At 40.0% G+C, this 491,189-nt stretch overlaps 2 protein-coding genes, 2 long non-coding RNA genes and 2 pseudogenes across 15 annotated transcripts; 2 read left to right on the top strand and 4 right to left on the bottom strand.

Annotated features, from left to right (window-relative positions):
• Positions 1-41,009: 41,009 nt before the first annotated feature.
• Positions 41,010-52,272, bottom strand: LOC131495123 (uncharacterized). The gene is made up of 4 exons (XR_009253783.1): positions 50,303-52,272; positions 42,991-43,252; positions 42,526-42,599; positions 41,010-41,566 (listed from the first exon to the last, which is right to left on the bottom strand). It is a non-coding gene; the product is annotated as an uncharacterized LOC131495123 (long non-coding RNA).
• Positions 52,273-100,379: 48,107 nt separating this feature from the next.
• ZBTB10 (zinc finger and BTB domain containing 10) lies at positions 100,380-138,346 on the bottom strand. 3 transcript variants are annotated; one of them, XM_058699920.1, is made up of 6 exons: positions 138,251-138,346; positions 126,628-127,513; positions 110,620-110,718; positions 106,324-106,500; positions 105,927-106,099; positions 100,380-105,662 (listed from the first exon to the last, which is right to left on the bottom strand). In XM_058699920.1, exons 1-6 carry the CDS (start codon positions 138,344-138,346, stop codon positions 105,357-105,359), a joined length of 1,737 nt encoding a protein of 578 aa, XP_058555903.1. In that variant the 3' UTR covers positions 100,380-105,356. The 3 variants fall into 3 exon arrangements, with proteins under 3 accessions (XP_058555903.1, XP_058555901.1, XP_058555902.1); XM_058699918.1 differs by lacking the exon at positions 138,251-138,346 and adding an exon at positions 136,335-137,927; XM_058699919.1 differs by lacking the exons at positions 110,620-110,718; positions 138,251-138,346 and adding an exon at positions 136,335-137,928.
• Positions 138,347-138,512: 166 nt separating this feature from the next.
• LOC131495122 (uncharacterized) lies at positions 138,513-377,340 on the top strand. Of its 6 annotated transcripts, XR_009253778.1 has the most exons (10): positions 138,513-138,676; positions 140,609-140,719; positions 141,334-141,479; positions 149,871-150,133; positions 183,038-183,274; positions 266,705-266,740; positions 305,440-305,638; positions 308,874-308,963; positions 366,394-366,732; positions 377,185-377,340. It is a non-coding gene; the product is annotated as an uncharacterized LOC131495122 (long non-coding RNA). The 6 variants fall into 6 exon arrangements; XR_009253777.1 differs by lacking the exon at positions 308,874-308,963; XR_009253782.1 differs by lacking the exons at positions 149,871-150,133; positions 308,874-308,963.
• On the bottom strand, positions 192,777-193,144 carry LOC131495121 (ATP synthase subunit f, mitochondrial-like; annotated as a pseudogene).
• Positions 201,059-202,272, bottom strand: LOC131495118 (large ribosomal subunit protein uL3-like; annotated as a pseudogene).
• A 1,294-nt stretch (positions 377,341-378,634) lies between the features above and the next one.
• TPD52 (tumor protein D52) lies at positions 378,635-488,030 on the top strand. Of its 5 annotated transcripts, none has more exons than XM_058699925.1 (8): positions 378,635-378,792; positions 465,765-465,880; positions 470,877-471,025; positions 472,761-472,862; positions 473,974-474,000; positions 480,533-480,574; positions 482,075-482,123; positions 486,397-488,030. In XM_058699925.1, exons 1-8 carry the CDS (start codon positions 378,774-378,776, stop codon positions 486,511-486,513), a joined length of 621 nt encoding a protein of 206 aa, XP_058555908.1. In that variant the 5' UTR covers positions 378,635-378,773; the 3' UTR covers positions 486,514-488,030. The 5 variants fall into 5 exon arrangements, with proteins under 5 accessions (XP_058555908.1, XP_058555904.1, XP_058555905.1 ...); XM_058699921.1 differs by lacking the exon at positions 378,635-378,792 and adding an exon at positions 380,905-381,079; XM_058699924.1 differs by lacking the exon at positions 378,635-378,792 and adding an exon at positions 449,520-449,999.
• The last annotated feature ends 3,159 nt before the right edge of the window (positions 488,031-491,189 follow it).

The raw sequence follows: 491,189 nt of genomic DNA, 5'->3' as shown, positions 1-491,189 counted from the left end.
GTCCGACGTGGGGCTCGAACGAACTCACCAACCATGAGATCATGACATGAGCTGAAGTCGGACGCTTAACCGACTGAGCCACCCAGGCATTCTTGATTCTCTCAGGCTCTCCCTCCAAGGTTCCAGGAAGCTCTCCTCTGAGAGCCACTTGCAGAGGCTGTAGCCTCAGGGGCAGGAAGCAGGAGAAAATACTGAGAATCTGGACTATAGGTTTGTCTTGCAAGGTTATATGTAGATCCTCTATTTGCAAACAAGTTTTTACCAAGCGCTTCTTATCTAAAGGGATGCAGCAAAAGCTTATGAAGTAATGAATTATCTTAATGAAAAAATGAAAGCTACCTTTCCCTCAAAAAATATCCTCCACGACCTTCCATTTCTTGAGCTTGCAGACTATGTCCTACTTGTGTACAATACGCTACCAGGCATATACTACGTGAGCAATAAATTTGTTAACGAATGAATGAACAAACTGATCAGAGCATTTCTTCAGGCTTTGGATATGCTCTCTGCTTTCAATCTACCGTTGTCCAAACAAAGCAAAGGAGGACGAAGTAAGTGAACATTTTGAAGACTGCCATAAACATTTATTTGGCCTAAGCAGCATTTTTTTTTTAAGTTTCTTTAGAATATGTACATTCTCAGGGTGCCTGGTGGTTCAGTCAGTTAAGCGTCTGACTTCGGCTCAAGTCAGGATCTCACCGTTCATGGGTTCAAGCCCCGCATCGGGCTCTGTGCTGACAGCTCAGAGCCTGGAGCCTGCTTCAGATTCTGCATCTCCCTCTCTCTCTGCCCCTCGCCCACTCATGCTCTGTCTCTCTCTCTCAAAAATAAACATTTAAAAAAACTTATAGAATATGTACATTCTCAAAATTGCCAACGCCTAATGACTATACTGATTACCTAATAATTACCCAATACAAGACAAAGTGGATACTAACATCCACCGTTTTTATTGTACAAATTCCTTGCACACAGCCAAGAATCCAATAAGCATCTAAATAAAAACAAAACCAAAAGAATGCCTCTAAATGAAATAAATTGCAAAACAGGTCTGTGCTATTAAAAGCATGCAGAGTAAATGGAATGAGACCACTAGGATTTGAGTCAGTAACAGGAGAGAGGATGTAGACTGGCACCAAGACATAACAGACACTATTTTATGATGGGGAGCTGGGTATTATAGTGACTGTTTATTTGTTTGTATCTAAGCAATATATGTACATAGTAAAAAAAAATTATGGCAATAAAAAGTTTACATGGAAAGCAGACCCCTGTTGCTCTGCCCCTTTCTACCCCTTCGGCATATACCAAGAAGTCGCTATTTCTAACTCACTTTATTGTTTCTTCTGATAATATTCGACTCCATTTTTTCTAAATGATATGCAAGTATTGCCTGACAAACAGGAAGACAAGCACAGGCAGAGGTGTCCACTGTATCAAGACCAAGAGGACATTCCCAGCACGAGACTGCAGACAGATGCACAGGGGTGGACAAAGTGCCCAGCACAGGCAAGTCTCTCAATTCCAAGGGGGCCCTTGCACACAGTCTAGATCTAACGATCTGAGCAAGACATGCATGTGGCTGGCCCCCCAGCGCCTGCATGGCTCAGTAGGTTTAGTGTCTGACTTCGGCTCAGGTCATGATCTCGCACTTTGTGGGTTCAAGCCCCGCGTCGGGCTCTGTGCCAGCAGCTCAGAGCCTGGAGCCTGCCTCGGATTCTGTGTCTCCCTCTCTCTCTGCCCCTCCCCCCCCTCAAAAATAAATACCCATTAAAAAAAATTGTTTTTAAGCACTGGTGCACCAGCTGCTCCAGGAGTCTCCCATGAGTTGGCTACCAGTTTCCCCCCAAAGCATGGTAAGCCCTGGGCAACCTGAAAACAGTCAAGCATCCTCTCCTCTAAGTTAAATCTATAAACTAGCCTCCACTCCAGACCAGACCCTTCAGCTGGCTAGTGGGTCTTCCACCATCTCTTTTAATAGTATTTTCCCCAGCATGCCTGGTTTTCGGTACAACCCTTGTTTAGCTGACTTCATCATAGTAGTGCCTGAGTCATCGCAGGAAAACATCTCAAGTCAGATTTTGAAAAATGCCTCAATGCAAAAGTTCCTCCTTACTCACCTTGAGGCTACACCACACAGGCTGGGAACCAGTACAAGGTTGGTAGCAAGTAATAACCCCACTCAAACTAGATTAAGCAAACACAAGTGGGGAATTTATAGAAAGGACACAGGGTGTCTTGTAGGATCTAAGGATAATGGGCAAGGTCTTGTGGAGGCCTAAAAGCAAGGGTGAGAAAGCCACTGGGAAACACAAAAACCATACTTCCTTTCCAGTCCCATCCCCTCACTGCAGTGGTGAACAATCCAGAGGCTTACACTGAACTCATGGTACACGTGGTCAAGAGTGGTCTAGAATCCTGGAGCACCAATTCCAAACTCAGAAATCACTGGCCCAGCTTGGTTGAGATATTTTCCCCTGTTCCGATCAACAGGGCATGGAGGGAAGGGTGGGCTTAGGGATCAATGTCAGAGGCTCCCAATAAAAAGGTGTGTAGTTGGGAAGGAAATGATGGGTGCAGGAAATAAGTAGCATTCCTACTACAGTATACAAAAGCCAGTTTTTCTAGCTATTAAATACAATTGTAGAATTCACAGCCAAGGGAGCATTAAAGATCATCCTACTTAACTCTTGTACTTCATAGATGAGATTCATGACCCAAGAATGTCATTTTGCATTTATTATTGTTGTTTGATGCTAGTTTGTTTTCATAAGATTTTCTTGTTTGCTTGTCTTCTGAAAAACAAAATTGTCTTTTCTCTTAAACATAACCATGCAGCACATACAGGGTAGGGCCACTGGAGCATTCATATTCTAGCTGAATTCAAATCCTAGCTCCATCATATACTGGCTATGTGACCTTGGGGAGGTTAATTAACCTCTCTGTGCCCCAATTTCCTGCTTCATAAAATGTGAATAATAATGTGACCTACCTCCTGTGAGTACTGTGCATTCTAACTGAGTTAATATGTGTAAAGTGTGCAGTACGGTGCCTGACACATACTGAGAGCCATAAAAGTATTACGTGAGTCATCATGTAAATACTTGTATCATGTGAATACATGTAAATAGCTTGAGACAAATGCATTAGCCAACAAAATCATATCAAACCATCAGAGTAGGAGCCATTAAGTTGCAAGAAAGCTAAAAGTAGGTATTTATTTCTAACAAAAACTATTTTCTAATTTTTCCAACTTAGAACTCTTCTGCACTATAGAAGAAAAAAAGTAAAAAGAAAATAAGATAACTGATAATTACAACACTCAAAAAAAAAAAAAAGGCATGGGTAGATTGATGCATTTTTTCAAACTATTTCCGTGCATATTTATGTGCATAGTTGTGATCACACTGTATATATAATTCAGCATGTTGCTTTTAGCCACTTCACATTATAACATATGCATTTTTCCTATATCATTAAATATTTTCAAATGCCTCCACTTTAATGGCTCTGTAATAGTACAACATGTAGATATACACTGATTTCCTGAAATATTCCCCTACTTGGAAAACACAGGTTGTTTCCAATGTTTTTTTAAGATTTATTTTTAAGTAGGGGCACCTGGGTGGCTCAGTCGGTTAAGCAGCTGACTTCAGCTCAGGTCATGATCTCACACACAGTCTGTGGGTTCAAGCCCCGCATCAGACTCTGTGCTGATAGCTCAGAGCCTGGAGCCTGCTTCGGATTCTGTGTCTCCCCCTCTCTCTGCCCCTCCCCTGCTCATGCTCTTTCTCTCTCTCTCTCTCAAAAATAAACATTAAAAAAATTTTTTTAAAGATTTATTTTTAAGTTATCTCTACATCCAACATGGGGCTCGAATTCACAATTCCAAGATCAAGAGTTACATGCTCTACCAACTGAGCCAGCCAGGTGCCTCTTGTTGCTTCCAATTTTAAACTCTCATACTTTTTATACAGATTACCAAATTACTATCTTAATTATTTGCTTCAATTTAGTCTCCCAACAGCAAAATGAATGAGTGTATTCCTGCATACTTACCTGAAATGAGTATTATCATTTTTTAAATCTTTCCTAAATGGGTAGGTACTAAAAGACATGTCATTCTTGTTTTAACGTGTATTTTTTCCGTACTAGCTAATGATATTAAATATTTTTCCATGTCAGCCATTTAAAATTCCTATTCACAATATGCCAATTCATGTCCTTTGCCTATTTATATCTGTTGAGATCTTAACCTTTCCATACATATTAGTAGGACTTCTTTATATTGTTAGGATGTAAACTTCTGTTTTGTTATAATAGTTTTCCCAATTTATGTGCATTTTCAATTCAGTCAGACATTTTTGCAGACAAATTTTTAAATCATTATATCATGAAATCTGTCGATGTTTTTCCTTAAAATTTCACATCTTTCTTGTAGCTTAGATAGGTCCCTTTATTCAGCTATTAGAAAATCCTCTTTTACATTTTTTTCCTTTTATTTTAATACTATTGTAGGGAAGAGGGTGGGTTTTTTTTCTATCTAAAATATTTTGTGGGACACCTGGGTGGCTCAGTCAGTTAAGCATCCAAATCTTGATTTCAGCTCAGGTCATGATCTCACAGTTCATGAGTTGGAGCCCCACGTCGGGCTCTGCACTGGCAGTGTGGAGCCTGCTTGGGATTCTCTCTCCCGTCTCTCTCTCTGCCCCCATCCCACTTGCTCTGTCTTTCAAAATAAATAAATAAACTTAACATTTTTTTAATAAAAACAATATTCTGTTATAGGTAAAGATCAAAATGTATTTTTTTCTTTCCCAACAGCTGACCAATTGTCCCAGTCTCATTTACGATTAACCCAGCCATTCTCCAGATTTGTATTACCATTAGTTACTGAATTGTTATATTAGGATCTGCTAAGGCTCTTTTGTTCCTGATTAAACTCAGTCAACCCAAGTTATCTCCTGCCTCCTTTTGCTTTGAGCATTTGCACAAGATCAGGCATGGACGTAGTGAGGCAGACAGAATATGGTCCAGGGAAGTCATCCGGTGTCGACTGCTGAGAACTTCATTCCATCTGGTTGTTGAACTTCTGTCTCTACCATCCCATCATTCACCCTTGATGTCCATGATCCCGCGTGGCCTCTAGCTGGTATAGACCATCCACATCTACCGATAATGCCCCATGTTACTCCCTCCAGGACCCTTCCAGGCTCCTGGCCTTGTCTCAACACTTCTGCCTCTCTTCTGGGATCCTGGGAGACTTGAAAGTCTGTCTCAAGTCATCCCAGACCTTGACATGCCACCTTACCTCCCTTATGTGGCCTCTCTAGTGCCACGATGGCCTCTCACTACAGTAAGCTCTGGAAAGCAGGGCACAGACCCACTCGACTTTGAAGTCTCCCTAAATGTATTTGGCATTGCTCACACCTGCCACTCCCACAGTAACTTTGGGGAGACTACACCAGAGGTTTGCCCTGTGGCTCTCCTTTCTGCCTCTCCAAACTCTTCTTCCTCCTCCCCTCCACCAGTTAGTCTCTACCTTACAGTATCCTGTGCCCCTCCCAGCCCAATGTCATCTTTGACCCTACCTTCTCTTTCACTCCTTGTGACAAGTCCATTACCAAGCCTATTGGATTTCACCTACTAAACATCTCATAAATATACTCAGTTCTGTGTTTCCCCTCCCACCCAGGTGGAAGAACCCATCTTTCACTGCCTGTACTTCTTCGATGGCACCTAGCAGGTCTCCCTCAGGAACTTTTGCATGCTTTCAATGCATTTTCCTCACAGAAGCCACTGAGCTCTTTAAAACGCAAATCTGATCACACAACTCTTACTTTGTACACTTTGGCAAGGCCATCAAATGTGAGTCCCTGCCCATGTTGGCCATGTCCAATGGAAACTTCTCTCTACCTGCTAGCCTCAGTCCTTACAGACTCATCCTCCCCCCATTCCAGCGCCTTCACCCATGTTCCTTCCTCTGCCTGGGAAGCTCCCCTGAAGTTTTACTGTCTTTTTCCCTGCCCTCACCTCCACCCCCACCCTTCATCTGGCTTACTCATCACATCCTTGGAGAGGAAGTCTTCCTCCTCATCAGAGCTTAAGTCTCTCACAGTCACTGCCCAAGAGCTCTGTGAAGACAGGGACTATACTGATCTTACTTGCTACTTCTCTGTTATGTAGTATACAATGGGGAATTAATGGATGAAGAAATGAATGAATGAATGAATGAATGAATATAAAGCAAGGATGCAGAAGATCCAAATAGAAACATTTGTCTCTGTTTTTTTAATTTAAAAAAAATTTTTTTAATGTTTATTTATTTTTGAGAGAGAGAGAGAGAGAGGGAGAGACAGAGTGTGAGTAGGGAAGGGGCAGAGAGAGGGAGACACAGAATCCGAAGCAGGCTCCAGGCTCTGAGCTGTCAGCACAGAGTCCGACACGGGGCTTGAAGTCACAAACTGCAACATTATGACCTGAGCCAAAGTCAGATGCTTAACAGACTGAGCCACCCAGCCGCCCCTCTATTTTTTTTAATGTCTATTTATTTATTTTCAGAGCACGAGAGAGCACAAGATGGGCAGAGAGAGAGGGAGAGAGAATCACAAGCAGGCTCCACACTGTCAGCGCAGAAACTGACACACTCAATTCCATGAACTGTGAAATCGTGACCTGAACCAAAATCAAGAGTCGGATGCTTAACTGACTGAGCCACCAGGCACCCCATCTGTCTCTATTCAGTATCAGTCATCATTTCTTAAATATTATTTTCCCAAGTCATGCACCCTAGTTTATGACACTTAGTTTGTGGTTGATCAGAATTTCCAGTAGTGAATTGGGCATATTTCTTTCCTTGTACATAATTCCAACAGCTTCTATTTACCTATTCTACCAGAGGCAGAAATGGAAGAGTAAATTCTAAACAAATGTAGGAGGGAAAGAGGGCAATTAGGCCTAGAATGATACACACATCAAAATGCACTTGAGGGGCACCTGGGTGGCTCAGTCTGTTAAGCATTCAACTCAATTTCGGCTCAGGTCATGATCTCAGTTTGTGGAATAGAGCCCTGCCTGGCGCTCTGTGCTGACAGCGCAGATCCCACTTGGGATTCTCTGTCTCCCTCTCTCTGCCCTCCCTGCTCGCACTGTCTCTCAAAAATAAACATTAAAAAAAATGTACTTGAAAGTTTATCAAATGAACAAACAGAATAAAAACCTCAAAACTGGGTGCCTGGCTGGCTCAGTCAGAAGAGGCTGCAACTCTTGATGTTGAGGTCGTGAGTTTGAGCCCCAAGTTGGGTCTAGAGATTAAATAAATAAACTTACAAAAAAAAAAAAAAAACTGCAAGGCTACTTCAGTTACACGGAATCTGGTCTTCCCCCTGCTCTCGGCCAAAAAAATGTGGGGGAGGGGGACATCCAAAAATAGAAAACACAAAGAGCAGCATCTGCTACGTTTTTTGAGGTGGAAGCAATGGAAGGAAGGAAGATGGTTTTCTGAAAAAACTCAAGCAATAAATGTCTCTGAACGCTCAAGCCCTAGACCTTTTATAATCTGATGACAATCTGGAAAAACTGCATTATGAGCATACACCCTTGGCCTTGTCTACACAGAATGAACAATCTCTTTTCTCTGGCAAATGTCAGCCGTCTTCTGCAACACCACTATTTTCACGCAAGTCTCACAATCCAAAACTGTTATGTAAGCCACAACACCTTAACATGAACTTATTTACTCTTAATAATAGGAAAGTGCTTTTTTTTACTGCAATGAAACCATAAATCTGGCCTGTTTTGCTTCAGTTCATTTGTTTGGAAGGCCATCTGGCAAGATTATTCAACACAATGCAGACAGACTCTTCCTCAGCACGAGTCAAATATTTTCTGTTTCAAGGTTGATGTTGTGCCTAAGGCTGGGATGTAATTCTTTTTTCATTTTCTTCTCTTGGCCTTTTATAGCCACATAAACCAAGGATTTGACTTAGAACCTCTTGTACATGTTTATTCAACATATGATGATAATGTAATAAAAGTGCTTCCAAATGGCACATTTGAAAATCAGTGTCATAACTTTAGAGAGACCAGAACTGGCTGTAGATACTTCTGCCCTGTAGGACAGAGGGACCATTCATCCCTAGGTAGACAGGTCTTTGGTTTTGAGGAAAACACTTCAGAGAGCTTTGACAGTTCTTTTTAGTAGAAAGAACAGAGGCTGTTTGGGTAAGCCTGAATGGCCAATTTTTCTACATAATACACAAATGGAATTTGGACAGTTGGGCAGCGTGTGTGTGTGTGTGTGTGTGTGTGTGTGTGTGTGTAGAGGATAGAGGACCTGGGACTGGGAAAGGAAGCAGGGAGATCTGAGGAGAGTCCGGTGCTGTCCAATAGAACTTTCTAAGATGATGGAAATGTTGACGTTTTGCTCAGTGTGGTAGCCATTGGCCTGTTGAACATTTGAAATGTGGCAACATGACTGGAAATCTAAATTTTTTTAATTATTTAATTTTAATTTAAATTGCCACAGGTGGCTAATGATAATCCTACTGGATATTGCAGAAAAGAGGATTCACATCAATCCCTCACCCTCCCCAGACCTGAGGCACAAACCGCAAGGAGAGGCCTGAAAGCTCCAGAAAGAATCTCCCAGGGTAGGGACACTCAAGGACTTTCAAGAAGGCAATGAGTGAGTGATAGTCAATTTTAAGTTGCTGCTTGCTCTGTTTCCTTTCTGTTATCCACAAACCTTTCATAAACATCTCCTATGCTGAAGTGACCATTCATCTCAGCTTGCCTGGGACTGCCACTTTGTGTCTGATGTCCTGATGTAATTACTAACAGTCCTGCTTTACTCTCAAGTGTCCCACTTGGACAATGTATCATATCTACTCCCTTCTTATGCACATAGCCTTGTGTTGGTGGTGTTGTAGAGATCTGGGGAAAGGAATGTAAAGACAAGCTTCAACTTCCCCATCACCTCTCCCTAGCAGCCCTGTGCAAGAGCTGGGGGGAGGGGGAGGCAGAATCAGCAGCAGAAGAGCCAAGCAACATGGCGGACCAGGCCATAGGTCGGCCAGGCCAGAAGTGAGACCAAACCACCCTTCCCGCAAATAAACTAGGGGAGGGTGAAAGTGGGGAGAGAGAGGAGGGGGAGAGAGCCAGTTACCAAAAAGGAAAGAGAAATATAGTTTCTCTGGCATTCTCAAGTATTCCCAAGAAAAGTTGGACAGATTAAATGTCTTTCCGCTTCTGTTTTGGTAAAATCCAATATTAGAATGCAGAACACTCTACTACAGTTAAACCTGTAATAACACTTACAAATTTTCCAGGCATAATTAAAGTTTAAAGTAAAATTATCTGAGACTTTCACAAAAATACAATAAAACCAAACTTCCACATAGAAGGTAAACTCAAAAGTTCTATAGCCTGAGCTTTAACTAAAATATATGATTCGGCATTGATTTCTAAATTTAGATTCAACATTTTGTTTGTGTGTTTTTTTACCTTGTGTGTATGTGTGTGTGTGTGGTCAGGATGCTTAAGATCTACTCTCTTAGCAAATTTCAAGCATATAATATAATATTGTCTCCCCATTTCCCCTACCTACCAGTCCCTGGTAACCACCATTCTGCTCTGTTACTAGGAGTTTGGCTTTTTTTTTTTTTTTAACTACTTATGTTATTTCCATATCTTGGCCATTGTGAATAATGTTGAACATGAGAGTGTAAATATCTCTTCAAGATAGTTATTTTATTTCCTTTGGATAAATACTCAGAAGTAGAATTGCTGACTCCTATGGCCGTTCTATTTTTAGTTTTTTAAGGAACTCCGTTTTGTTTCCAATAGTGGCTATACCAGTTTACACTGGCACCAACAGTGCACACAGGCTCCCCTTTCTACACGTCCTAAATGACACTTGTTATCTCTTGTCTTTTTGATACTAGCCACCCTGACAGGTATGACGTGATTTCTCATTGTGCTTTTATTTACATTTCCCTGATGATTAGTGATGTTAAGCATCTTTTCAAATGCCTGTTGGCCATTTGTATATCTTCTTTGGCAAAATGTCTATTCGGGTCCTTGCCAATTTTTAAATTACTTTTTTTGTTCTACTTCATGTGTGTTTTTAAAGCCTTACACAGAACATTAAGTGATTCCTCACTTAGATTTGTAAATAAGAACTAGACATTTTTAGTAAGTACATCAGTCTTAGATCCACTGTACATGAGACATTTGAAGAATAATTCACTGTCATTGACTTCCAGACATACACAAGATGTATCGTTGTCCTTTTTGTGACCCAAGTAGATAAATGCTTAGTGTATATTTCACCTAAATATCACTGAGTTGATAGTGGCAAGAAACAGAAGGGCAGAGTGATTAAGCAAGGGGGCTCTGGAGTCAGACTTCACGTTTGAATCCTGGTCCCACCAACTTAGTTTTCTCATCTGTAAAATGGGGATACTTTTAGTAATTACCTAATGAGGCTGTTATTAGGATTCAATTAAATAATCCGCATAAATCACTTAGCACCATTCCTGGAAAACATAATATGTGCTTAATAAGTGCTAACTGTGATAATGACGATAATGAAGAGAACGATGATAATGAGTGATTAGTAAAGAGAGAGATAAGAAAATTTGAGGCTTTAAATATAACCTTGAAAACAAGTTACAAAGACCTACTTTAAAAAATGAGTCCTAATTGAGGGTTCCCTGTTGCTGCTCTAAGGTAACAACTTTGTAAGTCATTTATCCCCCATTCCCCTTTCCACACACTGTGGCAAAATTCTTTCTGTTTTCTAATAAAATATGAAGTCCTTGAGGGAACAGATACATTGGCACATATTTATATCCTGACCACTAGCAAGAATATTTGAAATATGGAAGGTGATTAATAAATATTTATTGATATCAGTTATGCAACAGTTATTGACTAAGCACCTGCCACATGACCAACACTGACCGCACTAGATGCTAAGGACACACACCTGGCTCACTGTTGGGGTTTAGCAAAAGGAGAAGTTGATCACACAAAGCCATTCTATTGTCTTTTATGGGCAGGAAGAGAAGAAACTGGCTTTTTGCCAATAAATTCGGTATTTACTTCCCACAGTGTCCACTTTTTGTAATCCCCTCGATAGGGGGAGCTTAAAGAACCCAGGAGCCTCTCCTAGGGCTGGCTTCCCTGGGAGGCAGAGGGAACAGTGCAGCTGTAGGGGCATCCCCAGTCAACCACAGGCTGCTTTTAAGGGTGTACATCACAGGTCAGAGATGCGAGACTAGGAACACACAGATGAGTGCAGAGGCCTCCCTAGCTTAGAAGCTCCATCCTTCAAGAACTATTTCTACTGGAATAGTCCCAGAACCACAGCTTGCCTATCAGCTCGTGCCCACCATGCTCAGGAAGCCCCAAGCTGTGCCTTCTCACCAGGCAGGTATATTCATTCATGGACCTCCTAGTCCATACTCCGCTTACGAATCACAAACCTCCCTAATAACACAGCTAGCATTCACCTCTGTTGCATTTCCACGCAAACAGAGCTAGAAAGTTAACCCAAGGTCATTTTATTTTTCATAAAGAAGGGGAAAGTGTTTTGTTAACCTTTCACTCACAAATCCCCATTCTTTATTTTTTTTGAAAAGAGAGCAGGTTTTTACTTCGGCAAAAAAGAACAATAACTCATTATCTTAGACATGTGGTGCAAACATTTAAAAATTTTTAAGATTAAATAATGTTTAAAAATCTAAACAGATAAAAGAACAGGTTATCTACAGCTTACAGAAATTGAGGTGATCTTAACATTCCCCATGACACTAAATACCAGAATGAAATGATAAGATTTTATGGAGCTTATACTTGAATAAGAATTCAGCAAAGTTGCAGGATACAAAATCAATGTACAGAAATAAGTTGCATTCTTATACACTAACAATGAAGCAACAGAAAGACAAATAAAGAAACTGATCCCATTCACAATTGCACCAAGAAGCATAAAATACCTAGGAATAAACCTAACCAAAGATGTAAAAGATCTGTATGCTGAAAACTATAGAAAGCTTATGAAGGAAATTGAAGAAAATATAAAGAAATGGAAAAACATTCCATGCTCATGGATTGGAAGAATAAATATTGTTAAAATGTCAATACTACCCAAAGCTATCTACACATTCAATGCAATCCCAATCAAAATTGCACCAGCATTCTTCTCAAAGCTAGAACAAGCAATCCTAAAATTTGTATGGAACCACAAAAGACCCCGAATAGCCAAAGTAATATTGAAGAAGACCAAAGTGGGAGGCATCACAATCCCAGACTTTAGCCTCTACTACAAAGCTGTAATCATCAAGACAGCATGGTATTGGCACAAAAACAGACACACAGACCAATGGAATAGAATAGAGACTCCAGAATTGGATCCATAAAAGTATGGCCAACTAATCTTTGACAAAGCAGGAAAGAATATCCAATGGAAAAAAGACAGTCTCTTTAACAAACAGTACTGGGAGAACTGGACAGCAACATGCAGAAGGATGAAACTAGACCACTTTCTTACACCATTCACAAAAGTAAACTCAAAATGAATAAAGGACCTGAATGTGAGATACAAATCCCCATTCTTGACCCCTTATTGGAAATTGCCATGAGAGAGAGGTCTCTGATGTACCCTAAAGTCACTATATACAAGACCCACATAATTCTCCCCTCTCTCCTTCATTGGACACTATATGTTCCCTGTTTTAACCAACACAATCATCATCCATCCAATCATCCTCTGCATGGAATTCTTCCCATGGCTTCCAATTCCAAAGTCCAGAGCATGACAATCAGGGCTCTTCAGAACCTAGACTTGGTCTGCCTCCAGACTCTTCCATAGCCCCCTACCCGTTAGACAGAGACTATTTGTCATCCTCCCATATGCCATCCTTAGAAAAAGCCTAGAACCTTTGTTCAGACCTGGAATAGCCTTCTACTGACAAACAACCGGTCAACCAAGAGCTTCAAACTCTTGAAAAACCAATTCAAGCATCACCTCTAAGAAGACACAAATTCATTCCCAGGACAAACCTATCATTCCCTCCGTGTTCTCCCACAGCACACTGGAGGCCTCCCTTGCAGCATTGTCCATGGGGTTGTGGTCCCCATCACCTGCAGAGCTGCTGCAAGGAAAAGGCCAAGCCCTATCCATGTTGCCTTTCCAGAGCCATGGATACATCTTTGCACATGGAATACCTCAAGGTCTACTGGCTTCACTGCAAATAGTAGCATTGAAGCTGTGCCTTAAGAAACTGGTAGAGCTTCTAAGACAAACAAGGAGAAAAAGGCCCAGAAGCAAGAAAGTGGAGGCTCAACAGTCCAGTTTGCTGACAGCTGGGTCCTTGGAAGGAAATAGACATTTCAGATTCATTGTGGTCCTATCCTAGCCTAAGAGACTTAGCCTTTATCAGTAGGAAATGGCTGTAACTCACAGTGAAAACTCTGCAAAGACTTGAAAAAAAGCTAAGAGGTTATGCCACAATCAAGTCTCTAGATGTGATTATTTCTAAACGGTAAAATACATAGGTCTTTTGGGAACAACAACAAAAAAAGAGTTTCTTAAATCAAGGCTCAAAAAGCTACACAAAGGATATATTGTAAGAAGTACTAAGATTTTTTTTGTGATTTTGTCTATCCTAATACACAATATTTGACATGAGGGATGAGAGGTCCAGGTCCTTATGATAGTAGGCCCAACAGAGGAAAAAACTGAGGACCATTATCAGTGCTACATAGCATGGAACCACTAGACCATATGAATGCCACCTTTGGCTTCTAAGGACACTGTCACCATCCAGCCACAGTAATGAAATTACGAACACCTGACAAATGGACAAATAAAATAACAAATGAAAGGGGCGGGGACAGCCCACAGACCAAAATAATGCAAGGCTTTTGCAGTCAATTTCAAGTGTTAGGGGCTAAGAAAAATACTAGACAAGGTCACCCAATGTATCTTTTCTAGTTCTTAGGGGGAAGAGTTTGATTTTTAATTTATTTTTGGAAATGAACAAAGCATGTGCTTTGTTTCTCCTTGTGACTATACCCCTTCTTTCTTGTCTTATCTCATCAGGGGAAGACTGACCTTTCAGCCAATCAATCCCAGAATGGTTATTTAAACACCTAATATGTTGATAGTACTCTCTGACACTATGAGACAAAGGGGACAGGCCATGAAGTTCCTGCCATTGAGAAATAAAATGGAAAAAGTTAAGCAATAAGATAAAGAGATATCTAAGATGCATTGTGGAATTTTAAAGAGATACAGGGGTGCCGAGTGGCTTGGTCAGTTAAGCATCTGACTCTGGATTTCAGCTTAGGTCATGATCTCATGGTTAGTGAGTTCAGACCCTAAGTCAAGCTCTGTGCTGACAGTGCAGAACCTTCTTGGAATTCTCTCTCTCTCTCTTTCAAAAATAAATAAGTAAACTGAAAACAATGTTTTTAAAAAGTGAGAGATAGACTAACATCAATATAATATGCTCCTATTTGTATAAAATGTATATATTACAAACAGGTCTATATACACGTTTTTGCATAGAAATTTTCTGAATGATACAAAAATAATAATACAAAAATTCATTGCTGAAGGTTACTTCTGGAGAGGTCTGGCATGTGGAATCAGAAAGATGCTTTTTGGTTTTTTTTGTTTTTTTTTGTTTTTTTTTGTTTTTTTTTTTTCAACGTTTTTTATTTTATTTTTGGGACAGAGAGAGACAGAGCATGAACGGGGGAGGGTCAGAGAGAGAGGGAGACACAGAATCGGAAACAGGCTCCAGGCTCCAAGCCATCAGCCCAGAGCCTGACACGGGGCTGGAACTCACGGACCGCGAGATCGTGACCTGGCTGAAGTCGGACGCTTAACCGACTGCGCCACCCAGGCGCCCCCAGAAAGATGTTTTTAATCCTATATTATCTTACGCTATTTGTTTACCATGTGCATGTGCTCCTTTAGTTTTTTTTTAATTGTAAATACAACAAACAAAAGTGAAGCAATTTCACAAGTAGGAAACAACTGCAGTGAGCAGAGGAGAAACTAACATTTATTGACTAACCTCTATGCACCAGGCATACCTCTCCGCCACCTCCCAACTGTTACCGCCCCACGGGTGTGGCTGTGATGTTTCTAGCCCCTGGAAAACAGCCTGAAACCTCTCCTCATGCTGTTCTGCCACCTCAGTCAAACCCACAGTTGGCTCTGACTCCGAGCTTTTTCTAGCATATGGACTGCAGCCAAATTTGGATGGTTTCCCAGGGAGGGTAAATAGTGTGTTGGAGATTGAGTTAAAACAACCAAACTCCTTTTTAGCAAGCCAATGGGATCAATCCAGGGCTTGTAAAGTACTGACTAAATTGTTTTTAGTTCCTTTGATTGCTTTCTTCATCCTGAAAACTGCAAAACACACACACCCTTTCCAACTTAGGATCTGCTGCTTTAAGAACTATTTGCCTCATGTAGAAACCAAGCATGCATAGCTTCCTTACTTCATTTGTGCTGATGGATGCAAAAGAAGCACTTTCTACTACTATCATTGTTAATAAAACAAATTAAACTTTAGTGATAGCTATAAAATAAGGTATATTTCTATCAAACCCTTATCAAATGCTGCCCTCTAGTGGACCGTTCAGTGAAAAACCTTCTAAAAATAGATTCTAATTAAGGCTAAAGATGTTTTAAAAGAACACTAATAATAGATTCACATCTTTTGAAATTAAATTTTCACCATCGAACTGCAATTTCAGTTAACTTTGCCCTTCATAAAATTTTGACATTGTCATCATTTCCTTAAATATTTTAAATATTTACTTTGCTAGAAAACATTTACCTTAACACACAAATGTGGTCTGTTTTCCAAGGCAGACCTGAGTTGACTTCACAAGCACTCCAATAAATTGTTTAAATGTATAGTTTCATAAAAGCTATCTCTATAACTGTCTAGACAGTCATAATAATTTTAAAATCATATATCAGCGATCCCGTCCTGAGTCTTAATATTGTTAAAGCAGAGCTTAAAAGAGGAGCAACTTGCTAAAATAAGGTCATTTTAGCAAGAAAGCAGGAGGGCACCTGAATGTGATGCCCTTGCTTCGGTATCGGCAGACACTTGGAAACTGTTGTCTTGCCTTTCTGCTTCATTGGCTGGAAGTCATTCATCACTTAGTTTAATATGACTTGGGACCCAAACATACACAGGCTGCCAAGTTCTCCAAGCTTTAAAAATTATTCTTCTTCGACCAGATCATGCTTCGTGTTTACAGTATACTCTCCCCTCCCCCACCCCCAGAAGTTCAGAAAGCTTTGCCTAGACCTCCTCCCGAGCGGCTCTTAATCCCATTACCTGCAGGCACCAGAGCCCTGAGCATCCTGTCAGCCCCTGGGGCGCAGTCCCTGTCTGATTCCGACCCCCATTCCCGGGCCTCTTGCCCTCAAAGGCTTTGGCAGCTCCCCGAGAAAGACGGGAAGAAAAATACACGTGAAATCCCAAAGAGCGAGCCTTCTTCACGGCAGGCCCCCTGCACCTACCCTTCGCAGCTGCGGAGCGGCACCCTGCTGCCGGAGGCCTGGGCCAGAGCATCCCAGGTGATACGACGGCCCCGGAGGGCATACAGGCGCCGGGACAAGGAGGTCACCCACGTCACCCTCCCCGCCCGACAGCCGTGTGCCGAGCTCCGCATCCCCGTTAGGAGGCGCGGTCCGGGGAGGATGCGGCTGAGCTCAGCCCCTTCTCGAAGGTCACGTCCACAGCCACGCACCAGCTCGGCACCGGCTTGAAGGCTTCACAGGCCCAACTCCGCGTCCTTTACCCTTGCCCAACTAACCATCCCGGGCCTCCTTGCGGTCCATATTTAAAACGACAAAAGCATAAGGAAATACCACAAACACCTTAATGTCAACATCCAAGAAGGAAAGTAAAATAGCTTTCAGAGAATATAAATTACCATAGGAGACCCCCTTCAGGCCACCACCAGCCTCCCCAGTTTTAACTAAGCTCCCTCTGTTCCGCTAAGTGCCTGTTATTATCACTTCAATTATAAAACTCTCTCTCAACTTACAATTATCACCCCTTTCATCTTCCCTGAGCTTTTCCCTTTTGATGCCCAGTTCCGTGTGGCTTCTTTCTCTCTGCAGATTCCTTAGCTGGTATTTTTGCCACGCTTTCTTAAACTTTTCTAAATACCTTATCTGTTGCTTCTCCTGCTCACTTTTCCTTGCCGGGAGAAACGCATCCAGGGTGAAAATGTTCCATTTGAGCCAAGTTGATTTTTTTAATACACTAACAGTTGTGCTAAGACGGTGTGGCCTTTTAAAAAATTAACGGATAAAGAAATATCTTGCATAGGTTTTGCTGAGCCAAAAACAGGAGAGGGAAGACAGTGGGAGTGAGAGACAGGGAGAGGGTGGAGAGGGGGAGAGAAGGGAGAAGGAAGAGGAGGGAAAGGGGGAGAGGTGGGGGAAGAAAAGCATGGGGGAGAGGAGGAAAGAGGGAAGGCAGACAGGGAGGGAAAGAGGGAGAGAAGGAAGGGACAGGAGGAGAGGAGGAAGGGGGGACAAGGAAGAAGGCGGGGAGGAGAGAGTGGGAATAGAAGACGAGAGAGGGAGAAGGGAAAGGTGCAGAGAAGGAGGGGGAGAGAGTGTGGGAAAACAGGGAGGGAAAGAGGGAGTGGGGAGGGAGAGAAGAAAGGGAGGAGAGAGGAGGCAGGGAGAAAGGAGAGGAGGGGGAGAGAGGGAGGGAAGAGAAGAATGGGGGAGAGAATTTGGGGAGAGAGGAGTAGAGAGGGAGGGGGAGAAAAGGAGGGGGAAAGAAAGAGGGAGGGAGAAGAGAGGAGGAGGAGAGAGGGAGGGAGGAGATGGGGAAAGAAGGTGAGAGAGAAGGGGAGAGAGGAAGCTGGAGAGGGAGGAAGGAGGAAGGAGGAGGAGAGAAGGAGCAGGAGAGAGGAAAGGGGGAGAAGAAGAGAGAGGGGAGAGAGGAAAGTGGGGAGAGGGAAGGGGGAGAAGAGGAGAAACGGAGAGGGATGAAGGAGAACCTGTCTTCATCTCTTAATAAGGCCATATAGAAATAAAAACAAACTCCAACTCCCTTCCTACAGAACTTGCAGACTGGCTATGTAGCTTGGAGGATGTAATACAAAAGAAAAATGAGAAGCCCCTTCTTCAAAAGTTATTAAGACCTCCCAGTGAAGACAGCAGAGCCTTATACCCAGCACAGGGCTCTTCAGCATGCAGGACTGCCTGTGACTTCGCTACACCAGTCCCACACCTATGAAGCCAGCCCTGTTTCCTCCCACCAGTCAAAACAGCAGTGTTGCTATGCTGTCAATGATTTGGGGTTTTTTCCCCCACAATGGCCAGCCCCTGCTTGAGGGATCAACTTGTCTTGCTTCGTCCTAGACTATCAGAGGCTTAGCACTGAGAATCCCACGTCTCTGGCACCTCCTTAGTCCCAGGCATATGGGGACAGCTGGTCACCACCCTGTTCTGTGTGGACACGGTCTAGTGACAGAGTTGTCCTCTGCCTTTCTACTGCTTTGAATGTCTTCCTCTCAGAACCAGCAGCGATCTCAGGCCAACCCCTCCCTCCGTGGTGGGGCATGAAGCCATTCCAAATGCCCCCCAGATTTATCCCCCTACTCTTCATATGCCCAAAAAAGAAGGCTGCTAAACCATGATTCTGGCTGTTCACATGTGTCAGAGGTAAGATGAAATGTGTAAACATTAGTGGCACCTGTTGGAATTTCTTGTAACTACTTGAGAAAGAATGAAGTTTAGACGCTGCATTTCAGGATTTGGTAGTTGTCCACTTGGGAGTCTTTTTTATTAAGGTGTAATATTCCAACAATGTAGAAAACATTATCTCTCTCGAGATAATCACACAGTAACAAAAATTATACCCATGTAAAAACGAACAAACAGCCGTTTTGTTGCAGGGTTTCAATCTAAACTACAAATTGAACCTCACATGTTCCTTTACTGTTAAACACGAACTGAACATTCACCAAGCACTTTTCTGGGCCTGGAGACATCTTGATGGATACAGTGCCCTATCCTCCCTGGAAGTGCTGAAAGTTTAATATTTAGATGTTCATAGTAACATAAAAATATAAACATTAGTCAATTAACTCCTTAAAGAGAAACTTAACCCGTGAGTGGCTCAGTCAGTTGAGCATCCGACTTCGGCCCAGGTCATGATCTAATGGGTGAGTTTGAGCCCTGCATCAGAGCTCTCAGCCGTCAGTACAGAGCCCACTTCAAATCCTCTGTCTCTCTCTCTCTGCCCCTCCCCAAGCCATGCACGCATGCTTGCTATCTCTGTCTCTCAAAAATAAACATTAAAAAAAAAAAAAAAAAAAGAGGTACTCAACCCTGCTTGAATCTATCATTCCTTAGTATGTATTACACCTGCTATGTATTACACCTAGTGTGTATTTCACTACCCTGGTACATTGCATGTGCCCAAACTATTTCATAATTTCTCCTCACATAGCTAATGTCACTCACATCAATTAATGCTCTTGCATATCTTCCCTGAGGAAATAGAAGCCATTGGACAAGAGTTCCCACAGCCTCCTCAAAGCAAATGGACCAGTCTACCTTCATCTGCACCCAGCCTTGCTGGCCTTCTTCCTATAAGCCACAACTCAGTGTCCTAGTCCTATCAGAGTCCAATCTTCCTTGATACTCTACAATCTATCCGCGCTTGTCTCCTCAAAAGACTTGTCTTCCATAGCCAAACCACTTTTAAATATTGTTTTGTAGTTCACCTTCCCAACTAAAAATCATATTCTAGAGTAATGTTTCTCAAAGTGTGGTCCCTGAATCATCAATATCAGCATCACCTGGGAGTTATTAGAAACCCAATGACTTGGACCTTACCCCAGATACACTGAATCAGAAGCTCTGAGGCTGAGGTCTAGATCTGTGTTTTAACAAGCCTTCTGGGTGGTTCTGATGCTCACTAAAGCTTAAGAGGCACAGATCCTTGGCTGACACTCCTCGGCTTCCCCCTGTACCATCTTATACCTGTGTCACATGCAAGATGGCTAGATCACCCAAGAGAGAGCTCTGTGGAGTAGGCTGGAGACTGCTGTCCTTAGCCCTCTCCTGATCCTATTTTTATTAATGACTCAGATGAAGGCACAGATGGCACACTGATCTCATTAACAGATGACAGAGAACTGGATGGGGTGGAGAGGTTGAATGATGGCATCAGTACCCAAAGACACAAAGTGATGGTCCAAGTCTATCAAGATGAAACTTAATAGGGCATATTAGCTACGATTAGATTCAGCTTTGAGCGACAGAAAACCCAAAATAGTACTGGCTTAATAAGAGACAAGGGTATTTCTCTTTCACGTAAATGAACTCTGGAAGTGTCAGGCCAGAGTCAATGTGGTGGCTCTGCTCCCTGGAATTCCCAGGACCCAAGCTCTGCATTTGTCCCATTCCTAAGGTATGGCCTCGTTCTCAAGCCAAGGATGGTGACATCCATGTTTCAGAGAGCAAAATGGAGGAAGGATATTCTGACTGTCTTTAAGGACTCTGCCTGCATTATCCTTCTGCTTGCATCCTGTTGGCCAAAATTTAGTCTTGTGGCCAGAGCTGCAATGGAGACTAAGAATTGTCTTTATTTTTCCAGGCAGCTCAGCTAGAAGTGCTATTACATGGAAGAAAGGGAGAACAAACATTGGGGTACAGTGAGTAGCCTCTACCAACCAAAGCAAAACCAAAGTCCTTTAGATAAGGCGTAAAATACGAACAGCTCTTGAAGGCTTTGGTGAAGAAGCGGGAGATAGGGAGTAAAAGCCATGCAAGCAGCCCTCTATTGTCTTCCCTTACAAAGGCATAAAACCCAAGCAATACTAGCTTAGGTAAAAGAGAAGGTACGGGATACAAAACTGAAATTTCTAAACGCAGTGCTAGCTTCAGGAATGTCTCAAATAATGTCATCAAGATTTGGCTCTTTTCCATATCTCAGTTCCACAGTCTCCCATGTTGGGTTTATTCCTAAGCTTCCAAGGCAAGATGTCTGCCTACCGATCCAGGACCCTATCCCCTGAACCTGCTGGTAGACCAGGAGAGGTTCAAATTCAATCTTCCCCACCCTCATCTTCACTCGTTTCTCAGGTCAGCTTCCTCTAGCAGAGCAGTTCGCAACCCTGACTAATCATTAGAATCCTCTCAGGAGCTTTTTAAAATGATACCAACTCTCTTCCCAAATCTGATTTTATTGGTCAGGGTGGGACTTTGGCATTTAAAAAAATTTCCCCAGGTGATTCTCCTGTGCATCCAGAGTGAAGAACCCCTGACCCAGCATACTATGAAAAGCAGAGGCTTTGCCTCTCAAGTTTCTCTGGAGTTGTCTCCTCAGACACTGTGTGCAGATGCCATATGTCTCCTCCATTGGGTCCTATTTAACCGTGAGTCCCTCTCACTATACTGCTGGTCACCACCTGGACCTACAACATCTGCATTTCCTTCATAGGTTCTAGTTCCCTTTGTGGGACCTGTGGGAGGGAAAGTTGAGGAGGCACTCCTTGAGTACCCTGCCTTTCTGTCTCCCCAAGATCTCTACACATGGCAGTCAAGGTCAACTTTCTCGTATTAAAGGACTCGAGTGATTTTAAAAGGGAAACACAGCATAAAGAAAAAAAATTAAAGACTTGGGAAGCCATCTGCTCATAGACTATAATTGAAATCTAAGATTAAGACTTGAAGAATGTGAACAATCAGAAGCTCCAATGCAAGGATTAGCTGATCAAAGAAGCAGTGAAGGACTATCCAGAGAGGTTACAGGAAATGCTCAAGAACATGGACTCCTGGAAGCCAAGAGAACAGAGAGTGGAAGCCTCAGGACTAGCTCACCCTCTTCACTCTTTCATCTAGTGACCTCACCTGTTGTCATCTACTCTGGTGACAATGACCACAATGCTCCAAATTTCACCTGAAGCTCAAGTTACTACCTTTTGATATGTTGTCAGTAGATACTCAGATTTCTCTACAACAAAACAGAAGTTCACAAAAGGCTATGGTTTTTTCAAAAGATAGGGCTCCTCAAATCCTCACAAATATTAAATCAAAGAAATAGAGTTCCCAAACTATGTGTGCTGAGGTGCCATAAGTCACTGCAGTGAATCACATGGGCCCTGCAGGTGGTTTTAAATTTTTGAGGGAAACGTGACATCTGGCAGGCACAAATTACTGTTAGTAATTCATTTGGGCCCACGTACTTAGTAATCTGAAATGTTATTATATATTTTTGGGCCTAGGGTACATGAATAAACTACTGAGTTGACTATAACCATGAGCTGAGAAAGTTAGGGAACATCTGCAATAGGTAAACGATGGACTTCAGCAAGCCCATAGCACTCTCTTCCTCATACTTGCCGTCTCTGCAGCTGTCAGCCTGAAAATGTGACACCCCCAGAGTCCAAGAATTTGTTTCTTACTACAGCTCTAAAGGAATTGCTCCTGTTCAGAAATTATAAACAACCTACGGGTTAGGTGAAATGAGAATTTACAGCAGATACAACTATATAGGATACTAAACTAAAATATTTTATTTCAAGCCCCTAACACATCTAAAGAAATTTTATTTATATTCAGAGCATTTTAAGGCTTCATATCCTTTGCTTTCGGCCAAGCACTTCAGGATGGGTGTCATAAAAACAAATAAAACCATGAGGTCAAAGTCATAGACGACATCCTAGTTTATGTCAATTAAATGTGTTCAATTCCATGCCCAAAGAGCATATTTCTAATTGCATATTATATCTTTATTATATATGGTGTTTTATACACACACACACACACACACACACACACACACACACACACACACACACAAATCAGGATAGTCTTGGCAATGTTGCAGTAAGCTATAAAAAGGCAAACTATAAAATATCAGTGGCCTAACCCAAAAAAACCTTTGCTTCTCACTTACCTGAAATCTGATGTGAAAGGAGGAGTTCAGGAAGCACACTGGTTCATAATTGCCTCATCCCCAGAGTAACACCAGTGATTTCCACCGTAATCCACCCACCAGAGCTTGTCACATCGCTACTACCACCCCTCTGCAAGGGATGCTGGGAAACGTAGGGGAGGCCGTGGACATTTGGTAAACACTATTTCTGACACAATCAATTTAGTTATGGTCACATCAAGTGAGGATATGAATTTACTTATTCACTCACTCAGCAAAAAATACCTACTACTATGTGTCAGGTGCTGTACCTACATCCTAGTGGAGAATGCTAGACTATAAATAAGATACTAAATAAATAGACAAGAAGATCATCTGAGATTGTAGTGTGAATTCTTCACTAATTAATTCAATAAACTTAGATTGAGTGCTGGTTTTGTGCCAGATATAGTTGTAGTGCTAGGATATAACAGTAAATGAAACAAATTCTCAGCTTTCACAGATGCAGGGGCCTCTCTGCCATAGTGAGTTCCACGTGGATGCTGATGATTCCAACAGTATGACTATTTGCTATTCGGCATATCTTCCCTCCCTTCCAGATTGGACTTCAATGTTGGAATTACATCAGACTTTTATTTATTAGCAGGCAAAGATTTTCAAAATATATTAAGTCAAAATTTTAAAATTCAGGGGCGCCTGAGTGGCTCAGTCAGTGGAGCATCCAACTTCGGCTCAGGTCATGATCTCACGGTTTGTGGGTTCAAGCCCCACACTGGTCCTCGTGCTGACAGCCCAGAGTCTAGAGCCTGCTTCAGATTCTGTACCTCCCTCTCTTCCTGCCCTTCACCCATGCTTTGTCTCTCGAAAATAAGTAAATGTTTAAAAAAAAATTTTTTTTTAATTTAGGTCAAATATGGTGTGCACACTGGGCACCTGGGTGGCTCAGTCGGTTAAGCATCCTATCTTGATTTTGGCTCAGGTCATGATCTCAGGGTCCTGAGATCAAGCCCCCAGCATGGGACTTTGCACTGGGTGTGGAGCCTGATTAAGATTCCCTCTGTCCCTCTCCCTCTCTCCCTTCCCAGCCCATGCGCTCACTTTTTCTTCTCAAAAAAATTAAAAAATAAAGGCTGTTTGTTTGTTTTTTTAAAATGGTATGCACATAACAATCCCATCCCAAGAACTGGACTATATGAGAAAATATGGAAGTCACCATATTTATATGCCAACAGAGCAAATCCTAGATATCAAAATTATACATAATTTCCTTTTTTTTAATTTATGCAAATTCATATTTATTCTCTAGTTGTCTGCAATAAGCATTAATTATTAACATAATAAAATAAAATGTATGAAGATTCTGAAGGCTAAATAATTCATGGGTCATATAAATTTTCCTGGGAGGGGTGCCCTGGTGGCTCAATCAGGCATCCGAGTGGCTCAAGTCACAATCTCATGGTTTGTGGGTTTGAGCCCTACACCGGGCTCTGTGCTGACAGCTCAGAGCCTGGAGGCTGCTTCCAATTCTGTGTTTCCCTCTGTCTCTGCCCCTCCTCCACTTGTGCTCTCTCTCTCTCTCAAATAAATAAACATTAAAAAAAAATTCCTGGGAGAATAAAGGTATAATTTTTAAACTTTGCTTTGGGGAGTCAAGAAGGCAGCCAAATTTGGAACACGTGGAGGTGTTCTCAGAGTTAAGGTTTGTTTTTCTTTTGTGGAATGGGAAATGTGGGCTTTCTTGGAAGAGAGAAAAAAAGGGTAGTGATAGTGCTAATCTATGAAAAAGGAACATGACCCCTTTCTGGGATGAATCTGATGCGCTTTTCTCCTTCTAAGTGCATGCTATACAAAATTGTCAGTTCCAGGGAGGCAGTGTGTCACCAACCTGGATCGAGGACACAATCTATGGTAAGACCTAGAGGTGCCAGGAATCAGCCTGCTTCATGAGGCTGCAAGAGAATGAAGGAGGCTTATTTGCTTTGGCCCAAGCAACAAGCATGAGATGAGCCTTGGGTCACCAGTGAGGGAAATGAACACGGGACAATGACATCATCATAACGATGATGATGCACAGTTATGGAGTCTTAGTAGAATGCCAGGAAATAAGTTACATATGTTATTTACGTGATCTCATTCAATATTGTATACAAATTCATTCATGTCCGTGTTATATAATATATTCTATTATTTTAATACTATGACAGATTCAGTGCCAGAATACTGACAAGGAAGGTCATGTAAGGAAGAACATTTCAAAGCTGCTCAGGCAGGTAACAATTCCCAGGTACAATAAGAAGAGTCCTAGAAAGTGTGGGCAGGGAGCCCATGTGGCATGAGATGTGGAGGTCATATTAGTAATACATATATAAAATGATTTACTATTTCTGGATAGGAAAAAGTTCTGGATGGGAAAGAATTCCTTTTCTCACTTGGGAGTTCTCTAGTGAACTCTGAAGACTAAAGAAGTAGATTCATGAAAGAAGGCAAGTGGGGAAAGATCAGGAACATGGCAAATTATTCCTTGTGTTTCATTGCTCCTTTCCACGAGGCATTTGTTCATTCCCATCTTATCTTGGGGCACGAGTTCTGGGATAATGGAAACATCTGCTTTAAGCCAAAAGTCAGGATCAGGAAAAGAAAGTGTTAAGAAATATCTCAAATGGCTGTTTCTTAATTCACAGGCAACAGATTGTATCTTAAAAGACAGCCAAGAAGCAGCCCATAATCAAACACATTAATATTTCTGCAGCAGAAAAAATAATCACATGAGGTGGGAAAATAAGAACTAAAACAGCTTCATGTCAGTTCAGGCCAGGTTTTTCAAGTACTTTGTAGAGAGCCCATCTACATCTAAAATTCTCAAAGTCTCCATAGTTCTGACTCATCTGCAGTATTTGGCCACATAATTCGCCTAGCATGCTGGTCAGCTGTTCAAAACAACCTAGTTGCTTCACCCACACTTTAGGATTTTCCTTTTTAAGGGAACTGCTTTAAAAAAAAATTCTTAAAAACTAAAACAAAAACAAGCCCCCAAAAAGTTTTTTAAATAAACAAAAAAAGAAAAAAATTTTTCTTGCAGCGTGTGGGCAGCTCAGTTGGTTAAGTGTCTGACTCTTGGTTTCAGTTCAGGTCGTGATCTCAGGGTTCGGGTTCCGTGCTGACAGTGCAGAGCCTGCTTGGGATTCTCTCTCTCCCTCTCTCTCTATCCCTCCCCCACCTCAAAATAAATAAATACACTTAAAAAAATCCTTAAAAAATGTTTTAACTTCAGTTTTCAGAGTCTGAGGATTTGGAAACTGGAACTAAGGGATTGTGATCTGTAACTAAAATTTTTACCATGTGCTTTTTCAGCAAAAATATTAATAATTTTTAAAACAAAGTCTGTAAAGCTAAAGAATAGATTAGGGGCGCCTGGGTGGCTCAATCACTTAAGCCGCTGACTTTGGCTCAGGTAACGATCTCCTGATCTGTGAGTTCGAGCCCCATGTTGGGCTCTGTGCTGACAGCTCACAGCCTGGAGCCTGCCTCAGATTTTGTGTCTCCCTCTCTCTCTGCCCCTTTCCCCCTCGTGCAGTGGCTCTCTGTCTCTATCTCAAAAATAAACATTTTAAAAAAAAAGGAATATGTTAAACTCTGGTTTCTGGCTGTCTGATAGTCATACCTCTTTAAAAACCAAAACAAAAAACTTACAACCCTGAGGTCAAAAGTCACATGCTGTACTGGCTGAGCCAGCCATAGGCCCCTGATTGTTGTACCTTCTAATTGTCTTTTACGTAGGCTTTAAACTATCACGCTACTATCATTTAATTTAAATTTCTTTGTTCTGTTTGTTTTCTACACAGCATAGCATGCAGCTGTGTTTTCTGCCTATCTCCCCTGAAATGATTGAATGTCACTGGCGTGTGCAGAACTCCAGGCCTCCCTTTCGCCTGATTCTCTTAACCTCACTTCTATTAGGGTCTGCACTTACTTCCTACTCTGTTTCTGAATGGCAACAAAGTGTTTTATGGATTTTTTTTTTTTTGACAACTTTATATATCCAAAAAATGAACTTTCTCTTTAGACACTGAATTCTGTCTTGGGCTTATGACACATCTACTTTTCTTTCCAAAAGTTGAAGAGCCTCAACTTTTGCTCTATAACATTTCACCTGATGTCCTAGTCCTTGTTTGACTGTAAATTCCACTAATAGCCACATGCTGAATCAAAGACTGCCCTTAACATGTTTCTGCTTCATTCCTGCTCCCTAGACATATATGATATTTTTACCTCCAAATATTGTTTAATTATTCTTTTATTGGGACACCTGGGTGGCTCAGTCGGTTAAACGTCCAACTTCAGCTCAGGTATGATCTCACAGTTCGTGAGTTCAAGCCCCACCTTGGGCTCTTCGCTGACCGCCCAGAGCCGGGAGCCTGCCTCGGATTCTGTGTCTGCCTCTGCCCCTCCCCCACTCGTGCGCACACATGCACTCCATGCACTCCCTCTCTCAAAAATAAATAAACGTTTAAAAAAATTAGTCTTTTCCTTCTCTCATGGTTTCCCAAATTCAATAAAAATTCAGTCATGGAGTACCACCCTCAGTCTTAACTTGTAATGACTGATGTATTACTCAGGGTTTTCCAGAGAGAGAACCAATATGAGATGATATAATGTTTATTATGATATTGTTTTTATTATTTTTATTGTTAGAAGATATTAACTCAGGTGACCCGAAGGCTGAGAAGACCTATGACCTGCTGTCTGCAGCTGGAGACCCAGGAAAGCTGACCGTGTAGCATGAAATCCTGAGAGCCTGAGAGCCAATGGTGCAGCCCCAGTCCAACTCTGAAGGCCTGAGAACCAGCAGCACAGAAGGCAAGACAATGCCAGTGTCCCAGCTCAGTCAGACAGAGAGAGGATTCAACCTTGCTCTGCCTCTTCATCCTATTCAGGCTCTCAACAGATTAGAGGATGCCCATCCACACTGGGGAAGGCCATCGACTTCACTCGGTCCACCAATTCAAATGTTTCTTCTAGAAACAACCTCATAGACACACCCAGAATAAGAGTCAAGCAGTTTTCTGGGCACCCCATGGCCCAGTTAAGTTGACACATGAAATGAACCATCACAACCAGATACACTGAAGTAAGAGTGTCAGCCTTGGAGGTCAGAAACCAGGCTGCTGGCCCTGCCTGTGCCTCCCACTGCCTCTGTGAGCTTGGGAAAGTCACAGAAGGCATCTGGGATCTGCCGTGGGAGATGTGTCCAAGGCTTCCTCTCAATGCTTTTCCATGCTCAGCTAAATCGCCATCTCTGAATTTGTCTCCTCAAGGCACAGAGGCATTGACAGAGGGGGTTCTCATTAGCAACCTTCCATTAGGGTTCAAGGGCAAGGAAGGCTCAACTTGCCAATGGAAACAAGTTTAGGAATATAAGACAGGCAGAGCAGAATAACAGAATGCTTTTCTGGGAGAGAGAGGTCTGTGTTTGTATGGACAAAATCAAAGGAGAAATGATACATGAGCAACCCACTCAAGGACAAAATAGTCACCAGAATCCCATTTGCGTCGAAAGCTAAGTAATGCTTAATAGTTCTGGCTCTTTTGTGGCTGCATGGTAAGCTAGCTGCATGGTGGTCTAGCGTGCCACTTTCACAGTTCCAATGACTGCTCTGCTTTATCTGTGTTTTATGATGATTTTCACTTACGACAGAAAGGCCCAGGAAGCAATTCTTTCTGAAACCACTTCTCATATTTTCTCCCTTAAAAGAAACCTTCCATCCATGCAGAGGGATTTCTCAGCAAGTGGTGTCACAGTCTGAGAAAGGTGAAAAGTGCCCCCATGCATGAGGGTGGAAAGGGCAGCTTTCAGACAGGTGTTGGAGCCCAACCAGGGTGGAGAAGGTACCCACCAGTGGCATGGAGGCAGCATGGAGGGCTGGAAGACTGGCTGGATCAGGAGGTATTCATGCGGAGGGGGAGGCAGCAGAGGTGATGGGGGGTTGGTTACACACAGGGTGATTGATCAAATAAGCAAGTATATTAAGGATAATGGGAGCCAGCACAAACTCTATGGTGTTGTCAATATCTATGTGACCTTACGGTTTTTGATAGATAGATGCAGTTAGATACAGAAACGTGTGTGTGTGTATGTTCCCTAGCTCTACTGAAAGGACCAGGGAGCAATGAACCCCAATAAGCACAGCCCAATAGTGATAACCATCTCAGCACCCAGATCCTGTTTTAAATACCATTCTCCTTCAAAATAAACCAGGGTTTCTTGCAGAAATAGCTGATTGAAGGGCTAATGCAGAGAAAGTATAAGAGGAGCCTAGAATATCTTGTTGGACCAGAAATCAGGGAAATGCTTCAAGAATGAATGACAGAGCCATGTCAAAAGGACACAGGAGCCAGCTTGAAGGGGCCATTTCTGGGACAACTGAGTATCAGCATACTGGTAGTGGTCGAGATTCCGACGCAGAGTCTCATGTAAAAGCATCACCCACCTAAACAAACGGTGGCCCAAATGCATCTCCAGAATCAATGTCATTTCCTCGGTATTTTGCATGACCTCCTGCAGCCAGTGATTGCTGCCTCAATGGTGGTGGTATAAGGTGACTCACGCACATAGCAACTAAGACTGGCTGAAGCAAAAACCCAGGGAACTATCAAGGACCACACTTAGACATCATCTGACAAATTAATCCTCTCTTCCCTCTTTGGGTCATGCAAAACCACAGTATCTTCGGAGTCTTGCCTATGCAAAATGATCTCCCTACTATCCTCAGAAGTCATTTATCTTGTTTTAAAATAATACCCGAAAGGGAAACACCTCAAAATTAAAAGATGTCAATCCTCAAGACAGTGTTCCATCGCCTTTGCCTGGTCTGAAATTGTCTTCCCATATAGCAGGGGCCACAACTACATGGCCCTTTCGGACACAGAAGTGGAGCCGATGAAGTAGTGAGGAAGTTAGGCTGGCAATTTGAAGACAGAGCAGAAAGGACTTTTGACTGACCCAGGCCTTGAAACACGGGTTCAGGCTGAGTTTACTTCAACCCCAAAGGGCAACATGGAAGATAAAGGGAGACCAACATAAATGACAAGTGTTTTCAGTTACAACTGTCAGGAACTATTTCTTTAATTCAGATTTAAATCAGTAGCCTTTGAGTAGATTACCCTCTATATATGGGTGGGTCTCATCTAATCTCTATATATGGGTGGGTCTCATCTAATCAGTTTAAGGACTTAAGAGAAAAATGACTGACATCCTCTAGAAAGGAAGAAATTGTGCCTCCAGACTGCCTTGGAGTCAAGACCACAACATCAGCTCTTGCTGGAATTTTTAGGCTGCCGGGCTGCCCTACAGAATTTTTTTTTAATGTTTTATTTATTTTTGAGAGGGACAGAGCATGAATGGGGGAGGGGCAGAGAGAGAGGGAGACAGAATCTGAAGCAGTCTCCAGGCTCTAAGCTGTCAGCACAGAGCCTGATGCAGGGCTTGAACTCACAAACCGTGAGATCATGACCTGAGCCAAAGTTGGATGCTTAACCGACTGAGCCACCCAAGCACCCCTGCCCTACAGATTTTTGACTTGCCAGTCTTATGACAGCGTGTGAACCAATTCCTTAAAGTACCTCTCTCATCCAATCTCTTTCTCTCTCTCTCTTCCTAATACATTTACGTGTATATAAAATAATATAGTAAAATAATTTGATAGACTATATTGAATTAGGAAAAACTGTGGAAAGAAAAACTAATACAGGACAGAAGATCTTCATATTTAATCTTCATATTTAATCTTACTTGAATCCATTACTTAAGCCTAATTAAGAACACAGGGCTGGGATTTATTTATTATATTCACATAGTTCCACGTGTTCTGTTTCAGTTACTCTCTCATTATGTAGAGACATATTACTGATTTTGGATTCTGTTTCCCATTAAAGGCATTCACATTTTTCGATTTCCACAGCCAAGTGGTATTTATTTTGGTAATAAGCAGGACTTTCTCAAACCTTAATGTGCACGTATGAATCACCTGGAGGTGTTTTTAAACTGTAAATTCTGACTCATTAGGTCTGGGGTGGGCCTCAGATTCTGTATTTTTAACAAGCTCCCAGGCAAGGTCAATGCCATTTGTCTGGGTGCCACATTTTGAGAAGCCAGGAACTAGAGCAGTGGTTCTGAAGCTTGAGAGGACATCAGCCTCACCTGCAGAACTTGTTAAATAACAAAGCACTGAGCCTTACTCCCAGAGTTTCTGATTCAGTAAGTCTACAGTGAGGCCCCAGAATTTGTATTTCTTTTTAAAAAAAATTTTTTTTAAATATTTATTTACTTATTTTGAGATAGAGAGATAAATTGGGGGGAGGGGCAGAAGGAGAGAGAGGGAGAGGGAGAAAATCCCAAGCAGGCTCCACACAGCACAGAGCCCAACTTGGGGCTCAAACTCACGAACTATGAGATCGTGACCTGAGCCCAAGTCAAGAGTCGGATGCTTAACTGACTGAGCCACCCAGGTGCCCCAGAATTTGTATTTCTAGTAAGTTCCCTGGTTGTACTGACACTGCTGGTCTGAGGGCCACCCTTTGAGAAACACCCATCTAGAAAAGATTCCCTAATCTTTCCTAATGGTTTCCTAATCATGAGAATCACCTGGAGAACTACTCCAGACTACAAATTCCCATGCCCCCTCTGTCAGAGAGTCTGGTTCAGTGAATATAGAGAGGATCCAGGAATCTGTGTCCTTAACATGCATCCCAGATTGTTCTGTGAAAGGCAAACCTCAAAGCCAAAGAGTTTGAGAACTCTGACTTGGGAGTTTCAGCCCCAGACTGACTTCTGGACACATTTAAACCTATAAAGCCCCTTTCCCCCAAACCCTGGGCCAGAGTGAGCAAAGCAGCTTGCCCTATGCCTCCTTCCCCCTTGCACATGGGACACACCTAGTCTCCTAAGGGTGAGGACTGTACCCCAGCAAGAGGCACCCCCTGGACTCTGTCTGACCAAAGCGTCCTCAGAGAGAGTGAAGAAGAAAGAGGTCGGGGGGAGGGCAGGGAGAGAGAGTGAAGAAAGTGGCCTCCTCCATTTTCAACTCATTCATCCACCCATTCATTCATCCATTCAAAATATTTATAATGTTCTAAACTAGAACTAAACTAGAATTGGGGAATATGATTAAGCAAGTTCTGCCCCTGCTTTTAAAGACCTTATGATCTAGTAAAGGAGTCACGCAAATAAATGCTATTTTCACTCATAGCAACGCTCCTATTCCCTGGGATGTAGGTGACAGAGGGACACTCTAAACTCTCCCTCAGAACGAGATGAAATACAAGACTTGTGACCTACACGGTCTTCTTCCAGGCGCAGGCCCCCACCTACCACATCAGGAAGCGGCCTTGTCATTTAGCAGCTCCACTAACCAGATGTGTCCTTTGACAGAGCACTCAAAACAGCACACCTGTAGGCTTACTTTGGTTTGACACGCACCATTCTGTTTTCTGCCACTTCCCAGAAACTGAAGTTCCCACAGGAGGAGTTGTTGCTGTGTCCCAAAGCACAGGCTACCCTGGCGGTCAGTCTAGAAAAGATGACAGTTCACCAGGGGTCCTGACCTTCCCTGAGCGGGTGCTTCTCCTTGCGACCACTCTCTCAGTCACATTGTCATCACTTAAGGAAGGGATAACAGCATCCCGTTGGTGCACATCTGAACTCATGAGCAATCACCCCCCCACACACACACACATAACGAAAGCATTGTCATCCCCTTGTGGATTCCTGATAGAAGTCATCAGTCGGCTGTTTTCATCATTTTTGGTTAAAAGTAAATAAAACACTTCCCAGTGCTTCTTGTCATCCCTCCTATTAGAATGTTACAAAGGGGAGGAGCCAAGATGGCAGAACAGCCTGGAAGCTTTCCGTGTGTCTCGCGTCCATGAAATACAGCCAGACCAACACTAAACCATCCTACACACCTAGAAAACTGATTGGAGGATTAACACAACAATCTGCACAACCTGAACCACAGAATTCAGCAGGTACTCGGCGTGGAGAAGTGAACTTGAGGAGCTAGAAGGTGCAGGAAGGGAGGTCCTTTTGCGAGCTGAGAGAGGTCAGACACTGCGGGGCGGGAGATATGGGAAAAGCACCCCTCCCCAAAAGCAGCTAGAGAGAAAGTGGAAAATTGGAAACAGCCGCAGGGACTAAACTAAAAAGGGAGAAATGAGAAAGGAGAGAGGGTTTAAATTGCATTAAGGCTGTAAACAAGGGGAGGGCAAAGCCTGCAACTCCACAGCTCGATACCTGGCGGTGCTCTGGTGGGAACGACGAATCCCCAGGAGCAGAATGGGGTCCGGGAGGTTCTTGGGCCACACAGGGAAAAGCGGTTGCACTGCTGGAAGGACATTTGGCAGAGACTGTTGAAGCCACCTGGTCCCAGCCCAGAAGACGGCCACATTTGCTGGTGCTGGAACAAGGTCCTTAAGGGTGAAGCCTGGTGCTGGATGTGTGTTGTGATTTTCCATAATCCCTGAAATGCTGCTGCTACACTGTCTCACAAACTTTTTCTGGGGCCGGCTGGCACCTGGCCACAGTCTTGGGGCACCAGCAGCAGCAGGGTTCCGCAAGCGTTCCTGTGCGCAGCCGGCATTCAGCCATTGCTCGGTGAGACCATCCCACAGAGGCACAGAACGGGTCAAAACCTCAGTCCTTCGGAAGGGGCCGGGGAAACAGCCGCATCTGAGACAAAACCCGGGAGAGCAATACTGCCTGGGGCCTGGTCACGGAGAGTGAAAAAGCGGGGAGTGGAGGAGAGCTGAAGACGAAGACGAGTGCGTGATTGCTAATCCAGGAGAACAGACGGGATAGCTGGCTGGTGCCATTTTCACCAATCCCGCGCATGCGCATACGCACCTATGAGCCCCGCAACAATCCACCCCAGTAGGCTAGCAGCGCCATCTAGTGGAGAGCGGAGCTGTTACACTGAGCCCCGCCCAACTGGGCCAACTTTGCTCTTCAAGAACACAAGTCTCACTGCCCGCTTAATTTATGGACTATAAAGAGCTACATAGACTGACTTCTAGGGGAAAACGAAGTAATTTCAGTGCTACGTCAATCTGTTAGCAGGTTCATCTATTCAATTTTTTCTTTTTTTTTCTTTTTTCTTTTTCTCTTTTACAATTCTTTTTCTTGAATACAGAAAGAGAAAAAATTCATTTTTATTTTCAATTTTTATTAAAAACATTTTTCTTTAATTTTTATTACTATATTTTTTACTTTTGTGTAAATTTTTTCAAATTGTACTTTTCTTCCATCATTTTATTTTAGTCTACTTCAGTGTATTCACCTTTTCAAATTTTCAAACAATTTCCTTTTTTCTTTCTCTTTTTAGTTTCTTTTCTTTTTCTTGAATGCAGAAAGAGAAAAACTTCATTTTTACTTTCCATTTCTATTAAAAATATTTTATTTAATTTTTATTACCATATTTTTTGCTTTCATGTAAATTTTTTCAAATTCTATTTTACTTCCATTATTTTATTTTAGTCTACTACAGTGTATTATTCATTTTTTTTCAAATTTTCAAACGATTTTTTTCTTTTCTCTTTTATCTTTTTTACCTTTTTTCTTTTTTGTTTCTTTTCTTTTTTCTTAAATACAGAAAAAAATATTTATTTTTAATTTTTATTAAAAATATTTTTCTCTAATTTTTTTCTACTATATTCTTTACTTTTGTATATATTTTTTCAAATTCTATTTTACCCCATCATCTCATTTTAGTCTACTTCAGTGTATTCATTTTTTCAAATTCTTAAATGATTTCCTTTTTTTTTCTCTTCCCCCCTCTTTTTTTCTCTAATCTGTCAAACTACTTTAAAAACATAGACCAAAACACACCTAGGATCTAGCATCATCTATTCAATTTGTGTGTGTGTGTGTTTTTAATTTTTAATTTGAATTTTTTTAATCTTAATTTTTCTTAATTTCAATTTTTCTACCTCATTAATTCCTTTTCTCTCTTCAAAATGACAAAACGAAGGAATTCACCCCAAAAGAAAGAGCATGAAGAAACAACAGCCAGGGATGTAACCAACACAGATACAAGCAAGATGTCTGAAACAGAATTTAGAATCATGATAATAAGAATACTAGCTGGTGTCGAAAATAGATTAGAATCCCTTTCTGCAGAGATAAAAGAAGTAAAAAATAGCCAGAATGAAATTAAAAATGCTATAACTGAGCTGCAATCACAGATGGATGCAGCGGCGACAAGGATGGATGAGGCAGAACAGAGAATCAGAACAGAAGCAACACAGAGGACAAACTTATAGAGAATAATGAAGCAGAAAAAAAGAGAGAGATGAAGGCAAAAGAGCTCAATTTAAGAATTAGAGAAATCAGTGACTCATTAAAAAGGAACAATATCAGAATCACAGGGGTCCCAGAAGAGGAAGAGAGAGAAATAGGGGTAAAAGGGTTATGTGAGCAATCATAGCAGAAAACGTTCCTAACCTGGGGAAAGACACAGACATCAAAATCCAGGAAGCACAGAGGACCCCCATTAGATTCAACAAAAACTGACCATCAACAAGGCATATCATAGTCAAATTCACAAAATACTCAGGCAAGGAGAGAGTCATGAAAGCAGCAAGGGAAAAAAATGTCCCTAACCTACAAGGGAAGACAGATCAGGTTTGCAGCAGACCTATCCACAGAAACTTGGCAGGCCAGAAAGGAGTGGTGGGATATATTCAATGTGCTTAATCAGAAAAATATGCAGCCAAGAATTCTTTATCCAGCAAGGCTGTCATTCAAAACAGAAGGAGAGATTAAAAATTTCCCAAACAAAAATTTAAGGGGGACTCTCTGAGGGGAGAAAAGATGGGGGGGAAAAAAAAAAAAAAAAAAAAAAAAAAAAATATATATATATATATCAAAAGCAACAAAGATTAGAAAGGACCAGAGAACACCACCAGAAACTCCAACTCTACAAGCATCATAATGGCAATAAATTCATATCTTTCAGTACTTACTCTAAACGTCAATGGAATCAATGTTCCAATCAAAAGACATAGAGTAACAGAATGGATAAGAAAACAAGATCCATCTATATGCTGTTTACAAGACACCCACTTTAGACCTAAAGACACCTTATGATTGAAAATAAGGGGATGGAGAACCATCTATCATGCTAGTGGTCAACAAATGAAAGCCAGAGTAGCCATACTTATATCAGACAATCTGGACTTTAAAATAAAGACTGTATCAAGGGATGCAGAAGGGCATTATATCATAATCAAGGGGTCTATCCACCAAGAAGACCTAACAATTATAAACATTTATGCACCAAATGTGGGAAAACCCAAATATATAAATTAATTAATCAGAAACATAAAGAAACTCATTGATAATAATACCATAATAGTCGGGGACTTCAACACCCCACTCACAGCAATGGACAGATCATCTAATCAAAAAAATCAACAAGGAAACAATGGCTTTGAATGGCACACTGGACCAGATGGACTTAACAGATATATTCAGAACATTTCATCCTAAAGCAGTAGAATATACATTCTTCCCCAGTGCACATGGAATGTTCTCCAGAATAGACCATATACTGGGACACAAATCAGCCCTAAGTAAGTACAAAAAGATCGAGATCATACCGTGCATATTTTCAGACCACAACACTATGAAACTCGAAATCAACCACAAGAAAAAATTTGGAAAGGTAACAAATACTTGGAGACTGAAGAACATCCTACTAAAGAATGAGTGGGCTAACCAAGCAGTTAAAGAGGAAATTAAAAAGTATATGGAAGTCAATGAAAATGAAAACACCACAACCCAAACCTCTGGGACACAGCAAAGGTGGTCATAAGAGCAAAGTACATAGCAATCCAGGCCTTCCTAAAGAAGGAAGAAAGATCTCAGATACACAACCTAAACTTACGCCTCAAGGAGCTGGAAAAAGAACAGCAAATAAAACCCCAAAACAGCAGAACACAGGAAATAATAAAGATTAGAGCAGAAATTAATGCTATCAAAACAAACAAACAAAAAAACCCCCAGTAGAACAGATCAATGAAACCAGAAGCTGGTTCTTTGAAAGAATTAACAAAATTGATAAACCACTACCCAGTTTGATCAAAAAGAAAAAGGAAAGGACCCAAATAAATAAAATCAAGAATGAAAGAGGAGAGATCACAACCAACACAACAGAAATAAAAACAATAATAACAGAATATTATGAGCAATTATATGCTGATAAAATGGGTAATCTGGAAGAAATGGACAAATTCCTAGAAACATATACACTACTAAAGCTGAAACAGGAAGAAATAGAAAATCTTAACAGACCCATAACCAGTAAGGAAATCGAATTAGTAATCAAAACTCTGCCAAAAAACAAGAGTCCAGGGCCGGACGGCTTTCCAGGGGAATTCTACCAAATATTTAAAGAAGAGTTAACACCTATTCTCTTGAAGCTGTTCCAAAAAATAGAAATGGAAGAAAAACTTCCAAACTCTTTCGATGAAGCCAACATTATCTTGATTCCAAAACCAGACAGAGACCCCACTAAAAAGGAGAACTATAGACCGATTTCCCTGATGAACATGGATGCAAAGATCTTCAACAAGATATTAGCCCACCGGATCCAACAATACATTAAAAAAAATTATTCACCACAACCAAGTGAGATTTATACCTGGGATGCAGGGCTGGTTCAATATCCGCAAGACAATTAACATGATTCATCACATCAATAAAAGAAAGAACAAGAACCATATGATCCTCTCAATAGATGCAGAGAAAGAATTTGACAAAATATACCATCCTTTCTTGATAAAAACCCTCAAAAAGTAGGGATAGAAGAAGCATACCTCAAGATCATAAAAGCCATATATGAACGACCCAACGCTAATATCATCCTCAATGGGGAAAAACTGACAGCTTTCTCCCTAAGGTCAGGAACAAGACAGGGATGTCCACTCTCGCCACTGTTATTCGACATAGTATTGGACGTCTTAGCCTCTACAATCAGACAACACAAAGAAATAAAAGGCATCCAAATCAGCCAGGAGGAGGTCAAACTTTCACTCTTCGCAGATGACATGATACTCTATATGGAAAACCCAAAAGCTTCCACCAAAAAACTGCTAGAATTAATTATTAGAATTTAGAATTTATTAGAATTATTAGAATTTGGCAAACTTGCAGGATATAAAATCAATGCACAGAAATCAGTTGCATTCCTATACACCAACAATGAAGCAACAGAAAGAGAAATCAAGGAATTGATCCCATTTACAGTTGCACAAAAACCATAAAATACCTAGGAATAAATCTAACCAAAGAGGTGAAAAATCTATACATTGAAAACTACAGAGAGCTTATGAAAGAAATTGAAGAAGACACAAAAAAAATGGAAAAAGATTCCATGCTCCTGGATAGAAAGAACAAATATTGTTAAAATGTCGATACTACCCAAAGCAATCTACATATCCAATGCAATCCCTATCAAAGTAACACCAGCATTCTTCACAGAGCTAGAACAAATAATCCTAAAATGTGTATGAAACCAGAAAAGACCCTGAATAGCCAAAGCAATCTTGGAAAAGAAAACCAAAGCAGGAGGCATCACAATCCCAGACTTCAAGCTATACTACAAAGCTGTAATCATCAAGACAGTATGATACTGGCATAAGAACAGATGCTCAGATCAATGGAACAGAATAGAGAACCCAGAAATGGACCCACAAACGTATGGCCAACTGATCTTTGACAAAGCAGGAAGGAATATCCAATGGAATAAAGACAGTCTCTTCAGCAAGTGGTGCTGAGAAAACTGGGCAGTGACATGAAGAAGAATGAACCTGGACCACTTTCTTACACCAGACACAAAAATAAACTCAAAATGGATGAAAGACCTCAATGTAAGACAGGAAGCCATCAAAATCCTCGAGAAGAAAGCAGGCAAAAATCTCTTTGATCTTGCCTGCAGCAACTTCTTACTCAACACATCTCCGGAGGCAAGGGAAACAAAAGCAAAAATGAACTACTGGGGCCTCATCAAGATAAAAAGTTTCTGCACAGTAAAAGAAACAATCAGCAAAACTAAAGGGCAACCAACAGAATGGGAGAAGATATTTGCAAATGACATATCAAATAAAGGGTTAGTATCCAAAATCTATAAAGAATTTATCACCTCAACACCCAAAAAACAAATAATCCAATGAAGAAATGGGCAAAGACATGAATAGACACTTCTCCGAAGAAGACATCCAGATGGCCAACTGACACATGAAAAAATGCTCAACATCACTCATCATCAGGGAAATACAAATCAAAACCACAATGAGATACCACCTTACAACTGTCAGAATGGCTAACATTAACAACTCAGGCAACAACAGATGTTGGCGACGATGTGGAGAAAGAGGATCTCTTTTGCATTGTTGATGGGAATGCAAGCTGGTGCAGCCACTCTGGAAAACAGTATGGAGGTTCCTCAAAAAACTAAAAATATAACTACCCTACAACCCAGCAATTGCACTACTCGTATTTATCCAAGGGATACAGGTGTGCTGTTTCGAAGGGACACATGCACCTCCATGTTTATAGCAGCACTATCAACAATAGCCAAAGTATGGAATGAGCCCAAATGTCCATCGATGGATGACTGGATAAAGAAGATGTGGTATATATATACAATGGAGTATTACTTGGCAATCAAAAAGAATGACATCTTGCCATTTGCAACTACGTGGATGGAACTGGAGGGTATTATGCTCAGTGAAACGAGTCAGTCAGAGAGAGACAAAAATCATATGACTTCACTCATATGAGGACTTTAAGAGACAAAACAGATGAACATAAGGGAAGGGAAACAAAAATAATAAAAACAGGTAGGGGGACAAGGCATAAGAGACTCATAAATATGGAGAACAAACAGAGGGCTGCTGGAGGGGTTGTGGGAGGGGGGGATGGGCTAAATGGGTAAGGGGCACTAAGAAATCTACTCCTGAAATCATTTTTGCACTATATACTAATTTGGATGTAAATTTTTAAAAATTAAAAAAAATAATTAAAAAAAAAGAATGTTATGAAGCATCTCCACTGATCACCCACAGCCATGCTGTCCAACAGGCTGCAGTGGGTTGTTAACATCTGGAGGGGAGGAGATTGGTGAGGAGAGTTTTAATTTAGCGAAGAGTTTTCTTTAATGAATCTCATTTAGTCAGGAGGAAGTCATGACAGGCATCATAATGTCATCTAATCTGCCAAAACCTTTCTAAAGTTGATGTTTTTCCCCTTCCATAATCAATCCTGTTATTCCTTCCCTTTCAACATCCTCGAAGGGTCAAGACCCTGTAGCTAGAAAATATATTAAGCGGCTAGCTTTTCTTTAAATGAAAAATGTTTCACATTGCTTTGTCTTAATTTACTGCTTTTTTTTCCCCCTCTAAAGTGTGCAATTTGTGCCTGGCTAAAGGCAGACTGGGTCTAGCTTATTTGTAATGTTTAATATACACCATCCCAAGACTTTGCTGCAAAGCAAATTAATTTTCTAGGGAAATTGACAAGATTAACATGTCTCCATTGAAGCCAGCTTCCAAAAAGCAAAGCTTAAATCTGTTACTTCAACTCCTTTCTGAGTTGGTTTAATTATTTTTTTTCATTTGTGGAAATTATTTTTTTTCCCAGATATGAGACTTCCTCAGGTACAAGGGTAAAATAAATGGTGTGATTGTGAGTACTACTAAGATGCTTGCCTGCTGTAAAACTTAGACAAATTACATAAGCTCTGTAAGCCTCAGTTCCTCATCAGTAAAACGGGTCTAACCTAGTACTGACATCACAGGTCATTGTGAGCATTAAATGTCAGCAGCTAGACATCAGGCTACACACTGTGCTTGGCCCCAGAATAGTCACTCAGTAATGGTTTTGCTAGTAATCTATTATGATTATTCTCTTTAGAGATAAGAAGGAAGGGTTTGGATGAAATGATATCCAGGAAACTATTTACTTTTCTTTGTATATTTTTTATTCTAAGGAAAATGCAACATTCATGGCATTAGCAACATGCCATCATACTTTACATCAACACAGAAACATTTTTTCTGTAATCCTTTCTATAGAAGCAAAATAACAGTGTTGAAGCTTAAAAGTATTGTAGAAAATGTCACCCTTTAATTACTTTACAGTGCTCCCCAAGGGAAGGGTGCTTGGGCATAGTCAAGGAGCATGAAGTCCTGAGTTTGAGTTCCATCTCTGCTGCTAATTGGTGACCTTGAGCAAGATTCAGGACTTCTCCACTTTGGGGTGAGAAATTGTGTTAATTTATTGGAAAGGTCTTATGTTAATATTAATGTTAAAGAGATGTGACATTATTAACAAATATAACAATTTTCCATTAACTATACAGAGAATAAGCACTATTTTCCATGTTGACATTGTCCCAGGTTTTTACACGACATTTCAACAGGAACGTGGCTCTGCCCTTCACAGAACCATAGTGCCCAGAGTTGCCTAAGGTATTGATCCAAGCAGATGGAGAAGAATTAATGGATTCTCAAGCCAGGGTCATAACTGCAGGTGTCACCAGGAAAGCCCACACTGCTGCCTAAAGACAGAAAGAAAGATAATAAAATAGAGAAGAGAGACGAGGAATCAATCCTCTCAGGTCACCTTCTGGGGTCAGAATACCTAAGATGAATGTAAGATGTTGGTAACGTCCCCACAGTAGTGTGAATGAATTGGTGGGTGTGCGAAGGGTGTTAAAGCGGAACTCTCCCAACCCAATTTAAGTTTAATTACAACAAAATAGTCTCCCTCTCTACTTTTTTTGCATCATGTAGACTCACAAAGATACCTGTGCTTCTATACCACTTTGTCTGTATGGAAGTATATGATGGCATTTTAAAGTCATTTCAGAGACAAGGTCAATGTAGTTTGACAAACCGCCTCCCAAATTCTCTCCCCAAACTAATTTGCCATTGATTATAAAGAGAATAAATTCTGTTTTCCATGTTGACATAAAAGAAAGAAAAAGGAGAGGTGCCTGGGTGGCTTAGTCGGTTAAGCATCCATCAAAAAAAAAAAAAAAAAAAAAGGAAAATGAAACCTGGTCCTACAATAAAGTCCAGAAATTATGGTGGTTTATAAAATAATATTAAACACTGTGGCTTTCTTCCTCAAGAAATGGATATGTCATATATTCAGTTTGACTGCTAGACAAAATACACAGGGACCCATACCGCCAGATAGCATACATGGAAAAATGACAGCGTCAAGGTGACAGTCAATCAGAAAGATCAATGGGTGCATATTGTCACCAGTTTGCAGCGCTGCCTCAGGCCCAGCTGAACCAAAGCAGCCAACTAATTCTCCGACTCACTGTCTCGGCACCTCCTGAGCCTGGATATACATAGGAGGGCCCATTAATATTAATTCCAAATGACAACAGCTCTTAGCATCGACAGCATAACATGAGGACCTTAAGATGCCTCCCAAGCCTCCCCCAGTTATTTCTGGGTATCTCCAGGTGATACCTCAGGCACGTCCAGTCCCCAATCTACTCACGTTTTATTATTCCTGCTGTCACTTCAGGACACCATACCTGCCTCCGCTGCTCCCCTGTGTAGAAATACTGATGTCTGAAAAAGAGAAGCCGTGTCAAGATCCTCCCCAGACCTCCAGTCCCCGAGACATCATAGCACTACTGAGTCCTGGGGGAAAGGTGGAAACATAGCCCTCTCCTGATTTCAGGCCACCACTGTGTCACTTAGGTCTGAAAACATAGTGCAAGACTCTGAAAATCACCCATGAAAGGAGTTTTTTCAGCTTCCAGCTCAACTTCCTTTGCCACTGGGAGCCACCAGCTAAACTAAGGGCCTAGATGGAGAACAGATACATGCCATCTCCTTCCACTGTCCTTGTCCCTTCACTCCCCCATCTTCTCTCCACAACACAAGCAAGAGAAGCAAATAAAAACTCTCTCCTTCAGTTAAAAATAACAAAGCAAAACGAAACTCTAAAATATCATACCTGCCAATCGGGAGAGACCAGGTCATGCAGCAGTAACAAACAAAACCAACAGTGATGTAGCATAGCAAGTTTGTTCCTCGTGCCTCCTGTGTGTTCAGTGCAGGTTGTCACGGGGTCTCTGCTCATCTGAGTCACCTAGGAAACCAAGCTGATGGAGCATCTTGACATGCCTCTATGGTTTCTGTGGTCAGGCAGCTGTTTGATGTGACACAAATCACCTCTAAATGCATTTCTTCAGCTAGAGAAAGTCCCATGGGCATGCCTGAACTCAAGGCAACAGGAAAGCACAATTTTATCATGTGCTTAGCTGAAAGAGAATGAGAACAGATGTTAACAGCCTAATGACATCAAATAAACCCATTGAAATAGATGTTCACCTTCCCGCTAGGTGTACCCACAGCCTAACTCTGAACCCAGTTGGGGCTTAGCCAGAGCCCTTATTAAAATTAAGAGAATGGTAAAATCACTTACTCTGGAAATTCAAGCTATCACCCTAACTGTGCAGGTGCCTCTTCTATAGGCCATATATATAACCACTGAGGGACCAGGTGGCCCACATGTAACTGGGAAGAAAAACACTGTCATATTCAAAAACCCGTTTTCAATACCCAAAGAGTACAGATGTTTTATTAAAAGGTAGAATTTTGAGGGGCATCTGGGTGGTTCAGTTGATTAAGAGACAGACTTGGGTGCAGGTCATGATCCTGCGGTTCATGGGTTCTACCCCACGTCAGGCTCTGTGCTGACAGCTCAGAGCTCAGAGTCTGGAGACTGCTTTGGATTCTGTGTGTCTCTCTCTCTGCCCCTCTCCTGCTCGCACTCTGTCTCTCTCACTCTCTCTCCTCTCTGAAAAACAAATGAACATTAAAAAAAACAAAAGTAAAATATTGGGGTACTTAGATGGCTCAGTGGGTTAAGTGCCTCTTTCATGATTGTGAGATCAAGTTCCAAGTCAGGCTCTGGGCTAGGTGTGGAGCCTGCTTAAGATTCTCTGTCTCCCTCTGCCCCTCTCCCCAGCTTGCTCTCTCTCTTTCAAAAAAATAATTAATGAATTAAAATAAATTAAAAAGTAGACCTTTATCCAGAAAAAAATTATGTGTTTTTTTTGTTTGTTTTTTTGTTTTTTTTTTTTTTTTTTTTTTGCTTCCTAGGGCATGAAGTGAAGCAGCCACACCTCCATTTAGGAGTTATGGCACCATCCTCTATAATCTATCAAAAACCAGGCATTATGGTACAGTCTTTAATTATATTGCCTCTTACACTCATGACTGTTCTCTAAGAAACATATCCCCATTTTGTGGGTGAGAATTAAGGAGAGTAATAATTTGCTCATGGTTGTCATTTTGTGTATTTCTTCAGTTTACCCTCACTGGCATATTTTGTCCTTCAATAAGTCCTATTCTCTTCTTTTCTTTCTCCTTCGGTCTCCCTGCTTTATTTGTTGCTGTTACTGTTTGTTTGCTGTCCAGAAGACAAACATCCCAGCCAATCCTAAACCTCTCTCCTGATTGGCATTTTCGTCTCAGGCCTGAGGTATCTCCTGTATGACTCTGCCCATCCACATCCTAACACTGTCAGAGGAAGTCACCTTCCTGCACCAGCTGTCTAGGGGCAGTTCTGCCCCAGATCCACCAGCCTCCCGCCCGTGTTGGTGGGGCATCTAAACTACAAATACTTGGGGTGCCTGGCTGGTTCAGTCGGTACAGCATGTGACTCTTGGTCTAGGGATTGTGAGCTTGAGTCCCACAATGGGCGTAGAACCTACTTTAAAAAAAAAAAAAAAAGTATAAATACTTGAGGCAAGTAGGTGCAAACACAAATGTCTAGAGGGACCACCCGGTGATTAAATGACTGCTGGAGGCTGTCAGTGGTGAAGACTTGGAAATGGGGGTCAGGGAGAGGGGTGGTGAGCCCACAGTCTGCCAAAAGAAGGTAAGGCTGACTGGTGGCATTATAGGAAATCTGGGCTAATGTTACCAGATCTGATTTTCATGAAAAGTCATAAAGCCGAGGGCCACCTGGGTGGCTCAGTTGGTTAAACATCTGACTTTTGATTTCTGCTCAGGTCATGATACAGGGTTATGGGATCAAGCCCTGCATTAGGGCTAAGTGTGAAGCCTACTTAAGATTTTCTCTCTCTCTCTCTCTCTCTCTCTCTCTCTCTCTCTCTCTCTCTCTCTCTCTCTCCCCCCCCACCCTCCCCCTGCTCGTGCACGCATGCTCGCTCACTCTCAAACTAAATACATAAACTTTTTTTTTTAAGTCATAAACCCAGATTTTTAGATATGAAATCTTCCAATCATTAAATATCGGCTCAAACTTTTTAAAAGTCCTGTGAAGATCTTTTTGGAATTTGTACCATTTTCAAGTGCTACTCATTCAAAATAAATTTTTTTTTCAAAATAAATTTAAAAATATGTCTGCAGGTAAACATTTGGCCCTCCAGCTTTCAGTCTGCCACCTCTTTCCAACAACAGGCAAATTACAGAATACATTCGTGCACACAGGAACACACACACACACACCTTAAAACCTCTAGAGCAAGAAGTAGTTTAGGGGGGCATTTAATTACAGAACATAGTTTTAAGCATCACTCACTACAAATGGAAGTAAAATAAAAATGAAGAGGTCCTAGGACAAACATTTCACACAGAGGAATAAGAGATCAGAAACTCAGGAGCCAGAAGCGTGAATGAGAACCCTGCCAGGGTACTGCGGGACCACAGAGAAGTGGCAGGATCCTAGTTCCTCAATATCTTCATCTTGAAACAGATTTTTTTTTTTTTATGAAGATCAACTTATCACAAGGGTTCTGTAACACGTGAATAAAAAACTAACACTACTTTCACATCAAGGTTTCTCAGATTTACCAGAAAAGCAAAGGTTCTTGGAATCACAGACCATTAGAGGCATAAGGTATTAAAATCATCCTGGACAATATCCTCCTTTTACATTTGAGGGATGGAAGGCCTGGGAAGACCAGGACCAGGCCACACAGCTAGAGACCACCCAAGCTTGGCCAAGAGAGGAAGAGGGGGTAAGACCAAGAAGGAAACAGCCTCCTAGAGAGCACCTGGAGACCCAAGTGTGGATGCAGGATCTACCCCTTACAAAGCATAAGACCTTGAGATTGCACATCCTTAAGCCATCACCTCTCCTCAGCATCCTTAGAATAGCACCCTGCCTTAGCCTGCAGGTAGGGAAATTGAAGAATGAGAAGAGACAATACAGGCAAAAGAGAGTCTGCAGATCAGAAGCATTACACAATTGCCAAGGTTGGTTTGCTTTCTTTGTCTCCCCTGGAGTCCCTGGCACCTCTCCTCTGACTTCCCACCTCACCTTCTCCCCAATCATAGGCTTTCTTCCACTGTGTTGACACTGCCCATGGACACTCTTATCCTACCCAAGACTGTGAGCTCCCTGGGGCCAAGGGCTTTGTCTAATTGCATTTGGTGCACCCGTAGACCCTTGATGGATGTTTGCTGAATGAATGAACCTCTAAATATCTAAGGTCCCAACCCAAAACACCTAAACTAAACTAAATGAATTGAATGCTTATAGGGTCTCACTAATAATAAAGCAAACATATTCATATAAATTTATACATGAAACCTTTCTGAGAAATGTTTACAGCATTTTAAATTTATAAACTGCAACTGTCTGGTGCGGGGACTCTATTGAGTGACATGCAGAGAGAGAGAAAAAGAGAAAGAGAGAGAAATGACTACAATTCAGGATGACTCTGGGCCTAACTCTGCCTCTTATCCAAAATAATACATCCACTCATAATCAAGCTTTCAGGTCTACAAGCTGCCCATCTGAGAAGTTAGTCACTTGGCATGATGAAACTTCAGATACTCACTCCAGTGTTCAAGACCTGGATTTCTTGTGGGAGTCCCAAATTCGCCTACTGCTAGGAATGGACATACATAAAGCTCCTCTTTATGTAACTAAGCATTAACGCCTACTTTATCTCCTACCTCATCATCTGTCACAGTCAAAAACTGACAGCACAAATTCAAATTTCAAGGGAATAAAAAAATAATTGCACAGGAATTCCTTTTTAAAGTGTGACCTTGGGGCGCCTGGGTGGCTCAGTCGGTTAAGCGTCCGACTTCAGCTCAGGTCACGATCTCACACTCCGTGAGTTCGAGCCCCGCGTCGGGCTCTGGGCCAATGGCTCAGAGCCTGGAGCCTGCTTCCGATTCTATGTCTCCCTCTCTCTGCCCCTCCCCCGTTCATGCTCTGTCTCTCTCTGTCTCAAAAATAAATAAACGTTAAAAAAAAAAAAATTAAAGCGTGACCTTAAGAAGATTCCTCTGCAGGAATAAAATAAAAACAGAGAGGGAGGCAAACCCTAAGAGACTCTTAAATACAGAGAGCAAACTGAGGGTTGCTGGAGGGCAGTGGGGGGAGGTGGATTAAATGGGTGGTGGGCATTGAGGAGGGCACTTTTTGGGATGAGCACTGGGTATCATATGTAACAGATGAATCACTGGGTTCTACTCCTCAAGCCAAGACTACACTGTATGTTAACTAACTTAAAAATAAATTTTTTAAAAATTTATTTTGCTCAACATCTTCTGGATTAGGTAAAGTAGGGTAGAGAGAAAAATGATTGAATTTCCGTGAACCCAAAAGCCCATCAAAAGTAATCTGTGTAGATACTGTCTCGTATCCCATGCCTCTTGGAACAGTTTAAATACAACAGTCTTGAGAGTTTCTCAGATTCAGACTCTGGAATTTGGAGATTTATATTAGCATTATTCCCACATAGGAAGAAGCAACATATTCTCTGCCAAAATATATGTAAAGTTCTTCCTCTCCCTACTGTTAATCTTCTGCCCAATAATCTACCTTTATATAGTACCTGTTTATATGTCCTCGAGAAATTTTACACTATTTTGAAATTTAGAAATTTTTTTGTTTAAGTTGAGAGAGAGAGAGAGAGAGAGAGAGAGAGAGAATGCGAGTGAGGGAGAGGGGCAGAGGGAGAAAGAGAATCCCAAACAGGTTCCATGCTCACATGGAGCCCAACACAGGTCTCAATCCCACAACAGTGAGATCATGACCTGAACTGAAATCAAGAGTTGGATGCTCAACCGACTGAACTACTTCAGGTGCCCCAAAATTTAGAAATTTTTTTAAAGTTTAAGAAATAATGTTTATTCTAAGCAGCCGGCAGTTTCATTAGCCAGCAAACATGAACAACGATCCTTAAATCAGAAGATAAAGTAATGGGGGCGCCTGGGTGGTTAAGCAACTGACTTCGGCTCAGGTCATGATCTCCAGATCCATGTGTTCCAGCCCCACGTGGGCCTCTGTGCTGACAGCTCAGGGCTTGGAGCCTGTTTCAGATTGTGTGTCTCCCCCTCTCTGCCCCTCCCCTGCGCATACTCTTTCTCTCTCAAACATAAGTGAACATTACAAAAAATTGTTTTAATGAAGATAAAGTTACTAAATTACATTCTCTCTAGAGAATTTGGGTTTTATACATAAGCCAAAATAATTAATGTAATCCTCTGAATTGATTCAGCCAATATTTATTCAACATCTATAATGTGCCACTGTTCTGGATCTTGAGAATGTAGCAATAAACAAAGCAGACAAAAATCCCTGCCCATATGGAGCTTACATTCTAGCAGGAAGAGTAACAAAAGTCTATATAGTAAAATATGCAATATGCCAGATGTTGACAAGTGCCGTGTTTGACTGCATCAATGGCCCCAATTTTTTTTTACCCTCCCTCTGTTAATTTCCTTTGTCATGTACTCTGTGGTGAACTGGACTTCTTCCCTTCTCCTTGACTTTGGGCCTGACCATGTGACCTGTTTTGGCCAATAGAATAAGGTAGAAGCAACAATAGGCCAGCTCCTGACTCCAGAAAAACATAGACCTTAAGAGGCTTTCATGATTCCAATGCCCTTCTTGCTCCTCTGTCATTGCCATAAGAATATGCCCAAGCTAGTCTGCTGGTCACAGGAGAAAGGTAAATGGTGTGGAGCAGAGCCACTCAGATTAAGCTTCCCCCACCAAATTCAGTCAAAAGCAGAGCCCCTGGAGACCCTTAGATGCATGTATAAGCTGAACCAACTTCAGCAGGACCACCCAATGTGCTCAACCTAGGTCAGCTGACCTCCTGCTGACACACAGATGCACGAGCTAGAATAATAAATGAATGTCATTTTGGTGTTGAGTTTTGAGGATGTTTATTATACCTCAATACTTAACCAATGCAAATGCTAAAAAGCAGTCAAAATAAAGCAGTAAAAAAGGCTAAGAGACTGTAGTGGTGAGAGGGGAGTCAAATTCAAATAATTTCCTTGTATATTTTTTAAATATAACACATTATTAGTGATTCTTAAAACATTCTCTTTTCAAGAATTGACAGGTTTGTTGTTGTTGTTGTTGTTTTTTTAAGAATTAAGAGGTTCTTATGTTTATTACCTAAAATCCTTATCACATATTAGGCACTCTCATCCTAGTACTTACTATGTGAGCCCAGCAAATGAAAGGCAGGAAAAACTGGCTAACTTGTTCTGGTATAAGAAGCAGAGCAGAAATGAACCCCCATTTCTGGTTTCAATCCAGTTCTACACTCTTGCTCTTTCTCATGTTTGAAACGCAGTGTATGAGCTTTTTTCTTTTTTCTCTTTTTTTGCACTGGGACCTGGATAATCAAATTACCCATGCTTTAAAATATGTTTAAAATACGTTTAGAATTGGAACTGAGAGTAAATTGTTATTTAAAATAAGAATTATGAAGCTGCCCATTCTCTCCCATGTGCCAGGGGCTATTCTAAGCATTCGCAAGCAATGGCTTATTTAATCCTCACAAAAATAGCCAGGAACTGTCTTGTCCCCAGATGAGGAAACTAAAGCTCAGAGTAAGAATCAGTTGGCAGCGCTGGGATTGAAATTCAGACCCAAAGTCGCCGCTTTGGACAATGTTCAGAAATGTGGCTCCTGTAACTAGATGTCTATCTTCTTGGTAATCAGAAACCTCCAGAGGTGAGGATAGTATTAGGAAGAACTACAGTTTTCATCTTCTCTTTTAAGGTGGCACCCTGTGGTTCACTATGGCTCTACTAAAATCTTCCCTAGAGGCACTCTCCAAATTTATCACAAATTCACTTAGGGTTTAAAGGTGGAGGTAGGCAATAGGAGTCTATTTGTAAGTTTAGCCAATAGAATTCTTCCAACACAGTCCCTGAAGTAAGGAGAGGGTTCAAGGATTCTTTCCAATTGTTATAAATGTAGCTAGTGTTGTTGTTCTGTGGAGATCAAAGCCTTTCCAAATTAGCCACCCTACCTTCTAGCAAGGTGAATGCAGGTTCCATTGTAGTCATCTTGTCCACTCACCTGAAAACATAACCAGAGGGTTCCAGGCCAGCTTTGATTTCCCATTTCATTCCATTTTAACCATGCAATTTTCATCTTATCACAAAATGGTTACACTGACAGAAACAAAGTCAACAGTTCCAGTTCAGAGTTCTGGAAGATTCTAGTGGCTAGAATTGGCTCTGGTACAGTCTTGAGCTAAAGCTGGATGTATAAAGGCAGAGGGGAAAAATTTTTCAATCCCTTGTCTTCTGGGGAGTTACCTGTTGGTGGCTCCAGCGGACTGGTGGAAAGGTTTGAGAGCTTCCTGATTAAGGTATTTTCAGGGGCTTCTAATCTCCTGTCTTAAATCTTCCCTTTCCATTATCTTTTCTGGATTCTAACAACAGATCATATTCCAGAATTGTATGACTTTGGGCAAATCACTTAACCTCTCTGAGATTCAAATTCCTCCCTAGTAAAATAAGAATTAAAGTCCCTAACATTCTATCACTTAAGTGCACAGGTTTAAACTACTGATTACAAACTAATGGTAATGTTCAGCCTGTTGCAGGCTATGGCCCTGGACACAAGCTAGCAGAGTTAAAGTAGTTTAATCAAATGAATTAGATGAGATCTTTTCATCAATTTTTTTTAAGTTCTGGCAGTTTTCTTATGCCTTTCATGTTCAGCCTTACAACTTTTACAAGCAGGAAAGCGTAAATGATAACGATTTAAAAATCCTCCTCAGATCCCAATTGTTTGGCTTCTTAGATTTCTGGATAAAATAAGCCTTAGTTCTATAAGAGCATCAGAAGTCTTCGGAAGACTTTTCCATTCCATGATCTTATGCGGTGACCAGGCTGATAAAATTTCTCTATGAACGCTGAGTTTCTCCAAGGCAGACTAATAGCTACCGGTTCCCAATCAATTACTATTCACACTCACACATCTGCACACATAAAGCCACTTTAAACATCAAGCTGTGGGGTCCTGACATGATGACAGAGCCACCAGCTGTCGGGGCACTGCACTGAATTGGGGACACAAACCCCATTTTCCTATGTAAATTGGCCTGGACGCTGCTTCGGCCCCCAACAAAAGGGGACAGTCCTGTTAAATGGGGCCATCTGGCCGTCCCCCAGTCTCACTGACACCTCCAGCACGGGGGTGGGGATGGGGAGAGCGGGAATGATCTTCGGGAGACCAGGAAGGTAGCTCGGTAGCGCACAGCTGTCACTCCGACCCCAGGGGTCCAGTCAACAGAGGTTGGGGGAGAGAAGATCCTCGGTGGTCTTAAGCCTCCGGGCCTGGGGCGCCTGGAGGTCTCAGTGCACTCCCGAGATGGGGGAGGGCGCTCTTTGTTCCGGGGCCCCGAGGGGGCGAGGCGCCAGAGCCCAGGGCAGAGTCACAGCTCCGTCCCCAGGGCCCCAGGGCAGCTCCCGCCCGGCCGCAGGCAGCCTCTGGCGCCTCCATAGCAACCGCGTGGGAGCTCCGCAGACCGGGAAGAGGAGCCGGGGAGGAAAGAGGGGAGGAGAGCTGGAGAGAGGGGCAAGGGAGAGGAAGGAGGAGGGGTCCGGAGGAGGAACACTGGAGGAAAGAGAGAGCCAAGCGGGAGAGGTGGTGGGAGAAGGGGCGCGCGGGAGGAGCTGAGTGGGAAGACGAGAGGCGAGCTGGAGAGAGGGGAGGTGGAGACGAGGGGATCTGGAGGAGGTGGTAAGGAGGAAAGGAAGGGAACAGAATCGGGGAGGAAGGGGGAGTAAGGGCGAAGAGAGAGCAAGAAAGGGCACCAGGGCAGGAGAGGAGGGAAACATTAGAGGGGAGTAGGGAGGAGCGCAGGGGAGGAGCCTGGGGAAAGAAGCACGGGAGCCGGAGCGTGGGTAGGGGGCAGGGAGCAGGAGTGCAGGGGAGGCGGAGAACCCGAGGAGCTGGGAGCTGCGCGGGAGGATCGGGGGGGGGGGGGGGGGGAAGGGAGGGTGGAGGAGAGCTGGAGCCCCGGAGGGGGAAGAGCAAGGCGGCGGCCCGGGGGAGGGCGCGGCCCCCGGCCGCCCGGCCCTGCCCCGCCCTCCAGGGCACTGAGCCCCGGCCGCGTTCTCCGGCGGAATTCCTGCCCCCACGCCTACTGGAGGGAGGTGGAGCGGGAGCCAGCGGCGGAGTGGGACGACGGCTGGCGGAGGGGAGACCGCTCTCGGGGCGGAGCTGCGGGCGCGCGGGGCGACGGGGAGAGGGCAGGTCCGCCGCGGCTCGCCGCCCACCCCAGCCCGGGTGGAGCGCCCCGGGAGCCGGCCGAGGCCTCCCTTCTCCCCGCCCCGCCCTCGGCTGGAGGACCTCACTCCAGCTGCGTCGACCTTCCCAACCCCCAGGGCCGGCTCCCCAGACCCGGAGCAGCCCGAAGTCCTCCCGGGAGGCGCAGATGTCCCCAGGGGCGGCAAGCCAGGCTCCGCAAGCTAGGCTCGGGGGGACGCGCTCCGGCCGTTGGAGAGTTCTTAGCTAAGACTCGCTGTCTCCAAGTGTTTGCAGCCGACAATATTTTCTGTTGCAAAACTGTTAGAAAGGTGATTTGAGATTTGTTCTGAGTTCACTCCCTTCCCCCACCCCTGCCCCCGCCCCCATCACGAGCGGCCTCGGGGAGAGAACTTATTACCAATATCGAGCTCGGAGATTGAAACAATATTTTCTGATACCCAGCTGAAAATGTTTGGAAAAAGCCAAACCGCAAACGCATCATTCTTAAGTACTATGTGCTGAACACCAACTTGCATAAGACATTTCACAAAGTTGGCGAAACGGCTGCGATCCTTGCTCTCCGAAAGTTTGCCACAAAAATGGATTACTATTACTCTCTGAAAAGTTTTAGAATAGTTCTTCTTAACTGGCGTTAAATGTGTGAGAGAAAAAAATTCACAGTATTTCAAGAGACCAATAGATAAAAGTGTTGTATAATTTATTTTAAAACCTTTATGAAAAGTAAAGAAAGAAAAACTTTGGGACGTTCTCAGCTAACATGGCCTATGGGAAAATGAAAATAAACTTAATTGAAAAAACAGTGCTCACCATAAATAGGTTTAGCTTTCAGGCAGGGAACATGGTGAAAAAAAAAAACCAACTCGGAGAAAATTCACCAATCAAATGTAAGATTGTCCACGTTTCATAAAGCAAAGGTCAAAAAATCCTCTCAAGCCTTAAAGAACACTGCTTCTGTGTATATAGTCAGGGCTTTTGTTGTTTGTTCTGAAGGTCTTAATCTATAACTCCTGCTCTCAGGTATTACTCTAAGGAATATGTTTTGGTTTCTTCTACCCGCATAATCCAAGATTGGGTACCAATCTAAAAGAAACAGGAAATTTGTAGGTCTATAATATGTGATATCCCATCCGGTTTCAGATCTATCTTTGACCAAAAAGAAAAGATGAAAAATGTAGGCAAACATCAAGCTATATATATAAAACTCTAAATATTCACTTATTTTGACATAAAATGAATAACTTCTAGTCTTTGCTTCCATGTAGTTGATACATAACGTTTTTGAGGGCTCACTACATTCCAGGCATTGTTCTCAGCAATTCATAGATATTAACATTCGATTTAATCTTCTTAAACTGAAAAGGCAGTATTAATACTATCCCATTTTACAGGTAAAGAAACTGAGGCTTAGGTTATATAACCTGCCCAGATTCACACAGCCATGGTGGGCAGGATTGGGATGAAGTCCTCAAGTCATCACTGAGCAGTTTGTTTGCTCCCTGACCACATGCTCTGTAAGAGAGGGACTTTCCTCGCATCTCATCTAGAATTATACTGAATATAGGGTCAAATAGATTTATGGATCAATTGAATCTTTCAATTTTACCTGTTTTTTCTGGCATTAGGTAAACATGTAAATTCGCAAAATTCACAATTCATTGGTTTTGTTTTGTTTTGTTTTGTTTTTTCAAAGTAATCTCTATGTCCAAGCTAGGGCTTGAACTCACCGGCTCCACTGAGGGAGCCAGCCAGGTGCCCCTGTTTTCTTATTTTTTAAAGTGTTCCTCTAATAAGTTTGTGTACATATCATAAACTTCAAAAATATAAAAAGCAACAAACTTCCAGGGCTAATTCTACCAGGCACAAATTGTTAATGGAGTTTCACATAAATATTTAGGATTGTGGCAATATTTAAAAATACATATTCTGAATTCAGTAATAAACCATATTTTTTTAACTTGCTTATATCCTGTTGCGTATACTTTTTTTTTTTTAAGTAACCAGTTTGGTGTGCTTTATTCAAGCGAAAACAATACACGGATTGGGGGAGTATAGTGTCTCGCAAGCAGTGCCATGTTGCTCCTGAGAGATTTGGGGCAAAAGCGAGTTTTATAGAGCATTAGAAGAAGCAAATCAAAACAGGGCAAGACTGACTGGGAGACTGAGGATTTCCTTATAACGTTAGTAGGTCCTATTTTCTGGGATAAGCTAGATAACTAAAGCTAAGACAGAAGATTGTAACTGGTGAATGTTGGGTTTCCTTGACAGGTGTTTCCTATAAGTGCAAGCTGACTTAGGTTTATTCTTATTTATTTATTTATTTATTTATCTATCTATCTATCTATCTATCTGATTTAGGTTTAAGATTTGTGATGCGGCCCAGGCCACTGGGGCAATCCCCTCTTTTGATCAATATTCTGGGTTTTTTTTTTTTTCCTTTTACAATGATTTTTATCATGAATATGTTCTTTTGGAATAAACAAATATTGCATTTAAGACTACATGCAAACTTGTTCTGAATAAAAGTGGAAAACGAACCAGGAGCCGCGTAGAAGTAGAGAAAAATAGCAAAGACACCTGCATGCCATGCTAAATGCCTTTCCCCCACAAAGTAACAGGTTAACAAGGAATTTCACGTATCTCATTAGCCTATTCAGTTAAAATAGGTTTTGAATTTGGTAATTGGCTTTCTGTAAACTGAACAATTCCTTCCTTCAGTCCTAAGAAGTAGAATGGGAAGACAGTCTTCAGAGCCCAGCATCATCAAGCCCTTGACTCTCTATTTAACTCTTTGCTCACAAACACAATTGTTCACTATTTGCCAGAAGTCACAGTAGTCCTTCAGCACTCCAGTCAGTCGTACTGAGAACGTTCATCAAAAAAAAAGGTACTAGCACCATTTGGATCCACCGTGTCTTGTTGATGTTGGAGTCAGGTTGGATCTCAGAGTGGAAGACATAGGTTAGGATACTGAAGCCTTGTTCCCTTAGTTGGCTATGTTCATCATCCTGTTTTGTGTGTTCTAGGCAAAGGGAGATCATTCGTCTGTTCACCAGTGGCTGCACACAGGCATTTAAAGCTTTTGAGGGAACACAGTGAAGCAGGGAAACTATTAGAACGACTATAAACAGAATAATATCCAAAGTTTGGAGGGGACTCTGAAGCCACAGTCCCCATTACCCAGACCAACTTATGTCAAATAGATTGACTCCCATTGAAGGAGTCACTTTCTTAAGCCAAGTGGCTTGTTCAGTGATGTCATGTAGCCAAGTGTCAACTTCCCCCGAGGTGTTAACCTAAGTGCAGCAAGTAGTGCTGGCCAAGGCACAGACACCTCCTTGCTCAGCTAAAGGGTGAGCAAGGGCTATCCTATCATCGAGAACAACTTTGGCCAGAGTCTTGGGCAACTATTGCTTTAGCAGCAGATTCTGCAATATCTTCAAGAGTCAAGGAAAGGTTCCTGATCATAGCCTCATTTACACTTATTTCTACTTGGGGGATTAGGGATCTGCCAAAGGAAGTAAATTTGGGATCATGAATACCTCCTGGTAATTTCCATTAAAGTCTGTGGCTCAAGACTAAAAAGGTGACAACCATGGAAGTCAGTAAAATTTAAGGGTCTGTAGACCACATGAGTGGTTTTATTTTAGTTACCTCTGCCTTGGGTCCTTTCCTTTGTACAGAGCTTGGAAGTAAGTTTCCCCAGGTTTGGGACTGTCTTATTGCTTATAACTTAGACCTCCTTATTTTCTATCTAATGTCTGGCCACATTAATCTTAATCTTAGGATTAATCTTAAATCCTTAGGCACCTACAATTGAGGAGGAAAACACTAAGCACTACTTGATGTTTGTTTGTGCATTCAGAGTCAAGTGGGGCTTGAAAGTTCTCTGCTGAATTCAGCTTCTATAAATGGGTAACAAGAATATACCTGTCACTAAAATCTTTTGCCTTTGCATCTTTTGTCTTCTGTCTGAATCAGTCCTACAGTCAGCCCTTCACTTGACTTAGCTAGGGGAAGAACGCAGATGTGGGTGGTGGAGGAAAGGAGTTAGAAAGAAACAAAAGTGGGGCATTTGGGACAAAAGCAAGCAAAGAACTAACTTTTCCCTGTGCAGGGTCAGCAATGCTGGAAGCTGAAAATGGGCAGGGCTCAGGTTGGGGGAGAGATGGGGAAATGGAGTGAGGACCAGTAAGGTGGTTCAGGCCCATTTTTTTAGGCTGAGAACTAGAGGGAAGCGCTTCTTTGTAGGCTTGGCTTAGGGGTCAAGTTTGAATTTCAGATGACTCACTGGGGGTGGGATGAGACCCTTGCCTAAGAGGCCAGGCCTCCAGGAAATTTCAGAGTATGGATTTACTCTTCTCTCTTCCTCCCACTGAAAAGCTGAAGGGGAAAAAAAAGGGTGGTTCTCATGGCCAGAGCCTTTTCCCCTGATGGCCCCTGTGCCTGTCCAAAGGCCTGGAGAGCAAGGGAAGAAGGCGGGGGATGGGGGGGGGGGGGCATCGTGTTCTGCCTGAGCAGATGCCACTGGCCAACTCTGTCCTTCTTCCTTGACTGACTGCAATTTCAAATCGTTTTGTTTCTTTTAATTTTCTTTTAAAAAAAATGTTTCCCCCTTAGGAAAACACTCCCTCATAAACTTTAGTCCAAAGGTGATTTTTTTTTTCCCCTTTTACAGGATGGGGGGCAGGGGTGGAATACCCTGTGACTATTTTTAACACATGTGAGAGAGAAAAGATTATTTTCTCTTGCTTACATATTCTGATATTCCCACCACTGGTAACTGACATTTCCCAAAACTAAAAGTGAAATTTCCCAGTAGGGTCTCAAGTCTAAATAAGATTTATTAGAAAATAAGAATGAAGAAAACAGAGAAGGAGAGAGAGAGGGAGACTATAAGAATTTTTCACAGGATTCTAGTTTTTGTCTCAATAAGAAAAATTTAATTTCTTTAAATTCAATTAAATTTTCATTGAATTCATAAGGAGCATTTTTCCATAATGTTATTGCATGCCTCATTTTTCTTTTTATATCCACAGACTTATGTTTAGATTTGAAACTTAAAGGAATACAACTGAGGGGTGTCTGGTGGCTCAGTCCGTTAAACATCCGACTCCAGCTCAGGTAATGATCTCCAAGTTTGTGAGTTCAAGCCCTGCACTGGGCTCTGTTCTGACCACTCAGAGCCTGGAGCCTGCTTTGGATTCTGTCTCTCTCTCTCTCTCTCAAAAGTAAATAAATATTTTTTAAAAAAATTATGGGTGCCTGGGTAGCTCAGTCGGCTAAGCACCCAACTCTTGGTTTTGGCTCAGGTCATGATCTCACAATTCCTGAGTTCAAGCATCACATCAGGCTCTGTGCTCACAGCATGGAGCCTGCTTGGGACTCTCACTCTCACTCTCTCTCTGCCCCTCCCCTGCTCGCTCTCTCTCTTTCTTTTCTCTCAAAATAAATAAAAGCATAAAAATTTTTAAAAGAATACAACTGAATATAGTTTTTTTCCTCACTAAAGAAGTCAAACAAAACAAAGGCAATTGAAACAATATAGAGTTTGGGCCAACCAATTCAAAGTGACTAGTTGCAAGTCTGCAATGAAAACATTAAGCATCCACTGAACAGAATACCTAATTAGTATTGATCACCAAATAATTCTAAGCATATGTGCTATTCACATAGAAAGGAAGCAATATATTTTCTTAGAAAAATAAAAGCAACAGCACTGTATCTGGACCTCATTAGCATGAGGTAAAGAAAAAAGGTCTGATAAAGTGCAATTCATGGCATTGCCACATTAGAAAACATTATTGGGCAGGACACTTTATTTAGCAGAAACTGTAATAATGTCCAGGGATAAAAAAGAAGATTTGGGAGGAGAGTTGTGCTAGCAAAGAAGTCTGAGTGAGGACAAGAGTAACAGCCTGAAGTTTCCATCTGGGCTTTCTGCCTAAATAAAAAGAACATCTGATGTGTGTGTGTGTGTGTGTGTGTGTGTGTGTGTGTGTGTGTTTGTGCATAATGGCATAATGCTGGGCAATAAAGTTACAGACATTATCTGCAATCCTCTTATTTAACCTAGAAGGCCCAGCTACCTACTGTATTAATATTGTGCTGATTATACAGGTAAGAAGATGGAGGACTGGAGAGACCAGATAACTGACCCAAGATCACCCACATCCTAAATGGCAAAGGTGGCATTCCATCTGGATTCTCTCTCTTCATCCTTCCATCACAGTGATCAGTGAGTGGGGGGTAGAGGGAAACCCCTCCCAGACTCCCCCCAAAAAGTGCACTTGGACAAGCACATTTCAGCCAGCAAGGGCCCCCCCCATCGGCTACTTTCTATTACTCATGTGACCAGAAGAAACCTCAGAGCAGCAAGGTGTTGCTGGCTTTCCTTGCGGAGGGCAGATTTAGATAATGTCATCTCTTTCACCTAGAATCAGATGGAAAGTAGAGGCTATCTCCCAGCATCCAGGCATGCTTAGAAATCTCCAGAGGACTGACCACAGTTTTCAGTTTTGAACTAAAAGTTTTGACCTAATAGAACTGAGGGGAGGTTCACTGCTTAGGAGGAGAACTGACAGAATGGAAGAGAAAAATTCTTAGTTGATTCGTTAGCTGGAACTTGAAATAAAGATGGAGGACAATGTTAATACTTTTACTGTTAAAGCTAATTGAAGAAACCTTGTTTTGTGGAATTTGCTAATTTGTAAATCATTACTATGGCCTGGGGGGAAATCAGGAATAGAGAGACTGAGATTGGGGAGAAGAGACGTCCCCTAGTGGTGACTTTGCAGTAGCTTGATGGTTAAGAAGGACCCAACCTTGGGGAGCACTGAGGAGGAGGAGGAGAGGTTGGGGTGGAGGTGTGCAAAGAGTCTGTGAAGCTGACAGATTCGATTTTGCTGGGATTCACCCTTTCATCTTTTGTCTAAGAACCAAACTTCCAGACCAAGAACATGTTTTATCTGCACTGATTTTCCCCATTAGCCTAAAGTAGACAATGTTCCTGCCCCTTTTTATACATTGCCTTCCCAATATTTACCCTTAGGAATTTGTTGTAGGGATTCAGGGACATAGGCAGACTTCATGGTGCCCAAGGGCAAGTGCTCCCAGGCCCCAGCAGGGACTTGGTCCCAAACTTGAAAGTCATCAGGAGTGAGGCAGAACACCCTCACCATTTCTGCCTTTTGTCTCTATTTCTTTCATCACACCTCTGAACTTTTCACCTCTGCAGACCTACTTTACTGCTCCCATGAACATGTGATCAATGAGGTCACAGAAAAGCTCGGTTTCCATCACCTCAGTTCCAGGAATACTACCCACTGTATCTCATTTCCAAACACGAGAGCAAAAATGTGACTGATCCAATTCGTCAGGTGTTCGTCTTTGAGCCAATCATCATGACTGAGAATGTTGATTTTGAATAGGAAGAGAGTTCCCTCTCTGAGAACGAGGTTTGATATGAGCTAGGCAGGCAGTCTCCTACAGACTCCCTGTGGCTTTCTTTTTTTTTGTTTTCTTTTTTTTTTAAATTTTTTTAAACGTTTATTTATTTTTGAGATAGAGAGAGACAGGGCATGAACGGGGGAGGGTCAGAGAGAGAGGGAGACACAGAATTTGAAACAGGCTCCAGGCTGTGAGCGATCAGCACAGAGCCCGACGCGGGGCTCGAACTCACAGACCGTGAGATCATGACCTGAGCCGAAGTCAGACACTTAACCGACTGAGCCACCCAGGTGCCCCTCCCTGTGGCTTTCTACATCATGTTTTAACTTCTCATATCATGACTGCTAGATTCTCTAAAATACACTTTTTCCCTTTTTCCATGTTAACTGCTACTTACTTCCATTACTTTAAGAATATTAATTAACGTGTCCTCTGCTTTTCCCAGCCCAACTTCACAACTCAAAGAGGCACAACACAAAGAGAACTTTGCTCTTCTGTGAACCCCCACTCCAGTCTCCTTGCCTCTGGATTAAGAGGCAGGAAGGACGCTTGAATTGTTGCGATATAATCAAGTACAGTATATTCTTTTAAAGACAGAAGTGAAAACAATCTCCTTTTTAGGATTACATTAAATATTTGTTTCTTTAATTTTAGAGGTCAGCTGATCCTGTCCATTAAGAAGTAACGATGTTAAGTTCCTTGTCTCATTTGTGGCTGAATTCTCTGTACAGGATTTTTGGTTTTAACACACTGCCTCTCACCCTAGTATATCAGGGTCCAAGGCACAGAATAAGAAAAGGAACAGCAGGAACCTCACCAGCCTATGTCTTAGCTCAGAGTGGGCAACCTTTACTGATGGGGTCCCTCTGGCACATGCATGCCATGCTATCATACAGATGTTTTGAGAGGCAGAATTTTGGATGACCAGGTCTTAGCTGTAGTCTTAGTTGAAGTCTTTCTGAATTCTTGAGAGGTTTTACTCACAAGAAAGGCCAGTGATCCTGTTTGGGATACTGCCCACCTTTATTGCACAATGAAACCTCGTAGGCTGAAAGAGCTGCTACATCAGCTCTTTTAGAGAAATGGGATCTTCTAGAGAAATCACATGCACAAATAACTCTCTCTGGGCCACCATTACCAAATTAAATGGTTGGATAAGAACTAAGTGACTTCCATGACTGCTTGATGCTCTAAAATTCCAGGACAAATATATAAGAAGAACAGGAGAAATTCATCAGATATCAAAACACAAAAGGGATCGATAGGAAGCCCTCAGACTAAATGTAATTTTTTAAAAATCTGGGCATTTTTAAAAATAGCCCAAATAATCAACTGCTTAAGAAGTTTGAGGAAATGCTCTTGTAATCACTGTGGAAGGGAAGAAACAGTCTCAACAATAAATTGTTTTTAAAATTGTGAAATAAAATTCTACATTTTAAATCTTTAAAACACAGGCAAGCTGTTCTTCTCTGCAGCTCATGAAGCTCTTAAACATAGATTACCTCATGGCAACGATAAAATATTTATAACCATTTTATAAATGAGGACACTGGAATTCAAAGGAATGGGACTCAGGCAAAATAACATGCTTGCCCAAATGTCCATCAACTGATGAAAGGATAAAGAAGATGTGGTACATATACAATGGAATATTACTCGGCGATCAAAAAGAATGAAATCTTGCCACTTGCAACAACACGGATAGAACTAGAATGTATTATGCTAAGCAAACTAAGTCAGTCAAAGAAGGAAATATCATATGATTTAACTCGTGTGGAATTTAAGAAACAAAACAGATGAACATTGCGGAAAGGAAGGAAACATAAGATAAAAACAGAGAGGGAGGCAAAGCACAAGAGGCTCTTAAATACAGAGAACAAACAAGGTTGCTGGTGGGGTATAGGTTGGGAGGAATGGGCTAAATGTGTGATGGCATTAAGGAGGTCACTTGTTGGCATGAGCACTGGGTGTTACATGTAAGTGACGAATCACTAAATTCTACTCCTGAAACCAATATTATACTACATGTTAACTAACTTGGATTGAAAAAATAATAATAGCATGCTCATGAGATTATAATCCAAAGCTTCAATAGGTGGACAGAAATGGAATTTTCTGATATCAAGAGAAACTTTATTTTGTCTAATGACCATACCCTCATTTTTATTCTTTTTAAAAAGGCTAATCTCCATTTAACAAATGATAAGACAGGAGTGTTTGGCTAACTCAGTCAGTGGAGCATGTGATTCTTGATCTCTGGGTTGTAAGTTCAAGCCCCATGTTGGGTGTAGAGATTGCTTAAAAATAAAAATCTTTTTTTTTTTTTTTTTTTTTAAAGGGGATCCTGACTGGCTCAGTTGGTATAACATGTGACTCATGATCTTGGGGTTGTGAGTTCAAGCCCCACATTGAATGTGGAGATTACTTTTAAAAAATTTAAATTAAAAAAAAATTTAAATGCTAAAATAATTTTGCAAATCAAAAATGATATACAGTTATTAAATTATGCAGTTTTATGCTTACATATTTAAAAATATGAATAAATTTATTTCCCACCAAAACTGATATCAAATAGACTCACCTAATTTTATTTTTTATTAAAAAATTTTTTTTTAACATTTATTTATTTTTGAGAGACAGTATGAGTGGGGGAGGGGCAGAGAGAGAGGGAGACAGAATCTGAAGCAGGCTCCAGGCTCCGAGCTGTCAGCACAGCACCTGACACGGCACTCGAACCCACGAACTGTAAGTTCATGACCTGAGCCAAAGTCAAGACGCTTAATCGACTGGGCCACCCAGGTACCCCAGAGACTCACCTAATTTTAAAAGCTGAAAATTTTTCTTCATATTTGGCAATTAAAAAAATTCTATTTAAGAACGTGTGCTTGTGTGTGTGTGTTGTGTTTCTCTGTGTGTGAGTGTGTCCGTCTAATTGTCTTGATGGGGCTAAGTGTAACTGCCACTAAAGCAATGAAGAAAGATTTGGCATTCTTATATAAGAAAACATGGTCAGTTTTAAAAAATGGGAATATCCCTATGTACTTACTTCCTCCTGAAGGACTTCTGAAGGAGCCATGAGACATAAAAAGTGTGTTACTTCAGGCAGCATTTCCAAAAGTGTAGTATGGTAGATAATTTCATAGTGCATATGAATAAACATTTGTATTTGAATAACTATGCATTTTTTACTGCCTCACCCCCCAAACACTCTGCCTTGGGATCACTCGTTTTACTCACAGAATTTATTTGGCTCCTAGGGGCACCTGGGTGGCTCAGTCAGTTGAGCAGCTGATTTCAGCTCAGGTCACGATCTCGTGGTTTGTGGGTTTGAGCCCCGCATCAGGCTCTGTGCTGACAACTCGAAGCCTGGAGCCTGCTTCAGATTCTGTGTCTCCCTCTCTCTCTCTGCCCCTCCCCCACTTGTACTCTGTTTTTACTCAAACATAAATAAATATTTTTAAAAATTAAAGAAAAAAAAGAAAAAAAAGAATTTATTTGGCTCCTCATGTTTGCCACCAGCATCCCAGGCTCGGAAGGTCATCCTCCTTTTCCCCACTCAGCTCTGCATTGTCTTTTCTGACCCCATCTCCCCGTCCTCCCTAACTGCAGGAACCCCTACCTGAGCCCTCTGCAACTCACCGTAAATCATCCAAACCCAATCTAGAGAAGCAAGTCTAGCTGTCTGTCTCATAAAGCAAAGCCATTCCCTGTTAACCAAGAGTTAAAGGTGACAGTAAAGGGCTTGCTTTCTATTTCGGTTATTTTTTGCTATAGAACAAATTACCCCAAACTTAGTGGCTTAAAATGACAACCACTCTGTTTGCCTTCTAGCTTCTGTGGGTTGACAGCTCAACCAGCAGTTCTGTTGGTCTCCCTTGGCATCTTCCAAAGGATGGCTGTAGCTGGAGGCATCTGGGCCCCTCCCTCCCCCCAGGAGGCCAGCAGGCTGAGCATCCTTCCTCACCATGCAGGGCACAGGTACGTAGTTTGGGGCTCCCAAAAGAGACAGAAAATGGAAACCTCCAGGCCTTCTTAAGGCTTAATGTGAGAGCTGGCATACCATCCCTGTTCCATCTTCTATTACTTAAGTAGTCCCAGAACCAGCCCATAATCAAAGTGAAGGGAAATAAATTCCACCTCTGAGGTAGGGGAGGTGGTGACAAAGAATTTGCAGACATCTTTAATTCGCAACAATTTCTCAAACAAGAGAGTTCCTTTTAGTTTCTATGTAGAACAAGTGCTTTGAGGTTTCAAAACCTATTCATTATCCTTTGGAATAAACTTTAATTCCTTGGGTATAAAAAGTAGGCTATTTCCCCAAAGCAGGGAAACACTGAGGTTAAGAGCTGGTTCAGACAGACAGTAAGTGATTATAAAGTGATATACACATAACATACACTACTTGCCTTTCAAACAACACTCTGAAATCAAGTTTAACAATCATAAACCATAGAGCACATAGATGTACTCACATTCTCTACTTTCTTAGATATTAAAATTCATTTTCTGATCAGTAAAGACATTTCTGTCCACACTTTTAAGTTAAAAAACAGACTATAATTGGGTGCCTGGGTGGCTCAGTTGGTTAAGTGTCTGACTTCTGCTCAGGTCATGATCTCAGGGTTTGTGAGTTCAAGCCCCTTGTTGGGCTCTATGCTGACAGCTCGGAGCCTGGAGCCTGCTTCAGATTCTATGTCTCCCTCTCTCTCTCTGTCCCTACCCCACTTGTGCTCTGTCTCTCTCTGCCTCAAAAAAATAAATAAAACATTTAAAAAATTTAAAAACAGACTATAATTTATAAGAAGTATCAATAAATTGGTTACAAATGAGGTTTTTTTCCCCCCATCCCAAATGCATCTAAGCAAATAAAGAGCACAGTTTAAATTAACCTACCATGGGAGGGTCGTCTGGGTGGCTCAGTCGGTTGAGTGTCAGACTTCGGTTCAGGTTATGATCTCATGCTCTGTGAGTCCGAGCCCCACGTTGGGCTCTGTGCTGACAGCTCAGAGCCCGGAACCTGCTTCGGATTCTGTGTCTCCCTCTCTCTCTGCCCCTCCCCCGCTCGTGCTCGCTCTCTCTCTCTCTCTCTGTCAAAAATAAACATTAAAAAAATTTTAAATTAACCTACCTGGGAACCTTTCCTGCTTTAATTTAATCTCCTGTACCTCTGAAACATTTTCCCAGAGTATTAAGACACTTTCAGAATAGGTGCCTCTATTTCTGTTTATTTCACAATCTCCCCCTTCTTTTCTCCTTTTTATTTAATCAAAATGTATGCATTTATTTAAGGTAATTAAAGAGAATCTACAAGAGGGAAGCAGTTGTGTGAACAATTTAAAAATCGCTCACATTCAATTTGGTAAATAGACTGTACTTATATTTGGAATGGCTGTATGAAGATGTTTTTCGAGTCAAATCTTTTAGCTGTATGGGGAAAACTGCCAATTTTGCTCGACTGCTCCTGAGTGGTTACTCCCTGCAATTCTACTTATGATAGAAGTAGATGCTGAGAGAATTGCCTTTCCCTTTGGCCTCTTCTGTGACTCGTCTAGGACTGGGCTTGACAAATGTTTGGGTTCAAAGGGCTTTTCTCTTTGAAAAGCAAATAGAAGGAGTGGAGATGTGAAGAGTGCAAGTAATTAAGTAGGAATATATTGTCAATTTACTGGAATTTACTTTACAGACTTGGTGGTCATTTTCTACCCATGTCATCACTCATTGACTGTATTTGTTATTGCATGTGCAAAATGTTGTACTGAAGTAAACAGACGGAAAACAGCCTACTGGTTACTTACAGGGATGTGGGAGTTTCGCCAGCCCAGACATTTATCTATAACAACACAGTAGGAGTTCTTTACCTCAGAGCTTTATGAAGATAACAAAAAGAGTAACTGTGTGGTAATGATTGAACAGACAGGGCAGAATAAGAAGTACATGCATTTTACAATACCTGGCTTACATGTGACTACAAAGATATTAATTTTCAATAAAATTACTTCACTCTCATAAAAATCTTATCCAATTATACAACGGAATAATCCCATCACTGGGTGGATTCGTCTTCCCATATTATCCAAATTCTCCTGTCCTCTACAGGGGAGCTGCCTCCAGGGTAGTTCTTGGGAAGCAGCTTTAGGAATTCAATTTAGGGAAGCTTATTTTGGGGAGGAAAATGTCCAAGACTTTGATACTCATGGGAAAAGATGTGAATTCCTGCCCCTCATTTCTAGCTCCAGGGGAATTGGCTTCCTGTTTGCACCAAGCTCTAATCAGCCTTCTTCCCCCACTCGTTCTGAAACTGTCCAGCTGCACAGATGAGAGGGAAGTTTTATTTTTCTCCTGTAGCACAATTGGGGGCCGGGCTGAAAAGAGATTTCCTCCACGAGCAGAAAGAGGATGCGGGATATTTGTTTGAAACCCTTACTTTCTCCATCCGCGATCCACCCACAGCCGCAAAGCCTGGAGGTAAGGATTTAACCACCAGACAGGCAAGAGCAAATGGGCCATGACGTCATCAACATCCGCCCACCGCGCGCTGGAGGTTGACAAGGTCATGGGGGCAGAGCTGTAAGTGTTTAACTTGGTACAGTCCTCGCACAGTACTTCTCCTTCGACGACAGGGCTTCATAGGTAAGCATAACATATCCTAGGAGAAAAAAATGACACACACAGGCCAAAGCGAAAACAGTTAAACACAAAATCTGTAAATCGCCTCCTTAGAGAGAAGTAGCCTGGAAGTTTCCAAATATCATAGAAAAAAAAATCTATTTTTTATTAAAAAAATTTTTTTTTCCAACGTTTATTTGTTTTTGAGCCAGAGAGAGACAAAGCATGAACAGGGGAGGGGCAGAGAGAGAGGGAGACACAGAATCTGAAACAGGCTGCAGGCTCTGAGTAGTCAGCACAGAGCCCGACACGGGGCTCGAACTCACGGGGCCGTGAGATCATGACCTGAGCCGAAGTCGGACGCCCAACCGACCAAGCCACCCAGGCGCCCCAGAAAAGAAAAAAAAAAAAAAAAAAATCTTAAAATACGGAGCAAACATCCAGCATGGTTTCAAGTGACAAATCAAAGAATAAAATACTAGTAAATTTTTCTAAATTAGTTGCTAAATTACTGAAATCCGTTTGTGAAAAAAATTCTGAGATTTAAACTAAGATGAACACTGAAGTTACTTAAAAAATAAAGTGAGAATAAAAGTGGACTAGGGCTGTTAAGCCTCAAAACTAGATGGTCGAGGGGCGTCTGGGTGGCCCAGTCGGTTAAGCCTCCCACTTTGGCTCAGGTCATGATGTCGAGGTTCATGAGTTCAAGCTCTGTGTCAAGCAGACTCTGTGCTGACAGCTCGGAGCTTGGAGCCTGCTTCAGACTCTGTGTCTCCTCCTCTCGCTGCCCCTCCCCCGCTCACGCTCTGTCTCTGTCTCTCAAAAATGAATAAACGTTAAAAACAAACAAGCAAAACTGGATGGTCGTAAACACTGACCAATGGAGGGAGGAGGTGCTTTACATTCTAAATTCTGCCCTAAACATGGCTAAAATTTTCCAAGAAAATATACTTTTCTATAAATTTTGTTTGGCATAATAGAATATTTAAAAAACCCCAACATATTATTGTTACATATTTGGAAACTTCTGTATACAATCCCTTCTTAATGTATAAGGCACGATAAAGCCATCTTAAATATTCAGAAACAGATTTATACTTTTAAAAAGAACTGATAGGCACGCCTGGGTGGCTCAGTCTGTTAAGCATCCGACTTGGGTCATGATCTCCTGGTTTGTGGGTTTGAGCCCTGCATTGGGCTCTATGCTGACAGCTCAGAGCCTGGAGCCTGCTTCGGATTCTGTGTGTGTATATCTCGCTCTCTGCCCCTCCCCTGCTCACACTCTATCTTTCAGAAATAGTAAATAAACATTAAAAAAAAAAAAAAGAACCAATAAAGCTCTAGCAGAAGGAGGCATGATTAGAAAGTCAACATGTCAGTTTAAGGTAATTGAATGCAGTTTAGTGTGCATTGGTAGAATACCTATATGTTTGGCTTATGCTGTCGTTTTCTGAGGATTCTAGAACCCTGGGCATTCACTGGAATCAGCTGCCTATTAGTAGGTATGCAACATTCTCCAAGTTCTGTGAGCAAAGCACTGAGGAAGCTTTTTTGATCTGCTTTTCTAGATTTGATGACACCTCCAACCCTATCAAAGTGCTTGAACATTTTTCCCTCTCATCATTGATTGACCTTTATCTGTATTTTTCTTGTTCTGCAGATAAATACAAAGTGGTTAAAAGATACTAATTTTAATTTCACCTTTTATTTTTGTACTAAGGTTTTTTGTTTGTTGTAGTGATACTATGCCAAAGTGATTGTATTGTCATTTTAAGAAGGTTACTTAAGCAGTTATCCAACATTTTGCATTATATTTGGTTAAAACAGAACATTAAGACAAAACCTACTGGTTGTATAAAGGAAAAGATATACCTCCAACATATGTGTGTGTGTGTATGTATATATGCGTGTGCATATATATGTGTGTATGTGTATATATATATGCTAAAGTGTATACAAATTGGTCTTTACTTTAACACCTTAATACTTATGTTTATTCCTATCAGATATCATGGTCAAGCAAGATGCATTGCCCTAAAAATTTGAACACACAGTTGCAAAATTCTGATACTTCCATCTATTATGCCTATAAGAAAACTCCCCTTCATTACTGTGTATGTGTAAAATACGGAGCTAATTCAGTAACAAGTATTTTCTGCAGCCTTTACATACATTTCTGCATAATGAGATGTCTTAATGTACTTACTATAACTAGAAACTATGCATATTACTAGAAATTATGTCTTGGTTTTGCAGCTTCAAATACAACTCTCGGCCTCGCAGCCTCTAACAACGAGCACTAAAATTGCAAGTAACAGTTAGAGCCCTGAGCCCCTTAGAGAAGCATTCCTTAAAGTTCCTTCTGTGGACAGCAGTGAGACCTGTGTGAAGCCTGTTTCAAAGAGTAGGGAGAGGAGGTAGGATTCCTTGTTAAAAACATTTGGGAAACATTTTATATCCTCCCTGTTGGAGATTCACAACATACATTAACATATTAAAGACTCTTACATTTATGCTCAATTGATTTTCAACAAAGGTGCCAAGGCAATTCAATAGGGAAAGGATAGTGATTTCAACAAATGGTGCTGGGACAATTGGATATCCACATGCAGAAAGATATATTTAAACTCCTACCTCCCATCACACTCAAAATTTAACCCAAAATGAATCATTCATCTAAATGTAAGAGATAAATTATAAAACTCTTAGAAGAAACATAGGACAAAATCGTCATGACTTTAATAAATATGACAAAAAAGCACAGCAATAAAAGAAAAAAATGGACAAATTGAAATTTATCAAAATTAAGAATATTTGGGGCACCTGGGTTGAGCATCTGACTTCAACTCAGATGGTGATCTCGCTGTTCCTGAGTTCGAGCCCGGTGTCAGGCTCTGTGCGGACAGCTCAGAGCCTAGAGCCGGCTTTGGATTCTGTGTCTCCCTCTGTCTCTGTCCCTCCCCTGCTTGCACTCTGTCTCTCTCTTTCAAAAATAAACACTAAAAAGTTTTTTAAATGGAAGATATTTGTGCTTACAAAGACACCATTAAGAAAGTAAAAAGATATGCCACAGAAGAAGATATTTGCAAACCATATTGGATTAAGGTCTTGTATCCAGACTATAAGGAATCCTTGCAACACAATAATAAAAGGAAATAACCCATTTTTAAAATGGGCAAAACATTCCAATAAACACTTAAGCAAAGAAGATATATGAATGGCCAATAAACACATGAAAAGCTACTCAGTATTATTCACCATCAGGAAATCAAATCAAAACTACGGCTGAGATACCACCATGTACCACTACGATGACTAGTTGGTGAAGATGTGAGGAGATCGGAACTCATGCACTGCAGGCGGGAATGCAAAATAGTACAGCCACTTTGCAAAAACAGTTTGGGGGGTTCTTAAAAAGTTAAACTTACCATGTCATTCACAACTTCAACCCTAAGTATACACCCAGTAAGTAAACATATAAAAATATATGTCCACACCAAGTCTTGTACATGAATGGTCAGTAGCATTATTCACAGTAGCCAAAATTCATAATGGAAACAATCCAAATGCCCATAAACTTATGAATGGATAAAAAAAAATTGAGGTATATCCATATGAAACACTACTTGTCAATAAAAAGAAATGAAGTACTAGCATATGCTGCAAAATGGATGAGCCTCAAAAACATTATGCTTAGTGAAAGAAGCTAGACACAAAAAACAAATATTGTATGAGTCCATTTATGTACAATTTCCAGAAGAGGCAAATCTATAAAGACAGAAAATAAATTAGTGGTTGCCTAGGGCTGGAGGTAGGAATTCAAAGTAATGACAAATGAGAACAAGGGATACTTTTGAGGTGATGAAAATTTGGTTAGAATTGTTTATATAAGGAAGGAGAAGAGGAGTTTTTAAAAGAAGCATTAACAAGATATACTCTGCAAATAAGTATTTGGTACTTTTTGTCAAAGAGAGAAATGATTGTGGGAATGAGAAATGGATAAAGGATTTATTATATCCAGTTGGCTACTTTGTGAAGAATTTCTTATAACCATATTAACAAAGAACTACTACAACCATATATCTATATGGAACACCATTGGATTATGAAATGGAACAGGGAATGTTATTTGTCCTTTGTCTTTGTTCCAAATATATGCAGATAATATTAATGAGCCCAAAAGATACCAGCTGGAATTTCAGAAGTGTTGTTTTTCACTTTTGGAAAGTGAATATAAACTTTTGATGGAATTATTTTAGGGGCATGCCAGCTAGAAGGCCAAAAAAAAACCATTTTTAAACACCATTTTATATAAATTTTGCATTAATCTATTCATAGTCACTTGTAACTAGAATATTCTTTTAAACAAAAGTTTGTATTGAACTAAAAAACGAAAATCATCCAAGATTAAACTTGTTTAAGCAAGAGGAGAAAACTCCCCTTGTTAACACAAGGGGAGAAGGCAAGAACTTTTTGATGATCTCTGAAATCTGAATTTGTGTTCCAAGTACACATGTAAACTACAGCTAAATAACATGCTTATGACAGAAGAACAAGCCAAAAAGCCTGCAGGTAGGAACCCCAGTCCACTTTGGAAAGCCAAAATACCCCCTTTCTCCCATCCATCCCCATCCAGGTCAATCTGATTTTTGTCTGTAATTTCACTTTTGTTGATACCAACACTTGTCTATAAAGTTTGGGTTTCAACTCTATGTTGCAAATTCTACTTCCACTTCTTTTTTTTTTTTTTAATTTTTTTTAACGTTTATTTATTTTTGAGACAGAGAGAGACAGAGCATGAACGGGGGAGGGGCAGAGAGAGAGGGAGACACAGAATCGGAAGCAGGCTCCAGGCTCTGAGCCATCAGCCCAGAGCCCGATGCGGGGCTCGAACTCACGGACCGCGAGATCGTGACCTGAGCTGAAGTCAGACGCTCAACCGACTGCGCCACCCAGGTGCCCCTCTACTTCCACTTCTTACTGGCTTTTTTAATGCTAGTTTTAAGGCTTTCCCCCCTCAAAACCAGGCATTCCTCTGATGGTATCACATCGTCATATATTCTTCATACCTCTTTATGTTGACTGCATCTTGTTTTCTCAAAAACAGTTTTGCAATTTCTGATGTGCGTTTGCTGTTTTCTGAATTAAAGAGTAAAATATTTTTGACTCCTACTTATAAACAGAATACCTTAAGTTAACTCCAGGTTGTGTGAAGAGTTGAGGATGTGACAGAGCTAGATGGAGAAGTCTGGCAAACACTTTTTCCTTTGAAGGATGGGATAGAACTTATTTGTAAGGGCACTCTGCCCCCTGATAGAAGTCACCTCTATGTGCCTCTTGAATCTGGGTACTATGACAAAAGCAGGACCCCTGTCAAGACTTCGTCCATATTTATGTGTCACTTCATTAGCTTAAAACGATCTTTATTCTCACTTGCTGGATCCAAGCATTGTTAAGTACTTAACAATTGTTTTAAATAATTTTAGTAACAATTATGTAATCACCTTCACAGAATGTAGAGAAAAATGAGAAAAGTAATCATGCTTTGTTCTACTACCCTAATGCAACCTTTGTTAGCATTTTAATATGTTTCCTTCCTTTTTCTATCGGCTCTTTTTTGCAGAATTATAATCATAATCTACTTAAAGTTTGGGGTTCTGTTCTATATAATAAGATTCTGGTTACTAAATGTTCTTCATAATCCTAGTGCTCTGCATAATACAATATACTTGATGATCTTGGATTTTTTGACATTTAAAAAAACAGACAATACTGTGATGAGCATTTTTCTGCATATACTCTATCAATATTTGGGGTTTAATAATTATCTTTAATGAATCTTAAAGACTCAAGCCCTCCAAGACTCAAGCAGTACAGCAGAATGGCACTCCAGGAGGAAGTCCATAGTGACGATGGATGCCAACTTTCTCCTAGAAATTTGCGCTGATTTAAGAAAAAAATTTTAATGGGATTAAGAATCAGATTTGGGGTGCTTGGGTGGCTTGGTTGGTGGTGCATCCAACTCTTGATTTTGGCTCAGGTCATCATCCCAGGGTCATGGGATCAAGCCCCGTGTCAGGCTCCACACTGAATATGGAGCCTGCTTGAGATTCTTTCTCTCTCTCCCTCTGCCTCTCTCCCCTGCTTGCGAGCTCTCTCTCTCTCTCTCTCTCTCTCTCTCTCTCTCTCTCTCAATCTCTCAAATTAAAAAAAAAATTTTTTTTAAGGAATCAGATTTGTAGTTTGTTTAAGTCAGCAACCACTCAGAATTACATACAAAAGAGAAAAGATGAAAAAAAAAACATCAAAGGGAGGAGCAGAGGGCCTTGAAATTCATTTCTTCCAAGTTTATCAGGGAGGGTATCCTACCACCAGAGAGCAAGTAGAAATGTTCACATTTGTTCAATGAGATATCCAAAGGAATGCACCTTTGTTAGCTAATAACAGACTCCTGTGGACTTGACATCTGCTACTTCCAAGGTCGAAAATAGGTACTTTGACTTAAATGGGAACAAAAAGAAAATTAGAATCTAAAAACCTTTTGTTCTTAATAACAAATAGTTTTCATGGGGTGCCTGGCTGGTTTATCTGGTAGGGCATGAGACCCTTGATCTTAGGATCATGAGTTTGAGCCCCATGTTGGGTGCAGAGATTACTTAAAAATGAATAAATAAATAAATAAAACAAAACAAAACTTTGAAAAAATAGTTTACATTTTATCTTTATTAAAAAACGAAGGCAGTGCTACTCAAGATTACATGCTGCAGTATTTTCATAGATTGAAATGGTTGATAAGCTCCAAGTTGGTTTCTTCAGTCTCATTCTTCATTGCTTCCTCCCAAATAGTGTATTTCATTGTTAATATAAAAGTGCACTGTTGTACTCTCAAAAGAACTTGGCAGTTCATAAATAAAAGAATAGGGGAAAAAGTATGCAAATCTTTGCCAACCTCCAAGTCCCTTCAGGTTAATTTAACTGTCACACGTAATTTCCCAGGAAAGAAAGCAGCCTATGTCCATGAACCAGCCAGTTAACTCATCTGCACTTGCATCAAGCATTTAAGTCCTGTGTAATTTTTTCACCACGATATGATTTACTGTGACAAAAGCATTGATGAGGTCAGGAACCACATTTTGCTCAAACTGACTATTCAGTAACTGTAGGCAAATCTTGAAGCATCCTGCAGCAAGTAACAGGTCCTTCATCCCAACATCACAAAACACCAGCATTAGATAATTAAATTTCCCACACCTATAACATGATTCTTAACAATTCAGTAAGGTAATAGTAGAGTTGTTGTTCATAATTGCTTAAAATATTCTGTTCTGTCTCCTCAAAAAAAAAAAAAAAATCCAGACATCACAAATGCATTTTTAGTGTGTCTATTTGAACTTTCATGGCTCTAATTCATTTCCTAGGACTGTTTGTCCAAGTTTGGGTCATCTGCTTGGTTCTGATCCTACCTGCATTTGACCATGCTGCTTCTCACTATACCTGGATTAAGCACAGAAATAGAAGACAGAGCTCTGGGGCCCCAGGCCTTCCCTCCATTTCCATTGTCATTGAACTAGTGGTAACTGTTCTTCTGGTCATCTACTACTGCATAACAAGCTACCTGTGCTTAGTGGCTTAAAACAACATTTATTTTGCTCATGAATCTGCAATTTTGACGGGCTTCAGCAGGAACAGCCTTTTTCTTTGCACAGCATCAGCTGGTGACAACAGCTATGGGCTGGAACCATCATCCAAGACCCACTCACACATCTAGCAATTGATGCCGGCTAGAATCTGGGACTTTAGCTGGGCTGCTGGCTGGAATACCTGCATGTGGCCTCTCCATAAGCCTGCTTGGCTTCTTCACATACTGGCTGGGTTCTAAGAGTAAGTGTCCTGAAAGGATGAAGAAAATTCCATGGCATTTTTTTTTAACGTTTATTTATTTTTGAGACAGAGAGAGACAGCATGAACGGGGGGAAGGTCAGAGAGAGAGGGAGACACAGAATCTGAAACAGGCTCCAGGCTCTGAGCTGTCAGCACAGAGCCCGACGCGGGGCTCGAACTCACGGACCGTGAGATCATGACCTGAGCTGAAGTCGATGCTTAACCGACTGAGCCACCCAGGTGCCCCTCCATGGCATTTTTATGACCTACCTTTGGAATTCATATGGAATCACTTATAACTATATTGTATTGATCAAAGCAGTCACAGAGGTCCAGCCAGGTTCAAAAGGAGATCTAGGCCACCCTACTTGATGGGAGGAGTGTCAGGTCTCACTGCATTAGCATGTGGGGTAGGGTATATTGTGGTGGCCATCTCTGGAAAATAAAATCTTCCAGAGTTGTTAAATGAATCAGTCAGATGGAAATACTCATTGTTTAAACAGACCTGTTTTTGAAAATATTTAGGTATTACCATTGATATCTAAGTACAATTGTCTAAACATTGGCACTGTCTCAGGGAGAGTATTGGTATATGTTAGCACTGTACTAGGGACTAGGGTTCTAAAGAGGAATAAGGCATTATCCTTGCCTTTAAGGATTGTATAATCTCTTAAAGTAAACATTTGCAATTATATGTGATAAATGCAACAACATATATATTAATATGTATATGAAAGGAAAACTGCCTCTAACTCTTAGTGAAACATAGATGCCTTCACACAGGACCTTTTTATGCTGGCTCCTAAAAAGTGTGGTCATAAAAAAGGAGGGGAAGGGATTATTTATAGTAGTGAAAACAGGATACTTCATAAGCTATATTTCTAATGAGGACACCAAATTTAAGGCTATTGGAAATAGATGATCTTGTACTCAGTTTATTCTGGTTGCATCTGAAGTTTAATTTGTCATGTAATATATCTGAATAGGTCATAATTGACTTAGTGACACTTTAATATTTCACAAAAGAGAATGACACACTACAAATCAGGAATTAGTACCTAATAGGAAATGTTATGAATGTAATACCTCTAAATACCTCACATTTCCACAAGACACTAGAGTATTGGTTTCCAAACCATTATTTACCAACAAATATGCATTGAATCAATGAGTAAATAGCCATTTGTCATTGTTCTCAAATAGCACTCTCAAGCATAATATGTTGCTTTTTTTTAATGTTTATTTTTTTGAGAGAGAGAGAAGAGCGCAAGGGGGGAGAGGCAGAGAGAGGAAGACAGAATCTGAAGCAGTCTCCAGGCTCCAAGCTGTCAGCACAGAGCCCAACTCGGGGCTCAAACCCACGAGTTGTGAGATAGGGACCTGAGCCGAAGCCAGATGCTTAATTGACTGAGCCATCCAGGCGTCCCACTGTGTTCCTTAATTACTCTTAAAACAAACTTAAGTCATGTCTATGTGAGATCAAAGAAGATGTTTTTGTATAAAAAATAATACCAAATCATTTTTCATCTATGCATTTTTAGCATAAATGAGGTCAGTTTATGCACGTAATTCTGAGACATTTTCACTTATAAATTGATGGGGATATTTCCCATGTCCGTTCATATAGTTCCACCTCATTCTTTTTAACCTACCTAATAGGGTGTTTTAGGATGTATGTGCCATAATCTAACCATTCCCTGCTTATGGACATTAAAATGTTTCTAGTGTTTCACTACAAACAATGGTATCTCTGGATGACGGACTGTGGATTGTTTTGACTTTGCTGTATTTTCTAAAATTTCATTTGTAAGTAACATGAAAAGTATAATTTGGTTTTTAAAAAGATACCAATGCATCGGATGAATAAGATAGCCAGGGATAGGTTACTTATTATGTAAGTAGGTTGTTCACACTTGGTTTTAATTCTGCTCCCCATTTCATTTCAAAATTGTTTGTTTCTAAGGGGAGTCTTCCAGAAAAAAGCCTTCTGATTGGCTTTTTATTCACCCTACTTTTACTCCAGCTAGGCAAACAGTATAGGAGTGAGGGAAACATTTTGGGTAAACAGTTGAGAACAGGTTGGAAATAGGATCCTTATTTGGACAACTTAAAACAAAATTTTTTTTAATGTTTAATTTTGAGAGAGAGAGAGAGAGAGAGAGAGAGAGAGAGAGAGAGAGAGCATGAGCAGGGGAAGGGCAGAGAGAGAGGGAGACACAGAATTCAAAGCAGGCTCCAGGCTCTGAGCTGTCAGCACAGAGCTCGACACAGGGCTCGGACTCACAACCATGAGATCCTGACTTGAGCCAAAGTTGGATGCCCAACTGACTGAGCCACCCAGGTGCCCCATATTTGGACTTTTAAAGAAATAACCTTCTTGCATGTGGATTTCTCTGTTGAAGAGCTTGGATTGTTTTCTTGTTTCAAAGTGTACTCCTTGTTAGAACTTAGGACAGTGATTACCCTGGGATGGAGACAGAATAATTGTTAGGAGTCCCTGGGGATGACAGGCTTCTGGGTGCTGGTAATGTTGTTTCTTAAAAGGGGTGCAAGTTTCACACAGGTGTGCTTACTTTGTGAAAATTCGTGAAGCTCTATACCATTTTTGCCTTTGCTTTTCTATATTATGTTATTCTTTAAGTCCAAGTTTAAAAAATAAAGGGCCCTGGAGTGAAAGATGATGAAATCAAAGAAATCAATGAAATAAAGGGATGAAGCAAGAGGACTTGTAATTTGAGTAGTTTCAGGATAAAATGTTATCTGTATATCATTCACGATAATAAGTAAAGGTAGCCAATGACAAAATTTCCACCGTATCAATAATTTTTTTGCTTTTCATAGAAAATTTAACAATATTGCAGGCCTTGGCTATTACTTGTTTGTCTTACTCCTAAAGTGGTTACTGTGCTAGTTAATCTTTCCCAGGTGAATCCCTCCACCTCTGGACTTGATTCCCCGCCCCCCAAACCCACCAACACCTTAACTACATCAATTAATCATGCTCGGTCTTGGCCTTTGCACTAGTGCCTTACCTTCAACCTGTAAAAATATTCAAATCTCTTCCAATCCTGGAGAAGATCTCCCAACAACCAGGCTTCTTTCCCATTGTTTGCTCTCGTCCCTTGTCATTTCCTCCCCTGCTTGCCGTCTTCATTTCCTCTGTTTTTAACTATCTGTTAACTCCATGCAACTAAATGTTGTTATGTTGGTCTGATGCATTAATATATTATACTATAATTATGTATTGCCCACCCCCACACTATCACACTAACAGCAGTGAAGAGACCATCCTACTTGTTCATCACCATATTAGCAGAACCAAGTACAGTATCTTCCTTTCTGAACACTGCATTCGTTGTTACCACCAGGAAACTCTTGAATAAATGACCCCCCTAGTGCCATGATATAAGAGCACATTCCACCTCCTTCCTCACTCCACCATTGCCCCTCATTTGGGATCTAGATCTCTTTTGACTCAGGCTTTCTTAGAGTTGGTTACTCCTGTAAGCTCTGGGGTCTATCCTGCCCACCACCATATTCTCAATAAATGGCCAAGTGCCTAACTCATGGCAGAGGCTTCATAGGTCTTCCACTAATAAATGAAATGAAGGAATAAGTGAATGAATGAAAAAGAAGTGTGGAAGGTGAATCTGAAGTGGATTGGCAACATTTTTGGAGCTGGTACATAGATAAGACATTTCCAGTTTTCATTCTTTGCTGTACCCTAAACCAGAGCAATATTTTTCAAACTACTCATTAAGATCAATTAGTAAGTTGTGAAATCAACTTTGTGAGTCACAATTGACATTTTAAAGTTAATTAGAATTGGATAGAACAAATAGAGGAACTAATAGAACTAATAGAGGAACAGAATAAGATGGAATGGAACACAAAATAAAATATCAGTAAATTGCAGGTGGTGAAGGAAGGAAATATTTCATATTTCTCCGTTGTACATATGCATGTAAATGCCTGTTGTAGATTGCAATTTAAAATATTTTTTATGGGGGCGCCTGGGTGGCGCAGTCGGTTAAGCGTCCGACTTCAGCCAGGTCACGATCTCGCGGTCCGTGAGTTCGAGCCCCGCGTCAGGCTCTGGGCTGATGGCTCGGAGCCTGGAGCCTGTTTCCGATTCTGTGTCTCCCTCTCTCTGACCCTCCCCCGTTCATGCTCTGTCTCTCTCTGTCCCAAAAATAAATAAAAAACGTTGAAAAAAAAATATTTTTTATGAATGTCAGGGTCAAAAACCGGAAAGCTACTGCCTTAGTAGTCCGTGCAAGATAGAGTTAATGGAACTTCAAAAGGTGGACAGCCATGAGAGAAATTAGGTTATCATAAAGATCAGCAAAGTTTGAGCTGCTTATTTCTTTATTATTTTGTGTTATCTTTTGGTATTTTTGGCAGCACAAAGTCTTTTAAACAAGTTAATCTTCAACTCAAAGGCACAGTTCACTTCAAAATGTCCAGAAAAACTTCTTGAAACAGGAGATAGAGAAATCAACTATCTGTATAGAATATATTAATGTACCAGTGGCACAAACAACACACTCTACAGGGCTCAGAGTGAAGATAGCATGCACGACTTTTTTTCTTTGCCAAGAAAATAGTTTCAGTGTCTTTCAGATACTTATATGTCATTTAACATAGTTTAGGAATATTTTTCCTTGATTCTCAATTCTCTAAAAATGTTCTCAGGATCAGGTCTGCCTTTACGTTTTAATTCATCAGCAGTTTCTTAATGAAATCTCATTTTCCTTTCATTTAATATATCTAATTTCTTTGCTATCCTTCCAATCAGATTGAGCTGGTGACCTTCACTGTGGCCCGTTCACTTTGACTTTCTCTGACCATGTTACTCTGTAGTTGCTCTGGACACCCGTGTCTGACAGGAGGCAATTCTCAGAGCCCAAGACAGAGATAAGGGGTCATGCGGAGGCTTCCATCATCACATGGAATGTGGTGTTGAGAAAGCAGGTCGGGATGGCATGCTTGCCCGCAGAGACAGGGCTGGGTTAGCACTACCTGCATCACATGGACTGAGAATCGGAGGAAGGATGACATCAGAGATCTTGAAAGACAAAAGACTGAACAAAACAAACAAATGTATCCCCCTAGGAGGTCTCCCAGCTTCCAGGCTTCATTGCACACCAAGCGGCTCTCTAGGCTGCTGAGTGTCGAATGCATGAATGAACTAACTGTACTGAGGTGGAAGGCTCAGTGCTCACATGTTCTGTTTATTAAAAACATTTTCTTTTGAGATCTCCTACATCCAGATTGCATTTGGAAGAAAGAAAACCTGAAGCAGTCAGACACAGAACCAGACCAGACTGGTAACTCTGAACACTTTCCTTTCAGGTACATAAGAGGGCAGTTTTTTGCTGTTTTCTCAAAACCTATTGTAATCGTAAAGCGAAGACAATGAAGGAACATTGACTTCAGGTGTGGTGAGATTTCTGTCATTGGAATTATTTGATATAGGCCATGTGATTATTGTCTGAGATGTGAGGGAAGGAACGCCAGTACTGGGGGTGGAGGGGGTTGGTGAACCCACAGCTCTGAGGCCATTTTATCTCCTCAAACATGTCTCTAGAAGTTCTCCCAAATCACACAAACAAGCAAAAGGTGTTCCAACTCCCTGGCATCATCCAGGGCCTGAGTCATCTGTAAAGGCCTGAAGCCACTCAGGGAGCTCTCTGACAGCCACTGATTTTTACAGATGGATAAAATGACAGGGAACCAGACAGCAATTTTTTTGCCTTTACTATTTTCTATTGTGCTTTTAGAGACCTATACAAGAAAAAGATTGAACACTATAAGCTTTGTATGTGAAAGCCCTATAAATATACTTCAGGGAGGGGGAAAAGGGGAGTTGTTTAATAGGCACAGAGTTTCAGATTTGCAAGAGAAAGAAGTTCTGGATATCTGTTTCACAACAATACGAGTATATTTAACACCACTGAACCAAATACTTAAGAATGATTAAGATGGTAAATTTTATGTTGTCTTTTTTACCATAGTAAACCTATGTTTCATCATGTGTGTTTCTTTTCTTTTTTTCCTCTTTTTCTTTTTTTTTTTTTTTAGTGTGAGAGAGATAGAGAGCTTGAGAGAGCTTGAGCAGTAGAGGGAGAGGGAGAATCTTAAGCAGATTCTATGCCCAGCATGGAGCCTGACATGGGGCTCAATCTCATGACTCTGGGATCATGACCTGAGTCGAAATCAGGAGTCAGACATTTAACTGACTGAGCCACACAAGTGCCCCTCATCATGTGTGTTTCTTAAAATACTATTTAAGTAGGAAAATTAGATAAATGATCTCTTCATTATTCTGCAGTAGCCCTAGACTCAACAAGGGATTACAAATCAAGTCAGGTATTTCAAAGTTATATGCCATGTGGTTGTCATCCAAAAAATAATAGTTATAAGAACCTGGGCCCACATGAGCTTTTATGGTCTTATCCAAGCTGCTGCCTGGGTGCAAAATATTATTAGTCACCTTACCCAGTAAACACTCAAAGCTGGATGTAGCCCATGGGCTAGGATATAATTTTCATGAGTGCCTACTCAATGGTAAATAATGAAGAGCTATGAGCCAGGAAAGGAACTTGGTAAATTTTATATGTAAAGAGATGTGGCACAGTTAGTGATAATTTCATGGTCTCTTGTGTCACTCAGAATAGATTAAAGGAGATTAATGTAAATTAGGACCTTTTCCCAGTTCTCTAGGTTAACGTGCACCATGACACTTGGGAAGTGTCACAACATGTGACTTGATAAGATGATATACGTAGAAAACATCCAGTCCAGAGCCAGATACATTGCAGAAGTTTTTGTCCCTTCTATTTTGTAATTACCCAGAACAGTGTTTGGCATATTGTAGATACTCAATACGTATTTATTAAATAAGTGGTTGATGGGAATGTAAATTAGTGCAGCCACTATGGAAAATAGTATGGAGGTTCCTCAAAAAATTAAAAATAGATATTTCTATTTCTGGATATTTATTCAAAGAAAATGAAGACACTAATTTGAAAAGATATATTTACCCCTACGCTCATTACAGCATTATTTGCAGTAACCAAGACATGGAAGCAGCCCAAGTGTCCGTCAGTAGATGAGTGGATAAAGATGTGGTGTAGATACACAATGGAATATTACTCAGCCATAAAAAGCAATGAAATCTAGGGGCGTCTGGGTGGCTCAGTCAGTTTAAGTGTCTGACTTTGGCTCAGGTCATGATCTCATGGTTTGTGGGTTGGAGCCCCACATCGGCCTTTGTACTGACAGCTCAGAACCTGGAGCCTGCTGCAGATTCTGTGTCTCCCTCTCTCTCTGCCCCTCCCCTGCTCGCACTCTGTCTCTGTCTCTCAAAAATGAATAAACATAAACAAATTTTTTTTTACAAGAATGAAATCTTACCATTCACAATAACATGATGGACCTAGAGAGTGTTATGCTAACTGAAATAAGTCAGGCAGAGAAAAACAGATACCATATGATTTCACTTATATGTAGAATCTAAAAAAAAAAAACAAAAAACAACCCAAAAACAAAAAAACAACGAAACAGAAACAGACTATAAATACAAAGAACAAACTGGTGGTTGCCAGACGAGAGAAGGGGTTGGGGATGCATGAAATAGAAGAGGATTAAGAGGTACAAACTTATAAAAATCACAGGGATGAAAAGTAAAGCATAGGGAATAAAGTCAATAATACTGTAATAACTTTGGTGACAAATGGTAACTGCAGTTTTTATGGTGAGCATTTTGTATTACATATAATTGTCAAATCACTTTGCTGTACACCTGAAACCTAAAATATAGTAATATATGTCAGCTATACTTCAATTAAAACATTGGGTGGCTCAGTCAGTTAACCATCCAACTCTAGATTTTGGCTTGGGTCATGATCTCACAGTTTGTGAGTTCGAGTCCCACATAGGGTACTGCTCTGCCAGTGTGGAGTGTGCTTGGGATTCTCTCTCTCTCTCTCTCTCTCTCTCTCTCTCTCTATTTCTCTAAGTAAATAAACTATAAAATATGTTTAAAATTTTTTTTTAAAAAGTAACTTTTAGAGAAAAAGTGAAAAAAAAAGTAAGGGTTCAGTAATGTTAGCTAACACTGTGTTAGATTTCCAACACAAAAGAGAAAATGCTCTCCATGGAAGATGTGACGAGGCTGAGGAAACTGGAAAAATTGCAGCTCAACCTATTATGCAGAGGGAAGCTAGTTAAAAATCCAGACGAAACCAAAAAAGAGTGAAACTTATGAAAGATAATAAAAAAGGAGGCAGCTTTTGGAAACCTGAGAACATGAAAACAGGTGGTCTGACAAATAAAAAACCAGAGAAATACTAAAATACACAAACCCTATCACCAAACTTTAAAAACAATCTAGCTTTGTTCCAAGTTAGAGGCAGGATGAAGCCCATGAGGGCAAACAGACCAGATATTATATTCACATGGACTATATTTCTTAATTACATACAGGATTAGCACACTAACACCAATTCAACCACCTAGATTTCTGCTCTCCACCCTCCCTCATAACATGCAGAGAGGGGACCAAGGAAGGACACTGATGGGCCAAGTCCTGAGTTGGGGGGATAAAAAGTAATAATCTGGGGAACCAAACACCAGAGTTACCATGATGCATTGCAGAAAGAAGTAGAGCTGTGGTGAGATTTTTTTTCAAGTAAAGTTTTTTTTTTTTTTAATTAAAATGTAATGCACACAGAAAAGTACACACATTTTAAGTATAGAGTTTGATGAATGTTTACAAAGTGAAAACACCCATATAACTATCACCAAGATCAAGAAATGAAACATAGCATTTGAATTTTTAAAAAGTTTCCTTAGGTCTTGACTGGCTTCATCTGAGATCCTTTTAGGCCAGTTTTCTAAATATGCTCACTCAATACATAAATATCTCCAAATGGTAATTTGGATTGTATTTGGAAATATAATCACAGTGCTTGTATTCAAAGAGTTAATACGGTCTTCTAAATCATAAATACAGAAACCTTCTGGTTTCACCTTGAGCAGAAGAGGAGGGCTGTAGAACTAGAGCATGTCTGTGGGATCAGAAAACAACACAAAACAAAACAAAATTTTATAATGGCCAACTCCTACCTGCAAACCCATAGATCTCATTTAGGGGACTCTAAGTCTCAATCATAAAACCAGATAAAGAACCCACTGGAGCTTTAAGGAGATTGACATTTTAGCTAGTTTCTCCACAAAGTGTCACAAGTACACACATAAGCTATACAATAGGCACTTTCTGAATTACATTTTGTCTCTCATGGGAAGTTAATAAGAGACTGAGAAATCATTTAAGATTACTTAGAGTAATATGAGATTAATCTCTAGGAACTGTCTTTCCCACAGTTCATGGGTTCCTCTGCAGTTCATAAACATGAAGCACAGTTTCAATGGTAACTGAATCTGTTGAAAAGGAAAGTTAAATTTGAACATGATAAATTCAGATATCAAGCCTTGTAATGGAGAAGAGAATGTGATAGTAAAATCATTATTTAACTCGTTGGGACTGAAAACAAGGTGAAAGCGTACTGAACTTGGATCCTCTGACATGGAATTCTTCTAAATAAATCACCAAGTAATCTTACAGTTTGGGGATTTGCTTAGTTTAAGAGAAATATTGAAAGGAACATACATGGCTATTTTAATCATTTTGAGTTGGGGAAGGGCTTTCTATATAAGACACCAAAGGCAGACACCATAAAGAGAATAAAAATGTGAAAATGGTAAAAAACTGGTCTATGCCTTTATATTAAAAATCTATACAGCAAAAAGGTAAGATAACAGAAAAATAAAACAATGTGTAAAAGGTTTTTTTTTTTTTTTTTTTTTTTGATGTTTATTTATTGAGACAGAGAGGGACAGAGTGCAAGCAGGGGAGAGGCAGAGAGAGGGAGACACAGAATCTGAAGCAGGCTCCAGGCTCTGAGCTGTCAGGACAGAGCCTGACATGGGGCTCCAACTCAAGAACTGCAGAACTGCAAGATCATGACCTGAGCCTAAATCAGTTGCTCAACAGACTGAACCACCCAGGTGCCCCTGTGGGATTTTTTTTTTTTTAATGTAATTAATTTGTTGGGCTTAATTCATTCTATGCCTCTGACTGTGCTGGCCAATTTGTAATCTGTTTTGGGTGGGATATGGATCTTGCAGAAACAGGCTTTTGTAATTACATCAAAATAACTTCTAACAAAGTTTTTATTGAATACCAAGAATTATACTTAATTGGGGTGGCAGGTAAATTACAAGGATGCAGGTTAGCACTGCTCAAGAGCACTCAGAGCCTTTGAAAGACTCTCAAATCTAGGTTTAAATTCCAATCCTATACTTGCTAGCTGGCAGTTTATTACCTTTATGACCCACAGTTTTTTAATATATGAAATGGACCTAAATACCTACCATACAAAGTTTAAATGATGATGATTAAATGACATAGTGTATATTAGGCTTTTGAGAGAGTACTTGGCAAGCAAAACATTTCTGAATACGTGGCCACTATTAATGCTCAATATTCCTTTGTGGCAGTCATTTAAGAAAAAAAACAGCAATACTTAAGGAGGACAGATTATAAAAAAGAAGCATGTATAATGAAGTTTGAGGAGTTTCCACAAGACAACACTAAGGTAAGGTCTTTGTCTTCAATAACAAGTCAATTTTGTCTCAGTAAAGTTATAAAAGCAATGGGAAAAATTTACAAGTAAAGAAAGAAATGGAATTTATAAAATCTACTAGTGCATTCCATGAACATGTTTGGTTTCTGAAAAAGTGAAGTCATTGTGATTCTAGACCTGAAATGAAGGTGTTCACCCTGCCTCTAAATTTTACGGTTTTAGGATTTGGATGGAAATGTGACATTCTTTAGGGATCCTCTGTACCATCAAAAGAACATTTTCCTATCAGGTTTGCATCTAACTGAAGGAAACTTACATGTGACACTGATATACTTCATGGCAGAAGATGAAATATTTGAAGGGAAGCCTTCAACTAGAGAAGGAGTCAGCAAGCTCCGGCCCAAATCCGACCTGCCAGTCATTTTTGAATGACTGGCAAACTAAGAAGAGGGAGAATGGTTTTATATTTTTAAATGGTGGGAAAAAATTTTTCATGGCATGTGAAAATTACGTGAAATCAAATTTCGGTGTGCCTAAGTAAAATTTTTTTTTTTTAAACATTTATTTTTGAGACAGAGAAAGACAGAGCATGAACAGGGGAGGGGCAGAGAGAGAGGGAGACACAGAATTGGAAGCAGGCTCCAGGCTCTGAGCCGTCAGCCCAGAGCCCGATGCGGGGCTCGAACTCATGGACCACGAGATCGTGACCTGAGCTGAAGTCGGACGCTCAACCGACTGAGCCACCCAGGCCCCCCGTGCCTAAGTAAAATTTTAAAGGAACACAGCCACATCCACTTGCTTAAGTAGTGTCTGTGTCTGTATTCCCAGTACCGTGGCAGAGTTGACCAGTTCTGATAGACACCATATGGCCCACAAAGCCAAAAATATTTACTACCTGACCCTTTTCTAGAAAAAGTTTGCTGACTGTTGGGCTTGACATAAGCTTAGCTGGATAGTAATATAGATGGCTATTTTAATAATTTTGAACTGGAGAAGGTCTTTCTAAACACACAAATATAGTGCAGTTGTTAAAATGATGAAGTAGACCCATACTGTTTGTTAACGTAAAAAGATGTTACGATGTGATTAAATGGGAAAAAAAAGTGCAGATTATAGAACAGAGCATATAATATGATTACATTGTTTAAAATATAAAAATAGGGGCGCCTGGGTGGCTCAGTCGGTTAAGCGTCCGACTTCGGCTCAGGTCACGATCTCGCGGTCTGTGGGTTCGAGCCCCGTGTCGGGCTCTGTGCTGACAGCTCAGAGCCTGGAGCCTGTTTCAGATTCTGTGTCTCCCTCTTTCTCTGACCCTCACCTGTTCATGCTCTCTCTCTCTCTGTCTCAAAAATAAACAAATGTTAAAAAAAAAATTAAAATATGAAAATAGATCAAACAATTGCTCGATCGACGAATTGATAGATTGTGAAAGGGTGATAATCAATGTATTTTGCCACCAGTTGGCATGGACACCAAATCACCAGAATAGCTGCTGTTTGTAAATAACTGATATGCTTATTTATCACTGTACATCCCTGAAAACCAGTCCTGGAAACAGATATATATGCATAAACATTATTTGGAAGAATATACAATAAATGCTAACAATGACTGTTTCTGGGTGGTGAGATTATGGGTAATTTTTCATGTCTTTAATTTATTCATGCTTTTCTGTATTTCATGTCTTTTTTTTTTTTTTTTTTTTTTTTTTTTAAACAGCACCATTATCCTTACAGTCGGGGGAAAAAAAGCTATGTCTGTTTGGAAAATGCAATAAAGCAACCAACTTATCAAATAGCATAATTTCCAAAAACTGTGAAATGGAAATGATGTTTCCTAAAATAATAAGAAATGCCTTGATTTATATTTATCATATAGTTTTCTTTGTTTCTTTTTAACGTTTATTTACTTTGAGGGTGAGGAGGGGCAGAGAGAGAGGAAGAGAATCCCAAGCAGACTCCCTGCTGTCAATGTAGAGCCCCATGCAGGGCTCGATCCCACAAACCATGAGATCATGACCTGAGCCAAAATCAAGAGTTGGACGCTTAACTTACTGAGCCATCTAGGCAACCCTCATTTAATATTCTGATTAAAATAAATGTTCATTGAAGAAAATTTGGAAAATACAGTACAGGGTAAAAAATAATAAATTATCCTAAAAGTTAACATTTTTGTGTATTTATTTAGGTTTCATTTTTTTATCTTAATTTTTATATTAATTTATATCCCGATACCATCTCGTCTTAATATTGAGAGAAGATAATACACTAAATTATCAAACGTTCTTTGAAAATATTAACAGGTACCTAATATGATAACCTACCATAGTTTATTTATCCCTACATGATTGGAAATGTTATTTTTCTTTTTATGATTTTATTTTTCAGTAATTTCTAAACCCAATGTGGGGCTCAAACTCACAATCCCAAGATCAAGAATTGCATGCTCTACTGACTGAGCCAGCCAGGCGCCCCTATTTTCTTTCTTATAAATAACACTTTGAAAAATATCCTTATATAAAAATCACCTCTCCTGTGGTACAGTTTTCTAGAAGTGCATTTGGGGGGATACACATTTTTTAATAACTCTTGAAACCAAAATTTTTACCAAATTGCTTTCCAGAGAGCCTCTTCTAGGAGTCCCGAAAATTTCAATTAACCTCATACTTGCCAATTTAGAACATTACAGTTTTTAAAAATAATGGCATCTGTAGAAAAAACATTGAAAACTAGTTGAATTACTTTTGTATATTTGCCAGGTAAATGGTATTTTGATGGCAAGTGCTATTATGGTAGCACTATCCTGATGACAGTTGTACAATAAATCATGGACCTGAAATTTTATTGAAAGGTTTAAAAAAAAATTTTAACAATAGGTTTTTAAGGAAGAACTTTATCTGTAACTCTTATTTCTGTAGATTTTTCTTTTCCAAAAAAGTGATGCCTTCTCTTAATCCACCACATGGGACTACTCTGATCTTACAGTATTTTAATTTCAGTTGTTAGTGATAAAGAACTTTTAGCATTTATATTAGACCTAGATCATAATCATTCTACTAAATCATCAAGGGAAAAAAAAAACCAAACAAACAATGTTCTATTTATAGCATGATATTTGCCATTGATATGTATGTTTGTAAATTAACATTCAAAAGGACTTTTTTAGTTCTGTGAAGTATTTTTCATGCACTTAGTATGTGGTATCATCAGAAACCTGCAGTGGCACAGTTGTTTACTTAAAAAGTAAATACCAAAACTTAATGTTTAGGCTTAGATGCTTTAATGAAATCACTTAGAACTATCAAGTGGAGCAAGCTTTTGAAACACACATAACTAAACCTTTCTCACCAAACCTTAAGTGCTACCAAACACCATTTAATATAATCCCGATACCATCTCATCTTAATTTATATTACATTTCTAGAATCTTATCTAGCATCACATAGTTCTTCAGTGGGCATTTCTATCTCTACTTCATGTGTGCTACCAATCCTAATTAGTATTCTTTCATATAACTGAATCACTGGCTTTGGTTGACTTTTTCGGGAGGCCCTGATCAGCTACCAACAGGACAACTTACAATTGGCTGTTCTATTTTCTCATTTGACAAAAGCAAAAACCTGGAGAAAAGAGGCATGTGGACCATACACTGCAACCATAGAACTTTGCAACACCTTCACCAGTAGAAGGTGGTTCTTTCAACTCTCTTCAAAGAAATTCACTAGATAGCACTAAGTGTCATTGGACTTAGTACGATTCGTTACCCTTAACACTGGTCAGCGATTTCTAATTTTACAAATTGGAAAGAGAATGCATAAGAAATAGCTCTTAGAAACTTTTTATTTGTATAGAGAACATTTAAGACGTATATTCAAACATTTTTATGAACAAGGATTTAATGGGTTCCATGATATTGGCCATATGAAGATCATTCCAATATACTAATGTGTTTGCTGAATGAATGTTAAATAATTTCACTAAAGGAATTTCCATCCATTTAAGAAAATCTGGATTTCAATACCTGTTTACAACAACAAAAAAGTGACTTAAGATTTCTTCATGTATTGAAAGTAATAAATCACTTGCCACTAAGTCTCCATACATACTGTATTGAAAAAATTGGTTGAAGCCGACAGGGAATTTCAGAAAGTTCCTAAATATAGGCTTGGGCCTTTTTGACCCTGTCTTGAGCACAGGAACTACTATGAGTCATTTAAAAAGTCTTGCACATAACAGGAAAAACTTTAATTGCACCCAGCTTTCCCTGGTAAGAATGGGCACAGCACAGGAACTCTGGTTACCTCCTGGCTTGAGCAAGGGAAAATCCGCTAGGGGTTGGGTGTGTATGTGTGTGCACGCTCCTTTTTTAAATGTTTGGGCATTCGCCCAGTCCTGTGGCTATGGCATTCCTGGGTAGGGCATGCTGGTAGTGGAAATAGTGAAGGTCATTCAAACCACTAAATTCTCTACAATATGGAAACTGGCAGACCTACCCCAAGCATAAGTTCTCCACCCTCTCTGTCCACCTCCACCCCACATCTAAAACATTAGGTCTCAGAATATTAATTACATTAGGTCTTTATTCTAGTAGGCACTCAAAGGGAAGCTTAAAAATCCCAACTACTGTAATTATGAGGATTGTATAGTGTTTATAATGATCAACTTAGATTACAAATATATAAATACAGAAACAAAAATCCTCTTTTAGAAGCTGGTGAGGATGAGGAAGATATAGTGAGGGATTTATTCATAGAATAGCTTCATCATGAAAAATTACATCTGGATCAAAGATAATTTGTTTTTTGACTACCAATATTCAAACTGCAACTGGCAACACTTTTAGACTTGGGGGAGACCTCCTAATCACAAGTGTGAGGTCACAGATATCTCACCTTAAAGCGGGGAGAAGTAAATAAGTCTTATCTTGAATGCCAACACCAAAGGATCAGGAGTGACTGCCCCATAGCACCTCATGGAGGATTCTAAGGCTATGTTGGTGATCTGTGAGAAATAGTTTTTAGCCGTTGGCTCTGTCTCCCTCAAATGTGGGAGAGTGGGGTGGTGGCACACTGACCTTGTATCTACCATTCCTGACTTAAACTAAGGCATTAATCAGCACACCAAGATTGAGTCCAAAGTCTGTCACCTAGTAGCCATAACCCCTTGGGCTAATTCCCTTAAGCCTCAGTTTCCTCATTTGTAAAATAAGGATAATAAAAATGCTTCATCTTACAAGTTTTTTTTTTTTTTTTTAATTTATTTTTGGGACAGAGAGAGACAGAGTATGAACGGGGGAGGGGCAGAGAGAGAGGGAGACACAGAATCGGAAACAGGCTCCAGGCTCCGAGCCATCAGCCCGGAGCCCGACGCGGGGCTCGAACTCACGGACCGCGAGATTGTGACCTGGCTGAAGTCGGACGCTCAACCGACTGCGCCACCCAGGCGCCCCTCATCTTACAAGTTTTTAAAGGATTAATGCATGAAAGAAAATATTTAAAGCAGGGTCTGGCATATAAGCATTCTATAAATAAAAGCTACTATTAACTATGATCGTCCATTAATACTTTAAGATTAAGTTGGCAGTTAAAAATTTTTTAAAAAACACTAGGCCATGAAAGCCTAAGGAATAAGACAAAAGTGAAGCTGTTGTAGAGGTTTGGCTGAAAGCCCAGGGCCCCACCTACTCTGCACCAGCTAACCCCATACCCAGAGAGGCATCTTCAAAGAACCCCTACAATCCTACAGCACAGTTTGAAAAATCCCTGAAGAAGGTTATTTAGAAGTGAAAACAATGCTCCTCTTTTGAGGTTTGCGCTGCATTTGTTAGCCAGTTAGGCTTAAATAAGAAAGGTCATAGTCAGGGCAAAATGGTCAAATTTATGGTACAGAGAAATACGTTATGAAGAAACTTCCTGGAAGTTAGGTACTGGAAATCAGGCAGTAAATTTAGATGGTTACCATTATAATAAAAAAATTTTTTTAATTGACACTATTTTTGCAAATAAAATAGGATTAAAATTCCCTTCAGGTTAGCTTGGGCATGAAGTGGATCCTTAGCTTTGTATTTATATCTAAAACAAAGATGGATGTAGTTGAAAGAATTAGCCAAAGATCAGATAAAAGTAAACAAGGAGGTGCTAAAGTAGGGAACTCAAAGAGATGAAGGTAAACAATGTGTGAATAACTGTCAAGCATGAATGCAGAAAGGGAAAATAAAATGTTTAAACAATGCATTCCTTTAAAATTTCACATTTTACTAGATTATTTAAAAATGAATATTGTTACTAGCAATTATCCTACAAAGTATATTTTCTCTTTAAGGATGGATTTATTTAAAAAAATTTTTTTTAAATGTTTATTTACTTTTTAAAGAGACAGAGTGCAAGCAGGGGAGGGGCAGAGAGAGAGGGAGATGGAATCCGAAGCAGGTTCCAGGCTCAGAGCTGTCAGCACAGAGCCCTATGCGGGGCCCCAAATCACCAACCATGAGATCATGACCTGAGCTGAAGTCAGACGCTTAACCCAGGTGCCCCAAGGTTGGATTTTAAAATAGAAATGCCTTGGCGTGTTTGAGGAGTTTCTGCTAATTAGTCACTGTAGAATACAACAGCATGTATGGTAATTTTGATCACTGTTTACTAAAGAGAAAACAAGGGGTCTCTAATAGAGCTAAAGAAATATACATGATCTGAATAATAATAATGATCCCATATACCAAATGAACACATTAAAGAAAAACATTCTTTAATTACCAAATTTACCTGTTCAAACATGTAAAATTCATGACACTCCATAGTTTATTCTGAAAGCTTTCTAAATCACATCTACAAATCATGAAAACTTTTTCTCGAGGAATCCTCTTTGCAATGGAGTGTACCTCATGAGGCTTATGGAAATCCTTTCTCCAATGTGTCCATGAATGAGAGCCACATAAATGAGTTATAGCTTTACTTTTTACAAGCATTGGAAAACTTCAACCCTGAAACTAAAGGGATTAAATATATACCATATTCTGATTACTAATCCCACAATGAAAATATTCTAAACATACTTAAATTATTACAATGGAATTCAATTATATAGTACATTAATCTTCAGTTTCAGTTGCTTAAGATTTTACTTTACTGTCATGCTTAAGTTTGGCTTCTGTGTACCTGTGGCTAAAAAAAAAAAATACTACCAGTCTGTTTTTTTAAGATATCCAAAATACAGGGGTGACACAGTTAAGTGTCCAACTTTAGCTCAGGTCATGATCTCATGGTTTGGGAGTTTGAGCCTTGCATCAGACTCTGTGCTGTCAATGCAGAACCTGCTTTGGATCCTGTCTGTCTGTCTGTCTCTCTCTCTCAAAAAAAAAAGATATACAAAATGCAACTGTCTCATTAATCATCTCCAACAATGACTGTTAATAAAGGTGCTAATATAAGAAAAAAGATTCTATTAAAAAGGACATTAATGACAGTATGATGTATCGGGAAAATTCTCAAGTCAGATTTTTCAAGTCAATTCCTTTATAATATGCTGAAAACACTTTTACAGTGGCAAGCAAGCTAATTCAAATTTATTTTCTGCTTGCAGAAAATATTACATCTGTATCATTTATGCCTGGTTTCCCAAAAATGGCAGTTCTGAGGTCTAGAATCACAATATTATAGAGAAACTGCTTACGTTAAACCAAAGTTTTAACAAATTGGCATGATGTCAGTGAGTGATGAATGCTTAGAAGAGTAAAAACATCCCCTTTTTCTCTCATATCCATAAATGGCTGAAAATGGCAGTGACATTCATCACCTACACAGGCAAAATGTCCTAGGATTCTTAGGTATCTCCTATTCCTGGATTTTTGCTGAGACAAAGATGAAGGATAGGATGGTAACTCTCAACAGCATGTGATAAAATTTACAGAATGTGTTTTTGGTAACTATTTTTATGGAATTTCCTGATTCCTATTTTTAACGTTCAAGCATTGAGAAAACATTATGCTAAGGAGCATTTGGTAATTTTCAAGACTTATGGGTACCCAATAAGGACAATATTCCCATTTTTCCATCTTAGTGACATAAATGCACTAGGACAGTAACCATAGTCTTTTTCAAAATAAGTATAAAAATAAAAGCAGCCATAATTAGAAATCTGCCCTGCTGCTTAAGGAGAGGAATAGTTTGGGCCTGCGGGACCTAAAGATTTATAAGAATTTAATAAAAATGAAATATTTCTCACTTAAGAATATGATCTAAAATGCAATCCAAGGAAATAACTCTCATCTTCCTTGTAATACATTTTAAGGGAGTTGAATCACACTAAATTTATACATGTTAAAATTATACTGCATTTAAAAATCAGTTGATTGTGAAATTCTTGAGTGCCTAGGATTAAGCAACATTTAAATTTTTATATCAAGCTGCAAACTTAATCTTATCTTGGGAGAATCATGTTTAATCTTATGTTAAGTGTTCTACACCAGTGCTAGTAAATTAATATTCTACTTTCTAAGAAATATTTCTGGATGCTTTTCTTTAAAACATCTTTTTGGGCATTGGTTTTTTTATATTAAATATTTAATTCTTAGCCTTAAGAGGGAAACATTAAATGGGAAAAGGATGAACAACATGGGTTTCTGATGTTATACAGGAATGAAACCATACAGTACTGTTTTCTAGCAATGGAAAAAATCTAAGTTCCTAAGCACTCTTAAAATATAGTATACTCCCCCACTTCCAATTTCCACTGTTACATAGACTGTTACATGGAAGGATGAGTTTCTGTGCGGCATTAAGAGATGGAAGAAGTGGTTTTCAATTCAGCTCAGTTCAGAGAATAGAAAAGCATCTCAAGCTAATATGAACTGCAATATGAGGTGATGAGCTGGAGAGGAGTATTTATGGAATGAAATCAATCAGAGGCTGGGTAAACAAGTGTAATTGTGTCTAAGGTTCTTTCAGTTCAAAGATTCTATTGGTCTATCTAGTTAACAGAGGTATATACATGTTGATATGATAGCCAGCTAGACACCACCTCATCAAATAGCGTTAACATGGTTGGATGCATTAAATGTCTCTGGAAAACCAAGATTATAGTTTTTCTAATGGTGACTTTGCTATGTACTATCAGCTCATGGTGAGACCCCATACAGTGAAATGTCAGCGTAAAGACTCTTTCAAGAGAAATGAAAGAACTGTGACCCAAATTAGGATCATGATTGAAAATCCTTGGTTTCCAACAACAATGCGTGGTGTCATTTAAACTAATTATTTGTAAACTCGAAAGAGAGGTCAGTGAGGAGAGTCACCCAGGCTTGTCATTGTGATCACCTGGGACTGAAGAACACCCAAGTGAAAGAAGATGGGGAGAGTGCCCGGCACAGAATTAAGGGAATACCAATACTTATGGGGTCAAGAGGAGAGCTGTATGAAGGAAATTAGTCAAGCAACTAGTCATTAGCGGCCTTTATGAAAATAGTTTCGTTCAAATATTTAACTTGCAATCCAAATTGCAGTGCACTGAATAGTGCAACCCCTGCTGAATTCTGTGGCTATGTTCTTCTCAGACTTTCTACATATGTCCTTTCTGAATAGATTTCATGCTCCTGAAGGGACAGTATTTTTAATTTTTTTTAATGTTTATTTTTTAGAGAGACAGAACATGAGTGGGGGAGGGGCACAAAAAGAGGGAGACACAGAATCCTAAGCAGGTTCCAGGCTCTGAGCTATAGCAGACCCCGATATGGGGCTCAAGCCCACAAACTGAGACTGTGACCTGAGCCGAAGCCGGACACTCAATTGACTGAGCCACCCAGGTGCCCCCTGAAGGGGGAGTGTATCTTATTAGAAGAGCAACAGAACTTTTTCTAAATTCGTTAGAATCAAACCTCTGTTCTAATTTTAGCCTTAATAAGAAAAAACTTGTAGAACTATTTTAGATGTTGAAACTGCGTTTTAAATGGAAGTTCTGACTATTAAGAATTATAATCAGTACTTGGTTCATCTGACATGTATTTAGTAATAGCCTACTATTGCAAGAGACTGAGAAACACAAGACCACAAGGGCCTCAGTAGGGCTTACAATGGGGAATTCGTAGGTTTGAAACAATGGCAGATTTCTGGTTCAATCTGGTAGTCTTTAGTCTTCTGATTCAGTGTGAGTCTTTAGTCTTGGGAATATTTTCTAAGGGATTTGATGGAAAGTATTTTTCAGTTCAGATACTTTGGCTCATTTACTCACAAGCTTAGCATTTTCAACCTATATCCAAGATGACTGACAAGTCTAATTTAATCATAATCTTTTATGAATGCAGATGTTAATGAAAGACTCCCAAATAGTTTACATTCTCAAGGCTGTGGAAAATAAACGTCGTAGTACTTTGTACATAGTATGTTCAAGTACATAACTTGATTAAGGCTAAGGCTGATGTAAAAACAATCTTTTAATATGGGATAAAGTGGCAATGAAAGGGCCTAGATTAAAAAGTGTATGTTTTGGGGCGCCTGGGTGGCTAAGTCAGTTAAGCATCCGACTTCGGCTCAGGTCATGATCTCACAGTTTGTGGGTTTGAGCCCCATGTCGGGCTCTGTGCTGACAGCTCGGAGCCAGGAGCCTGCTTCAGATTCTGTGTGTGTGTCTCTCTCTGCCCCTCCCTACTTGTGCTCTGTCTCTCAAAAATAAATAAATGAAAAAGAATTTTTTAAAAAAATAAAAAGTATATACCTTAATCAGCCAGTAAGTCTCCTCTCTTAAAAGTCTGAATGTATTTCTGAGTTGGATGTATTCTTGTTCCTATTAAGGTCTTACTGTCTAATCAGAGCTAAAATGGTAAGGTTTTTATCCTTCTCAGCTAAAATGGTGCCACCAGGACATTAAATCTTGTTGCTACTCCAGGTCTGCAATTCTGAAAAGAAAATAATTCATTGCTATTTAGAAGGCATATGATTCTTCAGTGTATGTATTGCAAGGACAAAGAAGAGAGAGAGAAGATAGATGTGGAGAATTTATAGATCAGGGGTCAGCAAACTGCACCCTAATTTTGTTAAGTAAAGCTTTATCAGAACACAGCCACACTATTCATTTACATGTGGTCTATGGCTGCTTTCATGATACAACAGCAAAGCTGACTAGTTGGACTGAACACCTTATGGCCCACAAGGCCAAAAATACTTACTATCTGGCCATATACAGAAAAAGCTTGCGGGCTCCTACAATTTAGAATCCTGGCCAAAAAAACTGTAAAATACATAAGCGCACACGTGACAGAAGCTTGGAATTTTGAACACTGATCAGATATTTGATACTGAGATTAATTTTAGTGACATTTAAATATACTATGCTAAAAACAGAGCACATCAAAATTGAATAAGGATATTTCCTTAAGAATAACTTGGAGTGGAAGGAAGTATAGAAGCTTGCAGTTTCATCCTTTTGAGAAAAGGTGATGTTCTTTCCCTACGCCAAAAATAAGTGGACTGAACATTAACCCTAAGTGTGTGCAAGTGTACTGAGCTGCTTTACTGGAAGGGAAAACTCCTCTAGGTCAAAGACTTCATCATCCCCTCCTTTCCCCAAATAGGAGGTAGACCGTTAAGGTCTCAGTTTTCCGGAGTACATAAATGGACCTTCTGAAGAAGAGCTTGTCTAATCCTATAGACTTGTCCAGTATAGTTCTTGTCCTATAGAACTAGGAGACACCTAAAGAGTAACCATTCCTATCCCAGAAAAAGATAAATAGCTGACATAAACATTTTTGTTTACCACTTAAGACAAAAATGTTAAAGTTCATTCAAAAATTATACAGGAAACATCTTTTTTTCTGCAGTAACCTTAAGATGTATTTTCAAGGAGAAAGTTTTCTTTCTCCTTATTATGAAAGGAGACAATACAAAGTGCCATGTATGCATTTTCTGGGGTGCCTGGGTGGCTCAGTGGGTTAAACGTCTAACTTCAGCTCAGGTCATGATCTCACGGTTCAAGAGTTTGAGCCTTGCATCGAGCTCTGTGCTGACAGCTCAGAGCCTGGGGGCTGCTTCGGATTCTGTGTCTCCCTCTCTTTCTGCCCTCTCCCGCTCAGTCTCTCTCTCTCTCAAAAATAATAAACATTTTTTTAAAAAGTGCCATGTATGCATTTTCTTAACTTAATCTGCTCCATTTTATATATTTAGTTATCCTACCTATTCACAACTCCCAATCGTTCCTGCTTTTTAAAACCACTGATGTGAAGGGACTTTTTGTTCCCTGCTTAATTTTGAATCTTTTCCCTTTGCAAATGGCTTGTAGTAGAATAATTGAGAACAGAACATAGTGTGATCTCATCCATCACAGGTAACCATTTTCTCACAAATGGGTATTTAATATATATATATATATATATATATATATATATATAAAGAAGAGTCCATAGGCTAAAATGGGAGCTCACATTTTTGAGTATAGTATAAGTCACCAGTAGCAACAAAGAAAGAAGGGCCAGAAAACAGACTGGATGCCAGTAAGTCACCTACCTTCAGAAGACCCACATAAGGGCAGAAGTTTAGAATGAATGACTCCAAAAACCTGCCAGAAATCTAATGTAGGATTCTAATAAACATCTTTAGACCTATGAAGTAACAAAATCCTAAAAGAAGGTAAATTTAAGACTACCAATAAAAGAAAATCCACATCAACATATATAAAGCTGTTGTTCAAATCTCCCTTGCCACAGGTGAGGATAATTCCTTGGACTAGAGCTCTTGGACATGGATTCCGTTCCTAGAACTGCGATTCTTTGGAATGAGTTAATTATTTAATCTAATCCTTTAGGTGGCAATTACTTTAAAAATTAGCATAGTAAAACCTACTCTGGAGAATTACCCATGTGTCCATGAAAATGCCATCCCAGTTTAGGAATCTAGGTCTTACCATAATCCAAGTGGATGGCTCATGAACAGGGGAGAGGGTGACAAAACTACTAATCTCCATCTTCCACATGAACACAATCTTTCATATGGCAAAATATAAATGCCTACACAACATGTCTCTTTACAAATATAAAACTCATCATCAGCAACAAAAGCATCAGATCTAAATGATCTTTATTGATGCATTGCTGCACTCTACATCAAAGTATAAACTCTAATAGGGTTTTCACATCTTCCTCACATACACAGAATATTAGATACTTTAAGATGTTAGTGGGGGCTATACCAGTCATTTTAAAACAAATATTTTACAGCAAATGGCTAATACTTAATCTTGTCACTAACTATTCCAAGTTATATGGATGGTGTAGGTTAAAAAAAAAATCAAAAGGCTATGTGCACTGAGATTTCTATCATGATACCTGCTATGAGTTGGGTTTGGTTATTATGTCTTCAGATAGTGGTCACCTATGGGGGTATTGTGGGAAAGGGTCCAAAGGAATCCCACACATCCTGTGCTTGGCAACACAAACTACTTGTAAACGAAATTAGCTTATTAACTATATGCCATTAGATAGTAGCAAGCAAATTCCTAAAAAATTTGCTGACGGTCTTTTAATCACTTAGTAAATAATTTTGAACTCAGAATGCGTGCCAGAAATTACATTTAAGTTCACTTTGTAGTCTCTAATTTCAGTTTTCCCAAATCCTGGATCCCAAAACTGACTGCAAAGTCATTGTTGTAACCTCTCTGGGAATCAGTTATCAGTCTGTCAAAATTTCTTTCAACCTAGGGGATCCTGGTGGCTCAATCGGCTGAGTGCCCAACTTTGGCTCAGGTCATGATCTCACGGTGTGGAGTTCGAACTGCTGCTGTAAGTACAGAACCTCCTGCTTCAGACCCTCTGTCCCCCTCTCTCTTTGCCCCTCCCCTGCTTGTGTGCTCTCTCTAAAAAATAAACATTAAAAAAATTTCCTTCAACCTAAAAACTTATACAATTGGGGTACCTGGGTGGCTCAGTTGGTTAAGTGTCCGACTCTTGATTTCAGCTCAGGTCATAATCTCAGTTTGTCGGTTTGAGCCTTGCATTGAGCTTTGCACACTGATCACGCAGAGCCTGCTTGGGATTCTCTCCCTCTCCCTCTGCCCTTCCCAGCTCACAGTGTTTCACTCTCAAAACAAACAAACTTTTTTAAAAATTCTACAATTATCTTGAAACATTTTGTGTCGCTGAGTGACTGTTCAGACATGTGCTAAGAAATGATTGCCTCCTGTGTATCTTTCACTAATATTCTAAAACATACCAAATTATGCCTGGAAGATTAATAATTACTTATTGCCAAACTTTGGTTGGGTTGGAAAAAAGAAATATCTGGCTGGCAATCAGAAAGTATCAATAGCATGTAAAGGCACCATGCAGTAATACAGCCTATTTTTTAATTCCTATAATTAACTGAATAGATTTCTTGTGGTTCATTTTTTATTTCCTTTAGTTCAAAATTGAGAAAAAGTTACAACACAGACGAAGACCTGAAGGACCTTTAATTTTCTCATCTAACCAAGGACCCAGTAATTTAATTTCCTATACTACCTTCCAAACATTGGTCTGTGATGATGTGCAAAGTGAAAAAGAAAAAAGCTCAAATAGCAATTTTTTCCATAAAGCTAAACCAATCGTTCTTAATTTCCACTGTATCCTTTTTGGTGTCATGAGATACTTACACATAATCTTATCGATGTTCTTGCTAAACCAGAGAAAAAACTGGTTAACTACAATGGTCCAAAAATTTTTAAGCGAAAAACAAAACACCTTTGGATAGAAATGTTTGGTCAATTATTACCTTAGCCAAACGGCTTATCAGGTAATCTTCCACTTTCTCTAGAATATCTCCAGCAATAGGACATCTGGTTTCTTTCTGAAGCAATTACATTTCATCTTTGGATAATTACTAAAAGCTGCTTTTTAATCTGGAGTCAAATAGTCCCAGTCTTAACCTCTTGGAACCATACAGAATATATGTAATTATTCTGCCACATGACGGCTTTTATAAGTTTAAGACACTAGGCTTTTACATGTTACATGGCCACCCTTCTCCAAACAAAACTTTCATTTCTTTAGTAAAGTCTGTATCTGGTCACTCTATGATTTCCTTTGTTCTCTTACTAACACCACAACCACAAATACCTAAAAAAATAATAATAAAACAAGTATGTTTTCTCTATATTATTAAAGTTACAGACACCCAAAACATAGATTTACTTGTAATTCATTAGTCTACTAATACGCAGTAAATATGGGATGTAGTTTACCTTTGCTTTTCAATCCACTTCCAAAATTATGCACACGTGTAAATTAGAGGGGAAATATTTTAATGTTTTCTAAAACCTGTAAAGAATCCCAAAAGTAATAAAGATTAAAAGATAGATGAAATGCTGATTACAAATCACTGCTATCTATTAATTAAAGCAGCTCTCCAAGCATTACGAGGAGGTAGTTTGAGTCATTTATGCACTTCATATAAAAACATACAAACCAAAAAACCCTATTATGTAATTCAAACGTGTAAACCTTAAGTACAAAGATATCTGAATTATACATAAGTCAAAGTTTACAAAGGTGCTCCCCTACCCCAAATAGTCCAAATTAATACACTTTCAAAGAAATCTGAATTAAATGTCAGAGTCAACAAAATTCACAAAGCCAGAAGCAAGTTTAGTGCTCACAAGTTTATATTTTTAGGTTTGATAAAGATTCTTGTGTATTTTCTAAATACACAGACAAAACAGTTTTGGAAGTTTACATACATGTCTTAGGACACTTATACTAGGTAGGTAAATTACATTTAAAAAATTGGTCTTCGTAAAAGATCTTCCCCAAGAGCTTTTACAAACAGCAGGCAGAAGAAAGCGTTCTTTTATGTTTACAGTGTTTAAAATGCTGATTCTCCCATTTCATAATGGCCTCAACCATCCCTCTCCTCAACCCAAAATTTTGTTCTCAATAGCCAGTGTACTCCAAATTAAGTACCCAATGTCATAAAATTCAGGGCCAGAAAACATCTTTTAAAGTGTGCTTATCCCTAACACATTTTAAACTATCTAAGAACTGTTCAACCTCATTTGAAAGCAGGGATACAGCAGGAAAAAACTTGCCATTTTAAATCCTAAAGTGACTAAGAAAAAACACCTGTTAGTTCTAAGCACATATATTATGTACCATAGTTAAGTTTAAGGATCTGGGTGACTGAACGGCACAAAAACTGGGGTTCGCATCTAGTTCTTCACTTTAAGACCATCCTTTTAAAAATAAAAATGCCACAGCCAATTAACAGCATGTGCTATACTGAGGTCAGGTGTCTTATTTATAGTCAGGTGACAAAACTGCTGTATTAGGAGGAAAAGACTGATAAGGATATTTGAGGGGGAGGAAAGATTAGACACTCAAATTCCTAACGTATGATGTTTTATGGGGAGAACATGTCTCCATACACAAACTGCTTTTAAAGCACTGAAAGTCTACAAAAGTTTAATGAGGCAGTTAATAGAGCCCCCTAAAAAGAACATGGGCTTCAGAATCAGATCTGGTCAAAACCCAGCTCTACCACTTAGTAGCTGTGTCACATCGGGCAAGTTATGTTATGCAAATTTCTTGGAGCCTTTTCTCTTCCATAAAATGGAGACAATAGCACCCACCTTAGGGAATTAGACAAAATAATGTAAAGCGCAAGGGCACATGTAGGCACTAAAACAATGGTAGCTTTTGAATCATTATCCAGAAAAATAAACTCTTCTATGTTGACAAAATCTTTAAAATATACATAAAGCTTACCGAAGTTTTTAAATTTATTTTTTAAAACTCCTCTTCCATCACACTTTGCCCCGTATTATACTCCTCCAGTCATCTTCAGGCTTTTTACAACTGTACTGTATGAATATAAATTTCCCAACCCTGATCCTTTCATTTTCTATTTTCTCCCCCTTTCCTCTTGGTTCACATCTATTATTAAACTAAGATGTATTAGGCTCCTATTATGCACCAGACATTGTTCTAAGCGCTTTACATGAATTAACTCATTCATTTCTCTCTTCTCCAGCAGGATGGCTCTACCAAAACCAGCTAGTGTTTCCCTTCCCCCCGCAAATTTCAAAGCTATTCATTAGTGTTCAGCTTCCCCTTCCTACAGTTTTTTTAAGCTCTTAATTGCTAGGGTGCTAAAATTTAGCAAAACATCTAGTGAATATGAATAATGAGGGCCAATAACAACAATGCAGGGACCATATGGAAGTAACTGTCTCTGAGAATTCTAAGAAATAATACATGATCTTGATTTATATGAGAGGGTCTGTTACTAGAGCAAATAGGAAAGAAAGTTTATATTCTTCCTCTTCATTAAAATTACAAGCTCTAAAATATGCTTCTCATTTAAAATATAAGTTACAAGAGAAAAATTCAGCAAATGTATAACACATAATTCTGCCAGGGCTCCACAGACAAAATTATGAGTATTTCATTGTCACCTTGAGACCAATCATAAGTTCTTATTATCTATCAACTTCCTGAAATTTTACGGTAAGTCAGAAAAAGAATATACTTTAAAAAAAAAAAAAAAAAGTCCAGTAGTATACCTTAGTACTAAAACTATTTTTAAAAAAAGACCTAGAAGGGAAAAGGCAGTCCCTCGAGATCATGAAACAAAATAAGTTAGGCAGTCAGCAAGTAGAAAAATCTGTCAGTTCTGTTTCTGGTAAAATGTTTACTTTAAAGAAGAAATTTTTATATAGGCTGAGGCTAATATATTCAAGAGTATAAACATTATTCCTTTGGATTACCTTTCTAAAAACAAACTTTTAAAGTATCATATTTCAGTTGACTAAAAATATAGCCAAATCTGTCACAACACAACATAAAAAGTAATGGACAATTATAGAATATTTTAAATTAACAGTAACAAGCCATCTACATCAAACCTTGTTTCCAACTAAAACCAAAACAAAAGCACAACAATCCCGTAGTGTACCAAGTGTGTATTTCAATTTACTGTATGCAATCTAACAAAAATTTGGTCATAATTTACCAGATATACATAAATGATTTAAGTAGTAAAAGAAAATTCAGTTTAAAGAGAGTAAGTTCATATCTTGAGGAAAAGTAAAAGTACATTAAGAATGTAAAGCCAAGTCCAGTTTCTATGCAATAAGTGAACTGTAGTCTAATAAAGCAGATTTAGGTGATTTTCAGATATATATCTTTTCTCTTTAATATATATTTATATATAGACAGATCTACCAATTGTAAACTATGGTTTATTTTAAAGGAGGGGGATAATGGGATGAAAGAAATCTTTATACTATACTTACATATTCACAAAGCAGAACATTTTACGTTTAAAATACTTTTTCATTCATAGTATCTTTGCCCAACTAACGTCTACTTTGGACCCCACCAGAATTACATTATACTCATTTGTCTAGAACACTGAGAATAAGATGTACTCTTCAGTCTTAAACAAAAATGAAAACCAAACTATTCATGTCAGTTTTACAATTATGTAGAAACTACAATAAAGTTTAGATGACAAAAGATGTATCTAACCATGTAACTGTATTTTATATCTTTGATTTATCCAAGCAAAAACATCAATGTCTAACATTAAACCATTATAGTACTGAAGTCGGAGACAATGAGAAAGCTTGTCTCTTAAAAAACCTATCAGCTTTTCAACTTTGATCAGATGGAGCACCAAAAGGATTATGTCTGTCAAAGTATACTTTGCAATTTTTTCCACACAAATAGCATAATTTAGTGACCTGATATAAAATAGGAAAATATACTCAATTTCTATTTAAAAGAAAGCTGAAAATATGATATCCCTCAATCTTATATAATATACAATATGTTCCTGATAAATGTCATGCATGTTAATATTAATTATGTGAAATGCTGCTGTGAGTTTAACAATCAGCTAATTCATCTGTCATTAGGCTAAATAAATCTGACAATTTCAACTTAATACATCACCCCTTGTACCCTGAAGAATTTAGTTAACAGAATAATTGTAAAGCCTCTCAATATCTTATTTGTAAGATTTTTGCAGATTGTTGAATCATGGTGACTACCAGAAAGACTATATATGAAGATGTAGTAACTTTGAGGAATTGAAAAAATAATGATCTATCATAATTTCAAAACGTTCAATATCCCAGTAAGTATCAAACAAAAGAGAATGCACTTTTTGTGTTATTTTTAATGATAAAAAGGGCACAGGAATAAAAACCTGATATTTCACTTATATTGCATAACAAGCTAACCAAACTGGACATGGAGGTCAAATTAGGAAACAAATCATTTTCCTTATTGTTTCTATGACGACTTTTCTTTCGATTAGATTTCTGTCTTTTCATATAGGACTGAGGTATAGTACACTGGCAAAAATAAAAAGAGGCAAACCAGAATAGTGCCAAAGTAACAGATACCCAAAACCGAATACCATGTCAGAAAACGTCATGTCATATAGTAACCATTTATCGATTACAGCAGCAGGAGAAAGTTACTTCTAGATCATAATCATTTTAGTGGTATTTGTCAACTTCGCCATGTTAACTTTGCAACATCATTTCTTCATTTGTAAAGTAGTAAAATTCATGTCAAAAAGGAAAGGGGGAATGGAGGAAGTCAGTTAGTTCATTCCAATAAATTACCTCTCCAGTTCTTATAAACATGCCCATCAGCACAAAATTGAGAAATAATACCTAAGACTAGAAGAGACTTGTTTTAAGTTATGAAGCAAATTAAAATGGAAAAATACAGAAAGGTAGAACCCATGGGGTTGAAAAGGCCCCTCACTGAAAATCTGTATTAAAAAAAATAAAATTAATAAAAATAAAAATAGAAACAAAACTCTACTAGTACAAACTAGCCTGAGTGGTTTGATGGACAGAGTAATTGGGTCAGCTGTCACTGTAGTCTTATAAATGGGTTTTCTTCATTCATGTTAAAGTGGCACATGAATGTAAGCTCTTTAAGGACACATACTATATATTCATAGGACCCAAATAGTTACTGTATATCCTATAAATAAAAAATATTTTTGATAACTGACTGAAGATGGGACTCCATGTAATCCAACCACAAGGTTGTTTGCTGTACAGTCCTGTGCAAATATAAAAAAAAAAAATTTTTTTTGCTATAAGGCTTTTTGACCCTACAGTTTTCACAGCAACATAACTACCATCCAGCATGTACCATATTTTGCAAGCCTTCAAGTTCAACAATTCAAATTGTCGATTCATATTATGTCCAAATGCAGCATCCTTGAGGAGTATAGGTCAGTTAATCATCTAGAGACATACAAACATCTCCTGATTCATCCCATCGAGATGGATCATTCTGATCTTCTCCATCATCAACCAGCTCTTCGTCAGCTTCTCCTACTTCATTTTCCTCATATTCTTCATCCCGAGGGAAATCTGTATCCTGTCCCTGATCTACACCTTCTTGCCCTCCTGGTTGTGATTTATCTGCACAGTCTACACAAACACCATAGCGTCGAGATCCATGTCTTATTCCAACACTGGCTGCTAACATGAAGATCTTCTTACACACCATACATTTGTATTTTTTATCCTTTTTATGCACCTAATTGAAGGGGGGAAAAATCCAATATAAGGATAGTACAGACAATAATGCATTTGAACCACTCAAACCACCCATTCAACAATGAGTGAATATATACCTTGTTTTTCTGTATGAAGTTCAGTTCATAAATCACATTCTCTGTTTAAGGCAATTTATTTAATATCAACCTTCCCTAAATTTCAGGTAATAGTGTTAAAATATCTTAAACTTCCCTGACATAAATATAGTTTATCTCAAAGATCATTTATATTTAAAGTTACTTACCAGGGAATGTCTTTTCACATGTTCTCTGCGAGTAAACAGTTTTCCACAAATGTCACAGCTAAATGATCTGACTCCCGTATGAATGAGCAAATGCCTTTTTAGTGTTCGTCTGTATTTGGCTACATAGCTACAATGAGGGCATTTTAACTTGTTCATGATTAGAGATGATTCACCTTTGAGAATAAAAACAAAACAAAACACACACACACACACACACAAAAAGCAATTATATATTAAACAGAAAATTTGCTATCAAAACCTTGTCTCTATCCCTGAGAACAGGGATTATTATAGGGCTACCATACTATTCAATTTTTTTAAAACCCAGAATATGGAAGCTTTTAATTGTTAAAAATAATTTTAAAAATCTGTAGATGTTTAGATGACTAATACTTGCCATTTTCCCAAGTTTCTTGTTTTGGCCAAGATTCAGGCAATAATCCATACTTGAAATCGTTTGAAGCACCTGGTATCAATCCATACTTGAAATCATTTGAAGTACCTGGTAGCAATCCATACTTGAAATCACTTGAAGGGCCAGGCATCAGGCCATACTTGAAATCATGTGAAGTACCTAATACAATTGAAAAGTCATTCTGATATAATGGTGGTAATAAACACCTCTTATTACAATTAAAAGAAAAAAATATTTATTTATATTTTATGAGCACTATGATAGAGAAGCTTAATATAAATAGCTAAATAAAAATGTCTACATTTTAGTCTAAAACTGACATGTCTGCATACTTTATTGCACTTTTTTCCATAATTTATTATCCTAATCATAAAACCCTGATTGGCAGGCATCTGAAATAGAAAAACTAAAATTTAAAACACAATTCAACCACAGGTAGAGAAAAATTTAGGGAAATAAATCTAAATACTATTTAATACTGCATGGAGGCCACAAGAAAAGTGCTCTTTTATACTGTATTTCAAACATTCAAAACAGCACTCTTAATTGTTACTCCTAATTATTATATCATTTGAGACTATCGCCCTGAAGCCCAGCTGTGGAATGGAATAGTGTCCTTATTGTCCCCAAAATAATCACAATCTTGTTTTTAAGACTAATCAGTATAGAAAAACAGATGAAGAATGAAGAATAAATACAAGGAAATTACAAATTCAAGGTTCTCGCATTATTACACCCGTTTGTTGTTTCAGACACACTGGACAAGGTAACTGAATGCCCTCTTGGGGAGTTCATCAAAACCTCTCTAACTCCATCCTTAAATCCAGAAAGTAGAATTAGAATAGTCAATATCCCTTAAGGAATCTGTGCCAGAGGACCTTTAGACTAGCTAAGAGAAAAATTACCTCCTTTGGATATGATTCCTTTTTACTTCTTAAGATTTTATTTTTTTAAGTAATCTCTAAACCCAATGTGGTTGCTTGAATGAACTTACAACCCTGAGATCAAGAGTTGCATGCTCTACCGACTGAGCCAGCCAATCACCCCTGGACAAGATTCCTTCTTGAATTTGTATGTATTTCCCTAAATCCAGGAATCCTGTGGCAATGTAAACATATCCAGAATTCTCCATAGCTATTGCCACACTGATCCAATCAATCATCAACTCTTGCCTCTGGATTATTTTCAGTAGCCATCAGAGTTTGTATCCAGGCTCACAATGTTGCCCTCTTACAGTCTGCTCTCAACTCAGCAATTAGAGATTCTTTCAGAACTTTAATTCAGAGCCTGGCACTGCTCTGCTCAAAAGCCTGCAAGGACTACCCATATCTCATTCATAGTAAAAACCAAAGACTTCCAAAATCTTACATAGCCTTACCTACTCTAGCCCTTGCTTCTAACGACTCCCCCTGGTCAGTCTGTTTCAGCCATACTGGCCTTTGTACTGTTCCTCCATGGGAAAATGGGTCCCTCTGCAAGACCTTTGCACTTAAACTCTTCTTTCCTCTGCCTGAACACTCCTTTCCAGGCTATATACTCACTCACTTGTGCAGTAATTAATTTTCCTCCCACAAAAACCATGGACTTTATATAAAACAATGCTTGTTAAAAAGGACTTTGTAAAAATTTATTTTCCTGTATCTACCTGCCAGATATACTACTTCTCTTAAAAATTAAAATAACTTGGGGTGCCCGGGTGGCTCAGTCGGTTAAGCATCTGACCTCAGCTCAGGTCATGATCTCATGGTTCAGGAGTTTGAGGCCTGCATCAGGCCCTGTGCTGACAGCTCAGAGCCTGGAACCTGCTTTGGATTCTGTGGTCTCCCTCCCTCTCTCTCTCTGCCTGTCCCCCATTCATGCTCTCCTTCTCTCTCTCTCAAAAATAAACATTTAAAAAAATTAAAATAACTTAATATTTCTTCTTCATTGAAAGTATCACTAACCAACAATGCAAAAGGTCTCTAAGGTGTTTAAAATTTCACTATAATCGGGGCACAGGGGAGGCTGAGTTGGTCGAACCATCCAACTCTTGATTTCAGCTCAGGTCATGATCTCTCCTTTCTTGGATTTGAGCCCCATTATCAGGCTCTACAATGACAGCACAAGCCTGCTTGGGACTCTCTGCCCCTCTGCCCCTCTCTCTCAAAATAAATAAAAAAAAATTCATTTCTATTAATGTAAATTGTTTTATACTTGGAATACCTTTATACCTTTTTAACATCAGTAAAGACTTCTGAATTGACAATTAGATAATTAAACTATAATGTACTTCTGTTCAAGGGTAAGTTTTCAGAATCCTAAAGTGAGACATCATGCGTGTACATGTGTGTGGGGGGGGAGGTGGAGACTGGGATGGGGGTGGTAGCCTGTGAACACAAATCTATCAATTTTCAGTTTTACACTTCTACATAAAGCCTGAGCTTTGACTTGTAGTTCTTGATGAAATCAGTACAAAAAAGCTGAGAGCAAGAACTTGCCTGTTTTACTCACCTTTGTATTGCTAATGTCCAAAGCATATACCAACTATTTATTGAATAAATGTATCTAGTGAATGCTAACACACACGTACTATTTTTTACTTCCTCAAAATACTTAACTTAAAAAAATTAAAACTTTTTAATACTCGAAATTCTGTATTTCTCTAGGTAATCTAAAGATCTAATAAACATCCAGGATAACAGACAAGAGACACCATATCTAGAATACAAAATTCAAATTAAGAAAACCTCAACCCAAACTTCTTTCACCTGTCCCAATTCTTTTAACAGTAGAAATTACTATTTATAGGAAGTATATGAGCAGTTTGACAAAGGTATTGCCTTTATAATTCAATACACTGGAAGATCATTAAGGTAATTAAAGATCTACTTCAAAACTGTGCTCACTGTTTAATAATATCCTTCAGGGTACATTTTTCCATAATGGCAAACTAAGAAGAAAGCAGTGTTTTTCTGAACTCAAATCCTAAGACAAAGGCTGATCTCAGTCATAAAAAGCACATGGATCAAAATGACCCCTAAGAGAAACGGCTTTAAATCAAGGGTTTACTTTTTTTGAAAAGATTATATGGACCATCCCCCATTGAAAATGTTTATGTGTAGAAATTCACTTCACCCCTCAATATAGCATGTATTTTCTAGAGCTTTTTCAAACATAACCGCAGTACCTTTATCGCATCCAAGAAATTTAAAATTGCCCAACTACCATTTAACCCATACTACATATTCAAATTTCCAACTGTTCCCCAAATGCCCCTTTACTCATTTTAGAACCCTGATGTTATCAAGACTGATAATGCCTTTTGGTTGGTCTCCTGGAGTCTAGTGGTTCTTCTGCTGGTCTTTCATGGCATTAACATTTAAAAAACGCAGAGTAGCTAGATTTCTGTAGGCTTGTCTGATATCTCCCTCATGATCAGATTTGAGTTAAACATTTTGGCATAGGTGATGTTGTGCACCTGCTACTGCATTATGGCAAGAGGCAGGTTATTTCTGTTTTTTTTATTGTAAAGAAATCTTTTCTTTTTTGTAACTGAAATAATCTATGGGATAACATGAAGACCATGTGAATATGCTATTACAACAGTCTTTTGCCCAGTCATTATGGGATAAGCCCATCAACAGTGGCTTAACATCCATGGATGATCTTGAATTGTTTCCTGTGGGGTATTTTTCAATTCTATCATTCTGTATTTGTTAGCTTGGCATTCTGTTAAGAAAGCTTTTCCCTCTCCTAATTTACTCAGACTCACATTATTCTCTGGAATATTCATGGATTCTTTGCCTTTACTTCTCCCAAAGTTCAAATGATAGAAATATTACTATTCAGAATTAACATTTTGTATTGCCATCACTAATCATACTATTATTTTATATCAAAGCTAATTAAAATACATTAACTAGCCATTTGGATAATTATCATTCTCATTCCATGTATATACTAGCAGGAAACCACCATCTCTATTAACTTAATTATTCTGATATTTAAGAATTCTAAAATCTCTAAATAAATGCCTCCCACAAAGAATAAGAAACACCCATCTATTTGTGTTCACCAGGCTTCCAAAGCATTATCACAAACATAGCTACTCTCCTTTAAGGGAAGAAACTGAGGGGTGCCTGGCTGGGTGTGGAGCCTACTTAAAAATAAATAGATAAACTGATTAGACAGACACATAGGAAAGAAACTGCAGTAGGTCCTTAAACATATACACAAACAATGCCAAATCTTTAAATCCTCTTAAACATACTCTTACTAATAAAATCCTACTGCACCTACCAGCATCACCTCCATCCTGATTGGAGCCAGCTTCAGCCAATAAATTTGTATTCACATTCCTATCACAATCTGGCCCTGAGAGTAGAGCACCATCCAGGTCTGAAAAGGAGATATTTTAATCGGTTATTTACAACCATACCATAGCCATCATCAAAACACCACTCCCTTCTTGGTATTGTTTCTTATGCAACACTAAATAGAAAAATATATGTAAGTATTAAATACCTGCTATATGCTTAATGCCATTAAGGTACAAAATCGTTAAGACATGGTTTTCAACCACAAGAACAAGTGCACACTCAACAGTGAGTACACTGTACTGAACATGAATAAGCTTTAGAGACAGGGTGAATTAGGCTACAGGCTATGTGAGCAAGTACCTCAGTTTCCTCATATGCTTCCAACTAGATCACAGATTTGATATATATAGGTAATGCAAGTCAAGTGTTAGGAGTTTTGGTGTCTGGCATCCAATGACAGCTGCTACTGCTGCTAGTACCAAATACTAGGTGTGTAAAACATGGTTTCTGTATTGATTCAGAAATGAAAAAGACCAATTAAAGCTAGAATAGTAAAGCAAGGCTTCAGAGAAGAGGTAATTCCTTAGAATTAACCTTGATATATGGAAAGGATGTGGAAAGGCAGCGTAAATGACATACTAATGATACCAATACTTTTGGTTCCAATCTGTTAATTTCTTTTAAATCTGTTCCATCCCTTCTGTTTCTCTACCACTGCCTTAATTCAGGCATCATCATTCTCTTGGATTAGTGAATTACTGAAACAGTTCCTTGGGTCTCCTTGCTTAAAAATATAATGCTCATAGTTCTATTCATTATCTTTTTTTAATGTTATTTTGAGGGAGACAGCATCCTAAGCAGGCTACACGTCCTCAGCACAGAGCCTGACCCAGGGCTGGAACTAACGAACCGTGAGATCATGACCTGAGTTGAAATCAAGGCATCCTCTTGGTACTTTTATTGGGCGCCTGGTTGGTTCAGTTGGTTAAGTGTCCGACTTCAGCTCAGGTCATACACAGTGCAGAGCTTGCTTCAGATCCTGTCTCCCTCTCTCTCTCTGCCCCTCCCCCGCTCGTGTGCACATGCACGCTCTCTCTCAAAAATAAACTTCAAAAAAACTTTTTAATGTTTATTATTTTTGAGAGAGGGACAGAATGCAAGCAGGGGAGGGGCAGAGAGAAAGGGAGACAATATCCAAAGCAGGCTCCAGGCTTTGAGCTGTCAGTGCAGAGCCAGATGTGGGGCTCAAACTCACAAATTGCAAAATCATGACCTGAGCCAAAGTCAGATGCTCAGCTGACTGAGCCACCCAGGAGCCCCAAAAATAAACACTAAAAATGCCACTTTGGGCACTCCTGGATGGCTCAGTCAGCTGAGCATCTGACTATCGGTTTCAGCTCAGGTCATGATCTCAGTTTTGTGGATTCGAGCCCCATGTAAAGTAGAACCTGCTTGGGATTCTCTCTCTTTTCATCTCTGCCCCTCTCCTGCTCATGCTGCCTCTATCTCTCTCAATAAACTTAAAAAAAATTGGGGACATCTGCGTGGCTTTGTCGGTTAAGCTTTCAACTTTGACTCAGGTCATTCAGGTCATGATCTTGCGGTCCTTGAGTTCGAGCCCAGCATCAGGCTCCTTGCTGACAGCTCAGCGTCTGGAGCCTGCTTCAGATTCTGTGTCTCCTTCTCTCTCTGCCCCTCCCCCACTCATGCGGTCTCTCTCAAGAATAAACATTGAAAAAAATTTTTTTTTATTTTTTAAATGCCACTTTTTATGGACAATCTGTCCTCTACTTCCAAGATTCATTTTTTTTTTTTTAATGGTTATTTATTTTTGAGACAGGGAGAGACAGAGCATGAACAGGGGAGGGGAAGAGAGAGAGGGAAACAGAATCTGAAGCAGGCTCCAGGCTCTGAGCCATCAGCCCAGGGCCCGACACGGGGCTCGAACTCATGGACAACGAGATCGTGACCTGAGTTGAAGTCGGACGCTTAACTGACTGAGCCACCCAGGCGTCCCCCAAGATTCATTTTTGATAATACCACTCCATACTTACTGATCTAGCTTCCCAACTCAAGATAAAAAAAAAATTTTAAATAACAAAGAAAGAAATCCTTCCTCTTTACATAAGCAGATACTTCATTTAAAAAAAAAAAAAAAAAAAAAAACCAAAAAACTCCATGGTGGGCAAATGAAACTGTGGTACACTTACACAATGAAATTCCACCCAGTAATGGTTCTAGTGCATAGTTATAAAACCTCAAATCACTGAATGGATCTGGCATTTATGGTCTGGTCTAAGAAGCCAGTAGGATTACGTATTTGCATAATGAAGGAGAGAAGAGTATATATTGATCCTCTCAAGCAGGTGCAGATAGGTCATATAGAGCCCTGCAGGTCATGGTCAGGATTCTGGCCTATAGTCTAAAAGCAAAAGAAGGATTTTAAACAAGGTGTTAATTTCATTTACCTTAAAAAAAAATCCTGGTATTATATGAATTAATTAAAAGAGGGCAAAAAGGTGACTAGTTAGTAAACTATTTTAGAAATTCAGGTAAGAACTGATGGTGGCCTTGACTGACGAGAGCAACAAATGGGGGAAAGTAGATAAGTAAGGAAACTTTGTGGAGGAAGAACCAATAGTGCTTGGTGACAGACTGAATATGGAAAAGGCAGGGAGGGTTTGAAGGTAATGAGGGAAATTTCCAGCCTATACTAAAGGCAGTTAGGAAACTCTGGTGGGTAGAGGACCAGTTTTGGAGGCTTACGTAGTTATGAAGATACTGAGTTTGACATACCTAAGAAAGAGGTAATTTAATAATAGGTTTGGAGTAGGAATAGGGGTTAAATGGGTAAACTCTAGATACTGCCTGGGACCAAATCTCATCTGTGCCACTTCCCAGCTGTGTGACAGTTGTGAAGCAGCTTATTTTGCTTTTCTAACGTAGTGGTTCTCAAAGTATGGCTCCTAAATCAGCAGCATCAGCATTATCCGGGAACTTGCTAGAAATGTAATTTTCAGGACCTATCCCAAACCTACTGAATCAGGATACTGTGGTGGTGGGGGCCCAGAAATCTGCATTTTAAAAAGCCCTCTAGGTGATTCTGATGCTTACTAGAGACTGAGAACTGTTCTATTATAAAAATCGGGAAATTATCAGGCAAAGAACTAAGCACTTTTCATTTATTATCTCAAAGGACCAAATTAGATAAATGAAAAGTACTTAGCTCTTTGTCTGGTAAATAGCAAACACTCAAACTTTTAATTTTTTTTAATTTAAGCTCCCAAGTGAAGAAATTTAGTACCAAAGGCTATACAGATTTGATGCTTCAACTGGTGATAAAAATGAGTTGTCAGAATGTATGTGGTAAATAAGACCACGGAAGTAAACAGAGGAGACCATTAGGAAAAAAATATGACCAATATGCTGAGGAATCCTAGCATTCAATAAACTTGAAAAGGATATAAAAGGACTTTAAGAAAGATAATTTTAAAAAAATCTTTTTAATGTTTATTTGTGTGTGTGTGTGTGAGAGAGAGAGAGAGAGAGAGAGAGAGAGAGAGAGAGAGAGAGAGAGAGAAAGAGAGGGAGGGAGGGAGAGGGGCAGAGAGAGAGGGAGACACAGAATCTGAAGCAGGCTCCATTCTGAGCTGTTAGCACAGAGCCTGACACAGGGCACCTGAGCCCAAGTCGGACGCTTAACTGACTAAGCCACCCAGGCGCCCGTGGAAAAAGAGTATTTCAAGAAATACTCCACCATGACAATGCTGAAATGCTGCCAAAACTTCAAGATTAAGGACTGAAATGTGCATTACTTTCATTCAATAAATACTGAGCACCTAGGACATCACTAGTGATCTTAGAGTAACACTGGTGTTATCAGTGGGGCAAGGAGAAAGAGCAAGAGTGGCCTGTGCTGTGGATGGAAAATGAAGAATTATGATATATAATACAATCTGAGAGATTTGGTTGCAAAAGGGAATAGTGAGAAATAGAGAAAGAGTTTATTTTTTTAAAGATGAAAGTAATAAACATCTTTGAATGCTGAAATGAAGAGGTCACTAAGAAAGAGAAAAGTTAAAAATATTGAGGAAATACTGCAAAGAGGAGTCTGGAATCCAGAAGCAAATGTTTGGGTACTTAAGAGAGAGAGAAAGGATAATCAACATATAGAGATAAATTTGAAGACAAGTACTTAAGGGCATTCATCTATTGGCTTTTATATTCTCCATAAGGTGGAATAGTAAAATAGGAAGTTATTGCCTACAGTAAATTTTGGCTGTCAGGAGAATGAACAAGTACTTCATATGCAGAGCAGGAAAAGGAAATAGACAGAGACTCCTTTACCTGTTCCTTGAGAGAAGGGATATTGGTTAGGTTTTATTTTCCCAGCATTGTCATAATGAGTGACAAAATGCTTTTCAACAAGTGTTGTTAAATGTTGGTTTGAATATTCTGCCTTCTGCAACCTCTATTACTAGTTTAATTAATGGCATTTAAATGACAATTTCTCAGTTTTCTGGTGTACAGTAACATTAAAACATAACCAGTAACTGAAAATAATTAACTGAAATCTAGTGCCTTTGTTTTCCTATGAAAACCTGAATGTATTTCAATAGTAAATTTAAATTGTTATTCAAACAACTGTACTAGGTTTCCCCAATATCTTTTTTTTTTTTTTTAAAGTCACTATTCTGAAGAATATAGCCTGTTCAGAGGGCACTACAAAGTGGGTTTGTAAATACAGGCAGGGCGTTTCTATTTATGTAACATTCTATAGTGATTTGTTGAAGGCTTCCTCAGCTAGTTCTTAAAATAGACATTTCCTGTCTCCTACTCTACCTCTTAAGTATTAGAATTTAATTTGTGATCTTTACCCTAAGCTCAGAACACCTCAACCTGAAAGCTTAACAGATGGCAAATATATTCTGTGGACAATATTTCTTCTCAAAAACAAAATCATAACCATGCTACAAATATCAAATCTCTTTCAAAAGGTACTACTTAGTTCTTGATATCAAAAACAAATTCTCATGGGTGCCTGGATGGCTCAGGAGATTGTCTCTCTCCCTCTCTGCCCCTCCCCTATCACACTGTTTCTCTTTCAAAAATAAACATTAAAAACAAAACAAACAAGCAAACAAACACACACAAATTCTTAGAATAGGTAAGCTCTTCCAGGTTGACAATAAGCATGTTTAACTCAGGAATCAATACATCATGCTGGTACCTTATTCAAAAGCAGCCAAACTGCCTAGCAAATCATTTTTAATCAGTTGATGTGAATGGGATAGGAGGCACCTAACCATTCACTTCAAACTGAAATGAATTTTGTTTCACTAGCAAGCAAAAGCAGTAACTCTGGGTCATCATTTTTCTTCAAAACTATAGGATTAAAGAATAAACTCTACTATATTTGGTTTTAGGACATTCGCCACCTTCCTACTGAAATCTTTTTCATTTAAACTTGGCAAAAAGGGCTAAGATATCTCTGCAAACAAAAGACCTTTTTTTTAAAGAACTATTAAAACAGTTTCACAAGATAGCCATCTTTCTGAATTACAGCAGGTATAGGTACACTATGTATTATCATTCAAACGACTGAATGAATTTAAATGATTGAATTCAAATGGCTATAAGCTGCTTTTTCTCCAGTGAACAGGTAACTACAGACCTCTTCCCCACCCCCCACACACAAACCAAACACCAGATTTTACGCATTCAAGTCTGTAAGTCCCTTTATGTATCTCATTTAGATTTTACTACAAATTTATGGAAGAATAGTAAAAATATTATCAGCTTTATGAGGAACCTAAGATAAGCTAGTGGCAGAGTGCTACATTTATTGCCTATATTACATTGCCTCCCGAGAATATATAAGTTCCAAACCTATGGACTTGCTGCACACGAGGCAAAAAAAAAACCCAAAAAAACCCCCAAAAAAAACCAAAAAACAAAACAAAACAATCTGCAATGCTAGAAACGAGTGAAGAAGTACACCCATCTTTAACTTAGTTTCCTAGTGATACTTTATACTTTTTGCTAAATGAACAAAAATAAACTTTACACTCCATGCTAAATCAACATTTGCTTTACTAACTTTATTTAATAAAACCATTTCCAAAATCTTAAATGTACCTAGGTATCAGCTATTGTGGTTCTTTGTAAGTATTACATTTTTGTCTTTGAAGGCAATTTTCTCTTCAGGTTTATTTTTAAATAACTGACTAACCATGTTTTTGCATGTTTAAAAAGATGACATTTTATTCATGGATTTTTAAAAAATCAGATTAACAAGCAAAGAGAATGAGATTAAAAAAAAAGAATGGTGTGGTGCCTGGGTGGTTCAGCTCAGGTCATGATCTTGCAGTTGTGAGATTAAGACTGAGCCCTGTGCGTGGGGCTCTGCACGGGCAGTGAGGAGCCTGCTTGGAATTCACTCTCTCCCTCTCTCTGCCCCTCTCCCCCCACACTCCTGCAAGTATTCTCTCAAAATAAATAGTTAAAAAAATAAAAGTAAAATAAAGTAAAATCTTGGTCTCTACTCCCTCTTTAATTTATAACAATCACAACTTCATTTTCTCACATAAAAAAGAGTGGCAATGTTTGCCCACTTCACAAAGTTCTGTGAAAAGTGACACCAGGGGGCGCCTGGGTGGCTCAGTTGTTTATAAGCATCCAACTTTGCCTCAGGTCGTGACCTCACAGTTCGAGTTTGAGCCCCACATCGGGCTCTGTGCTGACAGCTCAGAGCCTAGAGTCTGCTTCAGATTCTGTCTCCCTCTTTCTCTGCCCTTCCCCCACTCACACTCTGTCTCTCTCAAAATAAACATTAAAAAATTTTTTTAATGAATAAAAGTGACACCAGTAAATGAAAATACTGAGTAAACTGTGAAGTGTAATATCAATCTGGTGTCATTAAGTGTGATTAATCTTGGGGCCTATCGTTATAGGTTTCTCTTGGACCACGGCAGGCAATGCTTCCAAACCATCTGGTAAAGGGAGTGGTACGGCACTTGCCTGTAAATGCTAAATAAACAAAACCAAGTTGGAAGGTTTCCCCAACAATTTTCTTCTGGGTCTCAAAACTCCAAACATGAAGCAGGTACAAACTTACTCAGACTGTCTTAAGAGACAGATATTCTTGAAATCAATGAAATGATAGAGAACATCAGAAATCAAGATTTATTATTTTTTTTAATATTTATTTTTGAGAGAGAGACAGAAAGTATGAGGTGGACACAGGCAGAGAGAAGGAGACAGATTCTGAAGCAGGCTCCAGGCTCCAAGCTGTGAGCACAGAGCCCAATGCAGGGCTTGAATTCATGAACCGTGAGATCATGACCTGAGCCGAAGTCAGAAGCCTAACCGACTGAGTCACCCAGGTGCTCCAGAAATCAAGGTTTTGGAAGTCACTAACTCAACTGTACAAAAAACTCTTAAGAGACCCAGTAAGATATATTCCACTTTCATATAAATATATCAACATCAAGTTTCTCTTCTCTGAAGACAGTTTTAGAACTGTTTTTTTCATAAACAGGTACAATTTTTTTCTCTTGATTGTGATCAGGTTTTTTTCTGCTTTTCAGTGGAGAGTAGTCAGTTATAAATGTATCATATAAAATGCCCTTGACAATTCCTGTAGTAGGATAGAGACTCAACATATAGTAGTTTCCTTTCCCCCACTGACTCAAGTGACTGCCCCATCTTTACTTAGATTAAGTTCTACTGTTTTTTCTTTGCACTACTCAACTAGGGCTGTTATTTCTGCCCTCACTAGTCCTTAAAAGGTCTACCCAGATCACTCCCCACTCCAATCCATGAACAACACACTCCAAATGTTTTTTTTCCTAAAGGCTAATATAAACACACCTAATCTCTAGTTAAAAACCTCTCACTACCTCAGTCTATTTTTGAAACCGAATCGACAAACTTACCATGTAAAACAAAGAGAATTACATTCTGCTCTAACCTACCTACCCAACCTCATCTTCCCACTACACTCCTTCTATTCTTTTACCTATTTACCCTGATTTCTTGCCGTGTAGTAGTCACTGAACACCCTCCCCCTCCTCTGGCAAAGGCTTACACAAGACCCTGTTCTTACTATTGCCTTCTCCATGAAGCCTTCTCCAACTCTTCTGAGCAGTTAGGAACCTCCCATTGCATCTGCTCATCCTACTTATTTTAAACATTTGTTCCAACGCACTGGGTACGTTTCTACCCTACAGCGACCCTACTATGAACAAGTTCCAGGTAAGGTAATCCTCAATCTTGACATCAACGTCATCTGACAAGATACTTACTTTTTTGGGGACTTAAATAGAAATTTTATTATCAGGGGCACCTGAGTGGCTCAGTTAGTTAAGCAGCCTTCTTGATTTCAAGTCAGGTCATGATCTCACAAGATGGAGTACCACGTCAGGCTCTATACTAACAGCCTGGAGCCTGCTTGGGATTCTCCCTCTGCCCCTCCCCTGCTTGCTCACTCTCTCAAAATAAACATTTTTTAAAAATTTACTAGTAAATTTCCTGTTATGATGTGGAAAGCTATTCTGGTATCCCAGAAAAATAATATTTGGTTATAAGATAACTTTTCTGGAGAGTAAATCTTTGAATGAAGATTTAAGACCTTCTGGTCACCCCAGAATAAATATTAAGACTATGTCAGAAACCAAAGTTTCAGTTTTATAGAACTCTCAGGGATTGACACTTAGACAATCTGATACTTTCAGGCAGAACTCACAAAAATGCCTTTGTAACTGATCTACAAGGCTTCTTCAGTACCTAGTCTGGCCACACAGATTCTATTTATTTAGGGTTTCTAACTTATTGGTAATAATCCTAACTACAGTCATCTCTTGGGACAAATACGGCAGACAGGGAAGGAAAGGAACACTAGGCAGATGAAAAGAAGGGGGAAAAAAGATGGCAGAATATTCCTACCACCATACAGCTATCTACTATCGTCCTTTTAAGATTAAACATTGGGAAGATTCTTATGGATTAGTGTATTTTATAATCCATTCACTACTGGTGGACATTTACTTTTTAAAATGATCATCAGGCCTTCAAACTATCATTTAACACCCAACTGTAACAGTTTCTGAAGAAAAGTAACTGGATATTATCACTTATAGATCATCCTTCATAACACATTCAACCAAAAGGATGCCTCAAAGTTAAAGAACATCTGGGACCCCCTAACAAAGAAAACTAATCTAGATCCATCAATCTATCTGAAATGCTTACTTACAGTAAGATGTAGAAGGCAGCAATTTTCAGATTTTATAAAAGTAATAACTACAATACTCCCAGTGGTGTCTAGGGGTAGCATCCTATAATCAGAACAGTATTTCTGCAAAGAAACATGAATATTCACATTTAAAGAAATGAGTAAAAGATATAAATAGCTGGTTTTGCTGCCAGCTAAGAATCAAGTTTTGTTGCCAAAATGATTAAGAAAAAGCTTTGGGTAGTTTTTACAGATTTCAAGACTTCAGAATTACAAAATTTTCCTTTCTTTCTTCCCATTAGAGACATTATGTGGGATACAATCAGAACCAGTTATAGTTAAGTGGCAAAAGCTAGTCCAAAGCCCACATCTCCTTAAATAAAGCCAAGTTTCATGGTTTTTAAACATATTTAATAGTTTATAAATTTATATAGCATGGTCAAAACAGGACTCTCAAATGTGATGGCCAATTTTCAAAATTGTAAAAAGTTAATCATTTAGAAAGCAGTTTAAGGGGCGCCTGGGTGGCGCAGTCGGTTAAGCGTCCGACTTCAGCCAGGTCACGATCTCGCGGTCAGTGAGTTCGAGCCCCGCGTCAGGCTCTGGGCTGATGGCTCAGAGCCTGGAGCCTGTTTCCGATTCTGTGTCTCCCTCTCTCTCTGCCCCTCCCCCGTTCATGCTATGTCTCTCTCTGTCCCAAAAATAAATAAAAAACGTTGAAAAAAAAAATTAAAAAAAAAAAAAAAGCAGTTTAAGATTCTGCAACATTTGGGGCACTTGCGTGGCTCAGTTGTTTGTCAGACTTCATCTCAGGTCATGATCTCATGGCTGGTGAATCTGAACCCCATATCAGGCTCTTCGCTGTCAATGCAGAGCCTCCTTCACATCCTCTGTCCCTCTCTCTGTCTTTCCCTTGCATGCACGAGCTTGCATGTACATGCACGCACCCACAGGTGCATGTACACTCTCAACCTGTCTCAAAAATAAACATTAAAAAAGATTCTGAGGGCATCTGGGTGGCTCAGCTGGTTAAGCATCCAACTTCAGCTCAGGTCATGATCTCACCATTCGTAAGTTCAAGTCCCATGTTGGCCTCTGTGCTGACAGCTCAGAGCCTGAAGCCTGTTTCAGATTCAGTGTCTCCCTCTCTGTCCCTGCCCTGCCCCCTCTTGTGCTCTCTCTCTCAAAAATAAACATTAGAAAAAATTTTTTTAAAGTTTCTGCAACATCTGACTGAAGGTAATGCATATACCTATTATCGTCCAAAACATAGAAAAGCAGAAGTGCGGGTTAGTAGCAAACTCTGAAGAATTCAATATAAATAGAATAATTCATTAGTCCAAACATGACCCATTAGAGTATCTTAAAGATATTTAGCTTGAACATTCTGTTCTCCCAAGTTGTCTTCTAAATACTCAAAAATTATTTGCTTTTTAACCAAAAGGCAAATATGCAAATTGAAATTTTAAAGCTAAAACTCTATTTGTAAAGGATTAATAGAAATTTACAAATGTTGTAAAGCTGTTTTCCCTGAGAAGTTCAGATGAGAGAAAGGAACGTTTAGATTATTTAAAAGAACTGTTAAATTCTTTGCTGAGGTAAAATCACCTTGCATCCTGTATACATTAAGAAAAAATCCAGGGCCACCTGGGTGTCTCAGTAGGTTTAGCGTCAGACTTTGGCTCAGGTGGCTTGCTACTGTCAGCGCAGAGCTCACAGATCCTGTCCCTCTCTCTCTCTCCCCGCCCCTTCCCTGCTGGCACTCTCTCAAAAATAAATAAAACATTTAAAAAAAATCAATCATCTATACAGAATTGTAATCAGCTTTTATTAAAGATAAAAACCAGGTTATATAATCTACGGCTTCATTTACAGAGGAAATGGTTATTATGCTACATGGTATCACTATATAAAACCCCAATGGAGAAATTCCTTTCAGAATTCAGTACCAGAAAAGTTTGTCATCCTCCAGAACTGGCATGTTTCCTCCTTTTGAGAGAGGCTTAGTATCTTAGAGCCAATTAAAAGCTTAATTAGGGCAACCATATTAACACCCTTGACTAGCACACTTAATTTCTTTACTGCTAAATTGTTTTGCTGATTTGTCAGTCATTTCAAAAAATGTTTGTACAAAATGTGGTATATATGCATGCATAAATTAAATGTGTATACAAGCAAAGCAGTATTTACAATGGGTGCAACCTGCTAGTGTGAATGAAATAACAGAAGAATCTAGATTCAGAAAACCATGTTCCTTATAGTCCCAGAGCATCAAAAGATCAAAAATAGGATTAACACTTGACTTGCTCTGTGAACACATTGTTAAATAATTTAGTTATTATTTTTACTCCTACAATTTAATTTCTAATCTTAGATTTTTATCTACTTCATTTGGCTGAAATTGGTTTTCTGGCTGTGTATCAGCAAGACAAGTATTTGAAATTTTTATATTAGCAGAGGAACTAACTCATTAATGACATCTTTTTTCCCTATTACCTAGAATTTAGTCTTTCCCAATAGTTTTAATTATCCCATAAACCTTAATAAAATAAAAATGACAGAAGTTTCTAACCTTTCCTAAGTTCTACTTTGTTATTTTAATTTTCTTTAAATGTTTATTTTTGAGAGAGAGAACACAAGTGGGGAAGGGGCAGAGAGACAGAGGGAGACACACAATCTGAAGCAGGCTCCAGGCTTTGAGCTGTCAGCACAGAGCTGATAGAGGACTCATGAACTGTGAGATAGATCATGACCTGAGCCCCAGTCAGATGCTTAACTGACTAAGCCACACAGACACCCCTCCTGAGTTCTATTTTCAAATATCCTCCTATATTAAAAATAATTTGAAGCAAACTGCATTAGTGAGTCAAATAACAAACATGCTAGGGGCGCCTGGGTGGCGCAGTCGGTTGGGCGTCCGACTTCAGCCAGGTCACGATCTCGCGGTCCGTGAGTTCGAGCCCCGCGTCAGGCTCTGGGCTGATGGCTCGGAGCCTGGAGCCTGTTTCTGATTCTGTGTCTCCCTCTCTCTCTGCCCCTCCCCCGTTCATGCTCTGTCTCTCTCTGTCCCAAAAATAAATAAAAAATGTTGAAAAAAAAAATTTAAAAATAAAAATAAAAAAAAAATAACAAACATGCTAGTTTAAGATAAAAAAAAAATAAACCCACCTAAATAAAATCCCTGATATTTGTGGGTACATCTTATCTCAATATCTTACAACCTTTCTGTATGAGGCATCTGAACACCAGCTTCAACATTATGTGGCAAGAAGATATTTAGAGCTGTGGTTTACAAACTGTAGACTTAAGAATCTGGGGGAAGTCATAGTTCTTATAAAGGATCCACAAATCCAAATATGTCAAGCATTGCTTGTAGACTATATAATTTACTAGGACTTTTCAATATTTATGTATAGAGCTTTAAATTCATTTAAAACTATTTCACTGAACATTTTCACCATTTCTAAATAAATGGAAGTCAAAGTATAACCAATGATGGTACAGTTCATAAAAATGTTTGAGATTTTAAAAGGGACCAATTTTTTAAAAGACTGAGTCTACTAGTTTATTAATTGCAAAGTTTTATTGTGAGATAGTCCTTAACATGAAACCTGCCTCTATTTTTACTAGCTGATTGACCTTGAGATGGGCCTTAACCTTGATAAAACACAGATGCACCGTGTTCTATATTGGTCAGAATTTGCCTGAAGAGTTGTAGTTAATTCTGTACACCACAATTTCTGGGTAAAAAAAAGGGGGGGGGTTAATTGTAAGAAAGATGGTAAAAAGGTTTGGAATTCAGAAGGTGGGTGGTATAGCACTTAGCCTAGAAGAAAAAGGGACTTCAGGGGAATACTTAAATTATTTATAATATCTCAAGAGTCATCAGGTAGATTTGGAGAGATTAGGTTAAGCTCAGATTATACTACTCAAAATGGAAGAATCAGGAAATTTATAAGAAGCAAATTGTGGCTCAATATAAAATGACTTCCTAATAACTACAGTCATCATACACTGGAATGGGCTGCTTAAAAGAGTATTCTTTCTAAATATTCAAACAAAAGGTCAAGCTGAGGCCAATAAGACCATCCTTCGTAGAATTTAGTAGAAAGTACACTGCACTGGAAAACTGACTTCAAATAATCTCAATAGTCTCAACTTTAAGGGGACCTAGGATGACTAGGATAGGTGTGCTTTGTCATTTAATTTTAATAATCCTAGAAATAAGTACCATAGTTTAAAGATAAAGAAACCGAAGGCAAGAGTTTAATTTGATCATGGTTACACTGTAGTTAAATGTTAAATACACAGCTCATTTTCAAATCATAACTCCATTTGGGCTCTTTCCTCTTTGTCAGTGGATTTCAACCTTTGCTCACTGTGTAATCACCTACAGAGCTTATAAAAATTCGAACAACCAGGACACATCACAGAACCAATTAACTCAATCCCTACTGTAAAGACCCAAGCATCATGGTCTGTAAAGTTCCCAAGTGATGTTAATATGCAGCCAAAATTAAGATCCACTACTCTATACCAAAGGTTGGCAATAAGGCTTTATAGTGAAGCATATCCATGTTCACTTGTGTTTATTGTCTATGGCTGCTTTCATGATGTAAATCAGACACTGACCTTATAACTGGCAAAACCAAAAATACTTACTCTTTGGTCCTTTACAGCAAAAATTTGCCAACCCCTGGCTCGTTTTATTATGTCCAAACCATAATAATCTCATAAGACCCTATTTCCTGCCATTCAGTGAGTTTGGATCTAGAGGCCTTGAAAAGTTGCAAAAAGTTTAACAACTGAAATATATAGCACATCACTGATTAAACCAATTTGTCAGTTAAACAAGGTCCAAAACCAAAGTGATACTCATAACGTAATAATCTTTTCTAAGATGTAAGAGATAAACTGAAAACATATTATTAGACTACTAAAAATTAATTTATGATACGCCTACTCCATTGATGCAAACTCAGCTGGGGGGGGGGGGCTTGCCAAGATAATAGCCAGTAATGTTATTTTTTAATGAATGCATTGTGGTTCAGTATGAGTGCTTTTCTTTGAATCATTCCAATTATATGTGGGACTATGAATGGGTTTGGCTCTGATTAGTTTTGCCAATTACTACCCCAAAAACCTGCTTATTCCTTAAATTGTGTATATATGTATTTTATTTAAAAAACACTACAGGGTTCCCAACATACTATTAAACAATTAATCCCTGCAGCGGAAAGACAATGTAGTTCTAATTTTTGAGAACTGCTTTCAAGGGCTTGTACATTAAAAATTAAGCCAAGGGGCACCTGGGTGGATCAGTTGATTAAATGCCCAATTTTGGCTCAGGTAATGATCTCACAGTTCATGAGTTTGAGCCCAGCATTGGATTTTGTGCTGAAAGCTCAGAGCCTGCAGCCTGCTTTGGATTCTGTTATCTCCCTTTCTCTCTGCCCCTCCTCCCCTCGAGCTCTGTCTCTCTCTCAAAAATAAATAAATATTGTAAAAAAAAAAAAATTTTAATTAAGCCAAAATAAAGTGATGCTAAGAAATTCTATCTTCCCTTAATACTTTAAAGAAACTGCCTCTGGGCTTTTCTTACTGAACAGTTGACAAGTAGGAGGGAAAAGATCAGTAAATCATTATTACACAGGCATGCTGATTTTTACAAAAGTAAATGTAAAAACCAATGAAAACTAAATCCAAACCTAAAAAGCCAGAGAAAACCATTTCATTTCATAAGATTACTATGGCATTTTGCCCTTTGAGACCTAAAAACAATGATTCTCTTTAACAGAAAGTACTCCATCCCCAGATAATCACCATGATGTAAATCAGACACTGAAAGAGCTTTGAAAGCAACAAAACAAATATCAAATCATATGTGACAGTGGTAGATATATACCTCAAGTCTAGGGTCTGCAAAGGAAAACCTCAAATCCACTGAACTCTTCTTCAAATATATTTAAGTTAGGCACAGGCAATTAAAGAAAATTTTCAAATCTTTCTATTTACACACACAGTAACAATGGTCTCCCACTCCACTAAAAAAAAAAAAATCCATAGTACAAATGTGATATGCTAAGATTGTGTTGTATGTGTATACATTTAGGTTAAATAATGAGGAGAAAGGTCTGAGTCCTTTTAGTAACAGGCAAATGAGAATGAAAATGAGGGGACAATGGGACAAATTTAAAACGTGTAGCTTCGGTAAGATTTATGGTGAGAACAGAACAGTAGCCCTAAACAAATTAGAATAATCCCACTGTCATTTGCAAAATCCTATAAAACAAATGTTTACTCCCCCCACAAACTGGGAATAAAAAATGTTAACTAGGTCTCAAAAATGTTCTGAAATGACAAACTGATTATATATTACAACTAAGATTTTAACTAAGATTACAAAGACTTTATCCTTTCCAGTACTGGATGCAAAAAAAGTGATCACAGCATAAAGATCAGAAACACCTAACAACTATAAATGAAGCTGAGTCCACATTACACATAATATAAACAAACACCTGATTAACACAAACTTTGAGAAACTCACACACACACATGTTCCGAGAAAAAAGACATAGAATTATATGCTTGAGTAATTTTCTCCCTTCTACTATAAACACTCAAATTTAGTATTACTTGTGGATTACTTCTATGATTTAAAAAAATACTTTAAAAATATACTTCAAGATTATATCCAATCAGAATTAATTAGAATGAAAACCCAGATACCTTTGTATATAAAATATTTACCTGGTTCTTCCTTGATGAATGATAAATCTTCCTCTGGATAGGCAACAGGTGGCTGCATCACTGAGCAATCTTCTAAATTTGTTTCATTAGGTGGTATATTATAAATAAATCTCTTTGTAGTTTGGTTTTTCCTCCTTGTTTTGCCAGTCTCTTGAATTCCCTGGGAGCCCATATTATTCCAAATAAACACTTTTGTTTGACCTTGAGATTCATTTTCAGCCAATTCAGGTGAACCATCCTGGACCCAACTACTGTCATTCATCTGGTAGTTTTCTATTTGGCCCTCGTCGACGTTACAACCATCATTTTCAATTTTTACGTTACTTGCCAAATTGGTAAGATTCCGTGTCGCCCAGAAACTGGCAATTTTTTGATCCCGTGATGAAGATAGACCATCTCTATTAACTGGTTTTCTATTATTATAGTCCACGACAACAGACTCTGGAGCTTCTGATTTAATGCTTATATTTAAGGCATCTTTAATGAAATTTCGGCAGGTTTGAACAACTTCACTCATTTGAAGATAGCTGGCCACTGTCATCACTTCAATGGCATTTTGGCTTGTGAGCACCAGGTTACCAGAATACAAGAAGTCCAAGATGACTGAAAAACCTTGAACTGCAGCAATATCTAAATGGGTAGTATTGTTTTGGTTAGGGCTTTCTTTGTTTGAAAAGCAATATAAAGTCTTAAAGAAACGGCTGCCTGCAACCAGGATGTTCTTATGGGCTTTAAAGATTTTTCCGCTCACCACGATGCTGACATCGCAAAGAATACCTTTCTTTCTTTGTTCATTTAGTTGTCGAAGAAGTTGATAGCAATAAGAGTTCTCATTTGGCCTACTATTAAAGTCACAGTACCCCTCCTCTGATGGTATTTCTGACTCCTGTAATTGGATGGAAAACATCAGTATTAAATTTTATCTACTTTCTAAAAACCCCAAAGGAAAACATGTATCATCAATGTAACTTTTTAAAGAGTGCTAACCAAACACATTAACATTAGTAATCCTGATGTATTTTGAGACCATAGTGTTCACAGGGATCCCAAATACTGAGAGTAAAGTTGTGAAGAGCTTGGTGCAAGCCACTGCTATTCTAAGTCAAACACATCTGAATGAGGATCAGCAGGAGTTCATTTGAGGAATAGCATGAATCATGTTACTTTTTTCATATATAAGCCAAGGCTATAAATTAAGAATTACTTAAAATCATAATAATACTTTCTTATGAAAAGAAACTTTCCTATATATGAATCAAATTAGTTTGTTTTATCTCTGATAGGAATGCAGCAGCCTTCCTAATTGAACTAACAATGTTCAAGTTACAGTATGTTGGGCATCTCATCCTATTTAACACTACTAAAAAGGTAAATTTTAAGTCTTGGCAAACATCCAAATAGTTTAGGTCAATGAAGTTAATTAAATCTAATTCAAGAAGATAAAGTTAAGACCCTAATAGGAAAATGGGTTTCAACTACAGGAATATCCAGCTATATAATTTCCCAATCAACTTTCAAAATACCTTATCAAAAATTCCTGAACTCAAAATTCTCAAAAGTTTATAATTTTCTTTCTTTCAATCTGACAAGTACTCATTAGAGTTCTGTTTAGCATCACTAAAGTTATGGTAATTTCCTCTAGAGCCACAGCACACTGTTTAATAACTTCTGCTAGATAACTGAAGTAATCACTTTTTCCAATCAAAAAAGTGCTTAGACATTTCTAGTAGAAAAGATAACTGAAAATTGTGACCTGAAGTGTTAGTCCACTTCTGTGAAATAATGACACACAGACAAATCTAAGATTATATGAGCATGGGAAAAACATGGAAAGATACATACTAGATTGTAAACATGCTGGGAGGACTGATATGCTTGGAGAGAAGAGAGGAAGGGGGAATTAGGGAAAAATATTGAAGGGTGTTGGAGACACAGTTAAGACTGCAAAATAATTCTCATGGAAATAATATTCTAACTGGTGGTAAGATTCCTAAACAATCCCACAACTTCCTTAATTAACCCCACCCCACATGGGTAAGGCTAAAGCACAAAAATACTAGCTTAAAGTTTGAGTACTGAACACAGCCATACATACAATTCCAATTCTCTTGAAACTAAACCAGGTCACATGGTCCATTTAAGAATCTGTGTGTTTTCAAGTATGAGAAGTCAACTGAAAAGAACCAAAATTAGAATTCCAGGTCCCTTCAATATTTGCAAGATAACCTTGCAAATCTGAGATACAGGATCACTATATATAGAAGGAAGAATGGCAAGTAGAGATTTTCCTCTATTTCCAACTGACCCTTGGCAGTCTATCACCGTCCCAGTGTCTCACATACAGAATGCCTTATACTGTATGCCAAGTCCCTCACATTCTCGATCTACCATACCAGAAAGTCTCATGCTCTAAATTAGCTATTTTTTCCTACCAAACACCCAATCTTCAGCAAAAACTGGTAATAGCCAAGGTTTGTGTGAGGTAATCAAAACAAATAATTCTCAAGTCCAAATTTTTTTTGCTTTTGAAGGTGTGCAGGGAAGGAGGTGAGATAAAAGACATTGTTTCAACCTTTAGAGCTTGTACATAAACCAGCATGTTTAGCATCACTAAAGTTATGGTAGAGGGGAATGAACACGTATAAATATATAAAGAACTAAACCAATACTAGAAACACCTACAGTCAATGCTATGGTATAATTTTCTATAAAAGCATCATACTGCTTACTTGATCTCCCTCTTATGAGACTATTTGAATAAGACTTTTTACTAATATCCTTACGCTTTCTACTCACTACAGAAATTTCCAAACTCGAAAAATCTTCCTTTGATGCAGGCCTGAAACTGAGCTTTGCTATGCATGCCATACCTGCCCAGCAAAGCTCATTTGGTTCAAAGTTCTGATGTTTGTAGTAACAGTATAAATACTTGGAAGAAGCAAAACTTTAAGCACTGATCAAAATTTGGCAGCACATCATGAAGTATTTGTGGAAGCAGTGAACTAGCATTTACAAATCAAGAACCCACCTAGAGTTTATACATCTGGCAGTTCAAACTCGCAGTTCAAACTCTTTAAGAAGGAGGTAGCTATATCTAACTGTGGCAGTCATTTTAGGCTATGGTCACTGTGTTCTGCATTTTCTGATTTTCTGGGCCAGTCCCAATTTCTGAAGTCCTCTGCCATTATCAGACCAAATGTCCTAACTTTTTAACAGTAACTCAGACAAAAGCCTATCCACCAAAATATTTACCCATACTATTTTAACACAAACTATACAAATCAAACACAACTGTTCACCTATTTTTTCTCTCATTACTGTTATACAAGAATAATAATGTTCTTTGATTTTATGAGCGACATCAGCAATTTCATTTCCGCTACTGAGTAGAGCACTAGGTCTTGTTTCTGTAGCACCTATTAAACATGCTCTTCACAATGAAGGCTTTGCAAGTCAAGAATATGTGTAGTTTCGGCAGTTGGGTAACACAGAGCTTCAATAAGCACATAGCATTAAAGTAAATTGCTGGTATTATATGCTGAACTAAATAAATTAAGAAAAATCTTAGTACTAAATATAAAAATCTTTAAAGTAGTTTCCTAAGAACTCTTGGCATCTGTCTCTGGTTCTTTAACATTCTAAATGTCCACTCCTAGTATATGGTAACATAAGTTCAGTGATATGTAAAAATACACTGATGAAAAGATTTAAGTATTTCCAGAAGTGGTCTTTTCAAATGTTGGGAACCTTTTCTGTTCCCTTTCCCAAAAATGGAAAGCACAACTTAGCCTAGACATCAGTCTAAACTGGCTGAACGATATTTTAAGGAAACGGACATTCAGACTTCAAAAGTTAGACAATTTGTTACACTGAAGATTCTGTAAATGTGAAAAGCTTTCAAGTTTTTTACTTGTGAAAATGCCCAAAGTAAAATTACAATTTTACATCTGTAAGAGACCTTAGAATTAACTCTTCTATAATCAAGAAAATATAAAAAGGTGTTGATTTAGTTAAAATCCTCATAACATGTATCTTCAAATCTACTTCCAAAGAAGCTTATATAAGTACTTTACTCACAGAGGAAAAAGCTGCTAAAGGCTTGAAAAATTCTGACTTCACTCAATTATTAAATAAGCATTAAACAAATGCCTACTTTACACAAGTTCTACACTGGGGACCAAAAATGAGGAAGTATAGTTCCCAATTTGAAGACTATCACTAGTGGGCAAGACTCTTAAGGTACTGAAGATTGTAACAAAGTTGTTATGAGGGCAGAGAGGAGGTGTATACCGTCCAGTGTTTTTTGTTTTGTTTTGTTTTGTTTTTTTTGGTGGTGGGGGGGGGATGCTTATGCTTTTTGGAAGAAAGATCTTGAGCAGAGCCTTACAGGACAAAAGAGTGGGATGGGAGGATGAACATTAAGCAAATAAAACATTAAAAGAAACAAGACAGTCTACAAGAATCTTCACAATACCAGATTTATGAAAGAACTTGAAGGTGATCCCAAAAAAGCTCAAGAAATACAAGTATACACTTATGAACATTTTTTGAGGCATATGTCAATAGCTTCCAGCAGTTACCAAGAGATAGGAATCTGTCCCCTGCCCACCCCCAGATTAAGAACCACTGTAACAGGTACCTACAAAGCCTTAGAAGCAGTGATCTGATTGGATTAGAAGATGTAAGAGATGGTTATGATAGCAAAGTAGGGGATTAATATCAGGGAACTAGAACTAGAGATACTGTGACCAGGGGAAGCTACTGTTTAATAGTGCAACATACTTGCAAGAAACCAGGACCCTAACTAACCTAAAATGGATAACATTAATGGGGGGAGGGGTGATGAGTCACAGCCTGGAAAAATACCTGGAAGATAAAAATCAGCAGAACCTGAATAATCAACTAGATTTGGTTGAGGGGGTAAGGATCATAGGGTTGGTCTTCAGCACTCTAACTTGGGGAGCTAGATAATGCCACCAACTTGCAAAGAATCCAAGACCACCACCCATCTCCACACCCTTATGAGAAGAGTTGGGGATACCTTCATTTACAGTGAGTTCATCTGTAGTTAATCCACCAATCATAAGAAAATATTAGTTAAAAATCAACAAGTAATTAGTATTTACTTTCCCTACCCAGAACTAGTCCTTTAAATAAATGGATTAGCAGAAAAAAGGCATTTCCAATGCAAAACAAAGTATAAAATTAAAGTATTAAAAACAAAAATCTTTACTGCTTTTGTCGCAGCAACCCACTACAATACTATACTGAAAGAATGAAAATGTCAATTTCACTTCCAAATCCAAATTTTAGAACAAAATGGAAATTCTAATTCTATAGGTTAGCAGTGGAAATCTTCAATTTTAGATACTAAAGATATGCTTTATTACCAGCTCTCTTCTAAAAACACAACTACCCAGGTGTCTCTGAACAGCAACAAATTTCTTCATGATCCTCCCCTCTTTAAAACTGCTAAATTTAACTGCTAAATGGTTGCCCATTTGTTAGAATAGAATACAATCATTTTAGCATGACAAAATACCCTCCATAGTCTATTACCTATTCAAACTTGATTTTTCATTCTGGTCAGCAACCAAATTATCCACTTCTTAGACACATCAATTTCATTTTGTTAATGCTGCTTCCAATTGCAGTGCCTGCAATGCCCTCCCCTCCCTGTTCAACAGCTATTCATTTAACTCAATGAAGTTCAAGAGCCAATTATACAAGCTTCTCCCAACCTTCACAAGTAGAATTTATGACTCCCTTCCTTTACTGTTTCCATTGTAATCTGAACATACTTCTAACATGGTATCTATCATTTTATTGTCGTGTCTGTCTCTTCTTACTAGACTACAAGTTCCTTGATGGCAGAGAAAATGATTTACAGGTTTACCTCCAGTGCCTTGGATGTACCTAATATAAGTAAATTTGAGAAGGAGAAAGAAGCCAATCCTAGATACACTATAAGGTAGTCAAAGACACTACTAAAAAGTCAAACCCAAGGCAAATGAACCAGCTCAATAAACCAAACACAATGAATGTTAGAACCTACATAATATTATACAAAATGCTTCTTTAATGGGCCATAAGTTCATCTTTAAGATTTCTTAGTGAAAACTTTCAGACTTTCTTCCTAAATTGTTAACAACAAACCTTTAAGCCTTATTTTTGCCAAATGCAAAGAAGGCTGGGTAGACTGTCACTTTGTCACTTTTGCTTTAGTTGCTAACCTCAACATATTCTTATTAGTAATTTCAATCAGATCACTGATCTATATTAAGTATTTACTTTCTAGAAAGGTTAACTAAATTTATAATATATTTAAGTGTATGTTTCAGACTTAGCAAACTTAGAGTTGACAGAATGTGTGATTTAGGCTATGAAAATTTCACAATTGGATAGAAAGTGATCTGAACCAAGATACAGTGGTAATCACTGTTATTAAAGCAATTTTAAAGTCCTCTGGGCCAAATGGTCAAATTCTGTATGAGCTAATCATTGAACTTGCCTCAAAAAAGATAATTACTACTCAAAAAAACTTGTATGCTGCCCCTTACACCCTTATAAATACAGGTATCTCTCTGAAATAGAAGGCTCAGAACAGATTCTGAGAGCATATTTTGACTCTCCCATGAGCAGTCTTAACAACCAACAGGCAATTAACGGTATAGCAAACTTTTTAGGAATGTACTGTAATTCTTTGGTCACTACAGAATTAATGAATCGTACTTTCAGAAAGCATAAGAAAAGTAACACTTAGTGATAGTCTAAAATTTGGCCAACCTCCTCTCAAAAAAAATCCCTCTTTAAAATAAAAAATTAAGAAATTTTAAAAAAAGGAGGGGTGGAGTTGAAAGGAATAAAGGGAGTGAACTACCCTTAGCCTCAAATTCAATTCTTGCCTGAAGAACTCCAGAACTCTCATTTCATTATTTTCAAGACAGGAGAAAGCCAAAGCAAAGTATTCTTATGAAGCTGTGAAAAAACCTGCCTATGTGAGAAAATCTCAGAATGTTCAAAGAACTGGATAACCAAGTCTCTGAAGGTATGAAATGGAGAAATGGTTTATTCTCTAGAATCAAGATTGATTCCACAAGATAAAGTGCTTTCCAAACTGTCAAAATTGGTAACACTGAAGACACATGAGGTACCAGGCCACACACACACACACACACACACACACACACACACACACCCTTACAATTATCTATGATAAATATACACAATGATAATAATGACTAGCATTTACTAAGTGATTATGTGCTGGCATATATACTTTTCATACACAAGGAAATTAGAAGTTAACTCCTTTGCCTGCCAAGAAAATAGAGGATTAGGATTCAGGTCCCCTTAACCTTAAGCCCAAGAATGCTCTCACAGATTGTGTTATACTGCCTCCTACAGGTAATCAAAGGCTACAGGATAAGAAAAAAAAAAAAAAAACCAAAACCCCCGAATTCTGTCCATAGGAATAACTCAATTCTTGAACAGGTCACTCATATTAACAAGACAGAGATATGTAGGTGGTATCTGGGGTAAACAGCAAGGTTAACACCCACAAACTAACATTAGAATGAAAACAAAAAAAATCAGGATCAATTCGGAGGGGAAACATCTGAAAATCAAGGGAACCAATATATATATATATATATATATATATATATATATATATATATATATATACACCCTTAGACACAGGACGTACTTACTAAACTGTATTATCCTCAGCCTAATGAAAGTATGTCCTAAGAGAAAAATGGTATCTTATATCTATAAAAATTTTTGAGGGGGCAAAGGAAAAAGGAAGGGTAAATCAGAGATCAAATTTAGAAAAGATTTTACCTAGGGAATGAATCCCCTGATCCAGATAATGCCTAGGGGAGAAGGTTACACCATACTAAGTCTATCATAAGGTTGTCCAACTAATTCTAATTCCCCTTCCTCTGATTTCAGGTTCACTAAGCAGCTAATTATATTTTGCATTCCCATTCAGATTTGCCTAGAGGGACAGACTATGCTGACAAGAAAAGTAACTGGGTCCACATGTATATTAAGAATATATATATTCCTTCTCATTGTCTTTTTGTAGTTTTCTGAATAACCAACCTATGATTATTTAGAAAAATATGCTTTCATTTTCACAAGTCCCCCTCCTCCATCATCTTACAAAATAACTTAATATATTACTTAACTCTTTAAAGCCTCTACTTCCACTTCTATAAAATAATATTACTTTGCAGAGTAAGGTGATGTGTGTTCGGCATACATTACAAAAGGAAATGCTAGTTATATTTCACTCCATTGCCCAAGCTCATAAAGCTAGTAATTGTAGAAAGCTGAGATCCGAACCCAGATTTACTCTAAAATCCATTCTTTTTCCATTACAACATTCTTTATAGGCCCTAGTCCCAGTTGTCATCGAGGACTCTTAAGACTTAGGACAATTTACTTAACCTTTTGGGGCCATATATCTTTAAGTGACCTTCCTTCTAGGGCTTAGGCAACTAAAATTTGTACGAAGACTATTGCCATTCTCCACTGGGCAAAATAACCCTACGCTTTAAAGTTAACTTCTGAGAAACTGCTGTGCTATAGGGGGTTATTGGATAGCGCCTAATTAACTCCAGTGTTGTGAACAGTAAGATCACTCCAATGCACACACAGAGACTAGTATCTAAAAGCTGATTTTCTAAAAATCAATGAATGGCTACCAATACAAAAAAATGAATTCCATCCACTACATTGGTTGTCCAAAAACTCTTAAACGAGAAGTGCTCAACATCTATTTGGCTTGAAAAGGGATTACCAAAATGTTAAGACTACTATCTTTAGACTGGAAATATTAAAACAAGAAATAACTAAGGTACAGCTTATGTTTTGTAACTAAGGACTTATGTTTTCAAGCAGTTTAGTAAATAAAGTCTCTACCAACCTACTACCTGATAGAAATAACCTCACGTGAAACATCTCTAACATGCTAAGTGTAAAATGAACTGCATTTACAAGAAGGTTTTTAAAAAGGAGGATTAGAGAAAATCTCAGCACAAAAATCTGGGTAGGAGGAAACAAGGAAAAACTACAGTAATTTACCAAAAGCATGCCTTTGGTAAGAAAGTTCAACAGAGATGAATTTAGTAAAATTATTCATGGGGAGTGTTACCCAAATAGCTTGCTCTACATTTACATACTGCTCTCATAATTCACATTATCCTGACCTGATATAAAGAACTTTCTCAGCTGAACGTTTTCCTGAAAGGGTTAGCATCAAAGGTTAAGGAAATTGTTTAATTCATTCTTCAAAGAGTTGCCAGATTTGACTTCCACCAGCATGCTGAAAGACTGAAACATAAGGCAGCTTTTCTAAAATCACAGCTAATAAAATTTTTGACCGCAAAACCAACTTTTTGGGGTTAAAACTTTCAAACTCACTTTATTAAACTTTTAAAAAATTCAATCCCATGGACAAAGAAAGGAGTCATCAAAAAAATTCAGCGCTACGATTAGAAAATTGTCATTCCTTCCCCCCAACCCCCAACACAGATAACTTTTGAAAACTTGTTCCCAGGCTTTCTAAACCCCCACGCACGAGCTCCCTTCAATGCCACAACTGGAATGACGCCTTCACCCAGGAAAGTGTTTTGTTTTGTTTTTAGCTGATAAATCTTTCCTTTAAAGACCTTAAAAAGTAGGAGGATATACTGTACCTGGGCGTTGGCTTCGTGGAGTTTGTGCTCGGTAGAGACGTGATGTCTCAGAAGAAGGGTTTTCTTGTAGTTTCGGGTCCCTCGCGAAAGCTCATCGTGCCCCACTTGAGGAAGGTCCCCGCTTCCCCCGTCCTCAGGGGTCTTTTGGCACCAGCCGCAAGACATAAGGCCAGTATCCTTGGAATACCGCAGCCAGGGAAAATCTTTGAGCCAAGAGGTCTGGAAGGAGCACTGTAGCTTCTGCATTAGAGACTTGGGCCGCGCGAGCGGGAAGTGCTGGACAGTCTCTCCTTCGCCAGCTCCCACACCGCTGCCCTCCACTTCGTCCCCGCCATCTCCGCCCGACCGCCTGCTGCTGCTGCAGCTGCCGCCTTCCGCCCCGCTGCCGTCGCCCAGGCTCGCCCCCTCCTCCTCGTCCTCGGTGCTGTCGCTCAGGGACGCGCCGTCCTGCATCAACTCCTTCCCCTCCAGCGCGTCCAGCTCCAGATCCACAGCCGCTGGCCCTCGCCCATTGAAATGCCTCAGGGGCCACGCCGAGGTCTCGGGGCGGCCGCGGCTACTGCCATTGTTGCCGAGACCCCCGCCGCCGCCTCCTCCTCGGAAGGCCAGAGTCCGACGGTTCCTTTCCGCTAGCAGGGGGCCCCCCGCGCCACCGCCGCCCAGCGAGGTGGGGCCGCCCGCGTCTTGGGGGAGCAGCAACTCCTTGGTTTCCTCGGCGGCGCCGGCCGCCCCAGCGGAGGCCTCCAGGTCTTGGGGCTCCAGGCCCTCCAATTCCACTTCCTCGTCGGCCCCCCGCCCATTGAGCTGCTGAGGCGCTAGCGGCTGGGGTTGTCTTGGCTGGGGCTGCTGAGGCCAAGCCGAGGCCTCCCCGCCAGCGTTATTGTTCGTGGAACTGCCGCCGCCGCCGCCGCCGCTGCCGCCGCTGGCGGTGACCAACCCGCCTCCTCGGAACGCCAGCGTCCTGCGGTTCATTTCACTGAACGACATGGCGCGCGCCGCCGCCGCCGCCCGGTGCCCCGGCTCGCGCCCGGCCTCGGGCCGCGTCCCGCGCGTTCCCCGCCGCTCCCCCTCGGCTTCGCCCCCGCCCCCACCCCCGGCGTTCCGGTCTCGCGGGGCTCGGCCTCGCCCTCCCGCCCGGCCGCCCGGCTCGCGCTCGCTCCCGGGGCTGCCTCACGCGTCCACCACCGCCCGCCGGGCCGCCGCCTCCGGCCGCCTCCTCGTCCTCCACCCCCGCCCCGCTGTGCTCCGGGCAGCGTCCCGCGCGGAGAAGGGGGCGGGCGGCGGAGAGGTGAGCAGCGAGCCGGGGGCGCGTAGGGCCTTCGAAGTTGAGAGGCGGAGTGCGGGGAGACCCTCCGCTGCCCCCTCTTTAAAGCCGCGCGCACACACCGACCCTCCAAACAGATATCCTTCCTCCGGTGCGCCGAGGAGTCCCGACGCCGCCGCCGGCTTTCCAGGCGCTGAGGGCGAGAGGCACGTTAAACTGCTAGGCTCCGCCACATAACGAACCGACAATAAAGCCGGCGGAGCGTTTCCGTCCGACCAGGCCCTGGCGGAGGTCGAATGGCAAATGAACAACGGACCGTGCGCCCACAATGCACCGGGGTAGCAGTAACCGCTGGAGGGGGAAAGGGTGGGGGCCGGGCTGGGGGAGGGGGGCTGGGCTTGGGGCTGGGCTGGGGTGGGGTGGGGGCGCCAGGGGACCGGGAAAGGGGCTGGGCCGCGCCTCCGGCCTGGGGGCGGGGGTGCGGCCGGGGGGGAAGGAAGTCGGCCGAGGGGCGGGGGACAAAAGGCCGAGCGGCTGGCTGGGGGTCTCGGGGAGGGGGCGGGCGTGTGCGGCCGGGGCCGGGCTACGCGGAGGACAAACAGCTGGCGAGTGTCAGGGTCTGGCCGCCTCCCCGCTGCCCACACGCACCTACCCGCGGCCGGGACGCACATTTTCCTTCTCTCGCCACGAGTTCACCTGGGACTTTAGAAATAACTGTGCGGTGGGAGCTGCGCTCCAGCCTTGTCATTTGCCTAGGGTGGGTGGCGGTACCCAAGGAAGTGAACTTATTTTGTTCCTTCACAAAGACTGGACCAGGCGGTGCCTTTCACGCGAGGAGGTTACAACCACCGACACCACCTCGTCTGCAGCATTGTGTGTGCGAGGCACCACCTCAGGCCCAAGGCAATAATCATTTCACAGAAAATGCACCGCCCCGAGTGTCTTATTGCTGTGATGAAATGGAAATTTAAATAAAAGGTCGAACACGTGCGTTCACTGGGAAGTATTGACATGGGTGTTACATCACCACCAGCCAATCAGATAACTCCAGTCGTGTTTATACTTCTACAACCACCTTGTGAGTATTACAGTATGTCATAACGTTATAAATATTAGGCAGGGTTTTCCCCAGGAGCGGGGAGGAGTCTGCTTCTACGGACGTTGTGTGCGACTCCAAGGACTGTGTGTCTTAAGACAAGAATTAATTTTTCAGACTTATTTTTTAATTGTTTACATTGCGTATGGAATTTAGAATGATTAAAAGAACAGATTGGGCTAGAAACGAAACTCATAATCTTGGTCGAGTTTTTCAGAAGAAGGTTTTCCAATTTAGAGCCCTTCTCCTTTTTTTGAAATTTTAGTATGCAAAATTTAGCTAATACTAAAGTGTTTAGACTCGTTTTATTGTTTTAAAATGTGAAATTTTAAATTATTTTTTTTTCAAACCTATTTCAGGTAAAAAAAAAAGATGTTCTCAAGCTATGGCGAGGCTTTTTAACTTTTTTAAGAAATATATTGAAAGTTTAATCACAAACTAATATGAAATATGTTCAAGATAATTACTCTTGAAAAAGGGAAAAAGGACATTTATATGACAGGGTACACTTTTTACATTAATATATGTTAGAATGTGCATAGAAAAAAAATTGGAAATACAAACTCTACAGTTACAAATTATGGTTAGAGGCCTTAATAATCTGCATTAAATATTAATGGGAAATTTTATGTTTAATAAAGAGCATGTGTTACAATTTTTAGGTCCTCAAGTTTGATGATTCTGTTCTTTTGAAATTTCTATTTTTCAAATAAGAAAATTATTTAAAAATTTGAATATATATGTGGAGTAAGGAATATGGTATGTTTCTCCAGATTAGCTTTAAAAAGCAGTTTCCCAGACATATTATAAAATACCATTAATATTAATATTTTTCAATGGCTATACCTATGCATGCACATCCAGACTCATATATGCTATTGATTGTATAGATTTATTCAAAGCAACTTCCACTTAAATTCTCTATAATTTTAGTACCAGTATAAATGAACGGTGTTGTATATGAAACAAAAAAATATTAGTTCTATCTTTTAGATGAAATGTAATTTTAATGTAAAGAATGATACATTAACCTGCCACAAAAAGATTTTGGCTTTGAATTATTTTTCCAGTAATGATCATATTATCACCTATCCATATGGTCACCTGCCCACCAGTGATCAACAGCTTCAAATTCTGATACAAATCCTCAGATTGGCATTGTTGGTGTTTTTTTTTTTTTTTTCTTCATTTTGTCCTGCTTTGTTTTAGTTATTGGAAAGTCTGAGACAGTAGACTCATGACATTGACCTAATCTGTACCTTGGAGAAGATAGGATTCTGCCTGTTGGGGTACATATAATATGTGCTTCCATGTAATATATGGAAGAATGCTATAACAATACAGTACTTTGTCCTTAATGCATTTTTTCAATTCCAGGCACTTTGCAAATAAATACATTATTTACTGTATTTTAACCACCAGTGCCTCTCCCATAAAAAGAGTTACTAAAGTTAATTGCTCATTAGGATTAAGGTAATGGTAAGTGAAAGTGGGTTTAAGAATTTTTATTTCAACTTTACAAATTATTTTCATTCCAAACTGCTAAATGAACATCTTTGCTTCTTTTCATCTTATATGTTTAGTACATAATAGGAATTTTGCTAGTATTATTTTTGCTTTTTGGTAGCACTAGAACCACCAAAAATGTTTGAATCCCTACTGGTATGAATTGTGTCAGGACTGTATTTTTCTCAGACATATCTTACCTTATATTTTGTAAAATCCACTTTGTCTTCTGTCTGGAATTATATTTAAACATGGATTAATTGGGAATGAACTTTAGATTCAAATGGTACAAGTAAATGACTTAAATTACAGGACTCTTGAACTCCTAACAGCCAAATAGTGTGAGTGTGTGGTGTATGTATGTGTATGTATTTATATTTTTAATGTTTTTTCTATATAAATATACAGGTCTTCCTGATATATATAAAGAAATATTAAGGTCTTCCTCTAAACCTTAAGGGAGATGGAATCAAAATCAAAGTTCAAGAGGATAGTAATCACAAACGTCTCAAAACAGCTGTATGTATGAGGGAACTTTGAGTAACATAAGGGGATCTCCTGTTCTGTAAATGGAGTTTTTAAGAATTCCCCCACCCCTTCCAGTCTCCTGCTAGCAAGTAGGGATCTGTTCTCCCCTTAGCCCCTACATTTACTGTTGGGGGTTCTACCATATTTAAGGGGATTCCCCCTTATGCTTACCAGGGGAACCCCTCAAGAATGGGGCATTCCCCAACCAATTTATCCCCTAATTTCACTTTAGGCTATGTAAAATTCTGTAGGTTACCTTGATACTGTCTCACTATAACTGCTGTGAGGCTGACATCCTATACCTGGTTCATCTGATCTTTGATAGTCAAACTTGACAGTTACTGCTTTGGTGGGGGCACTTTGCCTCTTTAGTTCTAGGGACAATAGCCTATGATTCTGTCTGTGGGATTGACATGTGTCATCTACCAGATTGAAGTACCTGAGAATGGAGACTATGTGTTACTCACTTTTATAATTCCCTATCCCAATCCATGCTTGGCACATAGTAGGGGATTAGTATATGTTTGTTGAATAATTTATTTTCCCTTGCAGCTTAATTTGGTAGACAACTTTTTCTTCTGTTTCTTCTTTTTTTCTTTCCTTAGCTGAGTAAAGATATTGAACTAATGTTTCCATCGAATTTACATTAAAAACAATAATCATATACATACAATGGAATATTATTCTGTCCTAAAAAAGGAGGGAAATCTTGCCATTTGTAACAATATGGTTGAAACTGGAGGACATTATGGTAAGTGAAATAAGCTAGACACAGAAGGAAAAATATTGCATGATACCATCTCTATGAGGTATTTAGTTAAACTCATAGAAGCAGAAAGTAGAGTAATTGTTGCCAGAGATTGGGGAGAGAGGGAAATGAGAGGTATTAGTCAAAGGGTGCAACATTTCAGTTATATAAGGTGAATAGTCTTAAAGATCTCCTGTATAGCATAGTGCCTGTATTTAACAATACTGTGCTGTATACCTAAAATTTTGCTAAGAAGGTGGGTCTTAAATGTCTGTATCACAAAAAAAGTAATAATAAAGTGGGCAGTAGAAAACTTTGGAAGGTGATGGATATGTTTATGGAATAGATTGTGGTGATGGTTTCACAGGTGTGTATTTATCTCCAATTTGTATACATTCAGTAGTACTGTGGGTGGCCTGGCTGGCTCAGTCAAAAAAGCATAGGACTCCTGATCTCAGGGTCATGAGTTCGAGCCCCATGTTGGGTGTAGAGATTACTAAAAAAAAAAAAAAAAAGTAAACTTAAAAAAGAAATAAAAGCTTTAAGAAATATATGTACAGCTTTTTGTATGTCAGTCACACCTCAAGAAAGGGGTTTAAGCCAAAAAAGCAATGATGTTTATGTAGTTGAATGTAAATCATATTTTCTATATAGCTTACAGTGAATTATGAACAGTTTACACACCTTCCTTTTGTTTTTTTTTGTTTTTGTTTTTTTAATTTATTTTTGAGACAGAGAGACAGAGCATGAACAGGGGGAGGGTCAGAGAGAGAGAGGGAGACACAGAATCTGAAACAGGCTCCAGGCTCTGAGCTGTCAGCACACAGCCTGACCCGGGGGGGGGGGGGGGCCTCAAACTCACAGACTGCCCCTACACACCTTCCTTTTGAATGAAATCAAGATAGGTATTATTATCCTTATTTAAAAGATGAGGAAACCCAAGTACAAAAGGGTTAACCAACTTGCTCAAGGTTATTGGATGATGCAAAAGTTATATTTGTAAGGTTGAAGACAATCTCTAGTCTAAGGCACCCGTAGCTACTAAAACACCACTATACACTGTGTAATCATAGGGTACACTAAATTTTAAACTTTTTTCATACTTTATACATGCTCATGGCAGAAAAAAATAAGAGAAAAGATCACTCATTATTTCCGGTACCAAAACTAACCACTGTCGTGTAAATACAATCTTACTCTTCTGTGCCTAGCTAAAATTGTTTTTTGGTGTTTATGTATTACATCTTAGCATATTTGAGCTTATGTTTATTAATATGTTTTAATATGATTAAATATTTTTAGTGTCATTTTAATGGCTATGGATATACCATAATTGATGTAATCAGTCTTCTGGTGTTGAACTTATCATTGCTTACAGTTTTTTGGTCATTATAAATAATTCTTTAGTGAATATCCTTGAAACTAAAACTTTGTGTCTATTATTTCTTTAAGATAAATCCTAAAAGAGGAATTTCTCATAAAAGGAAAAATTTTAATAAAGTCAGTATCATTCGTCCTCCAGAAATGCTCATGAAAATGTAAAAAGTACCAAAAGAAAATACAATTAGGGATGTATTTTTATAATATTGGACAGTGAAAGACCTAGTTCTAAGTAGAACACAAAAGCAAGAGCCTTAAAGAAAAAGGCTGACTGGGCACCTGGGTGGCTCAGCCCGTTAAGCATCAGACTTTGGCTCAGGTCATGATCTTGGGTGCAAGCCCCATGTTGGGTGTTGTGCTGACAGCTCAGAGCCTGGAGCCTGCTTCAGATTCTGGGTCCTGCCTCTCTCTCAATGCCCCTCCCCTGTTCATGCTCTGTCTCACTCTGTCTCTCAAAAATAAATAAATGTTAAAAAAAAAAATTTTTAAAGAAAAAGGCTGACAGAACTAACTATATAAATTTTAAAACTTTTTTTTTAATAATAAAGATTTTTTTTTAAGTGAACTAGGAAAAAGAAATCTGGGGTATATATGGCAGACAAAGGCTTAATACCACTAATAAGCAAAGGTTTCTTATAAATCAATAAAATAAACACATATCTAGTAAAAGAAAAAAATGTGCAAAGGACATAGAAATCTATATAAGAAGAAGGGTGCCTGTGTGGCTCAGTTGGTTAAGTGTCTGACTTTGGCTCAGGTCATGATCTTGGTTCATGGCTTTGAGCCCTATGTCAGGATCTGGGGAGCCTGGAGCCTGCTTCCGATTCTTCGTGTCTCTCTCTGTCTCTTTCTCTCGCTCTCTACCCTTCCCCCACTCACACTCTGCTTGTCTCTCTCAAAAAATAAACATTAAAAAAATTTTTTTAAAACTATGTAAGAAATACAAGTAAGTAATAAATGTATGGGAAGATGTGCAGACTTGGCCAGTAATCAGAGGAGTGTGCATAAAAAACACCAATGAATAAGTAATTTTTTAATCCATTAGAAGTATAGCAAATTACTATAATTAGAAATGTAAATAGGAATAGCTTAACATTAGGCTGGCTATATGTATCAAAACAAAAAAATATATGTATCTTTTTACCCAGCAATTTCCTTTCTAGAAATTTATCCTAGACAGGTTTATTAAGATGTCTGTGCAAGGATATTCACTGTAGCCCTGTTTATAAGCCTAAAAAACTTGAGCTTCCATCCTGTGGGGTTGTTTACATACATTATGGCACACACTTATCATGAATTATTCACTAGCCATTAAAAAGGTTCATATGGCATTTTATAAGTCCAAGGCTTGTTGTTGAGTGAAGAAAGCAATATATTAACACATATAATGGGAATAATTAATTCCTCCTATTAATATTTATTGATAGCCATGGTCCCTAGAATGTATACATATAAGTTCATATGTGAATACTAGCATGGAGAGTAGTTTTAAAAGATTCACCAGAATGGGGACAATACTTATCTCAGTCAGTAGTTGAACTTCAGTTTCTAAAAAACTTTCTTAACACATTTTCTTTTTTTTTTTTTTTTTTTTTTGGGACAGAGAGAGACAGAGCATGAACAGGGGAGGGACAGAGAGAGAGGGAGACACAGAATCGGAAACAGGCTCCAGGCTCTGAGCCATCAGCCCAGAGCCTGACGCGGGGCTCGAACTCACAGACCGTGAGATCGTGACCTGGCTGAAGTCGGACGCTTAACCGACTGCGCCACCCAGGCGCCCCTCTTAACACATTTTCTGTACTGCTTTATAGTGAAAATATAATTTATATTGGGTGTATAATCAAAAAAATCAATGAAGCTATTTTCATTTGGGGAGAAAAAGTTAACATCAATAATCAATGACAAACTTTTTCCCAGGACTTCTGGGAAGGTGTACTGTTCATTTTTCTTTTTCTATACTCACTGTGAACCCATTTTGCTTTGCTCCTAAAAAATAAACACAAAATATTTAAAAGCTAAAAAAACAGTGTTTCTTTTCTTAGAAAATCCCAATCCCTTTAAAACCTGATTTTTCAAAGTCTGAAGTTTATATGCAAATGTTCAGAGAAGAGTCTATCTCAGTAAACCATACATTCTTGCCCTGCCCTCTAATCCATTTCAACTGTGAAGCCAGTAATCTTTTCAGAATGCAAATCTTATCCTATCACCCCACCCACAATCACGCTTAAAACCCTACAAAGGTTTCAATTATTTTCTGTTTGTCTACATGTAAAAACACTTTCTAAATGCCTGTAGAGTCCAGCAAGATCTGGCTGCCTTTCATACTCTAGCCTCATCTCATGCCTGGCTCCCTCTGCCTCTAACACTCTCCTCTAGAAGGTAGCCTTTTTCTGTTCTTCATGTTTGCTTTGATACCTGTCTGGCCTTTGTAGAAGCTGTTGTTCTAGGTCAGTAATGCTTTTCCCTCCTTTCTCCTAATTAACCCACATTCATCCTTATATCACTTCCTCAGGGCAACTTTCCCTAACCAGCCCCCCCCCCCCCACACCCAACATTCATATATGCTATTGAAGATTCTTCTAGTATTTTTTTTTAACTCTCCTTCACAGCAATTGTCATAATTGTAGTTTTTAAACATGTGTAATTATTTGATTCTTGCATGTTCCCCCAATAAACCGAAAACTCCATGAGGTCAAGGACTCTTTCTGGCTTGACTCAACAGTGTGTAGAAACAGTGACTATGACATCGCAGATAATTAGTAAGGATTTGTTGAATGAATCGTATATGAATGTGCAAATTTTCAAATACTAAGTATGCACAACCTTGAACTTTCAACAAAAGACTAAAACATAGATCAAAATGAACTACTAGAACAGAAATACAATAGGTGTTAAGTGTTGATAATACGTACATGCTATACAATGTAAGACATTTTTATAAAGTGTACAGTTGTAGGAAGATTGTTTTGAAGTTTTTAAGAACTAAACTACTAGGTCTTTAAAAATATAAATAAATGAAATGTTTTATCTGTGAAGTTTTGCTTTTAATTAAAAATATTTGAAAATTCAGGGGTGCCTGGCTGGCTCAGTCGGTAGAACAGATGACTCTTGATCTCAGGGTTGTGAGTTCAAGCCCCATGTTGGGCATGGAGTGTACTTAAAAACTCACTATTTATTTATTTATTTATTTATTTAAAAAATTAGGTAGTATCATTTATTTTTTTAAATTTTTAAAAAATATTTATTTTGAGAGAGAGGGTGAGCAGGGAAGGGACAGAGAGAGAGAGAGAGAGAGAGAGAGAATTCCAAGCAGGCTTTGTGCTGCCAGCACAGAGCCTGACACAGGGCTTGAACCCATGAACCATGAGATCATGACCCAAGCTGAACCAAGGCTCAGCTGACTGAGTCACCCAGGTGCCCCTAGGTGAGTACTATGTAAAAAAATATTTGAAATTCAGAATTTAATGATAGCTAACCATTTTGTCATTGCAGTTTATTTGTCTTTTAATTGATCACAAATAAGAGTTCACTGTACTCAGATGAAGTAAAAAGTAAAAGGCCTTCTTTGTATGTATGACTTGTACAAAAATAGATCATGTTTACAATATGAATTTTTATATCGACTGTAAAGAATGAGAACAATAAAGTAGGAGCAGAGGCTTAATATTTATTTTTATTGAACCCTGAATTATTAAAACCACATAAACATTATCAATTTTTGTAGGAGGTCTATCTCAAATATTTAGTGTACAGATAACTGGTTCACAAATTCATTTCCCTGATAGGTTGATTAATTAGGCTCTGATCAGTAGCCACAGATTTCACACTAATCCACCTCTTTCATAAGTTTACAAATACAAACCGGTTCCCTTCAGAAGGACCAGGTGAGAAAACATGGAAGAGAGAAAGATGCCAAGGTCCTAAAAGTACAGTGCTGGGGCTCCTGGGTGGCTCAGTTGGTTGTGTCCAACTCTTGATTTCAGCTCAGGTCAGGATCTCATGGTTCATGAAATTGAGAGCCATGTCAGGCTCTGTGCTGACAGCTCAGAGCCTGCTTGGGGTTCTCTCTCTCCCTCTCCCCTGCCCCTGCTCTGGTGAGCTCTCTCTCTTTCTCTCAAAATAAATAAATAAACATTTAAAAAAAAAAAAAGGTACAGAATCCGAAGAAGGCTGCAGGCCCTGAGCTGTCAGTACAGAGCCTGACTTCAGGACTCGAACTCCCCAACCGTGAGATCACAACCTGAGCAAAAGTCAGACACTTAACTGACTGAGCCACCCAGGCGCCCCTAAAGCAGGACTGTCTACACAACTTCACATAATGATTTCACAGAGGGCTTAAAAATTGCAAATAAGTTCCTTCCCCCAGAATTTGGAGGTAGTGTCAAGGTCAGAAAATACCACACTTTGAAACTAAAGCTAATAGAATTAATATACTTTCAGGTATATTCCTGTGCTCTTCAAACTGGAGTATGCTCAGCTCTGGAGGTTTCCAAGGAATTTCTAAGAACTATGTAACCAGCATGTAGTTTTGTTTTGTTTTTTTTAAGAGAATTAGTTGTCAGCCTTTAAATTTCCATATGCACTATTTTTCTAAAACTGAGCCGCTAGAGAGCCCGCCCCCCATTGGTTTTCTGGTCCTACCTCCACCTTGCACAAACCTTTCTCCCCCTTCACCAAACAAAACAAAACAAAACAAAACAAAAACAAACCCCCCAAAAACAGAAAACAAAAAAAAAAGCAAACACATTTTACCCATCCCTAATATTAACTGTGTTATATTGCCCCAGGATGGAAAAGGGACACCAGACACAGAAAGTAAAATGTCCCTAATTACTTGGTAGCTATCCTTGTACAAATGTTTTTCAGCTTTTCCTTTAAACAAAAATGAAGACGGACCTAACTAAAGTGTCAGCTAATCATTAAAAATAGTTTTCAACAATAGATCACTAAGGGTTTTTTGCAAGTAACTTCAAGGAGTTTAAAGAATTTGTGATGTAGTTAAAACCCCTTCTATTTCCCTCATCTATAATTTTTTGTGAACAAATACTCTCAGCACGTCTTAAAAAGAAGAAAAAAGGGAATAAAATGTATGACAAACTATTTCTCATCCTAGCAAACAAATTCTTACCACATTAATTAGTTGAAGAAACTCAGCTAATTAAGAAATGTATTTTAGTAAATGTTTATGTCATGTTTAATATCAATATATTTATGTTGCTTTGACCAAATGTGCACTAGTAATTATAAAGGTAACTCATTTCAGGATATTTTATACATTTAGGGTTATAGAAATTTTGAAATTAAGTTTTAATTGATAATGGACTTCTGAGTATAAGTGTCATATTATAAAACTGTGAATAATGATGGGTATCAGTTGCAGTATACAGATTCCATTGAATGGATTTCCTCCCTCCCTTCCTTTCTTTTTTTTAAGTAGGCTTCACATCCAGCTCAGAGCCCAATGAGCAGCTTGATCTCAGGACCTGAGCTGAGATGAAAAGTCAGATGCTTAACCAACTGAGCCACCCAGTTACCCTTGAATGGATTTTTCTAAGAAGATATTTTATTTTGTAGTGTCAATATCTATCACATGCCAGAAATGACATTCATTACAATAATTTGAATTTACAATGAAAATATCTCAAGTGATATCTTAGAAATGTATGAAAGGGTACCTAGTATTTTAAAATTATTTTGGGGGGGGACACTGATCTAGTTCAGTGTGTCCCAAATGCTAATTTTCACCAGTTGGGAAAGAAAAAAAAAATAATAACCTAGAAAATTTTTCATAATGTTAAATTTGTTCAATTTAAAAGGCTATTATTTTAAATTATATCCTTTCTCATGGTTTAGAGTTAAGGTATATTTTAAAATTGTGATGTTAACAAATGGTGGCTTTATTTTTAATGTTTTTTGCTTCATTGCTTCTTAAAATGTTTTTAAAAAGTTATTTTTATTAACTCACAAGATTCAAAATCCTGAGAGAAACACCAGTCTAGTAGAATGTAAATAGGAATGTTTATTTTATAAAACAGAATATTCTGGACTTATTGAGGAATGGAGATATTCATTTTACTCCCTAGTTTAGTGAACGTAACCAACAAGCATTTTAAAGACATGTTTTGAATTTCTACTGTGTACCAAACACCAGGATTTAATAGGTAAATAAGATTGTCCCAACCCCCAAGCAACTCCCATTTCAATGAAGGAGAGGAACATGTAAAATTAATAATTATAATGGTTAAGTGTTGATAGAGATATGTACAAATTGCTGTGGAAACATGGAGGACAGAATGATTATTGCTGGTTTTAAAAATTTAATTGCTAGGGAATATAGATGAAAGCATGAATTTTACCAAAATATAAGGAAAATTATCCTAGAAGTAAGAACATTTTAAGTAGTTCAAGTGTGTTTGGACTATAGAAATGCTTGAGGTGAGATTTGAAAAGAAAGAAGGGGGAGAGACCAATACAAAATTTGTTTTTTCTCCTGAAGCAATGGCAAGGCTGAAAGATTTTTTAAGCAAGGAAATGACTAAATCAGATACTTCTTAATACCATCTAATTCCTAATTACAGGCTCATCCAACAATCTGATCTTTAATTTGGCCTCCTATGTAGATTCATTCACTAGGAAGAAATTCTCTTAGTAAACAAGCTAAGTTCTCCTTCCAGATAAATGTTCTATTGAAAAATAATTGGCAATCTATTCTGAGTTGGTTTGAGATAGTATCCAAACTCTAATGTATTTAAAATATAGTGAACAAGCCCAGTTTGGGAATGCCCAAACCTGAGTAGCAGATCTGAGAAAATACTACTGAGATCAACAAATTATTTCTACTTCTTCAAGTCCTGCTTGAAAAGCTAGTGGGAATTCTGAAGACTTTCTCTGTAGTAACCTGAAGATTAAGTATCTATCAGCCTCCTACATGTAGTAAGAATTCGGTAGTCATGATGACAATAACTTCATAAAAGATGGTAATGATAATTTAAAAATCCTTAACACAACTTCCAGAAATGAAGGTGAAGCTCTTCCGAACATTCGTGATCAACCAACATGAAATTCATCTTGAACTTTGATATATTACTCTTGCAACAAGACCCATAAAGAATGGCTATGCCACTATACCTCTGTTCTCAAAAGGAGTTGACCAGACAGTGTAGGTGGAGAAGGAAAAACTCAGAAGCACTTTTGGATAAACTGCTCAAAGTAGTTGCACTACTTACAATGGCTCAGCAGAGTCTTCTGCATGAACAAAGGCAGTGAACGTGAGTGAGGTAAGTTGTTTTCTTTTCGGTGAAGTGAGAATCAATTAATTAATTTTGGCTTGATAAATTTTTTTGACTGCTCTGAGATACATTCCCCTAGGCCAGTCACAGTCAGTGTTGTACTGTGCAAAGTTATTATGCCTCACTGGTCTGTGGAACAATTAGGCTCACTGAACAAGTACAATTCAGGTCCAGCCTACTTTTTTCTTCTGTTTAAGTAACCTGACCTAACAACCGTGGGATTCTGTTGTTGACTCTTAAATATTTCAGGATTTTCAGGTTTGCTCAAGAGACACAAATGATCAATTCATGATTCAGAGACTTCTTCCTGCTCATGTGCTCAGTGTTACATTAATTAATACATTAATGTCTCCAAAGGTATCCACAAAATGTTGGGCATATAGTTTTACTGTAGAGGATTTAACTTTTCAACTTGTGAGTCTTGGGAAAATTACCCAATATCTTTAGAGCCTGTTTTTCCCATTTCTAAATGGAGTTAATAATAGAAAGGTAGTAACCTGGTAAGTCTGTTGTGAAAATTTAATGAAAGTATATATGTAAAGCACTTAGATCAGTGCTTACCAAATATAAATCAACAAATTAATTTATTCAATTTTTCCAACACTGCATGCCAGGTAGTAGAGATAAGTACTAGAGATAAAATGGTGAACAAGAATAAACAGTTCCTGCTCTCGTGAAGCTTACAATCTAATGGAGGAGGTTGATAATCAAATCATCACAAAAACAAATACAAAGAAGAGAAGAAGGAAACAAATGGGCTTTTAGAAATAGAAAGATTAGACTTGTTTTTTGAGGGTAATCAGAGAAGATTTCTCCAGGAAAGTGGTATCTGAAGGATGATTAAAAGTTAACTTGGTGAAATGGAGAAGAGAGACGGCTTTCCAGTCTGTGCTGAGGCCTGCAGAACAATGTGTCATCACGGGTTTGAAGGACAGAAAGCAATCCTGAGTGCCTGGAGCAATTGAGGAAGGGGAGCAGGATGTGAGAATAGGTGAATTTGAGATGCATGGATGTGATCCATTGAATAGCAGTTTTAAGTTTGTCTTTTTGATAAGAACAATGGGAAACTGCTAAAGAGCTTTTAAATGAGGTGGGAGGAAGGGACAGCGTGAAGTACCATGATTAGATTTGGATTTTGAGATCCTCTTGGCTGTAGAAAATGGATAAGAAGACCAAAGGATATAGGGGCTGTTATAAGACATGATGAAAACTTGGACTCAGCTAATAATGGTAAAGTTGGAGAGAACTGGACAAATTTAAGAAATATCTAGGAAGGGGCGCCTGGGTGGCGCAGTCGGTTAAGCGTCCGACTTCAGCCAGGTCACGATCTCACGGTCCGTGAGTTCGAGCCCCGCGTTGGGCTCTGGGCTGATGGCTTGGAGCCTGCTTCCGATTCTGTGTCTCCCTCTCTCTCTGCCCCTCCCCTGTTCATGCTCTGTCTCTCTCTGTCCCAAAAATAAATAAAAAACGTTGAAAAAAAATTTTTTTTTAAAAAAAAGAAATATCTAGGAAGAAAATCTTATATATATAAATTGAGGATGGATTGGATATGGGGATTAAAAGAGAGCAAAGTGTGGAGGATGACTCTTAAGTGTCCACTATTCACTAAGCAGGTAACATCAGAAGAGCAAGATTTGGGAGTAAAGTTATGAATTCATGTTTTGGAAATTTCATTTTGAGATTCTTTTGAGGTATTTAAGAGGACATGTTAGGTAGGCCAGAGCCCATAGAATATACATGACATGTATATTTTTCTTCTGTTTAAGTAACATGCACATATACATATATGTTGTTTGTGGATAGGTGATGACTTTCTCACCTGTAAAGTGAGCACACTACCTGCCTCATAGGAGTATTGTAAGAAATGAGTTCAAGAGGCTGCACATAAAGTGTCTAAATATGTATCAATAATTGTGCCAGGCTAAGAGATCGAGGAAAAGGCACTAGTACGGTAATGGGAGAGTGATATGGAAATGCCAGAGGAAATGCTGCAAGAAGTGTCAGACGAACAGCAGCCTGAGGCTAGTGTGATAAACACAATAGTCTGATATATACCACTTTTGAAGGTTGATCATTAGATTCTGTTAGCAAGCTACTTAAATGTTTTCTAAATGAGCAATTACTGAACCTGAAGTCTGGAAACGCTCTTATTAATACTGACTACAACATTAAATTATTCAAGGCAAGTTTTCATGGAAATTCATGAGCATTTATTCATGGCCACTAGTCCAATGTGGTAAGGTCAATGAAAAATTCCTAGAACTGAAGCTGAACCAGAGAAAGAAGGAGATAAGTGTGTTCTAGGAAGAGTGAATAATACAGAGACTTAAAAAAGCACAGACTTGTAAAGACAGAGTGGGATGAAAGGGGTGAAATTATCCTGGAATTAATAACATTTGGTGAGTGACAAGGATGATATTGGATAGGTTAAGGGATAAAATGATGGAAAGCAAGTAAATGATGGGGTCTGTCAGAAAATTGTAAGCAGGGAAATGACTGGACTTGCTTTTTAATATTTATTTATTTATTTATTTATTTATTTATTTATTTATTTATTTATTTATTTAAATCTTTTGTTTAAGTTTATTTATTTATTTTGGAGGAGAGAGAACATGTGCGCCCATGAGTGGAGAAAGGGCAGAGACAGAATCCCAAGTGGGCCCTGTGCAGACAGAGCCCGATGTAGGGGTCGATCTCACAAACCTGTGAGATCATGACCTCAGCTGAAACCAAGGTTCAGAACATCATATAGACCAGAGAATGGAATTGAAGACTGGAGAGACAGGGTTATCAGTTATGACAGTTGAACAAGTAAAAGACAGAAGCCTGATGTCCAGGAGGCCATTTACAAAGTGGTCTGGATTAGAGATATAGAGAAAAAGATATATAGATGTATGTTGGGGATTATCAGCTTATACTAGGTAATTTAAATCGGAGTAGATGAAATAAATCAAGGACAACATATAAAGTGAAAAGAGATAAAGAATTTGAAAAGGACCCTGTGAAACAGCATCATTTAAGGAATAGGTACAATAAGAGGATCCTGGGGGTGCCTGGGTGGCTCAGTTAGTTAAGCATCCGGCTCTTGATTTCCACTCAGGTTATGATCTCACACTTTGTGAGATCGAGCCCCCTGTATGGCTCTACACTGACAGCAATGGGCCTGCTTGGGATTCTCTTTCTGCCCCTCTCCTGCTCACACATGTGCGTTCTCTCTCTCTCTCTCTCTCTCTCTCTCAAAATGAATAAGTAAACATTAAAAAATAATAAGAGGATCCTGAGGTCTCTTATCCAATGATCCTCATTCTTAAAAGTTCTTCTTTATGTCTAACTTAGGTATATCATGCTGTATTCAAAGTCTGTTTCCTCTGTCCACTCTCCAGTTGAGATAGAAAGCAGCTGTTCATCATCTTGTATATAACAACCCTTCCTCTGCTTGAATACTGTTATTAAGAAACCTGGTAGTCTTCTCTAACTTAGGCTAAATAATTTCTAGCTCCCATCTTCCCAACCCTTTAATCATCTCTGTGACTCTCAAATCCCTTCCACTTTCTCCACATCCTTCTTTAGCTGTGGAGTCCGTTGCTGGATGTGCTTTTGAGATTCACTTTGAGGATCATGGAAGAATTTTCTTAAATTTTTATATGGTAACTGTATGTATCCCAGTGCTATGCTTGGACTTCAGGTCAAATACAGGATTTCTAGTAAACCAATTATTTTGGCTATTTATGTGTAACCGGCTAAATTTTTGTATTTATTGTTAACATTAAATCCATGTTGATTGTGAACTTTCAAAGAGATTATTCTCAATACCTTTAGGTGATTGAATGAAATAAGTTTATCTGCCTTGGTTTCAGTTTGGGTAGGAGGTAAAAGCTCTGTACTCCATGTACTTGCATAGGGTGACATAGATGAAGCATCTGTTCTTTTTCATCTCCCCTTTCTTGGTTAAACTGTAGAGTCAGATTAAACCGTTAGTGTGAAGGATTCTCAGTTATTTCACATGTCTATCTCCCCTACTCCACTGTGAGCTCCTTGAAGAAGGAACACAGTTCTGGTTATCTTTATATTCTCAGTTCACTTTTTTATCTCAAGGAAAATCACACTTGATGCCTGCCTTAAGTCAAATGTGGAAAAGGAAGGTCTTGACCAGCAGTAGCACTCAAGTTCCTTCTTGCTTGTCAGCTCCAGTTGACTGGTGGTAATTTAATTACTGCTTAGCAATGTGATTAGAAAGATTCTGAAGCAGCGTCCTAGATCATGAAAAAATGTTGTGGCAAATTAGAATTTTCGAAAATTAGAACTGTGAATTGCTATATCAAATTGTTTACCTTGGACATGGGACATAGGAAAGGAGGCACAGGTAGCCCGTATTTGCCATTAAAAGCAACAGGAGCTATGGCTTCATTCCGATACAGTGCGTTAGTGCCAGACAAGTAATGGACTGCTTCTGTGAGAAAGAAAATAGCACTTTGTTCAGTTTATAGATCATAGTGAAAACAACAGAAAATCTCAGAGGTCATGGCTCCACTTAAAACACACACACACACACACACACACACACACACACCATGGAAAGAGCCCAAATGTCCATCAATGGATGACTGGATAAATAAGATGTGGTATATATATACAATGGAGTATTGCTCGGCAATCAAAAAGAATGAAATCTTGCCATTTGCAACTATGTGGTTGGATCTAGAGGGTATGCTAAGCGAAATTAGTCAGAGAAAGACAAATATCATATGACTTTACTCATATGAGGACTTTAAGAGACAAAACAGATGAACATAAGGGAAGGGAAACAAAAACAATGTAAAAACAGGGAGGGGACAAAACATAAGAGACTGTTAAATATGGAGAACAAACAAAGGGTTACTGGAGGGGTTGTGGGAGGGGGGTTGGGCTAAATGGGTAAGGGGCATTAAGGAATCTACTCCTGAAATCATTGTTGCACTATATGCTAACTAACTTGGATGTAAATTAGAAAAAAATTAAATGAAACACACACACACACACACACACACACACACACACACACACAACTATTCACCCACTCATTTTGCCCAGTTGCATAAAGGCTGTCTTTAGTAGCTCTTGGAAAGTGTGTCAGTGCTAATCTGCATGGTTTCCACACATGATCCTGAAATGTCATTGTAAGAGTTTTATTCATGTTCTTTCCTTGAAGCCTGCACAGAAAATAGTTTTGATTTAACTTAAAAGTCAACAAAAATAATAGAGTTGCTTTTAACTAATCAAAGAATTCAGCTGCTACTTTAAAAGTTCCACAAGAAATCAATATGTTGGGGGTTATTGTTGAGCCACTGGAATGTAAGAAATAATCCTGAAGAATTGCCAATACATTTAATTTTAGATACTTTGCTTGTCTTTGTTTTGTTTTGTGCTTCTTCACTTAACGTAAGCCTCCATGTCTAGACTCTGAAGACAACCTCAAAGATACATAAATTAATGATGAATCAAGTAGATTGATCCACTCATGATAGGTACTGGATCTAAAGTTCACAGTTAAAAGTGGAGATAAGCACTCTAAAAGTATAATTTCACAGTGAGTTGAGAGGGAAAAATTCTCACTACATTCTGAGTTGCTTGACCCATTGATATGGTTTTAACTGCCACTTGGTAATGACATCAAGTCTAGAGCTATATGTCAAAACATTCTACAGAGCGCTGATTGGCTGCTATGTGTATGCTACAGTTACACCTCACACTCAAATCTAAAATTATTGAAGTCATCACTTCCTGTGAAACCTATTCATTCTCCTGTATTTCTCTGTTGTACTTGGTGTGGTGCTATGCTTCACAATTGTCTTTAACTCTTGCATTTTCTGTATGTCCCATATTCAATCAATTACCAACTCTTATGCAGTTTACCTCCTAATTAGTTCTTGAATCCTTTTCCTACCCCCAACTCTGCTATCACTCTCCTAGTTCAGGCTCTCATCAGCTCTCATCCTGAATACTATGACATCCTCTTAACTACACTTCTAGTCTCTGGTCTGGCCCTGTCTATAGCTTACTATCTCGTTTCCCTATTTATTTATTTATTTACTTACTTACTTACTTATTTATTTATTTATTTATTTATTTAAACTATTTTATTTATTTTTTGAAGGAGAGAGAGAGAGAGAGAGAGACAGAGCATGAGTGGGGGAGGAGCAGAGAGAGAGGGAGACACAGAATTCAAAGCAGGCTCCAGGCTCTATGCTGTCAGCACAGAGCCCGACGCGGGGCTCAAACCCACGAACCGTGAGATCATGACCTGAGCCAAAGTCAGACGCTCAACTGACTGAGCCACCCATGCGCCCCTCATTTCCCTATGTAAACATTTCAGTGAATCATCATTGTTTGTGAGATTGAGTTCAAGCTCCTTAACATGGAATTCAATAATTCTATGATCAGGCCTCCATCTGACTTTCTATTTTAATCTCTTATCATCTCCCTCTACTTCTTATCTTTCACTTTGCTCTCTAGCAGTGGTGCTATTTCTGTCTGGAGCACCCTCCTTCTTTCTCATCATTTAATTAATTACTAATTATTCTTTCATAAAACCTACCTCAGTTATCATCTCTCCCTAGAAAGTCTTTTACTTACCTACTGATCTACCCCCCAACACACACCTTTGTGCCTTTGTAATACCCAAGACCCCTGCCTATCTTTGCCCTTATCACATTATGTTAATATGGCTAGGTATGGATTTGTCTGCACCATCACTATGAACTCTCTAAAGGAACATTATGTCATATCTACTTTTGTGTCTCTAACACACTAACATAATCTATTACACTGGCAATCTTTCTGTAGATGTTGATTGAAAAAATGACAGTGTATTATTATTAGTGTATACCATAGAATACAATTAGAAGCAATAGTATCATCAACTTGAATTTGCAACAGATTATATTGGTACTGATAACATAAAATATAGTGACCAAACAAGGACAATAACTCTCATTTATACTTTCAAGTACCCTAAAAATCACTGACGTCTATAATTTAAATGAATATAGCAAATATGAATAAGTATGATTATTTATCTTTAGTGCTAAATTATCATAAATGACTAAGTAATATATTTAAATGTTGCTAACCAAATCAGAATTGCTAAGTAGCACACTTGTAAATGAAAGTTTAAATATTAGACTGAAAAAACATTTCCCAGAGAAGTACAGGTACCTCTTAGAAGGAAAATCTGCAGGAATGTATTCTGTTATTCAAAGCACAGGACAATTAGAGTCATCAGTATTACAAAAACAAAAAGAATGACTAGTTATACCATATTCTTTCCTTTATTGACAGTTTTCAATAAAACACATCATTTGAGTTCTAAAAGTACACATTTTTTCTCTCAATGTTATTTCTATTTTGAATGAAAAAATTTAAATATAATCCATAATATTTTTATTTTCCTTAAATTATCTCCTAGACCTCCCTGTAGCCACCACCCACAAAAAAGAAGCAAGATTCTAAAATAAAATGAACAGGATAACAATTTCCTATTTGGAGGGATCTTGGAATCTAGGCTTTCTTTTGCTTGGTAACTTTCCCCATTTATTCCCTCAGGTTAATTATTTTCCCCGCTAGCATGTTTTATGGTTGTGTTTGTTAAATTGTCTACAAATGTACAAGTTTATTAAAAAACCATAAATATTATAAGACAACTACAATTTTTCTTTTTTTCAAGATAACTACAATTTTAAGGTCAGTTAAGTTTCAGTTTTGAAATGTTTGCTGATATTTTTGTTTTTAAAAAGAAAATCCTGAAAGTACTTCTTTGCTTGTTTTGGAGTACCTGGTGAATTTTAACAATTCATTCTTTGAATGTTTTGGTTATTGTGCATTCTATTTTTACTAGAAAATAGGTTCTTCATATTTTGCTCGCTGAAGATTATGCAAGCATATGACCATGACTAAAATACTCATCTGCCCAATCTCCAGTTGATTAGCAGGGATGTTGGATGAATGTTACTGCTCTCAGAGATTTCATTGAGGGGATACTAAGAAGTTGGAGGGGCCACACTTGCTCTGTTAGAACTCTTTGTTGTCCCATTTAATTTTTGCCATAGAAAATTTTAAATGAGGTCATTTAACGTAAAATTTAGTTTTCATATCTCAGGGACGATCTGAGTAAAAAGTGCCTCTTTCTTGAACTCACATGAAACAAAAAGATGCTCTCTGTCTCCTTACATATGTGCAATTATGCCTTCTGTGCTACTTTCTAAAGGGCCTATGAGTACTTTCTAAAGGATATCAGTGTTTTTAACACTCATTCTCTTTCAGTTTGATAGAGTCAAACATCTTTAGGGATTCAAGAATTTCACATAGGGAAAATTAAAAAAAAAATAAATGCATAACAGCAACAAATAAAAAGAAAAAAATCATAAAAATAACACAAAATAAGAATTTCACACAGGTTTATGTTTTTTTATTATTTAAAAAAAATTTTTTTTTTAACGTTTATTTATTTTTGAGACAGAGAGAGACAGAGCATGAACGGGGGAGGGGCAGAGAGAGAGGGAAACACAGAATCGGAAACAGGCTCCAGGCTCTGAGCCATCTGCCCAGAGCCTGATGCGGGGCTCGAACTCACGGACCGCAAGATCGTGACCTGAGCCGAAGTCGGCCGCTTAACCGACTGAGCCACCCAGGCGCCCCGGTTTATGTTTTTTTTAAACTAACTTTTACAGTCAGAATAATAGTTCCATGAATATCACAGATTCTTAATAGATATGTGTTGAATGAATAAACAAAGCAACCAATTAATGACATGAAAAGGATGATGTGCTTTAAAATTTTCTCGGTAATGTTTTAAATATGTGATGGTGGACATCTATTGTTTTGTCTACCAAGTGATTGTTCTTCTAGGATAGCCTCACCTTTGATTCCTAACAGAGTTGCCAAGTTCCCGTGTGACATTGCTGGACATAGTGGCGGGCCCTTGAAAAAGCTAAGTCAATGAATCCCAAGCTTTTTGTACTTTTGATCTAGAAAATAAGGTCAATTACTTTCTAATGGTTGAAATTAAAAGACATAAAGTCTGGTTGGTGTTAGTGGTAGCTTAGCAGTCTAAAATGTGGGCTCTGAACTTAAAGAAGCCTCCAATGGCCAAAGATGGGACAATATGAACATTAATAAAAATAGTAAATGCAATGGATTGAAACGATCAAATATGTTGGAATCTATGAACTCATAATGCTACCAAAAAATACTAATTGGTTACTTTTGCTGTGGAATCAACTCATTATTGTGAATACTAGTTAATAAAGGAAAATAATTGAGGCTGTATGTTGCCTTCCTTGAATTTACTATACATTAGGATAACTAAAAAGTTAATGAAAATTTTTCTCTGTAGGACTATTCTAGCTAATTAGCAGAGAACGAATGATAGAATAGATTACACTCAACTCCATGCCCCATAATGGGCTATGTGATACAATATCTGCTAGCCATACATAGTCATTGAGCACTTGAAATGGGGATGGTCCGAAATGAGATGTGATTTAACCGGTGGTATACTGTTAAGTGTTTAATAACTGGCTCTCTGAGGTGGAAAAAACCCTGCTTTGTGATGTTTGCTGTGGCGTAAATACTATCACCATAGCCATTTTGAGTTACCAGTGGAATGTCCTAAATGTAGATGGGATGAGATGCTCACAGTCAGCTCTCATGGGCCAGGGCAAGCAGACTGTAACACCTACCAGCTATAAGTGGAAAAAATACACCAGACTTTGAAAAATTAGTATGAAAATAAGAATATAAAATATATCATTAATGATTTTTAGTTAAGTATCAAAATGACAGTATTTTCGACATACTGAGTTAAATAAAATATATTATTAAAATTGTTTTCACTTTTTTACAAATAAGGGTACTATAACATTTAAAATTACATATGTGGCTCATATTATGTTTATCTGCTGCTGTGGACAGTGATCATTACTTACTGCCAACATATCAGCCTGCTTAAAATTCTCTTTCTCTCTTTCTCTCCCTCTACTCCCCTCCCCTACTCATGCTCTCTCTCTCTCTCTTTTTCAAAGACAACAAGGTATAAGAATTCTTTGTCTTTTACAAGGGATGTTAATAGGCATCATGTACTCTTCCACTGTATTTTTGTTTTTGTTTTATGAGAGAGAGAGAGAGCATGAGTGGGGCAAGGGAGACAGGCAGAGGCAAAGAGAGGGAGAGAGAGAGAGAGAGAGAGAGAGAGAGAGAGAGAGAGAATCTTAAGCAGACTCCACACTCAATGTGGAGCCCAACACAGGGCTCAATCCCCCAACCCTAGAATTATGACCTGAGCCAAAATTGAGAGTTGGATGCTCAACCGACTGAGCCACCCCCAGGTGCCCTGTAATTTTTTTTTTTTTTTTAATCGAGAATATTATTCTTGGTAACTGTCACCAAAAGTTATTTCTGAATTCCCATTTTACTTTAGTTCTCTATGTCTTATGCCATCTGTCAATTTCTACTTCAAATATAACTATTTAGGTCTTATCTAAATAAGTATAGGCCCTTAAAAAAGAGAGAGAGAGACACTTAAGAGATATGGCAATCAAATGTAATGTTTGGATACCATTTGGATCCCAATAGAAATTAATCACCTGTAGGAAAAAAAAAGTTATGAAACAACTAGAAATTTTAACATGGACTGGATATTTGATGATGTCAAGAAAGTGTTAATTGTTAGGACTATATGGATGTTGCCATTATGTTAAAATTTCTCCTTCAGAGGTATGCACTGAAATAGTTATGGATGAAATGAAATTAAGGGATTTCCTTCAAAATAATCAGTACCAATTGGGAGTAATTGGTAGGGGTATATATGAAACAAAGTGAGCATAAGTTTATGATTGTTATAGCCTTGTGTGTGTGTGTGTGTGTGTATCCTAGATTGTCACAGCTAGATTAGTCCATGCATAGGATTAATTGTACTAGTTTTTCCACTTTTGTGTATCTTTAAAATATTCCATAATAGAAAGTTAATGGACCCTGGCAATAGATGGCTAGTGTTTGAATCCTGGCTGTGCCACTTTTTTAAGTTTATGACCTTGAACAACCTACTCAGGGTCATCGTCCTCATCCATAAAATGGAAATGTTAGTTATATCTACTTCATAGGTTATGAAAATTAAAGTAATTAATATAAAAGAAAGAAAGAAGATGTATAAAAGAACAGAGCCTTGAAAATGTAGGGACTGATGTGATTCAAGTTCCTGGGTTTGATTCACCATGTTACTCTCTTTAGGTCCCATAAAACACTCCAGAACCCTCCTAATTAATTCCCCTTTTTTCTTAAACAGGTTAAAATTTGTATCTCTGTCTCTTGCAGCTAAAACAGTGCCAGCTAATAAACATGTACTTCCACTTTAGTAGCCTGTGAATTTGAAGTTTGTTATGTGTCTGCTGGGAGCAACCTGTCTTTGATTGTTTACTTTTCTAGAGTTGCTATTTGGGCTCCAGGGTGGTAGCCTCTCAGTTTGGGTAAGGTATTTGATGGTTTTTTGTTTGTTTATCTCTCTTTTTGTTTTAGAGAGAGAGAATGAGCAGGAGAGAGGGGCAGAGGGAAAGAAAGAGAATCTTAAGCAGGTTCCACAGTCAGTGCAGAGCCTGATATGGGGCTCCATCCCATGAGCCTGGGGTCATGACCTGAGCTGAAATCAAGAGTCAGAGGCTCAACTGATGGAGCAATCCAGGCACCCCAGTATTTGATAGGCTTTCCTTTGTTATCTAGTTTGTTTGATTGGTTGTTAATCTTTTTTTTAGTTTGTTTATTTATTTATTTATTTATTTATTTAGAGTGTGTGAGCAGGGGAGGGGCAGAAAGAGGAGGGAGGGAGAGAGAATCCCTAGCAGGCTCCACACTGTCAGTGCAAGAGCCCGAAGTGGGGCTTGAACTCACAAATGGTGAGATCATGACCTGAGCCGAAATCAAGAGTTGGACACTTAACTGACTGGGCCACCCAGGCACCCCTACAATTTTATTTAAATTAAAATATTTAGGGTGGCTTTGGTTCTTCCAGGAGTTGTATATCTGAAATGATAATACCTTGTTTTTCAAAACACTCAAGTGAGTTAACGTCCACAGTATCATGATTTATTGGGGTATATGAAGAAATTGATATCATTTTTATTTCTACTTATTTTATCTATAAAATAAATCAATGTAGAGATTACCAATATTTGGTGAATTATAATTTATGGGACTACTTACTAACTATTTTTACTAATAGGCATTAAAAAAAAAAAAAAGCTTAGACCAGGGACCTGTAACTAGGAGCAATCTGGCCCCTACCCCACTCTCCCCAGGAGGGCAGGGTCCCATAGCCCCAGGGTCCCCTCTCTGAAAAAGAAATTAGAGATTACTGTTCTTAGCCAATGAGTTCCAAACTTTCCTTTATCACAGTGGGCATAATATACAGCCCATCCCAAACATTCTTCAGCTGCTTACTTCTTTATGGTATTCACTCCCCACACTCTTCTTCCATCTGGGGTCCCAGTGCCACTAATTAACACCACCTTCTTACTTACTTTGAAAATATGGCCAATAATTCCAGAAGCCTTCCTATCTCTCATATGCTAATACGATCTGTCACCAAGTCCTATCTATTCTGTCTCCTAAATACTTCTTGAATCCATCCCAGTTCTCTCTGACCCAGTGAGATATATTACCAAGTCTCACCTGTGCTATTGTAATGACACCACCCACCCATCCTGTCCCTAGTAGTCTTTCTGCATTCAAATTGATTTCCCTCCTATTTTCCAGCAAGCAGACATAGTGATCTCTTAAAATACAAATCTGGTGGTCCCCCTCTCTTTTTTCATGTTCCACCCAAAGTGGTTCCCTTCCAGTTTTCAAATACTGTGATGCTTTCTGCCTTAAGATGTAATGGTACAATATAGAATGTAATGTTCACTCTGTCTTCAATGCTCAATACCTGCTTACTTGGCTGATAAACTCCAATTTACCTTTCAGATTCCAACCTAAATGTCAATTGCTAAGGACCCTCTAGAATAGTTCAGGTCTCCAACTCTCAATGTAGCCTGTGCTTTTGTTTCAAAGCACATATATATTAATATCTACTGGCCCACTAGCTCCTCAGGTTCAAGAGAACAGGAACAATGTCCCTAGTGCTGAATACAGCATCTGACTATTTGTTGCATTGATGAATAGATAAGTATCTTTAACTTTGGTTAATTCCATCCCCTGCCCATTTCCCTAAATGACTATTTTGGGTATAAATGTTTCTGCCTGTTCTCATCTGTTTATTCATTTATTATGTAAATAAAATAATTATTCTAGGTACCACTCTTTCAGCTGATTTGTAGTTCTTGTTTTTGTTTCTCAGGATATCACTTATAACCAATTTGTAAAGTTACGGTTTCTACCCAAACTTGAGTGCTACTCACTGTACTATGTACCACTTGCTATTTGTGGAGATTTGAAGCAAGTTAACTAATTATATCTATTTTAGAGGGTTATCTTGAGGTTTAAGTAATAGAAGGATAATAAAACAGTACAGTTCATAGCATCTAGCTGGAGCTCCATGAATGTTCTTTTCTGTCTGGCCTCAGTAGTTAAAGAAAAAGGAGTCAATCTTTGCTCCCTTCAGGGTATAATTCTGAATCCCTTCTCCCTAAATACTAATCAGATAGGTTTCTGAGCCTAAATTCAAAGAGATCTCTCCAATTTTAATGCCTTATTAGCTTAATGAGTAATTAAGTTTTTTTGTTTGGTGAGTAAAAATTGGATCTGAGTTCTGTAATTTAGGCTGTTATCTGTGTGCTTAACAAAGGAGAAAATTACAATTTTCCATGGATCTTATCCTGTCTTTCCCACAACAATCAAATAGAAGATCAATTTAGTGGTAAGATATAGAGTTAATTCTGGAGCCAGGAAGCCTATCCATTAAGCTATTACGCTGATGCAGGCATGAAGTGAGGAGGGCCTGTTGGCAGGACTAGAAAGAAAGGGGAGAGACAGGAGAAATATGCTATAGGGAGGCGTTTCCTGATGATCAGCCTAAAGTAGTTACCCTCTACTTACGATTTTGTTCTAATTTTCCACGAGGCACTTACCATTATCTGATATTTTTCTCCTTGGCTTCATTATTAACTGCCTCCTTCCATTAGAAAGTAAGCTCCAAAAGATAAGGAATCATGTCTGTCCTGTTTGCTATTATAGACCCAGCACCCAGAACAAGGCATGGCCTAAAGCAGCACTCCGCATATATTTGTGGAAAGAATAAATTGTTACTGGAAATAAGTAACCAAATATAGTCAAAATAATTTCAAGGTTTAAAGCTTGACCACGATAATAAGGTACCAATAACAAGGAGAAATATTCTTACAGAAGGAGTAGGGATTTTTTGTTTGTTTTCTTGTAGGAGGAGCTAGGAGTTTTAATACTTTTAGGTATGTAGAGCTGAAACGATGGTAAGTCCTGAAAGGTGAAAATTTCTGACAGATGGCTATTTATACTACAGGATACATTGAAATTGAGATTTAAACCAAACCCAACCCAGTTTAGTTCCAGGCCCTGTCCTAGGCCCTGAGGACACAAGGATGAACAATAGTCTCTGCCCTCTGGGAGCCCATAATTAACAGAAGGAAATAGATAGCTAATTATGATATAAAGGTTATAGTAATAGAATGATAAACACAGTGAAATGGGAATACAGAGGAGGGAATACATAATTCTGCTGACATTGTAAAAGTCCAGGATGTCTTCCCAGGGTAAAAAGATGAGTAATAAATACTAGGAAAATAAAATTGGGGGGAATGCCCTGAGTTTGAGGTAGTATTCATGTACAACACACAGTGTATGCTCAACAGGTCACTTCAGATGACTGATGGGCATGAAGTGAGATACTGGTTCTTTTTTTTTTTTTTTTTTTTTTTTATTTTAAGAGAGAGAGCGTGCGCGCACCAGCCGAGAGGGGCAGAGAGAGAGGGAGAGAGAGAATCCCAAGCAGGCTGCATGCTGTTGGCACAGAGGTGGATGTAGGGCTTGATCCTACCAACCGTGAGGTCATGACCTCAGCCAACACCAAGAGTCAGACACTGAACCAACTGAGCCACCCAGGTGCCCCAGGTACTGGTTCACTTCAAAAGAGAGTACCCAGGGGCACCTGGTGGCTCAGTCAGTTAAGCATCGGACTTTGGCTCGGGTTATGATCTCATAGTTTGTGAGTTCGTGCCCCACATCAGGCTCTGTGCTGATAGCTCAGAGCCTAGAGCCTGCTTCAGATTCTGTCTCTCCCTTTCTCTCTGCCCCTCCCCTGCTCATGTTCTGTGTCTCTTTCTCAGTCTCTCTCTCAAAAATAAGTAAACATTAAAAAAAAAAAGTATATCACTATTTTACTGATATTAGAAACCATGCTTCTGAAGAATTTTTAGTAATATGACAAAATGATTGTACTAAGATGGTTTTTAAAAAGGATGGTACAGGGGCACACATAATTTTATATTGTATTTTTTATTTATTTTTAATTTAATTAATTAATTAATTTTAAGAGAGAGAACGGGAGGAGCAGAGATTTATGTGTGATTTGTTTCCTTCTTCATACTCTTCTGAAACGTCAAAGTTTCTATAAGGAACTATAAATATTGAAATGTGACAAATGTCATTATAGGTTCCATTTATTTATTCATTAATTCTCTTAATAGGTAAGTATGTGTTTAGTGCTCACTATGCACTTTCCTCAATGCTAGAATCGGAAGCTTAGAGGTTATTTAACACAAGCCATTCATCTGAGTGGTTAGAAAGACTCAGGATATATGACAACCTTTGGTAGGTGTTAGTGATGGGACTCGAACAGGGATACCTCTTCTCTGGTTCTGGACTCTCCTCATTTCATCATCTTGACACTGTACAGGAAGGACGTGATTTGACCAAGCACATAATCAAATAGCAGTATGTCCCTTAGAGGGTATCCTTCCATATATCCCTATGATACACTAATCTCACACATTTTGCATATTCGAAAGTTCTGTTTGGTAAATATTCTTTCTCTATTCTGAACCCTTCACAGGCTGCTCATTACTTCCCAAATAAAATTTAGACTTTCTACCCTGAAGTTCAAGGCCTTCTCCAGTCTAATTTTTGCATACTTTGCAGATACTATATTTGGTCTACTCATTGCTCATGTATAGAAAATAACAAATTTATCATGTGTATTCTTCATGCTCCATGACTATTCTCAGTTTTTTTCCTATTAGTAATTTTCTCAACAAAGGTGTGTGGCAAGAGGAAGAAACAGCCAGTGGCCATTCAGTGAATGAACCCCAAACTATCATTCAGCCATTCACTGAACCCCAAACTATCAATCATAAAGGCTTAACTTTTATTTGGGTCACTACTTCACTGGTGGGTGATTATTAGTGAGTGATTTTTGCCTCTTTGAAAAGCCTGTCCACATTATAGGGTTATTGTTAATTTCTTCATTTATGAATTCTCATAAATTCACCAGGCTCTATATGTTAGGTACTTGGGCATTCATCAGAACAAGATGGGCATAGTCTGTGGTCCTGGGTCTAGAGGGAAAAGACAGAAACACCAGTAAGTTAGAAGGAAACAAAGTCATTATAAATTGTGACAAATATATATTTTTTTAATGTTTATTTATTTTTGAGAGGGAGAAACAGAGTACAAGTGGGGGAGGGGCAGAGAGACAAGGAGACACAGAATCTGAAGCAGGCTCCAGGCTCCGACCTGTCAGCACAGAGCCCGACACAGGGCTTGAAGTCACAAGCCGTGAGATCGTGACCTGAGCCAAAGCTGATGCCCAACTGACTGAGCCACCCAGGTGCTCCAAGAAGTAGACATACTTAAGACATATTTTGGAGATAGAAATTGTGGAGATGTTATAAAATAATGAACTGGACAAATTTAGTAAACCTGTACAGTAAACCTGTACAGTAAATACTGTAAAGACTTTTGAGTTTTAATACACCCCTCTGGGCCTTATTACACTAAGAGGACTATATTGACTTACTCTGCTGCCAGTGGGATGCTCTTTGTATCTGTACTGTATCACCTACCGTAGCTAACTAAATCTGCCCTTCTAAAAAATTTACCTTGGTCTTAAACTCATTTATTCAAAAATTATTGAGCTCTTAGCTTAAATCTAAAGGTAAAGGATTTGAATGTAAATTGATCCAAAACATAATTTATATATTATTTTTATTCAAAGATATCCTTTAAATACAAAAGAAGCTCCTTTATCAAACTATGAGAATTATATGCTGGCAAAAGCAAAGTATGTTGATAGAGAATATCAGAACAAAATCATTTTTTGCACTAGAATTAAGGTTACAGAGACAGCATTTTTACGTCTAAGTAATGACAGATTAACTGAGTAAAAGATTTTTACAAATAACCATTGCATACACATAGGTCTTCAATTTTATTTTTTATTTTATTAAAAAAAAATTTACTTTTTAAATTTTAGAGAGTGCAAGAGGGGAGAGGGGCAGAAGGAGAGAGAGAATCTTAAGGAGGCTTCATGCTGACATGGGGCTAGATCCCACGAACCTGGGATCATGACCTGAGCCGAAATCAAGAGTCTGACGCTCAAATGACTGAACCACCCAGGTACCCCAGATCTTTGATTTTAGAATCTTTATTTTACTAATAACATGTAGTACAGTAAATTAATCTTAGTGTATTTTCCTATATCTCAGTAAGACCCAGTATGCTTCTAGACAAACAAGTTTCCCTAGCTCCCAAAACAAAATGAAAAATGCTTCTTTTGCTCCAGTTTAACCTCAGCATTCTTTGAGGAGGTTCTGAATTACAAGTATATCCAATCACTCCCAAATAATGATAAAGTCTAACCTATCTGCCTACTTCAAGTTCTAGCCTTGTTTAAAGTAAATGGATTAACATTTTCACTGATGAGATTTTCTCCTATCTAGGTTTGATAGATTATCAGCAATTAAAAAAAAAAAACAAAAAACTACCACAGCCCTCCATAGCTCATTCTCCTCATTTCAACACCCCCATTCCCAAAACTTTCTTTCCCACGAGATCATCTGACTCTTTTTTTTTTTTTAATGCTGGCAATAGTCTAATAACTTCCTTTAATCACAGTTCCTTTATTTTATTTTTAAAAATTTTTTTTTCAACGTTTTTTATTTATTTTTGGGACAGAGAGAGACAGAGCATGAACGGGGGAGGGGCAGAGAGAGAGGGAGACACAGAATCGGAAACAGGCTCCAGGCTCCGAGCCATCAGCCCAGAGCCTGACGTGGGGCTTGAACTCACGGACCACGAGATCGTGACCTGGCTGAAGTCGGACGCCCAACCGACTGCGCCACCCAGGCGCCCCTTAAGCTGCCAACTCTTGATTTCAGTTCAAGTCATGATCTCACAGTTCATGGGCTGACCCCCCACATTGGGCTCTGTACTCACAGCATGGAGCCTGCTTCAGATCCTCTGTCTCCCTCTCTCTGCCCCTCCCCCCAATAAATAAATGCTAAGAAATGTTTTTGGAAAACATTTTTAAAAATTAAGAAAAAAAAAAAAGAATCAAACTTTGGAGGCCTGTTGTTAAATTGCATTACGCTCTTCCTCCCAAAATATAAATGTTTGAAATAATATACATTCCCTCCATATTTTAAAAGAGCTCTTCAAATATCCAGAGTTAATTAGTTATTCACAACTAGAATGTTTCAATGGGAAGTTAAGACAACTACACTGAAAGCATGGGAGTTGTATTAAGGAAGAACAAAGCAATCATTAGGAAATTGGACATTTTCAAGGAATTGGAACAGGCCCAAATGGAGGGAAGTAGTGAGGACTTGGGACATCACTGGGACCTTGAAGAATCACCAGGAGGAGAAAGAAACAGGGAGAAAAAGGTGGAGAGAACAAGATAGAGTTCAAATTTTCTAGAACTTTCCTCTTTATATAGAAAGTGGGGGGAAAGCTCTCTTTATTCTGCTGTCCTCAGTAATGCTTCTAGGACCCAGAATTCAAGCAAGTAGTATATATATAAGATTAACCAGGTTTTTGTGCACTTGCCTAGGAACTCAACCATCATAGTGTTTCTGAAAGAAAAATTTATTCCAACTTCCAAAGAGCCAACCCTCAAATGCATTTTTGGAATACAATCTGTTTGAAAGTGAAATAACCAGGCAGCCTGTATAAGTTATCTTTTGAAGGAGTTTGCAGTTAGAAACATATCAGCTTCTGTGCAAAAATGTTTTCTAGTGGTGTATGAGTCTTTTGTGGCTATCTTACATATTTTTTGGAAAGAGATGGGCTATAAATATATAAATGAGGTATATAGATAAAAACATTTAGATAGATAATTTTTAAGACAGAGCCATAGAATAGTTTCACCAAATTCAGATATCCTGAAGATTTTTTTTTCCCGTAGCCCTGAAATCAGCTATTTACTTTAGGATATAATGGGGCTTCCTTAACTATATCCTGAGAATAATCTTATCTATAATAAATCATATCTTTGTGAAAAAAAGCTCTGCAAAACATGTGTAGTACTGTAGCCATGTCTATGGTTTATTAACCCTCTCTGGAATATTTAGAAAAACTTATACTTCCAATTTAAAAATTAAAATGGGCAGGTTCAACAAGGACTTGAACTTTTTTCAATCAAGATAGTTATAACTTAGAATGTCTCCTACAGTAATTTTACTCAGATAAGTGATATGAATAATGAATTATTCATTACTATATTATTCTAGCCAACTCATTCCTTTTACACACTAGCTTATGACTGCAACCCTAGTAAAATTTGTATTCAAGAAAAGAGCTAACTTATTTTTCTTTCTAAGGGAAGTCACCCATTAGTAAGGTCCAAACCAGGACACTCTTCTCCAGAAAAATGCTTCAGCAGATGAGATGTCAGGACAATAGGCATAAAACAGGACTAACTTGGCAAATCACAACTATGGTTCCCGATACGTAGCTGCATTTTGGCTGCCCCAATTTCCCTCTCAAGACAACATGCATGATCTGTGATAGAAGGGAGATAGTATGACTTAGTGCCAAGAACAGTAGCCCAACTGACTCTGGTTCCCTGCTAGAGAACTGATACATCATCCACCAGCTCTTTAAACCAGGAAACTAGAGAAAGGTAGGCTTCCTTTTCCTTCACCTCCTTCTTCTAACCAATTATCAAATCTCACTATTTCCACTTCAATGCATTCTTCACACTGACGCCTAACTGCTCTTTTTCAATTGATCATTCTCCTTCTTAAAATCCTTATTGGATCCCCATTGCCCCCATATCAATTTTTACCTTGTTCTGTAAGGCTCTCTGTAATTGGGTGTATATCTGTAGCCTCGCTTTTAATCACTCCCTACCCACTCCACCTGCACACTGTGCTTCAGCATATTGAATTACACTCAGTTCCTGGAATGTACCTCGAATTTAACAATATTTTGCATAAACACTTCCTCCTCCATGGTCCCCATTCTCACCCATCCATCCCACTCCTGTGCCTGAAATGCCATCTTTATTACTTAAATCTCAGCTTAGAAAGGACTTCCTCTAGGAGGCTTACCTTCCCACAGGCCCCAAATCCTTCCTATGTGCTATACCATCACAGTAATCTCTACTTCTCTCTTCATTTATTTATTTTTATTTTTAATTTTAAGTAAGCTGTACACCCAATGTGCAGCTCAAATTCCCAACCTGAGATCAAGAGTTGCATGCTCTACCAAGTGAGCCTGCCAGGCACCCCTCTTCTTCTCTCTTCAGAGCCCTTAATCAAACCCTGGGTTACCTCTTTGTCTGAAATCCCAATGGATTGTGATCTCTGTAAGGGCCTGTACTTCAAGCTTTCCTGGCCTTGACTTTCCAGCAACCTGTTTTGCACAACAAATCAAGAAAATCTGCCGACTTATATGAATGCCAGCCTCACTTTGTGCACATTCCTAATCCCTAGCCTTCAGTCCTAATTTTTTAAAATTAATTTATTATTATTATTATTTTTTAATTTACATCTAAGCATACAGTGCAACAATGATTTCAGGGGTAGATTCCTTGATGCCTCTTACCCATTTAGTCTATCCCCCCTCCCACAACCCCTCCAGTAACCCTCTGTTTGTTCTCCATATTTACGAGTCTCTTATGTTTTGTCCCCCCCCCCCGTTTTCATATTATTTTTGCTTCCCTTTCCTTGTGTTCATCTGTTCTGTGTCTTAAAGTCCTCATATGAGTGAAGTCATGTGATATTTGTCTTTCTCTGACTAATTTTGCTTAGCATAATACCCTCTAGTTCCATCCGTGTAGTTGCAAATGGCAAGATTTCATTTTTTTTTTTCATCTGTATTTATTTTTGAGAGAGAGAGAGACAGAGACAGAGACAGAGCATGAACAGGGGAGGGGCAGAGAGAGGGAGACAGAGAATCTGAAGCAGGCACAGAGCTCTGACAGCACAGAGCCTGACGTAGGGCTCGAACTCACAGACAGCGAGATCATTACCTGAGCCGAAGCCCGACGCTCAGCCAACTGTGCCACCCAGGTGCCCCATTTTTTTTTTTGATTGCCGAGTAATACTCCATTGTATATATGTACCACATCTTCTTTATCCATATATCCATTGATGGACACTTGGGCTTTTTCTACATTTTGGCTATTGTTGATAGTGCTGCTGTAAACATCGGGTACATGTGTCCTTTCAAAACAGCATACCTGTATCCCTTGGATAAATACCTAGTAGTGCAATTGCTGGGTTGTAGGGTAGTTCTATTTTTAGTTTTTTGAGGAACCTCCATACTGTTTTCCTGAGTGGCATTCCCATCAACGATGCAAAAGAGATCCTCTTTCTCCACATCGTCACCAACATCTGTTGTTGCCTGAGTTGTTAATGTTAGCCATTCTGACAGGTGTAAGGTGGTATCTCATTGTGGTTTTGATTTGTATTTCCCTGATGATGAGTGATGTTGAGCATTTTTTCATGTGTCAGTTGGCCATCTGGATGTCTTCCTTGGAGAAGTGTCTATTCATGTCTTTGCCCATTTCTTCACTGGATTATTTGTTTTTTGGGTGTTGAGGTGGTAAGTTCTTTATAGATTTTGGATACTGAACCCTTTATCTGACATGTCATTTGCAAATATCTTCTCCCATTCTGTCGGTTGCCCTTTAGTTTTGCTGATTGTTTCCTTCACTGTGCAGAAGCTTTTTATCTTGATGAGGTCCCAATAGTTAATTTTTGCTTTTTTTCCCCTTTCCTCTGGAGACATGTTGAGTAAGAAGTTGCTGCGGGCAAGATCAAAGAGGTCTTTTGCCTGCTTTCTCCTCGAGGATTTTGATGGCTTCCTGTCTTACATTGAGGTCTTTCATCCATTTTGAGTTTATTTTTGTGTATGGTGTAAGAAAATGGTCCAGGTTCATTCTTCTGCATGTCGCTGTCCAGTTTTCTCAGCACCACTTGCTGAAGAGACTGTCTTTATTCCATTGGATAGTCTTTCCTGCTTTGTCAAAGATTAGTTGGCCATACATTTGTGGGTCCATTTCTGGGTTCTCTATTCTGTTCCATTGATCTGAGCGTCTGTTCTTGTGCCAGTACCTTACTATCTTGATGATTACAGCTTTGTAGTATAGCTTGAAGTCTGGGATTGTGATGCCTCCTGCTTTGGTTTTCTTTTCCAAGATTGCTTTGGCTATTCAGGGTCTTTTCTTGTTCCATACACATTTTAGGATTATTTGTTCTAGCTCTGTGAAGAATGCTGGTGTTACTTTGATAGGGGTTGCATTGGATATGTAGATTGCTTTGGGTAGTATCGACATTTTAACAATATTTGTTCTTCCTATCCAGGAGCATGGAATCTTTTTCCATTTTTTTTGTGTCTTCTTCATTTTCTTTCATAAGGTTTATATAGTTCTCAGTGTATAGATTTTTGATCTCTTTGGTTATATTTATTCCTAGGCATTTTATGGTTTTTGGTGCAATTATGGTTCGGTCCTAATTTTTATATATTTTTTTGCAGATCATAGTAAACAGCTACTCATACCATCTTGTCTCATTCATGTTCTCCCCCATGCTCTAAGGCTTCTCCTTCAGTGGAAATGAATCCCATGTATCTTATGAGTGCCCTAGGGCAAACAACATATGGAAAAGAAAATTGGCTTATTGCCATAAAAAACACAAACTCAGCAGATTTTTCTTTCCTCCTAAATTTAACTCAGTGAAGAAAAGTGCTTACATCACCAAAACTTTGGAGACCCCAGGGAAGTCACTGACAGCTGATTTCTCAATCTCTTCTCACAGTACTATAGAGGACAAATGCCTCCAGTTATAGGATCCATGCATTCACAAATTGGTGAAGGTACTTAAAAATCATAAAATACTGGGGCGCCTGGGTAGCTCATTTGATTAACTGACTTCAGCTCTGGTCATGATCTCACGGTTCATGAGTTTGAGCCCCGCATCAGGCTCTGTGCTGACAGCTCGGAGCCTGGAGCCTCCTTCAGATTTTATGTCTCCCTCTCTTTGCTCCTCCCCTGCTCATGCTCTGTCTCTCTCTCTTTCTCTCTCTCTCTCTCTCTCAAAAATAAAATAAAATAAAATAAAATAAAATAAACAAACATTAAAAAAATCATAAAATACTGTATAGAGAGTCATTAATATATGTTTATGATCACCATATTCTTATTTCAAATTTAAGACTGTCGTTCAAACACAAAAGGACATAGAAGCATAGCCTCCCCCTCATATGTGAGAATACCTTGGAAGCACAAAAACTCAGCTATGTGAAAATAAACAATGAGAATAAGCGTAGACTAGCAAACAGAATAGTGATCTTCTGGAATTCAAGTATGAAGGCGGCAACATCCATCCCTGGCTAAATTCATCTGTTTCCTCTATGAGTTCTATTTCAGGTCATAACCGTTTTGAGTTGGCTGGACTATCGTGAACTTGATAGAATGTTGCCATTTGGTGTGCCCAGAGGTAAAGAAAAAAAAAAATTGCCCCTTGGATCCTAATTTCAATAATTCCTTTTTTTCTGTGGATATTTGTTTAAGGTTGGTTGAGGAGGGTGCTGTGGTGGTCCACGTTTCTATCAATGCATAATTGACTAGATCTGTTAGAAGAAATTGTCCATATTTTAGGAAACTGTTCAGTATGCCAGTGTTCCTTCTACATTTTGAAAGAAATATTTTTAGAAATATTACTTGAGTATCTGGAAACACAAATGCTTATTTACATGCAGCATAAGATAGTACTTACTGTATCTAGTAATGTAGATAGACAGTGAGTAGCCTATCCCGTCTAGTTTTTCCTACTGTGATTAGAAGGAAACACACTGAATGATCTGTTCCTGCCCACTTCTCCAACTCCATCTCACTTATTGCCCAGTATGCTGCACCCACACTGACCTCATTTCATGTCCTCAAACACTTAAGATTCTTACTTGCCTGGGCCTTTGCTCACGCTGATCTGAATGGAATGCCATTCTTTCACCTCTTTCCTGGCTGGCTGCTTCATAGACCTTAGATCTTAGTCTAAAAGTCACTTTCCTGGAAAAGCCTTCTTGGAATATGTTTCCTTCTCTCCTGTTTTTCTCTGACATAACTCCTGGTTTTTCCTTTCATAAGTCTCACCCAATTTGTTATTGTTTGTTGTCTCTTTCCAACTAGACTGTAAACACCTTGAGGGCAGGAGCCACATCTAACTTGTTCATTATTGAATCCCCAGTACCTGGACTGGCAGGTACTAGTTCTCAGTATGTATTTATTCAATGAAGTATGAATACGTGGATTGGAAAAATATATTTGATGTTGGTTCTGTGAATTATTTATTGCTTAAATGGGTTTATATTTTATTAATATCAACATACATTTAGAAATACTCATACAGGGGCGCCTGTGTGGCTCAGTCAGTTAAGTGTCCAACTTGGGCTCAGGTCATGATTTCACAGTTCTTGAGTTGCAACCCTGTGTCGGGCTCTGTGCTGATACCTCAGAGCCTGGAGCCTGCTTCGAATTCTGTGTCTCCCTCTCTCTCTGCCCCTCTCCTGCTCACACTCTGTCTCTGTCTCTCAAAAATAAGTAACATTAAAAAAAAAAAAAGACAAATAAATATTCATACAGCATCACTATTGAATTATACATACATAGATATTCAAACTACAATAGTGGATTAAAGATTATTTTAACTCGTTTTGAGGAATCTCAATTCTCCAAGGATTGGTGGCCACTGGAATAGGTGTTGAAGGTTTAAATCATTTTTTTTTTTAATTTTTTTTATTTTTGGGACAGAGAGAGACAGAGCATGAACGGGGGAGGGGCAGAGAGAGAGGGAGACACAGAATCGGAAACAGGCTCCAGGCTCTGAGCCATCAGCCCAGAGCCTGACGCGGGGCTCGAACTCACGGACCGCGAGATCATGACCTGGCTAAAGTCGGACGCCCAACCGACTGCGCCACCCAGGCGCCCCGAAGGTTTAAAAGATTGTGCTAAATCTTGCTTTATGCTATGACATATCCTGAAAATTGTCTTTTCATTCTTTCATTCATTTTTAAGAGATCCTAGGTAAAAACATCTTCCTGAGACTTTTAAAAATATAAACAGTCTAAGAGTCCAGTAAATTCAAGTAGTTAGTTTGTTGTAATTAATTAAGGTTTCTCACTGAAGTCTAACCTTTATTTTTCTGTACTTTAATTTTCTTATGTGAAAGCCTTATTTAACTTTACTTTACCTTGTACTAGATGCTTAGAGACAAAGATGAGCTCCTGTTAGTGCATGGCCCAACAGGAAGCCTGCATAAACAGTTATAATTCAGTGTAGTCCAGTGAGGGAGTTATGCTTTCAAGAACTACCACAACCAACTTGAGGGCATCAGAGACAGTTTCCTACAGAACTGGCACATGAACTAGAATTTAAAGGGTGCATAGAACTAAGGTGGGAGAAGTGGAAAGAAAGAGCCCAGTGTGTGCAAAGACAAGCACTGAAACAAGAAGCACATCACTGTGTTCCAGGTAATATAGGCAGTTCAGTGTTCCTGGAGCATAAATTTGGAGGAGTGGAAGAGGTAGTCAGGGCCAGGTGCAAAAGAGGAGGCTTGTATCTTATTAGGGCACTTGGACTTTATACTCTGGGCCATGGAGATCCACCAGAGGGTTTCATGGGCATTGCTAATAGTAAATCTCTCTGGGAATATATCCAAAGGAAGTGAAAACACTAACTCAAAAAGATACTGTAACTCCATGTTCATAGCAGCATTATTTTTAAAGAAAATTTGTAATGTTTATTTTAATTTTGAGAGAGAGACAGACAGACAGACAGAACGTGAGCAGGAGAGGGGCAGAGAGAGAGGGAGCCAGAATCCAAAGCAGGCTTCAGGCTCCAAGCTGTCAACACAGAGCCCGACACGGGGCTCGAACTCACAAACCGTGAGATCATGACCCGAGCCGAAGTCGGATGCTTAACCGACTGAGCCACCCAGGTGCCCCACAGCAGAATTATTTACAGTAGCGAAGGCATGGAAAGAACCTAAGTGTCTATCAATTGATGAATGGATACGGGCATTGTCATGTGTATATATCTACATATGGATATGTACACACACACACAATGGAATATTAGCCATTAAACAAAACAAAAGGAGAAAATCCTACCACTTGTGACAAGAAGGATGGACCTTGAAGGCACTATTCTTTTTTTTTTTTTTTAGTTTTTTTTTGAAGGCACTATTCTAAGTGAAATAAGACAGAGAAAGACAAATACTGTATGCTCACTTATACAGAGAATCTAAAAAGAAAACAAATCTCATAGAAAGAGATCAGACTTGTGGTTACCAGAGGTGAAGAATAGGAGGAGGGAGAGGGAATTGGAGGAAGGTGGTCAAAGGTACAAGCTTGCAGTAATGAGATAAATAGGTACTAGGGATGTAATATACAACATAATGATTACAGCTAACACTGCTGTGTCATAGATAGGGAAGTTGTTAAGAGAGTAGATCCTAAGAGTTTTCTTTTTTTCTTTCTCTTTACTTTATCTATATGAGAGGATGGTGTTATCTGAACCTGTTGTGGTAATCATTTCACAATATATGTAAATCAAACCATCACACTGTATGCCTTAAATTTATACAGTGATGTATATCAATTATTTCTCAATAAGACTGGGGGGAAAATAGTTAATCTCCAAGAACATGTGAATTGAAAATTTTTATGTAAATTACTTTCCATTTTTACACTACTAGCAGTTGGAAGAGACATATCATGAACAAAAACCTCAAAAGATTTACAATTGGGCACTCTTAATTGTGTTTATTCCAAACGCTTTCCACATCAAAACGGATGTTTAAAATGAATAAATTTGATATTGTGAAGTAGTCCATCTTTAGTCCTGATGTTTATTAAATAGAAAGATTCGAAAATCATCCAATTATTCTTGGAAAATGTGCATGAATGTGTGGTATTTGGAACTCTATTTTAGAACCCAAATGTCATAGACATCTGGACACAAAAATTATGCAAGAGAGACCTTTAGAAATGTGTTACTAATTATTGACTCTTCCCTGCAACAACACAACTGAGCCTTTGTTATATGTACTGTGTGCAGTACTGCTGGAGACTGGCTTTTTTCACATTATGGTTTATTTTCATAAGATATTTCTCATAACTAGCATCACAAAGCACTTCATGGAGTTAGTAAGCCTCAGAAATAAATGAATTATGTTAGCAGTAATGAATAGACAAAACAAAATCTTAGAAAAAAATTGTACAAGGAAGGAAGAGGAAGAAATAATGATCAAGCTAGCTGAAGAATTCGGCAACTAGGGAAATTCAGGACAACTAGCTATAATGGAGAGACCATGTGCAGTTGTGGAGTTAGGAGAACTGGATTCTACTACTGGTCTTACAACTTTCCAAATATGTGTTTTAACTCCCTGTGCTCTGCTTTATTATCCATAACATGAAAAGATGCTGCTTTGTAGTATTTAAGGTCTTCTTCTATTGTAAAATATAGGTTATAAGAATTTAAAATACCCTGAGTTCAACTACTATTAAGTAACTAGGAACAGATCTCAGTGATAGTGTCTAAGAACCAGGCAAGATCCCCGTTCTCAGAGAGCTTAAATTGTAGTGGGGAGGGAAGACAAACAGAGCTATAAATAAAATAATCATAGCCAGTAGCAGAAACTATGAAGAAAATAAGACAAGCTCATATTCTATTTTTTTTTTTTTTTAATTTTTTTTTTCAACATTTTTTATTTATTTTTGGGACAGAGAGAGACAGAGCATGAACGGGGGAGGGGCAGTGAGAGAGGGAGACACAGAATCGGAAACAGGCTCCAGGCTCCGAGCCATCAGCCCAGAGCCCGACGCGGGGCTCGAACTCACGGATCGCGAGATCGTGACCTGGCTGAAGTCGGACGCTTAACCGACTGCGCCACCCAGGCGCCCCAAGACAAGCTCATATTCTAAAGAGGCACTGGGTGGTCTGGGGCAACATTACAGAGACAAGCAGGGAATAGCTAAGACCTAAAGAAAGAAAAGAATCCAGGTTTGTGAAATCCAAGAGCCAGGACATTCCTGATGGAAGTTACAGTGCCAGAAACCTGGGTAGGAAACAGACTAGACTTCCTTGAGAAACACAGAGAAGCCAGTAGGGTTGGAAGGTAGAAATAAATGGAGGAAGGACAAGAAAAAAGGTAAACTAAGTCATGGATACCCTGATAGGCTATGATTGGAAGTTTGAATTAATATTTTAAGTGCAGTGGAGAGCACCTGGAGGAATTTAAGCTGAAAAGTGATGTGATCTAATTTATTTAAAAATATCATTTTGGCCACAGTGTTGGGGCTTGATTGCAGATGGCCGAGTGAAAGCAAAGAAATCCAATTTCAGAGGCTATTATAAAATGCCAGATGAGAGATAATGGTAACTTGGACTAAGATGAAGAGGGAGAGGCCTGAAACGTGTTGAGTGGTGATGTATTGGTCTAAATCCTTGTGTTTAAATGTCTACAGTGTTAATGTGATACTTTAGAAGCTGGCTCAGATTAACTCATAAATTTTGTAACCATGGGGCGCCTGGGTGGCGCAGTCGGTTGGGCGTCCGACTTCAGCCAGGTCACGATCTCGCGGTCTGTGAGTTCGAGCCCCGCGTCAGGCTCTGGGCTGATGGCTCGGAGCCTGGAGCCTGTTTCCGATTCTGTGTCTCCCTCTCTCTCTGCCCCTCCCCCGTTCATGCTCTGTCTCTCTCTGTCCCAAAAAAAAAATAAATAAAAAATGTTGAAAAAAAAATTTAAAAAAAAAAAAAAAATTTTGTAACCGTGATTTAAATTCAATGAAAAATGAAGGACGTCATCTAGGATAAGAATAATGCCAAATAAATGTCATTTGCTCTGAAAACTTCTGTACTGAATTTGGTGCTATTCATATTTGGGGCTTTGCAGTCAGGTTTGCAAATAAAGAAAAATAGTATATTTAGAAAAAGAAATGAGGGGTACCTGGATGTCTTAGTTGGTTAAGTTTCCAACTTTGGCTCAGGTCATAATCTCACAGTTCATGAGTTCAAGCCCCACATTGGGTTCCATGTTGGGAGCACAGAGCCTGTTTGGGATTCTTGCTCTCTCCTCTTTATCTGCCTCTCCCCCATTGATGCTTTTTCTCTCTCTCAAAATAAATAGATAAACTTTTAAAAAAATCTTAAAAAAAAAAAAGAAAAAGAGATCCAATATCTTTACTATAGTTTGATGATTAGCAAGGATTCAAGTAAATACTGCTAATTATATTTTTTTTAATATATGAATTTATTCAGTAGTTTATTTTTGTGAAGCATTATAGTAGGTATTTCCAGAGGATGGTCTCCTTACTTTGGACGATTCCCCTAAACCAATTTGGCGGTAATTAAATAACTGGAACTATCCTTAAAAATATATAAAACATATCAGTTTCTACTGCTGTTTCATTACATTTGTAAAGTAATACAGAAAAATACACTGGCCAATAACAGTAGAAAATCAAGAGATGTACTCAATTTGTAGAGAGCTAAAGATAAAGGATGTTATAATTGCCTTTTTCTTATTTAAAGATACTAGCATGCTAAATCAATATGTATAATATAAACATAGATATTTCCTAGGTTTAAAAAATGTCATTTGTAGGCTGTTTACTTAAAACTTGGGACTAATTTTCCCATAGAAATAATATAGCCTCCCAGGCCAGCCCAAAACGTCTGTTTAACCATTGTAGAGTCAAATATTAGTGAGTGGGACCATAAGTTAAGGTTACAGGAAGCATAAGGGCCTCCTTATGCAAGAGGAATATGAAGAATAAAAATATTTCTGTGCTTTCTCTTGTTATAGGCATAAATCTGGAAAATTTTGCCATATAGTAATATTGAGACTCTGCCATCTCCTTCTGTGCAACTCTCTGCCCTTTAAAAACACTGTACTCTTGTACTTGGACACCCAATATTGTGTACTACCAAATTGCTCTTTATCCTCAAATTATCTGCCTCTTCTTGCCGGAATTACTCTGATTTTTCTTCAGTGTCATTTAAAAGTTAGGAAAGCAACTCTCCCTCTTTCTCTCTCTCAAAATAAAATAAAAAAACATTTAAAGAAAAAGTGGGGCGCACTCAGTTGGTTAAATGTCCAACTCTTGATTTCAGCTCAGGTCATGATCTCACAGTTTGTGGGATTGAGCCCTGTGTTGGGCTCTGTGCTGACAGTGTGGAGCCTCCTTGGGATTCTTTCTCTCCTTCTCTCTCTCTGCCCCTCCCCCACTCATGCTTGCGCTCGCTCTCTCTCAAAATAAAATAAACATTAAAAAAATAAAATTAAAAATAAGTAAAAATTAGGAAAACAATCTGATTAAACAACATATTAATTTATAAATGGCTGGTCAATAAATAAACTTTAGAACTATGTATACCTTATAAATGGATGCCTATTAACCTCAGTGACTCCCTAACCTAAATTCAGGCAATCTAACAAAGTAAAAGGATTTTACACAATCTGAGATAGCATATATTAAAGGGAAAAAGAATGGAGCTGCATAATTTTTTCTACTTTCTTTATGTCCAGAGTCTCAACTTCTGTAACAGCTCCACGTACAAATTCCTTCATGCATTTTAACCAAGTTAATCTTTATTACAGTTCTATGGGTGGGTATGTCCTACTTGCAGAAGAAATTGATGTATCTCTATTCTTCTCTGGCATCTATCAAGGGTCCATCCCCTTAGAATACACCCCTGGTGAGATTTTCCCCAAGCAGGGCTAAGCACCAATCTTACACCTCATCTAAAAAGTCACCTTGTACCCACCGCTCAAATAGTCCTGGAAATCTTTAATGTTTTCTATAAAGTTTTCCTAGTCTGGTCAGAGAACAGTAATTGCATACATGGTGTCACTCTGTCTGGAGTCGAGAACACCTATGGCTATGCTTCCTATTTGGTGAGACGGAGTAGAAAGAGTTCTAGTTCAGTTTTTGTGCTGATGCTGTCAATAGCTTAAGCAGATCATTTCCATTTTATGCATCTCTCTTTCCTCATCTAACTGGAAGATGGATGTGTGTGTGTAGGGGGTTATAAAGGGTATATAATACCTGTTGATCTTCTCTACCAAACTGATGTCCAGATCAGAAAAGATGATGCATTTGAAAACTCTTTGAATAAGTAGAAAGCACAGTGATTCTAAAACACAACTATTTTTTTTTAATATAATTTATTGTCAAGTTGGCTAACATATAGTGTATACAGTGTGTTCTTGGTTCTGGGGGTAGATGCCCGTGATTCATTGCTTACATACAACACCCCCAGTGCTCATCCCAACAAGTGCCCTCCTCAATGCCCATCACCCATTTTCCCCTCTACTAGACCTGCTCCCCCATCAACTCTCAGTTTGTTCTCTGTATTTAAGAGTCTCTTATGGTTTGCCTCCCTTTCTGTTTGAAACTATTTTTTCCCCTTCCCTTCCCCCATGGTCTTCTGTTAAGTTTCTTAACTTCCATATATGAGTAAAACACAACTATTTGTTGAACTCTCGCTATGTCCAGGCACTGTGCTCAGTACTTTCCTATACTTTATATCATTCAGTCAACAAACAAGAAGGTATTAGAAACCCCATTTTACGGAGGAGTGATTGGAGGCCTAGATCAGTTAAATGCCAAAGGTCCAAAAGATATTGTCACATCAGTAGTCACATGGCAAGTAATTTGGAAAGCTGGACTGTGAGCCCAGGCCTATCGCTCCGATGCCTTTGTCTTCACCACTGGATTATATTGCCACACATTCTACACATGTAAGTCAGTATTATCTGCCTCATCTACTTTTATGAACCTTAAATACACTTATCCCTAAAACATACATTCTGAATCCAATTGACTAATTTTATAGTGACTCACTCTCCTTATTTTGCTGTTCATGTATTGCATGTCAGTGTACTCTAAAATTTTCTTTAAGGCCCATTTTCTTTTGTGCTCTTTTTATAGTTCCTAATGCAAATGCATAAGCAATCTTTCTGAGTATTTTATGATGAGGAGGAAGAATCAAGAATCTAGATCAGGGGAAGGTGAATGAACCTATTGAAAAGGGTCCATAAAACAAGTGATCCTCACAGAAACAGCTGAAAGTTTTAATAAGTGGCCAGCTATAGTATAGTTAAGCGCCAAAATATGCTAATATTGTGTAAAGACAATTTTAAAAGTTGTGTGTGGGTAGTGAGTTGTGAGTCACATACTGAAAGAGGCTTAGCTTTTTTCTTTTCTATTATATAAATAATTGGAATCACATTTCAGAAAAGTGCCCAAAATAGAGCAACTAGGATTAAAACCTTTAAAAAATACATTGAATAATTTCTTTTTTCTTAGAAGCTGACACTGGTTTAAATCTATATAGTAGATCAAAACCTACTTTTATACTCAAAACTATCTTTTATCTCTGTTATATAGGTATGAAACATAATGCAGATAATGCACAAGTTATGCCCTTCAAGGCCATGAATGATTGTGGCCAACCTTGGAAAAGAAGTCAGGCATCCCATGAGTAGAATTAAAAAAAAAAAAATGAAGTCAACTCCTGAGCCACACAGAGAATACCTGTATACACACTCTTCTGAGCTTCTGCAACCACGGAAAACCACGGGGGAGATCATGTGAACAGAGAGCCTCTCTTCCTGGTCTCTGGCAGTGAGTAATTTTTCTACCCAATATAACTTTATGAAGGTCACCTCCCATCTTCTGCTTTTGAGTAGAGGCAGAAAGAGAAGTGTTTTGAAGGGTCAGTATGAGAAAGATTCAGCTCTTCATATTTAATTTTACCTCTTCCTTTTCAAAACATTATTTTGGGACTATAGCTGTTAAAACCATCATGTGTCAAGTATAGTCAGTATCTAGGGGACTACCGTTAGGTGCTTCCAGAATGCCATTGTCTGAGAACAAAAATCAGAAAATATAAAAGTATGGGAGATGAGACCTGTCACCTATAGATGAGATAAATCATAACTGTATGCCTGAGAAAACTGTGACTACGTCTTATCCAGGGTGATTGCCTTATTCCCTGGTCTACCTGTAATGTGATTAAGTGGAAGTGAAAATCATAACTAGGATAACAAGGCCAAGCCAGGACAAAAGGCCAAGGAGCGAACATCAAGAGTGAGAGGGGTGAGTTCTGAGGTCGCCTTATTATGCCGTGTCAAAACAAAACAAAAACAAGTGAAAATTGTAAGCAGAAAGCAAGAATCTAGGCAGCAGGAAAGACCAAACCCATCCCCCCCAAACAGAGTTGGTAGTATTTCTCCTGCATTGGTCAGGAGAAAGTCATTTACCCTACCAGACGCAGTGTGTCCAGGTCCCGGAGAAGTGTGCTCTGTTAACAGCAAAGTCAGGGATGGTTCATTTGGCTTTTTTCTAGTCTGGAAGAAACATCTCATAAGACTGGCAGTTTCCCTTTCCTATGACTCCACCCTTAACATATGGCCCTCTGATTTCTAATTTTGCCTCCTGTTTAATAGGAGTGGATAGGAATAGTAAGGTCTCTAAACACATCTATATCTTTTATTGTTAATTAATACATTTGCATTTTGTTTTATATCTCAAGCTTTTACAATATGACTTCTGAGGTTAATAGCTACACCAAATAATTTAGTCAATTCAAGTTCATTTTCAAAGTCAAATTTCTTGGACACACTAGACATATCTGGACTAAAACCCAAAATATGTGATTTAAGCAGAATAAGGCAAATAAGTTGGTCAGCTAGCTTTTCTCTATGATTCCTTTGTGCCATACTGGTATAAAACTCCAACAATAGGAAGAAGATTTTTGTGGTTGATAAAACCATTTTTTGTACTTACTTCATAACTGAAGATAAAGAATGAGCAAATGCTATTGGTGACAGAGGCAATGAAGCTATTTCAACTCCAAGCATCTGGCTTTTGAAATCATTTGCATGAGAGTTAAAAGATTTTCAAGTTGTGTGCATACCCAATATCATTTAACATAGCTAAAGACTATTATCCAGTATTGAGGAATACGGTCATTCCTTAAATTATGTGTCCTATTTCATGTTAGGCAATGTGTGCAATGTCTGGAAATCCGAACTGAGCAAGGCATACAAATAAATAACTAAAATTATCAGCGATGAATTGTGAGATAATGTTCAAGGTGTAGTGATGGCAAGGGACAGAGAAATTCCTGCTCCTGGGGTGAAGAAAGCTCCCTTTGAGCTAGGTTTTGAAAGAAATGCAATGTATTGCTCTCTTGGCCCAGGAGGAGAAAGGGAATCCAGGTAGGAGAAAAGGCTGGGAAGCAAAGGTTGGAAAGTATGAAACAGGTTGGTTTGTACAGTACATTGTTAAGCAAGGAGAAGAGACAGGAGGTTGCCTGCTAATGACTTAATCAACTGGGTGTGGGAGGGGTCGTTGGTGACATTGAAAACAGGCAAACAGCATGACCTTAAGAAAAGTATAATTGTGATGACAATGAGGCAAAGGGGAGCAGGAGAGAGGAAGACCTAGGAAGAGTCCAGGTCTTGAATTAAGGCAGTTGTAATATGACTGAAAAAGAAAAGGCAGGTTTGAGAATGGTTTGGCAGCTAGAATCCGTAGGGCTCTGTGACAGATTGTGTTTGGGGGCGAGAGAAGGAGGAACTAGCATAATGCCCAAATTACTGGCTTTGGAACATAGGGATCTTTTATTATATCTTTCTCTAAACCATTATACATTATTCATTGTGACATTGAAGATGTGCCTGCGTAGTGAAACATCATTCGTTTCAACTAAGGGAATCCCTAGATTAGAAATCAACCCCACCTACTCCCACCCATGCTTTTCCTGTCCATTTTATGCTTTTCTCAGGAAGCTATGAGATCTGGCTCCAGACAGAAAACAAAAAACAAAAACAAAAACAAAAAACAAACAAACAAAAATATGTATAATTAAAACAGACCTATTGTCCTAAAGAAAGAAACATGAAAGCCAGAAGATACAGTTAAACCCATTTGGAATGCTTAGAACTATGTGTCCATGGCTTTATCACAGACTGTAGCTGTACTCTTCGTGTTCAGCTCTGCTTGGTTTTCATTAAGCAAAGAAACTGGCTTTCAATAGCAAAAATGTAAAAACTCATCAGGTTTCAGGATAACCAGAGACTTGTGCTTGAAAATTTAGATGTATATTAACAAAATTACATCTTGACTTTTTCTACCGGATAAAAAAATGAAGCAAATATATATTATTCTAAATACGTATCACATTTTCATATTAAGGATATTTGAGAGTTAAAAAATTTACATGAATATTGTTCCTCAAATTTTGCTCAAAGTGTCCTAGTGCTTCATGTCTCACCTCTTGTGTGGCCATTAGGGAGGGATTCTAGCGTAGTTGTGCTCAGTAAGCTAAGCTCTGGAGTTAGATTGCCCAAGTTCAAATGCTGGCTCTGTCATTTAGGTCTTTGGGCAGTCCATCAGCTGCCCCTTTTATCGTGTCACACACACATGAAACTGATAATATCAACATGATTTTGAGTAGAGCCCAATTCTAACATAGAAATACTAGATAGGATTTGACTTCAAGAAACGTATGATCTAATTCAGTATTTCTCAAGCTTCATTGGGTACTAGAATCAACTGGGGGAGCTTATTAGGACACAGATTGCTGGGCCCACCCCTAGATTTTCTAATATAGTAGATCTGGGGTGGGGATCAAAAATTTGCATTTCTAGCAAATTCCAGGTGGTCGTCTGGGGCCCATACTTTGAGAAATACTGATCTAATTGAGAAGGGAATTCATTGAGAAAGAAACATGAGATATAATAGCACTTAGAAAACATGAACACACAGTTTGTCATAATTTTGTTTAGGAAGCTCAACTATATACACAGGGAAATCAGGGGCCGATGAACCATTCATTTAAGTGAGAATCACTAACTTTGTTTTATTACTAGGATGACCTTGAGTTTCTATCATTGTAGGAATGTAGCCTCATATTTGTAGAGTGTGCGTTAGCCCCACTCAGAGAAACCATACTTCAACTTGCCAACTTGCCTTTTCCAGTATTTCGGGGTTTTATGCTTGAACCTGAGCCATACCAAACCATGAACCATTAACTGGAATATAGCAGGCTAATTTGTTGAACTCCAGAACTAAATTAAATCCCAAATACCCTTTCCTTCAAGTGTGAACCAAATGAAAGAGATTGTTAAAAAAAAAAAAAAAAAAAAAAAAAGTGAACTAGTTCAGATTAGAAACAAATCTTTTAGTTTTTTAAAACAACTGAAATTCAAGATCGTATTTCCTAACATACCAATTCATTAAAAACAAAATGAAATAAAACAAAGCTCTGTTTAACATACTCTCATACTAAGTAATGTAGTTGACTAAAATGCTGAAATAGTAAATCCCCATAAGAGTCTGGGTCCCAGCAAGAAAAAGCATTCCACTTAAAGGGTTCAAATCAAGACATGTTAATGAAACAACTCCTTAGGGTGATGTGGGAAGGGAGTTAAGGAAACAAAAGAGGGATGTTGGGGTACCAGAAGACTGGCAAACGTAGAAAGTTGTTACCAAGGGGGCTAAGAGGCTGAAGAAGAAAATGGTGTTTACTGAACCTAGGGAGAAGGGGAACCATGGAAAAGAGGCTGTCAGGCAGGAGATTTAGTCTTGGGGAACAGCCCCCCATCCCCCACCCCTGCCATACACCACAACATACACAAATTAGAATAGGGTTGCTAAATCAAGAAGGAAGCAGAGACGAAATACCCCAGCATCTCTCTCCTCCCAGCTTCTGGGGACTTCCTGATGCCACCCCCTGTCTGAACTGAAAGTCTGGTGGCTGGAGCCCCAGTGTCTGATCTGCTGGAGTCAGCTTCCTGGCAGGGCAGGGCAAGGCAGGTGTTGGAGGACAATGGAGACTGACCAGCACAATCCCCCTTTTTTGCTAAGTAAATGCTAGATGTTAGATGAAATATTAGTAACCGAGTTAATGTGTGTAAAGTTCTTAGAAAAGCCCTGGCAATGAAGAAACATCATACTCTGAAAGTTAGCTATTATTGCTGCTATAGGCTGGCATTGTTTTGTGGATAAGGAAATTAAGGCTCACAGACTTCAAGCAACTTTTCCTTGGTTAGCACTAGGTACAGAGCCCACACTGAAATCCAGGTTTTCAGATTCCAGTTTTGTACAGATTCTGCTATGAGAATTGACTATTGCAACATATAAGTTATAAGATAATGTGTTGCATGCATAATTAATTTTATAATTTCTTACAGAAAAAAGCATCTTTACTCTCTTGACCTGACTGATGAAATCTTAAACCAAACTAACACCTTATGAACATACATAAAAATAAAATAAAATGAGCTATTATTTCAAAGACAATTCTGCACATTCAATAATAACAATTGTAGTAATAGTAATAGTTTGTTAAACTTGTTGAATGTTTATTTTGTCTAGTACTATGCTATTTTCTATATCTCATACTAACATAACCACTAATCTCTGTCACTTATTTTTTTAAATATAGTTGACACACAATATTACATTAGTTTCAGGCATACAACATAGTGATTCAACATGCTTTGCTCTCTGTAAGTGTAGCTACCATCTGTCACCATACAACACTATTACAATACCATTGACTATATGCCCTAGGCTGTGCCTTTTATCCTGGTGACTTCCTCATTCCATAACTGGAAGCTTGTATCTCTCATTCCCTTTTACCCATTTTGCCCATTCCCCCACCCCACCCTCAGTGTCATCCATTTTTTATTTCCTGTCCTGTTTTTCTTTTTTTTTTTTTAACTTGGAAATAATACATTTGGAGGACTTTGTGATTAATGAGTTAATTACACTCACTCTGCTGACCCTTGTCTGACCATTTAAGGTTTTATACAATTTAAAATGTGATGTATATAGTATCTCCTAAAAAAAAAAAACAACCTTCCCAGATAACAATATTCTCCCCCCTGTAACTGTTGGAGACTGTATTCATCCCATTATCCTGCCACGATACAAAATTAGCCCTACACTCACAGGCATGAATTGGCCATGCATTCAATATTTGATTACATGAAATAAGATATCTTGAAAATAAACATAGTTAGCTTCTTATTTGTGTCAGGTCAGCTTTTTTGGCAACAGATTTTAGACAAGGAGATACATTTACCCTTAGGTCTTTGCATTTTTGGGTTTTTAAAATTATTTTTTAATATTTATTCATTTTTGAGAGAGAGAGCATGAGTGGGGGAGGGACAGAGGGAGTGGGACAGAGGATCCAAAGCTGGCTCTGAGCTGACAGCAGCGAGCCCAATGTAGGGCTCCAACTCAAGGAATCGTAAGATCATGACCTGAGCCCAAGTCAGACACTCAACTGAATGAGCCACCCAGGTGCCCCTATTATTATTTTTTTAGTATTTATTTATTTTTGAGAGAGAGAGCATGAACAGAGGAGGGGCAGAGAGAGAGAGAGAGAGAGAGAGAGAGAGAGAGAGAGAGAGAAAGGGAAACAGAGGATCCAAAGCCGGCTCTGTACTGATTGATAGCAGAGAACCTGATATGGGGCCCAGACCCATGAACCATGAGACCATGACCTGAGGTGGAGTGGGATACTTAACCGACTGAGCCACCCAGGCTCCCCTGCCTTCTAAGTTTTTAGATTTTTAGTTCAAAGAAGCTGAAAAATCACATGTACCTTTTCAGTCAAAGAAACAAACAAAAAATGTTTTTTCTGTGGGGTTGACGTCCACCCTATCACACTATCTGTCAACTTTTCTCTGATGATTGGAGCAATGATCAGACAAGGGCATTCTGACCCGTGGTTCGTCATGAAATTTAGGTTCTCTCTTGGCAGTGAGGTTTCAGAGTTGACACTAAGAGTCTGTGTAGCAATAGCATTAGAGAGATGACTGTACTTTGAAAAATCAACCGCAGGAAAGAAAATAATCTTAGATGTTCACTCTGGGCTTCACTTTTGATTTTGTTGTCTACTTACAGCATGAGTTGGCCCAAGAGAAATTACCTAATTACAGTATAAGCTGAACCATATGAAATTCTATTTGGCCAATAGTTGGTTGCTGAATGCCAGTTTGACATTGGGCAGCAATGTCATATATGGTTTGTCCTAATAGCTCTGGTGCTGATTGAAGCAGTCTATGCCCATGAAACAGTGACATTTCATTTACACCCTCTTTTAAAATTCACACAGTTGTCATGGGGTGCCTGGGTGGCTTAGTCAGTTGAGCATCTAAGTCTTGATTTCAGTGCAGGTCATGACCCCAGGATTGTGGGATCAAGCCCCACTTCGGGCTTTGAGCTGAGCATGGAGCCTGCTTGAGATTCTTTCACTCCCTTCTTCTGCCCCTCTTCCCTGCTCACTCGCTTTCTCTCTAAAATTAAAAAAATAATAATGAAAATAAAATTCATACCGTTGGTAAACATATTGCCTTTGCATATTCTCCAAATGAGGGTCACCTTTCATTTTTTTTCCCTTTTGTTGAAGATTTCAGGAAAATATGAACATCCAAGAACTCTGTGCAATTGAGATCTTAAGGTGCTTATAAAGAGTTCATATGTGTAAAATGTCTAGCCAAATTCCTGGCACATGGTTGGTGTTCAGAATAATTGAGTCATTAGGTCACTAGTCTGAGTATATCTAATCGCAATATAGTAGCATATTGTGATATGGTCTTTACTGGTTACACGTGCTGTTATACACATTATTTTACTTAGAGTGAACTTTCCTTAAAAACCCATTCCCAACACATTCAAGTGGCATGCCAAATCATATTCCAAGTTTAAAAGATAGCATTGCACTATTGTATAAATACTCTTCAGACAGCAGAAGTGAAAAAGAAAAGGAAAGGATTTTTTTGTGCATTTGCAAAAACTGGATATTAGAAAATGTCATAGTTATGTTTGCTTTTTCTGGTGAGTTTGGGAGGTGATTTCTTACACGCAGATATCTGTCTTAGGGTGAACTTGAAGAATTGACTTATGTGATTAACAAGGAAAAATCAGTATTTATAAACATGGAGAGTTTTGAAGAGTATAAGATACTGATTTTATAATTATGGCATTATACTCAAATTCTCACTTATTGTCTATACCCAAATTCTTACAATTTGACAAGTTCATTACAATCCCTGTAAGTTATTTTCTCTTTGATGTTACTATCACTGCCCTTAATTACAGAGGAAAATGTGTGATGCAACAGGCAGATGGGTAGATGAGTCAGCTGGCCGTGACAGCTGTACACATGGTCCGCAGGTGTTTGTTTGGCTTTGGTATACTGCATAGGCAGAAGTTTTTAAAGGGTCCCACACAACTTTACCAATCTATTTTTTTCTGTGGTTCCTTTGTACCAATCACATCTATAGAACAGGTCCTAAATCCTGGAAGTTTTAACCCCCAGAATAGAGGAAGTTTGGTGATGTCCTGAGCAGTTTGGACCCAAGACAGATCCCAGGGCTTTACATGTGCAGATTTACAATACCGATTAGATTCAGCAGGACTGTGGCTTAAGCACTGCATATTTAATAAGTTCATAGGGGGTCCCAATGATGCTGTCCAACAGACCACACTGAGTAGCAAAGAATGACACATTTTCACTTTGTTGACCTACTAGTATCTCAGAAGTAATGAAGCTGAGCTCAAATTTACCATCTTCCTCCCCAAATCAGACAGTCTTCCTCTTGAGTTGTCATTAATTTTTACCTTATTAATTGTCCACCAAGCCTCGGAGTAATGTGAGGCTCCTTCTTAGGCCTCCCGCCATTATATCCAAATCAGGTTTGAAGTTCTGATTCTTCTCCTGTGTCTATTAAGCCCATCCCTTACTTTTCATTCTGCTGCTACTACCTGGACCAGAGTTTCTTAACTGCTCTGCCAGCACGTCTCCATTCAACCAGCTCAGCTCCATGCACAACTGCCATTCTAAATTTTTTTTTTTAATGTTTATTATTTGAGAGAGAGAGAGAGAGTGGGGGAGAGAAAGCGCAAGCAGGGGAGGAGCAGAGAGAGAGGGAAACACAGAATCAGAAGCAGGCTCCAGGCTCTGAGGTGCCAGCACAGAGCCCGACATGGGGCCCAAACCCACAGACCGCAAGATCATGACCTGAGCCGAAGTCAGCCGCCCAACCGACTGAGCCACCAGGCACCCCAACACAACTGCCATTCTAATGCAGGGCTTATTTATAGTAATATTCTGCTGAAAACCCATCTGGAACAGAGGCGAGAGTCCCTTACCTGGAACTCCAAGCCCCACACTCTTGCCCTTCTTTTTCCATTCTTATCTCCTTATGTATGTTCTTATATGTGAACCTTATGGATTACCTGAATACTTTTGGTGCTTTCAGTTCTCCTGACTGTCCCAAGTTCCTGTGTTACTTTAAGTGTCATATGAATGGACATTCACCACTGAAAAACAGAAATCCAAGCTTAAATTTTTAATGAATAGGCTGATAACAACAACCCAGGAACATTCCTTGGGCTTCTGTTCCCATTGTACAGTCCACAACCAAGCAGGTGTCCCATTGCAATTATTTTTCTTGTTTCTGTTTTACACCAAGCTTCTCCCTAGGAAGGATGTGCCTTGTTCGTCTTTGTATCTCCAGCATTGAATGTAGTGTGTAGTACAAGGCAGGCATTCAGTCAGCAGGATCCAGGGTCTAGAACCTGAAGTTTATACAATATAGGGTAAGAAATAGAATTGAGGGGTGCCTAGGTAACTCAGTCGGTTAAGCATCCGACTTTGGCTCAAGTCATGATCTCGCTGTTTGTGAGTTTGAGCCCCACATCAGGCTCCGGTGCTAACAGCTCAGAGCCTGGAGCCTGCTTTGGATTCTGCGTCTCCATCTCTCTGTCCCTCCCTCACTTGCACCCTGTGTCTCTCTCTCTCAAAAATAAACAAACATTAAAAAGTTAAAAAAATAAATAAAACATTAAAAAAAAAGAAATTGAATTAAAAATTTTCTCTAAATTTTCAAAAACATATCATCTTGAGAAATACATTGCTAGATCCCTTATAGGATCTTGGAAGGGGGTCTTGCAAATTGGGGGACAGCGGCAGGGGGGGTAGGAGATCCCAAAGCTTAAACTCCTGTAGCCCTATGTAGCCCATAATTCTTTTCTTTTGTTGGGTTAGTATTATTTTAATGAAAGAAAGATTGAGTGGATTTTTTTCCATGTACAAGTCATCTTTTAGTAGGTATTAACTCTAAATTAGAATATGTAAGGATTCAAGAGTGCCAGGCAAAGATCATGGTCAGGAATACAGAATGTGCCTCCACGCTGGGCCCTCTTCAGTGGTACTTGCCTAGCCACTCCTGTTTGAGTTCCTTGTAGCAACGACAGTAGTTGAAAAGCACATAAGCTGCCAGCACCATAGAAATCCCAGCGATACCCCTTTCTTCAGATTGACATACTTGATGTAATACCAGTAGTAACCTCTTTGAAATGCTCCAGCAGCACCTTTGGGGTGAAATCCCACATCATTATCCAGCTCGGCAGCCCTCCTAGTTTGACATCCATGGGCTTCTTCTCCTTCCTGGGTACAGATGATGCCATCTTGGAGTCTGGGGTGCCTGCTATCAAGAATGAGTGGATCTTGTTGATTCATTTGTAATTTTCACATCTGTGACCTTTCATGTTTTTCTCTCTGAGCGTGGGACACCTGGGATACATCTGAGGGTGTTTTGCTTTTAGGAAACCAACTCCTTTTAGGTTGCATGCTCCAAGGGCACTTGCATTTCCTGGAGTTTGTAGGAATTTCAGATACCTCTGGGGTTATTCTTTAACAGCACAACTTTCACTAACAAATATTCTAGTGAAGGGGCACCTGGGTGGCTCAGTCCGCTCAGCCTTTGAGTCTTGATTTCTGCTAAGGTCATGATCTCACAGTTGTGAGATCAAGCCCTGCCATTGGGGCTCCTTGCTAACAGCCTGGACCGTGCTTGGGATTCTCTCTGCCCCTCCCCTCCCCTGCTCCCACTCTCTCTCTCAAAATAAATAAACATTAAAAAAAAAGTTCTAGTGAAGCCAGCAGATTTCAAACTCTGTTTGTACTTTGAAATGGAAACGTTGCCTTATAATGCCACTATTCTCTAAGTCTTTCAAAATGTGTTCCAAATATTTCCTTCTAATTGGAAACTTCCCTATGAAATCATAGACTTTGAATTCAGTTTATATTCTTTTTGATGGTTTTCAAGGGTACATTCCTTATAGCTAGTTTTACAGTAAGGAACACTTCTTATAAAAATATGCAACAGCTTTGTAGTTCCATGTAATTAAATATGTGTATATTTAATTAATATATATACACATATATATGAGGTACATTTCATATGTATATTTCACTTTTTATGTATTTCTGAAAAAGTCACTAAGATTCATTCATGTTTGCTATTTGTGTGAATAGGGAGTGGTTAAAAGGTACATTGACCAATATCTCCCTATCTAAAGTTGGTTCCCCTACCCCAGTTACCTATTGTCACCCTGTTTGTTGCATTTATAGCATTTACACTGCACTGTTACTGTTTTGCTGATATCTTTGTTTACTGTGTATTTAGGCACATCCTAGATGATGGGTAAATATTCTTCAACGTAGACTCTTTTTTAATGACACTACTGGTTGCAAGGACTGTTCTTTTTCCCATCAGGTCTTTAGATGCCAGGTCTGCAAAATGCTATATGAGAAGAGGACCACTCCCCCTGCTTGATTCTTGCATGCTTATCACATCAACTCCAAAGGGCTAAATTTTTGAGAACCTCTCAGCCCCCTTCTCTTCTCAGCTGGCAGCTAACCCCCTCCCTTACCCTTCTGCTGCCTCCTGTCTTCCACTTTAGATCTGCCCTCTGACTAAATCAGCCTGGTGGTCCTTGGCTGCCTTTGTTCACCTCATTTCTCCTGGATTGCTTTTCAAACTCTTCTCAAACTCTTGACTTGCCCATGTGGAGTAATGATTTGAATGATAATTCTCCTTTTCCATTGGCCATGTGATCTTGGTCAGACCTCTCTGAACCTCAGTCTCTTCATCTGTAAAATGTAGATATTAAGAATACCACCACAGGTAGTATCTCCTAGTTGAACTTCATAAATGACAGCCATCATTGTTGTTTTTGTTATTAATTTCTTTCAGGCTTCACCTCTTTGGCTTATCTCCCATAATTATTAACAATTACTGATAATTTGAAAATAACCAGAATCATGTTGCATTTGTATGTTTTACTCTTGAGTTAGATTTAAGCTCTTTGGAAAGAAGTCTTCTGTTACTGCTTTAGGTTTACTGCTGTGGGCAACATGTACCTAAAGCAGTGGTTGCCTGCGACGGAATTAATCCACAACGCTTGATGTTTCATCCAGAGAAAGTGCAAAGTGTATCTTCTGCCTATCTGTGGATATTCTGCTTTTGCTATCTGTGCAGTATAATGTAGGTGCCTCTTCCATATTTGAGGCCTTCCAGAAGCTTTCCCCAGTAAAGCTTTTAATAAAGGGAGAAACCGTTTACATGTCTACTTTCTATAGGATTTTTTCCCAATTTTTAAATTATTTAACTATTTTTAATTTCAAATTGTGTTTACAGTTTCAAAGCCTAATGCATGGGGACAATAGATGACCCTGTAACCTGGAAACAAGATGGCCTTCAGAGAACTAAACTGGGATCAGCAAATCTGTAGAGTAGATGATAGAATTAATCCAGCCTAGATGATGATCGGTGAATATAAAGTTGAAAGCATTAGGGAACAGTCAGATTTGGATCAAGGGGCAATCAGGGAAGAGGAGTTGAAAGCTGTTACCTAATCAATTATTTTACCCACTAACAAAAAAAGAATGTGTTAATTAAGAACTGGCAAGAGGTGGTGTATATGGAATCCTAAAGAAAGAAAAAGTAAGATTTTGAGGCACAGTTAATAAAGTATTCTTTTGGAAGGAGATAGTCAAGAGATACAAAACTGATCACGCAGGAATTATAGACACACTCCATACGTGGGTCAGAATAGCTTTGAAATTTACATGGTCGACATAAACTACCCCCAAGATCACCCATCTCTCTTGCTCTCAAAGCAACCTAGGAACTTTCTGAGGATTAATTCAGCCTCCATTAACTCATATGCTCTCTAGAAAATTACCTTCCTTCATTGGAAATTTACACTGAGACTTAACTGTAAGTTCTTTACAGGGACGGATCCAGAATTTGTGAGGGACAGATCCAGAATTGTAAACATTTTTAGAATTAGGGAGGCTCTTTTTGAGAAAAAAATATATAAAATGGCAAATATGAAATTGCTTCCAGGGCATTAAAAGACCAGTGCAATACATACCTGAAACTTTACCTTAGTCAGCATCAAAATAAAGGCATTGAAGTTGGATTAGTGCAGGTTCTGAGCTTCAAAGCTGAGGGCCAGACCCAGAGAGCCCCTCAGCAGCACCCCTCTTACTCTCTCCCACAGAACTCATAGTCTTAATAATAAAAATTACAACAAAGGAGTCAAACTCCATACTGCTTCTTAAAAGGATTTTGGCACTTTAACTTATGACCCTTTCTACCTATATTATCATCCTGTTGAAAGATATAGAAACTCTCTCCCATTTCTTACCTCTTCCCAGATATTGGCTAGTTTTCTATATTCCAAATACATAGCAATGTTACATAAAGTATAAAAAGAGAAATCTGTAAGGATATATTACTGTGCTCAAGACAAGATTTAAATGTCTGTGGGCTACAAATGAGAAGAAAACTTAGAGCAGTGAGCATGATAAAGCCGTGACCTGACACATTCTAGGTCTGCTACTAAGCAGGTCAGGCCAGGACTGTGATTCTTATATGGTAACAGAGAATAAGGATGGCCCCCCATCTGAGGTAGTGGGAAAGTATTAGATTTTCAGCTTTTAAAGCCTTAGGCTGGAATAGGGCCCCAATGTTCTTGAGAGGAGGCTAACAAAATCTGTAGTCTAGAGCCATAGTTTATACTAAGATGTATACCTAGAAAGCAAGAGGTCACAGACACAGTCCAGAGACTAGGAATTGAGCCATGCTCAATTTGGTCCAAAACCTATTAGGTGGGATTGAGCAAGGTGGTGAATGATGTGGGTGCACTAGTAGATTCCTGGTGGCCCAGGTTGGGTGTCAGAGCCTAAGCAAGTGAAGAGTGTGTCCATGTGAAGGAGCTGTCTGGCATGCGGGTGGTGAAGAGGGCAGCCACAGGGATGGAGGTAGTTGTGTCAGCTATAGAGGAATCATTACATTGATTGACAAGTAAGAAAATATTAAGGATAATGGTGTTGGGCTGGAATTGAAGATTGAGGTGTGAACTCATGGTTTTCAATAGACAGACAAAAGAGAAAGAGAAGGAGCGAGATATTCAAATTCAAATATGTATATTCCTAGCTTTGTCCACTGAGAGGGTCTGGGAGCAGTGGCACTCCCAATAGCATTGCATGCATCTAGCATTCACATCTTGGTTTCTAAGTGTCCCTCTTCAGAGGTCCTTGGAGAATTGGTTGACTTCAGTACTGCTGTAGAGAAAGTACGAGATGAGTCTGGAACTTCTTATACAGCCTGGAATAAAGAAGTGCTCAAAGAATGATGGGGACACAGAGACCACCTTATAAGGACTTTTACTGGAAAAATCTGGGGCAATTTGAGAAAGAAAATGAATAACAATAGTAGCAGACTAAAATGGGGGCACCTGGGTGGCTCAGTTGGTTAAATGTCCGACTTTGGCTCAGGTCACGATCTCATGGTACATGATCTCGAGCCCCGCATCGGGCCCTGTGCTGCCAGCTCAGAGCCTGGAGCCTGCTTGGGATTCTGCGTCTCCCTATCTCTCTGCCCCTCTCCCCACCTCCTCAAAAATAAGTTAAACATTAAAAAAAAAAATTGTAATGCATTGAATAAAGTACAAAACCATGAGTTCAAACATATATTTAAAAAGTAGTGATTAAGGGTGCGTGGGTGGCTCAGTTGGTTAAGCCTCCAACTTCGACTCAGGTCATGCATGGTCTTTCGGTTTGTGAATTCAAGCTCTGCATTGGGCTCCACACTGACAGTGCAGGGCGGGCTTGGGGTTCTCTCCTCTGTCTCTGCTCCTCCCCTACTTGCACTCTCTCTCTCTCAAAATAAATAAATTAGCTTTAAAAAAAAGTAATGACTAAGTTAATAGTTTGATGAGGAGTGATACATAATATCAAAACCCCCTTACAAACTATTTATTAATTACAAAGGGGAAAAAATAATTTCACAGTGCAGAAGCCAAGCAGATAGGAACTTAAGTGATCGAAGTTAGTGTCACCGTAATGGTACAAATACAAATCACATGTCACTTGAATAAGATAAAATGAGAACACATCACCATCACTTCTGTGATATTCCTACCTACTCATGAAGATGAACCAGACAAACCCAAACTGAAGAACATTATGCAAAAGAAATGGCCTATAAACATTGAAAAGGTCATGCTTATGATAGGATAGTCAAGGAAAGACCAAGAACTGTTCCAGATAGAACAAAACTAAGGAGACATGATAACTAAATGTGGTGTCTGTTTTGCAAGATCTGAATTTAAGACTGCCTCTTTTTCTTACAAAGTGCATGCTTGCAATAATTGATGGAACTTGAATAGACCCTGAGAATTGTATTACAGTAAAGTATCAATATTAATTTCCTGATTTTAATGGTTATATTGTGGTTATATAGGAGAATGTCTTACTTGATAGAAAATACACACTGAAGTGTTGTAGATTAATGGGGCATAATGCCAGCCATTTACTTACTCTCAAATGGGAAAGGAAAGAAGGTTTCTTATGCTGTACTTGTACATTTTCTCTGAGATTGAGATTATTTATATGTATATTTATTTATGTATTTCATTGCTTTTGTGTGTTTTGAATATCCATGTGCAGCCAAGTTCCCCCAAAGCAGATTTTAGTGGGACCTATCACTAGGGAGAGGTGATTACTTTTGACCTGCTGCAATGAGAAGAGCTTGTTTTTTTCTTCTTAATGACAATGCATAAAGTGCTCAAGAAGGTTGATGGGATGGATATCTTTGGCAGGTCACCATGCCCCAATCATAGAGGCTTAGCACTGCCACCCTAGTCAAATGCCATTCTACAGTATTTTCTAGAAGCAGGCATGCAAATGATGACATAATGAGGGACACCAGTGGTGCCTTCTTCCTTTGGAACTTTGTCATAGGCCTTGCAAATCATGTGATCAGAAGAGCTAATGATTTTAATTATTTAGTCAGTCCTACCAGGCATTCTTGTTTGGTTTCTCTTTTATTTAACAGACTTTTATTGAGCCCTACTATGTTACAGGTCCTGTACTAATCTTACAAATACAAAGACAGAAAAAAGGCCCCCACAGTTTCCACTGTGAACAAAAGAAGGGGTCAGACGAGGAAGCAGATATTTACTCTCTAACGAAGGAGTGGGACACAGACACTGACTGTCTCTTAGGAAGGCTTCACAAAGGAAGAGTGTATGAGCTTGGAATTAAAGGATAAGGTTACTCAAACTCACAACCTCAAGGTCAAGAGTTGCATGCTCTACCAACTGAGCTCACCAGGCACCCCCAGATTTGTTGTCTTGATTGATTGCATTGGCAGCATAGCACGGTGGAGGACAGACAGGAGGACTGTGAGCATGGAGGTGGTTACAGAGAAAGGCATGAACTCAGGCAGTGGCAGAGGAGAGGAAGAGGAGGTGGTTTTGACTGATATAGAGTTAACTTGTTTCTTTTTGTTTTTTGGGTTTTTTTTAATTTATTTTTTGGGGGACAGAGAGAGACAGAGCATGAACGGGGGAGGGGCAGAGAGAGAGGGAGACACAGAATCGGAAACAGGCTCCAGGCTCCGAGCCATCAGCCCAGAGCCTGATGCGGGGCTCGAACTCACGGACCGCGAGATCGTGACCTGGCTGAAGTCGGACGCTTAACCGACTGCGCCACCCAGGCGCCCCGAGTTAACTTGTTTCAATAGTGCTTGATGACCAAATGGTAGAGGGACAAAGCCAGGATGAGCAGGGGGACTGAAGGGAAGGGAAGACATCTGGTTTGACTCCTTCAACCAATGCTCTGGTAGTGCTGCTCACCAAAACCATTCAGGAAGAGGAGGCATTTTGTGTGGAAAGATGTTAGGTGTGAGGTGTCTCATGGGGCAACCAATGGGGAATTCCAGTAAATAAGTGTATACATGTCTAAGTGTGGAACTCAGATTGCATATCATTTAAGCAATAATTTTCTATATGCAAAAAATTTTTTGGAAGTGAGTATTTTACCCCAGAAAATTGAAAATGTTGAGACACCCAAGGTATTTTTGCTGTGGGCTTGTGTTGGAAATTATGATCATCATGGATCACTTTGCATTGTTGGTTCAAAGCTACGAACAAACAATAAAGCTGGACAATACTGATACTATAACCCCACAGGATTGGAGAGACCCTAACACGAGACTAGTTTTTCAGTGGAAACAGAACTAAGATGAATTACAGAATTCTCTGCTCCTTAGGCAACTGGGGTAATCTCAGTCCAACCCCCCCCCCCCATTTTATTGTGTCCAGAAAAGTTCCTAAATTTGTCCAAGATAACCCAATTAACTAGAATTTTGACTTGTAAGTATTTTGTCCTCTCAAAAGGGAGAAAGTGAGCATGTGTTTTGGAAGTCTAAGTTTAATGCTAGGGGTAGGGAATGGGGGTTTGCATAAACCTCATAAATACCTTCTCTAGCAACTCCATCACCTCCCATGAGCCTGATGGGTGGGACATGGTAACTGATACAGTAAACTGGAGGGTGAGAGTTGATTGGCATTGACATGACCCACAGTTTTACTGAGCAAACAATATGTGAAAAGTGGCCCCACCAGAAAACACACATGGGTTGCATAAGGAAGAGGAACCACCAGAGGATTCATGGAAGCCTAGAACACCATGCAAAGCCTGAAGCTAACTGGGAACTTGCAGCTGCTCCCAGGCCAGCCGGGCAAGGAGCTGTGAGGAATGAAGCTATTCTTTTTGGCAAAGAATACACTGTATCCTGTAAAGTCTCAGAAGCAGGGATGCAAACAACTGGAGTTTCCAGGAGTTCCATTCAGCTGGAAAGTACAGTGAGTACACAGAATCCAAAATGATTTCCATAGGTTGCGCTTAACATATTAAAGTTAAGTAATTTTTGAAAACCACACTAAGAGTAACAACAGCAAAACAAACTGTTCAAGTGCAGATGAGAAAGATGTGGTCAGCTAGGAGCATGTATATAAAAGACTCAGGAGTTTTGATGATCTCAGTATGAGTGAGCCATGTACAATGAGGGAGCTGAATCTGGATTTGGGCTACATTCAGAGTATTCTGGTATTCAGGATGCAGGAGGTGACAGTTCTTTCCCACAGTATGTTGATAAAAAAGAGGACTCTATCCCCCGCCTCCCCACCGCTGGAAAATAATTTTTATTGAGATTCCACCAGCTGCACAATCAGCTGCTGACGTTAAGCTCTTTCTTCCTTTGTAATTTGGTCTTTCTTAAGTGGTCCTATGAAAGCTGTATTTTCCTCCGCCGTCTGGAATCAGCCATGACCGAGCTTGGAGGTGGTGTCAATGAATTTACAGTCAGTCTTCTCCCAGGTCCGCCATTTAGTCTGCACCAACAAGGACTCGTGGAGAGTAAGCACTGGCTTCTTGGTTCCTACTGCACAGCCTTTCAGCGTGATGACATCATTGGTCACTTCACTGTAGTGGACAGAGCCACCCAGAGGGTTGATGCTCTTGTCAGACAGATCATAGTCGGTGGAAGCATTTTTCTTGATGAGCTTGCCATCCTATGTGAGGTAGCCCTGGCCAATCTTGTAGATCTTCTTATTGATCTCAGTGCGGTGATAGTAACCTTTCTGCCCAGCCCGAGCCACAGAGAAGGCCATTTGAGTAGGATGCCATGCCCCAATACGGGCAACCTTACACAGCCTCCCGTGGGTTTTGCAAGGTAGCTCATTGGTATGCCAGTGGCTGGTGACCTCTTTGTAGCCTTTGCCCTTTGTGATACCAATGACATCGATCATCTTATCCTGCCCAAACACTTGGTTCACAGGCATCTGCTGCTCTAGCGTCTCACAGGCCCAGGCCACCTTCTTGGCCACAGTGCCTCCATTCACCTGGGCCTCCGTAAGGCGGGCCTTCTGGTGTAGAGGAAGCAGGTGCATCTGAGTGTGGGTGATGACACAGATCACCTTGGCAGTACTTCTTCCTGCTGTTGAAGTCCTTCTGTAGCTGCTTCTTGCCATCATCTTCCTGCCACTTCTTTCAGTACTTGGTGAAGGCCTTTTTCTTAGACTTAGGCCAATTCTTATAGAAGCACCTTTTGCATTCATCACTGATGTGCTCACGGCAATGATGGTCTTAAAGGCGCAGAGGCCTCCAGGAGTCTCCACACAGTCCATGTTGCCCACAACCACCGTGGGTGGCATCTCCACAATGGCCACAGCCTCCACAACATCCTTCTTTGTTCACCTTGGATCTTGGCCTGTGGACCTCTCATACTGTGTGAGCCATGACAGCCTTGTATCCCAGGAAGGCAGGGAGGTGGCCAGGCTTGGAAGAGTCACCCTTGGGGAAGCTCTTCACCTTCCCAGTGATTCTGGCTGCTACATTTCCAAGGCAGGAAGCCCAAGGACCCATGCCTGGGAGCAGAGAAGTTCCTGTGAGACATTCCACCACCAGATGCTGACAATAGAGCAGGATTCGATGTTTAAATTACATACATGGCTAATATTTACTAAATGCTTACTATATATCAGCTTCTGGGCTAAATGCTTCACACGATTCCCTCCACACAACAAGCCTTGGGTCCTGTGCTGTTACTGCCTCCCTCCCACCCAGTGTGTGTAGATAAGGGCAGTATCATTCCGTGGGGTTGGACCTATGTGTAGTCTGGCTAGAGGAAGATCTGGCTCTGTGTGACCAAACTCTGAGCTGGGAACAGATTCCTGACAGTCCATTACTGAAAAAGAGCAGTCCTGAAGGATACAGGTTTCTGGGTTGAGAGGATTGAGGAAATCTAACACATGAGAAACTGCTGGAAGAACACTGTTCTACAAGAAAAAGAGTGGAGTGGTTGAAGTACCTGAGTCAGAGAAGAGGAATGAGATCATGCAGCACAGCCTGAGAAATCAGTTAGAATCAGCTAGTCAGAAGAATGGCTCAATTGGTTGAACATCCAACTCTCGATTTCGGCTCAGGTTGTGATCTCATGGTTCGTGGGTTTGAGCCCCACTGACAGTGCAGAGCCTGCTTAGGATTCTCTCTCTCTCCCTCGCTCTCTGCCCTTCTGTCCCCTTCAAAATAATAATAATAATAATAATAATAATAATAATAATAATGGGGGTTGTAGATCGGTCTATTTAAAAATAAATGTTCTATATAAAATTATTATGGGTGTCCCAAAATGGAACTGGCTGCCATGTGAGGCACCAACTTCCCACCTCTTTAGGTATTCCAGCAGGAAGCAAATGCTCATCTAATGGGAAGAGGTCCAGGGACCCTCAACACAAAAGCAGATGAGGGTCTGGAATTACTCTTTTTTGCTGCTCTCACAGAGTACATTTTTTAAACCAGTGAAAATATATCTACATGACAGTATTCTGTAATCTGGCACTTTACCTAGTGAAGAGAAAAGCTCAGGTCAGGTCTGAAAGAGCAGGAAATACTAATAGTAGTTGAATATAGGAAAATTCAATGATGGCAGATAAAATGGAGTGCAAAAAAATTTAATGATTCTTTTCAGAAGAAAACAGGAAGTTAACACCTGATTTATAGCATGTAAATGATGATCTTGTACCTCCATTGGTGCTTTGGCAAAAATGCCTTGATAAAAATATTTTAAAAAATGATTTTATGACATTGTAAAATAGTTTCTTAAGAATGAAGTTAAATAAGGGACTTCTAGGGGCCCCTGCGTGGCTCAGTGGGTTCAGCATCCGACTTCGATTCAGGTCGTGATCTCATGGTTCATGGGTTTGAGCTCCACGTCCAGCTCTGTACTGAAAGCTCAGAGCCTGGAGCCTGCTCTGCATTCTGTGTCTTCTTCTCTCTCTGTCCCTCCCCCACTAGTACTCTGTCTCTCTCTCTCAAAAATAAACATTAAGAAAATTAAAAAAAAAAAAAATAAGAGACTTGTACCAACTTCTTTTTAAAAGATTTAGCAGAGCCTTCATTTAATGGTATATTAGGATAACATATAACATCACACAGATTCTAGAGCTGGCCTTTGGCTCTCTTTGCCTTACTAATCCTTGAGCAAACAAAAACCTCATGACTAGCGGTAGTATTTCCACTTCTCAGCAAACTTTCTTGAAAGAGCAGATATTGATAAGAACAGCACTTAACCATTTTACTGCCCATTGTAAATTAACAAAAGTAAATTAGCAATTAAAACTCAGCATTTGCAAGGTTGGCAAGCATTTTTTTTTTTTAATCTTTTTTGTCTTCTCCTAGAAGTCTGGTGGCAGAAAGGTAGTATTATTCTGATTATCAATGTAAACTAATAATGAAATTAATCAATCTTGAGTATTCTTTCATGTATACTTGTTTAGAAGTAAGAACAATTCTGTAAGTCATAAAGTTTTTTGTAATTCCAAGTTTGGTCTCAAAGCAAAGATAACCCTGTGGTCAAATTTGAGAAGAGTTAAGAATTTGGTTCATAACTAGTCATCTCAAAAATTGAGAGTGAAATTTCAGTGTTCAACTCACTCAGAGATTGCTTGTGTAAACTCAAAACCAACGAAAGCATAAGAATATTTTGTCAAGTGCGGTGGTTTTAAAGACACGTCCACAGATTCTTTAAAACTCCTCCCTTCAAGGGGTGTAACTTATTTTTCTTGCCTTGAGTGTGGGCTAATGTTGGATACCCACTTTCTTTTTGGGTGAATAGCATTCACAGAACCAGATTGGGAGCACAGTAGTGAAGAGAGACCAGTCACTGGCCCCATGAAACTAGCTCACTGTTGAATGGGGGACACTTTCTGGCTGTGGGATGGTGTCAGTAAAGGAGGAAATCATCCTCACAGTAGAGGGGGAAGTTCAGAGTGCAATGCTGGACACAGGGAGGTTCCAACCCACACTGGAAGTCAGGAGAAGACTGCTGAAGGTGTTTACATGTGCTATCTCTGTGAATACACATCCCCACTCTTAATTTCTGACCCAGACCTGTCTTTTGATTCCACGCCCCAAACCAATTGCCTCCTTGACTCTTCCACTTCAGTGTTTCATAAACACCTCAAACTTAACATGTTCAAAAAAAAGTTTTTGGAGTCTAAGCCTGCTCTTCACCCAAGCTTCCCTTTTTATAAAATGGCCCACTTAGGACTTTTGGCCAAGAACCTGGAGATAGCCTTTATTCCTTCCTTTCCAGAACATCTACATCCAAATCGCTGGCAGGTCATGCCAGTCCCCACTGTGAAATGTACCAGATCTATCCAACAATCTTTCTTCCCTTTCTCTAGTAGAGACGTTGCCTTTGCTGCCACGGGGACGCAGAATGAGGAGCACCCTTGAGGGTGGGCACAAAGTCTGCTTGGGATAGACTGAGTGTGAGGAGAGAGATGAGAGTAGAGGTAGCCCAGTGAGAGTCATAATCCCCCCAAATGTATCTGGTTTAGAGATATAGATGCTTATTCTGTACATACCTTAAAAAATATACAAGCGGGGCGCCTGGGTGGCGCAGTCGGTTAAGCGTCCGACTTCAGCCAGGTCACGATCTCGCGGTCCGTGAGTTCAAGCCCCGCGTCAGGCTCTGGGCTGATGGCTCGGAGCCTGGAGCCTGTTTCCGATTCTGTGTCTCCCTCTCTCTCTGCCCCTCCCCCGTTCATGCTCTGTCTCTCTCTGTCCCAAAAATAAAAAACGTTGAAAAAAAAAAAAAAAAAAATATACAAGCTAATATATTTCATTAATTGTAATATTGACAAATGGTAGCCAGAAAATTATTATGCCAAGAATATTAATACTTACTTAAATTAATTGGGGATGTAAGAAAGCATAGTGGTTAAGAGGTGTGCTCTGTTGTCAACATCAGTAACAGTCCCATCTCTGCACTTACATAGCTGTGCACCCTGTGAAAGTTGCTCTGCCTTTTGGAGTATCAGTTTCTTTATCTGTCAAATCGTATTCTTCTACCTACTCATGGTGTTGTACAGAGTAAATGCAATGGTCTATGCAAGATGCTTATTAGCACATGCAAAGAGCTCCATGTTGTTAATTATCATCAATATCAGCATTGTCCTTCACTTCAAAAACATCTTCCTGTATGAGAGAAAGAAACTACTAGCTTCTTGGAGAAGAAACTACTCCATTATCTAAGAATTACGAGTTGCCTTTAAAGGTGATTCCAGCTCAGATATATAACATTCTGTCATGCAGGGCTAATTTAACTCAATTAAATTTTTTTTCTGATAACATTTTTTTGATAAAACTTTTTTGGGGATGAGAACTGTAGGCATTCTGACTAAATTTACACAGATGTCCACAAAAGACTACAATTACCTCATAAGCCCAAATCACTCCCCACCCCCAAGTAGGATATTTGGATGAGCTGATGTTCCTAGCTTTAAGTATGCAGACCTCAGTAACAGCTGAGGCACAACCAAGAGCAAAAAAATGTAGTAGTAGAAAGATTAGACACCTGTTTGTGACAGTGGTCAAAGGCTTCTTTTTCATACATTTTGGGGACTGCATAAGTGGGGGAGCTGACCTGCGGTAAATGATGTGACCATGCGACTGGAATATTCTGTACCAAAGCAAATAAACTGTACAAACATCAGTGGTGGAGGCAACAGACGATACTCATTCTGAGAAGAGCTTCCCATTTTGTAGCTTTGTGCTCTCGGAACACTCTAGGAGTTATAATTAACTGCTAATGTTCTTCTTTGCTCCTTATTCTGTAGGGTATTCTACCCTTCGTCTCTTTCCTAGATCTTCTCCTTTAGATACAAACTCTCCTTTTCTTCTCCTGGGCAAAAAATAAACTAGATACCAGGAGGGAGTATGTATTTTATCAAGAAGTCATATAACAGATTTGAAAATTAATTTTCTTATCAATTTTGTCCCAGACATTTTTCTGACCCTTGTAGAAATTTGAACGTTCATAAATATGACTGTCAGGAAATAGTTAAAAATTCCTCTCCATTTATTTAGGCAAGAAGAGTGGTTATCCAGTAAGTGGCAGCAAACAGCTTATAGATTCATCTTTTCTGATTTCCTAACTCTAAGATTCTTATGAATGAAGCAGAATCACTGATTGAGCAAATGGAAATAAACTTGAAAGTAGAGGACGCATATTATGACTCTCCTAAGAAGCAAATATGAATCTGCCTCTGCATCTTCTCCAAGAAGTTTTTCAGAGCCATAGAGTGTACTGATGCATGAGCACTCAAAGACACCATAAGGCATTTTCTGCATGACTTAATTCTTTTTCACACATAAAGAACAGATTCTGATGATTTACTACTATCATTTTAAATTCAGAGCACTGCATTGCTAACATTGAGGAATTGCAGACTACTTGTTTAAAGGATAGTGAAAAGTGAAAAATGCTATATGATTGTCATGGTCACTCTTAAGTCCCAAGATTTTTCAGAACAGTCCCAATTTCAAAAATTCTACCTTGTTATCCTTTAATTACACTCCTTTTGGGGCGCCTGGGTAGCTCAGTTGGTTGAGTGTATGACTTTGGCTCAGGTCATGATCTCATGGTTCTTGCTTCAAGCCCCACGTCAGGCTCTGTACTGACAGCTCAGAGTCGGGAGCCTGCTTCTGATTCTGTGTCTTCCTGTCTCTCTGCCCCTCCCCCACTCATGCTCTGTCTCTCTCTCCCTCTCTCTCTCAAAAATAAATAAACATTAAAAAAGATATCTGTAATTACACTCCTTTTTGTCAGTCAGACTGTGCATCAGATTTGGAAAATATGTTTTTAAAAGTTCATTGTTATTCTTAGTGCATTTAGTAGTTTCCAGAATCAAAGAAATTGTTTTTAAAATATTACATAAATTTTGGGGCACCTGAGTCACTCACTTGGTTGAGTGTCCAGCTCTTGATTTACACTCAGGTCATGAACTTGCAGTTTGTGGGATTGAGCCCCGTGTCAGGCTCTGCGCTGACAGCCCAGAGCCTGCTTGGGATTCTCTCTCTCCCTCTATCTCTGCCTCTTCCTCATTTGCATGCATGCGCATGCACATGTGCTCTCTCACTCTCAAAATAAATAAACTTTTAAAAATATATATAAATTTAAAAAATTATCTTAAGAAAAGTAAAATTCCATTCTTACACATTATGGGAAAGCAGCCTGAACAGCTTAGCTCTTGGGCATAGACTGATGATTACTTGAGCAATTTTCATATTATTGCAGTGGGACTTTATGATTGCCAATTCCATCAGCATAACATGCAGAGTCACAGAAGTATTTTTGAAGGGCATGTGAGAAGTAGCATTTTAGTGTAACGCAGTTGCTGTTTCTTAGAATCTGAAAGAAACTCTTAAGGAAGTTCTGGAATGTACATGATACAAAATTGCTAATCAGGAACAGTATGATACTTAGATTACTCTTGATTCTAATGGCCATGAGGTCACATGGGGAAAAAATGCCTTTAGATGAAAAAGGGTCAAAATTTTAATTTGAAATTCATACCTTGCTGAAAACTGATTTGGATTAAAAGTGAAGCTTCAGATAGTCTCTGTAGAGGTAGAAGTCATGAAACAATTTGAAAAATTTTATCAATTTCAAAATACTTTTAACTAATTTTGTCAATTCCAAATGCTTTTGAAAAGAGGTGGTTTAGCATACAGAAATGCTACTTCCTTATTTATATTAAACTTACTAAAGAGTTCAAAGCTTATTAGGTGTATTGTGCAAGGATGGTCAATATTTTATTATATATTTTGCAAGTTATGGTGATATCATTTTGAGGATCGTCCTTGTGTTTTTCAGTTATTGTTCAGAACTAATATTTACCTGTCATGAAGTACTTTGCATCATCACATATCTGTTATCTGGCGACTTAAACTCACTTTCCTATTTATTCTATATAAAGTGACTTGCACAAAACTTCTCCACTCCATTCATCCTTTTTCTGCCCTAAAGGCTGAGGGCTTATTACTATGACATGGTTTGTATACACTGAAGGGGTCAAAGGTACCAGCTGATGAGCTGGAATGTTTTTCCCTTACCAGAACTTTTCCTTCCCTTCCAAGGCAATGGCAAGATTCAGAGACAATTCTGGGTGGGTTACCTGAAGTTTCACTCTTATTTATTTTAACAAAAATGCAATGCTCACCGTGGTAAAGTGGGAAGACCAGTGGTTATATTCATACAAATCAGGGTTTGAATTCTTGTTCTGTTGCTTACTGCTTATGAACTATATTCAAAGTAAGTCTAAGACTCAGTTTTGATATCAATGGTATGGGGACAGTACAAAGCTCATACGATTTTTCAAAGATAATATATATCTAAAGCAATGAGCTTTAGTATCTGGCTCATAGTAGGCTCTGAGTAAATGTTAGCTAATTTGGTTGAATAATAAATAATTATAAATGGAAGAAGTACAACACAAAAGAGAATATTGAAGTAAGAAGGCATCTTTTGTGCCTACATTGTATGCTATAGTAGCAAAAGTATGAGATTTAATGGCTAACCTGTCTTCATCAGATTTCCCAACCAACTGAACATTATTTTTCTGATCTGTGAAAATGAGCGTGATTATACTGCCTCATGGAGTTATAGTAGTACAGTTAGGCTCATAGTGCGAATATCAGATCTTAGTTCCGCTTGTCTTCCTTCTCCTTTGATACTCTTTTTATGGCATATTCTCCGCCCACTCCTTTTTGGACAAAGACTAACCTATAATTTAATGTCACTCTCATAACGTTTGAAGACTAAGAGAGAGAAACCAAACTTGAACCAACTTAGGTTTCCAGTGGGAGAAATCCATTTTTATTGACAATAACATACCTATATGACCCGTGGGTCTACACTCCTAGGCAGGGGAACTGAGGGCTTTAAAGTGAATGAGTCAGAGATGCCTACATGAGCTCAGTAAAAAGATACAGCTCTTCTGATTTGCTGACTGCAGCTCATTCATTCAACTGATATTTTATTAACTGCCTACTATGTACAGGCATCATACTAAGTGCTAGTCATACAACTATGAATAGAACAGCTGTCACCAAGAGAGGCATGTGAGACAAATTATTATAGCAATGTGATAAGTAGTATAACCCATTTATTTATTGGAGAGGCATTGCTGAGTTCCTGTGGAATACCAAGCACCCTTCTAGTGCTGTAGATAGTGTTGTTTTTTTTTTCTTTTTTTTCAACTGGTTGAGGGGCTGATCCAAAGAGGGCATGGATCGAGGAGGCAACGGAAATGTAGAATGACTTACGCAAAGGGGAGATGGTTAGGGGGTTACCTAAAGATCCGTTGTAAAAGATTGAAATGAGACCTCTGGGGCGTCTAGATGGCTCAGTTAAGCGTTGGACTTCAGCTCAGGTCACAGTCTCATGAGTTCAAGCCCCATGTCTGGCTCTGTGCTGGCAACTCAGAGTCTGGAGCCTGCTTGAGATTCTGTGTCTCCCTCTCTCCGCCCCTCCTCCGCTCACACGCTGGCTCTCTCTCTCAAAAATAAACTGAAAAAAATTTTTTTTTGAAGATTGAAATGAGATCTGTACTCTTTTTTATATTTAATGGTGCTATAAGCAGATAGTGTTCTTAAGCAGACAGTGGGACAAAGTAGTTGAAATTTGGGCTGTACATGATTTTTCTGGGCAACAATACGAATTGGGATGCATAGCATTATTTACAAAAGAACCGTGCAACGTATTCCACAAGTTAATAGCTGTTGTGCTACCAGAGAGGATGCAGTGCTCACTGAGCTCTAAGTAGAAAATAATTATATAAATTTTGCATCTGTCAGGATGCCCTGGGAGCTCTAAAAGATGCACAGGTTTGCAAATGTAATAAGGTTAGACCCCTCTAGAGGGCCATCATATCAAAACTTGGAAGGACATGTGTATTTTCGAAAGTAATTTTTAGGTCAGAGAAAGAGATAATAGACGTGGCCTAAAGTGTTGATATGGCAAGAGCTCACTGTGTCTGTTTTGAGGACATCATCTAACCCATCTAACCCTGCTTCTTCAATAATTAATCATATTTCTGGGAGAGACTGAAAATCCCAGCGAATGTGTATGGCTACTTCCAGCCTAGAGAGGTCGGTTTACTTAGTGACAGGATTTATTGGATTTTAAAATGTTTTCCTTCTTGTAATTTTTCTGACCCAGAAATATGCTTTTTATTTCAGCAGCTCTCAAAACAGCTGAATAAATGACAGTTTCCAAACAATCACCGTTAACTGTAAATCAAAATGTTATGTTTCCTCAGTTAATGCTAAGATTCTTCAGTTTGTTTTCCTTCTCTCACCAGTGAAGTATAATCCACCACCAGAATGATGATTAAAGGCATTCTACCAAAAATATTTACTCCATTCTGTGGCAAACACTTGTCATTTCCAACTTCAGTACAACAGCCCTTGCTTAAGTGTCGTGGTGCTGCTACATGAAATAGAGGCATCTGGAATTTATTCTCTTATTCTCCTTCTAATTATAGCTTAATTTATCAACCACACATTTTTAAAATGGTTATTCTTAGTAGCATTCTCCATTACAAAACCCACCAGAAGTATTCATTTCAAAATGATATTGTTTTTACTCTTCTGAGGAGTAGATATCACACTTGTTTCTGTATAATTTTTTTGTGTATACTCAACTGTATAATTTCTCAAGTTCTGTTTTCCAAAATTATCTCCCTACCCCCAAGTCTCCAACCTCAATAAAAAAATCTCACCCTCTCAGTGCCAGTCTCTCTGCTACATGGCAGACCTGGTCATGACCTTTAGAACTAGAGGTGACCTTGGAGATCATTAGTTCAGTGGTTGTCAAACTTTGCAGCATATAAGACTCTCTTTGGGGTGCTCTACTCTGGGAGTAGAGTCTAGGAATGTACTTTTTTTTTTTTTTTTAAAGCACCCCAGGGGTGCCTGGGTGGCTCAGTCGGTTAAGCATCCCAACTTCTGCTTGGGTCATGATCTCACCGCTCTTGAGTTCAAGCCCCACATTGGGATCTCTGCTGTCAGCGCAGAGCCTGCTTCAGTTCCTGTCTCCCTCTCTCAATGCCCCTCCCCAGCTCGTGCTTTCTCTCTGTCTCAAAAATAAATAAAACATCAAAAAAAAAATTAAAAAAAAAAGCACCCCAAGTAGTTGTGAGCCACACATCAAAAAATATCCTTAATTACTCTCAACTCTTCTATAGGTAAGGATGTGGAGGGTAGAAAGTATGGCTTGCCCAGGATCTTTGGTGATCTAATTAATGTAATTGTCATCGAAGTGTTTCCACAGCTGTTCTTGACATCCCTCTAACTTACATTCTAAAAGAACAGGGATCAAAACATGGTTGCCTTCTCATGAAAAGCTTCTATTCTTGCCTTAAGGGGTCAGGGTGGGGTTGGAAAGTTGTGAAAAAGCACATGCTATTGCTCTACAAAGTAATCAAATGTGGGCATCATCCAAAAGCAACAGCCACAGGGGCTGACTCTTGATTTTGGTTCAGGTCATGATCTCACGTTCATGAGCTCGAGCCCTGTGTATGGCTGTGCACTCACTGCACAGAGTCTGCTTTGGATCCTCTGTATCCCTCTTTCTGGCCCTCCCCCACCCTTGTACACACTCTGTCTCTCTCTCAAAAATAAATAAACTTAAAAATTTTTTTTTAAAGCAACGACCATAAAAATGTGTATAATATTTCCATGTGGCCCCTTTAACAGTATTTGGGGACAGAGAATAGACACTGAATGAATGAATGAGTACATGGTGAATACATGAATGCGTGGCCAGTGAGTCAGGATGGAAGACATTCAGGTAGAGTGCTGACGTGTCTCAGAGTGCCTGAAAAGTCCCCATTGTGGTCACTAATAGTCCAAACCTCTGTCAGGTAGCAGGAAGAGGAAGTCCTCTTTAGAATAGGATAAGCTTGTACAATTCTATTATTTTAGTAGTTTATTTTTTATCCCTTGTAGATAGTTGAAAAGTATTGCAGATTTAAGTAGCTTAGGTATAGTATTGGGTTATAATTTAGAAGGTTTTATTTAGGTTATGTTTAGAAAAAAGTTTCTCTTTATTTTCTTACCTTCTTTGGGAGGTGGAGAGGTATTGGTGTGGGACTCTTTCACTCTTTTTAACTAGTTAACTTTTGCTGATGAAGAGGTTACTTCAGTGTGTTTGGCTTTTTAATCTATTCTGTTATTCATCTGTAGTTTTGCTTCTAGTCAAAATGGAAAGCAATTGTAGTTTGTCATCCTTTAATGCTGGGAGATGACAGGAAGCTGGGTTTTATTTGTTTTTCTCTTTGAAGTGATACAGCTGAGTGAGCAGACCTGTTTGATTTTAACCAGAAGTTTTGCTTTACCTCATAGAAATAGCTACTTCATTGAGAACTGGTGGCCTGCTGGGCTTGACTTCTGCAAACTTATCAGAGGAGAAGATGGATAGGTAATGGACGTTTCCAGAAAATTATGGAAGAGCCACAGCAGTGACTCCAGAAATCCAGTTTGATTACATATTTATAAAACAAAGCAGACCTAACCAAACCATGCTCTGTGAGCCATATGGGCCCAAGGCCTCCCTCACGTCTTTAATCCTAATTTACATTCTCTACAACTATAAATGAAAGAGACAACACTAACAAAAATAAAATAACGCCACAGAGGCTTTGTGAAGGCTGCTCCAGGCAGCACCATATCCTTTGAAACCACAACCTCTATGCCATTGACAACCAAGAGAGGGACAAGGTCTGAGTAGAGCAGGGTGGAGGGAGCTGCTACAAAGTGGAGAGTACGGGCACAGAACTTACCACAGATTTGCATCTTTATGTAAAATCGTCTCATTTTTTATGTTGACTCTTTTTTTTTTTCCCCCATAAGGCTCCTGGACTGTAACTAAAACTACATTTCTAAATCCAAAGCCTTTGCTTTCTGGAGTGTAGCGTCTACTCCATTCTGTAAATAAATGAAATTCTGGGTCTCTTGCCAGATTTCCACATCAGCCTATAGAATACACTTATGAAAATAATTCTGATATAGGAATTGTAATGTTTAATTATCTGGAAAACAAAATTACAGGGTATACACAGGATCTCCTGGGAATAGAGTGGTGGAGGGAGAGTAAGCATGAGGATTTGTGTGCTATCCTACGCTTAACAACAAAGACCTCAAACATTTCCATCAGTGACATAAGAAAATGAATATTAGGAAGGGGCGACTGGGTGGCTCAGTCCGTTGAGCGTCCAGCTTGGCTCAGGTAATCATGATCTCACAGTCATGAGATCAAGCCCGGAGTCAGGCTCTGTGCTGAGTGTGGAGCCTGCTTGCAATTCTCTGTCTCCCTCTCTCTCTGCCCCTTCCCCACTTGTGTGCACTCGTTTGTGTTTTCTCTGTTTTTCTCTCAATTAAAAAAAGAATATTAGGAAAAATACCTTCTTGCTGCATGTGAAGCACCTTAGTAACCTTTCTAAAATGCAGTCCTTAAGGCACCATCCTACTTGTTCCCTGTCAGTAGTTGCCCGTCTGTAGCTCCCCGTTGCTTACAGAGCTAAATTTGACTTCGTTAGCGTGGTGTTCAAGGCCCTTTATGTTTAACTATCTTTCCAGTGTCTTCTTTGCTATTCTTACTTATTTGCACTTACCTAACTGAGCTAATACTTAATATATAATGAAATGCACAAAACTTAAGTGTACAATGAGTTCTGAAAAATGTGTCTATGTAATCAACCTTCCTGTCAAGATATAGAACATTCCATCACCCTACAAGTTGATGCCCATTCCACATGCTCTAATTTCCATCTCCACAGTTTAGTTTTGCCTGTTCTTACACTTACTATAAATGGAATCATACACTGTGTACTCAATCATGCCTGACTTCTATTTTATTCTGTGTATCAATACTTCACTTTTTTTAAGTTGCTGCAGAATAAATATCATGTTGTATAAATATATCACAATTTGTTTATCCATTCTTCTTTTGATGGGTGTTTGAGTTGTTTCCACGTTTTGGCTAATAAGGATAAAGCTACTAGGAACATTCTGATACAGGTCTTTCAGTGCACATTTGTTTCTACTTCCCTTGGCTAAACAAACACATAGGAGTAGAATTTCTAGGTTTCTTTTATAAGGAATTGCCAAATAGTTTTTCAAAATGTTTCTACCATTGTAATGCCCATCAGCAATGCATGACAGTTCCAGGTATTGTACATCCTCACCAGTACTTAGTGTTGTCAGTTTTTAAAATTTTAGTTACTCTATAGGATACAATGGAGTCCATTTGTGGTTTTATTTGGCCTTTCTCTGATGACTAATAATGTTGATCATCTTTTCATGACGATTTGTCATCTTCTGCGAAGTGCCTTTTCAGTCTTGAGTGTTTATTTATTGGGTTGTCTCTTTATTATTGATTTGTAATTCTTTATATGTTCTGGTAACAAGACTTTTGTTAGTCTTTGGTTAGTTGCCTTTTCATTTACTCATGAAGAGCAGACCTTTAAATTTTAAATTTTTTATAAAGTTAATTTTCTTTTATGTTTAGTGCTTTCTTGGTACTTTTTCTAAAAAAAAAAAAATATGCCTGCTGAAGTTTGCAGAAATATTCTCCTATGTTTTCTTCTGGAAACTCTATAAGTTTCAGCTTTAACATTTAGGACTAAGATTCATCTCGAATTAGTTTCAATATGTAGTATGACATAGGGATCATACTCCAATTGTTTTTACATATTTATTCAGTTATTCCAGAATCATTTGTTGAGAAGATATTATTTTCCCATTGAAAAAGTACATTTATGAAAATCTATTGACCATATAAGTGTGGGTCTATTTCTGGACTCTATTCTGCTTCACTGATCTATAGAACTATCTTTGTCTATGCCAGTAACACCACCCTATCTTGATTACTGCCTTATATTGTAACTTTATATTAAGTCTTGAAATATAATTGCATGAATCCTCCAACATTCTTCTTTACCTTCAAGATTATTTTGGCTATTTTTTAAATTTAATTTCATTTTTTTACTTTTTTTTTTTTTTTTTTTTTTTTGAGAGAGAGCATGTACAAATTGGAGGGACAGAAGGAGAGGGAGAGAATCTTAAGCAGGCTCTCACAACTGTGAGATCACGACCTGAGCCTAAATCAAGCAAGAGTGGGATGTTTAACTGACTGAGCCACCCAGGCACCCCAGTTTTGGATATTTTACATCTTTTGCATATCTGTTTAAACTGTAGAAAAAACTTATTGGGGCACATGGGTGGCTCAGTCAGTTACACATCAGCTCTTGGTTTTGGCTCAGGTCATGATCTCATGGTTCATGAGTTCGAGCCTTGAGTAGGGCTCTGTGCTGACAGTGCATGCTCTCTGCCCCTCACCCACTCAAAATAAATAAACTTAAAAAAAAGTGTTTTTAAAGAAAAAACTTATCAATTTTACAGTAAATCCTTTTGGGATTGTGACTGGGAATGCATAGATTCTATATATCAGTGCTGGGGGTGACTTTTTTTTTTAAGTTCATGTTTTTGTTTTTGTTTTTGAGAGAGAGAGCAAGGGAGGGGCAGAAAGAGAGGGAGAGATTGAGATTCCAAGCAGGCTCCTTCCTCACTGTCAGCAGAGAGCCTGACTCAGGGCTTGAACTCGGGAACTGTAAGATCGTGATCTGAGCCAAAACCAAGAGCCAGATGCTTAACTGACTGAGGCACCCAGGAGACCTGGGAGTTGGCATTTTTAACCATACTGAGTCATTCAATACAGTAATAAAAATTTATCTTTCCATTCATTTAGTTCTTCAACTTCTCTCAGCAGTGTTTTATAGTTTTCATTGTACAAGACTTGTCCATAGTTTGTTAAATTTATCCTTAAGTAATTAATATTCTTTGATGCTATTATATAAGTTAGTGATACTACAAATACAATTTTAAGTACTTTCGATTTACAATTGTCCACATAGTGCATAGCAACACACATATTTGTGTATTGACTATCCTGCGAACTTGCTAAACTTATTTATGAGTTCTAACAGCTTTTGGTAAACTCTTTAGGATTTTCTTTTTTTTTTTTTTTTTTTATTATTTATTTTTGGGACAGAGAGAGACAGAGCATGAACGGGGGAGGGGCAGAGAGAGAGGGAGACACAGAATCGGAAACAGGCTCCAGGCTCCGAGCCATCAGCCCAGAGCCTGACGCGGGGCTCGAACTCACAGACCGCGAGATCGTGACCTGGCTGAAGTCGGACGCTTAACCGACTGCGCCACCCAGGCGCCCCTCTTTAGGATTTTCTATGTGCATGATTATGTTAATGTATGAATAAAGACAGGGGTTTTTTTCTTTCATTTCTATCTATAGTCATTTATTTCTTTGTTTGTATTGTTTCACTAACTAGCATGTCTCATGTAATGTTGAATAAAAGTAGTAAGACTGAACATCCTTCTTTGCCTTGTTCTTGATCTTAAAAGGAGAGAATTCAGTTTTTCAGTAGAAGGTATAATAGCTAACAACGATCTTTATCAGATTCAGGAAATTCCTTTCTATTAGTTTGCTAAGAATTTTTATCATGAATGGATGTTAGATTTTGTAAAACACTTTTTCTGCATCTATTGAGATATACGTATAGTTTTTCTCCTTTATTCTGCTAACATAGTAGATTGCATTGATTTTTCAAAAGCAGATTCCTATAGCAAACCCAACTTGGTCATGATGTCTTATCTTTTCAGTATATTTCTAGATGTGATTTGCTTATGTTTTCTTAAGAATTTTTGCATCTGGATTCATGGGGAATGTTTGCTCGTCATTTTCTTTTCTTGTAAAGCATTTGGCGTTGTAGGTTAATTCTGGCCTCAGAAAATGAGTTGGGACGTGTTCCTTCGTCCTCTATGTGTGGATTGGAATTGTTTTTCCCCCCATTTTTTTTTCCTAAATGTTTCATAAAATTAACCAGAAATCATTGGGACCTGGAGTCAGTTTGGGAGGGAGGTTATTTTTTTTTCTTTATAGGAATTTTACTGAGGTGAAACTCATGTGGGGAGATTTTTAATAGTATATTAAATATCTTTGATAGATACAGAATTATACAAAAATTTCTCCTTGTATCAGTCTTTATAAATTGCCTTTTTTAGTACATTTGTCCCTTTCACCTAAATTGTTAATTTATTGGAATTACAGTGATATTCCCTGTTTTATGTCTGATATTGGCAATTTGTATCTTCTTTCTTTTTTTTGTGTTCAAACTTTCTAGGTATTTATGAGTTTTATTAATTTGTCAAAGAATCAATTTTGGCTTTGGTAATGGTCTCTACTTATGTTTACTATTTTTAGTTTCTGCTTTAATATTTCCTTTTTTTCTATCTTAAATTTAATTTCTTTTTGTTTTCCATGTTTCTTAATATAGATACTTAGATCACTGATCTTTTATTATCTCCTTAAATTTTTTTTAATGTTTATTTACTTTTGAGAGAGAGAGAGAGAGAAAGAGAGAGAGAGAGAGTGGAGGAAGGGCAGAGAGAGAAGGAGACACAGAACACGAAGCAGGTTCCAGGCTCTGAGCTGTCAGCTTAGAGCCCGACACGGGGCTCGAACTCACTGACCATGAGATGATGACCTGAGCCGAAGTCAGACGCCCCTAAAACTTTAATATCTTCTAACATAAGCATTTCAAGCTACAAATTTTGTTCTAAACACTGCTATAACTATAAAACACAGATTTTGTTAGCTTGTGTTTTCATCATTCAGTTCAGAATAGTTTATAACAATTCCTTTTCTGACCAAGATGTTATTTGAAGTGTGCTGTTTAATTTCCACATATTTGAGACTCTCTTGGATTTCTTATCATGACTGATTTCTAATTTGCTTTTAAAACTATGTAAGATTTCAGTCTTTTGATATTAACTGAGACGGTGTTTATGGCCTAGCATATGGCTTATTGTGGTGCATGCTCTGTGAATGTGTATTTTCCATATAGAACATGTATTCTGTGGTTGTTGGAGGTAGTCGTCTATTCAAGTCTACTAGGTTAAGGTGGTTGAAAATGTTGTTAAGATTTTCCATATCCATACTAATATTTTTATTTATTGTTCTATCATTTACTAAGAAGTTGGTGGCAAAATCTCCAACTGCCATTGTTTGTCTGTTTCTTTTAGTTTATATATACTGAAGGTTTATCATTCGGTAATCCATACTTACTATTGTAATGTCCTCTTAATAAATTGATCGTTTTATCATTTTGAAATATCCTTCCTAGTTTCTAGTGTTACTCCTCATCTTATAGTCTACTGTATTTGGTATTAATATAACCATACCAATTTTTAGACTTAATGTGCATCTTCCATAAACAGTAGATGGTTGGGTCTTGCTTTTTAACCCAGCATATAAATATCTTCCTGTTAATTGGAGTGTTTAGTCCACTCACAAAAATGTAATTATTGCTAAGGTTGAGTTTAGGTTTTTAATTTTGCTACTTGTCTTCTTTTTTTTCTTCTAAGTTTATTTATTTTTGAGAGAGAGAGCGCGAGTAGGGGAGGGACAGAGAGAGAAAATCCCAAGGAGGCTCTGCAGGGTCAGTGCAGAGCCTGACGTGGGGCTCAAACTCATGAAACTGTGAGATCATGACCTGAGTAGAAATCAAGAGTCGGACGCTCAACCGACTGAGCCACTCAGGCGCCCCTTACTGCTTGTCTTCTATCTGTTCCATCTGTTCTCCATTTCCCTGTTCCTCCTCTCCTGTCTTCTTTTGTATTCATCGGGTCATTTTTGATAAAAGTCATTTCTCTGTTGGCTTACTATATCGGTGCCTTTTTTTGTTGTTGGATTACAAGACACATCCTTACCTTATTAGAATCTACTTTGAGTTAATATAGTACCGCTTCACGTAAAACGTAAGCTCCTTGAAACAGTCTTCTTTGCACTAATTTGAATCTATACACACTATAAGTACCACAGAATGGCATTATAATTTCTGCTTTAACCACTCATGTCTTTTAACGACATTAAAAGGAGAAAAAATATATGATATTTTTATTTGCCCACATAATGAAAATTTTTAGTGCTCTTGATTTTTTTATCTGAGATCCAGATTTTCTTCTCATAACATTTTATTCAAGCTTAAGAACTTCCTTTGGCATTTCTTGTAACAAAGTCTGAATTTGAGTGGCATTTATACAGGGATTGGGGGACTCTTTTCCTCTGTGACTCCCTCATCTCTGAGATAACCTCTACAATTTCCAAAGTACTCTAGCAGCTTTGAATTCTGCCAGCTGACATCTCGAGCCAAGTAGGCTTGCACTGCAGTCATGTAGACTGGGAAATACCTCACGGAAATGCCACATAAACTTGAGTCTCACACAGAAGGTCCCATCTTTCAGTGGTTTAATCCCTTCCCGGGTATGCCCACTTTTAATTGCTCTCCAGTGTCTCCAAATAGTTGGTTTTTGTATTTTGTACACGTTGTTTGTGGGAAGGCTAGTTTAGTACAAGCTACTCTGCCAGTAGAGGAACTTACCCTTCACCTATAACTCTATACTAGGGGTCAGAAAACTTTTTTTTTTGTAAAGGGCAGGTTAATATTTTAGGCTCTGTAGCCCAAAAGACAAAATCGAGGATATTATGTACATATTTGTAGAAAGAGAGATAAAACAAATTTCCTCAAAATTTTATTAATGATATCTAAAAAACAGTAATAATAATTGAGTACAATTTCGTCTACTAATGAGAAGAATGGAATGGGGGGGTAATAACATTTTGCTTGATTGGGCATTCCCTATTATTAAAATTGATTGCAATTTTTCATCTGTTGATGCTACTCTATAATGAGATTTTATGGATTGTATCTTTGAAATGTCTTTTGCAGATAGATATTGCCAAATACTGTTATTAATCCATTAGCATACACTTTTAATCGAACATATTTATTGCTTAGAAGACATTTAAAGAATTCTGTTAGATTCTTTTCTTAATATTTGCCTTTCAACAATGTTATTACATTGCAAATTAATCACTTCTTTTTTTTTTAATTTTTTAAACATTTATTTTATTTTATTTTATTTTATTTTATTTTATTTTATTTTATTTTTTCAATATATGAAGTTTATTGTCAAATCGGTTTCCATACAACACCCAGTGCTCATCCCAAAAAGTGCCCTCCTCAATACCCATCACCTACCCTCCCCTCCCTCCCACCCCCCATCAACCCTCAGTTTGTTCTCAGTTTTTAAGAGTCTCTTATGCTTTGGCTCTCTCCCACTCTAACCTCTTTTTTTTTTTTTCCCTTCCCCTCCCCCATGGTCTTCTGTTAAGTTTCTCAGGATCCACATAAGAGTGAAAACATATGGTATCTGTCTTTCTCTGTATGGCTTATTTCACTTAGCATCACACTCTCCAGTTCCATCCATGTTGCTACAAAGGGCCATATTTCATTCTTTCTCATTGCCACGTAGTACTCCATTGTGTATGTAAACCACAATTTCTTTATCCATTCATCAGTTGATGGGCATTTAGGCTCTTTCCATAATTTGGCTATTGTTGAGAGTGCTGCTATAAACATTGGGGTACAAGTGCCCCTATGCATCAGTACTTCTGTATCCCTTAGGTAAATTCCTAGCAGTGCTATTGCTGGGTAGGTCTATTTTTAATTTTTTGAGGAACCTCCACACTGTTTTCCAGAGTGGCTTCGCCAGCAAATTAATCACTTCTAATTGAAGTATAGAAGCTCCTCAATTGCACAAGTAAATTAATACTGAAATATGGAAATTTCCTTAGGATCTTACACTGAGATGCAAAAAAATGCTACTGGTTTTAGAACGTGGAAGATATACTCTGTGTAGACTTAGGTAGAAATAGAGATCTCTCTTCTTGTTTCACTTTTTATAACATGGGAAGTGTATAAAGCAACTTGACATTATTTACTATTTAAACAATATTGTCTTCAAAAAGACTCTTCTGCAATATAAGTTTCACATAAGAAAACTCTTTTAACTTGTAATTTTTAGGTTCATTTTATTAAGAAACATCATCAGATTTGAAGCAAAATCTATTACAAAGCCATTTGGTGTTCAATAATAGTAGTTGGGCAGGAGGCACCTGGGTGGCTCAGTCAGTTAAGCATCCAACTTTGGCTCAGGTCATGATCTCACAGTTCATGGGTTCGAGCACCACGTCGGGCTCTGAGCTGACAGCTCAGACAGAATCTTGCTAAGGATTCTGGGTCTCCATCTCTCTCTCTGCCCGTACCCTGTTTGCGTTCTCTCTCTCTCTCAAAAATAAATAAACATTAAAAAAAACAACAACAACAACTGGTAGTTGAGGATGGTTCTCATTCAGGAAAAAAAAATAAGTTTATCTCTAAATTTTAAAAAATAACAATAAAATTTCACTGTTAAGCCTTTGAACTGATGTGTAATTAGGCAAGTCAAGATGCTCAGATTCTATTTGTGACAAAAGTTCATGGAACCAACAATTGTTAAGTTCTTAAAAGCAATTGAAGTTCACTGTTGACATTACTGTTTCAGTAGCCCACAATAGATTCACAGACTTTCTGCAAAACAGTTACTGATGGAACAATACAATGAACAACCTTACCATTTTACAAAACTGTGTAAATTTTTCCAACTGAGCATTTTTCTGCTGCACACGTATTTTTACCACCATCAGCTGTAACACATCATGGTAGATTCCACTTCAGCTTATACTGAATTAGCATTTTCTCAATTACCTTGCCTATCCTTTTTCTAGGCCTACTTTTCATAGAGGCTAATCCTTCAGTCATTTCAAACGTGGCCTGGCTCCTTGAATAACCAATCATTAAGGAGTATGAATAACATCTGCCAACTCATCAAGAGCCAAGGGAAATAATTTAAAATCATTTGCCTTGTTTTTAAATTGGTTGTTGACCTTGTTCCTCATGCTCTCAACTCTGCAAGCAACTGCTCTCACAGAAAGGCTAATAGTCTTAAACATGTTTTTTTTGTTTTTTTTTTTTGTAAGTGCACATTTTGTTAAATGCTGGAATCAAGCACAATTTAATTAATTCATATTGGTAGATGGCTTTCTGCTTGAATAACAAATCACTTGGAAAGTTACTTAATTGCAGCCTCATTTTCATTTTTTATTTTGTGCAGAAATTTTGCTGTGATGAGACACTCTGTTTTAAATTAAAATTCTCTATTTTTTTCTCTTACTTTCCTGTGAGTTGGAATGCTGAGACAAGGGTTTAGCCTAGTAACATCAATGTGTAGTATATTCTTTCAGTGCAGCCATTGTGTGGTCACATAATAAATGCAGTGCTTTGACACATAGTAACAAAATAATCCACCCTCCATTTTGCCTTGAAACATACCATTTGAGGGGTGCCTTGGGTGGCTCAGTCGGTTAAGTGTCCAACTTCAGCTCAGGTCATGATCTCACAGTTCGTGGGTTCAAGCCCCACCTCAGGCTCTGTGCTGACAGCTCAGAGCCCGGAGCCTGCTTCAGATTCTGTGTGTCCCTCTCTTTCTGTCCCTCCTCTGCTTGTGCTGTCTCACTCTGTCTCTCAAAAATAAATAAATGTAAAAAAAAAAAAAGCCATAACACTTGAAACCTACTTTTCTCTTCTTTTCTTGTTTTGACGTGGTAGGTATGCACCAGTAATAAACCTAAATGTTTTGGTATAGTGATGTGTGTGGCACTCAGAAAGCTATGGAGTTAAAATAGCATCCATGTGATTTATTGTGCACTGAGCAGCAGTGAGAATGCCACATATATTCTGTTTCAAGTACTCAGCTCTGCAGCCGTGGCACAAAAGCAACCATATACAGTGTGCAAACACATGAGTGTGTCTGTGTTCCAGTAAGACTTTACTTGCAAATATTGGAATTTGAACCTCATATAGTTTGTTATGTGTCACAAAGTATTCTTCTTTTGATTGTTTTTCAAACACTTCCTCATGTTGTAAAAATCATTTTTAGTTCACAGGCCGTTGGCTATTTTTGGCCTGTGGGTCATGGTTTGCCAACCCCTGCTCTGTAGTAATCCTGAATCATTTGCAGTCTTCCTTATCCTTTTCCCATTATTCCATACCTCCAGGCCTTTGCACATACTCAGTCTTTCCCACTGGAATGCTCCTCCTGTCTGTATGTTGATGTCATTTTCTAAAACACTGAGAAATTGTCACCTGCTGGATTTTTTTTTATATGGTTCAATAGCTATATGTTGTATGATTTTGCTATTGCATAGCTAAGTCCAGAAAGAACCTATAAGAGAGTGAAAGTCTAGGGGCGCCTGGGTGGCTCAGTTGGTTAAGCGGCCGACATTGGCTCAGGTCATGATCTCGCGGTCCGTGAGTTTGAGCCCCGCGTCGGGCTCTGTGCTGACAGCTCAGAGCCTGAAGCCTGTTTCAGATTCTGTGTCTCCCTCTCTCTGACCCTCCCCTGTTCATGCTCTGTCTCTCCCTGTCTCAAAAATAAATAAAACGTTAAAAAAAAAAGAGAGTGAAAGTCTATTAACTTCACTCTTTCCTGAATCACATAAAAACAACCTGTTCTGTTTTGCTTTTGGGTAATTAACTAGAAACTGTCCTGAGAGGGAGTGTGAGGTTTTCAGGATCAGACACAAAGTACATAAAAATATCATTTACACCAAAAGATGATGATGAAGATTAAATAAGATAGGGAATGAACATCCTCAGCATAGAGAAGGCTGGTAGTCTGAAAATGTTGGATTTTAAGAGCAAACTGGTAACAGCATATGTGCACCACCACACACAAAATCCAGCTTCTGGGCACTAAATCTACATAGATTTTTTTATGCCATTATCAGCTTTATCTACCAGTTAGATCTCTTTGTGATTCCATTTCTATTTCTGTGAATAATAGGCAATTTTCAAAATTATTTAGCTTTATTGGAATGTTTTAAAAACTTGGAAAGAGGAACATTTCCTTTAAGAACCTATGTTGTCAACTAATTTTGTTGCAGATTTATAGCAGGTTATAGAATGTAGAGATTTGCAAAGAACGTTGTTAAAGTTTTTGTCGTGTTGGAAGACGCTGGTTCGTGGACTGCCACCAGCTCTTACACCTCTCATAGTGTAGAATGAAGAACCAGGAAATTAGAAGAACTGAGAGGACTGTCACACCAAGAAGCACAAAAAGGATCTCCTAGTATCCATGAGAGGAAGCATGATTTTTTTTGGCCGAATACAAAAAAACAAAAAAAACACCTCACAGCCTCAAAAAGGGAACAAGATTGAGTTGTAGCTAAAGTAATAAAGTTAAATTAGGTGAAGTGGTTGACACTTCCTCCTCAAGCCTTCCCTGATCTCACCTCACCCACCTCCCTGTCAGAGCATTACTGCCTCTGTGCCTCCACCTTTACCATATATGTGGCTCAGGCAAACTACTTTGAAAACATGACTACCCTCCTTTGCGTTTCCTTTTTTACATTCCTGCCTCCCAGGACTGCAGCAAGCCACAGCTGGGTTTGAATCACAGCTCCACCACTTAACTCTTGAATAACTGCAGCCACGTCTTCTAACTCTGTGTGCCCGGCAGCTAACACAGATCTAATAAATACTTATGGAAGAGAGAAATAAAAGACTGGACGGAAGGCATGAAAAAATAAGGGAAGACAGCTAAATGGAAATCTTTTATGCTGATGGGCAGGCCTTGTGTCTTCCACAGCATGTCTTACTCTCACTGCTGCTGCTACACACATGCAGGTTCCAAACAGTGCATATTACTAAGTTCTGGCTCAAGAAAGGAAAAGTCAAGGTTCAGTTATGACCAGTGGCAATTAATGATAGATAGTGTATTGTGAGAGAAGGCAGTAGTCTAGATAGAGGGGTGTGTGTGTGTGTGTGTGTGTATGTGTTTTCATGACACGTTGTCTTCTGGTTTTATAAACAAAGGAAGAAAGATCGAGAACAATAGGGAGGGATAACCCGGAATCATGGTAAAAGAAAGGTGATTACAAGTATTGTTAAACATTATATTAAACAAATCAAATCTCCATAGATATGGTCACCCAAATGGATGGCTGGGTGGTCATAGAGGTTGTTTTCTCCCTTCTTACTTAGCTTGGAATTTCTTCTTTCTCCCCTTCCTTTTATCTGCGGCTACCTGAACATGGTCAAAATTATTTGCCTTGTCCTACTGCCTAGATAGGCAGAACAATCTCTGATGGCAAGATGAAAGTACCAAAGGAAAAGGGAAGTTAGAAAAATAGCTTCTGTGACATCCTCTTTTCCCTTCTACTACCTCTCTGAACTCTACTTTGGTGTCCTAGTCAGTCTCTAGCCTTTATATCTGTGCTTCTCAAAGTGTGATCCTCTTCGTACTACCTATAGCAAATCGCCAGGGGAAGCTTATTAAAAAAGGTAGGTCTCTGAGCTATGCCTATGAAATCAGAATCTCCCAAAGTTGAGGCCCTGCGGACTGTGAAAATTTTTTTAGGGTGTCAGGTTGTTTGTATGGTTTCTTAATTATTTTATTTTATTTTTTGAAGAAATAATATATTCATGTGATTCAAAACTCAAAAAACATGCAAAGGTATATGGTGAAAAATCTTCCACTCTTGTTTCCTCCCTTCCCAGTTTTCCAATTTTTCCATTTTAGACAACTACAGTCACTAGTTTCTTACGTATCTTTTCAGAGTTGGTCTATCTGTCTATCATCTATCTATCTATCATCTGTCAGTCTGTCTATCTATCTGTCTATCTATCCTTATCCTCCCCACTCATTTTACACAAAGAAAGCATAGAAGCATACTATGCACGCTGCTCTCCATGATGCTTTATTGATTTATTTCATTGATTAACATCTCTTGGAAATCTTTTCATATTAGTACAAGGGAGTCATTTTGGTAGGGGAGGAGAGTGCAAGTGGGAGAGGGGCAGAGAAAAAGGGACAAAGGATCCAAAGTGGGCTCCGCACTGACAGGCTGACAGCAGAGAGTCTGATGTGGGGCTCAAACTCATGAACCACGAGCTCATGACCTGAGCCAAAGTCAGACGCTCAACCAGCTGAGCCACCCAGGTGCCACGGTACAAAGGAGTCTTTACATTCTTTTTTATGACTGCCTATTTTTCCACTGAATGGACATACCGTAACATATATGGTTTTTACTATATTGTACCACAGTTTATCATTTATATCTTTTTGTTTGTGTTGTTTTTATGCCCCGCATACTTCAAAATTCTTTTTATGAAGTCAAAATAATCCATCTTTTCTTTGGTGTTTTCTAGAGTTTGAGTTATATTTAGCAAGATGCCAGGCATTTTTATTGGCACTTTCACATATTATATTATTTTAAAAATGTTTTGCTGTGTAATTCCAGCTAGAAAACTCAACAGGATAAAATAGCTACCCGCCCCCCCCCCCCCCCCGCCATCAAGTGTTTTAAATGTTCATAGCATGGCTAAGTCAATTTAAGGCTATATGGGAATAGAAGTTCACCTATGTTAGTAGTTTTATGGTTCTCATTTTTAACACTTTTTAACACTTAAAGATTTTTTTTTAACATTTAAAGCTTTTCTTCTGTGTTTAATAAATCCTCCAGATGATTCTTCTATATGTCAAAGTTTGAAAACCACTTTTTCACCAGATCTCTTATCTATCTTCTCATCTCACCTCAGAAAGTTTCAGTAAGCCTCAAAGATCCACTTTTATCACCATTGTGGTCTCTGTATTTTCCTGTGAGAAGACTTGGTATGGCATTAGGGAAAACCCATTTCTTATGGTCTCACTGGCAGTGTCACTTAGACAGGGACATTGCTGGTCTCAGGAACTGAACTGAGATGATATAACTGAACGTGTTCAAAACATCTTCACTACTTATGGTCTTGTCAGATAGTTTGACCTCTAAGAACTTCGTTTCCTCATCTGTAAGATGGAAGACAACATTGCCTGCCTATCTCAAGGTTATAGTAAAAGTTAAACAATATTATGATCTAAAGTGCAGAGTAGAGTGCTTGATACACAGTGAGGAGTCAATAAATGGCAATTGGTATGAACAAGGTAGGCCAGAAGTTGTGAGACTGTTTTCTGTCCCACACTGTACCAAGGGAGGAGATAAACACAGTTGGAAATAACAGGTGGTAACAGTGGAAAGGAAACAGGCTGGCCAATCCCTAGGGCTCAGAGAAGAAAGGAAAGAAGGCTTTTGGGAGCTGGCTAAAGACCCGGAATGTCCTTAGAGTTTTATGTTGGCAAGAAGCCTCAGCCTTCCACAGCTGCTCACCTACCAACTCTTTGCAATTTTAGATTTCAGGCATGGGATGATTTATATGGTTGCTTGAGAGCAGCGAATAAATGAAGGAAAAGTGTCCCTAAAAAGACCAATTTCGTAAAACTTCTGGTTTTTCTTTCTTTGCTGGTGGTACCCTGCCAAGACCTCCATCCAAACTTGGCTCACAGTTCCTGTGCTCTGTGACCCACAGCTCACTGGGGAGGTCACAACTGGTTATTATATCATAGCCATACTGCTTATCAAGCTTTGCCCTTGTCTTCTTCAGTGTGAATGCTTGGGCTCTTCACTATGCAGTGAAAATAAACAACTATGTAAATGGTCTCCTGGCTACTAGATCCAAACCAATCAGGAAAGCCTGCTTTACAAGCTTCCACTGAAACTTCTAGTAGAATAAGCAACTGATAATTCTACACCAAATGTCTGGCTTTTAGCCAGGACTAACAACTGTTCCCTTTCTGCAAGCCACATTCTGGTGACCATGGAGAGTCAAAATAGACATTTTGATTCTAGAACGTTTTTTAAAGGAAGGTGAAATCACAGTGCCATTATACAAGCTAACTATAGGTTTAGGATAAAGAAAAAGTTAGTTTAAAAACTTTAAATTAGTTGACTAACAATCATTCACCAAAATATTACCGTGTTTCAAATTGTTGGTACTCATTGCTATTAGAGTAGGGTTGCTAGATTTAGCAAATAAAAATAAAGGGTATTCAGTTAAATTTGGATTTCAGATAAACAAGAAATAATTTTTAGCATAAGTATGTCCCATGTAATATTAACTATTTATAATATTTAGTACGTGAGACATTTATGCTAAAAATTATTTCTTGTTTATCTGAAATTCAGATTTCACTAGTTGTGTATTTTATTTGGCAGCTTTAATTTAGATGCATTTTCACTATGATGCCAAGAAATATGAGAAGGGCAGAGTAACATTTTAAAATTCTGATGAGAAGGGGAGCATGGGTGGCTCAGTCGGTTGAGCATCCAACTTCGGCTCACGTCATGTTCTCGCAGTTTGTGAGTTCAAGCCCCACGTTGGGCTCTCTGAGTCAGCACAGAGCCTGGTTTGGATTTTCTGTCCCCCTCTCTCTCTGTCTCTCTCTCTTTCTATCTCTCTCTCTCATGAATTCTCTCTCAAAAATAAGTAAACATTTAAATAAGTAAATAAAATTCTGATGAGATAGTTGAACTTTGTTGCAAGGTCAAAAGATAATATTGACGTTTTCTTTTTTCCATTTGTCCTCTATTAAAATTAATTTTATATTTTCCACCAAGCTCTAGAGTTAGGGTTTTTGTTATTCTTTAAAAATATGTGAGGCAAAGAATTACTATGTATTGAGTACTTGCTAGATGCCAAGCATTTTTGTAGGCACTTTAGATATTATAATTACTTAAAATAATTTCCCTATATAATTTCAGTTTGAGAGTACTCAGCAGAATAAAATTATTATAATCTGGATGGATCTTTATAATGTATACAGTGGCCAAGTCCATTTAAGTCAATAAAAATTTATTAAACCCAAGATGAGTCAGATACTGTGTTACATAATAGTCCTAAGAAGGATGATATTTATTCATTTATCTTTAGGAAAAAATAGTCTTCATCTCAAGCACTAATGCCCTTGTTAGCAGCAGAACATATTACTTCAAGCTTGAGAGGAAAATAATGAATGAACTTTAGCAAATTTGCTAATTATTCTTGCTTGTAGATATAACTATTTACTCAACTAACATTTATTTAGTGAATGTAAGTGCCAGGGAAAGAAGCTGAGGCTATAGTCCCTGAACTCATCTTGCTTACCCGCTGGCAGGGGAGACAGACAGCATGACCTTGGTTGCAAAGAACCTCCTAGAGAGTGTGAACACAGTTATACATTCCAAAAAGGCTCCCCACCAACAGGTAGTCAACTGTGTGAGAGCACCTCAAAGACTCTGTACGCTCAGCACATGAATTCACATGGCCCACTTGGCACAGTCTGGAAATCCTAAGAGTTACAATGGGATTCAAGTAAATAGACTTCTCTAAGAGTTTAGCATGAATATAATTTGCAGAAATCATCTTCGTGACTGACATCAGACTACGTACTACAGGTACACATTGTACTAATTGGACTGACAATATCACACTGGTAGATGGGGTCTACTTCAGTGTAATTTCATTTCTGTTTTTCAAATAGTCTATCATAGGAGGACAGAATACTCCATGGTAACAGGTAAAATGTGAAAGGTTTTTTTCCATGAAGGAATCTCATGGGAATTCTTGTGGTAACTGTACCGGTTTGCTATGACACGCTTGACAACAAAAGCAAACAAGACATATTTTCTAAAGATGCAAATCTCATCTATTGTGTGAATACTCGCATATATACCACCTATAGATAATCACAAATCTTTTCAAAGACTAAAGGCACCAGGAGCTACCTCACAACTATAAATGCTTGGTAAGATGCAGTGTGTCTTATACTCAGAGTTGACCTGATAACAGTGTTTGGCATTCATGTTCTGAAGGTCATATGTCCTATGGATATTTGAGATACTGAGTTAGACAGGCTGAAACCAGGCATGCAGGGAAAAGTAAAGCACTGAGACAATCCTCCAGTTTCATTTCAATTAAAAACAAAAAATTAACTGCAGATGATTGAGTTAAAGTGTTTGGAGATACGTTTTTTTAGATTCCATAACTACTTAAGTTTTCCTTTTGACACGCTTACTCTTTAAAGACACAATATAAGAGTATGCTAATATATCATTGAGGATATTCAGATTTTAATCAGTCTGGGTGTTCATACAGCTGAAGCCTGGTGATATTCAACACCGGTGCCTTCAGTTCTCTTTCAATTCAGTTGAGGTGTGGGTGACTTGGAATAGATCCCATGGTGTGTTCGGGTTACCCAGGATCACCACCAGTGTATTCAGAGAGAGGAAGCCTGTTTAAGTGAACAGTCTTCAGGACAAGAAGTCATCAAAGGGCAGTATGCAGAACAAGATGTTAGTGTGTGGGAGGGAGAAAAATTCCTACTAGTTCTGCTTTGATGATAAGCAAGTGTGAGATGAATTATAAACATGGGGCCATTTCTTTTTATCCATCCGGTTCCCTTCCATCTCCCCTGAATATCTGCAGTGAATTCTGCCCGGATTTGCCATAGCTCTGCATCCAATTAGAATGAACCTTACTGTTTATTTCCTCACTCTGGTTGTATTTGAGTCTTTAATTCTAATACTAGTCAACATTTGGGAAATCATCAACTTAAGACTAATTAAGAGCAATATAATTACCAGACATCCTGCCACAGTGGAATTTGCTTTTTTCAGTAATCTATACAGAGTCTCAGTTTAATTTTTTTGCAATATAATAAATCTGGTTAACTGTAATCTTTTCTGTCCCAGTTTGATTTTACTCAACAAATGTTTATCAGATAGAGCCTACTTTATGATGTTATTGTTCAAATAGGTAAGGATTAGAGTCCTGGAATTTCATAGCTTGCAGCTGGGAACAGCTTTATAAATCACCTGGCCCATGTTCCTCACTTTATAGAAGATGAAACTTCTTGATAAATGAGAAATTTCATACACATTAAGTAAATTAGGATCAAGCCACCTACCTTAAATTATAAATTATCGTTTATTCTCTGTCGAAGTGCTGTGTGTACTTGAAATGGAAGTTTGAGTTCATTCCAAACCATCTTTCCTAGGGAATGAGAAAGGTGGAAGTTAGGATTGGATACCACAGTATTGCCCTTTTTCTTCTGTGTTGGGATAGAGAGGCCCAACTCCCACCTCCCCACAGAACGTGGAAAAAGCAGTAAGCTGGCTTCTCTCCCGAAGAGTTTACAGATGAGCTCGTGCATCTCTTTGGCTGCCTCTACTCTTCTGCCACACCTTGTCTTCACCAATTCCTTGCGTGGCTCAACCTCCAGGACTGTAGATGTTTTCATTACTGAAAAACAGATGGAATCCAAGGGCTTTATTTTTTTTTTAATGTTTATTTATTTTTGAGAGAGAGAGAGAGAGACAGAGTGCAAGAAGCAGAGTGGCAGAGACAGAGGGAGACACAGAATCCAAAGCAAGCTCCAGGCTCTGAGTTGTCAGCACAGAGCCCGATGCAGGGCTTAAACCCACAAACTGTGAGATCGTTACCTGAGCCAAAGTCGGATGCTTAACTGACTGAGCCACCCAGCTGCCCTGGAATCCAAGTGCTTTAAAGGAACAGAAAAGCAACATTCCCAATTAAACATACATTTTCTTTTTCTTTTTTTAAATTTTATTTATTTATTTTGAGAGAGACAGAGAGATAGAGCAAATTGGGGAGGGGCAGAGAGAGAGAATCCCAAGCAGGCTTCGCGGTGTGTGTTTGGAGCCAGATGCAGGGCTCGAATCCATAAACCCAAGAGATCATGACCTGAGTCGAAATCAAGAGTCAGATGCTTACCTGACTGACCCACCCAGGCACCCCATGCACATACATTTTCTAAGACATTCAGTTCTAGGAATATTTTCCAAGGCAACACTTTTTTCCATGATAGTTCATAATTACATCATTGGATACAATGGGAACAAAGGAGTTTTTTACCATTTGATCTTGAGAAATACATAAATATAAGCTATCCTTTTAAATCATAGATAGAATTTGGAAAGATGGGAATCTTTATGAGTGGCTATCTGTGAATGTTGAGTTTATGGGTGTTTTTTTCTTTGAGATTTCACTTATTTCTGTGATTATTTTCAATAAATAAGTAACCAGAAGAAAAAATTTTAAATCATGCTTCTTAATTTGTCAAGAGCATACAGAGGTAGGTACTATATCCCCACCTGAAACTAATATTACACTGTATGTTAACTAACTGGAATTTAAATAAAAATTTGGAGGAAAAAAAATTAAAAGAATTCTCAAATGAATCAATTTTCAACTCATCAATTTACATGTAAATATGAATTTAATTTTAAATATATATTTAATAGATGGCATTTTAATGAATAAAGAATAACTATATTTTTTGTGTAGTCTTTATACTAGTGCAAAAACAAAACAAATAAGAAAACTGAATGGTTAAAAAGGGTTAAGACCATGGAATACCGCAAATCAAACTAATATCTATGGATACGGATTGGTTAAATTCATTGCAAGACTATGAGCCTATGAAAGAGGATGTTACATATTTGCATGTATTTCATGAGAAAATGTCCATCATACATGTTACATAACTTGATGTATAGTGTGAACCCATTTATGTTAGAAAGCACTGAAAGGATATATGAAACTCTTAGAAGTATTCTGTTACATTCTGAGGATAGGATTTTGAGGAAAATTTAACTTACCTACTTTATACTGTATTAGTTTGCTAGCACTGCCATAACAAAATACCATAGATTGGGCGGTTTAAACAACAGAAATTTATTTCTCACAATTCTGAAGGCTAGAAGTCCAAGATCAATGTGTCAGCAGGTTGGTTTCATTTGAGTCCTCTCTCCTAGCCTTGCAGGTGACCACCTTCCCCTTCTGTGTCTTCACACAGGAATCCCTAGGTCTATGGGTTATCTGTGTCCTAATCTCCGCTTCTTAGGAGATTAAGACACCAGTCAGATTGGATTAGGGCCTACCCTGAAGGCCTTATTTTAACTTAATCATCTCTTTAAAGACCTTATCTCAAAAACAATCACCCTGAGGTATTAGGGTTAGGACTTCCAACATATGAATTTGGGGAGTGGGGAGAGAGAGCACAATTCAGCCCTTAACATATACTTTAGTAGTTTTTTTAATTTTTTCCTTTAAACATTTATTAATTTTACAACCAGCAAACAATAATAAACAACTTAGAAAAACATTATTCAAGTAAATAATATTTTGTTTCTGTCTTCCTGGATGAAATGGTACCTGGATGATGGTTCTTATCTGTGCTAGTATTATCTTATGGCTGGGCTTGTGATTTTTTGAATGTTTATTTATTATTATTATTAATGTTTATTTATTTATTCTTAGTATTTATTTATTTATTTATTTATTTATTTTTAATGTTTATTTATATTTGAGAGAGGGATGGAGCATGAGCAGGAGAGGGACAGAAAGAGAGGGAGACACAAAATCCGAAGCAGGCTCCAGGCTCTGAGCTGTCAGCACAGAGCCCGACACAGGGCTCAAACTCACAAGCCATAAGATCATGACCTGAGCTGAAGTCAGATGCTCAACCAACTGAGCCACTCAGGTGCCCCGATGTTTATTTATTTTTGAAGGAGAAAGAGAGCGTGAGCAGAGTAGGGGAAGAGAGACAAGAGGACAGAGGATCCAAAGTGGGCTCTGTGTTGACAGCAGAGAGCGTGATGCGACGCTCAGATTCATGAACCATGAGATCATGACCTGATCCAAAGTTGGGCACTTAACCCAGGCACCCATGGGCTTGTTATTTTGTTATTTATTTAATTTTATAATCATTACTATTTTACATTTTCTTCAAATATGATTTGAAGATTCTATTTTTTCTAAATATAAAATTCTGGTATAACCATGGAAGGTAAGCATAGATAAAATTGTATTAGTTAAGTGGCCCTAGATAAAGAATACTACTCTTTATACTTGAGTTCATAAAGTCATCATGAGGATGGTAAATTCATATCTAAACTGGGTTACTTTTAGTGAGTCTGTTTGCATGACATTGATGAATATGATAAAGAGAGATAAAATATTGAAGTTTGATTATTAGACAATTAAACAGTTAAAGTTACAATCTTTCCTAAGTTTTATTAGTGATGCATTTTGTTGTATAATACATGTTAAGCTGCATCTGCTGTATTATGTTGAATAATTAGGAAAGCTATTTAAGTGAGTGGAAAAATAAAAGCATAATTTCTTCTAAAATCCCAGGAAAGTTCATGGTAATAGAGTTTGAATATTAAATTTTTCTATATATAATCTCAACATCCTATCTAATAAGCTAAGGATTTATGTATGTATTTAAAGAAATTCAGCCCTGTATAATAGATGAGAAAAGATCAAGCTATAGATTTCATTTCCAAATACAGTTGCAATCAAGTTGAGGAGGGACAGATAACAAAAATGAAAGGGTGACTAAATACAAGGTAGTAACTAAGTAATGGTAAATTAGGACCGGTATGATAGGTCTAAGAAAACATAAATCAATGTGGGTTTGGATAACTGGGGGACGTACTAGGAAGGAGCTGTGACTAGATCCAGGCCTGGAAGGATTGGCAATAAATAGACAGAAGGAAGAAAGGGGTGGGACCTTTCAGACAAGATGATAGTATGGAGATGAGGGTAGGGACAACAGTAATGAGAATGATGCACTTAGAGAACTATTAATACATTGTGGAGTGAGAGAGAATGAGAATATGACATGAAAAACAAAGCTGAGTATAAAGGTTCATGCTAGGTTATAAAGAACTGTGAAAGCAAGGGAGAGACATTTGGGCCTGACCCCATTAGACAGTAGGAACCAGTTTTTATTCCCAAGGAGGAGAAAGACAGTGTTAAACAGGTTAGAGAGACTCCCCTGGCAGCAATATATAGATAGGGTCATCTGGAGGAAGGAAGATTTTCTGAGAAGACAGCCAGGCTGCATTTACTTAAGATGAGTAAAGAGGGTTAGCTGTAAGAGATATTTTAAAAGAAGAAATGCCTGTGATGTAATACAAAAGAAAATACTTGTTTGACCCAGCTTGTTCCCTGACCTGTGTAGCACCCCCTTCCCCAGAGACATAGCCATATAAATCCCTACCTGATCCTAGTTACCAGAACCTATTCTAATCTCAGGAATTAAATACTTCTTAGCCTATAGACTATATAACTCAAAGGGTCAGCATCAGGATCTGTCCTTTGTGGGACCCAAGTTTGATTACTCTACTTTTTCTTAAAATCGAGCTTTTGACTCGATCCCTTACTAATTTCCATTTTTAGAATCTTTCAACTATTATAATTCACTATTAAGATTGGGTTCTGCCTCATTCTTGTCAGTTCCTCTTCCAAGAATGAATGTGTTTTCCTTGAAATTAAAAAACAAAAACAAACATAAGCCAAAATGGTAAATATGATCATCTGAATAGTAAGATTATTCTTTCTTTTTCATTTTGCTTTTCTCAGTTATGTAAGCTTTCTTGATGAAGCATGAATACATTTTTAATGCAAAAACAAACAGAAGAAAAATATTTAAACTTAAGTATTAAGGGGAAAAGTCATTAGTTGATATGAGTTGTTGCTTACAATACCAAAGTTGATGTCGTTGTCCTGATAAGGAACACATCTTGTCATAGGAAATAAAGAAAAGAAACTCTTCCTGATTATGGGTGAAAAGGGTAAGGACGCTGGTTCATTCTTACAAATTCAGAGAAATCATCTGCCTTCTCTGTTCTCATTCTAACATGGAAATAGTGTTTTCTATATAAGCTTAGCCACAAGGAGCCATGGGATAAGGCTGTGTGTCCTGAGGAGACAGCCTGGTTTCAGTCAGTAACTTGCTGGCATATAATATTCAGTTCTTTTTAGGCAGTACAAAACTGCTTTGACCTGATCTGACAACTATTTCCTGATGGCTACATCTAGGCCAGACACAGAATAGAAATTTGACCTGAGAAGTCTTCTGTTAAGATCTGACCTAAAAGTATTTTTGTCCTCTGGTTTTGGAGGATGTTTGTCTATAATGATTAGAACTCTGACGACCTAGAGGGGTCTTCACAGTTGAACTCTGACCACCCACCTGAGGGGAGTCAACTTAATGAGAGTATACAGATGCCACACAAGCCCCCATCCCCACAGAGCCCTACATCCTCCCGGAGAGTAGAGCACCACCACTAGGCACTGATGTGGATGACTCCTGGTTATAGGAAGGCAATCCCTCATCCTCCAGAAGAGCTCCAGTCCAAAAGGGCTCCTCATCATCTCATCCAGCAAGTCTCAACCCTAGTCATACCTTAAAATCACTTGAGGAGCATATAAAAACATACCACTGTCTAAGCTGCACCCATTTTAATTAAATCAGAATCTCTGGAAGTATGGCCCAAGCATCAGTGTTGTTTTTTATTGTATTGTTGTTGTTGTTAAATACCCCATGGTTGAGATTAACCAGTGTAGGCAATTGAGATATCTGAAGGAGCAGAACAGAATCAATGCAGTAACTCTGCTGATGTTGCATGTAGAAAACCCCAGTGTTCAGGAGAATGCTGGCAGAGTTACAGCTCCCTGGAAGCTCACCTTGGTACCCCGTCAGACTTGCTTGCCCTGGCACCATAACTCTTGCTGCCTATTGTATCCATGAATGACACTAGCCTATGGGATGCTGAGCCCATAGCTCTGCAACTAAAAATCATGCTAATCTGCTTGCCCCTGTCTGTGGCTGGATACAAGTGCACACACACACACACACACACACACACCCTTTCACCTGGGTTCTATGGAAAAGCATTAAATGCTACTGGGTTTGGTTTTTTCCCCCCAAATACACACTTTTCCTCTCTACAACCTAATCTTTCGGATCTGATGTGTTCTGTATGTAATTATATCCTGTCATGTCTGTTTACCCTAAAATCATTGCTCCATGGAGATCTTTGTTCTATTTTATTGGCTCTAGATTGAATCGAACCTGTCTGGGCAGTTAGCCATCATCATCATTTGTTCACCTTTAAAGTCACCAATACTAGTGTCACTGTGACACAATATTGAAAAAGTATAAAATTTTTAAAATTTTTGTAGAATTCATTTAAGTTCTCAACTCCTTAGGACACCTAGGTGGCTCTGTTGGTTGAGCATCTGACTCTTGATTTCTGCTCAGGTCATGATCTCACAGTTTGTAAGATTGAGCCCCATGTGGGGCTTTGCACTGACAGTGTGTGGAGCCTGCTTGGGATTCTCTCTCTTCCTCTCTGCTCCTCCCTTGCTTGTGTGTGCACTCACTTTCTCTCTCTGACTCTCTCTCTTCCTCTCTCTCTCTTTCTCTCTCCCATAAACAAACAAACAAACAAACAAACTTTAAATTCTCAACTCCTTTAAAGCAAATTCTTAATTACCCACTGAAATCTTTTGTCTTATCTCTGCAAAATGTCAACAATTCTCTATAAAATTTCAGACAGTGAATACAGGCATTTCTGTATTAAAAAAAAAAAATCCCAATCTCTATGGACCTCAATTTCCTCATCTTTAAAATGAGGGATGAGACAAGATAACCAAGTCCCATCTAGTTCTCTGGCTTTATGACTCATTTATACAACGTATTTGTCTTCGAATTCAAGGGCACCAATCCTGAACAATACAAGCTGGGTATTGTCTTTAACAAATCCTATTTACCCATGAGATATGATACATTTTTTAATGAGGTTAAAAAAAAGTGTTGCTTATTTCTCATGAAATCAAAAGGGCTTGTTTCAAGTCCTAGTGCTACTAAGTCATGTGACTTTGGGCAAGTTGCCCAGGTGGCTCAGTTTCCACATTCATTATTGTTAAAACCATTACCATTTACCTCAAAAAGTATTTTAAACATAGAATAACTTATGAATGAAAGAGGGGGTTATTTTCTGTTAAGTGGTCATATGGATAAAATTAGATAAAATGGCCAAAACCTCTGAAAAGTTTTTTTAAAAACTTTACAATCTTTACCAATGCAAGACCTTTGTAGCAAATCTTGATGTATATATGTGTGAGCTACTGTAGGCATTTTCATATTCTATGCCTTTTTGAAATTGGAAACTGGCTAAATAAAGTGATTTTTTTTCAATGCAATCAATTCTAAATTGAAAAACATACTTGAGCTGGACTAGAGCAGTATTTCACATCTGAAGGGTATTCTTATAGTGTCTAAAGTATATTCACTTAGGGGCACCTGGGTAGCTCAGTGGGTTGAGCCACCGACTCTTGATTTCTGCTCAGGTCATGATCTCATGATTCATGGGGTTGTGCCCCACATTGGGCTGCACACTGACAGTATGGAGCCCGCTTGGAATTCTCTCTCTCTTCTCTCTGCCCCTCCTCCCACTTGAGCTCTCTCTTTCTCTATCTCTCAAAATAAATAAACATTTTAAAATAAAATAAAGTATACTCAAATTATCTGATCTTCATAAATTTTGACAGGAAAGGCAGGTATTTGCAATCCCATTTTTCAGATGTGAAAACTGAGGCCAAATATGATTTTTTTCACTATGCCAGAATGGTTTTCTAATTGTTAGACGTTTAACATGCTTACTAAGATCTCAAAAGAGATATGTGGTTTGTTTTTTGGGTGGTTTTTCTTTTCTTTTTTTTTTCTAATTTATAGGCTCAGAATTATGCTTCTGATTTTTAAGTGGATTATATTTCTACATATTTTGTCCACACCCTTGTCTTTTGCAAACTGCATTATGATTGTGTTTAAGAAACATGCCATAAAACCCCATAGGCTTTTCTTGCTGTTGGGGAAGTAGGCTTCAATGCACACCAAACTGGAAAATCATGTTGTAACCATCCATACCAACTTGTCTGAAATCTAACTTGAGAAAAAGGTTAATTGTAAATATCTCCAAAGGAATTTGGTCCTGAAAGAATTTGAAAAAATGGGCATGAACAGCAGGCCACACCCCTTTAGGAAGGCTTTCGGTGGCTAGTGCTGATGTGGAGGACCAGGAAGAGTCATAAGGCCACAGGGAGTTTCCAGGGGTGATGACAGACCATCTCCTCCTCTTCCCACAAGATAGAAGTGGGGATTTCTTCCATTGCCGAACAGTCCTTAGGACTTCCCCAGGCTCCTTAAGAGAAGGTACCAAAATGGAGATCCCCACTGTTGGGGACTCCTGAAGGTTCCTTTAAGCTGCGGTTCTTGACCCATACTGCATTTGAGGAACACTGGGGGAGTTTATAAAATACTGATCTCTGGAACCTGTCCCATATCAATGAAATCACTTGGCTGGAGATGAGTGGTGGAGCCCAGGCTTAGGCTGTTTTAGAACCTTCTGGTTGAGGTTAATATATAGTAGAAATGAAGAACCACTGCTTTAGGCTGTCTGACTGATCACTGCAGGGTCCCCTGCACCCCACTTTCATGATCATTCATAACAATTGGAGAGTATGAAGATTGGGGTTTGGCACCCTTTTCCTTTCCTATATTCAATAACCCTTCTCCATCCCTCTTCACATACCCAGTACTCTTATGTTCCGTTTGTTTCTGCCTCTCACCTGTATTTCCTCTCCTATGGACATCAGTTCAGGAGAAATGATCAGGAACCCATTTACGTTAAAATATATAAAACTGATAACCTAAAATAATCATTCTGTCAGGGGCATTGATATATTATGGATGCATACTATGGAATACAGTGAAGGGAATAAAGTTTTAATTTACCATAACAATGAACTTTGGTGGGTCCCCTCATGCCACATCCTCCACTGCATCCATGCTTAGGAAAAGTAGCATCTGTTTGGCCAGCAGAAGCCTGCTTCCTTTGCCTTACCGGTCCTGATTCTGCAGGCTTCACCTGACACAACTTTGTCTTGGTTGGGTGCCCTTGGGAGCAAACTCTGCAAAAGCTAAAAGAAGCAGGGAAACAGAAAAAAGTATGTGTTGATATATGACTTGAAAAGTGATCAGAGGGACTCCTGGGTAGCGCAGTCAGTTAAGCCTCCTACTACGGCTCAGGTCATGATCTCGCGGTTGGTGAGTTCGAGCCCTGCGTCGGGCTCTGTGCTGCCAGCTCAGAGCCTGGAGCCTGCTTTCAGATTCTGTGTCTCCCTCTCTCTCTGCTCCTCCCCTGCTCGCGCTCTGTCTCTCTCTGTGTCTCAAAAATGAATACACGTTAAAAAAAAAAAAGTAAAAGTGATTAGAGAGGAGAAAAGTTCTGTTAACCAAGGACCAACTCTTCTTTCCCTGAAAAAGGAATATTATACCCTGAGCAAACATAGAGAGGTAGAATACAATTCGGGAGTAAGAAAGCAAATAACTATTTAGCTAACTATATGATAAACAGTCAAAACCAAACTGAACGTATCTTGTGTGGTTTGAATTGAAGCCTGTAGATCAGCGAGAGTGTAAAGGATGAGTCATTTCATGCTTTCAGGATGTTTCACTGGAGAACGGGCACTGCTGCCCAAACAATACAGGTTTCAAACAGTCTAAACGGCAAAAGCCCCTTGGTCATCACAGCCTCTTTACATCAAAATCAGTTTTACTGAGTTTACATCCTCTGGGAAAGTCACCACCGAACAAATAATGAGACCTTTGTGCGTACGGCATAGCAGTTAGAAGAAGAAACCAAAAAGTCGTCCAAAATGTTAGAGTGGCTAGTTTAAAATATTCATTAAATGCAACCAGCAGTTGAGCCCAGATCTTCTATTAAACATTGACTCCAGGATTTGAATTGTGACAAGCTATGTCACTAATGCGCCCAAAAGCTCTGAAACAAATTTTTGTTAGTAGTACATTGTCAGAGAAAGTGAATGGAAAAGAGAGCAGATAAATCTATATTGTCCTAAAACCCAGCATGTGAGTGATGAATGGCTGCCATGGTCAAGGATGAGAAGAGAACAAACAACTGATACAAATACATTAAATTCACAAAAACTCTTCAGGACCTGACTTTATGAAACAGAAGCAGCATCAGCCAAGACATTTTTAGACGGCCCATTTGTGGTAAAAATAATTTGAGGTTATTCTATTCTTGGAAGTTTGGGAGGAATCTGTTCACATATGGCTCTAACAAATTACAAACACCCCCAAATTTTTGTTAGGAAAACATACTGCCAACCGTGAAACATGTGGCTCGTTACTATTTGGGAAGACGCTTCTATAATAACTTAATAATAATCTTTTAGCTTCTGACTGTCTTATAAGTACTATTTACCATGTTTTGTTGGCTAAGTTCACATGAGAGGCTTCAAATTTACTTTAATGACAGCAATAATAATAATGGCATCTAACATTCATTAAGTCCTATCCATGTGCCCCAAATCGGGTCAGGGGCTTTGTGTGTATTATGTCATAAAATCTTCATCGTTTCAATGTTGCCTGTGAGGAAAGAGGCTCTGAGAAGTGAAGTGACTTGCCCAATCACGGCCACTATGCACAGGCTGCAGATTTCAGCTCCAGGTTCCTCTGTGTTGCATATCTTTGCTCTCAGCCACTATGTTATATTGCTCCCCATAGAAATTCATCAGCAAGCTAAGAAAATGCAGCCTAGTTGAGCTATAAGTTGGAAAGTATTGACATATCCAGTTGGGTAATATTGAAATATTTCTCGAGCACTTTATACCACTTAATAGCATTTTTTTTTAATTGTGTGGGAGACAAAATAAAACAAGAGAATATATACATTTTGTTAGGGGAGAAAATCTTCACAACTTGCAGGCAAGCAAAGATTTCTTGAGATACAGAAAGCTCAAATAATAAAGGAAAAAGTTGATAAGTTGAACTTCATCAAAATTTTTTCAATGTTTTCTCTTCAAAAGACACCGTTAAGAAAATGAAAGCAATCTGTTCACTGGGAGAAAATGTATGTAGTGCAGATACCTGACAAAGGACGTGTGTCCAGAATATATAGAGAATTCTTAACAACTCAAGAAGAAAACAGTAGCCTAATTAAAAACATGGGCAAGTGATTTGAACTGATACTTTATCAAAGAATATATATGGATGGCTGATAAGCAAATCAAAAGACACTTAACACTATTAGTCATAGAGAAATGCAAATTTAAACCACAAGGAGATACCACTACCCACCTACGAATGTAGCTAAAATTAAAAAGACTGAAAATATCAAGTGTTACCAAGGATGTGAGAGCAACTAGAATGCTCATACATTGCTGGTGAGAATGCAAAATGGTACAATAACTTTGGAAAACAGCTTGGCAGTTTCTTACAAAGTTAACTACATACTTAACATATGACCTGGCAATTGTAGGATTTACCCAAGAGAAATGAGAACATACCCATGGAAAGTTATATTCAAAACCATTTGAGAATGTTTATTCAGCTTTACTCATAAGAGTCTCAGCTTGGAAACAAATCAAATGGCCATAAACTGATGAATTAATAAACAAGTCATGGGTACATCCTTAAAATAGAATACTGAGAAATAAAAATGAACTACTGATACATGCAATAGTGTGGATAAATCTCAAAAAAATTATGCTGAATGAGAGACACCAGACACAAAGAGTATATACTCTAACAATTCCATCTATATGAACTTCTAGAAAAGGCAAAGATAATCTATAGTGATTTACATCATCTATTTTCCTTCTCTCCTGAATCCTTCCCATTAGAGTAAACCATGTTGTTCTTGCTCCCACTCCCAACCCATCATTAAAGAGCACATCAGTTGTTTCCTGGAGCCAGGGTTGGGGAGAGAAATTTACAGTGAAGACAGAGGCAAAAGGAAACTTTTTTGACCTGATGGAAATGTTCTATATCTTCACCGTGGTAGTAGCTACATGTGTATAAATTTGTCAGACTCATCAAAAGGCATACTTAAAATGAGTGTTTTGAGCTGTATATAAACTGTACCTCTGTATATGTGTGTATACAAAGTTAAATGTTAGTAAATGGCAAAACCAAGGAATAAAGTGGGGAATGCATGGGAATATGGTATTGATGTCATTTTTAAGTAGGTAGAAGCAGGGGCACCAATTAGGAGATTATTGCAGTAGGGGCACCAGGTGGCTTAGTCAGTTGAGCATCTGTCTAGGCTCAGGTCATGATCTCGCCATTCCTCAGTTTGAGCCCTACACCGGGCTCACTGCTGTCAGGGCAGAGCCTGCTTTGGATCCTCTGTCTCCCTCTTCTCTCTGCCCCTTCCCTGCTTGTGCTCTCTCAAAAATAAATAGAACATTAAAAAAAATTATTTTAAAGCTTATTGCAATAATCTAGGAGAGAGATGATGATGATTTAGTTAGACCATAAAGGCAGCAGTGGAGATAGAGAAAAGTGATCAGATTTGGATAGATCTTGAGAACAGAGCCAATAGGATTCACTCATGAATTGTATTTGGGGTATGAGTAAAAGAGAAGAGTTAGGCACAAGTCCAAGATACTAAGCCTGGGCCTTGTGAAGATATCATTGAGATGGGGAAAATCTTCATGGAGTTTTTCAGGGAAAGACCAAGAATTCACTTCGTGCATTTTAAGTTTGAGATGTATGTTAGACATCCAAGTAGAGATCTTGAGTAGGCAGATACAAATCTAGAGTTCAGAGGAGAATTCTAGACTGAATATAAGAGTTTAGAAGTCATTACCAGATAGATGGCTTTGAAAGCACCAGACTGGGTGAGTTCACCAACGGAGTCGACTGAGAAAAGAGAGGAGTTCCAAAGACTGAGCCTGTGGCACTTCAATGTCAAGAAGCCAAGGAGAAGAAGAGAAATCAGCTTAGAGACAGAAGGACAGACCAATGAGAAAGGAGGAAAGCCAAGAGTGTGCATTTCCTAGAAGTCTTGTTGGGGGAAAAAGTGTTTTTAAAGATGGAGTGAATACCTGTGCTGAATGCTGCCGACAGATCAGGTAATTGAGGACTAAGCTCACCATTGGATTTGGCAACGTGATAGCCAACGGTAACTTTGACAAGAGCAGTTTGGTGGAGTAAGGGGGCAAAGCCCCATTGGAGAGGGTTAAAATGAGTATGTGAGGAAAGTAATTGGAAACAACAGAATGGAAAAACTTTTAAAGGACTCTTGTTATAATGACAGAAGTGACTGTTGTTATAATGACAGGAACCAAAGGGAAAAGAAGGGATCAAAAGAGGATTTGGGAGACAATAAAAGAAGTAACAGGTTTGATGCTGAGGACAATGACCCAGAGAGAGGAAGAATTGGTGATGCAAGGAAGGGGAGGGAAAAGTACCAGAACAATGTCTTTGAGTTGGCAAGAGGGGATGGGAGTGAGTAGCAGACAGGCCATAATTTGAGAAACATGAAACAGGAAAGGACCCTCAATCAGACCTCCAATGACACATATGTTGTGATTCTTTGGGTGCTTCCACTGCAGCTCTGGCTCGATATCTTCCAGATGTGGACCATAAAGAAAAACCTCTCCTTGCTCAACTGAATGGCCTCTCACCTCATTATGACCCTGGCTGTCTATGCCACAAATCCTATTGCCAAGTTTCTGAATGTTGCAAACACTCTTCTCCAATTTATGGGATGTGACTTTTCCTTAAAAGTAGCAAATACATTTCTTTTTCTCCTAATTTCTGACATTTTCACATTTGATGGATGTTGAATTATTCTCCCAAATAGTTTCTGGCAGGATGAAACCAAGTGAGCTTATTTTAGCTCTCCGTTGTTTTTCCTGTGGCATTTTCTCTTATGCCAACCCAGCTAAGGAATGAGGCACGGTGGTGAGTGGCTGCCGTGGAGCTAGCAGGCTGTGTTCCTAATCCAGGAGGTAGGTCAGGGAGCAGTCCTGTGGAATCCACAAAACCCACAAAGTTAAAAAAAATGCTTTGTAAACAAAGCCACTAAAAAAACAACAAGGGTTACATAAAGGCTCTGACTGGCCAGTTATATCATCTGAGATGGAGTACAAGAATTGTTAGCAAAAAAGCCCAAGGTATATATTGTAGGATGAAGCCTTAATACCCTTGTCTAATCAGTTCAGCCGCTGTAGTTATGCCTTGACATCCAGGAGCATAAATGTTTTGAAAGTTGTCACCATTTTTTTATTCTAAGAGTGAGTTTCTAGTTTCCATGTGATAGAATTGAAGTACGTGCTGCTGTAATTACCTTCAATATCTCTGGTTACTCTACAGGAAAAAAAAAATATGGTTATGTGAATTCATACAAAAGCTTTAACAACAGCCTTTTCTATGTGTCAGGCATTGTGCTAGCCAATGGGGATTTTAAAATGATGAAGGCATGCTTCCTGCTTTTAGGGATATCACTGTCTAGTTGGGGAGACAAACAAGAAGAGAATTGCAATATGTGGTAAATGCAATGAAAGTGATCGATAGGTTCTTAGACCTATCCTTAGCCCACCTGGAGGTTCTGTGCAGGCTGAGAGGCTACTAGAAGTTTCTTAGATAATGGGAACACCAGAACCCAAGCAGAGGACAAGGAGATGAATGAGGAACCAAAGACGTTTAACATTTCTGAACCACAGAGTAGGAAATTGGGATGGGTTGAGACTTACAGCTGGAGAGGTCAGCAAGGGTTGATTGGGGCCAGCCTTGAACGCCATATGAAGGCATCGAGTAGGGTAGGGAGCATCTACCGGAAGCTTTAGCAGGGGAGGGATGTGCTCAAATCTTTAGTTGAGATAGATTTCTGGTGAAGGAGTTTTAGGGGCGAATGTAAGTTTGGATTGTCCCAGAAGCAGACCCTGAACCAAGGGCTTGAGTTCAAGTAATTTTTTTAAGGAAACGATCCCGGAAGAAACTAGTAAGGAAGTGGAAGCAATGAGGATAAGGAGAGGCAAGAAGCCAAGCAGAAGAGCAGTTTCCAGTTAAGTCCCAGACAGCCTGATGCTGTGAGGAGCTCTGGAATATAAACTCCATTTCAGAGTTTGCCCCACCTTAAGGCAGGAAGCTGGGTTTTTGTATGCCCACATCAGTCAGTCGTCATCTACTGTCCACCGTAGGGGAAATGAGGACTCTTGGGTAGTTCCTGTTTTCCCTATGGGCATGCAGCTCCATTGCCGAAGGACAGTCCTCTTTCACTTACAGGTACTGGCAAAGCCTGCAGAAGCTGGCGGTGCACACACCGAGCTGCTGAAAACAATGGAAGCAATTTGGAGAGGGCACCAACAGCATCCACAGGGGGACGGAGTTGGAATAATTTTGTTTTACTATGTTTTAAATAAGTAATATGTTCCATAGATAGCTCTAACCCCCACCCCGTTCCTAAAGCTCACCTCATCCCTGACTCCCATTTCACTTCTCAAGGAGGGATGGCATCATTAGCATCCTTGGGCTACCTAAAGGGATAAAAGACAAAGCGATAGTCAGGGATGCAGTGAGGATAACTAGAGCACACATTAACAGCTGGTAATGAAAACCGAGAATTCTTTTAAAACTAAGCCAAACATCTCGTAGAGAAAGGGCATTTACCTGGCTTGAGAGGGGAAACCAGTTAAGAGAGTGTTGCCAAATGCAGGTGAGAGGGGGATGAGGGACTGAAGTAGGAATGGAAAGGGGCAGGATCCCACCCTTGGGTTCATCAGACCTGTCCCCTGGAAAGGGCAGCGGGGTGGGCTCTGCCCTTTGAACATTACGCCTTTTATTTTATACATTATGTCTTTATCTCCAGACTAGGGTGCTTGGGACTGGCTGAGTCGCCACAGTTAATAATTACACATTTTCAGAGCTGCTCAGTAAGTCTTGAACAGTCTGCACAGTATCTAAAGAAACAAGACTCCTTGAACACTGTCAACCCACAGCTGTGACTGATCTAGCTGTTAACTTCATATTGGTCCCAAATCATAATCTGAGATAAATATTAAACGTGAATGCAGGTGGATGCCTCTCAACAGGGGTGAGGGAGTAAATTTTGCCCCTCAGGGGACGTTTGGCAATATTTGGAGATACTTTGGGTTGTCACAGCAGGGGGTTGTTCACAGAGTGCCGCTGAGTATCTACTGGGTAGAGGCAAGAGATGCCGTTAAGCATTGCACAGTGCACAAGAGTCTCCCTCATCAAATAATTATCTGGACCCAAATGTAAAACAAAATGAGGTTATTAAATCCTGATTTAGAAGGGTCTGTTGCAGTTGGAAGATCATGCAGGCATCTCTAAGTACTCAAGTGACTGTATCTTTGCTCCTATAACCTCTCTGCTTGGCAGCTTATCCTGTATAATCTATACCTCCTCATCCATCAGGGTCCATCTCAAAAGCCATCTCCTCAAACATATCCCTTCCCTCCTTTATATCTGTTGCTCTGTGGTATATCCGTTATGACATCACCTTACTTTGCCTGTATTAGTTTCTTTTTGGAACTTGTCTCATCTCCCCCAGGTGACAGGAAGTCACACAAGGACCTCCAGCTTTATATTCACCAATATTCTCTCCTTTTTCGTGTTTTATTTTTGTTGTTGTCATTTGCCTGAATCAAATTGAAATGGATTACATTTAATGACTTGCTCAGTTTATATCTAGCAATGGGATGAGTCATAGTAGACAATGATGTTTACTTTTAGTCTTTTGGTCTGTCGTTTCCAGTCTTCTCCCTGGGGTGTTTCAGTGAACTCAAAGGAATTGGACGATCCCTGTCCATTTTCCTTTTTTTCTACTTCCAATTCCCTTGTAAGAAGTGGCCCCCACTGTGGAATTCTTTGGAAAACAAATCCAGAACTCTAATGAGTAGATGGTCAGTCAGGAATAAATACTGAAAGAGAGAATACTCCAAGCCATATGATTTGTTTTTAACGTTTATTTATTTTTGAGACAGAGAGAGACAGAGCATGAATGGGGGAGGGTCAGAGAGGGAGGGAGACACAGAATCTGAAACAGGCTCCAGGCTCTGAGCAGTCAGCACAGAGCCCAACGTGGGGCTCGAACTCACAGACCACGAGATCGTGACCTGAGCCAAAGTCGGATGTTTAACTGACTGAGCCACCCAGGCGCCCCCAAGCCATGTGATATTTAAATGAGTGCTTTAAGATGGGATGGTAGGCAGAATAATGGCCTCCCAGTGATGCCCACGTCTAATTCCTGGAAACTGTGAATATGTTATGGCAAAGGGGAGTGAGATAGCGGTTGGAGTTAAGGTTGCTAATCAGCTGACCTTGCAGTGGTTGATAAGCTTGGATTATCCAGGGGGGCCCAGTATGATCACAGGGGTGCTTCAGTGTGGAAGTGGGAAACAGAAGAGTCAGTGTCTGAGTGATGTGAGACCTGCCATTGCTGACTTTGAAGATGGAGGAAGGGACCATGCGTCAAAAGCAAAGTGGGCAAGCTGGTAAAAGCTGCAAAAGGAAATATGTGCTTCTCTATCTAGGGCATCCAAACAGAACCCAACTCCGCCAAATTTTGCATTTTAGCCTATTGAGATCCATTTCAGAATTCCCACCCCCCAAAACCATAAGATAATAAATGTATGTTGTTTTAAGCCACTAAATTTGTGGTTATTTGTTACAGCAGCAATAGGAAACTAATCCAGATGGAAACTTAAGTTTGTCTGGACAAATCAGGTGACAACTTTATGCAGCAAGTTATAAAAAATGGCTTCTTACTGTACAATTTCTAAACTTCCTTCCTGATTGGAGTCTTTTCACAAAAAGTTCCTGACACAAGGCAGAAGAACATTGGAAAAGCTTAAACTGAGACAATTAAAGACAAGCATGAATTTTATCAAGACTTTAATGACTGAAGTAAAAAAATGGGGGCAAGATGGCCCATACACCTCATATTTAGAAAAAAAGTGGGAATAAAAAAGTTCTAGAGCTAAAACACCAAAACAAAACTTTAAAATACTGTGCTTCCCCACCAGGCAAATGACTTCATTTGCATAAGACCACAAAAATGGAGTGTGGGGGTGGGGGGACTGGTATGGACAGGAGCAACAGTAAGTGGTGGGTCGGCTGACAGCCATTTAGTTGTCAAACTTTAAGGGGTTCAAAAAATGTTACTGAGCATTAAGACATCACTAAAAGTATAAATGAACATAGTAAATAGTATTCGTCAGAATTTCTTTCACAGAAAATGTGGAGAACTACTCCACTAAGCACCATGGGGTAGGGACCCTCTGCCTTTTAAGGAGAATGCGTCTCATTGAATTCAGGGTAATTGTGTTCTAGTGGGGTGTGCAAGCTTGGAGCCATAGCTGGACTGCTTAACACAGTAAATGTGAGCCTCAGAATGCCTGCCAGTGGTCCACTTTCTGCATCATTCCTTACCCGGTCTTTCCTCAAAATAAACCGTGAATAGATATTTACAGGATATCCTTTGGAAAGGGTGCTAACCTGTTATTCTGCCTCCATTTGGCACTGGTGTTTGTGATGTGTGTGATGGGAGACATCTACACGGATGTTCAAGGTCATTTTTCCAAACTATTAGGGTTCTGAATTAATGCCTGACTTGTAGGAGCCTAAGAATATCAACTTATCTCCTTAGTTTTATTGTAACCAGGGTCTGAGAAGTGACAGGTTGTTTGGTTGACATGTCAGAATACAGTTGTATTTCATTTTATTTTTTTATTTTTTGAATTTAATACAAAATAATACAAATAATAAATTTGTTTTTTGTGACTTTTATTTATTTGTTTGTTTGTTTATATTTAAATCCAAATTAGTTAACATATATTGTAATGTGATTTCAGGAGTAGAATTTAGTGACTCATCACTTACATACAACACCCAGTGCTCATCCCAACAAGTGCAGTCTTTAATGCCCCTCACCCATTTATCTTCCAGCAACCCTCAGTTTGTTCTCTGTATTTAAAAGCCTCTTATGGCTTTTCTCCCTCTCTGTTTTTAATCTTATTTTTGCTTCCCTTCCCCTATGTTCATCTGTTTTGTTTCTTAAATTCCACATATGAATGAAATGATATGATATTTGTCTTTCTCTGACTTATTTCACTTAGCATAATACCCTCCAGTTCCATCCATGTTGTTGCAAATGGCAAGATTTCATTCTTTTTGGTCACCTAGTAATATGCCATTGTATATGTACCACATCTTTATCCATTCATTAGTTGATGGACATTTGGGCTTTTTCTGTAATTTGGCTACTGTTGATAGTGCTGATATAAACACTGGGGTGCCTTTGCCCCTTCGAATCAGCATTTTTGTATCCTCTGGATAGGTACCTAGTAGTGCAATGGCTGGGTCACAGGGTAGTCAGAATACAGTTGCATTTTAAATAGCCAGAACTTTTAAATGATTCTGAATCACTCAGTAGTACAGTGTTTACTATACAATATCTTCCAGAAAATATAAACAGAATAGCTTTCAAAAAAAAAAAAAAAAGAGAGAGAGAGAGAGAAAGAGAAAACCCACACTAATTCTGGTAGTGCCCTGTTATAAGATGTACATATCTTATGATGAGTCTGGTGTGAATTTGGAATTAGAATGTGGTATTTAAGGTGTAAGATCCTAGACCTCGTTCTTACTGTGTAGTCAAAATAAAATGGTACGACCGAGTTAGTAAAAAGTGTGCTCTTCAGTTTTTGTGGTGCTTGGATAGAATTGGCAAAGGTTATATATATTATAAAGTTTTAATCCCCAAAGAACCATTTGAACCCCTTTAAAGTATTAAAAATAATACAAAAGTAAAACTAAACTTTAAGTTTTTAATAGAAAGATACGCATTTCAGTTATATAAAACAAATCCACAGGGTTTGAATGCAGGCAATTAAATGTAGGTAAGATTAACTGATAGAAATTCATGCCCTCCTCTGGTTGCTCTACAAAAAGTCAATACATCAGGTAAATGAAGAAAACCAGAAGGAAACACAAATGTTTGAAGAATCCTCTTCCTTCCCTGCAGTGGCAGTTCCAGGGAGTGGCTTGGGGGAAAGGAAGGAGATGGACTTTAACCCTATAACCTCCCCTTCCCCAAAGTCATTTTCCAAAACCAAGCAAACCTACAAGTCAAAACTGTGGTTGTTTGGCCAAACAGCTTCAAAACGAGTTCTCCGGTCTATTTTGCTAACTCCATCAGTGTCCCTAAACCCTTCTTTATATAAATTCTGGAGTCTTCATGGCTTCTCACTCAGGAACACAGGAAGGGGGAATTTAGTAGGCAGGACCCCATGTTCTTGTGACACCTCATTAACACCTTGCAGCAAAGACTCATCTCTTTGACCTTGATATTTTTTTTTCCAGAAAAGTGAAATATTTACATCTTCTTATAGCCACATATGCTGCCCAGAAGCCACCCATTTACCTGACATGTTTTATTAAGGATACCAGATGTTCCTACAGTAAGTTTTAGGTATCACACCCTCAGACAACAGTCTAAAGGAAAAACAGACCTTCAAGTAAGCGTATACAGAGACTTCTTAAGCCCCTGTGAATGAAATTTATTTTCTGAGACATTAGCATACAGAGGCTGAGAATTGCCCATTTCTCCCTCCTCGAATGTAAATAGCAATTTATTCACATACCTCTCCTTCCCAGCTCCTCTCCCCTGCCCCCCAGCTCTCCGCTCCGGCTGATATTCCCCAGCCCAGCAGTTCTTGGAAGCTATTAAAACTTGGAGTTTTACCATCTATGTATCTGTTAAGTCAGGCTTTGGGACAATAGTTTACTTTGATTCTCCTGATGTCTACACAGGCCAAGGTAATTAGTCATTAGCAATTATGTGCTGCTAATTACCACTAGTGCGAAGTGCCTGGGAGAAGCCAACACAGGGTGTTAATAGCAATTTGTTTTGTGGGTTGGAGTGGTGGTTTGATTCCATTTCCTATTACATCCTCAGTATGGTGTAGTCTAAGTGGTGTCGTAGATTTGAAGTGGCATTAAACTTTCAGCAGAGGATATTCTTCTTCCCACTTGGACATTTTCATGCTAAAACAGCCCACTTGTCAAAACCCTTAGCTATCCTGGTGACAGATGTTACATAATACACAGCCAGGTAGAAAGCTGGCATTTGACATCTTTTAGCCGCCCAGGCACACACGTCAATATGCCATAAAATGCAGACACTTCCCCACAGAATCTGGATAAACACTTCTTACTGAGCCTTTGCTGTATCAATTTGGAACAGATGGGTTGCTGTTCCTCTGATGTATTATGACAAGCAGCAGCAACTACTAATCATAGCACCAAGAACTTGTGGTGTCTAATGCTGTTCCTTTTCAATGTCACCCATGAAGTTATTCTCTGCTCCTGAATAGAGAGTGAACATTTTAATTTTTAAAAAAGAGGAAAAAGATTAACTGGTAGTTCTTAGGGAGAACGAGAGAGCCTTCAGGACTAAGGTTTTTCTCTTCTCATGCTCTCAGATCTTGGCCTGCACACCGCCATCTGTACTGAGTTCTACGTTTTCCTTGGCTCCACACTTTGAAACCGGGTATCTGGGCAGCGTGGGAAGGAGGCAGGCAGGCAGGGGGACGAGGTTTAGCCGGCACCCGTTAGGACCTGAAGCTGCCAGGGGCACAATCAGCCTATAATAGCCTTCATCCTTAGCATTGGAGCTGTGTGGTTGGCGCTTTTTCCCATCCACAATGTGCCACCCAAAGGCTCTGCGGCTTTGTTTTAATGTGGTTTTATTGATATACAGTAACACCAGGCGGTACACAGACTGAGATCTCCTGTGTGTATCCACGCAGCCCAACCCCACGTGGACGTCCTGCGTCACACATGCCATCTAGGCAGTCCTGGCTCCTCGAACTAAGCATATCAAATCGCCAGAGTTTCGCGTCTGATTGGGCAACAGAGGGTGGTTTGGGGAAACAGGTTGCCAGAAAAAGGAACCAAAGTTAGCTTTGAATGTCCCTGTGAACTCCCCAACGCAGCATTGCCTTTCCCTCTTACAGGCTCCACTTTCACGGTTTGGGAGCTGGCCTCCCTCCCCATCCCTCTGAAGTGCTTCGTGGTGCTGTCCAGGTTTGTTTGCTTTTGAAAGAGAGTGTAAAATGACTTTGTTTCTTTAGTGACAGCCACACTGCTTACAAGCTGGCTGATGTATAAGGAATTCACGGAGTGTGAATCAGGCCTCTGTGGGTCAATAGGGGAGAAGGAAAACCACAGAGTGATTTATTGCCTGGAAGGCTCTATTCACAGATAATGGAGAGGAAGGAGCATGTTCCAGATCCAGGAGGGGTGGACTCTTGTCTCATGCTCAAGGTAGTGGGAAGCAAAGATAGTTTAACCAGTAATTCCATGACATTTGCATTCCTTATTAATGTCTACACTGCAAAAATTCCACCTGGAATCTATAAATCGTGTTCTTTTGAAAGATGCAAAATGTAAGTACAGTGGTTAATGGTGTGGAATTTGGAGCACATTGATACTCCAGCTCGCCGTGTCACCTGCTTGCTGTATGACCTTGGAAAAATTACTTAAATTTGATTTCCTCATCTATAACCTGAGGATAATAGTATCCATTTTACAGGGGCATTGCAAGGATCAAATGAAACATTGTATGTAAAATGCTCAGAGCCGTGTGGAAACAGAACAAACGCTGCACAAACAAAAAAATATTATTATTGTTTAGACTGATAGAGCAGGGTAAGGGGAAGAAATGGTGAAGGCAGAAAAAAGTATGATTTATATGTGACCATGATTACCTGTAAAGATTTTTCCCTAAAGTGAATATATTATGTTGAAGATTCAGTAAATTCAACCTATCCCAAAAGGGGATTTAAAATTCCTTAGCATTCCTTGGGGCACCTGGGTGGCTCCCTGGGTATAGCGTCTGACTTCAGCCCGGGTCATGATCTCACGGTTTGTGGGTTCAAGCCCCACTTTGGGCTCTGTGTTGACAACTCAGAGCCTGGAGCCTGCTTCAGATCCTGTGTTCCTCTCTCTCTCTCTCTGCCCCTCCCCTGCTTGCACTCTCTCGTGCACACTCTTTCTTTCAAAAATAAATAAACATTAAAAAATTAAAAAAAAAAAGAATATCTGGTAGCAGTTTTGTTTTTCCCAGAGTCTCCCCTGCTGTTCCAGTTTTCCAATTCCACATTCCATTTAAAAAGAGGAGAGATTTGGAGGCACCTGGATGGCTCAGTTGGTTAAGCATCCGACTTCTGCTGAGGTCATGATCTCATGGTTTGTGAGTTTGAGCCCCACGTCGGACTCTGTGCTGACAGCGTGGAGCCTGCTTAGGATTTTCTCTCTCTCCCACTCTCTCTGCCCCTCCTGTTCTCTCTCTCTCCAAAATAAATAAATGATCTTTAAAAAAAAAAAAGAAAAGAGGAGAGATTTGGTTCACTTAGTTAAGCATTTGACTCTTCATTTTGGCTCAGGTAGTGATCTCATGGTTAATGAGATTGAGCTCTGAGTCAGGGGTCTGCACTGACAGCATGGAGGCTGCTTGGGATTCTCTCTCTCTCTCTCTCTCTCTCTCTCTCTCTCAGAATAAATAAATATTAAAAAAAAAAAAAAAGGAGGAGAGGTTTTAGAAAACAAAAGCAAAAATGAAAAAACCCAAGTAGCATCTCTTAGTATGATGGGAGCAGGTCATCTTTTATTTCTAATGAAACATCTTTTTACCTCACTGCCTGCAGCCCTCTATTTTTATAACTGTTTCTATTCATTTCTGTAAATGTGTTTGAAGATCAGATGTGTGAAAATAGAAAATCATATACACATATTGTAATAGGCTGATTACTGGTTCCCAAAGACATCCACATCCTAATCCCCAGAACCTGCAAATGCATTACTTTACACAGCACACAGCAATTTGAAGCTGTGGTTAAATTAAGGAATTTGAGGGGCGCCTGGGAGGCTCAGTTGGTTAAGCGTCCGACTTCGTCTCAGGTCATGATCTTATAGTTCGTGAGTTCAAGCCCCGTGTCGGGCTCTGTGCTGACAGCTCAGAGCCTGGAGCCTGCTTCGGATTCTGTGTCTCCTTCTCTCTCTGCTCCTGTCCCACTCGCGCTCTGTCTCTGCCTCTCAAAAATAAATTTTAAAACATTAAAAAAATTTAAAAAAAAATTAAGGAATTTGAGCTAGAGAGATTATACTGGATTATTCAGGTGGGTCCAGTGTAATCACAAGTGTCCTAATAAGAAAGCGGGATATCAGAGAGGAGAGGAGAGGCTAGGCTGCTAGCCTTGAAGATGGAGGAAGGGGCCTCCAGAAGCTGAGAGAGGCAAGGAAACAGGTCTCCCCTAGAGCCTCTAGAAGGAATGTAGTCCAGCAGACCCATTTCAGACTTCTGACCTACCAAACTATAAGTTAATATATTTGTCATATTTAAGCCATTGTATATGTGGTAATATGTTACAGTAGCAATAGAAAATTAATACACATGTTATATGAGGGCTTTGAATCCCCGAGGTATAAAATTTATTCTAAAATTTCCCAGAGTTCTCACTGTTGCTGCTGCTTTCAGGAGCTGAAAGATTCTGAGCAGGTGAGAATCTTCCCAGTTCCCAGGATGGGAGGTGGCAGGATGTGTGCAGTAAAACAGACCGGTCAGGTGTTCCGCTGACATCCCAGGGCTTTAGGAAATTAAGCTAGGTATTGCCAAATCCACCTCCAGTTCCCTCTCTTTTCTCTGCCCGCTCGTGCCCACTGCCTCTCACCCAGCCATCTTTAGACCACGTGTGGTTCTGGGCACGAACCAGCCTCGTGCAGATGCCAGGGGTCTGGGCATGAGAAGAGTCTGTCTTCCTCCGACACCCAGCCAAGTGGTCCACCCTCCACCCCTCCGCAGTGCATACAGCTGCCAGCTGAGCTGCCTTTGCTCTATGCCTACCTTTGAGAACTGTGAGGCAGGACAAGGGGATGATACCTACCCTAGATGTTTTCCTTATGTAAGCCAGCAAGCTTGAGGGCCCCAGCACACTAGAGTCTTGGAGGTGGGGCTGGCAAACAATGGTGGTGCAGGTGGGGGGCACAGACAGGACCTTTGCTTGTGAAGGTTTTTTTTTGTAAACAAATTTTTTTAATGTTTATTTATTTTTGAGAGAGAGACAGAGTGCGAGTGGGGGAGGGGCAGAGAGAGGGAGACAGAACTGAAGCAGGCTCCAGGCTCTGAGCTGTCAGCACAGAGCCCGACATGGGGCTCAAACCCACAAACCACAGGATCATGACCTGAGCTGAAGTCAGACACTTAACCGACTGAGCCACCCATTTGCCCCTACCTGTTACAGGTTTGTAAACAAAGATAAATACTTGTTTCCACGCTCACCCCAAATTTTGGCTCAAGGAGTAGTAGAAAATGATCTAAGAACCAGTTCAGAAAGTCTAGGGAATAAAGGCATAATTTATTTGATGCGTTTTGGAGGTGCCCCAGTCTGCTTCATAGCTGACAAACTTAATAACAAATATGGCCTTCATCACTTTAAATAGAGATTATATTTGATAATATTATATAAAGATGGGGTGTTGGTGTAGATAGGTCATGTTCAAACTGGAATCAAGCTCTTCCACCTGCCCCCCTAAATTTAATGATCTAGAAAGTCATTCTTCTAATCAAACTAATATTCTATTGGCCTAAAATCTAAAGTAAAAAATGACTTTAGTACTAAATAGTAATCCCCTTGTACTATGCAGAGTGGTTTTATTACCTATTTTAGACTCCTTAGATTTCATTTTTAAGAGCTCAGATTTTTTTCTTTTTTTCTTTTTTAATTTTTTTAAACATTTATTTATTATTGAGAGACAGAGAGTGACAGAGCATGAGCATGGGGGGGGGGGGCAGAGAGAGAGGAGGAGACACAGAATCCGAAGCAGGCTCCAGGCTTTGAGCTGTCAGCAGAGAGCCCGATACGGGGCTCGAACTCACAAACCGCGAGATCATGACCTGAGCTGAAGTCAGATGCTTAACCAACTGAGCCACCCAGTGCCCCTCAGATTTTTTCTAATTGAGCAAGGAGAGGATTCTAAATATTGAGATCAAATTTGGTTTTATGAAAGGCAGAAGAAGATAATAGAACCCTGATTTTTTCATCAGAAGACCTCAGTTCTGGGGGGTGCCTAGGCGGCTTGGTTGACCAAGCATCCAACTTTGGCTCAGGTCATGATCTCACAGTTCATGGGTTCGAGCCCCACATTGGGCTCTCTGCTATCAGCGTGGAGCCTGCTTGGGATCCTCTGTCCCCCTCTCTCTTTGCCCCTCCCTGCTCTCAAAAATAAATAAACATTAAAAAAAAAAGAAGAAGAAGAAAACCTCAGACCTCAGTTCTTCTCTCGCCTCTGTAACTTCTTAGACACTGATCAAACCATTGTACCTTTTCTTCGCTTTTCTTTTCTTTCTTTCTTTCTTTCTTTCTTTCTTTCTTTCTTTCTTTCTTTCTTTCTTTCTTTCTTTCTTTCAGAGGGAGAGCAGGGGAGGGGCAGAGAATGAGGGAGAGAGAGAGAATCCTAAGAAGGCTCCATGCCCAGCCCAGATCCTGATGCAGGGCTTTATCTCACAGCGGTGAGATCATGACCTGAGGTGAAATCTAGAGTTGGACACTCAACTGACTAAGCCACCTAGGTGCCCACCATTGAACCTTTCTAAGGCTCTGTCCCCATTCACCAACTAAAATAATTGTAGTGCCTATCTCTTGGGGTTATTCTGAGGAATAAACAAGATACTCTATGTGAAATGTTTAGCATAATGTCTGGCACATGGGATGCACTCAATAAACAGTAATTCTTGATATTTTATTTTGATCATTATTATCTTTTTCTCTCTCTCTCTTATTGAGTTGTTTGGAAGCCAAATGAGGTCACTGCATCCAAACATATGTTGAGTTCTTGCTATGTGCCAAGCATTATAACAGATGCAGAATACAGATGTGAATGCCTTCAAGGAACTTACCCAGGAAAGGCACTATCTGATACCTATTAGGTATCATAGGAGAGTCAGCAGAAATAGAAGACATGATAAGCTTCTAGATAAGCCAACAACCTAGTTAATAAGATAATAGTTAAGCACATAAAACAACTAGACAGCTCAAAGTATATAATAGGCATCATCTGTATGGGAAGTCAGAAGGAGGGATCATGGGTGAAGATATGTTGCTCCCCCTTAGTGCTTGGTGATGATGGCAAAACAGAGTGAGAACCATGATCACTAATTATGGCTGAAGATGAGACACTGAGAGAATCATTTGCTATGACCCTTCTGGAAATCACCAAGCAAGTGAACTTCAAAAGCTTTACTTGACCCTGCTTTGCACCCAAGCATTCTTCTCAATTCTATTTTTCACTGACAAACTCGTCTTTTCTTTTTCTTTCTTTTTTTTTTTTAAGATTTTATTTTTAAATAATCTCTATGCCCAGTGTGGGGCTCAAACTTGCAATCCCAAGATCAAGAGTTACATGCTCTACTGAGCCAGCCAGGCTCCCCTAAACTTTTCTTATAAAAGTAACTTGCATTTATTATACAAAATTCAGGAAACTCAGAAAAGCATAAAAACAAAATAAAAATTGTCTATAATTCAATACTACAGAGATAAGCACTAGGAATAATGTGTCTTTTTTTTCCCTAGGAATTTCTAGGAAAGTTAAGATTTCACATATGTACCTGAGATGTCAACTGACATTACCCTCAACTCTGAGATTATAGAGTAGGTTGGCTCAAGACCTCTCCCACATCACACTGGAGTTGCGGTTCATTTTCTAAGATTGCTTCAAGTTCCCATGGGTTCCTAGTCTCATAGTCATTTCTGGCTCCCAGTTCTGATTCTACCAAATTTAATCATGAATTCACCTTCTCAAGCTGTTCTTTTCTCTTTATTCACCACCAGTCTAAAGGTGGAACTCTACCCCCTTTGGTTTGAATTTTTCTTCCCTGAAACTGCCACACAAGACATTCCTACTTTTGGCAGATTTTCCTGAATGAGAAAATGGAAGGGGTTTATATTAAATAGATGAGTCTTAAAATTGAATATTAATATCCCTTTCCTAAAATCCTTTAACTCACCAAGAAGAATTTTTTACCACGTCTTTCTGTAGGATCCAGCCTCTATCTTCAATGTTATTTAGAATTGGTTTGTCAAATGATCCCAAAGGTGCATTGGAATTTTGATTGGAGTTGTACTAAACATTTATATGAATTTATGGGTGATTGATTGATACATATACAATATTGGAGATCTTATATCTTTCTACTTATTCAGTCCTTTTTAGTCATTCTGAGTTTCAATTGTGAATTGGATTTTTTTTTTTTAGTAACTGGTGGCCATGTATGTTTACTTTGTAATTAGTCAGCTTATGAGCTATTGTATTAGCCTTAATAGTTTTGTTTTTGTTTTGTTTTATTTTTAGTTTTAATAGTTTTTTTTATTTATTTACATCTTTGAGGCACTGTGGGTAGAAGATAATATAATTTACAAGTGCATGTGTTTTGCTAGCTTATTTTCAGTTATTATTCCTCTTTCTCTTGCACTTGTGCATTGGGTTAAGAATTTCAAATTAACATGAAATAATAGCAATGATAGGGGGCATTGTGGTCTTGCATCCAAATTTTTCAAGGCTGTCGTATCCTAGTGGTCTCTACGTCCTCACCCCGCTTCTACTCCAGGCTTCCTCCAAAGCATGCCTACCCCCACCCTCTAACTAGAAATACAAAACTTAAGTTGCACTGTATGTGTCCAGTCACCTCTTTAGCAGCTTTGACCACCTTTGGCCTCCTTGCAGTATTTGGCTATTGACCATTCTTTCTTCAAATTCTCCCCTTCCTGGGTTTCCATGACACCACATCATCTTGATTTTATTCTTTTCTGTCTTTATTTACACATCTGTTTTCTTTTCTGTTCTTCCTCCTTGATTTCTTGCAACAACCATTTGTTTTCTCTTTTCTCCACCTCTCTAAGGATTTTACATGAAGGAAGAGTTCCTTCTCATGCATACAAATCTCCAACTCTTGACTTCTCACCTGAATGTATATCCTGCCTGATACTGACTTTTCTCTGAACACCTCTACTTACACTTTCCATGAGAAATGCTCATTTGTGTCCAAAATTAAACTTCTTATTGTTGCTCAAGTCCACTCCCTCTTCTAGTTTCCCATTTCTCACACAAACACACACATACACACACACACACACACACACACACACACACACACACACACACACTATATCCTAGAATTACTTTTGACTTATTTTACCTACATTTATACTCCTTCCTAACTCCAAACCTTGGAACATACTGCTTTCTCTACCTAGTATCCCTTACTCGCTTCTATTTACCAAATTTTATTCATCCTAAAAGGTCTAGGTTCCTCTTCCCGGTCTCGTGTGGCTGGCCATATCCACTCCCGTCCAAGGTGACGTACTCCTTTCTGCATTTCCCTAGCACTGGCCTGTTCCACTTGTGGTGGCCATGGACACCCCTAGGAAGTGATGGACCTGAATTCAAAGCCAGGGCTGTTTGGTTCCAGAGTCAGTGCTACTACCCACTAGGTCTTGTCAACTCATGTGTTTTAACACCTGGCTAAAGCAATCTCCTGATAAATAGAAATAAATTTCAGATAAAACACTAGCCCTTGATAAAAAATTTAATATAGTGGAGGAAATATATATGACCTATTATTTGTGCTTAATATTATTGTAATTGCTCTGCAGGATGATGATACCAGCACTGAGAGGTGAAGTTACTAGTGCTATTCATGGGTGCCTGCTCTGGGCAGTCCTTGTTCTTTGCTCAGGTACTTCCCTCCATGGATCAGCTTTCCCTGGCTTCTTAGTTCCCTGGCTAATTCCCACTCATCCTTTAAGTATCAGCCAATACTTAGCTTTTTAAAGAGAGCCTTTGATGCCCCTCTCGACCCTCCCCCACACCACAACTGATTGATCTAGAAGAGTTTCGCAATCTCAGCACTATTGACATGTTGTACTGGATGTCTCTTTGTTGTGGGGGGGGGGGGAGGAGCTGTCCTATGTGTTGTAGGATGTTTAGCAGCATTCCTTGAGTCCAGCCACTAGATACCAATAGCACCCTCTCCACCCCCACCAGTCATAACAATAGAAAATGTCTCCAGACATTGCCAAATATCCCTCGAGGGGCAAAACTGCCTGAAGTTGAGAATCACCAGTCTAGAGATGGGCATGTGACCCAAAGTGGGTTGATTTGAGTTCTTCCCTGGGGATTTTTAGACTGTATTTGAAAAAGAGGATCCGATCCTCTCTGAGTCAGACCCTGGGTTGATGTGAGGCTTAGACTTGATGGAACCCTTTGCTTCTTGACCTGTGGTGAGATTTGGTCTGCAGTAAGGGAGAATAAAGCCGACATTTGGGGAGGGGCGCCTGGGTGGCTCAGTCAGTCAAGCGTCCGACTCTTGGTTTCAGCTCAGGTCATATTGTCACGGTTCAGGGGTTCGAGCCCCACATTAGGTTATGTGCTAGCAGTGCGGAGCCTGCTTGGGATTTTCACTCTCCTCTCTCTGCCCCTCCCCCACCTCTCTCTCTCTCTCTCTCTCTCTCTCTCTCTCTCTACACACACACACACACACACACACACACACACACACTCCAAAACTCCTAGGAATATTCTAGTGCCGGTTGACAGTTGGTACCAAGTTCTTGCTGTGGGTCTGTCCTTCTCAGAGCTTTGTTATTCCAGCCCTCTTTCCCTAAGTCAATAAATATTAATACTTTTGCCTAATCAGTTTTTGAATTGGATTCATGTCTTATAACCTTAAGAGTTCTGACCATTAGAATACTCCTCTTTTATGCTCCCTCAACAGTATCTTCTAGATTTACTTAGCCGTTTCTACAACTAGGCTATAAACGCCTTGAAGACAGGAACTTCTCATTCACTAATATTGTACTTGGCACATGGTAGATAAGCAGTAGATATTTGTACAATACATTTAATTAATAAGTGGATGGGTGAATGAATGAAACAAGATATGTTATTTTCCAGCTCCCTCCTATACCTTCACTACTTGCCATCCTTTATGCCTCCCAAGGAGCTACATGTGGTCCCCTTCCAGAGTTCTCTTTACTGAACATTGTTGAAGAACCACAGAGTCCAAAAAAAAATCACAGGCCTAGTTACCACGGCCTCAAGGGCAATGCATGACTAGATAAATCCCTTTGGCAGTAATAAGATGGAGCCAAATCCATCCGAGAAAAATCTGTGATGCAAGAGGTGGCACATGGTGAGAGACAATCCTCTGGCAGTGTGGCCTGGGGTCTAGCTGAGCCAGCCAGGAAAGAGTCCCAGTCATTATCAGAATCTAGTGTAACTGTAAAATATGACCTAATTAAGAGGCGTGAGACCGTTCCCTCATACTTCTCTTAGAGCAATAAACAGAAACAACAACTACCCTCTAATGTAAGGCTAAAAATAGTAACTACCTTATAGTTATTTTAAATTAATTGATATACTCTCACTGTATCACCTTGGAAATTAGCAAGTGCCAAATAAATGGCAGCTATTGGTATTATCAATTTGCTTTTGACTCCCTAAGTAGGTTTTGGAAATCTTTTTTTCTTCTTCACAGGTGAAAGTCTCGCCACATAAAGTCTCAGGGGAAAATGAATTTTTTTTCCTCTTAAACCTTCAATTAATTTAGACTTTATTTTTCAAAAGCTTTAAAAAAATCCTCATAGTTCCAATTATCTCAATCTAATGAGTGAAAGGGGTTATTCAAATGTCTTACTGTAAAGAAATCTTAAGTTAATAGCCAGAAAGATGCCTGAAAAATAAATTACTTCAACAAATATTTATTCTATATGTATCTGTCAGGAAAATTCACTGTCCTCATGGGGCATACAGATTAGTAGCTGGAAAGACACTGAAAATTTCTGCAGATGTAATTATGATAATACTGAGAAGGAGAACAAATTGTTCTTGTTTACACCAAGACCTAAAGAAAAAGGTAACTATGTTAAAGTTGGGGCAGAGGGAGGTCTAGAGAGTTGTGGGAGATGACAGAGAAGGAACAGCAGTAGGGGCCTGGAAATTAAGCTAATGTACTCCAGGCAAAGTCTCAAGGTAAGAAGGAATGTGGCTTCTCAATTGCAAAGAACTGAAAGACCAGTTTCTGGAATGGAGAAAGTGAGGGAGAGAATGACATGTGATGAACCTCTACAACCAGACAGAAGGAAGATCACACACAACCTTGTAGGTATTAAGGATTCGAGCCTTTATCCTAAAGGCAATGGGGTACCATTAAAGAGTGTAAGGAGAGAAGTGACATAGTCACAGGTACTTTAGTGGGAAGGTGAAAGATGATGGTGCCTTGGACTTGCTGTGGTGACTGTGACAATTTAGGGAAGTAAATGGATTGAAGAAGTGTGTAGGAGATAGACTGGAAAAGTCTTGGTAATTAATGAATTGGAAGAGGGCAGGGTAAGGAAAAGGTAAATAAAGAGTAAATCAATGATGATTTAACCTAGACTTCTGGCTCAAGCATCTGAGTGGATGGTGGTGGTCTTTACCAATACAAAGAATACTTGGGAAGATAAAATTGGAAGTAGGAAGACATTGAGTTCTGTTCTAGAAAACACTGAACTTTGCATGCCTATCATGAAAAATCCTGTAGACATATCCAGTTGACCATTAGATAGACAGAAAGTTCTGGGAAAGGTCTTTGCTGGATATATGAATTTGAGAATCACCAGCATAAAGATGGAAATGGGAGACTCAACAGTTTCATTTTTTTTAAGTTTATATATTTATTTTGAGAGAGAGAGAAAATACAAGTGGGGGAGGGGCAGGGAGAGAGAGGGAGAGGGGGGGAGAGAGGGAGAGAGAGGGGAGAGAGAGAGAGAGAGAGAGAGAGAGAGAGAGAGAGAGAGAGAGAGAGAGAGAAAATCTCAAGCAAGCTCCACACTGTCAGCATGGAGCCCAATGTGGGGCTTAAACCCACAAACCATGAGATCATGACCTAAGCTGAAGTTGGACCCTCAACAACTGAGCCATCCAGGTGCCCTGGGAGCCTCAATAGTTTATGATCTCCCCTAAGGAGAGTTTGTAAAGTGGCAGCTAAAGAGCTCAGGTTGGAGTCCTTAGGAACTCCCAAATGGCATGAACAGCAGAGGAGAAAGAGCCATTGGAGGAAATTGAGAAGGGGCCACCAAAGTAGGCAGTCACCAGGAGGGTGTGACATCACAAAGCCAGCCAAAGAGGAGGTGTCACAAAGGGTGATCAGTTGTGTCAAACACTACTAAGAAGTTGAGCTTTAAGTCTGGATTTAAGAACACGTTAGATATAGCAGCATGAAAGTCTTTGTTGATCTTAATAGGAATATACTCAGATAAGTGGAGGCAACAATCTCTCAGGTAGGTGAAAGGCCTCTTGAAGCCAGACCAGCCAGTTTTTGTAGCAGGCTCTGCTTTATTCCTAGAGTGGATCGAGAAGGCAGTGTGAGTGCTATGACTACAAGAAACCTACTTACATGGAAAAAAAGTTTTATAAGGGGAAATGGGTGCATATGGACAATTTATGTAGTGGCACTACAGGCAAATTTTATATTTATACTATTTGTGCAATACTCTATGAAAATATCTCTGGATATACTTTGGGGGAAAAATATTCCTAGAGGAAAGGGAATGTGGACACTGAGTTGGGATGTGAAGAATGCAGAAGACAAAATAGGTCATTAGAAATAGACTTCTTTGGACACGTCTGACCATAAGTGATAAAGCGTCAAAGCTGTGCTATATATATGGGAACCTGCGGTTAGGGAAGGTGTGAAAGTATTTAATACTGATTCATAAAAGCTGCAGAGGGCAAGATTCGAGTCCCAGGGAGAACAGAAGATGCAGAGAGCACAAAGCTCTGATAAAGACTTGGATGATTCAGACTAGGAAGGAGGGCCAGGGGGAAGAGGAAGACAGTCATCAGAGAGGTTTGGGGATAGGAAGTTGACAGTAATCTAGTCAAACCACTCTAGTTTCCGTGTGAGGTTGAAGGTGATGGGACAGCAGGTAGTCAAGGAGGTGAAGAGAGTGGAGAAGGGTTGGAATATGTTTCGAAGAGCTTTTTATTAAAGTAAGCATGGTTTGGGTCTGAGAAGCTTGTAGTCTTGACTTTTCATACACTTCACAACTAGGGACTAGTTGCCTTGACATGATTTACATTATACTCTGGAGATCAATTAAGAAAATTATGTTAGTCTCAGAAAATTAATGATTGCAAGAGAATATATAAAACACTAATTACTGTTAACATATCTTTTGATTCATTATATGTATAATTACATTTTAATGCTTGAAGTTCTATTTTTAAAACTTCACATAAACTTGCCACAATTTTATGTTGTGCCTGTACTAAGAATGTTGTTTTCATCAAAGTGAATTTGAGTGGATTTTGCCTCTGTCTTTTTGCAGTATTTTATTAATTTTCTGCCATATTCTAACCTATGTAATAGTGCATTGTTGTATATCCACTCTTTAAATGCTTTATACACTTTCCTACCCTTCTGAAAAAACTGCCCACTACTAAAACAATACCACTTTCTTCTCCCAATAACCTAATCTCCCCTTTATTTAACAGCAATAACTAAGATATATTGGTGACACATTTTTCAAAGTGTTATCATATATATTACCGTAGTTACCACCATTACAACACTGTGAATTATATACTTTAATCATTATTCTATAGATAAAGAAACCGATAACTTGCTAAAAATTACATGACTAGTAAAGAGCAAAGCTAGGATTTGACCTCAAATCTTTTGATCTTTCAGCTCAATGCACTTAACTGTACTAGTGTTTCCCTAAATGGTGTATGAATAGACTTAAATTAAAATTTGGTAGATTTGAATAAAAACACTAAGTAAATAATAATAACAGAGATGGTATGCAGATTTGGCAAAATTCATAAAGATATGTGGTGTGCATGAATGAAATTTTCCTAATCCTTACAGTCACTGAAAGATGAGCAAAAACCAGGGTAATTCTCCCATTTTAAGATAAAGGATAGGAGCGCCTGGGTGGCTCAGTCGGTTAAGCGGCCGACTTCGGCTCAGGTCGTGATCTCGCGGTCCGCGTGTTCAAGCCCCGCGTCGGGCTCTGTGCTGACAGCTCGGAGCCTGGAGCCTGCTTCTGTTTCTGTGTCTCCCTCTCTCTCTGCCCCTCCCCCGTTCACGCTGTCTCTCTCTTTCTGCCTTTCAAAAATGAATAAATGTTAAAAAAATTAAAAAAAATAAGATAAAGGATAAGTCAGTTAAGGGGATGTGACCTTAGCTAGGGTAATATAGAGGTGTGCCTGTCTTCAATGAAACCTAATATTTAAATCCAACTGCCTCTCCTCTAAAAAAAAAATCAAAAGAAGGGGAAATTATATTACAAAATGACCTTTCATTATGAGGATCTTTAATAATTATAGATAACATCTGGTCTTGGCTCTTACAGGCATTATCTCATGTGATCCTTCTACAATCATGTAAGGTAAGTACATTTATTAATCTAATTTTTCAGATGAGGAAGTGCAATAAGAGTCAAACCTGTTGTTAAATCAATAAATTAAATGTACATAGTTTTGTGGAGTAGCAAATTCCACATAAAGCAGCAGCAATTAATGACGGCATCTAATGAACACTCTGTAAAGGTTCTGTTTCCTTTACTCTGTAAAGCGTTTGGGTCAGGAGACCCAGATTCTAACCCTGCTTCAACCTAACACCAGCTCAGTCACAATCCTTAGACAAATCACTTAAATTCTAGGCCTTATTTTTCCATATCTATAAAATAGAAAGGTTGAAATTTGCCTTTCCTAATGTTCTCTTTATTTCTAAAACTGTATACTTTTACTTTTCAAATTATTAATAGTATTTCTATGTGTCATGTCAGGAGTGCGTAGATTGCATAAGTTAGATGTATTGCTGAGGACCTAAAGCTAAAATCAAGAATTGTTCCAGTTGTTCTGATAGAGTGCCAACATTGTAATTTCTGTCACTTGTCCTAAAAGAAAGAAACTGGGTTAACTGACCTATTTCAAGCAGTAGGTTTGGAGCAATTATTAAAGCATAGCACTTGAAGTGACAACCCAGAAAACAAACATTTTTGGAGCAACCATTCTAACAGGACATTCTAGGGGAAACAAATAAATAGTCTTGTCCTTAATAAGCTCGTGTACAATTGAGGAAACAAGATCAAACCCGTGAAAATTTAAATTGCTGATCAAAGTGTAGAGCTGGAAAGGCCCTTTGACCTCGTCTAGTCACAGATTCACAGAATGTGAGAGCTGAAAAGGATCTTAGTAATGGACGCACCTCTTTCCTTCCCTGTACCAACCCTCATTCATGGATGAGAAGACCAAGGGCCAGAAGGGTGAGATCACCTGTCTATAGCCAGCCAGTAAGTTAACAAAAGAGCAGGGATTAGAACACCATTCAAGAGCCACAGTAGGTGAGTTTGATTCAAGTGGAGAACTAAGGCTAAAGAATGGTTGCCAATTGGGATGTGTTGTAGAGGCCTTTCTGTATCATACCTGAACACTGAGAAGCCACAAGAGGTCTTTATGGTAGAGAAGGGTTCACTGGACAGTCAAGAAATGATTGCATGGAACACAGCTGTTAACAATTAAAAAAATTTTTTTAATGTTTATTTATTTTTGAGAGAGACAGACAGAATGTGAGTAGGGGAGAGGTAGAGAGAGAAAGGGAGACACAGAATCCTTAGCAGGCTCCAGGCTTTGAGCTGTCAGCACAGAGCCCAATGCGGGGCTTGAACTCATGAACCATGAGATCATGACCTGAGCCAAAGTTGGACGCTTAACCGACTGAGCCATTCAGGTGCCCCATAGCTGTTAACAATTAAATTAAGCATGTCTCTGTATGCCAATGTGGAGCTATCAGCACATACTATTAAAAAAAAAAAAAAAGGAAAAAAGCAAGGTGTACAATAGCATGTATGTGCCCACGTGTGTGCAAATGCATAAAAATTCTCTGGACGGTTAAGTAAAAACATGCTTATTCTGTTTGCCTGCAGCGAAGGGAATTGGATGGCTGAAGTACAGGTGTAGGAGCTGGATAGATTTTTCTTTGTATGTTCTTTTGAACACTTTTATTTGGGACCTTTTGCATATATTACTTACATACAATCATCATTTTTAACAAAGACATTTTTGTCTGGCCTGGAAAGCTCTTTGGTTTTTTTAAATTTTAGATACAATATTTTTGTGGTAGACAATACCTTTTGGTAAAGTACTTGTCTGACTATAGAGTGATAGTATCAAGGTTAATTGTATAGTTACTGCTTCATTCATATTCAAAAAAATGTTAGAAAGGGTGTGATATCTTTAAAAGTTGATTTATTTCCCCCTGTGCTTACTTTCCAAGTAATGACTGCAGTTTTTGAAAGCGTGCCAGATACTGTCACACACAACTCAGATCCTCCCACAGCTGGCTGAGGACTCAGTGTGTGCTATATATTGCAAGGACAAATAAAATCAATCCTACTTTAAAAATGCAATTCATGAGATATCTGCAAAATAGTGGACTTGATACACATTCTGTAGTGGAATTGGAAGAGAGGAGCAATACCCAGGTTGACCAGCCTTTGCCTTTCCTAGTTGTCTAGTTTCTAGAACATGATTGGACCCATAGCTCATCCAAATTCACTTAGCAAGCCCTGTTGTAGCAGGAGTAAACAGAATCTACAAACTTGCAGTTCTGTTCCTCCAAAGAAAGACCTTCCCAGCTGAGCTTTGCTTATGTAGAAACATCTGCTCCATCGAAGATCATGTTTCAGTGCTTTTGTGAATGCATTCAGCCTCATAATTTCATATTTTAGCTAGGTTTAGATTTTCTAGAAAGTAAAAGAGCATCTAGCAGATTTTTTTTAAGTTTATTTATTTTTGACAGAGAGAACTTGTGTGTGGAGGGTGGGGGGGGGGGCGTGGAGAGAGAGAGAGAGAGAGAGAGAGAGAGAGAATTCCAAGCAGGCTCTACCCTATTAGTGCAGAGCCCGATTCGGGGCTCAAACCCATGAATCGTGAGATCATGTCCTGACCCAAGATCAAGAGTCAGATGCTTAACTGACTGAGCCACCCAGGCACCCCCTACCCAGTGGGTTTAAACCCTTTTGGGGTAGCAGCAGCAGTAACCTGCTCTTCCAGAAATTCTGCCCAGTGACTTGCCACTTCGGGAATTTTCCTGGCTTTTGTAAACCGGAGTCAGACCCTGATGCTCACAAGTTTAAACTGATCTTAAGGAGTAAGTTTCAGATTGGCTCTGCCTTCATTCTAGCTGCTTTCAACCATAGTGGTGGTTCACAACTACCTAATGAGTTTTAGGGAAAATTCAGGTACCTGAGTCTTCCCTGTCTCTAAATCTCCTGAGCTGTAGGGAGCCCTGAGGAGAGCAGGAGGACAGTGGAGAGGATGGGGGAATAGTGGTGTGAGTAATAGGAACGCCCTGGAGAGTTGAACAGGGGGCAGCTCATTCATGGCCTCTAGATCATGGTGTGGATTTTCATCTTCAGTCTAAGAGCAGAAAGGAAATCATTGAAGTCTGAAGGAGAATTGCTCAATATATACTTGCTTTTTTAATCCACCTGGCCATAGTACAGGAACTTGGTGGAGGGGACAAAAGTGGATGGATATAGCCCATTTGGAAAACCAGCCATTGCCACCAACAGTGTACCAGTGTTCCTTTTTCTCCACATCCTGACTAATACCTGTTGTTTCTTGTGTTGTTGATTTTAGCCATTCTGATGGGTGTGAGGTGACACCTCCTTATAGTTTAGATTTGCATCTTCCTGATGGTAAGTGATGATGAACATCTTTTCATGTACCTGTTGTCCATCTGGATGTCTTCTTTGGAGAAATGTCTGTTTATGACTTCTGCCCATTTTTAATTGGATTGTTTGGTTTTGGGGTGTTGAGTCTTATAAGTTCTTTATAGATTTTGGATACTAGTCCTTTATCAGACATGTCATTTGCAAGTATGTTCTATCATTCCATAGGTTGCCTTTTAGTTTTGTTGATTGTTTCCTTCGCTGTGCATGTTTTTATTTTGATGTAGTCCCAATAGTTTATTTTTGCTTTTGTTTCCCTTGCCTCAGGAGACATCCAGAAAAAAGTTTCTATAGTCAACATCAGAGAAATTACTGCCTGTGTTCTCTTCTAGGATTTTTATGGTTTTAGGACTTACATTTAGGTCTTTAATCCATTGTGAATTTATTTTTGTGTATGGTGTAAGAAAGTGGTCCAGTTTCTTTTTTTTGCATGTTGCTGTCCAGTTCTCCCAGCATCATCTGTTGAAGAGACATTCCTTTTCCCATTGGATATTCTTTCCTATTTTATTGAAGATTAATTGGCCATATAGTTGTGGGTTTATTCTGGGTTTTCTATTCTGTTCCATTCATTTATGTTTCTGTTTTTCTGTCGGTACCATACTGTTTTGATTACTAAAAAAGGAGGGTGGTGGGGGTTAGGTTAAATAGGTGATGGGTATTAAGGAGTGCGCTTGTTGTGATGAGCACCAGGTGATGTATGGAATTGCCGAATCGCTATATTGTGCACCTGAAATTAATATTACATTGTTAACTAACTGGAATTAAAATACAAATTTTTAAAAAATCCAACTAGTATCACCTAGGAAAGAAACAATAGAGTTAAAGAGGAGTGGATAGTTGGAGAGGTGTTTAGGAGGTACAACCAGTTGCGAGACATTGATAATTGACTGGAGGATGTAAAGGAAAAGGAAGGAGCTGAGAATAATTTCCAGATTCTTAGGTTTCTGACAAAGACAGGAAGTTATACATTTGACTATTCCTTCCTGGCCTGGGCTATGCCCTGGTGCTGGCTGAACTTGCCCCGGGGTCTGGCCTAAGGCCACTCCTGGCAGTGTTTCATGAATCAATGGTTCACCAGCCTGTTGTGTCCTAAAGGACTGGTTGCCCACATAACCACAATCCTGGCTCCAAAGAATAATGCAGTCACAGAATCTTTTGTGCCTTGTCTTAGCTAGAGAATGCAGTTTATAAGTATCAGGAAGACATTTTATTTAATCTTTAGAGACTCAATCACCAAGTGATATTTGGGGAAGTTTGTACTCTGTAGAAATTGAAAAGGCAAATATTCATAGAGTTTTTTCCTAATTGTTAAAAAGATAAAAGCTGGGGCGCCTGGGTGGCGCAGTCGGTTAAGCGTCCGACTTCAGCCAGGTCACGATCTCGCGGTCCGTGAGTTCGAGCCCCGCGTCAGGCTCTGGGCTGATGGCTCAGAGCCTGGAGCCTGTTTCCGATTCTGTGTCTCCCTCTCTCTCTGCCCCTCCCCCGTTCATGCTCTGTCTCTCTCTGTCCCAAAAATAAATAAAAAACGTTGAAAAAAAAAAAATTAAAAAAAAAAAAAAAGATAAAAGCTATTTAGAATTATGTCTTCATTCAGTTATTTTACCTGTATATGTGTGTGGGTATGTCTGTGCATGTGGGTGTGTATGTCAGGCAGTTTTGAAAATATGCTTAATCGTTCATATTTTTTCTGAATTTCTGAAAAGCAAGCAACACAGTATCACCATGATGTGCATAGTTAAGAAAATGATTGTATCTTGACAGAGTAAGTGTGATTTTTAATGTGCAAATCAACACTCAACAATTAGTTGAGTGTAGACAGATTGGTCCTAGACCTCTACTCTCTTGATTCCATGGCTGATAAAAAGATTCTAAGAGGTTCAGTAGTTCAGGGGTGATCTTTCATAGCAGGAGTGAGGAGACCAAATTCTAGAGACTCCCCCTCTCTGAACTGCTACTTACTGTCACACAGTGTTGGATGAAGGCACATGTGACCTCTCAATTAAACCAAGACTGCCGGAAAGAACATTGCCTTTGCAGAGGAGACTATTTTATTTTATTATTTTTTAATTTTTTAAAATGTTTTCTTTATTCTTGAGAGAAAGAGAGACAGAGCATGAGTGAGGGAGGGGCACAGGGAGAGAGGGACACAGAATCCAAAGCAGACTCCAGGCTCTGAGCTGTCAGGTACAGAGCCTGATGTGGGGCTCAAACTCACAAACCATGCGATCATGACCTGAGCCGAAGTCAGCCGCTCAACCAACTGAGCCACCCAGGCACCCCAGAGGAGACTGTTTTAAAGAACTTGACAGCAGGTACCTTGGGTCCTCTGTCTTACCTCTCTTTGTTAAAATGGCTTATACTAGTAAGCTGCCACTAATGAGGTGGTTTATCTGGTTTCATTGTCCCTAATTTTGTTACCTGCCCCATGTAATGTTGGCCCAAGCTTCCCCTGCTTAGAGGCATGGTAAAACCTTTATGTCTAGGAAAGCCCCACCCAAGAAGAGATTCTGCTTTCTTGAGTGTGGGCTCTGAGCCAGGCCTGTTGCCTGAGGTGCTGCTTTCTGTAACAGACTAATTTAGAAGCTTTAAGCCATTCTGTAATCTTATTTTCTGGCCCAGGTGGGCCAGAAACCATACAGAGCACTGAGATGAAACGAATAAGCCAAGAGAAAGAGGTAAAGACCTATTTCTCCATCCCCTAAGATGATCAGAATCTCTGTTTTAGATTTTACTTGCTTTTAGCATCCAACCACTAAGAAGGGTTTCTGGTCAGAAATAGACATCAGTTATCTAGCGTCATGGCTGGGAGCTGAGCTCTAGCAAAGCTCTTCACAGAAGTCAAAGCAACTGGGCTAAGATCAGTGAGGTGGGAGAAGACACAAACAGGTGGAAAATAGAGGAAGCGTGAAGCCTAATTTTCAGGGAGGAAGGGCAGAGTGTTCCCTCTCCTTCATATGGCAGTAGGCCCAACCTTGATGTCCTGCTCTTTCCCTTCTCTGAAGGGATCTCTCTCCTCACCCCCGCCACCCACCCCCTGGCACTTCAGGGGGGCACGTTTATCCACAGGGACCCCAAGTCTCTTCTCACCGCCCACACCCACAGGTTGTGCACTCAAATGCATGGTAGCTGTAGCTACTGCTTTTTTTTTTTTTTTTTAATTTTTTTTTTTCAACGTTTTTTATTTATTTTTGGGACAGAGAGAGACAGAGCATGAACGGGGGAGGGGCAGAGAGAGAGGGAGACACAGAATCGGAAACAGGCTCCAGGCTCCGAGCCATCAGCCCAGAGCCCGACGCGGGGCTCGAACTCACAGACCGCGAGATCGTGACCTGGCTGAAGTCGGACGCTTAACCGACTGCGCCACCCAGGCGCCCCTGTAGCTACTGCTTTAAAGAGACTGGTGTTGGGGTGCCTGGGTGGCTCAGTCGGTTGAGCGACCAACTTCGGCTCAGGTCATGATCTTGCAGCTTGTGAGTTTGAGCCCCGCGTCTGTGCTGACAGCTGGGAGCCTGGAGCCTGCTTCCAATTCTGTGTCTCCCTCTCTCTCTGCCCCTCCCCCGCTCATGCTCTGTCTCTCTCTGACAAATAAATAAACATAAAAAAAAAGTTAAAAAAAAAAAAGAGAGACTGGTGTTCCTGTATCCATTGCCTTTTAAACTCCTATGGAACATTCTTCCTGATACCTTTTATTTAAATATACATGTAATAAAACACTTTTAGGTGCTAGTGTCTTATGTCAATTTGATTTTACTCTTGTTTCTTTTTCCCAGCGACTCATAGAAAACTTGTTTTCTCTTCCTTCTTTGCCACCCCCAGCCACACCCCTATTCTCTGCTGCTGGTTTGACCTCAGCTGGCCACAGGCGAAAAAATGTGGGTGGGCAGGTGCCAGTCCCCGACTGCTAGAAGCTGTTGGGGCTGAGACTGGGGACTTCCGGGGATGGAGAGGGAAGGAGGGTGTAGCCCACGAACTTTCTCAAAGCTTAAGAGAGTTTTTTTTTAATTCTGTTGAGAATATTACGAAATACTCATTCTGAATAAGTACAATATATGCTGCTCTTAGAAAACTCTCCAAAATATATACTATTAAGTGAAAATGCTGTTGATAACCAATTAGTAGTATCTAATTCCGTTGCTGTTGGTTTTCTTGGGATGTACATATATATACTTTTATAAGCACAAGATTTTTGAGGGGAGGGAAAAAATTGCTTACAGTGATTACTTCTGAGGAAAGGATTGGAGTACAACTTTTTATTGTACGTGCCTCTGTACTCTGAATTTGTTTTTGACCCTAGTGCATATATTGCCATTATAATAAAAAAGTTTAAATGTTTTTTTAAAAGAAATGTTAATTTTCTGTCCCTTAGTGATTTACTGAAAGCTATCCATAAAGATACTAAATGGAAGTTGAGGCTGAATAGGCTGAATAGGCTGTGTGTATAATAAATGTATAATACCATTTTGAACACTTACTATATGGCATAGCTGTTATCATTACTTTATGTAATTATTTAATACGTACCAAAATCAAAGGAGGTAGTACAGTATAATCCTCAGTTTATGAATGAGGAAAACAGGTTTAGAGAGATTATATAATATTCACAAGGTCACACAGCTAGTTAGTAAGTTCTTGGAGCTGACCACTTCATAAGGGCAAGCTAAACATCTGCCTTGTCTACCAGACTCCCCACATCCTAGCAAATTGCCTGATACATAGCAAGAGACATGAATACATTTAGCAAATAAATGAATATCTGATATAAAGCCCATGCCATTTACTACGCTAAATCCCCCCCCCCACCCCAGAGCTATACTTGGGGTAGGCAGAAGGCACTGTATCAGCATTATTTCCAGTGGCAGGTCCAGGTGTTGAGTCAGAGAGGCATGAATAAAGATCCAAACCTAAGGTGAGCCCTTACCCCTAGCACTGTGCTCAAATATGTTCCGTAGGACTGTTGTTCTAGACCCCCTCTCCCATTTGGGCAGTAAAAGACATTTTTGTTTATCCAGACTGATTTACTACCCTAGTATTTCATTCATTCATTCATTCATTCCCTCATCAAATATTTACTGAGTATTGAGGATATAGCAGTGAAAAACACATGTAAGGCCACTTTGTACCTCTAGTATTTTGTCCTAAAGGAGGATATAACAAAGAATAAAAAACTAATAAATGAGAAAAGATCAGGTAGTTTAAAGAAACATGGTGTCATAATCCCAAATATTATCAAAAAATGTAGTATTTTTCTAAATTTTTAAAAGTTATTAGATGCATGGGAATGCAAGCTGGTGCAGCCACTCTGGAAAAAAGTATGGAGGTTCCTCAAAAAACTAAAAATAGAACTACCCTATGACCCAGCAATTACACTACTAGGCATTTATCCACAGGATACAGGTGTGCTGTTTCGAAGGGACACATGCACCCCCGTGTTTATAGCAGCACTATCAACAATAGCCAAAGTATGGAAGGAGCCCAAATGTCCATCAATGGATGAATGGATAAAGAAGATGTGGTGTATATATATACAATGGAGTATTACTCATCAATCAAAAAGAATGACATCTTGCCATTTGCAACTACGTGGATGGAACTGGAGGGTATTATGCTAAGTGAAAGTAGTCAGTCAGAGAAAGACAAAATCATATGACTTCACTCATATGAGGACTTTAAGAGACAGAACAGATGAACATAAGGGAAGGGAAACAAAGATAATATAAAAACAGGGAGGGGGACAAAACATAAGAGACTCTTAAATATGGAGAAGAAACAGGGTTCCTGGAGGGGTTGTGGGAGGGGGAGGGGCTAAATGGGTAAGGGGCACTACAGAATCTACTCCTGAAACCATTGTTGCACTATATGCTAACTAATTTGGATGTAAATTTTAAAAAATAAAAAATAAAATAAAAGTTATTAGATGAAAAAGATGAATTTAGATCCTTATCTTACACCCTAACCAAAAACTGGACACAAAAGAGATCAGAGACCTAAATATAAGCATAAAAATTACAAAATTTTTAGAGGAAAACATAGGAAAAATATCTTTGTGAATATGGCTTAGGCAAAGACTTCTTAGATACAATACAAAAAACACAATACATTAAAGACAAAATTAATACATTGGATTTTATCAAAATTAAAGGCTTTTGTTCTTTAAAAGACACGCTTAAGAAAATGAAAAGACAAAAAAAGAAAATGAAAAGATGCAGAATGTAAGAAAATATTGCAAATATTGTAAATCATGTATCTCATAACTTATATCCAGAAGATAGAAATGATTATAGTTCAGTAGTAAGAAGACAAACGATCCAATTTAAAAATGGGCAAAAGATTTGAATATATGTTTTACTAAAGAAGATATAAGAATAGCTAATAAGTTTATGAAAAGATGCTTAACATTATTAATCATTAGGGAAACTCAGATTAAGACCACACAAAATACCACTTCACATCCACGGGAAAGGCTATAATTTAAAAGACAGGGGCACCTCGGTGGCTCACAGTTAAGCATCCAACTCTTGATTTTGGCTCAGGTCATGATCTCACAGTTGTGGGATCGAGCCCTGAATTGGGCTCCACACAAGCATGGAACCTGCTTGGGGTTCTCTCTCTCCCTCCCTCAGCCCCTTTCCTCCACTCATGCTCTTTCTCTCTCAAAATAAATAAACATTTAAAAAAATAAAAGAAAAATTAAAGACGGATAACCACACTGAGACACATTATAATTAAATTGTCAAAGTTTAAGACAAGAAGAGAATCTTAAAAGCAACAAGAGAAAATTAACATGTTACATACAGGGAATCCCCATAAGACTATCAGCAGATTTTCAGCAGGCCAGAAGGAAGTGGCATGATGTAGTCAAAGTGCTGAAATGCTGCCAACCAAGAATACTCTACCCAACAAAGTTGTTTTACAGAACTGAAAGACAGAGAACATTTTCCAGACAAGCAAAACTGAAGGAGTTCAGCACCACTAGCTTGGCCTTACAGAAAATGGACCTTCTCCAAACTTGGACCTTCTCCAAGCTAAAATGAAAGGACGCTAAGTAGTAAAAGGAAACTGTATGAAAGTATAAACCTCACTGATAAAAGGAAAATATGGTTAAATGCAGAATGCTCTAATGTTGCAGTGGTGGATAAACCACTTATAAATCTAGTATGAAAACTAAATAACAATGCATTAAAAATAACTATAATTATATATTTATAATTATAATAATTTGTTAATGGATACAAAAGGTAAAAAGAGATAAATTGTGACATCAAAAACATAAAGCTGGGGAGTAGAAATGTAGTGCTTTAGTATGTGTTCAAAGTTAAGTTGCTATCAGCTTAAACAGACTATTATATATATAAGATATTTTATATAAATTTCATGGTATCCACAAAGCAAAAATGTTAAGCAGATACACAAAAGATAAAAAGAAAGCAATCTAAGCAGACCACAATAGAAATGATCAAATCACAAAGAGAGGAAGACAAGAACAAAGGAATTACAAAACAGCTGGGAAACAATGAAAAAAAAAAGGCAATAATAAGTCCATACCTATCAATTATTACTTTAAGTGTAAATGGACTAAATTTTCCAATCAAAAGACATAGAGTGGCTGAATGGATTAAAAACCAAACCAAACACACACACACACACACACACACGCACACACAAAACAAGATCCAACTATATGCTGCTTACAAGAGACTTACTTCAGCTTTAAGGACACACATAGACTGAAAATAAAAGGATGGAAAAAAATATTCCATGCAAATGGTAGCCAAAAGAAAGCAGAAGTAACCGACTTATATCAGACAAAATAGACTTTAAGCCAAAGACTATAATAAGACACAAAAAAGGTCATTATATAATAATAAAGGGGTCAGTCTGACAAGAGGAACAGACCCAAAGGGAGAGTAGACAGCAAAATAATAGTAGAGGACTTCAGTGCCCCACTTTCCACAAAGGATAGATCATCCAGACAGAAAATTAACAAGAAAAAAATTGGACTTAAACTACATCTTAGACTATTTGGACTTAACAGATATTTACAGAACATTCTATCCAATAGCAGCAGAATACATATTCTTCTCAAGCACACATGGAACATTCTGCAGGATAGATCAAATGTTCTGCAACAAAACAAATGTTAATACGTTTAGGAGGACTGAAATCATATCAAGCATCTTTTCTGACCACAATGGTATGAAACTAGAACTCAGTTCCAAGAAGAAAACTGGGAAATTTACAAATATGTGGAAATTAAACAATATGCTACTGAACAACCAATAGGTCAATAAAAAAGTCAAAAGAGAAATCAAGGGGCACCTGGCTGGCTCAGTCAAAAAGCATGTGACTCTTGATCTCAGGGTCATGACTTTGATATTGGGGGTAGAGATTACTTAAACAAATAAGTATTTTTTTAAAAGAGAAAAAAAAAACGACTTTAGAGAAAAAAATGGAAATACAACATAAAAAAGTTATGGGATCTAACAAAAGCAGTTTTAAGAGGGGTGTTCATAGCAACAAATGCATAGATTAAAAAAAAAAAGATCTCAGGGTACCTAGATGGGTCAGTCAGTACAGCACACAACTCTTGATTTTAGGGTTGTAAGTTTGAGCCCCGTGTTGGATGTAGAGATTACTTTAAAAACCAAAATCTCAAATCAACAACCTAACTTTATACTTTGAGGAACTAGAAAAAGAAAACTAAGCCCCAAATTAGTAGAGAGAAAGAAATGAAAATACTCTGGTTTCTCTTCAGGTCATATAAATCTTGAAAGATTTTACTAAAGAAAAAAAGAAATAAATGAAAGAGTAAAAAAGACAATAGAGGGGCACCTGGGTGGTTCAGTTGTTTGAGCATCTGACTCTTGATTTGGGCTCAGGTCATGATCCCAGAGTCCTGGGATACAGCCCCACGTCAGTCTCCATGCTGAGCGTCAAGCCTGTTTAGGATTCTCCCTCTCTCTCTCTCTCTCTCTCTCTCTCTCTCTCTCTCTCTCAAATAAAAAAAATTCCTTAGAGACAATAGAAAAAATCAATAAAACTAAGAGCTGTGGTTTTTTTTTTTTTGAAAGGATAAACAAAATAGACAAACCTTTGGCTAGACTTACTAAGAAAAACAGAGGACTCAAAATCTGAAATGGAAAAGGCATTCCAACTCATAGCACACAAATGCAATGCATCATAAAGAGACTACTATGGACAATTGACACCAACAAATTAGACAACCTAGAAGAAATGGATAAATCCCTAGAAACACACAGCCTACCAAGGCAATAATGAAGAAATAGAAAATCTGAACAGACCAATTACTACTAAGGACATTGAATCAGTAATCAAAAATCTCCCAACAAACAAAAGTCCAGGAACAGATGACTTCAATGGGAAATTCCACTAAACACAGAAAAATTAATACCAATTCTTCTCTACAAAAAATTAAGGAGGGAGGGTGCCTGGCTGGCTCAGTTGGTGGAACATGCAACTCTTGATCTTGGGGTTGTGAGTTCGAGCCCCGCATTGGGTATAAAGATTACTTAAGAAAAATAAAATCTTTTTTTTTTTTTTGAGAGAGAGAGAGAGAGAGAGTGTGTGTGTGTGTGTGTGTGTGTGTGTGTGTGTGCGCGCGCGTGTGTGCATGCATGCAAGTAAGCCAGTATGTGGAATTAAACAATATACTACTCTCTCTAACAGGGAGAGAGAGGAGAGAGAGAGAGAAGCAGGGCTTACCCTAAGCGGGGCTCAAGCTCACCCGATGCAGGATTTGAACCCACGAACTGTGAAATCATCACCTGAGCCAAAGTCAGATGCTTAATCAGGTGCCCAAGAAAAATAAAATCTTAAAAAAAAAAAAAAATTAAAGAGGAAGGAATGCTTCCAAACTCATTTTAAGAGGCCAGCATTATCCAGATATGAAAAACAAATAAGGACATTCCAAGAAAAGATAATTATAGCCAATATCCTTGATGAATATAGATGCAAAAATCTTCAACAAATTATTAGCAAACTGAATTAAACAACACATTAAAAGGATTATACACCATAATCAGGAGGGATTTATTCCAGGGATGCAAGCATGGTTCAACATCCACAAATTAATCAATGTGATTCATCACATTAACAAAATGAAGGATAAAAATCTATAATCATCTCAATAGATGCAGAAAAAGCATGTGATAAAATTCAATATCCATTAATGATTTTTAAAAGCCTCTCAAACTGGGTAAGGGGGAATATACCTCAACATAATAAAGCCTATATTTGACAGGCCCACAGCCAGCATCATACTCAATGAGGAAAAGCTAAAAGCCTTTCCTTTAAGATCAGTAATAAGATTCTTGCCACTTTTATTCAACATAATACTGGAATTCTAGCCAAAGCAATCAGGCAAGAAAAAGAAAATACATCCAAATTGAAAAGGAAGATAAAAAACTATCTTCAGATGCTGTGTTATGTAGAGAAAATTCTAAAGACTCCACCTGTTAGAGTACTAATCAGCTAATTCAATAAAATTATAGGATAAAAATCAGTTGTGTTTCTATTCACTAGTAATGAACTATCAGAGAAATTAAGAAGACAATCCTATTTATAACTGCATCAAAAATAATAAAATACCTAGGAATAAATTTAACCAAGGATGTGAAGGGCCTATACACTGAAATCCATAAGACATTAATGAAAGAAATTGAAGAAGACACAAATAAATGGAAAGATTCCATGCTTATGGATTGGAAGGGATATCTGCACTCCCATGTTCATTACACCATTATTTACAACAGCCAAGATATAGAAATGACTTAAGTATCTGTCAACAGATGGATGAAGAAAATGACACAGGATTATTATTCATCCAAGAGAAAGAAGGAAATCGTGCCATTTGCAACGAATGCATGGACCTTGAGGGCATTATGCTAAGTGAAATAAATCAGAGAAAGATACTACATTTCATCCTTTACATGTAGAATCTTAAAAAAAAAAAAAAACAAACTTTTTTAAAAAGTGTCAAACTCATAGAAACAAAGTAGCAAAGTAGTTGCCAGGATCCGAAGGGTGACAGAAAGAGGAAGTAGGTAAAAGGATATAAATTTTCAGCTATAAGATGAATAAAGTATGAGGATCTATAGTTGATATCACCATATTGTGTAATTGAAATTTGCTAAGACAATAGAACTGACATATTCTCATTAAAAAAAAAAAAAAAAAGTGAGGTGGTGTACCTGGCTGGCTCAGTCAGAAGAACATGCAACTCTTGATTTCAGGGTCATGAGTTCAAGCCCCATGCTGGGTGTAGAGATTACTTAAATAAGTAAAAACTTAAAAAAAAAGTGAGGTGATATGTTAATTAACTAGATGGAAGAATCTTTTCAAAATGTATCTATATGTATCGAATCACCATAATGTACACCTCAAATATCTTACAATTTTATGTCAATTATGTTTCTATAAAGCTGAAAATTTAAAAATAAAAGTATAAACATGAAAGATAACATAAGTTGACAAAAATATGAAGATAAGCACATACATTGTTCTTCCTTCTTATCTTGTTGAGAATATAAAATGGTGCGACCGCTTCAAAAAACCGTGGCAGGTTTTTTTAAATGGTACATATAACTTTACCATATAATCCAGCAATTCTATCCCTGGGCATCTAACCAAGAGAAATGAAAGCATTGATCACACAAAGACTTGCACAGGAATGTTCTCAGCAGCATTATTCATCATAACCAAAAAGTGGAAACAATCCAAATGTCCACCAGCCTGTGAAGAGGTGAAGGAAATGTGGAATAGCTACACAATGAAATACTGTTCAGCAATAAAAAAAGGCAAAACTGATACTTGCTGCAACATAGATGAACTTCAAAAACATTGCAGAGTGAGAGAAGCCAGTCGCAAAAGACCATGTATTATATAATTCCATTTAGATGAAATGTCCAGAATGGTCAAATTTACAGAAATAGAAAAGTAGATCAGTGGTTGCCTGGGGCTTACAGTAGGAATGGAAATTAACTGCCAAATGGGCAAGTGAGGTCTTACCAGGGTGATGACCCAAGTTCTAAAATCAGATCATGGTGATAGTTGTACAACCGGGTACATTAACAAAAGATAATTGACTTTATGTTTACAACTGGTGAATATTACGGTATGTTATAATACCTGAATAAAATTATTAAGAAAAAAAGATCTCTGAGGACTTTGGGCCAAGATGTCACAGTGAGTTCCCTCTCTTGAAACCAGCCCCATCACTCAAGAGCAAATTAAAACAAAAAGTTCAAAGCAAAAATTTATTAGAAAAAAAATTTTTTAATTCATGATAGAACCCTGTCTTAAAGAGTTACTAAATAGATCCCAGTAAGAATTTAAAGATTTGGTTTTTAAGTTTCCATTCAGTCATTCACTAGCCAGATAAATGAAGAAGTCTTCCAGTTGGATTTCCAACTACGTTTTCTTGATAGAGAGGAAGGGGGAAGGGATGGATCCCTGGGAATGAACACTGTTTACCTTCTGAAATGTGTTCCTTCTTTTGCATGTGATGCTTTTGTCCTTACTGACTGATCTCTGATCTGCTTTTCTATCATCCTCCCTGACTTATTTTAATTGGCCTCACCCTTGGTTTGATTTTCTCTTTCCTGTTTGCCCCATCCTTCTACACACAGACCAGTTCTCCTCCCTAGTTAATTTGCCCTTGTTTTCCAGCCCCGTTTCCATTTTCACTGTGCCTCCCTGCCTCTTCTAGCCCTTCTTCCTAGTCCTCCTTGCTAAGTGGAGAACTAGAGATAAAGATTCCTGTCCATTCCCTTTGGAGTCCTGTGTGGTTCTGGCTGGTGGTAGGTGCTGGAATGTGACTTCAGCACATTCCAGTCAACTCGAACCTGGTTAGGGAAGAATGAGCCCTTGCACAATTAGGGGGGAGTGTTTTATGGCCTGTTATTGTTACTCTTACATTGTCAGACTTTTCAAAGAAACAGAGGATTAATTATTGACAAAGTTGAGGTGAAACTTTCACTAAAATGCTTTCACACTTAAGGGGAAAGGAGACTTATAAACTAAGCATTTCGAGGAATTAAAAAATAAAAAGTGTCTCCCTTTTTATTTTCCTTTTTCTTGAATACTCTAAAATTAAAGGAAAGAAAGGGTCTGTTGGAGAGGGAACTATTAGAACTTTTAAAAGTATACTTAGTTTTTAATCATCTTTTTTCTAGCTACAAATAGAAATATAAATGCATAATAAATTTGTTTTAAAGTCTGATAAATTTTTTACAGCCTATAGAGGGACTTGCATGAATAATTATAAATTTCCCTCAGTTCCAGTGTGCCTGTGTGAAAAGAACATTCCATAAGAGAGAGATTATAATCATTGGTAGTAATTACACAAAACTCTGAGTCATTAGATGCTATTAATTGTCTGAAATATAACTAGAAGAAAAATAAACATCGGGAGGAAATCTAGCATGACTACAATTAAGTTTAATTATGATTCCTCCAGTCTATAGGAAAAATCTCCAAGTCAGTGTTTCAAAATTGATTCAATTAACTTTTAAGTAACTTTTTAGTAATGTTTAAATAGCTTTTTAGTTGTTTAACCAGCTAGCAATCTTTGTTCTTTATTTAGCTGGATATGACTCCAAAACTCCTTTTACCCTATGTTTTCTGATACCATTTTTTTTTTTTAATCAGTGGTGTTCATGCAGTTAACATTTAATAGGAATCCAGTCAAGTAGAACCCTTCTACCAGAGCCAGCTGCTCCAAACATCACGCCCAGGCAAATGGCTGCTACATCTGAACCGAAGGTTAGGACCTCGATCCTTTCTCAGCAACGTCTGACTTGTCATCTGCCTCATGAGCCATCTCCTCCCATCACCTTGAGCTCCACACACCCAATCCCCACATCCTCACTTCTTCCTGCCCTAAGTAAATATACCCATCCCCCAATTTGGGGTCCTTCCCAAGTTTGAAACAATCTGTGTGATCCCACCCTTCCTGCCGGCCAGGCCACCTACAACATCAATTCAAGTCCTGTGTGCCTCACCTCTGAAATGTCTCTCATCCTTCCCCCTGCCCATCCTTCCTTTTGATTTCCTCTCTCTGCACTGCCTGATATGTGTGCCTCAGTTGTTTCCCTGTCAGTCATCTGACCTTTAGTCTCTGTCCACTTCAGTCTACCACCAGCCACTCTGAGACCTCAACACTCTCTCACAATCTCATGCACCGTCACGCTCCTGGCCTTCAAATCTCTGTGAGGCTCTTTTTGCCTGGTGAACAACTTAACCTCCTGTGCACGGCATCCCAGAACTTCTGGGCCCTGGATACATTGTTGTTCCAAGGTTACATCACATGAATCTACTACAGAACTTTCTGCTTCAATCAGAGTAGGCCACACACACCTTGCCCCAAAAAAGTCTGTGTCGTCCCCACACCTTGTTTTTGCCTTCTCTACTGGACATAAGCCTTTGTCAAGCATCTCTATCTGCCGGCTTTGACCTGCTTTGAACACCCTTTCCCAGGAACCATCCCAGAAGAGCCTGTCTTCAGCAGGGTATGATTTCCAACCTTGCCTTCATTCTTTGAGCAATGAGCTTAAACTTCTCTTAGCATGATATTTTATTTTTAGAGCCATACCTTTATTCCCTAAACAGAATGAAAACTCCAGGAGGACAGGCAAAATGTTTTCTTCCTCTTTTGACATAATAGACAACAAAATACAGTGGAAAGAATATGGGTTTTAGAGCCAGCAAGTATGACTTTGAATCCTGACTCTGCTACTTACCGGTTCTTACCTTGACCTTACCATACCTTAACCACTCTGAGCCTGTTTTCTCATCTGTAAAGTGGGGGTGATGCTAAGTAATATGAGCATTAGCCTTTAGTGAGAATAAAATGATATAATGTATATATTCAAGATATATCTTTCAAAAAGCATTTGTTTTACCACTTCTCTTTATATGTTAGTGTCTATACGTGCCTTATACATAGTAAATGCTCAACTATGATAAAGGCAAAAAGGAGGTTGAGATCTGTCTGACTTGGGTTGGTACCCTTGACAGTGCTATCCTGCCCACAAATAAGGCTGTAGCCACCCCAACTACATGGCTGTAACTGTGTTCCAGTGGGCCCGCATTCCAGCCAGCATAAGTGGTTTTCAAACTCTCTCAGAGTTTCTGATTTATGTGGTACGGGGTGCGGTCAATTAAAAGCTCCCCCAGCAATCTGACTGTGTAGCTAGAGTGGAGCATTACTGGCAATCCCTCAGCTTGGTGATTTGCTAGGGGAAAAAAAACTGCCTGGTTTTGGTTTCAGTTTCATTTTAGCTCCTTTTTCTCTGTTGCCCTCACTACAGACCAGCCCACCTCAAGGTACTTCCCAGGCCCAACCTGAGCCTAGGCTAGAACCTGTGCTCTGGGAAATTAGATAATCAATGAGAAACATAGGTCAAAAACACAGAGGATGTCTATCAATGAAGAAGCAATGTGTTCATATTATTAATGAGTTTTAATACAGACTTTGTAGCTATTGTCTGGTAGCCACTGAAGTAATACTTGCCACTAAATTGACTGTAGTGGATGATATGTATTGATATGTGTGTCCTTCTCTGTACTCACGTAACGTTCCTGTTGTATCAGTCAGCATTTGGAAGGAAAGAAAGGGAGAAGAGGGGACTAAAAAAGTTTCAAGCTATCTTTGAACTTCAGAGTACAGAAGGATCACCTGGAACCTTTGCTGATCATGCAGAGGACCCAGCGGTGAATCCTGGAAATACTTGAGTTCAAGAGAGTAGTTGGACCAATAGTTACAGTGATAGTTGAAGTTATGGGGAAATCTCCAGAGTGATAAAGGAAAAAGCAGCCAATAAAAGAGAATAGAAAGGATCTATAACCAAGGTACTAGAAGAGAGAGAGAGAGAGAGTAGGAGAGAGAGAGAGAGAAAGAGAAAGAGTAGAGTCCTTGAAGCCATGGATAAGAATTTCCAGATAAGTGGTCACAGGGCTGAAATGCAGATTCCTGGGCCCCACTCCCGGAGATTCAGATTTATCAATTTGAGATGGGACCCAGAAAGCTACACGTCTCACAGTATACCTGAATTTGATGTAGATCCGTTTTGAGAAGCACTGGTACATTTTGTTTTATAGGTAAGTGAAACCTCCCCTCCAACAAAATGCTTAACGTAAGTTCATTTGATGTCTAGTTTCTCTTGTGTATTTCTAACATGGACCATATCACATGGGAGATAACACATTATCTTTTATTGCCCCAAAACATGGCTAACATTAGAAGAAACTTACATTCATTAAATCAATTCAAGTTAACATCAGGATAACTTTAACTTCCCCTTCCTCTCATTACACCTGCAAAATCCACAAATGCCTCCATCAGTCCAAGAGGAGTTCTACTCCAGTGGAGGTGGGGAAGGGTAATTTTCTTTGATGGTGTACAGGATTCAGAAGTTTAGCAAACAAAAGCACAGATGTGACACACATAGTACTGACTACCTTTGCACTATTAAAAATAAAGTCTGAGGGGCTCCTGGGTGGCTCAGTCCATTAAGCAACCGACTCTTGATTTCGGCTCAGGTCATGATCTCATGGTTGTGAAACTGAGCCCTACATCAGGCTCTGAGCTGGGTGTAGAGTCTGCTTAAGATTCTCTCCTCCATGGGGCGCCTGGGTGGCGCAGTCGGTTAAGCATCCGACTTCAGCCAGGTCACGATCTCGCGGTCCGTGAGTTCGAGCCCCGCGTCAGGCTCTGGGCTGATGGCTCGGAGCCTGGAGCCTGTTTCCGATTCTGTGTCTCCCTCTCTCTCTGCCCCTCCCCCGTTCATGCTATGTCTCTCTCTGTCCCAAAAATAAATAAAAAACGTTGAAAAAAAAAAAAAAAGATTCTCTCCTCCTGTCCTCTATGCCAGTTGCTCACGGTCACACTCATGCTCTCTCTCTCTCTCTCTCTCTCTCTCTGTCTACTAAAACATTAAAATAAAATAAAAGTAAAGTCTGAGATGGTAGATACCATAGCAAAGGAGGGATTTTTCATTTTTGCCTCTATTCAACAAATATTTATTCAATACCTATTCTGTGTCAGGTACTATTGACAAGAGATATGAATACGAATGGCACTACAGTGGCAATCATATAACAATATATAAATGTATCAGATAAATTTATATAATGTAATATGTCAAATATATTTTTTCACTTTAAAAAATAAGTGAGTAATGTTCCTGCTCTCAGGGGGTTTGTGTTCCAAATAAGTCAACAATTCCCACAAACATTTATGGGGTGCATTCTGTGTAGAAGGCACAGAGCTAGATATTAGATGAAGAGGGTTGGGTGAGATGCTGTCTTTGGAAGTGATGATAGCCAATTACTCTAAAGGCATTCATTTCTTAGGTACTCTGCTAGGTTCTTCAGATGCAGAGATTAACATGGGCTGGTCCTGACCCCTTGGAGTTGGGAGTACCAGAGATAGTTAAACAAGTAACTCTAATACAACGTAGAGATATACATGGTGTGTTTTGGGAGCGTGGGCCAGCTAAAGATGAAGCTGGAAAAATATATTGGGTCCAGACTGTGAAGACATTGAATGCCCTGGTGAGGGACTTGGACTTCACTTTGTAGGCTGTGCAACTTTGGAAGGTCTTGGCGTGAAAAAGTGGCATGATCAGACTTGTGTTCTGGAAAGTTACCTGGAGACAGGCCAGTTAAGAAGCTATGATAATAGTCTAGGCAATGGATAATGAAAGCCAGAGCTAGGGTTGTGACAGTGCAGATGAAATGAGAAGTCAAATTCAAGACTTCCAGAATCAGAAATGGCAAGATACATAAGAGGAAGGATGTGGGGGTGGAGAGGGCAGAGGAAGTGAAACTCCTAAGACCTAGCTTGGGTGATTGTGTGCACAGGGAGCCTATTAACCAAGCTAGGAAATAAGGGAGGAGAGCTCAGTCTGAGGCATGGGAATGAAGGTAGAAATAATGACCTGTTCCAGTTGGCTAACTGTGAAAGGGTCCAGTTGGAGGATTTATGAGCAGTTAGAAATACAAGTCAGGAGTTCAGGAGCAAAGTTGAAACTGGACATGGAGATAACAAGAAGAGATAGTTGAAATTATGGGAAGAAACTAGATGTTCAAGGGGTGAGTAAGGTAAAAGAAACCAATGAAAGAGACCATACAGTATCTATCGCCAAAATAGCAAAAGTAGAATAGGATGGTATTTTGGGAGCCATGGGGAACAGTTTCCAGAAAAAACATAAGTGGTCAAATGTGAGAGCTCAAGAATAAATATGGCTCACCTTTGATTATCTCATCTCTCTCACGATTCAAGCATCATCAATGTGCTGATGATTCCTCTTTTTTGATTTTTAATGTTTTATTTTTAAGTAATCTCTATACCCAACATGGGGCTCAAATGTATGACCCTGAGATCAAGAGTCACATGCTCTTTTGACTGAGCTAGCCAGGAGCCCTGAGGATTCCTAGTCTATATCTCTCATCTGGAGCTCTCCTCCAACTTCTGACTCTTTTATTCATCCATCTAAACAAAATGTATAGACTATCCTTCAGTGGCCCAGACACTATGATTGGAAGACAGTGTTCCACAGGATAGTCATGATCTTGCTCTCTAGCAGCTCCCAACACAGAGACTTACAGACACACACCAATGTGATAAAGTCTTTGAGAATATATAGAAAGGGTCCCTCACCCAGCTCAGACTTCCTGGAGGGAGTGACATATGAGCTGAGACATGAAGGAGAACAAGTTAAATAGAAAAAAGGGGAGGTGGAGAGTTCTCAAGTCTGGAGACAGAGAAGGCCAGTGTTTTCTGTAAATTGGGGAACTGTAATGCAACAAGGTGGGTCTGGGTCATGAAGAGAAGACAGAAAAAAGAGCTTTGAAAGGGTATGAGTTATAGACTCGTAATAGTAAACACATAATACTATAATACCATGTACACTTAATATGTTTTGAGTATTTGATTTGCATTGACAAATCTTTTTTTTTTTTTTAATTTATTTTTTGAGAGACAGAGACAGAGTGTGAGCAGGGGAGAGGCAGAGAGAGAGGAAGTCACAGATTCCAAAGCAGGCTGCGGGCTCTGAGCTGTCAGCACAGAGCCCGACACGGGGCTCAAAGTCATGAACTGTGAGATCATGACCTGAGCCAAAGTTGGATGCTTAACCAACTGAGCCACCCAGGCACCCCTGCATTAACAAATCTTTATGATAATCCTGAGAGGTAAGCACTGCTAGAATCCCCATTTATCTAATGGCAATAGCGGTTCATTGACAGGTTTTGAATTGTGGAATCAGTGTAAGCAGGATGTTCCTACATGAAATATGGAAGTCATCATTAACGCTCTCCCAAGCCAGCCTCTCCTCCATTCTTTGTCTCAGCCCTGGCACCACCATTATCCCAGTCAGTAAGCTGGAAACTGGGGAATTCACATTTACTGCCCACTTCTAACCACTTACTAAGCCTTGCCAATTTGACCTCCAGTTCTTTCCCTCCCTTTCACCTCTTAGATTCAGAACCTCCTGTCTGTCAAGGAGGCTCTGCCCCAGCCTCTTTGCTGGCTTCTGACCTCCTCACGGTGTGTCCCCCTTCTTTAAATCTGCCTCTGTCTAAAATGCAAACGTGACCACACGAGGCCTCTACTTTGAACACACCATGCCTTCCCAGGGCCCATGAGTGGCTGGTAGCCAGGACACTCCCATTGTTAAAGTGGCTCACTTCCAAGACAGTGCCACACCATCTGGGTGACATGTTAACGTCTGGAGTGTAACCAGCACTTACTCCCTGCCAGGCTGTGCCCTCTGCCCTTGCGTTAACTCAGTTCTCGCAACAACTGTACACGTGACAGTTGGGGGAAACTGAGGCACGGGAAGGTGAAATAACTTGTCAAAAGGACACAGAACTAATGGGACTGGTATATGCACCTGACTCCAGGGTGTGTGCTTCTAACCCCCACTGTACCCTGGGGAGAGTAGAGAAAGTCAGGCCTAATGAGGTGTGGGAGGAAAGAAAACGAAATGAAGCCTAAAAGAGCTTTGAGACGATTCTGCTGTGACAGCTGCCGCGTGTCCCCTCACACACTTGGAGAACCACACGTGTACAAAGTTTAGCTTTTCCACGTGGCCCTCGAGTACCTTTTTGAGTCCTCTGTACTCAACTGGCTGTGTGGCCCTTCAGTTTTGCTGCCCTGTGTCCAGTGCCCAGCCCTCGGCCTGAGTGTACCTGGTGGTGTGGCCCTCCCTTCCTCTACTTCTTCTCCATGCTGTCAGCCCACTGCCTAGCCCGGGGTCTAGGAAAAGACAGTAGCCCCAAAATAATGTTGCATAGAGACCACTGGGTCCAGCCCACTCTACCCAACCCACCTTGGATTTTTTCCCCCCCTCTATTCGGTTTTAAAGTGTTGTACCAATATTGTGACACCGGTTTGTTCTTTTATTGAAACGGACAGAGACAAGGTCTAAATGAGTTCCATTCATTCAGCGAGTCTTTTTTTCAAGTCCTTCTATATGGCGGGTACTGTGCTAGGTGCTGGAACGAATAGATAGTGTAGACTACCTTAACAGAGGGCCCCCTTTCATTTGCCACACTACAGGCAGACCACAGGGAAACACAGCTGATGCTCCCCAGCACGTGGTGCACACTTTGTTCACTACACAACACATAGGATTATAATCACCTGTCCACACGTCTGTCTTCACCCTAGACCGGACTCCCTGAAGGCTGGCACGTGTTCTTTTCGCTTTACGTCCCAAACCCTAAAGTGATCATCTGTGGAGTGGAAATGAATTTGAGCGCTTTCCAGTAATACAGCACCTAAGTCCTGTTGGATACACAAGTTCTAATGTGTGCTAACAGTGGGCCAAACACTCCCTCAACTGCTTTCCACACATTAGCTCATTTAATGGACATGAGAGGGTGAGGTAGGAACCAGTACTATCTCCATTTTCCAAATGAGGCAAACAGGGCGAAGAGAGGTTAAGTGACCTGTCCTAAGACACTCTTCCATGTGGAACACCACATATTCCTTAGGTTCAACCATTGGCCTAGTTTTACTCTTGATTTAGCTATAACCCAAAACTCCCTAATCCTACCAAATGGTCCAGATCTCTCTGTATCTTGCTGGCACGTAGTGTGCTTGCTTGATAAAATGTTTCCAAGCATGTTGTCATTAGAATTGCTATTCCCAGGAGAAGCAGGAGTAGAAGAGTCTAATTCTATTTTATGCTCCCACACAGGATTTAAAAGGAGCCCTTCACACATACGTGCTATGGACATGTGTGTGTGTGACATGTACATACTATGGACGTGTGTTGGGGGGAGGAGAAAGATACATTTTTCAAGCAAACGCAAATTTTCCTTTTTTGGTAACCAGTTCACTTTTGAAGCATTTCAATTCCAGCAAAGCTTTTGTTGTTTGAGCTGTTTCCTTAGTCCTCCCACTTTAAAGGAAGAAACCCTTCCCCACACAACCCCCCACTCCCCCACACTCCCAACTGGATTTAGATAAGCCTAGAGCCAAAACCACCCTGTAGATTGCAGAAGAATTGGCCTTCAGGTGGGGCTTAATGAAAGACTTGAATTCTTAGGGGTCACCTGAGTGCCTTTTTTACAGAACCTTCCTCTGTTCTCCCTGGGGGGGTTTCTCTCCCTGTCTCTCTCTCTCTTTCTCTCTCCCTCTCCCACCCTCATTTATCTATGTAAAGGTACTTCAGAGACTACTTGCTGACTCCCCGCAGATATCCAGCCCGCAGTCCCCACCCCTCCCATCCACAACCTCAGCACCCAGGATGAGTCCCTGCTGGGCCTGTTACCAGACACTGAAGACCCAGGTGGGACTGGCTGGGCAGGGCCACCAGGCCACCTCCATCCAGGAAATCCCAGGTTCCTCACCTTCCTCTCTGTATCCAGCCCTCCCACAATAAGCTGCATGCAAACTTTCTCCAGCTTTGGACTTTGCTCCCAGGTGTCCCGCCCCCGGATCCTCCCTGCCCTCCAATTGCTTTCCACTCTGGGCCACCGTGTACCAAAGCACACCTTCCATTCCATTTCCATACCCTACTTTAAGGAGACTCCAAAACATAGAAAGGCAAAACAAACTTTTTCATTTACTAAAAACCCAATATTTTCCAAAGACAAGCATTGAGAACTTTATTAGCATTAATTTGAAATGTAATCGCATATATATGTTTGTATATATTCATTCACCTAATATTTTTAATGAGCCTCTATTATATGCCTGCCTGGTATGGTGTTGTGCACTGATAAAAGTTGTATAAAAACAGGCTTTTTTTCTCTCAAGGAACAGGAAGCCCCTGGGGAGACAAGACAAGTGCCAACCTAAAACCCCCCAGTTCGATGTTAGGGGCAGATTGGCAGAGGGGTGAAGGCAGCCTAGGAAGGATGGCCAGGGAGTTTTCTCCCAGGTTTTTTCCACTTCTCTCTCTGACCCTCTGCCTTTACCTAAGACAAAGGCAGCAACCCCTGAATTTCCCTGGGGTTTCAGCTTCAAGTGTTTCTTCCAGTGACATTTCTTATTCCATTGGTTCACTCATGCATTCTTTCATTCCACGGATGTTCTTTGAGCCCCGCCTGAGTGGAAGCCCTGTTCTAGGTGCTGGGGAACGGGTGGTAACAAGATTGTGACCTCTTGAGTCTAACATTCTCCTGGTGGGAGAGTCAGGAAGTAAAAATGTAAATGAGCAAACCCAAAACGAATTCAGTAATGGTAAGTGGTAAGAAAATGTAAAGGGGCAATAGCCATTAGTAATGCTAGACTATTTCTTCAAAAAGGAAGATCTCTCTAGGAGACGATGTGGGTCTGAGACCAAGGTGACATGGAAGTCATGTGCAGAAGCAGATCGAAAAGACCAGCTGGGACAAGGCCAGAAGATGGGACTGAACCTGGCATGCTGGAGGGGCAGAAGGAAGCCAGGTGCAGCTGGAGCCTTGGGTCCCAGGGAGGAGAGGGACGGGAGGGGCTGAGGTCACAGATAGGACGGGTCAGGTCACATTGGGCCCAGGCACGGACAAGAGGTGGGGATTTGATCCTGAGGGCAACAATTTTGAGGGAGTATGCAAAGCTAGACATTTTGAGTTCATTGTTTTGTAAACAAAAGGAATATAAAGGTTACTCTGTGCTAGGCCCCAGTCTGACTACTTTGTACACATCCATGCACGGACTCCTTACAACCCTGTGAGGTAGGTATTCTTATGCATCTCTCGGAGAGAAACGGAGGCCTAAACTGATTAAGCACCTTGCCCAAGGTGACTCAGCTGACAGCAGCAGGACTTGAAATGCACACTTGACTAGGATTCCAGGTCTCACAGTAGACTGAAGAACCATTATTAAATCCCGTCTTTAGAAATAGAAGAGGGACGTCTGGATGGCTCAGTCAGTTAAGCCACCGACTCTTGATCTTGGCCCACGTCATGATGTCACAGTAAGTTTGAGCCCGGTGTGGGGCTCTGCACTGACAGCAAGGAGCCTGCTTGGGATTCTCTCTTTCTGTGCCCCTCGCCGGCTCGCACCCTCTCTCTCTCTCAAAATAAATAAACTTTTAAAAATAATAAAATATAAAAAATAAAAATCCTTTAAAAAATAAAAATAGAAGAAAAAAAATCTCTCCCCCTTTTGTCTCCAACAAGAGTTTTTCAAATTCTCAGAAGGCACTTTTTTTGTCCAAGAGTCAGGGAAACTCTTAAAACCATTCACACATTCTTTCAGTAGGTTTATCCCGAGGGGCAAAGAAGTTTTGAGGCCCACTTGCCCCAGGCCTGGCACGTGCTCCTCCTGTAATGTTTTGTTTTGTTTTAAATGCAGTCAATTAAATGCTTCTAGGACTATAAACCCTTCTTTGTCCTACTTTGGACCTTTTAGAAATGTAACTTGTGGCCTGATATCTCTCCCCTTTGAAATTCTGATGCATCCTGCAGCACCTCATCAGTATTCATGTTTCTCCCCTGGAACTGCTGTTCTCCCAGTCTGGGAAATGATTCTAGGAACCTATCTGCTGAGTGCTAGCCCAGGGCTTCCTCAGCTTGGTCAGGCACACAGATCACCTAGGGGACAGGTTGAAGGTCGGGGTGGGGTCTGGGTGGGGCCCGATTGTCTGCCTTTGTTACTGGCTCTTGGGGGATACCAAGGCTGCCTGCAGAGGACCAGAGGACCACACAGGGGATAGCAAACCCAAAGCTTATCACCAGGCAGGGCGGCTTTTCTGGGTGAGGAGAAATAAAGCAAAGGAGGAAGGTATGCCGAAGTTCAGAGAGCTTCACTTCAGTGCTTTACAGCTGGGAACCTGAACCAAACATTAAACAGTTTCACCATAAACTCTCTGAACACGCTGCGAAAGTGGATAAGATCACCATGCACAGGGGCTTGACGCAGTCCTAGCTTACACGTGGTTGGGAGACTGTCTCAGAATCTTTAAACCCTCGGGGCAAGAACAGGGCTGGGCAAACAGTGCTTAAATTCCTCCCAGGGCTACAGGAACTGGTGAGATAGCCACACATTCTGTGACTGAGGACTCTAAGGAGCCCCCTTGTGGGTGGAGAGGCTGCTAACCCCCTTCTGCAGCACAGTGGTGCAAGGTAGGGGAAATGGGGTGGGGATGGTCAAGCCTACACTCCTCTTCCTCCCCCCACACTGTGAGGCCTAGATTTTTCCCCCAGAGAACTGCCATCCAGCAATCTCTCAAAATCATCATGGCCACTGCTTTGGAAAGACAGCTATTTGGGGACATCACCAAGTGAGATAGCCCAAAGCTGAATGTAAAATAAAGACTGGGGGCTCCTGGCTGGCTCAGTCCGTGGATCAAGCAACTCTTGAGCTCTCCCAGTAGTGAGTTTAAGTCCCAGGTTGGGCATGGAGCCTACTTAAAAAAAAAAAAAAAAAGAAAAGAAAAAAGAAAATACTGAATTGAAAATAAAATAAAGACTGGCATTTATAAGATGTGGGGATTAGTTATTCCTTTTTTGTTAATTTTTGAAAGAGAGAGAGAGAGGCAGAGCATGAGTGGGGGAGGGGGGGCAGAGAGAGAGACACACACAGAATCCGAAGCAGGCTCCAGGCTCTAAGCTGTCAGTACAGAGCCCCCATGAGGGGCTCAAACTCACGAACCGCGAGATCATGCCCTGAGCCAAAGTTGGACACTCAGCTGATTGAGCCACCCAGCCGCCCCAGGGATTAGTTATTCCTTAAATAATCAATTGAACTAATTATGGCTTAAAACAAGTGAAAAATGTCGCCAGTCTTACCTGTTAACTGGTCTATGCTTTTACCCACATTTGACTTGAATTCTGTCTTTGGTAGAATATTAAATATTTTTATTTTATAAGCTACAGAATTTAGCAGCATAAATTAAGGTGTTGGATGCATGTTCTTTTGTTACATTATGCTGCGCATTGGAGTTTTTAAAAATAAAATATGATTATTGCATCCCAACCCCCTCCCCACCTGGTTGGTTGTTAAGGCTGCATCTAAGAAGCCTCCTTGGAGGCTTTCTCTCTCCCTCAGGAGCAGTGTTCCTCACCCCTATCTAAGCCAGCCCTGCAGCTGGCTCATTGACTCCACCAGCCTTTCCTTCCCCACCTCAAACCCTCCTAAGCGTACCTTCCTTCAAGCCTTTGTGCCTGCTCAGAAGCCTCCAGCAACTCCTTCACTGCCACACGGCCCAGTTCCAAAGCTTGCCACCAAGGGTCTCTTTCCTGGCCTTTTCTACTTTTCTAGATGACTTTCCCTCTCTGAGCCTCCATTATTCATTTAAAAACTGTGGCCCATATTACAGACCTGTCAAATATGTTTTAAGGTTTGCATGTGGCAGAAGGAAAGACCCTCTTTCAGGGAGCCTGGCACATGGTGAGCTCTCACAAAGTGTGATTTCTATTTCCGCCTTACATACATTGCCCCCAGATGACTTATTCTTAAACTTACTGAGCACTTTCCTGAATTTGCCTTTCTTTGTTGTGTGATTGCCTAATGAATGTCTGTCTCCCACATTAGACTGAGAATTCTGAGGGGAGTGGGCACAGTTGTCCTTGTGGGCTGTGTTGTGACCCTGGCGTGCAGCGGAGGGCCTAAAGCCCAGAGTGGGCAATTGGAAACCACATTCCAGTAATAGAAGCCCAGTTGACATAACACTGTTTCCTAATGTTTTCCATTTTTCCCACCCTGCCTCAGCTGCTGGTCTGTTTTAACACAACTCACATGGTCTTGTTCAATTGGGTATTTGTGAATATATCTTACCCGCTTAAAATGGCACCACATATTCTGAGTGTGAACTTCTGTGGCTCATAAGGACTAAAGGAGAAGAAGGAGAGAAAGAATGGAAGGAAAATAACGAGCTAATGAGCAGTGATGTTCCTAAGCAGTAAAGCAAGCCAGTCACCACACAGGCTGATGGCAGTGATAATGAGTGGCTTTAAGGATCCCAGAGCCAGGAAAGCTGGCAGTAGATGTGTCTCCAAGAAACTAAAGAATTAAACTGGGGGCCCCAGAAAAGCAGTCTCGAGTTAGTAGCATCTTTACTCCATCATAAATGCAACCATATGTTACTTTTAGAAGCTGATTTAAGTCTTTTCAGGGGTTGTGGAGACTTGGGATAATTTCTACCTTCAAAACCTAACCACTACCACCCACCCCCATAAAATTAAACTCCACTAAATGATAAGCACTTGGAGGCAAAATCAGGGTCTTTACATCTTGGTGTTGTCATAAGTCATAAAGACAGAATAATTTAGAAATCACTGTATCTTCTGGCGATAATGAGCCCAACACTCTCTTTTAGGGAATTCTCTTTGGCTATATATCAAAACTTACTGAATTAACATACATTTGTCAAAAATTGGTAATATTTAGTCTCATCAGTGAATTTGAAATTTCAAACACGGACTTGTAAAGACTCCATTGTGTGTAAGTATAGTAGATTTTGCCAAGTGCTGATAACATTTTTGGCATAGTTTCAGTTCTTAGTGGAATTATATATTTATTACCTAAATTATATAAGCTATCCATGCTTACTGCAAAAAAAAAAAAAAAGGTACATACTTAAGCAAAAAGAAGAAAAAAATCAAATAAGATTTAACTACCCAAAGATACTGATTATTAATATTTTGGTTTGTAATTACCATATTTTAAAAATCTCTCTGTGTGTATATGTGTGTGTGTTCTCTTAATGAATACTTTAAAATTACATTGATGGTTATAAAAGCAAATCCTAGAATGTTAGCAATGAGCGATTGTAGCCTAAGCCCTTCATCTGACAGTTGCAGAAACTGCAAGATTCTTTCCTAAGGGTAGAATATGGCTGGACTATAATTACAGCTGCTTTGAAAATATGAGGCCTTTGGGTCCCAGAATATTATTCATGTTTTTGCTTGTTCAAATCACAGTGGCAAAGGACTACACAAACACTTACTATGTTCTAGAACAAACAAACAAAATACACAACAGGACCGAAAGAGGAGAATTAGATCAATGAAGGTTAAGAACAGTCAGATAATGCCCTTATTAGATTGACAATAAAGTTATTTATTCATACTAAAAGAGTACATTGTAATTCCCACCAGACTATTGACAAGACTTGCGACTTTAGTAACTGCTCTGTGCCTATTTCCTCATCTGTAAAATGGGAAGTATCCCATTTTCCATTCCTATTTTCTATAAACCAAAAGAAACGCAGAATGTGAAAGTATTTTTTAAGTTTATTTATAAATTTTGAGAGAGTGCAAGTGGGGGAGGGGCAGAGAGAGGGGGGAGAGAGAGAATCTTTTTTTTTTTATGTTTATTTATTTATTTTGACAGAGAGAGAAGGGGCAGAGAGAGAGACAGTAGAGAGAGAATCCCAAGCAGGCTCCGCACTGCCAGTGCAGAGCCCAGCACAGGGCTGGAACTCACAAACCATGAGATGGTGACCTGAGCCAAGATCAAGAATCTGAGGCTTAACCAACTGAGTCACCCAGGCGCCCCTGAAAGTATTTTTTAATGTAAAGTGTCATGCAAAGTAAGGTATTGTTGAAAGCGAGCTGAGGAGCACTAAATGCATAGACTAATGGTCTAAGAAATCATAAATCTGTGTCTTCCCTGAGGCTGCAAAGCTCTTCCCTTGGTATCCCTGTCAATTTGAATTCATGCTCGGGAGGGGGGGATGTTATATCACTATACTCATATTTCCTTCACACAACTATTACATTGCATTGTCATTCTTAATTTCTGTGTCTGTCTTCCCTACTAGTTAATAGACTCTTTAGCCCTGCTCCCCATCTCCATCATCTCTCCCCAAGACAAGTTTCCTCCACTCCTTCTCTCAGATTTTGCCAACCAGATTATCTCCCCTGAGCCCTTCCCCCTCCTTCTCCTCGCCCCCTTGAGAAGTTTTAGAAGCACCATTAACCCATCTTGGTTTTTATGTTTCCAGCATCTAAGATAATGCCCAGCAGCTAACACTGTAGACAGTCAGTGAAAGTTGGTTGAGGGATGAATGAAAGAGAGGACTCAATTATTGTATCAGTCTTTGAGAATGCTCTCTTCCTGTCAATCAAGGCCTCCTTCTATTTAAATCTTTGAAATCTGATCATGGACAGTTTGGTTTGATTGTTGAAGAAGGGCTATGACTTGTAATAACTTGTGATTTGCTAAAGAAAGAATGAAAATCAGGTATAGGGCCAGGTCAGGGTTAGTCCCTTACCTCCTGGGTTAGCCTTCCCAACCACCCACCTCCTCAACATGACTTTGTTATTAGATTCTGCCATGTGTTCAGTGAAGCTCAAAATCTACCTCTTTTGACTCTGAAGTCCAAGTTCTTTCTTCTATAGCCCTCAAACAGATTTGAATTTTCAAGGCATTTTGTTATCTCATTTGACTGCCACAATAGCCCAGTGAAAGTGGGTACTATTATCATCCCCTTACAGATTAGGAAAGAGGCTCAGAGGGGCTCAATGATGTGCAGAAGTTCACCCAGCTAATAAGTGACACAGGGGACCCTAGAAATCAAGATCACTGCCTCCAAATAAATGTTCATTTCTCTATACTATAATATAATAATGTTAGACCAAGAAACCACCAATACCTTTATTAACTATGTGAAGAGACAACAAACATTAGTAGAAGGATGGGGTGAAGAGGACACTTGGGACAGCTATGTTTATAAAATTTGTTCTGTACAGAAATGTTTTAGAGGGGCATCTGGGTGGCTTAGTCGGTTTAGCATCCAACTTCAGGTCATGATCTTACGGCTCGCGGGTTCAAGCCCTGTATTGGGCTCTGGGCTGACAGTTTGGAGCCTGGAGCCTGCTTCAGATTCTGTGTCTCCCTCTCTCTCTGCCCCTACCCAGTTTGTGCTCTCTCTCTCTCTCTCTCTCTCTCTCTCTCTCTCTCTCTCAAAAATAAGTAAACATTAGCTGCTCTGGAAAACAGTGTGGAGGTTCCTCAAAAAATTAAAAATAGAATTGCCCTACAACTCAGCAATAGTACTATTAGGAATTTATCCAAAGGATACAGGAGTGCTGATTCACAGGGGAACACGTACCCCAATTTTTATAGCAGTGCTTTCAACAATAGCCAAATTATAGAAAGAGCCCAAATGTCCCTCAGCTGATGAAATGGATAAAGAAGATGTGCTTTATATATACAATGGAATATTACTTGGCAATGAAAAAGAATGAAATCTTGCCATTTGTAACAACGTGGATGAAACTGGAGGGTATTATGCTAAGTGAAATAAGTCAGTCCGAGAAAGACAGATATCATATGTTTTCATTCATGGACTTTGATAAACTTAACAGAAGACCATGGGGGAAAGGAAGGGGAAAAATAGTTTCAAACAGAGAGGGAAGCAAATCATAAGGGACTCTTAAATATAGAGAACATACTGAGAGTTGATGGGGAGGTGGAGGAGAGGCGAAAATGGGTGATAGGCATTGAGGAGGCCACTTGTTGGGATGAGCACTGGGTATTGTATGTAAGTGATGAATCATGGGAATCTACTCTTGAAACAAAGAGCACACTGTACACACTGTATGTTAGCCAACTTGACAATAAATTATACTTAAAAATTAATACTGGAAAAAATAAAAATAAAAGGCAAAGCAACACCAAAAATAAATAAATAAATACATAAATAAATACATACCTACATACATAAATACATAAATAAATAAACATTAAAAAATTTTTTTAAAGAAATGTTTTAGAGATATAATAAATATTACTTGCTAGTAGTATTTATAAGCCTTTGGAGGGCATGCTATTATTGTATCTTATATTTTAATAGAGTTTAATACAATGTTTTCCATAGTAGGGCTCAGTAAATGTCCATTTGTTATGCCTGGAGACCACAGGATAAACGTGTTGGGTAACTTTCCTGCCATGGCAGGTAGTTGAGAGTATGCCTCATGAGGAGAGGACCGTATGATCTGGTGAGTGGGGCAGGGGGGCTAAAGGATCAATTCTCTGAAGCACAGAGGGCTACATCCTGGGGACCCCACTGCTGGGAGATACCACAGGGTGGTGGAATCCAAACTGAGGCACTCCCGGAAGTCCAGGAAGTCAGTGTGAGCAAAGAAAAAGTCCTCGGGCCTCCAAGGCTAGGGCCTGGCTCTGCCTCCAGCTTAGTTCTCTTTGGATTTCAGTTTCCTCATCTGAAAAATGCCTTCTAAGACGTCTTACAGCTCCACTTAATAGAAAAATATTAACTTAAAAATAATAATAGATGGTATGCAATCTACAACCAAAGTCATTTCGTAATTTAGCATCTTGGTAAAGTTTACAGGCTCTGGAGACAGACTGGGTGTAATACACAGCTCAGCTACTTACCATGTGTAAGATCTTGGACAAATTACAATAGCCCCTGGGGGACTCAGATTCCTCTTCTGTAAGAAGGATAATAATTCCCACTTCATTAGGTTGTTAGGACAATTAAATAATTTTTAATGTGTTCAGATCAGTGATGACACATAACACATGTTGAAGTGTTAGCTTAGTGTCACTAGCATCAGACCTACTGAAGTTTCATTATCTGTTAAGGATTAGAAAAATACAAAAGTAAGAACCTTGGGTAAGTCAACTTTTTAATTAGTTTAAAGTCACAGATGCTGACATACGTGTCTGAAGTGTTGATTGAGAGCAGGAGAAAGACAGGAAATGATAGGAGAAAAGACCAAATGCTTGACCATTGCCATAGATGGTAACCAGAGTAAGGAAATATTTATCAGAAACACAAGAATAAATATGAACAAATAGCTCTTTAAATAGTGTAATTTCAAAATACTGGCAAGAAGAGGAAAAAGAAAATGACTTTTATTTGGAACAGAATTCACTTTCCAAAAATAGACCCACACTTATATGGTCAATTAATTTTCAACAAAGGTGCCAAATTAGATAATTCAATGGAGAAACGAGTCTTTTCAATAATAGGTACTGGAACTACTAGATATGGAAAAAAAATATGGAAAAAAATTAACCTTGACCCTCACTTCACACCATATAAATATTAACTCAAAATGGATCATAGACCTAAATGTAAAAGCTAAAACTAATTATACTCTTAGAAGAAAATGGTTGTGACATTAGATTAGGCAAAGACTACTTAAGCAGGACACAAAGGCACAATCTATAAATGAAAAAAAATGATAAATGGACTTCATCAAGATTAAAAATTATTGCTTTTAAAGATAGACCACAGGACTGGATATATTTCTGCAAAACATGTATCTGACCCAGTTTATGAAAGACACCATTCAATAATAAGATAAACAGCACATTTTCAAAGCTTGGCCAAAGATTTTAACAAATAGTTCACAAGAGAAGATACATGAATACAAATGAATAAATGAAAAGAAGTTCAACAGGTAGTCATCACAGAAGAGCAATTTAAAACCATAATGACATATATATTTTATTTATTTTTGAGACCAAGAGAAAGCACGAGCTGGGGAGGGGCAGAGAGTGGGAGACAGGAACTGAAGCAGGCTCCACATTGACAGCAGAGAGCCCAATGTGGGGCTTGAACTCATGAGCAATGAGGTCATGACCTGAACTGAAGTCAGAAGCCTAGCTGACTGAACCACCCAGGCACCCCCATAATGAGATATTTTGAAGTGATGTTATTAGATACTATAAAAGTTTAGAACTGTTATAAGGATATATAGTGGCATCATTCTTCAAATTTGGTTTGTTGCATACAATGTTGTGAATATATTCTTCAAACAATATTTATTAGATTTTCTTGAATACCTTTCCTTGAAAGATACACAGATATATTTCAAATATATATGTTATATATAACCTTGCTTGCGTTTTTAAAATTAGTTTTGTTTTTGTTTTTGTTTTGTTTTGTTTTGTTTTGTTTTGTTTTTAAGTAGGCTTCATGCCCAGTGCAGAGCCCAACGTGGGGCTTGAACTCATGACCCTGAGATCAAGACCTGAGCTGAGATCAAGAGTTGGATGCTTAACCAACTAAGCCACCCAGGCACCCCTAAAATTAGTTTTAGCTACTGTTTTTAGTGAAAAAAAAATTCAGTGAGTTACAAACCCACAAGAATAGCTAAAACTTAAAAGACTGACAATAACAAGTGTTGGCAAGAATGTGGATTTCCAAAAGGAAAGGAAAACATATGTCCACAAAAACAAAAACAAAACAAAACAAAACAACAACAACAAAAACCATGTACATGAGTGTTCATAAAGCTTTATTCATAATGGCCAAAAACTAGGAGGGACCCAGGTGTCCATAAATAGGACAATGGATAAAGAAACTGGAATAGCCATAAAACAAAACATTATGCAGCAATAAGAAAAGAATGAACCATGACCATGTGACCACTTGGATGCATCTCCAAAATATGCTGAATGAAAGAAACACAACACAAAACCCACACCATATGACTCTAATTTCATTAAGTTTTAGAACAGGCAAATACAACCTATGGTAGAAATACTTGAAATATTGATTGCTTCTACAGGGATTGGAAAGAGAAAAAAACCTCTGAGAGGCTGAGGTCATAAAGTGTATAGAGCAGCTCAGTGCCCCCCCCTTTTTCTGCACCTTACACTTAAATGGCTTAGTTGCCTTTCACCTACTTTCTTCAAGTAGCTCTTGTCCTTGTCTCAGCAAATTTCACCTCCTATACTGGCATTTTGGTCTTAGGAAGTTGACAGTTTGATGAATAAGGTAAAGAATTCATCAGAGAGACCACACAATGTGGAATAATATATCATGTTAACCTTCCAGATGGGTCCCAGGGGTCAGAAATCCAACTGGTCATTGTTTTAGAAAGAGTACTAGTAAAAATAGTTACAGAGAGGGAGAGAGGCAAACCATAAGAGACTCTTAAATACAAAGAACAAACTGAGGGTTAATTGCGGGGTTGGGGGGTGCAGGGGAGAGGGGAAATGGGTGATGGGCATTGAGGAGGGCACTTGTTGGGATGAGCACTGGGTGTTGTATGTAAGTGATGAATCACGGGAATCTACCCCCAAAACCAAGAGCACACTGTATACACTGTATGTTAGCCAACTTGACAATAAATTATGTTTAAAAAAAAGAAAGAGTACTAATAAACTATTACCATAATAACATCTATAATAACATTGACAAACCTCAAAGGAGATCCTGAAAGCTACGATAAAAATATATGACATAAAATACCATTTAAGTAAATTTTAAAAGCATACATACAATGCCTTATTTTTAGTCATATATATGAATAAAAATATAAACATATAGACAGGAAGTATATGCACTAACTTCAGTATGATGGCTGCTTCTGGGAGAAGAGAAGAACAGGGCTGGGAATAGTATGAAGGGGACATCAGTTACAACTAAATCTATTTACTATCTATCCATATTAAATAGGTACCTGCAACAAATAAGGAATGTTGTTGAAATACGTGAAATACGTTAAGTTTGGGTTGGGGTAGGTATTTTGGATATCTTGTAACAGTAGTCTCTGTACTTTTCTGTGTGTTTGCAACTTTTCATAGTCAAGCACAATAGGCAGAGTGGGACAGACACCAGCTTTGTAGGGCTGGTCTACCAGCTCTGCTTGTCGCATCTCTCCCAGCTCTGCCTGCCTTGACGTATGTGGCAGAAAAAAAGAAAACCGTATCTCACCAACAGCCTTCTTAGTAGCATCTTCGTAAAGGAAAGTCTTTCTCTCCTAGCAAGTGTTCTCAAGAAGATCTATTGATGGGGCACCTGGGTGGCTCAGTCAGTTGAGTGTCCGACTTCGGCTCAGGTCATGATCTCACAGGTCATGAGTTCAAGCCCTGCGTCGGGCTCTGTGCTGACAGCTCAGAGCCTGGAACCTGCTTCGGATTCTGTGTCTCCCTCTCTCTGCCCCTAACCCACTTGCATTCTGTCTCTGTCTCTCTCAAAAATAAATAAACATTAAAAAAAATATTTTTTAAAAAGATCTATTGATAACTACATCTTCCCTTTTCTGAGTATCAACTTCTATCAATCTGTAATTCCCAGAAAATGGAGCTCCAGTCCAATACAGTTCAAGTCAAACCAGTCATGTCTGAACCACATTATTCTTTGGAACTGGAGCATAACCTTAAAGGTCCCTTCCAACGTGGAGTTCCTAAGACTGGTAGTTTTTTCAGAAGATTTTTCAAGTTATGAGATACTTTTCTCCTCAACCACCAATAAAACAATACCATCACTTATACCTATAGCTTTGGATTTTTGTTTTTGATTTTTAATAACGCAGTTAGCAACTTAACCACTGGGTGCTACTCTTGTTGCAAACAAAACAACTATTAATAAGAAACCATTTCTCTGGAAGCAGCATCTAGAATTTTTAAGGTCTCCCTTAACTATCAGTGAGTGACGAGGTTGCTCTATCTGGGACACTAGATGGTTGGAGAAAGCATGATGTGCTATTACCAAAAAAGGTCAGATCCCAGATCAGCATTAGCTTCCAACCAAATTCACTACCATTGTCAGCATTCATTGATGATGGTTCAAGTTAGGTGAGTGTTCACATTAAATGTGTGACTTAAATAGTCACCTAAACCTCTGTTTATATTTTCTTTGGGAGACATACCACGTTTCAGCATATCATGTCATGTACTTAGTGATTTTGCTTGTTTAACTCCCTGTTCCAGAACACAGCTCCAGGAGAGCAGGAATCTCAGTCTGTGCTATTCACTGATGCACAGCAAAGACCCAGCCAGGTGCCTGTGACACAGCCTAGTGTTCGATGACTGGTTGTTGAATGAATGAATGAATTTCTGCACCTTGTAATCCCTACCTGCCAAATTATGATCTTAATGACAAAACAAATAATAGCTACTCTTTATTGAAAGTTTACTACAGGCCAGGCCCTGGGCTTAGTACTTCATATTTCTTTTAATGTTTCAGGGGCCTCCTATGACTGATGTGTTAGTCCTGCTTTGCAAATCAGAGGAAACCAAGGCTTAGGATAAGTGAACTGCCTGAGTTCACACGACTGGCAAGATGCAGAGCAGGGGTTGAATTCCAGTCTGCAGAACTGCAAAGCTGCCTCTCAAACACCAGCTTGAATACCAGATATGTAGGAAGGCTGTGTGTACAGCACCAGGTGAGAACAGATTTTTCTGGGGTGCCTGAGTGGCTCAGTTGGTTCAGTATCTGTGTCTTGATTTCAGTTCAGGCCACGATCCTAGGGTCATAGGATTGAGCCCCAGGTTGAACTCTGTGCTGAGCATGTTGAGCATGGAGCCTGCTTAAGATTCTCTGTCTCTGTCCCTCTGCCCCTCTCCCACTCTCTCTCTCTCTCTGTCTCTCTCTCAATCTCTCTTTAAAAAAAAAAAAAAAAGATTTTTCTGCACTCCAAATAGGATTGGTAACCTCCCAGTGTCCAGTAATCCCACTGACCTTTACCAGCTCCCCTTCCTTCATCGCATGTCTCACTCCCCTCTTGAGTCCACCCTTGTCCCCACTTCCACCGCCTGGCACAGAGCCTTGTCACAGTGTCATGCTTGTTCACAGTGGTGTTGATTCGTGGGACACACTCACTTCCTGAAGTCCAGATGAAATCACTGCATTCTTAGAAGTGTGGTTTAGGGGAAAAGGCCTGCGCTTTGGAATCACACAGTCCTGGGTTCAAATGCAATTTCTGTGTTTTTACCTGTGGGACATTTGAGCGTTATTTGATCCTTCTGGGCTTGGTTTTTTCACTGATTAAGTGGAACTCCTGATACCTACCCTGCAAATCTGGGGGTGGGGGAGAGTTAAGAAAGATTCTTGCACTAAACGTGCCCCTCCTCTTTCACAAGGAGACATAAGGTACAACCAGCATTCTTTTTCCCTGTTAGAAAAAAAGGTAGAAGTGTAAAGAAATAATGGCATTTAAGATTCCCACAGCAATTTATCTCGTCTTGTTGGTGTCCTGCTTTGTGGAGGATGGGCTCAGGGCAAGGAAAAGGGACTTGGGGTAGTTTCTCTTCAAGCTCCCTCTGCCCTCAGGTGTGAACTTCTGTTGGGAGTTGTGCAGAGGGAGTAAGTGATGAGGGGAGGACGAGGGAAGGAAGGTTCGGGGAGATTCACCCAGATTTGCAGTTGCTACAAAACAACACGAATGGGTTATCTTTTTATTATTATTATTATTATTATTATTATTATTATTATTGATTTGTAGGGCTATTTATATATTCTGGAATAATTATTCTTTTATCTGTTATAAGCATGCAAATACATCTTTATGGTTTATGGCTTGTCTTTTCATTTATTTCTTGGTATTTTTTGTTGTTTAGTTGTGCACTTATTTATTGCTGTAAGAGTTCAAAAAGGCAGGGGGCACCTGGGTGGCTCAGTCGGTTAAGCGTCCGAACTCGGCGTAGGCTTAGGTCATGATCTCACGGTTTGTGAGTTTGAGCCCTGCATCGGGCTCTCGGCTGACAGCTCAGAGCCTGGAGCTTGGGATTCTGTGTCTCTGTCTCTCTCTGCCCCTTCCCTGCTTGTGCTCTGTCTCTGTCTCTCAAAAATAAATAAACATTTAAAAGAAAAAGAAAAGAGTTCAAAAAGGCAAATAAAACCCAATGTTAGCTTTAAGGAAAAAAAAAAAAAAACTAGGTACGTGGACATTTAACTGGTAAACGAGTATGTGTTAGCCTGTTACAGTTCTTCTTTTTTATATTTTATGTTATTTCATGAAGTGAAAATAAAAAATAAACACCACAAAAAACTTTGGCCCTGGTTCCCCTCACCTCAAGGACTAAAAGAGCTAGCTACACAAACCCCTTTCTTTCCCTGATCTTAAACTTACTTTACTGAAGGCTATCGAACATAGGATAAGAAAACTGTATCTGAAGATGACTTGGAACTCTGGGGACATTCTTGGCGGAGACACCCAATCACAGGAACAGCCCCAGGCCAAGTTGTGAAAGAGGCTACGTGTCTCTGGGCGCCTCCATTCCTGAACCCCCACCCTGTCCTTTCAACATCTCCTCCCCCCAGGCACCTGGCAGCCTCCTTGGATTCCCAAAGTCACCTCTCCCAGCACGAGACACACATACTTAGTCACAGAAAAGGAAGACTTACTAAAAGTGAACTCAACCCCAGAAGTGTTTACATTTTGAAAATCTTTACAGAGTGGTTAGGAAAAGACGCAGGGAATGGCCAAAATTCCTTAGTGGGGGTCTCTCACAAGGCATCACAGAATGACCCTGGAGGCCTCTCAGAAGGTCCCCACACATCCACAGCAACAGTGCTCATAGAGCATAGAGACCCAGTTTTGTTCAACATCAGAGCCCAATGGCAAGCTGGCCTGTGGTGCTCTGTAGACAGGAAACAAATCCGTGTGGAATGAATTAAACGACATCCTGTCTCTGTTGTTCTGTGCCAGGCATGGTGGGAAACATGGGGCACACATATGTCTGTGAAGAGAACTCAAAGCTTCCTCTCCTCAGGGAACTTCCATTTTGCGCCTGTGGTAGTGAGGGAAAGGGGATGAGCATGTTGAGAAGGTCTATACATAAAATAAGTAAACCTCTATTATTGGTGATAATACATACTTTGGAGATGGGGCGCCTGGGTAGCTCAGTCTGTTAAGGGTCTGACTCTTGATTTGGGCTTAGGGCATGATCTTGCAGTTGGTGAGATGGATCCCCACATGGGCTGGCGAGGAGCCTGTTTGGGGTTTTCTCTCTCCCCCTCTGCCCCTCCCCCGCTCACATGTGTGTGCTCTCTCTTTCTCTATTTCCTTCAAAGATGCATACATACATACATACATACATACATACATACATACATACATACATACTTGGAGATAAACAAAGCAGGAAAGGGGACCAAAGGGCAGGGGGAGGAACCATTTGATGTAGGAATGTCAGGGTGCCATTTTGAGCAAAGAAAGTGAGGCCTTGTAGGGAAAGCAGAACAGCAAGTGGATAAAACCCCCTCAGCCCTCCAACATTCCCAGTCTTTGAAGACTGAACCCCTCAAGGTCTAAGAAGACATTATGCAATGTCTTGCTTCAGTGGTTTGCATACACTGTTCCCTTTTCCTGATCCCTACCCACCTGTCTTTTCTGCCTAGCCAATTCCTTCTTGTCCTTCAAGACCCATATCAGATGCCACCTCCCCTATGAAACTTTCCCCAAAGCCTCCAGGCACTTGTCATTGCTACTTCCTTTGCACTCCCATAATACCGTGCTCACTGCTTACTAGAAGCTCTTATTTAGTACTTTTCCTGGGGCGTCACACGTGTTTCGCAGAATTCTCACAACAAGGGGTAAGCTATTACTGTCATCATCGCTCTTAGACGTGTAAGAAAACAGGTTCTAACAGGTTGAGTAACTTGTCCCCGGTCATCAGCTAGGTTTGGAAGACAGGACGTGAAAGTCAACAACCCACGCTCCAAAGCAAGGCTCTCCCCGCAATTCCAGGAGCCTCACCTTGCACCGGGTAAACTATATTTGTGTCAGAATTTTCTGCTATTTCTTGATTAACTTGAGGACAGACACCATTTCTGTTTGAATGGGGGAGGGGTTGTCTGGGGAGTAGTAGATAAATATTTGGTCAGTGAATAAAGGGATAAATTAGTCACCAGTTCAGGCATGCATGTGGAATTTATTTTTGAGCTGGGGCCTTCCTGTGCTGCCTAAATCATACCTTCGAGGTGACTCCTTACTCCACCTGACCCCACCAGAACCAAGTAGTGCTGGGGAAGGGATCCTTTCCACAGTTAGATATTGCTTCCTTTACTGTCTCCTTTGGGCGTTCTTAAGGAAAATGGTTTGCGACAGCTAGGGGAGCGCAGGCCAGCAGTGGAGCCAGCAGAGTGTATGGAGGGTGTGGCCACAGCACTTGGACCCAAAGGCCCCTGAGCAGCCTGGACCCAGATACTAAGCCATTTTCCCCTCTGCATCCCAATTGTCTCTGAGTTTCTCTCCCAAACACATAGGCAAACCTCGGACACCAGGTTGCGAGGCAGGACATAAGGAGACTCTGGGTTCCCCCAGTCTTTCTGAAAAGATGGAAAGTATAGTTTTTCTGTTGGCTGGTCCCTAAGATAATTAATGAGATCTATGTCCATACTCCAATAGGGGAGAAAAGGAAAAGAAGAAGGTCTAAGGGTGACCAAGAACAAGGGACAAGGTGGTCTTAGAGAAGGCAGTTTGCACATGGAGAATTTGTCCCTGTTCCTGATAGACAGCTCTGAAATGTTTACTGAGTCAATTAGCTGGGTCTAGGGAAGGGAGGTGCTTTTGCTTCCGGTAGTTGGAGATGGTGTTTTTCTTCCAAATCAGGGTAAGGAAATATTTACGTCATGTATTTTCTGAAGGGCTTTCTACAGTCAGCATCTTAATATTAAACTTAAAGTTGCTAATTGTTCCTACTCCACCTCCCTCATTCACTCATTCAACAGCATTAAGCATCCAGGATATGCCTGGTTTGGGTGATGAGCCTCAGATACCAAGAATCCATGGCCTGTCTTCAGGGAGGCTCCGGTCCCGAAGGGGACAGACAGTAAGTGTGGAAGCAGACAGGTGCCGTGACTGTCAGGCCACCACTGCAGCTCAAAACAGGGGAGGAAGGCTCCAAAGATGACTCATGTGTGAGCAAAGACTTGGAAATATTTTAGTTGTTTTTCTTTGCTGGGGGGATTGGAGGGGAGAAGAATCATAGCCTGTTTTAAACAGAATTATTTTATTGTTTAAGCTTGAAAGCAATTCATTATGTTTTTAAGGGGGATGCAAGGACGGAGACAGAAGCCCTGAAGTATTCCATTTCCATAGAGCCCTAACACCCCCTTCTGGGGTGGATAAGGTTTCAGGTTTGTGGGGATGTGGGCAGAAGTGGGGACACCCCACACCATACCCCACGACCCACACCCCAGTAGAGGTAGAGGTAATGCATGACCCTTGGGTGCCTCTCTGTAAAACAGAAGTGTCGCATTAGATATTGTCTCCAAGGCTGAATCGAGTGCCCTCGTTTTGCAACTCAGCCATATCAACCATTTTCATCACAGCGTGCTTTTTATGGTATGTTATCTTGAAAGTTGAGGGTTTGCGATCAGAGAGCAGGGAATCAGTAAGGGTAGGGTGGGGAAGAGTCTGAGGGAAGTTGAGAGTGAGGGAGCTCTGTGGGGTGAGGTAGGGTGAGGTGGGGTGGGGCAGGAAAATCATTTGAAGGGGAGACTCCTCCTGATTCTTATCTTTCCCTCTTTGGAAGGCATTTTCTTTTCCCGACTAGCGACCAGTGTTTCTTCACTGGAGATAATGATAGATAACCAGCATCACCAAGGTATTCGTTTAATGCTTTGGCCCCTCTAGGAGACACAGTCTTCATTTATTATACTTCAGTGTGGGCCCGGCACTATGTGCCTTCGAACAATGCTTGGAGAGCGTTTTGAAGCAGATGCCTTCAAACTATCCCGTGAAAGAATAAGTACAGTAAAAACAAGAAGTCTTTGTGTAGGATTTTGCAGTTCACAAAGAAGTGTATTACTTCATTCACCCTGGGCACAGCCCTCTGAGTTGGGCAGTGCCACTCTCTACATCTTACTGGTCAGGAAAGTGAGACCACGTAGTTAGAAAACGTACCCAAGGTTGTACATCTGGTTATGACCAGATATAAACCACAGGGCACAAATATTAAGGAAGAAGATGAAGAGAGAGTGAAGAATCCACTCCTTTTGGTGCAGATGGGCCAGCAAAGCAAATGATACCTACTTACTCCAACCTGAAAAATGAGAAGGGGTCACCCCACATGTATGGTGCAGTGAGTACACATCATTTCCTGCTCCACAGCTGCCTTCTTCTCAAGATCTGAAGACTCTGAGGATCATAGGTTTTCTGATCATGACCGTTCCCCTTTATTCTGCTTAGAACCAGCTCCGTAAGAAACAAACCTCCTCTGGGGTGTTTAGAACTAGCAGTGTTTGCCAGGGTAACAGTTATTTTTATTCATTCATTCATTCATTCATTCATTTATTTAAAGTTTATTTATTTTGAGAGACAGAGAAAGCACAAGTGGGGGAGGGTCAGAGAGAGAGAGAAGAGAGTGAGAAACCCAAGCAGACTCCACACAGACAGTGTGGAGCCGGATTTTGGGCTCAAACCCACAAACCACGAGATCATGACCCGAGCCAAAGTTGGACAGCATCTCCTGCCCAGCTTCCATGAAGAGAGGGGGTGTGACTCAGCAGACACCTGTGTTGGGGCTGGGGGAAAGGTGGGAGGAAGGTGAGGAGAGCACCACAGTGTGGCTCAGGGTTTGTTTGAGGTCCCACCCGGCCCCCCCCACCCCCATCCCTGCAGGAGCAGTGAACCGAGGCTTCGTCTGTGGCCTTGTGCCCTTTTGCCCTTTCGTAGCCCCAGAGGGGCTTCCACCCAGACCTGAGGCTTGGACAGAATCTTGACTATGAAAATATAACAATTAAAAATAGGAAAACAAATATAAATAACTACTGGCTTTCTTTTTTAAACAACATGAGTATATTATATAGGGCCTGTATTATAATTTCTTCCTCAAAGAATTTTTGGAGTTCACATCCTACCAATTGTACTGCAAGGTGAGTTCGGTGTAGGGCCTAATGTAGGGCTTGCTGCTCAGAAAGTTTTTATTGACCAAAGAACCCTCCCAATCCCCAACCGCACACCTAAGGCTGAGAAGTTCAGGGAGGCGAAGCAGGGAAGGCTAGGATCTTCTCCAGTATGTGTAAGTGAGGATTTTAGAGTTTAATGAAGGCTGCTACAGTTTGGGGTAGACCAGGACTCCTTCTCCCCTGCTCCCTGCCTTCCTCCCTCTTCTCTCTCTCTCTCTCTCCCTCCCTGCTTCCCTCTTCCTTCTCTCTCTGTCTCTCTCCCCCTCCCTCCCTCCCTCCCTGTCCCTTATCTCTCTCTTTCTTTTTTATTTTAATTGGGAAAATACGAGCACACATGGTAAACAGAGAGGGACCAGCAAAAGGGGAGAGGTACCATTTATAATTGTCATATTTCATCAAACCCAATATGCCATCATTTGAAGATGAATAAGAAGGAACAGATGTTGACAAACTATGACATCCCATCCTGATTTCAGAGATGTTAAAATGGGGAAAATGTGCAATATATTCAATATTTAAAAAGCACTGCTATTACATCCATCTGAAAGTTAAGCAAGTTGTTGTAGACAACGTTATTAGACAGCTAGTATTTATTTAACCCTTATCTGATGTTACTGTGTGCCAAACACTGTTCTTAGCATTGTATAAATAATAATTAATGTTAATTATTGAAATCCTTGAAAACAACCTGTGACATAAGTACTATTATCACCCCCACTTTACAGATCAGGAGACTGAGGTGTTGACACATTAAGAAATTTTCCCCAAGTCAATAAGTAGCAGATCTGAGCTTCAAACTCCGGTTGTTACCCTCAGTCTGTTCTTCTCACACTACTGCACGTGATGGCCTACAGTAAATGTTGCATGGATAAGTGAACGGATGAGTGAATGAATGAAAAGAAGAATCAGCACCGGATTTCAAGCACAGGGCTTAGCATGAATGTCTCCCTTCTGTCCCTCCTCCTCTTAGGAAAAGGGCCAGTACGTCTTCCTTAAGTTCAAGGTCTCAGTACATTGGTTAAATTCTAAAGGAGGTGAGGAAACAAGAGCAGGGAGTGGGGTATGGCGTATGGGAGGGAAAGAACAGTTGCAAAATAATCAGCATGGCTATTTTGTACTTGTAACTCTGCTATTCATCCTACTGGAGTTTAATGATTTATCAATAAGATCATCCGGACTGGGAAAAAGGACGGTGTTCTGGGAGAGAGTGCCACCTATTGAAGGAATGACCATCACCACAGCTGGAGAATTTCATCCGGGACACCCAAGACAATGGGACAGAACAGCTTCAGAAATGGACCTACGACAGGAAAGCCAATTTCCCAACAAATGACCTTGAACCTAAAGCTGAGTTCTTATCCAGGCCATTACCAGATGGTAATACTCAGAAAGCCTTCTTGTAAGAGGTTAAAGAATCTGGAAAAGATCTGTTTGGCCCAAACAATGAGGACTCTGCTGAATTCCATGCCCTGACTTGTGCAGTGTTGAGTCCAGGTTATTTCTTTTCTTTTTTTTTTTTTTTTTTAATGTTTTTGTTTTGTTTTCTTTTAATTTACATCCGAGTTAGTTAACATATAGTGCAACAATTTCAGGAATAGATTCCTTAATGCCCTTTACCCATTTAGCCCATCCCCCCTCCCACAACCCCTCCAGCAACCCTCTGTTTGTTCTCTATATTAAGAGTCTTTTAATGTTTTGTCCCCCTCCCTGTTTTTGTATTATTTTTGCTTTCCTTCCCTTATGTTCGTCTGTTTTGTATCTTAAATTCCTCATATGGGGGCGCCTGGGTGGTTCAGTCAGTTGGGTGTCTGACTTCGGCTCAGGTCGTGGTCTCACGGTTTGTGAGTTCAAGCCCCACGTCAGGCTCTGTGCTGACAGCTTGGGGCCTGGAGCCTGCTTTGGATTCTGTGTCTCCCCTCTCTCTGCCCCTCCCCGGCTCATGCTCTGTCTCTCTCTACCTCTCAATAATGAATAAGGGTTAAAAAAAATTTTTTTTTAATTCCTCATATGAGTGAAGTCATATGATATTTGTCTTCCTCCAGCTGACTAATTTCGCTTAGCATAATGCCCTTTAGTTCCATCCAGAGTCCAGGTTATTTCTGAGCTACGTACTGCTACAGTGAACACAGAGGTAAACCTAAACTCTTAGGAAGGAAGAAAACTACCAATTATTGAGTTGCTATTATGTGCTTTATAAAAGTTTTAATTTCACCTTTATTCATACAGTAAATACCTACCAAACAGTTACTATGTGCCAAGCACTGCCCCAGAAAATGGGAAAACAGTACTGAACAAAGGCAGTAGTCTGGATTCCTACTCCTCAGCAGCTTATGGGGGGGCCAAAGGAGCAATCGACAGAATATAAACAAGTGCTATTGTATTTCGGACAGTGGTAAATGTTGTCAAGAAAATGAAACCAGAAAATGGGGTAAGAGCAGTCACATTATTTACAACTACCACTGATCTTGTGAGACAGTGTTACTACTCCCATTCCACAGGCTCTGAGAGGTAAAGTGTTTAGTTCAAGTTCCTTTGAACTCATTGTGGGTGAGCAAGTTAGCAATGGAGCTAGCTAGGATTTAATTCTCTGCCTTTCTGAATCTAAAACTGTGTCACACCAGTCCGCAAGGCTGTCCAGGAAGAGTAAGATGGACAAGCAGTATAAGATGTACCAGTTGGCCTGCTATGTCAATTATCATTTCTATTTTGTTGTAAGAATTGTTTAAATATGCAAGCCTCTCGGGGGCACCTGGGTGGCTCAGTGGGTTGAGCGTCCAACTTCCACTCAGGTCATGGTCCCACGGTTCGTGGGTTTGAGCCCCGTGTCGGGCTCTGTGCTGACAGCTCAGGGCCTGGAGCCTGCTTCGGATTCTGTGTCTCCCTTGCTCTCTGCTCCTCCCCCACCCATGTTCTATCTGTCTCCTTCTCTCATCAATAAATAAATGTTAAACAAAACAAAACAAAACAAAACAATATCCAAGTGTCTCTGGTAAGGCACATAGGTAAAAATACTATGTGGCTATTTACACAGATTCTCCGAATCTGATAGTCCTTGCTCATTAAGAGTGCCCTTAAGAGGGGAAAAACAAGCAAAGACCCTTCCATCCTTACCATTTGCAACAGACAATCAGCCATTGAGGCTTGTACTGATCGTGTACTTTCAAGAAATGTGTATGACTTTTTTATGACACAAATCTCATCATATTAGAGGATATGTGGACTTCCTTGTGCTTTCACAGTCAACTGTCACTTCCAAGAAGCTGGGAAGAGGAGCGCTGGAGAGAGTTCCATGGTGTGGCTCCTGCCGAGCCATCTGCAGGACAGAGAATATTGGGTTACCTCCCCAGAGGAAGAGGCTGCCCTTTGTGTTTGAGGTCGGAAGGATGTTGTCTCCTCCGCATGTCCAAGGCAGGGTCTTCACAGCGTCAGAACCCCTGTCAGGCAGCCTGTTGCTTCCTCACTCCCCTCGGAAGCCGGAAAGGACATGTGTTTCCTCACCTCCGACCACTTCTCTTGGTCCAAGGGCAGGCGCAGGTCGCCAGGCTAAAACCACTGCAATTCACATCAAGTCTTCAAGAATATATGGTAGTTTCTAACCGCTAAAGATGACTCTGCATCCTACAGTTGGGCTGAATCGGAAAGGAATTGCTCAGTTTGACAGGCCCTGCTGCCAGCTGGCTTAAAAAGCTGACTCTCAGGCTCGCAGATGACAAGTAGGAAATGCCTTGTTAACACACAGGCCCTGGCTACACCGCTGTCATTGTGGACAACTGAGTGACCGGCGCAGACCCGGCCACTGCCTCTGTCCTCCCAGCCTCCTTTTTGTTAACCCCTGTGGGCTGCTTTCCTTCCAAAATGTAAGACACTATTTAATATGTTTTTATTGAATCTGAAAATGGCTACAAGCATTTTGAAGAACAAACTCATTAGAAAACAGAAAATAGCCAGAACAGACTTTTAACGTACTTTTTAAAACTTATGGCACGGGTTGATAATGCCAACACTTCACTCTGTTAGCCTTCCCTAGATCATTCAGGATTACCTGTTTTGTGTCCTGTGTGGTCCTTGAAGAAATAGGTCCATAAAACATTGCTAAGGGAAACCCGAGTTAAAGCCTGATGGAGCAGGGGGTTCCCTTGGTAAGATCTTCCCTGTGAAAACTTGGTGGATTGTGCTTTTGCACAATTTCCACCCTCTTTGACTCTGTGCATCCTCAACCCCAGGACTGAGAGTCCCCTCCTGTTTTTAAATAATCTCGTTATCATTGGGTTTTCCATTAGATGAAGTGAACAGTCTAGGATGCCCATGAACATAACACTTAAGAAATGGCATGTTCCTCCTTCATGTATGGTCCTCCGACTGTCCTGACACTCAGAATGTTTCCAAATGACTCTAGCTTTTATTTTTTCTAGAATTTTGTTATCTTGGATTTAAAAAAAATTTTTTTTAACGTTTATTCATTTTTGAGAGACAGAGCACAAACAGGGGAGGAGCAGAGAGAAAGGGAATCCGAAGCAGGCTCCAGGCTCTGAGCTGTCAGCACAGAGCCTGACATGGGGCTTGAACTCACAGACCATGAGATGATGACCTGAGCCAAAGTCAGATGCTTAACTGACCGAGCCATCGAGATGCCCCTAGTTATCATGGATCTTTTAATGTAGATCTCTTAGTACCTTGGCACCTTGTTACCTGAATGTCTTGATCTATAGAAATTTATTGATTATGACGATGACAGTATGTTTCCCCTGAGACATTTCATTTATTCAGCCAGTGTTTTGTGGAGAACGGGCAGTACTAAGCTAATAGTGGTTCAAAAGTCTGTGGTAAATAGGCCAGGTGAACAAAACTGGGAAAAAGAACAGTTTGAGGAAGTCTTGGAGGCATGCCAAATTTGGAGTAATGCAAGCACTCTTTTGCATTTTGAACAGAGAGAGTGATTTAAGGAAGGTCTTGGAGGCCTGTCAAATTTGGAGAAACTCAAGCGCTGTAATTCAGTGAGGTAGGAATGGAAGGTACACCTGAGGAATGGTAAGAAGTGAGGTGAGGGGACCTGAGACATAGGTTAATTTGCCTTAGTACATCAGTAAGACAACAGAATGCCCCATCCCTTTGATTGCTAATTAAAAGTCCTATTGGAGAGCCTCATTTACTTGGAGTTTTAGACACACACGCACACACACACACACACACACACACACACACACACACACCACCCCTACATGTCTTTACAATGGAGAGGGTATAAAATTTTTAATTTTTAAAAACTTTACTTTTAATTTTTTTTTTTAATTTTTTTTTCAACGTTTTTTATTTATTTTTTTGGGACAGAGAGAGCATGAACGGGGGAGGGGCAGTGAGAGAGGGAGACACAGAATCGGAAACAGGCTCCAGGCTCCGAGCCATCAGCCCAGAGCCCGACGCGGGGCTCGAACTCACGGACCGTGAGATCGTGACCTGGCTGAAGTCGGACGCTTAACCGACTGCGCCACCCAGGCGCCCCTACTTTTAATTTTTTGACATACCAAAAAGGTGTATGTAATTCGTGTATACGACTTGATGAGCTTGGAGACAAGTATACACCTGTGAAACCATCACCACAATCTATGCTATTAACCTCTCCACGTCCAAAAGTTTCCTTCTCCCCTCTTATTAGTTTCACTTTATACTCCCCATTTTTTAATTAAAAAATAATATGGCTTCTCATCACTAAGAACATGATTATGGCACCTGGGAAGATTGATATTATACTTGGTACCTCTTCACATATTCATGTATTCATAAACTATGTACATTTTTGGTTCCACACTTTGGCTTATATGCTCCTTTTCAAAATTATCTTTCCATTCTAAATAGTGGAATATATATGTATACCTCTGAGTCGACGCTTAGGTTATGTGGTACAAGTAGCTTTATGGATTTGGGGAAATCCTGAGAAATTTGAAAAACTAGATGTGCAATAAAATAGACATTTAATTAGCTGTTAATTAGAGAAACCAACATACAATAGCCTGTAAAAATTGTTCATTGTTCAACTCCCCAACGTGCAAAGCTGTAGTTCCTGTGCCAGCCCCTTGCACAGCAGTAGTTCTGAGTAATTTTCCTCTAACTGATGCCCGTGGCTCTCCATCTGTCGATACATTACTGCCTGAATTTCTATAGGGAAGGCATATTTTTAAAATCCTTTCTTCCCTGTTGCATTTCACTGTGATTTTCTACTGAAGTGATGTTAGTTTCAGCCCCAGCAAATTGTTGTCCCAAGTCTGTTAGGAATGAAGGGCACTTCTGCAGGTCCTTTTCCTGATGGTCATGAATTATGACGGGATATGGACAGGGTAAAGTCAGATCAGTATGACCGAGAGAGCCAGGGAGAGAACCAGATGGTTTTTAAATTGAATAAAAGGTAAGCTAGGCATCTTGATTTCCAGGCTGTAAGAGTAAGAAACTCTGCAAAAAAAAAAAAAAAAAAAATTCAGTGAAAACAATATAGATCACACACATTCTTTTCTCATCAATGAGAGTGTCTCATAGTGACCAACATTTGGGTGGAAATTCCGAGATGACCAAAGCTAAGGAATTTGGGGTACTGATATGCAAATAAAGATGAGAGGTACCACATCGGAGTACCTATAGCATAACTAAGTGAAGGAGGAGCTGAAAGAAATCTAAATATAATCTGAAGACTTCTGGGTTCCAAGAGAAAGGAGTATTTTTATAAGGAAGTAGAAAATTGCAGCAGGTGTAGGAAAATAGAAAATGAAAAAAAATCTGTAATTGAAAAAGGGAAGTTTTGGGGAAAAGGAAATCATAGAAGTAAGAATAGAAATTTTTATATGCCCATATTTAAAGTATACTTTTCAGAAATTGAATTGCCCAGTCAAGTGTCTTAACGTTTATTGGACAGGCTGTACATACATAAAATGATCCTATATACAAAGAATTGGCATTTAATCAACATGCAGTCTCCCTTTTTCATACCCTTTATCTGATTTCCATGACGTCCTTTACCCCTACTTACAACAGCCAGGATCTCCAGAAGGAATCCTGTAATTCTGTGACAAGTTGCTGTGTAATGTTGGTTTTTGATGCTGGGTTGGTTCGTTCTCTCTCTCTCTCTCTCTCTCTTCTCCAGTATTTTGCTTTATTTCCTCGCTACCCAGAGTTTATTTTACAGAACGTAAATTAGGATCTGTCTGAGATCACACAGTGAATATGTGACAGACCAGGATTCAACCCCAACACCTATTGCTGCTGCTGCTTCTGTTCCTTCTTCTTCTTCTCCTTCTTCTTCTTCTTCTTCTTCTTCTTCTTCTTCTTCTTCTTCTTCTTCTTCTTCTTCTTCTTCTTCTTCTTCTTCCTCCTCCTCCTCCTCCTCCTCCTCCTCCTCCTTCTCCTCTTCTTCTTCTTCTTCCTCTTCTTCTTCTTCTTTTCATCACAGAATCTGCGTAATATTGCCACAATATGCCCTACCTGTCACCATGGGGCTAATTTTCATACTTAACCTACTTGGGGTCCAAATACGTGGTGGGGTGCAGATCCACCTTGTACAAGGCAGTTTGGGGGTTCCAGTCACACCACAGTTTTTCTGAGTGTCTCCTCTTGCTCAAGCTGTGCTGTGTCAGTTTACTTGGTCATGCGCAGTGGCCTGGATTAGGTCCACCTCCTCTGAGCAGGGTCAGGTCCTCCTCCCCACAGGGTCCTGTACAGAGTTGTCTTGCACTCATTATTTTATGCTGTGGTATATTAATTAATGTAATGTATTTGATATTTATATATATGGCATCCTTATGTCCTGCTTCCCTTACTTGGGGCAGAAATGATGTCATTCCACATGGGGTCCCATCTTCCCTGATTACTAGGCTGGGCTTCCTCACCCTGTCAGGCCCTTCCCCTGCCACGAACCCGAGTGCCACAGATGCACACGTGTGTTTGGAGGGGTAGCCCTGGTTACTCTCGCCTCACTGCTAAGGCCCAAACTGAGGCTGGATGGCCCCTCACACTGATGCTGATTGCTCGATGGCTCCAGGGATGCCTCTACATCACTGCTGCCGCCACCGTTATCACTGAAGCCAGAGGCCTGATGTGGCTGATGAAGTATGACAGGTGGGGAGAGAATGCTGGGGCTGAGCCTCCTGCTCGGTCCCACCTCTCGTGCTAAGCAAGGCAATGTGTCCTTGACGTGGGCGGGTGGGATGCTACTTCCCTTAGGGTCTCACTCAGCCAAGTTGGCTAGGGATCCTGGCATTCCAGCATTTTCAGTGCAGCTGTTAGGGGGCACATGGGGCGGGGGGACATAGGTTCCGTGGACAGCTGCGGAACCAAACCCCCAGCCCTTTTCTAATCCCAAATCTTGGGTGCTGACGCCGCACACTACTCCTCGCAGGGGCTTCCTGCCAGATGCATTTTCCCCATCAAACAAAATTTAAGAGATCTGAAGTAAAAAGGAAAGGGATCAAGCTCTTGGTCCCAGTTCTTTTCTTTTCTTTTTTTTAAACTTTTTTATTTTCTAATTTACATCCAAGTTAGTATATGGTGCTATAATGATTTCAGGAGTAGATCCCAGTGATTCATCCCCTACATATAACACCCAATGCTCATCCCAACAAGTGTCCTCCCTTATGCCCCTTACCCATTTAGCCCATCCCCCCACCCACAACCCCTCCAGCAACCCTCAGTTTGTTCTCTGTATTTAAGAGCCATTGTTCCCCAGCTAAAATGTCTGGGAGACGACTCCACCCGTCTGCACGGTGAGTTCGCTGAAGGCTCCCCCTCACATGGGTCTCCCTGGTCCTGCCACAGTGCACGGATGACCCGGAGTAAACCCAGGAGCATTTACCAAATCAGCAGCGTTTCCCTTCTTGTTTCGCTACCTTTTCTAAGTCTGTTTTTTAAAGTCCATTATTTCCTTTTTGAGTCAACATCTATTGGCCATATTGGGGGTGGGGGAGAAAAAGCTATAGTATAAAGCTTCAGGTCACTGAAGATGCTGGGATTGAGATAAGTGGCCAGCCTGTGGCCCTGGGGTGCCTGGGATCCCAAGAGCATTCTGGGAAGGCATTGGAATGAGTAACCAGAAAACAAATTGCTGTTTAAAATTGTACTAAACTGAAATTAAATGGAATATTATATGTTCCCAATATGGCCTAAAATGACATGAAAATGGAGAAGCACATGAGGATATTAATCCACTAGGAACAGAGAAGTGTAATTTGTAATTGTATTATAGAATGGAGGGAGAGCACTTATCTCAGTTGCTTGATGATTCCTTTTAACTTCTGTCCCCTCCTGCTGCTCCTCCTCCTCCTGCCACTACTCCTCCTCCTCTTCCTCCTGCTCTCCTCTTCCTCCTGCTGCTGCTGTTCCTCCTCCTCCTCCTCCTGTGGCTCCTCCTCCTCCTCTTCCTCCTGCTGCTCCTCCTCCTCCTCCTGCTGCTCTTCCTCCTCCTCCTCCTGTGGCTCCTCCTCCTCCTCTTCCTCCTGCCACTCCTCCTCCTCCTCCTGCTGCTCCTCCTCCTCCTCTTCCTCCTGCTGCTCCTCCTCCTGCTGCTCTTCTTCCTCCTCCTCCTCCTGTGGCTCCTCCTCCTCCTCTTCCTCCTGCCGCTCCTCCTCCTCCTCCTGCTGCTCCTCCTCCTCCTCTTCCTCCTGCTGCTCCTCCTTCTCCTCCTGCTGCTCTTCTTCCTCCTCCTCTTCCTGCCGCTCCTCCTCCTCCTGCCACTCCTCCTCCTCCTCTTCCTCCTGCTGCTCTTCCTCCTCCTCCTGCTGCTCCTCCTCCTCCTCTTCCTCCTGCCACTCCTCCTCCTCCTCTTCCTCCTGCTGTCTTCTTCCTCCTGCTGCTGCTCCTCCTCCTCCTGCTGCTCTTCCTCCTCCTCCTCCTGTGGCTCCTCCTCCTCCTCTTCCTCCTGTCGCTCCTCCTCCTCCTCCTGCTGCTCCTCCTCCTCCTCTTCCTCCTGCTGCTGCTCCTCCTCCTCCTGCTGCTCCTCCTCCTCCTCTTCCTCCTGCTGCTCCTCCTCTTCCTCTTCCTGTCGGGCTCTTGCAGAGCAGGTCACAGAGCCTGTTAGTTTGTACTCTGTTTCAGGCCTTCAGTGGGTTAATATTGTTGCCTTGTATCTCGGTACAGCCCAGAGTAGTGTCAAGTTATATTATTCCTTCCAGATCATGTTTTTGTTTTTGCTTAAAGATTCTGAGAAAGCACCGAAATACCTAAGCCCTGAAGTAACAGGTGTACGATGGAAAGCAGACTATAGAACAATGCGGTACCATTGCTATCAACACCCCCTGGGCAGGCCCTCCTTCATCTTCCCTCTTCTCCAGAGTTCCTGAGGGTGCCACGTACACCCACATGGGAGCACCTTATCTGCCCTGAAGGCCTGGAGGAGGAGGCTCCAGCTGGACAGAGCACAATTATGTGTCTGACATGGTTTAATAACTAGGAGGCAATGTACCGTTACAAGTCAAGATGTAGATTAAATACTGAGCAACATGGGCACGCAGAGAAAGAAGGAAGCCCTGTGGGCTAGAGGGGTCAGGGAATGTCTCAAAGGACAGGGAAATAAGTGGGGGCCTGAAGGGATGGGGAATGTTTGAATGGTTGGCATGAATTATGTGAGAGAAGATGTGGGGGTGAGAATCAAACAGCCCATCAATAATTATCTAATGTGGCCTCATTTTGGAGAAGACATACACTCTAGGGAATGCACTGAGTGCCCTGAAGACGGCAAGCTAGCCAGGTTGTTAGATATTAAAGGCTCATAGGAGAAATGGTTAGAAAGGTAGATTAAGGCCAGTTTGCTGAGGGCCTTGAATGCCAAGTAAAAAAAGGTTTGGAATTTATCCTGTAGGCTAGGGTGTTCCACCCACACTGGGATGTCCCACCATGGGTTATAAGTGAATGGAGGTAGTGGCCTACTTTGGGGAGGTTGGGGGTACCTAGACATCCCAGTGTCCATATGCATTTATCCCTGTCTCCATGCAAATATCATAGTCTATGTTTGCCATGACCTGGAAACGTTTGGCTCTCACTGCCCTAAAGACAATGCATCATTGAAGATATTTGGGCACTTGGTGTGATATTTTGAGATATAATTTTATTTTCCTCCCCAAATGGACTAAAAACTTCTCCAAAACAAGAACTTTCTTATCTTTCTTCTGCTGTTCCCACTTTGCTGCATGGGGAGCAAATGCTCAAGAAACACTTGTGATTATTTGACTAATTGATATTATGGCTTTAAAAAACTAAACATTGCAAATCACCTACTGGGTATGACTACTATGCTTGCTTCCAGGAAGGCCTAGAAAGCATACAATTCCAAACAAGAGTAGCTCTAAGTGGTGGGTCAGAAAAATAAGCTTCAAAAGAATGTAAAAACATTTATGCTGGCGGTCATGTTCAGAAGAACTGTGAAGAAAGAAAATACCAGACAGTCTCAAGAGTTGAATAATATAGAAGAATAATTCTCTGGGTTAGGACTGGGGCTTTTGCTCTTTGAGAATCAAGACTGACTAATTCGTATGTTAGAAACCTCCTGATCATAATTCTAGTATATTCTATGTAGCAGTCATCAGGCTAACAAAAATGTCCCCCTTTATTAATGTTTTTTTTATTCTCAGGTGAGGGTGGATTGTGAAGTCCCACTTAAAGGTGAAGAGATGTGACCAGTCTGTAGTCCTTCAAAATGTTACATAAAGCTACTATACTACCCAGTAATTCCATTGCTAGGTAGCTACCCAAACAAAATTAAAACATACGTCCACACAAAAATATATGAATATTCATAGCAGCATTATGTATAATAGCCAAAAAGTGGAAACGACCCAAATTTCCATAAATTGGCAAATGGATAAGTAAGACATGGTACATTCATACAATGGACTATTACTTAGCAGTAGAAAGGATCGAGGTGCTGATATGCTACAACTTGAAACCATGCTAGCAAACCAACTCATTCATAAGAGACCACATTTTGTATGACTCCATTTCTGTGAAATGTGTAGGGTAGTCAGATTAAAGACAGCAGGTTGCCTGGGGCTGAGGGGTGTGAGGGAAATGCGGAGTGAATGGTAATGGGTAAGGACTTTCTTTTTGAGATGATGAAAATGTTCCAAGATTAGATTATGGTAACAGGAGTGCCTGGGTGGCTTAGTGGGTTGAGTCTCTGACTCTTGATTTCAGCTCAGGTCGTGGTGCCAGGGTGGTGGGATCGAGCCCCCCCACCCCCTTCGGACTCTGAATGTGAAGCCTGCTTATGATTCTCTCTCCCTCTCTCCCTCGGCCCATCTCCTCTGCTCACATGTGCTCTCTCGCATAAAATAAAAGAAATGAAGTAAAATAATTTAATTTAATTTAATTTAATTTGGAAAAAGATTATGGTGACAGTTACACAGCTGTGTGTACTCAAAGGCATGGGGAAAAAGCTGAGACGGTGCTACAAATGAAAGGCTCCAATCACTGTGAAGGAAGAGCTGTTCTGCTCGGCAGGCAACGCCTTTCACCTGACGACTGGTTTGTGTCCCCGTATATTTCTCCAAAAGAGCATCATGGTTTGGCGGGTGGAAGACAGTACAGCTAACTTTAAGGAGGAGGCAGAGGAGGATCAGGTTAGTGTGGGGAAAAAAGGGAGGTTAATAGAGCAGATTGGTGCTCGTGAGGGCACGAAAGGGGTCTGGCAACAAATTGAAGCCCGCTCTTCTCTCCCCTCCGTGGGTCCCGGTGGTCTGCTCAGCAGCCGACCTACCGACCAGCTCTTCGCGGCGTGGACAGCTGCTGCACTGCCACCCTCTCTCCTTTAAAGGCAGACGCCAACCGCTTCCGTGTGGTAAGCGAGTCCAGTTTTCTTGGTCGGATTTAGGAGCAAAGATCTGCTCCTGAGCAGTAGAGGGCACTGTTAGCACGTAAAGTCTGGGCTGAAGGGCACAGGAAGCCTGAAGTAGTCGAGCTAGTCTGCAGGGCGTTAGAATCTAACGCTCTGAGACTAAAACAACGTATTTTAAATTTTAGAACACAATTGCCACATTCTTGAAATAATGATTCGGCAACCATGCCACGGTATTAAAATAAAACCAAACTGCAGCAGCACTGTTAATTCCTAGAGGGATGTTTATTGAGACAGTCTGGACATTTTTTTTTTTTTTTCATCCAGTAAATGAATGCCTACTGTGCAGAGTCCTTTGACACAGCCTAAAACTATAAATCCAAAGAGACACCCGAGGGCTGCCCTTGTCAGATTGAGAAAATGAAGCCTATTTCATCCATATCTACATTCGTCACTTGAGCTCGGAATCCTATTGGATTCCATTCAAGATGCAGGTATTGTCAGGAAACATCTGATAGAAAAGGAGGGAAAATTGTTGGTTTTCATCTTTTCCCTGCCACCTCAACGGTGTGCAAAGATAATAGCCAAATTTATTTAGTGCCTACCGTATGCCAGGCATTGTTCTCAATGCTTTACAACCTCAGTATAAAAGATGTGGTCTGTGGGCCAGCATCTCCAGCACCACTGGGAGCTTGTTAGACAAGCAGAACCGCAGGGGGCACCCCAGAATCTGCACTTTAAAGAGATTTGTATGCACATTAAAGTTTCAGAGGCACATGTATTGTCTTACTCAATATCCATAACCATCCTGTGACAGAGGTATTATTATTATCTCCAGTTTAAAGTGGGAAACCGAGGCAAAGAGAAGTTAAAGAACTTGCCCTGTACAAAGTTGTGACTTTTAACGTAGGCAAAATAGCTTCCATGCTCGTGCTTTTATTCAAATTGCTTAACATTTTTTTCTTCTTTATCTTCTCCCCTCATATGCATAAAATGGACATAATAGACACGTCTACCTTATTATCATATTTGTTAAGTAGTCACTGTTTATAAATGTATTTGAGACCCTTAAGGCAAAAGTACTTTTTATGGGTTAGTTACACAAAGTAAACTCTAAGCACTCTTTTCTTAGGGGTGCTTTTTTACCACAAATACATTTTATCATAAATCTGTTTTTATGTCTGCCTCACATACCTGTAACACACCAGGCACACTCCTACCCCAGGGCCTTTGCACTTTCCCCACATATCTGCACACCTACCTCTCTCACCTCCTTCAAATCTTTGTTTAAATAGTACATTCTCTAGAAGACTTCCTTGATTACGCTATTCGAAATTACAACTGTCCCTTCTAAGAAAATAATTCAGAAAGGAAAGCAGCTTTCCTAAAACTGAAGCAAAAGAGAAGACCGTTATTTTAGAGAGAGGGTTGTAAGTGAGCGAGGGTGGAGCGAAAGAGGGAGAGAGAGAATCCCATGAGGGGCAGAGGGTGGGAGGGAGAGAGAGAAAGAGAGAGAGAGAGAGAGAGAGAGAGAGAGAGAGAGAGAGAGAGAAGAAAGAGAAAGAAAAAGAAAGAAAGAAAGAAAGAAAGAAAGAAAGAAAGAAAGAAAGAAAGAAAGAAAGAAAGAAAGAAAGAAAGAAAAGAAAGAAGGAAAGAAAGAAGCGGGGCTCACCCAAAGCTCAGGAACCATGAGATCATGACCTGGGCCAAAGTCAGATGCTTAACCTGACTGAGCCACCCAGGCACCCCAAAAGAGAAGGTCCAGGAAGAATAAGCTTAACCATCATGCCACCATCAGGTTGCCTCTCATTTCTGAGTGGGTCATGAAGAAATGGAGAGCAGCAACCCATAGTGCTCACTGTGGTTGTCAAGGGCAGACCCAGCCAGCCATGAAGAAGCTCTCCTACTGTGATGTGGCCCAAGTCAATACCTCAATGAGAGAAGAAGACATACCTTAGACTAGACCTACCATGATGTTTTCAATGCTGCCAACAAAAGCTGTATCAGTTAAATGGACTCCAGCTCATTGGGTTTAAATATATTATAGTTTTCTGTGACCCAAGAAAAAAATTACAACTGTGCTGTGCCCCTCAACACACACACACACACACACACACACACACACCCCTACCTTATTCCTCTTCTCTGCTTTGTTCTTCTCAGTAGCATGTTTTACAACTCGATAAACAGGATATTTTTTAATTTGTTTCATGTTTCTTTTTTTTCCCATTCGAATATAAATTCCCCTGAGGGCAGGGATTTTTGCTCATTTTGTTCACTGTGCATACCTCCCTACCCCCTCTCTTAGAAAATTGCCTGGCATCATGTAAGTGTTTTGTATTTGTTGAATGAATGAATAAACACGTGAAAGGTTCCTACTTGCAAATTTCTTAAGATGTTGGGCCACATTTTAATCAGGTTTATATCTCAAAATCCTAGCTGTGTAATTGGCAAAATAAATGTTTATTGAAAGGGGGTTGTTGTATTGACAGCATATTTATAGAAGTTTAAACAGCATATTTTAAAAGTTTATGTCAACAGAATCCTTTTTTTTTTTTCTGTTGTTCAGAAAATATCAGGTAAAAAATCTGGCTATTATACCACAAATCATAAGAACAGCTCACTTAGCTATAATAAAGGATAATTTTTTTTAAAAAAAGGATAATTATATGTTATGCATTTGATGTCTACAGTGTTGAGAATTTCATACTTGATAGGCAGTTTTTATTTGATATGTGAAAATTTTAGTAGCTTTTGTGGATATCACTTTTTACTTAATGCTATTGAGTTACTTTAAAACTTTCTCTGTGTGTCAAAGTTGTAAAAACTGTTATTTGGTGTAGTAGTTGCTAAGGTAACCATCTTAATGAGCAATTAATCATGTGAAATCAATGGAACTTATCCATGTGTAAAATTTCAACTCCAGTGGTTCAGAAAAGGACACATCATTATTTTCATGTTTTAAAATGAAATTCAAATTTTAGTCATATGGAGGGGTCAAAGATGCCACGTCATATTTGTTAATAAAATGTGTGATTTGCATTTTAGGTGTTACTAGGATTTGCTAGTATAAAATACTCTTTACCTTATGAGTGTCAAACCAATAAAGAAAGAGGCATCAAAGTCTGTCAGATAAAGATAAAATGATCCATCCTGTGATTGATAAAACTGAATCGAGGATGATAGCTTGAATCTTTGGTCACAATCCAGTCTGTTCCAAGCCTAGATCATGGGATGACTTAACCTGGGAGAGATTCTGAAAACCCACTCAGAATCACTCCTTTGAGTGCATATGCTTGAGCTCCACTACTGGGGAGAGAAGAGTGGGCCTTTTAGAAGGCAAGCTATGCCTGAAGTTACTATATTTACCAGATGGAAATGGGAAAATGGACCCAAACACAACCATTCTTCAGCCCCCTGGAAGAATTAAAAATGGAGTGATGCTAAGTCAGGTCTTCATATTCACAAACAAAGAAGCCTCTCACATCATCTGGGGAGAATCAAGTGGAGGACAAAGAGACTGGCAGGTGCTCTCTCCCCATTACATTTAAAAAAAATAAACTTATTATTTTTAAAATATTTATTTATTTTTGAGAGAGAGAGATAGAGAGAGAGAGAGACAGAGTGCAAGCAGGTATGGGGCAGACAGAGAGAGGGAGACACAGAATCCGAAGCAGGCGCCAGGCTCCGAGCTGTCAGCACAGAGCCCAATACGGAGCTCAAATCCACAAACTGCGAGATCATGACCTGAGCTGAACTCAGGTGCTCAACCGACTCAGCCCCCCAGGTGCCACCTAGGTAAACCTATTAAAGTAGAATGTATGTGGGGTGCCTGGGTGACTCAGTCGGTTAAGCGGCTGACTTTGACTCGGGTCATGATGTCATGGTTCCTGGGTTTGAGCCCCTCATCAGGCTTCACACTGATCGTGTGGAGCCTGCTTGAGATTCTCTCTCATTCTCTCTCTCTCTCTCTCTCTCTCTCTCTGCCCCTACCCCACTTTCTCTCAAAAATAAATAAACTTTAAAACAAGAGTCTGTTTCTTGTTTTGCCTCTCATTAAATAAATAAAAAATAACCTAGAATGTATGTTGGCATACCATATATGCAGAAAAATGCAAAAATCATGAGTTCAATAAATTTTACAAATTAAACACACTTATGTAACTAGCACCCAGATTTTAAAAAGAGAAGGACACCATCCTTTATCCTAAAAGTCCTTCCTGTGCCAACTGATCCACAAGCAGCTTAATTGCATGATGAAACACAGTTTAAAACTCCTTAAGGGGCTATAACAAAATCTAGCATACCAATAACATAAACTCAGAACAACCAGGAACCAATAAAAAATTATTTATGAAAAGAAGCAGGAAGAGGGGGGTTAAGATGGTGAAGGAGTAGGGTGACCCTAAGCATGCCTCCTCCCTAAAACACAACTAGATAAATACCAAATCATTGTGAACACCCAAGAATCCCGCTCTGAGGACTGACAGAACAAAGCTGCATGTCTACGAGCAGAAAAAAAGACCAGCTCATGGAAGGTAGGAGCTGCAGAGAACTGACTGGGGGAGGAAAGAGCCGTGGGTGCTGCAGAGGGGAGACAGCCCTGATCGCAGAGAGAGAGAGAGTTTAAAAAAAAAGAGTGAAAACTCGTGTAGGGGATTGCACAAGAAAACTCTTCCCCCAAACTATTGAGTGGGAAAAGGAGAGGGTTTAAATACTGCAAGTTTTTTTTATAAACAGCAGAACAGAGTTTGAAGTTTCAGAGGTCAGCACCATAGCCAGGGTGGTGCCTGGCATCATTAGCAGTACTCCAGTGGGGAAGGGGGGCAGAGACCTGGGAGTAGGCAGTGTGGTCCGAGTATCCCCTAGGTCACAGGGGAAGAAACAGTTCCCCGGCTTGGAGTGCATTTGGTAGGGGTGATACCTCTTTGGGGGCAAAAGAACCGCTGGGCAATGTTACGCTGCTGTATTCACCAGCGCAGGAACAAAGATGCTGGCTGAGGGCAGCAAACCCTGGCACCAGCTTTGTGCTGCAATGTCCTATAAACGCCCAACTGCCACGCAGTTGGGCGACTGCTTTCTGGGACAAACTGGCATCAGCCACAGCACAGCCAGACCCTCCCCAAGAGGACCAGCATGGGTCTGAGCCCTGAAGGATCTCTGAGGCTTGGAGTTTTAAAACTCAGCCACCCCTGGGGCGCCTGGGTGGCGCAGTCAGTTAAGCGTCCGACTTCAGCCAGGTCACGATCTCGCGGTCCGTGAGTTCGAGCCCCGCGTCAGGCTCTGGGCTGATGGCTCGGAGCCTGGAGCCTGTTTCCGATTCTGTGTCTCCCTCTCTCACTGCCCCTCCCCCGTTCATGCTCTGTCTCTCTCTGTCCCAAAAATAAATAAAAAATGTTGAAAAAAAAATTAAAAAAAAAACAAAACTCAGCCACCCCTGAGAGAAAACACAGGAGTGCTGTGCCACCTGCCAGGTGGACAGCTTGGACACAGATAGGGTGAAGTCAAGGATCTGACAGAAGCCAGGGACACAGGAGGGGTGATCGTTTGCTTGTCTGTGAGGGCTTCCTAAGGAGTGGTGGGTGCGAGCTCCCTGCTGCAGAAACGAGAGAGCGGGAGGAAGCCATTCTCCCCCTGCCCATCAACTCTGAGTTCAGTGAGCAAAACAGTGCCAACAAGTGGAACTCTGGCCTCCTGCACCCTACAGGTGCATCTCCATTAGGGCAAGTAGGTCTGAGAATCAGAGCAACAGACAGGCTCCTCCCCCAGAAGACCAGCACAAACTCCTGGTGTGTACCAAGTCTACTGATCACATAGTGCTGCAAAGCTTCAGCTCCAGGGGAAACCCGATCTAGCTTCCTTTGGGTTTGTTTGTTTTTGATATAGGTACAGACTACAGAAAAAGCAATTTTTTAAAATATTATTATTTTATTGTTTCCAGATCAAGCTCCTCCATTTTTTTCAAGCTCCTTTTAAAAAGAAGACCAAACAGGGGCGCCTGGGTGGCGCAGTCGGTTAAGCGTCCGACTTCAACCAGGTCACGATCTCGCGGTCCGTGAGTTCGAGCCCCGCGTCAGGCTCTGGGTTGATGGCTCGGAGCCTGGAGCCTGTTTCCGATTCTGTGTCTCCCTCTCTCTCTGCCCCTTCCCCGTTCATGCTCTGTCTCTCTCTGTCCCAAAAATAAATAAAAAACGTTGAAAAAAAAAAATTAAAAAAAAAAAAAAAAAGAAGACCAAACACACTTAGGATCTAGCTTCCTTTTTTTTTTTTTTTTTTTTTTTAATTTCCAAAGTGACAAGACAGAGGAATTTACCCCAAAAGAAAGAACAGGAAGAAGTGATGGCCAGGAATTTAATCAATACAGATATAAGTAAGATGTCTGAATTAGAATTTAAATAAAAAATTACAAGGATACTAGCTGGACTTGAAAAAAGCATAGAAAACACTATAAAATCCCTTACTGCAGAGATAAAAGAACTAAAAATAGCCCCAAATTAAAAATGCTATCACTGAAATGCAAACCTGAATGGATGCCATGACAGCAAGGGTGGCCAAAACAGAGGAACAAATCAGTGGTATAGAAGATAAAATTATGGAAAATAATGAAGCTGAAAAGAAGAGGGAAAGAAAGGTATTGGGTCACAAATGTAGACTTAGGGAATTTAGCCACTCCTTAAAGTGTAATAACATTCATATCATAGAAGTCTCAGAAGATGAAAAGAGAGAAAAAGGGGCAGAAGATTTATTTGAGCAAATTATAGCTGAAAATTTTCCTAATCTGGGGAAGGACATAGACATCAAAATCTAGGAAGCACAGAGAACTCCCATTAAATTCAACAAAAACTGACCATTACCAAGACAAATCATAATCAAATTCACAAAATACACGAAGAAAGAATCCTGGAAGCAGCAAGGGAAAAAAGTCCTTAACCTACAAGGGAAGACAGAGCAGGTTTTCAGCAGATCTGTCTACAGAAACTTGGCAGGCCAGAAGGGAGTGGCATGATACATTCAATGTGCTGAATGGGAAAAATATGCAACTAAGAATACTTTACCCAGAAAGGCTGTCATTCAGAATAGAAGGAGAGATAAAGAGTTTCCCAGGCAAGTAAAAACTAAAGGAGTTTGTGACTACTAAAGCAGCCCTGCAAGAGATATTAAAGGGGACTCTTTGAGTGTGTGTATGGGTGAGGGTGGGGGGAGACCAAAAGCAGCAAAGACTAGAAAGGGACAGAGAACATCACTGGAAACACCAACTTCACAGGTAACACAAGGGCACTAAATTTATATCTTTCAGTAATCACTCTGAATGTAAATGGACTGAATGCTCCAATCAAGACACAGGGTATCAAAACAGATTAAAAAACAACAACAACAACAACAACAAGACCCATCTATATGCTGCATACAAGAGACTCATTTTAGATCTAAAGACACCTGCAGATTGAAAGTGAGGGGATGGAGAACCATCTCTCATGCTAATAGATGTCAAAAGAAAGCCAGAGTAGCCACACTTATTATATCAGACAAACTAGATTTTAAACCAAAGACTGTAACAAGAGATGAAGAAGGGCATTACATCATAATTAAGGGGTCTATCCAACAAGATCTAACAGTCATCAATATTTATGACGCCAACTTGAAAGCACCCAAACATATAAATCAACTAATCACAAACAGAAATTCACTGATAATAATATAATAAAAGTAGGTGACTTATAGCACTTACATCCCATTTACAGCAATGAACAGATCATCTAAGCAAAAAATCGACAAGGAAACAATGGCTTTGAATGACATACTGGACCAGATGTACTTAACATATATATTGATAATATTTCATCCTAAAACGGCAAAACACACATTCTTTTTGAGTGAATATGGGATGTTTTCCAAAATAGATCACCTACTGGGTCACAAATATGTCTGTTGATAAACTAATTTCTCTCCCTCTCATTCAATATTTTCTTTCAACTACTTTCCTGCTCTTTTTTTTTTTCCAGCTATGCCTCTTGGTGTTTTTTTCTCTTCCACTCTGACTTTTCATTTCCTGTGGGTTTTTTTTTCTCTTTTCCCCTTTTTTTTTTCTCTTTTCCCTTTCACCTCTGGTCCCTTTCCACATACTTTCTGTATATTATTTTCATTTCTCCACTTACAGTTAATTTTTTGTACCAGTTTTATTGAGATATAATTCACACACCATACATTTCTCCCATTTAGCATGAACAATTCAATGGTTTTTACTATATTCATGAAATTGGACAACTTCAGTCAATTTTAGAATATTTCCATCATCCCCAAAAGAAATCCTTAACCCTTTAGCTATATCGTTTGCCAGACCTCCCATTTCTCCCAGCCCTATGCAAATCCTAATCCACTAAATGTTTCTACACATTTGCTTATAGCAGGCATTTCATATAAAGGGAATCATATGATATGTGGTCTTTTGTGACTGGCTTCTTTTACTTAGCAATTAGCATAATGTTCTCAAGGTTCATTCAAATAGTAGTATGTATCAGATCTTCATTTCTTTTTCTGGCCAAATAATACTCCATTATTTGGATATACCACTTTTGTGTATCCATTTATCAGTTAATGAATATTTGAATTGTTTCCTGTCTTGCTATTACAAATAATGCTGCTATGAATATTCACATACAAGCTTTTGTGTGGACACATATTTTCATTTCTCTAGGAATGGAATTACTGGCTCATATGATAACTCTATGTTAAACTTCTTTTAAGTTTAGGGTCAGATAGGATAAGATGGGAATTGCCAAACTGTTTTTCAAGTGCCTTTACCACTTTATATTCCCACCAGCAGTGTATAAAGATTGTGATTTCTCCATATCCTCACCAAGGATTGTTATTATCTGTCTTTTTGATCATGGACATCCCAGTGGGTATTAAATGGTAATTTGTTGTGGTTTTGATATGTATTTTCCTGATGTCTAATGACATCAAGCACATTTTCATGTCCTTATCTGCCATTTTTTATATCTTCTTTGGAGAAAAATTCAGATATTTTGCCCATTTTTAAAATTGGGGTGTTTTTTTGTTATCAGGTTATAAAAAGTTTTAAAAGTATATATATTCTAGATACAAGTTCCTTTTCATATATATAATTTGCAAAAACCTCCCATTTTGTGCATTGTCATTTCACTTTCTTCATTAGTGTCCTTTGAAGCACAAAAGTTTTTAATTTTGAAGAAGCCCTGTTTATTTTTTCTTTTGTCGCTTATACTTTTGGTGTCGTACCTAATAACCCATTGCCAAATTCAAGGTCATGAAGATTTATTCTTATGTTTTCTTCTAAGAAGGTTATAGTTTTGGGGGACATGAGTGGCTCGGTCAGTTGAGCATCCGGCTTTGGCTCAGGTCATGATCTCACGATTCGTGAGTTCCAGCCCTGTGTCAGGCTCTGTGCTGACAGCTTGGAGCCCGGAGCCTGCTTTGGATTCTGTGCCTCCCTCTCTCTCTGCCCCAACCCACTCGCATTCTGTCTCTGTCTCTCTCAAAAATAAATAAACATTAAAAAAAATTAAGAAAAGAAAGGTTATAGTTTCAGCTCTTATATTGAGCTCTTTGATCCCTTTTAAGTTAAATTTTATATATGGTATGAGGTAGATGTTTAGCTTCATTCTTTCACATTTGGATATCTTCTTGTCTGAACCCCACTTGTTGAAAAGACTATCCTTTGCCCATTTAATAGTCTTAGCACACTTGTCAAAAAATCAACTAACCATAGATTCATGGGCTTATTTCTGAACTCTCAATTGTATTCCTTTGAATTATATGTCTATTCCTATGTCAGTATCACACAGTCTTGATTACTACTACTTTATTAAGTTTTGCAGTTAGAAAGTGTGGGTCCTCCGACTTTGTTCTTCTTTTTCAGGATTGTTTTATAATTCATTTTTTCTTGAAACACTCTTTTCTTTATAACAGGAAATATATGAGGGGGGCAAGGCAGGATTGGTCAGCCTGGAGAAAGATACATTTACAGGAGAATTAACAATGTATGATGGAGGTTGTGATAGGACAGTTAAAGATACTTATAAAAACACAATAGGGAGACTTAGCCAAATCTGGGAATTATGAAAGATGGACTGAAGAGACAAATTCAGATGAGAACTGGTCAGGAAAAGGAGATAACCAAAAAAGGAGATAATATGCTACATGCCAAGCCATTTCAAGGAATAGCTTTTGTGAATCCTGGGACTGAGGTACAAGGGTAGGAAGAGAACAAAATTCAGAAAACCTTTAGTAGAGAATGCAAGAGTTGAGTGGTAAAAGTTGAGTCTAGAGAAGGAGGCAAGATGGGGCCTTCTTTTATCTCAAGGTCCATGAGCCATTGTGAGCATTGAAAGAATGATGGGAGCCTTGTGGACATGATCGGTTTACGTGTGAAAGGACCACTGTCTGTATGGAGGAAAATGGATAGAAGAGAGCAACACAAAGAAAGGAAAGCCTGTTAGGGTGCTTTTGAAGTGAAAGATGATGTGACACAGGCTGTGGGGGTGGCGGTGGAGGTAGGAGCTTGAGGAGTGGAAAAGAAAGTAGAAGGGTGTGACAGAGTCTACAGGACTCTGTGGTTCCTCAGATGTGAAGGATAAAGGAGAGACGGGAATCAAAAGTGGTTCCTAATTTGTCAAATTATCGAGTTTGTGCATACCTTGAGTATGGTATAGATATTGAATAAAGGTGAACCCCAATTAAAAAAAATAAAATGGGAAAGTGAAATGTTTCCTTTGCTCAAAAATCCCCAACAAACAAAGTTAAGTTGCCTGTAATTTGTGTGGTCTCCAAGTATTGGGTTTTTGCGTTTTTTACGACTACTGTGAGTGATCCTTATTTTCAAAAAAAGCAGGTGCAACCAAGTGGGAGGTTGTGACTGCAGAGCTCTGGGGCCCCCAGATGGTGTGCCCCACAATGGACAGAACAACTTCTCTACAACTATTCTCACCTCCTCCCTGGATTACCAGGACAGCCCCCCAACGGGTCTTCTAGCTCCAGCCTTGTCTTTCCCAATGATCCCCTCTATCATTGCAGTGCAACCAGAATGATTTTCCAAACAGGTACATCTCAGCTTGTTGCCTCCTTTGCATAAAACTTTTCAGTGACTTTCCATTGCTGTTGGGACAAAGTTCAGACCTTTGTTTTGGGTTTTTTTTTTTGACATAATTTTTATATTTCTGCACAATCTGGCTCCCATTTGCCTATTTGTGCTCTTGCCACTTCCTCCCTTACACTCCATGTTGTAGCCACGCTGGATTGTCCTCAGTTCCTTCAACATTCTGTGCTCTCTGTCTCACCTCTCAGCTCTCTTTTACATCGTCTTTCTTTGCCTGTTACTATGCCTACTTATCTTTCAGGTTTTGCCTTAAGCATCGCTTTCTCTGGAAAACCTCCCTCCACTCCCATTTCAGATCAGGGTTAGGGATCTTCTTTTGTGCTGAGGACTTCTATGCCTCATGTTAATCGACTTGATAGGACCCAGCTCTCTTTTGGTCTGGCTTGGTCCAGGAATAGATGGTAGACTTTCCTAAAGAGTGAATGGACTGTGTCCCCTTCAAGTAGCTCTACAAGAATATAGGTTTTCTCAATCGTTGAGTGAGAATGAGCTGGCACCTGCTGCATAGCTAGCTACTGGTAAGTATCTGCTCTACAGTGACTTGATTTTGCCAAGAGATGATGAGCCTGAATATAGGGTTTTGTGAAGGTTGAGGACATGAGTAGGTCTCACCAGAAGGCTCACCCATTTCCACTGGACAAAAGAACAGACAGTCAATCCTCAGAGCTCTACTTCATATTTATAGCCTGGGCAATTTTTAATGCAGTTGTATCCAAACCTTATTGTCAACAACAAGAAAATGTTTTTAGTAAACCATTCATACAATACCCTGCACTGAGTAGTGCTACTTCCTGGCATTTTTCTTCCCATAGACTCCCTGGAAAATGGACTCCAAGGTAGATAAACAAAGAAAGCTATTACATGAAGTTGTTACTTATAAACCAGTTAAAAGTGAAACAACTATTTATGGCAAGCAATAAAAATTGAGAAAGCTGAAAGCAAACTGAGCTCTAATGTTCCTTTCTGGTAATAATTACCCAGCAGGTCAGTTATCTACTTGGGTTATTCGTACTTCAAGATAGTATTTGTAATGGAAGAACACCTGTCTTTCTCTTCTCTTTAGAAGACAAGCATGCATCCAGTTTCTCCAAAACTTGTCATCAGTCAACACACAACTGGCTTAAAAAATAAGGAAGTAGGATGGGGCACTTAAGTGGCTCAGTCAGTTGAGCCTCTGACTCTTAATTTCAGCTCAGGTCTTGATCCCAGGGTTGTGGGGTCTAGCCCTGTGTCAGGCTCCATGTTGGGTATGGAGCCTGCTTGCGATTCTCTCTTGCTCTCTCTCTCTCTCTCTCTCTCTCCCCCCGCCTCTGTCCCTTTCCCCCACTCACACTTTCTCTTTACATAAAATTTTGGGGTGCTTTGGTGGCTCAGTTGGCTGAGTGTCTGACTCTTGGTTTTGGCTCAGGTCATGATCTCATGGTTCGTGAGTTCAAGCCCCATATTGGGCTCTGTGCTGACAGTGCACAAGCCTGCTTGGGATTCTCTCTCTCTCTCTCTCTCTCTCTCTCTCTGTCTCTCTCTCTCTTTCTTTCCCCCTCCCCCACCCCATGTCTCTCTCACTCTCAAAATAAATAAATAAACTTTAAAATGAAATTTAAAAAAAAAGGAAGTAGGAGAAAGGGAAGGAGGGAGAAAACACATCTCTTCCATAACTCACTGGAAAGTCATAGGACCTCCTCAAGAAGCTCTCCCCTCTGATCCCCAAAATCATGGTACTGGTGCAGTTCCAATTCTGTATAATCACCAACTAATGGTGCTCTAACCAGAGCACATGCTGTTTAGCCTAAGCCAGATTCCCAAACCTAAAGTCAAAAGTTGAGGCAAAAACAATTCAAACCTCAAATAATCCAATAATATCTGTTTCCCAGGTGATGGTAAATGGTATAGAAATATTCATGATAGAACATCCATATTTAAAAGATCTCATTGCTCCCTTGTGGTTATACACACACACACACACACACACACACACACACACACACACGCACTCTCTTTGAGGGTCAAAAATCTGGACTGGGCTAGGCAGAGGCCTAGAAAGGATGAATAGATCCTAGAAGAATAACTCACCATTAGGGTAGGAAGAGAAAGGACTAGTGGGCTGGTTTCTGTACTATGGTCTATAGGGGAAAGGGACTATTATTGGTCTGGATTTGGAACAAACTGGTGACAAACTTGAGCCCTAAGGAACAAAATTATTTAAGTGCATCTGAAGACTGATTTCAGTGTGGAGAATCTTTAACAAAGGTTGTGATGGAAGGGAGGGACTGTAATGTGCAAAACAATTAGCAGAAATAACATCAGCAGTGACCTGAGCTGGACAGGAGTCTGAGCCACAAGAGTCTGAGTTACATCCCTGAGGCTGGCCGGGTTTTAGCGGGCAGCTACTCCAACTCAGGCTTAAAAAGTAGCTACAAAGGCACAATGATTCAAGGGCAATGAGCTTTGGGGGCAGGCATTGTGATGTGGCCCCATTCAAGAGTACTTGTCTGAGTTCCAACTCCATAAGTAGGCAAACAGCTTCTAGGACACTTGTGGAACAAGTTAGAGTGAATTAGCTGGGTATTTCTATATGTACCATGAAGAGATAAACTGGTAAAAGGCTGAACTCAAATTTTTCACATCTTGGTACACATTAAATAACACATTTAGATAAACTGAAGATGCTACTTATTGCCAGAGATGACCATCTTGGGAGCTCAGGCTGATTTAGATTCTGCTCGATTTCCCTGAGGGCAGAGGAATTCAATATTGAGGTAACCATTTGAGTCACACTACTTAGAAAATTCTTGCTTAATGCACCCAGTAAATTATCTGTGGGGTGACAACTATAAAACATCAGGGACATTCAGTGAGGCCTAGATCCTAAAACTTGTTTAAACCTGTCTTCAGGGGCTCTTGGGTGGCTCAGTCGGTTGAGCATTTGACTCTTGAGTTTGGCTCAGATCATGATCCCACGGTCATGGGATTGAGCCCCACATCAGTCTGTGTGCTAAGTGTGGAGCTTGCTTAAGATTCTCTCTCTGCCCCTCTGACCCTCCCCCTCACTCACACACATATTCTCACTCTCTTTCTCTCAAAAACAAAAACAAACACACACACAAAAACCTATCTTCAGATACTCTACTTACCCTGGAGATTATCATGTTTTCTTAAATAATGGGCAAAACATTTTTTATTCAAAAAATTTTTAAATATTTATTGATTTTTCAAGAGAGAGAGAGAGAGAGAGAGAGAGAGACTGTGAGCAGGGGAGGGGCAGAGAGAGAGGGAGACACAGAATCCGAAGCAGGCTTCAGGCTCTGAGCTGTCAGCAGAGAGCCTGATGTGAAGCTCTAACTCACAGACTGCAAGATCATGACCTGAGCCAAAGTCAGATGCTCAACCGACTGAGCCTCCCAGGCCCCCAATGGGCAAAAAATTTTAACAGTGCAGCATCAGCCATGTCTCCATATCTCAAGAGCTTTCTAAAGTGGAACCATGGCTAATGATTAGAATGTGAGAGGGTCCCTCCTCCTTAAAACTTGTCCTTTAGGCCATTCTAAATATGTTTATTTATATTTGAGAGAGAGTGAGCACAAGTGGTGGAGGGACGGGGGGTGGGCAGAAAATCTGAAACAGACTCTGCAGTGACAGCAGAGGGTCCAACGCAGGGCTCAAAGTCACGAGCCTTGAGCTGTGGGATCATAACCTGAGCTGAAGTCAACTGTTCAGCCCACTGAGCCACCCAGGTGCCTGTCCTTAAGACCATTCTAAATAGTTAGACACAGAACCTAACAGATGAAAAGAAACACCCACCAGAAGAACAATGAGCCCATTAAATATATGAGTGATAACCTTCACTTTAACCAGCTTTTCTTCGGTCCCCAAGATAAGAAAAGAGGGTTTCAAACACCTATCCTTTAAGAGAATCCTCCTGTGATTTTGCAGCTAAAGGAGGGGAGTCATTGTGGTAATAAAAGGGTAAAAGCAGTTGGCTTAGAAGTGGTGCCAATAATTCAGCTGCATACTTTTCTACTTCCTTCCCCTGTGCCGCCTCCTTTCAGAGTCTCCGAAAAGGTTCACCACCATTTGCTTCCTGAGCAAGTGCTTCCTGAGCAGGGTCAAAATCCAGGCCATTAGCTGAGCATTCCCTCCCCCATGCTACCACCGCCTTCTGTCTTGTGGCTTAACACTGACAATTTGCCTAAAATCCAACTGGAGTCTATGGGTTTTAAGGCAAGCAATTTTTAAATATAAATATCAGATAGTGTAACATGTCAAAAACACTTTTTAAGCAAATCAAATATGTCATCTTCACTATGGAATTTATGGTTCTGGAGAGACTTAACCCTTCAGCTTAGTCTCATCAGAGGAAATTCTTTGGAGAGAGTCTTATTAACTGTACCAGGGGACTTGTTTTCATAGGAGGCCAAGGGAGCAGGTGTCTGAGCAGCTGGGGGAAGGAGGTTTCTTGTTCACAGTGTGAACCCTCCATGGTTCATACTCCTCCAGGCCTGGGTTCTGGCCGAATGGTATAAAGATGAATCATCAAAAGGAATATAGGAAAAATAAAGAAGAAATGATAGGGAGGGGAAAGAAATTAAATACCTAAAACCAATAATATCTAAAGTGGGACCTAAAAGAGATGAAAAAGACAATAGATTAGATGGTTAGACTTAACATTTCCAAATTCAGATTTAAGAATTAAAAAATGAAATATTTTGGAAGGAAATATTCTAATATCTAATAAAGTTTAAGCTAGTCATATCTTTTGACCAAGAAATATACTTATCATTCAGTAATTCACATAAGTATATAGAGATAAATATACAAGGATATCCAAAGTACTACTTTTTTTTAAAGACTTTATTTCTAAGTAATCTCTACACCAACATGGGCTCAAGCTTACAACCCTAAGATCAAGTCTCATGCTCTACCAACTGAGCCAGCCAGACACCCTCAAAGTATTACATTTAAAAATTAAAAATTAGACACAACCTAAATTCCTATAAGATTTATTGGGCACCGATGAAGTCCCCTTATAACATCTTCATCTATGCCTGAGATCCCCCCCCTTCTCACATTTTTAAGCACTTTGCTCCTGCTATTGTCTTCTCATACATCATTCATATTTTCTTCTCAGTTGGACCATTCCCATTATTGTGAAACATGATGTCATTGTCATTTAAACAACAAACAAGGGGCACCTGGGTGGCTCAGTCAATTAAATGTCTGATTTTGGCTCAGGTCATGATCTCATGGTTCCTGGGCCCGGGCCCCATGTTGGGCTCTGTGCTGACAGCTCAGAGCCCTGGAGCCTGCTTCAGATTCTGCCTTCCTCTCTCTCTGCCCCTCCTCCACTCACACTCTATCTCTGTCTCTATCTCTCTCTCAAAAATAAACATTAAAAAAAAGTAAATAAACAACAAACAAAAAACCAGAACTCTTCCTCACCTTAGTCCTTTTCCATTTGCTCCATCTTTCTCCTTAAACCTGAAAGTGTTTTCTCTCCCACATGTTTCTATTTGCCCACCTTTCCTTTCCTGTGTAACATCCAACTCAAGTTTCTATCCCCATCACTCTCTGAAGGTCAAGTTCTCCACTGACCTCCCATCTTTCCAAATCTTATAACAATTCTTAGTCCTCATCTTAACTTATCAAAGGAGTTTGACTGAGCAGACCTTTATGAGACACATTCCTGTGATTTCTAACAACCCCTCCTTCTTCACCACTTTCCTGCTCTTTTTCTCTTCTCAGTGTTGGAAGCCCTTATGTTAGGGCTCTTATCTAAGCTCTCTCCTCTTCTGTACTTGTATTCTCTTCCAAAATAAACTCACCCTGCCCCATGGCTTTAAATAACATCCATATGTTGATGACTTCTAAATATGTATCTCCAAACCCAATAATCCTCTTATCTCCCCTGGGAAAACTCAACCACCTACTTAAAATTTGTGGTTGGATGTCTGATAGGTCATTCAATCTCAACATATCCAAATCAGAGTTCTTCATTTTCTCCCCTTTTCTCTCTCAAAACCTGAGCTCCCCTAGGCTCTCTACTTCAGCCAATGTCATCCCCAGTCGTCCAAATGTTAAAGATGACACCTGCCAAAAGCCTAGATTCATTATTGATTTCTTTCTCCCTTACTGTCTGTCACCCTTCCTCCATTCAATCCATCAGAAGAACCCATGAGTTCAACACTTACTATTAAGCCTGAATCTGACCACTCCTCATTATATTCATGGAACCTCAGTGAGTTAGAGCTTTTCTCAGGAATAGATTCCCATCTGGTCACCCTGCTTTTGTTCTTGCTTCCCTATAGTCCAGTCCACTAGCTACTCAGCAGTCAGAGTGATCTTGTAACATCCTAGATAAGTTCATATTACATCCCTGCTTAAAACCTTTTAGGACTTTCTGTTGCACCTAGAATAAATTGTAAACCTCTTACCGTGGTGCCTAGTGACCTCTCATACCAGCCACCATTCCCCCTCCTAGCTCCATTCCAACCCCACGTGTTGTCTGGGTTCCTCAAACAAGCCAAGTTTGCTCCCATCCCTGGCACTTAGCACCAGCTCTGGCCTCTACCTGGAATGTTCTTCCCCAGATCATCATATGATCTGATCTTCTTATTACTTGGTTATCTGCTCCAGTTCAAATTCTTGAGATTCTCTTGTGACCAAAGAAGAATAAAACTTCTCCTATTATCTCTGCACTCTCACTAGGTTTTATTTACCTTGTAGAACTTACCATTTATTTATTTATTTGTTTGCTTTCTTTATTCCCCTTCTACTAATGTATATTGAGGTTGAGACATCATCTTTTTTTTATTTTACCATAGCATTTTTATTTTTTAAATTTTTTTATATTTTTTATTTTTTTTCAACACAATGCTTAATTTTATTTTTTTTTTATTTTGCATCCAAATTAGTTAGCATATAGTGAAACAATGATTTCAGGAGTAGATTTCTTAATGCCCCTTACCCATTTAGGCCATCCCCCCTCCCACACCCTCTCCAGTAACCCTCTGTTCTCCATATTTATGAGTCTCTTATGCTTTTTGTTTCCCTTCCCTTATGTCCATCAGTTTTGTCTCTTAAAGTCCTCATATGAGTGAAGTCATATGATTTTTGTCTTTCTCTGACTGGCTAATTTCATTAGCATAATACCCTTCAGTTCCATCCACATAGTTGCAAATGGCAAGATTTCATTCTTTTTGATTGCCGAGTAATACTCCATTGTGTGTGTGTGTGTGTGTGTGTGTGTGTGTGTGTGTGTGTGTGTGTATACACCACATCTTCTTTATCCATTCATCCATCGATGGACATTTGGGCTCTTTCCATACTTTGGCTGTTGTCGATAGTGCTGCTATAAACATGGGGGTGCATGTGTCCCTTCGAAACAGCACACTTGTATCCCTTGGATAAATACCTAGTAGTGCAATTGCTGGGTCGTAGGGTAGTTCTATTTTTAGTTTTTTGAGGAACCTCCATACTGTTTTCCAGAGTGGCTGCACCAGCTTGCATTCCCCCAGAGACATCATCTTTTTCATTGCGGTCTCTCTAGCACCTAGAACAAAGCCTGCTACATAATAGGTGTTAGTTTGTTTGTTTGTTTTAAGTTTATTTACGTATTTTCAGAGAGACAGAGTGAGCTGAGTGGGAGAGGGGCAGAGAGAGAGAATCCCAAGCAGCCTCTGCACTGTCAGTGCGAACTGTGAGATCGTGACCTGAAACGAAATCAAGAGTTGGTTGTTTAACTGACTGAGCCACCCAGGCATCCTGGTGTTAGTATTTTTTTTTAAGTTTTATTTATTTGTTTGCTTGTTTGTTTGTTTGTTTGTTTGTTTAGTGCAGCAAAGAGAAAGAGGGAGAGAGACAAAACCAAACAGGCTCTGCACTGACAGCTCAGAAGCCAGTGTAGGGCTTGAACTCACGAACTTCAAGATCATGACCTGAGCTGAAACTGAAAGTTGGATGCTCAACCAACAGAGTCACCCAGGTGCCCTGGTGTTCATATTTTTTTGAATTAATGAATGAATGCTGGAAAAATTTTCACATTTTATATTGAACTGAAAGAAAAAGCAAGCTTCAAATTGATATGTACAGTCAAGTCCTAGTAATATTAATACTAATAAATATCTTAGTATATGTTTATATTTGTATGATATATAAAATTTGAATGAATCCATGAGAAAAATTTCAAGATGTATACTTTTATTGGGGCACCTGGCTGGCTCAGTTGTTAAAGCATGTGATTCTTGATCTTGGGATTGTAAGTTCGAGCCCCACGTTGGGTGTAGAGATTACCTAAAAAATAAAATCTTTAAAAAAATGTGCATTTTTATTGAGATATAATTGACATATAACATTGTGTAAGTTTAAGGTATATAATCTGTTGATTTGATACATTTATATATTGCAATATGATCACCACCACTGTAGTGTTAGCTGACACCTCTATCCCATTGCATAAATATCAGTTCTTTTTTTGTGATGAGAACACTTAAGGTCTAGTCTCTTAGCAACTTTGAAGTATATAACACAGTGTATTGATTATCATCACTATGCTGTGCATGAGATCTCCAGAACTTACTCATCTTCTAATTGCAAGTCTGTACCCTTTGGCCAACATCTCTCCGTTCCTCTACCTACCCCACAAGCCCTGGTAAACACCACTCTGCTCTCTGTTTCTACAAGTTCACCTTTTTTTTTTAGATTCCACATATAAGTAATATCAGAATATTTGCCTTTCTCTGGTTGACTTATCTCACCTAACATAATGCCCTCAAGGTCATGTTGTCCCAAAAGCAGGATTTCCTTATTTCTCATGGCTGAATAACATGATGCATGTGTGTGTGTGTGTGTGTGTGTATACATATGTATATATATACACATATATATAGTGGTATATGATACATATATGTAATACAATGTTATGTATATGTGTATATATGTATAAACATTATAGATATTATTATATATGTATAAGCATTATATATATGTACAAACATTATATATATATTATTATATATATGTATAAGCATTATATATATATGTATAAACATTATATATATATAAACATATATATATAAACACATATGTATGCATTCTTTACCCATTCATTCATCCATTGATGGACATTTAGGTTGTTAGCTTTTTTTTAATATCTTGGCTATTGTGAACATGCTACAATAAACACAGAAGTTCAGGCATCTTTTCAATATCCTGTTTTCATTTCCCATGATATATTCTTCACTGAAAAAAGAGAAAGACTTTAAATGGTGCATAAAGTCAAGTACCATTTCTCTTACTATTAACATCAATAAAGTATCTTTACATATATACATACATATAACCAGATCTAGAGAAATATACATCAATTATTAACAATGATTATCCCTGCTGATGGGATTTGGGGAAGTTTGCTTTCTACATTATCTATTTCAGCACAGTTTTAACTTTTTACACTAACCATGAACTTGAATCTCAAAAATATATATATTAAAAATAAAATCAAATAAACTAGGGATATTTAGAGTGGTAAAGATGCTGAAAGTCAATTAGGTAAAAGATTAAAACAGACATTAAGAGATATAAAATTATGATGAAATTAAAATGTGTGGGTAAAATGTTAAACTCACAGGTGGAGACAGTAAGAACAAAGAAGAGGAGGACTATGCCAGGTAACAGCTCTTCTGAGGGCAGAGGGGAAGCCTCTGAAAAACCCAGGCTTGCTCAAGCCTTTTGCAGAAGGGGCAAGGCCCAGAGCGCTGTGCCTTTCTAACATAACCCACATCAGAATGTACGGTCCCCTCTCGACTTTGAGGGTGAGAAAAAGGCTCCTGGCTCATAGTTCCACAATTCCAATTTCATGCACATTTGGACAGGCAGAGGGCTTGACAGCAGCCTGTTTCCAGTACACTTTTGCCCCTGCCTTATGCCAAGGACCATGTGAGTCTCATTCCTTTCTGTGTCCAAAGTCCTTAATCCAGGGCCTAGCACATTATGAACCAATGGGAAGTGCTTGCTGCTTCTTTTGTAAGCTGTGGAGCCTGGATAGTGGCTGAGAGAGAAGGGGCTACACCAACCATGAGAGCTCAGCCTCTGCAGCCTGTGCAACTCACCTGGGGAGCCTTGGAAGCCCTACCCCCAGAAATTCTGACTAAACTGATCGTGGATGGTGTCTAGGCATCAGCATTTGCCTTTCTTTTCTTTTTAAAAATTTTTAATGTTTATTTCTGAGAAAGAGAGAGAGGGCAGAGGAGGGGCAGAGAGAGGGAAACAGAGGATCTGAAGCGGGCTCTGCGCTGACAGCAGACTCTGATGTGGGGCTGGAACTCACGAACGATGAGGTCACCACCCGAGCCCAAGTACAACCACTGAGCCATCCAGGAGCCCCTAGGTATCAGCATTTTCAAGTATGTTTTAACTCTTTATTTTGACATAATTTCAAATGTACAGAGAAGTTAGAAAAATTGTATGAAAAGCCCTATATACCCTTCTCCCAGATTTGCCCATTGTTAACATTTTACCACATGTGCCTTATCATTTTTTTTCTCTACACCCCCCGCCCCACACACACACACATGCAGACACACATACACATATTCCTTTTCCCTCTGTATTTAAGTTTTAGGCATGATTCTCTTTATCCCATAATACTTTAGTGTATATTTCCTAAGAAAGCAAAGACTGTAGCCATAGTGTCATCATCAATCAGAAAATTAATAATGATTCAATAGTGCCTCCTAATCCACAGACCCTCATTCAAATTCTGAGTATTATCCCCATAATTTCCTTTATACATCCAGGATCCAGCCTAATGTCAGGTGTTGGGTTTAGTTATAATTCTTCTTTAGCTTTGTTCAATAAGTAACTTTCTTAGATCTTCCTTGTCTTTAATTACCCTGTCATTTTTTAGAGTGCCTGGCTGGCTCTGTTGGTAGATCATGTGACTCTTGATCTCTGGGTCATGAGTTTCAGCCCCACGTTGGGTGGAGAGATTACTTACAAATAAATAAACAAATTTAAAACCCATCATTTTTTAAAATGCACGGGCTAGTTAATCATTTAATTATCCATTGGTTTGGGTTAGTCTGATATTTCATCATGGTATCTCTCCTTACCCACGTTTGTAAGAATACCATAGAAGTGACGCTGTGTTTCCCTCATTACATCATATGAGGGGCACGTGATTTGTCTCATTACTGATGATGACAACATTTGTCACTTGGTTAATGTGATGTTTGCCATATTTCTCCACTGTAAAATTAACTAATGAGTACTTTGTGTTCACTGATTAATAAGTAATTGATAGGGATATATTCTAAGACGTTTACTGTAAGGTAGAACTTTCTTTTCTCCCCATTTATTTACATTGTGATGTGTTCATGTTCTCCTAGTTTAGTCTGAAGTTCATTCTTAACTATTAGTATTTGATATTCAGATTGGTTCAGAGTTTGCCAGTGGGAGCCCCTTTCAGCTGACTCCCGTTTCCTGTATCAGCTCTTCCTTACTCTGGCAAAACAAGGTCCTCCAAGCTCATCTTGTATTTACCTTGTGCTGGACCTACATGTCCCAGAAAGACATTTCTCTAAGAAGCACTAATCCCTTTTATCAGAGGAAGATATTAAGAAACCAAGATCTGGATGCTAAGTATTCTCGTTGCCACCAGGATGTCATTCTATCTAGACACCCTCTAAGAAAAGCCTGAGTCTCAATCTGTTTTACTGCTACATTTCTTCATTCTGCTCACAGAAACCCTCAAGGTAGCTCTCTGTGCCAGATATTTTCTATTTGTCTCACTCTAACCAGTTTACAGCCTTCTCCACCCTGCTCTCTGCCCAGGAGGTTGAATAGTATGGACTATGATGATCTGTTCTCAGGTCCAATGGCACTGAGGACCTCTGGTTGCATTTAGCCAGGGAGAAGTCCCAGTAAGAAAAGAGAAGAGGAAAGCAAAGTCAGAGTATTTATTCCCTTGTCTCCTTCTGTGCAAAGTCTCCTGGAGCTGGCTGTGTCCCTGGACTAGAAGTCCTCATTTTTCTCAGGGCCACTAACTCTACACTGTTGTCTTTTCCCAGTTCCTAGCAACTGTTCCCTCACCCCTTCAGGTGGTGAACCCCAGCTCCTAAATTCATTCCTTTTTAAATTTTTTTTTAACGTTTATTCATTTTTGAGACAGAGACAGAGCATGAATGGGGGAAGGTCAGAGAGAGAGGGAGACACAGAATCTGAAACAGGCTCCAGGCTCTGAGCTGTCAGCACAGAGCCCGATGTGGGGCTCAAACTCACGGACCGCGAGATCATGACCTGAGCCAAAGTCGGATGCCCAACCAACTGAGCCACCCAGGCGCCCCTCATTCCTTTTTAAATAGACCCTCCTCAGGGCACTTGGGTGGCTTAATCAGCTAAGCGTCCAACTTCCACGCAGGTCATGATCTCCTGGTTCATGGTTTCGAGCCTCACATCAGTCTCTGCACTGGTGGTGCAGAGCCTGCTCGGGATTCTCTTCCTCTTTCTCTCTGCCTCTTCCCCACTTGTGCTTTCTCTCAAAATAAATAAGTTAACTTCAAAAAAAAAAAAAAAGAGGAAAAACAAAAACTAAATAAATCAATAGACCCTCCTCAAATTACCTGTGTTCAAATAGCCATCTGTTCATTGTTGGGACTCTGACTCATATCTTTTGGTTAAAAATATGGATGTTCCAAATTTCTCTCCCTTTTTTCTAGTGATCCAGGAAAACGAGGCTCTTTGTTTTGTTTTGTTTTTTTCAATATATGAAGTTTATTGTCAAATTGGTTTCCATACAACACCCAGTGCTCATCCCAAAAGGTGCCCTCCTCAATACCCATCACCCACCCTCCCTCCCTCCCACCCCCCATCAACCCTCAGTTTGTTCTCAGTTTTTAAGAGTCTCTTATGCTTTGGCTCTCTTCCACTCTAACCTCTTTTTTTTTTTTTTTTTTTTTCCTTCCCTTCTCCCATGGGTTTCTGTTAAGTTTCTCAGGATCCACATATGAGTGAAAACATATGGTATCTGTCTTTCTCTGTATGGCTTATTTCACTTAGCATAACACTCTCCAGTTCCATCCACGTTGCTACAAAGGGCCATATTTCATTCTTTCTCATTGCCACGTAGTACTCCATTGCGTATATAAACCGCAATTTCTTTATCCATTCATCAGTTGATGGACATTTAGGCTCTTTCCATAATTTGGCTATTGTTGAGAGTGCTGCTATAAACATTGGGGTACACGTGCCCCTATGCATCAGTACTTCCGTATCCCTTGGGTAAATTCCTAGCAGTGCTATTGCTGGGTCATAGGGTAGGTCTATTTTTAATTTTTTGAGGAACCTCCACACTGTTTTCCAGAGTGGCTGCACCAGTTTGCATTCCCACCAACAGTGCAAGAGGGTTCCCAAAACGAGGCTCTTTGTAAAGCTGCAACTCAGGTAATAAAGCCTTCCTTCTCTGGGGTGGGGGTTGAAAACTTTTCCCATAGGGCCAGATAGTATTTTAAGCATTGAGTCTCTTTTACAGTCACTCTACTCTGCCATAGTATCACAAAAGCCGCCACAGACAACAGGCAAACAGAGAGCTTTCTGGAGACATTCAAACAATGCTCCCAACGTATTATCATTCAGTAATGTGATTGCGATAGGATTTTGCTAGGTATTCTTCATAAGGTGTACGAGTACATTATTTGTAAGCTCCATTTTACAGATTAGGAAACTGAAAATCATTGAGGTTAATAGCTTGCTCTAAATCCCATAATTATGTAGTGGGGTAGTAGCAGTAATCCTCTGATACCAAATTCTTTGCTCCCGCTATCATGCAGTTTCTTCGAACAAGGTATTCTAACGGCAGTGTTATTTTAGAGGGTGATAGGTTAGGGAGTGAGATTTTTGAGGCTAACAGGATTTGAGGGTTTACTGGAAATCATATATATAGGTAGGCTTGATTCTAGACAGGCTGTATCGGGATTGTATATATTATGACAGTAAGACTCTAAGAAAGGAGAGAGTATGTAGAGGAAGAAGTGTGATGTTTGGGTTGTTTCCCTAAAGGGGTTCTTCTGATACCACAGAGCTGCTGAATCATTTTAAAGGCTATCTCACCTTTAAACCATTGTTTAAAGTTGTTACTGTTAAAGTTGTTGTTAACCAGTTCTAGTTATTGTTAACCAGTATGAGTTGGGCTTTCTGTCTTACAACTGAAAACATGCTAATAGACAGCCAGACAGTGCTTCCTGCTCTCTATTGATTGAGAAGCCAAAAGAGAATATTTAACAACCCTAAAGCTATTGAACGGCCTCATACCTCAGGTGTAAGCTTATTTTCTCCTGATTTTGTTTTCTGAAATGTTGTAAGCTTCTCAGGAATAGGTCAAAGTCTTTGCATATTCAGGAAAACTTGTTAAATATTTTAAATTATCCAGATAGTATTTAGCTTGTGATATACTCAAGTACATATGTTGTCTGAAAACTATTCAAAATGTAGAGTAATAGGAGAGTGTCCAAAATTAGGCATTTTATCATCATCGTCTTTTTTGTGGCTATTGGTTAAATGACGAGATGCTAACTTTGTTATTTACAAAATTAATTTGAGAAGATGATTGACAACGTTTTTAGTTTGTATGCAAGCAAAACAATGGCGATTCAGCTACAAGAATGCTGTTAACTGTTGCTTTCCAATAAGAAAAACGTGGGCACTCTGGGAAGAAAATATTCCAAATGTTTTTAATACTTTGTCTAGTCTCTGAAGTTCTCTTTGTTCCGTTGGAATGCCTAAGTCAATGAATTCAGTATTGATTTATTTCAAAGGCCCTAAGGCTTGAGGCTTTGAGAGACAATGAAAAGAACAAAAGAAAGATTTTTCATAGACTGCATTATGCCTCTAGGCATAGAAAATGTACAAGTGAAAAGCACATCAGAGACTCTTTGTTCTTTGTTAAAACATGTGGAAAATAACTCTATGGCCAGGGTGGAAAGGTATATTACTGATTAATGAAAGGATTTATAATTTAACCAGGATTTCTTTCTTTCTTTCTTTTTTTGTAAAGATTTTATTTTTAAGTAATCTCTATACCCAGCATGGGGCTCAGACTCACAACCCTGAGATCAAGAGTTGCATGTTTTACAGGCTGAACCAGCCAGGCGCCTCTAAACAGTACTTCTTAATTCCACCAAAGTTAACCTGAACTGCAATATCATGACCACGTCGGTTTTCTATTGCATCCTGCATTCAGGTTGCACGCTTTGCCCTGCTCTAATTGCGCAGGTCCCAGCTTGCACATACTGGGCTTTTGGTAAATAGTTCATGACTGACTGGCTGGCTGAATTAACGAGAGAGTGCAAACCTAATTTATGTATCTTCCTGATATAAGTTTTACTTTCATACTGCCCACTTAGACATGTTGAATATTTTGATTCTCTGTCTTCAATTACAAAACACAAGTACGGAAGTACAAAGTAATGCGTTCCAAGAGTGGTTGTTGCTGCTGTTATTTAACACTTTACTTGAAATAATACATCGTCACCTTACCACAAAGAAAAATTTTAACATTTATTGAGTTCTTACTGTGTGCCAGGCAATGAGCTTTATTCTTTACATGAAATGTAAAAATTCATCCTCACAACAGCTTTCTAAGTAGCTAGTATTCTCTCTCTTATTTTACAGACGAGAAAACTAAACTACTGGGTTGCCTCTCGAGTTGTGTAAAATATACATCCTTGCACAAAACATAAGTGAGGACATTAACAATCCTTTTACACTGGTTATTTACCCAAAGAATATGAAAACACTCATTTGAAAAGATACAAACACCCCTATGTTTATTGCAGCATTATTAACAATAGCCAAATTATGGAAGCAGCCCAAGTGTCCATCGATAGATGAAGGATAAAGAAGATGTGGTGTGTGTGTATATACAGTAAAATCGTGGTTCGCAAGCACAATTTGTTCCAGAAACATGCTGGTAATCCAAAGCACTTGTATATCAAAGCAAATTTCAAGAACCGTTGGCTCAGTGGTGATCACGTAACATTTGACATCACGTACTACTTGCATTGCACGGCATCACTCGTTTACCAAGTTAAAATTTAGTAGAAATGTTTGCTCATCTTGCAGAACACTTGCAGAACAAGTCACTCGCAATTTAGGGTTCACACATATATATTAGAATATTACTCATAAAAAAGAATGAGATCTTGCCATTTGCAACAACATGGATGGACCTAGAGGGTATAATGCTAAGTGAAATAAGTCAGTTAGAGAAAGATAAATACCATACGATTTCACTCAGATGTAGAATTCAAGAAACAAAAAAATGAACAAGGGAACAAAACAGACAAACCCCAAACAGACTCTTGTTTTCAAAGTTTATTTATCTATTTTGAGAGAGACAGAGACAGCATGAGTAGGGGAGGGCCAGAGAGAGAGGGGGAGAGAGAAAGAATCCCAAGCAGGCTCTGAGCTCTCAGCAGGGAGCCTGATGCAGGGCTCGAACCCACGAAGCTGTAAGATCATGACCTGAACCAAAACCGAGAGCTGGACATTTAACCTGCTAAGCCGCACAGGTGCCTCAACAGACTTTCTTTTTTTTTTTTTTTTTTTCTTTTTTTTTTTTTAACGTTTATTTTTGAGACAGAGAGAGACAGAGCATGAACAGGGGAGGGGCAGAGAGAGAGGGAGACACAGAATCTGAAACAGGCTGCAGGCTCTGAGCAGTCAGCACAGAGCCCGACGCGGGGCTTGAACTCATGGACCGTGAGATCATGACCTGAGCTGAAGTCAGACGCTTAACCGAGCGAGCCACCCAGGCGCCCCCAGACTTTTTCTTTTTTAACAGACTCTTAACTGTAGAGAACAAACTGGTGGTTACCAGAGGGGAGGTGAGTGGGCGGATGGATGAAATAGGTGAAGGGGATGAGTATGCTTGTGGTGATGAGCACTGAGTAATGGGTAGAATTGTTGAATCATTATATTGTACACCTGAAACTAATATAACATTGTATGTTAACTACATAAAAATATAAAATAAAATTAAAAAGATCTGGCTTTTAGATAATTTCCCCTAGTTGTCTCCATTTAACTTGCTTCCAATTCAATTCTCAAAGTCCAATTTCTGTTTCACCTTCATTAGCTTTTCCTAATCTGACCAATCATTTAAGGTCCATTTTTAATTATTAAATTACTAGAAGTCTCTAATGCACTTGGTTTGCTGGTATTTCCCTACACATCACTGTTTCTCATTCATCCTATAATCCTTGGTTCTAGTGTCATCTCCTTCAGGAAATTTTTGTGTCTTATCCTCCCGCTGCCTTCTTAAAAAAAAAAAAATAATAATACTTTTACAAAGAGATCCTTTTTTTTTTTTTTAAGATTTTATTTTTAAGTAATCTCTACACCCAACATGGGGCCTGAACTCACAACCCCAAGATCAAGAGTCACACGCCCTACCAGCTGAGCCAGCCAGGCACCTCTACAAAGAGATTCTTTATTGAGTGACAGTATTCCCTCTGGTCTTTTAATGTAACAAATACTCCTAATTCATTCAAAAAACTTTCAATTACAATAGTTCAATCTGCGTCCTTTCAGTTACAACAACTCTTCAGGAATGCAATTTTTGTACATGAGAAAAGAAGTATAAGTTATTGCTTCATTAATGATATTTTTATATTTGAAAGAGATACAACTGCTTGAACTTAAAAACAAATTAATACTCCTCATTTGTTTAAATCATAACTATAGAAACTTAACTATAAATATATGTATTTAAGATTTTTAGCATGAAAATTAAATAAATCCCCATATACCTATCACCCAGCTTCAAAAATTATCAAAACTTTCTAATCTACAAACATTGTGAAATGTTGGTAACAAAAAAGATGCCCATATAATTTATTATTCAAACCAGGACACTTTTGAGAGTGAGAAGGAGTGTTCTTAATAATTCTACCAGGACAGCAGGCATAAACCAAAACTGTACTGGGGAAGCCAGGGCTTGTGGTCACCGTAGAACAAATTCACTTTTGTAATATTTAAGGTATTTAAAAATATACCCAGATGTAAGAATATATAGGACAAGATAGTTGTGATGTAGAAGAAGACACACATCTCTTGTTAAATAGTTTTCTTTACTCATCGTTGTCCTGGACAGAATGTCTGCATTCTGTTTGCATCACCTCAAAATTCATATGTTGAAGCCCTAACTCCTAATGTGATGATATTTGGAAGTAGGGCCTTTGGGAGGTAATTAGGTCATGAGGATGAAGCCTCATGAGATTTGTGTCTTCTAAGAAGAGACACAGATCTCTCTCTGTCTCACTGTCTCTTGCTTGCTCTTTCTCTTTCTTTGTCTCCATGTCATGAGGATACAGTGAAAAGATGACCCTCTGTGAACCAGGAAGTGAGCCCTCAGCAAGGAACAGAACTGGCTGGCACATTCATCTTAGAGTTTCCAGCCTCCAGAACTGTGACACATGTCTGCTGTTTAAGCCACTTAATCTATGATATTTTGTTATGGCAGCCTGAGTGGGCGAAGACAGTCATGTAGAGTAGAATCTGTATGGGCTTGTACTACTCCAAGGCAGAATTAAATAAGACGAGTATTTTCAGAGCATGTATTTGGCAATAAATCTATTACTATAATCTAGCAGCAATGTAGTAATACTGACTCTGGCACAGCAGTTGAAGAGCACGGGAGGAGACAAACCTAAGTGTGTGGCTGATGCCTGCTGGTTGCCAGCGTTCTGAACGTGTTCCTCAGCCCCTCGGAGGCCCCTTTCCTTCCTTCAGCCCATAAAATGGGGATAATAACGGGACTTCTTTTACAGGGCGTTTATGAGGACCAAAGGGTAGTGCGGCTAAAACACACAGCCTGTTGCCTGACACATGTAGGTACTTTCTCTCTCTTCTTTCCTCTTCTTCCTCTTCTCCTGCACAGGGACAGCCACAGCACAGCCCTGGGCTGGAGACTTTGTAGGGAAGCTCGGGCAGAAGAACCAGGGCTGCTCCAGGGCCAAGACATGCACCCAAGACACTCACCACATACCAGGGACAATACAGTGTCAGGTCGTTTCTTGTCCCTAGTCAGAGGTATCATAACTCGAGCATTTAAAAAAAATTTTTTTTAACGTTTATTGATTTTTGAGACAGAGAGAGACAGAGCATGAACGGGGGAGGGTCAGAGAGAGGGAGACACAGAATTGGAAACAGGCTCCAGGCTCCGAGCTGTCGGCACAGAGCCCGATGCGGGGCTCGAACTCATGGACCGCGAGATTATGCCCTGAGCCGAAGTCGGCCGCTTAACCGACTGAGCCACCCAGGCGCCCCAGATAACTTGAGCATTTAAAATTACAACCTTATTTGCAATCAAAGGCTCATGAGATCTGAATGTATCAATTAGAAGTAAAGTAGGGGTATTGTTTACCTCAGAGAATTCCTGTGAGGAGTCAAATAACTCCTGTACGGGGAGTCGCGCAGCTGGGTCTGGTTCACGGTAGGCCTCAAAATGGTGATTACATTACAAATTTGCCTCTCCTGGAAAACTTCTGAGAGGGCACAGAGAATGGAGAAGAAGCAAATCTTCAATTCCCCACATCAGCCCATAGAGGATTCTTTCTGAACAACCACCACATTCTTAAATTAGCTCAGAGGAATAGGTCAATAGTTAGATGTAAAAGATCCACTCTTGGGGCATCTGGCTGGCCCAGTCGGTTAAGCTTCGGACTCTTGATTTCTTGATTTCTGCTCAGGTCATAATCCCGGCGTTGTAGGATGGAGCCCCATGCTCAGCGTGGAGCCTGCTTGGGATTCTCTCTCTCTCTCTCTCTCTCTCTCTCTCTCTCTCTCTCAATCTCTCTGTCCCCCCCCTTGCCCTAACTTTCACTCTCTCTCTCCCTAAAAATAAATAAATAATAAAGAAAGAAAGAAAATTAAAAAAAAAATAAAAGATCCATTCTTGACCAAATATCAACAAACAGAATAACAGAATAACAGAAATGTTATTAAAGAAAGTTTCTCTTACAAGGTATGCATCAATTATTAAATTTCCATAGTTAATCATTTTTGTCAGTAAAAATTTTTTGTGTGTGAAATACCTAGCAAATGTTTCATTTTTGTCAGTGACGTAGTGTGAGAAAAACGAAAGCATTTTGTTCTTTTTTTTTTTTTAATTTAAAAAAAAATTTTTTTTTTTCAACATTTATTTATTTTTGGGACAGAGAGAGACAGAGCATGAACAGGGGAGGGGCAGAGAGAGAGGGAGACACAGAATCGGAAACAGGCTCCAGGCTCTGAGCCATCAGCCCAGAGCCTGACGCGGGGCTCGAACCCATGGACCGCGAGATCGTGACCTGGCTGAAGTCGGACGCCCAACCGACTGCACCACCCAGGTGCCCCGCATTTTGTTCTTTATCATTGTGTTGATGGTACATTGGAGTGCTTCACAAACCTGTAAGTGCTGCTATCCAGTCACTGGTACAGACACAAATAAAGACAAATCTTCTCGAAGGAAATTAGCTGAAGCCAGCGGGCCATTAGCTAACCCTTCTGGAACACTTTACTGTGGTCATACAGAGAGAGAACTGAAAGATGGACAATTAAGATCTGGCAACATGCAAGAGGTAATCCTCCAGAGTAAAGCTGTTTGTTATATCACTCCTTTATTCTTTAGTAGATAATATAGTACTATTGAGTTACATGAAGCACTAAGCAAAAAATTTACCAGATATAAATACCTTAAGAATTATGAATATAGAATTACAGTGCAGAAGCGTCTTCTGTATATAAACAGAAGTGTCATGTTGGCATTGGAGTCGAGGCATGAATTGTTTTCAGAGCCATAAACACGGACAAACTGGAGAAGAAAAGCTGCAGAGAGGGCGTGAAGCTTCAAGTTCAATCGGATAAATAATGGCCTCATTATCCACGTATTGCACAGGATAGAATACTTTCTCTGTTTCATACGTGGCTTTGCCTGACCCCTTCCACCTCTGAGATACGGTGTTTTTCCAAATCCTCCCGAAGCTGTACTGCCAGCCACTGACGCGGACAGGAACTCATAGGGCTTCTGGAGGCTCAGTTCCTCTCACTGGTCTGGAGTTCAGTTTCTGGATTCCCTGAGTGACACGTGGTTTCAGAGCCCCAGGTCAAAGACACGTTTTCTTCCACGTCTGTAAGGTACTTTGTGCACTTCTGAATATGCACGTGCAATCGGAACATGACTGGGGAGCCGTGATTCAAATTGTTCTCAAAGGTCAAAGGTCACTCAGCCAACTCAGCACCTGACCAGCAGCCCCAGCAAGGCAGAGTTCTTTCTTCCCTCTCTTCCTCTTTCTCTCACTTCCTCCCATGTTTCCTTCCCTCTCTCCTCCCTAGAATATTCTCATCCTGACTGTAGGTGCAGAGAACAGCCTGAGAGAAGTGTTAGCAGTGGCAAACGGCCCTAGGACCTGATCACCTAAAATGGTCTCCTTTTAGCTCTTTCTAAATTAGAAAAAAAAACAAAAACAAAAAAAAAACAGTGTTCAAGAGAGAAATTGTGGTCCCTTTATTCTCAGCAACAGAAGCTGGCAGTTATGCTGTTCCATGGGATTTCCTTGTACTCCCTCCCTGAGGCCTCTTTTCCCTGCGGCCTTCTTCATTTTGTCTCTCCTTTCCCTTTCTCTTCTCTGATTCTTTCCTTTTCCTGAAGTCCCACACTTGCAGACACCTCAAATGCTTGTGTGTTCTTCCTTCCCTTCCAGGTTTCCTCTGCACCAGATGTAAATGGCACCAGCATTTTTTACCAGAAAGAAAGCTGCTTTAAAAACTGGCAAAAACATGGGGCGCCTGGGTGGCGCAGTCGGTTAAGCGTCCGACTTCAGCCAGGTCACGATCTCGCGGTCCGTGAGTTCGAGCCCCGCGTCAGGCTCTGGGCTGATGGCTCGGAGCCTGGAGCCTGTTTCCGATTCTGTGTCTCCCTCTCTCTCTGCCCCTCCCCCATTCATGCTCTGTCTCTCTCTGTCCCAAAAATAAATAAAAAGCGTTGAAAAAAAAAAATTTAAAAAAAAAAAAAACTGGCAAAAACAAGCAATGAAAAGAGATAACGTTTAAATGACTTGGCACACTTATTATTGGGGGACTTGTTTGTATGTTTCTCTGAATTCCAACCTTTAGTGAAATGTTCTCATCCATTTTTAGTGAGGAAAACTTGAATGATTTGCTTCAGCAGAACTCATCTCTATAGCAGTCATTATTGCTTGAATTCAGTAAGTAGGCTGAACATCCAAACTTTAAATATTTTTTAATGTTTATTTATTTTGGAGAGGTGCAGAGACAGAGGGAGACACAGAATCCAAAGCAGGCTCCAGGCTCTGAGCTGTCAGTACACTTGGGCCCCTGAGTCTCCAAACTTGAAAATTTTTATATAGGGATTCCTGGGTGGCTCAGTTGGTTGAGCATCAGACTTGGGCTGAGGTTATGATCTCATGATTCCTGAGTTCCAGCCCTGCATTGGGTCTGGGCTGTCAGCAGGGAGCCTGCTTCAGATCCTCTCTACCCTCCCACCTCTCTCTGCCCTTCCCCTGCTTGCGTGCTCTCTCTCTCTCTCTCTCAAAAATGAATATTAAAAAAATTTAAAGCAAAGTTTCAGCCTCAGTCAATAGTTTCATGAATTAATAGTAAATAAGATAGAGCAACTGAAGTAAGTCAACAACTCCATTACAAAAGACTCAGGAAAGAATTCCAAACTACTAAATGTGCTAATTATCCTTCTCAGTAGGTGCAGCAATCCCCACTGGGCTTCAGTCTGACACATATACTTTTGTGTTTTTATATTGTTTGTTTTGGAAATTCCCTCAGGGACAAATGCATTGGGTTTTTAATTCTTTGTAACAACTGGTACCATGCCAGGTAGATACTAAGTTTTTCTTGAAGGTGATCAGTTGGGTAGTAGATAATAAATACGGCTTCTGAGCTCAAGACAATGGACAAAATAAACTCATGTCTGATCCTTACCAAATGTCGTCACCACAATCAATGTGATAACCACGCCTAAAAATGAGGCACACCTGCTCATACCAAATGGCTACATTGCTTCTGGGTACAGAGCAAAGATGGAGAACCTGGATTCTGATTACAAAGTGCCCGAGCTGAGAAGCCTCCGTTCCCTCATTTGTTAAACAGGCATGTGTGGTAGACAGAATGACTCCTCCAAGAGTCCACTTCCTAATCCCCAGAACCTGTGAGTATGTTACCTCACACGGCAAACAGGACTTTGCAGCCGTGACTAAGGATCTTGAGATGGGAGATTATCTAGGTGGGTGCCATGTAATCACTATGGTCCTGATACAGGAAAGAGGGAGGCAGGAAACTGAAAGATGGTACAGCAGAAGCAGAGGTCAGAGCGAGGCAGGGGCCTCTAACTAAGGAAAACGAGTGTTCTCTAGAAGCTGGAGAACGCATGGACGTTAAGCCACTAAAATTCTGGTTATGTGCTGCAACACTAATAGTAAACTAATACAGTACATTCGTTAATGCCTTTCTTATAGGGTTGTGTAAGGATTAAATGAAAACAGTTATGGGAAGGCTCAGCACAGTGCCTGATATATAGAAAGAACGGAATAAATGCTGTTACCAGTCTACACAGCATCACCCGTAACCCTACTGAGTTCTTCCAGAGCTCCCTGCAAAATGTAAGGAAAAAAGACAAAGTATTTAAGACCAGAGAGAGGAAGCTAGAATTCATCAAGCTAGGTCGGCACTTTACACACTGAAATGCCCAGAAGCCTGGGAGGTGGGGCTCCCTAAACTCGGAGAGGTTAAGTAAACTGCCTACTATCATACAGCTAGTAAGGTATTAAATCCTGATTCAAATCCCAGTCTGTCTGAATTAAAAGCCCATGATTTTTCTAGCATTCCTTTAGACTTTATAATAATAATAATAATAATAATAATAATAATAATAATAAAAGGGGGCGCCTGGGTGGCTTAGTTGGTCAAGGGTCCGACTTCAGCTCAGGTCATGATTTCATGGTTCGTGGGTTCGAGCCCCACATCAGGCTCTGTGCTGACAGCTCAGAGCCTGGAGCCTGCTTCAGATTCTGTCTCTCACTCTCTCCCTCTGCCCCTCCCCCGCTTCTGCCCCTCCTCTCTCTCTCAAAAGTAAACATTAAAAAAATGAAAAAACAAAGAAAAAAGTGATACTTCTATCTTGAAACACATGTGTTAAGAAGACATTTTGGGGTGCCTGGGTGGCTCAGGCGCCTGACTTTGACTCAGGTCATGATCTCGAAGTTTGTGAGTTCGAGCCCTGCGTAGGGCTCTGTGCTGACAGCTCAGAGCCTGGAGCCTGCCTCAGAATCTGTCTCCTCCTCTCTCTGCCCCTGCCCTGCTCATGCTCTGTCTCTGTCTCTCAAGGAGCTGGAAAAAGAACAGCAAATAAAACCCAAAACCAGCAGAAGACAGGAAATAATAAAGATTAGAGCAGAAATTAATGCTATCAAAAAAAAAAAACAAAAACCAGTAGAACAGATCAATGAAACCAGAAGCTGGTTCTTTGAAAAAATTAACAAAATTGATAAAGCACTAGCCAGTTTGATCCCAAAGAAAAAGGAAAGGACCCAAATAAATAAAATCAAGAATGAAAGAGGAGAGATCACAACCAACACAACAGAAATAAAAACAATAATAACAGAATATTATGAGCAGTTATATGCCAATAAAATGGGTAATCTGGAAGAAATGGACAAATTCCTAGAAACATATACACTACCAAAACTGAAACAGGAAGAAATAGAAAATTTGAACAGACCCATAACCAGTAAGGAAATCGAATTAGTAATCAAAACTCTGCCAAAAAACAAGAGTCCAGGGCCAGACGGCTTTCCAGGGGAATTCTACCAAACGTTTAAGGAAGAGTTAACACCTATTCTCTTGAAGCTGTTCCAAAAAATAGAAATGGAAGGAAAACCTCCAAACTTTTTCTATGAGGCCAGCATTACCTTGATTCCAAAACCAGACAGAGACCCCACTAAAAAGGAGAACTATAGACCATTTTCCCTGATGAACACAGATGCAAAAATCCTCAACAAGATATTAGCCAACCGGATCCAACAATACATTAAAAAAATTATTCACCACCACCAAGCAGAATTTATACCTGGGATTAAGGGCTGATTCAATATCTGCAAAACAATTAATGTGATTTATCACATCGATAAAAGAAAGGACAAGAACCATATGATCCTCTCAATAGATGCAGAGAAAGCATTTGACAAAGTACAGCATCCTTTCTTGATAAAAACCCTCAAGAAAGTAGGGATAGAAGGATCATACCTCAAGATCATAAAAGCCATATATGAATGACTCAATGCTAATATCATCCTCAATGGGGAAAAACTGAGAGCTTTCCCCCTAAGATCAGGAACAAGACAGGGATGTCCACTCTCACCACTGTTATTCAACATAGTATTGGAAGTCTTAGCCTCTTCAATCAGACAACACAAAGAAATAAAAGGCATCCAAATCAGCCAGGAGTATGTCAAACTATCACTCTTCACAGATGACATGATACTTTGGGAAAACCCCAAAGATTCCACCAAAAAACTGCTAGAATTGATTCATGAATTCAGCAAATTTGCAGGATATAAAATCAATGCACAGAAATCGGTTGCATTCCTATACACCAACAATGAAGTAACAGAAAGAGAAATCAAGGAATCGATCCCATTTACAATTGCACCAAAAACCATAAAATACCTCGGAATAAATCTAACCAAAGAGGTGAAAAATCTATACACTGAAAACTATGGAAAGCTTATGAAAGAAATTGAAGAAGACACAAAAAAAATGGAAAAAGATTCCATGCTCCTGGATAGGAAAAACAAATATTGTTAAAATATCGATACTACCCAAAGCAGTCTACATATCCAATGCAATCCCTATCAAAGTAACACCAGCATTCTTCACAGAGCTAGAACAAATAATCCTAAAATGTGTATGGAACCAGAAAAGACCCCAAATAGCCAAAGCAATCTTGGAAAAGAAAACCAAAGCAGGAGGCATCACAATCCCAGACTTCAAGCTATACTACAAAGCTATAATCATCAAGACAGTATGGTACTGGCACAAGAACAGACGCTCAGATCAATAGAACAGAATAGAGAACCCAGAAATGGACCCACAAATGTATGACCAACTAATCTCTGACAAAGCAGGAAAGAATATCCAATGGAATAAAGACAGTCTCTTCAGCAAGTGGTGCTGAGAAAACTGGACAGCGACATGCAGAAGAATGAACCTGGACCACTTTCTTACACCATACACAAAAAATAAACTCAAAATGGGTGAAAGACCTCGATGTAAGACAGGAAGCCATCAAAATCCTTGAGGAGAAAGCAGGAAAAAACCTCTTTGATCTTGCCCGCAGCAACTTCTTACTCAACGTGTCTCTGGAGGCAAGGGAAACAAAAGCAAAAATGAACTACTGGGGCCTCATCAAGATAAAAAGCTTCTGCACAGCAAAGGAAACAATCAGCAAAACTAAAAGGCAACCAACAGAATGTGAGAAGATATTTGCAAATGACATGTCAGATAAAGGGTTCGTATCCAAAATCTATAAAGAACTTATCAACCTCAACACCCAAAAAACAAATAATCCAGTGAAGAAATGGGCAAAAGACATGAATAGACACTTCTTCAAGGAAGACATCCAGATGGCCAACTGACACATGAAAAAATGCCCAACATCACTCATCATCAGGGAAATACAAATCAAAACCACAATGAGATACCACCTTACACCTGTCAGAATGGCTTACATTAACAACTCAGGCAACAACAGATGTTGGCGAGGATGTGGAGAAAGAGGATCTCTTTTGCATTGTTGGTAGGAATGCAAGCTGGTGCAGCCACTCTGGAAAACAGTATGGAGGTTCCTCAAAAAACTAAAAATAGAACTACCCTACGACCCAGCAATTGCACTACTAGGCATTTATCCACGGAATACAGGTGTGCTGTTTCGAAGGGACATGTTTATAGCAGCACTATCAACAATAGCCAAAGTATGGAAAGAGCCCAAATGTCCATCGAGGGATGAATGGATAAAGAAGATGTGGTATATATATATATATATATATATATATATATATATATATGATATATGTGATAATATATATATATATGATATATATGATAATATATATATATATATACACACACACACACACAATGGAGTATTACTCAGCAATCAAAAAGAATGAAATCTTGCCATTTGCAACTACGTGGATGGAACTGGAGGGTATTATGCGAAGTGAAATTAGTCAGAGAAAGACAAAAATCATATGACTTCACTCATATGAGGACTTTAAGAGACAAAACAAACGAACATGAGGGAAGGGAAACAAAAATAACATAAAAACAGGGAGGGGGACAAAACAGAAGAGACTCATAAATATGGAGAACAAACTGAGGGTTCCTGGAGGGGTTGTGGGAGGGGGGGATGGGCTAAATGGGTAAGGGGCACTAAAGAATCTACTCCTGAAATCATTGTTTCACTATATGTTAACTAATTTGGATGTAAATTTTATTTTTATTTATTTTTTTTTTAATTTTTTTTAACGTTTATTTATTTTTGAGACAGAAAGAGACAGAGCATGAACAGGGGAGGGGCAGAGAGAGAAGGAGACACAGAATCTGAAACAGGCTCCAGGCTCTGAGCAGTCAGCACAGAGCCTGATGCGGGGCTCGAACTCACAGACCGTGAGATCATGACCTGAGCCGAAGTCGGACGCTTAACCAACCGAGCCACCCAGGCGCCCTGGATGTAAATTTTAAAAAATCAAAAATAAAATAAAGAAGACATCTTAATATACCTTCACTATCAAATAATTATTTACTACTCATTTTGTGTGGAATTCTGTCCCAAGTTCATAATACAATGCTATGGTGACTGTGACTTTGCCAGCTCTGCAGGGAAAACAAGAGTAGTAGTGGTCATAGTGATAATAATTCCTTATTATATTTGTAAAGCACTTTTAAAACTTAAAAAGTACTTTCAAAAATAGATGCTTTCAAGAGTCTCATGATTTCTAAAAGGCAAGTTTTACTATTTCCTTTTTGATGAGAACTCTAGGGATGACAGGCTGCTTTGCCCCAGGCACATGCCTAAATGACATACCCGAAATACATCTCCTGATTGAAAATTTCATGCCTTGTCCATTACCCTGGTCTCTGGGAGTGTCCTTCCCAACATGGTCTGAAAAGTGGCTTGCAAACCACTTCCAGCAGAGTGCCTCGGCTGTGGGCAGCTGGCACATGTGCATTAGGCAGTGAGTCCGGAAACAGTGTGCTGAGCTCTGGAGTTATTTTGAGATCAAAAGCCAGATCTTATGCTGCACCTTAAGCTTCCACAGAGGGAACTGGAGATTACTTCGATGGGGTTTGGAGTCAAGTTTTGCTGAAGGTCATTGTATTGTGTAGCCTGCTTGAAACTGTATTCTGGGTAATAGCTGCAAATTCTTCACATAATTATGTTAGGCTCTTCTATTTTATTTTTAGTTGCAGTGGTGTAAAAAAAAATAACCAACATTTCCCTTTGATGTTTTCCTGTGCAAACGTAGTAGTCTCTCTTCTCTCTCCAAATTTGATAGCCTGTATTCATTTGTTTCCAGGAATTTTTCTTTATACAATATAAATTCATTCCCACAGACTTGAGATAATTACACTTTAGGCAGCCCTCTTCCTTTGTAATTATTTACCAGTTTCTTATCATTTTCTCAGGATGTACATAATTAGTCAAATAAATACACTTAATACTCCCCTCATTTTCATATAAGTTTACATGCTGTTTTAAATGTGCAAAAATTGTTCAGAGGACTCCTAATTTTGCATTCACTTATTTATGATTGTAAGTATTATTGTAGGATCCCACCGATGTTTCTCATATGTTTAATTCTCATTAAAAAATAATATTTAAATTTAAAATTCAGTGAAATTTGTGTTTGGTTTTATTTTGAAATATAGTCATATTTCCAATCTCCTCCTCCCTTCCTACTTATATGCCATGCATTCATTAATACAAACTGTCTGATTTCTCAGCAATATTATTTTTAGAAGTTTTGAATAGATTAAGGATTAAAATGGTAGAATAAGACAGATGACATTTTACTACACATACACCCATTGTGGCTCATCGCAATGATAATATACAGTGAAGCATTTTATAAACAAGCTACTGTACGTTATTCATTCTAAGACAGACATTTTTTCACACTTTACCATTATTGGAATTGAGACATGTCCTACAATCATGTGGTAAGAAAGCATAGTTTAATTAGCAGTGTTTTTTCCATTATTTATTTATTTATTTATTATTTTTTTAATTTGAGAGAGAGAGAGAGAGAGCGAGCATGAACAGGGGAGAGGTGCAGAGGGAGAAACTTAAGCAGGCTCTAAGCTCAGCACACAGCCCGGCGCAGGGCTCGATCCCATGACCCTGGGATCACGACCTGAGCCAAAGTCAAGATTTGGACGCTCAACCAACTGAGCCACTTAGGCGCCCCAGCAGTGTTTTTTTCTATTTCGACAGTCTGATGTAAAATAAGGCTGCATCTTCAATTTGGTAGCATCTTAGATTCAATTAAATACAATATATACCAAGGCTATTCTACATGCTTTATAGATTTCCTTGCCTAATCCTCTAAGCAATCCCATGATATAGGCAAAATTATTCTCCACATTGGACAGGAGGATAGAGTAAGGAACCTGCCCCCATTGTGGCATGCTGATAACAACTAGTTCTCACAAGAGTTGGGGGAAACCTTTGATTTGTAGCATTTGCTAATTTCCATGGCATTAATATCCTCATATGGCCAACTTCAAGCTACCAACATGAAGTCACTGAACACAGGATTAGGAAGATGTACACAAAATTGGCTCTTGCGAGCAGGTGTGAGCTGGCCCAGGCACACCGCTTACGTTATATGTTCTTCCTGGGTAGCCTTTATCAAAACTATAGCTTTAATATCACTCATATACCAAATACTACAATATCCAATTCTGCATTGGTCATCTCCACTTGGAAGCCCTACCAGCTCCTCCAGTCTGATAGATAAATTGTACCTTCCTTACTATTGACAATCTCCTTGAGGATCATTACTGAATACAGGAGAAGGAATCTAAAAAAAAAACCTAGGATTTTGAGAATATGGTGGTTAAGCACTGTGAAGGGTGTGAGACTTTATCCTGCTTACAAGCTAGCAAATTAGCCTGCCACAGTTTTGTGGATATTGTTACAATATTCCTGGATCAGAGACCAAGGGCTTTATTATCCACAGAGAAACAGTAGCCATAGTACTGACATTTCTTTTTTTTTTTTCAGCAGGGGCAACAGTCTGAATCCCAACTCCCACCGGATGATATAGAGGCCTGCACGTACAGCAGGTGGCATTACAGGAGAAGAAACCTGAGTTTGGGGCACCCACATCTTACATGGGCAGTAACTTTGCCTGACTTTTGCCTTCGAGGGAAACACTATCTACAAGGCTGTAAGCAAATCTACCCTTTGCTTCAGAGGAAACACTCTACTCTCTCTGTCTTCCAAGAGTGCTCACTATACAGTCATCTTTGAAAGGACAGTCTGGAACAAGATGTGCAGAAACATGAGAGACCCGCGGAGAAGTTTCCGATGAGTATTGCACTCTGTCAGCCACCTACCGAGGTGAGGGCTGACTCCATTTAATCTGTCTCTCACAGCATTTAATTAAGGCTGCTATCCACAGCATTCCAATTGCAGCGGGTTGGGGCAAATCTGCACAATCATACCTCCAGGATCCTGGATACAACTAGCAAAACAAATTCCAAAAGCCATCAGAGTCTTACATAGCCATATGGCTTTCTCCTTTAGTTTCTGTATTGACTTTTCCACTTGGCCTTAGGTATTAACACAGGTACAGTATTACACACCACACGGACTCTGCCTTGGTCTGTAAAGAAGATATCTAGGGTAACTTATCCATGACAGCCCTGGCCAATGAACTGAAGATGACCTGAATACCTTCCAGGGTCAAGGTGGTGTCAGTGATCACTCCACTAGAGTCAGGGACAATTTTTTTTGAATTTTAGTGCTGATCAATTTATTTTTTTTCTTTTTTCTTTTTTTAAAAATATAATTTATTGTCAGATTGACTTACATACAACACCCAGTGCTCATCCCAACAAGTGCCCTCCTTAATGCCCATCACCCATTCCCCCCCATCCACCCTCACACTGTTCTCTGTATTTAAGAGTCTCTTATGGTTTGCCTCCCACCCTCTCTGTAATTATTTTTTCCCCTTCCCCTCCCCCATGGTCTTCTGTTAAGTTTCTCAAGATCCACATATGAGTGAAAACATATACCTGTCCTTTTCTGACTTATTTCACTCAGCATAATACCCTCCAGTTCTATCCATGTTGCTGCAAATGGCAGGATTTCATTCTTTCTCATTGCCAAGTAGTATTCCGTTGTATATATAAACCACAAGTTCTTTATCCATTCATCAGTTGATGGACATTTAGGCTCTTTCCATAATTTGGCTATTGTTGAGAGTGCTGCTATAAACATTGGGGTACAAGTGCCCCTATGCATCAATACTCCTGTATCCCTTGGGTAAATTCCTAGCAGTGCTATTGCTGGGTCATAGGGTAGATCTATTTTTAATTTTTTGAGGAACCTCCACACTGTTTTCCAGAGCAGCTGCACGAGTTTGCATTCCCACCAACAGTGCAAGAGGGTTCCCGTTTCTCTGCATCCTCGCCAGCATCTGTTGTTTCCTGAGTTGTTCATTTTAGCCACTCTGACTGGTGTGAGGTTATATCTCTGTGTGGTTGTGATTTGTATTTTCAGGAACAAGTTTTGAATCATCTTTTCTAATCTAATAGGATGACTTACACCATAGGGATCACATCAATAATAAGTCAGTTAACCCTCTGGAAATTTTCCTGAGATAACAAAGCCTCATTTTGGAGAGATCTCTGCTGCTGCCTGAGGGCTACATGACTTACTTATGGTGTTTCCTTAAATAATTAAAGGTCTCTTATGTTTACCCCTAATGTGCAAAGCAGCAAGATTTTTGGAGAGAGGCAAGTGAATGCCCAGTTTCCATATAGGAAGCACAGTCCCAGGGGCATACAGGGTGCCCCGGGAAAGAAAATGTTGTTTATAATTGTTGGGACCCCTAAATCTGGTTCTAGTCAGAGGGGCAACAGTGCAGCTGGTGTGGTCTCCCAGCTGTCTGGCAGGTTTCAGAGCTCCCAGTTCAGTTTGAGTAATTGAGTCCAGGCATTCCTTTGGAGGGACTACCTAAGAGCAGTCAGCCCAACCTGTCCAGTTTGTTCATACAACCAGTCGAGTGGCATTTTTCTGCCCCGTTGAATGACGGAGTGTAGCTACAGAAGTGTGAGTGAAGAAGACATCCAGTGGTATGGACAGGATTTTTGTTTTTGTTTTTGCCTGGGCATTATAGACACCGAGGCCATCTTCTGCCATTCCCAATAGATTTCTTGACAGGATTAAAGGGAATAGTGCCCAAAGAGTGGCGAGAGCTGTCTGGGGGAGAATATGAGACTCAACAGTTAAATTTAAGACACTTGCAAGAGTTTGAGAGAGGTTTTGTGAACTCCAGTACAGTTCTGAAACAGAAAGATCATTAATGTCCTTTCTTTCCCATGGCCCTTGGATCTTAAGATGTTCCCTCTACTGCCAAAAAATCAATGTGCTCCATTCTATTAGCTACAAATATGCCTTTATCCAATCATCCTCTACTTATATTTCTTTGTTTTTTAATGTTTTTATTTATTTTTTAGAAGGAGACACAGTACAAGTGGGGAAGGGGCAGAGAGAGGGACACACAGACTCTGAAGCAGGCTCTGAATCTGAGTTATCAGCACAGAGCCTGAGGTGGGGCTGGAACCCACGGACTGTGAGATAATGACCTGAGCTGAAGTCGGACACTTAACCAACTGAGCCACCCAAGTGCCCCTACTTGTATTTAGACCTTTAATCCAGAAGGGGCAGATGCAAGAAGGACAAGAGTATTTTGTTTTTTAGAACAGTTTAGCAATTTAGCAAAATTGAGAAGAAGGTACAGAGAATTCCGTATTTCTCCTACCCTCACATATGCATAACCTCTCTCATTACAAGTAAATTTTTCAAAATTTACAGGGACCCATTATGACCCTACTTTGGCCCACATGTCTAATGTTGGGGGACATGATGAGCAGTGTACTCAAACAAGTGATCATTAGCCTTACGATCTAAGCCATATCAATCTAAAGGGGTAGCTGCCACTTTTTTTGTGTGTAAAGATACTACTAAGTCCAAGCTGGTTGTATTCTTGAATACACCATTTGCATTTCATCAGTGAGGCTTATTGGGCCCCTTCCTACACTGTTAGTCATTGAGTCCATGTTGACCCTGCTCAAAATGAGAAGATCAGGCAAACAGTTCCAAGCCTCTATAGGTCAGGCATTCAGTTTCTTTAGGAGCCAAATTATTGGTTCTTAGTTGCTTAAAGTCAGAGGGGCAACAGTTCTAAGACCAAAGGGGTGTCTCCACGTAGAGGCTGCCTCCCTTATCAAAGGCTCCAGTTGGTGACATCATCAAAGAGACTTATTCCAGAAAGTTGTTATTAGGGTTGTGGGCTCCAAAGAAACTAGTATGTCTGGCTTCTCTCCACCATGATAATCTCCTCTGAACTTTATGATCGTTCATAGTACAAGCACGTGACATATCCATACTGATTACACATCATCCCTGGAAAACACAACAGTACATTGAGTAGCCCATAGGGTTCTACCCAGAAGATCACATTAGCTTCTTTTCCCTACCTTGAACAATGCCCAAGGCTCATTAGCTTCATCAAGACCCAATTATACCTGAATTCTACTTTTCTCCTCTTATTTCCAGTCATATGAACCAGTAATTACCTTTTTTATATAAACTTCCTTCAATTGGGTTTCTATCACTTGTAATTAAAAGAGTACTGATGAATACAGTAGAAATTTGTAAGATATGCTAAGAAGTATGGTTTAAATCTTGAAAGCCATGTGTAGATTTTAGTGAAAGATTTTAGTCACATGATTGATACACTCAGCATATTTGGCTTTCTCTGGTTAGTACTGCTTTAGAAACAGGGACAAAAAATAGGGAAGCTGGCAGTCATTGACCAAGTCCTGACTGTTCTTGTGCTGTTTGCTGCAGAGATTTGTGATTTGCAATGATTTGGCTTCTTGAACTGGTTGTGGTTCAGAGTTCTGTTGTCATATGTAATCCGACCATTGTCCATTTCTATACTCAGTCTCTCAGGCCTGTCTTGTGGTCATTCTCTCACTTTTGAGAAGTTAACCAACTCAGGATATGCTTGAGATCCAGATCTTTACCCAATCTCCAAGAGAGAATTGCCCAGTTGTCTCCATAGCCAAGTGTATTGAGAGATCATATGGCAAGAGAGTGATTGAGAAGATGCATTTAAAACAGGAGAAAATAAGGTAGACTAATATCACAACTACTCTAACAACAAGAACAATTACTGTTGCCTGTAAGATACTTCAACACCAATAACTCCAATTGCCCACCCCAGGACAAGAGAACAAATCCCATAGGCCTTGAGGATCAACCTTAGAAAGTCAAGTAGCTTTTTTCCTACAAAGGATGCTTAGTCTTTTTATTTTACCTGCTTTATTGGCCCAAGTGCAGCAAGCAGTATTAGTGATAATACAAATGGCCCCATATCTAGACAACAGGAAATCTAGAGTCATGCTATTGTCTCTCTCTACTTGTGTCAAAGAGTTGTGACTGATCCGTATCCATCAAGGGCAGAGGTGGTGTTATTAATAATTTTTGCCAGAATTGGTGATATGTTTCTTACAGTCTTTTTTATTTGTACAATTCCCATCATTGGAAACATTGCTCTGATTGTTCACAGAAGCAATGAGTCTCCAGTAAATTAAGGGTAAGCCTTTGTTTTCCACTAGTCTTGTTTAAAAGTCAAAATCATTCTTTTTCCTTTTACTTTGAAAGTGATCAAATATTTTTCATCTCTGGGAATTATAGGATCTTTGTCATCAGTGTTCTGTATTTAATAAGTATGTGCTGTGTTCTGGGCCCTCAGTGAGCCCTTCAAATCTGAAAATTATGTCATTCCACTTGGAGAAATTTCTTGAATTATTTCCTGGTGATTTCCTTCTGTTTCCTCCTTCTCTTTCTTGAGGTTTTTTTTTTTTTTTTTTTTTTTTTTTTTTTTTTTTTTTTTGATATTGGATTGCTGGGATTAGACTTCTAATTTCCTTATATTTTCTCCTCTGTTTTCCAGCTGTTTGTTTTTTGTTCTGCTTTCTAGGAAATTTGCTTCACTTTATATTCCATGGAGTGACTTAACATAAATGTATCATTTTACAGTCATAAGGATCAGAAGTCTAATGTGAGTCTTACCGAACTAAAGTCAAGATATCTGGAGGGCTACGTTCCTTTCTGGGGGATCTTAGGAGGAATATTTCTTTGCCTATTCAGGTTGTTGGCAGAGTTCAGTTTCATGTGATTGTAGAATTGCATATTGTAGTTGGTCTGTGAATGTAGGTCTGCATTTTCTTGATGGCTCTCAGTTAAGGGCTTTTCTAGCTTCTAGATGCTACCCACATTTCTTGGTTCATGACTCCTTTCCTCCATCTTCAAAGCCAGCAACAGTGAGTGGAGTCCTTCTCATACTTCTAATCTCTCCTGCCTCTTCTTCTATCATGGCATCTCTCAGTCTCCTGTTGGAAAAGTTTCCAGCTTTTAAGAGCTCATGTAACTAGATTGGGCCCACCTAACAATACAGGATAATCTCCCCATCTTAAAACCTCTAACCTTAGTCACATCTGTTAAGTCCCTTTTGTTTATGTTTAGGATTTAGACATCTTTGGGAACCCTTATTCTGCCTACCACAGGAGTTATAATGTCCACTATTATATATTTAATTTCTAAGAACTCTTTGTTCTTGGAACATTCCTTTGTATAGCAAATTTTTGTTTCATGTTTGGGATGTCTTTACTTCTCTCTCTGAATGTAATAATGATAGTTTTAAAAAATGTCTTCTCCCTGTATAGTTTGTTTTTTGTAAGTTGCCTCTTTGTTATGTTTATTTTGGTCCTTGTCTTCCATTAGGAAACTATCTGTTGGTTTGTGGCTGCCTACAATGGGCAATAAACAGCTGATTGTTTTTTCTGGGTTCCTGGACAAGACTTGTAGGGCCTGGGTTTGAGGGTAAGGTGATCTGGCTTACTCAATATCAATATTTTGGGGGTTTTTTTGTTTTGTTTTTTCTTGGGGTGGTCAAATTCTTGAGAGATGGATCTTTCAATCCCCTGCTTTCCAGGTATTTGGGTATTCCTACTTTTATAGGCCTGGCTGTCCACATTCTGGGAACCAAGGAAGGGGAATGTGGGAAATCTTAGCATTCATGATGTGAACAGCTAATGAATTTCTCTGCTTACAATAGTAAATCACCTTCATGTGCATTTACTGTTCTGTACCAAGGGATTGTCCAGTTTTCTTTCCCAAAGAAATCACCTCAGGGGCGCCTGGGTGGCTCAGTCGGTTGAGTGACCGACTTTGGCTCAGGTCATGATCTCACAGTTTGTGGGTTCGAGCCCCGCGTCAGGCTCTGTGCAGACAGCTCAGAGCCTGGAGACTGCTTCTGATTCTGTGTCTCCCTCTCTCTCTGAACCCCCCCCCCCCAACTCATGCTCTGTCTCAGAAATAAATATACATTAAAAAAAAATTAAAAAAAAAAAAAGAAATCACCTCAGTCTTCTGTGCAGATCTGGGGAAGGAATTGAAACAAATTCCTTCTTAGGTAGACTTTCAACCAATCTTCCCGTTTGGAACCTCGCTTTCTGTATCCACAGATACCTGGTGCCCAGTCCTGAGGGTTTGGAAATTCTGTAGTAGAATTAGGTTCTTCTTGGCTTTCCCCACTACTAGCTTAGCAACCAGCTTCCTCAGATGTGCGAGGTCAATTATCATTAGGTAGCCTCTCGAATTCTCTTCGTCCTTGTGGACTTATCCTTTTATTGTAATTTTAGTAGCACTGGGAGGGGGTAAGAATAGATGAATGTTCATTCGGACCATTGACTTGTGTATATTAAAAGGGTGAACTTTATGGTAGGAGAATTATATCTCAAAAAAATAAATTTCTAAAATGAATGAATGTGTGCAATGTGCCATATTTATCCCAACACGAGCCTCCTAATTTTGGAGATGAGAATAGTGAGCCTGGTGATGGTTTTAAGTGATTACTTTTAAGTGAGAGTTCAGCTAAATCTGCGTAGGTGTTCTGAGTTGTGTCTGGCCTTGCACAGTTGTGTTTTGGTGACAGTGACACAGACTTCGATTCCTCAGCCCTGACCTTGGGCACTTGCCATTCTAGCCTCTACCATTTCTAGAAGAGGAACACTGGTGCCCTGGAAAACTAACCATCCTTGCAGGGATGAAATGGCCTGCAAGTCATTGAGTCAAATGCCAGTTAAAAACACGTATAAATGTTGTTAATCACTTTGTTAATGACTCTACATATAATTAATGCAATTTATACCATACAGTCGTCTAAAGAATAGATGAAAATATTTGCAAATACTGATGGTGGAGAGTCCAGGAGGAAAACGATAGTGGCTCCCATCCCCACCCAGCTCATATGATGTAATTTGATAAACACACAGAATTCAAAATGGCTTGAAAAAAACACAAGGAAGATTAAGTGGTCTATGACTTTTCTTAATATAGCCCAAATCAATAATGTGAGATCACTTCCTGTTAACATTCAGGGATTTACATGTCTGTCTTCCATTAGTGTGAAGTACTCTTTCCTGCCAGTACCCATTTTTACACATTTGAAGACTTATTTCATACTCGCAGTCAGTCTTTTACATAGCTGAGAGAATACAAGTTGGTCATAATATTTTCTTAAGCGATTAAATATTAAACACCAGACATTACATCAATATTTCTCCAAAAGTTGTTTTTGATTTCTTGGGCTTCCTAACCCTCACCTTATGTATCTAGTTTGCCTGCACAGTTTAAGCAGTAAGCATCTTGTCTTTCTGCTGGAATATGATGACTTTTTCAAAGTTGTGGTATCATATGCCTTCAGTTATTTGACCAATCAGGGAGCCAGAACTGCCCTTAGAAACATTTTGGATTGAGAGAGTTAGCAAAAAAAAGGAGACCCCATTAAGGATTTCAGCTAAATAACTCTCTCTCTCTCTCTCTCTCTCTCTCTCTCTCTCTCTCTCTCTATATATATATATATATATATATATATATATTTTTTTTTTTTTTTTTTTTTTTTTTTTAGTACAAGCATGTTGTAAGTATTGCAGGGGATATACTTATACTAGAAATGATCTGTTGTTTACCTGAAATTCAAATTGAACTGGGTGTCCCATATCTTATCTGGTAACCCTAGACACAAGCTACTGGGGAGTCTCCTTACTGGGCCCTTTTAGAGACTGCTCACCTGTGCCTCACCTGAGGGTGAGGAGTCCTTAGAGCCAAATGGACATACCCATCCATTCCTGTCTCCCCTTTATATAGACCATACACTGGGTACTTGCAGCTGCAACATCTCCCACCTGAACCTATGTGTTCAGGGTCTTTGACCTTTTCCCCAAGAGGGTCCTTTTGAGTGCAGCCCTGGTCCAGAAGTATGACCATGGGGTAGCTGATGGGAAAGGGTAGATAGAGAAGGGATATATAGCCAGGATACTCCTACAGAGAAGCTTGGATCTAGGACAGAGCCCTAGGTGAAAAGACTGAGTCAGAAGAGAAAGCCAGGGCCTCCATTTGTACCCTTGCCCCAGGCCCCACAAATGTGAAGAGTGGGCCTGCAGAGAGCATCAGACCATACACCTATTTTGTGTGCTTTCTGCTATCTGATGGGGGAATGGGTACAATGAGGGCAGAGTGTAGAAGTTTCCACTTGTAATATAGAGCTTCTATTTCTAACCTTTCCAATATTTTTATTTACTTCAATTCATTTGCTTTTGGGGAAACTATAAATTTCACCAATGGATAGGTATTTGAAAAAAATTTTTTAATATTTTTTTGTTAATGTTTATTTTGTTTGTTTTTAATGTTATTTTTGAGAGAGAGAAAGAGTGAGAGAGAGCAAGCACGGGGGAGGGGCAGAGAGAGAGGGAGACACAGAATCTGGAAACAGGCTCCAGGCTCTGAGCTGTGAGCACAGAGCACAATGCAGGGCTCGAGTTTACAGACCACGAGATGATGACCTGATCCCAAGTCGTACACTTAACCGACTGAGCCACCCAGGCGCCCCTTGAAATGAAACTTAAAAAAAAAAAAAAATCCATGTCACCATTAACAACAACACAACAAAGAAAATCTAGTGTTTCTCTCCTGTACTGAGTGAGCCTTTTAAGGGATGATTCAGCTAAATGCACCCAGGTGCTCTGTTTACGTGCTAGCTACTCTCCAGAGATTCCTCAGAGTGCTAAAACATAAGTTCTGTTTATATCAGAAGTAACAGTGTGAGTTGTAAGTGCAGATTCTGTTTGTCAGGAAAAAAAAATTAAGTAGAAAGAAAACACAAGAGAAAAGCAGGCTTCTGTGGAAATATCACGTATGAGGTGGTTTATGGTATGAGCAGTGCTTATTTAACCTCATAGAGAAAAGGAAGTTAATATTTGCCTAAGGCTGAGGATTACATGAACCTAACTACATCGGTACAGGGCAGACAGGCGGTTTTTAAATGGCATGTTGTATCACTTAAGGTTTCTTTTGGCTCCACGTAGCGGGAACCCAACTATAGTGGCTTAAAAAAGTCAGGTGTTTATTTTATTCCTGTAAGAAGCTCCACAATGCCACTGAAGACCCAGGTTCTTTCTGTCTTTCTATTCTGCCATCATTGGCTTGTGGCTTTCTTCCTCATGCTTGCAAGATGGCTGCTGCCCTTCTCACAGGAAGAGGGAGAGTAAAGAGCAAAATAATGTTGCCAAGTCTGTCCTCTTTTAAAATGATTTCTTGGGGAGCCTGGGTGGTTCAGTGGGTTGAGCCTCCAACTCCCAATTTCTGCTCAGGTCACGATCCCAGCTTATGGGATCGACCCCCACCTAGGGCTCCGTGCTGAGAGTGGAGTCTGCTTGGGATTCTCTCACTCTCTCTGCCCCTCCCCTGCTTGCAGTCTCTCTCTCTAAAATAATAATTAAAAAAATTCTCGAAGATTCCAGTTAGCAAGCTTTGCACGTATCTCATTGGTCGTTAATGTGTCAGAGAGCCCTGCCCAGCCCAAGGGAGCCTGAAGTGGCCAGTGTTTCAGCTGGACACATGCTATCCCAAATAATATTTGGGTTCTTTTAGGAAGGAAAATAGGAAAACTGGATATTGGGTTGGCTATTACCCATCTCTGCCCAAGACGTGAACAAGCATATAAATTCTTCAAAAAAAAAAGAAGGCATTTATTTTTCTTCCAACATATAGTTAAAGTCATCACCATATAGCAAGTTAAATAGATAAAAATTGAGTAAATAGTATTTTCAACCAACACTATTTTCAAGTGCTATTTATTTGTCCACAAGTTAGTCTATAGGTTGAGAGATTATCTCTCCAAATGTTTATCTCTCTACAATAGATGTAAATAGCAGGCAGTGAACAATTCTTTACCACATTAAGGAACCTTTTTCCAATGCCAAAATTTACCTTGCTGTTAAATTTTAAAAATCATGTAAAAATTATTTTAGGTTTATTTAGAGAGAGAGAGAGAGAGAGAGAACACTCAAGGAAGAGGCAGAGAGAGAGAGAGAGAGAGGGAGAGAGAGAATCCCAAGCAGGCTCTATGCTGCCATCAGCACAGAGGCAGACTTGGGGCTAGATCTCACCAATCATGAGATCATGACCTGAGCCAAAATCAAGAGTCTGATGTTTAATGGACCGAGCCACTCAGGAGCCCAAAAGTCATTAAAAAAAAAAAAAAAAAAAAGGCCTAGCATTGTACCTCTTTGTTACAAACACTAGATTGTTAGTATATACAGTATACCTTGTTTTAAATGTTAAGCCTGAAAGCTAAACTTAACATGTTTATTAAATGCATGGTATAATTCAAAGAATGAAAAGATGACCAAAATGATCTTTGACCTTCTCTAGCGTGTAAACCACCAGGTTCTACCTTAGTGGGGCTGTGAAACACACAAAGCTATGGCTGTAGCAGGCTGGCTTGAGGGACGAATGCCGGGGTGAGTGCTACCAGAGAGAAGGCCAAGTGCAGCAGGAGGAGAGAGCAAAGAGAAGTCTCACCTGCTCGGGTACACAGAATGAACTTCATGGAGAAGATGCTGGGGATGCAGGAGCTACGCTTCAGGTACAGCGCGATGGTGCAGAGATAGAAAACGTGGAGCTGCTTCAAGTACCTACGGGTAATTTTTAAGCATATTAACAAAAGCCTAGTGCATGTGAAGTACTATATAACGCCAAGACAGGACGGGCAAGCTAGAGTCTCCAGGTATAAAACACAAGGGGAAAGCTGCCTCTCTCACAGACCTAGATGGTCCGTGAAAATGAGGTATCACCTTACAAGGATATATTCAAAATGACTTCATGGAAAATGAGTAAATGCAAAAACACTTTGAAAATAGAGTGCTGATCGGTGCTCAATGGGTTGAGCGACTGACTCTTGGTTTGGCTCAGGTAATGATCTACAGTTTGTGAGTTCGAGCCCGCATTGGGCTCTGTGTTGACACTGCAGAGCCTGCTTGGGGTTCTCTCTTCCTCTTTCCCACTCAGGCCCTTTGTCTCTCTCTAAATAAATAAACTTAAAAAAAAAAAGAGTGCTGATAATTTAAAGTATTGTTACAGTAATAATAAAAATATTATTTTCAAACGCTTTAAACTGTGTTGATCAGTGAATATGAAACCTGAAAATACGTTTTCAAAAGATCCCCTTTGGTGATTCTGCCCTTTGGTTAATTTAATTCATTTCAGAATGTTGGCTTTAATTCTGCACTCAAAACAGTCCTTATTACGTGAAAACCTTCCTAATCTGTTACCGAAAAACACTCACTGTCTGTGAAAAGACAGGACTACACAATGTTTCGAGAGATTCTTTGTAATTTCCCCCCCTTTGCCTGTTTTGGACCTAGTTATTAAAGATGTCACAGGAGATTGTTTTGACAAGAGGAGCCTATGAAGACTCAGAGGGAAAAGGAGCCATTGGCATTTCTGATAACCTTCCAGTGTCTCCACTCAGTAGTACACAAGAGCAGGTGCTCGGGAAGGCAGAGAAAGGGCATCTTCAATGCCTGGGGAAACTTTTGATATTATAAATAACTTGAGGGTGGGACGCCAATGCCAGCCGGGTTCGCGAGCGGTCTCCACGCAGCCTCCATGGTGGATTCCGCCTCCGCGCTACCCCGCTCTTCCCCCTGGCAGCCGAGTTCCTACCCGAGCGAACCGGCCGGCCCAGCCCTCCTCGCCCCGGCGCCGCCCGCCGCGCCGACGTGGCCGAGCGCACAGGTCGGCCGGGTCAGGTGGTTGGGTGACGCCCCGGGAAAGCGCTCCCCGCCGAGGGCGGGCGGTGCCGCCGCGCCGACGCCTCCGGGGGAGGGGACTTCGCGGGAGTCGCGGCGGAGGCGAGGAGGAGCGCGGCGCGGTGCGGCGCGGCGGGCGGGCGTGCGATCCGAGCGCGACGGGCTGCAGTCGGCGGAGGCGCAGAGGACTCGAGGCGGTGGGCGGGAGACATGGACCGTGGCGAGCAAGGTGAGGGCGCGGGCACCGCCGGCGCGGTGTCTCCCGGGCAGGCGCGGGGTCGGGCGCGGCGCTGGGCTGCGCGCGGCCCGGCGCCGGAGCAGGTGCACAGTGTCCCCGGCCGGCGCCGGAGCGGGAGCCGAGCCTTCTTCAAGTTGCATCTTCCTGATCGGGGTCTGACATCCTGGTGTGGCCGAGCCGCAGGGAGCGGCTCCGGCGGGCGGAGCGGGCTGTTGGGGTCGCGCGCGCACGGGCGCGCGCGGCTGTGTGTGTGTGTGTGTGTGTGTGTGTGAGAGAGAGCGAGAGAGAGACAGAGACAGAGACAGAGAGACAGACAGAGACAGGGAGACAGACAGAGAGAGACAGAGACAGAGAGACAGAGAAGGAGGTGGGGAGAGAGGGAAAGAAGGTTCTGGGTGGAGGCGAAGTGGCTGGCACCAGGCTCACGGAGCCAGGGCTGCCGACGGTGATGCGCTTTGGGTGGAAGGCAGCGCGAAGGGAGTACTGTACAGCTAGATCTTGTTTGTAACTGGTGGAAACTGAGGATCCAACGACAGTGGGTGGTTTCGCTGCTCAGGATGGGAACATGACTCCTCCCCCCATCCCGACTCCCCCAGCGTTGAGACTTTCTGCCGTCTTGTAGTTTACGTGATTAGGATTTTTGGTGGCGTTTGATCCTATGGCGATGGTTTTGGACGTAGATACGTCACATGCGAGGTGTCCCCAAATTGTGGTGTGTTGTTTATGGGGTTATTGGCGCGGCGCGGGGGGAAGGGAGCTTTCCGTAGTAAAGGTCTTCTTTTACTCATCAAGATAAGACCCTATAGTCTTGTTACTATCGCTTTGGATGCACTTGTTTCTGAAAACTATCTCAAAGTGAAATTGTCTCCAGTGGAATCATTGTTTAAGCGAGATGTAAATAGGGAGGCATGGTTTTAAGATTTAAATACTAAATGTTTATATATCGCTTCATCTTTGTGATAATAACCCAGTAACTGTAATACAGATGCGTGGCTCACTTTTTAAAAGATACATAAGTGCTAACCCAAAAAAGGTAACAATGTTAACGTAAATTTTAGGAAGTAGGGATAGGAATTACTCACATTTTGAGTTCAGACACAATAGTTTTCGTTTTTTTCTTTTTTGTTTATTACTCTTTGTATTTATCTTTATGCATACTTTTTATGCAAATAAAACCGTATTCCATATATACTGTTTTGTATTTTACTTTTGATAAGTTGTAGGACTCTTTGGAACCTTCCAACCTTTCCTTTCTCCACACTCGTCAAATTGATCTCACACTTAGCATATGAGTGCTTATACTATAAAGTTATGTGCAACATGTAATAGATATGTATGTATAATGTACAATACATAATATATGTTAAATACGTATATATCTCTATGCACACATGTTGTCTGGATTTTAAGCTTATTGAGGTTAGAAGCATGTACTTCATTCATCTTTATCCATGGTTGGGTAACCTTGGTGTTTGAACATGATAGGTATTTAAATGTTTGAGTCAGAAAGCTGGTCTCAGGTCTTAAATGTATTGTTAGGAGAAGGCCAGGAGCCACCATGTAAGTCAGCATTATTCTGTCTTTTAAAGAGGACGTTGGGGGTGTCAAACATATGAACATGCATATTTGTGTATGCCTTACATTGTCGTATTTAACATAATGGTGTTTTTAGAATAGCTGTGTTTGGTACTCGTCAAACTAGATTAAGTAGCTGTATTTGACTTAGATGAATGGAGTGACTAATTTTACTAGATTTGGTATTTTAGTTTGGCTGGTGAAAATCACAGTCATTAGTACCTTTGTACTGATGCACTTAGTGTGGTTTTTGTGGGACCAGTTTTGTGTGTGTATGTCTAAGACCTATTTTGTAAATTCTTTGGCTTATAAGAGGAGTTTTTCTGTTTCTAACTTTAAGATGTTTTCTTCGGTGGGTCATGTTAGTTCTTGTTTTTAATTGTTATTCCTCGAGGGCAAAGGAAATCCATCCTCTTAAAGTGAGGAGTCTGGAGGCTCAGCTTAGTATGAAAGATGAGTCACTTGCCTCGGGAAGGTCAGGTGGCTCACTCAGTTTTGCTGTGTTGCAGCCACGTGGCCTGTCCTTACATTTCCATCTTCCTGTCTCTTTTGTATTTTCATCTTTATGTTCCCGTGGCACAAAGTAGATGCTCAGAAATGTTTGGTGACTGCCTAGGATGGAAAGGAAAAGTGACCAAGAGTGCCTTCCAGCTGTTGGAGCCTCTGCCGTCCTCTCTTGCTACCCACTTACTCCTAACTCCTGGTATTTCCCTCAGTATTTTAAAGGAGCAGAACTCTGCGGTTAGGCGGAGAAAGTTGGTGGTGAGTCTGTGTTGGACTTGGAGGGTGGATGTACATGCAAGGTTTTGAACGAGCGGAGTGGATCGCTCCATCTTCATTCAATCTGTAGGGAGACTTCTGAGGAGGCGACTTAAAGAGGAGGAGCCTGGGTTTGTAAACCTGCATGTTCACTATGGAACAGTGGTGGCTGACATACAGTTTATGAAACCCTGTGATTGTCTCTTGAATTGTGAGTTTTCATAAAGTATTTAAAGCCAAATAAGAACATTTTAGAATTCGTTTAACTTTTTAGTATGCCTGGAGTTTGTCACGTTTGTCTGTCCCACTCTAGATGGAAAATTAAATGCCCTATGTCTTGTCTTCACTGCATTTCTCTATTGAAAATGTCTCCTTAGAGGTGCCTGCGTGGCTCAGTCGGTTGAGTGTCCGACTTCGGCTCGGGTCATGATCTCACAGCTCGTGAGTTCGAGCCCCGTGTCGGGCTCTGTGCTGACAGCTCAGAGCCTATAGCCTGCTTCTGCTTCTGTGTCTCCCTCTCTCTCTGCCCCTAACCCACTCGCATTCTGTCTCTGTCTCTCTCAAAAATAAATAAACATTAAAAAAATAATAATAAGATCTGTGAAAAAAAAATTAAAAAAAAAAAAGAAAATGTCTCCTTAGATCTTCCTTATAGGAAGTTGTCAAAATTTATCCTTTGCTGCTTTTTATATTTAGCAGAACTTTAAAGTTTTAGAACAGTTTTTCTTGTGTTTTATATGATGTATTCTAATACGCCTCAGTACCTGGCTCAGATTCTAATATTTTCCCCATCTTCTCCTGTGCCCAGATTTTGAACACAATATTCTGCTTATATTGAGAGCCCAGTCCACATTAATCGATTTGAAACATACCTTAAACTGCATAGTGTCTCTCAAGAGTTTCTTTACACATTAAGCCCAGCCTAGCACATTTAATGTGTGTGGTAGTTCCCACTTTGAAAGTGCGGCATGGCATGCTAACTAGAGCATGCATTGTGTAAAAAAACCTCCTGACTACTTTTTATAGTGCTGAATAAATATTTATACTTGAGTACTCCCTTATGGTAGTAATAACCTGTAGTTTAGCGCTATTCTGTTGAAGCGGCAGGGACCTAGCCAGTAGTGCATTTTATCTGTGTTTGAATTCACACACACACAAGCCCACCCAAAACTTTTGTTTCAGGGAGTGAGGGAAGGTTGTTGGGGCCAAAAACCTGGGAGAGGAGAACACTACAAGAAAAGTGACCCAATGATATGTCACTGTAATTTCAGCATTATAATTATGCCTTAGAAATAATAGAACAGTGAAATGTCATTTATTGTATTTTGTTTTTATTTAAAAAAGTTTTTTTTTTAAACATTTATTTATATATTATGGAGAGACAGAGAGAGACAGAGCGTGAGCAGGAGAGGGGCAGAGAGAGAGGAAGACAGAATCTGAAGCAGGCTCCAGGCTCTGAGCTGTCAGCACAGACAGCTGTGCTGGGGCCCGAACTCATGAACTGGGAGATCATGACCTGAGCCGAAGTCGGAGGCTTAACCGACTGAGCCACCCAGGCGCCCCAGAACGTCACTGATTTTAAACTAAAACAAATGTAGATGAATGGGTAACAATATCAAGGGTCTGGTCACAAATCTCAGGGTTTGACCCCCCCAGTTCTGTGTTTCTTTGGTCCAGTCTTGCTTTCCATATGGTGCTAATGTCATCAGCTGATTTGTTAGCTCCAATTCACTTCCTGCATTTATTTTTATGCAGCAGACTGCCGGGTCTCTAGGGCAAAAGCTGAGTGGTAGGAGGGGTTGTGATCTTTTAGCAAGATCTCAAAACAGAATAGTCTATGCACACAATAAAAACAAATATACTCATAGTTCGAAACCAGAAAGAACAGCAAAATCCCCTGAATTTATGTGTTGCTGATCCTTTTGTTGTAGGCTAAGATTATTTTAGTTTCCTTTGGGGCTCATTATTTCTGCTTTAATTGTCGACTGTTGTAAAATCCCTCTTCTGAGACTCTCCCAAATTTTATTTGAACCAGGTGGGTACCAGGTATACAGAAACCATAATCGTAGCAATGTATGTTTATGAGAAAAATATCCAAGGGATCAAATGACTCAGTGTTTAGTGGAAGTTAAAAAAAAAAAAAACGTTTAAATTTGTGGTACCTGGGTGGCTTAGTCAGTTAAGTGGCTGACTGTTGATTTTGGCTCAGGTCATGATTTCATGGTTTGTGGGTTCAAGCCCCGTGTCAGGCTCCACACTGATAGTTTGGAGTCTACTTGGGATTCTCTCTCTCTCCCTCACTCTATGCCCGTCTGCCACGCATGCACCCTCTCTCTCTCAAAATAAATAAGCTTAAAAAATAATGATAATTTAAAAATACTCTTAGGTAGCTGTGAATAGTTCATTTTTTTTAATGTTTATTTTTGAGAGAGAGAGAGCAAGTGAGCAGGAACAGGGGAGAGACAGAGGGAGAGGGAGACACAGAATCCAAAGCAGGCTCCAGGCTCTGAGCTGTCGGCACAGAGCCCGGCGAACCTTGAGATCATGACCTGAGCTGAAGTTGGATGCTCAACCGACTGAGCCACCCAGGCGGTCCTAAACATTTCATTTTATAACTCCTTTTATAAAAACTCAATATATCTAAAAAATGTACTTCTCCAAAATTGTGACTAGTGTAACCAGGTAATTAAAGCATTTGATCAAAATTCAAATGACTAAAAGGTTGCAAAATGTAAATCTTCCTCTTGTTCCTGTCTCCCAAGCTACTTCCCTTGGGTAGCAATGCCACCATTTTACCAGTTTCTTCTCTGTCCATCCAGACAGATTCTATGCATGTAGGTATACATACACTTATATTTAAATATATGTGTGTGTGTGTGTGTGTGGATATATTATATAAATGGTAGCATACAAATTGTTTTAGCACCTGACTTCCTCCACTTAAATACAGTATATGTTCTAGAGATTATTCAACATAACGTTATATAGAGCTCCTTCATTTTTAATAGCTATTTGTAGATGTGCCATGTTCCATGGCGGAATAGGTGATATTTGGCTTGTTCCCTGTCGATGGCCATTTAGGTTTTCCCTGATACTTTGCTATTAAACAAATCTGCAGCAAATAAATTTGCATGCAAGTCATTTGATAAATGTGCCAGTTTGTCTGTAGGAAGAATTCTTAGAAGAATGTGACTGTTCAGTTCGGATGGTGCTGAATCCTGCTCGGTGGAAGGCATGTGGGCATCCGCTTTCCTCCACCGTTCGGCGTGGGTGTTGTCGCACTTTCTCATCTTCGCTGATCTTACACGGAACAGAGGTTTCTTGGCATAGGTTTTATTATATATTTTTATTTTTTTTATTATATATTTTTCTTAATACAAAGGTGGTTGTACTTCTTTTGGTAAGTTTAAGATTTAGATTTCCTTTTCTGTGAAATGTCGGATCCTATATGTTGCCAAATTTTCTGTTGTGTTGTCTTTTGTTTCTTCCATTTGCAGAATGCGGCCCTCTGTCCACAATATGAATTGCTAATGTATTTTTTTCCTAGTTGGTCTTTACTCTTTTTAAAAAAAAATTTTTTTTTAAATGTTTATTTATTTTTGAGAGAGACAGAGACAGAATGTGAGTGGGTTAGGGGCAGAGAGAGAGGGAGACACAGAAGCAGAAGCAGGCTCCAGACTCTGAGCTGTCAGCACAGAGCCCAACCTGGGGCTCGAACTCACGAGCTGTGAGATCATGACCAGAGCCAAAGTCAGACGCTTAACCGACTGAGCCACCCAGGCGCCCCTTGTCTTTACTCTTTTGACTTGATAGTGATTTTTTCCCAAGGAGAAATACTAATTGATGGCTGTTTTAATTTTTAGCTTATAGCTTTTGAATCATTCCTAGAAATGCCTTCCTTACTTTGAGTTTCTGTTTTTATGGTTTTATTTTTTTTACATTTTTTACAAGTTAATTTAGAGAGAGAGAGAGAGAGAGAGAGAGAGAGAAAATGAGTGGGAGAGGGGCAGAGAGAGGGGGAGAGAGAGAATCCCAAGTGGGCTCTGCACTGTCAATGTGGAGTCCGATGTAGGGCTCAAACCCACAAACTGCGAGATCATGACCTGAGCCAAAATCTGTCTGTTGCTTAACCGACTGAGCCACCCAGGTGGCGTATTTTTTTTTACATTTAAATCTTTCATCCATCTGAAGCTTATTTTGACAAAAAGTGTGAGATATGAATCTTAACCCCATCATACCCCCATTGGCTGCTCAGGTACCCTATACCAGTCGCTGAATAATGGATCTTTCCTTTACTGATGTGAAATAATACTGTTGTCATATACTAAATTCCTGTATTCTTTTCTTTTTTACATTTTTGTTCATTCCCAGCAACTAAACTAAGTTATTGTACCTTCATACTATGCAAAAATATCTGGAAGGACTGGTCTTTCCTGATTATTCTATTTTTCTTTTATCTTTTCTTTCTTTCTTTCTTTCTCTCTTTCTTTTCTTTCTTTTTTTTTAAGTAGGCCCCCATGCCCAACATGGGGCTCGAACTCATGACCCTGATCAAGAGTCACATGCTCCACTGACTGAACCAGCAGGCACCCCTCTATTTTTCTTTTTATTGTTAGATTTTTTTTCCTAGCTATTCTTGCCAGATTTAATTTCCAAATGAACATTGGAATCAATTTGTCCAGATGAAAATTCAACAGAAATCCTGTTGGTATAGCTTTTCTCCCTCCCCCTCTTGATTTCCCTGTTCCCATACCCCTTTTTTCTTTCCTGTATTAGAATTTCATCTTTTTCTTTATTGAATGTCCAGTATATGTTCATTATGGTCGAACTGTATATACCATACATAGTTTTATGTTCTGTTTTGAATACTACTAAATAATGAGAATGTTAACAGATCATTTAAACAAGTTTCTCCACACTGTAATTTTTGATGACCATACCCCTTCACTAGTTGATGGTTATTTAGATGTTTCTTTGCTGGACTATGGATTACTTTCCATTTCAGCTGTTAGAATATTTTAAGAGAAATTGTTTTAAAATAGATTTCCTGAAACAACTCAAAGATGTGAATATGTTTAGACTTTGGATTCCTGTTGCCAAGTCACTTTCTGGAAAACATAATTGTCATTGTTGGTTTTTTTTTTCATTTTTTTTTTTTAAATTGTGGTAAAGAACACAAAACATAAAATCTACTGTCTTAACCATATTTAAGTATATAGCACATTACTGTTAATGATATGTAACTTGGTGTACAACAGATCTCTAGAACTTGTTCATATTGATGACTGAAACCCTGTACCCATTGAACAGCAATTCTTCATTCTTTTTGTACATTTCCTATGCTGTCCCACCCAGAAATGGAACTGCTGATTCATATAGTAGTTCTAATTTTAATTCTTTGAGAACCTCCATACTGTTCTCCATATGGCTGAGTGGCTGAACCATTTTACGTTCCCACCAACAGTTATTTTAAAAGGAAGAGTGAAGGCTGGGGGTGGGGGGCTGTGCAAAAAATGGACAGGGGCGGTTGAAAGGGTTATTTCTCCGCATCTTCAGCAACACTTATTATTCTGTTTTTGTTTTGTTTTGTTTTGTTTTTTGATACTGGTATCTTAATGGGTATGAGGTGATAGCTCATTGCGATTTTGATTTGCACTTCCCTGATGATAGAGATGTGGAGCATTTTTTTTTTTATATATATTTATATGTTTGTTGGCCATCTGCTTGTCTTATCTAGAGAAATGTCTGTTCAAATCCTTTGCCCATTTTTTGATCGGATTATTTGTTTTTGTTATTGTCAAGTTGTAGGAGTTCTTTATATATTGTGGATACTAAACCCTTATGAGATAAATGGTTTGCAAATATTTTCTCCCATTCCGTTGTCTTTTCACTTGTTTCCTTTGCTGCACAGATGTCATTGTCTTAAAAAAAAAAGAATAATGAACTTTATAGGGGGAAAATGCCACCCTTTTTCATTGGAAATTTCACCATTTACTAGAGAGGCTATAGATTGATTAGTCATTTATATTCCCTTCTTGGGATTGTTACTCACTTTTCACTCTTGGGATCTTGGTGAGTCTTGCTCTTCTCATCATTCCCCCTCTCATGCTCATATTAAACCTTTGCGTTTTGTGACACATATTTAGTTTTCCTGTTCTTACTTTCCTTTTGGTTATGTTGGACCTTTATAATGTCATTTTTACTAACAAAATACAGTATTAAGAGCAAATATTTTCTAGGTGACATTTTTTGGAGTAATTTACATGGCTCTGAGTAGCTTTCAGTTCTTCATTCTCTGTGTTTTTGTGTCTTCTCTCTTTAGACACTTTTGTAATCAGTCAGTGCTAAAAATAGTGGTTTTAGGCAGGACTGTTAATTTACATGCCTCGGCTTATAGGCATGGTGTATTTCATGTTACAGCTATGCAAACATAAATGTCAGTTTAAAAAATTTTATAAAATGTGACCTTGATAAAGTTTTGGATTGGGAGTTTACTGCTAAGATCAGACTTTACCCATTGTTTTCTGAGCTTTGTTGGAGGCATTGTGGTATGAAAAGGAACTTCTGGTGCAATCAGTAAGGCTATAGGAATAAAGATAGTAGTTTATCCAATCCACTAGGATCTGTCGTTGGCTAGAAATAAAATGTTACTAGAACAGAAGAATGTTTTTACATATGTGTTCCTCACCCTCAGTCAAGTGTGTATGTAGTAGATATGCCCTAAGTGTTTGTCCTATTGTGCATAATTAATTAGAAAGATTTCTAGCATAGGTAGAGTCAGATGGGATTAGATAGAATGGCTAAAAATTAGGGGAAAAAATTTGGCAGGGAAACAAGAATATATGCTCCACATATGCTTATAGCTTTATACATAATCACTGAAAATCTGTAAGTGGAAGCCAAATTGATACTTTACTTCTTAAGTATTATGTTAACTGTGTGTGAATACGTATACAGACAGAGGAAAAGACAGTGATGGTTACATTTTTATTCCCCAAAGCATGTTGGAGGTATGCTCAGTAAATACTTTCATAGATACATTTCCTATGCTGTTCTACCAAGGTTAGTTATTTGCTTCCAATGTGTCCTGAGCTTAGGAGGCATGGATTGTCTCAATACATTTTATTTTATTATTTTTTTTTATAAATTTTTCTAAATGTTTATTGATTTCTGAGAGAGAGACAGAGTACGAGCAGGGGAGGGGCAGAGAGAGAGGGAGACACAGAATCCAAAACAGGCTCCAGGCTCTGAGCTGTCAGCAGAGCCCGACGTGGGGCTCAAACCCACCAACCGCAAGATCATGACCTGAGCAAAGTCGGATGCTTAACCGACAGAGCCACCCAGGTGCCCTGGTCTCAGTACGCTTTAGAAGTTTTCTTTGAATACAGCTGAGAAGAGCAAAAGTATGTTGACAGTGGTAAAAAGTACATTCCACTAGTTAACCAGAATGAGAATTCTGGAAAGAGAGAAAAATGCAAACATTTTGGCCATTGGGGCAGTTAGCAAAAGGATGACCAACCTATCGTTCTGGTATTGATCTCATATATCATTTTCAGTATATTACCTTATTACAACTCAGAATGATATTGGTGATGATGGTGATACCACCATCTGGCTTTTGCAAAGCTCTTATTAATTTTTCTACATATTATTTCATTTGAATCTTTTAATGCTGGTGGGTGATAGGACTGGTATCATTTTCATTTTATATATGAGTAAACAGAAGCTGAATGATCACGACTTCCCCATACATACTGTGTTAGATGTGGGGAGTGCTACAAACACTTGGTCCTAAGAGGATCACCAGGAGCCCACGAAAAATTTAAGTTGCATTTGCTAACCAGTTTAAAGCCCTGGGGATACTTCGTACTTTCTAGAAATGTTTTTTTCTGACTAATTAAAATAAAATTGGAATCTGCAGAGACACAGCTTCAGCCCTGCATTATAATTACCTACGTTTTCCAGCTAGAGTTTTACTCAGTCACTTTTACAAATACTCCTTCTACTCCGCCTAAAACCAGCAACAGCATTTGCTGAGTGTTTTATATGCCAGGTTATGTTCTAAATGCTTTTTGTGTTTCTTTTTTAAATATCTTCACAAGAAACCAATGAGCAGTGCTCACACTATCCCTGCTTTGTAAGTGAAGAAACAAGGTGTGAAGGGGTGGAGGGAATAATTTCTCTAGGGGCACCTAGCTTGATACGGACAGAGCTGGGTTTTAAATCTGGGATTTAATTTGGCTATAGAATACGCGTCCTTACACAACATATTACGCTACCTGAAAGTTATGTGCAGTCTCCTTTTTTCCTTTCAAAGGTGTTGTTTGGAGGAGCAGGGTGCCGTGGTGGCAGCCGTGGGAGTGGGGCACTAAGGGGTGTATCTGTGCCAGAATATGGCTGTGTGTCTGTCCTTGTACATCAGAACTGATTATAAATGTTTAGGGCAGAGAGTGCTGGACTTGAAGTTTTGACTTTTCTGTTTTTCTGTTTTTTATTGTTGAGAGAGAGAGAGAGAGAGAATGCAAGGGAGGGAGGAACAGAGAGACAGAGAGGGAGACAGAGAATCCAAAGCAGGCTCCATGCCATTAGCACAAAGCCTGATGTAGTGCCCGAACCCATGAACCATGAGATCACGACCTGAGCTGAAGTTGGATGCTCAACCGGCTGAGCTGCCCAGGTACCCCTGGACTTGAAGTTTTACCTGGGTTCAAAATTTGGCTTCATCATTTTGTGGTTATGAGACACCAGATAGGTCACTAAACCTCTTGGAGGCTGATAATACTCCAAATAGTTGAGAAAATTAAGTTAAATTCTGTGACTAGCTCTGGTGCTCGACAGTATTGATTCTGAAACAGAATATTAGATATTTCTGTGAAATACTAACTTAGTGGTTTCCAGTTCAAATTAAACATTTATTTGAAGGCAAACAGGACATGATGCCTCCCTCAGGCTCGCAGGCCACCCTGGAGAAACAGACAGAACTGGATCGCGGTAGCGAAGTGGGTGTTGTAAGGGCTTGCATAACTGATGCAGGAGGAAGTGAGCTATTCTGGCTGGGTCATTAGAAAAGATTCTCAAAGTAGATGACCTTTGAACTTGGACTGGAAGACTACGTAGGACTCTTTGTAAGTGTTGAGAGAAAGAAGGGAGAGGAAGGGAATTTTACGGAGGAGAGTCAGCATGTGCAAAGGTGCAGTGGCATGAAAGGGCGAAAAGGTGTTTGTGAATCCTCAGAATTTCCCCTGGGGCCAGAGTCTCAGGTAGTCATTGGGGGGATGTGAGCAGTCTTCTGTACTAGGATCAGGAATCAGACTGTATGCTCTACGTGATAAGCAGGTGGTAGGTGTGTGGGAGTTTAGTTTTAAAATATTATTTTGGCAGTTGAGTAGAAGGTGCTAGCAAACCAGGTAAGGGCTGTCACTGTCACTGTATTCCTAGCCAGGGTTAACCTTAAGAAATAAAACTGCCGGTTATTTTATTAGCAAAATATGGGTTTATTTGGGAAAAACAGAGAATTGTAATTCAGGACAGGCCAACTATAGCAAAAGCATAGGTAAGTCCATTGAACAAAGAAGAGGAATATTCTCTTATAGAAGAAACTGGGAAGTTGGGAAAACTGTCATAAACAAAAATCCACTGGAGTAAGCTGGGAGTTCTAAGTGTAGTGGCTTTTCATTGGCCCAGCTGTGACTTTCTGTCATCGGTTCCTCCTCCTGTTGGGACAGGAGGAAGTCTTCCTCCGACTAGGATAGTAAAGTAGTACTGTGTGCAGCGTCCTATCTCTTCCTGCTGGGTCTGCAATTGACTATGAGTGGTAGGGCAAGAGACCTCCCTGTGCCTAACTCTAGCTGCCTAACAGCTCTATTTTAGTGAGGTTTCCCTTTATTAATTTTCAAACCAGAAGTGGGGGTGCTGGATTCCTGAGAGACCTCTGGGTTATGGTGTGTAAGATGTCTGAGGTAGAGGGGCTCTGAGGGTAGAGAAGAGTGGAGGAGGGCTTTCAGATTGTGTGGAAAAGGAACCGGGATAGAAAGCATAGAAAGAAGAGCAGATGCAGGGAGGAAGATAATGAACTTCGTTTGGGCCATGTCGCATTTGAGGTCATTCCAGTTGTCCAAAGCTGCATAACAAACCGTGTTAAAACCTAGTGGTTTGAAATAACAGCATTGATTATGGTCACAGATCTGTCATTTGGGCAGGGCTTAGCCAGGACAGCGTGTCTCTGCTCAGCTTCAACTGGGGTGACTTGAAGTATGAGGCGGGGATCATACGTACATACAAAGGCTTATTACTCACTTCCTGAGGGCAGGTGTACTGGAAGACCCAAGCAGCTGGGGCTCATCGGCACCTGTTTCTACCTGCATGGTCTTCAGAAGAAACCCCAGCATGGGTCTGTTTGATGATGGTGATTTCCTTGCCTGTGTTGGGTATTGTTTTTTGCTGGAGCCTGTGCTGTTGACCCAACAGCAGGCAGCCTCAGGATGCCCAGACTTCTGATGTGTTCTCTGGGGTCCCCCCAAGGTGTGACTCCTAAGAGACAGTCAGATAGAAACTTGGTGGCTTTTTATGATAGCCTGAGGTGTTACTTCCTCCTCATTCTGTTAGAAATGTGCCGCAAAGTCCAGCTCATATTCAAGCAGAGGGAGATGAGGCTCCACTTTTGGTGGGAAGAGTGTCAGTGACTGTGTGCACATGTTTTAAACTACTACCCAGGTCTCATGGGACGTTTATGTGGATAGGTTCAGGAATGAAATATGGATTTCCGAGAGAAGGAGCTGAGCAGGATTTCAAAGTTTGGGAGACATGTGATGTTTGAAGCTATTACGTTGCTGAGATGGCCCAGGAGGAAAAGTGGAGTAAAAAGAGAATAGAACTTGAATATGAACATTTCAGGGCAGGGAGGGGAAGTGCAGGTTAAGACACAGGGAGTTCAACTTTCAAAGGCTGTGGAGAGGCCAAGTGGATTGAGCAGAAAAAGTGGATCCTGACTGGTGAGGAGTCCCAGTCGTGGGTAATGCAGAGAGATTTAGGTTCTGTGGGTGGGGGTGAGGTTGGATTTGCTTGCCTGTATAGAGTGTTGGTTTTTGTTTTTGAATGCAGAGAGGGTGGTAATTTGGCCGCGTGCATATTCATAAAATGAGAGAAGAAACCAGAGGCAGGGGAGAACAACTGGCTTTGCTATTACTATATATGTCACTGGTTTTAGTTAAGATGCTTTTAATGCAAAGTGTATTTTAATAGTCATATCCTAGAGTTTGACCTTCAAGGAGCTCAAGTCTATGAGCAATAATTCACCTTAATGGTAAGAGCCTTGCAGAGAATAAGCGCTTATAAAGTATTTGTAGAACGAAAGTGCAGTATTATACATTCTCTGGGTGGTACAAGAGCCAGAGAAGCAATTTTGCCTAGAGGTGACATTTGAGCCAAATCATAGTGAAGCTGTGATTTTTTTTTTTTTTTTTTAAGTGGTGGTTTCTCAGGGCAAATCTGAAGTTGTGAGTGCTCACTCTCATCATGGAATGTCATGGCTATGGGAGTCATTTATGCAGTGTGTCTGGATTTGTCAAATATTCTCACTCAGTTCTCTTTAGAAAGGATTTTCATTCCAGAGCGGCAGGTTCCAAAGTGGAGTCCGTCAGCTGTTTTCCTTGGGTCATTGTTGGAAGGGAAAACATACCTTGCAGTCTGTTCTATGGTGGTTTTTAAATGGATCGCTCATGGCTTCAGGGATTAAATGAAAATTTTGACTAATAACAAAGGTAACATGACAGATTTCTCTTGGTTTAGGGACTTTTATTTTTCCCAGAATTATAATTTGTTTTCAGATTTCTTTTTAACCTCCAGAAGGGACTCCAGTCCTGCGAGTGTTGCTGGCTTGCTTCTAGCTGGGGCTGTGGTCACTGCAGCTGGTCTGATGATGTTTTCCTACTCTGATTATTCTATTTATAATGGCAACTGTAGCTGTTAAGTTTCAAAGCAGTGAGCTCTGATGAAACAACCAACTTTTCAAAGTGCACTACTTAACTTTGATAATTCCCTGAAATGCAAGTGATGTGTAAAGCTAAAAAAAAAAAAACCCCAAAACCCAAAAAACAAACCACACACATCCATCTGTCTGCTCCCTTCCGTTCCTTCTTTGTGTGCTGTGGTTTTTTGGGTGTTTTTCGTCCAGCTTTGCTGTTCCTTCCTCCTTCCCTTAGCTTTTCTCTCTTTTCCTGATCTTTTTCTCCACCAAATTTCCATTTTCTCCTTTTTCTTTTTTATCTTTCCCCATTTTGGGTCACAAAATGAAACCTAAGAGTTTTGTTGTTCTTGTTCTTTTTATTTTGCCTTTACTTAAGGGATTTCATGGATTAATTCAATATATTTTATGTTTCCTATTAGTATTAACTTTTTTCAATGGGAATAAAAAAAAAACCCTGAAAAACAGATTTCCTAGCTTGTTCATTTATTATTAATTAATTTCACTGCTTTTGCAAAGTTAATTTACATCTCTCTTTCTCGTTTTTTGGTGTGTGCGTAATGATTCAAAGCTTAGGAAAAATATTTCAGGTTATTAATTGGGAATTTTGAAAGCCCATACATTTTTAAAACTAATAGACTTTAGGTCTCTGTGTGAATTCTGGCCAAAGTAGAAACACTGGGCAAAGTAGTAATTTTTAAGATGTACTAGAAGATGAAGAGGAACTTTTGATTTTTCTTTCTCAAAGGAATTGAGGGACGTGGTTAGTCAATTGCAGTTCTAAACCCATGCCGTCCCAGAGTACGGACGATTGTCATATTGTCACTTCTACCTTGAACTCTGGACATGGTCACCACCAGCAAGTGCTCTAGCTCCCTGAGCTGAGGAAGAGGCTGTGGGTGCCTGGGCCCTTCCATGCGGCCTCCGGGCGTTTTCTCCCACATTTGCCCCCAGAGCACAATGGGAGCCCCCAGGCTCCCTGACTCTCTTGCTTCTCCTGACCAGGGAGCCTCATCTCCCAGTCACCCTTTTGCTTTTGCCAATAAACTGCAGTTTTGGGGAATTTTTAACATATGATTATTTTCCCATTAATACCACTACCTCACATCTGTATGTTCTGTGCTGAACAGAAGAAAAATGTCAATGGGCCCTTCACAGTGCATCCTGCCACTGTGCATCTTTTCTTTAGAGGTTGGAAAGGTGACTGGAAGGATCCAGAAGGTGAGATGGGGATGGTTTTGGCCTTTCAGCTTTGGAAGATTTGAAATTCTTAGTTCTTTTCAACCAGTACCATGTGGGAAGGAGGAATTTTATTTGGCAATGATGCTCACAGTCTATTCAGTGCACCCTTGGTCCTGGCTCCTGCCAAGCAGTTCAGGGCAGCAAATGCCTTATTTGAGCCTCACTTCAGCTCTGCTCAGGTGGACTCTTCCTTTTCCATCTTACTGATGAGGGAGTGTGAAGTATAGGGGGCTGAAAAAACTACTCAATATCATATAGTTTATAATATTTTATCCCCTCTCAATCATGTAGACAGACCTTATTTTATTTTATGTTTATTTATTTTGAGAGAGAGAAAGATAGAGATCAAGCAGGGGAGGGGTGGAGAGAGAATCCCAAGCAGGCCTTGCACTGTCAGCAAGGAGCCCGACACAGGGCTCAAACCCACGAACCATGAAATCATGACTTGAGCTGAAATAAAGAGTTGGACACTTAACCGACTGAGCCACCCAGGAGACCCTTGAGACTTTACTTTAAAAAAAAAATTCTTTTTACATTTATTTTTGATAGAGAGAGACAGAGCACAAGTAGGGGAGGGGCAGAGAGAGAAGGAGACACAGAATCTGAAGCAGGCTCCAGGCTCCCAGCTGTCAGCACAGAGCCCGACGCGGGGCTCAAACCCACAAACCACGAGATCATGACCTGGGCCGAAGTCGACGCTTAACTGACTGAGCCACCCAGGTGCCCCTTTCGAGACTTTATTTTAAATGGATTTGTTCCAGGTATAAATTTGCCAAAATGGAGCAGATTTGGTTAATTATGCCAGGTCTCCAATGTGAGGAATTTTGCTTGTGAATCTCTGTGTTAACTGTGGATGAATGAAATGTTTGGATGCCAGTCGAGCAGAGTCCTTGGGTCTGCAGGTACAGTCTTGAGATTGCTGTGTTGGGGGGAGGCCTGCTGAGATGTGGAGGTGCTGACAAGGAAGGATCCGGCTCACCCCCATCTGGCTTGCTTCAGGGAGCTTTAGCACCTTTTGAGGAATCGTTCCTCCTGAAAAGTACACCTCTGCTTATTCCAGCAGAAGCCAGTGCGCAGCCCCCCTGGGGCTTTTTGGGAAGCAACTGTGACCATCATTAACTTCCTTCCATTACCTGGCATCTCAAGATTAAAACAGCTGTACTTACTGCGTTTAGCATTTTTCTGTGCTTTGCAGTAATTCTTTATCATTTTTTTCCCATACATTAAACATAATCTTAGTGGGCAAAAATGTATAAAAGCAAACCAATAAAACATTATTTTACTTTGTTTTTCATTTTTTTATTTTGGAGAGGGGGGCAGCGCAAGAGTGGGTGCAGGAGGGGCAGAGGGAGAGAGAAGCCCAAGCAGGTCTCCATGCTCAGTGCAGAGTCCCACGCTGGGCTTGATTCCTTGAGCCTGGAATCATGACCTGAGCCAAAATCAACAGCCGGGCACTTAACCAGCTTGAACCACCCAGGCACCCCTAAGACATTTCTTTTAAATAAAAGGGACTGGAGACCTATGTAATTTTAAGCACCCTTCTCCCACATTTGTTTGTGTCTCAGCAGCGTCCTTTCTTTGAATATACCTGTTAATTAAGGGACAGATATACCCAGGGAAGCATAAACACATTTTAATGAAAGTAGAAACCAAAGTACAGACCGCATTTCCTGTATTCGCTGAAATTTGTCCGCTGGCCCTCCTCCCTCTCCCCTGCACACACCCTGTCCAGTCACTATTCAGGTTCTTAATCACAAGCATGTACTTGAAACACAGGCTGCTTTCTTTGGCAGGCCTTCAGGATATCAAGTTTCCTCTGTTCAAAGGGAACCCGAGACCTGCTTGTGCCCGACTTCTTTCACAGAAGAGATCTTCTTTAAAGCTGGGTTTGCCAGTCACAGTTTTGGATATGAAATCTAGTTGGTGGGGGTGGGCGTTAAGGAAGGGTGTTCCCACAGCAGCGTTTTGTGCCTCAACTCCGTGCTGCAGATACTTGAGGTCGCCTCACGCTGGCCCAGGTGGACTTCACTTCCGCCCATGTGACTCTGTTAGTCACTGTTGCAGGCTGACCTGCTCCTCCGGCCTTCCCGACGATGAAGCTGGCCCCTCATCTTCAGACGGAGGAGAGGGGAAGGAAAAAGATGTTCAGGATTGACCTGGTCCTGAGGTGGGCGGCCATGGGGGGCAGGTAGAGGCAGATTCCTGAGCATTCAGAAATGTCTGTTCTAGAAGGTGCCCCAGGAAGGTAGAGGCTTCCCAGGGACACAGCATTCTGTTATCGAAGTAACAGAGGTGTAGGGCTCTTGTGTTTATTGAAAGCTGCTGATCAGGAGATGCTTAGGCCTTCTCTGACAAACATTGACATAAAGGCAATTGTCTTCTGCCTTGCTTTTAACTTAACTTGCTTCCTAACTCATTTAGGAAGAGATCTATTACAGTGGACATAATACAAAACGATCTCTTAATATATCTTATACCTTGTGCTGTGTTGTTTTGTTTTTTCCCTCAAGTTTTAAGTCTGTTCTCTTTAGAGGTAAACTTAGTTTTCTTTATGACTCTTGAGGTAGTGTTAAATCTTTCCTTTTTTAAAAAATTGGATGTTTCGGGGTACCTGGGTGGCTCAGTCGGTTAAATGTCTGACAGCTCCGGTCATGATCTCACAGTTTGTGGGTTCAAGCCCCGCATCAGGCTCTGTGCCGACAGCTCAGAGCATGGAGCCTGCTTCGGATTCTGTGTCTCCCTCTCTCTCTGCCCCTCCCCAGCTCTCACTCTGTCTCTCGCTCAGAAATAAATAAACATTAAAAAAAATTTTTTTTAATTGGATGTTTCTATTATATGAGGCTATAACTTTTTGCTTCATTTTCTCTAAAGAACCCAAGCTTCTTAAATGGGTATAGCTAAAAATCTGGCCTTGTTAAAGGAAGACAAAAATTGGCTGAATGGTGGGAGATGAGAAGGAAAACTGTGCCTGTTTTAAGGTTAAAAAGAGATTACTTTTCTCTGTACCATGGAGAAGCATGGCCCAGATAATTGAATGGCACAGAGCTGTTTCTTTGTAGGTCTGCAGTCCTTTTGAGCATGGGCTTGTGTCAGAGAACAAGTGGGTGTGATGACCTCACAATATCCGAGAGAATAAAGCTTGAAACCGAAGGAACTGATGTTTCCAAAGTCCAGGAGTGAGAATGTGCTCTCGTTCCACTTTTTCTCTTCAGCGAAACTTGAAGAGTACTTGTTATAGGCAGTGAAGCTTCAACCTGATCTTTTATCACCAAGTTAAGGTAATATCTGGGCTGTTTTAGATGTTGGCTTTTTAAGCTGTCGTAGGGTATGTGTGTATCAAGGGTGATACTGTGCATTTTTGGTAACCAAATCAGCGATATTCTTGCTTAAAAAATTTAGAAGTGGAAAATTCATAATTCCTTATAAAATACCAGTTATTTTTGTTCCTAGTTGGGAACATGACTTGTAGCAATAATAGGGAGATTAGAAGGTTATCTCTTATTGCCATCTCTCAGCTGATAATTATGGCTAATCCTCTTTTTATATTACAGGTTTCCATAACCTTATTATATTTATTTTATTTTTAAAATTTTTAATATTTATTTATTTTTGAAGGAGCGAGAGACAGAGCATGATCTGGGGAGGAGCAGAGAGAGAGGGAGACACAGAATCCAAGGCAGGCTCCAGGCTTTGAGTTGTCAGCACAAAGCCCGATGTGGGGCTTGAACCCACAAACCATGAGATCATGACCTGAGCTGAAGTCGGACGCTCAACCGACTGAGCCACCCAGGCCCCCGCTCCATAACCTTATTTTAATGCGGATTCCAGACTACACCTGTGTGTTTATCTTCCTAAATATTGACAGTAACGGTGGATTGTACTTCTGTGAAGTTAATAAGAAATTAAGTACAGGGGTGTGTGTGTGTTTGTGTGCCTGGGTGCGTGTGAGTGTATGCATTTCCAGGCCCTACAACCTGGAAGGGGGATGTCAAGGCTTAGAAAGATGGTGGCTAGGTTTTCTCCCTAACATTTGTTATTTAATTTCAAAGCCCTCTTTCTTGTTGCGTTTTCCCTGCTGGCCAGGGAAACAGCCACAGCAAATGTAAAGACGAAGCTGGCCCCTTATCTTCAGACGGAGGAGAGGGGAGGCCCCCGGTGGGGGCTGGGGGCATCACTGGCCATGACAGCGTGTAGTGCTAAGGAATCAACAAAACAGGACAACAGAAGACTTTGTAAAATTTTGGCTTTTCCAAAATGGCGTCTGCCTTATTCTTTTCATATTCACGGGTAGCTCGCTGTGCTTCCTCCTAGAGTAGACTGTCATGCACATGCTGTGGGAGACACTGGTGAGATCAGCTGAACTCTGTTGAGGGTTCAAATTCCTACTTGGCCCGTTTTTCATGATTGTTGTGACCTCCGGCATTTCAGTAGCTCATGGGGAACCTCCGTCCTCCTATTCCATCAGGTTTCCCTCCACCATGATTGCATGGTTAACCATTTCTCCAATCCCCTCGTGGCACCGGTAGTACCTAAAACAGAAGTTACTTTTAATTTATGGGAGCAATGCATGAATACACTCTCCTTGTTAAACAACAAAAAAAAAAAAACGGTAAGGTGGGGGGCAAAAAACTATAGATAAAGGTACTTGCTTGGACCTCAGTTGGTGAGAGGCCTGCTCTTTTCTCAGGAACCTGTGTATAGACCTGTGGAGACTAGGAGTTCTCAAGCTTTTTGTTTGGCATCTGAGGGCTTGTTCAGACACATCCTGCTAGACTCAGATTGCTGATTCAGTGGGCCCAGGATGGGGCCTGCGAATTTGCATTTTTAGCAAGTTCCCAGGTGACGTCAACGCTGCTAGTTCAGGGACCACAGGTTGGCAACAGTTGTAGCACTGATTTTTGCATATGTGTGCCTTTTAAAAAGGCAAATACCTCCCTCTCTCTCTGACCCTCCCCCGTTCATGCTCTGTCTCTCTCTGTCCCAAAAATAAATAAAAAACGTTGAAAAAAGAAAAAGGGGCGCCTGGGTGGCGCAGTCGGTTAAGCGTCCGACTTCAGCCAGGTCACGATCTCGCGGTCCGTGAGTTCGAGCCCTGCGTCAGGCTCTGGGCGGATGGCTCGGAGACTGGAGCCTGTTTCCGATTCTGTGTCTCCCTCTCTCTCTGCCCCTCCCCCGTTCATGCTCTGTCTCTCTCTGTCCCAAAAATAAATAAAAAACGTTGGAAAAAAAAATTTAAAAAAAAAAGGCAAATACTATCACACTGTATGTGCTTCTATAGTTTTCCTCAGCTCTGTGTTGTGGAGAGTTTGCTGTGCTACCACATAGTGATAACTTCATTCTGTTTATTTAAAAAAAATTTTTTTAATTTAATTTTTCTTTAATTTTTAATTTTTCTCTATTTTTATATTAAAATTTATTTTATTTACTTTGTTTTATTTATTTTGTAATGTTTATTTTTGAGAGAGAACAGGCACGGGGGAGGGACAGAGAGAGGGAACGGGATCTGAAGCAGGCTTTGTGCTGACAGCATAGAGCCCAGCGCGGGGCTCAAACCCACGAACCATGATATCATGACCTGAGGTGAAGTCAGACACCTCACTGACTGAACCACCCAGGTGCCCAGATATCCTTCTTTTTAACTGCTGCATAGTGTCCCAGAGTATAATAAATATGCCTTAATTTAACTTCTATTAATGGGTGTTTTGATTCTTTAGAGTATTTTTTTAAACTATCATAAATAAATGCCGCACCAAACATCTTTGTTTATTCCTCCTTTATGCAAGCATGTTTGCCTAGGGTAACATGGAGAAGTGAAATTGCTGAGTATATTTTATTTTATTTTTGTTCTAATTGGTAATGTCACCCTGACTCTTTATAATACTCACTGCATTAACACCTAGTTCTGGGTAATTTGTTTTATTATCTTTCTAAGCTGGGGCTAAACCAGTTGCTAGGAAAATTATAAAAATGTGCTGATTGGAAGTTCAGCCTGAAAGGGGCTTTGGGCTGCTGGCCAGTCTTTTTTCATTTTTTGTAGACTTCCTAAAACTGATAGTCCACTGTTTTTTCCGTTCTCAGTACACTTGATGGATAAGAATTGCCTTCAGTAACCATGGCTCACTTACAGCAAATTTCTAGTGGGTATAGGTCCAAATGTATCTTTTTATGTGAAGTCATTGTTAGACTTCTCCAATCTGGATGTTCTTCCTTCATGTTAGACTATGTATTGATAGCCAGATGTAGCCTTTCTTGTGTCCTCCACCTTCGAAACCAGTTATGCCTCTTTTTCTGTTCTGCCCTTGGCGGTGACATGTGTTCGGTGAGTCTGGCACGTACTAGGTGGGGCTGCAGTCCTAGGTAAGTTGTGGCTGGGTCAGTGGGAGTTACAGCCCAGCGCTACCACTGCTAATATGTTTGACTTCGTGGATGGGTGAAATTAGGGGTGGGGAGCTGGGTTGCTAATTCCTTGTTTTGCCAAGTCATTAAAATCAACCAACATAAAGCCACCATCTTTTATAAGTGTGGGATTTCTTTTTAAATGTTTATTTACCCATTTTGAGAGAGAGAGAGAGAGAGAGCATAAGCAGGGGAGGGGCAGAGAGAGAGGGAGAGAGAATCCCTAGCAGAGCCTGATGCAGGGCTCGATCTCACAAATTGTGAGGTCATGACCTGACCCTAAATCAGGAGTTGGACACCCAACCCACTGAGCCATCCAGGTGCCCCATAAGTGTGAGGTTTTTAACACCCCTCTACACCTTCCCAAATCAGGAAGAACATTATCTCAGGGTGAAGGACATTACTTTTAAGTTCAGTTTCAAGAAAACATTTTTTTTTTTTTTTCCTCCTCTGCCTCAGGCAAGTGAAAATGTTGATTTAGTCTGGAGTTGTCCTAGTATGTAGAGGAACCTGCCATTCCTTGAGTAAAAAAATGTGGTTCTATATTACGTTTTCCTAGTTTGTCATGCTGGTAATGTGCTCTCAATAGTGATCACTGGACATGGGGGTGGTCCTGTAATGTGCAGTTTTCCGGAAGGAGAAAAATTCTTAGGATTCTTACAGTCACCCATTCCCACTCTTGGAGCACTCACAAAAAATGCTGTGTGCCAGGCATTGAGCTAGGTTCTAGATAAAAAGAAGAGGAAGGGGTTCTTGCATTTCAGCGGCTCCCTGATAGTCCTGCTGCTTCTATAGCATGCAGACTGCTTTCCCACAAAAATGTGCTCAGACTTTTCAGGTGACAGCTGCATGTGTGCTCAAAGGTCCCTTGCCATCAAAATCTGACGTTGGTCACTCTGCCTACAAGCTGTACTTAGACAAAGCTGCTATCATATCTTGGAGCTTCTTGGGAACATCTCCTTTTAAAGCCAAGGAACCCTTTCTATGGTAAGGATACCTGAACGTCTCTTACCTACTTTTGTGCTTCTCTTCTTTGGGATGTGAAAACACCCGATCAATGATGACAAAATATGTGCTGATTTTAACAGCAGGGCTCCCCAGGTATAGAGTGATCCTTCTCCTCTAGGAGTACCTCAGCAGAACCTGAGACACTTGTGCATTTTGAACCTCATGTGGTGTGTGGAAACAAATTAAGAAATAACCCACAGAGTAACCCATTACAATGTTAATTCTTTCCAGACATCTAAAATTTAAGGGGCTTACTAGGTTTTAAATAGATACAGTGCTTTATTAGTCTTTTGTTTTGTTTTGTTTTGTTATTCCTGTTACAACTTAATTGGGTGAGGTGTTGAAGGGATTGGGATGACCTAAAAAAATGGAAAACCCTTGGGTTTGGTTGAAATGGGCACTGAACGCCATGATAAAGGCAGTCCAACAACCTCCGGGGTTTATTTCAGTGAATCTGAGAGAAAAGGTGTTTTAAAGAAAGAGGGGTGGGCTCTGAGCGGTGTGTGCATCCCATGAACTTCCCCCCAGGAAGACCCCTGTCCTGAAACCTCATAAATATTTAATATAAGAGGAGGCATCTGATGCTTTTTCTAGTGCTAAAGGGCTTGCTGCAGTTACTATGGAGAAGCTGGTGCTGGTCTCAGCTGTGTGACAGAGACACTGCAGGCCCTTCAGGAAGAGGGGGTGGGAGCAGGTCATTTAACCTCAGCTTGAAGAGCACTGTTGGTTCTGATGCGTATTGATCAGTTTCTTTGTGGTCTCCTATATTGTAAAATGCCTACCGTTTTTACCTGTTCAGAATTTTTTTTAAAGTACTGTATTATTTTAGCTGGAATTTGGCACCCTATTGCAGAATCCTAGCCTTGTATGTTGGTAAAATTAAGATGTCGTGCATTTACTAATTATTTGTAATGTTATCATGGTATTCTTCATAGTAGAAAGAAGGACAGAATATTACACGAAACATTTGCCTGACAAGGGTCACTTTCATTTGAAGAAGCGTCATGACCTGGTTGGTTCTGACTGTTCCTTGAAATTTTTTCTTTAAAGCTGATGACAGAATTTGCCATATATAACTGAAATTTTGGAATGTTTTCCACGGGTTTCACATTACAAATTAGTCTACAAAATAAACTGTGACTTCTGTGATGGTTCAAAAATTTAATCTGGGGGTGCCCGGGTGGCTCAGTTGATTAAACATCAGTCAGACTCTTGATTTTGGCTCGGGTCATGATCTCACAGTGCGTGAATTCAAGCCCCGCGTGGGGCTCTGCACTGACAGGAGCCTGCTTGGGATTCTCTCTCTCTGCCCCTCCCCCACTCTTTCTCACTCTCTCAAAATCAATAAAAACTTAGAAACATTAAAACTTTAATCTGTATATTTCGCAAATGTTATGAGAGCATAAATAACATTTTTGGAAAAGCGTTTTCTGCTTTGGTGCCTAATATGGTGGAATGTACTAGAATCTTAATAAACATTTAATACATGTGCTTCATGTTAAAAATGGGACTATCCCAATTCTTAGTAGGTTTTCTTAATTCTTACATATTCTTAGACCCCAGAGTATAGGTTTTTGCGATACCTGTAAATTCTAGAAATGAAAATTTCTTTTTTTTTTTTAAGTTTATTTATTAATTTGAGAGAGCAAGAGAGTGAGTGTGAGAGAAAGTGCATGGGAGTGTCCAAGAAGTGGATGCTTTTCTTCTTTGGTCTTATGGTTCCTGAATGTGGAATCAAGATGCAACCCTGGATCAGTCTGATTGCCAGGTTCATGCTCTGTGACCCCTACCATCAGCTGCTGGAAGCCATAGCACCTGACTTTGGAGGGTGTTATTCTACTGATTCCTCAACCACCTGCTGCGCTTACTTCCTCTGTGCATGTGTGAACACAGTGTTTCTATGCATTATGTCTCCTTCCCCACTCTCTTCTGCTGGGGTTACCAGGGAAATGTGGAGGTAGGGAAAGGAAGGAAGAATTGAGTTCAGCCCAGGACCAGTCTCTGTCTGTTTCTCTTTCTCCAGTTCTCCCCATTTTCCAAACGTGGTCCCTGACTACAGCGGGCCTCTCCCCACTTAATCAGGTCTTTATTACTCAGGATCAGCCTAACCCTAACTAATGTCTGGTAATAGCATCACTTCCTAGTTTTTTCTGTATGCAGGTGTGGGATGGCTGAGGATCCTTAATTTGAATAGGCCAGACTGCTGAAGAGATGATCGAGACCTGATCTGTGCTTTGGAGAGCTAATGGCTCGTGTGGGATGCAGGTCTGTGAACTTTCACTGCTACGTAAGACAGACTCATCTCACTGTGAAAGTGACTCACACAATTAGAATTGAGGGAAAAGAGTAGGTAATTCTCTTGAAGGGAGAATCTAAAGCATTTTCATAAAAGATAAACTCCACCGAATCTCAGCCTTGGGAATTTTGATAGGTGAGCCCAGGAAAGAAAATTCCAGATAAAAATGGTATAGAGATTGCCTTACGTATGGTAACAAATTCATGTGAATTTTTTTGTTGCCTCATATGTTATCCTAAAACATGGCAACTTGAAAAAAACCAAACATTGGAGCACCTGGGTGGCTCAGTTGGTTGAGTGTCTGACTCTGGATTTTGGCTCAGGTCATGATCTCACGGTTTGTGGGCTTGAGCCCTGCATCAGGCTCTGTGCTGACAGGGCAGAGCCTGCTTGGGATTCTCTCTCTCCCTCTCTCTCTGCCCCTCCCCCCCCACGCATGTGTGCACATGCATATTCTCTCTCTCTCAATAAATAAATAAACATTAAAAAAAAAAACCCAAACATTTATTACCTTACACAGTTTCTGAAGATCAGAAGTCTGAGACTTGCTAGCTACGTAGTTCTGGCTCGGGGTGTCTCATGAGTTTGCAGTAAAGCTGTTGGCTGGAGAGTTAGGTACCTCAAAGCTTCACTTGGGTAGTCTTTGGTAGGAGGTATCCATTTCTTACTCCGTGGACCTTTTCCTAAGGCTACCAGTGACCTGGTTTTCCTCAGAGTAAATGATCCTACAGAGAGAGAACCCAAGAGCTGTATTTTATTGGTCCTACAGACTGTCCCTGGTACACTACCAGCAATCATTGAAGCCATCTTGGAGGCCATCTTGTAGATCACCATAGAGACGATCTGGTGTGTAATGCGTTCCAGCCTCCGTACCTGAAACTGAGGCAATGAGGAATGATACCTGGGAGGTGAAGTTGATGCCGATATGTCGTAAGTTGCATGAGATTAATGTGATGTAGAATTAACCTTCAAACAGCTTATTCTATAGGGGAGTTATATTTTGTACATAAGTATGATTCCAGGTGGAAAGCAAAATGCATACAGAGGTATGAATTACAAACACAAGAGTTCAGAGGTTACCTCTCGCGGGGGAGCAGAGTCAGATTTGGAGGGGACGTGGTGTTTGTGTTTAAAGGTAATGGTCCGAGTGTTGCTCACATTGAAATGAGGTGGTGTGGACTTATAATTCTGTGGATTGCTGTTAACTTCTTTCTCAGTTGGTTTATTCTTCCTACCAGGATGACAAAACATGTAGTGAATACTGTATTTTAAGGTTAAATTTGAAGTAACTTCACTAGTTGGTTTGATAGTGTTGACCCTTCCAACTTTTTTCTATTATTGAGCAAGAATTGATGATGGTAGAAATGTTTAATTTCTTAGAGTATAGTGTACTAACCATTTTATTTATGTCGTATAAAATTTGTTACCATATGTGACCAGTGCATATAAATATATAGTACCTGTGGGGAATTGTATTTGTGTGTGTGTGTGTGTGTGTGTGTGTGTGTGTGTGTGTGTGTGTGTGTATCTGACTGAGCATCAGTGTTATGTGTCCTGCACTGTGGTTGTTTTCTGTAGCCATAGGGAAGACGTCACCATTGTTACCCACAATAGATTACTTTTCTGAATTCGTTAATCTCTTTCAGGCCGTTAAAGGCTTAGTAGCTAATGAGCAAATCCAGTAAATACTGCCTTATGTCTGAAAAAAGAGTTAATGTTCCTGGAAAAAGCGAGCTGTTTTTTTCTGGTTAACCAGGTGGAGCCGGATGTTCCCAATGGTTCAGGCTATAATAAGTCCTTGGTGAGTAAGAAACGATGTTATTCTGGAGACAACTGTTAAGTAATTAGACTTTTACCTCGTTTTAATTAAAAATTTCTAACTTTAACCTATCTTCCCAACCATTGAGCAAGGCACAGGCACTTCTTGTCAGTCAGGGTCTATTACTGACTTTGAGGGTGGCCTCGGGAGAACCTAGGACTTGGGCTTTAGAGAGGGCTCACGGTCTCCACACTAAACAAAGGACATTTACATAGGCCATTGAACCAATGTCTGTATGTCACAGCTGGACCAGTACTAACAAAATCTCCAGGGCCTTGGCATATAACAAAGGGCTGTTTTGTTGTGTGGAGAGCATAAATAGCTTCTTTTCTTTTTTCTTTTTTTTTTTCCTAGGCAGATATGAAATTGGAATTGCTTAATGGTAACACACAGCCTGCTCATTGAACCGTTTGTGCTCTTCTCCCGTGATAGAATAGTGGAGAAAGCGTGGGTCCAGGAAAAAGACAGAGGGTCAAAGAGCTGGGCTGGGGGACCTGCCTAGGTGACTGTGTGGGTCAGGCATGTGCCCCTGAACTTCAGGCTCCGGCCTGTAAATGCTCTGTAGGCCTATCTAGAGGTTTGGGAGAACAGAAAAAAAAGCCACTGTATTTGAGTACGTTTAAAAGCCATGAGGCGCTATCCAAATACAAACCACTCTTTACTGTTGCTTGTTATTTTAATAGTTGTGCTGAATTTTTTTCCCCAAGGGAAAACTTTACCTCTGTCCTTTAAACTGCATAGGTCCAACAGTGGGTAATTATTAACTATATTAATCTTGATCACATACTGTACAGTCTTTGGACATCATGAACGCTTTATAATTTTAAATGTTCTAAGAGTTGGCAAGTCTGGAACTCTGACAAATTGTTTTATTTTTTTCACAAAAACACTACTCTAGACGCTAGTGGGTATTCTTTCAGGGGTAATGAGAAGTTCTAAAATTAGATTGTAATGACGGTTTCACAATTGTGAATATGTGAAAAATGTTAAAAAGCGTGGTTTTTATCGTGTGTGAATTAGGTGTCAGTAAAGCTATCTTGGTTAAAAAAGCAAAACCCTGTCCTCAATGTCATTTCCCCTCTACCCACCCCCCCCACCCCCCCACCCCCCGGTCCAGGACATACCGTGCATTTGTTCCGCACTTACTTACAGGTGACTCAGTGAACGATGTAGTTGAAATTATCCAAGTAGCACAGTGAGATGAGAGTAGAAATAGGGGCTTCAGTGGTGGGGGTGAAACCAGGAGGTGAGCCCTGCAGGGAGGGGTTGGTTGGTAGTTGGGGGGATTTGTGTCAAGATCTGGCAGTGCTGGCAGTTTGTGAGGCATGGCTCTGGAGGGAAGAAGAAGACGCCCCACAAACAAGTGAGGATCTGGGTGGGAAGAGCCACAAATAATCTTGGGTGCGGCCTAGATACGTCTTCCGCGTGAAGTTGGGAATGCTGGTATTTTGTGGTCCACGTTCTGGTTACCTTGGCCTTCTAAATCAGGAAACCCTGTGATGACAGAGTGGGCTTAAGGTCAGAGGGTGGCTGCATTTTGGGAAAGTTGGGGAGAGGGGGATTCAGGGAGCCACAAATTCTTAATTGTCAGAGTGTCTGTGTCCTTGAGTAGCAAGGTAGAATGCCCGATCAGGTAATCAGACTAACAAAAGCCGAGAAATGAGGTGAGGCAAGAAGGCAGAATCCAGGCCTGGGTTTGGGCAGCTAACAGAGATCTGGTTACAGACTTTGGGAGTGTGGTATTCAGAGACCTTTTGGGCTCATTTTTAGTTTTTTTCACTTGTGTTCTTTTTATTTTTAATAAATTGTGTGGGGGAGTATATTTTCAGTTTTCTAGATGCATATAGTCTTATCTTTGTACAGAATGTATTGAATGCCTTGTCAGATGTATAATTGCACAACATAAACCACTCTATTTTGTTCTAGCACTTGCAGAAGCTGACCACCAAATCTTGAAAAACCACATTTTGCTCCTCAAAGGGCATTCAAATTCTCTTCCTGTTGGGTTTTATGCAGTAAGATTTCAGACTAAGGTTTCTGTCACTTTTGGTATTGTATTGTCCAAGACAGTCACCTTTTTATAGTCTTCTGAGAAATATTTAAATTCTGAAGGAGTGGGCTAGCCCCTTCCTCAAAAGACAGTGTTAAATAGCAGTGTAATTAACTACGGTGAGACTCCTGCTTCTGAGGACTCCTAACCAACTTATTTCTGTATTTATGAAAAATAATACATGCTCAAGGCAAAAAGAATTCAAACAGTACAAAGGGGTACACAGTTAAAATCACATCTCTTCCCCCTTGACTCATTTCCCAGAGACATTTGTTGTAATCAAGCTCCTTGGATGTCCTTTAAGAAATGTCCATGTAGGTAATGTGCATAACCATTTAAAAATCCAAATGGGAACATGTCATACACGCACCTAATATGTATCTTCCTGGATGTTTTCCCTCATCTAACACAAATGGATACATCTTTTTTTTTTTTAAACAGCTTTATTGCGGTATAATTTGCAATAAATAATTGCCATATAATGTACCTTGAAATTCACTTGTTTAAAGTGTACGATTGAATTTTTAGTAAACTTACAGAGTTGTGAAACCATCACCACAATCCAGTTTTAGAACATTTCCATTAGCCTCTTTGCAGACACACTTTGCATTCCCACCCCCGGGGCCACCACTAATCTACTTTCCGTCTCTGTAGATTGATTTTACTCTTTTTTAACTGCAACCAGTGGTCCATTTTGTGGAAGTATAAAAAAACGTGTTGAAGGTCTCCATCCAAGCAAATGGGGATTTTTTTGCTGATGTTTTATTTTGTTGCCTTCTTACTTCCTTTTGAAAGATTTGACAAGGTTGAAAATTGGCCTTTGAGCCAGACTTGGTACAAATGAGAAGGGAATTTTAGTGAAGGCTGTTTATAGATTTTCCAGTGACTAGCTGTTGGACTGGAAGAATTTTAGGGCCTGGGTGATTATCTACATGTGAATAGAAACCGCCCAAGGTTATCCTCAATTAGGTGGAAGCCCAAGCCAGTAATGTGTGTTTTATGGATGTGAGGGAGTGGAATTAAGTATTTACGCAAGGTTGAGGGGAATTTATTATTATTTTTGTTTGTTTTTGTTTTTACTTAACCTCTAACTAGGAGGATTTCAGGAGTTGCCAAGTGTTCAGGAGTATGTCTTAGGATATATTTTCAAACTATATGGTGGCACCCATTATTGGGTCGTGGATGCTAATCATCTGCTGTTTAAAGAAACGAAGTAGAACAGAACAATACTAAAATGCTGTGCTTACGGGGTGCCTGGGTGGCTCAGTCGGTTAAGCATCTGACTTCGGCTCAGGTCATGATCTCACGGTTCGTGAGTTTGAGCCCCGCATTGGGCTCTGTGCTGACTGCTCAGAGCCTGGAACCTGCTTCAGAATCTGTGTCTCCCTCTCTCTCTACCCCTCCCCTGCTCATCTCTGTCTCTCAATAATAAATAAACGTTAAAAAATTTTTTTTAAATGCTGTGCTTACTGTAATGGTGATCATTGTTTTCTGAAAATTCAGTTTTTTTAAAGTTTATTTATCCAGAGAGAGAGACAGAGAGAGAGAGAGAGAGAGAACTAGTGGTGGAGGGGCAGAGAGAGAGGGACAGAGGATTCGAAGCAGGCTCTGTGCTGAGAACAGAGAGCCGGATGTGAGGCTCGAACTCACAAACCGGGAGATTATGACCTGAGCCAAAGTTGGAGGCTTAACCGACTGAGCCACCCAGGTGCCCCTGAAAATTCAGTTTTAATTGTGAAGTGTGTGTGTGTGTGTGTGTGTGTGTGTGTGTGTGTGTGATGTAAACATTAGAAATGTTGAAAAGTCAGTGCCCTAGGAGTTAGGTTCTCAGTCAGGGGAACAAATAGGTTATATTTAGGCTTTCTCTTCATCTGAGCTGTACTAGAACTCTTCCTGGGGGCAGGTAGGATGAGAAGACTAAAGGAGAGCAGTTCATTGAGATAAACACTTGTTGGATATTGGCTGGGAAGGTGAACCACCTGTCTAGGAGAGTGGGAGGTGGAAATGAGAAAGTTCAGGAAAACTTCCTGTGTGACTACTTTTTCTCTGTTAGAATATTGAGTTATTTCCAAAGTTCTAATGAGGAGTCTTTGGATACATTTTAGTCAGTTTATCAACCATTCTATTCTGGCTTTATTTTTAGAACAACATATATATTTACACTGGGGAGAACTTATAGAATGATTAAATTTGTTGGATCTTGTCTTTGGAAGTAACTTGAAGTTACATACATCCCTGCTGTAATATCTCTGATCGTTCTTCTCCCTACACTTGTCTACATCTGCAGAAGGGGAATTCATTGACTCTGCAGGCATCCCAGTTCTTCTCCAGCTGCTTCATGTTGAGAACCTTCAGGTTTCCTGTGTCTCTGGTTTCTGGACTGGGCAGCTGTATGCTGCCTAACATGTTTCCTCAGAACTTAGGCTAAAAATAACAAATGTTTATCATGTCAAAAATAAGTCAGGGGCACCTGGGTCTCTCAGTTGTTAAGAATATGATGTTGGCTCAGTCACGATCTCACAGTTTGTGAGTTCGAGTCCCACATCAGGTGAGCTAGCACCCCTCTTTGGATGAGCATGAGCCCCACTTTGGGTGAGCTCAAGCTCTGGTTTGGGTGAGCCCTGCTTCTTTCTCTCTCTCTCTCTCTGTCCCTTGTAGAACAGAGAGGGAGGAAAACCATAAGAGACTCTTAATTATAGAGAACAAACTGAGGGCTGCTGGAGGGGAGGTCAGTGGGGGGATGGGCTAAATCAGTGATGGGCATTAAGGAGGGCACTTGTTGGGATGAGCACTGGGTGTTATATGTAAGTGTTGAATCACTGAATTCTACTCCTGAAACCAATACTACACTATGTATTAACTAACTTGAATTTAAATAAAATCTTGGAAGGAAAAAAAAAAGAATAAATCAGGAGTCTTGGAGCAGCTTATCTGGGTGGCCTGACCTGGGTCTCTTCTGAGATGCGTGAGATGCAGTCAAGTTGAGGATTGGGGCTGTAGTCATTTGAAGGCTGATTGGACCACAGAATCCACTTCCAAGATGGCTGACTCAAATGCTTGTTGGAAGGAGGCCTGGGTTCCTGGCTATGTGAACCCCGGCATGGATCTGAGTGTCTTCGTGACAACTCTCTGTGGGATCAAGAGAGACAGAGAGGCGGAAGCCTTTAATGGGTTGTGGTAAGCGCCAAGGGAGAGAATACATGTATGCCACATAACACAGTGCCTGGCACATAGTAAGTATACAGTTAGCAGCCACTATTACTATTCCTGAAATAAATGTGACCATGGATGAGGGTCCATATGTGTCTACCGTGTCATCAACTGCATGGAGTACTGTGTATAGGGAAAGCGTTTTTGTTTGTTACTTTTTGTATTTGGATGACTTCCCCAATCTAAATTCCAACCGTAGCTTCTAGACCCCTGTGTCTTCATCTTCTTCTTATGCTGACACAAGGCAACAGAAACTTAAGTCCTCAAAAAAGAAAAGTAATCCTGTTGTCCTTCTTTGCTGTGTTTTAGCTGTCCTTCTCCTCATTGGCTGCATTCCCCCAAATGTACCAACAATATGGGTTCATTTCCTTTTATAAACATCATTGATATTGTCAAGTTCTTGGACTCCAGGTGGGAACATTGAGACAGTTTCTACAGGTGATTCATTTACAGTTGAGGAGGTGAAGGGACTAGGGCTAGGTGTGGTATGAGGGATGGAAGGAAGAAATGAGCCCAAAGGAGACTGAAGGAAGGAGTCTGTTGAATTGGTAGATGGTACAAAGAAATAAAAAGTATGGAAGTTTTAAGCCTGGAGACTGGAGAAAGTGGCGGTACTATTAATAAGAAGTGAGGAGGAACACAGATGAATAGAGGAGAGAATATATGGTTTTGGAGGGAAGAAGTAAAACTCGGCTTCCATTTTGAATTTGAGGGAAGTTGGTGTCCACAAGGCAGTTATCCATGGATTGCCCATGGCTAGCCAGAGTGCTCCTCGCAGGCATCCCCGGAACCTCCTGGGGTCAGACCAAGGATGTAAAGTCTTTGTTGGCCAGAGTGTGCCGTACCCTGAGATAACATCTGGAGTGATTCAGGAAGAGGGACCTATAGTTTATGGGAGATAAGTGAAGGAGACAAACATTGAGCATCAGGGGCTGGTGCTTTTAAATGTCTTATTTATTTCTAGTAGCACCTATATAAGGGAAGTGTGTGGTCCTCTCAGTTTTACAAATATAGAAAAAAAGGATCAGAGATATCAGGTGATCTGTCCAAAGTCACGTGGCTACTAGGTGCTACAGCTAAGATTTGAACGTTCCTTTATGAATGAATGAATCTTCTTTTTTCCATGAGCATCAAAGGGCATATGGCCAGTTGAATTGCTAGAATCTGAAAACTGTGAAGTAACTCAAAAGTGGCAGGGGACCCCTGGGCACTAGTGACTCAGGGTAACTAATTGCCAAGTTATTTTTTTTTTTGCCCCCTCTTTTCTTCCAGCCCATCGTGTGTTCCATTGCTAGGGGACTTCCTCACGTGGCACTGTATCTCCTTATCGGCACTGTTCCCTCATGTTATTGAAGCAGGAGACCTGTGTTTGTTTCTCTGAATCAGTAGGGGGTGGTGGAGAACAGCAAAAGAATATCTACTTTCAAATCCTATCCATAAAACCTTTCAGTCTTCATTAACTCCCCTTCCCTCTTGGTACCGCTCCCATCCTCAACATGGTATATTGTCAATCCCAGAAGCACTGGGATTGGCCATCGTATTAGGTCGATGTGGAGGTAGGTTTTCAGATCACTTTGCCCCTAGAAACCTGAATCTTCACAATAGTAGTGGTCAGCATTGATTATTTCGGGAACCAATTATGGAACATGTACCATGCACCTCGTGACTTGCAGACATAGAAAGATTTGATCCTCACAACCATATGAGATAGATTTTTATTCCACTTTTATTCATGAGGAACTTGAGGTTCAGAGAGTTTAAGTTGTAGAATTTCACACATCTAGTAAGTGGTAGAGCTGGGTTAACATTCCTGGTGTTTCCGACCCTACGGCTGTGTTCTTAACCAGGATGCTGAATTGCCTGTTCAAACAAAAGCTCTTCCCAGACAGAAGCTTTTCCCATCCACCTCTGTGCTTGTACCATTCGGTATAGGTGGTTGCCACACGGAGCGGTTGTAAGGATGTGTGGCTGTGACTGGCCATGGAGTACCTTGTCGTTTTGGGTTAAATCTTCCCATAGTTTTCCCTGAAGGATACCTGGTCTCAGGAAAGACTGGCCGTGGCCAAATCTGAGCACTGTTGTATCGGGCTGGAAAAAAAAAAAATGAACAGTTTAACAGTGGCCCAGGGACTCTTGCTACAAAAGCTATTTGTTGATAGTACCAGCTATTAACTCTGGAAAATTCAGCTGGAGTCTGGCCCAGGAGTAGTAGGAATGGAGGATTTAGGAGACAATCTTTTGTTGACAAAAGAAGACGATTCTACCTGGATATTAGATAATATCAGATGAGCACTTAAAAGGGAGTCTGTCTTTCTTAGTGTACAAGTTAGTATTTTAGGGCATATATTGTACTAGGGGTTCTGCTGTGATATATGTATACTGTGAGTAACAAAGCAGATTTATCAGAATGATAATTTATTTTCACTTTATTTTATTCTTTTTAAGTTTATTTATTTATTTTGAGAGAGCGAGAACACAAACGGGGGAGGAACAGAGAGAAGGAGAGAGAGAGAGAGAGAGAGAGAGAGAATCCCAAGCAGGGTCCGCCCTCTCAGTGCAGAGCCTGATGTGATGCTCGAACTCACTGACTGTGGGATCATGACCTGAGCTGAAATCCGGAGTAGCATGCTTGACAGACTGAGCCACCCAGGGGCCCCTATCTAAGTAATAATTTAGTAATACCAAAGAGAAACATAACAGTCAAGTAGAATGGAATCATTGGGCTGGTCAGTCAACTGTTTCCTTTCTGGTAGGAGAGCCATTTGGTTGGATATCTCAGTGAGTTTGCTGAGTCTTACTCATTGTTTCAACACTAAGCTTTCTTCATGGCCTTCCTCTCCATTCTGTTCATACTTTCTCTGTAGGTGATCTTTCCCAGGACTGTGGCTTTAAATACCATTCAGTCACTGACTCTTGAAAATACCACTCTTTTTTTCTCAGCACCTTTAACAATTTCCAGAAGATACTCTGTATGTGAGGGGGAAGGAAAAGAACAGTAAGTACTTGGGAAAACTCTGGGGGAACTTTTGGGAAAAGTAATTTTTTCTTTCATCCCCCCCCCCCCTCTCTGTTTCTTTCTCTCTTTGAAAGTTAGCTCTTAAAAACTTCCTTCCTTTCTTTCTTTCTTTCTTTCTTTCTTTCTTTCTTTCTTTCTTTCTTTCTTTCTTTCCTTCCTTCCTTCCTTCCTTCCTTCCTTCCTTCCTTCCTTCCTTCCTTCCTTCCTTCCTTCCTTCCTTCCTTCCTTCTTTTCTTCCTAGGTAGACTGTAGGCCCAGTGTGAGGCTTGAACTCATGACCCTGAGATCAAGAGTCACATATTCTACTGACTGAGAAAGGCACCCTGGTCTCTTTCTTTAAAAAAAAAAAAAAAAAAAAAAGAAAAAAAAATATATATGTATGTATGTATACACACACACACATATATAATTCTAGCTCTTAGGTTGAAATTTTGAATGTGAAAACAGTTTAGACATGTTAAAATGATTCTTTTTTTGGTTAACAGAACCACAGAATCAGATATTTGTTTCCTATCCTTTAATTGATGTGGTAGTGAATTGAAGACTCTTTTTGGGAAGAAAATATTCCCAGTGGATTGGATTAAGGTACGAACTCTATGTTGAGGCAGGCAAGATTCAACTAGCCTCAATTAGGCATCTCTGAATAGTCCATATGGTTGCTCTGCATTTTAATGTTTAACTCATACCACAGAATATTACTTCAAGCTGTAAATTTGCAAATTGTTTCTAGTATCTTGCTTGTGATTTCTAGACTTCATATTGTCCATCTCAAGCCAACAGGGTAACTAAAAATCCTTGCTGTAGGAAAGAAGAGTGCTCTGGAAGGAACAGCATGTACAATGTCCTGAAGGTTAGTAACTCTTTGGAAAACTGCTCACCAACCAAGATGATTTGCATGTGAAAGTGATGGGATTGATCCGCAGAAGCCAGAGGGAACTAGGGGGCTGAGGGTCTTCTGTGCCACAGTAAGGAGTAAATGAAAGTCTTTGTAATGCAATGACATGATTTGGCTTTTGTTTGCAACTAAGCGTCGCAAAGTGAGTTAGAAATTTTTAAAAGTGGTTTCATGAGCCTGTAATACAGACTTTCTGTGCTTTTCTTTGTGTCAGTTCTTTTCTCATTGTGTCTTTGCCAAACTTGTACAGCCCCATATTCAGTCCTGCCTCTTCTTCCTCTTAGCAGATGCTCTTGCCTCCTCACCCAGATTTGAGCCAGTCAGGTGTGAGCTCCTCAGCTATTTGCCTTTAAAGCTGAATCATTTTCCCTCTTCAGAATATGTGTGAGCCCACCATCCTCTTATCAAAGGTAAACATTTAGAAATTGGGGTTCGAGAGCTATGGGGGAATTGCTGCCATTTCCCACCCAAGGTGAAATCAGCAGTGTAAACAATAGAACGTAAATTGTGGTTCCTTAGGGAAAAATAAAGCAACACCATCAAAAACATGAACATAGAATACAAGAGCAAAGAAAAGCTATGAGTGCTTAGATATATCTTAGCCAAAAAATTCCAATGTTGACATTTCTGTTTGGTTGGCATTCTGTTGATAGTGCACAGAATTTGTTCATGTCAGTTTCTTAACAGATTTTGTAATGCTTGTATGTGAATTTCATATAAATTTAGTGGATATATAACTTTTAATATAATTTTAATATTTAAATTTTAACATATATGCTTTAATGAAACATTTGTTTAATATTTCGTGTCTGGTTTGATTTTTAAAATAATTGCAATTATTTAAAAATTGTTCTCTTTTTTAAAGTTCATGTTCTGAGGCAAGCAGGTATGAGTAGTAGGATCAAGAAGTTGTCATTAGTAATAAACTCATGTATTTTTAAGGTAAATAGGAGATGAGCATGAGGAAGTGTCAAGCAGGGATCTTACTTATACATGCGAATTATCAAAAATAAGTGAGGGAACATATCAACCAAAATTTACTTGCTAGTTAAACAGGACATTCAAACAAACCTCAAAGGCTTAAAGTTTTATAAAAGATCCTATAATGTATAGTTTTTATACTTGGAATATGACATTACAAAGGATGAAGTCATTCCGGTAGTATTTTGTCCTCCCTTCCTCCCAAAAAATCCAGATGGAAAAATGATCTGGAGAAATTTAGAAAACAAGAAAGGGTGAAAAAGTGAATGTCTTAAAAATTATTGCAAATTTTGAGAGAAAATGTAAAACATTCAATAAGTTATTATTTATTCATTTAAGGTAGAAGAAATGGAATGCACTTTTAGTTCACAAATATTTATTGAAAATGGAATTTAGCATTTTGAAGCATGATATGTCTTTCTGCTGTGCATAAAGTAAATATTAGGATATTAAAGACAAAAGTCAGAATAAAAGCTAAACGTAAAAAAATTCAGTTTATAAATCTTAAGCTAATATGTACAAAATGAACAAATTTCAGAGGAAATAATAAAGGCTGAAATGTAGAGCATTATAAATGAGATAATTGTTTCTTTGGTTGATACAGTGATATAAGGCAGTCTATAGTACTGTGGCAATGAAATATAAATATAAGCTGGCATTTTGTTTCAGATAAACTTTGACATTTTTAACAACTCTCTGATTTTCACGAACTCTTATTTAATGAATGTAGAATAACAGAAACAAAAGTCAAACAGCACAAAGAAGTAGAAAGTGAAAAGCAAAAGCATCCTTATTTACTTCCCTGATCTTTAGGCCCATTTCTCAGAGAGAACAGCTGTTTATGGTTTAATATTCATCTTTATGTTTTTATATGGTGTATCAGTGTGTGTATGTGTGTGTGTGTGCATGTGCATGTATGTGTGTGTGTGTGTGTGTGTGTGTGTATTTATTTAGAAGTCACAAATGGGACCTGTATTTGTCAGGTTACAAGTTACAACATAACTCCTGTAACAACCTTACAATTTTAGTGGCTTCACATAATAAAATTTTAATTCTCACTCACATAATGGTTCAATGTGTGGTGTCTTTGGTTGGGTGGTACTCTTTGGCAGCTTTGTATTAAGTTGGAAACTTGGGAAGCCAGGCTCCTTTTATTTGGTCTCTTTACTCACACTAGTGGGGATGTGAAAGGGCATCAGAGATCACAAGGCAGGTTTTCCTGGGCCAGGCCTGAAAGTGTCAGGCATTACTTTTGCACACATTCTATTGGCCAGCCTTAGTCACATGCCCCGCATTACTGCAGAGAAGGCTGGGAAATGTAGTCTAGCTATGTGCCCTGGAGGAAGAAGAAATATGATTTGGTAAATAAATAGAAGTATCTGCCATAGAACTTTGCTTTTTCTATTTTAACAACGTTAACATGTTTTCATATTAATATTTATAGCAATCTCACTTTAAAACTGGATTTAGACTGTTCCATTGTATAGCAGTATCATAGCAGACACAACTTTCCTCCCTCCTTTTATTATTATCAACAGTGCTATAAAGGAATTCCCTTGCATATGGTGTAACCCTAGTGGCAGGATAAACTCCTAGATGTAGAATTGTTGCATTATAAGGTCTATGTATTTAACATTTTTATAGATATCATCAAATGCCAGCAAAAAGTTTAACTAGGTTTAAATCTTCAGTAGCAAATTAGAGTGCCTGTTGTCTGACATCCTAATATGATCACATTTTCCTCTTAGAATTTTTCTTTTTCTTGGTGGTTTAAGTGGCTTTTTTTATATGAAGAAAATGAGCCCTTTGGCTGTCACATAGTCCAACTACCTGTCCAATTTGTTATTGGACTTTTGGTTTTGTTTATGGTAGTTGTTTCCAAACAGAAGTTTTAAATCTTCATGAAGCAGTATTTGTCCATCTTTTCTTTTATGGCTAATGAGTTTTCTGTCATTTTTGAAAGTCCTTTCCACTCCAAGATTAATTTTTTAAATGAGAAAAAAAAATCCACCCATAATTTCTTTTGTAAATGGACGAAATGCACAATCAAATATTTCTTCCATCTGTAATATTTGAGGAATTATGGAGGTGGGGATCAAGCTTTATGAAAGATTTTTTCCTTAGGGCTAGCACATAGTCCCCAGCAATAATTATTGAATCAGCTGTCATTTCTTTGCGTCTTCAGTTAGCTATCTTGATGGAAACCAGTAACTTATCTTTAATTATTGATGACATTCCTTTAATGAATTTATTTGTAGTAGATTGAAGTTGATTTGAATGAAATGTGTATTCAGGCCTAGCATGGTTCCATTTTTATTATAGAGAATTTTAGTTCCAGAATTCGAGAAAAGAACCAAGAGCCCTGTATCCATACTGCCATACATATCTTCTGAATTTATAAGTAATTAGATTTTGTGAATAAGTGCAATCTGTCAATTTTTTTGTCAATTTCACTTCACAGTTCATGCATTTATGAAATGATTGTCAGATTATCAAAGTATGTGTAAATGAAGTGAATGTGCAATGAGCAGGAGAAATATAATGTATCAAAAACATCCAAGCCAGCACGTTGGAATTGAGAACAAGCAGGTATTGAGGTGTTTTAAGTTGTATGAAAAAAGACTCTTTAAATTCATAGTTAACTGATGAAACAAGTTAGTTGATAATGTTTTCATTTTTTTTTAAGTTTTATTTATTTATTTTGAGAGAGAGAATGTGAGTGTTGAGGGGGCAGGCAGACAGAGGGAGAGAGAGAATCCCAAGCAGGCTCTGCACTGTCAGATCGGCAGGAATCATTCCAATAGATCAAATGCTCGATCTCTTGAGCTGTGCCGAGATCAAGAGTTGGATGCTTAACCAACTGAGCCCCCCAGGGGTTCCTGATAATCGTTTCTAATTGTGAATTTCTTTTATTTAAGATTTCTTTTAATGTGCTGTCTGAAATGAAAATGTTCTAAAGAATTTAGAAGCAAAATTACAAACCTTTATCTTCAAAAGCAGAAGCATTATTTTATTGTTTCAGCCTGGGAGGAATAATGACTGTTTAAAATCCATTTAGGGTAAACTGAGCATGTTTGCAAAAAAACAAGAAAACCCCCCCAAAACTCAAAGGTTTCAAAAATAAAAACAAAGAAAAAACCCCTTTCCCTTTAGAAGAAAAGAGTCAAACTTGAAAAAATAATAGATGGCAGCATTTTAGATACCACATTTTCCCTATCTCAAAATAGTATAAAATTTAGTCTCAAGCTTGGATACTAGTTTGTACTTAGGTTTTCAGAAATTAATTAGTGCAAAATGGAACCAACATCAGAATTACTTCAATGAAACAAAACACGAATGTTAAATGAAGCAAGCGTCGAACACGTAGGAGAATTTTAGACTCTGTAAGTAGGAGTGTGGGCATTTGATTTTATGAGAACTGTGCAGAACTGAGCTTGTCCATGATTGTGTTGCCATATTGATGCTGGCTCTGTTTACTTAGTGTGGCCTTCACGGTACTCCTTATTTCCCCGAGTGAATGTGCCACTTGGCGTGACTGTTTATGAAAGCCGGCCTAGAGTGTTCCTTTCCTTCTGACATACTCATGTGACTAGAGGTAGTGGTTCTGGGATAGGATTTGATAACGAAAGTGGTAGAGCCTAGGCCAGCAGTGGTTTTATGTGCAACTTTGCGGGATTACTTCAGAGACTGGTGATGTTTAACATCTTATCTTTTTTTTTTCAATATTTATTTTTGAGAGAGAAAGAGAGGGAGAGAGAGAGAGAGAGACAGAGCGCAAGTGGGGGAGGGGCAGAGAGAGACAGAGGCACAGAATCCGAGGCAGGCTCCAGGCTCTGAGCTGTAGCACAGAGCCTGATCTGGGGCTCGAACTCACAAGCTGTGAGATCATGACCTGAGCCGAAGTCAGACGCTTAACCGACTGAGCCACCCAGGTGCCCCACAGCTTATCTTTAAAAGTTTTGTATTTAGGTTGCTGATTGTCATATTTCATATTGAAATTTCAATCATTCAGCAGTCTTTAGGACCTAAAACTAAAATTGGATGTGATATTCATGGTATTGGAATGATGCAATGGAAACGAACACTTACAAAAATACTGTATTTTATGGATTCTAAATTCAGGGTAGCTACCATAGTAGCATCTGAGAGTAGATGCAATGCAGTAATTTTGTTAAAACCCAAAATTTCTTAAAACTTCTGGCTGCTTATTAATCACGACTTAGAAAAAGAAACACCAATATCATGTCTCCCAACTGCACTGGATTTGTGTCTTCATCTTTCCTTGGGGCTCTGTACTCTTCCAGATTCTTGTTCTACTTCAGACTCCCTCTTTCTTGAGTCTTTGTTCTCCCATTCTTCATAAACTGTTATCTCTGAGTCCAGTGGTTCTTAACACAGTTGCACATTAGAATCACCAGGGGAGCTTTTATTATTTTATTTTTCATTAATTTTTTTGTTAGAGTGAGCATGTGACAGGAAAGAGGGGCAGGGGGAGAGAGAGTCTTACTCAGGCTCCACACTCAGTGTGGAGCCCCATTTGGGGCTTGATCCCACAACCCTGGGATCATGACCTGAGCCGAAATCAAGAGCCGGATGCTCAACTGACTCAGGCACGCCACCAGGCAAGCTTTTTAAAAATGACCGATGTGTGGCCCGGGTTGAGAAGCATTGTCTTAGCCTATGAAACATGCCTGTACCCCTCCTTTGCCCATAGATCCCTCCCTAGTATTGTCTAATACATTGCTTCCCCATCTCCCCGATTCTCCAAAGAGGGGGCAGCTCTCCTAGTCCTCACCTCCTCACCTTCCGGTCATGTTCAGCCCGTGTAATGAGGCTTTCTTCTTTCACCACTCCGCTGAGGTGCGTGCTGACATCACTAGGCACCACCTGCTTACTGCTGATTTCTCTTCCCTGTTTTACTGGGTATTTCTGTTGCATCCGGCACCGTTGCCCATTCCTTGTTGTGAAACTCTGTTTCCTATTCTTTCCAGGTTTTGAACTTTCCCTGTGTTCCCCCTCATACTTCTTTAACCATGCTTAAACACTCTAGGTTCTCTGTCTCTTAAAGATACCTGTTGCCACAAAATAAATGAGCAAAGGGAAAAGAGAGAGAGGCAAATCGAGAAACAGGCTTTTAACTACAGAGCTCAAACTGATGGTTATCAGAGCAGAGGTGGAAGGGGGGGGGTATGTTAAATAGGCGATGGGGATTAAGGAGTGCACTTGTTGGGGCGCCTGGGTGGCTCAGTCAGTTAAGTGTCTGATTTTGGCTCAGGTCATGATCCTATGGTTCGTGAGTTCGAGCCCTGTGTCAGGCTCTGTGCTGATACCTTAGAGCCTGGAACCTGCTTCAGATCTGTGTCTCCCTCTCTCTCTGCCCCTCCCTGCTCATGCTCTCTTTTTCTCAAAGATGAATAAACATTTAAAACATTTTTTTAAAAAGGAGTGCATTTGTGATGTGCACAGGGTGACATATGGAAGTGTCGAATCACTATATTGTATGCCTGAAACTAATACTACATTGTATGTTCACTAACTGGAATTTATTTATTTTTTTTTAATTTTTTAAGGTTTGTTTATTTTTGACAGAGAGACAGAGCATGAGCACGGGGGGTAGGGGGGTGGGGCGCAGAGAAAGAGGGAGACACAGAATCCGAAGCAGGCTCCAGGCTCTGAGCTGTCAGCACAGAGCCTGATGCGGGGCTCGAACTCACAGACCATGAGATCATGTCAGTTACCTTTCTGTGTTAATGATTTATCAGCCTATTTTCTTGGTTATTCTGATAAGTATCAGAGTCCTGTTTCTGACTTCCCATGCAACATACCTACTTGGATATCCCATGAACCTGACCAAAATGGAGTTTGTTTTTCTTCAAGGCTGTTTAACCTTCCGTATCGTCTCGGCTCCCCATCCACCCAGTTTTCTATGTCAGAAATCTGAGAGTCATCCTTCTATCTTTTTCTCCCTCTGCATACAGTCATCTGATAAGGGTTGCAAATTTTATGTCTTAAATATTTCTCAGCATTTCTCTTTTTCTCTCTCACAGACCACCAGGGTGCTTCCTGGCTCAGGACCTCATCCTCATGGAGATGCTGCGGGGTCATCTGATGGGGCTCCCCGCCTCTGGGCTTGGCCCGCTCCAATTGCATAGTCACCAAAGGGACTCATCTAAGATGCACATCTGAACTGTCACTTCTCTGCCTGTACATCACCAGCCCTGTCTCCTTTCCCCTCATCTCCACTGCCCTTATGTTTCTGGAGTCTCAGCTGGTGCCCTCCTGCCCAGAAGACCTTGATGGTGCCCCTGACCGCTTGCTGTGCTTGCTTTCCTTTTGATCCTGCCCTTTGCTCCTGGCCTGCTCTTCACTGGCTTTTGGCAAAAGTCCAGGTTCCCCATACCTTTCTTGCTCATCTAGCTAATTCACTTATTGTCCTTAGAACTGTCATGTTCTTGTTTATCGCCATTCATTTAGGCCAGACACTGCTTTGGATTCAATGCCTTATTTCCTCTGTGCACTCTAACTCAACTTAATCTTGTTTTCTTTCTTTTTTTTTTTTTTTTTAATGTTTATTTATTTTTGAGAGACAGAGAGAGACAGAGCATGAGCACAGGAGGGGCCGAGAGAGAGAGGGAGGCACAGAATCTGAAGCAGGCCCCAGGCTCTGAGCTGTCAGCACAGGTCCTTAACCTGGGCTTGAACTTGTGAATCACGAAATCATGACCTGAGCTGAAGTCCCATGCTTAACCGACTGACTGAACCATCCAGGTGCCCCTGTTTCGTTTTGAGATGCAGTGATTTGCAATGGAGACAGTCCTAGTCATAGTGCCAGACCTGATTCTAGTTTGCATGAAAGAATTCTTGTGGGATTTTAGCTAAGTAATTTATTTGATTTTCAGTTTTCTCATCTATAAAACGGTAATGATGATAAAACATCATTGGCTAGGAATTTTTTTTTTTTTTGAAGGCTTACATGGGATAGTGTGTTGAAAGTATGAGGGGAATATGTAAAGTAGAAATGATAATAATACTAATCATAAACCTAACTCCTTTATTATTCATTATATAATTAATAGTAATTGAAAAGAAAGCCTTTCACCATGTTTTTATTCAGTTCACCATCTAGAGCTATTATTACCCATAGCTCTAGGAACTCAGCTGGAAACCAGTGAAAATCTCCCAAATGAATAAAGAAAAAGATAAAGTCAGACTGAAGCCTTGTCTGTAAACCACCCTGGCTGTGTGAAAGGAGACAACAAGTGATCAACTAATGCAGGTTTAGTGTCTTCAAGGCAGCATGGTTAGGTCTGGGCTTGAAAGTCAGGCATTTATACTGCGAATGTAATCCCAGTAGGAACTCCTTGTAACAAATGTACAGAGTTCGGGGGGAGGAGGGGTTATTAAATTACATTACATTTTTCCTTGTGACTCCTGAAGTTTCAGGGGATTAGTGTGGCTGGTCTCTTTGGCCTTGATTACTTTCATCTGGTGTATTTGTTAGTTTTTACAATAAGGTGTTCATGAGGATTAATGACTACATTAAGTAAGAGTAAGCCTAAGACTTTCTGAGAGCTTATTATAAAAGCATTCAGTCAAAACCTCCACTCTGTGTGACTGTAATCTTTGAATTGAATTGAATAATGTGATCTCATCCTGCAGGGAGAGGAGAAAGTGTCACTTCATGTACACTTGAAGCTTCTGTCGTGTCTTGCCTTTTCTGGGGGTGTGAAAGGTGGTGGTTTCGCTCTGTTCACCTTAAAGAACACTTAGTTTTAAATAGATTATTTGTTCTTAGTGGGAAATTGGTACCTAGCTGGATATATTCATAAATATTTGTGGGTAGAGGAGGAGAAAACCAACATAAACTTGAATGTTTATTTTAGCGCAGATTTTTTTTTGTTTTAAACACCACATGAATATATCTCTGATTATAAGGCATATGATAATGGAAGAAAACCTGCTTACTTAAAAATACTTGTCTTAGATTTTTTTTAGCTGAAATGATTATAACAAACATTGTTTCATATTGCTCACTGAAGAGGGTCAGTGACAGTGTTGATAAAAATACAAACCATTAAAAAATATTTTTAATGTTTGCTTATTTTTGAGAGAAAGAGAGAGACAGAGTGTGAATGAGGGAGGGGCAGAGAGCCAGGGAGACAGAATCTGAAGCAGGCTCCAGGCTCTGAGCTGTCAGCACAGAGCCCGACACGGGGCTCGAACTCACAAACCGCGACATTATGACCTGAGCCGAAGTCAGACGCTTAACTGACTGAGCCACTCAGGGACCCCAAACCATTTTTAAGATTAAGGCTACACTTCACTTACATACATATATTGTATTTAAGTCCCATTAATAACTTTCACAATAAATCTGTAATTCATTCCATCCATTGTTTTGTTGAAAAATACGAATTTAATTTCAGTTTTATTATGTTACCATCTGTTGAATTCTTATTGTATGTATGTGCAAAGTATGTAAACTTCCATCTGTTGTAAATATTTTGTTGCTAAAAGACAAATATGACTTTTCATTTAACTAATGTTATCTTTTATTATAACAGAGTTTAAGTTTATATGTAACCAGATTTATCAGTCTTTTAGTAACTTTTGGATTTTGTGTCCTAGAGAAGCCATCTATTGTGAAAGTAGTCTATAGTTACAGGGCAGAGTGCTACCCCCTATAGTTTTTCTAAGATTTTTATTGGGCATATTTTCGTGTGTGTGTGTGTGTGTGTGGTAATGTTTTTATTTTATCAGGAATTTCTGGCCTGAGTTAAGGAATTGTGTATCTTTTTTCTGCTGATATTAGCTATTATCATATATTAAATTCCTTTGTGTACAAAGTTTTTGGATTTGAGTTTATTTCATTGATCTGTTTCTTTATTCTTATGCCCAAAGTGTGTGGTTTTAATACCAGACAAAACTCATGTTCTTTTAATTTAAAAAAGTTTACATTTCCTTTTATATGGTGGAAAACAAATTTTAAGTGAACAGCAAGGGATAAAATGAAAATTGAGATTCTTTCTTTCATTCATCATAGTCTCCCTTCCCATTGTTAATTACTGATATTTCTTGACTTGTTCCCCAGAAAACTTTTTTAATGTATATTTATTCATTTATTCATTTTTGAGAGAGAGAGAAACAGCACATGAGAGGGAGAGGGGCAGAGAGAGAGGGAGACAGAGAATCCCAAGCAGGCTCCACGTTGTCAGCATAGAGCCTGGTGCAGGGTTTGAACTCACCAACTCACTTAGTGAGATCATGACCTGAGCTGAAATCAATAATCAGAGGTTCAACTGACTGAGCCACCCAGGAGCCCCTCCCCAGAAAACTTCTATTCCTGTTCCAGCACACATACTTACCTATGGGTAAAAATATATACAAATGGGGTCATACTATTTATTATTCTTTACCTTGCTTTTTAAAAAATAACAGCTTTATTGGAATAAAATTCATACCATGCAACTCACTCCTCTAGGGTACAAATCAGTGTTTTTTAGCATATACTTGTGCAGTCTCTAGCACAATCAGTTTTAGAACATCAGCCCAAAAGATACCTCCTACGCATAGTAGTCACTCTTCACCCCTGGTGCCCCCAGCCATAGGCAGAAAATAGTATACTTCCTACAGATTTGCCTATTCTGGACATTTCACATAAGTGGATTCATACATATATGGTCTTTTGTCACTGGCCTCTTTCTCTTAGCATGTTTTCAAGATGTATCTGTAGTATAAAATGTATCAATACTTAATTTCTTTATTGTCAAGTAATATTCCACTGTAGGGATATACCACATTTTATTTATCCATTCATCAGTTAATGAGCATTTGGGCTAGTTCCACTTTTTGGGTATTTAAAAAAATTTTTTTAACATTTATTTATTTTTGAGAGATAGAGAGTGAGCAGAGGAAGGGCAGAGAGAGAGGGAGACAGAACCTGAAGCAGGTTCCAGGCTCTGAGCTGTCAGCACAGAGCCTGATGCGGGGCTCAAACCCACAGACTGTGAGATAATGACCTGAGTCTAAGTTGAATGCTCAACCAATTGAGCCACCCAGATGCCCTCACTTTTTGGGTATTTTGAACACTCCTGTATATTTGTGTGAATGTATGTTTTAATTTCTTTTTGGTATATACCTTGGAGTCATCTGGTAACTCAGTGTTCAACATTTGGGGAACTGCCAGACTGTCTTCTAAAGCGACTGCACTATTTTATGTGCCTACTAGCAATGTATGAAAATTCTGGTTATTCCATATCCTCACGAACACTACTTAGTATTGCCTTTAAAAAAATGTTTATTTTAGAGTGAGAGAGAGAAAGAGAGAGTGAGCATGTGAGCAGGGGAGGGGCAGAGAGAGAGGGAGACAGAGACAGAGAATCTGAACAGTGCAGAGCCCGTTGCGGGGCTGGAACTCACGACCTGTGAGATCATGACCCGAGACAAAGTTGGATGCTTAATGGACTGAGCCACCCAAGTGCCCCGCCTTTATGATTATAGTCATTCTAGTAGGTGTGAAGTGGTATCTCACTATGGTTTTAATTTCCATTTCACTGATGGCTAATGATGTTGACCATCTTTTTATGTACTTACTGGCTTTGTGTACATCTTCTTTGGAGAAATGTTTATTTAGATCCATTGTCCATTTTTTAACTGGGTTGTTTTCTCATTGAATTGTAAGAGGTTTTTTTTTTTAATATATTCTAAATACAACTTCTTTATCATATATGTATACAATTTTCCAATATTTCTTCCCATAATGTGGGTTAGCTTTTCACATTCTTGATAGGGTTCTTGAAGCATGAAAGTTTTTTTTATTTTGATGATATCTGATTTATCTTTTTTTTTTTTTTTTGCTTGTACTTCTGGCGTCGTATATAATAAACCATTGCCTAATTCCAGGCCCTGTAGATTTATCTCTGTTTTTTCTAAGAGTTTCATAGTTGAGCCCTGATTTTTAAGTCTTTTATTCTAAGTATGTAGTTAGAGGTACAGTCCATCTTCATTCCTCTGCATGTGGATATCCAGTAGTCCCAGTACAATTTGATGAAACGCCTTTTCTTCCACCTTATTGTCTCAGCACTTTGTCAAAACTCAGTTGATCTTAAATGTGACTATTCATTTCTGGACTCTCACTTTTATTCTGTTGATCTCTATATGTCTAGATGTTATGGACTGGACTGTATCCCTTCAAAATTCACATGTTGAAGCTCTAACCCCCATTATGACTGTATTTGGAGATATAGGGTCTTTAAGGAGATAAGGTTACCTGAGGCTATAGAGTGAGGCCCTAATCAGCTAGGACTTGTGTTCTTACAAGTGGTGACACCAGATATTGCTCCCTCCACTCCGCCATCTCCCCTGCACGTACAAAGGAAAAATCCTGCGGAAACACAACAAGAAGGTAACTGTGGATAAGCTAGGAAGATAGGCGTCATTAAAAACCAGCCCTAATGGCACTTTGATTTTGGACTTCTGTCCTCCAGAACTGTGAGAAAATAAATTCCTCTTGTTGAACGCACCTGCTGTATTTTGTTACCGCAGCCTGAAAGGAAATAAATTGTTTTTATGTACTCCTAACAATTCTGATGCCAAATGTAGGGGGATTTTCCCCACACCAACCAGTTTTCTCATCCTCTGGATACCAGCTGGGTGTCCTACAATTCAGTTCGGACACTTACTCCCTGGAGTTAGTGTAGACCCCACAAGTTAAAAGACTCAATTCCACAAGGCTACACCTCCCTGCCCTTAAGACACTGGTTGCAAGGTTAGACCTCTTACGATCGCCTCCTCAAGTCCCATAATTTGCTAGAATGGCTGATAGAACTCAGGGAAACACGTTTACTGGTTTATTATAAAGGATAATAGAAGTTACAGATGAACAGCTAGATGAAGAGGTACATAGAACAGGGTATGGGGAAGGGGTACAGAACTTCCATGTTCTCTCGGGGCATACCACCCTCCCAGCACCTCCATGTTTTCACTGACCTGGAAGCTCCCAAGCCCTGGAGTTAGTTTATGGATTTTTATGGAGGCTTCATCATATAAGCATGAATGATTATTCATTCAGTTTTCAGCTTCTGTCCCCTCCCTGGGATATCAGGGGTTAGCTTAGAGTTACAAGCTTCTGATCATGGCTTGGTCTTTCTGGTAACTAGTCTGTATCCTGAAGCTATCCAGAAGCCCACTAAGAGTTGCCTCATTAGAACAGAAGACATTCCTATTACCTAGGAAATTCCAAGGGATTTAGGAGCTCTTTGTAAGATGCACTAATCAGCCCCATCACTCAGGTACTTACAAGGGTTTTAGGAGCTCTGTGTCAAGGACTGAGGGTAGAGACCAAATATATATTTCTTAGTATGTCACATGGCCTTAGCAGACTGATACACTCTCCTTAGGTTCATACCACACTATCTTTTAAAAAAAATTTTTTTTTAATGTTTATTTATTTTTGAGAGAGAGACAGAGTGTGAGTGGGAGAGGAGCAGAGAGAGAGGGAGACACAGAATCTGAAGCAGGCTCCAGGCTCTGAGCTGTCAGCACAGAGCTCGATGCAGGGCTCGAACTCACAAACCGTGAGATCATGACCTGAGCTGAAGTCGTACGCTTACCAACTGAGCCACCTAGGTGCCCCCACACTATCTTCATTACTGTTAACTTTGTAGTAAGTTTTGAAATTGGAAAGTGTGAGTCTTCCAACTTACTCTTTTTCAAGATTGTTTTGGCTATTATAAGTGCCTTGGACTTCCATAGGAATTTTAGAATTAACATGTAAATTTCTGCAAAGAAATCTGCTGTGATTTTGATAGATATTGCATTGAATCTGTAGATTGATTGGGGGATATTGCCACCTTAACAATATTAAAAGTCTTTTGATACATGAATATGGGATATCTTTCCATTTATTTACAGTGGCTTTGATTTCTTTCTATAATATTTTGTAGTTTTTGAGTATAAGTTTTATACTTCATTTTTTTTTTTTTTTAAATTTTTTTTTTTAAGTTTATTTATTTTTTTGAGACAGAGAGAGACAGAGCATGAATGGGGGAGGGTCAGAGAGAGGGAGACACAGAATCTGAAACAGTCTCCAGGCTCTGAGCTGTCAGCACAGAGCCCGACGCGGGGCTCGAACTCACGGACCGTGAGATCACGACCTGAGCCGAAGTCGGCCGCTTAACCGACTGAGCCACCCAGGCGCCCCTATACTTCATTTTTAAGTATTATTTTTTTTAAGTGGCATTCTTTTTTTAAAGTTTTGTTTTGTTTTGTTTTGTTTTGTTTTGTTTTGTTTTTAAGAGATCTCTACACCCAATGCGGGGGTTAAACTTACTGAGATCAAGAGTCACATGCTCTTCTGACTGAGCCAGCCAGGTGCTTCTCTGCTGCTATTATGAAATGGAACTTTTTTCTTAATTTCATTTTCAGATTATCCATTGTAATTATATAGATATGGGTTAATTTTTTTATATGGATCTTGTATCCTGCAAACTTACTGAACTCATTTATGAGTTTTAATAGTTCTATAGGCAATTCCTTAGTTGTTCTGTGTATGAGATCATTTCATCTGCAAACAGATAGTTTTCATTTTCATGATAGGTGCCCTTCATTTCATTTTTTTGCTTAAGTGTCCTGGCTAGAACTTCAGTACAATGTTGAATAGAAGTGGTAAGAGTGGACGTCCTATCTGGTTCCTGATCTTAGGGGGAAACCAATCTTTCCATCTTCTGCCAATAAGTAAGGTGTTATCTGTGTGTTTGTGTGTGTGTGTGTGTGTGTGTGTGTGTGTGTGTGTGTGTGTGTATGTGTGTTTAGAGACACAAAAGTGCTTGAGTGGGGGAGAGGAAAAGGGGGAGAGAGAGAGAAAATCTTAAGCAGGCTCCATGCTCAGTGCAGAGCCTGATGAGGGACTTAATCCCATAACCCTGGGACCATGACCTGAGCCAAAATTATGAGTCAGAGGTTCAACAGCTGAGCCACCCAGGCGCCCCTAGCTGTGGTTTTCATATAGATGCCCTTTATCAGGTTGAAGTTCTCTTACATTCTGAGTTGGTTGAGTGTTTTTATTATAAAGGGGTGACGAATCTTGTCAAATGCCTTTTCTGCATTTCTTGTGTCTATTGTGATAATCAAATGTTTTTAGGCCTTTTACTGTTGGCATGATATATTACGTTGATTTTTAGATGGTTAGTCAACCTTGCATTCCTGGAATAAACCCCACTTGTTCATGTTATAAATTCCTTTTGTGTGTTGCTGGGTATGGATTTACTAGTATTTTGAAGATTTTTGTGTCATATTTATTCTAGAGATATTGATCTATAATTTTTTGGTGGTAAATTTGTCTGATTTTGGTATCGGGGCAATACTAGCCTCACAGAATGAGTTGGATAGTGGTCCTTCCTCTTCAGTTTTTTTTTTTTTTTTTTTTTTTTTTTTGGAAAAGGTTGTAAAGAATTGGTATGAACTCTTTAAATATTTGGTACAATTCACCAGTGAAGCCATCTGGGCCTCGAGTTTTCCTTGTGGGTAGTATTTTGTTTACTAATTCAATCTCTTTACTTGTTAGAGTTCTTTTCACACTTTCTATTTATTCTTAAATCAGTTTGAGGATTTTGTGTCTTTCTAGATATTTGTTCATTCCATCTAAGTTCTTTAATTTGTTGGTGTGTAATTGCTCATATAAAGGAATAGTATTCCTTTATAATCCTTTTTATTGTTATTGTTGGTAATAATGACCTTCTTTTATTTCTCATTTTAGTTTTGCCTTGCTTTTTAAGCAAGCTTTTTAAAGCTTTATGTTTTAGAAATATAAAAAGATTTAACTAATTTTTTAACAACATAGTATTCCATAATTAACCTATTTGTGATATTAACATTTATAAATAATGCCTCAATTAGTATTCTTGTATATATTTTGGTGTATTTTTGGTGACACTGTGTGTCTGAGGGTAAGTTTTTAGCAGTTGATCTGCTAGGTAAAAGGGATGTCACGTTTGTCATGGTCAGTATTAGTAGTAATCAACAAATTGCCCTTCCTTGAGTTTGCACCAATGTGTATGAGAGTGTTTTTCAGTCTTGCCAGCACTGAAAATAATGTAACTTTTTTATATTTGCCCCTCTGATTTGTGAACATTGTTGTCTTATTTTGATTTACATTCATTAATGAGATTAATTTTTTTTCATATATTGGGTTATTTATGTTTATCTAGAACTAATTTTATATCCATTACTCTTTTTTATTGGGTTTTTGATCTTAACAAATGTTTTGTTCTGTTAAGGAAATTAGATTTTGTGAAATGTCTTCTAAATATTTTTTCCCTGTTTATAGTTTCTTTTAACCTCATTGGATATTTTTGTTTTGTAGAAGTTTTATATTTTTATGTGGTTAGATTTGTGTACCTATTCCTTTCTGGCTGTGGCTTATGTCAAGTTCATGTTCTTTTTTAAATAATTTTTTTAATGTTTATTTATTTTTGAGAGACAAAGCGTGAACAGGAGAGGGGCAGAGAGAGAGAGGGAGACACAGAATCCGAAGCAGGCTCCAGGTTCTGAGCTGTCAGCACAGAGCCCGTTGCGGGGCTCGACCTCAAGAACAGCAAGATCGTGACTTGAGCCAAAGTCAGATGCTTAACCGACTGAGTCACCCAGGCACCCCACAAGTTCATGTTCTTAACTACTGTTAATTGATATCTCCTGTGTTATTAGGCTCTTTTAGGCTTGAAGAAACAGATATGCTCGGTTTAACTCAGTTGATGGCTTTTATTGTAAAAATTCACAGAGAATAGGAAAAAATAGGATAAGCCACATAATCAGGTTGTGTTGTTGGAACATGGACATAGTCTGGGAATTATTCCATAGGTCTGTTCTCTGCAGGTAGGTTAGTAGAAAATCCAGAAATTGTCTCCTTGGAGTGGACCTTTGCACAGTCTTTGCAATATTTGAAAAAGACACCATTTCAGAGGTCTTGGAGAATGGCCGAAACAGGTGTGATGTTGATAGATGAAAGTGTTCTAGAATAGGGTGAGGCATTCCTGGAGGAGGGGGTCTATGAACAAGGACAAAAAATGAAGAAAGACAAATGCTGATTCCCTGGATTTCTGGGTCTTACTTAAGGGGAGTAAGGATGGGGAAAGGTCAGTGTCCAGAATCCTTGAGAGGATGCTTGGACTTTGATAATCAGTAGAGCTACTGAAAGGTTTAGATTCGGACATTCATTTAATAAATACTCATTTGTGTCAGACACTGTTCTAGGCACTTAGGGATATACCAATGTATAAATAAACCAAACAAAAAAATATTCCTTCTGTATAACTTATGTTCTAGTGGGGGAAGATAGTCAATAATCAATATGCAGGGTAAGTATATTATATAGTATGTTAGTTAATATATACCACTGAAAGATTAAATAGAGCAAAATCAAGGGGACAGGTTATGTGCGGGGGGGAGGGGAGGAAAGAGTATAGTGTGATTTTAAATGGGTGGTCTATGTTCTATCTGTGTCCTAATGTGGTAAGGATCAAATACATTAATTTATGTGAAGTTTAGAACACTGCTTGTCACCTTGTAAGCATTTAGTTTTAGATACAATTGGTTTTGTTTTTACTGAATCATAATTTCTGAAGGTGAGGCCGGTAATCTTTTTCTTTTTTAATGTTTATTTATTTTTGAGAGAGAGGTAGAGCACCCGAGAGTGGGGGTGGGCAGAGAGAAAGGGGGACAGAGGATCCAAAATGGGGTCTGTGCTGACAGCAGGGAGCCCGGCATGAGCCTCAAACTCACAAACCATGAGATCATGACCCGAGCTGAAATCGGACGCTTAACCAACTGAGCCACCCAGGTACCCCGGTAGACTTCATTTTCAATAGTCACCTTGGGTGGCTCATTTGCTCATGTTCTACAGGATATACTGTTAATACTGTTAATACTTCTAGTCATGTGATTTTTATTAGACTATGAGTCAATTAATTTAGTTTTAATTTTCCAGATAGAGTGGTTTATTAGCAATAAATGCCATTGTTTACCGGGTGTCTATGCTGAGCATGTTCTAGGCTGTTTGTAATAACCCTGTGGAGATATCAGCCCAATTTTACAGATGAGAAAACTGAGGCTTATGCTGATAAACGTGCCAAAGGTTAAGACAGCCAGTGACCTGTGGAGTTGTCATTTATGTCCCACTCTGCCCGACTCTGGAGCACTTGCTCCTTCTATGACATCATCTTCTAGTTATTCAGCCTTTTTATCTTGCAAATGTATACTTGATATTCCTGTGCGTTTGTACAGATTCCTCTGGCTGTCATACTGGAGATAAACCTCAGTGGTTTATTTGTGATAGATGAGTATTTGTGGTAGGTGAGTTACGTCATTCTACATGATTGAGAACTTAGAAAATTTTTGTCTTTACAAGATGTGCTAGAAGCTTTTCTGTTGGCAAGTTTCATGTGTCACAACTCATTACTGACGGGGTTTTCTGCACCACTTGTAAAACTAGCACACCCTGCATAGGAGCCAGCCCTCAGGACGGTTTCCAGTGATACTGGTATTCAATTTTTGTGTAGGCATCTCCCCATCGGTACCAGGTTTCGTAGATGGCAGAAAGGATGGTATGTAATGTCCCTTCTAAGATGAGGTTGTAAAAGACTGTGGCTTCTCTCTCTCTCTCTCTCTCTCTCTCTCTCTCTCTCTGTCTGTCTTTCTTGGTCTCTTGCCCTAAGGGAAACTTTCTGCTAAGTTGTGAGCAGCTCTGTGAAGGGGCCCATGTGGGGAGGAACTAAAGCCTCCTGCTGGCAGCTTCTCCAGCCCAGTTAGGACTTGGGAGGTTGCAGCCTTGGCCGATGCCTTGCCTGCAATATCAGAGACACCCTGAGTTAGAACCACCCCACTAAACTGCTCCCTGCTACCTGAGCTTCCCAAACTGTGAAATAATGAACGGTTGATGTTTTAAGCTGCTGAATTTTGTAATAATTTGTTAAAAAGCCTCAGGTGGGGCACCTGGGTGGCTCAATCGGTTAAGCGACCGACTTCAGCTCAGGTCATGATCTCACATCTTGTGAGTTCGAGCCCCACATTGGGCTCTGTGCTGACAGCTCAGAGCCTGGAGCCTGCTTCAGATTCTGTGTCTCCCTCTCTCTCTCTCTCTCTCTCTCTGCCCCTCTCCCGCTCACGCTCTGCCTCTCTCTCTCTCTCTCTCAAAAATAAATAAACATTTAAAAAAAAAAGCCTTGGGTAACCAGTCTATGCTGTAATTTTTAGTTTGAAGTTCTGAGTTATGCCCTTACATTCCCAGCCTCCTGGGACCCCTCAGCTCTCACACAGATTCACACGCACGTATTTCACTTGGTTGCCTAATTTACTCCTATATTATGTTTGTTATCTAGATCATCTCTGCTTTCACTCTTTCTCCCCGCTAAGTATGTTGTTGACTGGCTTCCTGGTGCTAAAATACATTTAATAGGAAGTTTGTCACTGTAATACTCAGCATAGCACGCGGTAAACAGCAGGCCAACTGGCTGAAAGGAGCGGACTCTTACCCATTTCTGAGATGCCACACAGTGAACTGTCCTTTGCCAGCAGCCAGAATGAGCCTTGATTCAGATAGTTTCTCAGGGAAGTGGCTTCTAGTTTCTGTTGTAAAAACTCTGTTGGTCTTCAGCTAGAGGGAAGAAGGCCTCACTCACATTGTCTTCTTCTCTCCCTCTGCTTGTTCGTAAGCAGCTGAGTAAACTCTATAAAGGGAAGTCAGTTGGAACAGTGGTTCTGGTTTTGTTTAAAAGTAAGAGAACGTGGCGGAGAAAAATCTCGGGTCAGCTTCCTTAAAGCCATCATCTTCCTGTGAAGCAAGTGTTACCATGGTGTCTGGTCTTTCCGAGCTCGTTTCTGAGTGTCACTCTGGCCCTGTGCAGTTACTGCCTTTGATTTCCACCTCTCAAATTTGGAGGCCAGATTTCTCCAGAGGATTATCTTTCTAAAGCAAATCCTCTTATGGAGAATCTACATTTGAATTGCTCTCTGTTTTGATCAACATGCTGTTTAAATGTTTAGAACACTACTTAATGGAGATGCTGGGGCCTCACTTGCCTCCTTAGAAATCCATGGAAGGCAACAAGGGCTGGCTGCCAATATTAATTGTATCATTGGACTGTGATGGTTCTGCCATCTTGCTAGGCTGTTTCCACTGAATTTTGCCAAGAAAAAAAGACTGAGGATCAAGTATAGGCCTCAAACTTGGCGCCCTACTTCTGTATTCAACAGATTATCTGTTTCTGTTTAGTTTTAGAAAGATGTTAGACCACTAGCCAGTTTGCAGTCCACTTTCACCTGTGATGGAAGATTCTTTGAAGATGAAAGTACTCCATGAATTTGCAGCATCTTTGGCTGGGGAGCCGATATTCAAACCACTATGATCTTTTATTGTTTTTCTTTAATACACGAGAGGAATTTAACTAGACTGCTGCTCAGGTTTATTTTGCATTAATAATGGAGCTTGACAATTAAGTCATTTCTTTTATCGTGAGCTCAGAGCTGCCCTGGAAACTACATAGCAGTGTGTCTTCTGTGGTCGTCCTTCAGATACTTGCAAAGCCTGGATAACAGTCCAAGCAGGTGGGTTTCAGTGCCCTGTTTTCCCCTGGGCAGAATAGCAGAGTGGGTGAAACATGTTTGTTTGTTTGTTTTCTTCCCCACCTGTTTTTAATTTAAATTAATAGACTATTTTTTAGTGCAGTAGTACGTGTACAGAAATTGAGCAGATAATAGAGTTCCCGTATCTACCCACCCCTCCGGTTTCTCTCATTATTAACATCTTGTATTTATGTGGTACATGTTATAATTGATTAATATTGACACTTCATTATTAACTTAAAGTCCGTAGTTTGCATTAGGGTTCACTCTTTGTGTTGTACAGTTCAGTGGGTTTGCACAAATGCATACTATCATGTATCCACTGTTAGAGTATCATGCAGAGTCGTTTCACTGCCCTAAAGATCCTCTGCGCTCTGTTTATCTCGGCCTCCTCCTGGTCCCTGGCAACCACTGACCTCTTTACTGCCTCCCTAGTTTTGGCTTTTCCAGAACGTGATACAGTCAGAACCATATATTATGTAGTCTTCTTCAGACTGGATCTTTTCACTAAGCGATATGCATTTAAGGTTCTTCCATATCTTTTCATGGCTTAATAGCTCATTTCCTTTTATTGCTGAGTAATATTCCATTGTCTAGATGTGCTACAGTTTATCTACTCACCTATCGATAGACCTCTTGATTGCTTATGGGTTTGGCAATTACGAATAAAGCTTCTATAAACCTCTGCGTGCAGGTTTGTGTGTAGACGTAAGACTTCAACTCACTTAATAAATACCAGGGAGCATGATGGCAGGATCTGAAATAGGTTATTGGTCTGGCAGTACACTCTTGTTCCCTAGTGACTGTTCTCTTGCTGACGATGGCCTCCCTACTGTGATAACCTAACCAGCCTACCTCTGTCTGCCGGGGGCTGCTTATTTTTCATTGGAAATACTTTCTGAACCACTCCAAACACAGAGATCTTGATTGTGGTCTCAGGAAGGAATACTTAAAATGTTTAAGAGCGAATACTCCTTAGTTATGGTTGCTGTGTTTTCATCTCTCCCCTGATGCTCCATTTGAACTTCTTATTTGAGTCTTTCTGGTAGTAAAGTGTGAATGATGGTCTCGACCCTTAAAAATTGTATGATCATTACTTTTATTGTGGTAAAATACATTATCTAACACAAAATTTGTGATTTCTTTTAACCATTTTTAGGTGTACTGTTGTTCAGCACTAATTACATTTATATTGTCGTGCAGCTATCACACTGGTTCCAAAATTTTTTCATCCATGGATATGGTCATTTCAAAAAAGGAACGTGGAGAGCCTGCATGGCTCAGTCAGTTGAGCATCTGATTCTTGATTTTGGCTCAGGTCATGATCCCAGGGTCATGGGATCGAGCCCCATGTTGGTGTCTGTGTTGAGCATGGAGCCTGCTTAGGACTCTTTCTCTCTTGCTCTACAACTCATGTGTGCACGCTCTCTCTCTCTAAATAAATAGGTAAATAAATCAATAGAAGAGAAACCTTAAAAATCTATCTGAAGCTCTATTTGGCAAAATATTTCTATCAGTCAACTTCCTCTAACTTTTGCTGCAGTAAAGACCTCCAAATCTCAGTAGCTATCAACCATCTTTATATCCCCCTCATGTTAAATATATATCGTTTTCATCTGGCTGGAGCTTAGTCACGTGGCCACATCTAACCGTAAGGGAGGTTAGGAAATGTAGTCTACCTATGTGTGTAGGAATAAGGAAACTTGTTCAGTGATTAATTAGCAGTCTTAGCTGTATTTAGTTCAATTATGAAATCATACACATAGTTCTTTATTTTGATCTTTTAGGGACAATGTAACAGTACTTACATGATTTCTGGATACTTTTCAGGAAAGCATTTTTCTACTCTATGCCCCTTTCCCATTGCCTCTTGAATTATCCTATCCTTTTACCACTGAGAGAGCTTACTGGGATAAATGAAATTATATGCTGTTTCGATAAGTACCTGTTGGGTAATGACTTTTTCAAAAATGGATAAAAGTCAGTAAGAAGCCTTAGTAACCATAAGTATGGTTGTTATTAAGTGAGATATTTAAAAAATATCTGGTTGGCTCTTAGTCTTGTGTCAGAAGATAGGCTTATCTTAGAAGCCCTCTAGTACTGATTTGGTTTCAAGATAATGGGCTTTTCTTGGGTTTTCCCATTGTATGGGTACTCTACTGTTATCTTAAAAAAATTTTTTTATGTTTATTTATTTTTGAGAGAGACACACACACACAGAATGTGAGCAGAGGAGGGACAGAGAGAGGAAGACACAGAATTCGAAGCAGGCTCCAGGCTCTGAGCTGTCAGCACAGAGCCCAACATGGGGCCCGAACTCATGAACCGGGAGATCATGACCTGAGCCGAAGTCGGACACTTAACCGACTGAGCCACCCAGGTGCCCCTCTACTGTTATCTTTTAAAAAAGTAAAGTATGTGAAATTTGTAATTAAAAATGGCTTTTCTTAACCAGAGTAGCGGGTTCAGATAGAAATGCTATACATTTTGTCATAAGATTATTTCTTAGTGAAATTTAGGAAAAAATGGGCAGTATTTATGGTGTGTGCTTTTTAAATGGTTGATCCTTTGGATCTATCTCACTGACCTGTTATAGTTAGAAGCAAGCTCAGCTGCCTACATGGCTTGGTGGGAGAGTATTTTGAGCATGTTTAGTATGCCTCCGCTCACTGATGATTGAAGTTCATAGTCAAATATTAATTTTCAGTAAGTGCCTACTGTTCTCGGGCAACTCTCATTCCCTTAAGGAAAAGTGTTTCCTTTGAGCCTCTAGTTGCTGAGAATAGCTGTGTAAGCACTGTGGAAGTTTTTCCAAATTAAAATTTGGCCCACCAGTTCATTTATTTCTTTTAGGGCTCTGACAATTGGTTGTGTTTATGGACCCCTACAGAGCTCTTTTTAAACACTGTCAGCAAATTGGAGACATTTAGCTTGGGCAAAACCTCTTTATCTTCAGTACTCTTACCATAGGGACCGGCCGGCCTTGCTTTTAAATACATCCGTAATACTCTTAGATGGAGTGGCCTTTCATTTGCTTATTACTGAGCCATTGTTCTAGGCTGTTTATACTATTGTAATTCCAGACTCGAAGTAATTATCCTGTTGAAAAGGCCCTGCAGGTGTATGCCCTGTCGTGACATAGCCAATTTTGTCTTCTGTCTGAATTTGCTTGCTTCGTGCGTTGTTACAATAACAGAAGAACAGAAATCAACACCAAAAAGCAAAACCCCTTTGGCTACAAAATCTGTCTCTTATATTAAAAAACATATATATTTAGAAAGTGCTAGGGCCATGTGGAATGACAAATATTTAGAATTTATTCAGTCTTTTATCCTAAGGCAAACTTAGCAGCTGCTATCTAAAGCAAACGTCAGTAAACACCTGGAGTTATCCAAGGGCCAGAATCTCAGGCCCCATCCAGACCTCCTAACTCAGAATCTGTAGTTTAGCACGGTCCCCGGGTGGTTTGCGAACATACTGAAGTTTGAGAAGCATTGGTTGGGGAACTTTTACTTGAGCCTGTAATCATGGAAGCCGCCAATGGTTGTGAGGGGCCATAAGACTTTAGCTCCAACTGTATTTATAAAGTGAAAAATCTGTACATTAGAAATTAATTATCTGGGTACATGATGAATGTTGAGCTATTTTCTATTATTTTCTCGTGTGCTAATGAAACATCTTCAGTCTGAGAACAGCAGTGGCAGCAACATGTCCCAGAAGAATAAGAGGTTACCTCATTGGGGGGTGCGCCTGGGTAGCTCAGTCGGATAAGCGTCCAACTCTTGGTTTCGGCTCCAGTCGTGATTTCACTGTTCGAGGGCTCGAGCCCTGCACTGGACTCTGTGGTGGCAGTGCAGAGCCTGCTTGGGATTGCCTCTCCGTCTCTGCCCTTCCCCTGCTCACATGCATTCTCTCTAAATAAATAAATAAATAAATAAAAGACTTTTTTTTTTTTTTTTTTTTTTTTTTTTTAAGATGACCTCAGTGAAAGAGTGAGACCCTTTTCGTGTTTCTGGAGTCTAGTCTCTGACTCCTTTGTGATAGAAAATTCAGGCATTCATTCGTTTTCTCAACCGGTGGTGGTGTCCTCAGTTAAAGGTCCACCCAGAACATCGGTTTGGTAATAGGTTGAGAGAGGGAATGACGTCTCACTGTCATTATAAGTGTAACTCTTGCTCCCTTCATATGTCCAAAAACATTTCTTAGGAAGAAGAACGGTCCCTGGCTTGTCTGTTGGACATGAACTTCAATTTCAGTTATTTTGAGAGGGCAGAAACCTGTTCACCTAGAATATTAGGAGCTCCTGCCAAGTGAGACTTTCTTTGCAAGTCAGTGGGCCAAGAACATGGATTTGTACTTTATAGGAACGCATTTGTCACTTAGAGTATTTACATTTAGGTCTTAGTAATTTGAATGTGTTTGCTAATTGCTGCATTTTTATTCTGGAGATGGGACACTGGAGAGGATAGTGTATTCTTATACTGTGCTACAAAAGATTTTTTTCCTCTTGCAGTAAGAAAGAAGGAGAATAATGACATTTTCATAAGGCAGTATTTCCTAAAATTCTAGTGTGGTTTCTACTCTGAGAGCTGACATTTGTAAAAGAAAGCCAAAATGATTCACTTTAGGAATTGAAGCCCCCTTCTCATCTGGGGACCCGTCCCTGCCCTGCCTCCTTTGCCTCTCTCTCTCATGCATACCAGGCACACAAGCCCTACCTTGTCTCCACTGAGTTCTACCCTTTTTCCCTCTCCACTGGCCTCTAATTCCCTCATCTGTCATGCACCATCAGTCTGACCAAAATTTCTTTGAAAAATCACCAGGACACCAGGTCCCGTGGCTTCTTTGTAAGTCTGTAGCATTTGGTCTTACCTACTTTCTTTCCTCCTGTTATCCCTGTGATGTTGGTCACTTGCATTTTTCTTTGATACTTTTTGCTTTTTCAGAGCACTTGAGCCACACTACCAAAGTTCAAAACCAACCTTCACCACTTACTAGCCATGCGCCTGGGGAAGTTAGCTTTCATGTGCCTTAGTTTTCTCATCTGTAACATGGGAGTAGAGAATAAAATCTGCCCCATTGGGTTGGTGTGAAGTGCAAAGAAGAATGGCACATAGTAAGGATTTTCTGGGTTCTGCCATCGTCATAACTGTTGGTTCTGCCATCGTCACCATCACCATTATCATCATCACCACCACCACCACCACCATCAAAGGGCACTTCCTGCCCTTTGCAGCCTCTTTGGCTTGCTTCCTACTTTCAGGCGTTCCTACCTTTTTTCTTTCTTTTATTGGACTGCCCTTCTCTTTGGGCTTTTTCTTGACAGTCATGAGATTCCCACATTGATATCTTTAGCCCTAACCTTTTTCTGAGCCCCAAAGTCTAATGGTTTGCATACAGAAATCTCCTGAGCATTATAAACAAACCTGCCAAAATGAAATTCATTCTGTGTACTTCTTTTTTTTTTAATTTTTTTTATTATTTATTATTTTTGAGAGAGAGAGACAGAGAGCAAGCAGGGAAGGGGCGGAAAGAGAGGGAGACACAGAATCGGAAGCAGGCTCCGGGCTCTGAGCGCTCAGGACAGAGCCTGACGCAGGGCTCGAACCCACGGACCGCGAGATCATGACCTGAGCTGTAGTCGACCACCCAACCGACTGAGCCACCAAGGTGCCCCCATTCTGTGTACTTCTAAAGCCCCTCCTCCTTCCTTCCACTGTTACTCTTTTGTCACCATCTTAATTAATGCAGTCCCCAACTTTCACAACTCCTGCTGGGGGGAATCCAGAGTTTAGTCTGTTCCCCCCACACCCTGGTCATCCAATTGGATTCCAGGATTTGTTGATGATCCCTTGGTGGTGTCTTGCAATATGTCTTTCCTTTTCTGTTACCAGTGTTATTCCCTGGAACACACTCTTTGTATTAGTTTGCTCGGGCTGCTATAGCAGAATACCTCCAACAGAGTGGCTTAAACAACAGAAATTTATTTTCTCACTAGAGACTGGAAGTCTAAGATCAAGGTGCTAGCAGAGTCGATTTCTGGTGTGGGCTCCCAGATGTCTGTCTTCTTGCTGTGTCCTTACATGGCCTTTCCTCTATGCTCATATGCCTCCCTGGTGTCTTGGCTTCTTCTTATAAGGATACTATTCTTATTGGGTTAGGACCCTACCCTAGGACTTCATTTAACCTTAATTAGTTTCTTAAAGGCCCCGTATCCAAGACAACAGCCACAGTGGAGATTAGGGCTTGAACATACGACTTTTGTGTTGGGTCACAATCCAGTTCATAACACCCTTGGAGCTGCTGATGGTTTCACTGACTTCCCATCTCCCCTCTGTATCCATCTTCCTATGGAGGCAGGAATGATCTTTCCAAAGTGCAGCTCTGACCATCTCCCTCCCACTGCTGAGAACTTGAGACGGCTCCCCATTGCTCTGACGCAGTATGAGGAGGATTACTGCTAGGAGACTTCGGGGACTTTCATTTCTCGATTCCTCACGTTCACTCATCTGGAGATGGGAGATAACATTACTACCCCCGTGTTGCTGTAAGGATGAAATGAATGCTAACAAGTAGTTGTGGTTTTATTATTGTAAAAAATTACATTCACATTCCTCAGCCTGCCGTTTGAGGTCCTCCATCACTTTGTCACTCCGAGGGCGGTTCTGTGCTCTTTTGGGGGTTCTCAGACCCTCTAACAATGTGTGGGGAACCTACCCCACACGTAACACGAAACACTTCTCAAACAGCAGCAGGGTGTCCAAGAGTTCAAGCAGGCCTGACACTGCCTACCCAGAGATAGCGTCACATTCCAGGGGTTAAGGGATCAGCCCTACAACACTGTCACTCCAGCCCCCCTTCAGATGCCAGGTGCTTACCTGTGCTTTGTGCTTCTGAGCTGGCCTGCTGCAGGTTGGAGGTTCCACTGACCTCCTTAGGTTTGAATAATGTGCTAGAGCAGCCTACAGAACACAGGGACACACATTTACCAGTGTATTAAAGGGTACAGTAAAGGATATAAATCAACAGCTGGATGATGAGATTAGGGCGAGGTGTTCGAGAAGGGCGCCCATGCTCTCTCAGAATGTGCCATTCTCCTCAAGTCCACCGTTCACCAGCCTGGAAGCGTTCGGAGACAAGACCTTTTGGGTTCTTATGGAGTCTTCTTTGCATAATCATGATTGGCTAAGGCTGCCATTATCTGATTAAATCTCCAGCCCCTCTGGCCTCCCCAGTGATCAGGGGTGGGGTGGGGGTGGGACCGAAAGTTCTAACCCTCTGGTCACATGGTTGGTTCTTCTGGCAATCAGCCACTGCTTTGGGATGGGGTCCTAAAGTCACCTTCCTTACAAACAAGAGACACCCATTTCACCTGTATGGCTGTGTCCGCAGCGTTTTTCTGGAATTGTGGCTGAAGACCAAATACACCTGGTCACGTGAATGGCCAAATCCGCATTTCTTTTTTTTTTTTTTTAATGTTTTTTATTTATTTTTGGGACAGACAGAGACAGAGCATGAACGGGGGAGGGGCAGAGAGAGAGGGAGACACAGAATTGGAAACAGGCTCCAGGCTCCGAGCCATCAGCCCAGAGCCCGACGCGGGGCTCGAACTCACGGACCGCGAGATCGTGACCTGGCTGAAGTCGGACGCTTAACCGACTGCGCCACCCAGGCGCCCCAAAATCCGCATTTCTTATATCGCACGTGCCAGCAGCCTCCATCACCTGGGGCTTGTTAGTGATGCAGCCTCTGCATTGTAATTAGATCCTCAGGCCCTTTGAATGTGATGTTCTGGCTCATCACCTGGTTCTTAACTACTGTCCGGCTTTCTCCTGCTACAGAAAGAATACAGGCTTTGGAGGCAGACCACCTGTTTCCAGATGCCAGCTGCTTCACCTGCTAGCTTCATGTGGGTATGGATGTTTACAAAAACTCTCTGCCTTGGTTCCCATCAGGAAACAGCCCATAACACCCACCTCCCAGAGATTTTGAGGCTTCCTTGAGGAAGTATGTAAAAATGGAGCATCATCTTTTGTGATTCTAAGTTGAGTTTCAGATTTAAAACTAAGTACTTTTTTTTTTTTGTTCTTGGCTCATGGTACTCTGTGTGTGTGTGCGTGTGCGTGCGCGCGCGCGCGCGTGTGTGTGTGTGTGTTTTGGTCAAGGTTTGCTTATGTGGCACTAGTGGGGGAAGGAATGTGGTGTTCATTGACACCTGCCCCCCTCCATCTCCCTCCTCTCTGTCCTGACTGTGGAACAAAGTCCTCCTGGCCTTCCTCAGGAAAGATGTGACCTGCAAAGGATACGATAGTGAGACTTTTTGTTCGGGAGAGGGTTCATGAGCTGCTGCTTCAGTGGAAGGTGGAGAGGATTCTTTCAGGTCTCAGAAGTGGCTAGGAACCAGGAGAGCCTGGGTATCTGATCTGTGACCATAAGTAAATTCTGTTGTGCTGCCTCCCCTTATATTGTTGTGAGAAGGGACCTGCTCCTCTCTGCCCCAGCTCCTTCAAGACTGCTTAATCTGATGCAGAGGTCTTCTCAGTCATTCAAAAACACTTTTTTTTTGAAATCTACAGAAAGTTTGCAAGAATACGAATGGTAAAAATGCCTCCATACTCTATCCGTGTAATTCATTCATTGTTAACATTTTACTCCATCTGCTTTATCATTCTGTGTGTGTGTGTGTGTGTGTGTGTACATATACACTCATATAGTATTTTCTGAATCATTTGAGAGGAAGGTGCATACATCCATACATGGCCCTTTGCTGATAAATCTTTTGGTTTGTATTTCCGAAGAGTTGGGATATTCTCTTACATAATCCCAGTACAGTTTCAACTTTGGTAAATTTGACATTGATAGAATACTTTTATCTAATCTGCCTTTTTATTCCCATTTTTGTAACTGACCCAGTAGTGTCCTTCATAGAATTTTTTTCCTTTTGGTTCAAGGCCTTCAACAGATCAGATGAGGCACATTCACCTTGGGGAGGGCAATCTGCTTTACTCAGTGTCTACCGATTCAAATGTTAATCTCATCTGCAAACACCCTTGCAGATGCAACTACAATAACGTTTAATGAAATATCTGGGCATTTTGTGGCCCAGTCAGGCTGACACACAAAGTTAAGCGTCACATATGGACTCTTGGATTCTTGATTTATAATCCACTGCTCTCTTTAATTATGTCGGTGGTTAAATTGTTGTATATTTGGCCAGCTGGAGCTCCTTCCAGCCGTCTGCTGTGTTAGTGTGATTCGTCCATAATGTCTAGTATCAGTGGCCTGCCCTATTATTGGATAATTACATTGCCTGTGTGCCCTTCAAGGTCCCTCTAGGTAAATTTTTGTATGTGTCATGTAGCTTTTACATCAGACTATCCCTTAAATATCTCTTCAAATTAGGGATGAGGGAAGTGCTAATAGGAAGTTAGAAACTTAATATTCTTTACAGTAATTTTTACTTGCTCTGTTTCTATTTGCAATAACATGAGTCATCTAATGGGTTATTCTTCTGTAGTATGCATTTTCCTGGCTGTACTAAATTAAGTTCTGAGCTGCCCATAGGCTCCCTCTGCAGGCACTACAGTGCATAAACACTTTCCTGGGGTTGTGGGATAGATTTCTTCTGCCCATTTTCTCTTTTGATTGGTTTGTTACTCTACAGTTTTTACACAATTATGGATCATACAGTACAAACAGTTTTGGATCCTGATTTGTCTATAAAATGTCTCAAAAATATATTTCCTTATAAACCTATACATTTCTACATCATCATGTTAATGTTTGGATAATTTCCTATTAGATGAATTAAATTTAGCATTTAAATAACTTCATTTTAGTAGGCATTTGTATTTATATTTTCCCCATTTTATTTTTTTAAATTTTGTTTAATCTTTATTTATTTTTGAGAGAGAGACAGCATGTGTGCAGGGGAAGAACAGAGAGAGGGAGACACAGAATCCCAAGCAGGCTCTGGGCTCAGAGCTGTCAGGACAGAGCCTGACATGGGGCTTGAACTCACAAACTGTGAGATCATGACCTGAGCCGAAGTCGGACGCTCAACCAACTGAGCCACCCAGGTGCCCCAATTTTTCCCCATTTTACAGAGCACTAAAATGAATATTCCTCGTGTGATACACCACTCATAGGGCTTGAACATAGAACTTTTGTGTTGGGACACAATTCAGTTCATAACACCCTTGAGTGCTGACCACTCATATGTGACTTATTAAGCTGAACTTGACTAGTGGGTAGGAATTTGCCAGGTAAAAATATAGAGAAAAGACATTCCAGTTTGAGAAAATTGCCTAATCCCAGTTTAGGATGTTTTCAAGAAACCGGAAAATCAAGTTTGGCTGATCCATGGTGGAGCAATAGTGAGAAATGGTTGGAAAGTAGGTATTGTGGGAGTGTTTCCAATTTTAACCACAAGTGAAGCGGAACAGAAATTTACTTGTTTGATGGGAATTCCAGGGTAGCTGGATCAAGGGGTTCAGATGCTGATGCTCCATCCCTTACTGGTTTCGTTTCTCCTGTCATCTCGTCCCAGTCTCAGCACTCGTTCTCTTGCCTCTAGGCAGGAGGAGAGAAGAACCTGACCCTCCCAATAGATATCCAACAGCTCGGGTCACAGGAATTGTCACTTCCCTCAGTATTCATTGAGTAAGTGTCAGGGAAGGCCTGTAGTTGGCACTGTTTGGGTCAGCTGTCTACCCCTAGCGCAGTCCCTGTAAACAAGGGGCCAGGGTATCCGGGTGGACCAGATCTGAAGCATATGCCCATGCCTAAGGCCAGGGAGTAGGTGGGAATTATGGCAGACCATCCCCCAGGGAGCAGGGGAGCACGAGACATGAAATTCCTCGAGGAAAAGAGAGTGTTTAAATAGACAGCACTGCAGACCTGGACAGTCATGGCAGGTCTTTACCAGAACATTCTAGGTCAGTCTGAAAGTAGGGTGTGGTCGGTGAGAGGGGGAAAAGAGGGAAAGGATGAAGAAAGTATACAATACGAGTTGGACGAACAGCTCCTGGTAGTGTTTCCTTCTATAGAGCAGGAGTGCTTGGAAGTGATTCCTGTGAGGTCAGGCCTAGGTGAGTCAGGATGGCACATTTAGAGTCAGGAATAGGATAAGGAAAAGCAGGGAATTCAGTCGTAGGCTTGTTGATTTTGAGGTGCTTCTGGAATTCCCAGTGGAAAGGTCCAGCAGGACAGAACCACATCTTACCTGGTTTTTCCTTCCTTGGGCTGTGCCAGTAGACTCCTTCAGAGCGCCCTCCCGGTAGCCTCTACTGACAGTGCATCCTATTTGCCATTTCGGGTGTCATCTTTATAAAGCTTCTTATCCTCCCTCCACCTGGCTCAGACACCCTCAGTGGGGTTTTTTTTTTTTGCGAGCTATATTAAGTATAGAAATTTGTCACTCAAGGTCTTTAATGGTTTGTCCTCAGGCTACATTTCCAGTTTTTATATCTTACAGCTCCCTTCTACTTGGTACATGAATCTTGAGTCAACTGAATTTTTGCCATTCCATTCACATAGCCCATGCTTTTCCCACCTCTGGTCTTCCATTCTCACTTTTCTTACCTGCTAGCATGTCTTGACTAGGATCTGACTGGAGAGCTACGGCTGGCTCAGAGAGACATGATGTTACCCCAAGATGGCACCTAAGCAGGTAGCATAGAGATTTCAGACGTCAGTTAAATGCTAAATCCTCCTGTTTTAGAAATAAGGTTTCCAGTGTCAGCATGAGCCGTTATTTGATTTCTTCATTTCACACTGGTTAGAGCCAGCACTTCAGGGTAGGCATCACAATAGAGAACTCAGCGCCTCCCCTGAAGGGGAGGACAGGGAGGCACAGGGGGACTGGGAAGGGGGACTGTCACACTGTGTGCTGCTGTTGCAGTGCGTGCTGGGGGGTGGGGAGGGTACAGAAAGTGGGAGAGCTTCTGAGGAAAGGTAGCATTTCTGTCTGAGTCTTGAAGGATGAATGACTTCAGCAAGCAGAAAAAAGGCAGCATTTCAGGCAGAGGATGTAACATGGATGTCTGCACTGAAGGCCAAGGACGTGGGATTTTGGAGGGATGGTGAGCAGTGTGGAGGTGGCCATAGTTTGCATTGTATGTGTGTCAGTATTAAATATCTTGTGCCTTAGTTTGGACTGCTGTAATAAATTATTATAGACTGAGTGGCTTATCTCAACAGACATTTATTTCTCATGGTTCTGGAGGCTGGGAAGTTCAAGATCAAGGTGCCAGTTGATTAGATTCTTGGTGAGAGCCCTTTTCCTGGTTGCCACATGCTGTCCTCTTGTGTCCTCACATGGTGGTGAGAGAGAGCTAGAGCTAGCTCTCTTCTTACAATGATACTTACTCCATCCAGAGGTGCCATCTTCCTGGCCTCATCTGAATCCAGTCACCTCCCAAAGGTCCCAGCTCCTACCACCATCACATTGAGTGAGGGGTTCAGCATATGAATTTTCAGCCCGTAACACTTTATAATACTTGTGGCTCTAGGAGGAAGAGCAAGTATTGAGAGGGAGAACTGTTTTTTCTACCAGTTATTTAGTGGCCAAATGCAGAGAGTATGGAGAGGGCCAGGGACCTCATCAACCACATCGAGAGGGCCAGGGACCCCATCAACCACACTCTAATCCAGGGGCATGATGCCCATCCCATTGAGGTAAGAGACACCTTGGATTTCAAGAAACCAGACAATTCATTTTTTTTTTCAAAGAATAATAATAATAAAGAAGTCATTATATTCTATTTCTAAATATAGACTAGACAGCATTTATAGTTGCTCAAATTTTGCTATCTTTTAGGAAAAAAAGGCGGATTGACTTTTGTTGTTAAAAATAAGCTTTTTAAGTTTGTTTTTGCGGGAGAGAGAGAGAGAGGGAGAGAGGGAAAGAGAAAATGAGAGAATGAGCGAGGGAGGGGCAGAGGGAGAATCCCAAGCAGGCTCCTCTATGTCAGAGCAGAACCCGGCTAGGGCTCAGACTCATGAACTGTGAGATCATGACCTGGGTCAAAATCAAGAGTCAGATTCTTAAGTGACTGAGCCACCTCCTTGCCCCCAGGGAGAGTACATTTTTATCAGGTTGATTTGCAGAGGTAGGATACTGCCTTTTTTTGTTATGTAGTGATAGACTGTTGCCCACCTAAGAGAAGGGTTGCCTTTATGTTTACCTCTTTAATAGTAGATGAGCCATTCATAGAAAGTTCTAGAGCTATCACTTGAGCAAAAGCCTTGGTTAACATCGAAGGAATCTGCTAATAGACTTGTGTCAAAGAAAACGAATTTGATGACTAAGACGTTTTGCTCACAAGGTAGCTGACACCCAGTCACTCTGCAGGGCATGCTGTACAAATGGAAATAGGTTTTTCCTGCAATTTGCACCCAGGTTTATTGTAGCACCTGCAGGCACATGGCTTAAACAGAGAAGGTGCAGGAATATCTGGGAGCTTTACCTTCAGAGCGGATTCTTCTCTTTGCAGTATATGTAACTAAAACACCCATCTTTCCAGAAAAGGAAAAGAAAGGGAAAGAAAGAGAAAAGGAGGGGCGGGTGGGAGGACAGACACATTTTTGTTACACTAAGCCAGACATTACTTTAGATAAAGTAATAATGGAAATACAGCTTTATTTCTGTACCAAGTTATACTTAGAAAGCTGATCACTAAACCGGGAAGCTTGGCTTTCAGAACTCTGCTGTAATCCAGGGTGGAAAAAACTATCACCCAGATGGCATTTGTAGGAGATTACTGCCTGGTAATCCTTCCTTGTCCTAGAAGATTAAGTCTGGCCTGGTGGTAGTGGTGGTCAGCTGACTGGTGTAAAAAAAAAAAAAAATGTAGTTTCTTGTAACTGTGCCAGTGTCTGATGTTTGCTTGAACTGTTTGTACATCTGGGAGATACTGCAAAACCTGGCCCTCCTTTGTTTACCCAAGAAAGCTCCGCTCCCCTGTGCTGGTTGTTTCTTTGTTGACTGAAATTAACAGCAGGTGGTGAAGAGCCCTAAGGTTGCTTGAGATAAGTCATTTATTAAACAGGCCTGCTTGTCCTGAGGGTGTGAGGGTTTTGAGAAAGAAATGCCACACCGGGGCCAGGAAGCCAGGCTCTTCAAGCCCTGGGGTTGATTTCTTCAGCAAGGTTGCACATGGCGATGTGACCAGAGCCACACTCACCTGAAGCATATCAGACGGTCATAAAACCATGCGTTCTGCCTTTGTCTGGAACGGACTGTAGAGAGATGGATTTTTATGAAGACTACCAGTCCCCGTTTGACTTTGACACAGGAGTGAACAAAAACTATCTCTACTTGTCTCCTAGTGGAAACTCGTCTCCATCCGGATCACCTACTCTGCAGAAGTCTGGTAACTATTAATTTTCCAAAGTTAAATGTGCTGTCATTAAACCTGGACACAACTTGAGGTTTGCTTGGTTTGCTTGGCTTTAAAATTATTAGGATAAAGATGTACCACGGCATTGCTGTGTTGAAACTAAGTTAACAAATCCGTGGTAGATTTCATGCAGCGCTAGATGGCTCATTAAATATTTAGAATATATTTATTTATATGTAAAGTAGGAACTTTGACTTTAAAGGTCATACTATTTATATGAACATTCGAGTTCTTCTGATCACAGTGAGTTCATTTAGGTGATAAGTAACAAAAAAGGGAGAATCTGAAGGTCTTTGCTTGTGGTCATCTGTATCTAAATTATGAGGATGCACCCTGATTTTGTCTTTGTTAAGATGAGGCTTAAGACGACATTTCAGGTCCTGTTAGTGGCTGTCCTGGATTTTGTTCCGGAATACTGAAAGCAACATACAGAAATACCTAGGCAAGAGATTTTTTTTTTTTTTTTTTTTTTTTAAGAATTCACTCTTGTTGTACCTTTGGAAGCAGTCACTCCTTGACATGTGCCCGTATGACATTGATTTGAAAGCCAGGTACCGACAGGGAGAATCTTAGTTTATCAGCCCAAGGCTGGACGCAGCCCTACCACACCGTCCAGGTCACTTCTCTCCTTTTGCAGCTAAAGTTTAGACATCACTGAACGACCTTTTCTGTAAAACTAACTCGCCAGAGAAGTGAGCAGATTTTCCTAGAAAGTTAATTTTTTTCCTTATTAATGAAGACAACGTCATACTTTGCCCTTTGTAAGCCTAAGAAGTGGGTAGTTGAGAACGAAGTGGTAAAGGGTACGGCAGGAAACCTAGTTGTAAGTATTTTGAGTTGTATAGTTGCTAACAGCAGAGCACGTGCTGAAACGACATTCCTCTGTTGGTTGCAGCCATGGCCACCTGTGGGGTGTAGTTTGGATTTCCAGGAAGGGAAATGTTGAAGATAATAGGTTAACGCTGGTTTCTGGAAGTGGGAGACTGGGAGGCAGCTGTTCGACGTCTGCCGGGGGTTTCAGATTGCCAGGAAGCCCTCTCCCCCGCTCCGTTTCCCCTACCCCTGTGGCCAACCTTGGACCTTTGCAGTCAGTATAGGAGATCCTAGCCCCTAAGAGGATAGCATCGTCCATCCTAACTTCTAAATCCTACTACAGAAAATGCTTCAAGAGCAGCACAGAGTAGGAAGTTCAAGCTCGATGACAGAATAAAGCCCAAGCGACAGAGGGCTATGGGGAGTCAGGGCTGTAGTTACGTGACTTCAAGTAGATCTTGGCGATCGGTATGCATGGGTTTGAGATTCCTGGGAGGATTTACCCGGCATGTTTTAGTTCTTTTCTCTCCTGGCATCTTTTACCTCCTTTCACTTTCCCCAGTTGCAGTAATTGCTGCCTTTGGATATTTGCTGTTAAAAATAAAGCAGTTAGGAACACTGAATATGTGTCTCGGCAAATTTCAAACAATTGTCTTCTCAATTCTTAGTCGCCGTCTATAGGAGTCTGGGCTCATGATATTAAACAAAATTATATATGAAAAGAAAAGACAAGTGAACAACAAAAACTAAAAACAAACTCATGTACCCACTAGGGCTCAAGTTTAGTAGTTTTCTTTAATTGGAAAAAAGGAGGGGGAGAAAGCATTAAAACAAACAGAAACCACCCTAAGCAGTCATTTAGTAAGAACATGGTGATTCTAAAATAAGCACGTAAAAGAGGATCTAGAACAGTAATCAGTAGTCTCTGTGCCCTGGACCCCTCAGGGCACAAGAAGCCTGCAAATCTGTTTGAACATCAAGCATGAGGCATAGATGGAAAGAATACTATGTCTTGGGTGCATTTGTACTCTTTGTATTTCTATGCAGGAACTTTTAGGAAAGATACATTATAAATACATTTAAAAGTTCACGTGGCTTTTGGTCACTCTGCATTTTTCTTTCTTTCTTTCTTTCTTTCTTTCTTTCTTTCTTTCTTTCTTTCTTTCTTTCTTTCTTTCTTTCTTTCTTCCTTCCTTCCTTCCTTCCTTCCTTCCTTCCTTCCTTCCTTCCTTCCTTCCTTCCTTCCTTCCTTCCTTTCTTTCTTTCTGTTTCTTTTTTGAGAAAGAGAAAGTGCCAGTGGGGGACTGGCAGAGAGAGAGGGTGAGAGAGAAAATCCCAAGCAGGTTCCATGCTATGTGTGCAGAGCCCGACGTGGGGCTCCACCTCCTGAACCCTGAGATCATGACCTGAGCTGAAACCAAGAGTGGGACGCTTAACTGACTGCGCCCCCCAGGCACCTCATACTGTGCATTTTCTTAATCAGCAAACAAGTAGTGCACAAAAGGGACTGATGGTAAAAGGAATCCTACTCAGAAAGGTTGGGAACGCTGATCTGAAAAACATATTCTTTGATATTTATCCAAGCCATGATGGGGCAAGTGAGAAAGTAATGAGATTTCGTCTATGGGCAGAATGTTCCTAAGAAGCAGTCTGGGTGGGGGATAGGATGAGGGCCGGTGGCTGGAACAAAGAGAGAGAGGTCTTTTATTAGGGATGTTTAAACTCTGATACAACCAACCCACATTCAGAACATCTTATACTTCTTGACCCACAAACCTTGTAAATACAAATATCAATAACTAAAGTAGAACTCTGTGAAAACACAACTTTACTGTTTGTGATATCCTCTGATATTTTATACTATTCCATTTCTTATTTTTAAAATATTCATTTGGTACTGCTAAATGGATTTCACAGCCCATGGTTTGAAAAGCTGATGTGTAATTTTCAGAATCTGGATCTAAGTTCCACTAGGGATGTTAGCCTCTTTGGATCACTGTTCTTCCCTAGCACCTGAAATAGTCCTTGACATCTGTGGCTCAACAAATATTTGATGAATGAATGAGTGAGTGAGTGAGTGAGTGAGTGAGTGAATCAAATGAAACTGTCAGGGACTAGTTCACACTCTAGCTCATTTTCCAGATGTGAACACTGAGGCCAAGAGAGGTGTTGGGACCCACGTTGGGACTCACATTCATCCCTCAGTCCTCAAGCCAATGTTTTTGTTGTTTCTTTTTTGTTTGTTTTTGTTGTTGTTTTATCACACCATCTTGGCCTCTTTGGTGACAGGTATTATAGAACAGGTTAATCATTCAAGGTGTGTAGGGGCACCTGGGTGGCTCAGTCGGTTAAGCGTCTGACTCTTGATTTCGGCTCAGGTCATGATCTCAAGGTTCATGAGTTTGAACCCCGCATTGGGCAATTTGATGACAGTGCAGAGCCTGCTTGGATTCTCTCTCTCCCTCTCTCTTTGTCTCTCCCCTGCTTGCACACTATCTCTATCTCAAAAAAGAGAATTAAGAGAATTAAGGGGCACCTAGGTGGCTCAGTCATTTAAGCATCCAACTTCGGCTCAGGTCATGATCTCGTGGTTCCTGAGTTCAAGGCCCACGATGGGCTCTGTGCTGACAGCTCGGAGCCTGGAGCCTGCTTCGGATTCTCTGTCTCCCTCTCTCTCTGCCCCTCCTCCACTCGCACTCTCTCTCTCTCAAAAGTAAATAAACATTAAAAAAGAAAAGAAAAGAAAAAAAATCATTTAAGGTGTAGTCTTTCCTGCCACCACAGGCTTTACCATGGGGGTGTTTTGTTGATTATTTATGTGCTGCGTGGACTTGTACTTTCCATTCTGTCTTTGCACTTGCTGGTCAGCACAGCCATCTCTCAGCCAGCGTCCTTTGTTGCATTTTCAGTGAATACCTACAGAGGTCATTTCCCATGTGCTATTTATGTAGAGTCCTTCTTCCTCTTAAAAATTTCCTAATGTACAGAATGATGCAGCCCTGTTGTAGAAGACATCTGTGGTTATTTCTAGTGAGTTCGGGAAATAGGATCAGGAGCCATTGAAAAATCTGAGCTTTTGGTTACATCGCTGTCAATTGAACCTGTAAAAACACTGAAAAAACATCAGATTCCTTAGCTCAGAGTCGTTTTCATTCTGTTTCGTTACCTTTTTGGTTTCTACTTGCATCATCTTTCTTTTTAGGGAAAAGGTTATTGTTACTTCTTGAGAGTTTTTCAAAATTAATTGTGACGGTCTTAAATGGCAAATGCTATATGATTTACAAAATAAAAATGAGAGCACAGTTGAAGTTTCGGAGAACTTCCTTGTTCCTACAGAGGAAATTTAAGAATGAAAGTGACTTCCTCCCTGGGGATCCCCAAATCTCTCCATGGCTGACTTCTGTGGAGTGCCCTAGTCACTCATGTTACACTTGATTGGGATTGAGAGGTCAGATGGTTCTCAAGTAATCCACTGAAGACCCACCCCCTGCCTTTTTTTTTTTTTTTTTTTTTTAGATGAAAGAGATTCAGAGGTCAGTTTAGGAATTTCTGGAGGAGGAGAGTAAAGCATTTGAAAATACTGATGTGTTCTACCTTTGTGATCTTTCCTTCCTCCTCTGTTCTTTCTGTGAAGTTTTGGGAGGGTGACCTTTTTGAGTAGGAAGTTGGCCGCTGATCAGGGCCCTGCTTTCAGAGGTGAGTCTTGGGAGCATCTGGGCGCCAGCTCTCTTTTCCTTCTTGGCCTTCGAACTGCCCACCCCGCTCCCCCTTCTCTTCAGTTAAGGTTCTGGGTCTTACCCCAAGTGCAGTGGGTCAGGTTTCCTAAGCCTTTTGTTCCTTGCTGCCTTGATGACAAGCACTCGACTCATTTTTCTCTCCTACTGTGTTGTACTGTTATCACCACGGGCAAATATGGGAGAATTATAGCCTTAGAAATAGGAAGTTTTCATGGCTTGTGCTACTGAATCTCTTTTCTTCTGAAGAAAATCTGTGTCAAATAGCAGGAGTCAGGTACTCCCTTGCCGTAAGTCACTGGTTTTCAACCTGGGGCAGTTTTGCCTCCTGCAGGCATCTAGATGGCCACAACTAGAGCAAATTTTGAGATGATTTTGGTTGTTACAACTGCATGTGGCTGTGGGGAGGGACTGCCACTGACATCCAGTGGGTAGATGCCTGCATGCCACGTGGATGATGCACAGGACGGCCCTGCCACAAAGAATTGTCCTGCTCAAAATGCCCCTTGTGCCGCCATTGAGAAGCCCTGTTACGTAGATCCTTTGTTTTTAGGGTCTCCTAAAAGAGAGAAAGGGTCTTGCTTGTTTAGTGTCTCACTTCATTGTGGGGACCTCCACGGATTCCTCCCACCTCCGCTGGGATTTTGTTCCATTTGGAAACCAAGAAGGCCCAGAGAGTGGTACCCCCAAGCTCAGACTTTTAAGAGGAAAAATACGTTTACCTTGTGATTTTTTTTTTTTTTCTTTTTGGATATTACCACTAAAGGCATTTCAAACTCTCTTTTTGTATCTCTGGGTTTAAAAAAAAAGAACACATATTTCCTTTTGCTTGTGCTTAAGTAAAACAACACTTAGGGACTTAAGTTTCTTTCTCTCTCTTTCTTTCTTTCTTTCTTTCTTTCTTTCTTTCTTTCTTTCTTTCTTTCTTTCTTTCTTTCTTTCTTTCGACGTCATAATGGAAAGTATGTATTTTAAATATTTCTACAAACAGATATTTGGGTCCAAAAAATGTAGTGCAATCATGCTGAAAAGCAGACCAAATATCTAATATTATAAACTGTAAAAGAGACAAGGAATAGTATTTGTACCCTATTTAAACAGAATTGCAAAAATATGTGGACCGAACACCCAAGGAAGCGAGGTTATCGCAGCGTGAGGTGGCGATGCTGGGGCGGGACCTGCCTCAGCCTGGGAAGGCCCGAGTTGCTGTTTCAGACTGTTACCTGGAGACGACCAGGGAATGGAGAAGGGAAGGTTGGTCTGCCTCTGAGCTTCTCCGTGAAGTTTAATCTCTTACTTCCCTTTGCCCATGCTTGGACAACAGCTCTGTAAAATACTACACTTTTAAAAGGCCAAATTCCCTACCTTGTCTTGAACGATTTTGACACTCACTTGCCAAGGCAGTGTTAGGCCAAATGGGTTCTCATGGTTCCTTCCAGTTCCTAAGTGCTATAGCTTAATTTTTTTTTTTTTTTTAATGTATAGTTTATTTTGAGAGAGAGAGAGAGAGAGAGAGAGAGCACATGTGCAAGTTAGGGAGGGGCACAGGGAAAGAGATTTAAGTTTCCTATTCCTACCCTGGTCCTAAAGCCATGGTTGCCTCTGAAGATTGTGTAAGAGAGGTATATACAGTTTTATTTCCTAGAGAAGCTTCTAGGGCTCCATTATACTCTAACAACTTCTCTCTTGAGTAGGCGGTGTTAACTAAATAGCACATTATCTTAGACTCCTCCTCTGCAGCTTTTTCCCTCCTAACTGAATATCTTGGGAGCAGCTGACATCATATCCCTCCTCCTGTAATACCACTCGTGTCCCACGTGTATAGCCGCGGTGTGTGTGGCTGTGAATGTGCTTTGTAACATGAAGGTATATGACCTGCTCCAAATGTAACAGTCTTTGTATAGATTATATATGAGACAGAAGTTGTGTTTTTCTTTAGAAAAATGACATCTTATGTCTGTTTCTGGTTTTTGTTTATTTAAAACATTTAATTTTTTTGTGTTTTCAATAGAAAACCCCTGTAGGTGAAGGCACTGAAATAAGAATGAGATACAAAATAAAAAGCTCAAGACAGTGAAGGGAGACCGAGTTCTTCCCTAACTCAACTGTGTACCTTCCTGTAATTAATGTATTCCAAGAGTACTACTGAGCATCTGTGTACCAGATGCGATGCTGGGCTAAAGATGTAGGATTGTAACACAGTGCTGAGGTCAAATGTTGCTCAGCCCCGAAGCCTGTGTTCTAAGTACAGTAGACATTGCATACAGAGTGTTCTACCCAGAGCAGGGCATGGGCACAGGGTCCAAAGAAAGCCTCCGAGAACAGGAGACTCTTAAAACTGATTTATTGAAATGAATGGGACTTGGAAATAAGGAGGGGGTTTCCAGAAGAGAAAATAACAGGTGCAGAGACATAAGAAAAAGAGAGCGTGATTTGGAAAGAGATGGTGGAGGTTGTGGTAGAACATTGTGAATGTTGTTAATGCCACTGAGTTGTATGCTTAAAAATGGGTTAGGATGGCAGGTTTTATGTTGTATATCCTACCACAAAAAAATTAAATGGGCAAAAGTGTATGGAAGGCAGTTTATTTTACTTTTTGAGTTAATGCATTACTTACAATAAAAAGCATGTCTTTGTAGGAACCGCAGGTTGGAAGATGCAGTGACTGTGTTGGGCAGGAGATGGAGTTTGTGGGCTCCCGATTGTCAAGAGCATTGAGCTTTACTAGGAAGTGGGAAACCCTAGAAGGATTTAAGGCAAGGGAATACTATGGTCAGAGTCATACTTTACTTTAGAAGCTCACTCTGGTGGCAGGGTGGTGAATGGATTGGAGGGACAGACACCATCAGGGACCTTTAGGGGCAAGATTCTGAGCAAGAAATCATGAGAGATTGAATCAAGGCAGGAGCAGTGGGTTCAGAGGGGAGGCATGAAGTAGATGCCTGGTGGGGGGAGTGAGACAAAGCCATATCTCAGAGGTAAGAAGAAAAATCCCAGGAGGGCAGATGGGGAGGTGTCACAGGAGGGAAGATTCCAGACCAAGGTTTAGTGCTGATGCCTTGGAGGTATCAAATAACATGATGATTGACAGCTGTCATTTTGAGGATGCAGAGGCGAGGCAGACACAGGTGGAAGGGGGTTGAAGAGAGACGGGAAATGAGGGGACCCTGTGAGCCATGCTTCATGGAAGAGGAGAGAACACATGTAATACATGTAGCACATGGAAAAGTGGGGCAATAGCACGTCCTTACCGAACATCTAATATGTGCCCACTCTCTGTGTTCATCATCCTTTAAACTGTTCTTCCAGAAGCCTGGAGAGCTAGGTAGTAGTGCATGTTTTTAATATTCATTTGTTTGTTTATTGTAAAGTTTATTTATTTTGAGAGAGAGAGTGCAGGGGAGGGGCAGAGAGAGGGAGAGACAGAATCCAAAGCAGGCTCTGTGCTGTCAGCGAGGAGGCCAACACAGGGCTCGAACTCATGAACGGTGAGATCACGACCTGAGCCGAGATCAAGAGTTGGATGCTTAATTGACTGAGCTACCCAGGCGCCCCATGTGTTGTTTTTAGAAGAGGTAATGGGTTTTTTTTTTGGGGGGGGGGGGCGCTCAGTCTCCTAGGGCTGCCATAACAAAGTGCCCCAAATTGAGTGACTTAAACAACAGAAATGTGTTCTGTCTCAGCTCTGGTGGCTAGAAGTCCAAAATGAAGGCGTCAGCAGGGCCATGCACCTTCTGTAGGGAAACCCTTCCTTGCATCATCCTAGCTTCTGCTGGTTGCGGGCATTCCTTGACTTGCAGTTGTATCCCTCCAGTCCTCCTCCATGGCACATGGAGCTGTCTCTGCGTCTCTGTGTGCTCCGTACGTTTCCATGATGTTCTTTCTGGGTTTCTGTGTCTAAATTTCCTTCTTATAAGGACACCAGTCATTGGATTAGGGCCCACCGTAATTCACTGTGATCTCATCTTGACTATATTTGCTGAAACCTGTTTCCAAATAACACATTTGCAGGTGCAGGGTCTTAGGAAATGGAATGTATCCGTTTGGGGGACACAAGTCAACCTACAGCCCATCTAATTTCAAAGTTCATGCTTATCTTCTTCTACTCTTTAGAAAAAAAATCCCTGCCCCTAGTTTCCTCATCTTATTCAATAAAGTATTTTGATGAAATGATCCAAAGTTTTTTTTCAGATCTGAAATTATGTGAAAATGGCTAAAAAGTTTTCAACTGACCGTCATAGAAACTCTTGAGGGGAAGCAGTTGGTCTTAATTGGGTAAAAGGTCAAAGCTGAACTGCAGGGAGGAGAGAACCACTGCGGTGGGTGCTTGCTGTGGGATAGGTTGGGATGCATCCATAGCACCTGAGCAGAAAGGTACTCACCCAACCCTTCATCATGGCTTAATTTTAATTGTAGGTTCAAAGTTTGTATTTAAGAAAAGGCCTTGCTTCCTTTCGTGGTTGAAATTTTGGGGATATGTGTCGAAGAGGTGGATATGCATCGGAAAGTAAGGAGAAACTTCATTTGAATCAATGTTTAACCAGGAAATCTGTTCAAATAAAGCATTAATAACATTTGCTCTGTTCTTGGTGCTTGTAGTATCGAGATGGAAAGATAAGGGTATGACATCAGGGCTTTATAGTCTGGAACTAGAAACATGGTCAAGACTGGAATCTTTTTCCATTCTTCCTGTTCTTCCCTACCATGTGAGCACATCACACACATTTCCACTGAAGCTAAAGACCCGAGAGCTTCGTTTTCCTCAAATTACTAATGAGTTTTCAGGAATCTGGAGTGTTGCATTTCATCTCTTCTAAGAAACCGCAAATTCTAGGATGTACTGTTAATAGTATTTGTTCATTGGGGCGCCTGGGTGGCTCAGTCAGTTCAACGTCTGACTTTGGCTCAGGTCATGATCACATGGTTCATGAGTTCGAGCCCCGTGTTGGGGTCTCTGCTGTCAGTGCACACGCTGCTTGGGATCCTCTGTCCCCCTGTCTTTCTCTGTCCCTCTCCCCCCTTCTTTACAATATAAACATTTAAAAAAATAGTATTTGTTCATTAAAGGGAAACATTGCTGCAAGTTAAAAGACGAAAAGGCAATGCTTTAATTTTACTTAAACATGTTATGCTTATTAACACTGTTTTTTATTTAATCAGACATATATGTTGACTGTAACACTCCTGTGCATAGTAGTTAAGTAAACCAAGTTTCGGTTTTCCTGAAACATCTTCACATGCAGTAACTTACCAGAATTGCTTTTCAACTGGGAATAATCCGTGTCTTGCTTTATTTTCCTCACACAGGATGTCTGTGATGCAGACTTTCTTAAAAGAGAGGCCTGCGATTTTCTAAGTACGTGGCACCCATTTTGCAAATTTTGGAGCATATTTACAGGTTTAACAACTTTGCCACAAGGACTGCCTAACTGGCTGGCTGTCAGTGCACTTCAAGTCCAAAGTTGTAAATGTAAAAGCAACAGTTGTGTCTTAGGATTGATGGGGCATCATCTTCCTGGTCTCTGTTCATCTTCCTTGTCACTCCCTTGGCAGTGGGCCTCTCACCTGGGCACCCAACAGTTTGCCTGTCAGTGGGCTGCAGGCTCTCCCTGCTACCTAACTCTCCAGGGGGGTGCCGGGGGAGACGGGTGGGCTGTTTGCACAACGAGAGGAATTGAGGAAGTGGCTAATGTAGAAACAACCAGATAGAACAAATTATCTCCGATTTTTGGTCATGTGGGCTCAGTGATGGTATCTGTGACTTTCAGCCTGGGATCCACATACGTTCGTGACCCTCAGTGAAGTGGAAGTCCCTGTGGAGAAGGCCCTGGCCGGGGTGCCTGGGTGGCTCAGTCGGTTAACTGTCCGACTTTGGCTCAGGTCATGATCTTGTGGTTCTTGGGTTTGAGCCCCGTGTAGGGCTCTGTGCTGACAGCTCGGAGCCTGGAGCTTGCTTCAAATTCTGTGTCTCCCTCTCTCTCTCTGCCCCTCCCCCTTCGCCACTCACACTCCATGTCTCTCAAAAATAGACACACATTAAAAAAAAAAAAATTAAAAAATGAAGGACCTGGCCCTCTGCTTCCAGCATACCCTTCGTCCCTTCTGTCACCTGCTCTCTATCCTCCCCGCTGGTTGGAGTTTCCTTAAGAAAAAGTGTAGGTGAGGGGTGCCTGGGTGATGCAGTCGATATTAAGCATCTGACTTCAGCTCAGGTCATGATTTCACGGTTAGTGAGTTCGAGCCCCACATCAGGTTCTGCATTGACAGTGCAGAGCCTGCTTCGTATCTCCTGTCTCCCTCTCTCTCTGCCTCTCCCCAGCTTGCTCTCTCTCTCTCCTTCTCTCCCTCTCTCTCTCTCTCTCAAAAAATAAATAAATAAATAAATAAATAAATAAATAAATAAATAAATGTAGGTGGAGGAGCAAGTGTTGAGAGTCAGAAAAACCTGCATTTTAATCTCACCTGTGATTCTGGGCAAATTACTAACTGCAGAGGGCCTCAGTTTCGTAGTGTGAATAAAAAGTACTCCTTTCATCACATGTTGGTTGTAAGATGCTTTTTCAAAAAGGAGGTAACATGAATCTCCCTGGTTGTATATTAGACCTCAATAAATATTAATCATATTTTGTCCCTCTTTACCATCTTTTAAAAACAGTTTTCCATCAGATTCTGAGGAAGGAACATTAAAATGAATGATTAAATAAGATTTTTTTGCATTACAGTTTTAAGTAACCTGTATGTTAAAATTTTGCCATTTCCCAACTTGCGTTGTGAATGAGAAGTTATTTTTTTCTCCCCAAAGGCAGACTCTGCCTCTACAATAAATATTGCACTCTTACTTAACATATGGGAAATTGGATAATATATAGAGAAACTTCTGAGGTGTCAGGTTTGGAGAAACCTTACATTTGGAACCAGAGATTGCTTTTGATCTAGTCTGCCAGGCTCTTGTCCTTCATACAGTCTTAATCATTGTTGTTTCTAGAGATCTTACAAGTCAGATCTTCAGCCCCTACTCTTCATGTGTACTTTGGACATCAATGACTTTAAGCATATGCTTAAAAATTTTTTTTTAATTATTTTTTTGAGAGAGAGAGAATGAGCAGGGGAGGGATAGGAGGAGGGGCAGAGAGAGAGGGAGACACAGAATCTGAAGCAGGCTCCAGGCTCTGAGCTGTCAGCACAGAGTCTGAAGCGGGGCTCAAACCCACAAACCATGAGCTCATGACCTGAGCTGAAGTTAGACGCTTAAACAACTGAGCCACCCAGGCACTCCTAAGCATATATTTTCAAATCAAACCCTCTAGGTTCAAAATCATAACTCCACGTATTCAGGTATGTTACCACAGGCAAGTTGCTTAACCTCCGTAAGCTTCGGTTTTGTCATCTGTAAATGTTAATCCGCACATCACAGAAGTGTTGTACTTCTATTTGGACCACTTAGTTCAGATTTGGATATACATAGAATGAAATGCACTCTATGGGGGTGTGGTTGTGGCTTATTAATAATTTTCCTAAGTCATGACTGTACTGTTTTGCCAGTGATTTTGATATCTATGTTCTTCATTTTTCATTTTTCTCCGCTGAGTTGACTATCCCAAAACAAACCTCACTTTTTTTTTTTTAAGTGTTTATTTATTTTTGAGAGAGAGTGAGAGAGAGACAGAGTACAAGCAAGGGAGGGACAGAGAGAGGGAGACACAGAATCTGAAGCAGGCTCCAGGCTCTGGGCTGTCAGCACAGAGCCGGATGCAGGGCTCAAACTTACGAGCTGTGAGATCGTGACCTGCGCAGAAGCCAGAAGTTTTAACCCACTGAGCCACCCAGGCGCCCCCAAACCTCGCCTTTAAATTTTAAGGTTGATAATTTGCTGCCACCTAGAGGCTGATATGGAAAAAGCAGAACATGTAATTACTAAATTACTTAGATTGGGAATATAAAATCTCAAAGGTCATCTTGGAGGCCTTGAGGCCAACTGTGGACAACTCTATGACCCCCTTTTCTGAGATATTTAATTTCCCTGGTATCCTAACTAAATGCTTGAATCGTATCAGAATCCCTCTAGATTCTTTTTGGAATTGGGCAGCTGTGCATAAACCACTGTTAGTACTTACATATTAAATTTTTCTTCTTAAGCAGATTTGCAAACTAGTATTTATTAAAAAGCATGAAAGAGGCTTTGTGTTTTAAGGCATGGTTTAGAGCCAGGGTTTTGTTTGTTTGTTTGTTTGTTTGTTTGTTTGTTTTGAGTCTTGTTCTAGTTGGAGATTTGAGAAGTCTGAGCAAAACATTAAAAATAAAGAATGTTTACAATTAACTTTGTTACGGTTCGTACTGTATTGCCTTATATGATTGTTACCATGTAGTCCTCTTCTGTCTTCAGTCTCCTACTCTTCGTCACATGATATGGTACAGGGGATAAATTTGCAAGCACACATGGACCCTCTTCAGTGATTTCTGACCGTACACGCCTTACCCACAGTTGGATTTGGCTGGAGTTGGCTTGTGAGGGTTCCAATGACAGACAGCAGGGGGTGGGCCCAGTAAGGCCTGTGTGCTAAAGTACCGGGTTGAATTATGTCTTGAAAACAGCAGGGAACCAGCTAACGGACAGCTAACGGACTGTAAGCTGGAAAGGGGGACATGGTCAGGTTTCTGTCACAGGAATGTTACTTGGGCAGTCCGAAGACATTTTAGAGGGGGCCTGTAGAAGCAGTTACTCATTGAGCTTTTCCGTCTACAGACTGTACCTGTCACATATTGTCTGTGCATTAGAAGACTTACTCATTCTCTGTTTGCAACTCTGATTTTCGGTTTTTTGAATTGTTTTATTTGTAGTTTATGCCCTTAGCAGTTCTGTAAACACTGTTCCGGTGGGCACTGTTTTGGTACTGTTGTGCTAATGATTATTGCTGTTATAATTATTAAGTACCGTTAGCGGTTGATATGCAGCGGACCCTGCAACAGGTGTCTTTGTACCTTGTACACGATGTCCATACGTGCTGTGTCATTGATCCACATACTTCTCTTAGCTTTGCCATGGCGCTGGCTGCTTGTTGAACAGCGTGGTTATTCTCACCCCTTCCTTTTCCGCCTGCCTGTGAAGTCTGTCATCTGCTGCCTGGCATCTTGCTTTGGGCTGGATGCCACATTGCTGCTATGGCTGAACTAGCGCGTCTCAGAAATGGACGTGGGGGTGGTGTGGAACCGTGATTGCTTTAATCCCCAGTGGCAGAAAGAGGCGAAGAGCAGGAGGAGGAGGAGACCTTTCTCTGGTTCCCTATGCAAAAACTCTGTTGCCAGAGGAGACTAAGAAAACCCAAACCTCTGTGACTAGGGTAAAACAAGTGAGGCCAGCGGCCCTCTGCCTTAGCTGTAAAATTCAGGAGGGCACCAAAATGCCCTGTGATCAAGACAGATAATGTTAATGCAATATTCAAAAAAATTAAAATGAAATGAAGATGAACAAAATACTAACCTTTAAATTTTTTTTTAACATTTATTTATTCTTGAGAGACAAAGAGAGACAGAGCATGAGCGTGGGAGGGGCAGAGAGAGAGGGAGACACAGAATCTGAAGCAGGCTCCAGGCTCAGAGCTGCCAGCACAGAGCCCGATGCAGGGCTCGAACTCACAAACTGCGAGATCATGACCTGAGCTGAAGTCAGATGCCTAACCAACTGAGCCACCCAGGTGCCCCCCAACCTTTTAAATAAAGACAAGATCAGGGGGTACCTGGGTGGCTCAGTCGGTTAAGCATCTGACTCTTGGTTCAGCTCAGGTCATGATCCATTGATTTGTGGGTTCAAGCCCTGTGTCAGGCTGTGTGCTGACAATGTGAAGCCTGCTTGGGATTCTCTCTCTCTCCCTGCCCCCATTTCTCTTTGCCTCTCCCCCTCTCTCCCTCTCTCCCTCTCCCTCCCACCCCAGAATAAATAATAAACTTAAAAAAAAGTTAAATGAAGACAAGATCAGAGGTGGCTCAGTCAGTTAAGTGTCTGACTTTTGATTTCTGCTCAGGTCACGATCTCACGGCTCGTCGATTAGAGCCCCACGCTGGGCTCTGTGCAAACAGTGGAGCCTGCTTGGGATTCTGTCTCCCTTTCTCTCTGCCCCTCCCCCCTCAAAATAAATAAATACACTTTTAAAAAATGTTAAAAAAAAAAAAAAGACAAGATGAGAAACAGTGCTGTGCAAAGCCATTTTGGAGCCTTGAGGTGGAAGGAAAAATCAGCAATACTGAGCCTACTTAAAATTTTGATATTTCGTGCATCATAGATTCTTTGAATTAACTTTGATATTTGAAAAATATTGCATGAAAATATTAAAATTATTTATATTGAGTTTTTTGGTGCCACCTTAAATTTTGCACCCGAAGTTTGGGGGCCTCGCTGACCTAACCCTAGCGTTGGGCATGGTTGGCTGGCAGAGAGACGGAAGGGTTGCTGAGGGTCAGATGCCTTCTTGGCCACTTGAGAAATACCAGATTCTTCCTGAAGGGACCACTGTGGTCGGCCCTCTTCCAGAGGAGTGAGTGTGGCCGTGTTGGTCTTAAATAACTTGGAAAGCTTTTATGTGAGTGTTGGTCATTTCTGCATACGTTAGGACTTTTTAAAGGTTATCTGGATGATATATATATATATATATATTTTTAAAAGCTACAGGAAGGTGTTTCCTACCTCCACTAACAATGGAAAGAAATGTAATGAATTATTTTATTTTTTCTGGAATAAAATTTTTGTAGGCATTGAGTTTGTTCAGTTCATGACTGAGGTTAAGTTGCTGGATTTGATTAGCAGAGGAAATTAGAGACATTTACAAGCCTCTTTCCTTGTTAGTGTAAATTAGTCTGATTTACTAGTTTAACATTTAAAGCCTTGGCAAGATCCCATTCTTGGCCTCTCAACTCTTCTCCTTTGCAGTAACTATATTGTGGAAACTAACAGAATCTGAGCGAATGCTGTATTTTTTAAATTCGTATTTTGGCAGAGTGCAATTTGGCGGTTTTTAGTGGTAGCTCAGACTTTCTTTTGTCCTGTACAGGGAGAGCCAGGGTCATTTGAAGGTATAGAAAGTTGATGTGTAGATCCGGTCTAATTGGTTTTATTCTCACTGGGGCGGTAAAGAAGCCTAAGGGAGAATTTTACACAGCCTTCATACCTTACAGACCCTTTTTTTAAATCCCCAACAAGGTCTGCTGAGAACAGACCCAGTACCCGAGGAAGGGGAAGATGTTGCAGCCACGATCAGTGCCACAGAGACCCTATCAGAGGAGGAGCAACAAGAACTAAGAAGAGAACTTGCAAAGGTAAAGAAGCATTCCTTTCGGAACTTCCTGTTTTGCCCTTACAGTGTCATTTGTGTTTCTAAAGCACCAGGTAACAACGCGTCATTGGTTCCAGGGGAGAGAAAGCAACATGCATTTACTTTTCCTAGAGGTCTTGAGTGGGGGAGAAGAAATACAAGAGCATGATATCAGTTTGTTTTTATAGGAAAAAGGGTCTATAATGGGTGAAGGGAGTCTGAGAAGTAGAGTGTGATGGAGGAAATGGATGAGAGGAGGAATAGTGGATACCGTCTCAGGGGCTGCACTAAGTCTGATACCCTTGGCTTTGCTCCTCCATCAGTAACTCTAGTCTTTCCTTTGCTGTGTTGTGGACATAGGCACTTTGAGCCCTCTTTCCTTCCCTCCCTTTCTCTCTCTTTTTCTTAAAATTAACCACTTGAAAGTGTACAATTCAGTGGCATTTAGCACATTCACATTGTTGTACAGCTATCACCTCTGCGTAGTTCCAGAACAATTTTATCACTCCCAGGGGAGACGCATACTCATTAAACTGGCATCCTCAATCTCTCCTCCCTCATCCCCTGGCAACAATAGTCAGCTTTATGTCTTGTCTGTATGGATTTACTGATTCTGGATATTTTATTTAAATGGAATCATATAATATGTTACTTTGTGTATGTTTTTTAGGTTCACTTAGCACAATGTTTTTTGAGGTTCATTCTTGTTGTAGCACGTATTGGTACTTTACTATTTTTTATGGTTGAATAATATTCCATTTTACGTGTCTTCCACATTTTGTTTCTCTCTTTGTGTGTTGATGGACGTTTGTGTGGTTTCCACATTTTTATAATTGTAGGCACTGAGCTGGGAACATTTGTATAAAAGTACTTGTTTGAATACCTGTTTTTAGTTCCTTTGGAGCTTTATCTAGAAGTGGGATTGCTGCATCAGATGATAATTCCACGTTTAACTTTTTTGGGGAACTGCCGAACTACTCACAGCAGGGGCACCAGTTTACATCCCAATCAGCTATTTCTCTACATCTTTGCCAATATTTGTTATTTTCTGTCTTTCTGAGTGTAAAGTGGTATCTCATTGTGCTTTTGATTTGTATTTCCCTAATGACTAATGATACTGAGCATTTGTGAGCTTATTAGCCACTTGTACACCTTCTTTGGAGAAATATCTATTCAAATTCTTTGCCCAGTTTTTCTTTTAATTGTCTGTTTTGTTGTTGAGATATTGAGCTCTTTATATATTCTGGATATTAGACCCTTACCAGATATATTTTCTCCTGTATGTTTTTTTACTTTCTTCACAGTGTCTTGATGCTCATAAGGTTTAAATTTTGGTGGAATCTGGAGCGACTGGGTGGTTCAGTCGGTTAAGCGTCCGACTTCGGCTCAGGTCATGATCTTGTGGTTAATGAATTCGAGCCCTGCATCGGGCTCTGTGCTGACGGCTCTGAGCCTGGAGCCTGCTTCAGATTCTATATCTCCCTCTTTCTCTCTGCCCCTCCCCTGCTCACTTTCTCTCAAAAATAAACATTAAAAAAATTTAAATTTTGATAAAATCTAATTTTTCTTTAGTTGCTTTTGCTCTTGGTGTTATATCTAAGAACCCGTTTTGAAAGTTCAGATCATGAAGATTTACCCCTATGTTTTTTTCTCAGACTTTTAGTTCTTATATTTAAGCCTTTGATCTATTTCTTTTTTTTTTTTAATTTTTTAAACATTTATTCATTTTTGAGAGACAAAGTGTGACCAGGCAATGGGCAGAGAGAGAGGGAGACACAGAATCTGAAACAGGCTCCAGGCTCTGAGCTGTCAGCACAGAGCCCAACACAGGGCTCAAACTCACGGACCACAAGATCATGACCTGAGCTGAAGTCAGATGCTTAACTGACTGAGCCACCCAGGGACCCCAACAAATGATAGTTTTCAGTTTGGAAAGGTTTTACATCAGAGTCACTGCCTGAGATAGTTGTAGACGTTTAAATAAAATAGGGATAAAAAAAATCCCCTCTCTTATTTTTTGGGTTCATTTTAGAGATGTAATTTGCATGCCATCAAATTCTACCTCTTTGGTTTATGTGTATTCACAAGGTTGTACAGTTATTACCACTATTTAATTCAAAACATTTCATCACCCAAAAAAGACACCCTGCTCTATTAGCAGTCACTCCCAGCCTACCCTTTGTCTCCAACCCTTGGCAACCACTGGTCTATTTTCTATTTTTATAGATTTGCCCCAGTCTAGGCATTGCATACAAGTGGGGTCAGACAATGTGTGGTCTTTTGGAACTGGCTTGTAGTATTTTTTCAAAGTTCATCCATGTTGTGAGACATATTCGTACGCCATTCATTTTCCTGGCTAAATAATATTCCATTTTATAGCTATCTGCCATGTTTTGGTTATCCATTCTTCAGTTGTTGGAGATTTAGGTTGTTTTCACTTTTTGCCTGTTAAGAATAATGCCACTGTGAATACTTGTGTACAGGTGTTTTGTGCAGTTGTATGCTTTCAGTTTTCCTTCTATATACCTAGGAGTGGGATTCCTGGGTCCTATGATAACTCTTCTGTTCAGCTTTTTGAGGAACCACCAGAGTGTTTTACTGCCAAACTGCACCATTATCTTCTCCTTAGTAATATATGAGGTCTCCAATTTCTCTACATCCTTGCCAACCAACACTTGTTATCTTTTTTATTATAGTCATCCTAGTGGGGGTGAAGTAGGATCTCATTTGAATTTCTCACATAATGAATGGTATTGAGCATTTTCTCATATGATTATTGGTTTTTTATATATTTTCTTTGGTGAAATGTCTATTTAAAGCCTTTGTCCATTTTTAATTAGATTATTTGTCCTTATTATTGAGTTGTGTGTTCTGTGTTATGGATACTAGATCCTTATCAGATATATTCTTTGTGCTTTAAGGGTCATTCTTTTATATATATGTATTTTTCCATTTTGAAATATGTATATTTTATATACATAGTATGTAATACATAATATATATGTTGAATTAAGGAATTGTAGCCGTGATGTGTTGAGCCAGGCATGTTGGTAGCACAATCTAACCGACAAAGGTAGGGAATACACTGGGTCATGTATTGTTCAGTAAGATTTATAGTGGTCTTTCTTGCCAGCTGTCATTAGGGGAAGTGAAAACTTCAGACAAGTGTCGGGGTAGAGTATGTATCTTTTAAGTCAGTTCTTTGGAGCATCTGAAGATTCGGAGCTGGGATAGAGAAGGAGGTATTGGAAAGCTAATAGTGTGCAATGAGAATTAACCAGTAAACTGAGAAGTAGAAGCTGAAAACCTGGGTTGAAATTCTGGTTCCTGCGTTATTAGTTTGATGACCTAGGGCAAATTATTTAATTTACTTGATTTTGAACCTCGTTCATTCATTGTTGCCTTTTTCTTTCCATATTCCACTTACAAATGACTTCTAAAACTGGCGCAGAATGAGAAGCACAGAAGATTACCTTTGTTCTGGACCTATCTTCTAATAATGCCATCTTCAGAACTATGTTTTGTTTGTTTTGGTAGCCACATCACATTTGATTTATCCTTCTCTCCTTTTGTCGAGTACTGTTTTTCTTCACTTTGTGTTCTTTAAAGATTTAATCAGCAGTGAAAACAGTTTAATAGCACTACATGTTGTTTTTTAAAGTCCATGCTGTCTTTGAAATCATAGAAGTGTGAGGTCAAGGCTGAGAATATGGTTTTGCAACAAGCCAAGAGAAGCATCTTTCTAAGGGGTTGAATATTAATGACTATCTCACTTTTTCAGCTTCCTGGGACAAAAGGTCTCTCCCACATGAGGTCTGTTTCTTTCTGTGGGTCTGCCTCTTTCCCTCTGTTTTTCTGGCTCAGCTTGTTGGCCTACTCTATAAGTCTTTTACTGTCCTTCTGAGCTTCTGCATAGAGTTTTTGGCCTCATCAAGTATATTTAGGCTTCCATTTCTCATAATCTCACTGTGCCCTACCTGTACTTCAGGGCTTCTTTATCTAAGTCTTCCCAGCTTCTTCTCCCAATGTTATCTCAGTTTCTTAAGCTGGATTTCTGAATGAGAGAGACTGGAGTATCTCTTTTTACATCAGGCACATCACTCACTGATTGGTGGCCACTTGATGGGTTGGCTGTCCTTGGTTAGGGGCCCACCTCTAACTGCCCAGTTAAGGCTGGTCAGTCAGTGTCAAGGGGTCCACACAGGACTTCTGTGGGGCTCTCCGGGGGAGATAGTTTGATTTGTTTATGTCTGTGGCTTTGGCAGGCCCTGGGACGGACATTTCCAGATAAAGTCACATGAAATATATGGGAAGGTTGGCTTTCAGTTTGGCTTGGCTATGCACGTTTTGGTGGAGAGTAGAGATAGGTTTCATTTGGTACACAAATAGGAGTTTTGGGGGCTTTCTACTAGAACTGGCAAGCCGGAAATGCAGACCAGAGGTCAGAAGAGTGGATGTTAGACTAATTTGAATATCTTCTGTGTGGAGGTTCGAGCCCTAAGCTTCCATGACATAGTTGAGTAAAGACGTACAGAGAGAGGAGAAGGCTGAGGACAATTCAAGATAGAAATATAAGGAAGAGAAGAGAAGCTCTACGGGAGAGATCGGCATGTAACCAGTTTACTTATTAACAACGTGCTGTATGTGGTTTTAAAATTTTTTTTTTTCAACGTTTTTTATTTATTTTTGGGACAGAGAGAGACAGAGCATGAACGGGGGAGGGGCAGAGAGAGAGGGAGACACAGAATCGGAAACAGGCTCCAGGCTCCGAGCCATCAGTCCAGAGCCTGACGCGGGGCTCGAACTCACGGACCGCGAGATCGTGACCTGGCTCAAGTCGGACGCTTAACCGACTGCGCCACCCAGGCGCCCCTGTATGTGGTTTTTAAAGAGATCAATGAATCAAAAAATGTTTTTAAATTTCTCCAGAATTTTTAGTATAATTTTGCACTAATAATATTAACTTTGCTATATTTTTACCCCATCTCCCTTCCTCATAGGTAGAAGAAGAAATCCAGACTCTGTCTCAAGTGTTAGCAGCAAAAGAGAAGCATCTAGCAGAGATCAAACGGAAACTTGGGATCAATTCACTACAGGAACTAAAACAGAACATTGCCAAAGGCTGGCAGGATGTGACAGCAACATCTGCGTATGTCCCCTTGATCATACATTTTTCTAGAGAATGTAAAGGACACTTTTGCTCCTTTTGTCTGGGTAGGGGAACAGAAAGGGGCTGAGGGATGCTTCTGCGACTCTTCTTTATACTACACAGGGCACTTCCCCCTGCCCAGTTCTCAAGTGTACCTGAGTCTTCTCTAACTTTGGTCTTTCAGACTGTTCTAGGGGATAGAAAGAAAACCAGCCTCGTATGTGAGTTGAAGAACTAACGTTTACGTTCCAAAAATGTTATATATTGACTTGCCAGAAATGCACCTATGTCACTTAGTCCTCAGAATAACCAAATAGGGTGGATGGTGAGATAGCCTGAGAGAAGGAAACGGATCAGATAAGTTTTGAGGTCACAAAACTCAAAATGTAGGGGCAGCATTTGAACTCAGATTTGACCAAGTACAGAGCCAGTCTTCTTTTTACTTCCTCATAATAAGACTCTTGGCTCATCGTCTCTGATATGTGCTGGTGGCAGAGGCCCACCCCTTAATCTTCTTGTCTTTTTTATCACATACATTTTGATACGGCCTTGATCATGATGCAGTTTTGTTTCCTAGCGTAAGGAGGAGCCAGCTTCTGGTAACAGATTCTGAAGTATGTTCTATAAAATTTTTTTTATAAGGTTACTTAGTTTTGAGAGAGAGCACATGTGCATGAGTGCAGGGCAGAAAGAGAAGGGGGGAGAAAGTCCCAAGCAGGCTTCATGTTATCAGCACAGAGCCCGATGCGGGGCTTAAACTCATAAACCAGGAGATCGTGACCTGAGTGGAGATCAAGAGTTGGACGCTTAACGGACTGAGTCACCCAGGCGCACCTGAAGTCTGTGTTCATCCATGCGCTGAGCTGGTTACCAGCAGCAGTGAGGCTGACTGCATCTTGACATGACAACACTAGGACACTAGGGTGTCTACCCCATTTGGTCCACTTCCGACCCATATAAGTCCATATAAGATTCTTTGTGAATCACCATAAACTTTTTATTTTTAGTATTTTTTCTTGATGGGATAAGTAAAAATGCCTGAGCATCCTGTCAATAACAGGAGGATCTTAACCTCTTTGTAGCTACCATATTAATTTAGTTTTGTTTGTCCTTCATTAATCCCTGGGTAGATGGGAAGAGGAGGGTGGTAAATGATAGCTTTATGCTATAGCAAATATCATACTTGAGTCATTTTCAGTATTCCGTCGAGAGTCCACAAGTCCTTATGTGGTAGCTCTGCAGATATGCAAAATTAAAAAAATTCTTTATGGCCATATAACTTACTTGGATAAAAAGTACCCAGGGACCTTACCTTGCTTCTGGTCCCTTTTTAGGGAATAAAGTTATAAAAGGCATGTGAGGAATTTGATTTCATTTTTGTTTGGCTTTAGTGGAGAAGAATAAGAGGTATAATTTCAGCCTCTGGCTCATTTTCAGCTTTTCTCTATGACTATTTTTACCCCTTACCCTGATTTCCTTGGCCCCGCCTTTATAGGCGTCTGTTTGGCTGTCCTAGGGCACTGCCGAAGATTGAGCCTGCATGATGGTTAACGATAAAACGATGTGATGATGTTGTCCTGGTGGTTATGAAGGATTTGGGATGTTCTAAAAACAATTTTTTTTAAAAAAGGTTTTTGAGAGCTCTCCAAGAGGTGGTGATCATTCTTTAAATTATTGCTATTAGAAAAGGTTAGCTTACCTTTTCTTTACTCTGTTCTTTTATAATTTAATATAGATACAAAAAGACCTCTGAAACCTTATCTCAAGCTGGACAGAAGGCATCCGCTGCTTTCTCATCTGTTGGATCGGTCATCACCAAAAAGCTGGAAGATGTAAAGTATGTCCTCATTTCTCCTTGCTCATTAAGTAGCTGAGGCAAATTAAAATATGTTGTGGTTGCATGTATTTCCTGACTTTGTGGATAATGCTGGATTCTCCTGTCTTCAAGTGAGGGAGGCCTCTCCTTCAAACCAGGACCTGAAATATTGCCTCAGTTATTTTAGGCGTAGCCTTCTGGCTCTTAGGCATAGCGTTCAAAATAATCATCTTGTGAGTACTTTTAAGGTTGTTGGAAAATTCTGGTTGTGCATTTTTGTCCTTTTAGTCCTTCCTGATCATGCAGGGTAAGTATGTCTCTTGTGGTTGCAAGTTTGTGGTTGTGGGCCGAGCCTGTGGTCCTCCTGGCGACAGGTCCGGGAGTGCTGCCTGCACGCGTGGACCGAGACCGGCTTCAGTTCTGTGTGGTACACTGTTATACCGTGGTGCGATTACCACATGCTCATCCGTGTACTGGTTTGTACTAATGTGTAAGCTCTCTCTACATTCGTGCTTAGGCCCACATCTTGATATTGAGCTTTGCTTTTTGTTTTGCATTTATATTTCAGATGAGTCTGCAGAATTTTCCTGGCAGTTTTAATAAAACCACTTCACAGTGCTTTTGTGCATCCACCCTGCTCCCCCCCCCGCCCCGCCCCCGCCCCGCCCCCGCCGTGTTGATGCAAATAGCACTGAAAGTGACAAACATGGTTTAAATTTGCTGTGCTTCTGTTGGCATGAAAGTGTTTTTGTTTTACTAACAAAACCCTCAGATTGCATGACTTTGTGTTTTTCATTTGTGGGGAATGTAGCTTTTACAACCAGAATTTTGTTGGTTGAATAAGTTTCGCAACCAATGTATATTTATTACGTACCCAAAAATCCAAATGACTTCTTGTATTTGGACCATCATCATTCTAAGCATCTGTGTAATAAACATAGCTTACTTGCTTTCTTTTGACAATTTATGTACATCTCTGAGGTGCTCTCATGTCTTTCTATGCCAGCTTGATTGTCTAGACCTTTAGAGTCCAGTTTAAGCCTTACACGACTTTTAAAAAGTAGGTTATTCCATTGTTTTAGATTTACCAGAACCTGCTTTCTTTTTTAATGCTTACTGTGGCTTCTTACAGAATGCAAGCCTTTTCACATTCCTTTAGGTAAGGACAGCTTGAACCATCCCTGCAGCTGTAGCCTGTGTCTAAGACAAGTGTGCTTAATTAGACTTTATTATGCCACGTTGGATGGTTGTGTTCGTCCACTGCATACTTTTCTTGCATTTGGAATATCTTTTTCCTTAGTGCATACCTATTTTTAAGGGAGGGTTTTTGTATACCGTGGGTAACGGATAAATTAAAAGAAGAATAATTGGACACTGTGGTTCAGGGATACGGAAATGATTTTGACATTTCTTTTTTGTTGGTGGTGGTCGTCAAAAGAAGCAGCTCAACCATGGCATACAGAATTCCTCCCTTTTAATGTCTGACTTTGTTTGTTTTTGATGCTTTAATTTCTTTGGTGCTTTTGTAAGGATGTTGGAATTCTCCTTCACGTGGGTCCCATTATGCTTCTGTAATAGAGTGCACATGTACTGCCTCATGATGTCAGTCTTCCGTCTTCTACAGGTTACTCTGATCACTTTTTTTTTTTCATTGTGGTAAAGTAGACGTAAAATATACCCATTACTCTGCACTTTCCAGTATTTGTTTTACTAGCTTATAGTTTTTACTATTTTTTAAATTTCTTTACACTATACTCTTTGCATATGCAGGTAAGGAAATTGCATGGTTGCAAAAGGAAAAATAGCCTATTAGGCTAAAACAAACAAACAAACAATCAACCACACACACATTAAAAAGATGTCAGCCCAAACCATGTCTTATAGACGGAATCTTTGTGATGCTGAGCAAACCTCTTCTCTGTCTCCCATACAGACTGTTTATCCAATTAATAGAGAAAACTAAGTTGGAGAAAGGTCTTTAGAGTGTAAGCAGGAAAGACAACATGGTCTGCTGCTTCCATCTCTGTTCTTCTAGTGCGAATTATGTTCTCAGTCACTTGCTGTAGTCTGGCTGTTTGTCTGCTTAAGTAAGAAAACTCAAACTTATCGCTGAGGCCTTTCTGGCCTAGTGACACTTGGCCCAGGAAGTCAGAGCCAACCATAGGGATAAGAAGATCAAGAAATAGGTGGTTTTGTATTTTTGGTATTCAGTTAAAAATGGCCTCAGTGCTTTAGGCAGCTGTTAAGACCACTTTATCCACAGTCGTTTGAGTTGTGTGAATACGTATTCAGTCACAGGATCCATTCTGCTCCTGTTAGACTGCATTTTGTGGACAGGCCCACGGAATATAACCATACATCAGATATGGCTCTCATACTGAAAGACCTTACAATCTTTGAGTGGATGGAGTAGGGGAAGGGGGTTGGGACTAGGAATAAGTTAAGGTGGAAGAGCCCTGTTAACCCTGGATTATATAACAATGTTAGATGTGATAGAAATAAAAATATAAAAATATTTTTGTACGTGCTGTTGGGGAATGTTTCATCAGTACACGCCCCTGTTCTTTCTCTGTAGTTTTAAGATTAAGCAAATTCATATAAGATGGCTCAGTATGTGCTGTCTTATTAATTGACCAGGAACAGATTAGGTATTGCCACTCTTTTCTAGCTCCTTATACAGTCAACTTTTTTTATTTCATTTAAAAACTATAATTGAGATTACACTCTGCCATTTTTAGTCCTGTTTCTAATAATATATTGTGTATCCATACGTGGAAGTTTAAGTAAGACTTTTGATTAAAACCTGGAAATGAGAGATACAAGATTATTTTCTGAAAGCTAAATTTTATAAGTCTCACAGATTAAAAGTTGGCTAAAGTCACTTAAATTTCTCGGCCAAGAAGCCCTGATTGTGATCTGATTTCGTGTGTTCACATGTAAAAATATATGAGAACATATAAAATAGAAACACATAAAAACATACATAATAGAAAACCTGTATGAAGAAAAACCGCATCTTTTAGATCAGTGAGTCACGGTGGCAAAGACTGGCCCAAAAACTGTCCCAGGAGAGGAAGCTTGGAAAGTAGATTTTGAGGGTTTCAGTCCCAGCAGCAAGGCCTTTGCTCCCATGGAGACGATGTGAGAGGCCTCTTTTGCCAAGTGCTTGAAATAGTTGCTTAATCCTGTCAACCTCCCTTTGTTTTGAGTCCCTGTGTACCCAGCAAGCTTGTGGCAATGATTTCACTCTCCGACAGAATTGTGGTTGATTTGCTGACATGAATTGTTAGACCCTGCAACAGTTTTTAGGTCACATTGTCAATTAATAAATTGGTACTTGGGATTTAGATATGTTCCTTACACCCCAGGTGGGTGTGCAAGGAGGAGGAAGTGGAGGAGAAAAGAGAGAGATCGGTTTTTAGTCCCCTGAGAATTAGGTATCTGTGACAGCTGGGGACAGATGTGGGACATGGTAATGAGAACTATCGTGGGAAGCTCTTTAGGGACAGCCAGCCTTTCCCCTCAGGTGTTGTATTCATATCCACCCATCTCATATTTGCTCATTGTCTATACATATGTGTTGAGCATTGATTCATGCCTTTAAGTTTTTGAGAGAAACTTTGGAATTTTTTTGAGAGAAACCCTTCTCATTTTCCTTGGTGCCAGTGTTAAACATCAATTTCAGTGTTACTAATAGTATAGTATAGTAATTCAGCAGCTTCATTAGTCAAGAATTTTGATATATTTAAGAGGAAGTGCTAATTAACTTTGCTTTTATTTCCAAAGGAAGTTTCTCCTGTTTACGTGTGTATTTCTTCATATAAATCTCTAGATACCCTTTTTTGTTTGTTTGGGACTCATTAAGGTTATTCCAGACCATTCTGTTCTGCTGAAAATTTTCACCCCTTAACGGGAACAGAAGTGATGTCTTCTCTTTCAGAGAGTACTTTTCGATTAGAATTTGAAAAGCTTTATTGAACTTCTCTACCTTTCATGCCCATATTTCCTGATTTTAGTTACAAGTTTTTGTTCATTCATGCTTTCATTCAGAAGTATTTATTGAACGCTAACCATGTGCCAGACCTTGGTCCAGACTGTGTGGTCCGAGTTACCAACTGAAATAACAACTGGGTGCAATGCAAACGTTTTAAAGACTGCAATGTAATATGAAATAAATGTGAATGTGTGTTTCTGTTAAAGTCATCTGTGGTAATAATAATGGTGAATAATTATGTCCCAGGCAAGGCTCTATATAGTCCCTCCGAAGTAAGTGCTGTTATTGTTTTGATTTTGCAGAGGAGGAAACTGAACCATAGAGAGGTTAAGTGACTCCCCCCAAGATCACACCGCTAAGTGGCTGAAGCCCAAGCTTTGAACCCAGACAGCACCCTGGTTCTGGAGCCTGTATTCTTCTCTGCATTGTTCTGCCTCCCCAGAGTGATCAAGGTTTAAGAATAGGCCCCTCCAGGCACTGGCCAGCAGTTACTTTGGCTTATCACTTACAGTCAAGAAATTATTGTGAGGGCACAATGGAAAAATAATACATAGATAGCTCTCAAAAGCGTGTCTGGCACCTAGTAAGCATTCAAACATGCTAACCATTAACTCTTTTCTTTCTCTGTGTAGTACCTACCACTTCCTTTCTTCTCTTTCCTCCCTTTATGTCTCCCCTTTTATTGTGATTGGGGATGAAAAGATCAAGGAACTGTGTAAGAAACCAGGAAAATTTAAAAAAATCAATTCAGCTTTTTAAAAGAATGCCTTTTTTTTTTTTTTTTTTTTTTTTTTTACATATTTTTTTATCTTAGAGAGACAGCACAAGGGGAAAGGGCAGAGAGAGAAGGAGACGCAGAATCCGAAGCAGGCTCCAGGCTCTGAGCTGTTGGTACAGAGCCTGACATGCAGCTCAAACTCACAAAATGTGAGATCATGACCTGAGTCAAAGTCGGACGCTTAACTGACTGAGCCACCCAGGTGCCCCAAAAGAATAACTTTTTAAAAAAATGTTTACTTATTTTCAGACGGAGACTGCTGTATTTCCAGGATTATTGTTTTCTCTTATTTGCCTTATTTGTGAGTTTCCCCTTTCTTCCTGGTACCTCCTTACATTAATGTTCCACTCCCATCCCTTACCTAATCAGGGGAGACCCCTTGATTACACACAGGCATAGCTCTGCACTGACTTCTTGTTTTCATTCTCCATCCCCTGATAATTTGGGGTGATGTTTACTATTCAGTTTTTCAACTCTCATCACCTTGGTTTATTTCTTATGTAGGATAATCCTGAAGTAATTTGTGCCCTGGATGTTGAATTTACAGTCAACTTGATGTCTTTAGAATTCATTTTATGATCATTTCTTCCACTTTGCCTTTGACTTGTTTCCTCTTAACTAGCTTGTATGCTGGTTCAAGGGGCACAGAACCCAGAAAATGACCATTGGAAGGAATGAGTTTTAAGTGGGTATTTAGGGACAGTGGCTACAATTAGCTATGGATTTCTGAAATTTGCACTTTACGTATTTCCTCATTTTGTTGATACTATTGAATTCATTCAGGGAGTCCCACGAACAAGCAGTTTATCATACATCCAAGCCATCACTCCCCTTCTTTTGCCAGAATTTGGTAATTCTGCCAAAATGAATGTTCTAGTGAAGAGTCTTGGTTATGAGGAACAAAAAATTAGGTAAACCAGCTTCCCTAAGAAGGAGAATGTGTCGCATAGAAAGTTCTTTTGGAATCTGAGGAGAAGAAAGGTAGCAAGCCCTTTCCCCCTCCCAGACTAGTCCTGCTGGTTGGAAAGCTAGTAAAATCAAGGTTGCTTCCAGAAGCCAAGGAAATTGCTGTTCCTCTCTCACCCTGCCCTCTTCCTTGTGTAGTCATCTCTGCTTCCTTTCTTCTACCTCTCCGTGCACTATATTCAGTCCTTTCTTGGGGAACTGGCTGCTTCTGACATTCTTGCAGCCTGTACCTCCTGGTCCCATGAAAGGCCTTCCTCAACGTCTAAGCCCACATAACTTTTTAGCTCACGTACCTAGCCATTAACCAGTCGTTTAGTGTACAAAATCCCAGGATAAGAATCTTAATTGTCCTCTTTTTTTTTTTTCTTTCTTTTCATTCACTCCAAACAGTTTGCAGATTACCAGGAGATTAGTTGTGGTGGGTGGAGTTCTACTGATCCAGTTATCATTACTGATGATGATGGAAGGGGGCTGTGGAAATGTGATTAGACAGCCTCTTTAGAAGGCTCTAAACTAGTGTAAATGATTGTAATTAATAGTAATTAATAGTATTGTAAACTAAGAAGGATGATTTTTATGAATCTCTATCCTTCAGGTATGGATCTAGCCCACTGCAATAGATTAAGCAGGAAAAGCATTAGCCAATTCTCCTAGAATGTAGTCTTGTACCCAAGGTATCTACCACTGTTATAGTATAGAGAGAATGGTGAGCTGCCTGGATTGTTTCCTGTGTTACATATGACATTAAGTATGAAGATGTCCAGATACTTTACTGATTATTTTGACTATGTGAACTGCCAGTGTATTTTGATTTATATCTAGATCATACTTCATGTCACTACATATTAGTGCAAAACTAGATTTGGGAGCTACTCTTTAAACACACTGTCATGTGTAACAACTGATTTTTTGAGAAAACTTAAATCACACATGCAATATTCAAATATAATTAAGAATACCTTGGACTGTCCAGCTTACCTGAAGGAAAGATTTCCTACCAAAGCGGCTATGCCAGTGATCAAAATACTGTAAGCATAGTAATCCTATCAGCAATTTACAGTGACTTTGTGAGCCCATGAATTAAAGTGCTTTCATCTTGCGAGGTGGTCTCTATGGGAGATGGCTGAGAGTAGATAACCTTGAGCCTGAACGGTCGGTAAACTGCATTGCCTTTGAGAAAGAAGTTGGTGCTAGTAAAACAAAGGGCCAAAAATGACCATTAAGAACATTTAGTTCATTGGGCTGAAGTACAAGTGTCTCTTATTAGAAAATTGATACTACTAAGGCGTGATCTCTAAATCACTTTCAGTTGTCAAATAGGTGATTTATTTTGAAGCCTTCCTGTTTTGGTCTGGTCACAAATATGTGGGAGAAAGGCAGCCGCTGGCGCCCTTCACCAGCCTCACTTGTGCGTGTGTGTATCTGTATGTGCGCTTCGTTTTTTGAGGGGAGGCGGTGAACGTTGAATCAGGAGTCCCAAAGACCCAGGTTCCATCCTACTGTGTGACCTTGGGTAAATCACTTAACTTCTGAGCCTCGGTGCTTGATGCCCCATAGATACAGGTGAAAAGCACTGTAGAATTTTCAGAGTGCTATAAAAGTGCAAGGTTGAATTATTAGCTCTGTCAACTACATGGGTTAAATTGGCTCATGAACGGGCGTCTGGCTGGCTCAGTTGGAGTGTGCGACTCTTGATCTCGGGGTCCTGAGTTCGAGCCCCACGTTGGGTGTAGAGATTATTTAAATAAATAACTTAGAAGAACAATAAAAAATTGAATCAAAAATAATTTGCTCATGAATACAAGTGCATTGGAATAATTTTTATCCCCTCCACCTCAAAAAGTAGATAAATCTTCATGGTGCCAAAAGAACGAGCCCCTAGAAAGCTGCGTTTTATAATGTCTAATCACGATACTAACTTCATGTCTATCTCTTTTTAATGCTGCCTCTTAGTATCCGCTCCATTCAACATTCAATTAGCATGCCTGCTATGAGGTAAAGTATTTTATTTTTACAAAATGTAGCTGATCTTGCTCTTTCTTATTCTTTATTTCAATGTGTAACTTGAACTGTTCTGAAGCGGGGAGCTAGGATTCTGCTCTAAACAAGCTCCGTGTTTAACGCTGTATCCGTTTTCAGTTGCTCCTTCTATAATGTTAAGGTGGGTGCAAGTGATCCAATAAAGGTTTGTGATTTAAAAAAAAGAGTTATTATTTCTACTTTATTTTGTAAACCTATTAAATTGCTTCATATTTTAAATCTGCTTAACTGTAAAAGTGAACACTACCCATCTAATAAAGCTCTTCATAGGTAACAGCTGTCCCACCACCTCTGTCTGCTAAAGCTACTCGGCTTTCCAACCTCCCTATTTCCACTTCCCTCATCCTATTCTGACATTTGGAGCCAACTGTGATTCAATTCTGCCATCCTCTTCCATCAGGAAACAACGTGCAAGCGGTGCATGTTTCTGTCTCATTAACCTCTCCAGAGAGGCAGGGGATTTTTAACAACACATGCTTGGCTTAACCTTTAGTATACATCAGAACTACCTGGAGGGCTTGTTAAACCCCCTGCTTGCTGAACCCCGCCCCCTCTGGTTTCTGTTTTCTATAGGCTTGAGGTGGGAACCGAGAACTTGCATTGCCCACGACTTCCCAAGAGCTATGGATGCATCTGGGGGACTACCCCTTGGGCCTGGTTGCCCATCACCACTGTGGAAAGGAGAGAACCCCTTGTTCCCTTCTTCACCTTTTTCATCTATGTAATAGGAAGGATATTTGAGGTCAGGTGGATAGTTTAAAAGCTTCGGAAACCCAGACGTGAGTGACATAGGTTCTGTGATCCTGGTTGATTAATATGGATGAGTGTGAAGACATGGGAGAGGCTTTCCGTGGGCTCAGAGTGCTCTGTCAGTTGGGGCAGCTTTGTGATGTAGGCAAAATCACATTTCTGTGCTTCTTCCTTCCTTTTGGTCTCTCTTTCCTCATCTCTACTGCTGCTCCCTGGGAACCAGGATCCCTGTTGTGGAAACTCATGTGGTCTGCTTGTCCTGCTTGGTGATGGGGGTTCATGTAGGACTCTTTGCCAGGCAATATGTGAATTTAAACACGAGTTTTAGAGTATAGCTACCTTAACCAAAATTAAACTGATCTAAGGGTGGCACACTTAGATGGTTAGAGAAGTGACAGAATTCGTGTTTTACCGACTTTGTTCCTTCTCCTCACACATGTACTTGACTACATCTATATCATGTATATCTGAGACAGGCTGTTTGTGGAACTGAAGGCATTGTTGTAGAAATCTTAGACCAGAATTTGATAATCTTACCTAATAATACATATTTGCCTCTATGCCTGCACAGACATACACAGCTAAATCTGTTTCTTTGCTGATTGAGAATAACTGTGAAGAGGAATACAATCAACTAATGATGTTTCAAAATCAGTGAGCTTTTTTCAGTGTTTGTAATTTTACTGTTTTTCTTTCTCTCCGTAGAAACTCCCCAACTTTCAAATCATTTGAAGAAAAAGTTGAAAACTTAAAGGCAAGTAGAGATGAATAGAATCTTAGTGATGTCTTGCTTGGTGCCTTAATTTTTTTTGCTGTGGGTAAATTATTCACATTACTCTTTCTTTCTAAAAGTATTTAGAGCCTTGATGACTTTATTCTTTACATTATTATAGGTGATATGTACTCTTTTAATCAATGTTTTGAGTGTATGTTGTAGCATGGTAGATGCTAAACGCTAAAAGGAAATGTGTAATTTAAAAAGCCAGTAGTACTTGAGAAGTGTGTACTGCTCCAATACATTTAAAATTGAACAAAATTTAATATAAATTTTATTGTAGAAAATTAGCAACAACATCGAAAAGCCCAAAAAAAAACACACAGAAAGTTGGTCCTGTCACCCAGAGTCAGTGATATGTATGTAGTTGGCCTATAATGTTAATGCTTTAAGAAGGAATTAACCAGATACAACATAAACATTTTCCTTTGTCATTAAATATTCTTCCTCAGTATTATGTTCAATGGATGTTTACATGTACCTTGTGACAGATATTGATTGTTCAATCCTCAGTCATTAGACATTTGTATTATGATGGTGATCACTATTGATGATTCACTGTTTTATTTTTTGATTGCTTTGATTACAGTGAAGGTGGGCATTTTCAGTGATTATTTTTATTAATTTATAAATTATATTTTCAAAATTATGTTCAAAACTATAAAATTATTAACTCTTAGGATCACAAGCGACCAGAAAGGTTGTCTGGTTCCTGACCAGTTCCCAGCCTTCAGTTTGGGCAAAGCAGTGTTTCATTTCTTCCTAAACAAATCCTAATAATTAACTGTGGGTATTTTTTAAGGATTAAAATTATTATCTTAAGCGTTTTATATAAATCTGCTTAAAAACAAATATTCAGATTTAGTCTTTCATAATCGTAACCAAGTTACTTATTTTTATTTATTTTTTTTTAATTTTTTTTTTAACGTTTATTTATTTTTGAGACAGAGAGAGACAGAGCATGAACGGGGGAGGGTCAGAGAGAGAGAGGGAGACACAGAATCTGAAACAGGCTCCAGGCTCTGAGCTGTCAGCACAGAGCCCAACGCGGGGCTCGAACTCACGGACCACGAGATCATGACCTGAGCCGAAGTCGGACGCTTAACCGACTGAGCCACCCAGGCACCCCTGAGTAACGTATTTTTAAATGCATCTTTTTTAAATTACAGAAGCAGGGGCTACTTATGGAAAGGAACCCAAACACTGTAGTGTGGTTTGGGTCTTTTTTTCTTGCCCATACAAACATTAATACACACCTTTTCTGTTTCCACATAAATGTATAAACATTTTGCAGATATGAATCACAACTGCACGCACAGTCCTATAACTTGTTCATCCAGCCCCCACTAGCATATGTGCTGTATGATCCCACAAACACAAGGACCTGTTCTTACTCACTCATGCTTCTCAAGGGCCTGGATTAGTCCTTGGCACGTTGATGCTACTTAATACATATTTGATGAGCAACAAGTATATCCTAGTCATTCTTCTAGGTCAGTAGGAGACCTGCTTTATTCTTTTTAATGCCTAGTCATGTGTTTGCAATTAAACTGTACATTACAGGAAGTCAGTTGTCACTATTTAGGATTATCTTGAGTCTCTCCTTGAAATCTGCCTTAAGCATTAGTTTTTGAAATGAAGGGTTGGAAAAAACAGATAGCTGTATTCTTTAGACACTGAAGAGGACTAGAAACTTCCAGGTCATTTACTATATATTCTGTCTCTGAGTGTATTTAGATTCTATAAATTGTGGTGAAACTTGCTTTTGAAACATGACTAGGCACCATTCAGATAAAAACATGTAATTTTTAGAAGTATAGTATAGGAAACAGCTATCCCCCCAAAAGCTGTAAAATATAGTTGTACACTTGGGATGTAATTTTGCTAAATTACCTTTATGTTCAATTAAATATTGGGTCTACATGTACTTATGTTTAGATTTTGGATTGGTTCATTTATCTCTGATAATTGAGCATTTGCCATGTGCCAGATGATGAATGGTAGGCCCTGGAGATACCCCAGTGAGCAAGAGAGATACAGACCCTTTCTGCAAGATGTGTAGGCAATTAAATGGCCATTGAAAATAAAGTGAGTGGGGGCACCTGGTTGGCTTAGTCAGTTAAGCGTCCAGCTTCAGCTCAGGTCATGATCTCACGGTTTGTGAGCTTGAGCCCCGCGTGAGGCTCAGAGCCTAGAGCCTGCTTTGGATTCTGTGTCTCCCTCTCTCTCTCTGCCCTTCCCCTGCTTTTGCTCTTTCTCTCTCTCTCAAAAATAAATAAACATTAAAAAAAAAAAAAAAAAGCAAAAAGTAAGGTAAGGCTCCATGACGGGGAGACTTGGGGATGCAGAAACGTCTGACTTAGCTTAGGAAGGAAGGTAAGAGAGGGTTTCTTACAGGACAAGATAATATAAATGGAGGCCTTTAGGTTGAGGAGAATGTTTTAAAAGCTTTGACACCTTTTTGAGGAATACCAGGCATTTTGCTGTGCTGTAGGGTAGTGGGCAGGAGATAAAGCTCGAGTGATGGGTAGGCTGCACTAAAGAATTTGGACTTAGGGCAATGAGAAGCTTCTGAAGGATTTTAAACAATGTGGGTGGTGTATTCTGTGCATTTTAGAAAGATCACTGGTGCCCTGCAGATCTAAGGAGATCTGGAGTCAGGGAGACTGGTTAGGAGGAAGGAGTTGTAATCCAGGCCAAAGATGGCGGTGGAGTGAATTAAGGTAGTGCTGATGGGACAGAGTTGAGAGATAGTTAGAATTTAGAAATGACAGCCAAAAAGTTAGTGACTGATTGGATGTGGAACAAGATGGAGCAGGATCAAGGATGACTCCCAGGTGTCTGGCCAAGACAGCTAGGTGAGTGCTACAGTTATGTAAAGTCTTAAGAATAGAGAAGGAACCAGTTGTGGAGGGAGGTGTTCAATGTTAGACATGTGTAAGGGTCTTAGTATTTTCCTATAGTTAAGACATGTGTTTTAATAAATTTAACAAATATACAGTGGACATAAGTTGTGCAGATTTTTCAGACAATTCATTGATTATGGATGGGAGACCAAAAAGAAGGAGAGAAAATTTCAACAAGATTCTAGCCGATAATATGTCTGTGGCTAGTCGGTTAAGATTGAGCTAAGAGCAGGTCAAGTTAAACCTATGAGTTTCATTGTTGGTTGACTGTTTTTTTTTTTAATTTTTAAATTTTTTTTTTTTTTAATTTATTTTTGAGAGAGAGAGAGAGAGTACTAGTGGGGTAGGGGCAGAGAGAGAGGGAGACACAGAATCGGAAGCAGGCTCTAAGCTGTCAGCACAGAGACCGACGCGGGACTTGAGATCATGACCTGAGCCGAGGTTGGATGATTAACCGACTGAGCCACCCAGGCACCCCTGTTGACTGGTTTCTTAATGTTAGTCAGCTGTCTTGCTGGTCATTAAGGATGTAACAGAGAGAGCATAGATACATCAGTGTTATTAAGGATGAAGTGACATCATAAAGGTTTGGAAAAACATAAAGTATTATCCAAATGTATGGTAGACCTCTTCATGCAGACAAATGTTTATTGACAATATCAGGCCAGATCAATTGGAGTAATGCTCCACAAACTTTAACTTGTCAAGAAGCACCTGGAGATCTTTGTAGCTGGAGGCGGGGAGGTTGGTCTGAGACTCTTCCTAACAAGCTCCCAGGTGTCGCGGAGTCAGTCTGTGTGTTATGATTAAAGCACACCGTAAGTAGCACTGGGTTAGAAAGTTTACACCATAAGTGGGGGAAAAAAAAAAAAAATATATATATATATATTTATATATATTTATATATATATATATATATTTATATATTTCTTTCCTTTGTTGTGTTTAGTATTTCTTGAATGAGTGTAGCTCAATGAACAATTGGATGGAATACAAAGTGCTATCCAAATATAAAGAGACTTCAGTAGGTATTTTAGAATAAGAGGTCTGAAAAAGGTTTTCAGACAAATTTCCCTGTGAAGAGCATTGAGCAGGTGGGAAAAAAGAGGAGGGGTGGGAGTATTTCAGCAGAGAAGACTGCACGGTTTTCTATTACGCGGCACCGAATGTTGCAACAGTACTAAATTCCGTACATGCAGAGAACAGTCACTGGGCTGCTAGGTGCCTGATTTATGTGTTCCTCAAAGTAAAATCCGAGTTACTTTTTTTTTTTTTTTTTTTTTGCAGCGTCAGCTGAGCATTTCATTTCATGATGTTTTGTCCTTTTTGCACTTTTTTTTTAAAAGTCTAAGGTAGGGGGAACCAAGCCTGCTGGTGGGGATTTCGGAGAAGTCTTGAATTCAACTGCAAATGCCAGTGCCACCTCGGAGCCTGTTCCGGAGCAGATGCAGGGGGGCCTGTGAGGTGCTTACCTGTGTGATGCCGCCCACTGCCAGCTGCTGCAAGCAGCATCCAAGCACATCATGTCAACACTCATTGCTCTCAGTTCCCACCGAATGTGCTTTTACTTAGCTTTACATGTTTATCTGACCAAATAGTTTGTGGGTTGAACACCATAAAAGTATCTTCACCTCTGTTCCTGGGAAACACCCTTTCATGTGCATTTAAGGCCCCCAATATAGGAAACACTGTTGTAAAAACACATGTAATACCTGGGGATCCTCATTAGAATGATCCAAAAATCGTCAGGTTTCTCATAACTGCTTTCCTACTTTATAAAACTGCTCTGGATCTGGGATGTCAGTTTGATCTTTGTCTTCAAAACGATTTTCTTTGTTTTCTCTTTGAACCTCTGTATATTTGATTGCTAACTAAAATTTAAAGTTCTCTGAATTCTGGTTATTAAAAGTTTTGGCATAATTTTCTTTACCTCCAAGGGAAGAGTTACCAGCTACAAAAAATATTTTTGAGTAAACATTCTGGTATGAGGTATCTTCTATCGTGTGTGTCTGAAGACAGCAGACTAAATAAATCAGCTCTACATCCAATTTGTTATGGTTTGTAAGTGACAACATGTACAGCAATTCAAACTCCTAGGTGACTCCAGAGTGGAACCATCTTATCCGTGTCACCCTTTGTGACAGTAACCATTTTAGTGTATTTGTTATTATGCCATTTATATCAACTTATTTTTCACAAGATTAAATTTTTAGTTTCAGAGTAAATTGCAAAATAACATTCTGAAGCAAGCATACTGTAATTCTTAGTAAGTTGAAATATGAACACTCTCAACAAATGTTCCATTCGAAAGCCTGGAAGATTTTTAGCTGTAATCAATCACATTAGGGGAAACATTGCTGTCTTCATTTAATTCATTCAGCCCCGTTTAAAAATAAGCACACAAAGTTGTAGGACTAAAAAACTTGAAAAGATTTTATAATAAGGGGTTGGTGGTAACTCCTGAGGATTTAATGCATTAATGAAAATCAACACACTGTTTTTTACTTACTTGTTTTCAGTGTCTTAGAAATTATACAATGATACTGTAGACATTGCCCCCTATTTTGAAAAAATGGCAGGGCTGAATGAACCAAAGCCTCTCAAAGTATCTGCATGGAGGCCAAGGTACTCTATTCTAATAGCTACTTATTCATCACTATTACCTTTTCATTATTCTGTGTATGGTTATGGCCTATAATGTTGTATTTGTTATTTATCAAGTTGTGATTGTTTTATTGTTTATGCCAAATGTTAATTGCCAAGCTTGGAGTGACCTAAGGCATTTTTTTAAAAGCATGACTAGATTTACTTCAGGATAAATTATCTTATGAAAACCAAATTTGAAAAGCCACAAGTGTCGATTGTCATAAGTAACATGCTACCATTCTTGATTGCTAGAGCTTTTGTTATAGCACTTTAGATGCAACTGAAAATATGCTCTATTAAATGTGAAAAGCCTAATAAATTCTGTATATCAGTAGTATAGGTCTCAATATTTATTGTGAGACCAATGGTCTGGAAACAGCTTGTATTAAATAATCAACTGGTGTCTATGCAAAAAAAAAAACAAAAACACAAAAACATTATTTTTACTATCTGCTTTAAATCACTGCTTAATGGTGTTAGACTAACATATAAATTCTTTCCTTAAAGAGGCTTTAAGGCAAATGTCCTAGTTGTTGAAGCATTGTCCTGGAGGAGTGGATCTGTAGAAATTTGTCTTTTTATAGAAATACTCTGGTTACTCAGCATAACTGTTAAGTTATTTTTTTCCAACTAGTCTTTCATTTAAAAAAAAAAAAAATCACAACATCATCTTTTCATCACATTGTTTCTTGGGTGTCCTGCCCCATTACTATCTTTCAACAAGATAAAATGGAGTAAGATGGAAATTTCTTTAGCTGAGTGAAATATACTCAAATCTTTTTACTTTTTTAGTGAGAAATGATAGCACAAGGGTCGGAAAATGGGATGGGTGTATGTGGGTATTGGTGATTGTTGTGAAAAAAACTGGGGAATCACTTTTCAAGACATCTATCTGTATTTACTTTTTAAAATGATTTAACAGATTGCAAAGTACTCTGTATTTTAGAAGAAGGAATAAAAAGCAAGAGGATATTTAGAAAAACAAACATTGGACTTAGAAATATTATTCAAAATAGTCTTTGTGGAAGATTCAATATTACAAATTCACAGATATTTAACAAATTTGGATTATCATAGCGATTACTAAGAATACCAGAGAGGTCCTGGTCACTCTATTGAATTTTGTGTTTGACACTGTGAGGAAACAGCAACTTGAGAGTGAAATCTCACATACTGAAGAATTCAAGAAGTGTAATAGAAGAAAAATAATCCCAGAAATTAACCCGTTTTTACAAAAGAATGTCTTCAATTTATGGAGTTTGTGGAAAATAAAGCAAGAATTCTTATGTTTATGAGGTCAAAGGAATCAATAAAAGAGAGGAGAATTCACTGGATTATCATTTTAGTAACTCAAACTATTGAAATAGAGAAAATACGTCTTTAATTTGGAATCACTGTCTCTGGATCTGTTAATTAAATGCACAGTGTATTATTATTTTTTTTTTTTGTATAGTATTTGAAAACAATAAAAATTCTGTAATTTGGGTATGGGTCCTTTTGTATGTATTACCTGTCAAGGAAAGAGGTGAGTCCATTATACAACTTCTGTCTAGACACTTCATATCCTAGATATGGAAAAAAAAAACCCCTAAGTGGCTGTATGGAATCAAGTGTGTCAAACAAAATTGAATAAGCTACATGTTGACTGTAAGTGACTATTTGCTGTATCTAGGCAGAGGAGTTGCTGCATAAAGTCCTATGTCAGGATCACATGTGTTTCTTTATAGCTCTTAAGACCCAGATGAAAAATCAGATTGTTTTGTGAAGAAACATTTGGCCATTAATTTGGGACTGTCCCATTGTAATTGGATTAATTATAGAGACCATGTTGGGTTAGAGTTAATATAAAGCATTATCCCTTTGGGGGCACCTGGGTGGCTCAGTCGGTTAAGCATCCAATTCTTGACTTCAGATCAGGTCATGATCTCATATTTCATGAGATGGAGCCTCACGTCAGGCTCTGTGCTGACAGCACTGAGCCTGTTTGGGATTCTCTTTCTCCCACTCTTTCTGCCCCCCCCCCCCATAAATAAACTTAAGTATATATATTTAAAGCATCACTTTTAAGTAAATTTGCAAACCTTATACAAGTAATTTCCATATTCTGATTCTGAAATCAAAGTGAACCAAATCAGCATGAGCCAAAAGAACTCACTCTTAGTTTGTAAGCCTCCAGAGGGCAGGGCCTGCAGGTACCTATCACCTGCCAGGACTTCATACTTAAATAAATGCTATTTGGTGACTAAAATTCTTGCCAACTCTCCTAGGTAAATTTTATTACATAATGAGGTTGGTTGGTAGCGTGATTCTTGTAATTTGGTGGTTTTCCTAGCATACAGGAAAGCCTGACAGTTTTGTAATTGTCAGTTCAAAAGAATAGGCTCAAAGGAATATTTATAAGTGGGTATGATCTTTTGCTTTAATACTCTCATGATGCTCATGATGCTTTGGTCTTCCCCTTGGTTTCTAGGGTCAGTTCTCTATTCTTATTTTTCAGTTTGACTATTTTCTGATAATCTCTTCTTCCAGTTTCCTTAATGTTATTCCCTATCCCTATTGATCTACGTGGACTCTTTCAATGATTTTGTTTATCTCTATGGCTGAAATGACCATCTTTAGAGTAATACTGTTATCTCTACTTTCCAGGTTTTTATGTATGCTTAAGAGGCATGAACTTCTAATCACTTCATGGTCACCTCCACCCAGACATTAATAGCCAGTATTTATTAAGCTTTCAGTAAGTGTTGGGCATTTTCACTCATTTCCCTTAATTCTTTCCTCAAGGATGTGGCAGTGTAACCATTTTATAAATGAAATTACAACCACTAGATAAGGAGCCATTTTCTGTTTACTTTCCTTGTCATCCACCATTACTAATATTTTTACAGTGTACTAACAATTTGCAAGCTACGTAGTAACAATTTACAAGCTACAGGGAAAGAGAGGCCTGTGTTTTTAATAAAGCAAGAAAGAACGCATAGTGCAACGAGTAGAACAGGATCAGAATCCCTAAGGTGCCATCAAGATGTTAAAATACTCCCATTAGAGCTGATGTTACAGTTGGTATAGGCTAGGACAAAGTGTGTAGATATCTCCTTTTAGATTTGTCCAGTCCTTAAACTACTGATGCTCTACCAAAGGTAAAGAACTAAGCATAACTTGAAGTCAGTTGATACAAACATTTATACATTAAAAACCTCAGGATTTGTCCTAAAATGCCCATTCTCATAATCCTCAAGGAATTTGTCATCTGACTGAGGTAGGATATGAATATCATACATCTATTGAAATTTAGGGCTGGGACCTTCGTAATCCCATGTGTTCTGTAGCTATTGATTTAGTTAAATTTACAAAGCACTTAAAATTTAGCAGAGGGGTTAATGGGTTGGATTTACAAGTGAGGAAGTCAACATTAAATTGGTTTGCCGGAGATCAGGATTACAGTCAGACCTAGAACTAAGGGGTTCATAAGGTCACTGGCCAATGCACTTTA

The sequence above is a fragment of the Neofelis nebulosa genome, chromosome 14 (genome assembly GCF_028018385.1).
Source record: "Neofelis nebulosa isolate mNeoNeb1 chromosome 14, mNeoNeb1.pri, whole genome shotgun sequence".
In the NCBI taxonomy this organism is placed as follows: Eukaryota; Metazoa; Chordata; class Mammalia; order Carnivora; family Felidae; genus Neofelis; species Neofelis nebulosa.
This window is presented reverse-complemented; position numbering and strand designations above follow the sequence as displayed.

What these genes read in the sequence shown, in the direction of transcription:
- ZBTB10 (XM_058699918.1), bottom strand. Translation starts at nt 137,321, where the DNA reads ATGTCGTTCAGTGAAATGAACCGCAGGACGCTGGCGTTCCGAGGAGGC. An exon ending in TCCACGAAGCCAACGCCCAG is followed by an intron (nt 127,514 to 136,334) that starts GTACAGTATATC and finishes ATCCAATTACAG; the next exon opens with GAGTCAGAAATACCATCAGA. An exon ending in ATGTGAAAAGACATTCCCTG is followed by an intron (nt 105,663 to 105,926) that starts GTAAGTAACTTT and finishes CCCTTCAATTAG; the next exon opens with GTGCATAAAAAGGATAAAAA.
- TPD52 (XM_058699924.1), top strand. Translation starts at nt 449,876, where the DNA reads ATGGATTTTTATGAAGACTACCAGTCCCCGTTTGACTTTGACACAGGA. An exon ending in ACCTACTCTGCAGAAGTCTG is followed by an intron (nt 450,000 to 465,764) that starts GTAACTATTAAT and finishes ATCCCCAACAAG; the next exon opens with GTCTGCTGAGAACAGACCCA. An exon ending in TAAGAAGAGAACTTGCAAAG is followed by an intron (nt 465,881 to 470,876) that starts GTAAAGAAGCAT and finishes CCTTCCTCATAG; the next exon opens with GTAGAAGAAGAAATCCAGAC.